We start from the raw sequence: 576716 nt of genomic DNA, 5'->3' as shown, positions 1-576716 counted from the left end.
ATATGGCACTTACTGTCTACAGCTCTTGCCACAGGCACTGGAAATACAACAGTACACAGAACAGTTCCTGTGCATGTCCTTAGAATTGCCTGTTGATGGCCTCCTTAGATACCTGCTCAAAACATTGCATTCAACACTTATTACTTACAACTCATCATTTTCTATTTCTGCTAGCTCTCTTTCTTGATGAATATTTTTGGTCAGTGCTACAATCACTCTCCTATTCATCCAGGTGTTTAACTGTGGGTTACCTTGTATATCAGGAGGAAGAAGAAGAGAGAACTTTTTTTAGTTTTCACTCCACACCTATCCATTTTTCCTTTTGTTTGTATTTTCCCTATCATTTTCTAATGGACCCCCCTAGTATTTAGGGTCCTCCCCTTTCAATCTATTCTGTATACAGTTGGCACTCTGTTTTGAGAGTATCATCTGTATAATGTCACATCCCTGTTCAGAAACCTTCATTGATTCACCATCTATGGAATAAATCTAAACCTAGCATAAATCATTCTAGCATTCAAGACAATCCACGAAGTATAAGATACTGCCCAATTTTGTCTCCCCTAACTCTCCAATATATAATTTATGCTACAGCCAGACCACTTTCCTTACCATCCACAAAACAGTTAAATGTTCCACATCCATGTTCAACACCTCCTGGAATCCTTTCTCCCATTCCACCCCAAATGCCCCCATTTTCTTCTCTAAATGACCAGGTTTCACCCAATTTAAGGTAGACTTATAGTACTACCTCCTCCTGAATTTTCTCTTTAACTCTTCCAGCCAACATTCAAATCTCTCAGAAAGCATGAACTATTTTGTTTGTCCTGGTACTCATCATGTTTTGATCATTTCGCTTTAAACAAAATGAGTATAGTTTATCTCTGAAACCAAATTAAATGTCTTTAAGGATGGAGCCCTCTTATGGTGGGATTCTGTTTGTCGAAAGGTTTACATTAGAGACGGACTTGCCCTTTGACATATTTAGATGTGCCTCAGTCTAATCACATCCTCTAAAGGCGGTGCACAAGTGAAGGACCAGGTACGGTGGTCAGCTTTTTAGGACAAGCACGCTCACATCCCCTTAGAGCAATGCTGTAATGGAATGTCCTTCATGACTGTACTCCTTCTGCTTGTATTAGTTCTCAAATCAAAGAATAACTCAGTGCCTCCATAGGTACCATGTTCAATGATTCAATCAGCAGGCCTTTCATGTCACTTGTGGAAAATCAGAAATAATTTCCCATCTTTCAGTGACTGTAAAACAAACAGCAAGGGCTGCATTTTGATTTTATGCCCTCTTTGGAAACTACACTTAGGCATTTGATTCTATTAACTGAATTAGTATGTAGAAACTTGTGCAAGACTGGCTCTCCAGACAAGTTTATAACCATCGTTTGCTCTGTGTACAAAGGAGTAATGGTGAGAGTTATAGATTAAGGAGAGAATATCAGATGCATTTGCTGTGACTTAACAGCACTAACGTGGCCCCATTCTTGCTCCATTACTGTTTATCATCTGCTTTTCAACAGTGCTCGGCATTTTCTCCAAAGATTCTGATTGAGAGATGAGCAGCGAGTTCCTCAAGCGAGAACATGCTCGATGTGCAGGACGTCGCTAGCAAAATGCTGATGGACATTATTCAAGAATTTCAATACGTCAGGAACTGTACCCCTGTGGCTCATAATGGGAGTCAAGCGCAGCGATTACATTGATTTGCCAAGGCCACACTTCACTTACGTCTGGCTGGCAGTGCCAAAAAAGGCAGCAGTCCTCACCTAGTGCCTCCCAATGAATGTGTTTACAATTCCTGTCATTCTGCTAAGCAGCTTGTGCCTGAAAGTCACAAATAATTCTGTGGTCACAGTAGCCCCACCTTCCCCCTCTCCATCTTTCCAAGGAAAATAGGTGTCCAGTTGGCCAGGAGGGCTTCTGAATGGACTCTAAAGGGTTTGTGAAAAGACCATAGTGTTAAGATCAGTATAATCTGAAAAAAGAGAAATCTAAGACAATCCCCCTAAGATATGGGTTTTCAACAGTTTTACATTGAGGAATAACAAGAAGCTTTATTAGAAGCTATTTTTTTCAACAGCTTTATTGAAGTATAATTTTTATAGCATAATTCACCCGTTGCAACTATACACTTCAATGCGTTTTAGAAAATTATTATAGAGTTGTGTACCCATCACCACGGTACAGTTTTAGAACACTTATCATCACCTCCAAAATTCCCCTTGTGCCCCTCGTTTGCAGTTAATCCTTATTTCCGTCCTACCCCTAGCAAGCATTGATTTGCTTTGTGTCTCTACACATTTGTCTTTTCTCAATGTTTTATGCACATGAAATTATATAATACATAGTCTTATGCATTGGGATTCTTTCACTAAGTGACATGTTTTGAAGTTCAGTTATGTTGTAGCATTTATCAGCGGTACACCCCTGTTATTGCTGAGTTGTATTCCATCATGTTTATCCACTCATCAATTGATGGTCATTTGGATTATTTCCAGTTTTAGGTTACGATGAACAATGTTACTATGAATATTCACATACATACCTGGCCTTGTGTGGATATATGTTTTCACTAAAAATTAAAGTGATCTCCACCCCCTCAAAATTAGTTCTTTTTCCTAAGTGCCATAATTCTAAACTCTATTGGAACAGTCAATACCCACAGAAAATAGCAAGATTTTAAGAGTAAAAAGCTGGACCTGGTTTATTTCACTCAGCTGAATTATTTACCTGACTCTTCCTCAACTTTATTCTGTGTCCAGGTAAGTGTATACAGAGAAATGACACAAGGTCAACTCAAAATGCTAGAAAAGGTATCCTCTATCAAAGGTTATGAACTTTTTTCTTCCAGGTGTACAATAGTCTAAAGACCACAATAAAATCATCCCTGGCATCAAGTCATTCAATGCCACAGATCTTGAGATCAACAGAACAACAAATCCATTAAGACTTGATTCCCAGTTTAAATAATGTGTACTCAAAGAAGTGCTCAGCCAAATATTTTTTTATCTCAAAACTGAAACATTTGCTACCAACTTATAGATATGCAGAGTATATTTCTGGCAGGTAGACCATCCCTCTGAACAGACTAAGTGTTGTGTTCCCCCCAAATTTAAACGTTGAAGTCCTAACCCCCAATGCAATGGTAGTAGGAAGTAGAGCTTTGGGAAGTAAGCAGGTGCAGATGAAGTCATGAGGGGATTAAGGCTTTTTAAGAAGAGACCAGAGAACGCACTTTTCTTCTCTCTCTGCCATGTGAGGACACAGCAAGAGGCAGCCATCTGCAAGTTTGGAAGAGGGTTCTCACCAGAACTTGACCATGCTGCCAACCTGAAATCAGACTTTCAGCCTCCAGAATTGTGAGAAATAAATGACTGTTGTTTAAGCCACTGAGTCTATGATATTTTGTTATTGCAGTCAGACCAGACTGAGAAAATCCTTTTCAATGACCTTCACCCCACCTTAAGATAATCTCTTCCGTCCTCGAAACAAAACAAAATAAAACAATACAAACAAAACTGTGGAAATTAAGATGAATATTATTTTGTGGTTTGTTTCTAGAGTAACTTCTTTTCTTGAAATTTTTTGAAATTAAAAAAAACATCCAACAAAGTAGTTTACTCATTTCTGGTATCTTGTGGATAATTTTTCAGAGGCACTTCTTTCATCATAAATACAAAGAGTACCGAATAAATGTATACACATTTTAAGAAAGGAAAACACTGCATTAAAATTGTAATACTCAATATATATATCGACAACAAAAGATGAATACGTTATGTGTGTTCATTTTTTGGCACCCCCAGGATGTTATTGCAGAGTTTTTCACATTAAAGAATGATTTTAATTTGCCTCAGTGCCAACATTTTTAATGAGGGCACACATCTCTGAAATTATAATTTAAATCACTAGGAAAATGTGATTTTCTTTATAAAATGTGTTCAGAACAATCCTTGAGAAGCATAGCCCTTGGCAAATTGAAGTGCACCCATAATGCACATAACCACTCTAGTGTATATAGCTTTAACTGAGGTCTGTGATAAATGTCCCTTGTTTAGTTGGCAGAAGAGCCACGAGGCAAAAATATACCATCAGCATATACTTCTTGGGATACGCTGCCTCATGATCCCAAACTAGGCCAAGCATTGATAACACGGGAACCACATTAATGGCTTTGCATGTGATAAAATAAAGAAGTATGTCAAAAATTCTGTACAATCAAAAAAAGCATATTGAATATTATCAACAGAAAATATCTCTGGGACAATCAGTAAATGACTGGAGACTGTGGGAATACCTCTTGTGAAGGTATATGGTCGAACAAAAGGATACTGGACAACTTTACCCATAACCAGCATATTTACCTTTCAAAAACAAATCATAATTACAAAGGGCTACTGTATGTCTGCATTCAGAATACATTTATCTGACGAATAGGAGTTGAACAAGGAGTTACATCTTGCTGCTGTTGACATTTTCTTGGTTGTTCAGAAAAAAAAAAATGGCATTCTTTTTGCTGGTACAGAAGCAACAGGGGTTTAGGCCATATGGAATGAGAGGTGGCCATAGGGTATCGATTTTTGGTATCCTATACTTACACATACAAATATGGAGCTCAGAAGAAGAATCTAGCTATAGAGTTGAAATTTTAATTCATTAACATAAAGATGCTAAGTGAAGCATGGCAATGCATAAGCCAATGGAAGGATAATTTGCTGACTGAGTAGAAATCCAGGAGAAAACCCTCTTAAGTGTCCATATTCCATAAATAACTTGCAAAGGATGAAGAGCCTTTGAAGGCTGATAGGTTGTGCCAAAATCCAAAGGAAATGAATGTATAGAGTGCAGAGATGAGGAGGTGTGCACCAGCAGTGCCAAATGCTACAAAAATGTCATTGATGAACAATCCTGAAAAGTATCCATTTGATTTAGTAGTTAAGAGCTTGTTAGTAATCTTAACCAGACCATGATGGACTGAAAAGTGGAAAGAACAAAGAAACATAACCAGTCGGGATTATTCTTTCAAGATGTTTGGCTCTGAGAAGAAGGAAAGAGATATGTCATTAGTGGGAGGAACAGAGGACATGAAGTTAAAGACACTTATTTATTTACTTAGGTAACTCAATGAAAATGAAGTAGGGATGGAAAGATGGAAGACACAAGAAGGAGAGGGATTCTGATACATTTTAGATGCTTAGCCAGTAACAAGTTTAAGAATGAATGATCCAGTTCAGTACCTCTCTGTTTTAGATTCAGGGATCCTAGAGTTTATGGAGATTAGTTTATTTGACTGGTTATGTCACTAATAAGTGGCAAAAACCAGACTCCATCATAGATCTACCTTTCATAGCCCAGGGCATTTCCCACGGTACCACTGCACAGTCTGTTTAATTCTGAGGATCTGCCAGATGGTGCTTCCAGTGTTGAAATAGTGGTCAGAAATGTCAGGAAGATCTGAGGAGGACACACTCTAGAAAGCAAAATTCCTGGTTGCTGTCATAGCCAGGAGATCTAACAGCTTCCCTATACTGAAAAAGTTTCTCCTAATTTTCAAGATCCTCTTGCCCCCATTCATTGTGTCTGTTTCCACTTGCCACTCAATTTGTCTGCCTTGGACCCATGGCTCTGCCTTCACATTTGCCTTTGTCGTACTCTCAGGGTAGGGTTGTTAGATAAAATGCAGAATGTCCATTAGAATTTTCAACAAGCGGTAAGTTTTTATTTAGTATAGATATGTCCCATTCAATACTTGGAACATCTTTATGCTAAAATGTTATTCATGTTTATCTGATATTCAAATTTGACTAGGCATCCTGTTTTGTTTTGTTTTGCTAAATGTGGCAGCCCTATTCCAGGGGCCAGATAGCCTAGGCGACTGTCTCTTTCCTGTCACTCCTTCTCTTCATTGTGCAACAGTCAGCTCTTAACCGTATTCCGAGTCAACACTACCTGGGGCCCAGATTGAGAAATACTCACAGGCTCTGCTAGTACAGCGGTCCACAAATATAAGATAAGCCCTAAATCATATACCATATTTGTCTTAATGCAGTTTAGGGTTTGTTTGTTTGTTTCCTAGATTTGCTTCCTTAATCATGTGTAGTTCCAATAAATACCAAAATTTCTTAGCATCCCATGAGTAGACACTAACTAATAGCAGATCAAGTCAATTAGACATGGGAGGAAGGGAAGGGAAGGAAATTGTCTCCTATTTTTATTTTCCCTCAGATAATACACAAAGCAAATCAGGAGCAACGATCACATTTGATCCCTATAATTGGTTGATATATTAGGAGCAGTTTAGGCAAGAAAATCTGGCTGTATCCTCCTCTTCTTGTCTCAGAGGACTGCCTCCAAGTCAGCACTGTGAGTTGCTGACCCCACATGAGTGCTTAAATAATAAATACAATGAAATAAGGGCTCAGTTAATTTCTGCGACCCTGCCCTGATCTGCTAAGCCAAGTATATACTAAGTACATATGCAAAAGATGGGAGAAGTTCATGGTGTTTAGTCTGCAAAAAAACCAAAAACACATTTTGCCCCAAGCATTTTTCCCCTTCATTTAAAAGTTAAATTGCGTATTTCAAAGATAAATCTAAGCCATGTGTCTCATAGTTTGCTGTTCTGAAAAAGCTCACTGTCATATCAAGGACTTCCAGAATGTCATTTTTATTCCAAATGAGTAAACTACATTTTTCCTAAACACACAACAACATTCAATCTCAAAAATACATACATATGGTTCTGACATCTCATGAAATACAATAATCATTTATTTTCAGCTGATCCATTTATACCCTTTCTGAAGATACTTGTCATCTGATCAATGCCATTAGAGGTTTAACATTTACTAGCAGCCTATTATGTGTCAGGCACTATGCTATGTACTTTACAAATGTTAGTTTAAACCTCAATCACCCTGGTAGAGACATATGATTAACTCATTTAATAGATAAAGATACTCAAGTCTCAAGAGGTTATGTAACATGTGAAGCAAATAAAAGGCTAACACAAGTTCTGCCTAACACAGAAGCCCAAGGTCTTTCCATTTTTCCAGATAGTCGTATGTTCCCTTACAGGTAAAAAAAGCTAAATCATCCCTATTTTATATGAGTCAATAGTCTTAATAAAAGATGGAGGTAAAAGGATATTGACACAGTGTTGACTGACCCATATTTAACTCAGTGGAAAACAATGCACTAAGACAGTACATGCATGGATCTAAAAAAAAAAATCCATCTTTACAAGATATTAGATTATAAAATTCACAAAAATGAAACACCCAGATCCTCTTCATTAAAATAATGTATAATACATCCTACCTCCAGTGCTCACAGCTTTTTTTGGAGGGTTGAGAGTTATATACAGATTATATTCTGGGGTATTATGGGGGTATAAGAAAAGAGAAACAGCATATTCAAAGCACATGCATTACAGAGAGACAACAGAGAGGAGTGAATAAAATACAGGTTCTGGATTCTGACACTCTTGGGTTTCAAACCAAATTCCACTGCTTCAATTACGGGTCCTTTGCTTAAATGCTCTGTACCTGAGTATCCTCACTTACAAAACAGATATAATAATACACATTTATAGGAATGTTATAACAATTAAATGAGATTATATTAGGAAAACAGTTGGCCCAGTGCCTGGGACATAATAAGCATGCTGTAAATGGTGGTTGTGGTTGTAGCTGAACGATCGAGGCAAAAACTTTGGCAGTCATAGTAGGGCCATGGCGGCCAATGAGGCGACATTTTCAAATAATTATAGCCCATTGGATAGGAAAAGGAGAAACCTAGCTAAGTGCTTGGCAGCATGGGAAGAAAGGGGTGAGGGAAGGTGACTGTCAGAACTGGCACATGTGAAGATATAAAAGGGCTTGACAATGAACTTGCTATGTACATTGGAAAGACAGGCTACTGACATTTTTGGCCATCAAAAAACGCTGTCTGAATGTTGCATGTAAGAAAAAAATAAAACATTAAAGAGATTGTTTTTATTGGATTAGGAGATACAAAAAAATTAGGAGATTCAGAATTTATATGGCTTAGTCATAGAAATAACCATTAGCCCATTGGCCTCTTGCCTTAAAGTAACTGTATTATTATTACTTGTGGGAATTATACGTTGGAACTTTTAAGGAGTGGAAATGACAATTAATTGTCACTACATTGTGTTTGTTTAGTGATAATGAAAATCTGACTTTGAGGAAAAAGTTTGAATACATCTACTTTAAGTTATTTTTGTGTTTTCTTAGAGTAAGGGCCAACAAATTATGGCCTGTGACAAAATATGGCCCACTGTCTGTTTTTATAAATAAAGTTTTATTGGAACACAGCTTCATTCACTTTTTAAAATACTGCTATGGTTGTGCAAAAGACTGTATGAACTGCAAAGCCTAAAATATTTACTACATGAACCTTGGCAGTAATAGTGTGCCAACCCTTTTCTTAGATATTTTGTCTTAGTCATATTTGGTTGTCATAACAAAATACCACAGAGTGGGTGGCTTGAACAATAGGCATTTATTTTCACACAGTTCTGGAGGCTGGAAGTCAGGATCTCATCATGGTTGGTTTCTGGTAAGGGCTTTCTTCCTGGCTTTGAGGCTGACATCGCATTGTATGCGCATATGGGAGGTTGTTATTTTTTTTTTGAGGGAGGGGGGCAGGGTGAGAGGAGAAAGAGTGAGCACCTTCTTTAAGGACACTAATCCTATTCTATTGGGGCCTCACCTTATTACAGGCATACCTCATTTTATTGTGCTTCACTTCACTTCACTGTGCTTCACAGATGTCGCATTTTTTTATTTTTTTTTACAAATTGAAGGCAAAATCCTCCACCAACAAAAAGCACCAAAAAGAAAAAAAAAAAAAGACTATGATTCCCTTTATTGCGATACCTCCCTTATTGTGGTGGTCTGGAACAGAACATGCAATGTCTCTGAGATATGTCTGTACCTCATTTAAGTTAATTACCTTCTCAGAGGCCCTGTTTCCAAATATAGTCACTTTGGGGGTTTGGCTTCAACCTATGGATTTTGGGGAGACACATTTAGTCTATAGCATATTTCAAACCTACAAAATATTATTTAGTTTGATATATCCATAGTGTTTCATTCCCAATGCATCTTCCAATGTGCCTTTCTAAACACATCTGGAAAATAGGTTGAAAACAAAGTACAGTGGAAACCTTCCCACTCACTATGAATAAAGAGACTACCCAGAAACTTTACCTCAATGTTACCCTTAGCAGAGCATTTGAGCTTGGGGAAAATTAGAGATGAAATTACTTCTGGAGGGCAGAACAAATTCTTCCATTGAGAAACTGAAAGGCACCTATTAATCCATTCCCCAAATGGTAGTTTTCATCATGTGGATGCCTTTTTTATCTTACTGAGGAAAACAGTAGTGAAAGTACTTGGGGGAGAATCTATGATCGAGTGGGTTTAAAAGATTCAAATAAGCATTGATGTGTCAAAGTCAAGTTGTAGGGATCATCATTCTTGCACTATTTGCAAAGAGGATATAAGTCTATTTCTCCGACAACCACAGAGTATTTTAAGAGACACTACCTCATTCATCTTCTGAGTGCCCTTTGAAGTAAGTGTCCCATATTTTATTTCTATTTTATAAATGGAAAAACTAGGGCAGAGAGCAGTTATATGCCTCTCCCCAGAGTGAATCAATCACTAGAGGAACTAAAATAGAACAATTTTAAATCCCTTGTTCTCTATGCATTCAACCACGAATTGGTGTATTAAAGACCTGTCCGTAAATAAAAAAGTGTCCTATGTTCATTGGATGAGGTATTATTCACACTATGAACATGGTGTATGTTCCCTGCCATCCAAATATGGTGGATAACTCTCTAACGTTGGTGCTTTTAAGGATTCCCTTTCTCAATTATAAGAAACATGAACATCAATAGGAAAGAGATTTTAAACCAACATAATTTATAGCCAAAACACCCAAAGTAATACTGGATTGAGATCCTGGCACCATACTACCTCAGGACATAGAAACAGGCTCTAGCACCATCTAGTGGGAGACCAAAGTAACTCATCGATTATTAAGAGGGTTGTTGTCATCCTTGGGGGGGTTCCCTTCATTGAGAGGTTTGGATTATTTTCTGATTACAGCTTCCTGGAGCTTACTCCTACATAAGTAAATATATCTTTTGTTGAAGTCATTGTAGAATTATACTAAGCGTTGGACTTGGGTTACCTGTTGCAGTTTCGTTTCAATGACAGAGTAAAAAGGACGAGTACTACAAGTGGAAGAGATGAGCTTAAATCTATTCCACCACCAGCTCTTTGCTTTTACACAAGTTACCTGTTCTCTCCAACTGCCCGTTTATTTATTAATATGATGAAGTCAAGGGTAGTTGTGATGATTAAGGGAGTTCTTTAGTTTAATTATGTATTTTTATACAAGTGACTCAACAAATACTAATTTTCTCTTTCCCCGAAAAGATTCCTGTAATATTTCTGTATAGTACTGTACCAATTTGTTAGGGCTACGGTAACAAAGTACGACAGACTGCATTACACAATAGAAATATATTGCCTCACAGTTCTGAGGTTGAGAAGTCTGAGATCAAGATGTCAGCAGGGTTGGTGCCTCCTGAAGACATGAGCCAAAAATCTGTTCCAGGCCTCTCTCGGCTTGTAAATGGAGACCTTCTCCCTGCGTCTCACCACACTGTCTTCCCTCTGTTTGTGCTATGTCCCAATTTCCTCTTCAATGAGGACACCAGTCATGTTGGATCAGACCCACCCTCGTGACCTCATTTTAATATACCTATCTCTTTAAAGACTCTCTATCCAGATACAGTCACATTCTCAGGCACAAGGGGCTAGAGCTTCAACATAGGAATTTGTGGAAGAAGCACAGCTGAGCCCAGAGCGAGCACAACAGGGAGGCAGCCATGCAGCAAGCCATCAGTTGAGGCAGGATAAATCCTCAGCCCAGCCCACTGAGGCCTAGCCACGCTGCCTCCAGACAGAGAGAAGTGGGAAAACACAGTTTTATAAATCAAATGAAAGATCCCATTTACTTTTGTTTAAGGTAAACCGTGAGATCTTTTCCCTCCAGGACCATAGGTTTCCAAGATAAAAGGGACTCTACAAGCACAACAATGTATTGTTAATTACAGGAGGCCCCTCAGGTACCCTCCGCAAATAAGGAGGTGGAATCCAAACATTGATTCTATCTCCTAAATGGATTGAATCAACAATTCCTCAGTTATTACGTTACCCACCAGTGCTAAACCAACTTTGGGAGACTTCATTTCACCATTTAGCTGACTCAGGAAGGGCTTTTTTTATAACTTCTAGCTTATCTATAGTACAATTCTAAATCTTAAGTTGCTAAAAAACTGCACTCTCCAGTTTTCATTCTGGGGAAAAAAAAAAATGTGTCTGCCAGCATTTTCAAAATGTATTTTGTGAGGTGCCCATATGTTAATATAAGTACGGCAAAGATTGTCCACCTCGTTGCTCTCCTATTAAGCAGATTTCCTTTACAATCTGCCATATAGCCAGCCTCTGCACTTCAGGTTTAGAGAGAACAGAATTGCAGTGCTTTCCCTGCCTGCTGTACCGTGACTTTAACACGGTTTCCCCCTTCCAATTTCTCCACCACAGCTATTTGCATGCCTGGTATCCAGTCTTCCTATGCCTGGGACAAAATAAAAAAAGTCATAATAATAAAACACAAGCAGGAGCTTCAGAATCCCAAACAATTGCACTCTCTAGTTATCATTATCGTTATTACCCCCATTTATATTTTAAGTGACTATTTGAATTTACTTCATAAAAAGAAAACTCTGGGCAAAGACAGCAATATCAAGCAGTACTCAGTTTGGGGAATCCAAATGAAGCTGGGTCTGAAGGTCAGCTATGAATTTTTCTAGTAAAATTGCATATCATATTCAATTTCAAAGGTGACTTGTTACAGATTTACACCCAGGGTTTCACTATCAGTTTAAAATGCCTGTGTTGAGTTGCCATGCATGTTCACATATACTGCTTCCCCAGGGTAACCCAGTAGGTGCCATGTTTTATCTCCAGCTTCAATGCATCATTCAATCATCAACTAACATCTAACCCACTTCCTTAGTTCTTTTCTCCTCTTTCTTTTACCTGACAGCTGATCCCTTCCTTTCCCACAAGCTGACATATTCTCATTATGCAAGCATTTCCGCTTTTATACCCAGCACCTACATCTTGGTTTTCATACCATTCTCCAATAAAAACAAAAAACAACAAAAAACCAAAACAAAAAACACCAAAAACTGGGCTGATTCTAGGTCTGGCACAGAGAGTATACAAGAGGAGCCTAGAGCATTTGTAGTGCCAGAAAGTGAGAAAGTGCTCTATGAAAAGAAGTTTTTAATATTTAAAAACTTCAAAGAAACAACAACAACAAAAGAACAACCTTAACAGAGCTCCAATGGTCGAAGCCGGAACAATTTGAGCAGCAAAATAAATAACATAGAATTGGATTATACCACAAATATAAAATAAATACACAAGTTCAGAGTGATACAAATAAATGATTGAGTAAATATGTGGAAGAGAAGAGACAAGTCTTTTCTACAGAAAAATTATAGGTAATGTATATAGATACTCTCCTGTTGTTAGGCACTGAATGTGTGTGTCTCCCCGTAACTCATATGTTAAAATTTTAGCCCCGATGTGAAGATATTGGGAGACGGGCCTTTGGAAGCTGATCAAGTAGAGCTCTCATGAATGAGAGCTTATAATAGAGATTCCCGAGAGATTTCTGTGCTTTCCACCATGTGAGAACACAAAAAGAAAATAGCTGTCTATTAATCAGGAAGTGAGCTCTGACTCGATCTTCTGGTGCCTTGATCTTGGACGTCCTGGCCTCCAGAACTGTGTGAAATAAATTTCTGTTCTTTACAAGCCACGCAATCTATGGTATTTTGATATAGCAACCCAAATAGACTAAGACATTCTCCCAGAAAGTAGAGCTTAATCTCCCCACACCCTGCCCTGAATATAAGCTGGATTTATGACTCACTTCCAAAGAACAGAGTACAGAAAGGGAAAAATACTAAGCTTATAGTGGAGAATCCTGGCAAACACTAATTTAAGCAAGTGATCAAGGTTAATATCCCCAGTGATATATCTTGTGGATACCATGTACTCCCTCATATGATATCATGAGAAAGGTATCCTACCTCTGTGATAGTCATCCCCCAAACCCATATCCTCAATCTAGTCACTAGAAAAGCATTAGACAAACCTAAACTGAGGAACATTTTATAAAATATCTGAACAATTCTCTGCAACATTGTCAAGGTCATGAAACACAGGGAAAAAGTAAGACCTTCACAGATCAGAGGAGACTAAAGACATGTGACAGCTAAAAGCAAAGTGGTACTCTGGATTGGATCCTGGTACAGAAGGAGGACATTAGTGGGGAAATTCATAACATCTGAATAAAGTCTGGAATTTATTTAATATCAATGTTAATTTCTTTTTTGGTCTTGGTCCCATGGTTTTGTAAGATGCTAACATTAGAGGAAACTGGATGAAGCACATGCAGGATTTCTCTATATTGTCTTTGCAACTTTTCTGTAAATCTGAAAGTAATCTAAACTAAAAAGATTATGTTAAAAAATTAAAAAGCAAAAGTAATTGCTGCTTTTTAATATTTTGTTCATCTATGATTTTAGTTTACCACTATAAAATTTTCCTTTAGGAAAAGGTAGACAAAGGAAGATAATAACTAAAATGAATGCAGCAATAACATTGGGGGATAGAAGCAAGTTCACCTCTACTGTGTTTCCCCGAAAATAAGACCTAGCCGGGCCATCAGCTCTAATGCGTCTTTTGGAGCAGAAGTTAATGTAAGACCCGGTATTATATTACATCATATTATATTATACTATACTATAAGACCTGTTCTTATTTTAACAGGTCTTATCACACATACAAATCACACATACAATATGTGCCCTTTTGTGTCCAGCTTTTTTCACTTAGCACAATGTTTTCAAGATTGATTTATATTGCAGCATGGATCATTACTTCATTTCTTTTCACATCTTAATAATACTCCATTGGGCAGATATGTCACATTTTGTTTATCTGTTCATCAGTCGATGGGCATTTGGGTTGTTTCTATTTTTGGTTATTACAAATATTCCTGCTATGAATATTCTTGTACAGCTTGTGTTTTTTTTTAAGCATATACTTTCCTTTCTCTAGGGTATATAGGAATGAAATTCTCTAGGAATGAAATTGTTGTATCAATTGTTGTATCAACTCTATATTCGACTTATAAGAAACTGCCAAACAGTTTTTCAGTGAGCCTGTACCATTATATCCTTACCAACAATGCATGAGGGTTCCAACTTCTCTACATCCTCACCAACACTTATTATCTCTTTTTTTATTATTATTATAAACCATCCTAATGGATAGAAAGTAGTATCTCATTGTGGTTTTGATTTGCATTTCCCTGATGGCCAATGGTACTGAGCATCTTTTCATGTGCTCATTAGCTATTTCTATATCTACTTTGGAGAAATGGCTATTCAAATTCTTTGCCCACTTTTAATTGAGTTACTTGTCTTTTTATTGTTGGGTTGTAATAGTTTTTTTTTATGTATTCTGGCTAGTAGATCCTTATCAGATACATAATTTGCAAATATTTTCTCTCATTCTACAGGTCACCTTTTTACTTTCTTGATAGTGTCCACTGCTGTACAAAAGTTTTTAATTTTGATGAAATCTATTTCAAGTATTTACTCTTTGATTATTCATACTTTTGGTGTCATATCTAAAAAATTATTGCCTTATAAAGGCAATTACTCCAAGGCAACTAATTACCTTATTTTGAAGTGGAATTCTGTTGATCTCAAACTTTCAGTAAACCAGAGAGTGTTGGGCTGCAGTCCAGTAAATAAAGCTCCAGCTTTGTTCACAATATAGTAAATTTTTCATGAAGCTCTCATGACCGCAGAATAAGTCAAAATAACTATGAGAGTGAGAAGAGAAACTTTCATATTCTTTTTTGGAGGTTTTGTTACGTTTTCATTTTTTTTTTTAATTTAAATTATTCATGGGTTCAGATGTATTATACGTTTTAATTTTATATCTTTAACTGAAAATTAATAAAAATTCTAAAAATATACAAAAGACAAAATTCAGCAGTAAAGATCATTCATTTATAAAATTCAAAGTACTGGAACTATTTGTGTTAGAAATCTTCATGATGTGATAGTGTTGATTTCATAAATGTTTTGAGGAAAACAAACAACTATAATTTCCAAATCAAAGAATAAAAAAAAGAAATTGACTTTTTTGGGTACAAGTACAGAAAAAGTTAAACCTCACTTTTGCAGAATTGATGAATCACCTTGTTTGGAAAAAGGGTCTTAAGTTTCTTGAGTGGGTGGAGACCCTAACTTGCTATTGGTCAAGAGCTCATTAGGAGGCAAAAGAAAAGGACATGACACCCATATCCTCCAGGCAACACTCTAAAATATGGGATCCTTCCTTAATGTTTCTAGCCCATTCAAGGCTGGAGACATGCTGACTAAATCCCCATCATTCAGTCCTATACCTGTTGCCAAGATCCTTCCTGCCTGGCTGGACCATTTTGACACTGACTGGCAGCTGAATTGTCAAGTTCTACAAATAGCATGTTTCCCTGCTTGGCTGGATATCCTTCCCATCTGTTAAGAAGAGTTCTAAAATACCAACTCCTCATTCTTCCATCCATACACCTGGGTGGGCAGGTCAAGAGGTTTGGACATTGGAGCCAAGTTTATTTTCCTAGTGATTAATACTCCTGGCTCTCAGGCTTATCTCCTGAGCTGAAAATTTCCTTCTCAAATATAGCCCACACCTACAGGTACAGGCAGAAAACCAGATGGGATTACCATTCCAAACTCAAGAATCCCCTACATAAGCTCAGTTACTGATCCTTTTCCAAAGCTTGTAACATTTTGCCCTCAAAATTTAGCATTATCCAAGTAAACGGTTATTAGAACTTTCCACTATTGTGACATGGCTATATTTAATTATTTCATTGGATTAAATTTGAACATTTGAATGTACAAAAAAAATAATATTTTATTCAATACATTTTGTAGTATTCAAAAGAGGAGTTATTCCTAAATTCTAGATATTAAGAACAAATATCAGAGTAAAAATTCAATAGCAGTGGCCTCATCAATCGAAGATGGGTTCTTTGAGGTCAGGGTTGAGGCATTTTGGCAACAAACAGCATGCACATTGGTCCATAGATCACAACCACCCTGGCCATGCTTGAGTCACTCTGGATAGAATATTAAAAGAGTGCGGGGTTGAGCCAGGTATCTAAACCTGAGACTAGAATGAGCTAATCAGCCTCATCTCAACAGCATTGTGCCTTTTCAGTAAAAAGGAACAATATATTCTGAAACATGGTAAGATGGGAACTTCTCCAGAATCCAAATGTTTGTCAGAAAATAAAAGCATTTGTCTTTCTTTTTTTTTTTTTTTTTTTTGCATTATTGTTATTTTACTTGGACTTTCATTATTTTTAAGGAGAATTCATACAGCCATTGATTATACAGAGTCGTTTCTTAGTACTATTTTCTTTCCACTTAAGAAATCAGAATACATCATGATTAGGATGCCAAAACAAGATTGCTGGTTAATTACCTAGGGTATAAATACATACTTAATTGCTTGACACTTTATTGAACACAAAGCAGGACGAAGCATCTATGCCTTTGTGGTAGAGCTGAAGCAGCAGATGGCACAGCTTTCCTTTGCGGGAAGGTGTGTGCGTCCCCATCTTCCCATCTTGTTGTGTGAAGACTAACCCATGTTCTGTCGGTTGCCATAGCCCCTGGGATGGGTGTCCTTCCAGTCGTCCCACTCCCGAGCTTGCTGGAGTGTTCGCTTGCCATCCTCTTCCTCCTTCTGCTCCTCATCCTCCTGTTGCCGACCTGCTCTTTTGACCTATGATGTTTGCTTGGCTATTCCCTGATCTGGTAATGCTCCAAATTTCCGATGCTGTTCATACCAGTCATTCACCGTCATAGATGCCAGGCTTGGATAACCAGCTCCAAACACTTTGGCTTGGGCCGCATTCCGAGTGAGAATGAAGGGTTTCATTGGAGGCCTGTCCTCACGAGATGAGTGAGAAGTTGATGCCTCTTTGGAAGAGTCTTTTCCTCTCAGGATTGTTATCTCCTGGTCAATGCTCTCGATCTCTTCTAAGCTGATGCCAATCCACCTTCGAAGGTGAAGGAGGTGATATTCACGGACACGTTCATCATCTGCCTCACCACTTTCCACCGCAGATTTTAGGGCAGACAGCCTCTGCTCCATCTCCTTCTTCTGTTTATACCTCTGTATTTTAGCTTGTCTTTGAGATGCCATAGCAATGAGGTTAGGATAGGCCATGGAGGACCCAGCAGTGTTATTCTCAGCTGAGTTGTTCTTGGTTTTGGGCAACTCAAACTCTGCCACGTGATAGTTTTGGCACTGAGTTAAGTAGTTTAAAAAGTGTTCTCGAGCCCACTGCAAATGATCCAGACGCTTGCTGGCGTTGACTTGTTTCAAGGTGAGCGCTCCTTGAAATGCTGGCAACATCAGGTACTTGAGGTCGGTGGAAGCAATCTCTTCCAAATCTTCATTTGGGCTGAACAAGTCGAGCTGCGATATCATTTCGGCAGCCGTGTTAAGGAGTTCGAGCCCCTTCAACACCTTTTCCTGGATCCTCCGGGAACCGGTGGGCTCCGCTGCCCCTTCCACTTCGTCCAGAAGCTGCTTGCTGGTTTCGAAGAGCTCGGGGAGCCGCGGCGGCCGTAACTCGTCTTCCTCGGCCGCTCCATCTTGGGGGAGGGAGAAGCATTTGTCTTTCAACGACCCTCCCCCATCCACTGTCTCCTCCCCCTTCATAGTTTTGCAGGCACAGCAACAAGTTTTCCTTCATTATTACTGAGGTCACAAATGTAACATTGCCGCAGACAGAGCAGATGGAAACCATAAGGCTAACTGGACCAGCGTTTACCAGGGTGACCATTTAAGAATCATGTTTGTGAAATGGTTCCCAAACTCCATCTGCGACCAACAGAGTTAACCAGAATTTCTGGAGATGGGTTCAGGAAGACTATATTTTGGGGCAACAGGCTTCCGGAAGTTAACCTTGCTGCCTCTAATAATATAGAAGTTTGAGAAGTATTGGCAATAGACACTTTAGCAAAGACAGAAGGGATCCCCAGAGGTGGAGCTGAAGTTGGTAGAAGGTAACTGACCTCAGCAGAGAGAAACTATTCAGGAAAAACTTGATGCTTGAACTAAGAGGAAATCAAAACGTATCTTCTTCCGTCATGAAAAGGGGTCTTCTCTCACACAAACTTCAGAGCTTAAAGAAATGATGTATACATTTCTAGAGACATCACCTTCAATTTAGAGCAAGGCTTCTCAAGGTCAAAGTCACTAGAGGAGGCGTGTTGTGGGAGGGGCCTGAGGGGGCACAAACAAAGAAGTACGGAGAAGAGGAGTGATCTGATAGAAAAGAAGACGTATTTCCTTTGTGGCTATAAAGTGAATATAGAAGGAGTGGACATGTATTGGGTTTAAGTGACACCAGGGCAAAAGCCACACAGAAAGAATTCTGCAATAAGAACAGCAAGCATGAAAAAGATACCCGGTGGAAAAACCAGGTAAAATGACTGCTCAGAGTAGCTATACTGACTAAAACTAAGAATCTCCTCTTTGTTTTGAAAGCAGAAACATAGCAAAGAAATGCATGATTCTACAACGACATAACAATGATATTGTCTATCATACAGACAAGGTGACGTATATGAGGACTTGAATTTTTCAGTGAGTGTTAATAATTTAGCTGCTCATTAGGTTTATTAGACAGGATTAGTCCCTAATTGGAAAAGAGCAACTGCAAGACAAATTATCAAAATAACTGAAGGAACTTTCTTGACTTTACAAGTTTGGAAGCTCCAGATATTTCTATGTCTAGTTTTTCGATCTTGAAAAACTAGAAAGTGTGACTGCTTTGATGCATTCAAATAAATATTGAATTCTTTGAGTACTGAAGTAGGGTTTAATATAGACACTGTGAATAGAGAATATTTTACAAATAGATATGTTTCTCTGGTGGGAGATGTTAATGATTAAGGAGTCTGGGACCTGTGGGGGCAGGGGTATATGAGAACTCTGTCAATTTTTCCTGTCAATTTTGCTGTGAACCTAAGCTACCCCTTCAAAAATAAAGTCTTTAAAAGGAAAACAGGTATGTTTCTGTGTTTTGATATAACAAGTCTTCTACCCAGCACATGAGGCCACCATATGGCTCGTCGCTCACTACTGATGCGACATTTGGTATGTGTATAAGAATACATTTATGTAGCATAGTCAAACTTTTAAAACTGTATTTGACATGGCTTTGGTATCTTGAGGTCTCACAGATTTAATAACTAAAGGAAGCTATCTTTCAAAGCATCTATACTTGAAATTTTATACTAGGAAATAGAGGGAAAAAAATTTGCCAAACATAAAACTGAGTGATATCAAAGATGATTGCATCTAATATTTTATCTTAACTTTTCATACTCATCCCAAATATTAACAAATACTTTAAAAGCATTATGAACTACGGCCCAGCAGTTTTTAGATTCTGGGATATCTTTGCTGATTTATATCCTAGAATATTACAGAGGAAAAAAAATCAAAATAACTCAGAAGAATGCCTGGCTCCATTGATTTTTGTGGTGAGGCTCTTGCTTGGCTGAATTTAATTTAAATGTAGTTCTTTGTTATTGCTTCAAGAGGAAGACAGTCATTTCTAACAAGCACAAATTATTCAGAGCATGACCCTAAATGCTGTATTTCAAATAGCAAAAGAAAAAAAGCTATCCTCTAACCTACTTCGCATCGCTGGAAGAGGAGCTGTGTGAAAAGAGAGCTGAGAAAGGACAACCTGACCCAGAGAGATTAGCCCTCACCAGGGCCCTCCTCCCAGTTTTTGTGGGTCTCTGGATGGGCCAGTTGCACAAATACAAGAAGATCAGGCCAACATCCTGGAAGGGGGAAGGGGTGGTATCACCCTTCTTGGATAGCTGTTTGCCAAGCTCTAGTTAACCCAGTTACAGTAAAGCCATTGTGGACTCTTTAGTAGAGCAAGCGTCAAATCTACATGGCAGTCACGATTTTTTGACGGTCGTGGCCACAGCCAGTAACTGCAATTTAGTGGCTTCCACATTATCATGAAAGGGGGTGGGCAAAGGCTCAAGAGCAGTGGGTTTTATGGCAGTAGGAAATAGGACCCATTTTGTGCGGTTGCCAACTCCTTTGCATTTCTGAGGATGAAATGCCCCCTAGATCAAAGTGACAAAGTGGTTAGGATATTCACGGGACAGAAGACAAAAGGAGTTCATTCACTGCCAAAAAACAGCCTTCTGTTAAGGATTTAGAAGTTTAATAACAGTACTTACATGAGAAGTAGAATGCAGTAGAGTAACTTGAAAGTGTATGCCGTTTAACAGAAGCTGCTCATTCTTCAAAAAGCCAGGCAAGCGGTGTTAAGGCTTACCCTCATTCACTCATTCATTCATCGGACATATATTGAGTACCTACTACATGCGGCACTGAGCTAGGCATTAAGGAATGTAAATGTGCTTAACAAAGCCTCTACCTTTCAGGAGCCTGCAGGAATAGGATAGGATAGGATAGGATAGGATAGGATAGGATAGGATAGGATAGAATAGAAATTATAATATAGCATAATATAACATAATACAGCATGATATAATATTATAATATAATATAACATAATATAATATAATGTAATATAATATAATATAATATAATGGCACAAATTGAGGTGTCAAAATACCTATATAGCACCTGCAAAGGAAATAGACAAAACTAGCTTTGCAGTTTTAGCCCAACGTTCTCAAGGGGGTAAAGGATCGTGGTTAAAGAGGCAAGGAGAAAGGACTATTTGGAGGGGTTTGTTGGAATTCAGTGAATCTCCCTCTCCACATGGCCCTACCCTGCCAATGGGGAAGTTGGGGGGGGGGGGACTCCCTGCTTATTTCATGTAAAATGAAAAGCATTTCAAGACAACCGCTTGGGGAGCTTGGCCTGTATCTCTTTTAGAGTTTGTAAGGGTACAGGGTACAATGTGAGACCCATGCTTAAAAAAAAACTCTCCAGGCAAGAAGCTAGCTGCAGCTTCCTGTAGTGTATACTTTGAGGGCTGTATGGAGAACAAACTGTTCTTGCACTGATAGCGGAGAAGAGAACACGTAAATGTTTCCCCAGTACTACACGGGGTCCATAGCCCCCGGGAAACAGCTGTGCAAGAGCTGTTTAAGGTCCTTTACCCAAAAGGGCGGCCTAGAGAGACAATGGATTTAAAAGGGATATAAGAAGATTAGGGGAGTAGAAAATAAAGATGCCTTCTGCCTACATCTGATGGAGATCAGCACACTTCATTTAGTAGTTATAGTACATTAAGGTTGGAAGTCTAAATCTCATTAAGATACTTGAAGATAAAGTGTTCTAGGGAAAAATTTTTTTAAGTTACTTAAAACTTGTTATGCGCCACTAATGTGTCACTAAGTAAAGGCTGGATCTAAAAAGATTATATCTATACATACAAATAGTCAAATGAAAAGTAAAATTTTAAGTCATTATTCAGATATGTAGCTTGCAGGACTTCAGGCCTTTGGAAACTCACAGAGTTTGGAAGTGTGAGAAACTATAATTTTTATCTGCATGTCTAACATATTAAGACATGACACGAATAAAAAACATAGACTCAGACTCAGTCCAAATGTATTTGATCCTCTAGCATAAAAACCCTAAGAGTGATGCCCTTTAAGAATGAATTGTATAGGGAATTATAGAGGATTTGCATCCTGTTCCCTGGAGGAGCTGACATGGGGTAAAGGTAGAAGAAACAATGCTGGCTCCTCTAGTCTTAGCCCTACTGCTCAGAATAGGGAGGTGAGGACATTCAGAGAGCAAAGGACAGACCCTGCCTTCATACCCCGGATTCCCTCCTGTACCCCATTAAAAAGTCCCCCTTCCCATTTCCTTGCTTTTCTACCCCCTTGACTGCTTGGTCCAAGAGGCCACAGTCCTAGTAGTCCCCTGAAGCCTAAAGCCAATGGTTTGCTGCACTTCACAGACTGCTAAAACATAATCCAGAGGTCATGTGGTCTATACCCTTCCCTTCTAAGGCCCAGAGAAGTGGACCATTCGCCGTAGCATACTGGTTGATGGCAGTGACAGGAAGAGAACCCTGGTTTTCTGTTTCTCTAAAAGGGCTGTTTTGACTATGCTACCTTAAATGAAAGGTACGTAGGAAGGAGTGTGGCGTTACACACACACACACACACACACACACACACACACACATACACAAAATGGCTAAATATTTTCCTTGCCTCAGCCCGTAGTAGAGGCCACAGTTTCAAGAAATTTTATTTAGTATTAGGCAGCAACCTCCCCCCTCCAAATAATTTAGAAACTTCAAAGAGAATTACAGAACCACTTCGTATGCTATGAAGTTGCACCATATGTCACGAATCAAACAACTGATTAAATAAATGGTGAATGTCATGAAAGTTCCATTAATGCTGATGTCATCTCTGCCTAGGAAAACTCATTCGATTAGGTCACTTCTGTAAAAACATTTCTATAATCTCCAATCCCCTGCAATCTTTAGTATACAAACATATAATCTTACGTGGTTGGTGCCCAGACAGATGTGTCAGGCAAAGCGCCAGAGGATTCTATGTAGAGCCTCGTCAGAGTTAATTTGTTCTCTGTGGGGTTCCTGTCCTATCGTGGTGCATTGGCCCATGTCTTTCTAGGAACCTTTCCCAAATAAGAGTCCAGACAGGCCAAGTCCTCACTCTGCAGTGTTTCAACTTCACACCAGTGCCCGCAGGCCTTCACAGAGGTTCCCTTGCTCGAAAAGCAAAAGGCTGAGCAGAACTGCTGCTAAAAGAATTGCCTACACTTGGAGACACATTCCTTTATTTGATCATGAAAATAAAACCAAGTAGCTCAAACAAAACACCTGGTCTCTTGCCAACTTTTCTTTCAATGACAAAAAAAGCAATTTTTTCCATAACATGAATAATAATAAAAAAAAATGTATCTTAATGAGATGTACGTAATATTGGAAAGAAAGATTATGAATAGGTCAGGAGATTTAGAGATTTCAACCACTTAAGCCCCAGGCTACGATTATCTCATTAGTCCTGTGCACTCAGAATAAATATAGAATAGGTTGGGTGTTACCAGTGAATACCACGTTTTGCCAAAAACTTGTAAAGAGCAAGCTGTGGATACAGAAGGGTATGTACCAAGTGTTACCTAAGTGGAATTCACACTTATGAAAGGCAGCATCTGGCAGAGCAAGTTCTCCATAATCAGAGCCATTCACATATCTGCCATGGTGCCAGGCTCCCAAACAAACCACGTTGTCATCCCCACCTTGGGCCTACCCTTCTCAGAGTACTTCATGTTCCTTCTATATCGCACTGAAACTACTGTCCTTCTCTCCCTCAGGTCTCCTCCCTGGAAGTGGATTTATTCTCATCCTCCTGGGAGGCACATGAGCAATGTGAAAGTTTAAACCTATTGTTTCAATTTGATCCTACTTTGGAAGAGTTCTGGTGGAGACAGAGAGCTAGGAAGGGCACACAATTTCTGCTTGAGAGAAACACTCATTGAGCAAAAAGCGTGAAAACAGAAGTAGCAACTGGTCAGAAGATCTCCACCAATGAGGAATAACATTGAATGAGCCCCTATTATGTGTCGGGTACTATTCTAAGAGCTTTATCTGTATCAATTCATCTAATTCTTTCAACATTTCCATGACATAGATGCTCCTGGAATCCCCATTTACAGAGGAGGCAATAAAAATACAGAGAGATGAAGTCAATCGTTCAAAATGAGAATGTTGGAGCCAGACAGTCCTGCTGAATAATCATAACAACAGTAATTGAACACTCAGTTGGTTCCATTAGTGTTAGTCATGTGTCCAGCATTGTGCTACATGAGTTATATGTATTATTTTATTGCATACCAGCAAGAACCCCTTGAAGAAGATACTATTATGATGTCCATTTATACATGTCCTATTTTCCATCCAAAGTTCAGAAGTATTAAACAGTGGAGCCAGATCCAAACCACGATTAGAATGATTTGTTTTTTCTCCTCACTATTGTCTCTACAAAGTTACATATAGCTAGTCCCTACTGAGAGTGGGTGGGATGTTTAAGAACGATGAAATACCCCACCATTAGAGGTGCTCAGGAGGGGCCAGGCATTTACTTGAGTGGGGCAGCTTCTGCAAGTCATTCCTGCATTTCCATATATCTGGGGGTGTATGTTTAGATTCATTCAGATTGTTTCATGTCTTTCTTGGCTTCTTTTCCTACCCCATTTCTATTGACTCACCTTGAGGTGGCAAACTACCTTTTCTTTTCCATTTTTATTTTCTCACAATCTCTGGGTGCCAAAGTCAATAATTCTTACTGCTGTTACTGCCATAGCTGATAAGTTTGGGATTATGAAAGGCCCTGAAAACCAAGTCTGAATTGTCTTCTCACAAAACAGATGTTTCCTTGCTCACTGTTCCCTGCTCAGAGCGAGGATCATATTGTTTAGACTTGTAATGGACTGGGTGCTCCTAAAACAGCAGAACCACCATACCTATGCGTTACCTCAGGGATATTTTTTTCTCTTCAGCTCTGGATCTATCAGTTGATGGTAGGTTCTGGGATACTTGAAATGTTGTTCTCCATCGAAAGAAAGTCATTGGGTTCTGAATCCATTACTGGAATGGACTCAGTTTCTCCAAGATGGAGGACATCAGAACAACTATAATATTAATTATTACCTAATACTTATTACGCATTTACTATGTGCCACTCTAATTGAACACTTCACATTTATTATCCCGTGTGATCCTCATGCACAAAAGAAAACTGAAATATGTGCTGAGATCCATCGTTAAGTTACAGGCAGGAAACGGAGACTTCAGAAAATGACATCACTGGTCCAGGGTCACACAGTTGTGAGAAGTAGAAATAGCATTTAAAACAACGACTGGACTACAGGAAGCCTATCCTCTTGACCACTATCCAACATGGCCTCCCACCATCCCAATGACGGAGTAACACAGCATCGCAGAGTTGTGCTAACACCTGAGCATTTATGGACGCTGCTCAATAGCACTTTTTTTTATTCTTTTTTTTTTTAATTGGGGAATATTGGGGACCAGTGTGTTTCTCCAGGGCCCATCAGCTCCAAGGTGTTGTCCTTCAATCTAGTTGTGGAGGGTGCAGCTCAGCTCCAAGTCCAGTCGCCGTTTTCAATCTTTAGTTGCAGAAGGCACAGCCCTGCATGGGATTCCAGCATCCCAGGCAGGAATTGAACCAGCAACCCTGTTGTTGAGAGCTCGCGCTCTAACCAACTGAGCCCTCCGGCCGCCCCAACTAGCACTTGTATGAGGGTCTTCTGTGTGGAGGTTAAGTTCTTGCCTGAGCTAAATTCCCGCTACACTGATTGCTGATTCAAAATGGCCTTGACTCAACTAGACATTCACTGCGCAGTCTCTTCCTATACTTCCAAATGCCATCTAATCCACATACTGTGGATTTAAATTCACAGTATATGTCTTGAAGCTCATCTTCCATAGGCACGTCTTCTCTCCTTATATACTTATTTATTTATGTCTAGTGATCCTCACAATTATAGTTTGAAAAACTGGAGGCAGGACCTTATATACTCGTATATACACCAAGGGGCTTGCTTTAGAACACACTGACTTTTGCTGTTGTTGTTATTGTTTGGGGAGAGGGGATTCAAGTTTATTTTATGCCATCAAGGCTAATCTTTTTAAGGTGCTTAGCTTCAGAAACATGGCAAAATATATACAGAATGTGCCAAGAAACTGTATACACATTTTAAGAAAGGAAAAAACTATTAAAATTGTAGTAATGTATACCAATAACAACAGATGAATACAAGTCACATTTGACTTCTGCAATTACAAGAGGTGCTCAAAGTGGTTACCATCAGCATCCAGACACTTCTGATTACGGCGAACTACTGCTTGAGCAACGTTGACCAAAGTGTCTACTTGTATACAGGTTTTTGGCACCCCTGGTGTGTATATTTCTAATTTTGGCCACTTGCTTTGTATAAAATAGTTTTGGGGTATATTTTGTGTCAATGACACCCTAAAAACATAGAAGTAAGGAAAAATTTTAATTATTATTTATAAAAATACGAGAACCAATTAGATGGAAGTTTAAATATATAAAACATTAAGACTATCAAGACACATCGAAGCTAACTAAAGATATGTGGAATTGAGACTCTAATAAATTGGATTGAAATCATAATATTATGGAAGTTTTATCCTAAAACCTCCTTAGAAATGAGTTATCCCATTACCCTTACTTCCAGGTGAGAAAGAATAAGACCCACTGTGTGGGGGTAACTTGTTGGGATTGCGTGGGTGGTCAGGACCAGAAGCCAGTCACATTTTGTAATACTTTCTCAGGCTTGTCACCTATTCTCAGCACTTGCATTTTTCGTTTCCTAAATTATTTGGTTTTTATCACTGACTTTCTTTCCTCACTCCTTCACCAAATGATATTTTTTGTTAAAGAACACTCTGGCCCATTCGGCAAGAGATCCCCATTCGAGTTCACCCTCTGCTGCTAACTCACCATGGGTCAAACCATTTGCCCTGGCTGTGATGGCTCAGCTGCCTCCCTCTCTTCATTGATCCCAAAACAGTGGCAATGACTGCATCGCTGATGGATGCACTTTACAGCACAGTCTGCATCAACAGGGACAACCAACTTGCTCTGAATTTTACAATTTGGGAAGCCCTTGTATCTCAGCCAGTTACTTTTTTAAGCACCTGGAAGCTACAGGCAAGTGATGTAACATGTTCTCTTGATAACATGCCAGAGACAAGATTAAATATTGGTCTTTCTCATGGACATTCAGCCAGAAGCCAAACATTACTTTCCCCTTTTCTATGGTGAAGTAAAATATTTGTGTCAGACGCTTCCAGTGTATTTCATCACCCTAGTTTCTTCTTTTCATAGGAACTCTTCTGTCCGCTGATGTCAGAGTTTTGAGCAGCAAATACTAGCTGGACACTACCCTAAAAGTCTCACTTGCCCTCTTCACAGACTGGGGGAGCAGAGGGGACTGCTTTGCATGTGCCAACGAGAAGGAGAATTTTTACACCCTCTGTAGACATTCGAAGTTTTTTCACACTGTCTCACGGAGTATCCCTGTCACTGGAGATGGCACAGAGAGATGTGCCAGCTGGCAACACACCTGCTGGCTGGTTCTCTGAAAAAGGTTCAACTAGTTAAATCAAAGTTAATTGCCAAGCCAAGATCATCCTAAACCCACATCAGAAAAAGATTGAAACTCTGCCACTGAAAGGAGGTGGCAGGGAACATGGGGAGGTATTTACGGATGCAGATTCTGACTGAGCAGATACGTCCTATGTTTAACAGCTGTATCTTACTGGATTGTGTTATTGGTACATTGTGTCCATTCAAAAAACTTCCTATGTTGAAGTCCTAACCACCCAGTACCACAGAAAGTGACCTTATTTGGAAACAGAGTTGTTGCAGATGTAATTAGTTCAGATAAGGTCATACTAGAGTAGGGTGGTCCCAATCCAATATGACTGGTGTCCTTATAAGAAGACACAGATACACAAGGAAAATGTCATTTGGACATGAAGGCAGAGATCAAGGTGATGTTTCTGCCAGCCAATGAAGGCCAAAGATTTCTAGGAACCACCAGAAGCTAGGAGAAAGGCATGGAAGAGATTTCTCCCTGAAGGAACCAACCCTGATCTTGGACTTCTTGATCAAGGACACCTTGATCTTGGACTTCTAGGTTCCAGACCTGAGAGACAATACATCTGCTGTTTAATTTGCTGTTTAAGTCACCCAGTTTGTGGTACTTTGTTATGGCAGCCCTAGCAAAACTAGTACAGACCGTATTTCCAAAGTTTTGATAAACATAACATAAAGCTCTAGCAGTAAATATATTCCAGTAACAAGTTACTCTAATAGAAAGTTTGTATAATTCATCATAGTTAATATTTCTTCTTATTGAGTGAGATAGCGTCTATTTCCACCCAACAAATACCATCACTTGAATGTCTCAAAATAAACGAAAATAACAAACAAATACAAAAACAATAACAAAAAACCAAACCCATTCATAAAATTTAGGTCTTTTTTCACAATCCTTTCCAAAGCAGAGCACCGTTTCCAAAGTGTAGTTAAGATCAGCTGAGGATTTTCCATGACTCAACTGGTACACTTGAGATGTACATTCTTTCCTTCTCCATAACAAATATTATTATATAGCTGCTGTGTACCAGACACTCTGACAGACATTAGAGACCCAATAGTGGAGAAAACAGTGGCCTATGTTCAGTGAGGAAGACAGATATCAAACAAATAATTACTCAAATGTATACAACTCATAACTGGGACAAGTGCAATGAAGAAGTATCACAATATTTTGTAGGCAGTTACTTTTACTGTAGACCTGTGGGCAGGCAGAGTTGGGCTTACTCTGTACTCCAAGTAAAGGTTGAAAAACTATGACTTTTCTCCCATGAAAAGAAAACACCGAATATTACACTCTGGGAACCAAACCACTATCAAAAAAATAATCATCTTAATAAAACATAGGCCCCAAAAGAAGGAGGGGATAGGAGCTTAAAGTGGTACAGAAGAGAAGCAAAGAGGCAAATGGGACATGGAGAGAGTGAAAAGAAACAGGAAACTCAGGATGGGATGCTGACATCAACTATCCACCCCCCATTCAGGACTGAAGAATAAGAGAGTGAAGACATATGCCCAGTGCTGTAAGTGTGGAGTGGTGAATGGCATGTGGTCGGGCATGAGATTTTGTGCAGCTGAAAGGATCTTACCCAAAATAAAACCCTACCTTTGTTTGCAGCTCTGTCCTTTTAAACTGGAACATCACTGTTCAGAACGCTCCTTGCTCTGTGCAGTTGTGAGCACTTGAGCCTACTGCCAAATGACGTAGCTGGTCACCAAAGAAGCTGCTGAATGCTGCTGAAGACAGGGAAGAAAATCCATTGAATTAGTCCTCAGCATTGCAAACGCAGCTGCCTCTCTCAATTACTTTGTCAAGTCCCATTATAATTGCTGCTCTGATCACATGCAAGGTTTTCCCACTAGTGGAGATAGAGCCAAGAACCTCAAAGTGCCGGCATGTCCGCCCCAGGCCACTATGGACAGGTCTGCAGCTGCTGTGTCACTTGCCCTTAGTGGAATTTAACAAGATAAACTGCTTCCTTGGCATTTATACCACACTTAGCATGGGTTATATTTACACCTCTTGCCTGTTGGTGATGACCAACTTCATGATCCACTTTGAGATCTCTCAAACAACCTAGGCATGACTGAGTTGAAACTACTTTGGGAACAACAAATGAATCACTGTATGGAAATATGAACCCTACTGTTTCCCAAAACAAGTATTCAGGGAACACCTCTACTGATAGCTGAAGGCAGGGGTGATGAGCAAATGATACCGCCGGGGTGAAGAACTCCATCATGGAACAGAAATAAGCTTGATCCCAGCACAGAATTCTACTATGACCCTTGATTTGTCCTTGTCTGTTTGAGCTTGCATAATTTAGAAGCATGGCTGTGATAGTTGGAGATGCCAAACCACCAACTAGTAGGTAACTAGTTACATCACTATAACCCTCATGTGACTAATATGAGAGGAAAGCTACCTATTTTGAAAGCTATTAAGCTACATGGTAAGATTTACACGTGTTTAGCACATTTAGCATCATATTTAAAAATGAGTGGAAAGGAAATGATCTCAAAAAGAGGAAAAAGAGAATAGAAACATGTTATCTGTGAACAAAAGTGGAACGTTCTGGAATGAGTGGTTATTGGTGGCTGGTTAGAGCTGTGGTTCTCAAAGTGTGGTCCTCAGACCAGCAGCATTTGCCACAACTGCGAACTATTTAGAAATACAAATTGTCAGGCCCTACCCCAGACCTACTGAATCAGAAACTGTTGGCGGGGAGCTCAGTAATCCATAGTTTAACAAGCCTCCCAGTGATTCTGAAGCACACTCACACTTGAGAACCACTGGGTTAGGGCATGAAGACCAAAGCACAAGCAGAACAGAATAAACCATCTTCTGTAAAGAGGATTATCAGGGCAGAATTTCAGTGTCTCCAGGGAAAGAAACTATAACCCTTGAGACTGTAAATTATTGGAGGGTCTAACAGTCTAACCAATGATGATAAAGAGATAAAACAATTCATTAAAGCAGACTGTTAAATGGTTCTTCAACTGAATAAGTGACGGACACGATCCCTGTCCTTGTGACATTTGCAGAATTTCTACAAGTTCACTACAAACAGTGTTTTCACCCCCAAATTCTTAAGCAACTGAAATAAGCCTTTAGTCCAGGCAGCTGAAGTTTTTGTGGTCTGGCAAGTATTTGGCATGACTCTCTCCACCTGAATCTGCGCATTTTCCTTCTGAATCATTCACTGAGTGAGCAGAATTTGAAAAAGAATTAATAAATAAAACACATTCTTTGAGGTTGGAGAAATAGTCTCCCATGATAACAGAATGGCTAAGCGGGTACAAACAAAGGACATATAGAAGAAATACAGACTACTTCTGCATTGTGTAGTCTTCTTAGTTCCTGTATATACCGAGGGAAAACCCTAGCACAGGTCACTGGTCAAAGGGAATGTTGAAAGGATTGAAAATTCAGGGAAGAAAAAATGCACTATAGTAAAAGTGTAGCGTTAATGTGGTTTGTCCAACCTAAAGCTGAATGCCAGAGATATTTCTCCACCCTCCTCATCTCCCTAATGTGATAAGTAACACTTAACTCTGGGATATTAAGAAGAGTTTTGTGTGAATAGAAGTTTTTTGTTTTTTTTTTCTTTTAAACTCTTTCATTTTAGCATACACCAAAAAGAGACTTGCATGCTTATTTTAAAAGTGACATCCATTTGCTAGTTCAGTTCCCCCAGGCTAAGAAAGTAAATGGATGTTTTGGCAAAAAGTCCTAACTTAGCACTCAAGTTGCGTATACCAGCCACACTTAAGAAATATTTTATTCATTCAGTGTTCCCCTGTAATGGAAGATGGCGCAAGAACTTTGAAATAGACTAGGAATATTCTGATGAAATTTCTCTTTTAATATGCCTAATTTTTTCAAATATTATTGTGAACTTCATGTCTCTACCACAAATAGACATTTCAAAAGATCCTTTATAAAAGACACCCAAATGTATTAACTCAGAGCTATCAAATCAATTTCATTCCAACTTAAAGAAATTATTTCATTGAATAACTAACATTTGCTCAGCCAGGCCTGACTCTATGAGTTCAGATCCTGAATTCAATTTTCTCTTCTAAATTCTTTTTCTTCTCTCTCTCTCTCTCTCTCTCTCTCTCTCTCTCTCTGTCTCTCTTGGTAAAGCAAGGGTGGCAGCCTAGTGATACCTCTGCCAAAACTGTTTTTGAGGACACTAGAAAAAAAAGTACAGAAATAATAATTTAATATTTTCCACCTATAGTTAGAACTCTGCTCTAATGCTCACTCACTGGTCTCATGCTGGCAAGACTCGTGTAATGCTTTTGATGCACCTGAATTTTTGTTTAACTTCCCCAACCTTCTTTTATTCACCACCGAAAATAGAGTAAATTGTGCATCTCTTGTTTTAAGACAATGCAGTTTTAGTCTGGGATGCCTTACAAATTGTACGGATTGTCAACACAAGTTCTAGTCTAGCTCATTTATCAGCGATTTTCAAAGCTCAGATGGAAAGGGAACTGGTAGCACCAGACCTCGTGAGTCCTACTGATGGGAAGAACCCATCTGAGAAGTACCATCCCAGAGAGTGTTCAAAGGAACTCGAAAGTGTGGCTGAGGCTAAATTTCCTTTGGGGCTTAAAAACCTGACTAGTTATTTGAGCTGATACATACTGTGTTTCCCCGAAAATAAGACCTAGCTGGACAATCAGCTCTAATGCGCCTTTTGGAGCAGAAATTAATGTAAGACCCAGTCTTACTTTATTATAAGACTGGGTGTAATATAATATAATATAATATTAATATAATATAATATAATATAATATAATATAATATAATATAATATAATATAATATAATATAATATAATATAATATATAATACCGGGTCTTATATAATATAGTATAAGACTGGGTCTTATATTAATTTTTGCTCCAAAAGACCCATTAGAGCTGATTGTTTGGATAGGTCTTATTTTCGGGGAAACATGGTAGTTATTTGAGCTGATACATAGCCAGTTTTACTGTGATCTCTTTCTTACACTCTCTAGGCAAGTAGCTTTGCATGAAGTTAAGGAAGCCAAACACCTCAAACAAGGAAGGACTCAGGTATCCAATGAATTGAGACAAACACACATACACACACACACACAGCCTAGGAACCCAGATTCCTATAGTGGTTTGTTTCTCAATCACAGAAGCCCTTTTGTTTTGTACTCCCTTCTTTCCATGATCAACTAAATACGGTTTGACAGTAATTGGAGTCATGTGGCTTTTGTACTTCAGATCTTGTCAATTGTATAAAACTTACTTTCCATTCTTCACTTCCCTGCAAATTTGCACTTACACCATGTACAATATATATGTCAAACCCCATTACAATATAAACTTTTGAAAGACAGACATTTCCAAACGTCTTAACTGTGACTACGTTGTTGTTTTTTTAAAAAATACAAGACACAATGTAATAGTTTTTTCTTATAACAAAATTATCTGGACAGTCCTTAGGAGTTGGTCTGAAAGAAATTGATAACTGTAAGACAAATAATTTGAGAAGAAACCAAATCTTGTCATTGAGATAGCACTTTTTTTAATATCATTCCATAAATTAGGATTATTATTTACTGATTTACTTGGAGATACAATATATAGGAATGTTTTCATGTATACTTTATTTTGTCCTCCATACAGTGTCCTGGTTCCATCACTGATTTATGTAAGTTCCTCAGTCTGCCTGGCATAAAATGAGGCATTTGGCCTAGGTATGTAGTCACTCAACTCCTTTAAAGTCTCTGATTTTCTTCTAAGAGGCTCAGAGATTCATATTCTTCAGGATATTTCATGGCCTTTCCCTACCAAAATCAAACAATTCCACTTAATTCAATTTGAGTCCATTCATTTATTCATTTAACAAACACATACTGACTATATCCTATGTTCCAGGCATTCTGCTCCTATAAAGTATTTAAAATTTCAAATGAAATATATGAAATTTCATATGAAATATATAAAATGTACAAAAGACGGAAACTTTATATATTTCATATGAAATTTCATATATTTCAAGTTTGATACATATTTATTTTTAAAAGGGCCACATATATTCTTACGTAGCACATCGTCCATTTTGTTCAGGTATGTCATTGTACATATGCCCAACTTGGTCTAGCACCCTTGAAACTATAGACATATTCAAGTTCAGTAGCCTATTTTATCAATTTTGGCCCCATTAAATAAAGAGGTTAAGAGATAATCTACATGCGGAGTGTAAAACAAAACAATAACCAATAGTTTAGTCAAAAAAAAATTAAGAGAATACTATAGATATCTTTCTTAGAATTTCCAGATAAGGTAGAAATCAATAATTCAAATCTTTGTGAAGAGAACTGGAATGGCACTGCAATGAGATTTGAGAAATATATTTACCAGCAAGTTATTTCTCATGAATCCTTATCCATTGCCAATTATTACTTAAGTCTGTATAGCAATGCAGTACAAGGTTAGATCACTTAGGCAAATGAATTCAGATTTCATTCTGATAACATTTTTATTAAATTCTAGGAGGCCTTAAAGTCCATTACTTAGATTTATAATTCTATTCTAAGTGCTGTGAAACCCTATAAAGTGAGCCTATGAGTTAACTTATCAGTATTCCCAGGATGCCAGAATATTCTCTCTTCATCGTTCTCCATTCTATATCTTACAAAACATAGAGCTGTTCTTCGGTATAGAAATTTTTACATCGATTTAGGAAACACTAGACAAATCACCATGCCTCTGCATATCTCCCCAGCTGACCAAAAATCACCTGCATTTCTCCATTAACGGTGCCTTCTTTTGGGTTCAGACATGGGCATAACTAAGAGTGGCCTGATTACAATAATGATGTCCATTCATTGAGTGCCTAGTTTATTCTAGACACTGTAATAGTGCTTTACATACTAATTCCCCTCAAACATCCCTGTATCTCTTCCTCTGCAGATGAAGGAAGTGAAGTTAGGATGGTCACACGGCTAATAGGTAGTGGAGCCAGCCCTCAGCCCCTCTGCTCTTCCACTATGTGACTTTGGGGCACCTTATTAACCCATCATCACTTTTGGTGGTCTGTCATAAAAATGTGTACTATGTTACTCTTCCAGATGGCTGAAAATTGGGAGACAAATGTTTGCAGTAGCAGAAAAAAATATCAAATGATACATCTGGGGAATGATGCATTCCTCAGGGTGATAATAGAATTGGTCTCTTTAGTGAAGAGTGGTAGAACAAGATATACACAAGGCTGCAAAATTTGGAGAAAGCTAATATAACAATCATTATTATTGTTATATAACATTCACTGAGGACTTAACTTTGCACATTCACTGTCTTAAGTGCCATACATATCTTAACAGATTTTAAACCCCAAAGATCAGAGAAATGTCTGCAATTTGGAGATATCTCATGGTGATGGGAAAAAATAAGACTTGCCAAACAAACTTTTCTGCTTCAAGGACATTCCTTCGCGTAGAGAGCTACCTTAGGAAACTACCTTGTGACTATCTGGACACATCACTCTTTTCTAATCTAGGACCTGCAACCTTTAAAAAAGTACTTATATAATGAGCAGGGAGAGAGCCAGGTTTGTTAGGCCTAAAGGTTATACAGTTTGGGGGTCCTTCTTTAAGAAAAAGAATACAAAATTTTGAATACAAAATTGTTTGTGAAAGTACACTGTGATTATAACTAATTGTTAGATTATATTCTATTTTTAAATTTTACAAAAACATGTCATCATGTGAACACATCGCAACAGCTCTTGCCAGAGACTTGGGAGAGGGTCAGGCAAGCAACGGGTCTTACAGGCTGAGTTTCATTTGATTCTTGGGACACCTGCGTCGCGTCTGACAATGAGCAACAGTGAAGGGGATACATTTATCAGGAGGTTGAAAAAGAAATCATCAATGAAGTTGCAAATGGAGGATATCTTTCAAGGTAACCCCAAACAGCCCAACTATTTAATTAAAGAAACGTTACAACTGCTAGATCTCAGGAACTGAGATAAATCTTATAACTGCTCATCCACCTGGAGACTGAGGTACATAGAATCAGGTTCAAAAGTGAGAGGAAAGGTACTTGCTTGGCAGAATGACAGAGTGCCATATTGTTACACTCCTTAGACCACTTCTGGGAAGCAGCAACCATCTCTCCCTCCTGAATGTGTCAAAACACATCAGTGTGTTAGACAAACAACTCAGACACTTACCACATTTCCATTCTTGTATATTGACCCAAGGGAGAGGGAAGGGCAAGGCTTGGTGAGGCAGTGAGCCTCCTGTTACACATAATCCACCCAACAGTACAGAATTCATTTCTTAAATTGCTATCACACCCTGGGCCCCTTTGTTGCTCAATAATAGAGGGACTCATTTCCCCTTCCACCTTGTAAAATCCACTTAGAAGGAATTTAACTCAGTCAGAAAGCATTAAAAAATTCCTGAGTGGGACCACCCATTAATAATGTTACCCTAGAAGAGATAAAGACAAATAAAGGATAGACACAGGATTCAAAGGGGTCAGGTGAACAGGATCCTAATGGCTTTCATAGAGAACGATCTAATGAAATGAACTGACATGGTTTTCCTTTCAAAAGCAATTTTGAAATGAAAGAAAAATATCTTATGCTGGATGAAACATACATTTTCAGATGACGAACACAGACTGACTTCCTTATTTGCACCCTTAGATTTTTGAAAAGGCTGGAAAGATTGAACACTTCCCTGCTGTTTGTTTGATTTGGTCTGAGTTGAAGCCAAGAGATGTGGTGATGGAAGTTTGGAAAAACAATTAAAAGAAATGTATGCAGTGGTTTTTCTGGGATCCTAATTAACTGGCCCATTTCTAGGTAACATTAGGGAAGTTGTGGGCAGTGATTATTATCTCTTTAAAGTCCTAATTAAAATGTCAAAATGTAAGGTAGAATGTCTTCAAAGCTGCATGTAATTTGATTGTGTTGGCTTATTGGAAAAATGGCCTTGGAAATACAAATAAACCAGCCACTAAAAAGATCCCAGAAGTCCAGGCTTTATTCCAGAAGTATAATCTGTTGAACCAATAGCATTTCATAACTAACCACTCACCAAATGGTAGACATCCAAATGTCAAAGCCAGTTTCATAACATGGTAACACATAACATGCTGCACAGGAATATCTTGCCAGAGCATACTTGAGTTTGAAAAGGGTGTTTGGGGTTTGTTCCCCTACAAATGCTTATCACCCAACTTTAAATGTTCTCATTTGATGAGCTTCAGAAATGGTCGGCACCCTACTCACTCTCTAAATTAGTCTGCTAACACTTCTGAGCTCTAAAAGAATTCTTGCATACTAGGGCAGACTTCTGTTACTGTCATGCATCAAGATCTCAGAAGGAATGGAATCCCTATCACATCTGTGCATGGGCATTGGTAAAGCTGTTCTTTAGTTAAGAAGGTGATGTGGTGATGACATTTTGGGATGCAAATAATGAAAAAAGCCAATGAAAAAATGACTTAAGCAATAAAGATAGCTGTTGTATAACAAGTACAGCAGTTGATTAATATAGCATCTCAATGGCAGTAGCAATACCCACTTTCTTTCCATTTTTTCACACTGCCACACTGGGTGTGCCAGCTGTTCCCTTCATTATCACACTCTGGTTGCATGAGCACTAGGTGTCATCTCCTGAAATAACCACACCCAAAGGGAGAGAAACAGAACAGTTGTGTCCCATGCACCTCCTTTTATTCTTTCCTAGACACCCCTCAACAGACTTGGACATCAATCAAACACCATCAAAGGGAATTATTAGGTTGGTGCAAAAGTAATTGTGGTTTTTGCAATTGTCTTTAACCTTTTAAACCACAATTTCTTTTGCACCAACCTAATTCTATGACTGGATTAGCTTCACTAAGACTCATCTCCCACTCCCAAAGCTAAGGGGAGACCCAATCTCCCCTGGTGTACATGTCATACTGATACTATGAAACCGAGCATAATTCCATTTGCAAGGAAAAAAAGAATGGTAGGCAACCTACAGTGGCCACCCAAGTAGGTGATGTGTCTACTGCATCACTGTCAGGAGGGTCGATACACTGACTTGCTTTTCCAACGGTGAGCACATTTGTACTGACACGTTCATACACATCCTCTCTTCTAGCTCCAGTCATGGCAACCATTATATAAAATACCTGCCAAAACCTTTGGCTATGAATGAGAGAAAAAATGATTTCCACCTTGAAATCCATACATTCATTCACTTGTGTATTCACAAATACAGGCTGAGCATCTACTAGGTGGTGCACCCCCTGTTAGAGTTACAATAAGAACAAGCCAGACATGGTCTCTAATATCACCGAGTTTACAGTCTAGTGGGAAGAATACATAAGCGTAAATAAGCAGTATAATATCATAGTTCTTTGGGAAAGTCTGTTGTGAAGTGCTTTAATACATAGTACCATAAGTGCTTTGATAGTGAAAACCCTGGGCACTCTATAGATTTACATAGAAGATGTACCTCACCCAGTTTCCAAGAGGAAGAGATTCCTGTGGTAAGAAACAAAGAACGTTATGAGAATGGGTTGTAAGTAGAAAGCGTTAAAAGGAGACCAAACAAACACTAGAGCCTTGGCTCTCATTTTAATTAATGTTCAATAATTAATTCAAAACTTCTTAAGAATACCTGTCCCACTAACTTCTGAAGGGTACCTGTACCACTAAAACAGGGACTTTTGATTTGGGGCGCGTGGATGTAAGTCAGAGATTAGTGAACTTGGAGAAGAAAAATATATCTTTATTTTTATTAACTGAGACTTTAGTTTCTGACTGAAACTTCTCATTTCCTACAATAATAACTATGGGCCAAAAACCCACAGTAGGTGTTATCATTACCCATGACTTTGCCAGCAATAGAAATCATACATATTTCATACTACATTAATGTTGATGAAAGTATCTCAAAAAAGTGTTCAAAATGATGGCACTTAGAAGACCTACTTTTGATCTTGTTCTTTCAGTGTTTATGTAAAAGAACACGTTTTTTTGGTTTTGTTTTTTAAAACAAAACAAAACAAAACATTTACCATATTTACATTTTACCATATTTCAATATAATTGGTTTTCTTTTTGATTCTATATATTTTATTTTATGCATCAAGAAGCAATAATCTGAGCAGGGGTTCATAGATTTCACCAGACTAATAGGGGTACATTTCTTCTCAAGTCAGATTCAGTACTTGTACATGAAAGACTTGGAAAAGCTGTGAATAACATTTTTTTGTAATTGTGCATCCTGTCCAATTAAATTTTGATTTTTAGCAATGTTAATTCTGTTGGCTACAAAAAAATAAAATATTCTTTTAGGGCTGCAGTAGAAATTCTGAGTCTCTGAGTTAGCCATTTTCTTTCTATAAGAGTTCCAGTGCAATCAGAAAATTCATATCACATCAATTTCCTTATAGTCATCCTTACTGCCACAGTGGTCAAGTTCAGTAGCTTCTTAGGCACTTGTTTAGTAGACACTTCATCACAGTCAATCATAGGTGATAATTTGATTAAATGAGATGATACTGCCTGCCATGGATTACTTACTAGTACCAACTTTCATTCAGCATTGTGTTCAAGTCCAAGAACATGACCAAATCAGTCCCAAATTTTCATTTGGAGTCTTTGTTTCCTGGGACCACTTGTGGAACCAATTTTTGTATTGATGAGAATCCAAGCAGGAGAGAGAAATCATATCAATTATTTGAACAGAGGATTTAATACAAAAATTTTTAGTTCTGTGTAAACCTGTTAATTACAAGGTGAGAATAGCACTGTGATGGGGTTCAGCAAACTTTACCATAGAAGTTTCCAGATACCATAGAAGTTTCAGCTCTGCAGTCATAGGGTCTCTATCACAACTACTCAACTCTTCTCTTACAGAACAAAAGCATCTATAGACAATACAGATGAAAATTTGCCTACACCTGCATTAAGGTATTATGGAGGTATCTACTGCAGAAGGCAGCCTCATTCCTTGGTCTGGGAGAACAAAGGGAAGAGGTTGACGTTGGAAACTTAGACATCTAGAGGAAGACCCAGTGGAACTGAAACTCGGACTTCTGTGCAGAGGGTTCTAGCTGGTGCTGATGTCTCTGAGGTGGTGCCACAACCCAACTCTGCAATGTTGGAAAAGCTGCAAAATGAATTCAGCTGTTGTTATGGGAAAATACTGCTGACGCTACAGTGGAAAAGTATTGCACAGTAAGAGGAAACAGGCAGGAAACAAACAGGAAGGAGAAAATCTCTTCTTCCTTCTCCAGCCTTGTTATCTTTGTCTAGAGCCCTCCATTGGCATAGCCTAGCGGGAAGCCAGGTGGCCATGCTGCAATGTGGTTTGCAAAGTCTTAGCCTCAGCATCGCAAATTGGATTTCAGAATAGTAGGCTTGAAGCTAAGGAACAATAGCTTTATAACTGGCACAGAAGTTTGTTCATAAGTTTCACCAGACTACTAAAGGTTATACCATACATAAAAACAAATTAAGAATGAATTGGCTCTAGTTTTTGATAAACTCTGGTTACTGAATAAGTCCATTAAGTAGTCTGTATACACTGCTTACTTCAGTAAGCATTCCTTTTTACTATGTTCTAAAAGAGTATTGAGAAATATTGTCTCCCTTGTTATCAATTTGGAAGAAGATAGACAATTATAATCAGTAACGACAATGACCCCACTCAGGTCACTTTGAAAAAGAAAGGGCCACCAAAGTTGAGGTAGAGTCTTCTGTTATTATTATTACGACTTCTGGGGATACACAGATGGTTCCATAATCTCTTCAAAACCCACTGGGAAATTAAAAAGAATACTAGATCAATTTAGCATTTTTAATAAAATAGTAATGTTTTTTAATGGAATCCTTCATTGCTGTGTATGGCAGAAATGGACTGGAGACAGAAGAGATAATAATTAGCAAGCTATTTTATTTTTGGAAACTAGCCCTTGGTCAAAAGAACTACACATTCTTTGCCCTTGGATAACCTCCACTATTAATAAGAACAGACGTTCTGAGGCATAAAAGAAAATAAAGCACACTCCAGGTTGACATGCCATAATTGGAGGGCCCATCAAATATTCCAGGTTCCATTTTCCCTAGAATGTTTGTACCAAACAACACAATGGACCATATAATATTTAGAATTTTTCCTTTTCACCCCTTCCTCCCATTCAAAGCCTGAAGAAAAAAGGAACAAAAGCTTTTGCAAAATTATAGTACCTTTTTGGAAACTGTCTCTGACTCATGCCATTCAATTTTGATCACTTTCCTATACTTTGCGTCCTTGTAACATTGTATCTTATTCAATATGGCTTCTTCAGTCAAGGAGCATGTGCTGTGTGTTAACTGCTTGGTGCCCAGCACTGCCTGAGGTACTATGGGAATCTCAGAATGGCTTCCATTATCAAAATGTTTCCTCTATGGCTAGAAAGCAGAATGGAAATATAAGAAACCATTGTATGCAACAGAATGTGAAATGAGGTAATTTCTTTTGCAGCATCCCAGTTAATAGACTTATACCTTAGCAAAGAGAAAAGAAAATAAAGAAATTATTTGTGAGCTGCAGTAGTTAGCCTAAGGTTTTAAGTTAAAAACAGGATTTAGACTGGGCTTTGAAGGATGAGTGGAATCTAAACAGAGGGAAGTGGGCTGAGAAAACAGCTAAGCAAAATCACAGAAGCAAAAATTAAAACCCTGACTTAGGCAAGAGCTAAAGATTTGCGAAAAGAACTGTGTGCAATAAGCTTTATAGATGTTTATGGAAGCATTTGAAAAATGATTAGTAAAGTATGAACTTGAAGCGGGAATTTCAAGAAGGCAGGATCAGACATGCTAAAAGTGGGGTTTTGTAAAGACTGATTATCAGTATAAAAAATGATTCAGCCAAAGGAGGGAAGGCCAAGCAAGGGTCTGGTATAATGGCTCAGGCATAGATAGGTAATAATCCCACTAGAGTAGTAGCCATGAGAAGAATGAGGAAAGCTCTCAGAATCCAGAAATTGAAGTTCAAGTGGAAGATATGCACAAGTAATTGATAACTTTACTAGTGTCTTTCTCAGCACCCTGCGTCCCCTTCTAGTCCCTCAACCATTAGCAAGTCCCTTCCAAGCCTTCTCTGTGGACTGCTCCCGGACACCAAGGCTGCACCATGCCCCTGCGGGAGGATGCTGACCTCTTGAGTGTCATGCTCATCATGCTGATCCACAGCTTTGAGTCCTTATTTTCTTTGCGTTCCCACACAGTATTTATACCAACCTATCGTCTCCTAAAATTTTTTTTTCTTTCCCCTAAACCGGAGAAACACATCTTTTTCCTGTTTTATACCTTGATAGGGAACCAAGAGACACTGGTGATCATAGCTGACCAGTGTTCCACGCTCTCTTCTCAAGCCCCCATCTCACCCAGAATATACGGCTCTTTGCACAACAGGATACACTCTTGTTTGACCTGACTTCTCTAGCCCCTACCCCCATAGGTCCTCTACAGCTTCTCTTCGTATTATAGGTACTCCGTGGTTTGGTTTGGTCTTGGGCTTAAGCAGTTCAGATACATAAAAGCTGCACAATACATTTTTATACTGCATCATTATGAGCTTGTGTCATTCTATTTTCATCTCACTACTTGAAATCTAAAATTTCCAAGCACAAGGACCTTGTGCTGCCTAGGTCTGCACAGCACTGCCATTTTGCACCTCAATAAATATTAATAAAGGAACTAATCTTTGGCGTGTTTACATTCCTTAGTAAGAAGCTGGGGATGCAGATGTAGATGTCTTGATAAGAAACCCTCGAATTTCTAAACTTTAAAAGGCATGGATTTTCCTAACAGGTGCCTAAAATTTCATGAAAGCATCTTTCCCTTTTAATGTATGAGATAAATTATAGGTAGACATGAAACTCCAGGCATTGAAATGTTACATTTCAGAAAAGGCTCTTACAGTATTCCTTGGAAAACAACGCTGAAGTAAAACAGAGCCAATATGAGGACTATTTCTGTCTCTCTCTTTTTAAACAAAGTGTCATTTGTTCCTTAGCACAGTGCTCCCCAAACTAATTTATAGTAAACCCGAATAGCATAAAAGCTCAGACTGTTCACAGTTAATAACCATTATCTTGTCCTGTGTGATTCACTACGCACAGATTGTCGTGAATTTTCTTTGGCCCCTTTCCCATTCTTTCAAATGGCTCCTCCCCTCCCATTGTCTAATTCAGCTTGCTCCTCATGGTCTCCCACATCTGCAAACCGTCTACTCAACACACCCAATTTCTCAGTTAATTTGTGTGTATTAGTTGCAAGCTTTTATTGTTATTACCTGTGAGATTGTTTAGACAAGCTAAAGATACTCATTCAATCCAGCTATTAACTTAAAAGAAACTAAACTTTTTACCAACTCTATTTACTCACCAAACCCTGAACTATTTAAACACTGTATTCTTAAGAACCAAGTCCCTGATATTTCCTGCTCTGCCTTGCATAGAAGGGGGAAAAAAAAAAGAAGACAAAGACTTGAAATATCTTTGATGATTAGACACCATAGAAGTAATGAGTATAAAATACAGTTGGCTAAAGAAATGTATTTTAAAAAATAATAGTAATGTTTTCAAAAGGTGTGGGTATATAGTATTTTATATTATAAAAGCATGTAAAAGGAAAACAACTGAAATATCTTAGATATGATGGGGAAGTTTAAGAATAAGCAATTGGTTGCAGAGATATCCAGTCATTTAAGTGTCTTCCCTAAGCACCTTCAGATGAATGGTCCTGCCGTGGGTACGATGGAGGATGCGCAGAAGTAAAACCTGGGCTCTGTTCTAAAATCAGCTGACGACTCCGTTGGAGAGAAAACACAAGTACAATACACATTAAATTGAATTAGAAAAATCTATCGCAGGTCCATGCCTTTTGACCCAGGTATGCTACCTCTCAGATTTTAGTCTAAATAAACAACCATGGAATATAACCACATGGGTTTATAGAATAATTTTCAGAATAACTAACCTTAGACAAATGACAAGATAATTAATTTTAAAATGTGGCCACATATAGTAGAATGATGTGCAGCCATTACAGTGACGTACAAGACTATTTAATGATATGAAAAAATGTTTGTGGTGTATTGGGTGAAAAATCAGGCTAAAAATTAACAAACTTAGTATGATCACCTTGGTGTTAAAAATATATACAAGAGATCACCTACACGAAGCCAATAGCAAACATCATATTTAATATCAGAAACTAGACAAAGATGTCCACTCTTGCCACTTCTATGCAACATCTTAGCTGGGGCAATTAGTCACGAAATTTAAATAAAAGGCTCCAGATTGGAAAGGAAGAAGTAAAACTATCTCTAATTGTGAAACATGATGTACAGAGAAAATCCTCTAGAAAATCACCAAAGAACTATTAGAACTAATCAATGAGTTCAATAAGGTTGCAAGATATATCAAAATATAAAATATGAATTGTATTTCTATATAGTAGCAGTGATCAAATAAAAAAAAGAAATCAAAAAAATAATTCCACTTAAAATAGCGTCAAAAATAGTAAAATACCTAGGAATAAATTTAAGAAGTTGTAAAACTTATACTTGGAAAACTACAAAACATCATTGAAAGAAATTAAATACTTAAATCAATGGAAAAAACATTTGTATTCATGGTTTTGAATATTTAATATTGTTACAATGACAATATTCCCTGAATTGATCTATAAATTCAGTCCCTATCAATATACCAGATGACTTCTTTGCAAAAATGAATAAGCTGCCCCTAAAATTCATAAGGAATTGCATGCAAGAGATTCAGAGTAGCGAAAACAAACTTGAAAAAGAAAAACAAAATTGGAGGACTCACATTTTCCGTTTCAAAACCTACTATAGAGTTACAATAATCAAGACAGTATGGTCCTGGTATAAGCATAGACCTAGAGACAAATGGAATAAAATTAAGAATCCTGAACTAAGTCCTTATCTTCACGGTCAATTGATTCTCAACAAGAATGTCAAGGGTTGGACCCTTACGTTGCACCATATACAAAAATGAACTCAAAATAGATCAAAGATCTACATGTAAAAGTCTAAATTATAAAATTCTTAGAAGACAACGTAGGTGTACATCTTCATGAATTTGGATTAGGCAACGGTTTCAGGGATATGATACCAACAGCAAAAGCGACAACAAAATAGATAAATTGGATATCTGCCGTTATTTTTGTTGTCTGTTTATTCTATTTCCTTGTTTCTGTTTTCTTTTTCTGGGTTTCTTGTGATTTTTTTGTAAATTTTTAAAATTCAATTTTCATTCATCAATAGCGTTTTTAGTTTCCCTCATTGTTTAGCTTTTTTAGTAGTTGCTCTAGGTATTACATTACTTGGACATAACTTATCACAGTCCACTTGGTATTGTCATTCTACCAGTTTCAGTGACATACAGAAACCTTTCCTGCTGTATGTCCCTTTACCCTCCCTCCACTTATAATTGTAATAAATATTTTCTCTACATACATTCAGAGCCATATCAGAGAGTATTATAATTTTGTTTCAGCCATCAAAAACAATTTTTGTTCAGAGAACTTCCTTTAGTCATTCATTTAAGATAAGATAGATCTGCTGGCAAAAAATTCTCTTAGATTTCCTTCATTTTAAAATCTCTTGATTTCCCTCTTTGTTCTTGAAGTATATTTTTCTAAGTCTGCAACTTTCTGTTGACAATTCAGATTCCTGGGCCCTGACAGTAGCATGGGGAAGGGCAACAATGGTAACCAGAATGAAGCCCTGAAACACCAACTTGGCCAAACATTCTTTGCATGACTCTTGTAAATAGGGAGGGAGTCCCAATAATAAGCCACAGTGAATTTACTTTTATCTCTGAGGTACTGACGCTTAGCGTCCAATTTAATTTTGATTTAAAAGAAATAAAGTAATATTACATGGCTTACACACTTAGTTTTGTAAGATACAATTTAAGCCTAATTTTTTTTTTTATTTTTATTTTTTATAGTTTTTATTTCTTTTTTTTTTTTACCTAATTCTGCCAGAGGAACGGGAACTCTTGATGCCAGAACAATTATACTTACCCTTTCCTCTTTTGTATAATGTTTTCTAATGTGTTCACTTAATTTTTAGATCACTGTAGCCTTTTATGATGACTGCATGCTTTTGGTTTTGGTTTTGGTTTTAAACATCTGAGATAAGTCAGCTTTTCTTACAAAGCTAGTATTACACACTGTGGAACTACTTCAGCCACCGTGTACAAAAGAAATTTATCAAAGGGAACGTGGGTTTCAAATGTGATGTTTCCCTCACCTCGCACTGGAATGCCATCCGTGACTTTAAAGGTAAAACTTCCTCTTTTTATACTCTTTATTCCTTCTGTGGCTGGGATATGCAGACATTTCCTAGACAATGTGAATTTATTTTTGCAGTTTTACAGACATAGTGGACCTTATTGGTTCGACCTGAGATTTGGGGTGCACCAGGTCCTCTTCCTAAGGTTGCATTTTCTATTGCTTTTTGCTGGGTCCTCCTGAGGCTTCCAATCTACTCTTCTGCTTAAAATATTTTTAAGCTGTTTTGTTCAAATTATTTTGTCAATTATTAATTTTAAAATGTGGGCACCCAAAAGAGGCAATAGTTGTAAATATACTCTTGACTATCAGATATTTATCTCAAGTCTAATCTGTCTCTGTCTCTCCAATGTCAGGCCTGTATAACCTCTCCTACTACATATGAGAATCTCTCCAAGGATGTAGCAAATGTATTTCAAGCTCAATATATACAACATTGAACTCCAACTTTCCCATTAAAATCAGCATCTCCTGCTGTGGTCCCCAGCTCAGGAAATGGCACCATTGTTTATCTAGCCAGGGCCCAAGCTATTTTCTTACCCCTCCTACATGAAACTGTCACCAAGACTTAAAAAAACTTAAATATCAAACAAAATTCTTCCCTCTTTCCTTCTTTGGCGTCCAATCATTTCTCATGTAAACATTACTACAGTTACTGGTGTTACTTCTCTCTCTCCTTGTGCTACTGTTGCTACCACTACTATTCAAACAATAATGATAGCCAACATTTATGGAATACTTTCTGAGTCAGAAACTGTTCTAAGTGTATAACATGATTTGATTAATTGAATCCTCCTCAGACAACCTTAAAGTGTAAATTCTACTTTTATCCCCATTGTACAGATAAGGAAATTGAGAGAACCAAGAAAATTACATAAACTGACCCAAAGCATTACAGGTAGTAAAAGGAAGATCAGGGATTCAAACTCAGGAAACCCAGTTCCAGAGCCAGGACAGTTACCTACTACCCTGTTGCCTCCAAACTCACTTTACTCCTAGTCTCCTCTAATCCCTCCTTCAGTCACAGTGATGATTTTTAAAATGGAAATGTGATTACGCCCCTTACCCATTTAAAATCCCTGGAGCCTGAAGATAGCATTCAGTGGTTTCCCGGGTCACTGAAAAGTGTTCATCCCTTGCACCATTCAGGCTCATATCCCAGAGCAAATATCCTCCCAGTCACATTAGCCATTTAAGGGGTCCTTTGCAGATCCCTCTGACTTCCTCGCTCCCCCCATTTTATTCTGCTGGCAGAAATCGATTGTTAGTCCAAGAAGGAAAGAGGGAGGTGGTCACCTCTCTACAATCTCCAGGGCAGATGGTTTTCATCAGCCAGTCTCCAACAAAAGGTGAGAGGGATAAAGCCTTAGCTTAGCATTGGCAGCCGCTGAGGAAAGGGAGCAGTAGGCAGGGAGGGGAGACACGGCAACAGCAGCATCCTCCATAGCCTCTTTCACCTGTATTGCTCTGTCTTGCAGTTTTCTATTTGCTGCCTTCAAGGCTACACAGGCAATTTCCTAAGGATGAAGATTGTAGCTTTTACTCTGGATCTCATTTGCAAGTACACTATCTGGTGAACTGATAAATAAATGAATGATGAATGAGTGAATGAGTGAAAGAATGACACATAGTTTGTCAAGGAAATTCCACCATAGGTGAGGAGATACACAGACAGACAAATACAAAATAAAGTGAGAATGCAATAGAAATACAAAGGAGTGAGTCATTCAGTCTTGGGTTTCAAGAAAACAGAAGCCCCTTGAGAGCAGGTTTTCTATCAGCCCTACTTCCTAGGGTGTGCCCTGAACCTCACAGGACGCCTAGCCTTTATGTGGCACTCAGTAACTACTTGTAACTAAATAAAAGAATTTCTGTGAACTGAATTCCTGAAATCAAGAGTTGATTAAAATTTGTTACAAATAATTTCTACTAGCTTATACACATCAGAAGTCAGCAACTTCGAAAACAGTTCTCAGAGTCAAGTCCCAGCACAAACATCACCGAAAACGTTTTAAAAATGCAAATTCTGGAGCCCAATTCCAGACCTAGAGAGTCAGAAACTGTGGCGGTGGTGCCCATTTATTAGCAAATACTCCAGGTGATTTTGGTGTACACTAAAGTCTGAGAGCAACTGTCCTAACGCAAACTCGGCTGCACATTAGAATCACCAGGGGGTGTGTGTGTGATGGACTGAATGATTGTGTCCCCCCAAAATTCATGTATGGAAGCCCAAACCCCCAATTGATGGTATTTGGAGGTGGGGGTCACTGGAGATCATTCAGTTTAGATGAATTCATGGGGGTGGAGCCCACTCTCATGATGGGCATTAGTATCTTTATAAGAAGAGGAAGAAAGATCCCTGTGACGATTTTTATAACTGGCGATTTGTACGTCTTAATCCCTTTCAGCTTTTCACCCATTCCCCTAACCGCTCATAGGGAATATAGTCAATAATGTTGTAATAACTATGTGTGATATCCGATGGGTATTAGACTTCTCAGGGTGATCATTTTGTAAGGTATATAAATGTCTAATCATTATGTTGTACACCTGAAACTAGTATAATACTGTATGTCAACTGTAATTGAAAAAGAAATATTTAATGAGTAAAAGAAGAGGAAGAAATACCTCTCTGCCATGGAGGACAGAGAGAAAGTGGCCTGTCTGAAAATGAGGAGGATGGTTCTCACCAGAACCTGACCCTGCTGGCATCCTTGTTTTTGACTTCCAGCCTCAAGAACTATGAAAAGTAAATGTCTGTTGTTTAAGCCACCCAGTCTATGGAGTTTTGTTATAGCAGCTCGAGCAAACTAACACAGTGTGTGTGTGTGTGTGTGTGTGTGTGTGTGTGTGTGTGCCTACATACACAGGTATGTACATACATATATACACATATATCAGTCCTTGGTCTACCCTCAGGGAGCCTGATTTAATTTGCACTGCGCAAACCCGTGTTTTCTGGTACTCAGAATGCTTGGGTCTAAAGTCTTAGAAATTCTAGGTTTTCTCAGCCTAAGGAGCAGGGCTGCGTTCTGAAGCTCCTAGAATTTTTATTTTCTTCCAGAGCAGGGCATCATTCTTCTTCTCTCCCCCTCAATCTTCACCTCCTTAGTTTTGGAGGCAGTGTGTGCTGGCATTAAAAGAATGTGGACTTTGAAGCCAGGGACACTGATCTTGTTTACATCCCCGCTCTACCACTTAATGGCTTTGTGCATTTGAATAAGTCACTTCACTCTTCTTAGCTTCAGTTTCTCTTCCAAAAATAATAATTAAAAAAAAAATACCAGGCTGCAGTCAGAGAGAAAATAAAACATTCTACCAATACCTACTGGTAAACAAAAGAAAGACCTCTTTCTATCAACCTGTTGTAGAACCCACTCTTGTAGATATCTAAGAAGAGAAATAATATATCATTAATTGCCATGAATAACCAAGGTAACAGGACAGCTCAGGAAAAAAAATGAACAGTCTCCAGAAAATGAATTTAAAGACATGGAAATATGTGACTTAAATGACAGAGAATTCAAGATTGCAGTTCTTAAAAACTCAACAAGATGCAAGAAAACACAAACAGGCAGTTTAATGAACTCAGAAACACAATCAAAGAATAACATGAACATTTTACCAAAGAGATTGAAATTTTTAAAAAGAACCAAATAGAATTTCTGGAGATTAAGAACTCAATAAAAGAAATGAAGAATGAAATAACCAGCTTAGGTAGTAGAGTTGACCAGATGGAGGAAAGAATCAGTGACATCAAAGACAGAAATCTGGAAATGACACGGATGGAAGAAGAAAGAGACTTGTGACTTAAAAAAAATAAAAGAATTCTACAATAACTTTCTGACTCCATTAGAAAGAGCAATATAAGAATAATGGGCATACCAGAACGAGAAGATAGAGAGAGGGGAACAGAGAGTATATTCAAACAAATAGTCGACAAGAACTTCCCAAACTTGTGGAAAGAACTAGATCCTCGAATCCAAGAAGCAAATAGAACACCTAATTACCTCAACCCCAACAGGCCTTCTCCAAGGCACATTGTATTGAAGCTGTCAAAAATTAACAACAAAGAAAGAATCCTCAAGGCCGCCAGGGAAAAGAAGACGGTAACCTACACAGGAAAGCCCATTAGATTATCATCATAATTTTCAGCAGAAACTCTATAAGCCAGGAGGGAGTGGAATCAAATATTCAAACTATTGAAAGAGAAAAAGAATGAGCAAAGAATAATATATCCAGCAAAGATATCCTTTAGATATGAAGGAGGAATAAAGACTTTTCCAGACATACAGAAACTGAGGGAATTTTCTAACACATGACCTGCACTACAAGAAATACTAAAGGTGGCTATTCGACCAGCATAAATAGGGATAATTTGTGGCAACCAAGGCATAAAAGTGGGGAGAGTAAAGGTCTGAACCGGAATATGGGAATGGAGAAAGTAAGCATGCTGAAGAAAATGGAATACTCTAAATATGAAACTTTCTTTTATATAAACTTAATGGTAACCACTCAAAAAAAAATCCAGAACTGAAATATATAACATAATAAAAGAAGAAACAGAGGGAAAAACCATAGAATACCACCACACAGAAATAATAGACAACAACAAAAAGGCAAAGAAACAATGAAGACACAGTCTTATCAGAAAACCAAAGATACAATGATAGGAAATCCTCACATATTAATAATCACCCTAAATGTAAATGGATTGAACTCACGAATAAAAGGGCAGTGTAGCAGATTGGATCAAAAAACTAAACCCAAGAGACACATCTCAGCTACAAGGACAAACATAGACTCAAAGTGAAAGGGTGGAAATGAACAATCCAAGCAAATGGTATCCAAAGAAAATCAGGTGTAGTCATACTGATATCAGATGAAACAGACTTCAGAATAAAAAGGTAACAAGAGACAAAGATGGACATTTCATAATGATAAAGAAGACTATACAAGAAGACATAACAGTTATCAATATTTATGCCCCCAATCAGGGAGCACCGAAATATACCAAGCAACTACTAACAGAAGTAAAGGGAGAAATTGACTAAAACACAATTATAGTAGGGGACCTAAATACATCATCGACAGCTATGGATAGATCATCCGAACAGAAAATAAAGAAATAGCAGCCCTAAATGACACAGTAGATGAAATGGACATAATTGACATTTATACAGCACTTCATCCTAGAACATCAGACTATATATTTTTTTCTAGTGTACTTGGAACATTCTCAAAGATAGACCATATTAAAACAAAACACCTGTCTGACTAAGTCGAAATTAAATTATGCTAATGTATATAAAAATCTAGTATAGCATATAAACCTAAGCAAATGCCATTATCGTTTAAAATAAATAAGTCTTCCTCTCAAAGATAATATTATAAATTTAAAGATTTCCACAACCCTTCAAAGATCATATTACAAATTTAAAGGCTTCCACAAACTTCATAATTTTAACAAAATAAAACAAGGTGCATTTTTGTTATTTCTGATTTGTGCATAGAGAAGCAATAAAACACAGAGCATTTCTTTCTTTTAGAGAGTATGTTTTCTTTGATGACACAACACACAGAATATCTGTATATTCACTAATAAAAACTATTAACCTTGTCACTCCAATTATTAAAATATCAAGTGAAAACTTAAAATGATATTTTTAATAAGGGTTTTAATAAAGAGTCTGAGACATGTTCCAAAAATAAAGAAATATATATGCTTGAAGACAGTCTTACTTCCTTGGTGAATGAACAGGTGAAATTACACTTTATGGGTATATTCCTCTGAGTTAAGGGAAATTTTGAAAGTTGAATTCTCTTTCATTGTTGTCGTCTCACTTTGTTTCCTCAGAAAGTGACAAGAGGCATTAGGCTACCTTTCTAGTGAAAGGGTAAATTACTCTTACTGTCATGAAAGACAATGAAGTTTGCTTTTGCAAATTTAATAATAAGCTTGTTAAGGTACAATTTACCTACAATAACATTCACCAGCTCTAAATGAGCAATTTGACGAGATTAACCAATCATGTACACAGTTGTATAACTACCACACAATCACGATACAGAATATTTCCATCACGTCAAAAAGTTCTTTCTCCTTCTACAGTTAACCCTCTCCCTCGATCTCCAAAATCTGCTGGTCTGCTCGCTGTCACTGTAGTTTTGACTTTTCTAGAATTTCATATGAATGCTATCAGACAGTCTTTTGTATTTGGCTTCTTTTGTTTAGCATAACATTTTTTATGGCATTTGATGTTTCCAGTTCTTGGTTATTATGCACAAGGTTTCTATGAATATTTCTATACAATTTATTGTGTGGACATTAATATGTTTTCATTTCTTTGGATTCTCAAGAGTGGGATTGCTGGGTTATATGATGGGTGTATATCTAACTTTATTAACAACTGCAAAACTGATTGTCAAAGTGGTTGTACCATTTCTATTCCCTCAAGCAATGTGTGAACTTTTCAGTTATTCCACATCCTCACCAACACTTGGTATTGTCAGTACTTTTTATTTTAGATACTATATTTACTTACTATATTTTACCTGTATAGTATCTATTTATGGCTTTATTTTACATTCCTCTCAAAAATAATATTTTTATGAGACAGATTTCATATTAAAGAACATAATTTTTACTATTTTAATATCAATATTTATATTACACATTTAATATATTCAATTAATTCAATATATTCAATTAATGATAAATTAATTTAATATTAATATATTTAATATTTTTAGCAAATACTACAGTTTACACTGTGTTACAGTTTAAAGTATATATCTTTCACATATTTTATAAATTCCTGTCTAAATATTTCATGCTTTTATTGCTATTATGATACTTTCACATACCAACTTCCAATTTTTTATAGCTCGTATATAGAAAATACAATTAATTTTTCTGCATTGACCAGGCATCCTGCAACTTTCATATTAGTCAGCAATATTACAGGATTTCCCTTAAGATTTTCAAGATAAACACATTTGTCTGAAAACAAAGCCACTTTATTTTTTCCTTCCCACGAGCCACACTTAAATCTCAAGTGAAGAGTTAGCAAATATAAAGCTATTTAGCGACTCTTCACCATTATAGCTCTTGAAAAGTTAAACCACATTTTGGACTTTTTTTTTTTCAGAATAATATCTTTTTCACCCTAAAGTGCTCCAAATAAATACACAATAAAAGGTGATATTTTGACATTATACATTCACTAATTCCCTTGATACAACAGCTTCTAGTCAAGGAATATCATAAGGTGGCAAATATAAATTGGGTGTTCATATGGATTAACCCAAAAAACTTTGCCTGCATACATATGCATTCATACAGATGTGTACATATGCATATACACAAACGTTTTGCTTCTAGATATGCACAGAGTAAGAGGGACAGAAAGGTAATATCTTCTTCCATCCTTTCCCTATATTGGATGTGTGCTATTTTCACTCATTTCTAAGAATTTATTCTTCATTTGGCCTTAACAGTGATTTTCTATGCTATAACTCTTTAAAGTGCAGCTTGACTGCAAGATAACAAGCCCCAAAATATCGCCAATTATTTGCTGGAGGATTTCTGTTTGCTTCCTAACTGTTCTTATTTCCGTGAGCATCCCCAGCAATGCTTTTTGCCTTGGTAGCTGCCATCCTTTTAAGCTGTTGAATCCAGTTTTTGGCTTTTCCAATACTCATAAAACCATCCTCATCACCCACCACCACTACCACCACCACCACCACTACCACAACCACTACCACCAACACACATCAGAGAGAGAGAGAGAGAGAGAGAGAGAGAGAGAGAGAGAGAGAGAGAGAGAGAAAGAGAGAGAGAGAGAGAGAGAGAGAGAGAGAGAGATCAGCACCAGCTAAGCAGGGCCACTTCATCAGAAGTCTGACTTTCAGCCCCATGGCCTTTTCCCCACCTTCTAGGGTTTAAACTTTCCAACCTCTACTCCTTGCCCCTGCCCTCAGCCCTAAGGGTGGCAGCTGCTTCCTGCAATTGCTCCCTCTGTGACACCTCAGTGCTCTCTCTCTCTCTCTCTCTCTCTCTCTCTGTCTCTCTCCCCTTTTTCTGTTACATAAATAACTCTAGACATAGTTAATAATTCATTAAATTAAATAATTTGCGTTTAAAAAAACTGATATGCTTTGGTGTTGATGAACCCCAACTGATAAAGATGTTGGCACTAGGAAGAGTGCCGTGAAAGAGACTATTAACATAGCACGTTATGGTTAATTCGGTCATTTTGCCGGCTGGCACGAGTGTTGAGCTGCTTGTGAATGGGAAATGGATTGTTAGTGACCCACGACACACACCGGCATGTGACTCATCAAAGCATCACTTGTGATTGATTGTGGTGAAATGCCGACTGAAGCAGGTCCTTGGAAAACCAAGTGGCTACTGTCCTTCAGCACTGCGGCAATGAAGATGACGACGACTGCAGTGTGGACGCATTCTCTGAGTGTCCTGGAACACACACAGAGAGGAAAGGGGAATGCTGTGAAAGTATTCTAAGGGTATTAGACCAAGCAGGAGGAACCAGAATTCTGCAAAGGACTAGACTTATTGCTGTTGATGCATTGAGGAGTGTTTCTGAATTGAATGTGTTAATTGCAAGTGGTTCTAATAGTTTATTTTGATTGAGTGACACTTGACTCTAATATCCTGCATTTAATAAGACTGAGATGCCAGGATGTCCCTGGCAAACATAGAATAACAGATCCAAAAGGCTTGGGGAAATAAAGAATGTTAGAGCAGATTTATCAGAGGCGACCTACATTCTCACACCACCACTCTTAATCCACGTTACATTCACTAGGAGAGCTCAAAGCACATTCTGTTCACGTTGGTGTGGGGAGAACCAAAATCTTGGAAAAGCTCTCTGGTTGCTGTCCTTTGTAGGGACCAAAATGGGAGATGCTGCCACTGAGATGTGCTCTCCGATCTTCAGTGGGAACCTGTGATTGCAGAGGCCAAGTATCAGTGCTTAACTGACAAAGACGTTATGGAAGCATTTACCATAATGGCCAGAAGGAATAAAGTAGTAAGCCATGGGTTTTGATATCTTTGGCACTGGCAAATGGATTAATGTCTCTAGAAATGAAATGCACAGATAACTTACTAAAATGTTACTTGATCTATAAAATAAGAACAATTCCAAGTCTGATAGAAACCACGCATGAGTGGACACAATGCAGTATCATAGCCTCTCATCCAGTTTCTATACATAAGCCTAGAATCCCTTAATTAAAGGGGAGAGGCTAGGTTCATTTGAAGGTAGAGCCTGCTAAGTTGCCATGTATATACAGCATATATATATATATATATATATATATATATATATATATATATATACACACACACACACACACACACATATATATATACACCATATATATGTGTGTGTGTGTGTGTGTGTGTGTGTTATAATATATACATATGGAGAGAGAGAGAGAGAAAGAACTAGCAATAGAAATCAGAGGCAGTAGCTAGAAATACAGTAGGCGTACCAGGAGTACCAGGTGAGTGAGGTGTACTGGAAGCCATAGGAAGAAAAAAGAATAAGCAACTGTGTCAAATGCTACTATTTGATCAGTCAAATAGAAAAAGAACAACTAGATTTTAGCAACACTGATGAGAAAAGGAGTTTCAGAGCAGGGGTACAGAAGCCCGATTAGCGTGGGTTCAAGGAATAAACTGAGAGGATACATTGGAAACAGCAAGTGCAGACAACTTTTAAGAAGATTTCGCTGTAGAGGGAAAGCGAGAAATAGGGCAGCAGCTGGAAGAAGTAGTGAGGTCAAGAGAATGTTGTTTGTTGTAAGATGAAGAAATAAGAGCATATTTATGCTGATAGAAATGTTCCAATAACAAGGCAGAAATATGACGATGCAGGGAGAGAAAGAATTGTCAGACCAATGACTTTGAGTAGGACAAAGGAATGAAATTTAATGTACAAATGAAGGGATTAGACTTAGCTTTGAGCACAGATAGTTTATCCACAATCAAAGAAGGTAAAAAACTATTAGTACAGATTAAGGATACAAATAATCTTCACATAAAATAGTTGGTTCTTATAAAATTAAAAAATTATAAAGTTAATTGTGTTAATTCATATACACATGTAAGTCTTTAACCTAAGTTAAAAGTTCTTATAAACTTATGAAATTGTTAAAACGCTGGCAAGGTTTATCAAAAAATAAGTGAATACTTTCATAAGTAAAATCAGGAGTAAAATAGAAGACTTCTGTAAAAATGCTGCAAATATTTCAAAGATAATAAAAGAATATCGGGGCCCACTTTACGGCAACATATTTGAGAACAAATTCTAGGAAAATGTGACAGTAAAATTGACTAATGAAGAAACAGAAAGTCAAGAGTCCTATAACTATTCTTAAAAAATTGAATCTGTGGTTTAAAATCTTCTTACAAAGTAAACTCATACTTAATGATGGGTCAAGTATTCAAGTCATTTCCTTTAAGATTGAAAAGAAGAGTAAGAAGACAAGAAGCTATTACCGTTTATACCCCTTAATGCTCTCTTTCTGTCTGGTTTCTTTCACTTGTAGATGCTCTCACCCCCTAGAAATCCTCATACAATGGACCTTCACAAATTTTCTTATGGTGGTCTTGATTTTGCTGCCCCACTTTAGAAAGCTGTTGATTTTAACGAACCACATTCTTCTCAAAGAGCCTGTTGCTGAACACCGTCTTTTCTTTTCACAGCCTTTGTTTAGCTGAATACAGCATATTGTTACAAAATTGTGGCTATGAATGTGGTTTCCCTATGGGCCATTTAGGCTTTATTTTATTCTAGTTCCATAAACTGTAGTCCTGTGCCCCAGCTAGCTGATGTGAGATTTGGATCCCAAGAAAGAGTTAGTGGATATTTCAGCCCTGTTCAAGCTACTGCAAGAAAGCAGATCCATGAGTAAGGGGACAGATTATCAGGAGAGTGAACACAAACTGCAAAACTTCTAATATTAATAGATACATCATTTACTCTAGAGCTGTCATACAACTGACATTTACCTGAGTATTTTCTATGTACTTGGCATTGTTATCAGAGTTTTACATGCATTGTGTCATTTAATCTTTAAATCCCAATGACACTGATGCTATTATTTTTATTTTATACAGAGGAAACTGAGGCATGGAGATAGTACAGTCACAGAGGAAATGGCAGAACACAAAAGAGCATGGACTCTAAAGACAGATATACTCTGGTGTGAATTCCAGCCCTGACATTTTAGTAGTGCCCAGTTTTCTTGCTAGTTAAATAGACTTCTGTCAAATAAATACCATAACATAACAGTACCAGCTCACAAGGTTGCTGTGCGGTTTAGATGATACAATGTGTGCAAAGGCTTAGCAGAGTGCCTAGTACAAAGTAAGAAATGATAGCTGTAATAATTATTATCCTTATGACCATGACCAAGCAGTAATACTTTCAACCATTATTACTCTTAGTCTGTTACTTGAAAGTAAAATATTTCCCAACCTCCTTATCAAAATGAGCTGTGTCATTTCCAAATATTGGACATTTAAGAAGTATGAGAGATTAATATTAATTAAAATACATTCTGATTTTCCACCAAAAGCATTGATTTATACTCTGTCATGAAGTGCTTTTCCCCACAACATTTTAAGACAACTAATTTTCTTCAAAACACACACGGAGAGAAACACACCTAATATTTCAGTCTGGTGACAAATGTGCTCACCACATGGTTATTATCTGAGAGTTAATTTGACTCCTTGATCAACAGTCCCTGCTTTACTTGTTCAGTTCAGCCTACTCCCATTTCTTTTACTTTTTTCAGCACATAATGTGATAAATGTTTCCACTACCATATGCTTCACAGGGTAACTGTGAGGTGTCCAAGGCACACACACATAAAAGTCTCACCAGGAGGAGCTGAGGAGGAGGGTAATAGGGCAAGGCTGCCATGGCATTCTGGAATTATTTATGGCCAGAGAAACTTCAGGCCTGCGACTGAATACAGTTAACCTCATGATAATTTTTAGTGCAACTGCTTCCTTCCCTATGCTTCTGACCACAACCAAGGATTGTGGGCTCTGTGCTTAGACAAGGTGGGGACCACCAGCTTGCCACATCCCCTTGCATATCCCATGACAAAATTAACCTTGCCAGTTGCATCTCTCCCAATGACCTCTTCCAATTGGGTGACACAAATTTCTGTCTGGGATCTTATTCTGAATGGTAGTTACCAATCACATGACTGCAAGAAAGTACTCCGGGCTGCTAGCACCAGGCAGCTGGAGGAGGAAACTAAGGTAGAAACCCTTGTTCTACAAAGCTGTCCTTGGCTCTTTCTTTATAACCGGATAGAAATGGAAACACTGTCTAGCCTTATGGGGAAATAAAGGTGATCATTTAGTTACTGCTGCTCATAACCCTCAAGTCCTTCTCAAACACCCACGTGGAAGATGATTTTACTACTTTTAGCCTCTTCTTGGAAACAAGAAAAGAGTTAGAAGGGACCTTAGTCTACACCCACATCTTCATTTTAGGCTTATTGCCCCAGTCGTCTGCATTTAGGATCAATCACATCACTTGCCTGTCTCTACCTCCATAGTGCCTGCTCCTGCACAAACACTGATCTTGAATACTATCCAGCAATACCGTGATGCCTCTTTTGTTGACTCACTCCTTCATTCATCATAAGTAATATGCCCAGCTCTCTATTCTCTTTAAATCTCTAGCCTCCCCCACCTGCCCAATCCTTTTCAGTCAGCGACCTCATCCTCCTACTTCACAGAGAAAACTGAAGCCTTCACAAACAGCAACACCTAAAAGGTACCTGCATCAACACATGTGATAGCCTTCCACAGTGATGAATGGATAATCTCTTCATTTAAGAGGATAATCCATCCATCTGTACTATGGGTCTTCTGACAGTCCTACCTTCTTAAGAATCAAGCCCTATGGATTGCTCAACCCCATTAATTCGTCTTCATCCTTTTTCTCTCTGTGGCCTCTTTGGCATTAACATTTAATCATTCTCAAGTTTCTCTTCTCTTAAAAAGAAAAAAAAAATCTTCAACTGCATTTCCCTCACCAGCTACCTCTCTCTGTGTTTTTATTCACAGTCACTACTTCTATTTTAGGCTCTTTCTATATTTTATTAGCTCCTTGGAATCTTGTCTCCACCCTACCACTAATCCCCAAAAACAGTTCTTGCCATGGTCAACAATCACCTCGATTTCACCACATTTGGTCTAGCTCTCTGTATCTACCTGACTTCTCTATGGTATTCGACATGATCCTTCCTGCTTGACACATTCTCTGCTCTTGATCTCAGGATACTCCAATCTCCTGTTTCCTCCTACTATACACATCTCTAGCTCTTCTCAACTTCCCCAACTCCTCCTGTTCTACCTCACCAGTAAACGATGGAGTTTTCTAAAACTTAGCTCCAGGCTCTCTCCTCATCTTAACTTCCCTAGATGATTCCAACTGCTCTGCACATTTTCATTTACCACTAATATGCCAAGTAAGCCAAGTTAACTTTGCTGCTAGCCTTCTCTTAGGTCCACAGCTATACTACATATTCATCCCTTTTTTATAAATTTCAAAGGCACCTTACTCAAAGGTGAGATTGTCCAAAGACAATCTTAATCTATTCTTCCAAAAGTGGTTCTTCTGAATGTTCCCCAACTAATAGTACTACTATATTTCCAATTGCTCACACAAGAAACTGGGGAATTATTTTTGATGCTTTCTTCTCCCTTAACTGTCACATCCAATCAATCTTCAGGTTCTCTCTAATAGAGAGAATCCCTATTTCTCTTTGGTCATGTGGCCTTGACAGAACTCTTGGTCCTAACAGAGAATTGTATGGAAATAACACTTCTGGTTTTCTTTTCATCTCACCTTTCCCCACCTTCCTCAGAGGAGAAGAAATGAATTGGTGAGTTTAGGAGAAGGGGCCAGGCCATTCTGTAGTTCCATCTTTGGATATTTATGCTACAACAGTGGATGTACTCTAAAACACATAGAAATAAACTTAACTAAAAAAAAAAAAGTTAAGTATGTTATAAACTACAAGATATTGTTGAGAGAAATTGAAGAACTAAATAAACAGAAAGATGTCCCATGTTCATGGATCAAAATATATCATATGAAAATATGACTGTAAATGAGCTACAGATTCCTGCAAACTTTATTAAAGTCCCAGTGGGTTGTTTCTTTTTAATAGAAACTGACAAGCTCATCCTAAAATACATATGAAAATGCAAAGGAGACAGAAGAGTCAAAACAATCTTGAGACAGAAGAACAAAGTTGGAAGATTCATACTTCTCAACTTCAAAATTACTAAAAACTACGGTAATCAAGACAGGGTGGTACCAGCACAAAGACAGACAAATAAATCGGTGAAATTATCAATTCCAATTAAGAATCTAGAAATAAAACCTTACATTTATGGTCAATTGATTTTTAGCAGAGGAACCAAAATAAGTCAATAGAGGAAAGAATAGTTTTTCTGATAAATGGCTCTGGGACAATTGGACACCCACATGCAAAAGAATGAAGCTGAACACCTACCTCATATGACATATAAAAATTAACCAAAAGTGGATCAGAGATCTAAATGTAACTGATAACTTAAAAAAATGGGTTTAACAAATTATAAAACTCTTAGAAGAAAACAAAGGCATAAGCCTCTGTGACCTTGGGTTAGCAATGATTTTTATATGTTACTCCAACAGCACGAGCAGAAAAACAAAAATTGGATAAGCTGGACTTCAACACAATCAAAAACTTTTACACTTCAAAGGACACGATCAAGAAAATGAAAAAGACAACCCACAGAATGGGAGAAAATATTTGAAAATTCTATGTATATTATAAGGCACTTTCATCCAGCATGTGTAAAGACAATCTCTTATAACTCAACAATAAAAAGATAAATGCCAATTTTATAATGGGCTAAGAATCTGAACAGTTATCCAAATAAATTACACAAACAGATAATAAGCACATGAAAATGTGCTCAACATATTTAATCATTAAAGAAATGCAATGTTGAAATCATAAGGAGACACTATTTCACACCTACTAGGATGAAAGTAATAATAATAATACTAATAATACAGACAACAAGTATTGGTGAGGATGTGGAGAAATTGGAGCCCTTATATTAATACATTGCTGGTAGAAATGTAGAATAGTGCAGCTACTTTGGAAAAACCATCTGGCAGCTCCTAAAATGTTAAACAAAGGGTTATCATGTGATCCAGAAATTTCCCTCCTACTTATGTGTAAGAGAAATGAAAACTTATGACCACAGAAAAACTTGTACATGAATTTCATGGTACTATTATTCATAATAGCTCAAAAGTGGGAAAAAAAAAACACCCAAATTCTCAACTGATGATAAACACAACGTGTTTAAGTACTAATTAAGTACTAATACGTGCTACAACCTGGATGATTCTCAAAAACATTAGATTATGTGAAAGAAGCCAGTCACAAAAGACTGCACATTGTATGATTCTATTTATATTAAATGTCCAGAACAGGCAAATCTATTGAGAATCAATTACATCATGTATATCTATGTTAACAACTACTGAATTTTTCACTTTAGACAAGTGAATTTTATGGCATGTGTATTACTTTCCTATCCATCTTCAAAATTAGCAAAGTCACATCTCTCTCACCCTTAGTACACTGTCATATCTTTCTAACCCAACTTGAAAAGTTTTTCCAGTTTTGAGAACTCATGTCATGAGATTAAACCCACCTGGATCACCCAGGATACTATCCCCATCTCAAGGTCCCTAACCATAATCACATCTGCAAAGTTCCTTTTATCTGGAAAGGTAACCTATGCGCAGGTTCCGAGGTTAAGTTATGGACATCTTTGGGATTCCATTATTTTGTCTACCACACTTCATAAACTATATCTCAATGAATGTTTTTTAAAAGTGGGTGCACTCTTCTGTCTCCAGGAGGATCATACCTGGATCAGAGCCCAGGTTTGGCTTTCAGAAGCAGTTTGGAAGCCCATGTCCCTTTTCCCTGTGACGGGCCTGCACAGATATAAGACAGCAATCCCGGGAAAGTGGATCTATGGGCTATAACACTCCCTTAGGGAGTCATTTCACATTCTAGACTTGGACAGAATTCATGAGGAAATAATCGGTCACACACCTAAGCTTCCCTTGAATGATGTAATTGTCTCATGGGTCAACTTTCTCCAATTTATTCCAATCTCAGAGGATAGAGAAAGAGGATAAATTACTGTTCCCAGAAGCTCAAGCATTAATTTTGTCTTCTGGATAATGCTCATAAACATCAATTTTACTCCACCTTTACCGTCACCACCTTACTTTGAGCCCCCATAATGGCTCAACAAGATTATTAATATGACTGCTTTGCATATTTTCTGTTCTTCTAATCCATTCTGGATGCCTCCAAAGTAACCTTATTAAAATGCAAATCTCACCATGTGACTCTGCTGCTTAAGCCCCCACTTTGCTTCTCATTACTGTTGGGATATAAATTTCAAATGTCCCACACATCCTGGCTGCCAACCCTAGTGCCAGTCTCCACTTGAGCCATTCTTCCCTTGATCATAGTATCTCAGAGGCCTTGTGTGCTGCTTTTTTCCTAGGCGAACCCCCTTTCTGCTCAGTCTTCACCGGGATGACCTCATCATAACCCACAATCTCAATTTAAACCTCCCTCCCCAGAGCTCCACTCAAAGAAAGAAATCTTATAACATTATGCACTTTTCTTTAGCATCCTGTCCTTTTCCTTTGAGGCACTTATCTCAACTTTTATTTAATACTAATGTTACTTACTATTACCCATCACTTCCAATCCCAACTAGTAATAACACATCATAACCAGTGTAAGACAGAAAGTAACTATGAGGTTCCCACTGTCCCACGTAACCCTATTTCCAGCAGAATGACTATACAACTGAAGGAAATTCACTCTGGGAAACATGGCATGATCCACATGGCTTCTTTTTCTAACATAATTTTGTATCATTTGTTGGGCGGTAGAATTGAAGTGCATAAGGGCACTATGCACCTACCCATATAAATAGATCATAAATAAGCCCATGGAAAAAACCAGCTGTTATCATAGAAGTTAAGATGTCAATGACAGTTCATGTGTGCTTCTTCTGCTATTTTCATAATTCAATGATAAACAATCCATTGTTTAAATGATTGGAATCATGGGGTTGGGAGGGACTTCAAAAAGTTACTAATAATTTAAAGTAATTTATGTGGTAGTACATAAAGAAGCAGAGTAGACAGTGAAAAAAATCTTTACATTTAAGTCTTCACTACACAACCTGCTGGCTGTATGACTTCAAGTAAATTATTTAACCTCTCTTAGCCTGCATTTCTTTATCGGTAAATAAAAAGAGATAATAATACCTAGCTCACATGGCTGTAAAAGGTAAATTATATTTTTGAAGCAACTAGCACAGATTATTAATATTAAACATAGTAATCCTAGACTAATATATTTCATGGAAATGTTACATATATATGCACATTATTTATAAAATACAACAGTAATATATATTTAAATATTGATTTAGGTAAGACCCATAGGATGTGATGTTACTTATTTTGTCAAATATCATTGTGAAAAATATTTTTAGAGAACATATTTTCTCAAAAGACATTTTAACAACAACAAAAAGTAGATCTTCACATTTAAATTGAATAGCAGTAGCTTTAGTTATGCATTTCTCTATGGAAGGATGAAAACTTGACCTCAGACTATCAGTGGTTTGTGGACTGGACTTGGAGCCCATGTTATAGATGTTTCATAAATATGGCTTCAGACAATTGTCTAAATCTTTCAGGACCAATTCTCAAGAAGAGACTCTCCTGTGACTCACAGCATATCCAAATATACACATGCCACATAAGATCAACTTTTCATATGTTTTCAAATAAATTCATGCCTGTTGTTTTATTGGCAGAAATGTATGACTCCTAGCAGGAGGTGTTTTAATTTAATAAATAGTACTTACGCACTTTTCAGTTGTTTGGAAATATTCCAGGTAGGATATTTCAGTCTACTTGTCTTTAAAGTAGGTTTGTAGGACTTTTTAAAATATGGATTAAGACCCTAGGTAACTAAGCTACAGAGCTACCTATAGGAAATTTGCAAAAGACCACTCAGGACTACTGCAGAATGCAGCTTGTAAATTTTTTGGAAAGCAAGCTGGCAACACCATAGAAAAAATCTTTAAATATTTACATCTTACAATTTGCATAATAATCCATAATAAAAGTCTTTATGAACAAAGATGTTCATCTTAACGTTAATCGTTAAAACTTGGAAAAATCTTAAAAATCCAAAGATAAAGAAAACCAATATACAAACACACACACACACACACACACACACACACGATAGATAGTTACTAAAGTGTTCATAAATAATTTTTAGTTACATTATATGTATTTTCTCATTTACAGCAGTCCCCCCTTATCCATGGGGAATGCAAAACCCCAAGTGAATGCTTGAACCTACAGATAGTACTGAACTATATATATATATATACTATGTTTTTTCCTACACATACATTCATATGTATGATAAAGTTTAATTTATAAATTAGACACGATAACAGATTAACGACCATAACTAATAATAAAATAGAATAAAATAATATACTGTAATAATAGTTATATCAATGTGGTCTCTCCCTCCAGTAACTTTTTAAAATTTTGTTAAATGTATTGGGGTGACACTAGTTAGTAAAATTATATAGATTTCAAGTGTACAGTTCTACGGTACATCAGCTGTATATCGCATTGTGTGTTCACCACTCAAATTCTCCTTCTGTCACCATATATTTGACACCCTTTACCCTTACCTCCCTTTTTTTATTTTTCAGTCTAAATCTATTCCTGGATCTCTGTAACTATCCCTTACCTCCAGTAAATGGCTTGGCGCCACTCATTTCAGGGGGTCCCTTGCTGCAGTCTGCCTATAGGCTCAGTGCTTTCTGGAGGGACATGCTGCCATCAATTAGAACACGTTTTCTGTTCATGTCTTCCACTCACGAATTTAATGCCTTTTCCATCTTAACTAAGCACTTAAACACTGTGGCTGTCACTTTTGCAGTTGGAGGTGCGACAGCAAAAATAGCACAAATTTCTTTTTCCTTCTTCACAATTTCATGAATAGAAAATTTGTTCTTACTGCAGATCTTAGCAACCTCGGCATACAATCTTTTTCTTTCCTTATTAAGTTGAGAACTTCCACCTTTTCGCTTAAAGGAAACATTTTCTGACTTCCCTTTGGAATATCTGATTTGCCAGCACAGCTGCTCTTGTGCTTTGGGGACATTAAGTAAAATAAGGGCTACTTGAAAACGAGCACTGCGTTACTGTGACAGTTGATCTGATAACCGACATGGCTAAGTGACTAATGAACGGAAGGCATATAGAGCATGGATACGCCGGACAAAGGGTGATTCACGTCCCAGGCAGGATGGAGTGGGACTCATGAGATTTCATCACACTATTCAGAGTAGCGTACAACTGAACACTTATGAATTATTTCTGGAATTTTCCATTTAATATCTTCAGACTAAAGTTGATCCTGAGAAACTGAAACTGCAGAAAGCGAAACCTTGGGTAAGGGGACGACTGTATTATGGTCTAGACCAGAAGTCAGCAAACTGCGACAGTCCCTGAGCCAAACATTCTGTCATCCGCTTTGTATGGCCCATGAGCTAAGAAGTAACTTTTTCATTTTCTAATGATTGAAAAACTTCAAGAGAAAAATAATATTTTGTGATACAGAAAAAAATATATAGATTCAAATTCCAATGCCTATAAATAAAGTTTTATTGGAACACAGCCAAGCTCATATGGTTATGTAGCATGTATGCTTTACTTGCACTACAACTGCAGAGCTGAATAGTTGTGAAAGAAATTATATGACTCACATTGCCTAAAATATTTATTATGTGGCCCTTTACAATAAAAAAAAAAAAATTGCTAAACCCTGTTCTGGGAAACAGGGCTAAGTCTGAGGTTGGTCTAATTCCAAAGATCCTTCCTCTATGCTATGCAACCCCAACTGCATATGGGGTGGAGGTGAGACATAGCACATCAAAATGTTAATAGTGGAAAATTGTCTCGGAAAGAACATCATGTGCCCCATGATAGACACTCCATAATTTTTGAGCGAATGAATGTGTATGTGAATACAAATGCATACAGAGGGATTCATATGGAATCCGCGTTCTTAAAAAGTCCTAGGTCAGTCGGTCCCTTGCCATTATTTACAGAGAAGTAGTCACGCAATGAAGAAGCCAACAATTACCTGAGGGGATCTTTGGGTTCCTTATTGTGGGAGGATGCCCTGGCTTAAGAATTTCTAGAGTCATGGAATAATGGGGAAAAGAATCTTCTCCCACTGAGGTCTGATTTCTAAGAGTGCTGGGCTTTCCTGACCCTATTGAATTTGACAAGTCATCATGACCACGGGAATGAACCATGCTTAGAACAGGGGCCAGGAAATAGGAACTTCCGGTATGTTGTCTCTGGACTTGTGCTAGTAGTCACCTGTGGCTATTCACATGTATATTCAGATTATTTAAAATTAAATAAGATTAATATTTTAATTCCTCATTCACACTGGCCAGTTTTCAATAACCACACATGGCTAGTGGCTTCTATTTTAGATGGCTCAAAATATATCATTTCCATCATAATAGAAAGTTCTATTGAACAGTGCTGCTCCAGACAGTAGGACAACTCTTTCATGCAATTGATGACATGGCAAGGGATTGAGCATTTTTGCCCTACATCATCTGTGTCATTTATTAAGCTAAGCTTCTGGTCCCAATATTTTCTATGACAACACATCTCTAAATATAGAAATCATTGCAACTGAAGATTTGCCTTCCAAAATTCTGTTTTCCCAATTTCAAAAATCTATGTGTATCTCTCTTACCTTGGGCTTCAGATCCAAAAATTAGAGGTAGCTCCTCATCTCACATTAGAAACTCAAAGGTAGTTTTTTCACAGAGTATAATTCTTCCTATGCAATTATTATATATCAAGGTCTGTGGCTGCATGTTGGCAATCATTTATTTGCCTTCTCTACTTCTCTATGATGTGTTTAAAGCCTTGTGGGCTATAAATCAAGTAATTGTTGAATGCGTTCTGGCTTGCAACTTTACTTATACGACTGTTCTCTATACCCAGAGCCTTTTATCCAAGCCTCTGAGAGTACTTTACATCCCTGTACTCATTAGAACATCTCATTCTCCCAGCTGGGTGACAGGGATTAAATCTGCTCACAGATGGAGAGACCCAGAGAAAGAGAATTACAAGGTCACTGTGTGACATTGACCATTCTAAGAACTGAACCCACTAAACCCAAAATAATTGACCCAGTGTTCACAGTGATCATTTCACCTTTGAAGAACATTCCTTATCCAAAACTTTACAGGCATTTTTTATTTCTGGAAACATTTTCTGCATTTATGGAAAAGAGCAACCCCTTTTCCTTTCTTTTTATTTTTCCTTCTTTTAGTAATCGTAAAAGTTGTGAATGCTCATTTTTAAATACTTAGCAAGTATAAAGGGGAAAAGAAATCCAGAAACCAACTGCTAGTTAATTCCTTTTTTTTTTCCATTCAAGAAATATTTAGTAAATGCTTACCACATACCACACACCGTCTTACTTGAAGACGACTTTCCACTTTACCTCTTGACTTGATTATACAATGGAAACTGACTGTATTATACAATGGAAAAGGTGCTTACCTTTTTACCCTTATACAAATCTGGCAGATGGCATTGTATAGTTAGTGAAAAGAGCAAGCTCTTCAGCATGAGACCAACCTGTATCAAAATCCTGCCTCTGACACTCTGTGAAGTTGGGGAAATCATTTAAACTCTCTGAGTTCCATTTCCTTATGTGTAAAATCAGTATATCAATAGCAGCTCTGCAGGTTTTCAAAGGATTCAAATAATCTCTGCTCTGTAGGGCACTATATAATCTGTTTGGGACACAAGCCTGTGAGTCTTACTGAGGTCTTTGCTCTGCACCAAACTGGGGCAACACAAATGAGCAGGAAAAAAAATTTTAATCATAAAAAGAAGGTTAGGACAGGGAATTCAGGAATATGAGCCACTGAGACAGTGGCCAAGTTTTTCCAAGATTCAGGGAGAGAAGACAGATTTGCTTTTCCCGGGCCAAGCTTGCAAATCCCCGAGTATGTCACCAACTACAAAACACTCCATGTTAACACACCATTCAGAGCAATGATTGTTAGGTTCTCAAGTAAAGTTGTAGACTCAACACAGAAGAGGATGTATGCAGGGCAAGTAGGGCTGTGTAATCTTAAATTACAGTGAGTTAAATGGGAGCCTTTGAGAAATGATTAGGTTTATCCATAGTATTTAGAGGTCTCTCTTGCCAGCTCACACACTGCTGCCACAATAGGAATGAAGGAATCATGGAACCTTCTATACAGCCTTGCCAATTCTCTTTTCTTCCAAGCTGATTATTCAGTTTGGAAATTAACCCAGATTCCTTGTTTCTCTTTCTGCTTACTTTCCTCCACTGTTTTCTGACCAGTTCACTTATTAGAAGCTCTGCCAGGGGGTAGAAATGAACATGCTCAGGAAGCACTGAGTCACTGTTTCATTGTTTTCTGGTAACACAGATAAAAGTTATTTGGAAGACTATACTCTAAGACTGTCCTTTACTCCTGATTATGCAAATGACAGATCAATCAAAGCCTTGGTAGAATTATCTTGTTTTCTACACCAATACGCTATTCTTTAGAACTGGCTTTTCAAGGGCTACCATCTCCATTTTTGCTCATTACCACGAACAAATTAAAATCTGGGTATACCAAACCTCTCCCAGAGGTTTTATATTTATTTCTAGCTCCACACATTGATCCAAAACTAGTTTAGTAAAAAGCAAAGTGAATTTTAGCTTTGAACTGATGAGAACAATTTATAAGATACTGAATAACTTAGTTTCCGTTGTATAATAAAGTCAACAATTGGCAAAGCTTACTTTCCTGCCTTACAACCTGATTTTATGAAAAGCACAGGTGTTCAGAAAATTTTTAAGAACATTATTTTCTCACCACTGCACCACTATGCAATATTTATTTTTATTGCAGAGATATATTTCCCCCTTAGACCCATCTTGAGATCATTTTATGCCCTAAAGCATATCACAGTATGCCCTGGAGCATATCTTAGGAATCAGAAGTGAATCTTTAAATTACCTAATTTTACATCCCAGTAGCTATGGTTTGGTCAATATCTGTGCAGAACACACACTGCGCCAGAGGTTAAAAACACCAAGACAAAACCCCAAACTGAGTGGAATAAATAACTTACCTTCAGGTGGAAAGAGTCTGCTTTTTTTGTCAACTTTGTCTTTCATAATACCCCTTTTAATGTCCACGAAACAACACCTTCCTCCCACCAAAGTATTTTCAACCTAATTAATCCCTGTCTTTATTACATGTGATTTGTCAGATAGAAGAGATACGCCTGTGAAGTCTGCTTCTAGATGACATATCACTTTTGATCTTTATTTGATCAATTTGAAGATTATTGCTTTTCATATTGCCTGTAAGTCCTTGGAAGCTAAAAATGAGATTCAATTATCAAGATCTAGGCAAGTTATCTATTCAAATTTTTTTTAAGTCTCAAGTACACAGATCCAACTATGGCCATAAAAATATCTTTATTCTTAAAATTAGAGAATGTACATGGACTTTGGAGAGCAAATATTCCTGTGTGAGCTTCGTCAATGTAATTAGACCCAGCTTTTGTTCTACAAAATGGATTTAGAAATACCTATTTCAAAGGATGGTGGCAGTCTAACACAGATCTCTATAAACTTCCCAGAGTATTACCTGTCATATAAGACACATTCAAATATTCTCCTTGTAAGCAAACTTGAAAAGTGAATTGAATATCTTTTTGTTATGTTACAGGCGAGACAAACTTATTTGGAAACAGAAATGCCTCCTGGGGATATAGGTTTTTCTGATGTGTCTAAAGAAGGAGAGTCATTTCATTAGTTTGGCTTTGGTCTTGGTTTAGTTGTGTTTGAGGTCCTACTGTCCCTTTCCCTTCACAGTTCTATTCTCAACACAGTAGCTCAAATGATCTTTCGAACTCATGTCTTCGCATTCCCTGACCAAAAACCATCTGATGACCTCGTATAACCCTCAATAAAATTCCAAATCAGTACCAAATCTTACAGTCTTCTATAAGCAGTTCTATAGGGGCCTTCCCTATAGAACTATAGAAAGGAGTGATCCAATAGGAGGATGGAAAACAGAAACCAATATGATCTGACCTTTTTCCACTTCACCAACATCTTCTCCTCTCCACCTTACCCTCTCTAGCTCTGCTATAGCCACAGTGGCCTTCTTTCTGTTCCACGAATAGCTCATGTCCACTTCACTCTTGTTCTTCTTTCTTCCTGTAGTGCTCTTCACCCTTTCTTATTTTACTGTGTTCTCAGCTCAGTCACCTACTCAGAGAGAACTTAATCATCTTATTAAAAAAAAAAAAAGCTTGCATACTCACCTAAACCCAACTCTCTACTTCATTATACTATATTATTTTCCTTATCACACACGTCACTATCTAAAATTATATTGTTTATGTGTTTACTTAGTTTGTCTTCTACACTAATATGAAAACTTCAGGAGAGCAGAGAGCCTGTGTGCCTGGTTCACCCGCCTCTCCAAGGCTTTGCACAGTGCCTAGCATATATTCCCTGTTGAATGAATGAAAGGCAGAGCTATTGTAAGGATAGGAGTAACAGAGCCTGAGATAAATAGACAAAGCAGAATGAAAATTCAAAGGAGATAGGAAAATAATGTTCAAAGGAAGTCTTGATAGAGTAATTAAAATGGAAAAAGTACAAATCAGAACAAGTAATATAAAACAAATGGCTATAAATACCAATGGCTAGAGGTCTAGCTCCGAGAAAAGAAAAATAAAACACGTTAAGTACAAGAACAAATTTGAATATGAAAAGGAAGACATGGGGCCTTGCAGTTATTTTGACCAAAATAATAACAGCTAACATTTTTAGTACTTGCTGCCTACACTGTTCTAAGCATTAGACACTGTTCTAAGCATTTTACACATAGTATCTTATCTCTCAGAATACCACAAAGTAGGTTCTCTTTTTTTCCCCATTTTATGAGAGGAAAAGGATACTCATTTCTGACTTCACAGTGTTTGGGAAATAGTAGAGCCCAAAATATCTATTCAACAAATAAATTAGGGAATGAGTGAAACGGATCCAGAAGGAAGTAAAGAAAGAAGAAAGGAGGGATAGAGAGAAAAGGAAGGAGGAAGAAGAGAGATGATTCTGGATCAAACAAAATTAAGACAAACCAAAAGACTGCAAACAGCACTATTCAGAAGAGAAGATGAAGGTCTGAGAATCTCAAGAGGATCCTTAAAAAAACAAAATGGCCACAGGAATAACTGCATAAAATGCACCAGAAATCTCAAGTGGCTGTAACAATGTCTCACATACCAGACAGGATGTAGGAACAGACAAGTCTAACCCTTTGGGGATATGCTGCATATACCTTGGGCATAGTTCAAACAAAGAGGAGGAGTAATTCAGCTTATCAAAGAAGACAAGAATGCTTTCTTTCAAGGTAAATAAAATACAAAAGAAAAAAGGAAAGAGAGAGAAAAAGGACAGGGTCGAAGAGAGGAATGGAGGAAGAAGAAAGGAAGAAAAACTAACTTCATTATATTTACATTGACTACGGAAACCTGGGTATATTCCACAATATGCCATTCTGCTCTGAAGGAACTGCCAAAAATAAAGGTAAAACTAGACACACTGAAGTATGGATTTTTCTACTGTAGAAATTTATATAAAAATTAACAAGAAATATGTGTGTTTGTTCTGGAGGTAAGGATAACCATTCTTATTAGAATTTTGATATAATGAAGCACCTCTTTATTACAAGAGCTGGGAAGACTGAAATGCAAGGATAACCCCCAGTGGAATACAGAAAGATAGTAAACACGGTGACATAAGCTTCTAAACTGTGCTGATAGTGTAGAGAGTGGCCAGGGACAGACTAGAGGATCACATCTCTGAGAACCTGGTAATGTGTTTAAAAGTCAGTTTTTAAGACCATAATGAAAGACAATATTTAGACTAGCACAAAGACTGAGATACTCCCAGAAGGTTGTCAGAGGATGACACTACCTCTCCATGCCTAGGTTTGATCCAACTAAAATTAGAACTAGACTGAGTCTCTGACGTGAAACAGTAAAAAAGACCATTTCACATTCAAGATGTCTATTGTCTAATTCCATTTCTATGGAACTCGTCGCATGATCTTGGACAACTTATATAACCTCTCTGGGATTCAGCTTCCTCATCTGTATGAGGCAGGAATTATATTGACTGATCAGAGAGATTGCTTCCAACTCAGAAAGCATTTCTACAGGGGCCTCTTGGAAGACCTGGAACAGCAACTACTGCAAGGAAGAACAAGAAGTAGCAAATAGGGCCAGTTCCAGTGGAAAAAAGTCAACTGCTTTAAAGATGGACGATTTCAATATAAACATCTTTGTTACACTGTAGTCCTTTACAAAAGTGACTAGTGATGAAATCTTTAAACTCTTATGAGATGAAACATCATGGCCACTATTTTCAATGCCTGTGAATTTTAAGTTTTTGTCAATTTTAAGAATTTTCCTTCAACCCCTGGAACAGTTTTTCCTCAACCTTAGGTTACAACAATGATATAGTGGCTTAAGATACAATTTCTTCTTATAGCAACAGCACAATTTACCCTGGTTTTAGCTGTTTTCACACAAACTGTGTCACGCGGGGCGGCCTGCGGGGTCTCTGGTCCCGCTCCCCACACAAGAACGCAGGACATGGTGAGGCCAAAAAGGAACACCCACGGAGCCATAGGTAGGGGAGTCATACCACTATACTCTCACTGGCGGCTGGGTTGAAGACACAGGAAACAGGAGCCACACAATTCTCAACCCTCACTGCGCCGCTTGCAGGCTCAGCCACCACCTTCTTGCTAGCCCCCATTTGCTGCTAGCGTAGCCACGGCAGTTATATTAGTGGCCAATGGCTCTGTGGTTACAGCTGAGGGCCACAGCTGATGGCCATCCAATCACAGTTGATGGCCATTTACTACCTGAGCCAGCATCTTTCCACGTGAGGCCGAGAGCCTGGAAACTGCACTCCGGGCTCTGTCCCCACAAACTGTTACGTTGATCTTGATTTGCAGGTAGAGACATGAACTAGAGCCTATCAGCTTCAATCGACCACGTGGTTGAAGAGTAGCACTAGTCAGAAGAATATTTTCCTGGACAGACATTGTTTTTGTTTTCCCAGCATCCTTTTATTGGAGAATCATTTATCCCTCATGACGTGAGCTCTTGGAGTGGCTGCAATGGCAGGACTTTGCTCCCTTTACTTCAGATGGATATTTTTTTTCTCCTGGGAATCTGAACCTTGATCAGAAACGCACAGCCACATGAAAGGAGTGATCCAATAGAGTTGCCTTGGAAGGAATATACATTTTGCTTCTTTGGTTTTTTTCCAGCTCTTCCTTGATTCTCTGAGCTACTCTGTACCTAAGCTAACCTGAGTCGGTTTCGGTTGCTTACAACCAAAGCATCCTGATGCCAAAATGCCACAGTGCTTGTTCCTAAGCAAGTTTCTTAAAGGGCAATGTCCGGATAGTGTTGCATTCCATAATCATTCGTTAAAGGAAGGAAAAATGTGGCTCGTAAATAGGAGAATAGAAACTATCTGGCTTCAGGTATTCTACTAAGGAGAAAACTGAATTATGACAAGAAAGGACTGATCTCAGATCATACAATTAGTCATTGATGGACCTGAATTCAAAACACCTGATGCTTGCTAATCAATAATCCACAAATGAGTCAATTATCCAGTAACTGAACGCACACTCTGTTTCTAAAGAAAAAAAACAAAGGTACCTAAAAGTGATCACTTTGTTTTTAAATGTTTCAGTAGAAAATACATTCACGCAGCTCAAAAAATATATAAAAATATAAGCAGTGAAAGGTCTTTCTCCCACACTATCCCTTCCCATCCTCAGGCAACCACGTTTATTCACTTCTTCTGTATGCAAACACAAACATATATTTTTTCCTCCTTTCTTACACAAAAGGCAGCATACTCTACAAACTTTTGTGTATCTTGGGTTCTTTTAATAAACAAGATATATATTTCCCACATCATTACCTTATTTTTATTTTTACAGGTATATAGTAATCCGTTTTATGGCTATACCATAATTTATCTAACATCTCCCCAAATTATATTTAGGTTGTTTCCAATATTTTGCTGTTCAAACAATATCCTTGTAAATAATATCAGTGGTAACTAAGCCGTATTCGGGGGGCATAAATTTCCAGAAATCTGTTTGCTGTGTCAATAGGGATATGTGCATTTGAAAATGTGATAAATATTGAAAAATTGCCCTTCACAGGGGTTCATGTAGGTTTATATGATGCCCCCTGGAGTTGTCATATCTATTTCCCCATAGTTTCTCTAACAGTGTGTTACCAAAGAATCATTGTCTGTTTCAGCTATTTGAAGGAAAATAAATCTGAGTAGTTTACGTTTTTTAAGTACTGAAAGAATATTTTACAGCAGTTTCACCTGTAGATTTTCTATCTTGAACATGCAACAAAGAATGTACCAGACAGCTCTAATCTATGGTTTTAAAAAGTCACACACTCAAAGTTTTCCTTTGAAATCATTTTTTGTTGCATGAGAATCCTTTCTTTCTCTCAGCCATTGCTGTAATTCTTTAAGCCAGTGAATTGCCAAGGAACCAGGCTCTGACTGATTTTGATCACAATTCCACTTACCTAGAAGCCAGACTTCTAGTGACTCCAGCCATCCCACCTGAAAGTGGCACACGTTTCCAGTAAATAGCCATCCCACCTGAAAGTGGCACAGGTTTCCAGTAAATAGCTATTCAAAAACCAGGCTACTTTAATCTTTGTAGACACATCCTCACAGCAAAGTGAGGGCCTGGGATTCTGGGTAAAAACAATTTGGTTCACTTTACAAGCCCAGTTATCTGATTTCCCAATTAGAGGCAATCCAGAGCTCCTCCTACTTCTCTGAAAATTCACCAGTAACCAGCAAGCAGGGGAATCTGGTTAAAGCTCTACGGCAAATCAGCTGTGTAACCTTAAGCAAATCTCCACCTCTTTTTCCTTCTGCTTTCTGATACAGAAAAATGAGGGGATTGAACAGGGCCCTTTTCTGTTGTAAAATTCTCTTTCTCAGACTCTCTGCTTCCACCCATCCTTGCACTCTTCAAATGTGATAGTCCTTAGCACTCAATCCTTCTCCCTACATTCTTTCTCTCTGAGAGTTCACCCATCCTTACAGCTTCAACTATCAATTCCAGGGAAAGTCAATATTATGGACCTTACCTCTCTCTCTGTTGGCAGATTGCACAGTGAGTCAAGAGTGCTGGCGCTGAGATGGCCTGAGGTAAAATCTACCACCTCTGAACCATACCACAGCCAAGTGAGAAGAGACCTGCTCTTGATGACTGGAGGACGCCTGAAGAAAGAGGAAGCTAGCGTTCTTATTCCTCCTCTTTGAATGGCTGCCTGGGTAGCTGACTTGTTGGTCTATATCAGGCTCTCTTAAGTGAAAGAATTAGTGAGAAAGGTTAGATTGGAGAAGGTAGGTGGAAGAGAACTTTTGGAATGCTACCTTGTGGTGTGGCAAGGATGCTGAGTTTGTTTCCCCTGGGGTACCCAGCTGGTTTGGAAGTATTCTTGGAGGTATTTACTTCTACTAGAGCTTTTCTTGCAAGTTACCCAGTCAAGGGGGCCCAGGATCAAGAAACTATAATGTATAATGTTGGGGATGGGAGCTTGGTGGGCAAGGTAGAGCCAGAGCTGGAACTCCTAACTCAGGGGTAATACAGTACAGGGAATCCTACTCCCACGCTGTTTACAAAGAACTTACTCTATGTTCTTTGTGTAGTATGTGACATACTATAGAATCAGCATTTGGACACCTGTTATACAAATAGCATAGCAGGCCAGTTTGTGTTGGCCAGACAAGCAAAGACAATCTACAGAAAGAGAAGTACAACTTGGGTGGCTGAATCCGTAAACATCTGCCATTCCTCTATTATTTTCCCCAGCCATCCCTCAACAGTAGAGGTCATAGACCTTGAAAAGAGAATAAGAGAAGCAGATCATTGTCCCAATCCCCCTCCAAATACACCCACAAAGGCCACACATTGCCAGGTACAGGAGTGGGAGAGGAGTGAGAGAAAACCACCACTCGTCTCCTTCCGTTCCCTTGAGCCCTAGACCAATCTGTTGCTCATGAAGGAGAAGATTTGACCTAGAGATTGGAATTTTACATTGGACAGTCCTTTAACACCTGAAAGTGACTGGGAAGTTATAAATCTGGCTAAGATGTGGTGAAGGGATTTGCTACCGCAAAAGGAAAGAGGAGTAAAGATAGGACAGCTGGGGAAAGTGTTTACACAAAAATAATCCCTGTCTCATGTTTGAGCTGACCTAGTGGAAACTGTTCAACAAACTGCAGTTGTCAAATCGTGGCTCTTCCCCTTGCAGCTGTTGACCTTCAGCAAGCTACTTCACTTACGTTTGCCTTATCTATGAAATGGGGATTCATGAGATAGATAACTAAAGCACTTAGAATAATCTCTGAACCCATAATAAGTGTTCAATTCAGACGCTATCATCATTATAATTCAGGTATCTCATATTCATCTTAAAATCAATGTACCTGGGGATAAGTGGTGAAGGGATTATTAGGGGACATGAACTCAAATGCATTGAAAGCGATGGAGTGTGAATAAGAAGAGGACAGGAAGGGAAGGACTTGAGAGTATATGATTTACTGAATACATTCCAATTAAAAAAAAAATCTATACTGGCCATTCTGCAGACAAATTCTGCCTTAGAGATTGCAATCTCCAAAATAATTTCAAAATCTCATTTGGTTTTAACAGTCTATGGGTACTGAACTAGTCTGTCTTGACTTCCCTATTTTAGCCAATGATATCAGGATTCAACCTGGACTTGACCACTCAATCAGCTTTGAGTCTTTCTCCCTTATTTCTCCTTTATCCTGTCAGTCACACATCCAATTCATACCTCCATTCAACAAATCCTTAGCTTCTTCTCCAACATAACTTCTGAATACTTCCTGTTTTTGCCTACTTCCACACCTGTATTAGTCAGCTATTGCTGCAAACAAGTTGGTATATTTTGTTGTCCTACAACAATAGGGTATATTTTCTCATTCACTGCTTTGAGGGTTAGCAGGGGCAGATTTGCTTCATTCTGTAATGGGCTGGGCTCTAAACTAAGCTTTGGGTCAGGAACAAATTGACATCACATATTTCTCACCCCCCGCTTGGACCAGAGGCTATATAAGGGCAAGTTCTTTTTTAAAAAGATTAATTAAATTTATTGGGGAGTCATTTTTAATAGCATCATATACATTTCAGGTGTACAACCTTATAATACAACATCTGTATACTCCATTGTGTGCCACCATCCAAACCTTAGTTTGTTTCCATCACCATGGATTTGGAGGCAAGTTCTATTTATGGCAAAGGGCAGAGCCACAAGAGGCTGAACAGAAAATCAAGATGTATCTTGAGGTGTTAGCCTAAACCTGGCACTCTATGACTTCTGCCCACATGCCATAGACAAAGCAAACAACACGGCCAATCCCAACAGCCACAAGGCTGAGAAGTATCCTCCATTCACTCTAGTGGAAGGCATTGCAAAATCATATGGCAAAGGGTATACATATATAATTCTAACAAAGGAAAGGCGAGGATAATTGCGAACAATGAATGCAAGCGCATCCTTAGTCACCATTATTCCTGTCCCTCTCACACTCAGGTTACACATACCCTCCCCCCATAAGACACCACAAGGATGGAGACATAAGAAGCACACCTGAACCACAGCCTGGAGCCATCCCCAGCTCAGATGACCTGCAGCCTGACACAGAGGTTCTCCACTAAGTGAGCCTAAATCAGCAGATGGACGAGTGTAAGCATAAATGTTTGCTGTTACAAGACACTGAGTTTTGAGGGGGTTTATCAGGCAACCTTCACATGGCACTAGCTGGTTAATACAATGCATTTTCTCTATAGCCTTGACATGACTTCCACACTTTCTCAGTCTTCTTAAATCCTCATTTAAGATGTTTCAGATTGACCTAAATCTTCTTTTGGTACCTATATCTTCATCTCATCTCCAAAAGTATCTATACTTTATACTTTATACGCGACTTACTTTATACGCGACTTACTTTAAATACAGTCGCTCTGTGAAAACTCCTTATGGATTTATCTTTCAACACAGATGTTTGAATACCTCCTATGTGAACAATGACAAGAGCTGGGGATACGATGATGAAAACAGAGTCCATTTCAAGGACTTGATAGTTTAATAGAAACAAAATAGTAACAATTAAAAAGGGACATAAATGTTCTAATTTTCAAAATATCAGTCTTAGATGCTTAATTAAATTTTAAGCTAGGACAAAGACTTAAGGGCAAGGATTATTTTATTCTTTCTTGATCCCCTTATAGTACCAAGCGACAGAGCTTTTCTAAGAGTAACTGTTCAATAAATAGTTGTTTTGTTGTTAAATGGCCAATGGATCATAACTGCCTTTGTGCTATGCCTCATTACTGAGTCTTCAGTTCACTGTTCCCAATCAAACATCTGCTGACTGGCTATTATGTGCCAGGCATTGTGTAAGGCTATCAAAGAGGGTATAGTCTGGGTGAGATAGGTCTGTAAACACGTAATTATGATACTATATAAGATACACGAGGGTACTATGGGACCAAAGAAGGATGACCAACTTCATTTGGGGAAGTAACTTCATAATTATAATAGGATCTTTTAAGTGTAGAAGGTTTTCAGACAGAAAGAAATGGGAGAGGCTACTCTAGGTCAAAAGAACATCATGTACAAAAGTATAGAGGCATGAAAAAGCAGTTGGGTTTGGAGATTAGCAAAGCATTAAGTTTGGATAGAACTTAGGTTGGGTGGGAGCTGAGTGATGAGAGATGAAGCCACAGCTGAACTGAGAAGAGCTTTGTATGTCAAAGTAGTGAACTGAGATATTATTCTATAGAGATCAAAGAACAAATGGAATGTTTTAAGGATGGTAGAATTGTGCCTGGATGCTTTTATTTATTTGGGGGTGACCACCTCATAATAATGTGAAGAGTTTGTATAAGTAAGCATAACTAAGTATACTTAGTTATATATATGTAACTAAGGAGAAGTAAGGATAACTTGATTATACAAAGACAAGTTAGGAAACAGTTTCAGGCCCAAAATGATAAAGGCCCAGCTAGGGTGGCAGGTGAATTGGAGAATGTTTCTGCAATAGAGTTGACAGGATATGCTGAGTCTGTAGATGGCAAATACAGAGGAGAGGAAGGTAAACCAAGTCTGCACTGTGTTTAAGTTGGGAGCCCAATGGGAGCAGTGACTTCCTAAAATAGGAAGTAAGGAAGGTTATGAGTAGAAAGTTCATTCTTCAGTAATATTAAAGATAGAAAAATGGCATGCCTGTCTAATCTACTGTGTTATGTAAAAACTAGAAACTACTTTCATATCTTCTAATTAAAAACAGAGCCAGGTACACAGATAAATCTTTGTGCAGAGTATAGATGACCGACCGGCACAACTTTTACCTATGTGCCAAAAGAAGTGGCACATAGACTGAGAAAACGTGAGAACTACTATTTTTAAATAACCCCAGTACTACCAGCATTAATTCATTTTTTAAGTGTTTGAATGTCTTTGATGATTCATTTTTACTGCTTGAATAAATGCATTTAACTTTGTAATACTGCGCCTGTGGCAGGTACTACTAGATGTTCTCCAGTATCCCGTTTTCTCCACTTTCTTTTAATAATTGAACCCATCCCTCCACCCGCCAAACTTCCTCCTCCACCCCATTTTATAGGAAAATGGCCTCCTAGCTACAGACTATATTTCCCAGCATCCCTTGAAGCTAGTTAGTAAGCTCATGTGCTGAAGTTCCAGATAACGGGAGAAGAATGGAATCGATATGTCATTTCTGGGTCATCTCCTTAAAGACAGTTGCCCTTGGATCTCTACTATCCCTTCTTTTATGGGCTGAAGCACAGATGTGCTACAGACCCAGCTTTGGTAATGCTGAGCATGACATTGGGAAATGGCAATGCAGAAAGGAAGGAATTTGTGTCCTTTCATGACTTAGAGGAGTCAGTCTACTGCATCACCTGGACCAGCAGGAATGCAATGTGAGAAACACATTTCTATGTAAGCCACTACATTTGGGTGTTTTGTTTTGTTTTGTTTTGTTTTGTTGTTGTCATTATAAATCTTAACCTCTATCCCAATGGAACCAAGAATTTACCCTTTTTTTTTTAAAGAAAAAAAACACACGATTGTTTCAATTGTGAAAATTACCTTTAGGAACTTATGGGACAAATTTTCTTTCTTTTTTTTTTTTTTAATAAAGCTGCTTGAACATTTGCGTACAAGTTTATTTTGTGAATATGTGCTCTTGTTTCTCATGGGTGTATATCTGGCAATGCAATTGCTGGGTCATATAGTAACTGTATTTAACCTCTCAAGGAATGTGACAAACAGGTTTTTTGATAACAAGAGTCTAACATGTCAGTCTGAACTTTCTGAATACTCATTATCACACCAACGTTATTACCAAGGGCTTTTCCATTGCTCTTTATGTGGTAACAGTATTTTGAGTTCTAATGGAGAATATCTAATTGTCCGTTTCGTTGGTTTGATTATGATTATTCTGCTATTTGTAATGAAGTAGCAATTTTCCATTTCTTTCACTAACCCTGCCAGTGAGTGTTGGTTGAACAAACTAAAGTCCTTTTAATTTGCTTTACCACTGTTATTAGACTTAACCATAAATTAGATAAAGAAACAGGGGTCTCAAAAGAGAATGTCAAAAGATAATGATTCACCAAGTTTTAACCTTGAAATAATACTATCAATTTATATACCATAATTGCTGACTTCCGTTAAAATTGTTTTTGACCAAAGGGCAGTATTGAAAAGAGAATTTCATTATAGTGCCGCTCTTTTGGCAATTGGGGTAAAATATGGTTCAGGATTCTAGTTTTGCATATCTTCAGTAATAGGGTATCTTGCATCCGTATTTTTACTGCTAGTATAATGAATAGCTATGAGATGGCTTAGTTGTCAAAACAAAAAGATAGGTAATGTAAAAGAATTGGAGCACCAGGTGATGGTGGAATATAGACAGAACATATCAAAGTTATCATACATGGCTACTTACACCACTTAACTCAATCACAGATAGGACTGTTTTCGATCAACTACCTTGAAAAAACGCTGCAGTACTGATTTTTCAGTCACTATCAATAATTTTCAACTTCAGAGAAGCTAAATCAGCTTCTTCCCCTTGACTTCCCAGTAACCAGTGACAGCTGTTGTAGTGGAAAGAACACTTGGCTAGGAATCAGGAAACTTCATTGCTAGCCCTGGCTTTCCCACTTACTAAGAGTGAATTTGGGCAAGTCATCTAACCTTTGCAGAGGGTGATTATGAAGTGCAAAATAAGATCATCTAAGAGAAGTATTTTGGGAAATAATACGCTTTATAAAAATATACAATAGTATGCACATGTGTGTGTTATGTAAGAAAAACTAACATTATTAATAATATAAAGCCACCTATACATGTATTTGTTCATATATACACATACACATACACAATTTGCTAAATTAAAAATTTTACTATGTAGAGTTTATGTCCTGGAAACTTCTAAAATTAGTCAAGGCAGTCATAGATTAGCACACAATGCAAAGGTGAAATGAGAAGCTTTAAAACAAAACTAAATCAATGTAATTGACATTTAAGGAGTATTCTTAAGAACCCTCCTGCTCTTCATTGATGGCTGAAAGCAAAACAGATAAGGAGAATTTGTAGTTATAATAACGGTTACTAACAATTTATTGAATACCTGTGAACTCCTCCCTCCCTGCACCTCGCAGATAAAAGTTAGAATCTTGACAATGACTTACATCTAACCAGATGGTTTCATCCATATCCCAATTCTCTGTCTCTCCCTTCCTGGGTGATAAAGTTAATAGGCTAGCTCAGCCCGAATTCTCAAGAAGGAACATCTGGGAGGTGTCAAGTTCCCACAGTGGAATACAAGCACACATTAGGCTTGTACCCTGAAGTCAGCAGGACTGTTATTAGAGCACCAGGTTATGGTGGAATATAGACTGAACATATCAAACATATCTTTTGAACTTTTTTCTTAGTGATCACTTTTAATGATGAGAATAAGGAACAAAGTAACAATCATGAGAATAACTAATCGTTCCTTTACCTAGTCCCATACAATCTTCCCTCCTAAAATAATTTTAAGTGAGCTACACTCCTTTTTATATACATGTAAGTAAATTGGGAATTAATTTTATTGTGAGGTAAAGGATAATACAAACACCTTTGATCCTCAGTTCGAACAATACCATTGTATTTTGAAACCATCCATCAATTTCCTTTGATCTTTATTTTAAAACAATCGAAAGTAAAGCATTGCATTGTGTGGCCTCAGTCCTCAATGTGAACAACAAATATGTTAGACTATTTTTATTGCACAGATTCATATAGATGGTCATCTATCTCAAGCTGAAATTCACAGAGTAATCACTAGATTAATATTGGGATAAGCAAAAAATGGCATTTGAGATTCTTCCCCTCCCACCAGCCTTAAAAAAATGATAACTTGTAAAATGCGTTTGAAAAAAAAAATCTCTGCACAGATGTCATGGAAACAAAGAGCGAGAGCTAACCATTGAACACCATTGCCATACTTGTTCTGCTGTTATGTTTGGCCTCATCACTTAACCAAAGCATCACTCCAGGAGCTGCGCCAGGCATTAAGAAATGTTCACAACTGAGACATAGGTCTTCCAAGAGTTGGAATTTCTTCTCTAGACTAATATTTCTGTTTTCTGATATTTACATGAAAACAGTTCCTAGAGAATAATGTGTTCAAAATTTGACACCTTAAAACCATAATTTGCCTCTCCTCCAAAGGAGACCTCCAAAAGCAGGGACTCATTTAACATCAGTGTACTTGCCAAATAGGCTGCAGAGAGCACCACCCTGTTTCACAAATGGAAGTCTGTGTCATCCCTGCCTCTCCCAAACAGAGAGAATGAGAGGAAGCAGTGACAGCTACATATTCCACTCATTTCTTGAATGTGCATTTGTGAGCTCACATGTCAATGGCAGACTTCTTAAGCAGGTGCAGAGTAAACAAGTAGAATACATTGCGAACGCTGGTCCTTGCAATTAGAATTTAACCAGTCTCGCAGAGCAACTGCAAAATATATGCAAGCAAATACAGTATAGTTGACCCCGGACTCACCAGACCCCTTTGTCCTCTTGGAGTTGAAAATACCTGCCCAGATTGCCAGAAGTCAGCTAGAACAGAGGCAGGGGAGAGAGAGAGAGAAGTCGCAAACACAGTCTTTATATGCCCCCCTCCCCCCCCGCTCAAACATCCTCTTCACTCTGATTGGCTTCTTGTTCTCTCACTGTCCCTTGTCTTTAAAGTGTTTTGCACTCTGCAGCACGCAGGGTTAATGTTTCCACCTTTTCCAATACATCTATGCACGTCCTGGGCATGTATGTGTATTTTCAGTGACCCAAGTGACAGTTAGTGGGAGATAGTTTCTCGTAACTCCTTTTCCTAGAAACTTATCTCTCCCTTGAATGGCTTACCTTGGCTCTTCTAAAAGGCTAAGGGAGGTTATCTATTCTCTTCACCTGCAAGTTATAAACCATAATATAGTTCTGTCTTAGAATGATGGTTTGCTGACTGGCATATCACTGCCAGAAAGAAAACTCAGGTTCCATATTTGAACCACTACCTCATCTTCCAAATCAATCACCTCCATAAAATTATGAGCCCATATTGCCTTTCTCTTTGTCATATTCCTACCTAGATTAACAACATTTTACTTTCTTAATCTGATTTTTCTTGTTTTCCTCTTTGTAAAGTTTTTTTTTTTTTAAATAAAGTTTCTTCTGACATAGTTGAAGCTATAGGTTGTTTTTCTGGGGAAAAAAAAAAAAAAAGAAAAATTCTTTATTCCTCCATTCCCACACCAGATTATAGAATGAACACATGTGACTTCCAAGGAGTAACAACTGGAATAATTTTGTTTGTCATTTTATCTTCATTTCTTGATTGCACAAAGAAAATGGGCAGGTCAAATTCTGTCGTAATAGGACAAGGGAGTTGTTTCCAAGTTCCTTTCTTGGGTGAAATTTTATGGTACCCATTACTGAGTGAAAACAAAAGAGAAGTTTAGCAATCATTCAGCTACCGGTATGCACAGACTGCTATCATAATGGCATTTGCTGAAATGGCAGATATCCAGTATACCATGGCAGAATTTCACCATGACCATTTCTGATAACCAGAATGTGATAGCATGATTACCTACATCTAATTGAATTTCACAGCCTTGGTCTCCACACAGACTGCAAAAACATCTTCTTAAAATCATTTAACTGTTTTCTGCCGGATAGATAAACATCAGCTTTTCCTGAAGGCTTTATTTCATTGAAATTTTAATAGCAATGAGATTTAACATTTTCAACAAATAACGTATAACATACTAAGTTTAATCTCTTGAAACAAACTAACAAATCCCTCCTTCCCAATTTCTCTGGACGGAGACGTACTGAATGTCCTCTCAGAATTCTCAAATGTTGAGTTATTTTTGATTCAGAACATTTCCACTGGTCGCCCTTGAGTAGACATGCCATATTATCACATTACCTTTGGAATCTCTTTAAACTGTGACCCACATTCTCAGCAAGGCAACTAGATATGAACACCTTCTTCTCCATCAACTTTTTTTTTTTTTTTTAAAGATATCTCCCTTGAGTAACTGGTCACCTTGCAAGGTCTCAATCCATTGAGTTGAGTACATGTGAAACATATTCCTATGAAATGTAGGACTTTTTTTTTTGCTTCATTTAGAAGTACCAAGAACTTTATTAATCTTTTCCCATATACTTGAGTTGTGAAATTCACAATATTGTCCTACAGAATTACATTCCTTAATGTGTCGTGTACTTCCTTCCCATCCCGCTCCTCAATTATACACGTGTTTGCACATGCACACAAATGCATATTCATACATCTATAGTTTAAAAATGTTCTAGGTTAAGTCTCAACTGTCTAAGTCAAAATTCAGCCTTTGATAAAAGAAAACAAAATTTTAAGGGGCCAAAAGTTACACACTTTCAGTTATAAAATAAATAAGACATGGGAACGTAATATACAGCATGGTGACTATAGTTAATACTATATGTATATTTGAAAATTGCTAAAAGAGTAGATCTTCAAAGTCCTCATCACAAGGGAAAAAAATTATGTTTGGCGATGGATGTCAACTAGACTTACTGTGATTATTTTGCAATATATACAAATATCGAATCATGATATTGTACACTTGAAACTAATAATAATGTTGCATGTCAATTATACCAAAACAAAAACTTGTTTCTCAATCCAAAAAGAAAGAAAAATTACATTAAGCTCTTACTATTCATTATTGCTCTCTGTAAATACAGATCAGGGATGCTATCTTCCACAAATAATCTTTTTCACATGATCTGTCTGAAAAACAATCTTGTGAACTCATTGTCTCCTTGTCTTCATATCTCCTTTCCAGGTACCTAAACCAGTCTTCAAAAGTGTATTTAGCTAACTAAGACTTCAAATGTTCTGTCTACTCCCAAGATAGCTTCATGTTAATCAATAATGAATCTTAATGAATTTCTAAATGGCAGGTTTCCAGATATCCTTGATGGGGATAGGAAGAATTGGAGTGGAAACACTGCCAGTGCTTTCAAAGGAAGGGAACAAAAAGGAAAGTGGCAAAATGCATAGCTTGTGATTTTAATAAGCAAAATTGTACCAACTAATATTAGAATTTTCATACATTATTTCTAATCTTTACCCTGCAGAGTGGACACTATTATTAGCTCCATGTTTACAAATAAGGAAGCTGAAGCTCTCAGTTAGTATGTAATTTGCCCAGAGTCAGAGAACAGCAAAGTGGGAGAGCCGGGATCAAAATTAGGTCTACAGGTGCTTATGCCCACCCACTTGTGCGTGCACATTTTCCTCGACTCTGTCAGAAGGCTTTGGGGAAGGAAAGTGAGAGCTCAAAATCTCTAAGTGTCAGCTCCAAGTACTTTGGAATTTGTACAGGGTAAGAGGTTGGACCAGAAGATATATATGAAGAACCTATAAATGCCCTTCCCTCCACCTTTTTAAAACCCAAAGAAGCTTTGAAAGTAAAATAAGAAGAGCATGGGCTTAGAAGTCAGAAGGCACTGGGTCAAATTCTGTTTCTGACAGTTATTATACTAGCTGTTACCTTGGATAATGTTACTTAGTTTTCTGGAGCCAAGTTCGCCCATATAAAGAATGTAGCAATATCTACTTAATAGGGCTACTGTGAGGATGAAACGAAATAACTTACACGTATGTAAATCTCAGGACGCTCATAGTATAATCTCAGTCAAGGATTCTTCCTAATCCTTCCATCCATTGTTATAGTTTATTTATATCGAACTTTTGAATAGCTGCAAAGGAAGATGCTTTTCAAGTCTGTAACAACATATTCTTAAGTGAGCACTGGACAGCAGCTGTACCATCATGGCTCAGAGCGTGAATTCTAAATCCTAACGACCGGTTCAAATCCTGGCTCTACTCTTTAAAAGTTGTGTAATCATAGCACGTTTGTGCAAACACTTCTGTTCCTCAGTTTCCTTATCTGTATACTAGGGATAATAATAATGGTATCTGTAAAATAGGGATAATAATGATAAAATAGGGATAATAATAAAGTTCATAAAATTCAAATTTACTAATACAAATAAAGTGCTTCGTACATGCCCACTTAGTGACTGGCACTTAGTAAGGGATCCATACAGGCTCGAAATAATAGAGCTAGAACAGTAATCTTCCATTGGGGGTGATTCTGCCCCCCTCTCAGGGACATTTGGCAATGTCTGGAGACATTTTTGGTTGTTACAACTTGCCAAGGAGATGGCATCTAGAGGGAGGAAGACAGGAGTACTGCTAAACATTCTAATATACATAAGACAATCTCACAACAAAGAATTATCTACTCCAAAATTTCAATAGTGAAATTTTCAATAGGTTAAGAAATACTGAGTTGAGAAAATGCACTCCTGGTCAACAGAGATTCTGAGATAATGCCCCCATGGGGCAGAAGAGGTCACTAGTCACATATTACTGGGAAACCAAATATCCCCATAGAAATGCACCCCGTTTAATATCAAATAAGCTAATGTGAAAAAAAGTAAAAGTGGTTATTGGATGTATGGGGTTATAACAACTCAGTGTGTTTTAGAATTGTGTTAAAATGATCTTTTAAAAGAATATTTCTCATTAGAATCACTATGCTAAAATTCACTGAATGAGAATTTTGAGCATAGATGAGCAAGGATGCATAAGGGCTTTAGAGCCCATAAAAATTAATGCTTGCAAATTTATCTGGATTCCTTGCCCCATAGGACCTAGCAAGAGAAAATGGTCTGCCTATAATTGATACTGAGTAGGAAAAAAGTGACATGAATTTTCACACTCCTTTGTATTTCACCCTCTTCATCCTGGCCCAGATACTTTGTGGGTGATGGGATTAAAGAAGACTAAATGTGAAGGGAGCAACACATCTCTTTTTTCACAGTCTCCATGTTTCTGGTGAATTTAGCAGGATCTCTAAGCTGGGAGGATTCCTTATCAATCCCCTCTGTGAGTTTCTCTGTATCTCCTCCACCTTGAGTTGAAGAAGGTACCTTGGCAACTTGAACCAGAACCTATTAAGCCCAGGGGATGGCTTCCCTTACCAAGAAGCAGGCGTCAAAATCTGAGGAGGAAATTAGGGAGCTCTCTGTGTCAGGAACACACTCTTGGTCCTGACCTTCACTATTTGGGACGTGATGGTTGGTACTCAGGGAACGGGATGGTTTCAATGAGGTCCCTTTCCATTCTTCAATCCTTGGCAGGGATGTATTGCTCAAACACAGGACACTGTTCCAATGAACAGAAGACACATAAAGAGATATGACTCCTTCTCATGCTGGCAAGTGCCATCCACCAGAGAGGCTCATATGTGTTTAACATGGACTCAACACTGCCTGCTATGTGTGAAAAACATGACTCTCTGTGTTATTCTGATTGCGGTGGGCTGAACAATATGCCCAAACATATTAAGTCCTAATCTCTGGAATTTGTAAATGTTGCCTTATATGTAGATTTGATTAAGTTAAGGATTTTGAGATGAGGGGATTATCTTGGATTATCTGAGTGGGCTTTAAATGTAATCATGAGTGTCCTTGACAGAGGGAGGCATAGGAAGATCTGACAGAGGAGGCCATGGGACCCTGGTGGCAGAGACTGGAGGAAGGGATCAGCCACAAGGAATGCCAGCTATCAGAACTTGGATGGGTCAAGGAATGGATTTTCCCCTAGAGCCTCCAAAGTAAGCACAGCCCTTGATTTCTGCCCACTGAAAATAATGTTGGACTTCTGAACTATGAGAGAATATATTTCCATTGTTTAGGCCACCGGTTTGCAGAAATTTGTTTCAGCAGCCACAGGAAACTAATACACTGGTCATGACTGAGGACTCTCTTCTCACAGGCCTCCATTAGCCTAATCTAAGAGGAAAAGAGGGAATGGAGGAATAGGAAAAAGAATAAAGGAACAGAAGGCAAGCAAGAGATACAAGAGGATTGAAGAAGAGGAGACAAGAGAAGACAAGAATCAGGAAAAAGTGGAGGAGAAACAATTCACTGAGTGGTATAGGTCCGCATGTGAATTATATTGGGAAGAAGCACACAATCGCCTCCAAATTCCACGTCTACCTACATAGTAGACGTTCAAGTTATGCCTAGGTCTGTGACATAAGGGAAATTTGTCTTTAAAACATCTTCATGATTCATTCAGTGGTTATAGTGTATTGTAGCTTACTGAATTTTTTCTCATTGAGGTACCAATGACTTCCTTTTGGTAGAAAACAGTAACCCCTTAATCACTGAGCTCTTTGACCTGATGTGGCAACACCAAACATCCTTCAAGATCCTGTTTATAATCCACTCCCTCTATGAAATCTCCCTTGACCTTTTCTGAATTCCTATTACACTCCCAGAAAGTATATTTGTTATTTCTCCCCCTCTAAAAAGAGGCTAGTTATGCTGCTAAACATCCTAAAATGCATAAGACAACCCCCGACATCAAAGAATTATGACATTTTGATACCTCCTCCAGCAATTTGCACAGGGCTGGTTTGTAACGTAGTCCTGCAGTGACTGACTATCTACTTTTCTGAGCATAATAATGCAGATGGTCTCATCACCCTCATCTTCTACCTACTTATCATGTTGTACAATGATGATTGATGCTGAGAATTATGTCCCTGAGGTGTGCTAAATCGTAGGCATGCTAGGTCTAAATCATAAAAAATAGATCGATGTAATTCATTATCTTGCTGGTTAAGAGAATCTACTCATACGTTTTTAGGAAGATTTCCAACTGGAAGAGTTGAGGCCAGAAAGCATTTCTAATTCATCCTAATTTCACCCAAAAATGCAATTAACAGCAACCCCTCAAATCTCAAGTACCGTGTTTTCCCGACAATAAGACCTAGCCTGACAATTGGCTCTAATGCGTCTTTTGGAGCAAAAATTAATATAAGACCCGGTTTTATTTTACTATAAGACCGGTCTAATATAATATAATATAATATAATATAATATAATATAATATAATATAATGTAATGTAATGTAATGTAATGTAATGTAATGTAATGTAATACAATACAATACAATATAATATGGTCTTATATTAATTTTTGTTTCAAAAAACGCATTAGAGCCGATTGTCCAGCTAGGTCTTATTTCCGGGAAAACATGGTATTCAAGTATCTGAAGATTGACTTTCTTACCAGAAGTTATAGTCTTCTCCTAAGATATACTGAAGGTACCTGCTTTCTGGTATTTATTTCCCAATATGTGGCAAGTCTTAGTATAAAAGTTAAGTTGATTTTTTAAATTGATTATATGTTCCTGCTATACTTTCCCAATGGAAGTACTGTGTTTTGAGGCATGTTTATATTTTTCATATTGCTCATTTTCATCCACTGTTGTTGTCACACAGCATCCTAACCGTCTGTCCCTTCCATCCTTTCCTTAGGAAAGAGGGTTGCGGGGTTGTCTCCCCTAGGGGTTGAGTTTATAAGTCTCTTCTCTTTGGTCCCAGTATGCTGGGTCTGCAATCAAAGACGAGTAAGTTTCCTCAAGGGAGGGACGACTTAAGCCAGACGGGACCCCGGGGACCCCCATGAGTTTGCCTTAACACTAAGAGGGATACCCCTCCTCCAATGCTTTCTGGGAAGCTGCTGACGCATGCTTCAATTGTCCAGCACCCTATTGTGCTAGGAACGTTAACTGAGCGAAACCAGCTGGCTCCCTGCTTAGCTCATGGGAAAATTACCTTGAGAGACCTACTCCCCCGGGGGTTGTACATACCGCACCTTGGTCACATGGGGACAGCATGCACAGGTTGCTTTGGGACACTATGATTGGGTATTGGCTATATGTTAATTGTATTAGTGGTGTAAGAGTTTTGCAGACCCTGCCCAGAATCATGTGATGCCTATTGTAAAAAGCTAATAAATACCCACAATGACCCGATTCAGGGCTCCAGTCTCTTGAGGCTGTGAGTCCCTTGGTCCTCTGTGGTTTTCTTGCATTTTGTGTCTTTGTCTTTATTTCTCTTAACAAAACTTAGCCCTCGCCGCCTCCCTTGCTTTTTCCCACTGCTTGTGTTGTGCAGGACGCAACATCTCACTGTAACTGAAATTTCAGTTCAGTTCAGCCAATTATCCCACAATAAGTGATCAGATAACTGCCCACATGCAAATCATTATGTGTACACATGGCTAAAGAATCTAGTCAAGCATGTGCAACTGTTTGCGAGAATCCCTCATGGTTTCACATTTTAATGTTTATTTTTTTATTTTTAAGCATAAAAAGACCAAAAGCACATTGTGGCATTCCCATCGTGTAAAAGCAGTGAATATAAACCACATCATACAATTAAGAATAACAAACACACAGAGAATGGAAATAAATTAAATAAAAACGAGTAAATTAATTAACACACTTCCAAAACAGAAAACCAAGACCGAAAATATTGTACACCTTAGTGAAATAACAGCTGCCTTATTAAAAACCATATGTGCCACTAGTATGGTATTTTATAATTTATTGCCTTTCCCACCTTGGAAAAATCATATTACAGTTATATGGCCCATATTAACAGTTTTTTGGCCTTTTATAAGTAACAGCTTTCGAAACTGGACATTTAGCTATCCATTAAGTCAGCTGCTTGAGAAAAGCTTTCATTTTTTGTTTTTGACTCTTAGATTGCTCCAAAAGAATGATTCAGACAAATCATAAAAGGATTAATTCATAATATTACATGATGAAATTCATAAAGTATACCTGCACCCTCTCCAACTAGTGTGTTATCTATGTATCTAAAGCATGATGCTTTCACATCACTCACATGTACACAGATTTCTATTTTGATGACCTTAATTAGTCCAGAATAATGAGTAGGATCAAAAGGCCCACACACCATGAAAAGCTTAGAGGCTTTTAAGTAGGGAAAAGTGTCCTTGACTAGGCTGATACTACCAGGTTCCTTTTTTCTTCTTTCCAGAGAGAATACTATAGGTGACAGCCTATTTTCTGGTTTGCTAATGATAAAATGCTTAATCTTCTTTCAGCACTTTCTAAAACCCTTAAACTTTACTTTCCTCCTGAGAGAACTCTGCCCCGAAGGGGAAAATCGTTTTCTTCACCCAGAGCCTTTTTCCTTGTATTAATATTAATATCCCACGAGAATATTAGCTCTGGAGGAAAGAATTTGGTGGCAAAATTCCATATTTACTCATGAAATCCACCCCCAACTTCCACTCACACATTTTAACAGGACGGTCAAAAGAAAAGCTCCCCAGTCCCACCGCCCTTTCTTCACACTTCCCCTCAGTTCCTCCTGACACACATTCTGGTTTCTTTTGTTTTTTTGATTTTTTTTTCCTGCGGAACCAAGTCACTTTTACTAGCAGAGGCTCTACTTTGGGAGAGTATACTTTGTATTCATTAGGATAAAAAAGCATTTAAGTTTAAAAAAAAAAGAAAGAAAAAAAGAAAGAAAAAGAAAAACTTACTTGGCACTGGCTAGAGTATAGAGACAGGAAATGGAGGCTGTTCAGTCCTCTAGGCTCTAATTCCACCTGGCTGCTCTTCTCCCTCCCCACTCATGGGTTAAAGGAAGGGTATATCAAAACATAATGCATCATCAAGCCTCAGTAAGATTTCAGCAGTGTAGTGGCGTGGACAGCAATTGCCTAACCTTCCTTTCCTGTTCAAAGGACTTGCTGAAAGAAAAGAAACTCCTTAATGCCAATGATTCTTTAAAACGATTTTTAAGTGACTGTTTCCATAGGTGGCCAAGTGACAAAGCACATGAACTCTGAAGCCACACCCTGCGTTCCAATGTGGGCTCCACACTTGCCCATATCTGATTTTGAGTAAGTTACTCAATCTGTCTGTGCCTCAACTTCCTCATTTGAGATGTATTCTCAAATGAAAAAGATAAATAATACCAGCATCAGAGAGTTGTGAGGATTAAATGAGTTAAAATATACAAAGTGCTTCAAAATAGTGTTGGCACGTAATAGCACACAGTATGTGTTAGGTATAAAGTATCCACATCTCTTTCCCAGTCACATATGACAATTCGAAGATAAGATTTGAAGATATGAAGATATATTTGTAGCAATACAGTATCTATCTGTCTGTCTATCTACCTATCTATCTGTGTAACCATCTATCTAAGGAACTGGCACTCAGTAAATATTTGGTGAATTAATACAATCTAACAGAATAAATAGGCTAATTCTAGAGTCTAATTGGCTTTGTCACTGATTATTGCATATTTGGTGTGATGTGTTGCTGTACAATACAGGGAGACAAGAATCTCAGAGTTCAGGGGACATTTCTATGAAGTGGGTCAGGCTTAGACAGTAGAAAAAAGTCAGGATCATTTATGGAAAACTACCATGTGCCATATTCTGAGCCCGGCACTTTTCATGTGTCATTATATAAATGTCTCCTAAAAGCTCTCTTAAAGTAGACACAATAAATTCCATTGTGCAGATGAGATGAATGAGCTCAGTAATAGTAAGTAAATTACCCCTAATTGCATAGCTAGAAACTGGTGGTGAAGGGGGAATTCTCATCCTACATGATTTTTTTTTTTTTAGCAAAACATAACATGGAGAAAGGAGAAAGGTGGGTTATGCAAGTTAAATGATTTCACAAAAGGGTCATTATTGAATAAATCATTGACAAACAAGCTTTATGATTCAAAGATGGTTGGTATTTCTTAGAGTTAACATTGAAGCAGATATTCAGACTACACATTGCCCACACTTAATCCAGTGGAGAATGCCACCGTACATTCCAGTAGTAGACTTACAGACAGTCAGAGGTGGAAAGTGACCCAGAAGACTATTTAGTCCAACTTCTTCAGTTAACAGCTAAGGGACATCAGAGGTGAAACGGCAGGCTCAATGTCATATAGGCAATTAGTGGCAGAAGCAGCCAGGATTCCTCTGGACCCAACATGCCACTCCTTTCAGCATGCAGGATAGCCAATGGGCTTTTTAATCCATCCATTTAGATGCATGTAAATTCTAGTTCATTTTAAATACCCGAATTTATCCTACTTTAACATCTAAACCTAAAAAGAAAACTCAGCTGATTCTTAAAATTCTTTGGGGAAATATAATAAATAATAAGAATGTTCTCTTAAAAAGCAGGTGGCATTTATATTTAGGAGCTTCTATTTTTAAAACCTACCAAAATTCTAGTATGTATCCTGCCAAATGAGAACAAAAATTAAGTATTGTCTGCATGGGAGAACAGCCTTTTTAAAGGAAAGTGCTGCATTTCTTCATGCGGAGAGGAATTAAAAGCATCTTTATTTATTTTTTTGTTAGATCGCATTCATTCAATCTAACAGAGTACCAAACAGCAATAATAGCAGGAATCCTACTTTCCTGGCATATTTCACAGCACTCACGACAGTGCTGTGTTTTCGGTAGTCACTGATTGATTGGTGGTAACTTTTCCTTGTTCAGTACAAGAGAGGGCTTCAGGACAAGTCACACAAAATATGCCAGCCACTGTGCTAGGCAAAACACATGCCTTTGAAGCTATGAGAGCTATTATTGATATCCTACTAGGGAGATGGAAGAAGGCGATGGCTCCGGACTATGCCAGTGTTTGTGTTGTATAGAACTATGCAGCATAGCATGCACTTTCTTCATTACAGTATCATTAGGAAAGTTAAGTCTTTCACTGTGCACGCACCAGAAGTTTATCACCATCAGCATCATCCCTTCTCAAGCTGGCAAGCAACAGGCTGCGTGACGGGACCCATACTAAAGCGAAACTGTACCATCTAGCTATATCATGGTACACAGCTAGATCACAGGGCTTAGGGAGCATGGTTCATGAGTTATAAGAGACAGTTGCAGTGTGAAAAGCACATTGTCCACTGCTTCAGCACACTGTACGATTACAAACATAACAAAACACCTGAATGTGCCAGATCTTGGGAAGCTCAAACTTTTCAACTTTAAACTTCAAAATATGCCAAACATCACTTTGGCAGAAAGGGTTTCGGGTTGCAATAACAACGTGGAGAGAGAGGAAGTACTAAAGGTAAAGACAAAAAAGGATGGAAGTACACAATTCAAATGATTTTTATAGCACTTAGCCCAAGTCAGCAAATAAATTGCTAACTGACAAGAAATTGGCATATGAACCAGGCAAGTGTCTCAAGCCAAACATCCTGAAGTAAAGGAATGATGGTGGGATGAACAGGCAAGGAAACCACAATCAGCACAGATTAGCTGGGTGTTGGCAGGCCTTGTTGGCCCAGCAAAGGTGTACCTGCTGTATCGCATAGGGAGGGTGAAGCACAGCTTGCTGAAGACGATATTGAAAAGTCAAATGATGGAGCAATAGATGTTAACACATCATATGGGTCTCTCCACTTGCTTTAAAATACCATACTGCAAAATCAACTTGGGATTTAAGGGACCAATATTACAATCTCAGCTATTTTGTTCCACGTTAACCATCCAGTGGAAAAGTCCTGGTGAATTATGTGGTGATGACAGGAATCACTATAAAAATCCACAAATATGATGTCCAACACACGCTCGGGCCTCAACTGTATACTTACACAAACATAGGGGAGATGATGTATGCAATGAAAACACAGATCCTTTACTGGTATCCACTATGGGAAACTCAGCATATTTCGTGCTCAATAAATTAGTCATGGCTATTGGTGGCATACATATGTTAGCTGATCAGTATGATTTTCCTGCCATTCGCAGCACAGAAGGAATGGTTTAAACCCTTTGGCAGAAATTCCAAGAACACTGTGATTTGAATTTTCACGAATACAATCAGGTAACTGGTCTGTTAAGTGCTAAAAGACATTGCCAATTTGGCTACCAAGATCAGTTAATAAACCCTTTTTGCTCACTATAATAGATAGGGAAAGATGGCTGAGTATAGGTGTGGTTAGTTTAGTAAGAAAATGTATTTTGAACACAAAATATGCCAGCCACTGTGGTAGGCAAAACACAATGCCTTTCTTCAAAGAGCTTACTGTCTAGTGAAGGATCTTGCAATTTAGAAATGTGGTAATTACATTTAGAGCATCTATACATAATGTATCAAATAAAGATGCTGTTTGGATACCATTGGTTGCATTCTGCAGTTTTCTATATGGCTTTCAAAGATTTGGATTCTGGATCCAACACTGACTAAAAGAATTGAGATGTGCAATGGGTGATGATATCAAAATAACAATAAAAAAACCTACCTCTTGGTTCCCATTACACACATTCTTCTACGTTGGGCCTTCTGCTAATAGTTAGAAAAATGCACTGCAAATATTAAAATGGTGATGCTTTAGTATGGTCTGACCTTCCCAAATCCTTCCTGGATTCCAAACATGAGGAAATGGCTCTTCACACAAGTCATGGATATCTTGGGAGTTAGCTCCTGTGATGTTACCAGCAAAAGCTAAGCACTTACCTGTTGGTAAAAGACAGTCTTACTTTTGTAAACTTGATCAAACATTTGTATCAAGTTGTGGTGTTGAGATCAGTACCAAAATAAGCATGGAGCTCACTCTGGCGCTTGCCACTTTCCTGGCATCAGTTATCACATTAGGAAAGTTGGTAGGTTTCAACTGTGTTGTCTGCTCATGTGGAGGACAAAAGGAGATTCCTGTCAAATTCATGCTTTCAACATATTTCAAGCACTTGGGTTACAGACCCCAGATGATTTCAACTTATTCTCCTTTAGCTGCCTACTTTGTTTCTAGTTCACTTGTAATCACTCTGTCAGAAAAGCAGTAAATACTAAGCATTTCAGGGTAATAAAAATTTAGCCTGAACATCTACTTGCATGAACACTGCATGGGAAAATTTTTCTTCAGCTGCTCTGTGGTCCCAGTGTCTGAGACTGTACGTCCCACTGAGAAATATAAAGAGTCCCAAAGGGCAAGATTGAGGGTAGAGAACATCTGACCTCAATCACAGGCATCAGGATAAGAAATGCATAACACATGGTCACAACTCCAACGCCGTGATCTCGCGGTTACTGCACAGGATGGCAGCTGTTCAGCTGGATGTCTGGATCTCAGTGGCTCCAGAACTGGATTGTTCTCTCATGAGATCTGTCTATGAGAAGCTCAGCCCATCTTCGGTAATGGTTCTGAGAATTTGCATCTAATCTTCATGTAGTGCCCAACAAATGATACATTTTGCATATACACACAAGATTCTTGTTTCTGGAAAGTAAAGGTTGCCCAAAAGCAAAATATTACAACAGGAAGGATCATTTTTGTGTTGTATGGCTATGTCCGAACTGATCCTTCATCTTTTGTGTTTACACTCAGAAGAGATCAAGATTATGTAAGGTTCTTGGCTGTCTTCCTGTATTATTTGATATTATCTAAATATAAATAATTTTTTACCTACTTTTCAAGAGTTCCGTTTCATTCCACTTTCTGAGGAAAGCAATAAACAGCAAGATATTGAAGGGTAATGAAAGTTTAGCATGTGCAAATCTAGTTTGCTATGCAAGTCTAGTTGTATCAATTTCAAATGGTGTATTACAAAACTATTATAATTGGTAACTAGGAACTATGAAGTGTATACATATTTAAACATGTCCAGCTAATTAACCTTACAGTGTACCAAATGAAGGAATTCTATATAAATCCTTAAAAATGTCAAGGTTGAAGTTGGTAACATACATAGAAAATGTTTTTAGCCAATTAAATAAGATATAATAGGCTTACCTGAGTTAAAGGATGAATGAGTAAATGGATAGACAACTGAATTAATGGAAATAATGCTTTCTTGGGTGGAAGGCCACTAGTGCTAAGTAACTTATGAATGTAAGTATGTTGTTGGCATCGTCTCTCAACAGTGGGAAATTTTTCCAAAGCAGATAGCAGCAAGTGTAAATAGAATCCCTTTGTATATTTGTGGGGGCCTTTTTTTTTTTTTAAGTATCTATATAACCACTTGGTACAAATTCCAAACCATACAATAATTGAAGACATTTTAAACACAGTTTGAGGGGTCATGCTGTTTGCTCTATTTACTTGCTTTCTATTTACTGCAATACTTTTATCGCTGCAGTTGGCTGGGCACAGGGGGTGTCCTTTGCAAAGACTATCGATAGGACCTAGAATGTTGTAGCTGCTCAATAACTAAGCACTCTTCCATAAAAACACTATTTCTTTATAACATAGTGTAATACTTACATCAAGTGTTCAGAAATGGAGAGTTCTTAAAAAAGACTTAGGCAAGACTTCAGAATCAGAGAATTTTGTGTAGATTTTGATTCAGTCCATTCCTAAGCAAATAAGGGGAAGCAACTTGATTTGAAACAAACCTCTCCAATTATCAATTATATAAAATGGTGGGTACGAAATGTAAGATAAAGGTCCAAGACAAATTATATATGGCCATTAATTATCAGTCTTTCAAGGACAAAGAGATGGCATGATACAATAAATCCCTGATCTTAGTTGTAGATAGTGAAGAAAAGCTGGATGAGACTTAAATGTCTAACGGTTTTCAAATTAAAATCTTTCTTCAGGTCACAATGTCTGAGTCTGAAAATGTCACTTGGAAGCATAGCAGATGACTGTGAGCGGCTGGTACGGACAAAAAAAAAAAAAAGAAATTATATGTGAAATGGTAACACAGGACCTATGCCCCAAATCAGGTTGTTCCCAAATACCTGGGAAGGAAAGGATGAAGAACAGGATTAGAAATCAGCCCTGAAGAAGTTCACACCCTTTTGATAACCAAATACGAGTTCTATGCTTCAAACCAGAGGGAAGAGCTACCCCTCTAGGTCCCGATTTAATTCGATGACTCGATGATGATCCTGAATGGGTGGCAAGTTCTGATTAATAGAAATGTGGCAGGCAGAGCAGGTGGGGACGTGACCTCTGGTAGTACATCACGCATCTGGGGAAGCTACTTGACGTCCTTCATCTGAGTGACCCTTGGGACTGGAGCCATAGCTTGGACACCTGGTACAATACATGATATTGGAAACCAAATTTTAAAAGAGTACTCTGTACATCCCCTGGAAAAGAAACCGTGTTCTTGTCTTTGTTTTGGGATAGAGACTAAGACTCAGAGAAGGGCATCATCAAACCTTTAAGGTATTGCTCTTGAACTTGAGGACCTAAATCACCTGTGAGACTTATTATAACGCACGTTGATGGCCCCACCTCCAGAGTTTCTGCATCATTAGGTCTGGGGATGACCAGAGAATTGGTCAGTTAACCAGCTCCCATGTGTTCCTGCTGCTGCTGATTTGGGGACCACACTTTTGAGAACCAGTGCTTTAAAGAATACTAGCCCCCCAAAATATGTATCTTACAGAAAACTATTGTTCTCAATGGAGTCTAATCAGTAGGGTTACATGCAGTTAAAATTTAAAAAAAAAAAAAAAAAAAAAGAGGAATGACCACTACTGTTAATTTGGAACAAACTAACCTCACAAAAGACTTCTCCAATGGAAAAAATGGGAAACTCTTTCCACGATACACATTGGCTTCATTGGCTGTGGTCTTAGTCAAAGCACAGAATGAACCTTGGCCAGCAGCGTGAGGTCTCTCAAGCTTGCAGCTGTTGGGAGGAGGCTGCTCTGCCAGTGACTCTGGGCAGGAAGTGCCTCGTTAGAACTGATGCATCTATTTTATTCAGCTCAGAAAAAAATAGGCAAAAATTCCTAGGTTTCTCCAAACTTCTTTCAACCGTCCAATCTCCCCAAAGCCACCATGTTAGATGGTTTTGCTGCCATGGCTGCTTGACTTCTGGTAACTGACAGCTTGAGGTTCAATATGATGGGAAGTTTTCAAAGTGCTAAGCTGTAAATCAACCCTGTATCTTCACTCACAGTGGGCTTAATGATAACATAAAATGAAAATCCAAAATGAGAGACAAGCACAGAGCACTCGGATTGAAAACTATCTGAAAGGAAGCCACTTTGCATCCAGATCCAAACGTCAGCAAGCAGTCCATAAAGAACTTTATGGTTTGGTGCAACTTTCATCAGAACTAGAACTTCCCAGTGCACATGTCAAGTTCTACAGGATGTCTCACAATGCTGCTTTCCAGGACCCTGCTTCAGATAAAGGATGGACTGCTACCGCAGTTTTTTTCTTTCAAGTAAACAGTTTAAAATGTGTGTTGTTGAAGGCAGCCCAGCTTCCTCTGTGTTCAGATCATTTTACAGAACTCCTGCCATCCTTCATTTCCTTATCCAGCTAAGTGCTCAGCAACAATGGACAAACAAAATCTAAACTAGCATTACCACTACCCTAGGGATAACATTGAATAAGAGTTATGCTATGATCTGATAATAGCTAGCTTCAAGAACTGAAAAGGAAAAAAAAAAGCTTATAAAGGAGATACATTAGAAATTTAGATTTTTAAATCCTATGTACAACATGATACACATTTTCAGAATTGCTCTTTTGGATTTAAGGGAGAGAAGGTGATTAAATAGGGCCTCCTGATATATGAAGTACATATAAAATACTGCTCTTAAAAAGAGCTGTGAATCAGCACACAAAGGATGAAGAGAAACAATCTTGTTTTACCAAGAGAAGCCTTTCACTCATGGGTAACAGACCTGCCCGCATCCTTAGGAAAAAACTTGTGTTTCATTTATTAATCTCACTCACTCTCCATTATCCTGATGTCTTTAAATGCACGCACAGGACAAGCACGCATCACTCCAGTCCAGAAGTTGGCCCAAACAAAGGACAGAAATGTGCTTCCTGAGATCCTTGAGCAAGTGACTGTGGATCCCAGAGAAAGATATGAAAGACTCTTGGAGGGCGGAAATATTTTGAATTGAAATATATTTCAAGAACACAGAGAGCTGCACTATCCTAAGGTACATGTTTTCACATTGTTGGCCAAGTGTTTGGGGCTTTTAAAAGCCGTTTGAACTCTTGTGGGCTTCAATGATACAAAAATACACCTGATTCTAAATTGAAAAATTTCTAAGGAAGAAATAAAAGGAAACTGTAATTTGATGGAAATCCTGACACTATAAAAATTAGACTTGTCTTTTTTATTTTTTAAAGAATATTTTAAGAAAATATGAAATCAGAATTTAAAGGAGACTGTCAATTAGCGACTAACTAATGAGCATACAATATTATCCTCCTTTACCTCAGAATATTTTCTTACTTTTAAATTATAACATCTGAACTGTTGGTAGTTTAACATCCACTAATTTTGTTTAAAAAAATATTTCTTCAAGCCAATTTTCTAATCTTTTATTTCCAGTGAAGTACACAGCTAAGATGACACACGGCTCCGATATTTAAGGCTAAATTGTAACTTTCATTTTTATTTAACTAATGCCAATCAAAATGCTTTACCGAAGACTAAAAAATGAGAGGGTGTCAAGTTGTAGGGCTCTGTCGAGAGATGATAGAAGACAGTCTGGGCATGGAAGTCCAGCATGTGCCAGTTTGAGAGAGCATTCGCTCTAGGGAATAGCAATTGGGCAACTTCAACTTCTTAAAACATAGCAAGTTATTGTTCGAATTATTATTCTATTGTGATAAATGTGGTATGGCTCTATTTTGACTCTAGTGGCACTTTTTTTCATGTTCCTATTTATATGCTCAAAGGCGTAAGATGCTACATTTGGAAAGGTGGAGGTCATCCAATTACATATTGTTTCAACTATCCTCCTGAAAGGGAACTAACATGATGCTATGTTTAGAAATCCAGTATATTCCTACAGAGCAAGGCAGCAAGTTCACACCCACAATTGTCACGTGGCTTTGTACCACATCAGAGTCAAGCTGTGTTATGGAAGAAGGGATACCCAGCTACAGAAATATTCCTAGTTTTAAACATGAGAGTGGTCAAAGACATGTGACATTTAAATCCTTTTCTAACTGGCTGGTCCTGAAAGAAATGCAGGTGCTACGAATCCCAGATAGCTTGCCCCTTTGTTGTGGGTTGTCTAGAATTACTAGACTTCAGAGGTCAACAGTAGGGGTTGACCTGGTAGAACACCGAGTGAGCTGGGTTGGGTTTGGCTTTAGGTAGCATGTGGGTACAGGCGTGGATGCAGCAGGAGAGACGAAGATGGAGGCAATAAGGTTACAACTTCAAGGTCAGCTAGTTTCACCAGAGCAGAGAAGACTGGTTTACTTTGTTACTAATCAAAATCAAGGGAGACTTCTTTGAAATCTGTTTGGGGCTTGGAATCTAAAGTTCTGCTTCTAGACGTAAGTATTTTTCCTAACCTTAAATTAGATGTGTTGTATTTTATACGGAAATGAAACTAAATGGAATCTTTCATGGTTAAAATTTCTTTTCTCAAGTAGGAATAAGCTGATATGTTTTTATTGCTAAATATTTGAGAACTTAAAATTTGAAAGATGTAACTATTTTTATATTGAACTTTGGTGCATGAAATGGCTTTATATACAAACTCTCCCAAATTTACTTTCCAGCTTAAGGTTCATGGTTTAGTTTTGATCCAAGAAAACCAGATGCTTTCGTGAGGACAGCTTCCTCATTGTAAGGCCATGAAAATCACAAATTTTCTTTTTGTTTTGAATTGAGAGAAAATACTGAGATGGTTTGTTTGAGGAGGGAGTGTAAGAATCTTGGAAAAGGAATCACTTCATGATCATTCACGTTCTTGGCTACCATATTCTGTGTAGTTGGGTTTATAGTACAAATTGCGGATAAAAGAATTTGAAGTATTTGCCCCTTCCTAAAAAAGGGCTTGCTAAGTAAATACACCATCTAATTATATGTACAGATTTGGTACCATGTAAAACAGTATTTGTTATTTAACTATAAGATTCAGTACTGATGAGAGAAAATGTAATAATTATTGTGATTCTAAATACATTTTACGTACCAATGATCCAAGCCTCAAAATGGAAAATGCGTTTACCATAGTTGAAAGGAGAAAAATGAAATGAAAAAAAAAAAAAAGGCTTATTTTCTTAGCTAAGTGGGCAGGCATTTTTTATCTATTAACCTTTAAATCCAGTTGCCTTCTGCGCACTATTTTGTGAAGCTACAGATTTTGTCTCTCTCTTGATTAGTAAAAATGTGTAAACTGTAACAATAAGAGGAAAAGCTGGTGGTTTGGGGAAACTGGATGCCTAAGATGTTATATAACCAACTGGTTTCCAACCTTCAAATCAGACACTACTAATCAAGGAAATAATAATGACATTAGCCAATGGGAAAAACATCACGCCAGATTTCTCCCAGCTGTTTCTCCCCTCTGTCGTCCTCAGTAACTTCAATGGAAGTTTAGTGTGTTTAGGGAGAAAGATGGCCAGAAGAATCAAGATTATTAAACCGAAAAGGTCAATCTTCAAATGCAGTCTTGGACCAGGCTCGTTGCAAGAAAAAGGTTTATCCCTTCCAGTGTCCCAGTGCTATAAGCAATATGGCTGACTAGCCACAACTAATATCACACATTATCCTGCCAAAGGGGTGAGTAAAGGAGAAAAACAATTGCTGGCTTTGAAAATGTACAAATCAAGCTATTAGTGTTTCTTTAGCATTCTTTTTGATTTCCTACTCAAGCATATTGTGACTGCAAGAGATAGGAAAAATCCTCAGAGGATCGGGTCCTTGAATTTACCTCCATGTAAACACAGGGCCAAGGAATTCTGACAAAACTGTTGCTCCCAAAAAGCTGACTTTCCCTTTGAAGTTCCATATTTAAAGTCAGACACCTTCAGTCATCCAGCAGTCGCATACGGCCTTCCATAATATGATATAATAGGTTTATTTTTTTTCAGATTAAGAAGGTCTTTCATAATATCCCTGTCCATTCTGTTACAAAACCATCAGAATGTGTTTGCAAGGATTTGCCAAGTAAATAATTTGAGTTACCTCAAGCTTTCAGGTCTAACCGGCCTGACATATTTTATTTTAGTTTTTTTTTCAATGACCACAGCTGGGCTAAGAATGGTTTAGATCAATTCCTAATACACAGAATGGACTGTATGAAGTTCCTACTAGTACATGAAGGGAGAAGCTATGTCACTGTTATCTGTAGGACTTAAATAAAACCTGTTAATTCCCTCCCTTATTTTTTTCCCCAGGTAGTCATTCAGATCCAAGGAGATAAAATATTCTGGTGTTGGTCAAAAGAGCAATGAAAATCCTGACAGAATTTCTTAATACCCCAAATACTACTACAGAGTGTGCAGGTTATATGGAACAACAGGCTATGAGCCACTCTTTCAAAACGGCCCATTTCCACTGAAACCTCATAGGGTTCCTTAGTACACGAACAGCTTGAAGTCCTGAGGTTCGACAAAACCAAACAAAACCTGTTTAATGTTGTCTAATCCAGAATTTCTCCAGCCAGCCTGAGCACATGAGTCCTTTTTCATGTAATGCCTAATGCCAAACAAACCTTGGGACGTGAACACCTGTTTGGTTTCTTTTTGCCATTCTAGCACAATGACTGGCCTATAGCAGGAACTCAGGAAAAGGTTTTAGGAATGAATAAGTGATAAAATGAATGCCTGTACTCTCAGAGGTTATTTAGACTGTATTATATAATCTTGGGATATAAAACACCTTCATCTTCTGTAGTAATCGTAGCATTGGAATTCGTGCAAAGAGAGTGCCATGTCTTCTGCATATTCAAATACGGTAAGTTAGGAGAACATATCTTGAGTGGAGAGAGAAGCATCGTTATGAAATCTGAGAAGTCTAACAAGCAAGTATACTTCAACAAACACCAAATGTAATGCACGTTAGGAAGGTATTGCTTTATTGTCCTTGTGTCTGTGCATAATTTTTCCACCATGACCCAATGGGGATTTAGTTCCTGGATGTTGACCATTATTTAGCATTTAACACAATTCTTTCTCCACTGGTAGATTAGCAGGGAAAGAGGATAAGTTCTGAACAACACTTGGATGTTGAAAAAAGCTGAGGTACTGAAAGTAGAAAGATAGTATCAAATTATACGAGAACTCTTGCAGAGCAAATCTCATGGACACAGGAGTTTGGTACTGTGATTTCGGTCAGAGTAAACCAAAACGCTCCAGGATACAACTAAAGTGATCGCAGTTGGATATTTGGCCACAAAGAGACAAATAAATAAATTCTGCAATGAATTCTTTATAGGGCTGGCTCTACAATTCAGATAGCATTTGTGGATTCTTTATTGCTATTAGATATGGATGATTGGAAATAAGGTTAAGACACTGCATGTAATAATAGGCTGCTGAGATGGTGAACGTAACGATCCTGAGCATTTATAAAGTGAACTGTCTAATATTATATTTGCATATCTCCATGACATGTTATAACACATGATAATTTATTAGGGAGAAAGCATTTAAAAGAATCAATTGTATATAAACACTCCCTGAATCTAAAGTGCTAGCAACTTCTGCCTCAAGGGGAACTCATTTTCTCCTTCTTAGCCAGTAATTGAAAGACCTCAATTATAAATCCAAATTTTGGATGGAAAAATGTGACTGACCACACCTGAAAAAAGAAAATGCAACGTGAAAAATATCACTTTCTCTGCTGGTATAAGTTGCTGATAAGTTAATTGTAAGTCATTCGTGAGCTGATATCATTTGGATTGGTTTAACTTTTATCATTCGCAAGAACCAACTATATTTCATGTTAGTCAGTGTTTGGCAATGCTGAAGAGCAGAAGCTTCGAATATGTCTGCGAGATCATCTGGGCCAAAACTGCAACAAGGATAGATATGCTATTATTTATAAAACCCTCATGTAATTACTCAACTAATTACATTTTGTTCTTTTTGCTTTCATATGCCTCCTTTTTGGATAGTGGACTTGTTCCCTCCATTGGTAAACTTGTGGCATCTTCCTTGATTGAAGGTGAATCGGGAGCAACTGTTCTTTTGGTCAATGCTGTTAAGGTAAAAGAAAAGAGAAAAATAAACCTAGATAAGTATAATCCCTGCACTTAAAATTTGTAAGTAATCATTGCATTTGATCTAGTTTTCTAACAGACCTTCAATGTAGGAATAAACTTAATCAGTTTACTATAGTTAAAAAAAAACACAAAAAACCATATTCATGTGATTTAATTTGGGGAGGGCAGATTTGAAGTATCTTAGAGTGGAAGATGTGTGCGTTGTCAATATATAACAAAGCACACACAGAATTTAGGGGGGCAAAATCTTAAGGGCTTCCTTTTTTTACAGAATATTCTGTTACACAAAAGGAAGCTGAGAATAGATTTGGAATCTAGGTTTACTGTTATTCTACTACCTCTTACCTCTCTTCTGGGCTCCAGAAGCCTATATCCAACTATCTATGTGAAATCCTCCCACCTGAAATCCTCCCACTTTTCCTGTTTTCATCTTGCCGCCTTTTCCACACTACCAGAATTATCTTTCTAAAAGATAAATCAGATTACTCTCCTGTGTAGCCCCTCTACCCCCACCCCACCAATGGCCTCCTAGTGAACTTAGAATAAAACCCAAACATCTGACTTTGGCTCCACCGGGACCTCATTCTTTCTTTCTCTTTCTCTCTCACTCACTCATTCAGTGTTCCATCTCTCTAGAAAACCATACCCCTTTATTCTCCAGGTCCTTTGCACTTACTGCTCCCTTTCCCAGGGAAACTCTTCCCACCCAACTTTAACTAAGCTGGTTCTTCTTGCCATTCAGGTTTCAGCTCTGTTGTAACCCCCACAGAAAGGTGTGTCCGGATCCTTAATCTAAAGTAGCAGTTCTACTCCAGGTAGCTTCTATCATTTCACCTTTACACCACCAATCACCATTTTAAACGGTTTTCTTGCATAGCACCTGTTACCTCCAGGAGACAAGGTGACCTCTTCTGTCTTGTTCACTGCCGTATGCCCCAGAGCCAGAGAGCCTTGTGCATAACCTCTTAGTAAACGCTGCTTGAATAACTGAATATACATAAGAGATTTTTAAGAGATAACCAATTGGGAATTTTGTAATTGCTTTCTAGAAAGCATCTAGGGAGTACCTTCTCAAATTGCAAACATCAGAACCCAATTACTTAGAAATATCTGGCACCTAACTGGTCAATGAAAAGATAGTCATAAAAAAATCCCTATCATGTAAAATGAACCTATAAAACGGAGAGACAGAAAGACTGCCTTCATAGCATAAATACGTCCTTTCAAAAACAACAACAAAAAATAACATTTTTTTCACCTTATCAGTACCCCAATATTTTTGTTGCCATAAATCTTTGGCATTTTCTTCTACAAGTTTGAGGACAGACTATATATGAAGCGTCTATTCAGAGTAAGCCAGGTGGGTCCTGAGGAACAACACGGGAGTGAAAAGAGTGTGCTATTCTTGCTGTGGATAAATTATTTTTCCTGTGAGGAACTTAAACTCCCACTAAAGGCACCTCACAACACAAACTAAGTATACTAATCTCTCTCTCTCTTTTTTTTTTTACAGAAATGTAAACTGAGGTAAGGAAGTGAAATAGAGTTCTTTTTTGCAACTTTCATCATTGACTTGCTTTTCTAAGAATATCAAGTTAAATTAATATGTAAGATTCACTTCTAATGCCTATAATAATCCTTAGATAACATTTTTCCATATGAAAAATTAGTCTTTTGGGATCATTTATTTAAATACACATAATTTACAATAGTTTTAGAATTGCAGAAAATTTGCAACCTGCATTTATTTTTAAATTTTAGTTCAGAGATACCAACTCCACAAACATCAAGCATTTTAATGTCAAAGGACTGGAGGTTTTGAGAAGTCGTCCGATTACTCCAGAGCTCATTCAAATCTGTGCTGGTCCCGGCCCCAGGAGTGAAGGCCCTGTGCTGGAGTGTGTTCCTTTAGCCTAAAAGGAGCTATACATGGAGACTAGTGGTCAGTCGCTACTTATAAAAAGTAAAAATGACAGCTTCAAAAGCTGGCATTATGAGTCTCTCTTACTAAGCCCCCACTGTCTACAAGCTGAAGGTAATGGAATCCAAGTCTTCTAAAAGAGTGTCCTGAATCAGGGCCATAACTTCTAGCCAGCCAGGATAAATTTGGTAGTAATCATGGCTCTAAATAATGGATTTCTGTGTTCCCATTTCCAATGGTAATATAAACTTACAATTTATACATTTCTCCCCTTCTTCCTGGCAGAAGGAATCTACCTTTTCTTGAATTGACCTGAACTACACAAAGCTGACATAAATTACTACTTAAAACAAACTTTCATTAATGCTGGATCATTTCAAAGACCACAAATTATGCAGTATTTTCCCATTTCCTTTGTTTTTTCCATGGTCAGTGATTCTACGCTTTAGTTTGGTCACAGATTGACAGGGCCCCTAAGTCAGCAGAATGAATGCCTTAGCATCCACAGGATAGACAAAAGGGCCGCATCCAGTACAAATCCCAACGTGAGTAGGTAGGAGCCTGTTCTGTGGGCCCATGAACTCATGTCTGCTTCAGCACCAACAGCTATTTCCTCCTCACGTCTCCATACAGGTCCAAACTACTCTAAACTCCAACCTTTAGCTTTCACGTTCCATTCAGAAGTTAGCAAGAAAATTGAACACTTGCTAGTCAGACATAAAAGCTGGAGTTTTCTTAGTAACATTTTATTTTTGTAAGATTCCTTTTTAGCCAAAGGGTACATACACATATCAAATAGCACCAAAGGGCTACATAGAAAGACGGCAGTGTCTTGCTCCGTCCCTCCCAATCCCACAATCCTACTCCCCAGAGCCAACCACAATCAACTCTTTTAGGTTTATTTTCTGTATTTACTTCAATTTTTGTAAATAAAAGAAGCTTATATTGCTATTTTCTGATTTATCATTTTTAGACTTATCCACACCCATCCATGTCCCCTCACCCCATCCTCCCTATATAGTCACACCTGAACTTCTGGCTGTGTCAATAGTGAGTATTTACATTATTATGACTATGTAAATATGGCTGACACAAACCTAATAGGTATACTATGAAAATGTTTCTTCTCTTGCTCATTTTTTCCTTTGGAGTTATTATTTGACCCATGTCTTTATTTTTGTTTTTTATTTGCTCTTTCTCTATAACCATCCTTAATTGTGTCTAATAGCACAATTATTTCTGCTGCATTTCTGTTAATAGTTTTTTTTTCCCCAAATGCTCAACTGAATCAAATAATCTACCAGTTTTTAAAAGTTTATTTCCTAAAGACTTTCCTGATGGAATCTTTCCTTTCTTCCTTCAATATGAGAGAACCGAAGACCCTGAGTGTCTTCCCAACCCAACAAGTAGCTAGAAAAGTGAATAAAACAAGATCCACAGTGAGGTATAGCATCACAAGACTCATTGGGGTTAAAGAGAAGATCCTAAAAGTTCCCCAGACTGAGAGTGGGAGTTAGTGATGGAGGAGAAGATCACTTCAATGGAATGGGAGTAAAACAAAAAAGACACAAGGTTTTCAACAGCAACATTGGATTTTGGAAGACAATTGTGCAATGACTTCAGAAGGAGCCATTTTCAACCTAGAATTTTATAGCCAGTCAAAGTTTCATTTAAGTATGAGTGGAAAAAGTCCATTTTCAGAAATATAAAGACTGAACATATTTACCTCACTCTCTCTGATGTGCTCCCACAAAAGAAAGGACTAAAACAAGCAGAGAAAGGCATGGGATTTGAGAAACATGGGCATCAACACAGGAAGAGGGTGAAGAAACATCTCAGGATGACAGCAGTGCAACCTGTTGGGTGGGCCCCTTTTAATCCGCGCACTTCTGGCCTTTGTTCTGTTTTCTTTGTTCTCTCATCTCAATACTCTCACTGACCAGGTATTTTCTCTCTTGAACTGATTTTATAAATATCTTATCTTTTCTCTCCTATCGTCCCATTATTTTTCTTTTTCTTCTACTTTGTGATTTTCTCAACTTCATTTTCCATCTTTCTTGCTTATCATATTTTAAATTTCTGAGATCTCTTATCCTGTGTTCCTTTTTCATAGCATCTTGCTCTTGCTTTTAATGGATGTGATATTTTCTCTCATGTCTTTGAGGGTGTTAATGATAGTTTTAAATATCTCTTGTTCCTTGTATTATCAATTTATGGTAGGCTCTGTTTTTCTCTATGTTGGTGTTGACATCTCTCCTTTGTAATTTTGGAGGTTTAAAAGGAGGTTAAAGAAAAATTACAGAACAATTTCTGTAACTAAGCTGAAATTGTTTGCATTACAAAAATAGAGAAGTATTCAGAGTAATCCTAATACACTTCTAAAAATACCACATTATGAAAAAGGTATTGAAAATTGAAGGGTCATCAGAAAAGCAAATAATAATATGATTTCTAGAAATCCTGTAAATCATATTATTATAGGATTCCTAGAAATAAATTTAATTCGACCACTTAAAATTATTAACAATAAGGTACCTATGATTAAATTTTTAAAAAAGTATCCTTAAAAACATTTAGGTAGGTATGGGAGGAAAATCATAAAACAAACTTGTCAAAAAGAATAGTAATACACAAGGCTATGAATTAATAAATTAATTTATCACTAAATTAATTAAAAGGTTTATTTTTTAAGCTAAATGTTTTCAGTCAGGTTTTACAACCTAGACAATAAGTATTTTTTACCCAAATTATGTTCTCAGTAATATTTTTTTCCTATTCTTATTCATTTCCTTTTGAGCCTGGTCATTTATATAGAAACGTATGGCTGCCTGTGAAGAATGTATCTTAGAGAAATGACCATGGCTAGTAGTGAAATATTACTGAGTAGAAAGCTGAACACAGTTTCTTCACTGCCTGTCATAATATTAAATAAAAGTCTGAAAATCTTGATGCTTCCCCTGTAATGTCTTCTAACTAACTACTTTCTTCTAGGTGCCTTTTTGGGGAGCCTCATGGAAGTCGTGATGGAAACATGAAATAGCAGCAGAGCCATGAGGCCTGTGCTCCCATCACGGCGCTGTTCACCTCCAGGCTCATGAATGCTAAATGGACAGGATACTAAGACATTTGGGGGTGCTTTGCCCTTTCCCTCCTCCTCCATTTTCATATACATCAAACAGACCTAAGGGAAATTTTCCATTGCGTAATATGAAAAATAAAAAAAATTGACCTATGTGTATATTAGATTCTGAGGTACCATAACCAGCTTGAGATATGATCCATATTGACGGATGACTGCCAGATTAGAATAGCAGCAGGTTTATGCAGATACATAAAATTACTCGGTTAAATGGTGAAATCAGGAAAGAGAAAATGCTTAACTTTTGGAATAAAATAATCATGATATAGTGAAAACCAAACCATTATCAGAAACTGATAAATATTTATCCAATGAATCCATAAATATAAATCAGCAAAAATGAGTTATCACTTTTAGATTTGACCTACTTCCTTGTGGTTTATACTGGCACTTTATAGCAACCTAGATTTTTTAAAAATAAGAGATTTAATGTACAAACTCTATGCCCATGGTAAACCAAAGTCCTAAATGATTATATGAATAAGAATTCATTAAATAACATTTGAGTCCCAATGGCTTGGATAAAAGTGGACTTAAAAGAAAACAACTCATACACTCAGTCGTCTAATATTAACTGAGTATTCACTATGTGCCAAGGAGTTTGTAGGATGCTGAGGAAACAGTGGGGTGCAAAACAGAGTCCGCTCCCATCATCATGGAGGTCACTCTTTAATGAAGAGAAGAACCAGTGGAAAAAATGTCACTCAAACAAGTGACTCCAGAATTATTCTGAGAAGGGTTTTAAAGAAAAATTGTAACACACTGTAGGCACTCATAACAGAAACCATACTTAAAACTGTAATTTGTGAAGGATTATTTAGGGGTATTACATACGAGCTGAACCTTGAAGACTTAAGCATAGTAGGGAAGGCGAGGGGGTAGATGGTGGTAGACAGTGTCCTGGATCAACAGACTATACTTTGTTGATGTGAATGATGTTTTACTAATATTTACAGTGTTTTTATAGGATGAAAGCTAGCCTGTGGTCATATTGATATCCTTATTCTATGCACAAGATTATATATTTCTGAATATCTATGCAAAAATTTTCCACGGTTCGATTATTTGAATTTTATTATAATACCATCTAATGTCCTTTGCCCAATCATCCACAATTACCAGCGAGCTCCACACACACACACAATTTGCTTAGTTAAGATTATTACCTTGGGTGATTCATTTTAAGTTTTTACGATAAGGCTAAGGTCTACAAAGAAGAGATTCCATATGTATTTTTAGTAAATTGGGTAATATTGTAAATGTACTTGGGTGGCATTATTTGTATGATTCATAATGAAATGTTTTCCAAACTCATAACATGAATATTATCATGTACTGGCCTTACATTTGAATCTTTCCATGAGTTGCATTATCTCAAATCCAATTTTAAAACTGGTATAGGACTTCATTACTTACAGTTCAAGTGTGAAAATCGCGGACTAGACAGGAAGCGACCATGATCCTGCCAAGAGGATGAGTGATCTAACCCATGAGCATGGGAACTTTCGGCAAAGGTTCTGTCCCCCTACAAAAGATAGCACAGCATTTCAGTTCTCTGATTACAAAATGTAAGAATTGGGATTCATTTAAATGTGCTGAAAGTGAAAGGGAACCTCACTATACAAGTTGTTATACCATAATTTAATACAATTACAATCTCTTATTAAAAAATAAAATCTGTGCATGTTACAGAAAATATGAAATGAGAAGGAAATTACCCATAGCCTTAATAGCATGACATATTTCTTTCCAGTCTTTTTTCCCTGTGGGTAGAATTTGTAAACATTGCTATAAAACTTTGTGTTCTTCATGTGTTTACGTTAATACTGCATTTTAAAAGTCATCTTGTTATCCTAACCTTTAGCTTATGTGTTACTCATATACTATCTAGTGAATACACTACACTTAGCTAGCATAGCATGCTTTTCTGAGCATTTTGGTGGTTTCTAGTGTTTTACTCCTATAAATAACACTGTGAGAAATATCTTTAAATATATAACCTTTTCCATATTTAGGACTATTCCGTAGGTGGACAAATTCTTAGGTGGAATTCTGGGTTAATAAAAATAATGTGATGTTTTTAAATACTTTTAGCCAAATTGCTTTCCGTAATGATTATACTAATCCTCTTCCTCATTCAATGCATATTTAATACATAAACAAAAATGAACACAGAAAGGGTCCCTCTCCTCATGGATTATATGGATGTGTCCTTTTCCCCCAATGTTAGCTGAAAATGGGAATGATAACTTCAAATATTTTACTAATTAGATTAAAAATAGATGCTTTAATATACTTTTCTATGAGTGTGAAGTTGCAATTTTTTTCTCTTGAATGTTTTCTAATTATTTACACAATTCGTTTTTTCTTTCACTCATTCATTCAACAATAATTTATTGAGCACTATGTGCTGGATAAAGAAAAAAACAAAACATTGAGGTACAAGGTCATGAAATCTTCAGGCGTGCAGGAGAGAAAGGCATTAAACAAACTACACAAAAATCATAATGTAATGAAAAACAATGATAAGCGCTATAAGTAGAAGAGGAAATAATAGAAAGAACTAAATTTAGATTAGCAGTCCAGAGAAGGCCTCTCCGGGAGGTGCCATTTAAAGTAATATTTCAACGCTGAATAAAAACCAATGAATCAGCCAGGCAAAATCTTATGGGTAGAGGGTGGGAAAGTTGGAGATAACGGGGAGCAGGAAACAGTGGTCGAGGAATGATGTTCCAGACTCTTGCAAAGGTGCTGAGGTAAGAAAGAGTTTGGTGTGTCTGAAGAACTGAGGGAAGGCCCCGTGGCTTAGGAACACTGAGCCTGGTGGAAGTTGTTACAGTGAGATCCAGAGGTGGGATTTGGATTTGGGATTATTTTTCCTTAAGTGCATCAGGAGGCAATCAAGGATCTTAAGGAGAGGAATGACGCTATGATTTATATTTCTCAAAGATTACTCTGGTCTCTTTGTGGAGAACAGACTGGCGTGGCACAGTGTTAAATGGAAATACCAGCTAAAAGACTGTAACTGAGGACAACTGTGGGGTCAGGAGAGAGGAAGAGATCAAGAATACTGCCAAAGATTCTAGACGAAACAATTGCAGGTTAGGGAGTCCAAACAGACTCTTCAAAACATGGCTCCCACATGCAATAGGGCCTCATAACATGACAATTCGACAAACTTGTTATTCTCTATACTAAGTACCAAGCTTATATTTTATTTCTGTCACATATGTATTATGCAAAAGCAAAAGAAAGGACAAAAAGAACATGTTATAAAAACTTGTAAAAGGCCCATTTACTCTGAGTTAAAAGCATGGACAATATCCTCAGACGGTTCGAGATCATTAGACTTCAGTTACCAAAAGGGAGTTCAAGTCTATTTAAGATGAAGGCCCTGAGGTTTTTAACTAAGTGGTTTATAGTTTTCACTAATTATGGGGAGAAATTTCATAAGAAACTGGAAGTCACTCACTATAGAACTTTTGGGAAGGAAAGGATTTATATTGTGTCCCAAGTGTATTTCAACAGTTACTTTAGAATGAGCTGACCTGGGGCAACCAGAGGCAGGGCAATGGGACTGGTTATTATAGTTCACATGTGAAATCCTAAAGGCTTGGGTGGAGTTGCAAGATGCACAAATGGAAAGAAGCATTATGTTCTCACACAATGCTAGAACTCTTCATTTAATCATGGGTTTTATATAAAGCATGGCAGAAAAAAGCGTAAGAAATGGTTTCCCGCTAAAAGATGCTTTGATGATTATGAGCCAGTAGAAGAAAGGAAAAATTAAGGGGACGCAAACACACTCACATCATGCCCATTGACACCTGAACTGAGAAAAGCAGTGACAGGACAGAAGTGGAGATGTAGGTTTGGGCGTTGCTGAATGAAACAGATGGTACAATTACAGCCTCAAAAAGTGCCTACCAGAGGAAAGACTGAAGTACACAAAGATATTCAAATTGTATTCATTCTTACCAAACGGCATGGTTTTAAATTTCTAAAACAAAATCAACTGGCATTAAAGCATAAGCTGTATCTTTTCTGTTCACAGAGAAATAATAATTTATCTTTTTAATTATAAAACAAGATTCTTGGCACATGATGGTTAAAATATGGCACTGACATATTTCATTTTAGCAAACTTGGAAAATACATAAAAAATTAAGAAGAAAATAAGTAATCCAACAAATTAAAAATAAACTTATTAACCTAATTTAAGGGTACATTTTTTTCCATTGCTCATTTATAAACACCTTTTTATACTGAGATCACCATTTGTTGACAATTTTGTTTTCTACTTTTTTCATGTAATATTATATATGGGAATTTTCTTTATCATTATCACTATGGTTAACTGTAGTTTATTTTACTAATCTCCTATTGTTAGAAATTTAAGATTGATTCCTTTTTTTTCTATTATAAACATTTGATAAACATATTGGAGCATAAAGCTTTGTCCATATTTTGAATTTATTAACTTAGCATAGATTCCTAGAAGTAGAATTACTGGGTGACACATTTTAAGGTTGTTTATTTATATCCATTTCATCTAAATTATCAAATTATTTGGCAGAGTTGTTCATAATATTTCCTAATTATTCTTTTAATGTCTACAGAAGTTCTGGTAATATCCCTCTTTCATCCCTAATATTGGTAATTTGTATTTTCTCCTTTTGCTAATCAATCTGAAGAAGTTTTTAAATTTTATAAATCTTTTCAAAAATCCTGGCTTTGGTTTCATCCTGTTCTGCTTTCTATTTCACTGATCTCTGCTCTTTATTATTTCCTTACTTTTACTTAATTTACATTTGATTTACTCTTCATTTTCTAGTGTCTTAAGGTGGAAACTTGGATTACCTATTTGACACTTTTCTTCTTTTGTAATATACACACTTAATGCTACAAATTTTCGTGTGAGCACTGTTTATCCGAATCGAACAAATTTTGATAAACTGCACTTTTATTTGCATAGAGTTAAAATATTTTCTAATTTTTCCTTTGAGTTCTGCCATGACCCACCCATGGGATATTTAGGAGTATGTTATTTAGTTTCTAAAAATTTGAGAATTTTCCAGATATCTTTCTGTTACTGATTTCTAGTTTCATTCCATTGTGGTTAGACAACGTATTTTGTATAATTTCAATCATCTTAAATTTATTGAGATTTGTTTTATCGCCCAGAATGTAGTCTATTTTGGAGAATGTTTGATGTGTGTAATCAACTGTTGTTGGGTGGAGTAGTCTATAAACGTCAGGTCTAGTTGGCTAATAGTGTTAAGTCTTCTATATCCTTACTGATTTTCTGCCTACTGTTTTATCAATTACTGAAAGAGAAACGTTGAAATCTCCAACTATAATTATGGATTTGTCTATTTTTTCCTTAGTGTTCTACCACTTTTTGCTTCACATATTTTGACATACTGTTAATAGATGCATAACATTTAGGACTTAAATTTTAAAATTTAAAATTGTTGACTTTTTCAATCACTCACATTTCTTTTTCTTCACATACAGAAAATGAGGAGGCTTAACTCTGGTATGTCTTTAAGTTCCAACATTTTATAAGTCTTCAAAAGACTGTAATAATCCCCCATATTACCCTGAAATGTAACTAATAAAATGAACTCTAAAGGAACACCCTAAAAGAAAGATTATTTCACAATCCTTTGAACAATCAACATACCAGAAGATGAAAAAAAAAATACCTTCATGTCCTACAATCGTATATTGATATTTAATTTGTGGTATTTCTATACAAGCAAATTTTACAAGGTGACCATAAGATGAACTTTTTAAAAATAATTTCTACTATCTTTTAATCAAATACTTAAATATTAAAAAGCATTTGTTAAAAAGGAAGATTATTTGCAATGTTAGTAATCCTAGCTTTTGCTTTTTTACCAATTCTTATAGCCTTAGCACACAGCCCTATTTTTATTGCTGTCTTAAGCCTCAACAAGCTAGTTAGCCAGAATTCCCTGCAAAAATTCCACTGGGTGAAGGGACTTGCATTTTCTAATATTTTCCCTGGGTTTCTTCCACTTCTCTTTCATAACCCACATTGTAATTGGTTTCTTAAAAGCTGTTCCAACCTGACTAAAATGTCTTTGCTAAACTGATCTCTAATGATTAATATTTAATGACGCCCACCAAGTATTTTTCTCTCAGGAATATTATAAGTTCAAAGTTTATAAGACAAATGATACATTTAATTTTAATTTATCCAACCCTTCCCCTGGAGAGAAGGAAAAAACACTTATGTGTTCCTGAATCTGTGGCAGAAATGTTTTCCAGATCTGTCTCTACACTAACAATGTACTGTCCCTCCATCTCTTCCCTGCTCTTAATTCCCAATTCTCCATCAGTGCTTAAAAAAGCTTAACCTCTTCCTCAGTAAATTTTAATCCTATTTGAAGGATAAATGTGGGCACATATTTTACTTAAAGCCTGCCCTCCATATCTCAATCTGCATGGCTACTATTTTAGCTTTTAACATCCATGAAGATGAGCCTTTTATTCTGTCTATCTAGCTTCCTATAGACCCATCCCACTAGTCCAAAATTTAGCACCATGCCATTTGCTTTAAGGAACTGAAAAATGGTCATATATGATCATTTCTTGACCAAAGTGCAAAAGTGAAAATTTGCTATGGTGGAAGATGGCAAATAGGAGACTTCCAATACCAGAGTCTCAGTTTCTGCATGTGAAAAAATGAGGATGCGGGACCAGATCATCTCTACGTCCTCCCAGCACTAACATTTTATGATTCTAATCTATCTGGACAGAACCACTAAACAACCAGTACTTCTAACTAGGCAAACTCTCTTTACCACCGGAAATTCAAATGTACACAGCAATACTTACAAACACTCATCCACAGATGAACAGACTCAGGAAAATACTGTGCTACATCAGGCCATTTGATAAATTTACCTTTATCCAATTGATACTTTATTGTATGAAATTTAATATTCCTAGCAATTGACTAAGGAAAAAGGTCCCACTCAGTATTTTTTAACCTACTTCAGACTTGGCTCTGTATGACTTGAATCCATTTCCAGGACCCCAATCTACTTACAGTGGATACAAATCTGCCTTAAACAAGGAGATTCAAAAGAATGTGCCACTGACTTAAGAAATAAGGCAAAGATGTTTTAATGATGGTGCCTCATTGCACTTAATGCTTATTCTCTTAAAGTGACTATTTGGAAGAAAATAATGATTGTTTGGGTATGTTATAACATGTTAAAAAAAAAAAACCCAAAAAACTAATAAGACGTTTACTTGGCATTCCTTATGTTTTTAGTGCCGAGAATTTTGAATTTGAGTGCTCAAAAATGGTATTTTTATACACGAATTTCTTCACAATCTTTCCTTTCTAAATGCTCTTGTAGAGTAAATTATCAGGAAGGGTGAAGGCATGTGGCTTGTTAAGGGAACTAGGTTTGGCAGAGTAAAGCTCAAGCAGCTTAAAAAATTAATTCCTAAATAAGCACTTTTGATCCATTGTTATTTTCAGATTTTATAACAAAGAAAAATCCCAACTCATTTGGAAACCTTTTGTTTAACTTTTAAAACATCAAGATGAAATCAACTGGTTAAATATTATGGCTGGCAAGTTAGTCATGATTACTTCAAAGGAATAAAAATCTCTTCAGATTTCAGCATGATTTGGTTGCCTACACGTTTTCATACGTGTCATCTAAACGTTACTGTAATTACATTTTTGTTAGAATTCCAGAAAGGCTGAAGCTAGAAAAAAATGTTCACTCACAAGTGTAACATGCATATGTGTATTCTGTGCATTCTGGAGTCAAAGACGAGGCAGTGTCTGCTCTCAAAAGTCATACAGTCCACGAGAAAAGCATTTCCCAAATTTCAGTATTCGCCTCTAGCTATACTTTCTATTTTATGTTAATTTACAGATTAGGCTTGCACCCTAAGTCTCTATATAGGAGAGCAAATTGGTTTGGGTTGGGGGAAGCATGGAGCTATATTTGCAAAGCAGTTCAAATATGATTTCTTATCAAAGGATGGAAAGAGGTGCTTATAAATGAGATAACTGGGGTATTACGGGGTTAAAGCTCCCTCAAATCCCCCCACGGTTGCCACTACTGTTCCCAAGCAATATTTATAAAATTACCTGAATAATGCACTAGTGATACATTTTAATAGTCATTAAATAAAAAACACCTATAATCTTGACTTGCACCAGTAGTTATGCGTAGCATGCTTTTGAAGCTACTATTGTAAAGGATTTAAGGTACGGACAGAAATACCTGACCTAAGAGAGAAAGTCTAACAGCCATTAATTATTATGAGCAAAGTATAAACAAACCACAAAGAGAGTCAAGGAGGGAGATACAGTTTCCAGGAGAAAAGCACGTAATCAATACCATATACATGTTTACATTGAACAAATATGACAAAGGACTTTGGCAAACTCCGCTTTCATAAACTGTGTCAAAAGGTATTATCAACACTTTCTCACCCACCCCATCTTATCCTGTAAAACATCTGCTTCTTTAAAAAAAATTTATACATTAACTCTTCAACTAGAAATCAAGAAATCACGATTTTTCCTTTCAGGAGGAGAAAGGATGGGAACAAAACATGCCTGCTGTGATTTTACTAAAGAATCCATTGCTAATTAAAACCATATATTTAGTATAGGTGGAGAGCAAAAAGTGCAGGTAGCAAAGGAGGGTTTCTTGAAGAAATCCACGCTCCTTGGTGAATTCAGATTAGCAATGCTGTGCTATTGGCTGACTTCTGAACATTCTGTTCTACGTGAAACAGCTGGGACAGCAGGGAAGACTCTGTCCTACAGAAACCCAATTAGGCCTGATGAAGGAGAGGCCGTGAAATGCTCCTGTGGTCTACACAGAGACAGAGAAAAGGTTGTGTCAGATTTGGCTTTGATTTAAATTCTAAATATAAACTTGTAGATCAGACTTTGTCAGTTAACTCGGTCTGCTTAGTACAATATATTACATTATGTTCTCGGGAACTGTGTACGTTGGTCCTGCTGAAAACCTCAAAATCTGATCATTTTGGGTCTGGTGACCACCATGAGAGGAAAAGCAGGAGAAGGCTCTAGTCTGGATTGAAAGAGAACCTGATTTGTACACTTCCTGATAACCCTCCCCACCACCAGCGGGGCGACCATGCTGGATGTCTCATTGCCTTCCTACATCAGCAACAGCATGAGAGAAGCCAGTCGCCAACGTGGTTCTGCTATTCCAACAGTGATATGTCTGTCAAAAGCTTACGGTCAGGGTTCCACAACTGTAATGCTCATAGCCACTCTTCCAGAGACGTGTGGATACAACACTTCCCTGTACCTTGTCACCACAGCTCTTTTCAAAAGACTTTGGGGCACCTTTCTTTTCTCTGAAATCCCACTGCAGTCTATTGAGGCCTCTCTAAGAGCATTTATCCCTTTTTCCTTTCCGCTACAGTTGTTTGTGTGGAGGCTTTGAATTCCTAAGGACTGGTAATGACTTTACTTGTGCCATTCATTCTCTTTAGCCCCTAGCAGAGTGCCTGTGTACAGTAGAAACTCAATAAATGTTTGTTGAATGTTATATTAAAACAACAACAGCAAATGTGAATATCCTACAATTAGAATGGAAGTTCCAAAAAGGCAGGGATCTTTGTTTATTTTGTTCAGAATCCCATGCATCTAGTAAGTTCCTGGCACATAGCTGACACTCAATGAATGTTTGTTGAATGAATGTATAAGCATTAAGACTTTCCAAAGAGCTTGAGCAGTATTTATTTGATTGGTAAATAACGAAGAGGAAATATTTCACCTATGAGCAAAGGAAAAAAGACTAGACAGGTAATTTCTCCTTTCTCTAGACCAGGGATTGGCAAATGTTGTCTGTAGAGGGCCAGAGAGTAGATATATTAGGCTTTTTGAGCCATATGGTTTCTGTTGTAACTACCCAATTCTACTGTTGGGCGTGCAAGCAGCCACAGATAAGATGGGAATAAAGGAATGTATCTATATTCCAATAAAACTTTATTTACAAAAGCAATTGGCAGGCAAGAATTGGCCCATAGGTGGTAGTTTGCTGACTCTTGTTCTAATCTGTAGGGATTAAGACAAATTGATAACTGTTTCCTCCTGGAAGACCATGCATTTGGCATCTGTAGAGGTCCGTATCCTCACCTCTGACAGGTAGTACAGCGCTTTGCAATACGGTAGCTGCACAGTATATGTTTGTTGAATTAAACTAAATCCTACAGTAACTGATTTCCTAGAACCACTTTTTAGCAGAATCAATGAATTCAAGTCCCTGCCCTGCGCCTATTCTTTGAAGTTTGTCCTAGAGAAACATGTGGAAGTTAAGAGCTGTTGAAATAATGCCTTATGAAAGTGGGACAGCTTCTCTTTTGATCGAAAGAGGCCCAATGCCTCTTATTTGAAGCATTGTCTTCAGGATGTCAATGACTAACTGGAGGTAGCTCTTCTGATTCTCCATGAGGCAAGAAATGCCCGACAATTTTCTCCCTGCCCATCTGAGCTCATGCTTCCTTTGAAACTGCCTCCCCTGTCAGTCTTTTTAAATAAATAATTTTCATAAAAAGCATAGAAGTAAATGATCATTGGTATCCACAATCGGCAAAAATGTGCTCCCACATTTTCCTCTCCGACGACTACCAAAAATGTGATATCCTCCTGAGTTTTGTGTTAGATCGCTGCACTATTTCAGGCCAGACACATGTCACATATGCATCACTGAAATGGGTCAATATTTTAAAATGCTTAAGTGGTATCGATGTGGAACATGTCATCGTATAATGTGCTTTGTGGCCCTTTCCTATACTTGCACAATCCATTTGCAAACCTTCTTTCTCATTTTGCTAAGTGTTGGCCTCACTTACAAACCAGGCCTGATTTTCTCTTCAGCTGCAAATGTCATTTTAAAGAGGACTCCAATGAGATTACTTGCTGAACATGTTAAACATTCATAGCTTTGCCATATGCTGTTATGGAAATTACACTGATTTGTATCAATTTGGGTGCCACTAGATAGCACTGATTCACCTGATATCAAATCTGTTTTGGGAAATGATGTTTTAAATGTTTCATTTGCATCTAGACCTCTGTTGAACTAAGAGGCATGTAATGTGTTTATGTATTTTTGGAGACAACTGACTTCTACATATTAAAAATATAATCCTACATTTGGTGACTGCTAGAAAAATTAAAGTGCAGGAGGCCCCAGTTTACACTGTAATAATCTAGTGGTCAAGGACATAGATGACTGAAGCCAGGCAGATTTAGGTTTTAATCCTGATACAACCGTTTACTTGCTCTATAACCCTGCTTTCTTGAACGGTAGAAGAGGAAAAATAATGGTGCCAGCCTGACAGGGTAGCTGTGAAGCTTACATGAGATAACGAATGCAATGAAGCATGCGACACCTACAAAAAGAGCAATTTCATGTGATTGGCTCGATACTGAGTAGCTATTATTATTAGCTATTGTTGTCTATACCTTGTATTTCCATTGCAGGTTAGCAGTCCCCCCGTGAGTGGTGGAGAAATGCGTGTGTATATGGGCCTGATGGGCACGAGGGAAGATGATTAGTAAACTTGAAATTTGCTATACGAAACATCAAGGTTACAATCCATAATATCAAGCTCCAGAAAACAAAGGTGAAAAGGCACAAAGTCACAGGATGCCCTCTCACAATAAGGCTATCAATAACATGGTGTCATCGTGTTGAGGTTTGGTCGGAATGCGGGAAGTGGAGTGCTCACTAGTGCCCTCACTAGTGAGGGCTTCTGGAAATGAACAGTCTTTACATCCACTGAGCATTCTATCCAATTACATTCAGAGGAGGGCAAAGCTGCTTAGAAATAATTATATTTGGCTGTAACACATGAACATACACAGTGTAATGAATATTCACACATACTGAAGTTTTTAAGAATATCAGAAAGCCAGAAGAGTCTTTAGCTTTTTTTTTTCCTTTTAAATTGACTTAGAGTGTACATTCGAATATAGATGGAGCCTCTCTAGCTCAGTGTTCGCAATGGGGCTCAATTGTGCCCTCAAGGGGACATTTGGCAGTGTCTGGAGATATTTTTTGATGCCACAACTTGGCATGGGGGATGCTCCTGGCATCTAATGAATAGACGCTAAGGCTGCTGCTAATTATCCTACAATGTACAGAACAGCCTCAACAACCAGGAATTACCTGGCCCACAGGTTAGGAATGCCAAGGCTGACAAAACCCTGCTCTCGCCTGATAACTGGTCAGGGTCAAATGTGCTTTAAATCATCCACACCCAAGTGCAACTTGGGGAGACTGAGGCAATGGTGGGCTTTTTGTCAATAGGGTCAAATCTTCCCAATGTCCTGTGTTGGTTACACCCTAATGTATCATAAACTGAAGTAGCAGTATGGAGTTTATATCCTCAGGAAAAGAATAACTATAAGTGCCAAGACTATAGTTTACAAAGTACTATATGCTACTTGACCTGCTGAGGACTTCAGCACCAAGAGTGGACTTACACAGAGAGGAGAGAAATCACTCACAATAAGCCTTTAACCAACCAAGAGACCAGGGGTTTCCTGGCTCAGGATTCCTTAAGATCATCCGTTCCTATGGACAAACAACATACTAAGCAACAGTAGCACAAACTTAAAGGTTAGTGCCCAGGTAAAGAGTTATAGGTACTATCTTTGGATTTTTATTCTCTTCTCCCATAAAATTGGAAATCTATTTCATATATTGAAGAATATCTTCTCTTTCACAAGTACTCTTACACGAACCCGGCAGGGGTTGCTTAGAAGGTTGTAGCCATAAACATGAATAATGCTCAAAGACTGAAAATATACATAAAGGACATTACCTTGAAGCTTTTGATTCGGTACTTGGGGTCATCTCGGGATTGCTGAAGGGACTCTCTGTGAACTCTGTATTTAGAATATCTCCCATCAATTCTCTCGGATAAACTGTGGGAATCCTGGAAAAACAACAAAGTGTCAATAAAAAAAATCAGTACTTGAAATTAGAATAAGAAAGTATGGATATGTAGATAATAAATAACAAGAGTTTAGAGAGATATTTAGGAGAATCATAGGTTCCCTAAGTGTAAAGAAGAAAACAGTCGCTTCGGATGCTACTATAAAAATAACATAGGGTCCCGTATTGGTTATTTACATTCTTTTTACAACTAGTCTCTATGCCAATCTGAAATGATTGACACCCTTTACTTGAGGGGAAAAAGGTTCAATTAACAGTAAGTTCTCCAAAGATGGTCATTAACGACATACCATTTTTGGATTTGTGTTCTGTCACTTATAGTAGTATTTGGCATCAAAATAGTCTTTTTGTTAAAAAAAAAAAAAGACTATTTATTACCTGTAAAACTAGAGCCACTTTTCTTCACTAATTCTTAAATAACATTCTGCTTTTTAACTATTATATCATGTAGATTTTTAAACTTAAGGATATCTCATCTGACCTCAAAGGCATTAAAAGAATCAGGTAAAAAGTAATTAAGAAAGCAAAATTTCCAGGGCCAGTCTTTCTTCCTTCCTTCCTCCCTCCCTTCCGTCTTTCCTCCCTCCCTCCTTCCTTCTCTCCTTCCCTCCCTTCTTCTTTCTATTTTTCCTTCATTTTGTGGGGGAGAGGATGGGACATAGCAAACAGTCACTACAGCCATTTATTTAGCCATTTCTATCATGAATTAGAAATTAAAATAAAATGAAGGCAACTGAGTTTTGTATGTAAGAAAAACCATCTATGGGGATTTAGTTTCCCCAAATAGTTTCCAGAACCTTACTGAAAGGTCAAGCTAGGAGTATTACAGTAGAATTCCAAAGTTCTCACTTTTACATTAAACTACAACAAAAACAAACAAAACAAAAAACACACCCTACAAAACCCAGAGAAATGAAGAATGAATTGCCCAAGGTTAGGTAATTTGTGGAGGATTGGGCTTGGAAGACAATGGTAGTCCCTCTCCACCATAATAAACATATAATGTTTAAATGTGAGATTGTACAGCTGATTGTAGAAATGAGGTTAGAAAAATGAGAGAGACTATGGCATGTTTACAGAAGAATAAAGTCGAGACTATTTAAATAGGATGAGACTCCTATTCATACTTAGACTCATAGATGGTAGTATTAAGATAACTGCTAGTGAAGCCAGTGTGAGTAGGAACCATAGAGAAAATGTTCAAGTCTCTCGTTTTATGGATGAGGAGATATCCCCAGAGATAGTAAGTCATTTCATCTGGTACATGAACTTGGACCAGAACTTAGGTCTTTGGATTCTCGGTCACAGCACACTGATTTTTAGAGTTTTAGGGACCTAGAAAATATAATCTACATCTAATGATCCAGAGGCTTTATGTATTTTTTATTTAAGGCTCTGTCTCATTATTTTCACTAAATGGATTAAATGAACTCTTTTTAATCGTATCGATGGCTTTAGAGTACATACACAATGGGTTTCAAGCTAGAGGCAGTAGGGCAAAGGAGATGCGCTTTGCGGTTAATACACAGACTTAGATCCCAGCACCAACTTACATAGTCACTCCATGCTTCAGTTTCCTCAGCTGTAACAAGGGGTCAAATACCCGGCCCCCTACCCCGGTCTATGGGGTATCTCTGAGGATTTCGAAAAATGTAAAGCACTTAGCTACTGCCTGCCACATAGCAGCGCATAACACTTGCTAATGAACTCCTTTACATTTTAAAGCTAAAGGTTTCAATTTTAATGACTATTATCAGAAAGCACAATTCTAAACTTTGAAAAATATTCTCCTTAAAAATTTTACTAAGGCATCTTCATATGGGAGTGTGTGTATATATATATAAGCTAGACCTGTAAATAATCATTAGCCTATATAAAGAAAATAACAACAATTTAAAAAACCCTTTTGGTAATAGTGGAAAATAAAACTTTAAAGTTGTACTTATAAATATTCAGTTCAGTGTATGCCACTGGGGAAAAAGTGAGCTGTCATTAAAGGTGAAACTTTGTATTTTTATGCTGGTATAAGAGAGGCTTCTGTTTCTCAGTGACAAATGCGACCTGTTTCCAACACCTTCTCTTTTCTGCCCTTCACTCACTCAGATGACTTCTGCTAGCCACAGAGAAAAAGGTGGAAAGAATATAAGTGTAACATATTCCTTACTATCCACAGTGGGTAATAAAAAGGTGAGTAGAAATCGCATCTTCGTGGACACTGGTTTCATAATTCTTTGATGGGGATTTATACAGCAAATATCAAATCATGAGAAAGAATTGAAAAGTTACTCAAATATACTACAAACACTTGGTTTTGTTCTATTTGTGATAGTCTGGATGTCTGGATGTGTCAGCTCAATCCTGGATCCCACCCAAAAATGTGTAGTTATTGAACTACCAAAATACGTTTAAATGAAAGATAGTGTAATTTCAAAATCGTGTAGACCTTGAGAGCCTCATCATATCAGTGCCACCAATAAATCAATATGGCATAATCAGCCTTTATTGCCTACTTATTATACCTTCAAAGAATATGTTAGATTTAAACAGAATCTAAATACAACATAAGTTATATTTTAAAGCCAATGTGAAATGAGGTTAAAAGCTTTTCAAGAGAACTCTCACCATTATTAGCTTCAGCCATACAAGGTCAAGAAACTACAAACTGCTAAAATTGTCCATTATATATGCATCCCCAAAGGGATATGTAAAGACGTTCTCTGGCTTGGACCTTGTCTGGCAGGACTGGGTGCCAGGGTTATTTGCTTTGTATCTCTCCTCTATGAGGAACTTAAGCAGAATTACAGGAGGTAAATCCACACATGCAATTAATTGGATTGCTAATGAAATGCTTTGTGGTTAGAGTTCTATCAATAAATGGCAGGGGATATAAAATCTAAAACTCTACGTGGATTTCAATTCATATATCATAGTACAGGAATAACCTACACATGATCGTATCTCTTAAACAAACAATACTCTGGAAATTTGCCATTAAAAGAAAAGATAATTCATAAATTAAAATTGTTTATCGAAAAAGTTAAGCTATTGTCAATATAATGTATAACCTCTTTTAATTCTTCGCTATTTCTAAATGATTGCTAAAGCTTTCGGGGGCCAAATGAGCTTCTAGTGGTTAGGGTAAAACTCTCTATTTTCCTAGATTGTGCTCATATACATTCATTGTTTTCAATCCTGACTTCACAAATGTCAATGAACTCTGATAGGACAGAGTGTTAAAAGTCCCCAGTGTTTTTTGGTCTTCCCTCCCTCTCTACAATTTTCTTTGTACATCAGGAAGATGTCAATGTTCTAACTCAGATAAAAATATGAAAAGAGACAAGCCAACTCTTTCTCACTCTGAAGTCTTTGAAATCTTCCAGTAGGCTCAGTTTCTCAGGCACAGATTCCAGATGGTCCAAGGCCACTCGGGTACTCTGGGAAAGAAAACAGAAGGAAACCAAACAGCATAAAAATTTTATGAAGACTCTCAGAACCCAACTACTAAAAACCAGTTGCACCACTGGTATAAGCAGTTCAAGCTGTAAATTGAGAGACTCAAATAAGAACAGATATAATAGTATCTCTAAGGTAAATCTATCTTTTCAAATCAGAAGAATGATTTCCTTTTATAAAGTATATGGAATGCATTTTGCAAGACTGATTCAGATATGAAAATTCTTCCTGGATAATTACCTTCAACTGATATGCTATGAAACTTTCAATAGAGCATTTCCTATTAATATTAATTTGCAAACCTGCTTCAGTGAACATCAGAAATAAACCAGAAGGTAATACTGAAAAACAGATGAATTTGCAGTTTACTTATCAACGAAGCACATTAAAGATCCACACATGTTGCCATTATAAGGAAGAGTTCTTAACAATTATTTTAGTTAAAAATGAAAAGAGGTACAGTTTTCAAAAGACTTGAGGGAATAATCTGAAATTAAATGTTTGTTTCAGGAACACAAGATCCTGCTGATTATAAATCAATCACTTACAGTCTGATTAGCTGGTCACTGATTTACACATACCAATATAAACATTAAGAGGGAATGACCTGAAAATTATTTCAAGGCCAATGTAAACTAAGAGTTTACATGGTAGAATAACCTTCAGACCAGAGAATGTATCATATGCATCTCTATATTCTTAGTGCTGTCACGGAAACAGCACCTAATAGATATTAGTTTTTAAATTTAAAATGAATTACAATTATTCAATGAATTAAACAACAAACCCCATGGCTGGTGCATGAGAAGAAAGTGAAAGGCTTTACGAGAACCTAGACATAAGTTCGCAGAGTTGTTGAGAAGTTAGCGGCCACCCAATATTCCATGTGCTCTCCTAATGTCCCCCATGTGAATGGTTCTGAACAATACACTGTGAGTGCAAATGACATGTGTCAGTTCTGGGGTGAGACAGTTAAGCCCGTGTGCTAGGCTCTTCCATCCCAGCCTCTGCCGTGAGGACCGTGGAGGCCGCATGTTTCAGATGGCACAGATACAAGACAGAGGAGAGCTGTCAACCATATTGGACTTCTGTGAGCGACACATCAAGCTCTATTGTGTCCATGAGATGTCAGGGATTGTTAGACACCAATGCGCAGCACTGCGTTAATTATTGCAAATGATGCCTGAGAACTACACAATTAAATTGTAGGCTAATCAGGTGGTCACTGGCTTTTTGTTTTGTTTTGTTTTGTTTTTGGTGGGGCAGAGTTTCCAAATTATGAGTACATGGAAGTTTTTTCTTAGGGAAAATTCAGTATTTCTGGAACTACGTAGACAGCGTTAGAAACTGCTGTTCTCACCGCTTTCCCTTAATCTTCCCACTTTAAATTTCCTCTTCACCCCGATGCTGTTCTCTGCCTGCATCTTCAATCCAGAGTTTCTCCTTACATCTCCACAGGGTGTGTGTTGGGGTCAGGATGGAGACAGAGAGTTGAGGGTCTACTTCCTCCTGCAGATACCATCAATGTAGTCATTTCCACCCTCTCCTTCGGCAGTAATTAGTACTTCCAGTTCAAAAGCCTTTCTGAAATTCTGCACCGCGAATGATAACTGCTTTCCATTGCTTTCCCCCTGACAGACACTTGGGTTTCACCTTCTCTGTTCTGAGTCATTACCATTTTTCTTTCAGTGTTCTTCGACTTTGAGTTATAGATGTCTTTTAGTTGTCAACGTGTAAAAAGTGTTTCTATTTCTTCATATTCTTATTTTTCTAATGTGATTTTTTTGCGAGAAGAACAGAAACACCCTTACTTTGCCATTTTAAAGCTGGAAGTCATATGTGAGGTTTCTTCAAGTTTTTAAATCTTCCTTTTCAAGTTCCATTTAAACTAGTTAGTTATTGTGTTCCGTCTGCTTAACATTTATATGATTGTTAGCCTTTTTGCCACTTGTGCCTACTTAAACTGCCATGCACTTTAAATGACTTCATTTAATTTTTTCACGTGTAGGAAAGATTCATCAATATAGACTCCAACATAGAGGTTTAGGAGATCGAGTAGTTTCAGCTACCATATATGCTGTATTCATTTAAATAGTAAAATTACAGATTTCCCCAAGAATCATATTGGCCCTTGAACAATATAATACAAATTTCCCCAAGAATTATATTGGTCCTTGAACAATATAAATGAATGCCATGGTGATTTTAAACCAAAAGGTTATGTATCGAATAAAAGTTTCATAAACAGGATTGCTTTGGCTATTTGGGGTCTTATGTGATTCCATACAAATTTGATGATTTTTTTTGGTTCTACTTCCTTAAAAAAAGCAAACCTGAAAAAAAGAACAAGGCTGGAGATTATCACACTCCCTGACTTCAATTTATACTACAAAGCAACAATAATTAAAATAGCACAGTATTGGTAGAAAAACAGACACACAGACCAATGGAACAGAATTGAAAACCCATATATAAACCCACATATATGTGGCCAGATAATTGAGCCAAATGAGCTGAAAACATACAATGAAGAAAAGAAAGCCTCTTAATAAAAGATGCTGGGAAAACTGGAAAGCCATGTGCAAAAGAATGAAATTAGACTGCTATCTGTTACCGTATACCAAAATTAACTCAAAATGGATCAAAGACCTAAATATAAGATCTGAAACAAACTGCATAGAAGAAAATGTAGGTACTAAACATATGGACCTTGGATTTAGAGAGGATTTTATGAATTTGACCTCAAAGGTAAGGGAAGGAAAAGCAAAAAGAAACGAATGGGACTATATTTAACTGAAATGCTTCTGTACAGCAAAAGAAACTATCAACAAACAGAGGCAACCAACTGAATGGGAGAAGATATTTGCAAACAACACCTCCGACAAGCAGCTAATATCCAAAATATATAAAGAACTCATACGACTCAACAACAAAAGACCAAATAATCCAATTAAAAAATGGGCAGAGGACCTCAACAGTCACTTCTCCCAAGAAGACATACAAATTGCCAACAGATATATGAAAACATGCTCAACTTCTCTAGCTATTAGGGAAATACAAAAAAAACCACAATGAGATACTACATCACACTTGTTAGAATGGCTATTATCAACAAGACAAGTAATAAAAAGTGTTGGAGAGGTTATGAAAAAGGAACACTTATATACTGCTGGTGGGAATGTAAATTAGGATAGACACTACGGAGGTTCCTCAAAAAACTAAGAATGGAACTACCATACAACCCAGCAATCCTCTTTCTGGATATCTATCCCCAAAATCTGAAAACATTTACCTGTAAAGATATGTGTATACCTATGTTCACTGCAGCATTATTCATGGTGGCCTAAGATGTGGAAACAACCGAAGTGTCCTTCGATAGATGATTGGTAAAGAAGATGTGGTACATGTATACAATGGAATATTACTCGGCCATAAGAAAAGATGAAATACTGCCATTTGCAAAGACATGGATAGATCTTGAGATTATTATGCTAAGTGAAATAGGTCAGATGGAAAAAGTTGAGACCCATATGATTTCACTCATATGTGGGATATAAAACTGAAAACAACAAATGTACAAGACAAACAAACAAAAACTCATAGACACAGACAACAGTTTAGTGGTTACCAGAGGGTAAGGGGAGGGGGGGGTGGTAGATGAGGGAAAAGGGGGTCAAATCTATGGTGATAGAAGGAGAACTGACTCTGGGTGGTGAACACACAATGTGATATACAGATGATGTATTACAGAATTCTATATAATCTTACTAACCAATGTCACCCCAATAAATTTAATAAATATTTTTTAAAATGTCATAAACAAGTATTCCAACAGACTTGCAATTTTAAAACTTTATTTCCCCTTTTTATTCCATAACATTTCACATTCAGAAGTGACCCTCTGCACCTAGGTTAAATACGTTAAACTCATTTTGTTATTAAAATAAGCAAATGATCTCTTTTCTCCTACTGTAAAATCCAACATGTTATGCAAATAATTTTCCTTAAAATTTTCAATCAACAAGTGACTGCATAAAAAATTTTTTTCCAGCATGTTTTCACATACTAGTTTATTTTAAATATTTGGTTATGTATTTGGATGCATATTCAAATGGCTACTTTTCTTGAGTGAACCTTAAAAAAACTCCTTGGCCCCTTCTTAAATGCAGTTATTTTTTTACTCTCCTCCTCCATCTCCCATATCTTCACATCTTTATACTTTCTCATCATCTCTTTTAGTTGTCTCTTCTTTTATATCTGTCTATGTATTGTTTCTACATATCTCCCTCCGTATCAGTGGTACTTTCCAGTACACTTGCCTTTCTCTTCATTCTTACATTCTAGTCAATCAATTGGCATCAACTGTGTACATAGATATAGAGAGATCCACAAGACATAGACAGCATATACGTTTTGTTCTTCAGGAGCTTTTTAGTTACTGGGGAAGTGGGACAAGAAATATGCATAAGCAAAAGGTGTAAGAATTATACAAAGAAAAAGTTAATCGCATTTATTTTAAGGAAATTACACGTACAGATACTGAGATTTTGAGGGCGTGTGCCGCAATAAGATGTAAAGTAATGAAGACAATGATTCCGAGCCTACAGGCATTTTAGGTCTCATAATTTCATGATTAAGTGATATTTGGGGAGTACATTTATTTTCTAACTGTCCTTCTCTCTCTCTCCATGTGAATGTGCTTAGAATCACCACTCTGGCATATAGACTTAAGAGTATGCATATTCAAACTGTTTTTTTTTTAAATCAATTAATTAATTGATTTAGTTTTTAACGTGAGATTGGCTGGGGTTCCATGGTTAGAGTCTTGTCACATGACATGTCATTCCAAGTTCCCTTTTCCCCAAAAGCTAACAGTGCCAGAGAGACAAGAACCAGTAGCAGATGAATAGTCTAAATAAGAAACTTGCTGGATTTTGGAGACGCCATGAAGACCTATAGCATGTTAGTTTCCAGGGCAAGATACCTCGTCCAGGGTCAGGGAAACTTTTTATTTTTTTAGGTTGGTTAATTACTTCTGCCTTACATAGTCTAATGCTTTAAAGGGCACAGACAAGTCCCTTCTGTTAGAATTAAAGGAACAATTTGTCTAGTTTATTTAATAAGGGCACCAGCAAATGACAGGTGCTTAACTTGTCTTCAATTTTCTTAAGTCAATTTTCTAAAAGGCCTAAATCACACATTCACAAAGGGTTAAGGTAAGAGGCTGTTTCTCTTTTGAAAATGTTACAAGAGCCTAAATTTCATATGAAATTTGAAAACCAAGAAAAATTCACAGTAAGACTCTACTTCATAAAGGACCAATACATTGTGTCTAATGGTTTATCTGAAAGGCTTAAGGAGCTGGATTTCCACTGGCCTGGAGCAATGGCAAGCAAGTGATCAGTTCCTCACTCCTGATCCTGTTTAGTAGCATAATAGAAAACTGACGCATAAAAATATAATTCAATTTTGAATATACTTCTTAATCCTCACACCTCCTTATGTAGATACTATTGTTATCCCCATTATACAGATGAAGCAACTGAATAACCTTCACAGTCATGTTGGCAAAACTGATGTGAATCCAAGCTGTCTGAACGTAGTCGTGGCAGTTTTACTATATACCTATTTTTGTGGTAAATCCCCAGCTAAAAAGGACAGCAGCCAGAAGCTGTAACAATGAGTGTTTTACATAATTCCTAATCCCTCTCTAGGTATCGACTCTTAGCTAGAATTTCAGAGATGCGTCCTTGACAGGCTTATTTCTAGAAGTTTGAAGATGAACTCAGGAAGAATTTCATTTTGCCAGTGCTAAAGAATCTGTGCTCAAAACCACGAATCCAAGCACATGTGCATGCGGATGGGTTTGGGAAGTTCAGTATGAGGTTGAGTTTTATGATGCTCACTAACACCTTTTGTTTTTTCATAACATTTAGTACTAGCATAGCACACAATCTGGCCACAAGAGGTGATTCAATAAATTTTGGCTGATAAAGACAAAGGCAGCATTACCGTGCTCTAATCAACCCACGGAATCTTGGCCTCTTCAGTAAAAACCCAGAAGCAAAAGTTTGCTGTTGCATTTATTTTCTCTAGAGTAAGGGCAAGATCAAGTGGTAGAAACAACAGTGAAATTCAGAAATCCTGTCTATTAGCCGCTGTGGCTTTTGCACCTACAGGTGTGTTTAGATATCTGTTGAAAAGGGCAAGGAATAATCTGGCAATTTTACTACTCCAAAATCTTCCACACACACCAAACTGTATGAAGTTGAGCAGTTTATAGTGGTCCACAGTGTATTCTTCTTTAGTCATCCCTTTGTTTCAGACGACAGGGAAGTTGAATAATATATGACAACATAAATGGAAGCAATTAGGAATTAGAAAGGGGTTTCATTGAAATTCTTAGATTCCTGTTTCCTGTAGAGAAAGCTCAAACAGATTTAACCATAGGTATATTTTAGTAAATAGACTTCTTTTTATAAAAATGCGCATGTGTTCATTTTCTTATTAACATATAACCACCATCACTTTCTTATAGCGCTACTGAAATTACGTTTTGAGGTTTAGACAATAAATTAAAGGATATGCTGTCTATATTTTTATTTTAAAATAAGTGCGTACATTTTTTGGCACTACACAGGTATTAAATAAACAAGGTTATGAAGCAGTTTGTTTGGGTTCAAAAATGCAATTCTATTTCATTTGGAAAGAGACCCACTGCAAAACTTTCTTGACAAATGGCTGAAAGATGGTAAAAGGACCTGAGTAAACAAGTTTCAAGGAGAGGAAGGGTGAGATCATAAAAAGGATAGACTGTCTGACTTTTCACTTGTGGTGACTCCATCCAGCACAGCTGTATTGGCTTAAAAGGGCCCTCTTTTCATCCAAACTGTATAAGACACTTGGCTGGAACCAAGCTGAACAGTAGCAGAGAACAGGCCGGCAAAGTCTTTTTGTTGCTGCACATCCTTCAGAGAGACCTGTGCTCAAAGCTGTGTGGATTTCTTGGAATATCAGAAAAATTTTCTATTTCTAGATTGTGTACTTTAAGAGAGATATAAAAAATGGACACCCACTTAGAAGTGTTTACGTGCGTCTTGGGTAAGAGGGTGCCTACGGCTCTTTAATAAAAACACCAGTTAATGGGGCAGTATGACATCAGTGGCTATCGCTGAGCTAAACTGAAGAAGAATTTTTGACAACAACAAATTCTATTTGTCTTTATATAACAACATTCTAGTCAAAAGTGGTAGATCTTTAAGAGTACAAATGTATAAATTTAAGAACAGAGCATATCTTCATGGGAAAACTTGGATAGAGAAGGCTTTCTAGATATTTTCCAACTCTCACCATTTTTAAAGCGAAGAACTATATGAAATCTAAGGATCTGCCATTCCAGATTATTGCTTTAATTTTAGACCTAATCAAATTATAGGTCACTCAACTCATGACCTTATTGATAGCTTAATTTGGGGATTTCTTTTTCCAATAATAGCAAGAATGAGTTGAAGGAGAAAGGAAGACAGAGGAAATAAAGAAAAAATGTATCTCTTCCCATGAGATGCTTGAGATTCCCTCTTTGGACATTTGTCTTGTCACTTCCTACCAGAAAGGAAAAGGAATATATGAAGACAAATGCAGACTGGTTTAGGGTTCTCTGTACGCTGAACACGGAATTGGACCCTTATAACCGGTCTACAAAGAGGAGGGCCTTGAGATCCATAATGTAATTTCTGTGAAATCACCGTACTTCTTAAAACTGAATACAATGTCTTCACAGAAAAAAGAAATTTAAAAATATTGGTCCCCGAAATATGATTGCTAATCATGGGAAAACAGTACAAGCAAGGGTTTCCTGGAAGAGACTGAGTTCAGCAATGTTTGCTAAGGTGGCAGGTAAAGAAACTATGTTTCTGGATCTACTGACAGACGTACTTCAAACTGGCCAAGGAAGAATGGTGGGGAAGTGGGACACCTGACATAGGGCCGGTACTGAGAAATCCTCATCGTGTCCCAGACTGCAAAGCCCTCGCTCCAAGGCACCAAGGCACGCTCAAGTAGGCAGTCACATCTGCCTCTTCCACATTTAATACAGAAGAGAGGGACCTGAGGTGGAGCATGATAAGGGATGGAAATCGTCCTGGCCAAGGCAGGGTCCAGGCTCACTGACTTCAAAGTACCTACCGTGGGGAGGTGAACATAATTAATCTTCTCTGGTCTCAAAATAAAGGGTTATTTTCTTTTTAAGAGATGTCCTGTGTGCTCAAAGAGAAGGACAGAACAAATTAATCATTTTCCGTTACTCCACACACAGCACTTGGATGTTGAAATAGCATGTGAACAGTTAATCCCCCTATATGGATTAATTCTGGTGACAGGCAGATCAGATCTAAATAGGAATCAGGCAAGGTGTTTTATTTTTATCATTGTGGCTTTGAGACTTAATTCAAAAGTGACCGAGATCAACTCTGCCTCTACTTTTAAAGTTTGCTTTCATAATTAATCCTTTTTTGAATACTCAGAAACACTCTTTTGGATCTTGTACAAAGCATTCCCCAGGCCGACTGCTGCCAATGCAGTGGCTATCTAGAATATTTTAAAGCCATCGAAAACTCAACTGAACTATCTCTTTAAAAAAATCCGACTGCCAGGCCATCCTTAGTTGAAAGGACCAATAATTTGAGGTAATAGCAATATACTTTGGTAGATAGCTCACTAAAGGTGAATTCTAAGTATGTTAGAAATGCTCTGTTAACATATGTCCTGAATGGCTGAATGAAAGGGCAAGAGAGGACATATAAGTATATGTGAGGAAAAGTATATATTTTTAAATAATGTCAGCCAGTTTCTTATTTTTTAGCCATATGCCCACAAAAGCCCATGGGCATAATAAAGCTGATAACATTATTTGGTGAACAAATTCATCTGTCATTTGCCACAACCAATTGTTTTCCTGAAACTTCAATTGCTAGAAAGTGTGTGTGTTGTTGTTTTTGTTTTTCTTTCTTCTTTTTTTTTTGCTAAATGAAAGCCATGCATTCATTCAGATGGACAACAATGAAACTCTGTGGCCTGGGGGTTAGTATGAAAAGGAGTTGGTCTTGCCAAAACAATTTGTAATTTTGAACTTAGGCTCTCCTTCCCCCGCACCACTTCATTTTAACATACTCAACTGAAATGAACAAGTTCTGCAGCCTTTCCTAGACACTTAAAAAAAAAAAAAGAAGTAGCCAAAACCACATGACTTTGGACATTTAAAGTATGTTATGAAAACTAGAAAACATGCAGTATTCTGCAAATTAGGCAGGATTTCAGAACATTTACAGTGTTTCCCCGAAAATAGGACCTAGCCGGATAATCAACTCTAAAGTGTCTTTTGGAGCAAAAATTAATATAAGACCCAGTCTTATTTTATAATATAAGACAGCATCTTATATTAATTTTTGCTCCAAAAGACACATTAGAGCTGACTGTTCAGCTAGATCTTATTTTCGGGGAAACACCGTATTACACAGAAACTGGATAGGACATTCAGTTTTTCCTTCATCCAACAGGCACTTGCTAAGCACCTGCTATGTGAAAATCAAACTATAATATCACTACTACATCAGACTTCATTCTGCTGCTAATGCTGTCCACATCAGTTCAAGCATATTCCTTTGCTTCCTGAGTGGCAATAACTTATCAGGGCAACAACAAGAAATACGTATGTTACATAATTTTTTCATTAACTGCTCTTTTTCCCATTTAATTGGGGAATTTTAAGTACTGGGACTATGCTTTGCTGTCTTTGAATATATGGTGTTAACACATAACAGCTACTCAATACATTTGATTGAATTTGGTGCTACAATTGCTTCTCAGTCATCCAGTAACTATATATATATATATATATATATATATATATATATATATATATGCAATGAGATTTTTAAAATTTGCTAACGTGAAAGATCAGATGATTTACATTTGATTTGGGAATAATCCCATATGCTGTCAAGGGACTCTGGGTGTGTCAGGAGTTCTGGGATGCACTCAAAATGAACAACGAAGTGGCAATAGCAAGACTAAATTATGTGAGAAAGGTATACCACATTTTCTTTGAGGACTCCTGCTCCCTACATTTTCTTGGAATATTCAAGGACACAATATCCATGAGAAGTACCATTTAGGAAGACTAAAATTGACGTCTTATATAACATTTTCCCTGCCCTCTCCACTTTAGTTGGAGACAAAAGTTAAGAGCTTTGCTCTATATTATTTCTAAGAAGGTGCAAACATAGGTACATATTACACTCTCCCTCGCAAACTTAGAGAAAATTCTGTGCCCTAAAGGAACTTTCTGGACATGAAAAACAAAATGTCTATTGATTGTGAAAGCTGGATCTATATTTACTGTAATATCACTTGAAGTCAATTGCAATTCGCACAATGTGGGAACCACAGGAGATTCGTTTGTACAAACAAACAGAAAGATGGAATACAAAATGTCAGCTTGCTTCCAGATCCTGGAACACAACAATGTACTTTTGCTTAATCTTTAATATATCAAGACAATTAATCATCACCATTTGCTATTCAGGTCTAATGGATGGGATTAAAACAATATTTTAGTTATTGATAATTTAGACAAAAATAAAGAGAGTAAAAATAACTTTATTAGAAATTTGAGCAAGAATTTAAGCATATTACATATTCTCCTGTTTTTGAAAGTATGAATGCAGTGGACTGCTGAATAATTGTCATTCATAATTCTGGAAAATACTTATCTTGTAAATACTGATTCCAGATTTAATGAGTTCTAGCTTATCATTAATTCTGGCTCATTCGTGCACTTGTATCTTCAAAACATAATACATCTAAAAATGCGACAACTCCTAATTTTTTTTAATTGATAAGGCCATCTTCTTTGCCACATAATTGTAATTTTTTTTTCATTTTTTAGATTTATGAACATCCTTTAGAAGGGTCAATGCAAGGAAAATTTTCATTTCTATATCATCTTTTCCTTCCAATCACATTTTTATACACTCTGCTTTCACCATTTGCTTCCTTAACTTTGATACATAAACATACCCAAAAATGAAAGACTTCTGTCACACATTCTTTAGTCAAAATGGGCTGGTCCAGGTTCTTGTTGCAAAATACTGCATGACGAAGTGCTTCTTGCTGCATAACTAACTGGATGAGAGTACTGTACTTCCTTTTGTCCTCAGAAATATATTGTTCATTCACTGACTCTTGAGTTTGCAAAAATTCATCTAGGATATTATCATTTGAAGACTCATAATCTCACTTTTTGCTTATGTAATCAATTTCATCATCATCATCATTAGTATCTAGAGTACCACTGTCTGTTTCTTTATATTCATCTTTTGATTCATGTAATAACTGTGAAATGCCATTCTCTGCCAGTTTCCTTCTCTTTGTCATTATGGGAGAAAATGAGAAATCCTGAATTCTCAACCTGCGTTCAACAAACGTAATAATATGAAAAAGATTACAAAACTTCTTCTTAAAAGACAGTACAGTATTTTGTTGGAAGGGACTTCTCCATGGCATTGCTACATGTCTTGTGATAGCTTTTGTCCCAGAAGAACTGTTCAAAGATGTCTGCAGAGAGAAGAGACTTAGAAAATAGAGATAGAGTCACCCTCGGGGGCAAAGGCTGGGTGGCATTTCTTGCAGCTCCCTTTGTAAGGCTGGGGGTTGCATATGCTTGGGAGTTCATCAGCTAATACACAAACCTGCTGCATGTGCAGCACCTACTTGGACCCATTCCCACATGGCCCTCACAGCACCTGGGAGGCAAAGGGAGTCGTTGCTAACATGGAGCCCCCGGGCCTGCTGTGCCACGAGTGATAAAGGCCCTGAATCTTGAGTCCCTTCCAGCACCCGTGAGAGCATAGCAGGCTAACTCGGTTACTTGCAAGGAGGGTAAAATCTCAGACTCTTCAGTTCTTGACATACTTTGGACGACACAATAAGAAAATTGAAATAATGGTGTAATCATGACTATTTAGTTCATTCATTGCAATGTTCTTCTATGTGATTCCGTTATTCCTCTATCTTCATATTATTTTAGTCTTTTCTAGCACAGTTCAAAACAATTGATGGATAACTATAAAATAATTTCTAGGATGATAAATGGGAAAATATTTCAAGACAATAAGATCATCAAGACCCACTATGTATCTTAGATTTGTAACAGGTTTTGATAGACTCATATGGTATTTGCAAGACAGAATGAATGGTTTTGTATTTTTAAAAAATGTAGAAAATTTCTCTTTGTTCTTTGGAAGATTAAAAAAAAAAAAAAGAACAAAAGTGAAAACAAAACAAAACAAAACTAATCCTTACCCAAAGAAATTAAAAAACCAAGACTGGGTCCAATTGACCTGATGGTACAATGAGGATGAAACCACCCTGAAAAGCTCTTTGCCGTTTTTATCATTGCCTCTCAGAATCCTCTGCATCCTTTTCGTGCCAAATTTCTCCTCCCTGTGAGCCTTCCTAAACCACTTCTGTGGGGTCTGATATGAAGTCTGAGAGTTCATGAAATACTTGTTCTACACGGCTTTGCAGGAGGAGCCACGTTTCATATACAACCGTCTGCATGGAGTAGTTGGTTGTCATATGTTGATTGGAGAAATGAGTAAAAGGTAATGAGTGTGATACTCCACAGGGGAAGAACACAAAAGCAGGAAGAGGAAAAATGAGAAGAGAGAGATGCGGGAGGCAGGTCGTTTACATAATCTTTGTCAATATACCAAAAGCAAACTGACTCAATAGCCAATTTATCCAACATAGACCTGATTTACAAAACAACTTACTTGTTTTGTAATTCATCATATAGTTTCCAAAGATACTGTTTTTCGTAAATTGGCCAATTTGTTGAAATCAGAGAATTGGCGATTTGGTGAATTTACGACTGGGCAATTTGCCCTTTAAGTTAGGTCTGACAAATTTAAATTTTAGTAAGATGCTAAAATAAGCATCCTAGATTTTTGGAACATTAAGGAAAACGTTTGAAAAAGAATCTTACAACTGCTGTTTTGATAGATGAGAAAAAAGAAATACTGAGGACTAAATACATGATGGTATCAGTTGAAAAGGCTTGGAATTAATTCAGTGGAAATAAATAGAACGAAACCCAACAGACACGAAGGCAAAGTAACACCAGGCTCTAGGGGATGGATGGTCTTACAGGACGCATCAAAGATGGCCCAGATCAGTGATTCTCAACCATGACTTCCCATTAGAATCTCTTCAGAAGCTTTGAAAAATACTGGGATTTACCCCAGAACAACTGACTCTGTGGGTGGGTAGGTGTTGAAATATAATTATTGGGATTATTAAATAAGCACTGTGAATCTAAATTTCTGAGAGCCTAAATTTGAAACAACTGAATTGAATGTCGGAGGAAAATTTGGTTTTAACCCAAGAGTGCCAAGTCACATGACCGGTGTGGCAAAACGAAGACCAAAATTCAAATGTCCTAAGTGATGAGCCCAAAATTCCCAGGCCATACACTGCTCTTGTGACAGGTGACGGTAATACACTCATACGGAAGGAATGTTGTTAAAAATTAGAAAAAGACCTTAGCATCTGCCATCTCATTCGATCTCTCCTGCTGTGAGACAAGCAGGACAAGCAAGCACTGGGCCCAAATCATAGGTAACAGAATTTAGGCTCCGAGAGGTTAAGTGACCTGCCCTGTGAAAGAGCCAGGACTCACAAGCAGGTCTGCTCATGCCCAGTCCGCCAAATCCTAATCATGCTCTAGGAAATGTGGAGATCACCTGGCCTTTGTCTTACTCTCTGGCTCAACTCTGACATGTCTGGGAACAAATACACTCTTCTTCAAGGAAAAACTAATATCCAATGAGGAGCTTTGAGGTACTACAGAGCAAAACAAGTTCTGAGTTAGAAATGACAGGAATAAAGAATACAGGGAGAGAGATGCTAGTAGAGAAAAATATTGAAGAAGCTCTAGAAAGTCATTTATGGAACACCAGCTATGCAAAATAATTAAGAACAGAGCCTACTACGGAGAATAATGAGGGAAGGGCTATTTTGGTGGTTTGGCCTTTTACTCTTTGATGTTAACATATAATGTAATTGGAGGCAAATGATAGGTTGAAATCATTCACTAATGTTAAATAATTAACATAAGACTACTTTGGATATTTATATTAATAGTGCTAATAGTGACAATTTATATTCTCTCTAGCCTTTCATCTGAGATCAAGGTTTATTAAAAGCCCCAAACAAACTTTATAAATACTTCTGGCAGTGGAATTAGAGCTGGTATGTCAACGCATAACATAAAGACCGACAGGCATATAATATCACTGTGCAGGCTCAAGGCAGAACTAGTAATGCAACCCAGGGGCACACCAACTCTTTTCTTCAACATTCAAAAGGAGAAAACTAGATCAAAATTGCTTTATGAAATTCCATTTACCAATAAGGTGAGGGCATGTTCTGACAGTTCTAAATACGGTCCAAGAATGTCAGTGTCCTATTTATGAGTCTACTTCTTGTCCTGTTTGAGGTAAATATGGGATCTGGTTGTTAATTTTCTTCCTCTTCACTTAGCATCATTCACTGAGCACTTGTAAAGTATTTCTTACTCATTTCTTCATTACTCCTGCCAGTCACACGTGGAATATGTGGAATGGAAAGAACACTGTGTCACTAATGAGGACACTTGAATTCTAGCCCAAGTTTTGCCACACTTTGCAATTCATAAACTCCTCTGGCCTCCAGACTTCTCATCTACAGGATGAGGAATTTTGACAAGGATCTCTAAGACTTCTTCAAATTGTAACACTTAAAATGTGACATGCACAGCAGCAGGGACCTCATCTGCTGTATGCCCCGGGACACTGTTGAGACATGGCAGAGATTCGACAAGTCTCTTTTATATAATATATGATTAAATCAGGGTAAACTGTTTGATAGCAACTATTGGCAAGTTGGAAATTTTGTGAAGATCAGATTTTTTTAATTCCTCCTAGACTAGACTTTAACCTCTCAGAGAGAGGACCTTTTAAATATCACCTAGTCCAGCTCAAAATCATTTTAAAAATAAGAAAATAAAAATGTCGAGAGTTTAAACAACTAGCCCAGTGTCATGTGCCTGAGTGGTGGAGACAGGATCAGAACCTAGCTTTTCAGACTTTTAATCGGATACTTTTTTTTTTTAACCATATCACCATCTTTTTAAACTAGGATATAATAATTTTCAGCTGAGACCTGTATGTAATTGGTTAAAATTAAATGGACAAAATGAAAATTCCCCAAATCACCTTCTAATTTAAAGTCTACTTCAAAAATGTGTGCAACATACACTATTCCCACCAACTATATATCAGGGGTGTAACGCTAATATTTTGCTTCCTACTGAAGTTGGGATCTCAAAAATCAACTTAATACACTATTACTTACTCTGAGATTTCACCCAGATGTGCTCTTTTAAAGAGAATAGAATGCATTTTTTATATATATTGCATTTTTTCAGAAAGATGCTCTCATGATGTTTTGTGATGTACACTCATGTTATCTTCACAACACAAAGCAGGAGCTTTTTACTCAGAGAAGGAAGGCACTGTGTTGTGATACTGTTTAGAACAGGACTATAAAACACATTATCAAGCAAGGCAGTTAGACAGGAAGTATGACTACTTATCAGCGTCAAATCTGAAGCTGTCAGTCTGAGCAATTCAGTAATACTAAATTTATCTGCTGGGGAAGCTGCATTCATTATGTAATTTCTCGAAGATACTTTCCCTGTGTCACCGCATTTATGAAAAATTTGACAGGGCTGTAAGAAACCATTTTTGCAGGCTGAAGTAAGTCTTACATTTTTTAATTGGTCCCCACCTTTTGCCACAAAGTTTAGACTCTGAATAAAGAGCCGACTTGTTTTAGTATCATTTTCTCCATTTGACAATAAGCTCGGTCATGCTTTAGAAATTTAACTCTTGGAAGATGACCCCATTATTTGGAAAACAGACATATTTTCATACTGACTAATACAGAATACAGGGTCTGTGTTTTGGGACAAGGTAGCGAAAGGAGAATGTCTAGATTGTTGCAACCAAGATCCCTCATGAGAGATTCATGAGGATATTTCCGTTTGCCCTCGATCGGAATATACAGAAGGTAGACTAACATTAGAGCAGTGGGAAACTTGGCAGAACGGGCAGGACAGGGTTTGTGCAAAACCTTTTTCCGGTTTCAGTTTGAATGGGTTCCCAGGAAGTGTCAAGTTTGAACAAATCCAAAATTTTACAATGTAGCTCAGCCAAAACTGCTGAGATTCACCTGATTCTGGGTCAAAACCGTACAGAGCACACTGCGTTTTATTTGGAGTGAAGCCAATTTAACTGAACCTTTCAGGCAACTTCAATGAGAGAGAGGCTCGTAGCCTTAGCAAAACCAAAAATGAACCTAACTCGATCTTGGGTTTTGAAACAGTCAGTTCTGGCTTTATAAACAGATAAAGGCAAATTTTACTTAGCTTCAAGATTCTTACAAATACTCAGAGGCGGCACGGCAAATAATGATCAGTTATTTGGCCAGATTTACATACTCAAGTCAGTTATTTCCTGAGCTTAAGCAGGACAGGGCAGTGAGTACATTAACTCTATTGGGTCCATGTACTCCTGAGTGCCATAAAGCAGAACTTGGTGTCCTAACCAAGAATAATGGCCCTGCTTCAATAAATTAGCTGCCTATAGAGTAGACTGCACATGTGGTAGAATGAAGCACAATTAGCAGCGAGATCCAGGATGGGAAGGAAAGCAAACTAAAAGTAACAACTCCAACAGCCATTGTCTATTCTAATGGCAGACTTGTTAAGTAAGAGCTTACAGCGTTACTTAGTGTGTCCTGGACCCCAGGACCTCGGAGATAAATGGTGTGCATGGTTCAAAGCTGTTACCACTAGTATTAGCTGGATGAACCCTTCAGAGATGTGCTAAAGGCCCTAACAGATTTGAAAAACGAAAACATCATATTTCTAAGAGCTTTCCAGTGTTCTGTAATTTTTCTCAATCCAGGCAAATTTACGTATGTTTTTCTCCATAAAGCTACAGGTTAGCATTTATCCGATAAGTAATCTTATCTCTGTAAGTATACATTGAAAATACGGGAGATTAGACTGTTTTAAGCAACTTTGTTTTGAGAAGCTGATTAAACACTGACAAGTTGCGACTACATTAAATATCCATTTGCTCTAAGTTAGTGGTTTTCAAAATTTTGAGTAGATATTCCCTAAGTAACTTTTTAAACCATGGCCCCTCCCGTTTTTCTTCTTCTTCTTTTTTTTTTTTTTAAAGAGGGCACAGCTCACAGTGGCCCATGCAGAAATCAAACTGGCGACCTTGGTGTTATAGCACCACATTCCAACCAACTGAGCTAACTGGCCACCCTTTGGCCCCTCCCAGATTTAAGTTACCTAAATGTTTTCATCATAAGTTCAGGTAGTTGCAAAGGATGAAATTTCTGGAATATTGTAAATATTGACATTTTCAAATAAATTGACATTTATATTATTCATATAAACTTACCCAGTGAACTTTAAATACTTTAGTAATCTGTTACCACAATTTATCCACTTACAAAATAACTAAATAAGATCCTTTTCTAAAGAGAAATTTTATATTGTTCCTTTTCCCTTAGAATTTCTTTCTAATCTTTCACCCTCACAGAGTTTTATCCTATTAGATAATATATTTATGCTTGTAAACCTTATGCTTGAAAGTCTTTTGACTGGTTTTCCTACTGTACTACATCATTCTCTGTGAAAAGAAAAAAGAATGTTCATCTATGGAGAAAAGCTGATTTTTAAAACTCCCTGTAACAATAACGCTCTAAGGGTTATGCATTCTGGGGGCACTGAATTATCATTACACTTAAACATTAAGTATATTAAAATTTTTGAGAAAAACATTTTTTTAAAAGCCCAAATCTTCCAAAAGCATATCTCTTAATGGATGGGTATAACTTCCTCTTCTCCTGCACTTAGTTAGCTCAGGTATCCATGGGTTAATTTTTCAGGTATCCATAATGCTAATTTTTGTTTGATTAAGACAGGATTCCATTTAATTTCTATTTTTTGTTTCTATAGATTTAATCACTGAGATATCTTATTCATGTAAAAACGTACATGAGAATGAAAATAGTTTTGTTATAACGATGTCACTCAATTTCTCAACTGCCTTTCTAGTTTTACCACAAAGATTGCATAGTGACCTGTCATCAAAAGTTAATTTTAATGATCTATCAGCTCGATTAGGTCCTCCCTTCAATTTTGTTGAAAGCAAAGAATTAGAAACCACATGACTTGCCAATGTTGTTATTAAAGTCATTCATTTTCTGCTTCTGGAAAGTATACCAAAACGACTTTCTTTACAAGACCTGTCAAATGACTACAATTGTTCTTCTTTTACCTCGAGGCATTTCATTGAACTCAACATACAAAAAGGATTGAAGAAAATAAAAATCTTGTCAATTTTAATACCATTCTATCAGTATAAAAATTTTAATACATTTATTTTATCTTAACGTTAAATATATATTCATCAAAACTTTAGAGCTGCATATTGGCAAAGCCAATCCTCATTGTCAAACCAACCAGCCAAATCAGGCTGACTTTCTGGCAGAGAAAAAGTCTGACTTCATTTTTCAATTCTATGAAATGTGTTGGTGTGGCCTCGTGACAACTGTCTTACTTGAATTATAATTCTAAGGCAGATAAATAGATAAGGCATGGGGCCACGCCAGCATTTGTCACCTGGATGATAATAAAACACTGCTGCTTTCAATTATTTCTTCCCAACATTTCTGAGTTTTATTTTCTGGAGCTAAACGTTCCCTGATTCTAATAAGGTGGTGGAAGAGGTTAGGCCATTAAATAAAATTGTTGTTACTCCCCCTCAATGACAGTTAACAATGTATTTGTCAATTTCAGAACACCCCATTCCGAGCACCCCATATTACCTATACAATCTTTGTTCTAATCAAAAATATATGTACAACTAAGGACAGGAAGCCTTACCTTAGACACTTGATTAAAGGAAGACGTGAAAGCACCAAAATCGTAAATGCCCCTTGTTTGGCACCCTAAAGTGCCTGGGGGAATTTGCCATCATGGTACCCAGGACAGGAGACAAAGAGTCCTTTCTTTTGTAAAGTGGGAGCCTATTATGAAAGGTAACATGGCTTCTTCAAGCACAGCCATTTTAGGAGAAAGTGCATGTAAAAGCTCAGGATATAAAAATTGATTCTCTAAAAAGTATAATATTTGTGTCTGAATTCCACTCAGAACACCTTTACATACTCCTGGGGGCAGGCGACTCCAGTCTGAAGACCACGCTCTCACTTACTAGCTGTCTTTGAACATTACCCTCAGGGGCAGCATTAATTCTTTTGTTGTAAATCTGTTTTTCACGTTCTGCTAACACGTTTCAATTTCCCTCAATTTGTTGTTGGTTTTTTTGTGTGAAATGTGTCATAGATACAAGAGTGCGTACAGTTTTAAAAAATGACAATTCTTTGTGGTTTTAATTAGCATTTTCCTGATTACTAGTGAAGCTGAATATATTCTCACATGTTGTTTCTTCTTTAATTGAAATGCTTGCCCATATCCTTTTCTTCTTCCTTTCCTTTCCCTCCCTCCCTCCCTCCCTTCCTTCCTTCCTTCCTTCCTTCCTTCCTTCCTTCCTTCCTTCCTTCCTCCCTCCTTCGCTCCCTCCCTCCCTCCATTTCTTCCCTCCTTCCTTCCAGAAATCTGGGTTGTTTAACTTTTCTAATGACTTTGTTGGCAGTAAGATTTAAATAAAACTTGATTTGGATACAAATTGTTAGTCACTTATATCTTCTACTACAAATATACATTCTAAATGTGGCTTTTCTTTTTATTCTTTTTATGCTATCTTTTGATTTACAGTTCTTAATTTTAATGGTTACATCAATCATTTCCTTCACAATCTGTTTTCAGTGTCTTTTCCACCCCCATCCTCCCAAAGTCATGCGAATGTTAAACTATTCTTTCTTTTAAAGTTTTATGGTTTTGCCATTCACATTTAGGCATTATTCAGTTTTGCTTCAGAGATAAGGTCAATCTATCTATTGATATGGTCTATTGAAAAACTCACTCCAGGGGTGGCTGGTTAGCTCAGTTGGTTAGAGCTTGGCACTAATAACAACACCAAGGTTGCCAGTTTGATCCCTGCATGGGCCACTGTGAGCGGCGCCCTCCTTAAAAAATAAAAACAAAAACAAAACAAAAAAAACACACTGAAACAAAGTACTTACTTAGCAATAAAAATTAGACCCTGCAGTTAAAAAAAAGAAAAAAAGAAAAAAAAGAAAAACTGACTCTGGGCTCTGGGTGGTGAACACACAATGTGATATATAGATGATGTATTACAGAATTGTACACCTGAAACCTATGTAACTTTATGAACCACTGTCACCCCAATAAACTTTAATTAAAAAAAAAAGAAAACTCCATCCTTACTACCAAAACGTGATGCTAGTTGTATCAGACATCAAGTTTCCATGTATATGTATTTCTGTTTCTAGGTTCTCTATTTATTTATTTATATATTCCTATGCCAAGAATACACTATCTTAATTTCCATAGCTTTAATAAGGTTTAAAATATGTTAGCAAAACTCTCCCAACTTGTTCTCATTCAGAAGTGTCTTGGCTATTATAGTGTGTCTTCACTACAAAGGACGTGCATTTTTTTTGATAGATTTTTTTCCTATGTACTTTGTACTTTTCTTTTACTTTTGTATTAACGTGCTTTTAATTACATTTTCTTAGTGCTAGCGCTGGAGTCAGAAGTAAAATGGATTTTCACATACTGGTTTTTTATCAAACTTGCTAAACTCTCTTTATTTTTCATAATTTAACTCTAAATTCCTAGAGCCTTTTATATAGACAATAACATTTGCTACTAATGATAGTTTTACGCTCTGGCTAGGACCACTTGAACAGTGTCTAACAGAGGTTGTGGAGTGGGGCATCCTTTACTAGATCCTGGTCTGAAAGGAGGGCTTTCAAACGCTAAGGTCATGTTTGCCATATATTTTTTCACAAGACCCTTATCAGATTAAAGGAAGTTCCCTTCTACTTTTAGTTTGTTAAAAAAATTGTGGCGGTGAATAACGATATCATGGGAACAAATGCTTTTTATTCATATAATGAGATCTTATTAAATTTATTTCTCCTTAATCTGTCACTATGGTGAATTACATTGGCTGATTTTCTAATATTAAAGCAACTCTGAATTCCTGGAAAAAACTCAATTTGTTCATGATGAATTATCCTTTTTATACATTCCTGGACTTTGCTAATATTTTGTGTGTAATATTTTTGCGTTCACATTAATGTGTGAGAAATCCCTTATTTTCCCTAATTTATACTTTATATGTCTGGTTTTGTCTCAAAGGTTATGCCACCTCATAATGAGCTGGGCATATTCCCTCTTTTTCTAATTTCTGGAAGGGTCTTTGTAAAACTAAAATGATCTGTTCCTAAAACATTTGGTACAACTTGTTTATAAAATTATCTAGACTTGGTGGCCCTTTCCAGAGAAATTTTAATTGATTAAAAATTGTTGATGAAACTTTTAATTATTTTCCAAAATTTAGTTCTGGTACTACTAATGTTATTTCTTCTTACTCTGGCAAATTATATTTGTCTAGGAATTTATTTATTTCTCCTAATTGTCTAACATATAACTGCAAAATTATTCATAATACCCTTGTATGTGGTTAAGTTCTCCAATAGATATGGTAATATACTCTTTATCATTTATAACACTGTTCATTTGAACCTTCTCTCTTTTTTTTCTTCATCAGTCATGATGTACATTGGCCTTTTTTGTTCTTCTTTTTAAACAACCAACTTTACTTTATTGACCTTATCTATTGCATGTTTGCTTTCTAGTCATTAATTTATAGGCTTTTCTCTATTTCTTCCTTTCTTTTGCCCTTTTTTTTTTAGGTTATTGTGCCATTTTCTTAATTTCTTTTGTTGAGTGATAAGCTCATTCATTTTTATCCCTTTTTTCTAATTTAAGTATTTAAGTCTTTAAGTTTCCCCATAAATACTACTTTTGCTGGCTGTCTCACCCATTTTAACACATCATATTTTTATCATTCAGTTCTATGTATTTATAATTTCCACTATAATTTATTTTTTGACCTTGAGTTGTTTAGTAATTTACTTTGAAATTTCCAAAGTCTGTGGCTTATCTGGTACTCTTTTTGAATCTTAGAGCTAGTTATAATCATGTCACTAAATTCTGGCCCCTGTAAATGAACGGAAATGGTATGTACAACTTCTAGTTTCCACGAAAGGGAAGTTATAGGCTCTCCCTTTCTTTCTCTAGTTACAATACAGACATATGGACTGGGGGTGGAACAGGTAGGTATCTTGGATCAGGAGGGGGAAGCAATATACTCGTATTTAGGATGGTGGAGCAAAAGGTCAAAAGAAGCCTGGGTTTCTGACACCACACCTGCCATAGACACCATATATTTGGATTGCTACACAAAAAAGTATTTAATTTCTACCTTATTTAACCTACAATTATTTTAGGTTAAATATGCACATGTTAACTGAAGTCATACTTAACTCTAATACAAAGGTATGAAAACCTAAATTACCAATGGAAATCAAATGAATGGTATCAATGGAAATTCCAATGGTATCAATGGAAATGAAAATGAAGGCAGATCTGAGAGGTGATATGAAAAACTGAATTTATACCCCTAAGCTATACTGACTTCCATTCCCTTTAAACTTCCTAAAATGACTCTTACTGTATTGTCTATGTCTCCTCTTCTCCCCTGACCTCCCACTTGATAAGTTCCCTTCTCTAATCAAGGGCATCCACTTAAACCCTGCTTTTCTGGCACCAAACTGTTCCAAGCTCTAATTTTTCAATCACATTCCTAACGTTGGATTACCTCCAATGTGGACTTTCCTTATTTCTGCTCGTTTTCCGTCCCTCCACTCCATCCTGCACACTACACTACATTTGTGTTCCCATACAGCACACTTAGCCTGCTCCAACCCCTCAGTTAAAACTATTAATGGCTCTCTACTGGCTAAATAGCTGGGCTACCATTTGTCACCTCCCAGGCTTGCAATGCACATGACAGAGAATGCAAAATGATCACAGCACTCTTTCCAAAAGAGCGGCCAGAATCCTTCCCAACAGACTGTTTCAATTGCCAGGACCCACCAGTAGGAACTGGCACTTAGGAAGAAACTTTGCACCTCTGAAGTAAAATATCAACTATAAACTCCTTGGTTTGTATTTCAAAACTCCAATATGTCTCCTATTACTCCCTCCAAGTTCTATCTCTTATGAACCTATGAAAAAAAAAATGTCAAAGACTTTGAAATGAAACTTACTGGGAGTCTTCAGTAAAACTAGTTTTGCCTAGCACACCCCCTGAGTGTTCTGATTTGATGGGGTCGCTGTACCTCTCATTGTCTTTGAGCTGTTTATAACTCTGAGTTGTAGATAACTGATAGCAATGCAAATGATTTTTGTTCACAGACATGCACATAAATTTTATCTGGGAGGTTCAATTGATTTCCTTTCTCCACTATGGAAGAAGCCAGTTTTGCATCTATTTTAAATTCACGTCAGCACTCTTTGGTGCCTATAGATAGAGATATGGCTCTTTGAATGCTCCTTTCAGTCATGGTAATGTCTTGCTCAATCTCATTAATTAATGAGTTAAGTAAATTACTTTGTTAAGAGTCCATTTTATATTTGTATGGGAATCATGATTTTTGGATTTTATCCTTTAACAAATATATATATCCTTTTAACTAACCCTTTGTTCATCACTACCTTCAAAGTTTGATGACATCCTCAATATGGAATGCCTTCTGTGGCTCTTTCTACCAGACACTACTGATTCTTCACATTTCAGAAATGAATCTAATCTCTGAAAACTAACCTGATCATGTCCCCAAACTACAATATCTATGACTTTTCATGATGAACCTAGACTGCAATGTTTTATTTTACAATTATTTTTTCTTCATAATTTCTACAAAATGTGTTACCTATCTATAAAAATAGATACTCTTTTATATCACTAATTTACTTATATGTAAGTAACTTCTCAAAGTGTAAGTTCCTATAGAGAACTGATCACAATTTCTTTTCTTTTTTTCCCTCCGCTTCAGTTGTCAATGCAGTGCAGTATATAGTATCCAATAAATGTCCACTGCTGAGAGCTACCTATGGCCCACGAACTGGGGCTCTGAGTCAAGATTTTTTTCAGGTAATCACTTCGCTTCATTTGGAGAATCAACCTGCTATATTTTGGCTGAAAGTGGTTTCTCCTTATGAAAATTCACACTAAACTTTAATGAAGGCCATTAGAGCTTCTGTAGAACATCAAGTAAAGTTCAGGACTGATCAGAAAAGCTAGTACAAAAAGAATGAATTAATCTGCTTCTGGGGAATTTTTTCCCCTCAACTATTGGACTGGTACTGAAAACTTACATTCCTAAGAACAGTCTTGTGTGAGGGTCATATATGAGGTGTGATCAAAAGATACAGGCAATGTTTAAATAAAATTTATTACAGTAGAAGGACACATTGCCATTAATGTCCTTCAAAATACTCCCCTTCTCTTCGAACACACTTATCCTATTGTTCTTGCCACTTTCTGAAGCAGTTCCCGAAGTCCTCTTTCATGAGGGTCTTTACTTCATCCTCCGTCATGACAACACTCAATGTCACACATTGCTTCTGATACAGCAATTTCTGTCAAATAAAAACATTACGGTGTGTCCTCATCCACCTTATTTACCAGATCTGGCAACATGTGACTTCTGGCTCTTCCCCAAAGTCAAAATGACTACGAAAGGTAAACATTTAAATTGATTCAGGACATGGAGGCAGCCATGACAGCACAACTAAAGACACTCAAGAAAGAGGACTTCCAGAACTGCTTCAGAAAGTGGCAAGAACGATGGGATAAGTGTGTTTGAAGCGAGGGGGAGCATTTTGAGGGGGATTAATGGCAATGTGTCTTTTACTGTAATACATTTTTTTAATTTAAACATTCACCATAGTTTTTGATCACACCTTGTATGTTCAATTCGACATTCATTATTTCATTCTACAAATGCTTAGAGATTGTCCACTGTATGTCAGGAATTTTTTACAAGACCTAGGGATGCATAAGTAAAATGTAATTTCTAATCCAAGAAGCTTACCTGCTAGTGAAGGAGGAGAGGGAATAATTGAGAAAGGGGAGGAAACATGAACACATGACTGTAACCTAAGCATACAGATAATGGGTGGTAAGTGAAATCAAGTTGCTCAATAGGATGAAAGCAACTTCTTACTTTCAGGTATTATAACTACTGAACTTTTAAAATCAATCTATTGCAAATATTCCTAAAGGAACACTGAAGTTTCATACTTTTGCAGATTGGTGTCAACATAATATACACGTGACTCTATGCCTCATGCACCCTTAATACCAACCCAACCCAATGCAGACCACCAGCATTTTTCTATAGTTTAAGTGCAGAGCTGTGAGAGAAGAATAAATGGTCTTGAGATTGCTTTCAGCATATCTGGTTTTATGAACTATAAAATGCTTCACCAGTTGAATAGTCTACCAAGTGCATTAAATCTACTCCTTATAATGTCATGCGAAGTCAAAGGATTTCATAATATTTGAACATTAACATTAGTACTGTGCATTTTCATTTTTATGGTTTTACTTAATTACTTCAAATTAAAGCCATCTTGAGAATATTGCTACTGTAAAAAAACCTAGTCCATTTAATCAATTTTATTTTTCTTATGATGACTTTTTATTTTACCTTTATTCCTAACTGAACACTTAGGATAAGGCATTTATGATTCTACTCCATAGTGCTTTTAGTAAAGAGATACTATAAATAAAAAAGACTAACAAATACCAATAAATGTTACAGGCTTTTTGTTGTTATTGACATAATTTTCAGCTTCGCATAGTATATTGGTATAACTAAAGTGTTTAAATAAGTAATAATAAGGAATCACATAATGGTAATGATAGCTTAACATTTGTTTGGTCCTAAACATTGTCTTTTAATTCTCACAACATCTTGATAAAATAAGTTTCATTATAATCATTTTTACAGATGAAGGAATCAAGAAACAAGTGATTTGCTAAATGTTGTATAAGTGGCATTTGGTATGATGAAAAGTCTTCAAACTCAAAATTTCTGTTTTTGTTCATACTTTTAAAAAGAGCATTTGATTCACAAGCCAAATCCTGTTGGCAAGACACTCCCTAAGGTTAAGTAAAATATATGTGGAGGAACACTAAACATTTTATTCACCTACAATGTCATCATACTGAAACTGAGAAGGTCAGTGTACTTTCCAAATGGCCCAGTTAAATCTAAGGAATTGATTGTTTACCCACTAGGGTCTGGACACTGTCAATCAAAGTCACTTGTTTATACAGGATTAAAATGTGCTCTATTAGCATCTTTCCATTCCTCACATGAACAAAATAAATATTTTATTCTTCATTAGCGTTATTGTTTAAAGGTTTCTTATTTTTCCCTGTTCACTAAAAACATAAAAAAGATAAAATAAAAATCACCACTAGTCCCAAACGACTCAATATTTTGTTTTCTTAAACACTTTTCTAACACAAAATATGAATATTCAATATCTGCTTCATATTCTCCATTATACCTATATACACCATTTTTTTCTCCCTCATAACAGCATAGCGATATTTACTTTTCGAAAATATGACTTTTTATGGCTCAATAATATTTCATCATAAGGTGGTACCATAATTTATTTTACTGTTCTTCCAGCTCACATGGTTTTTATTATAAAAATGTTTATTTATAAAATATAACCATGTTTTATAAAACTTGAAAAACAGAGAAAGAAATGAAATCACAGCTCTATTTCTTGTCTAACAAGTCACTTTTATGAATTTTGCTCACTCCCTTCTATTCTTTTTTCACATGCCTATTATTATATAGCTTATCATTAAAGTACACACAATTTTATGTTTTGAATTTATTTCTATTTAGGATTATATTACAAACCTCTTCCATAACCATTGTGGTATGTTGGGTGAAAATTTCACATTGTATCTAACCATTACTTTACTATCATACAATAAGTTGTCTCCCCTTTTTATTCTAAAATCATTTATTATAAATCATTTTGCAGTAAATGTTGCAAGCATGTAGTCTTTACATTCACGCCTTTTAAAAAACATTATTTCTTAATACTAGATTTCTGCATGTAAGATTACTGAGAAAAAGACTGCCCAGCCTTTATCATTATTTGAACATTGATGAAAACAATGTAAAAATTATTAATACTGAACATTTTGACTTCAAAGTATAAACAGCATTCCAATCTGTTTCTTATCAACCCATCCTTTTAGTGATTGAGAAATGCAGAAAAAAAAATATACAGGGTATTGACTACATCTAAACTAATTACATTTTCCATAAATTAGTACATCTTGGCATCATCAGTCTAAAGAGAGCACTTAAATATGCACGTCTAAATTCTTTTCATTTCAAAAGTCAGTATCCACATACCTTTCATTTTAGCTTATTTTCCCCCTTGATACTTAGATGTAGTTTTAGAAATGCTTTCTGGTACTGTTTCCTTTGGGGAGTGCTTGAAATGCAAATCCACATCAGGACAGAGCAGTAATACTGACAGGAGACAGGAAATGCCCCAACTTACCGTTTCTAACACATTCACACGGTCCTGCAAATAAAGCATAACATATAATTATAAAAACAAAGCTATCAAAATCTTTACAAGTTTACTTAATTTTCAGATTTTCTATTCATTCTCTGTTAGTAATAATTTATTTTTAAATGTTAAAAATGAAAACTCCTACCTAGGATGATGATCTCTACAACAGAATTAGTCATGAAAGGATCGCTATGCCTTTTCTCATCTTGGCTAGTGTTAGGACTACAAGGTTTAATTTAACAGTAAATACCATAAATTCAGACATAATTACTAAATGGAATAGATTTTACCACTTTTTCATTGGTAAAATTGTTTATCTACTTAAGGATATATTATATTAAATACATTTTACAATATGAACCACAACTAGACAATTGTAGTGATATAAAAAAGGAATTTAACACAAATACCAGTTCTCAATTAGGTGTACAGCACAAAGTGTGATCGCACAGGAACGTCAAGTTCAAACATAAGAATACTTCATCAATTAAAATCAAGAAGTAAATTGCTAATTAAAACAAGGCAGGAAAAATAAATTAGAAAGATACGTTACATGCAGCCAATCCTGAACTCAGATGGGCTTACATTACTCATACAGAAATCAGTTTGAAAAAGAGTCATTGACAATATTCTTTAAAAAGTTCCATGACTGAGAAAATAGCTGCATTTTCAATCCAGTGGTTGCATTCTCAATTCTTTTCAGAGCTGACAGCTACATACAGGGAGTTTTCAACGAGTAAAAAGGGCTGAATTTGAGGAGAGTCTGAAGATTTAAGGTGGGATGCCATCTTTTCCAGGATGGTCAAGGCCATTTTTCTTCCTTTGCTCTCATTGTATGCAGTTGGAGGAGATGTGTGAAATCTGGGTTTCTTTTTTGTTTAACCAAATTAACCATTTAGTCCTCAGAGGGAAAGGGTGGAGAGGGGAAATAGTGTAGAGAGCCACTCAGCTCAGGTCTCTCATGGTGAAGGGGCTGCCATGACCCAGGGCACTTAGGAGCAGACAGAACTTGGCCCTCACCTCCTTGCTCCCAGCATCACCTAACACAACTCTCAGTCTTGCTTTTGAGGACTTCTGCAACTCAACCTCCAATCCTCAAACTGGAAAACTGAGTTGAACATTTTTACCCTTCAACCATTTGGCTATGTGGGCACGAGTTACATGAATAAATTATGCAAAATTAGCCCAAAGCAGGTATTTTTTTAGCAATATAATGTGTTTAATTACATTTTGTTGGCTTACTTGAGAGAACCTCACCCTCGCACCCACAAGTTCCATGAAATAACTGCTATTTTGTTGGTGACTTGTGTACTGCCACATGAGTGTGTCATAATAGATGCATATAATGCCTCAAGTGGCCTTTGGTCTGTTGTTACCAGCCATCTTACTCATAGGGTATCTGGGACAAAGCCATTCAGCAATACTCTATCACCCTTTGCAGACTTAACAGAGCCTCATTAGATGCCCTATAGAGACAAAAACAACCTTTATATGAACCATCTCAGAAGGCTCAAAATATTCACAGCCACAGTTTGGGCCTTAAGTTTTCCCCATACTATGTATTTGTGGGCTCATATTATTTAGGATTAGCATATTTTAAAAGCATACATGTGGCTGGCTTGAAATCAGTAATCTCATATGATGTGAAAGCAGAATTGAATTAAATTGCCTCTTAATTCCTATCTTGGCGTTTGCCAAAGACAAAATTTATGTATTAGTTTCTTCATTTTACTTGAATATTTGTTCCAGGACTTTAAAAGAAATACGTACTGTCATGGACTACAAGTTTGTATCCTTGCAAAATTCATGTGCTGAAACCCCTAGTGTGATGGCATTTGGACATGTGGCCTTTGGGAAGTAATTAGGTCACAAGGCTGGAGCCCTCATGATGGGATTAGTGCCCTTCTAAGAAAAGATACAACAATGCTTGCTTCTCTTTCTGCTCTCTGCCACGTACGGACATATGAGAAGATGACCATCTATAGGAAGAGGGCCCTCTCCAAGATCCAAATCTGCCAGCACCTTGAGCTTGGACTTCCCAGCCTCCAGAACTGAGAGGAACAAATGTTATTTAAGCCACCCAATCCATGGTAATTTGCTATAGCAGCCTGAGTTGACTAAGACATGGGCCTAGTCTATAAGACTATGAACACAAAAGGTCTACGAAACTCCATTTTGTTAAAGTACAAAGGTCGATAAAAAATCTATTTTGATGCAATTTACTTATGTCTATAACCTACTTCATTCCAAAATGGTACTGAGACAGCTTTCCATGAAACATGTGCATGTTCAGAAAATGAGGAAATTCAGGAAATATAAAAATTCGGTTCATTAAAATCTAAATTTAAATAATTCAATTTTCCAATCAACAACAGCTAATAAGACACCAGCCATTGCTGCCAATTCATGAGCTTTGTCTATATTGCAGTTTTCTGGTCTTAATTTCAAGACTACAAATAAAAAACAAAAACACACACACAAAAAAACCCCACAAACTACTCCTAGTCTTTATGAACTTCTTAACTTGCTTTTAAAATTAAAGAAATGTATTTTGAAAATTTAACCTGTTATTTGTACTTGACTTCTTTTTTGGCAGACAAGATTAGTTATTATAATTCTGCATATAAAAGAATTAGGCTATTGCAAACCCTTATTCTCAAAACATCTGCATACTTCCTCTCATGTTCTTATTATTAAAATGGAGGTAACTTAAGCCAATAATGGACATTGATACAGCCTATGAAAAACTGCCAGTATATGTCCTAGAATGAATATATAATTATACCAAAATAAATTATATTCTTAACCTCTCCCACTCTTACTAGAACTGCAATTGTAGTGTGTGGTTGTTGTAGTTTAATCTCCAATTAAACAGATTTTACTTTCAAGCTCAAGCTGCAGGTTCAACACACTCCCTACTCCCCCATCACAACCCCCTTCCCCACCTGAGCTTGGATTCTGAAAGAACAAAAATGGATCATTAGGATACTAAAAGGGGGATTAGAGGTGGGAGAAGTAGAGCCAACAACAACCTCCAGAAGTAAGAAAGACATTCTCACTGTAATCATGCTATGTTAGGTGGTTTAATAAATCCGTGGTTCTTATCCGTGGACTTTGAGGGTCTAAAGAAATTTGAACTTGTCCCCAGGAAAATGTACATTATCCACAACACACACACAATTCTGCGTATACTTTTAGGGGAATTGCAGACTCTCTGAAGCCCACCCACCCATGGGCCTTCAAGTTCTTTCACTCTAAATAAAAACACCTGAAATAAGATCTAAGAATATTATAGAAATAAATGATTTTATTAAACCAAATCTATTTCTCCTGTCTGAAATATTTCTAGATAAATACCATCAAAAATAAGGAAAGAAACAATTGGGGGTGGAAGGTTATACAAAAATCAAAGGAAAATTTGCCTTCAAGTATTTTGAAGAAAAAAAGTTCTTGGGGGAACTAACCTATTTTATTGCTATTGTTTTTTGTTTTGTTCTTGTGATTGGAGAGTTTCTTTCCCACTATCCTTTGGTTCTAAGGGGGGGAAGTCTAGGAAACACGTAAAACGGCAACAACTATTTTAATGCGACTCTTCAAGTACATGTGCAGTCACTGTATAGTCAGTGACTCACAATGTTCTTACCGATGACTAACAGATCTTACCAATGTGAATATTACAGACTAATTTTTAAATGAAAACAATGCTGCTGGACATAATGTTTTAATTCATTCTGGACTTGAGAGATCGAGTAGAGAGAGTTATATTTTGGGGGAGGCCTATAGTGCATACGCACTATAAAAGTATGTATTTTATTGTAAAAACAGTCATGAGGATGAAAAGTACAGCAGAGGGAATATAGTCAGTAATATTGTAATAACTGTCTGGTGTCAGATGGGTGTACTAGACGTATCAGGGGGATCACTGTGTAAATTATACAAATGTCTAATCACTATGTTGTACACCTGAAATTGATATAATATTCTATGTGAACTGTAATTGAAAAAAATTTTTTTAAATATGTATTTTAACTTTTTATGATGAGCTTAGTAACCTGCCTTGAGCTGTATATATTCTTTTGTTACTTGGTCATAATGGGGTGCACACTGGAATTTATAAATGAACCAAAGCAAGTTGATTAGCATCATTAGAGATGGGCAAAAATTTGTAGGCCACGTTAAGAAATGAACACTAAATGGATCTTTGGTATCTGAATCCCTGTTCATCAACAGTTCATTTCATTCAGCTGAGCCAATCAATTAGACACTGATTCATCCATTGCATCTAAGCAATGAATTAGAAGCTTTATACGTCTAAATAATCAGAGTTGATCGGCATTTGGTTAAGTATAGTTGAACAGGTAGTGACTTTATCAGAATAATGCAGAATTTTCCAAGAATGCTTTAAATATATCATTAGCATACGAAAAAGCACAATACTGGCATAAAAATATAACAAGAGTCTCTATCCCTTCCAATTCTAAGAAGCTTTAAGAGTATAAAATAATTTTGGAAACTTCTCTGGGACTGAAGCTCTGTGATAGACATATAATTTTCAAAAATAAAAACCCACAATGAGGACTCCCTCCCATCACTGTTCTAAAAGCACAATGCCTCCTGCCAGAAGAAAAATCCACTCAGCTTCACCCCAAGAGACCACTGCATGGCATTTATCCTGTCAGTGTTAACTCTGTTTAATCAACACTCACTCTTTAGCTACTACTTCCTATATGAAGGGTATAAAATGAAATGCAAATATGTACGTTTTTCCTCTACGCATTTCCACACAGCATTACATTTAACAAATTGTCAATCCTTTTTTAATAATTAAAAGAACTAGAAATAATTTCAAATGTATTCTTTTCCAAGCTTCAAGATATTAAAATGAAATAAAAGACCTTTATTAATCATCACAAGAAGATCAGCAATTTCATATAGTGATTTAAAATAAATGAAAATAAATTAGAGATAAGAATCGCTAACAACCTCAATGTTGGAACACAAAAAAAGTTTTAGAATATAGAGTAAGTTGGCCGTGAAACTATCAAATGAATTAACAATCTATACATAAAATTGCATTTTATCCATTAAAAGCCAGACAAAGTTATTTCATACTTTTGAAAAATTAGGATGGGTGGAATTAGACAATGTGCAGTAGTTTCCCAATTATCCAGTGTTCGATTTAGCCATCATTAAATACCTGTAGTCAATCTTTGTTAACTCATTTTATTAGACGCTCATGAACCTTTTTCAAATAATCTACTTCAGGGTCCAAAACAATAAAGCAAATACTGAAAAAAAAACCACAAGGCATCAAGGTTTTGTCTAAGAAGCTGTCCATATACCCCACCCCCAACATTTTGACTTCTCATGAAAAGCCAGTTTAAAAGGATGCATCATTTCCTTGCCTAGAAGGAATACCCAGTAATGTTCCTTTGTATCTGCTTTTCACCCAGGAAGTGGAAAATCAGAAGCAGAAACTATCACAACATTTCCACACAGAGTCAAAGGGTATGCTCCATGTTTCTGATCTGGTCTCTCATTGACCACCATTCCCCTGGGTGGACAGCAGAGGCTTCTGGCTGTGCCTCTGTAGCTTTCTTCTGCTAGATCCCATGTTGGCGTTTGGATTTGTGGTCTCATTTGTTATGAGAACATTACTGACCACTGTACTTCAGTCTGACACTGTTCAGGAAAAGCTGAGATTTCATTTATCCTAAAGTGGGATGTGTGCATGAGTTTGTGGGCTGAGGAATACAAGTGGGGTGGAGGAGAAAGATGAAGGTAAATGTATGGACATGGGGCTCTGTTGGTTTGTTTCAACAGATTTCATGCTGGAAAATGAAGCCCAAGAAGTTAGGTAAAGGTTTTGCTTAACATCCCTGTAAACACTTCCAGCCCACTTTATAAAACTAATACTACAATATCTCAGATTTAGCCTTATATTCCAGACCACAAAGCAAAGAAATGCATTTTTTGCTTGCTTGTTTTTTTTCCTTTAAAATGAAGAACTGCTTTAAGATTCTTCTTTAAGCACAAATGGAATGTGATGCATAGATGTATACCCACAGGATGAGACTACAAACCAAATGAAGGGCAGAAGACAGAATTATTTTTCTCCTGGAACTGCTCAATTCCACAGTGAGATTGCTGGTAACAGGTAACGGAAGTTCAGTGAATGACATTTGGACTGGGGAACAACTAAAAATTATTGGCAGGTAATAGAAAGGCTATGATGGTGGTTAGGAGCAATGCAAATGACATCCAATGTACCTTCCAAGATTGACTGTCCCCCAAGAGAGAGGCAGAAACTGGAGTCGAGTAGTAAGCGGGAAAAGCCAACAGCCCAGAAACCAACACACCACCATTTTTTGAAGGATTTACATTTTAAGAAATAAAGTGCATGTCTCCAGTTGTGAGGTTAGTCATATATCAGCTGAATATGCTCTGAACTCTTATGCAAATCATAGTGCTGTGATGGTCATGGCATAATTTATAAGTAGATTTGTGTCATGCAGAACTTGTGGGAAACAACAGGGTATGCTTTTTCTTCAGGGTGTGTATTTGACTGCCACCAAAATAGCTTGTCTAATGAGACTCCCTGAGGCTGACATCTCCTTTGTTTCCCTCAAGGGTATGTATCTCCTGGGCTTCTAGGTGAAGAATGTTCATGAGGAAACCCACATAACCATAGAACCCTTTGTCTCCAGCTCCTTCCTCGTGAATATCTGAATCACAGCACTTGATTTTTAACTATCATGCAAATCACACAGCTGAGTCATTAAATGATATGGGCACCCAGTCCACCTTGGGAATTAAACTGCTTACCTTTGAGCAATTTCAATAATCCACATCCTAATTTACATGTAGAGTCATTTACTAAATTCTTTTCAGGAATTAAAGCAAAAGGAACATTCTACTAGAGACTCTGTCTCACTCTCATTCCCATATTCATTCTGTGTTCGCTTCTCACCAATCTATACTAAAGAGAGAGTCTACTGATAAGGATAATCAAGACATAAGCTGACAGTTTTAAATAATGTATCTGGCTGACATGAGTTAGGTTTTTCTTATTTTCTAATTCAGTTTGACTAAGATTCAACCTATATTAATCCCCATTTCCTAATAAACAACCACAGAAAAAAAGGGAAAGGTGGTTAAAGGATTTAAAACTAAGCTTAGATTATCTGTACTCCAATAATCAACAGTGCACTATTCTTAGTATCTAAGAAAACTGAGGGAAAACCCCCGAATAACTTAGTTTTCAGTTGCATTTCTGGGAAGCATACCTGAAGGCTGATTTATCCTGTATATCCTAAAACAAAGAAGATGTATTTTGACTATTCAGTTTTAAATATTCTAAACATTCCTATCTATGAAATACTTAACTGCTTTTTCTTCAAATTGAGCTTCATTCTGATTTTTCATTGTAGTCTGACTAGCATCTTCCCAAGGTGGAATTTTAAACTGTAGCTTTGGCTGTTTAAGAGAGATGTACGTGAGTAAAGAAAAAACACTGGAAAGCTCTATTGTGCTAAAATAATCAAAAGCGCTATAAATAGTAATAGCTATAAAAATAACACTAATAGGACTATAATAATTTCAAATAAAATTTAACTTTTGCATTTGGAGAAAGTAGTATCATGCTGTACTTTTAAAAGAGTCCCCAAAATAATTCCTTATCCCACTTAAAGGCACAAATTTTAGGAAACTCATTATGCGAAATTTAAAACATTTTACTGCTCAGGCTTATAAATAAGTAGTGATTTGGTTGAAAGCATCCTCAACTGTCTTGCTTTCAAAAAATCATTCCTGGAAGGAACTGATCCTAAATTCCAAAGTCTATTAAACGAAGGAATAAATGAGATGGGAGCTTGTTAACAGACACACCTGGGCAGTTTTGGTTGGTAATGAAAACTACTTTTAACATTCACAACCTTACCTGCAGATAATGAAGCGCTGACACAGATCAGGAAGGTCTGATTACTCAAAATTATACTTTCCTTCCATTTGCAAAATTATTTACTATTCTACCAATGAAAATTTATTCTTTGGGGAAGAGCTCAAAAATTTATTCTTTGACTCTCTCCATTTCAGTTAATCTTTCAGAAGGGAAACATTCCTAAGAGAGATAACCATTAGCCCAGTTCATTCCAAGGCAGGGGTCGGCAAAATTGGACAGTGGGTCAAATGCAGCCCACTGCCTGATTTCATAGGTCCATGAGCTAAGGGGGGTTTTTACATTTTTATTGGGCTGGAAAAAAAATTCAATGCAAGAATAGTATTTCATGACGTGGAAAAATGACATGAAATTCAAATTTCAGTTTCCGTAACTAAAGTTTTATTGGAACATAGCCCATTTATTTCTTTACATATGGTCTACGGCTGCTTTTATCCTACAATGGCAGAGTTGAGTTGTGGGATAGCATATTGCTTGTAAAATTGAAAATGTTTATAGAGTTTTGCCCTTTACAGGAAGTTCAGTGACCCTCTGGTTCTAAGGTTTTGTTATCCTCTAAGAATTACTTCCTGACTCACAGAGGTTGCCCTGGTAAACCGTTCAAGGTTCTGGAAGGAGAGGATGAGGTGAAACACACTGACCAGAGTCAAGAGAATAAGAACCAGAAAGATTTTATCCAACTTTTAAGCTTTAAAACAAAATTTAACAGTTGTATATGCGTATATACATATAGTACCCAGAATATAAGCCATTCCACAGACCACATAAGTTCCTTCCTTTTGTCCTTTACTCCTTTTATCCATCATTCTTTCTTTCTTTCCAATGTCTTTCCATCCTTCCTTTCTTGCTTCCTTTCTTTCTCCCTCCTCCCTTCCACTCACTTATTCATTTACTTAATTAATCCATTCATCCACACAGACTCCATGTTGGGCAATGGGTATACACCTATAGACAAGGGATATAAGGTGTCTTCACAGAGCTTAAATTCCAAAGGAGGAGGAAAGACATGAATAAAGAAGTCACCCAGGAACTGATGGGGAGGTGATGGCGGTCGATTATTCATTCCGTTGAGACAAAGTCAGTTCCCAGAAGAGGTGACATTTGCACTGAAACTCAAAAGGATGAAAGGAGCCATCAGTGAAAGAGCAAAGGGAAAGCATGATAGAGACAGTAGCACATGCAAAGCTCCGGGGACAAAAGGGTTTAATTTCAGGAACAAAAGGGACACTGGGATGTGTGTTGTGGCTATTAATGAAACAATCCCTTCAAATTACCAAAAAGTATAAAAAAAACCCCACAAAAAAAAACAACCCCAAAAACAAAAAATGCTATTAAAACCTTATTATTTGCCAAAAATTGTATCGGGTGCTTTCCACATATGTTCTCATTTAATGCTCACAAAAACTCTCCCTTGGCGAACATTATTAACTTCATTCATTTAAAGTCAGAGAAAACAGACTCGCAGGTATTAAACGTATCGAATTCCACACTGTGATTAAATGTTGGAGCTTAGACTGTAATCCACGTCCACCTGACTCAAAGGAGTCCATATTAACTCTCAAAAAAGCAAATTAAAGATCACATTAAATATATATATATATTTAACAACTCTGCAAAATGGAACTAATGGAAATACCATATGCTGACAGTGAAGTTTTATGAGCAGATAGACAATAAATGCGTTTTTATTACCATCGGGGGCTATTTTGTCTGTGTGTGTGTGTTTGGTGACGGTTAGGGGATACACTGGAAAACTGTTCTGGAGCCCCTTTCTCAAAATTATTCATCCCAGAGTAGCATTCCAGAACCTTATTTTTAACAGATGTCAGGTGACAGTATAACAAAACACATGCTATCTCACAATACATTTAATGTTCAAACAAAAAGCGTTATTGGTACACATTTTTATATTTATTTACTCTGTAATAAAAGGGATTACATTTTTTGCCATACGCCTTTCTTAAGTAAGTTGCAACTCCTCTGACTTCTGGGTCTGACAGTAGGCCAGCAGGGCACACAGTCATGACCACCAGGAAGCTCTCAGAAGACAGGACAAAGGGCGGCAGAGACCTACACTTAATTAGCTGTGCTGCTGTGCAGATAATGGCACCTCTATTGCGTGCTGCTTTGCCACCTCTTTTAGATTGAGGCTGCAGGAGCTTAGATTCATCACCGAGCTCATAAATGGCCTCTCCCCCCCACCCCCGGTTCACTCGGGACAAATTTATTAGTTCTTTTCTCACAGTGAAATGAGATGTTGGGATTTCAATTACAACCAGAGGGTGGTAACGACATGGAGTCTCTTGTAGGTAATATTTTTCTATTTCATTTTTATGAGCAAACACAGAAATATTGTTAACAGACATTAAACGTTATTTATTAAAGTAAACATTAAACTTCTAACAAATTAAATTTTGTAATGTAGATACTCTTGGAAAGGAATGTACTTCAGAATCAATTTTTTTTGAAACCAAAATAATCACGGATGATGATAAGAAGTCAAAGATATAAGAGGAGATGCTTATTAGTCATTCTTTCCGCTCATACCAAATCTCTGAGGTTTGAAGCGCTCAGAGGACGTCACTGAAAGTAGAGGTCTCACTTCTGGGGCTATTTCCCATTCCCATCTCTGGCTGATTTGCTTTAGTTTTATCACTTTTTGCACAATTTTAAATTTATGCAAACATTTTCAATGCTGCCTTTAATTTTTGCCAGAATATTTTGAACCTGGTTTAAAACTGAAATTGAAGAAGCCCGAGGAGGGTTTTAATAACAACTTTCTTCAGTCTGTTTATTTAAAACATGATGAATAAGCAAAAAGAAAAGGTGCAGAATGGAAAAAGAAAAATGATCCCTTCTCCTTCCTAGAAGTGCTCGAGATTACTGGATTGTTCGTAATCTCGCACCAGGATGAAAATCTTCCTCACGTGCCAATGGCCAAATATATATATATATATACATACATATATATTTATAATATATATATGTATATATATATATTTATATGACATGGTCCCAGTTGCCATGTGCATTTAAGCTTAGAGTCTATGGGTTTATACATAGTTTTAAAGTTATAGAAAGGCAGTGAGAAGTTTCACTAATAATAAATCTCCAGTATTGCCTGACTTATTTAATGCACTTTCTAAAAAGTATTTTGTTTCTTATAGTCTCTTTTTTGAGGTAGGAAGTCAGCTAGTATTTTACCACACTAAATGTGAAATATGCTTGCTAATGACTCATTGTCATAGGAAAAAAAACAAGGAAGAAATTAAAAGAAAGGCCAGGAACCTAAACAAATAAACAAAGTGCAGCAATTCAGTTCTCCATAAGCTCAGGAGGCTTATTAAGAACAGTGGTAGGGAAGCCAGGCAGACTGTAATACAAGTAAGTTATAGCCCTGCCACTTACGGGCTTCGCAAGCTACATGCCTTAGCTTCTTTATCTGTAAAATGAGAAAAGCAGTATCTCTTATAGAATTGTTATAAGGAATAAAGGACATACATTGAGAAGTTTGAGCATAGGGCACGACAAAAGAATTGCTCATTAGCTATTAATATCATTCATTAACAAATCAGAGGGCCTGTTTTTCCCCTTCTCCTTTGATGCACACAGACCATCACCCTTGGGGCGGATTTAGTGCAATCTTGACAGGAATTAAGAAGTGTTAAATAAGTATTTGTTAATAGAGTGAAACATAATCTTAGTGAGTTTTCAAGACTCCAGCTTGGGGAAATCCTCTGCAGTCTTTCTTTATATTCTGGAAAATCAGCCAAAGATGGGATGGGAGAGCCCCAGAAGTGAGAACTCTAATTTCTTTCAATGATGTCTTAATGCTTCAGACCGCAAAGATTTGTTTTATGAGGCAATGGAAACTGTTTTCACCAGAAATGTATTGTTGATGACCAACTGTTTCCAAATTTGTTGCAAACTACAGTCATTACTTAAAATATTGCTTTCCGCAACTGTCAATGTTATCACGAGATGGAAGACAAAATGGAGCACACAGTGTTACGTCGGAACGTTTGAATGCCCGTAAAATTCATAGGTTGAAATCCTAATCCCCAATCTGATACTATTAGGAGGTAGTATCTTGGGAGGTGATGAGGGCGGAGCTCTCATAAAAGAGCCTATTCAAGAGACTCAGAGCGCTCTCTCTGCTCTGCGCCATGGGAGGACACAGCCAGAAGTGGCCACCTATGAATCAGGAAGTAGGCCCTCACCACCTACCAAATCTACCAGCATAAATACTGAATACTGCATCTGCCTTGATCTTGGACTTCCCAGCCTCTAGAACTGTGAGAAGTAAATGTTACTGGTATAAGTTACCTCATTTAAGGTATTTTTGTCATAGCAGCCTGAACAGATTAAGACACACAGTTATCTGTCCAAAGTTGAAGGCCCTATCTAGGAATGTAACGTGAGAAGAACAGCAGATACACACGAAGTAGAACAGTGTCGTAGTGATCACTTAATCCGCAATGCAAATGACATTGCCTCCAACTACCAGGTGACAGTTGACTCTGGAAACATGGCAAAACTCTCTGACAAGCTCAACACTGCAAAACTTCATAATGTGCTTAGATTATTTTCATTTTTCACAGGAAAATGTAAGCTGCTCTTCACATCAGTCCCTGTGCCCACGAAGCCCAGAACTCAGACTGACAAAACACCATGTTTTATGGAAATATTGCTTTTTGTGCAGTCAACTGTAAAGGTGATGGTGTACAGAGATAGATAAAATAACTTCCCCCCTGGGAGCAATTTGCAAAATCTGTAACACACTTGGTTCATTTTCACTACCAAGTTTTTTAAACTTTCAGTCACTGAGTAAAATTTGGGCTTTTGAGCTCAAAGAGGACACTTAGTTTTTGCAGTTTTAAATGTATCCAAATGGTGTCTTTTTTCTTTTTTCTTTTTTTTTGTGAGACATTTTTAGAAGCTTGACTCAAGAAGACAGCTGAGTCCTGAGGACCTGGGCTTTGCATCCCTCAGGAGAAACAGAACCGACCACATTTTCGTATTTTTTATCCTCAAAAGAAAATGATTTAGTCAATCAACTTCCAATTATTCAGACACAAGAATACTTCATTCACTCTCAAGGCTTTCTATTTTCAAGTTAAATTCTGTCATAAATTTGGAAATAAAATTAAGTTGCAAATTTCAGGTAAAATAGGATAAGATTTCCAGTGGAATCTATTTTACTCAGCTTGGTTCCCTGCTCTCCCGAGGCCTCCTAACGTAGTAAATTGAAGTGTACAAACCTAATTGGTTGAGACCCTGTTTGACCTTACAATACAGACTGACAATGTTTCGTGTCTGTTAAGACCTCGAACCGAATTTAAGGCTTGATAAGGCTTCTCAGCTTTTAATAAAAGAGAGAGTTTTAATGAGGCACTAACTCGCCTTGTCCTAAAAGTGTTGCTCAACCCTCCCATTCCCCACAGTGACCCATGTTTTGCTTTGTTTATGTCATTGCTTAGAACAGTTTTTTAAGAAATCATGTATCAGAAAAAGAGATAGTGATGTGCTTACATTCTGAGGACTGCATCTTGGAAAGAATAAGTAGGTATGCATCACATTTTGGTTTCTAGAATTATGTAAGTTCCATTGCAACTCTGGTGAGTCATCCTAGGGATGAGCAGGATACTGAATTTACCTTTTAGCTTCATAAAGCCTTAAAGAGTCAATCCCAATTTATCAATGTATTTCAATTGGAATGTCTAGAGATTGTACTTTAGTACCAAGACAATCAGAATTTCTACAGAAATTTTAAGAACTGCTTTAACCAATCCTTCAATTCTTCTGGAGAGCCAGTGTTGGAACACAACCTCCCAGTTCACTCTCTCTACCCCTTCTAAAGTCACTCAGGGACTCTTTGCTGCCCATCCTTGCATTTCTATCCACAATCTCTAAAATCTCCAGACCACTATGTGGTTTGAAAGTATAGGTTATGGGCACGCCACAGTCAGGCAAACATGACTGACAGCAAAACAACAGAAATTACCCAGTTGGTCTGTCACTGGCCCAGTTTGTCACATGGTTGTTTACCAGGAGAACTGGCCATCCACGGGGACTACTGAGATGATAATGTTTGATATGCCAGCCTCTGCTAGGGCGATTTATTTGTCCATGTCAGTTTTTTGTCTTTGGTGGTTTTTCTTGCCCAGTAAATCCCCAATGATGTGTCTGCCAACTCTACAGTGGAATTCTTTTCCATATTATAATACCCCTATATTAATATTCATTAGACTTGTTCCAAGAGAACTAAGAAATTTGAGTTCTATTTTTCTTTTCTTAAAAACACTGTGCTGCCATAGGCTGGCTACTCCATAAGGAGCTGAAATGAAGTAATGGCTGAGGAAAAGATTATCTTCTCCTTCCTGCTCATTTCTAATGCTTTTGCCTAAGCACTGTTTAGGAGACAAAAACAAAATCAACCCCCTGCCCCTCCACTCCCAAAGCATTTCCCAAAAGTAAATGCTATCCCTCAAATGGAAGGTTCCAGACTATTTTTAAAAGCTATCTGGGAGAGAAATTAAATATAATTATGGGTCATCTGAAAAATAGCATGCCTATAATGCCATTTAATTATCCTTCAAGGGCATAGCTTCTAGAATGTCTCAGAGAAAAATGTATTACTTTTTTAAAAAACATAGAATCATTTTTTAAATTAAATGAAGGATTCAGCTCATTTCTAATGAAAATACTGATACCGAAGAAAGTGTCCAGAAATACTTGTGACGTGTAGATTATAGATCCTACAACTAAAATGTTTCCTTTTTCCTCTTAAAATAATGTGATTGATATTCATGTGTAGTCCGTATCATCAATTTCATTACTGTTACATTGTGAATTTTTTCCCTTTTCCACTTTTTCATTATATTCAGTAGTTATCCAAAGATGTAAACACTTCCTTTAGCATAATCTGACCAAAATCTGAATTTAAAATCATGGTTACCCATGGGAGGAGGAGAGGAGAGTGAGAGAGGAGAGGGTAAAAGGAGAAAGAGGGGGCTCGGGAAGGAGGTGGGCAGGGGAAGAGTGGCTCCAGGAGGGCAGACACATTTACTGCTTTGTCCCCAGCACGCAGCACCAGGTCTGGCATATAGTAGGTGCAAATAAACAGTCCGTGTGTGGAATCAATATTTATGGAGGACCTGCCAGACCCCAAGCTTTATACACTTTTTATCCTAATTGATCCTCTCCATAACCCTATGAAGTCAGTATTATTAGTGTCCCCAGTTTACAGATACAAATACTGCTTCAAAATGACCTAAAGATGGCCTAGCAGGAGAGGAAAATGAATAGGAACAATCACGTTCATAATCATCTAGTCTTCTCGTTTAAAATAAAATGAAAAGTGAGATGGCTGTAGGTTTGCATGAAAGAAGGGGCATACATGTTTTCAAGATGTGTACTCTGTCTAGTGAATGACTTAGTAGCATTTGAAAGATGTTTATTACTAAGCATGACACTCTTTGGAGTGATCTGCATTCTGGGAACCACAAAACAACAGGACTGTAAAAGAAAGAAATCGATGAGAGGTACGTTGATGATTTAAAAATGAAACCAAGAAGCAATAGCAGTACCTACCACTGCCAGCCATCTGACACAAGTAAGGTGTCAGTCACTGAACACTTTTTAACTAAACTGAGAAAAAATGGATTACCTTTGATGTCTACTTAAAATGACTCAGCTGATCTCCAGTGGATGAAAGAAGGGATTTGCTTGATCAATGTACCTCAAAACCATATGCAAATGGGACTCATGCTGCACCACACATTTATACACGATAATACTTGGTTTTTAAGAGCAGCGGACAGTGTAACAGCAAATGAATCACACACAGGCACACACACACACACACCCGAGCCAGACAATGTTAAGCTCCAGTAAAAACTTTTCCCAATGACCAAATGCTTTGTAAAAGTCACTGTTAAACATGTCTATCTCCACTGTTTGATTCCTCCAACACTCTCCTTTCTGCTGTCTGCCCCCATCACCATTCTATCCTTTTCCAATCACAATGATTCCTACCACTCCTGCCAAATTATTCACTTCTTGACCTTTTGTTTCAATACGTTCAAAAAAGAAGGGAGACTAGAGCAGGACAGAAAGAAGGAGGGAGACTGAAAATGTGTGTGCGCACAGGAATGACAGAATTTGGAAGTCACCCCAAAACTTTTTAAACAAAATATGAACTCTGGGACAGAGATGGCTATTGTTTTCTAATGGGTGCACCTTTGAGAGAACCAGGAATAGGTGCTACATAAATAAGAAACATGTATGGAGGCATTTATTTGTTTATTTTACTGCATACCTACCACAGTGAGATGCTGTGCTAAATACGTGGATGTTTGAGAAAGTAAGACGTCAGAGTCGTTTTGCAGGTACGACAGGAAATTACAATTCTTTGTATAGTAAATTTTTGTTTCAAACCTAAACTCCTTAGCTAAGTGAATTCAAGGACTTAACAAATATTTATTCAGTTTTATTGATTATTTTCCTCTTGAAATATTCTTGGCTAAGCTTCATGGCATTATGATCTCCAGAAATTATTTTCTTTACGTCTTAGACTCCTTTGCAGGATTTTCATCTTTAGCCTGTTATTTAAGTGTTTGTGTTCCCTAGAGTTCTGGCTTAAGTTTTCATATCTTGCTTTTTTCTGCCTACCCCCCTGGGAGTTCTTATTGGCTCTATGACGTTTAGTATCGTCTGTGTGATATGGAGACCAGATCTAAAGACACCAAATTCTGACTGTCCTGTTCAACCTCTTCCTGAGATCATACGTGAATCCCTCTCCTGACAGTGCCACATGGATGTTCCAAGGCACCTAAACTGAAAATATCATAAACTGAACTAATTAATTTTCCCTTATCTCACTGACTAACAGCACCATCCATGAAGTTGTCCAATCAAGAAACCTAAGAGTCATTCTTAGCTCCTTCCTTTTTACTTCCTAACAACCAATTTAAAAATTCCATGAATTTTTATACCCTAAAATATATTAAGAAACCACCTACTCCTCTTCTGTCTCTGTTACTATCCAACCCAAGTCACTAGCATCTCTGGCCAACATTTGCACCAATATCTGCTTAACTGGTCTCCTTGATTTCAATCCTGCCTGCACCCAAAGATTTTACAGCCAGTTATGTGTTAAAGAAGCAAATTTGATCATATTACCCTCCTGTTTCAAACCCTTTGTTGTTTTCCCATATACAGAAGGTAAAATGCTCACTCCTTCAGGAAGTCCTGTTTACCTTCCAAACTCTTGTCTTGCTTCTCCTCTCTCAGTCACTCATTCCGCCATATAAAACTTCTTCCGGTTCCTTAAACATGACACTGATGCTGTCTTTTACCTCAGGCCTTCACATTTCCTAAACATTTTCTGATCTTCATTCCAAACTTACCAACGCTAACTCCTGGTTTTCATTTAAATATGGACTTTCTTTGGGATCATCTTGCTGCTGTACCCCAGCTCACCCTTCCCACCTTCAAGCCCCACACTTCTCCACCATTATCTCCACCAAACAAAGGCAGATGGTCATGTTATATGCTCCCAGTGACTTATACATCCCCTCTAGTAGCATTTTTTAAAAAATATTTTATTATAAACACCTATTTAACATTCTTTTCCACTGGTGTAGAGGGCAAGAAGCTATCCAGTGTACGCAACTTGCCTTTGTATCCCTAGCACCCAATGCCTTGCACAGAGAATTGGTGCTCAATAAATATTTGTTCAATGAGTAAATGGAGCACCTTTTAGTTACAGGAAACCGGGAAAGGTTTAGAGATAAATAAACACCTACTACCCTTAAGGAGGATAACATGAAATGCAGAGCGTCTGTTATACATAACTATAGGATGATAATGAGGAAATAAAATTGACTCCAATTTGGATACATGGGGATTTGCTAACACTGCAAATTGGAATTAAATATTTAGCTCTCCCTTCTGGGATAGTCTAATCCACACTAAACCCTTCTGGAAGGCCATTTTGTGATTTTACATTACAGATGAGAAAATAGGCACAGCAAACTTAATTGAGCTACTCAAGGTTACCCAATGAATCGGAGACACAGACAGGACTTAAAACTCAAAGCTGTCAATCTCCAGTCCTTACTGTTATCACACACACAAAAAAAACAAAACAAAAAACAAAACAAAACAAAACAAAAACAAAAACAAACAAAAAGCTACTTTGTCTTTTTTCCTCCCCAAAGTTCTATTGTGTGATCATAGGACTTCGATCTACATACTTTAATAGCCTTCCTAAAACTATCATCTGTGATATTTATGTTTGAATATGAAAACTCAGTAATGCAGGCACTTTTTGAGATATTTTGCTCTAATCTTTAACATGAAAGGCGTTCTGTGATGTGTCCCTGCACTCTTGTGCACTCTGAGATGTGTCAGTTCCTTCTTTGTTCTCAATAGAGTATCAGTATTAGGCACGAGTTGCCACCACAAAATGTCAACATGGAACTCTTCTGCTGTGGGACATCATATTGGATACCCTCCCTTGACAAATGCACACAGTTAGCCGGCATAGTCCATTGCACTCGACGGACATTTTGGTAGAAAATGCTGCCAGTATTTAATAAATATTTGAGAAGCAACATAGGCTATTAAATTTAACAGGATTACTGGTTCCAACATTCATATTGTGACAGAAATAAACTCAAAAACGTTTGTGCTGCCATTTCAAAAGGCCAGATGTGTACCAAGTACTCAATAAATATGTTTATATGTGACATTCTGGGGTCTATGGCAAACATGATGCATTGCATAATCAAAATGCTTCAGAAAGCCTTTATTACCTTCTCTGTACACTCATCTAGTGCACATATAAGCTTTGCTTTTTATAACAAAAAGCACTGCTGATAATAACTTCTCAGGGCGAGTATGCACTTGAGATTTTTCCTAGCTCTAGACTGGACCACCAAGGGCTCTTTTTTTTATATACCTGAATATAGCTCAAGACGTTAAAGAATTTAATGTGAACAAAATTGTGGCTAACCCATGCCACTTTTCTTAGATATATAGAACTATACTTTTCTTCATCATTTTTATAGAAGTTGCATAATTTTCTCTTATCAGACACAGCATCAAATAGAAGAATCCCCAATAATAGAGCATTTCTCTTGCTCTTCAGGCCTTGCATAACCCATCCTTCATTTGCCAGGAGCAAACATCTTTAACCCGAAAGCACTCAATCCAGTTCATTATGTCACTCTCCAGTCCCGCCTTGCATCTCCAGGCCCAAGAAGAACTCTGAATGTCCAAAGTATTTACTGTTCTTAATCCACAATGTGACATTAAGTGAATTGGTTCTGTCATGTAAGTATAACTGATTATGTTTCCCCTAATAAAGATAGACACTTGTGTTACCCATTTGTAAGTTAGCCCAATGTGAAAGAAAGAGAACTTCTATCAGATGCCAAGTTAACATCAATTGCTCATGCCATGGAAATGTCAATTAAAATTCTAGTGCAACCTTTGAAACACAATTTTCCAATCCAAGAAATGTGTGTAAATCCACAGTGAATTGAGAGGCATACAAGGTAAGCCTTAAGGTCCACAGATGTGCTAGTATTCTTGGTTGGTCACTGGGAGATGACATTCATGGAGTCAGAATAGTTTTGACTTTCACTTGAATATGTAGATTCCATGAATGCATCTTCATTCGAATCTCAGCCCTGTTTTGGGGGAAATGACTTTGCAAAGACGTTGATTTCATTTCTTAACGCTGCAGTTATACCAAGGAATAAAGGATTCCTTTCAAGAGCAGCTTGAAAGCTGACTTGCCTTCCAGCTTTAGGAGATTATAAATGCTCTCAAACACTTCTAAAAGGCAGCAAATTCCAACTTGGGCTTTAAAGTTCTGACTTGTTTTCGTTTTTTGGTTTTTTTTTCTTACTCCATTTGTTATCTCTATGTGACAATATTAAAGGCTAACAGAACAAAAAAAACAAATGTTTTTATCCCCAGGACACCTGCCCTATTGGAGAATTTACTTTACCTGCAGAGATTCCATTTCTTCATCTTTTCTGTGGGTCTCCTCCAGCAGATCTACAATGAGAAAGTAAAATACCCATCAAATTACAATGTAAAAACGGGTTACCTCTTATTATCAAACACAGTTCAGTCAGTAGCTTGTATAAACTGTTACCTTGAAAAATAATTTAATGTTTAAGTGTGAGGAGCAATGTAAAAGAAATGCCCTCTCATCCCAACCTATGAGATGTGGCAGAGCTCCGGGTCCTGCCAGACCTAAGCTAGCTGAGAAGCCCTGGGAGGTCCCAGCTCTGGTGGAGATACCAGAGAACGAGACCAACTTGATTACAAATCCAAAATCACACCCGCATTTTAGAAATTTGGTCCAGTGCTTATATAACTCAAAAGTAACACAAAATTTTCTTTAAAAATAACCTTTTTTTCTTTTGAAAGAAAAATTAGAAACAAACCATTTGCTCTTAAAATAAACTGCCAAGCCAAGTTCCACTTCCAGAGTCAATTTTTATAACCAAATTAAAACACCCTGGAATAATGGGTGTTATTAATGGAAGTAGAACAACACCTTAACTGTAAAGTCATATTAATTATCATTTACACCAAAAGGGTGGGAAGCACTGAAGCTACATCTGACCAAGAGTTTGGCACCATCTCAGAGAAATCAGTGGCTGGAAGGGAAGGTAGGCAATTGAAGAGAGCTCTGTCTAAATGCATGCATATAACCACGGTGCCTCAGTGTCCTACGTTAATTTATGAACTTGCTGTAAATATATATATATATATATATATATATATATATATATATATATATATATATATATATTTGGCAGGAAGAATGTTCTGCCTGCAGCTATACCACCCTGTGCTATGATCTTATTAGATCTCACAAACCTAAAGAGGGCTGGGCTGAGTCAGAACTTGGATGAAAACTGGCAATAAACACCTACAGCAGTGCACATTAATATTAGCATTTATTGGCCTTACTCTGTGATTGATACAGCTTACCAAGACACTGTGCTGCATAAAAGGAAAATGTAACTTACAGAAATTCAATATATAGCCCCAAAAGGCAAATGCAAATGTTTGCAGCAAGTGCTACACTAGATGCAGCAGGAAGTAGTAATACAGTGGGGAACCAAGTCACACTGATATCTATCGTAATGGGTAACGTGCTGAAACGTCAGGAGACCTGTTAGATGAGATAACTGATGATGATGGCCCTTTGAGGCTGCACAGCTAAGAGAGATACAGACCAGTGACAAGCAGTCCTCTCAAGACACAATGTACTAGGATGAAGGACAAGAGGTAGTTTTTGCTCTGTATCCCAGAGGGCAGCTGACTTTGGCCCCCAGTCCTCCCATAATCAGAGTTACCAATAAAGTTACAGGAGCATGGCAATGCATTAAGGTGTATTTTTAAAGGGGTTTTTAGTTGGCACATCAGGTTCTTTAGCTATATAGTGCAGAAACCAACTCAGGGTGTGGGAGATTAAGTGTCCTCGATCGTCCGTCTTTTTGCATCCTTACTCATTTGCATTGTGAAATTGTAGCTAGTTCCATCAAGAGGTCACAAGCACCTACTTTCCACATCTTGCATCTAGGATGGCTTCCTGACTTGATTTGGCAGACTGAATACAGCAGAAGAAGGTTTGTGCCAACCTGCCTTGAGGGTTCAAGAGGCTTCACACATTTTCACTTTTCTACTTGGAACTCTGTCACTGCCATATGAACAAGCCCAAGCCACCCTGCTAGATGACAAGAGACACGTGGTCCAGGACTCTTCCCATCCCTGACACCTTGCAGGTTGTCCCAACTGGCAGCCAGCAAATGCCCAGCTGACCTGAAGATGATTCCAGACGACACAGGTGGGAGCCCAGGTGAGCCCAGTGCCAATCCTAATTCATAGAATTGTAACCAGAATAAATAGAATTTGGGGATGGTTTCGTACCCAGCAATTGCTAAGTGATAACAACCAGAATACAGAATTGATTAGAAAGCTACAGGAGTAACTATTAGAGACGTCGGGGAAAAGAATCCAGACTCCGGAGAGAATTATAACTGGTCTGGGTGGGTAGGGATGTAGGGAGCATGAACTAATGGGCATTTTTACCCTGGGTGCCTCTACTATTTGTGTCACCCCACTCAAGATAAAAGTCCATAAAGAGAAGAGCTAATGAGCTTAGCTTAGCTTTCCTGCCTACTGTTTGGCTAGGGGAAAGCATAGAGCACTTTTATTGATATTCCCCAAAGGATTGGAAGAACAGAAAGGAGTTTCCAAATACAAAAAACAGAAGAAGGAAGGGTGGTATCAGACAGGCCAAAAACAACAGATGTCTATTTCAACTGGTTTCAGTAAATTATGTCTTCAGCATAACACTCTTCAATGTTTGTGAGACATAAGATCACTATTGTGTCCCTATGTGGACGTAGCCTTTCTCTTTCTCTTTCTTTTTTTTTTTTCTACACAACGTATGGATATTAGGTTCTCAGAGCTGGGTCCCTTACAATGAATTGTATTGTTTAACGGTATAGTGGAGCTGGAGTGATGGACAGTGGGGTCCGTCAGCCATTACAGGAAACTGATCTTGTTCCTCTGCGGCCACTTGGAGGAACAACTTAGCTAAAACTACCTTACCTAAAACACCATCAAACACCTTAGCTAAAACTTACTGCACGAATTTCATGGATATTGGATATATCCTGGATTTGGATATGTCTTATATAGCCAAACTCAACTCACATGTCTGATGAAAGATAATGTAAAGTTCAGTCTACCTTCAGAACTTCATAGTAGAATTATTGCAATTAAAAATTATGTTCTCAGTTTTTTTCCAAACACATAAAGGCCACACTGCTTTTCCAACAAAGCTGACACCAATTAATGAAGACAACTACAAAAGAATTCTTATAACTGTTATTTAAAATATAGAATGACCCTTCTGTTCATCCCCACAGACCTTCACCCCAGCTTATATCAAGAGTATAAGTGGACATCTGTTTTTATTTTTCTTCTCTATGCTGCACCCCTTTCCTATGAGAACTTCCTGTTCCTCTTTACCATGTGATTTCTGTGAAATGTTCAGTCAAGGGGCCTAAATGACCTCTTCTGCCACAAAAGTGGGTCAGTCAGAGCATCTGACCTCCCAAAACTAAGCAACGCCAGGAGGAATCCTTTTTTAGAGACTAATATGGATACCGGGAGAGAATGTCTCCTTCTGAAGCAGCAAGCTTTTATTAGCTTGTTTCCAAAGCTGTGTTTTGTGTGTGTGTGTGTGTGTGTGTGTGTGTGTGTGTGTGTGTGTGTGTTTAACAATGTAAAAGGAACCTGTACAATAATGAAGCTGCCAAAGAAGGAAGTAGAGCCAAGAGATAGAGAGAGAGTTGGTCGAGGACAGCAGCACCCTGCCTGAAGCACACACAACTCCTGGACTTGTAACACCTTTTTTCCCCTTTTCCCTAAATTAGCTTTAGTTGGATTGCTGTCATTTAAAAAAGTGTCTGGGGATGTGGTTGGATTGAATCTTCTATCTCTATTCAGAAACTTGGAGAACTTAGAGTTAGCAAGAGCTTCATATCCTACAGTGAAACTTTTCCTTCTACAATAAATAGAGGAAGACATGAAATTCGAAGAAGGCAGACGGTTTTCCTGAAGTTCCTGTTTAGTGCTGGAGCCACAGCTCAAGCTCTTCTCTACTGTCTTCCTGCCCCGTCTATCACATCAGGCTCTCACTTGTACAACTCAGTACTTAATTGTGCCCTTTCCATACTGTTATTTTTTTTAAAAAATTAAAGTTTATTGGAGTGATAATGGTTAGTAAAGTTACATAGGTTTCAAGTGTACAAGTCTAATGCATCATCTATATATCACATTGTGTGTGAGAACCACCCACAGTCAATTCTCCTTCCATCACCATATATTGGATCCCCTTTACCCTCATCTCCCACCCTTTTCCCCCCTTACCCTCTAGTAACCACTAAACTATTGTCTTTGTCTATGAGTTTTTGTTTCTTTATTTGTTTGTCTTGTTCCTTTGTTGTTTCAGTTTTATATCCCACATATCGGTGAAATCATATGGTTCTCGCTTTTTCTGTCTAACTTATTTTGCTTAGTGTAATAATGTCAAGATCCATCCATGTTGTCACAAATGGCACTATTTCATCTTTTCTTATGGCAGAGTAGTATTCCATTGTGTATATATGCCACATCTTTTTTATCCAATCAAGATCACTAGCCATCAGAGAAATGCAAATGAAAACCACAATGAGATATCACTTCATACTGTTATTTTGGAAAATGCACGTTTGTATTCCTCTCACTTCCTTTAGGAGTTCTCTGGTAGCAACAGCCAGAACTTTGAGGTCTTTATAGCCATCCCCTCCTTAACTACTGCTACTTAATTTACATCCCCCAAATTGCCTTCTCTGACTATATCACTGCTCTGTGCAATTGCTCACTTGTTAGGTGCATTGTTCAAGAACATGTGTTTGGAATGCTGAACAGGGTTATTAACCTGTGATGACGAAATATGGTTAATAGGCATCACTGAGAAGCAACTGCTCTACTGCAAACAGAGGCAAGATGAGAGAATCAAGATGAAACCATCAAGATGAAACCTCTGGGCAGGTGCAGTGACATAATGCTTTGAGAACTGAGTATGATTAGGGCACCTCGTTATAATGAGCAATCACCTTGTTGTTTGTTCTTACCAGCTTTAGAACAAACGCGCAGCATGGAAAAAGCTAACGGGCTGCTCTGCTCCCTTGCTCACCACTGGCATGTTCGTGTTTGGCTTTATTATTCTCTGGTTTGCTGTTCAATACAAACACCAATTCAAGTGCCATGCACATTGCTGTGGCTACATGTGCTTCCATCAACATCAGTTAATGAAACATTTTTTTTGGTGAAAAGGGCAGCAGCCCTGTGTATTTCCCTTGGAAGGCCTCCAACTCTTTAAATGTGCTGATACTAACTCATTATGACATATAATCATTGCTAGGAGTTGGGGGGAATCCCATTTTTAAAAGGACACCATGGATGAGAATTGGAGAATCCATTTGTTTTGTTTTGTTTTGTTTCCACTTTGCATTTCTCTGGAACACTCAGGATAATATATCATGACCATGTTTTTGGCTAAGCCAGTCTTGTACCACTTCCTTTGCAGTCTTTGCAACTAGTGGTCTGGCTGTTTAAAGGAGGTGTGACACTGTTTAATGTTGATTCTGGTTCCTGGTAGCCAAGGAAGCAGATAGGTTGTTCCTTTGTTTACTTGCTTTTAAAAGGAGACTCATATCCAGGTGTCTGTGGGCAACACACCCATCTACCAATCTGATCCTTCACAGAAAGCCTGGAGATTGAGTTTAGAAATGAGTAGTGTTTCCTTTTACTATAAAATATCTCATCCACACTATAAGTCAGCCAGCCCATCTGGAAACAGAGAGAAAGTTATAGAAACAGGGCTTGAAACACAATGACATTTACAACAACAGCACTGGGCAGAGTAGCACTGCCAGCGGAATATGGTGAATTCATGACTGCAATATAGAGAAAAGCATTTAGTTTCTGGCTCCTATACCTCACTTAATAATTCAATGTTACTCTACGTGTCCTGACATTTGCTTAAAACAATAGATAATGTAAATTCTCAAAAGAATTCAATACTTTTTAAAAAGTAAATGTGAGCCATTCCTCTGGGTGGCAGGCATGGTATAATGAGATTGATCAAATTAAACAGCACACTACAACCCTTAAGAGGTCACGAACGATGGGCCTAGCCTCCCAGAGTTGTGTACTAGATACTCGAGACACTCACTACTTGCTGGCGACAATGGTCGTCAATTTCTATTCCTCTCCCTGGGCTCCCCAGGTTAGAATCACTGGCATTTTAGGGACAGACAGAAGGGACCAATGAACTAATCTAATACCAGGGTTTTCACTTGTTTAAAAAAGAAGCAAAATTCTGTTTATCAATAAAATCATACACATTTCTGAGTGTACAGTATAATTAAACAAGTTGGAAAGCTGAAAGGAAGCAGCGTGGTTGGAAGGAGACGCGAGGGCCTGGGGGCCCAGCCCTCCTATCCTGGGGTCGACCTCTGTGCTATCATGGAGGGGCTACAAAGCTCCAAATTACGCTGATTGCAAACCACTGATGGAATCCATCCTCCTCACGCTTTATAGAAGAGGACTGAGTTCAGACAGATCAGAAGTCTCTGTCAAGGTCACACAGCTAGTGAATAAAGTGCATGAACCTGAGTCCAGGGCTTCTGGACGGAACAGGTGCCAGTACTTTTTCACAATACAGTGGCCACCCTCCCTTGCCTTTCAAGATTTGTGTCAAAATGACATCGTATTCCAACCTCTACCATTAATGCCTACACATTGCTGATGCCTCTCAACACCTAAAGGAAACTTGGCTAAAACACTTGTGTAACATCAACAATCAGTGAGAAGACCTACAGTTAACGGCTGCCACAATAAAGTTCCTCAATTCTGGGAGATAAGATCAAAAGATGTGGCTTTGATGGAAAGCAAATATATTAATATTTGAAAAGGCAGCTGTTTTTGGCAAGGTGTGTTCAACATACAGATTATCTCACAAAATAAAACAAAAAGTGTGTTTAAATGAATGGGTGACAATTGAATAGTTCCTCAGCTTAATATAGCTTTTGTCAGTAAATGTTTTTTCCTATTTTACTACATTAGTAAAGGGAAATAAAATAAATGAATAACAATATGACTCTACATTAGGCAAAAATACCTCAAAAACAATCAAATGTGTTGATTTTAAATTAATATATGTAAAACACTTAAACTAGCGTCTGGTACATAGTAAGACTTATATATGTTGGCTCTTATTATTTTTTGAAAATTACCCTTCAGTTTGTCTGCTCAAGTCAGGAAAATGGGTGAAAAATAAACAGTTGCATTTTAAAACAAATAGGTTAAAAAAGCCCTCAAGTATACTGCTTTTAGACTCCATCTATGACTGGTAGCTACATTTTTAGAAGTCTGCCATATCTACTGCCACCCACTGGTACATATCTGGATATACCATAATGAGTTAAGAGTTTTCCCATCAGGCCTGACCACAGAAAACACACAGGTTAAAATGAAGAACAACATTAAAAAAGTATGGCTATCCTCTGTGGTTTGTCTCAGACACTGAAACAACATACTGGTCTACAGATGGAGCCCAAGTGGTCCAATAAATGAAAGGTTTCTAATCCACTGTCTGTCTCTTGGGTATGCGGTAAAACATCCAAATACAGGTACTCATATTTTATTTGATGTCCATTCATTTCTGGTGAAACTTTCCATCTTGACAACTTTCGAGATTTAAAACCTCTTCTCCACAAAACTGCTACACTACAGAAAACAACACAACACTCTACCCCATTCCACCGCATTCTTGGCTCTGGCATGGAGAAACACCAAGATAGAGAATGAACGTTCTAACTCAGGCAACTATTAAGATTTTTGTCATTTCTATTAGCAACAACAGCAAAGAAAGTAGGAACATATTCATTAGGAAACAATCCATTGTCCTACACTGGTTGAAGGACTGTCTTGTTCAAAAGGATGATATGTGACATCATTAGCAAAATGAGCAAAAGAAGTTTATAATCTGTTGTAAATACTACTTCAGGAATAAGTTTCATTCACTCAAATTCAGTCATGAATTCATGTTTCTTTCTACATACACTATCTCTAAACTGCGTTTACCTAATAGAAAGCTTGGCTTTTATTTAAATTCCTTAGGTAGGAATGCAGTTTATTATGGACTTTGTTCTGATTCTAGACTCAGAAGGTTCAAGTGGGTATGCATTTTGGGTCCTATAGAAATCTTGGGCATTTGACTTGTTCTTTGATCACCTCCTGCTTAAAGAAGCTACAAAAGTTTATGCTCGTTTCTTGATGCACCTACTACTAAATCAGATTTAGGCTTCCTAGGCCTTCCAGATTCCTGGATCTACCTGAGATCTACTCTAAATACATCATAGACAAAGATCTGAAAACCAAATGTGAAGAAAAAAATCTTGAAAGCAGAGAGAGAAACGTAGCTTAGCTACAGGGGAAAACAATTAGAACGCTAGTAAATTTCTCATGAGAAACCACGAAGGCCATAAGACATTTTTTTTTAACCCTGAAAGAAAAAACAAAAACCTAACAACTCAGGATCCTGTATGCAGTGAAAACATTCTTCAGAAATAAAGGGAAGTCAACACAGTCTCAGAAAGCAAACTAAGAATTAAAATTAAGAAATAAGAACATTAAAATAACTCAAGAAAGTTCCCTAAAAAGAGAAGAAATGATAAAAGAAAACAATCTTTGAAGATCAGGAAGAAAGAACACAGTAATCAAAAATACGGATAAATCCAATAGGTTTTCATTCTCCTACTGAGTTATTTTTAAATTGTTTGGTGGTTAAAGTAAAAAAAGAAAGAAAGAAAAATTAACACTATCTGCTGTGGTTCTAAATATATAGAGAGAAAATATTTAAGAAGTTTTTTTACATTTCTGACTGGCAAAATGACAATTCCAGTAGACTGTGATAGCTATCTACCTATCATGTAATGCTTAGAGCAACTACTTAAAGCTACATAAAGAGATGCACTTAGAAACACAACTGATAAATCAAAATGGAATTCTAAAAAATGCTCAAATAATCCACAGGAAGGCAGAAAAAAAGGAGATAAATAAAGAAACAAAAAAATAAATAAATAAAAAAGGCTAACTTAAATCCTAACGTATTAACAATTACATTATACAAAAATAGTCTAAATACACCAGTTAAACGATAGAAACTGGCAGAGTGGACTAATCCATTAATCCATTACATGACCCATGGACCCAACTACATGCTGTTTATACGAAATTCAATTATAATGATATAGGCAAGGTGAAATTAAAAAATGGAAAAAGATACACCCTGAAAACGTTAATGAGAAAAAGCAGGAAAGGTTATATTAATACAAGATGAAGTAGATTTCAGAGCAAAAAAAAATTATCAAAAACAAAAGGGAACATTATATAATGATTAAAAAGGGCTAAACTACCAAGAAGAAATAACAATCCTATATATGTATATATTAAATAACAAGGTTGCAAAATGTGTGATGGAAAAACTAATATAACTGAAAAGAAAAATAGAAAAATTCAAAATTAGAGTTGGAGACTTCAATAGCCTCCTCTCAAAAATTGATCGTACAACTAGACAGAAAAGCATCAAGGACATATAGAAGTATATATCGAGGATATATACAAGCATAAATATAACAGGAAAGCCTCTAAACACTTAGAAACTAAACACTTCTACATAATCCATGGGTCAAAGAGAATGTCTCAAAGGAAATAAAAATATTGTAAATTGAATAAAAATTAACATAGAACCTATCAAACATTGTAAGACATAACCAAAGAAGTGCTGAGAGAAAACTATAGAACTAAATGCATGCATTAGAGAAAAGGTCATGAATGAATACTCTATGCTCACACTTCAAGAACCTAAACAAAAAGAACAAAATAAATCCCAAGCAGCAGTGAAAGAAATAATAGAGATATGAACAGAAATGAATGAAATAGAGAACAGGAAAACAATAGAGAAAAAAAATCAATGAAACAAATAGCTGGTTCCTTACATAGTTCAATAAAATTGACAAATATTTAGCAAGATTAACCAGAGAGAGAGAGAGAGAGAGAGAGAGAGAGAGAGAGAGAGACCGACCGATATCAGGACTGAAATAGGGGGTATTACTACAGATTCTGTGAATATCAAAAGAATATTAAGGCGGCCGGCCCAGTGGCTCAGGCGGTTAGAGCTCCATGCTCCTAACTCCAAAGGCTGCCAGTTCGATTCCCACATGGGCCAGTGGGCTCTCAACCACAAGGTTGCCAGTTCAATTCCTCGAGTCCCGCAAGGGATGGTGGGCTCCGGCCCCTGCAAGTAAGATTGAACAGGGCACCTTGAGCTAAGCTGCCTCCCGGATGGTTCAATTGGTTGGAGCGCGGCTCTCAACCACAAAGTTGCCGGCTCGACTCCTGCAAAGGGATGGTGGGCTTTGCCCCCTGCAACTAGCAACGGCAACTGGACCTGGAGCTGAGCTGCGCCCTCCACAACTAAGACTGAAAAGACAACAACTTGAAGCTGAACGGCACCCTCCACAACTAAGATTGAAAGGACAACAACTTGACTTGGAAAAAATCCTGGAAGTACACACTGTTCCCCCAATAAAGTCCTGTTCAATAAAGTCCTGTTCCCCTTCCCCAATAAAATCTTTAAAAAAAAAAAAAAAAAGAATATTAAGGGAAGACTATGAGCAACTCTTCACATGTAAATATGACAACTTAGATGAAATTGACCACTTTTATAGAAAGCACAAAATACCATAAATTACCCAATATAAACTACATAACTTGAATAGTCTTGCAACTATTAAGGAACTTGGATTTGCAATTTTAAAACTCCCAGATAAGAAATACCCACGCCTGAAGGATTCACTGGTGAATTCTACCAAATGTTTATAGAAGATTAAATATTAATTTTATACAATTTCTTTCCCAATTCATTTTATCAAGCTAGTATCACCTTGCTACCAAATATATACACTGTAGTTAAAAGAGACAGAAATAAAGAAAATTGCAGCTCCCTCTTAAACAGAGATGAAAAAATTCTTATATTAGTAAAAATAATTTAGCAATATATGAAAGGAATTATAGATCATGACCAAGTTGGGTTTATTCTAAGAATGTAAAGTTGGTTCAATATTGAAAAAAAAATCAATGTAATCCATCACCTTAACAGACTAAAGAAGGAAAAAAATCACATGATCATATCAATTAATACAAAGGGCATACTTGAAAAAAATTCATCAAAAATTCATGATTAAAGCAAGAAACTCAGGAAAAAAGAGAAGGGAACTCCCTTAACTCAGTAAAGAACATCTACAAATATACTACAATTAACGTTATGATTAATAGTGAAAAATTGAATGTTTTCACCTTACGGTGAGAAATAAAGCAAGAATTTCCTCTCTCAGAATCCTTTTTTTTTTTTTTTAAAGAAACATTTTTTAAAAAAATTTTATTTGGGAATACTGAGGAACAGTGTGTTTCTCCAGGGCCCATCAGCTCCAAGTCATTGTCCCTCAATCTAGTTGTGGAGGGTGCAGCTCACTGGCCCATGTAGGAATCGAACTGGCAACCCTGTTGATCAAAGATCGCACTCTAACCAACTGAGGCATCTGGCCCCCTCTCCTCTCTCAGAATTCTTATTCATCATGGCATTTGAATATCTATCCAACGCAATAAAGCAAGAAAACTAAAGAGAAGAAAAGGGAAGGATAGGGAAAGGAAGGGAAGTGAAGGGAAGGGAAAGGAAGAAAATGGAAGGGAAGGAAACAGTTTGGAAACAGAGATAAAAGTGTCCCCATTTGTATATGAAATGATTTTCTTCATTAAAAATCTCAAAGAATCCACCAAAAAAACCAACCAAACAAATAAAAAACTGAAAAGCAAACGAAAAGTCGCCATCTCCTGGAATCACTAAAGTAAGCTCAGCAAGGCCACAGGATACAAGATAAACATATAAAATCAATTATATTTCAACATATTTGGAATGAACATGTGGAGACCAAAAAAAAAAAATTACAACATCAGTTGACAACACCTAAAGAAATGAAACAGTTAAGTATAAATTTAACGAAATATATAAAGGATTTATATGCTGAAAACTACAAAACAGTGATGAGACATACATGGATTGGAAGATTCATATTATGAAGATATCAATTCTTTCCAAATTGATACACAAGTTCAATTTGATAATCCCAGTATATTTTTGAGCTGAAGACAACATTATTCTAAAATTTATATGGAAAGGAACTGAATAGCTAAAACAATTTAAAAAATTAACTGGGAAAAAAATCAGTCTACTCAATTTCTAGACTAGTTACATAGCTACAGTAATGAGGAGTGTGTAGTCTGGGTAGAGGTATATACACACATATCAATGGAACAGATAGAGAACCTAGTTATAGAAATGGAGAACAGATTAGTAATTACCCTGTTTTCCCGAAAATAAGACCTAGCTGGACAATCAGCTCTAATGCGTATTTTGGAGCAAAAATTAATATAAGACCCAGTCTGATATGATATGACATGACATGATATGATATGATATGATATGATATGACCCGATCTTATATCATATTAAAATAAGACTGGGTCTTATATTAATTTTTGCTCCAAAAGACGCGAGCTGATTGTCCGGCTAGGTCTTATTTTCGGGGAATCATGGTACAGAGGTTAAGGATGGAGTGGAGATGGGAAGGAAATGGCTATAAAAAGCTACATGAGGAACTTTTGTATTGATGGAAATGTTCTATATCCTCACTGTACCAATGTTGATACCCTGACTGTGAAATTGTACAATAGTTTTGTCAGATATTTCTGTTGGGGAAGTGGGTAAGGGGATCTTTATGTACTATAGGAGCTCTCAGTATAATTTCTCATAACTTCATGTGAATAGAAAATTATCCTTAAAATAAAAAGTTTAATTAAAAAATTCAGAAGGTTTTAGACAAAATGACAGATAATAGATACTTAAAGGTAATAACAGATATTACATTGGCTAACAAATTACTTTTTAAAGTAAGTGCCTTTCCTGTTCATTCTCATTGCCACTTCTCTAGTCCACACAGCCATCTTCTCTTTTCTGGATAGCTGTAATTACCCGTATTTTAAAGCAAAGTACGTATTTTGCTTTATATATACTACTACTAAAATTTAAAAAAAGAAAATCTTGGGCATATGGAAGAATATAGAGCATGACATTTGGTGTCCGAGTCACTTTAATATATAACCTTACCTATTTACTCCTCTTTTCTCCACTCTAAAATGAGGGCAAAAATGGCATGTATGTAACTTTTTCAATTAACAGTAATTATCATCATTGTTTCATCACAACCTGCACAAAAATATTGTGATCATTACTATTGTTAATTATGAATATAAATTGTGTTGATGATTAGAGACACCCGCTTTTGCAAGAGAAAACAACTGGGTAAAACTCCACACTGATAGGATAAAAACTATCAATAGTCTCTCAATATTGCATTCTGAAGACTGAAATTCTATAATATTATTGTCTCCACCTCCTCATATTTTATAAACTAGAAATTAAGTCTTTATTGATTTGAATTCATGAGACTCAATGAATGAAGAGTGGAATGTTGTGAAACATACAATGCAGTTTTTTTTATTAAATTCAAAATGGACATTATGGGGGGGGAGTTGTTTACTAAAACTTCCATAAAAGTAATGACAGCTTCAAATTCCATTTCAAAAATGTGTCCTGAAATTCTCACCAGTATTACTACAATAGATTTCTGCCTGTGTCCCCTCCCTTCCCTGTTTCTTACCACTCAACCATTCCTCTACATAGCCCCAAGTTATGAATCTAAAACAGATATGCTCTTGTTGGTCTTTGCTTTGAACTGCCTGTAGTATTGGATTCTATCTGCATCCACAAGTGATTGATTGGTAATAGCTTCTGAGAGTGTGTATGGACAATAATCTAGGAATATACCAGAGCTAAGTGGAAAGGAGTTCTTAAATTCACTTTTGATGTCCTCCATGGATTTAGGGGCAGGGGAGAATAGTGAAATGTGTCTAGTCTTTCCTATTCTGAGATAAAGTCCAAACTCCTTAGTATGTCATTTATAAAGGACCTGTCTACAAATTTACTTCCAACACCATTATCGTCCATCATCATTGCAATATGTCCTGACACTATCTATAATGTCCTTTCTAGACTTCACTACCTAGAAAATTCTTCAACCATTCTTCAAATCCTAGCTTAAAACAAATATCATCTATTGACTTTCACAAACCATTCCATGCCCAAACACTACTCACATTCCTGGAGATATTGATTCTGCTTCTGGGTTCCCAAAGTACTTTGTTCCTACTTCTGTTATAGTGTTTTTTCTGTTAGAGTTAATTGTTATATATTTGGATCTCTTACTAGATTCAAACTCTTTGAAAAGTACCAATTTCAGGAGGTTTAGCTCAGAGTATTACATATGCTAAAGAAACATTTACTGAGTAAACAAATTTTTAAGATAACAATGAAAGCCAACTTTCATATTAATGTTACTATACTAATAGTGAATGGAGAACTGAGAAGAGGAAACGTTTACTCCTATTTTGCTCTACTTTGTTCTTTACATCTATGCCTGGTATCTGGAAAGCTAGAGAGGTCAAAAGCTCTCCATCCTTGGCTGATACAGAAACATTGCAGACTTGATATGCAACCCTCAAGATAAGAACATTAGATAACAAACCAGATGATACAAAATATGTAAACACTATCGGCATTTCAAAATGATTTTTCTAAAGTTACAACTACAGTTTACTTCCTTATACTTTACATTATTCTTTCCATATTTCATCTCTTCTAATCTTCCTGAAATGATTGGGACTTCCTATTCCAAAAGCAGTTAGCCTCTGGTAAAAGTCAGGAGAATCTAGTCAGATCTGAAAACTGACAATTATGACAATAATGGCAAAACCCATGACTTACACAAGCCAATCAGTAATGGTCAATGGCCGAGTTTCTACTCTGCGTATTCCAAGATGGCATGGTTTACTCAGCATGGCGGAAAAATGCAAGAATGGGAGGAGTAAGGAGACCTGGGCTCTAGTTCTTCCTCTGCTATTAGTTAGCTAACCAGATTTGTAAATGTGGTCACTTAATTAATCTTGGCCACAGTGATCACATCAATGAAATAACGGGAGCAGAGCAGATGATTGCAAAGATCCCTCTAGCACTGAAATTTAAGCACTGTCCTTTGGTAGGTCACTGCACAGTCTCTAGGTATTACTTACTGAGGGTTAGTTGTGTGGCTCAATCTGTGTTAGTAATATTATTCAGAATCAATATGGATGACAATCATCCCCCAAAAAACTTTTTAGCAACCCAAACAGATTCTCACTTAGTTTAAGTAATTATTCTTATTGTTAGCACTGTTTATAGACATGTGAGGACACGTGGGAAATTCATTGTCATTCACCTTTAATATCTCTCTGTTTTCTTTTACACCCAGATTAAATACACTTTGGATAATTACAGATATTCTCTTTTTGTTCTTCAAATCCTCACAATTACAATAATTCTTCTATTTCTTCTTATCCAAAGCCCTTCTGAAATTCCAATAAGCAAAATAAATCAACTGTTACATCTGGATGTAAGAAAACAGCACACATGGATTTTCACACAGATGGATCACATAACACAAATACTCTCATTTGTCAGATCAGTTTCTTTCTTGTCAATTGCAAGGCAAACAAACAAACAAAGTACCAAGAATGCCCTCAAAAGACAGCTTTCCCCCTCATGAATAGGTAGGATTGGGATTTTAGTGGTTTTAGTCCCTTACTATTCATGAGAATTAAAAATGTGTCTCATTTAAACAGACGGGATTCAAAAAATACCCAATTAACTGGTAACAGAAAAATAAAAGTAAATCAAAACAGTTCCCAATGTAAGAGTACAGAACGAAAAGAAAAATTTTAAATGAGTGTTTTTTTTGGTGTTATATTCAGATGGCAAATGGGTTTTCATGGGTAATCTCACAGGTCATTGCTTCCTTTAATTAGTAACTTTTGCTAAACATAAAAAAGCCTCAAGTAATTTTAATAGTGATTACAACTGCCTAGTCCATTAGCAAATTGTCACACTAACACTGGGCACATCGCACTCTCCTCCTATCTTTAAAGGTTACTCATTTAATTTTCATAGATTTTAATTAACTTTTCCTTTCCTGTTAGGTTGATCATTAAACAGGGACAGAGGTATATTGCCTTTTTTTTTTTTTTTTTTTTTTTTTTTTTTGTATCTGGATCTGCAGCATTTTGACTGAAAAAGAGGTTCAGAAAATGCAAAATATGTGATCCCAAATTAGATGGTGGTAGTGGTGACTGGTAGATATATTCAAAGAAGCCGGCGCTGTGAACGCCACTGGTACACTGGTTGAATCAATTTCATGTTGCCACAATCCTTCTGGAAGTCTCTTTAAAATTCCCCTTTCCATCAGCAGATTCTCTTATTTGCATTAGCTGGAAACAGTACATATAATCATAACTGACAGGCTAGAGGGAGTTTCGGCTTATAAAACAGAAAGGAAAGGAAAATGTTCATTGTTTAGCTTCCCTAAAGCAGAAACTGTTCTCTTTGTTTGGGAAACAGAATGTACTGTGCTTGCAGTCTAATCCCTAAGGTTTAGGCAGGTCTGCAAGTTTATAACAGACCTCAAGGGTTCTACATTCAAAAAATGATCTCTTATCACATCACTTTCATATACAGATGAGCCTTGAACAACACTGGGGTTAGGGGCGCCCACCCCTCAGCACAGTCAAAAACTCACATGTACAGTAAGTGGTACCTCGGTTTTCGAAAGTCTCCATTGACGAAGATTTCGGTTTACGAACGCCATAAATTTTATGGATCTATGATATTATTAGATAGTAAAATTCATGCTAAATTTTCAGTGTTAGGGGTTGATTTTAAAGGTCTAGAGTGGATTAATCCATTTTGCATTACTTTCTATGGGGAAACCGTGCCTCAGTTTTTGAACGTTTCAGAACTCGAATGGACTTCTGGAATGGATTATGTTCAGAAACCGAGGTACCACTGTACTATTATAACATAAACGGTTAACATATTTCATGTTATATGTATTATATACTGTTCTCTTATAATAAAGTAAGCTAGAGAAAATGTTATTAAGAAAATCATAAAAAAGAGAAAATACATTTACAATACTTATTGAAAAATAAATCTGTGTATGAGGGGACCTGCACAGTTTAAACCTGTGTTGTTCTAGTGTCAATGGTATAAATATATTTAGAGAGCAGAAGAGCCTGGCTCTTGAATACCATGTTATTACATATATAGTATATGATCTCTGTTCAAGTATCACCTTATCAGAGAGGATTTCTCTGATCTAAAAAGATTGAAAACAGTACACATACTCTCTGCCATCATTACTTTCTACATTCTTACCCTGCTTCGATATTGATGTATATATTACATATGAAACATACACTTTTATATACATATGTATCAACAATATCAAAGGCTATATCTAAAGACAAACACATGTAGCTCATTTTCAAAATAAATATGTACTCTAAAGAAAATCTGTATATACTCAGATTGAAGATGCATAATAAAATATGACTAGTTACAGGGCAACCAAAATAACACATAATTAGATAAATAGGACAAGTAAAGAAACAGAGTGAGAAACAAAAGCAAAAACGACAAACGCTTTTCCTCCCTTCTCTGATAGTTAAGTTCTGTCCTCACATGGGCAATCATCCTTTCAACACCTCCACTGGTTCTCTCTCTGCTCTTATCTATTACAACTCTCCTCCCTGTAGTCTTAGCTCTAGTCCTACTCGCTTCTCTGCTCTTCTAGAAAGATGCCATTAACACCACTTTGGTGTCTTTGCGATGACTGATTCTTCTGCCTAGAACACACTTTCCATTCAACCCTTCACCTTCTTTAGGTTTCTGCTCAAATGTCACCATATCAGAAGGACTACCCTGATCTAAAAAGGTCTAAAACAGTACACGCAACCATCCATTTGAACATACCCTGCTTTGAAATTCTTCCTAGATTTTCTTCCCTTTTTGACATGTGAAACTTGACCTGTATTTTTGTTTTACTGTTTCTTGTCTTTTCCACTCCATCAGAATGTAAGCACCATGAAAACACTGATTTTGTTTGTTCAGGTCACTAAGTATCTCAGGCAACTACAGCAGTGCCAGGCACATAGTAGATGCTCAGTAAATACTTGTTGAATAAATGAATCTAACTCTATACTTCCTACTAATGTAAAATTGAACTTTATATAACATAAATAAAATCTCATTTCACATCTTCATTTTTCCCCAACACCAACCTAACCTTGCTTAAAATACCTTCCTTAATCACTTCCCATGCCTTTTAGAATATAATCCACATTCCCTTTGTGGATCGGTTTCTTGCTTAATTTTCCAGGCTTATCTTTCATCATCCCTTTCCATATTCAAAATTCCAGTCATACTAAACCATTTGCAGTTCTTAAATGTAGCATGCTCCCTCAACTCTAAATCTAAGTCTGTTTCTTCTGCCCAAGTGCCCCATCTACCCCGTTTACCCTGCTACCTCTTACTTGTCCTCAACGAACCAGCGAAACTTTTCACTTGGGGTTAGATACCTGCAATAAGTTCTCTCACAGTCACCAATTCGTGCTTTGCTTTCACATAGCACTTTTACACTATTTTTAAAAATAATAAAAATTTTAAAATGTATCCTTATTTGTCTGCTCCTCCTTCCTCTTTACATGAGGGCTCTTTGGGGACTCCAAAGAGTCTCTTCACACTTATTCAACACAGTACCCGGACCCAGTAAACTTAACGAATATTGACTAATGAATGCATATTATAAATTTACATTAAAAATTAAAGTATTCTTGTTTTTGAGATTTGAGAGATTTCTGAACCATGATGGAGACTACTACAGACATACTATGAAACTGCAAAGACTAAGATCACAAATTTCTACATTAAAGCCTTTATTTTCAATAAATTATATAATCAAATATTTGTTATGTGTAATTTCAAATATAAGACTGAGATATTTTAATCTTGGTAAAGCATTTGGATAAGTAAATATTATGTAATTGGGAAGGGCTAGGCAAGACTCACTTTTTTTTTAAGTAACCTTAGTTAATATTTTAAGATTTGCCTATAAACTGAACCTCTTTGCCTCTGACTGACTTTGAACCTTTCAAAACCAAAACATTAAATCATATATGCGTATCTTGAACTTCACACCATGAATAATATGAATTTTGTTTAGATGTGAATTTAAAGACTACATTACAACAGTCTCCCTCAAACATGCTACACTGCTCCATCAGCTGGGTGAGCATTTGGGTGTCCATTTTCCCTCATGGGGATGAATTTACACTTTGCTTCATCAGGTCTCCCTTGGGCCAAAAACACATTTTAGACATAATTATGGGAGCAGTCTGTGGCAATGGAAAACCAAGTTAACTGAACCACATGGAAATAAAACCCATGTCATTGGTGTCATTACCAGAACACTCTAACCAACAGAGTTAACCTCAATGTAAACAGCATGCAAAAATAGAACAAGACTCCAACTTTTGGAGAAATCAGTCCCTTTGGAAAGAATGCAATAAGCAGAAAACACCTGGACTCATATGTCCTGAACCAAAAGAGAACACAAGTATTGCTTTTTTAAAATTATACATGAATGTAAGTAAAAAAAAAAAAAAAAGTAAAACATGTTTGTTGAAAAAAAGTTAACAGTGCAAAGTAAGCTTCATGGATCTACATAAAGAAAGGAAGAACACTGAAGAAGAAATAAGTGAAGAAAAAAATTAAAAAAAAAACACTTTAGTTTTTTGTATTCTGAAGTGACCTAACATTTGTTCAAAGTAGTAATAGCAATGAGATATTCAATTTTGTAAGTTCATATACATATCTTGTACATGTGTGTGCATATACGAGGTCAGACAACTAAGGTCAGACAACTAAGTGCGTGAACTCATCCTAAAAAAAGTGCTACATCCCTCATTGCTGAATATCACTATGGTCACCTTCAAAGTACTCCCTTTGGGAAGCTATGCACCAAGGCCAGCACCTAGTCCACCCTTCAAAGCAATTTTGATACTCTTTTTCTGGAATGGCCATCAGAGCTGTCCAAGTATTACCCTTGATGTCCTGAATGTCATCAAAATGTCTTCCTTTCAATATTTCCTTTATCTTCAAATAAAGAAAGATGTTATTAAGGGCCAGATCAGGTGAGTAGGGAGGGTGTTCCAATACAGTTGTTTGTTTACTGGCTAAAAAACTCCCTCACAGACTGTGACGTGTGAGCTGGTGCATTGTCGTGATGCAAGAGCCATGAATGGTTGGCGAAATGTTTAGGTCGTCTAACTTTTTCACGCAGACTTTTCAGCACTTCCAAATAGTAAACTTGATTAACTGTTTGTCCGGTTCATATTCATACAAATTCATAATGAATAATCCCTCTGATATCAAAAAAAGGTTAGCAACATCATTGCAACAAATTCGCGAACTTAATTGTCCAACCTCGTATGTACTCTGATGTTCATTGCAGCATTATTCACAGTGGCCAAGACATGGAAAGAAAAGTGTCCTTAGATAGATGATTGGATAAAGATGTGGTACATATATACAATGGAACATTATTAGGCCATAAGGAAAGATGAAATACTGCCATTTGTGACAACAAGGATGGATCTTGAGATTATCAGACTAAGTGAAGTCAGACACAAAAAGTTGACGATCATATGATTTCACACATATGTGTGATATAAAACTGAAAGCACCAAAGGAAGAAGCCAAACAAAGAAACAAAAACTCACAGACACAGACAACAGTTTAGTGGTTTTCAGAGGGTTAGGAGGGCGGGGCAGGAGGGGCATGGTAGAAGAGAGAAAAGGGGGTCAAATATATAGAGATGAAAGGGAAACTGACTGGATGGTGAACACACAATGCAATATATAGATGATGTATTATAGAATTGGATACTTGAAACCTGTATAATTTTACTAACCAATGTTACTCCAAAAAATAAATAAAAAATAAAAAATAAAAAAAGAATAGAACAATGATATTAATTTGATCAATGCTACGTATAATGTCCTTGGTAATTACTACATTAGATCTTAATGAGATCAGAACATTATAATTCTTATTCACTTAAAAAAGTTCCATAAATTTTCATTTGAAAATTAACCAGAATTTCAATTTCAAAAATATCAAAGGAAAATCATATTCGAGAGTGTACAAAATACTTAAAAATACTATATCTTGGGAACTGAAAGTAAACTGATATATCAAAACACCAGTAATGAAAACTAATCTGAAGAGGAAAAATGGACCTAGTACAATTTAGATACCTGAATATTAGTAAAAATTAAAATAACAACACATCCAGAGATACTGTTGACACTACTGAATTTAACTGAATCCAGGAAAATTTCACTAAATCCCATTACATTTTGAAAGTAATTTATAAAACCCTTAAGGATCAGAGAAACCAGAAACACTGTCCGTAAAAGCTTAGAAATAAAACAGTCTGCTAGGTAATGATGGCTACGATTTCAGTTATGTGTAGCACAAACTATATGCAGTAATTGCAGTCTGCCTCAAAACTACCCTGAAACTACAGAAAGCATTTTTAAAAAGTACTTTCTAAAATCATTATCCAAATGACCTTTACAAGAGATGGTCTATGTGTTCACCATCCCTTTCTCTCTTCCTCTCTCTCCATACATGTATTTAAATGTGTAATAGATAACATAAACATGTAGTATATAATTTATATTTCTAATACAAATTCTAACTGGCTTAATTATATTTTGACTAGAAGTCATTATGAATTAAGATAGCAAGCAACCCCTAGGACTAGGACAGAACACTCGGCAGAAGACAGCAAAAAGACCTTTCAGTAAATAGAAGTCTTTATAATGAGAAGGTTGAGTGAGATATGTACAAATATAAATATGCCTCTTTATCATTATAATAAGCAAAGTACAATTTAACTGTTTACATAATGAACTAATTTCATTTAATAAAGAAAAGGTGATTACAGGCAAAATTTTATACATAATTTTACAAAATAAAATCATCTTTTTCATATTTGACAAGGTTCTTAAATAATAGGGAGAAGAGTCATAGATAGAAGGAAAGAGAGATGTAAGAATTAGTGAAAAAGTTATAAATAAGATGGGAAGACAAAATTGAGATGGTTGAAAATGAACGGAAAAAAAAGAGGACAATGATTTCCAAATGACAAAGTGATTTACTCATCAATAATAGAGTTTATCTTGTTTTATAGAATTATCATTATCATTATATAACCTCCATATTGCTGACGCCAATGGACATTTCTCTATTCCTATCTCATTGGGGTTCTTTGCTGCATCTGACATATATGAGCGTGTTCCTACACTGGAGACTTTCCCTTTCCCTGGCTCATGGTCCCACTGCTCTCCAGAGGTCTCTCCTATCCTTTTTTGTCACTCCTCAGTGTCTTTTGAGAATTCTCCCTTCCAATGGCCAAACCTTAACTACTACCATTTTACAAGTTCTGTCCTTAAACAATTTAGGTTAACACTAATTTCAACTCCCATAACCCGCCCCCAACCATACAGGGCCCTGTCCCATCCAGGTAGGCTGCTTCATGAGGTCTTGTTTTCATAATGTTCTTCCTTTTTTGTGAATGCCTTTCTCTGCCTGGATAACTTCTACTTAACCTTTAAAACTCAGGTACAGTGTCTACTCCTCTAAGAATTTTCTCATAAATCCCTGTAGAAGATGACTTTTATTTGTGCTTCCACAGAAATCTGCTCATGTAATAGGTGTTCTTCATTGCTGAAAAATCACTAATTTACCTGCTTGCTTTCCTACCATACAATGAACTCCTTCAGGTCAGCCACAGCTTTTTTTTTTTTTTTTTTTTTCCTTTTTTACTAAGAAGTATAAAATGTACATAGAAAAGGTTATAAAATGCACAGTTCAATGAATTATCACCAAGTGTACACCTATGTAACTACTCCCAAAAAGATATGTTATTTGAATTTGCATCCACAATGATTAGTATATAATAAATAGTAATAGCATTAACCTGGTTTGGAGTATATGAATTATTACAAGAAATCATCCCAATGCTATGATCCAAAAATTAGATATTAGATACAAAGATCAAATATAACATATAATGGGGAAATTCTATAGTCACGTAAACTAGTGACAGCACAGAACTAAATTTCACAATTCAACAAATATAATGTTAAACAACAACCCTGTCAGGAAACCAAAAATGTAGAGAGTTTGGCATCAAAACCCAGAGGGAAAAATAGGGTCCATCAAATATTACTTTTGTCAGTACATGATCTTTTGAGCTAACCAGTTACAGGGAACAGCCAAAGAAGATCTCTAAAGAGTAAAACACAGACAGTCTACTAAGCAACTTGGCTTCTTAGCAATGAAAAGGACAAAAGGATCAAAGAAAAGGGAACAGTTACCCATCTGACCCATGGTGAATGGATGTTGGAAACTGCAAGCCAGGTGGCCAGGAGAAATGCTATAGGGACATAGAGAGCATAACTCCAAGAGTCAATTGCTTAGAAGTGACAGCAGCAGACAGGCCCACTGGTGTACAAAATTGAGAGATAGATTGTCTCAATTTATGTAAGAACAGTCTGCAGCTCGGGAGGCTAAACAGCAGAAGCTTAAATATAGAAAGGCTATATAAGCAATAGCAGCAGAAGCCAACCAATGGGACCAACTATAGATGTACTTCACTTAGAAAGGGCTGAAGGCCTCCTGTGGCCTGTTCAGTTTCATTCTTACTGATGGGAAGAATCCATACTAACTCAAATGGTTATTTAAGAAAACTTAAAAATTTGCATTCAGTTTCAGTATTACATTTTTATTTCTCTGATAGTTCATTCAGTGAGAGAGCTATAATAGAAATCAAAGATGCGTAATAGGAATCATCATAGTGACAATGACAATAACAGCTAAAATGTATGAGTGCTTACTGTGCTGCAGACACTATGCTAATAGTGTTCAGGCATTTCCTCATTTAATCCTCACCCAGTTATGGAGAGGCTATTATTTCCCCCATTTTACAGAGGAGAAAACAGACTGAGAGAGAAACTTACCTTCATGACTAGGAATCAGCAAAGCTGGGCATCTAATCCAGGATGGATTTAAAACCTGTATTTTTCTCTGTTATGCTAAATTACCCAAATTCAAATGATTTCTTCCTGTGATGTAAATATTTTAAAAATCGAGTGTTCACATTTCTACTCATGATGATGGACGCTACTAGGATTCTCAAGAAGCAAATAGCTGGAGGGTCACGTAAGATGTCTGAATTTGCTTTAGTTTACCCAATATCAGTTACGAAAGATTCAAACTCACATCGCTGTACATCATAAAGTACTATATGTGGAGTCTCACTGAGGAAAGAGTGGCAAAGTTAGACTGAATCATGAAAACCTGTCTATAATTTAAAAAACTAAATTCTTACGACTAATGTTGTTGAATTAGAAGTATGGTCTATTGGTTAAAAGCATTAGCTTTGTAGTTGGGGTGCATGGATTCAAATCCCACTTCATTTAATAGCCATGTGATTTGAGCAAGATACTAACATTCTCTGTGCCTTAGCTTTCTAGTCTATAAAATAGAAATGGAGGATTTCTAAGGGTTTAGTTATATAATGCTTGTAAAGCACTTAGCTTACATTCCAAAACATACTAAGCATTCTTGAGAGGAATTATCCTGATTCCATTCTGTAATATGCAACAACTATAAGTATTTAATACTCTCATTTATTTTTATTCTGTACAAGACACTATGTCAATACCTTTGGTTCAATGTTTATTCCCACATATTTTTTAAATTTTTCTTTTTGGTGAAGATTTAAAGAAACTGGACATCAGGTAAGCAGATATTACAAAGACTCTATTACAAAGAGAACGGAGGGGCAAACATATATTATCAGTGCCTTATTTCCAAATTTTAAAAAAATCATAATGTGTAATCACCATTGAAGATAATATCAAGATATAACATGAACAATTTAGCTAAGGCCTTCTGGCAACAAGATGGCTTTAGCTATGCTAAATTTCTTCTTAGTGTACACATCTTGAAATTCTGAATACTATGAATATATAGTTAAGTTTACAAGAAACAAAGGGAAGCCCCTGGATGCACATAGCTATGTGAAAACCTGAGAGGTACAAACAAGTTGCTGCTGCATACCTCGAGGTGGGGGTAGGATTGTGGGGGTACCCTATTAAGCCTGAAGATAGGCCCTAACAGCTAGCGTTTTAGATACCCATAAAGTGACAGGAAATAAGGTCGTGGACCCTGATGAAGGAGACAGGAAGTTAGAAGTCAGATTACAGCACGAAGCTGTAATCCTCTCTAAGACCATATTTCCCTAACTTTAGCATCCATAAGAATCACCTGGAGCATTTATTACCCTGATTCCTCAATCTACCCCCCAGAGACTCTGACTCACCAGGTCTGGGAAACTGTACCTCTAACAAGTTCCCAGGTAATGCTGGGTGCAAAGACCAACCTTTGCATAGCACTGCTCATCATAAGGGCTGCATCATTACTGAAAAGAACCCTAAAAATGATCTTCCCTGACTCAGGGAGGTGATAAAAAAGTGTATCTATGACTAGGACTCCTATGCTACATACTGGTTTGGAGCAAAAATGTACACTGCCTGCACGTTACATGAATGCTACACCTAAGGAATTAACATTTAAAAACTGGTCCTGGGTTGGGGATGCCTCTGAGGCATATGGAAGAAGCAAACAGATTCCTCTCTAGTGAAAATTTCACAAGCCAGTTTATGTAAAATTACCATTTTGATAACTCACAACCAAAAATCACAAAATATACAAAGCCATATTTACCATGAGCAAGAGTCTAAACCAATAATAAACAGACAGACTGGTATCCCCAAAATTTAATAAAACAATTGAAAGAACCTATTAACAAGTTTTCATTTATTTAAAGACACAGACACACAGACACAGACACACGCATACACACATACACAAAGGAATAGAAAACATAAAAAAAGAAATTTTAGAAATAAAAAATAATAGTCATTGCTACTAAAATTTCAATAGATACGTTTCAGATTAGTCACTGGTGAAGAAAGAACTGGTAAACTGGAAGAGCTGTCTAAAGAAATTATACAGAAAGCAGCACAGACGATTAAAGACACTAAATATCAGTGAAAGCAGATTAAGGACAGAATGAGAAATTCCAACCTGTGGCTAATGGGAGTGGTAGTAGTTGGCTAAAAATAGAATGGAGAGAAGCAATTTTAAAAGATATAATAGTTAAGAATCTTCTAGATTTGGAATTTGAGAATTAAAGAATCATGGAACCAAGCAGAACATATAAATACAAATAAGCCTATACAAAATACATAAAATAATAAAACTGCAGAATACCATGGGCAAATGAGATCTTAGAGGAATGAAAAAGATAAGACAATTTATTTGTAAAGAAATTACAATTGGGTTGATGGTTAACAGCAGCAAAACAGAAAGAGGAAGATAATAAAATATCTTTTAAATGTTGAGAGAACATAACTGTCAGCCTAGAATTTGCTTAGGTATGCAAAAATTTAATAATGAAGGAATATACAAATATTTCCAAGACAGAGTATTCACACTCATTGAAAGAACTACTAAATTATGCTTTTCAGCAAGAAGGAAAATGAGCCCAGAAGAAAGGACTGGACCTCAGGGATGATGATGAGCAAAGAAAATGGTAAATACGTGGGTAAATCTAAATGAGCATTCCAGTAACAACAACAACTAATTGGAGAAGGTTTAAAAACAGTATGGAACTAAAAACTAGGTGATTCTAACATTGAAAATGAAGTGATTGATGAGAGTAAAAGGATCCTAAGGATTTTTTAAAGTGTGAAGGCAGAGAAAATGAGTCATTGTAAACTCTAAGTCCAGTAGACATGTTGTAGTTTCAGAGGCATATATTGAAATAATAGAAAAACTATGCAATACTTCCAAATATGTATGGATGAAAAACGTAAAGAAATTGAAACAAGCTATGGTTACATAGATAAATATTAATAGTAAAAGAATGATATATACCAGGTTTAGGATTGTGGTCACAAAAAAGACTGAGAGAAGAGAAGGATATGCTTGAGATCCTGACAATATGCAAAAACAATATTTTCATGCCAATATGGGAAAATGTTACCATTGGGCAAATGGGAACATGAATTTCCATCATTTTGTTTTGTGTATACTATGTATGTTTGAAATATTTCATGACACATGTTTTTAAGTTAAAAGGCAAAGAAGTTTATAGCTAAGCCAACATAATAAGAAAGGCTTAGTTAGCTGGAAAATTAATAATTTACCAATGTATTTATTTTCCAAGAGAAGTCAGAATGGGCTAAACCAATCAGGTAGAAGACCCAATAAAAACCAGGTTAAAAAATGTTCAATATATATTCACTTTCCTCTTGAATCCATATCTATTGGGCTTGACTAAGATTCTTTGATTGTGGAAGAACAGAAGAACTTATAGTGAATATATATATATATATATACACACACACACAAACACACACACACACATATATATATATGCCAAAAAGTTGATTTCTTATTTTAATGATGTTTGCATCAGTGGTCAGAAGTGGAGATGAATGAATAAGAGATAATATTAGATGGGATTTAAAGCAAATTCTATAGATCAAGCACAATCTGATAAAAAGTATTTTAATGCAGATAGTAATATACTAACCAGCTTAAAACATACACGTAAGAAAATTAGAAAGACTAAAATCAGATGTTGCATTCTAGATTAGTCTTTGAAATCGATTAGTTTTCATATTTCACAAATGTCAAACTCCAAATCTACTGTGATATATTTTATTTTTACTTTGGCTTCAAAGGATCTCTAACTTCAGATTTTTCACTGATAACTCAATCTCTCTACTATATGTTAAGAGTTTCTTTTTCCACTCAATATCATATGAAAATCATGCTTTTTAAAAAAATGATTCATACCTTAGAGTATGCAGTTTTTTAATTGCAAAACAATTCCTGTTAGTAACTGTTATGATAGCCCCGGAAGAATGAAGGCCGAAATTAGACGTTTGACTTTTATTTCATTCATGGGCAGATACGTGCATGCTTTGACCTTTCTCTCCTCCAGTTGCTCCTTTCTTATAAGGTGGCAGCATAAGGGCAGAAGTCAAAGAAATGAAATTGCCTGCCTGGCTTTTAAAATTAAATCTGACAGGTACAACAGGGTAAAATAAAAACATGTGCACACAGATGTGGTGACAGACTTTGGGGAACTGTGTGTGGCATTATTTGTGCAGGTAAAAATAGGTGTATGTATTGGAGTGTGTTTGTTTTTATCTTTTGTTTGTTTGTTTTTGCCTTTAGACAAAGATGGCATCTTTAAAAGATTTATTTTTCATTGAAATGGACCTCCAAGCTATCTTATCCCTTGCTAATGTCATTTATTAAGGTTTAAAGCATTGTCTGTTTCAGGCTTCATCACCTCTGGTCAAAATATAAATGTTATAACTTACATCCATATTTTATATAACAAAAACAAGATACATTTGCCGATGTCATGAAGCAGAAGAACAGGAAACTAGAATGTAACGTGACTCTTAGCACATAGGAGGGACTCAATAAACATTTGGTGAATTCAATAGTGAACTAGAGCAGAGGTCAACAATCATTTTCTATAAAGAAAACCAGATAAATATTTTTGGTTTGCAGGCCATACATCTCTCTTTCAACTACTCACCTCTGCCATTGTAGTGGGAAAACATCCTTAGTCAACATATAAACAAATGAATGTGGCTATATCCCAGTAAAACTTTCTTTGTGGACACTGAAATTTGAATCTCATGTAATTTTCAGGTGCCATAAAATATTATTCTTCCTTTGGCTTTTTTTCTTTCCTTTAAAAATGTAAAAACTACTCCTACTCATGAGCTACACAAAAATGCAGAGAGCCAGAAGTGACCTGTGGGTTTTAGTTTGCCAACCTCTGAAATAAAATTTAGTGATTTCCTAAGCCGTCTGGTCTTATTCTTCAAAATTACATGTGGAATATAAAGAATTAAGTTGTAGAGCATAATAAGAAATGTGGAAAACTGAAAGCATCAGCAAAATAGTTAAACCTATTAATTAATTTAAAGTGTATACACGCCCCAATAAATTTAATAAGAAAACAGAAAAAAAAAGTGTACACACAATTACACAAAGATTTTTCTTTTTGAGTAGCTTCACAAGAGACTAGTAACCTTTGATTCACGTACCTGCAGGTTGAAAGCAACACTCATTTTGAAAACACACATACGCTGTTCTGAGTTGAATTTTATAACAATACAAGCCAAAGGACACATCTAAGGCAGTGAGTCCCAATCTGGGAACTATACATCTACACTCAGAATCAATGTAGTCTTCAGGAGTTCTTGGATTTCTTGATTATTGAAGCTATAACTATTTGTGTATATGAGCATTTTCCCGTAGACTCTATAGAGCTTTCGTCAGATTTTCAAGGAGTCAACAGGTTCAAAAACCAGTGATCTATTGTGTTTCCCCGAAAAAAAGACCTAACAGGAAAATAAGCCCTAGCATGATTTCTCAGGATGACAACCCCTGAACATAAGTCCAAATGTATCTTTTGGAGCAAAAATTAATATAAGACCCAGTCTTATTTTCGGGGAAACACAGTAAGCAGATTGGAAATGATTATCTAGTAGTTCTGTTTACTATTCTTTTGAATCTTCTATACCTAAAAGCATAATTATTTTTTACAAAAAAAGCAAGTATCTAAAAGCTTGATATTCTAATTAGCATTAAATGGAGCACGTATTTTTTTAAAAAATCATTTCCTTCTAGATGTGATTTTTAAGGTACAGTAGTCCCACTTATCTGTGGGGAATACATTCCAAGACTCCCCAGTGGATGCCTCAAACCACGGATAGCACTGAACCCTATATTTATTGTTTTTCCTACACATACATAACTATGATAAAAATTTAACATATACATTAGGCACAGTAAGAGATTAACAACAATAATAATAAAATAGAATAATTACAACATATAGTGTAATAAAAATTACATGAATGGTTTGGGGGCCATCATTTAGTAAATAAGGGTTACTTGAACACAAGCTCTGTGAAACTATACCAGTCGACCTGAGAAGATGGCTACCAAATGACTAATGGGTAAGAGGTGTATATAGCATGGAGACATTGGACACAGCGATGATTCAAGTCTCGGGGAGGATGCAGCAGATGGTGCAAGATTTCATCACAGTACTCAGAATGGTGTGCAATTTAAAACTCACAAATGTTATTCCTGGAATTTTCCATTTAACATTTTCAGACTGGTTAACAACAGGCTAACTGGAACTGTGGAAAGTGAAACTGTAGATACAGTAGAGACTACTGTGATCAGATTAATGTTCTCAGTCAAGCCATAAAATACTAAATAGGAAGTACAGTAGGCTAAATAATGATGCCCAAAGATGTCCAGGTCCTATTTCCTAGAACCTGTAATATGTGGCTTTACATTGTAAACAAATTTTAATGATTTTGAGATGAAGATATCATCCTGGATTATCCAGGTAGGCCCTAAATGCAATCACAATTGTCCTTATTAAGGAGGAGGCAGAGATTTGACTACAGGGAGATTAGACTAAAAGGCAGTGTGATGATGGAAGCAGAGATTAGAGTGATGCACTTTGAAGTTGGAGGAAGGGACCACAATCCAAGGAATACAGACAACCACTAAAAGGTGAAAAAGGCAAAGAAACGGATTTTTCCCTCAGCTTCCAGAAGGAAAACCAGCCCTGTGGATACCATGACTTTAACCCAGCAAAACTGATTTTGGAATTCTGACGTGTAGAATTTTAAGAGAATAAATATATATCTTTTTAAGTTACCAAGTTTGTGGTAACTTGTTATAACAGCAATAAGAAACTAATACAGAAACCATTTACGTGCATTTCTGCTTCCCTAGGAGGAACTAACTGGTCCTGAATCGTTCACTTTAATTTTTATTGAGTTTAAAGTCTAGCTGCTAGGAAATCAAGATAGGGGCAATTTGATTTTGCATTTTATGTGTATGCATTTCATAACTAGAGAAATACACAAACAAACCGAAAGGACAGGTAGTAAGCATCTAAATCCAGCCAACTTTTGTCTCCCTAAAGTGATTCTGGTAGACGTACTGGCTGAATAACTATTGAGAACATTCATATAAGTTATGTCTCCAATTTTCACACTGCAAATACTCATCTAAAAAATAAAATAATTTTACAAATGATCACAAAACCATGTACCTTCTCTAAATACCGAGTGGTCTCAACTTCTAGAGTGCAGTCATGGTATCATGATAAGAAAGCAATATCCTCTCTCCAAAGCGGTCCCATTTTACCTTTTCCCCACCACACATGCGCTCATGAGTTGGAAGGACAGGAGAATGATATGTGTAGTCAAAATTGATGTCCCAAAGTCTATGCATCCAATAAAATCATACTTCCCCCCCACCCCAGATAAAACTCAGGTCTTTTCTCAGAGTATAATGACTTACTTTTTTATATTCCATAAAATCCAGACCAGGTTTTGTTTGTTTTGTTTTGGGCCAAAACATATTAAAAGAAGTCAATCACACCTGGGCACATGGAGATTTTGAGCAGCAGGTAACAGAATACAGTAATTGCTGGAAGAAGCAACATCTCAAAATAAGGAAGGCGAGAGATAGAGGAAATGTTAGTGCACGGTACAAAAGCAAGTAGTGGTACATTCTCAGTTGACCTGAGGATAATTACTGTGTTAGAGTACAATCATTGAGGTTGAGAACAATTGTCCCATGCCACTAAATAAATACCCAGCATATGCTGCTTGAGAACAGTAAGGGGAAACAAGGAACTGAAAGACTCTCAGCTGTAATTAAAACAAATATTCATGCTTAAGGAAGTGTCAATCACCTGAAACATGTATCTGTGTATGGCACCTCATTAATAATACCGCTGCAGAGCATTGGAGGGGTTCAATTAACATTTGCTGGGTATATTCATGAATGAATAGTACATAAATAAACATCATTTGTTGTAGATGTCTGATATAAGTGCGATAAATGATATAATTATTTAAATAGTATGTAAGAGAAATATTTGGAAAGTAGTTCAAAAGCAGTTTTGGAAAAATAAGAAAATTAGAGAAATGAAAATACTTAGAAAAATAATCTGAAGTCCAGTTCAAAAAAGCTTTAATAAAGTCAAAAACAGTGTCTGCTCACTCAGACGCTTTTTGGTGTTAGATATAATAGAACTAGAGCAATAACCCCACCAGGCTATAAAATGAAAAGTCCCATATCAGAGATTGCATTCGATTTCCCTTAAGAGCTTTTCAAGGAACCAAACACATTTACCTCGCTCAGGCTGTGTGTGTGTTTAAACCATGTTCAGAATCTCCTCAGCACATCTCTATTGAAGGCAGTTGAGTTCTCAGTAGCAAGTATACTAGTGAAAAAGCTTAGGCTGCAAGGGCAGAAAATTCAGAGCACTTTCTGCTGTTACAGACCCATATGGTGGTTTGACAGATCAAACTGACCTCCAAAGGGAACTTTCCATTTGAATAATAAGTAAATGATTACGGACGTGTGCTTCAGGTTTTATTTAGAAACATAGATTCATGCATCTGTTTTCCTAAATAGTGAGTGTTGGCAGTTGAGATTTCCTTTCCCTCACTTGGGAGCACTACAGATATCTGTTTATCAGCATCCTCTTCTATTTTCAAAATAATGTACATTTTCTTTAGCTTGATTACATGTCTTTAGACATAGCATCAAGTATCAAATTAGGAAAAGCACTTGGCAAAAATGGTTACACGCAGTAGAAGCTAAAGAGAAGAGAATGTCTTGCAACGTATTTAAGCCAATTTCAAAATATGAACTGACATGGCTTTATGCAACAGGCTCAATTCCCAACATAAAATATAGCTATAGTGTCTATTATTTTTGCTGTCCAGCATCTATTTTGCCCTTTCCCTAAAGACAGTACCCAGATTTCACTTTGGCAAGCACCCTTCCCCACACTCATCCTATGAAGTTCTAGTAAGGCTAACCCCACTGTCTGGTTTTAGCTTTGGACAAGTGACTGAAACCTGGTCAGTGAGAGTACATATTAGGAATGGTTTAAGCGCAGCATACCTGATCAGGTAAATCACTGCAAGGAGCATCAGCCCCAGAACTTGTCCTGGAGCTGCTGGGACAAAAGCCGGTGCTTGCTAAAACGGTAGGATGAGAGAGAGCCTTTTGCTATTGGGACCATGCGATCACTACTTAGAGAGAGCCTGGCTGAGAATGAAGTTAATATAAAGAAAAACTTTGAATACAAAGGGGATGAAAAGTCAATGGAGTTACAGTTTTCTTTTGTTTTTGGATGCCACAGATGAATTTTCTTGTGTCATAGACTACATTTGCATTTTCAGTTCCTAAATTAGTAAGTAATCCTCCAGCACACTTCCACCCTTTCTTTTTTGCTTAAGCCAGTTTCTTTTGTACCAGGTTGAATGTCATTTCATTCAGAATTCTTGACTAATACAATTCACTACTTTCCTTCCAAAGGACTTTGACATTCACGTATGTACTATATATGTATGTACGTATGCATGCATGCATGCATGTATGTATGTATGTATGTTCTTTTAGCAACACTAGAAAGACTTGGGCTTTGGACTTTCTGGTGAGCCTGAGTTCTAATCCTTGGCTCAACAAGTTAGGTCCTCTGAGGCTGGTTTCTTTATCTGTCAAATACACATAAGAATACGTATGTTGAATGGTTGAGGGGAAGATAAAATGCACAGCGTGCTAAATGTCAGTAGAGTCCCTTAGTCAATTGCATTTCCTTTCCCTTTTTGGAGAAATAGAAGGGCTTTTATATATTTACCTTTATATTTTTTTTTGTATTTCATGGGTGGAATGACAAAAAGGTTCCTCTGAGAAAGAGTTCTCAAATTTAAAAGACAAAGGTAATCCTTAACACACCAGTAGAAAACTTTTTTTTTTAAGTAGAAAAACCCTGTCCTGTGGAACAAAATAACAAAATTCTAGAAATAGGTCATTAATACAGAGTCTAGTACAATTTTTTGTTTCATACAAGCAAAAGCCTTGTTAATGTACATCAATATGAAATATAGTCTAGTTAGACCTAGGGATTGTGCAGAGGTTTTTCTCTGTGGTTTTTATTGTTCAGTGATTTGAATTGGCTTGAGGCTTTGGCGTTTGTTTTTCTTTTCTTTTCCATCAGTGACTTATTCAGTCTGAGTGACTGTAACTTCGAGTCACATATTCCTGATATACTATAGGTCTAAGAACAACACAAGAATTAGGCACCCTGGCAACAAAACATTTTGAGTTGGTTTTTGGTAGAAAAATCTGTTTAAGAGTGAATTTAATGTATTTTAATCGTGTGGTTTGCTATTCGTTGAACCAACCAACCAAGAAACTCCATAAGGAATGCAACGAAATTGTAAGTTTCTAAAGACATGTCAGCTAGCATAAAATTTTAGACTATTTTAAATTTTCTTTTATCTTTGAAACACAAACTAGATGACATTTTCATGGAACTATTATCTACGCTCAATAGAAAAGACAATCTGTACTATTAGGTATAACCCCCTCTGCTTTGTTCAATATTACTCTAGCAGTGGTCAGTATAAACATAGTATTTACATGAGGAGTTTAAAAGCTGATAAAAATCATCAAATATGATTCTTAAATGTTCATTTCCTTTCTCTTACATGGCATTAGATTACAAATGAAAATTATATTCTACTGGTATAAGCTCAGAGCAATTCAATGTACATTATCTAACCTGTGATTTTGGAGAAATCATAGAATTTTGTAAGCAACTAGAAGTGGATATTGTGGTTACTAAGGTTAAGTATTATGGCTATGTAACATAATATTTAATATTTAAATTTTCTATAAGCTTTACAGTTTATACTTAGATATGAGATGAATTCATTAGGATAGTACTTTATGGGTCGTAGATTTAATGGTTAGCTTTATGAAAGGTTCATTAGGATATCAAAAAGAAACTGTTAAGAAACATCCCCGGAATCTATCTTTGTAAGAAATTGAGTCATCGCAAAAGCCACAAGTTACAATAGAAGTTGACTTGTTACGATAATAATACACATTCCTTCTTCATTATGTAATGAAAAACTCCAGCTCTCTAAGCCAATAAACAAATACTTGTTCTCATGGCAGAATCCATGCAAGTTTTTATTTCATAAGGACTGACCAATATAATGAAAATAAGTTATTTAGTCTAAATGCAAAAGGACAAAACAAGTAACTCTGCAATAATCTAGAATAACAAAAAGTCACTATCAGGGTACAATCTAATATAATGTGAATAAAAGGTAATATTAAGATTACAAGAGACATAATCTTACATCAAACGATTTTACAAACAATATTTTATTTGGGCTTCTTGTTTTACTTATGGGCAAGAATAAGAATATAAAAGAATAGCTGTAATGCCAACTTTCTGGAGGATAACTTTCATCTTTGTACCAAGAGACTGAAAAATATTCATATTTTTTGATCCAGTAATTCCACTTACTAGTAAGAAGTGTACAGAATTAAATATGTGCAAAGATTATCATTCTCTTGTTATTTATAATAACCTCATTTTTTAAAGAACTTAATTTCCACTAACAGATTAGTTATCACCTCCGTTGAAAATATGATGAACACTAAGGATTCTTTACCCCCAAAATATAAAATATTTGCCTTAATTCTATAACACACACACCCACACTCATACACACATACACATACATAGAACATGATATAAAAACTGCATTGTCATCTAATTTTGGAAACTATTAAAACTGTCAATAACAATTTTATAATATATAGGAATAACATTTAGGATCATGAAAAGGAGAGAATGCAAATTTTTCAGAGAAGTGAAAAATACAGTACACTTACTATTGAAATTAAGGTCTAAAAAAATTGGAGAGACAGCAGATAAAATACAAAATTAAAGACTACAAAGATGTTTGTATACTATTAACAATGTTTGTCCATAGCTATTCTTCATATTCACAGACAACATTACTGATAACAGTTTCTATATCACAATCACTGACTTCTAAGTTCAATGAGGGAAGTACGACAGCCTGATCTTTGATTTGGGGTTGTAACTATGATTGACAAAGACTGGGGAAATTTGTATGTCTCTTTTTCCAAAAGTACGAAGTACAATGTTCATTTACTCATGCAATTCAATGCAATTACATAAATATTTTTATCAATTCCATTTCATAAACACACCTGCTATCTGCCACATTGACATGCCAGATATACAAAAATGACTAAAACACAGAGCCTGTGTTCCCGGGAGCTCACCATGTTAAGGAGAATTAATAAAAATCTATTTCCAACAGATAGAATGTAACCTGCATGAAGACAGGGATTTTTGCCAATTTTGCTTAGTAATTTATCTCAGGTACGTAGAACAATCTCACAATTATTTAAAAACAGAGGCAAAATTTGACCTAAGGTTCATATGTGGGATATAAAACTGAAAGAAACAAAGGAACAAAACAAAGAAACACAAACTCAAAGACATAGACAATAGTTTAGTGGTTACCAGAGGGTAAGGGAGATGTGGTAGAAGAGGGAAAAGGCAGGCAAACATATGATGACGGAAGGAGAACTGACTCTGGGTGGTGAACATATAATGCAATATATAGACGGTGTATTATAGAACTGCAGCCTTCAAACCTATATAATTTTACCAAACAATGTCACCGCAATAAATTTAATAAAAAAAAATTTTGTAGTTACGAAATAGTCACAGGGATGAAGAATACAGCATAGAGAATATAGTCCATAACATTGCAACAATTATATATAGTGCCAGGGGTGTACTAGACTAATTAGGGGGGGATCACTGCATAAAATATATAAATGTCTAACCACTATGCTGTACACCTAAAACTAATACGGTGTTTCCCTGAAAATAAGACCTAGCCGGACAATCAGCTCTAATGTGTCTTTTAGAGCAAAAATTAATATAAGACCCGGTATTATATTATATATTATATTATATTATATATTATATAAGACTATAAGACCGGATCTTATATACATTTTTGCTCCAAAAGACACATTAGAGCTGATTGTCTGGCTAGGTCTTATTTTTGGGGAAACACAGTATAATACTGAATGTCAATTGTAACTGGAAAAAAATAAATAATTTTTTAAAAAGATTCACTAGAAAAAAAATTTGAACTGAGGTTTGTCTGATTCCAAAGTCCATATTCTTAGCCAATATGTTATTCAGCTCTTGTGTATTCTTACTGCTCACCAATAATCTTCAGATTAAAAACTGGCTTCTTCAATACTGTATGAAGTTACACATCTGAACATAACAGCAAGCACATTACATAATAATGAACACAGGAAAGCCAGAAAAATAACCAGAATAGATACTAATGACCACAATTATTCAGAATTATCTTTATATTTTTCTATGTACGTACATAACTTTAAATAATATATTATTTCACTTTTTTGTCTTTTAACATTATATACAGTTACATTGTATGTGTTCTTTTGTGACTTGCTATTTTCATTCAAATTTATATTTTTGAGACTAACATGTTGGTGAGTTGATATGTATAATGCATTCATTTTTTAACTGTTTTTTAGTAACCTATTATATGAATATATCACAACTTTTCTATTCTTCTATGGGTGGGCATGTCAGTTTTCAATTTTTTTGTGACTACAAATGGTGAGTATTTATGTAAATAATCTCGTGGTTAGGTGCACTAGAGTTTCTCTTGGGTGTACGCCTAAGAGTGGAATTGCTGAGTTATGTGGCAAGCATGCATTTAACTTTATAAAATAACGCTGAGTTATTTTCCAATGTTTTTATACTAGTTTATAAATATGCCCTAAAAATGAATGCAAGTTCTACTGCTCTAGTCCTTATCACATTTGTTATTATACATTTTTCAAAAAAAAAATTTAATGTGTCCTCATCTAAAATAATTGGCTTCCTTTATGACTTTCCTCCAGAGGGATAATATATGCGTATATTGGCATGAGAGGTCTATGTTAATAGTAATACTTTTCATTGCAAAAGTTTTATTATAAAGTCTTATATCAGTATTAACATACAAATTGACTCATATCATGTTTCCCCGAAAATAAGACCTAGCCACACAATCAGCTCTAATGTGTCTTTTGGAGCAAAAATTAATATAAGACCCGGTATTTTATATTATATTATTATATTATACTTATTATAATATATTATATTATATTATACTTATTACATTATTATATTATACTTTTTATAGTATTATATTATACTTATTATAATATATAATATTATATTATACTTATACCTGGTCTTACATCATAGTAAAATAAGACCGGCTCTTATACTGATTTTTGCTCCAAAAGACGCATTAGAGCTGATGGTCCGGCTAGGTCTCATTTTAGGGGAAACACGGTAGCATTCTCCCACTTAAAGTATGAAAGGTGTCCTGGGGCACGGTGGGGGTGCGGGTGGGGGTTATGGTGAAGTCCGTCCTCCCTACAGGCTCACAAGCTCTAATGGATCTGTTTCTAGTTCCTGCCTGCTTCTCCAGCCTCTTCTATCACCACTCTTTCTCTCTCTCCCTCTCAAGAATGCTAGTGTCAAACTGAACTTCTTCCATTTCCTCCAATGAAACTTCAAAGGCTAACAATCAACCAGTCAAGCCTCCGACTCCCGCAGCAGCACTCCCTCACCCAGGAGAAGCAGGACTTCCCAGTATACACTCCCATCCACCAGCTGGATAGGTTTTACAATGTTGAGGATCTGACCTACCTCCTTTACCACTGTAATCTTCTTGGGCTAGCTCATTGGTTCAAAATAAGTCTTCAATAAATATTTAAATGGATGATTATATGTTCCTAGTTAAAATAAATCAGCTCCTTATGAGAGACATCCACTCTTAGTGTGCAAAAATAACCAGAATCCATAAGTCTGAGTATCTGACCTCGGACCATGGTGAATTCACTAAAGTCAAGAGCTACCTATGGAGCCCTCTTGGGTCAAGGAGTGTTTCCTGGACATACATGTCTAGGATAGGAAGTGCCTGTGTCATGCATGTCTTCTTTAATATTTAAAATGTCAATCATTTCCCATGGTCAGAGAGCTGCAAATGAAGGATGCAGATGAGACTAGATACACGAGTCACTAAAAATCCTGCATGATGCATGGCTGAGTTCAGGTTCTGTTTTATAGACAATGGCAACAACTGCAAAATTTTAGCTTAGGCAAATTATAATTAATTTAGTGTTTTAGACAAACTTCTTAGGATGCTTTATGGAGAAAAAACTGTTGAGAAACCAGGCTTCTTGCTGGAAACCCATGATGCCAACTTTTACTTTACAATGACAGTCATCTCATGGATGACTGCATCCTTCACGTTTTCCTCCTGGGAACACTTATTGGATTTTGATGCCAGAGATTCCTGAAAGGCATTTTTAAGTGGGAATTTTTAAAGCAATGAAAATGTTCTCTGAGGATATTTATGACTATTTTAAAATAAATAGTGGCACTAACATCAATATGGAAGTTCCATGGAGACACAAACAGAAAAGGAAAGCAAAGAAGACTGCGCAAGTTTTCAATATTTTATATTTTCTCAGTTGGTGGGCTAAGCTTGGTAGGTATCTTTTCCAGATGGTATAGATTAGGAAATAGAACTTAAGTTGTTATTCTCCTTTTATCCTGGGCATCATTTCTTCCTAACATCTAGTTCAGAGAAGTCAACCTCAAAACCTTACTTACCTTTTGTCTCTCTCTTTTAACCCTACCTTTCCATCTTCTCCTACAAAGACACTCATATGTCTTTCTTTTTTTCCCCTTGTTTCACAGCTACTACCTTGGTCCATCTCCTGATTCTTGGATTGTAACAAAAGCCTTCAAAGAGTTTATCTACATTTGTCTCTCCTCTAGTATATCGCCAACACAGTCAACATGATAATCTCCTTTATACAATGTTCATAACATCTGCCCTCTTAGATAAGATCCACCAGTGGTTTCTTGTAGCTTGGTTCATCAGTCTGCACACACCATAATATTCTTAGTGTGCCATTACTCTATGGCCTTGTGCCCAAGCCACTAGCCCTTGAAATTCATAACTTAGTCTTTTCTAAATCTCTTCTCCTCCTAGAAGCCGATTCCTTCTGATCAATGCCTTTATTTGGCCTGCTCATCCCAGCTACCCTATAATGCCTACCTCTCAACAGTCTTAAAGAAATGTTCCCAGCTTTATTTCATACAATGCTGATGACTTACTCAGTCTGTCAATGAAAATTCACTGCAATGCTCTCCTTGGAGCCCATACTCAATTATAGATGAGATGCTAACTGAATTTCCCTTTGATTTGGACCTAGAAAAGATCCAACATGTTGAGTCCAATGCACAGTATATTATAGGAAGACCTCCCCAGAATTTGAACTCCACTGGAAAAAGACGTTAGTCTCTTCCAGTGTAATCCACAGCACCTAACCAGGACTCCGCTATTGCACTTTTAAACTTGTTAGTCCTTAGACTAAAATTTAAGAGTCTGAAGGCAAGAACAATGTTTGATCATTGCATTCAGAGAATACAAAGCTACACAATGACAATGACTAATATTAGTAAGTTTTCAATAAATGAGTCAATCTGTCCATTTGTTGAGTACCCATGATGTGTCAGGCATTGTGTTAGGCAATGCAGCGCTGTCAGTGAGCAAAGGAACTGAATCCTGGGACCTCCTGAATAAATAAAAGTGCATCTCTATGTTCCTACTACTTATTGCTACTTATTTGTCCTCTTGTTTTTTGAAGTATCCTGCGGCTGTGACCACGTCATCCACCTTTATGATGTAATCACTCCCAAAGATTGGGAGTTTTATATACGAGTATGTGTAGGAGTCAGTGACTGCTTGCTACATGAGTGCACGGAACATCAGAAAATTACTGACTTGCTGACACTCAAAGAATTAAGGATGTTACCTCCCAGCCTAACACCAATTCCTGCCCCTACTCCCCAACACCACAGTTCTCCAGGAACACAGGTTATGTTTTACAGTATATAGTCCCTCCCTCCTATTTCTCATACGCAGTTGGCAACTCATGCCAGTCCTAACTCCAAAATGTCTTATTCTCAAGCGTTTTCTCCCTTCTGCGGTCCTATTATTGCCTCCAGGAATCACAGAAACACAACAGGTTATTCTTTCCCCCAACTCTGTTCCTCTTCCAGTGCTCCCTCTGCCAGTGAAGAGCTCTATACACAGTCCTAGCTCTGCATGCCCAAAATGCACCCTTCCCTACCTCTAGTCTATCATAAGGTCCCTCTGATTGAAACTCTCGCCCAAATCTAGCTATATCTCACCATTTCCATTACCACTGCTCCAGGATAACATATTTTCTTTGGGGTTGGAATAGCCTCTTATGCAACCTCCCACTTCCATTTTTGCCCCCCCCCCCCCAGCTCTTCTCCAAATTCAGACAGAATTATCCGTTGAAAAGACAAATCTGACCATATAGCTCCAGCTTGCTTAAAGCCCAGCAATGGACTACCAGTGTTGTTAGAACAAAACTATAATGCTTAAACTTGGTTTATCTTACCTGTGGTAGGCAGGTAATAGTCCCCTCCCCCAGATGCCGACACTCTAATCCCAGGAACCTATTATTACATTATATGACATGACAAGGGGGGATTAAGGTTGCAGATGGAATTCAAGTTGTTAATCAGCTGACCTTAAAATAAGGAGGTTATCCTGGATTACCCAGGTGAACCCTTAAAATAGAAGAGAGAAACAGGAAAGTGAGAGAAGGAGATGTGGGGACAGAAACAAGGTTGTCAGTGTGATATAATGTGAGGAGAACTCAATCCGCTCCTGGGGCCATGAGCCAAGGAATGTGGGAAGCATCTAAAAACTGGAAAAGCAAACAAATTCCCCCCTAGAGACCCCAGAAAGGAATGCAGCCCTGTCAGCACCTTGATTCTAGCCCATTTTGGACATGTGACCTACAGGACTAAAATTTACAGAAATAAACGCGTACTGTTTAAACAACTAAGTTTGTGGTAATTTGGGATGGCATCAATAGGAAACTAACATGCTACCTAACACCATTCCTCTACCTCTTCTCCCTCCTTAGAGGTGCCATGCTGTCTGCTGCCACAGGGACTCAGGGCATCTGTATATCAATGGGTGTAATCTTTGGATTAATAACATCACGTCCCAGGGGCGGCCGGATGGCTCAGTTGGTTAGAGCGTGAGCCCTGAACAACAGGGTTGTCGGTTCAATTCCCACATGGGCCAGGGAGCTGCGCCCTCCACAACTAGATTGAAGACAGCAAGCTGCTGGAGAGGAGGTCGGATGGCGCAGTTGGTTAGAGTGCGAGCTCTCAGTTCAATTCCCACATGGGATGGGGGGCTGTGCCCCCTGCAACTAAGATTGAAAATGGCGACTGGACTTGGAGCTGAGCTGTGCCCTCCACAGCTAGATTGAAGAACAATGACTTGGAGCTGATGGGCCCTGGAAAAACACACTGTTCCCCATTATTCCCCAATAAAAATAAACAAACAAACAAATAATAATAATAATACCATGTCCCTAACTAGATGGTATCCCAGGTAGGTAAAGACAGTATCTCCTTTTTGTTACCATTCTGTTACCAGCATCCAACTGAGAGCCTGGCCGAGAGTAGGCCAAATAAATTATTGGTCAAACGAATGTAGCCAAGCACCTGTGCACCACCAAACCCTGACTACCGCCCTCTAGAGGACTACTCCTCCAGCATTTCCCTGCAGTGTGTCCTATGCACCAACCCTAGATCCAGTCTCCTAAACTCCCAAACACCTACGTACATGATTCTCAGTTTTGGAGGTCGCCATGTTCCAGTAACTGTTCGTGGATCAAGACCACTCATAGCGATGTACATCAGTGAAATACACTGCAGTTCCCCTTTTCGCCACTTCTTAGCGTTGTTACGTAGTGTTAAAAAATTCAGTTAACCTCTCTGGACTTCAGATTCTCACTCTTAAATAGCAATGATCTCAGAAATGTCAGGGATCTAGACAAGGAGTACATAACTGTATAATTTCTAATCCTTATAATATAGGCTGTTTGTTTTTTGTCCGTACATCACGCTCACTCTCACCTCATTTATGCATTCTATTAAGGCTGTGTTACCTTTGCATCTACCACTGTGTACTTCACAGTATCCACTGCAGAAATTCAGTGAATGTTTTCGAAATGCATGAAGACAACCAACAAATATTGTAGTAGTATAATAACTATGTCTGGTGTCAAGAGGGTACTACTAGACTTATCGGGGTTATCACTTCGTAAGTTTTATAAATGTCTAACCACTATGCTGTACACCTGAAACTAATATGCTATTGAATTTCAACTGTAATTGAATAATTAAAAAATTAAAATATAAAAAAAATAATATTTGCTAAGCACATGAAGGAAACTCCTGTATTTTTTTCAGATCAGTCTTTATATTGTTTAATCCACTTACCTTCTCTATTGTGGGCTGAATGGTGGCTCCAAAAGATATCAAAACCTAATGTCTGGAACCTGTGCATGTTACCTTATATGGTAATGTTTTTGTAGATACGATAAAGGATAAAGGATTTTGAGGTGAGGAAGCTATCCTGGAATATCCAAGGGGCCCTAAATGTCATCACAAGTGTCATTATAAAAGAAAGACATTCAGGAATACCTTGGAGATACTGTGGGTTCACTTCCCTACCACTTCAAAACAGTGAATATTACAATAAAGCGAGTCACATAAATTTTTTGGTTTCCCACTGCATATAAAAGTTATATTTACACTATACTATAGTCTAGTAAGTGTTCAATAATAGCATTACGTCTAAAATATGTATATAACTTAATTACAAAATACTTTATTGCTAAAAATGCTAACCATTATCTGAGCATTTGGCAAGTTGTAATCCTTTTGCTGATGGAGGGTCTTGCCTCAATGGTTATGGCTACGGACTGAGCAGGGTGGTGGTTGCTAAAGGTTGGGGTGGCTGTGGCAATTTCTTAAAGTAAGACAACAATGAAGTTTGCCTCGTCGACTGAATTGTCCCATTTCACTGTACCATGCAATGCTGTTTGATAGCATTTTACCACAGAACTTCTTTCTAAATTTGAGTCAATCCTTTCAAAGCCTGACACTGCTTTACGAACTACATTTATGAAATAGTCTAAATCCTTTGTTGTCATTTCAACAAACTTCAGAGCATCTTCACTAGGAGTAGATTCTATCTCAAGAAACCACTTTCTTTCCTCATCCCTAAGAAGCAACTCCTCATCCATTAAAGCTTTATCATGAGATTGTGGCAATTCAGTCAGTCACATCTTCAGGCTCCACTTCTAACTCTAGCTCTCTTGCTATTTCCATCTCGTTTTCAGTTAACTTCCTCCACTGAAGTCTTGAACCCATCAAAGTCATCCATAACGGGTTCAACTTCTTCCAAACTCATGTTAATGTTGATATTTTGACCTCTTCCCATGAATCACAAACGTTCTTGACGGCACACAGAAGGGTGAATCCTTTCCAGAGGGTTTTCAATTTACTTTGCCCAGATCCATCAGAGGAATCACTATCTATGGCAGCTATAGACTTACAAAATATATTTCTTAAATAATAAGACCTGAAAATCAAAATTACTCCTTGGTCAGTGGGCTACGGAATGGATGTGTGTTACCAGACATGAAAACATTACTCTCATTGTACGTTTCCATCAGAGCTCTTGGGTGACCAGGTGCATTATCAATGAGCAGTGGTATTTTGAAAGGATTTTTTTTTTCTTTTTTTGAGCAGCAGGTTTCAACAGTTGGCTTAAAATAGTCAGTAAACCATGTTGTAAACAGGTGTGCTGTCATCCAGGCTTGTTGTTCTATTTATGGAGAACAGGTACTAGATGCAGCATAATTCTTAAGGGCCCGAGGATTTGGAGAATGGTAAATGAGCAATGGCTTCAAAGTAAAGTCACCAGCTACATTAGCCCCTAACAAGAGAGCCATCCTGTCCTTTGAAACTATGAAGCCAGGCAATGACTTCTCTCCAGCTATGGACGTCCCAAATGGCATCTTCTTCCAATATAAGGCCATTTAGTCTACAGTGAAAATCTGTTGTTTAGTGTAGCCATTTTCACTCATTATCTTAGCTAGATCTTCTGGGTAACTTGCTGCTTTACTTTGCACTTTTATATTATACAGTCACCTTCTTTCCTTAAATCTCATGAAACAACCTCTGCTAGCTTTGAACTTTTCTTCTGCAGCTTCATCGCCTCTCTCAGGCTTCATACAATTAAAGATAGTTAGGGCCTTGCTTTGAATTACGCTTTGACTCAAGGGAATGTTATGGCTGGTTTGTGCTTCTATCCAGACCACTAAAACTTTCTCCACATCAGCAATGAGGATATTTTGCTTTCTTATCATTCATGTGCTCACTGGAGTAGCACTTAATTTTCTTCAAGAACTTTCCCTTTGCATTCACAACCTGGCTGTTTGACACAAGAGGCCAGCTTTCGGCCCATTTTGGCTTTCAAGGTGCCTTCCTCACTAAACTTAATCATTTCTAGTTTTTGATTTGAAGTGAGACGCGTTCCTCTTCCTTGCACTTGAACACTTACAGGCCATTGTAGGGTTATTAATTGGCTTAGTTTCAATACTGTTGTGTCTTAGGGAATAGGGAAACCCCAGGGGACGGGGAGAGACGGGAGAAGGACTGGTCAGTAGAGCAATTAGGACACACACACATTTATTGATTGAGTGCACCACCTTAGATGGGTGCAGTTCATGAAGCCCCAAAACAATTACGATAGTAACATCAAAGATCACTGATCGCAGATCATCATAACAAATATAATAAAATAATAAAAGTTTGAAATACTGTGAAAATTACCACAATGTCACACAAAGTGAGCAAATGCTACTAGAAAAATGGCACTGATCGTCATGCTTGATGCAGGTTTGCCACAAACCTTCAATTTGTAAAACAAACAATATATGCAGAGCACAACGAAATGAAGCACAGTAAAACGAGGTATGCCTGCACACAGAAGAGGAGGATGCAATGTAACAGCAGAACCGGCAATACTAGCAGCTACCAGTGACTGGAAGAGGCAAAGAAGGAATTCTCCCTAGAGCACCCAAGAAGGAATGCATCCCTGTTAACACCTTGATTTTTGGCTCTAAAACTTTTTTCAGATTTCTGACCTCCAAAACTGTGGAAGAATAAATTACTGTTGTTTTATGTCAACAAGTCTGTGGTAATTTGTTGCAGCAGCCAGAGGAGCTAATGTAGCCTCCTTTGGATTTCTGATCATACCTCCTTTCTTTTTGAAATGCCTTTCATCCTTCTCTTCATGTGTCAATAAATGTTCAAGAAATAAGTAACAATAGCCAAATCCTTTAGTTCCTTCAAGGGTTACTTACTTCTTCCATAAAGTGTTCTCTAAATACTTCAGGCCATGTAAATTTCTCCCATCTGTGTATAGAGATAATAAATTCTGTAGAATTTTGCAATCCGGGACTTGTATACCCACTGGTATATTTTTTTAATTATCCCACAGAAGCAATTCAGTGTTTAATTTTTCATGATGTGCCTCAGACTGTGCACAAAGCCCAATTTATAGGCACAAAGGGCCTGGAATATTTTCTTCCCAGAAGTCCACAGGGCTCCATTCCTCTCTTCTCTCAGATGTTTGCTCCAATGTCATCTTAACAGAGAACAGACTTGAACACCCCTCCCCCATCCTTCTACTTCCTTACCATACTGCATTTTTTCTCTACAAGACTTTTCAGGCGACCTGATATATTTTTTTGTTGATGATGCCTTTTCCTCTTCCTCAATGAGAGTGAGCCTCAAGAGTGTAGGGACATGACTAGCACATAGTAGGAACTCAGTAAACATTTATTGAATGGATGACTGAATGTAAGAAAATGACTAATATTAATCTTTGTATTAGTTTCTTGAGACTAAGTAGTCTGAAATAGGTGACTGAAATACTATCTCTGAATTCCACCAAGGCCCAAAATTTCAACTCTAATAGTCCCTTTATTCAGTTCCTTCTAAAGTCAGTGACCCACTGCAAAAGCACTTAAAAATATAGAAGTTAATATATACAGTCCTTTCTTCTCTTCATCCCACTATATGGAAGCTCTGAAAGTTGAGATGTGAATAAAAAATCATGGAATGCAGCCCCCTAACTCTCTAATGCATGGATGGCTGGTTATATTCCAGCCATCCAGTGTCCAGGGATGTCAAAGTGACCATTTATCAGTGGAATGAACTGTGTTAGAAAATGGTATTAAATCAGAGAACCAAATCTATATGAAAGTTACACTCATTTATTTATTTGCACAAATGAGATTTAAATTCATTTTACCTTCAAATAATCGAAATGTTTCTGATTATGAAGTTAACTATATAAAACTAATTCAAACAATCTTCATTCTGGCAGATACATACAAGATATGGTTCAGAAGCTGAGTTCAGACAAAACAATTTTATGCAAAAGCTAACAAACACATGGGATAAGTTACCAAAAGAGAATTGCTGAAGCAAAAAAACACCAATATGTTCCACTGAGAGCAAGAAGGGTATTTACATAAAATTCAAATGAAGAATGTGGGAGATGAGTAAAATACAAGTTTAAGAGAACTGGAATTCTCCCCCGCAATGTGTGCCTGAAGTAAACTCATTGTTTTTATTGCAACTGAAAGACAATAAAGTATTCTATGACCTTCTTAAATATGTTTATTGTTGACATTTGGTAGAGCCCTTATATGAAAAGCTGTGGACCACCCAAATCTTTTTATTCTAATACAATTTCTCTAAAATTAGCACATTACTGGAAATAATATTCTTAGTGTGTCTGTCTTAGAAACCGCTGAGTAACATCTTTCAATAATGACTACTCTTTATGTTGGGTAAAAAAAAGAGGAGTTGAGGAGATAATGTAACTTTCCCATCCCTTTGAGTAGAATTATAATCTTATATATGGAGCCACAATTTGTTTTGATGGAGGATTGTGCTCTTAGACTGAAATAGGTAAGAAGAGGTGATAGTAATTATCAGTTGCTGTCAGAACCAAAGAACAAACAACAAAATTTAACTCAGTCTATCCTATTACAAAAGCAAATAACACAACCAAATTCTTACAGAAAATGACTTTCAATGCACAAACCAATGAAAGCATTCAATGGCATTTATAGGAATCTCAATAACAAAGCACTGTTTCTAACCGCTGTCCTTTGGACTATAGAAACATCTTTGTGATTTAACTCTGAAAGGGTATTTACAGTAACAGATATTTATTTCAAATGCGATCGATCTCTCCATGATTAGTCATATCAACTAGCTAGATCACAGTGAAAATAAGTCCTACTATAATTCAGGTGTATAGGAGGTACCATCATCTTTCTTTTCTAGATTATAAAGTATGTCATTAGTGATAGATGGGATCAAACCAGGGATGGAAGACAAACTTTTTTGTTTTTTTTAGTTCACCATTATTATAAAAACAAATTTCATAAAACAAATATATAAAAAACAAATTTCATGACCTATTAGTAATGGGTGAAGACCACTACACTCACATATGGAGGACAGTACATTCATATTATTTTTGCTATCTCCTCTATGAATTCCTTAAACTACTATAAAAGGGCTCTTACCTCTTCTTGAAATCACTACTAATTCTTTGCCAATGTTCAGTCCAATGCACATGTTAAATGACTTACCTAACTTGACCCATCTGTTGCACTGGATACTATGGACAATTTCCTCAAATTTTTCTACTTTTTTTTTTTTTTTTTTCTCCACAGCATCCTCTCCTTTTCTCTCTTTGAATCCTCACTTCTCTGTATACTTTCCTGGTTATGCTTCTTTTACCATCCCTTTAAATGTTGATGTTCCCCAGGGTTCCATTTAAAAAATCTCTTCTTTTCTCACTCTGGACTCACCCTCAGGATGATCACAAATAGAAATGCAGCCTTGAGAAGAGCTCATATGTACACAACTCCCAAATAGGCCCTCCCAAAAGACCCATTCTTTTTTCTGAGCTTAAGCTTCAAATTCTCATAGTCTAGTGGAAGATTTGACCTAGATATTTTACAGGGACCTCACACACAACATGTAAGTCTGAACTTGTTACCCCCCCCCCCCCACCCATCCTCCTCAAAATCTAACAGCATGAGTTTTGCAGGTAAGGAAAATATGTACCTCTGTCATTGCCAAGCTATTAACTTATTTATATTCTTTGGGAATTCATTCCTAGCTACTGAAACGCTGTTATTGTAAGACTTAAGTTTTATTATATAATGGCTCTTCATAAACAAAAGTTTATTTCTCTGTAGTCTCTACCTCAGCTGAAGGGGTATCATCCAGCTAGCCAGCCGAGGTAGAACCCTGGGAGTCTTTCTGAACATCTGACCCCGACCCCTGCATCCAAAACCAATTAGTAATAAACTCTGAACCATTGCCGTCTGCCTATTTCCAGTGTTTGTCCCGTTCTCAATGACTATTCTCACTTTAGGTTAAATCCTCATCATTCCCTATTACAACTGTCAATTTATAACCAAACCTTTAGACAACTCCTCTAAAAACAAAAACATTGTCACTCCCCACTGTGCAAAGCTAATGTTTTATATCCTTAACATGGGGTCAAAGTGCCTTTTTCATGTGGCATCCATATATCTTTTCAGTTTTATCAAATGCCAATTTCTAGTACCTTAAGCTTCAGTCACAAACCATTGATGTTGTGTTATTATTTCATTATTTCTCTAGCTTTGGATTATGAGCCTGTCTTTCCACCTTTTGCTTAGCATCTGAAGTAATACCTGGTGTAAAATATGAACAGAATAAATACTTGTTAAATTAAAATTCTTTATACTTTTAACCAAATTTTAATTTATTTATGGCTGCTGAATTTATTTATTTTGGGGTGTAATGTTAATGACTGTTAAAAGATCAAAAAAATATATTTTTTCTCTAAGCAATATTTAGCTCAACAGTAAAAGAAATTATGTTGTTAAGTCGTTCTGACATGGCTATTTTAATATAGAACAACTTAGTAATATAATTCAATTCAATTTAGTACTACATGTGTGGGAGGGGCAAATACAAAGAAATAGGGAACTGGGTCTACCTTGAATTTAAGCAGCAAACTACTGGGATTCATATCAACCAAGAGATATTTGAGTAGTTGGTACAGAGGGGCCTGGCAGGAACCAGTTTGCTTGTAAGACAGAAGAGTTTCTCAGAAAGATCACATCCTAAGAAAAGAGGGGGTCAAGCTTTGTCCAGTAGTAATAAAGATATATCATTAATGAAAACAAGTACTTCTCATACAACATAGGATGTGTAACTGGGATTTACTGCTTTAGAACCTACTTTAACTGTATAAACTCAAAAGCATGCTGTTAGGTTCCACAGTTTCCTGTGTGTCAGCTGGGGTGCCATGGGGGAGCAGAGAGCCCAAGGGGAGGCCGCAGTCACGCCCATCAGTATTGGAGGCCGGCAGGCCCTGTGGCATTCAGCTGGGAAGCCTCAGCAGTGGGGTGCACAGCCCAGCTTAGGCAGTGGGGCTTGCCAATGATGGCAGTCCATGGAACACACAGCAATATGCAGCCGAAGGGCCAGTGGTATCCAATAAGGGCAGCAAAGCCTGGCAGTGCAGCGGCATGTGGCAGAAATAAACCCACTCCCAGCAAAAGGGGCAGAATGCTTGCTTCAGACCAAGTGTAGTGGCCTGAATAGTGACCTCCCCACCCCCGAAGAATTCATGTTCACTTAGAACCTCAGAATGTGACCTTATTTGGAAATGAGATTAATTAAGGATTCCAAGAAGAAATTATCCTGGATTTAGTGTGGGTCCTAAATCCCAGGACTGGTATCTTTATAAGAAAAAGGAGAAGGAAATTTGGATGTAACAGAAACACAGATACACAGGCAAGAAGGTCATGAGATGATGGAGGCGGACCTGGAGTAATGCAGCTGTAAACCAAAGAATGCCGAAGACGGCCAGTCACCACCAAAAAGCTGCGAGAGGCAAGGAATGATTCTGCCCTAGAGACTTCAGAGGGAGCATGGCCCAGCCAACACCCAGCCTCCGGAACTGGAAGAGAGTAAATTTCTGCTTTGTGGTGCTTTGTTGTGGCAGCCCAGGAAAATGAATAGAGCATGTGTTACTAATTACACATGGATATTGTGCACATCAGAGACTAACACTTAGGACGCCTCAAAATACTTTCAGCAACAGGAAAGAAGGCTTTACTGACAGGGTGGAACCTGCAAAAGCAAGTAAGAACAAGAGCTAGTAAAACGGGAGTTTCAGTGTCACAAGAAATACGGTGTAGTTTTGTCTGCATTTTTCTACCTCCACTTGTTTCTGTTGGTTCAAAAAGAAGATACTGCTGACTTTCTTGGAAATCTTACTGATACAAAATAATGAGAAATCGAAGCTCAAATATCAAAGACGTGATTAATAATGGCCATTATTAATGTTAGCCTCTTTTCTAATATTCAGTTCAATGAAAACGACACAATACAGTATTAATATAAAACGCTTCTTTTAAAATAATAATTTAACACTCTTTATTTCTACAAAATTAAGCTCATTGGAAAGTGAAAGAAGGTAAGTCATGACAACGAGCCTTTAGTTAATGTCTCCTGTGAATTAATTAGATAATATACGATACAAAAGCAGAACAATAACATATATAGCTCATTGTAATTTTAATGAAATAAAGTATTTTCAACATGTCCTTAAATAATCAATTCATATTTTCTAGGAACATAATCCGTTTTCATGGAACAAAGCTAACGCTATCTCACTCTGTAAAAATGGGAGAATGACAGTACAGTTTTGAGAAAAGATTACAAATGAGACATATTACAATTCTACCTGTGTGATGTGGGCCAGATTATCAAAACACTCTGCATCCCAGATTCCTCATCATTCAGTTAAAAGGTTAACTATGTTACTTTCATTCTAACAAGCTATGTCTCCAGGAACTGTGTATAAACACAACACTATTTTACCCACTTCTCAGCAAAAATGAAGCCATTGAGATATACCATGAGTACATTGCCAAATAGTTTTACTTTTTAAAATGGTTTTCATTGAAACTATAACTTGAATCTTCAATAAGTGTTAAATATTTATATTTTATAGAAATGTATGAAAGTATTATACCTTGTGTAAAAAATGGCTGCTGTCATCAAAGAGTTAATATTCTAATAGGAGAAATAAGACAAGAAAATAGCAGCATTCAGTAAGTCTACATGAGTGGTAAAAAGAAAGATAAGTAAGTGAATAAAGATAAGTAAATAAAGATAAGTATGGAGTAGGGGAGGTATACTACTTAATGCGTCAGCTTCAGCAGTATTATATAGGATGCAGCATTTGAATTGGGCATTTAGGATGGAAAGAAATGAAAATAAGCACAGAACACTGACAACACCAAAAGCTGGCAAGGATGTGGAACAACAGGAATTCTCATTCATTGCTGGTGGGAATGTTAAATTCTACAGACATGTTGGAAGACAAGTCTGACAGGTTCTTAATAAAACTAAACATAATCTTACCATATGAACCAGCGACTGTAATCCTTGGTGTTTACCCTAAAGAACTGAAAACATGTCCACACAAAACCTGCACAGGGATGTTTATAGCAGCTTTATTCATAATTGCCCAAACTTGGAAGCAACCAAGATGTCCTTCAGTAGGTGAATAGAAAAATAAATTGAGGTCCATCCAGCCAATAGAATGTCATTCACCACTAAAAAGAAATGAGCGACCAAGCCATAAAAAGACCTGGAGGAATCTTAAATGCATATTACTAAGTGAAAGAAGCCCATCTGAAAAGGCTACACATTATACGATTCTAACTACGTTTCATTCTGGAAAAGGAAAAACTATGGAAACAGGAAAAAAGTCACTGATTGTCAGAGTTCCAGGGTTCAGGCAGAACAGAGGATTTTTAAGGCAGTACAACTACTCTGTGTGATACCGTAATGCTGGATACATGTTATTATAGATTTTTCAAAACCCATAGAATGTATAATACTAAGAGTGAGCCCTCATGTAAACTATGAACTTTGGGTTATTACAATGTATGAATGTAGGTTTCTTAACTGTTAAAACGTCCCACTCTGGTGGGGATGTTGATAATAGGGGAGGCTGTGCACACATGGGGGTAGTGGGTATATGGGAACTCTGTGATTTTCAGTAACTTTTTCTGTCAGCCTAAAATTGCTTTAAAAAATAAAGTCTAATTTTGAAAGCCAAAGTTGGTAAAAGGACTTGGGAAATAATATATTCAAGTAAACACAAAAACATAGACAAGGGCATGTAGTTAGAAAAGCACAGCGACTACTAAGGAGTTGGGTGATGGTAAGATTGGTCAAAACAGACAGTTCTGAATCAGAAACAGAACTTATCTTTAATGTATGATGTATGTTTTCTTTAGTACACACACACACACACACACACACACACTTAGGAAAACATACATTATTATATATACATACATATGATATATATATATATATCATATATAATATATGGTATATAATATATATATATATAACATATGGTATATATGATATACAATACTGAGATATATAGAAATGTCATCAATGAAAATGGACATACAATATTCCATTAAATACATTCATGAATGTATTCAAAAAATAATATGAGTGCCTAGCATGTCGAGGCACACTATTTAGATGTATCAGAATTTATTCAACACTCTCTCCTTTGGCCAATTATGTTGATTTCACTTGTTTATTATCATAACACTGAGATGAACACTCATGTATACAAATAACATTTTTTCTCTAAGAGAAATTTCTTAGAAGCACAATGCTGGGTCAAAGAATACCTTCATTTGTAAGGATATATATATATATATATATATATATATATATATGTATATATGAAAATTGCATTGTGAAAAGACTGTATGGAATGTTTAAGAATGCTTGTATCACTACCTCTTACCTACACTATGTATCTATGTGTGATTAGTTTTAAAAAAATCTATGAAACTTTCCGTGCAGTTTGCTTATCTCCTTTCATATCTTCTCACTCTATTTTGCTGTTTTGTTTTCTCAGCATGTCTTACTTATCCCATTTTCCAACTTCCCTAATTTGAGGGACTTGCATTCTGTTGAGTACATCAAAGAGTCTAAGAATTATTTTTTTCCTGAACTTAAAGTATATAACTGTCTGGTCCTTGAGGTAATATTTTCTTTTCCTTGAAATACTGTAATTTAAAAATAGACTCTATATTCATTTCTTCTCCTTTACTGATCCTTAAATAAGACAATAGCTATCAGGATTCACTCACCCCCTTTTGAGCTCTACTGTGGCAATTTGCCCCCAAGGGACACTTGGCAATATCTGAAGACATTTTTGATTGTTGGGACTGGGGAGAGGAGCTGTGCTACTGGCCTCTAGTGAGTAAAGGTCAGAGACATGGCTCAACAGCCTCAAATGCACAGCACAGCCTCCAAAACAAAGAATTACACAGGTCAACATATCAGTGGTGCCAAGAGTAAGAAACCTGGTGTTAAAAGACCAGTTGGGAGTCACTGTTTCATGTCTAGTGCAGAATATTTTGCAGGCATTCATGAACATAATACAGTTCTCCTGAGGTGGATATTGCTCCTAATCTTACTGCTTGGTTCTCAGACTCTCTAAAGTAGCAGAACATAGGATAAATTATGTTTCCCTATTTCCTAACTTTAATGCATGTTGTCACAACCAGCCCATCCTTTCTCTTGACAAATTATTAGAAAGTATACTATTTTCCTGTAGCAAATATTAGATATGGGACCTGACAAAGCTTATCAAATCCACTGGCTGGTATTTATTATTTCTGATTCACTTGGTGATGAATAACATAGTCGGAGAAAACAAAAATGGAACATGTACATAGTGACTCTGAAGCACAAGATAGGAAGCAGAAGGGCTTGGGAAATATAGTTTTCATTTCTTCTTTTTCTTGAAGGTCAAGACATTTAAATAGAAAGGGGGATATGGGAAGTGAAAAACTAACTACACAGAAGATCTAGAAGATGGAGCTAGTTTTCTGAACCAACGATATGATGCCAAAATGGGCTTCTGGTAGGGAACAGAAATTTATCTCATCATTACTAAGAAGAAAAATTTGGTGGGATTTTTATCAGAATGCCAAAGAGAATTTTGACTTGAAATACGGATAAATAGGGGAAAAAGTTTAAAATCAGATACTATACGAATCGCTATTTCAGGTGAGCTGAGCTAAATATTTTACAGAAGAAAGTAACACAAGGAAAGGTTCACAAACAGCAGTGGACACCGACCTATCATCATGAAGAATATAGGTAACAGTAATATGAACTGCAGAGTCAAAGAGATGGAGATAAATACAATGTTATCAGGTTCACCAATGAGGCTCACTTGTTTAACAGACACTCAGTCTGTTATCTCATTTACAGAAGGGAAAATAATGGGCTTCACCCCCAAGAAAGTCCTACTTTAGGAAAAGAGGCACCTAACAAATGAATTATGTTAATGGAACATGACTGGCATCAAAAAAGATGCAGACAAACTGCAATGGGAGTTTAGAGGAAAGAGAAAAGACTTGGCAGGGAAACTGGGGAAAGCTTTCCATAAGAGTTATTATAGCTTATTTTGAAATAAGTCTTTATAAGGGAGTTAGACTCAAAAAGCATGTCTGGATTGGAATAATCAAATGGTATAAATTGTTTTAGAAACCCAATCAAATGAAGTGAGCAGGGACTAGCAATATCTTCAAATATATTTATATAGCTATGCATTTCACATATGTATATTTGTCTATCATAAATGTGTGTACAAATATATGAATAAAAATTAGGAAGTAGAGTGACAGCTTTTTCGTGAATAAAGAGAAATAAATTGATATTTCTTAGGAGGGTACTCTATCCTGCCTTGTTAAAGAGATAAGATGGACAATGCCTTCTGAGAAGTATCGTAAAGGCAGAACAGAGTAAGATGTAGTAGTGAAAGAAGCGTCTAAGTGTTAACACAGTTCTCACCTTATCAGCAACTGTCTTTTTTATCTTTGTATTTCCGGTACACCACCCATCCGTTATTCCTTTCCCCCTACCTTGAATCAGGCACAGTAAATATTTACGTATTTGCTGAGCAAGTGACTGAAAGAATTAAAACATACATGAATGAAAGTTTCTAAAAAGAGAGCACTGGATATATTCTCGACTAGCTGGCGTAGGAGAAAGAGGACATGATCAGGAACCAGAATGAATTTCAACTTGGCTGGAATATTGGGAGCAAGTGGAAGAACGTAATGTTCACCCAGGGGATTGGTGAGAACTTAACATTTGAAAGTTAGGTTGGCTCTGGTTGGATGACTTGAATCCAGGCTTAACCACTTAGACTTTGTATATTTACTAATGGGAAGCCACTGAGGATTCCTGGGAAAGAAGTGATGCAATCTAACAGAGATCCAAGAAAATTAATGTGGTGATAGGTAATAGGTTGGATTTGGAAAAACTCTGGGCTAGAGTGAAGGATTTGAAAAATCACCATGGTGGTTGAAATCCTAAGGTCCCTTGGGAGAAGTAGAGCGACAGAGCTTTGGAGATCTCTCACCAGAAAACTTCCTGAAGGAGTAGACAGCACCAGATGTCTCCAGTTTCTTAACACCTATCCAACTCTTGTACTTTGGCTTGAAATGGTCTCTCAAATATAAGTAGTTACCTAATTGCCAAATGCAACATCCTTTCCTTTTCCTCAATCTTCATCTTTAAGCTTCTTAAGGCATTTTATACAACTACTCTCCATTTCCTTCTTAAAATGCTTTCTTAGGGTTTTGTCACTCTCCTGGGTCATCCACCCCTTTAGATCAATCTTTTCCTATCTCTTTTGGCTTTTCTTTCTTCTTCTCCTCATCCCTACATGTTGGTATTTTTCAAGGTCTTATCCTTAACTCTTTTCTCTTTGTAAGCCATCTTTTGTTTTTTTCTTTCATCCATTCTCACTGTGTAAACTAAATCCCTGTATGCATGATCTAAATCTCCATGGGCTTCAACACACCTGCTATAAGCTGCAACCGCTCTTCTAAACTTTGGATCCACCATTTTAGCTTACGTCCTAATTGTTCTGAGAATGCAATTTGTGTAAATAATCATCTACTTGACACCAAAATCATTTTTTTCTCTAAATGTCACAATTCTCACAGTCACACATTTAGAAAATAAATGTTCCTTTCTTCTTTCATCCTCTTAAAAGAGTTGATTTTTTTCATATTCAGTCACATTTAAACCCTTTACCTATTTGTTTGTTTACCCCTGGTTAAGTCCTCATGATTTCATATTTCATATGTAGACCCTGATTGCCAAATTCAAGCATGGGATGGGAGGTGCACAAGAGTATATTTTGGAATTCAGAAATAAAACACAGCTATCTATCTATCTATCATCTGTCTGTCTACCTAATCTATCTATCCTCTTCATATTGCCACCAGAGACCTTACTAAAATATAAATCTACTAATATCATACCCCTTGTACATCCTGCAATTAGATCTTTTACAATAATGTGCAAAATCCTTAGCTAACACGGAAGACTGTGCATGATGCGGCTTCTGTCCCCACGTCTAGCCTGGTCACTCACCACACGCCCTTCACTCCAAGGATATGCATTCTTTGTCATTCTATTCTCTCCCTCCCCACCCCTTGGTTGTCTGCCTGGCACCCTCCTAAGGGGCTCCAGGGGAAGGTCCATGACCAGGTCTGGCCATTCAGAGAATAACTTCTTTCTGGCCACGGTGTTTGACTCCCAAGAGGACAGCTGATTAAAGCTGAGATAAGGCAGAATTCCCAGGGGATTTTTGTTATAACTTTCAAGAAAGAGGTACCTTACCCCTGAAGCTGTTTGGCTGGTAGAAAGACAGATTGGGGGAGGGGTGTGTTGGTGGTTGTCTTTGCCCCCTCTAGGAAGAAATCTGCCTGAGAAGCACAGAAGAAAGTGAAAAAGAGACAAGGCAGGTTCCTGACAACAGACCCATGCTGGGCTTTTGGGTTACAAGAGCCAATGGAAAACCTTTTTCTTTTGTTTAAGCCAGTCTGAATCTGTCTTCTTTTTGTTGCAACTGAAAGTATCCTATCGATAAGACCTGCTATACGAAGTCTTATTGCTGACCTCTACTTTGTTTTCCTCATCCTTCGTGCTGCATATGCTGTTTCTCCTCTCCAAGTATCATGCATCTGGAAGTAGAGTTAGATCAAAACTGGAGCCTTTCAGAAATCTAAGGAGAAAATTTACATCTTTGGTAAAATCCAAAGTGAATTTTCTATAATAGAGCTCTGCACTGAGATTTAATAAGTGGTGGTGGGGGGGAAGTCAATGCAAATGTGAAGGATCGTCAGATATGTCTTGATAAGACCGATTTTCTAAAAGGAAATTCATTCAAAACAATAGCTCCCCTGCTTTCAATGTTCTTCTTCCTATAGCTTGATTTACAGGTCACACTTAGTAAAAACTGCATTCAAAGCTAGGGCATGCCACTAGGATAGAATATTAGCAGCACGGAGTGCAAACAAATGGGACTGAAAAGATGGGACTCTTCTTCTTCTTCTTCCTCTTGCTCTTCCTCCTCCTCCTCCCTCCTCCCGCTCCCCTTTCTCTTCTTCCTCCTTTTTTCCAGCTAAACATTTCTTACCCTTCTTGATCCGGGATTTATTCAGAAGCTACATGTGCCTCTGGAGAATGTTATTTAGCTCTATTCTATCTAAATCTAATGGGAAACTTGTAAGAAGCATTTTTAAAACAAAAATCAAAAGAAAACCAAATCCAAATTGAACTTTTCATAACTAAGAAAAAGACCAGAATTAATATTTGTAGTGTTAGTAAATTCCCCTTCTCTGGTCATCACCTAATATCCAGGTTTCCATTTCTTTTTACTGGCCCCTGATTCACGCAAGCTCACTCATACAGCTCTTTCCTGTTCTGAGCTGTCCTGGCCTAACCCTCAGGCGGTCTAAATAGAACTGAACCAGATATATGAATAGAACACACAGCCAGGTTTGACTAGTTAGAAATCCATTCATTCTCTAAAAATAAATTGAACTTCTTTTTTAATGGTGGTATCTTATTTTTTCTCAAAAGGCAGAAATCTACTTTGGCTTTATATATGGCGCCCATTAAATGGAGATTAAGACTCTTTCAGGGAAATGACATAAAGAAGTAGCTGCACTTAATGTGTGAAATATACACGCAGTTCTCATTAATATTAGAAAACAAACATATAAAAGCTTTATGGAAGGAAGGGAGGGAGGGAAAAGGGAAGTCGGAAAGTCTTTTTAGTAAGGCAGCCAAGGGTCAGTTTTGAGCAAGAATAAGAAGTCTTTTGTAACCAAAAAGACTAACAGGTGACATGGACTGATGAGAAGCAGGACGATAAAAGGTACCTTTAAAAACCCATTTTGAAGACAAGGACACTTGGGTAAACTAAGTTTAAACTGAAAGTCCCATTGAGCATCCTGTGTCCTTTCACCGTGTACACTGAAAGTGTTCAGAAGCCATCACAAAAGCCGAGTACTTTAGATTGATAATTTAGATCTTCCAAGAACATAGAGAAAAAAAAATGAAAAGTTAATTGGTTTTTAATTCACCTAGTACAAGTTTTAAAAATGTAATTTGTCATTTTTGATCTGACATTGCTATGGGCATGGCAACTATAGAAGAATGATGGCGAGGGATACGGAAAATGATAGAGAGAGGAAATTGATTTTGAGTCTTCTTAGGTTTTGCGTCAACATTCCTTTGCTGTTGTTGTTTGCAGGCTTTATGCCCTATTCATATTTATGCTTGTCAGCAAATTTCCCTTGGCTACATTCAAAAGGCAGCTGTTCATCCACAGTCTCCAATGAATAAAGAATATATCAAAGCCAATTCTTGGCCCAGAGACATTATCTGATTTCTAGAAGAGTTGCCAGCTTCCTCCTTTTAAGGGACTCACAGTGTGTCACTTGGATCCAGGCAGCTTACATATTTATTTATTTTTAAATTAACTATTACTGTATTCCAACGACAATACTACAAAAGTAGGACAATCACTGTTGAGATTTGAAGGCTCAAAGCAACTAGTAATGCAATTGTTTACACGTCTCTATAGACGCAGAACGTCTGTAACATCTTAAAATCAGAATGACACAGATTCCTCCCCCAAAGCTTGTATCGTGTGCAATAGATGTGGTACCCCTGTGAGCAGAGAGGGCTAGCTAATCAAGAACTTGAAACAGGCACAAGCAACTGACAGAACCAACTCACATAGTATACCAAGAGCTATTTTGATATGGGAACACTATAGGAAAAATCCTAGTAGCTATAAAGATATTCTACTGCCCAAAATGAGGATTCAGCTCCCAAAGTAATGCTTGAAGTAGAGTTACCTGAGGATTCGGCTGACAGAGGACAAGGAGCAACCAGACTGCACAACAAAACTTCTGTTTCCATGTTAACTGACTCACCGGAACATAAAGTGGAAACATCGCCTGTGCATATTTGAGGACATGAATGTAGAGACATTTTTAGAAAGACAGTGAACAGAATCCTGGGGCAAGTGTGAAAATGATTTCAAAGGACAAAGTTACTGAACAAGTTGTTCCCTTCAAGGAAATGACAGATCTTTTAACTGAAAACAAGCATTGCTAATCAAGACAAAACTCAAAAAGTACAAATGGGCCACAGTTTTGGTGGAGAAGACTTCTGAGAGAGGAAAGTGGCAAGATTTGGTAAGAATTTTGCCCCACCGCAGGAAAGAAGAAAAATATGTAGATTCCAAAATGTCCCTCTCTGCATCAAAAGAACGTACCTGAACGTGCATTACAATTTGTGATTATTCCCTGCTTAAGGGTCTGTCTTCTCCACTGGATGATACACTTGCTGTAGGCATGAGGCTTGACACATAAATGTTCATGACGTGAATGCATGCGTTGGTTTACAAGTGGAGAATCAGAGCAGCACTGCCATCACTATGGCTTTCCTTCAGGAAACAAGCCTTAGCGATGTCTATAGTTCCTCAGTTTACCCAGCTGAGAACTCTACCACTTTAACATTTCAAAGTTATTACAGTACATGCAATGAAAAGCACTTGCTGATCTAAATAATTACTGTGGTACTACTGACACATGATGGTGACATTTATAATTTCACTAATAGAACAGGCTAGTATCAGTCTGGTAGGCTGGAAAGTACTGAATCAGGTACGCATTTCATTAGGAACGTTTGATTTCTAAAAATTCCTGTAAAACTATTCTGAATAATGATGACACCCATTTTCCAAGTCAGATACAATTACATGACACATCAGTAGGACTTATGATTCCTCAGTTGTTCTGATGGATTCTGACCACTCCTGTCCCTTATCAAGCGAGAGGCCTGTTGCTGAAGTACAACCGTAAACTTTCGCAGAATACAGGCCCTTTTAACTTCAATGTTCCCAGAGCCAGACAGTGTACGTTAAAGGCTGTGATTTTCAGAGATCGCAGATCTGAGGTACCATATGGCAAAAGTTTATAAATGGATGGGCAGGTCCTTTATGCACGCTAAAGATACCCGAAATTATAGAGATTATAACATCTTCTACCTCTCAGTAGTTTCTTTTCCCTTCTTCCTATCTTTACCCACATACTCTAAATCCCTCAAAGATAGAACTGAAATGAAGAAGTTTAAGCACATCAAATACTTCATCTATATCTTGTCTTTGTAAAATTAAAAGTATTCACTTTGTCCATATTACCTAAATTAACATGCTAACTTATCATCTGTTAAAATATTCTTGGCTTATTACAGTGTTTCCCCGAAAATAACACCTAGCCGGACCATCAGCTCTAGTGAGTCTTTTGGAGCAAAAATTAATATAAGACCCGGTCTTATTTTACTATGATGTAAGACCAGGCATAATAATATGATATAATATAATAAATATAATATAATAATGTAATATAAAATACTGGGTCTTATATTAATTTTTGTTCCAAAAGACGCATTACAGTTGATTGTCCAGCTAGGTCTTACTTTCGGGGAAACACGGTATATCGTATCAATTGGTTCTGTGATACAAATGCAACAATTGACACCCATATTATAACTGTTAATCTTGAGTGAGTTATGTGCCATTTTCTACATTAGACACACATGACAATTACACAGAACATAAAATTAGTTCTATCAGATCTTATGATTGCAGTGATAAATCTGGAAGAGTCCATAGCTAACATAAATTTAGTCTACATCAGATTGAGGTACAGACAGACATATACTAAACAGCAATTGAAAGCATTAACAGATCATTGCTTTGTGTTATTTTTAGGTACTATGCTAACTATAGTTAATCTTATAAAGTATACAGTATAATTTTTATCGTGCTTTATGCACAAGAGGAAAGAAACTGAGTGTCAGAAATGTTATACGACATTCCCAAAGTCACATGGGAAGTAATAAAGCTAAGTCCACTTTTTTAAGCCATTTGGCTATTCTGTATCCCTAGCACATTTCCCATATCTGTATCTATCTATATATCTATATCTATATCTATTTCTGTATCTGTATCTGTGTCTATCTATCTATACCCTGAAACATATAGTGACATTTTAGCTCAATAATCCGTTTTATATGAAAAAAGCTTCTACCCAACATATTTACCTGAGTTATTTCTTTGCTCAGAAAAAAATAAAATCCATGTTCTTATCCACTGAGGTACTCATGTCTCTCTAGAGAAAACAGGAGTAGCAGGAATCCCATAAATTCCCCACCTGTCCCCAAAATGGTAAGAGTAGTAGGGCTTCCTAAGCCACTTCCCTTCCCAGTGATCTCTGGAATTCCTTTGTGTTAGGGCCTTGATTTGAAGGGATCATTTCTTTGGGCAGCCCATTAAGAAATGTGAGCCCAAGGATGTCTCTTGGATGGTGTCATAGTGCCAAGTGGCACTTGGCTGATACAATATGGTTGTTATCATCATTAATCATTTTGTATCTCACCATGCGCTGTCTAATAAACCTCTTTGACCATTCTTGTGGGGAAAACAAAACAAACAACAAAATAAAACAGAGGGTGCCAAAAAAATGTATACATATTTTAAGAATGGAAAAAACTATTAAAATAGCAATACTCAATATATACTGATAACAAAAGATGAATACAAGTCATGTTTGACTTCTGCAATTAAAAGAGGTGCTCAACGTTGTTACCATCAGCACCCAGACAGTTCTGATTACAGCACACTACTGCTTGAACAACGTTGACCAAAGTGTCCACTTGTATATATTTTTTTGGCACCTCCGGTATATATAGCACTGTTGAAAATGCAGCAGAAGAGGAGGGGAGCCTTATGCTATTACTTTGTCTGGTGGGAGAACACTACTTTTTATTTAATACTCTTTTTAAAATACTCGTTCCATTTCCAGACTATGGAAAATGAGTGACATCATTATTCAGTTTCTTTAAGAAACTTTAGGAAAAAATGGACTCAGGTAAAAATGAAGTCTAGCATCAAGATGATAAATTCAGTATCAGGCAGTAGAGAAATGTTTTACCAAGTTAAGAATTTTGCACATTAGGTCTTAGAGACATGGTATTCATTTGAAATATGAAGTTACAGAGTGAGATCCACATCTTTAAACCATTTTGATGTGAAAATGGCCAGGAATCCCATAAAAACCAGGACAGTGCTAAACACAAAGCAAGATTCAGTGGAGGCTTAATCGCTGAATGAAAGTTCATTTGCCTGAACTCGGGCTCCGTCACCCAATGAAGTAGAGATACGAGGTTAAGAAATGAAACTAGTATTTTTTTTAACAAGTACAAAATAAAAAGTGCTACCCCAGGACAAGGCAATAGCATCCATGTTTTCTCTTCAGCTCCATTTTCAACAATGCTCCCGCAGTATTACCATCTGTTTGAAACTGAAGAGTCTACTAGTTTGTAGTGCTAATAGGTGTTACTGTAGGACCACCCTGAGATTGTAGAGCCACCTGCAATCTACTCAAAGGCACAAGAGGCTCTCGACACCCAGAGAGGAAGTAGGAAGTTGTTCTGCCAAATGGTCAGAGGCCTTAAATCTCTTATAACCGGAGATATGTTTCTGCTTGTAATAGGGGCCAAACTGAAGTCTAACTCTTAAGAATAACAACAGCAACAACAGAAAACTGTGCAAATTGTTTTCAAGGAGATCTTTATATAACTGAAAGACCAAACTATCTGCAAGAACTTTAGATGTACTTGTTACCTAGATACATATAAATAAACTAAATACAGGCCAATACTGTCCCTTAAATAGCTACTGTGGAGATATAATTCTTATCTTTTTGTGAAAGAAGGTCCTGCCTGGACAGTTTGACTTCAAATAACTATGGGTATTAAGCAATATAAGTACATTTTTCTGAATGCTTAATGCTTTATAATTCAAATTTTTCACTAATATTGCCTCTCAACTCCAACTAATGAGATTTAAAAAATGATCAGAATAACCAACAAATTACGAATTCAAAGTAATAATGGGGAGGGTGAATGAAATTGCTTAATGGACTGAAGAACATCAATTGCTTAATTATACAAAATACACTGGGCTGAAACAATATCACTCAGTTTCTATCAAATCTCCTATCGGCAGAGATAGACGCTCTCTGGCTGCTTACACAAAAGCTTTTTCCAGATTTGGTAGAACTACAAGATTTTTAGATATGAGCCACTTGATCTAAGCTGAATGCACGAGAAACAGCAGTGACAACATTTCAAATGAACCTAGGAGCAAAGGTATCATTTGTTGAAACAGTCAATAACTAATTAATGAAAAATTAGTTATGGACATTCTGTTGGACACTAAAATATTTAGGAAAGTTAGTCTAAATAGCTTATGCCATGGAAGATGGCTGATTTATATGCTTTATGGTGGTAACTCTGATTATTTCTGTGTAAAATGGAAAATATTAAGCATACTTTCAAACAATAAATTTTAAAGTCTAACATTTAATTTATACCTAAGCAATAAATAATATTGCAGTCTCTAGAGATGTTTATTTTACTACCTTTTAAATAGTGATTATAATTTTTTAAAAATCAACTATCTTTAAAGAATTATTAATATGACAGCACAGAACCAAATACTGTGTTTCCCTGAAAATAAGACCTAGCCGGACCAACAGCTCTAATGCATCTTTTGGAGCAAAAATTAATATAAGACCCGATCTTACATTATATATTATATTAGACCCAGTATATATATTATATTATATTACATTATATTATATTATATTATATTATATTATATTATATTATGTTATGTTATGTTATATTATAGCTGGTCTTATATAAGACCCAGTATTATATTATATTATATTATATTATATTATATTATATTATACCCGGTCTTATATTAAAATAAGACTGGGTCTTATATTAATTTTTGCTCCAAAAGACGCATTAGAGTTGATGGTCCGGCTAGGTTCTATTTTCGGGGAAACATGGTAGGGGATTCACAACACTGTAAAGAAAGAAAAATGGGGAAAAAAATTAAGGGTAGCCTATATAATTACATATTCTATTACTATACCATATGTATATAATAATTCGATGACAGATGATGGGATAATATATATATTTTTTAAAAAAACACTACGAGAGAAAAAAGAAGACAGTAGACATGTCCCTTGAGCTAATCTCCTATAGGTTTTAGGGACCACACCACTGCTCAGCAGTGCTCCTGTGATGACAGGAATGTTTTAGAGCTGTGGAAGCCATTAGTCACATGTGGCTATTAGGCACTGGAAATTGGCCAGTACAATTGAAGACTGGAAATTTTAATTTTATTTAATTTTATATAGCCACGTGGGGCTAGTTGTTCTTTGCACTGAACAGCGCAGTTCTGTATTTCTCTTTTCACCATCCTTGACAATGACACTTTCGCATGTCTGAAATAGCAATATGAGAATTCCGTCACTATGTCAGGTTTTGTTGCCTAAAGAAACAATCAAAATATCATGAGTGACTAAGGATTATTTGCTAACATGCCCCTTGCTATCTTCACTATATGCTCCAGGCTGAGGGAGCTGCCTCTCTCTAGGCTACTACCAACCTCATGACAGAAGGGAGGAAAATAGAAAATACAGCAGTAATCGGGCTTTCAAGTTTCTATTTATAAGTAATTCATGTTACTTCCACCCACTTTTTATTGATCCAAACTAGCATGTCCTCTCTTGATTTCAATAGAATGTCACATGACCAGATGATATCTATGGGACCACACAGTACAATCCTCTTCCAGGGAGCACTAAGAAAATTTTTCAACAATATTACAATCTAACACAAGAATAAAGTTTTGATTTCGGTCAGTGAACTATATAGGTTGTATGACATTTTGCTTTACATTATTTGCCAGACAGTCAAGATATAAAATGCCCTGAACTCTTGTAAATAGCTCTTTCCCAGCCACCTTCCAGTAATAATAGCAATAACCAGTGACAAAAAACGTAATAAACACAGCAGTAGTAGCAGAAATAACAGCAGCACGACCACCGCGTTCCCTGGACACCTCCTCTGTGTCAGGCACTGTCGAAGGTACTTTACACACCTGAGTGCACTGAATTCTCCCACCTGCTCCAGGAGGTCCGTAGCATTTTCCTGAGCCCCCTTATAAGAGAGAACGCTGAGGCTCAGGCCTGAAACCAGAGACCCAGGAAACTGCAGCACTCAATCACAGCACAGGTGGCTCAGGACAGACTTCAAATCTTGTTCTGCTTCCACATTACAGCACTGTTACCCTACACCTGGCATCAAGGTTGCTCTTTAGTAATGTCAGTACTTAGAGTCAGTTCCGATGCAAAATTTACCTGGTAACCCTCTACCCTGCACTCCTCTACCTCTCTACACTTCCGATATTCTAGACAGCCCCCAATGTAACCATTACCTGTATTAGCCCTGGCAGGAAGATACTAAAGTAATCTTGTCATCACCTTTCTTAGAAAATGTACACTTCTAGAGCCGATTAATGACCTTCCAGTAGCTGTTCAGCCTGACTTCATATATGGACTGCGACCTATATCTGTAGTGCCTAACGGCTGGAAATTGCAGATAGCCTCCATCTAGATGTTCTGGAAAGATGGTGAGGGGATGGCCCCAAGACCTCCTGGCGGCACCCATCAGAAGAGACAGATAAGAGTTCAGGTCTCAAAAATAAGTGAATAGATTCTAAGGAAACAAGTGTCAAGGAGATCACCAAGTTAGGCGATTAAACAATGAGCAAGCTGAGAAGGAGCTTTCAGAGGAATGTAGCCAGCAAGCTGATGCTCTGACTACATGAAGAGTTACAGGCAGAGGGAGGACATGAGGGCAATGAAAACAATACTGCATCGGTTACTTTGGTTACTGACCATGAGGGACAATATGTTAAACAACTGCTTACCACAGCTCTAAGATGTAGGCACTGTTTATCTTCATTTTATAGATGAGGAAACTGAGGCCAAGAGAGGATAAATCCATTGCCCTTGTTCAGATTTGACTGACTCTCTTGGCTTCAGCTCTCACCTCTTTACTATCATGTACTATGGCTTATAATAGGAATATAATCAAACTTTGGCTACTATATACATTTTAAACCTTATTAGTAGGTTAAACTACAATTACTTTTGCACCAACCTAATAGTATGTGGCAAGAGGAAAAGTTTCAGAATCACTGTCTAAATCATTGTGCTTTGTCCCCTAATCTCTCCCCAGAGAAAAATAACAGATGCACCTTATATTATATACATTTAAAAAAGTCCTTTTCTTAAACAAATGAAAAAAAAAAAAGTGGGAGAATTAAACCAAGATGGCTAACTGGGAAAGTATTAATACACCTCTCCAGGCCCCAAATCATAAAATGATAGTTATGAAATGAAATAAGTAAAAAGAAAGATACAACTGTACCAGCACTAGAAAAGAGAAAGGATGGCATGGACTGGCCACAATATGAAAAATTATTGCAACCTTTAAAGTAGATGGAATAGAAATAACAGACAGATGAGAGGAACAAACATTGGAAAAGAGACAATCACCTCTGAGGTATGAGGAATCACCTTTGAAGTATGAGGGGTGTCCAAAGCAGAGTAAAACAATTATTAAAAAATCAGGAGAGGACAGCCACCATAGTAATTAATTTTACAACTTCATAAAGCTGATTCAATACATTTGCTTATAATGAGTATCAGAGAGTAGTGATATGTGCCCCCAGGATAAGCCCCCAAGTCATCCTTTTAAATAAAACAATAGTACAACAAGTAAGAAGGATAAGCACAGATTGAATTTCCAAGTTCTGCTGACACTGGATGAAGACACAAAGGAAGACTACCCCCCACCCCACTCCAGCCTATGGGCCAAGGACAAAGCACTGAGTTGTCTTGTTGGAATTGGAGTTCTCACATGCAAGTCTCACATCTTTGATTCTAGGGCAGGAAAAATAAGGCAGGTGTAAGTAATTTATGTCTCCCAGGAAGTAGGAAAGACTTAATTCCCAGGAGATCAGCAACACTCACAGGCCTCTGGTCACATGGCCTGTCTCTCCCCCAATCAGAACTACTCTCTAAGAATTCAATGGAAAGTCATAAATACGTATTAGACATAAATTCAATAATAATGAAACATTTTAGGACAAAAAAACACCACCATTCATTCACTGATTCTACAAATATTTATTTAGTACCACTGCATAAGTAATAGGAACTTCTTAAGATATTAGAAATACAGTAGGGAACAAAACAAAGTACTATCCTCGTGGAACATATATTCTAGTGGGGAGGGGAAAGACAAAAAAAAATCCAGATAAACACATAAATACAATATGCCTTGAGACTCAGGAGAAAACTAAAGTAAGGTAGAGAGATAGGGAGTAACAAGTGACTAAGAACAAAGTTAACCTCACAAAAGGTAGAAGAAATAATATAGATAAAAAGCAGGCACTAAAAAACTTCCAATCAGGATGGCACAGTAAGTTTAGGCTTTGACTGCCACCCTTTGTTCTAAGAACACACTAGTGGTAAGTAATATATAAAAACAAGAAACCAGAACACCATTTCCGGGACCCCAAACAAGACAGCCATCTCCATGAACATGAAGCCTCACAGCCCTCCAATGATGAGCAGGACTGAAGCCACACACCTGCTGGCTGCAGAGCATGAACCTGCGGGTAGACCCGGAGTTCAGCTCCTACAGGATAAGGAGAAACTGAAGTCCTCAATCAAGGTTGGGAAACAGGCCCGACATCTCTGCTTGAAGCCAGAAGCTTAGGGTAGTGTTAGCGACATTAGAAAGGAGGCTATTTAATACTACCTGAGGCTATTCTGCCTAATGAAGCCCAAGAACACAGACACACATTACGAATGGAAACAACAGAGTAGCTGAGCCTCTGTGCATAACGATGTGGATCCAGCCAATCCTGGGCAAGAACCTAGAATCAACTATCAGACATGATTTGGGAATACGAGACAGAAGTAACTAAAAACTGTTAGGGACTAGGGAATCTAGAAGGAGACAATGAGAAAACAACAGTAATAATCCACCAATTAAAATGAGTTTTCAATCCCAAACTGTAAAACACTTGAAACAAATCTAATGCTATAAACCTGACCGACAAAATCAATACTCACAATACGAATTTCCTTTAAATTAAATGAATTTTATAGAGGGCTCTGACAAAGACTTTAAAGTAACATTTATAACATTTACTGTGTTCAAAGAAATAATGGTACTGAATGATCAGGATAATACTGCTGATGAAGATGATGACGGTGGTGAAGTAGGGTGCTAATGACAGTTAACAGGAACTGAAAACTTACTACGTGCTAAGCACTGTTCTAAAGATGTTACGTGAAGTAACTCATACATTCCATGCACAAGCCTGAAAACCATCTATAAGAAAAATATTCACATTATCCAGATTCCATTGATGAATAAACTGAGGCATGCTCAAGTTCAATGACTTGCCTAAAGAGACACAGTTGTCACGTGAAGAGCTGGAATTCCCACCCAGGCAGGCAGCCTCTAGAGTCTGCAAATTTAACTATCCAATACTGTCTTTCTGAAGGAAGAAATTAAAAGCATTGGAAATCCTTTTAGAAAGAACAAGAAGTAGTGAAACACAATGAGGCAGAATGCCAAAATTTTCTCTTGGGAAGAGAAAAATACTAATAAAATTAATAAACAGATTAAAAAACTGATCAAAGAAAAAAAATAATAAATTAATAAAAGTATTAGGAATAACTTGAAGGTTTAAGTTAGAAATGAAGTGGAGGTTCTAAATCTATCAAGAGAATACTATAACCAAGTTTATGATAATTGACTTAAAAAAAGTATAAAGCCTCAAAAAATGCATAATCATTGAAGAAAATGAGTAATCAAAGGTTTCTTCCCCATCACTCCCCAAATGAAATACACCAGGTCCAAAAAAATACATAGGTACATATTACCAAATATTCAAGAAATAGGTAATCCCTAATTTACAGAAATTATTTCAGAAATTATAAAATGAAAAATACTTAACTAATTGTAGGAGGTAAAAAAAAACACTAATATTAAAAGTAGATAAAGAACATTATACACCAATTTTATTTATAAATCATAAACAAATTAGCAAATAAATTCAGTAGCATCATATGAAAAGATATTCTATCAAACTAAGAATGTCAGGATGGTACACCCATGTAAAGCCACGTGTATCACATTAAGAAATGTGTAAAATATAATGTGTGTATATCATAAATACATCATAAATATCAAATAAAAAGGAAACTATAGCACCTATGTGTTTACATAAATCTAAAATAAAAAGCAAGCTAGAGCAAACACCCTCAATGTTAAAATTTTAGAAATAACAGTTTTAAGTCCAGAACAAAAGCACTGATATGTCACACTATACTACATAACTGAGTCAATTTAATAAGAGAATGACCTAATGTCAAAGGGATGGGGAAAGAAACACAAAAGGACATCTGAGAAGTAGACTCATAAATACAGACATTACAATTAAGTAGGGCAAAGATGAGGTATTCAATGAATGGTAACCCATTATACCAAGGGTGCTAAAAAAGTGTATACGCATGACTTGTATTCATCTTTTGTTATCGGTATATATTGAGTTTACAATTTTAATAGTCTTTCTTTCCTTTAAAATGTGTATACATTTTTTGGCACCCTCTGTATATATTTATATATATTTGTTATATATTATTATATATAAATATATATGTATATATTATATATATAAACATATATATATATTGCTCACAGATATATATGTACTAAAAGTACTAAAACAGGCAAAGAGCTAAGAAATACCAGTCATAATGGATACCTCCAGAGAGGAAGAGAAATAATGGAATTAAGAAGAGATAATAGCAGAGGTTTCTGGTGACTTCTGTAAAAAATACTACTATAGTAACCAATTAAACTCATACTTGTTTTTTTAAAGATCATTAAAATGTAAAATTATATGGCAAATGTTTACTTCACAACACACATACATAAAATTCAGGAAATAAAAACATCATAATATGAGAAGCAGAAATTTTTAACTTTTATTAGAAAATGTAGAAGACTATCATTATGAACCCAGAGCAAAGTATATTAGAAAAAACTTACTGTTAAATAATTGAAGCCATAGCAAAATTAGAAGATGAGTCAGGGAATAAAAGAGACTTGCAATGCATATAACCAAAATAAAAATAAACTAAATATGTATGTGTTCCAACATGACAAATAAAAGGATATGATTTTAAAAACTGGGTGAAGACATGATTAGTCAATTTACAGAGTCACAGAGAAGAAAGAAAAATGGCAGATTGGTGCAGCTGCTATGGAAAGCACTATGAAGGTTCCTCAAAAAATTAAGCCTAGAATTACTATATGACCCACCAATCCTTCTCCTGGGTATCTACCCAAAAAATCTGAAAACATTTATCCGTAAAGATATATGTGTTCTGATGTTCGTTGCAGTTTTATTTATGGTGGCCAAGAAATGGAAACAACCAAAGTGTCCTTTGATAGATGATGAGATAAAGAAGATGTGTTATATATACACAATGGAATACTATTATGCCATAAAAAGATGAAATAGTGCCATTTGTGACAACATGAATGGATCTTGAGATTATTATGCTAAATGAAATAAGTCAGACAGAAAAAGTCGAGAACCATATGATTTCACTGATATGTGGGATATAAAACTGAAAACAACAAAAGAACAAGATAAACAAATGAAGAAACAAAAACTCATAGACACAGACAATAGTTTAGTGGTTACCAGAGGGGAAGAGTGGTTGGGGGTGGGAGATGAGGGTAAATAGGATCAAATATATGGTGATGGAAGGAGAACTGACTCTGGGTGGTGAACACACAATGTGATATACAGATGATGTATTACAGAATTGTACACTTGAAACTTTACTAACTATTGTCACCCCAATAAAGTTCAATAAAGAAAAGGACTTTAAGAAAAAAAAAGGACCAACACATCTGATTTCCTAAAAGTAATACGTCTGCAAATGGCAAGTATTATATAAAAATATACAACAAGAGAATGATAAAAATATATACCAAATAACTTTGCACAGCAATTTGACAACAAATTGGATTATCTACAACTTGGCTATGATCTAAGAATTTCACTTCTGGGGATCTGTCTTGGAGAAATTATCTCACATATGCACAAGGAGACATAAGCAAGGATGCTCAGTATAGAAATTGCTTTAAAAGAAAAAAAGAAAAAAAAAAACTAGAAACAACCTAAATAGGCATCAGCAAACACTGGAAAAAATGAATTATGTTATAACCGCAGTTAAAATGAATGAAATAAAACTATACTATATGGTCAACAGAGTAAAAATTAAAAATTAGACTGTGAAAAAAGTCATCTGCATAAAGCTTAACAACCTACAAACAATAGTATATCTAATTTTGTTGCTATTATATGAAGTAACAAATGTAATATGTTTAGGAATGATAAACAACAAATTCAAGATAGTGATTACCGCTGAGTCTCTCTCTTCTCAGAAAGAATGGAATTGGGAAGAAGCAGTATTTGGTTAGAGGCATCAACTGACTTCTTTATAATTAACAATATAGTTAATCAGTAAAACACAAAGCTATTTTTATATTAAAGACCAAGAAAATGATACACTATCTGTCAAATGTGATTAAGAAATTAAAAAAAAACACAAATTAAACATCGAAAGATAGGAGACCCAAATATTTGCCTAAGTCCCATACCTGATGTTAGGGGTTGAACTGTGTTTCCTCCAAATTTATATAATGAAGTCCTAACCTTCAGTACCTCAGAAGATGATTGTATGTATTTGGAGACAGGGTCCTTAAAGGGGTAATTAAGGTAAAATGGGGTCAGTAGGGTAGGCCCTAATCTGACTGGTGTTCTTAAATGAAGAGAACAGGACACACCCACAGGGGGAAAGCACATGAAGGCTGAGGGAGAACATGGCCTCTGCAAGCCAAGCCGAGTTCTCCGAATGTAACTAACCTTATCGACACCTTGATCTTGGACTTCTAGCCTCCAGAATAATAATAAAATAAATTTCTGTTGTGGAAGCTACCCAATCTGTTGTACATGTTTTGAAAGCCCAGAAAACTAATACACATGGGCAAAGGAAGTCCCCTTATTAATTAAGACAGCATGAGTTAGCTTTTCTGTGACTGCGACACTCATGAGTCCTAATACATTCAATCATTTTATTTTGGCAGATCTTTTGTTTGTTTGTTTGTTTAATGTCTTGAAAGGGCACTTAATTTACTGCAAACACATTTTAAATTATTTACAAAATGTACAGTACTTGAAAAAAGTACTAGAAAAACTTTTTCAGAAGCTCACATATTATCTATAATTGGAAAAAAAAAAAAACCACAGGAAGTATATATAAGCTGACTTCAAACCTCTCCTTCCCTAAAGAATTGCAACCCTGCTTCACCAACATCTTTAGTGGAGCAATATTTATTAATATTAGGTTGGTGCAGAAGTAATTACGGTTTAAAAGGCAAAACTGCAATTACTTTTGCACTAACCTAACGCCTTAAAGACTAGTGCTTATGCGGGATTCATTTTGGGAAGACTGAGATGATCAATTCAATTATTGATTTTGTTCCAACCTTATTATAATACAAATTCAAAAATTAAAGCTTTCCTAGCCCCAACACAAAAACATACAAATCCAGAAAAAAAAATGGCTGTGCATTATTATATCTTAAATATATGAAAACAAATGGTCACAACTAATTTTTCTAATTTCAAAGTACTCCAAGGTGCAAAGAGTTTAGAGAGGGAAAAAACCCCACACTATGTTCAAAACAGCAATAGGCAGTTTAATAGAAGATGAACAGGCATTTTCTAGAAAACTTAAAAGTCTGCGGGACTCAGGAAAATTTTAAAAGTCTAGAATTTGGAAATAATCAACTGAAAATGAATGGATAATTAATTAATGTGGTCAATGCTATCATTGCTATAATATTTATATAAGTCTCACTCCAGTAAAACTGGAAACTATATGCTCCTATGTGCGCTATAGTAATTGTACTGTATTGTATGGTATTGTTAAAGGCTTTGTTTTTCGAGAAAAAAATCACCTTGATAACTGTTCTTAAATATGGGAACATAACTCTGGTCTATTCTTTGCCAAGGTCCTCTCTGCTTTTATTGCTTCCTATTACTCAAATTTCTACCACGAAAAAGTACTTTAACATAGACAAAGAAAATTTGGAAGAACATGGTAAGGTGTTGTGAGGTTGTGTGTTGTAAGGTAGCGCTGTGAGGTTGATAAAAGGGCACAGGACTAAATATTTCACTGTGCCTAACCTACAAATGTGATAGGAGATTAAAATCCCAGATGGGCAGCGGTATTAAAACATATCAATATGTCCAAAACCTAAAGCAGTCACACTTCATTTATCAGCCACTGGTGCATATACTCACCTCCAATGTTCAGTTCAGTTTTATAAAGATCCATCACCATTTAAAAAAAAAATACAAACCTTAAAATTATTTTAAAAGATTTTTATCAGTGAGAAAAATTCTATACTTTTTTATATAAACTTGATTCAGTCATAGTTATCTTGAGCCATAAGAGATCTATCTCATTCAATTGGTTTTTAACTTCTTACTTGTAACTTGTACTAAATTAGAGAATCCTTACTTAAACCAGTAGGTTATCGGAGGAGTGACTATTAGCATTTAGTGGCTCTTTGTGTAAGATGCAGATGATCAGAACAGACAGATCCAGAAAGATATAGGAGTTTGACACAGACAGCGACTTCTGGCATTTTATTAGATGGTAAGTCATGAAACATAACACTGAAAAGTTAAAATGCTAAAAATTTCCGCAAGGTAGATAAAAGCAAATGAATTTATGAAAGGTAGTCTATTAAACTGATTAGGTCTTTTTCAATTAAAATTAAGGGATGAGAACCACAAAGCACTGTACAGTTCAACGACCTGGGATTGTGGGTAAGGTACTGGTGGTGTCAGACGATCCTTAAGAAATATCGACTTCTTTGACAGACTTCCCCACCAGCTAGTTTCATATGGCTCATCATTAATAAAAGTATTACAAGACAGACGTCTAAGGAAGATTATCAAAACTAAACCTAAGATCAGTCATGCTCAAACGTGTGTCATGTCAAACCAGCACACAACACAATCACTGCCTCTACAATGAAAATAAGGCCCACAGCCTTTTTCTATATCTTATAAATAATTAAAAGATAAAAATCCCTTTGCGGTGCTAAAGCTAAGCAATGGGGAATGAACAGAACTAAGCAGGCAATTGACTGATAACAGACCAAAAAGAGTTCAGATTATGTGAAAAGTTCAAACTGAAATTCACCATTCTTTTTGCAAGCTGGGCAAATTGGATGCTTTACTTTAATGAGCCATGGAGAACGACTGATTGATTATAGAGGATGCAGCTTTATGGTTTACTGTTCACAAATCACTGATCTCTTGATTGTATTGTCTATATACAGTAATCTGTTTTCTCCTTCTTGCTTTTTGTGGAAAGAACAGAGGGGACCAGTTGGGGAGAATTTTACATCTTCAAAATTATCCTCACATATCAAAACTGACAGGCCCTTGAAGTTTAAAAGCACCTCTCACAATTCCAATTTAGTAAAATCAAAAACAGAGATTTACACCAAAGAAATGACACATATAAATTGACCTTGAAGCCCAGTCACCTGCCAATTATAAATTAGTTTTCTAGGTCTATTTTTCTAGAATATCAATAGGAAATATAAGGTATTCACTGGCTGTAAAATAAAGAAGTCTATACAACTTATTTCAAATAAAGAAATTCAAATTAGGAAGAAATATTGTTTAAAATAATCTTCACAAGAAGTCTTCTCTTGTTCTTCTCTGATTATTAACTTGACATTAACATTAAACAAATTTTGAGATATTATTAAGCAACAAAAGAGAGTACAATAAAAATGTTTTAAAACAAATAAGCTAATACTATAGTTGTATATTAAAATACTTGTTCAAGTTAGTTTCTGTAAAAAGGAAGTATAAAGATAACCAATAATCAAATAAACAAATCCAACATAGCTAACTTTTTTCAAGTAAAATATTCAGCTACAAAGTGTAGGGGGTTAGGGGTGGGGGAAGTCATAAGAATTTTAACCTAAATCCCAGTGTTTTTAACACTGTGCTCGGTCCCTTGTTTTTCACTGCCAGTATAGATATGTATTTGTTCCATTAAAGGCATATATGTAGTATGGTTTATTTTCCCATTTCTTCTAAAATGTCTTTCACCTCTAAATCAATTGATAGTCACATTTCACAAGAACAGCCTATGCTTTCTAGTTCAAATGTTTTGTTTTTTAATTCAAAAGTACTATAGCATCTGGGGAAAATAGTATATCACATGAAGGCTAAGTAAAATGAAAAGATACTTTCTGAAATTTGTGAAATTAAGTGAAAACTATCAGTGGCGATTTAATTCCTGTTTTTTATCATCTCAGAATAATTAGTTCTTAAGTTTAAGGTTCTAAACTTTGTCTCTAAGATATTCGAGGTTAAAAAAATGTAATAGAAATCTTATTAGAAAAGAGAGGTGGTAAATATTCGTGTATAGTATGACCTTTATAATGGCACTTGTCATGTTCAGGGTGCTTTTTTCACTTGAAATCTGTTTTAGGACCATGATAAATAAGAGGGAAATTTACAGTTGTAGCAAAAATTGTAGCAAAAATTAACAATTACAATTCTAAGATTTACATAATTGTAAACCATTTTAAAATAACTCCTTTCTTAAATCATAAAGGAACCTTTTGTGGTATTTGTTTGCACAAATAAAAGAAGCCAGAATAGTCATTAGAGAAATATATTATCATTTCTTGCCTCACTATAACTACTGTTTTATTAATGAGCTGATAAGCATTTTTAAAATGAATTAAAGCAAAGAGATACCATTCTCAGAAATGTAAAATAGCTTACAACCTATAATCCTGGCTTACTTTTAATTTTCCTGAAGGAGATACGGATGCCTTTTCTTTCCCCCTTTGATTTTTTTCTTTAAAGCATCAGAACTCCAGAAAAGATAAGCGTCCATAAACTCCCAGAAATTAATTAATAAATCCAAGAACATGCTATCTTCACAGTAAAAGTAATACATGAAGGATTTTGAATCATTCATCTTTTAGAGGAAATAAACAGTGCTTCTGGTTGGCAAATTTTCAAAGTAACTCAGTAGAGAACATAAAATAAATAATTCCATAAATAGGATTATGTAAGAGGTCCATTTACCTTTCTTTTCTTAGACAAAATTTTTTTGAATGTTTCTTGAATACTCCTTCTTTCTTTGCCACTTTAAAAAAATGTACACATTTTTGGTATAGAGAACTAGTAAGGAACTATAAGATTTTAATCAGAATACCTGGGTTCCAACTTTAGCTTTGACAGATATCAACTGTTACTATAATAATTATTATTCCTGCAATTATTCACCATCATCATCATTCTTATTATAGATATTTTGAAGATCACGTCATTATAAAGATTTTCCACTTCTCACCAACAAGTGATCCTACAACAAAGTGTGTAACATATCCCATGATTCCCATAAAATGGATTGCAAGGTTCTGAAGGTATTCAAAAGCAAAAGCAAATATATTTCAAAACAGGATAAAGCAAATATTTAAAGGCTTAATTTTCTTCTTCCTACAAGCAAATTTCTCTATGGAGCTTTAAAAAAACTCCAAAGTTTTAAATAAAAATGTATCTCAAATATGCATGTCTGTATACTCGTATGTATATATGTACCAGTATATGTGTAAATGAGATAAAATAAATGCCTGCATTTCATACTAACCTACTTTATTCTATTTCCACATATATACTACCAATGAGCTATTATAGAGGTGAGACGACACTAAGGTAAAACGGTCACGATTTTCTTAACCACCAGGGAATTTCTTTCACATTTTCCCCTATAAAGTAACCCAAACACCTTGCTACGCTACATAAAAGTAATGTTACCCATTAAGACATAAGGATACCACTCCTGTAGCACATTACTTACATCTTGTTTAAAGTATAGAGCTGTTGGAAGGCTCAAATGGAAACCCTTAATAAAATCATTAATTACAGCGATCTTGCTTTCATCTCACAATCACTCCCACTCCTTTTTTACTGTATCCTTCCTCCTCCCTTACATGATCTTTTGTATTTCAATCATTCATTCCTTTTCACTTATTGGAAATTTAAAACATACACAAAAGTAGAGTATGATGCCTTAATTAATACTTTGCTATTCAAAGCATGCTGATGAACATTTGTGTTCTTTTCTGATTTTTGCTAGGCTAAACAGTGATTCTATGAACATTCTTGAACATACCACTTGTTAGACATGTGCACGAGGTTCTCTTGGGTAAATACTTAGTAGTAACATTACTGGAATATGTGGTATGTGAGTGTTCAACTTTATAAAATTATACAATTTTTTTTTCAAGAGAGATTATACCAATTTACACTACACCGACGATAAGACTCTTGGTGATCCCTATCCCTTCCAATACTTCATGTTATTAGATTTAAATGTATACTGAGTGAAAAATGGGATTTTATTTATTGAATTAGTAATCTGCAATTATTTCATTATTTCTTCATGTTTATTAGACCTAGATGTCTTTCTTTTATTTAATGTTTATTCATAACTTCTGCCCACTTTTGACTGAGTTCTCTTTTTTCTTATTATTTGTAGTTGATTTATTCTTGATATTAATCCTTGGCAGGTTAAGTTTTAGAATATCTATCTGCAGTTTTTTTGTCTTTTTTCAAAGTATCTTTTGATGAACAGAAGTATTTAATTTTAAGGTAGTCAAAACTGTTAATGAATAAGTAATCCTTTTTAATTTTTTCCATATGGACTATCCATTTTTCTCTACATTTACTGAACAGTCCTCCATTTCCCCCTAATGTGCCACGCAAACTCTGTCATATTTCATATTTCAGTATTTTATATCTCTGTGGCTGGGATTACTACTGATTAGTTTAACCCTGAAATAATACCACTAGTCTTGATTACTAAAGCTTTCACAATTAGCTTTGACAGCTATTAGCATAAGACCCATCCTTGTTTGCTTCAAAATTTCTCTAAGCTACATTTGTTCAATTATACATCCTTAAATATTTTAGAATCAGCTTGTCAAATCATATAAAAGAATTTAGCATTTTTATTAGGATTAACATCACTGAATCTTAGGCTAATTTGGCAGGAACTGAACATATTTATAATATAAAGTTTTCCTATTCATAAATGAGAGATATTTCACCATTAATCTATTATTTAAAGTACATCAGTAAAGTTTTATAATGTGTATGTGTACATAGATATATTCCAAAGTACATTATCATTGTGTTGCTTTCGTAAATGGAATATTAAAAACTGTTTTCTAATTGTTCATTGCTAGTAAAAAAAAAATGTAATTGATTTTACATATTGATTTTATATCCAGATACTAGTTAATTTCTTCTATCATTCCTAATAATTTGTCTGTAGATTATTTTTCTTTAATAGTCAGATTATTTATAAACCATGGCAGTTGTACTTCCTCTTTTATCATCCTTTTGTCATAAATTTCTTTTCCCTATTATGTATCATTGGCTAGCAACTTACTCTAGCATAAGGTTGCATGAAAGAAGTAATGATGAGTATCAATCTTTGTACGTGTTTTTTTAAAAAATAGTATCTTCCTATTTAAAACGAGGTTTTTAAGGGATTTTTTGGTAGATATTTTATATCAGGTTTAAAAACTCCTTTAATTTACTAAGAAAGTTTTATAATATGAATTTGTATAGAAATTAATCAAATATTTTTTTCCTGCAACTATTGTTATGATCCTATGGTTTTTCTCATTTAATCCTTTTAATATGGTAAATGACATTATAGATTTTCTCATATTAAATTATCTTTGCCGTTCTGGGACAAAAACAACTTGACCATTATACAATTTATTTTTCATACAATATTAAATATTTGTATTTATATTTGTAAATAAAATGAGTCGAAAAAGCTCTTTCCTGGCTTTAGTTTCCAAATGATAGTGACCTCATACGTAAGAACTTTGGGAGCCAAATAGGAAAAGCACATTTAAAGTAAGGCTTTTATATATGAAGTAGTTCTATCATTAAATTACCAATAAAGAGTTTACTTCAGTATTTCTTCAACCTTGAAGTGTGTGTGTGTGTGTTCATGAGCATGTATTTCTATTTGCTTGTCTGTTGATAATCTGTGCTTATTTACACATGTATTATTAAAAAGAGCTAAAAATTCTCCCACCCAGGAGGTTTTAAACCAAAATAAGTTTATGCAAAATAGAAAGAAAGTAGTGTTATTTAAGTAAAAAAAAAAAAAAAAGAAAAGAAAAAGAAAAAAAACACCTAAAATAACATTTAAGGAAGTTGCTTTAGTTATACAAGAACTAGAACCCCCTTTGCACATTTAACAAAAACTGTATTCTTCCTCAAGCAATATTCTAGAGTTGATGAAATGAATAACTTACCCAAGTGCTATTGAGACCAACAAAAAGATAAAGTGAAAGATTTAAATATATATAAAAAGAAAAACAGAGCATTATTATCTTACAATGTATTAAAATTACAAAACTTTCATTATAATTGAGGTATCAGATTGGCAATAAAACAACAAATAATTTAGGACTTTTAGCAAGAAAAATGTCTGGATGCTCAAAAACATGTTTAAGAGGCATGTTTCATATGTGTTAGAATTATGTGGTAGAATCCCACTAGAGAAGGATGAACTCATCTATAGTTTTCAGATTGCCTTGGTTTAAGGAAAGGTTGTCTATTGCTATCCACCCTCTATTTTCAACATGGACAGTTACTCTTTAAAAGATATATATGCTCAAGGGAAAATTACACAGCAGCTGAAGTCATGAAGAACTGCCCATCAGTTAAACACGGAATCCCGCAGGTGACCTGAGAGCCCCAATTCAATTAAAATGAAATGGAACAGCATGTATACAGTAGATCTAGACTTTCCATCACTTTTTTCTTGGATACAATCATTGGGGATAATCTGTAATCCTGCTGTGAAAGGAAATAAACTCAAATGCTACTTTCACATAAAAGATTATCTATCAAAACTTTCACATAGGATAAAATGTTCTAACTCCACTCCTCAATTTAAAAAATAAAGTAAAAAAGAGGACTCTAAGTATGCATGAGGTTAACCAGTTAGAAGCTAAAAAGGTAAGAGTGAACTCTCCCCAAAAATGAGATTCTACTCATGCTGGAAAATAAACATTTGACCACCAAATGCCTATTACCTGGTAATCAACCCTATTCTTTAAAGAACATAAATGTATTTTTTCCCAGGTAATAGGTATCTTATATAAAGAGACCATATATATATTTTCTACTAAACAAGATTTCATGTTTGTTTCATGTTACTAGATCAGACTAACGCATCACCTGAGAAGCTCAGCGGAATCCCCCATTCACCTTCCTATTAGTTGATGACAGCAAATAGAAGGGTATTAAAATACTGGAAATATTCCCCAATGGTTGTATAGAAATAATAACAGAATTACCATTCTGTCTCTCTCTCTCTCTCTCTCTCTATATATATATATATATAGACTAGGCATTAATAAGGATTTTTTAATCCCTATATGAAAAGGCTTAAATTATTTATCTCCTTTCCCTTTCTCTGACAGTTGCTTTACCTTACATGGCTTGACTTCTAAGATTATAGTCTCTATCTGATTATCTATGCCTAGGTCCCCCTCAGGTCGTTTATAAAGTAAAGACTTGCCAGTATTTCAATTTAACTGCATCATTAAATATTTACCCCCTACCAAAATGCATGCTTCTCTAAACTTTATGCTGGTTAGAACAAGTATTACATATTATATTAATTTTATTGTTTTATTTTATTTTTCATTTTTTTTATTAGTTTCAGGTGCACAAGACAAAGTAATACTTAGATGTTTATCATTTATATCCCTCACACTGTGGACCCCCCTCCCCCCGTCCACTATCCCTCTGACATCGCACAGAGCCATTACATTTCCACTGTCTCTGTTCCTAATGCTGTACTCTGCTTCTTGTAAGTATATACACCCATATATATACACACATATATATGTATATATACATATATATATATATATAATTATAGTTGGCATTCATTATTGTTCAGCTTCGGCTTCAGGTGTACAGTGCAGTGATCAGGCATCTACATCATCCCTGGGGTGGTCTCCCAAATGGGACAAGTGTCCATCGGATACCCTACAAAATCTTTATAACATTATTGATTACATGCCCCAAATTGATTTTCAAAACCCCGTGACCATCTTGTGGTTACCGACTGTTTTCTAATCCCCTCACCTTCCCCGTTATCCCCACGCCCCGCCCATCTAGCAACCCTCAGTTTTTCCTCTATGTCTCCAAAACTGTTTCTGATTAGTTCATTCACTTATTCTTTTCTTTAGATTCCACATATAAGTGAGATCATATGGTATTTGTCTTTCTCTGTCTGACTTATTTCACTTAACATAATGTTCTTATTTCACTTAACATAACATCCATGTTGTTGCAAATGGTAAGATTTCTTTCTTCTTTATGGCTGCATAATACTCCATTGTATAAATGTACCACATTTTCTTAATCCAGTCATCTACCGATGGGCATTTCGGTTGTTTCCATGTCTTGGCTATTGTGTATAATGCTGCAATAAACATAGGAGTGCATAAAGATTTTTGAATTAGAGTTTTTGATTTCTCCAGATAGATACCTAGGAGTAGAATTGCTGGGTCATAAAGTAGTTCCATTTCGCAGATGCAGGCCGTGTCTCCACTCCACTCCCTTCCCTCTTCCTCTGCTCAACCAATTTGCCCGTCTTCAAGTAATCCCTGCACGAGTCTCTTAGCTGTTCTGCATGATGAGCAAAGAGTCCTTTGATGGGTTATAGATGTCCCGTTTGTGATAAGATCTGGAGGAGAACTCAAAAAGTGCGCCCCGCTGCCGCCATTCCTATGATGTTATTTCCTCAAAAACCACCTCTTCGTCAAACTCCGGTGTCATCCTTCTCTGCCATGCCACCCGCTTCAGCACGATGGGAAATGAATCTATATTAATTTTACTTGAAACAAACAAAATGTTTCTAGATGATCAGTAACTACTTCATGAAGTCTGTATCATTTCTTCCAATCCTTACGCTTACTGGTTTCAGAATCCATACTGAAAGTAATTGTCAGCTCACTGCTATTTGTCATCACTATAAAAACGACCTTGCCATCATGCATGAAGAATACATAAATTCAGTTATTCACTAGTCTATTCTATATCCATGTAATAAAAATAAGTGAAATCAACATTGTTTACTCTGACTTAATAAATAGCATCAACTTTAGCAAGAAGTTCTTTGCAATCATTCTCAAACCTGGATAACCAATGTTTTTCTACTAAACAAGATTTCATGTTTGTTTCATGTTGTTAGATCAGACTAACACATCACCCGACAAGCTCAGCAGAATCCCCCATTCACCTTCCTATTATTAGTTGATGACAGCAAATAGAAGTGTATTAAAATACTGGAAATATTCCCCAAAGGTGGTATAGAAATAATAACAGAATTACCATTATGTCTCTATCTTTTGTAAAAAAGTGAGAGGAATCCTTGCTTGTTTTATAAAACTTTGGAATAACTAAATCAGATAACTTTACCAAATTTATTAGAATTCTCCAAAACATGTTACTTTGTTTTATCTATAGTTTCATACCATCAAGTTTGAATCATATTAAACCCTTTTGAGGGCAGACAATAGATGAGTGCAAGACAAAAGAACAAGAGTTAAAGATGAAGGAATCATAAGGTAGAATTTGTTTCAGCAAAATTATTACATCAAATATTCATCAACAAACCTTTATGGTACCTCACAAGATACCAAGCACTTGAGATATAAGGATGGATAAGAAATGCTTCTTATCCTGAGGGTGCTCAAAATCTAAGTAGGAGGGGATCAAGATACAATTTGGAGGCATCACTAATATGAAAAGAGCAAGCGAACTTAGAGGGACCATAAGTAAGAAGACAAACTTGGAGTTAGAGAGGGCAAGAACAGTGAAAGGAATTCTTGGTTAACTGAGCTATACAGGAGATGTAATTGTATTTAAATAACAAAACTGCTGAAACATTTGTTAAATACACATTAGACTGTTAGAATACATGCATTAAAAAGACATTAAGCTTTGAGAAGCTTAAACAATACTAGGGTACTACTGGGGCTTTTTGTGTATACATCTATGTACATATACTCATATACATATACATAAACATAATTTATGGATAACATCGAGCTCATTATAGAATAAGGAAGTTCTTTTATAAAATAGATAATATAAAAATATTTTTAAATGAAAGCATTTTTAACTTATGCATCAATGAATGAAAATTTATACATAGCATGAAGAGTCAAAACATGATAAGACTAATTTTAGTGACTTCCTAAACTATATCCCTTTTTAAAAAAATCACATTAAGGAAAAGGACAAGAAGATGGGGTAAATGACAAAGTACCAGTGTAGGTCTGTGATACTGAATACAAAGCATGGCAGTCTTGAAGATAACCATCCATTCTGTTTTGACCCCTTCCACTTGCTATTGCACTAACAAAGTGGTCTTTTTAGTAAGTTGTTCCAAAGTTTTGAAGTAAAAGCCTTAATGTTTTAAATTAAGTTCACTGTTTCGTACTGCTTTATGTTCATGATTGATAGAAAACACAGTTTGGGAGACATATATTCTCAGTTAAAATACTCAGGAACTTAGAGTTTTATGCTAAGTACCTTCAATCTTCTGATAATTAAGTTTCTCATAATGGTTGACCCAGGTGTAGATAAAAATCTTTGCAAACACACTTTGTCCAAGATATTTAAAGACAAGTGTAACAAAAACCCTACATCATGACATACACTTGGGTGATAGGAAAATATATTTCTTTTCATGTCTGTGCAATTCCAAAACATTGTAAACAACAAGCCCACCTATCAATATCATACTTAACATCTTACTGAATAACTACCAGTTTGTGGTTCTCCCATATCCTCTTACTGAACCGATGTTTTTTTATCATGAATCAATGTTGAAACTCAATTCTATTATATAGCATTCTGAAATACTGCACTGTTATTAAATGAAATATGCTAAATAAGATCAATTATTGGATAAGAAAGGTTTTTGCATATTTTAACTCATTAAAAATATCCATGTTAAGAATGTAAATTTAGTTTAAATATTTGCCACGGAATTTTAAAACACGAACCTATCAAATAGCTGTGAAAAAATGACTATATTGCAATGTGTTTCCTATTTCTCCATCACAATACAAATCCACTCTAACAGGAGAGTATTAACTAACCCCATAACCTTTTGTATGTTCATTTAGAACATGTATTGTGACCTATAAGTACATGTAGTATCGTTTCATTTTGAAACCATTATTAACACGGAAATTTTGTATTAAAGTACACAGACCAATAACTATAGAGACAAACACTTCTTAAATTCCTGATGCTCCCAGTACATTGAGAATGGCTTTATTTTTCTTTTTTAAATGGGGCATAATTTACTTTAAAGCTTACTAAAAGCTGACAAAGAAAAATGATGTTAATCAAAGCAGTTAATTCTCGGTTTAGTGAGAAGTAATGGGTGTCATGTGGGTACCCAGGGAAAAGAGAATGTCATGGGTAATCCCAAACCACAGTTAAACCACGATCTTCTTCTCCCTATCTGGTGTCAGACTCTCAGGGGATGGTTAACCATGGGCAAAGTGACAGACAGACCCAGGACCTGCTCACCTTACCCATAGATCTCAGCAACTAATCAACAGTTGATTGGGGCTGACTACCTGGCAAGGAAAGAGAGGAGAGCAAAACTGTTCTCTCACAATCTAGACCTTTTTAGATTTATAAAATTCCAACTTAAAAAACACTATCCAAAGAAAGAAAAACAGAAGTAAATTACTCTCTAAATCTTTATAAACAAAAGGTCAATGGACTAATGCACACCTCTAGACTGCAACCAAATTAAACTGCAGTTTTGTAGGTCAAAACAGATCAACCAAGTTCCAAGAAGATTAAACATTAAGATATGATAATTAAAACTACATGAGGTTTTTAATATCTTGCATTTATTGCTGATATAATAATTTTAAAATATTCCACACCCAAAATATTTAATACAATTTTGTAACTGTTGAATCAAAGAGAGTCACCAAAAGTTGTACAGAAATTCTGACATGATGAAAGGCAAATGAAATACACAATGCAAATAAAAGTAAATAGGGCCATTCCTCTTGCACATAGGATGGCTGCAAACGTTCCCCAAAAGACAAATTGTTATAACTGATCACCCACTTAGAAAGGCTTTTGGACAGAAGGTAGAAATTGATTTGAGGATTGAACAGTTTGTCGAAACAGAGTAATTGTGACTAGCTGTCAGGAATGGTCAGGAGGCAGGATTCAGCCAGATGGAGGTATCAGTGCGGTATGAAGTGGAAAGGAATAAAACAATACCAGTAAGAGCTGGTGGAGTGAGCAAGGCAGGAAATGGAGAAATCTGGTTGGGTAAGAAATTGTGAAAGAGTTAAAGATCGTGGTTTTGAATCATATCTAGAAATCAGCTTCCATTAGTCATTGCTATATTGACAAATTAAACAAAACAGAACAAAACAAAAACCGACTCTCCTAAAAAGTAAAAGTAACCTACTGATTTCAACTATTTAAAGCTGTGTCTATCATACTGATACCAAAGAAAGAATGTATGCTCTGGATGTTAAAACTATAAAAAAAAGTATAAAATACAATTTACTTAAAGACTGTCATTAAGATACCAGTTTTAGGAGACTGCGCCCATGACTTGGTCACACTGAATTCTGGGGACTTGAAAAAAACTTCACAGATAAAATTAAAAGCACAAGCATGGAACGTCTTCTGTATATCTGGTTGAGTCACTAGGTGGTATTAATTATTCTACACTATAGGAAGAAGACTGTGATCTCAGGCAACATATTTGATTCAATAATATCTAATTTCACCTTTGGGGACTTAGATTTACAATTATAAAATGATAGGGTTGGACTAAATAATCTTTAAGAAGCCTTCCAAATTTAAAATGACATTCTGGGTTGGTCTCCACAGTCTTGCCCAGATCAAATCACTCATACCCTCCCAGTTTTCCATCAGCTCAGGAAAGTTTGCTCATGCGGTGCTATAAAACTAGCCCTGAACCCTTTCTAACAGGAGGCTTCTCATCTTTCTCCCACTAGGGAACATAAAATCCCACTTGTCCAAGTCAGTGCTTCTCACACTTTAATGTGTATTTGAATCACTTGCAGATCTTGTTAAAATGCAGATTCTAATTCAGGAGATCTGGGGTGGGGCATGAGATCCGACATTGCCAACAAGTTTTCAGGTAATGCAAAAGCTGCTGGTTGGGCCATGGACCATACTTTGAGGAGCAAAAGTCTAAGACAATCTGGAGGTATCAGTGGCGTTGAAAAAGCAGCAACAGCTTACACTGAGTTTTCTAGACTCTGTAGAGCAATAGTTCAATGAAAATATTCTTATTTTAGATGAAATCTTGGGCCTATTTACCAGTGTCAACTTGTTTTCAAGTCCCCTGTACAAAGATAGAATTTCTTTTCCACTGCTAATATTTCACTTTAGGATCAAAATGTAATAGTGTCGGAAAGAAAACCACATCTACGTGTCATTGTGCGGTAGTTCTCAGAAAACACAAGTTTTGAACAGCTATGATCTACTCGTATTTCAGAAGCAATAATATTGACATTCAGGGTTGATTCACAAAACCTTGACTTTATCCTTTAATTACACATAAAGTACTTTTTCAAAGCTTAATTGAAATCCAATTTTTCTACATGGAATTTATTTCTGGTCATTAAAAATAAACTGGTATATTATTTGTTTGGAAAAAAAACAGTCATCAAATATTTTAAAGGTGCTTTACAAAACAAGAATCAGAGGCCATACTTCTTTATTAAAAAGAGAGAGAACAAGAAAATATCCAATACTAAGTTAAGAAAGCTAAAGCCAAAAACATTAGAAAAAGGCAGCTCCATATTTACTAATATGTTTAAATACATCTATAAGTTAGCTGTTTAAAATTTAGACCATAATTTCCCACTTAAAAACGGTGTTGTCCATAGGATAGCTCACAATGCATATTCAAACTAGTAATTTGGTTGAAATACTGTGTTTGTATTGTCAAAATAAATATACATCTGAAAAACTTAATAATAATTTTTAAAAATACAATTGAATAAGAAATCACTTTTAATTTCCTTTAGATGCTTGTGTTTCAAAAATGATGTCTGAGAATGAGAAGGGATATAGCAGACATATCTGTGTTTTCTCCCACAAGTGCTTTAGACTCTTTCTGATACATGACTTCAGTTCAAACATTTTTTCCATATGACAGATTTTTCTTCATCATTTGCATGACTTTTGTACATTAATCATATCTAAGGATTGTCTGTTGCTTAAACTATTAAACTAATCATCTTATTAACAGTTTATGAATGGAGAGGTTACAGAAAAGGAAAGGAAGTAGAGATGTTTCTGAGGGCAAACTTGGAAAAGAAAGAGAAGAAAATTTGTCTCAGGAGTTGCATTTGCACGCATAAGAAAGAGGTTGCCTATAATGGGAAAAGGTAGGATGCAAGACAGAAGACATAGAAAGTATATAAATACATGACCTCATAAAGGAGAAGATATACTCGTAGTTCAAGAAACGTTAGGTCAAAAATGTCTTCATTGCGCCAGAGAGAGGTTGGGAAAAGGCCATGCAATATTTCAAAGAGTAGGTGACATATATGTTGAGCTTTGAGAAATAATTAGTTCACCAGCAGTTAAAGATGGAATTTGAAACAGAAAAAGCATTTCCAAAGGGTCAAGATATAAAATGGCACGATGGGCTCAAATAATGTGAAGTAATTGGTGTTGCCGAAGGGCCAAGTGCCTGGGAGAGTAAGAGCATTAAAAGACCTTCAAAGTGTCCACTAAAAAAAAATAGTGATAAAATAAAAAATTCACGGTTCATATAATATGCCCCTTATGAAACAAAATGCTATGGAAAGGTTTTAAGCAAGTGTAAACTCCTGCAGATTTCTTTATGGATAAAACACTCTGGTATTAGAACATAGACTGAACAGTGGAAAGATTGAAAGATAGGGAATATGTCATGCATAGAATGTACAAAATGTGAACCACAGTTCAGCAGTACCTGGAAAAAAATCAGTGGTGGAGGATGTTCAAGCTATGAAGAAAGTAAATGAAAACCATTTTGTGATAGCTTGGTTATTGGGATGGGAGGCATGATGGGAGGAGAATGGAAAGACCTGGAGGTCTCTAGATTGGTTGAGTGGGCCAACGAGGAATAAAGGAAGACAAGTAGTATGCGAAAGCACATAGTTCTTTAATACTCAGGTTAATACTAAGACATAATGCATTTGAACTACATGTGGGACATCCAAGCAAACGTTATTTGAGAGACAGTAAGATACCCAAATCAAAATCCTAAGGAAGAGACTGGCTAGAGGTCGTGAGTACATGGATATTTAAATCATGAAACTGGATTAATTATCCCGAGGTGCACATGAGGTATAAAAAGAGATCTACAATCAATATTGAGGAAACACCAAATTTAAGAAATGGATAGAGTAAAAGGAGCTGATATTATAGAAAAGCATGGGATATGCGTAAAAATACTCATATATTTAGTAAAGCACAGAAGAGTGTTGTCCAAAGTTCTCTGAGAAGAGAGTAGCCATCAACGTCAGGAACTACAAAAAGATTAAACACCACCCCACAAAAAAGGTTGCCTTTGTATTCTATAATTAGGACATTACCACTGATCCTAGTGAGGGTGGTTTCATAAAAGCAGTACGATGAGAAATCAGATTTCAGTAGGCTGAAGAAAAAATGGGGGAGTTGGAAAAACAATGAGCAGGATGGTTCTTCAAAGAACTCTGAATAAGAACAAAATAAAGCTGCTGTATCTAGGTGGGGTATAACATTCACAGAGGGTTGTCCGCTTGTTTGTTTCGATAGGGCAGACTTGAGCACATTGATATAATGAAGGAAAGGAAGCATAACAGAACACAGTCTGAAGATACAGAAGAGAGGGGGATAACTGAAGTAGGAGATGATGATTTAAGGCAAAGATGGAAGGTTGGTTTTCAAGTGGAACCCTGTCAACAGAGTGTATATATTTTCTGGATTAAACCTGAAACAGGGCTTCTTGATATTAGCCGTTTCTTCGAATTTAGGTCATATCAAATTACCAAACACCAGTAACTAAAACTTGAGAAATGAAAAAGTATTCTAAACATTGAAAGAAACTCTATGAATCAATATGAACTTTCAGAGATACAAGGTTTCCTTCTCTTAGCTTTACTATAAAACATAGCTTATTGATGAACTAGAAGTATAATGGTTGTTTCCCTTACACAATAAAAAGAATTTAGAGGTACTAAGGAGTAGATAATGGATTTTCTATTTTCATGCCATAATTATATCTCCCGAAATGTATCTAACAGTCATTCAATTAAGTGTCTTCAAACAAATCTTTTGAAATATCTGAGATTAGGGATTTTTAATGAAATACTTTCTAAGTGGTCTATTCCCCTTTCTAGATTTATTACTATTAAAATCACATTTGAAAACCTTTATTTAATTGATTTTATTCTTAAAATAAAAAGGCACAGCCATTTTATTTTTTGTCTGTGCTTGCATTTTGTTTTTAATAACTCAGGCTAACTTGGAAAATGCTGAATAGAAAATAGGCTAACATTTTAAAATAGAAATACAGAGAAAGTTATACCGCAACATCTGTTCTATCTGCTTACCTCAAAATGTGCAGATATGTTAAATCAGATTTTGAATGTGCTTTGTCTTATTTTATTAAATAAGATTTTAGGGAAGATTACAAGAAGGTTCACTGAACAAAGAGTTATTAAGGCAAAAGCTGAAAATCAGACACACTTCAACATTTTTGGAAGCTAACATTATAGCATCAAACATGACCAAAACTATTTCACAGGACTTGCATACGTGCATTTACCAAAAAGACCATGATATTTCAGAGACCATATATATTATAGTTACAGATTTTTTAATTATCACGTTCTTCCTTTTGTCTTTCTGAGTGTATGGGCTTTGTCCAAGTCGTTGTAAAGCATCTACCTGAGTGGAGGTTACAACTTATACTAAGGATTATGTTTTGTATTCATAATTTTGAATTTTACGATGAAAAGAATTCAAACGGAAAGAACAATGTAATATTCAGCCTCTTTCATGCACAAGAGGATTTATGGAGCCAGATAGGCCTGTTAGCCAGAGTACCAACTTGAGAGAAAATACTGTTTGTCTCCCATTTTAGCAAACCAAGGGCCAAACTTGGGTAGCTGACCATATAGCTTTACTGTAAGACGTATTCAAACAAGAACAGGATATGAGTCTGCTCCTTTCGTGTTTTAAAGGAGAGCAGGGAGGAGAGAGGAGTCTCAGCAAGACAGTCTCACACGTGAATTGATTTTCCCTTCTCTGCTTTCTGCCTCGGGAGGAAGAAGCTCATTAGATTAGCAAGGGGAAACTGAGGGCAGGGGGGCAAGTCTCCAGCTCCTGGTCCTTGTTCAGGACTCTGACAAGTGACTACCTCTCAGGCTGCCGCAGACAGCAAAGCCGTATCATCTTGGCTGGAGAGCACGGACAGGTAGAAGGAGGACCCAAGGTTTAACCTGCTGATTCCTGTGTAGTCTAAAAGGGAGGTGGAAGCAGCTCAGAATCTGGCTGGGGAACCTACCTCAGGGGCTGCCATGAAGCAGGGAGGCTGAGAGCAGCTGGTTTTGTGGAATCAAACTGCTCTCAGAGGAACTGAGGGCAGCAGCAGAGGTGAAGGTGAGATCAAGTCGGGCAGTGCTGCAGGGATCTCTGCCCAAGATGAAACGCAGCAGATGACATGTTATACCAGCTACAGGCTCCAGCCATTAAATAAACACCAGGAGGGAAGCAACTTCACGCCAAAAGAAGCACTTCACTTGGTGACAGAGGAGCCATGGGAGCTGAGGCCTCCTCTGCCTCCGAGACATAAGCTGACCTCTCACGGGATGTCAAGGAGGTTATCTGAGAGACTAAGCTTTCTCGGCCCAAGACAGACTGAAAGGGACTGTTTTAAATTTTAAACTAGATCTGACATTTAGTTCACTCTCTCCCACTAATTTTCTTTCCCGCTCCACCATCCGTCTTCCCACCTCAGAGAGTCTGTTGTTTCAGCTATTCAGGCTAAAAACTTCATCGTCATCTTTGATTCCTCTCTTTTCTCAAACTGTACAACTATCTCCCCTTATGCTCATTCTGCCCCAGCCACATTGGCTTCTTTGTGTTTCCTCAAATATGCTGGACACATGGCCGCCTCCGGGCCGCTAGGCTGGTGCTCCTCTCTGCCTGGGATGCACGGAATTGTTCTCTTCACCACTTGTTCCAAGGGCACTTTTTCCATGAAGCCTACTCTAATAATTCTTATCTAAAATCACACTTTGCCTTTACTGGCATTCCTCAACTCTCTAGGCCTCCTTCTCTGTTTTTTCCCCATGGCAAGTATCTTCAAAAATACTCTAGAATTTACTTGTTTGTTTTTGTTTCTTGTCTGTCTCTTGCCAATAGAATGTAAGCAACACAGCTGTGGGGAGTTTTGTGTGTTTTATTCACTGCTGTACCTTTGGTTCCAAGAATAGAGTCAGGAGGCTCTCAACAAATATGTGTTGAATAGATGATTAACCAAAGCTTCAAGATTCAAGAGTAAAATCAGATTAGTTACCCACTGATTTAGGGAAATCCCATTTTCCCTATACATCCACTTGCCCTTGACATTACAGGTGCTCAAAGATGATTTATTGATTCCTTATGTATATTCTCCTGATCGTATTCTTATTTTCACCCTTACCCACTCCCCAGCACAGGCCCTGGACTAAGTGATGTCTGATGAGACTAAAACCAAAACGATGAGTTGTGAAAAAATAGAAGTTTACATTTGTTGCATACTCCTAGCTACTGTTTCTATATATATACGTACATATATATATGTATATATATGTATATCTATGCACACATACATATATATACACATATATATTTATATATGTATATATGTTTGTATATATGTGTATATACACATACACACACACACACACACACACACACACACATATCTATACACCATGTTTCCCCAAAAATAAGACCTAGCCAGACAATCAGCTCTAATGTGTCTTATTTATGCAGCTAGGTCTTATTTTTGGGGAAACAGGGTGTGTGTGTGTGTGTGTGTGTGTGTGTGTGTGTATCGGTGCATTTAATATAACTGTGTATATATATATATATCGGTGCATTTAATATAACTAGCAGGTAAACAATATATTAACCCCACTTAACTAAGGGACAAAGAGGTTGAGAAAGTTCCCCAAGGTCACCACATGGTAGAAGCAGAATTCAAACCTAGGCAATAGGGCTTCAGAGCCCAATGCTCTTAACTTCACCCTATAGCTCATGCATTTCCATAGACCTTGGATACCTTGCAGCAATTGCCTATTTATTTTGTATACTACACCATATTAAGAGCCACTTTTTAAAAATCAAGCAAAAAAAAAAAATTGCTAACAGAGGTACAGTAACACAAATAAATAAAGCAAAATACTAACCAATACCCATACATATCAGGGTTTTTCGATCACATAAATGTCACCACCTAAAAGTGTACAGACTGCCAATATAGAGATGGATAGATGCGGGAAAAAGAAGGCCAGAGATAAGAGGTACGCGAAATCAATCACTGCTGTGTTAAAACAGCAGAACCTTGGGAAAACCACTTAACTTTTTTGGATCCATTCCTTTATCTGTAATAGAGACAGTTATAAACAAATACAATATAAAGGGATGGTCCCAGTTCTCAAAACTATGATTGTCTTTAAGTCCAAACTAAGTTGTGTACATAAATTCTCTAGCAACTACCATGAGACTAGTTTCCTTAGTATCCCAACCTACTGACATGCCTCATTGAAGACTCTGTGTTTGTCATGGCACATTTAAAGACCCTTCTGCTGAACAGTATCAGTTTTCAAGAACTTATTCAGGTCCTATTCTAATTTAAAAATTTTTAAATTCCAAAGCTGAAAAATAAGAAATTAGAAAAATTATGTTTACTATTTTAACTAGGTTTGACATTTGATTCTTATAACAGTAATTTCCAATGCAAAAAATATTAAAACTGATGCAATCTATTTTTCAGCTTTTTAGTGTGAGATAATTATAGACTCATATGCAGGTGTAAAAAATAATAGACAGAGATGGCTTATACCTTTGCCCAGTTTCCTCTGATGGTGCCATTTTGCCTAACTGCCATTTAATAGATCACTTCCAGAAAGTTGACACGGAGATAAGCCACAGACTTTATCTGGATTTCACCAGTTTTCACCTGTACTCGTGTGTGTGTGTGTGTGTGTGTGTGTGTGTGTGTGTGTGTGTGCTTAGTTCCATGTGATTTTATCATTTCATCACACATGCAAATTTGTGTGAACACCAACACAGTCCAGATACAGAACAGTTCCTGCACAAGGATCCCTCATCCTATCCTTTTTATAGACTCCACTACCACCCTCACTCCTTATTTTCCTTTAAAACAAAAGAAAACCAAAGAAAATTGCCTGGACATTAGCATCTTAATTGAGATTCAACCCACAAAATGATTACTGATAAAACTTCCAACTACTAGAATTAAGAAACTATTTCAATTATCAAGACAGATGCTCATGTAATGGGAAAAACATACTAAAAATAACACCTTGTTTTGTTCTTTACCACACAATAATTTTAGAATGACAGTGAGTATCTCTGGGAAATACTTTCAATATGTAGTCCTAGACCATTAGAAGATTTTACTAAGATGAAATTGGGATTTAAGCAGTCAGTATTCATTTGAAGAATGAAAAAAAAAATCATTGAGCAAACATTCCAGCCAAAAAAGTGAACATTTTAGCCCAAAAAAAGTTCAAACTAAATTTTCTAAGAGGGGGAGGGGAAGAAGTAACATATTCTAAATAAATTTTAGGATTTAGTTATTTGAAAATGACTACAAGTATAAAACAAATGAGATTCCACAAGATGGATGTACATATGTTTTCATATTTTATATGTAGATGCATTATGTGTGAGGATTACATACACATTAGAATTCTGAGGCTCTAGTGCAAATACACGTATTTTCCCATCACATCACATCTGTACTTCAACAAAGGCAAACAACTTATTCTTATGGAGATGTTCAGGACTATTCCTTGCAAGCCAGCAAACTACAGAAGTATGTTAAGGCTACATGTCTGTGCTTGAAAAATGGAAAGGTATGTTGACTATAAATGTCTATAAAATTAAGACAGCAGTGATACTGAATGATGCCAAAATTTCCACTAGCCTCATTCTGTCTTTCCTTCTCCCCATATTTCCCTCCCTTTACTTCTTCCCTTCCTTGCCTCATTTTTCCTTCCTTTTTAAACTTTTTATAATGGATATTTTCAAAGGCAGAGATAGATCAGTATAATGAACTGATATAACATTACCAATTTCAATTTTTACCAATACATGACCAATATTTTTCACATCTATCCAAAGGTACTTTTATCACCCACTAGAATTATTCTGAAATATCGGACTATATCATGTCATCTGTAAATATTTAGTTTGAATACTGTTTTGGCTAAACTGAAAGATTGTCATTTAAACATAACTGCAATACCTTTATCACACCTAAGAAATTAATAATTTTTAATAGCATATATGAAATGTTATCATGCAGTCAGTCTTGTTATTTCCATGACTTTTTTCTTTCAATGTTTACTTGTTAGAATTGGGATCATGCAATGCAATTTCATGCATTGCACTGTCTGATAGGCTTCTTAAATCTCTTTTAATCTATAAATTCTCTCTCCAGCTCTTTTTATTCTCCTTGTAATTTTTTGTTGAAAAAAACAAACAAACAAATCTTTTGGCCTATAAAGTTTCCCACAGTCTAAATTCTGCTGATTGAAATGATTCCTATGTATTTACTATAAATTGGTAATGAGATCTAGAGCCATGATCAGATTCAGGTTTAATTTTGTGTGTATGTGTATGAGAGAGAGGGAGCAAGACTACTTCATAAAAAAATAAAAATAAACATGAAAAACAGGGTGGTTTTAGAAACCTTGGAAAACTTTCAACACTTTTCCCATTGAGAGGTAGGTGGGGGTTAGGCGGGCTGTGCAGGAGGGCCACGTCCCTCTCCTTCAGTATGGGCAGGCTAGTGGCTGGACTGTAACAATAGAACGTTAGGGAAGTGATGCTGTGGGACCTCCAAGGCAGGGTTAGAAAAAGCAACGCCGCTTCTACATTATTCCCTGGACATTGTGCTTGGAGCCCTGAGGCTGCCATGCTGTGAGAAAACGAAGCCACGAGGAGCCATGTGGTGATTCTCTTCTAGGCAACCCTAGTCTTTGAATCATCCCAGCCCAGACACAAGACACCGAAGAGACATTCTCTTCACTGATGCATATTACTACATAGTCTTTCTTCAACCAGTCCCCTACGGATAAACAATGGGTTATGTCCAGTCTTTTGCTCTAATTAAGAGTACTGAACTTACCATGCGTACAAAAACAAACGAAAGAAGAGAATTTTGTTTTATCACATATACAGATGAAGAGCCAGTAAAAAAAAAGACAAAAAAACTGTTAGAAAGCAGATATCATCACACTGGTTCTGGGAAGTGTGAAATCCAAGTTGCACAACCCAAAGAGGTATACAGGCAACAACAGCAACAACCAAAAGGAAGGAAAGGTGCTGCAGCTGCTGGGTGAGGTGGTACTAGGGGTCATGGCTGCGCTCAGGGCCAAGGATATGGACATTACAATAGTGCCTATGGTGGTGATCAAAACTATAGTGGCTCTGGCGGCTGTGATTATACTGGGCATAACTGCGGGAACTATGGATATGGACAGGGATATGCAGACTACAGTGGCCAACAGAGCGCTTACGGCAAGGCCTCTGGAGGGGGTGGCAATCACCAAAACAATCATCAGCCATACTAAAGGAGGACACTGGGGAGAAATCAGGAGACGACTGCTAAAGCCACCCATCTTGCAGGACGACATTGAAGAGATTGGTCTTCAGTCGATCTAAGATGATTACTTTGTAAAAGACTTTCTAGTATACAAGGCAACTGTGTCCAACTGACGGATTTATACATATAGTCACAAATTAGTGTTCTTTGTATTTCGTTTGTCTTTTGATATCTCTTATGACTCATGTGGATGCGTTTATACAAATTCTATTTGTATGATTTCATGTTAAACATCAAATAAATGGTTCCTTATGTGAAAACAAAACAAAAAAACCCCCAGTGTTACAATATGCAGCCTTACACATTGGGCTTTTTGTATTATTGCCACCGTATCATTGACATAGATTCTTAGAAGTAGGATTGAGGAGCCAAAAGTAAATGCTTACAAAAAGTAACTAGATTGAAAGTCACCTTCAAAGAAGTTGTACCATTTTGCATTCCCAGGAGCAATGTATGAAATGTCCTGTTTCCTCACAGTTCTCAGACTCACAAACACTGTCATACATACTTTTTAATAAGTTGTTTATATATTAGAGATATTAGCTCTTGTCTATGATAAGACTTGTAAATATTATTCCCAGTCTGTAATTTCTTTTTCTTTTTTTTTTTTTGCTTATGGTAGGGATTTCTCAGCCATATAAACAAATTTATATGCAATCAAATCTATCAATCTTTTATCCTTTACTGCTTCTGAATTTTGGCTAGTAACTAGGTAACTGTTGCCTACTGCCAGACTATAAAGGCATTATTAGCCCATTAGCTTTTTCTAGTATTTGTATAATTGAAATTTTACATTGAAATCTCTGGTCCATTTAAAGTATATCCCAGTGGATGGTATCAGGAATGGATCTAACTTTACCTTTTTCCATATAGATATCCACTTATCCTAGCACACTTATGAAAATGTCTATTCATCTCCAATGATTTAAATTTTCAACTTTATTATAGATTAAAGTTCTTCTAGCTTCTGGGTCTATTTTTGGATTTTGTATTCTGTTCCACTGGACTCTCTAGTCAATTTTTTTAAATAGAGGTTTAGAACTATCCTTTACCCTTGCTTTTCTTTTTCTGAATTTTGCAGGATATATTTGCTTTTTCATTCTTCCTACGGAATTTTATAATTAGCTTTCCAAGTTCTAGTTTAAAAAAAATGAGACTGTATGTGTATGAGATTGCATTAAATTTATACATTTAGAAATAAATTATATTTTTACGATATTTGAGCTTCCAATCCAAGAAAATGATATGCCTTTCATTTCTTCCAGTATACTTCTATGACTTTCAGGTGTGTTTTAGTTTTCTTCATACATGCTTTATATGTTTTAAATGTTTAGCCTTAACATTTCTTGTTAAGGCTAGTTACACCTAAGCATTTTATTTTCTTTTTTGATAAATTAACAGGGTCATCAATTTTGTCAACTGATTTTTTTTCTGAGTGGTTCAGTTTCTTATTATCAATAATTGTAATAGTTTGCAAATGAAATGGGAAATGAAGCATTTGCCTGGCTTAAAGATGATACCTGATCTATGTATGGTCCTCTATCTAATTATTTGAGAAAGCTACATTAACAAATAAAGCATAATCAGGCGCTAGAATAAACATAATGGGATCAATATGTATTTTACATTTGCCGCTATAATCTATTCACAAATACCACAAGCATTTCATATTACAGAGCAAGACGGAAAATCTAAAAACTAGGAGAGTAACTAAGAACAAGAGAATGGCTGAAACAGGAATTAACTTTAAAAAATAAATAAAAAAGAATAGCCAGCACAACAATTAGTTCTAAGCTAATAATTATTTTTGAACCCTGGACCTTTTAGGGGCAGAAACTGATATTCTATACCTATAACTATTTGAAAAACACAAGTATTTATTAAGAATAGGAATGGATAATCTCGAAATGATGAAATCCTGACATAAATTGGTACAAACATAATCTTTATTCCTGAAGGGTTTTAAACACAGAGATAAGAGAGATAAAGGTTTCCCAGACAAGAAAAAGCTAAAGGAGTTCATCATCACCAAGCCAGTATTACAAGAAATGTTAAAGGAACTCCTTTAGGAAGAAGGGTGAGCAGGGAGGAGAACGTAAAGATAAATAATAAAATGGCAATAAGTGTGTATCTATCAATAATCACTTTAAATATAAATGGATTAAATGCTCCAATCAAAAGTCAGAGTAGCAGAATGTATAAGAAAAAAAGACCCACATATACTCGTATGCTGTCTACAAGAGACCTACTTCAGATCAAAAGATACACACAGACTGAAAGTAAAGGAATAGAAAAAGATATTTCATACGAGTGGAAACAAAAAAAGCTGGTGTAGCAATACTTATTTCAGTCAAAGTAGACTTTAAAACAAAGGCTATAATAAGAGACAAAGAGGGACATTACATAATGATAAAGGGATCACTCCAACAAGAGGATATAACCCTTGTAAACATGTATGCACCCAACATAGAAGCACCTAAATAAATAAAGCAAACATTGACTGACCTAAAAGGACAGACCAACAGTAATACAATCATAGTAGGGAACTTTACCACCCCATTGACACCAAAGGACAAATTTACCAGACAGAAAATCAACAAGGAAACAACAGTCTGAAATGACACATGGATTTAATTGACACTTTTAGAGCATTTCATCCCAAAGCAGCAGAATATACATTCTTTTCAAGTGTACATGGAACATTTTCCAAGTTAGACCACGTTAGGACACAAAACAAGTCTCAATAAATTTAAGAAGACTGAAATCATATCATGCGTCTCCTCTGACCACAATGGTATGAAACCAGAAATCAAATACAAGAAAAAAAACTGAAAAACACATGACACCTGGAGGCTAAATAGCATGCTAATAAATAATGAATGTGTCAACAATGAGATCAAGGAAGAAATCAAAAGAAACTTTGAAACGAATGAAAATGAAAACTCAATGACCCAGAAATCCATGGGACATAGCGCAAACAAACCTAGAGGGAAATTCATAGCAATACAGGCCTACCTCAAGAAAGAAGAAAAATCTCAAATAAACAATCTAAACTTACATTTAAAGGCACTAGAAAAAGAACAGCAAACAAAGCCCAAAGTGAGTGGAGGGAAGGACATAATAAAGATCAGAGTGGAAATAAACAAAATAGAGTCTAAAGAAATAAACAATACAAAAGATCAATGAAACCAAGAGCTAGTTCTTTGAAAAGATACACAATATTGATAAACCTTTAACCAGACTCATCAAGAAAACAAGAGAGAGGACCCAAATAAATCAAATCAGAAATGAAAGAAAAGTGACAATTGACACCACAGAAATACAAAGGATTATGGGAAAATATTATTAAGAACTATATGCCAACAAATCAGCCAATCTGGAAGAAATGAATAAATTCCTAGACACGTACAATCTCCCAAGACAGAATCAAGTAAAATAGAAAATACGAACAGACCGATTACTACTAACGAAATCAAATCAGCAATCAAAAAACTCCCAACAAACAAAACTCCTGGTTTGGGTGGTTTCACAGGTGAATTTTACCAAACATTCAAAGAAGAATTAACACTGATCCTTCGTAAACTATTCCAAAAAAAATTCAAGAGGAGGGAAAGGTCCCCAGCTCATTTAATGAGGCCACCATTACCCTGATTCCAAAACCAGATAATTACAAAAAAAAAAAGAAAAAAAAAAAAGGAAAGAAATTATAGGCCAATATCTCTGATGAACACAGATGCAAAAATCATCAACAAAATATCAGCAAACTGTTTTGAGCACTGTATTAAAAAGATCATATACCATGATCAAGTGGGATTTATTCCTGGGATTCAACATCCATGAATCAATTAATGTGATATACCACATAAACAAAATAAAAAATGAAAATCATACGATCATATCAACAGATGCAGAAAAAGCATTTGACAAAATCCAGCATCCATGTATGATAAAAACTCTCAGCAAAGTGGGAATAGAAGGAACATACCTCAACATAATAAATGCAATATATGACAAACCCACAGCTAACATCATACTCAATGGGGAGAAGCTAAAAGCATTCTCCCTAACATCAGGAACAAGACAAGAATGTTCACTTTCACCACTTTTATTCAACATAGTATTGGAAGTAGTCCTAGCCACAGCAATCAGACAAGAAAGAGAAATAAAAGGCATCAAAATTGGAAAGAAAGAAGTAAAACTGTCATTATTTGCAAATAACATGATACTATATATAGGGAATCCTAAAAATTCTACCAAAAAAACCCACAAAAACCTATTAAAACTGATAACTGAATTCAGTAAAGAAGCAGGATACAAAATTAATATTCAGAAATCAGTTGCATTTTTATACACCAATAATGAACTGGCAGAGAGAGAAATTAAGAAAACAATCCAATTTACAATCACATAATAAATAAATAAATAAATAAATAAATAAATAAATAAATAAATAAATAAATAACCTAGGAATAAATTTAACCAAGTAAGTCAAAGACCTGTAGGAAAAATTTCCCTAAGAGGGAAATTGATAACAACACAGGCCTACCTCAAGAAGAAAAATCTAAAACAATTTAACCTTACACGTAAAGGAACTAGAAAAGGTTCCTTTTTCTGTAAGGAAGTTTAATACATTGAAGAAAGAAATTAAAGAAGATACAAATAAATGGAAGCATAGACTATGCTCATGGATAGGAAGAATTAACATCATTAAAATGTCCATACTACTCAAAGTAATCTATAGATTCAATGCAATCCCTATCAAAATACCAATGGCATTTTTCACAGAACTAGAACAAATAATCTTAAAATTTATATGGAGCCACATACCCACAGCAATCTTGAGAAATAAGAACAAAACTGGAGGTGTCATGCTACCTAATATCAAAGCATACTACAAAGCTATACTAATCCAAACAGCATGGTACTAGCATATTGGATCAATGGAACAAAACAGAGACCCAGAAATAAACCCACACCTATATGTTCAACTAATCTATGATAAAGGAGGCAAGAATATACAGTGCAGTACAGAGTCTATTCAATAAATGGTGTTGGGAAAATTGGACAGATACATGCAAAAAAACGAAACTAGACCACCTTCTTACACCATATACAAAAATAAACTCAAAATGGATTAAAGACAAATGTCAGACCCAAAACCAGAAAACTTTTAAAGAAAACATAGGCAGTAAACTCTCAGACATTGCTCTTAGTGATATTTTTTCTGATCTATCTCCTTGGGCAAGGGCAGCAAAAGAAAAAATAAACAAATGGGACTACATCAAACTAAAAAGTTTTTGCACAGCAAAAGAAACCATCAACAAAATGAAAAGACATCCTACTGAATGAGAGAAGATGTTTGCTAATGATACATCTGATAAGGGGTTAATACCCGAAATTTATAAATAATTGATACAACTCAACACCAAAAAAAATAAAAAAAAATTAAAAAATAATCCAATTAAAAAATAGGCAGAAGACCTGAACAGACATTTCTCCAAAGAGGACATACTGATAGCCAATAAACATATGAAAAGATGCTCAATGTGACTAATCATCAGATACAAATTAAAACCACAGTGACATACCACCTCACACCTGTCAGGGTAGCTATCATCAATAAATCTACAAACAAGTGTTGTCAAGGATATGGAGAGAAAGGAACACTCGTGCACTGTTAGTGGGATTGCAAATAGGTGCAGCCACTATGAAAAACAGTATGGAGGGTCCTCAAAAAATTGAAAATAGAATTACCATATGACCCAGCAATTCCACTCCTGGGTATTTATCCAAAGAAATACAAAACATTAATTCAAAAAGGTATAGGCACTGTTACGTTCACTGCAGCACTATTTACAACAGACAAGATATGGAAGCAACCCAAGTTCCGAACAATAGACAATTGGATAAAGAAATTTTGATACCAAAGAATGAAATTTTACCATTTGCAAAAACATGGGTGGACCTGGAAGGCACTATGCTAAGGGAAATAAATCAGACTAAGAATTAAATACCATATGATCTCATTTATATGTGGGGTCTAAAGAACAAAATAAACGAACAAACAAAACAGAAACAGTCTCATTGATGCAGAGTACAAACTAATGATTACCGGGGGAATGGGGGTTGAGTAGCTGTGTGAAAACAGTGGAAGGGTAAGAAATACAAATTGGCAGTTACAAAATAGTTATGGGGGTGTAAAGTATAGCATAGAGAATATAGTCAATAATGTTGCAACAACTGTGTATAGTGCTGGATGGGTACTAGACTAATGGGGGATCACTACATAAATTATATAAATGTCTAACCACTATGCTGTACACCTGAAACTAACATCAAATAATACTGAATGTTTAATATAACTGAAAAAATTTAAAAAATAAAAGCTCTTTAAAATTAAAAAAAAAACAAAAACACAGTCTGAACAGTTTCTGTGTTCTCATCTGCCTTACTTGATAATTTGTTACTAGGCAACAGATCTTACTTTGTTTTCTCCTGGGAGATCCCACAATTACATGAAATTAGTATATCATATAGAGTATAAGTTAGAAAAGTTAATTCTGATTAAACACTCAGAAACGAAATAAGATATATCTATTCCCATGTACTTCAGAGTTGACTAGATTCATACCTATCTCTGCACCACCTACCAAAATAATAATTGTTTCTAAAATGTTGTAAAACAAAGTAACAATAACTTTCCACATTAGAAAACCTAATTTCTTGGACTTTTCCACAAGTTATTTTGGAACACTATAAGTACTAAAGGAATCGATATTTTTATTCACATGTTTTCATTAAGTACTGTACAACTGAATACATAAACTGAAGCAAGTCACCATTTAAAGTTCTCCTAAAAAAAACGATCATTGTTGGATGATCTACACATCAACCTGCCCAAACAGCACATAACTAGTCAGGAATTTTACAGCATGTACATTCCATTGACTTTAATTGGATATTTTCTTGAACAGAATTAAAAAAAAAAAAATCAAAAGTGATTTAGAATAACCACAACTGACAACGTGCAAACGCCAACAAAACATTTACACAGAACAATTTCAAAACCGTAATATGATTTTGGAAATAAACCATCTGATATCCAAATTGTCCAATACAGTGATACAAAAAATTATAGGCTGAGATCATTAGCTTGCAAACTCTGGAGCATTAATGTAAATCCTGATAATTCACCAAATAAACAAACATCCATTCTCTTCAGAAAACGAAGTATGGCAGCTGAAAATAAAATAGCTCTTTTGCCTTACATGAGAAGCTACCTAATTTGTTTGCTTGTTTTTCTGATCTCAAGAAATGGTTTTCATTGTTCCTGTCGATTGAGTTAAATGTGGGACTGAAGCAATATAAAACCAAAGAATCTACTGAGGACACTTTCCCGTAACTATTCTAAATCAGTCCTTGACTACTTAGTCTTTTTCTTTCTAATGAAGTAAAAAGAACGCTCTCTTTAAAGTGTGGTCTGAAGATTGATATATGAGACTACACCACAAATGTATCTTTTGCCAGATAATGCCCTGACCTATCTGGAAAGAACACAAAAGCGTGTGTGTCTTTACCACATTAAAGATACTTACATAGCATCAAATAACACACAAAAACAATTTCCCTTCAAACAAACATAAGCAAGAAGCTAACATAAGAGAAAACATATAAAATTGCAGGAATAGTTTTATTTGTTTTTCTAAAATGGAGTGAAAATAATTCCACAAGCCTAATGGTGTTTAATTTAACTATTTGCATGCCAATTCACTTTGGATTATCTTCTTCTACTACAAAGATGAAGTACATAAAATTAGTTTGTTCCTTCTAGTCTAATTCCAGTAAGCATATATGACCATCCTAGGGAATTAGTACATAATAGCATAATTCAATAATCCTCTTTAGAAAGAAACTTAATTTGAAAATTAAAAAAAAAATTGAATATAAGAGGGTAGAAAACTTTGAAAATATGAATGCTAGTGGTAAGGTCTGTCTCCCACACAACCAGGGATTTGAGACAGATAATGGCAAGAAAAACTAGTGTACACATTCTCTAGAGAGCTCAATTATGTATACATCTCAATTCTGTATTGGAGTGTCTCGATCATTTAACCCATGTCTTCTGCACTCCCAAATGACCCTGTCAGTGGCAGGCAGGCGATCCTTAACATTTCCAAGGATATAAAAGGAGGCCGTAGAGACTGTGGCCTTCCCTTCCCTTACCCCCTCCCTCCAGCACTGTGAAGGGCCTCAGGCACATGTGTGGACAGCACTGCACACATCCAACCCCTGGTGCGCCCTCACACAGCTGTTCTTCAGCCACCTCTTGGGCCTAGAGATACTCACACTGTCCTTGGGAAACAGATCTAGGGAGGGGGCCTGAACTTGTCCTCCAAGCAGACACTGGCATTTTGATCAGGGAATCTGGGGTTTTACGTACCCAGAGCATGGTCTAGACAGGAGAGATACTATGGCTATGAGTGGACAGCCATGTATCCAGGGCCCCCTGAACTGCTCATCCCACAGAAGGGCTCTCAGAACTATGAGGTCCGAGGCAGACACTGGGATGCACCCTCAAAGGGCAGCACGAGATCGCAGTTATCATTGTGTAGGATTTCCATACACGTTCAACTAGAAGCTCTCGTCAAGTTCTGCCCACCGGCCTACCTGTCAGTTAGGAATGCATCAGCAATCCTGTCGTCAGTATTCTGAAATGACAACCCAGTCAGCAGCCAGTGTGCACTTCCCCTGAGCCTGGCATTCCCCACTAGACCCAGCTCAGGCTGGACCAGCATTCGACTTCCAAATGCCATCTACCTACAAACTCTAGGCTGTAAACAACAAGGGTGATCCAACTCCACCTTTTGCCAGATAATGCCCTGACTTGTCTGGAAAAAAATACAACAGTTAAATTTAATCATAGTGTAGGACAATCAAGGTAGACACAGGCATACTACCAAGTTGGACAATACCATAGTTCCTTGTGAGTACTAGTAATAGAATAGCTATCAAAAACACTTTATGTGGGAGGCAGTATGGGTCAAACGCAGTTTTCCTAGTGCTCCTAGCATTACCTTACAAACAAGTAAAACGAATCGTCACAGTCACTCACTAGAAAACATCTGGTAGTTGATATAAAACACTCCTCAGGGGGAGGCAGGGTGGCTCAGTTGGTTAGAGCGCAGTGCTCATAACACCAACATCGCCAGTTTGATTCCCACATGGGGCAGTGAGTTGCGCCCTCCACAACTAGATTGAAAAACAATGACTTGACTTGTAGCTGATGGGTCCTGGAAAAACACACTGTTCCCCAATATTCCCCTTAAAAAAAAACACAAACAAACAAAAACGCTCTTCATAATCTGATACCAAACCACATTTCTAGGTTCATTTTACTTCCTTCTTTCCCACTTTTCAAATCTGCTGAATTTACAACTGCTTCTCATCTAAGGAAAATATTTTCCATTCTTGTCTTACTGAGTTTCTTCCTATTTCCTAGGCAAGCGTGGCCGTTTCAGAATCCCATGACTTGTGTCAGCTGTTTCCTTTGCCTACTTCTTCACTTGGCAAACTCCTACTTACTTTCAGAGTCCAACTGAAATATCTCTCAGTTCCCTGGCCCATCCAGGCAGAGCCGGTGCCTTCATTATATATGTATATAGCACTTTATTAATATTTATAATAAAAATACGAAGGTTCATTGAAGTGACTATCTAATGGGCTATAACCTCCTCTATGGGTGGGATAAGGTCTTATTATTCTTTAAGTTTCCCCAGTTTTGCACACAGCAGGTTTAGTTTTGTATGTATATTTAAAGTATAAAATGTTTTTAAATATAATAACTTGTTTTGCCTCCCTTATAAGTATTGAATAAAAAAGGCTGACAATAATAATAGTGATTTTGTTTCTAATTTTATGTAGATTGTATTCATCATCGTACAACTAACCAATTTGCACAAAGAATCAAAAGTCAGCTGAATGGAAAATCTTGGTTATTAGAAACTATGTAAAAGCAACTGGAGCCTAGCCATTCAATGCTGCAGTTTCCTATTTTATTTTTCAGCACCTAGCGTTTATCTCTCTTGCTCTGCTGAGTAGTGGAAAGTTAGAGAATTCAATTCTATGAATATTATTTATGCACACAGGGTCCAATTTTAATATTCTGAAAAAATAAAGCTACTTATAAGAATATACTGAATATTGTATTCTTTTTCAGTATAGCAGAGTCCTGCAAAATATCAAAATGTAAATCTCAGAGACCTAACTGTACAATGTACTTCTCCCTAAAGAAGCCCAAGTTTTCTTTAGGATATGTGTATACAATTGTAGTATCACCCATTCAAGGAGTAACACACACACACACACACACACACACACACACACAACTCAAGGCTATGTCTCTCATTGGGAATATAAATAACACCATTTTAAGCTGGGAAAGTCAATACAAAAGTAATAGAAGGGGGACAACTTCTGAAAGGCCATTATGTAAACAGAACATTAAGGTGTGTTTCTGTGCGTTTGCACCTGTGTAAAGCACACATGAGCATATATATGTGTGTTTGTCCAACTAAACGGCAGAAACCCTTAACTGATACAGCAGGATTTCTCAATGCTAACGTAGAATCAATTAATATCAGACAAGAACAGATCTAGAAAATTGCCCAATCTCTCAAACAGGCAAACCTTAAACTTCCCGTATTTTCTCCATGCGGACTGTAGGTACGTCACTTCAAAGCCCCCATAAAACCAACAGCCAAAACACCCTCCCACCCTTCGCACTCTCCACCACACCTCACACTTAAAAATAAAACCACAACCTAGAAGCAGATCAACACTTTAAAAAAATGGAGTACTTCAAGAAGAGCAGTATTGTACGATCACTCAAATATATTATCAAAGGCCAGTTCCTGCCTCAGACCAACTGGAGACCAAAACAGCACTTGGAAAGGCCTGTCAGTCACATCTGAATATTTTATTTTAAAAAAGTAATTATAATAACATGGAGAAAATATTCTTACAATGAATCATTAGGGCATAAAAATAGTCTTCTCACATGCACTTTATCCTCTGAAAATTGGTCTCAACCATAATTTGAAAAATACAATAAAATCTTACCTTCCCACAAATCAGTAAGCCAGTAAACAAACGTTTTATTGAGCTTCTACTATTGGTCAGATATTGTCCGATGGTACTAGACAGGGGCAAAGCATATACAATTAAAATTTTCAAACACCGAAAAATGCAATGAAGAAAATATATATGAAAATGTGAGAGCAAGTTGGAATCATTGAAGACAGATTCTCGGCAGAAGTGAAGTCAAGAATAGGGGAAAGAAATAACAGTGTAGGGGAAGAGCATTCCAAAAAGAAGGAGCAAGGACAAGTGGACCTAAGCAACAATGACCCTGGAAGACTGGAAATTAGTAAAAAAGAAGGGAAATTAGTATAAAAGAGAGTACATCATTAAGGAATGTTAAGCCAAGGAGTGCCTTGATCTACTTTATATAACAGCCATTTACTTGCTGAATGCCCTTGGGCAAATTACTTAACCTCTATGTACCTGAATTTTCTCATCATCTATAAAATGGGGACAGTAATATCACCTGCTATGTAGAATTATGTGATTAAGTAAGGGTTAAATAAGTAAACATTTTATTAGTACTTAGAGCAGTGCTTGGGACAGTAAATATTAATATTAGCTTTATCATCACCAATTTTAAAAAATCATTCTGGCTGGTAGATGAAACCTGAGTACAGAAACGGAGACAGGTAAACCAGCTAGCAGGTCACTGCCATAATGTCCAGGCAAGAGTTGATTTTAAGCCAGTATTACAGAATGGGACAGATTTGCAATATAGTTTACAAGTAGAACTGACAGGATTACTTAATGAATATACAGAAAGAAGGAAAGAGAAATTAAATAAAACTTCTAATTATTAACCCCTTAATTAAGATATAGTTCATACACCATATAATTCATCCATTTAAAGTATACAGTTCAATAGCTATAGGTATTTCAGAGTTGTACAACCATCACCACAATCAATTTTAGAACATTTTTTATTAACCTCCCAATAAAACCCTGTTCACCGTATGTGTCACCTCCCAATCTAACTGTTCTGCCAAGCCCTAGACAACCACTAATTTACTTTCTGTCGCTGAGAATTTGCCCATTGGGGACATGTGATACAACTGTAATCATACAGTATGTGGTCCTTTGTGGTTAATTTCTTTCACTTAGCATAATTTTTTCAAGGTTCATCCATGTTGAAAAATGTATTAGTACTGCATATCTTATTTCTAAATGAGATTCTGTTGTATAACTATACCACATTTTATTTATTCATTTACCAGTTGATGAACATTTGGATTGTTTCACATTTTGGCTATTATAAACATTTGGCTGCTATGAATATTCGTGTACAAGTTTTTGTGTGGACGTTTTCACTTCTCTTGGGTGTACACGTAGGAGTAGAATTGCTGGATATTATGGTAGCTCTGTTTAATTTTTAAGTAACTGCCTGACTACTTTCCAAAGGGGCTGCACCATTTTACATTCTCACCAGCAGTGTATGAGGGTTCCAGTGTCACTACATTCTCTCCAACAGTTAGTATCTAGTAGTGCTGGTGGCTATGAAATGGTATCACACTGTGGTTTTGATTTGCATTTCCCTGGTGACATGATGTTGAGCATCTTTTCATGTGCTCATTAGCCATTTACATCTTTGGAGATGTCTATTCAGACCTTTGCCCATTTTTAAATTGAGTTATTTGTCATTTCATTATTGAGTAGCAGGAGCAAAGCCAATACCTTAGGCAAAGCAAAGGTTAATTGAGAAAGAAATAATGGTCAAATCCAGCGTGTCGCAAAATATGTAAGCTTTAAGGGCAAGGACTCTGCCATCACACACTTTTAAGGCTATTTGTCCCTTGCAGAATGACTAGCAGAATCAGAAATTAATTTTAAAGAACAAATGAAAATACTGGGACTAGAACCCCTGACACAAGGACATGCCATGACCCTCAGATCACACAGAAGGCTCTAACATTCAGAACATTTCCTACAGATAATAACAACTAAATTTCACTTCATGGGTCAATTCAAATCAGCTGGCAGTAATGACCTGGAACAATGTTTTAGGAGAGATACTGAAGTTATATCTGACTCTGAGGAAACTATGTTTATGAGACTGATGGCATGACTGGGAGGGCCCCAGCCCTAAGAAGGTTTATGTATCTTGAAAATACAAAAGCCACTGAAGAAGATTTTTTTGAGACACAAATGTTAATTTTAAAAGAAATTAGAGATATTCTGAGTATAATCTCAACATGTGAAAATGACCAAATGAAACGTAAGGATTGTGCTTCCACCAAAACATCACTTGCTGCCATTGTCAGAATAGGAACATTGAGTGAAATGGATCATTGATCTAACTTACTATGCCATTTCATATATATCTTCTCAGTGCCGCCATCACCTAATCCTCCTTTTCTTGTACCTAATTAAGCCAAAGTAGTGAGTCTGTTATTTTCCCAAGTAGTTGAACATGTGAATCAGACTAGAATGGTATCAGCAAGTCTTACACAGTACACAATTCAGTAACAATGATTTTATTGGTATAAATGAAAGTCTGTACAAATTAGCAATGCTAATTCGTTAATTCTACTATAGGGATGATTTCACATTAGTAGGTATTTATATCACTTTCATCTTATCACCAAATGTCTCATAGCATTTACTTTGAAATTCCAGTAAAAACAAAGCTGTCGCAAAAAAAAAAAAAAAAAATTAAACAACTAGTTCCAATGGATCCCAAATTTAACAATGAAATATTATAGTCTATAAGCATATAACCATTTTGTGTGTTACATATATGTATATAAACATATATATGTCAACACTATATATATATACATATATATGTCTATATATATATGTGTATATATATATATATGTCAATACTAATCTGTCAAAACTAGAGAGGTAAATTATCTATGTGAGATATATATTAAATATATTTATATGTTTATATATATTTGTATACATATATATATGTATAATATATCTCACATAGATAATTTACCTCTCTAGTTCTGTGTAGAGGATGTGACTGGGAACATTCATCTGTCAAAACCCTGCTTATAAGGGAAGAGAAAAGTTTAAATAGTTTAGAAAGGAAGGAATGCAACGCAGCCTTTGGTCACAAAAGGCACAGGAATACAGGAGGGGAACTGGGTGTGGGGCTGGACACAGCAAGCTCTCCCTGCCCCACATCGTGAGTTTTTTCCTGAGCATCGGCTCATTTCTCTATCACAGTTTTCTTCTCTTGACATGGAATATGATCTCTGACAGAGAAGGTTTATAATCTTTTAATTCCATGTCCAAATCATAAAAAGAGGTTCTCTCTCCTATTTTGAGAGTAGGTTTTTCCGTCAAGGAAGGACTCAGAACGGCCCAGACTGGATCACATCCCGTGAAGCCGTCCCTGTGCTGAGGTGGAGTGAGCTACCAGGCCAGGTCAGGCCTGGTTCTCTAGGTCAAAATACGGGTCCTTTAAAACAAAGAGGGAGATACAGGGCTAGGAATTCAACAGACGAAACAGAGAAGAAGTGAGAAAATGAAGTTGGGGAAAAAAGTTTAGGATGTAATCATGGCAATCCATATACCAAAAGATAAATATTTATTTCCGACGAATATTACCTGTGCACGCATCACAGCAGGGACAACAGCTTTGGTCACTGGCCTTATGAAGTTTACAGTCTAATGGGAAGGACAGCCAATATATGAATAAATACATGATCCTATGTCCAAATAAAATCATAGCTTTATGCCCTCGGAAGTAAACAGGCTTCGATGACAGAAATAAGGAAAGGGACCTAACTCAGACTGGGTGACGGAGCAAGGTCTCTCTGAGAAGATGACCTTTAAGCTGAGACCTAGAACAGGAGGAGGAGGCCGAAGCCACGTGTGTGGGGGAGTGGGGAGTCCAGGGGGTGTGAAGTGGAGTCGAAACAACAGTGTGAAAGTTGAGAGGCAGAAATGAGCTTGGTATGTAAGAGGAAGAAAAATAAGGCCAGTACAAAATGTGTCTAGAACTTAATGGTTAAGTGGAGAAGTGAAATGGATAAAGCTGGAGAGTAGGCAGGGTCCAAGTTGGAGGGATGATGCAAATCATGGTAATGAACTTGGATTGTTTTTCGCCTAAGTGCAAGGATCACTGAAGGGCTGAGTAGGGTAGAAAGATGGCCTAATTTATGTTATAAAATAATCACTCAGGGCTGATGAATGAATGACAGGGATGGGCCACAGCTTAATGTGAATAAGATGACAGAGTCATTTCCTACAACCCGGTCACGCCACAGTTTACAAAGGAATCCACTCTGCATCAACCATGGATCCAAAGGATTGTCGCTGAACCTCCGTAAGTTTCAATTTCCTTGTTAATAATTCAGGAACGAAAATGAAAGATTATCTGAGAAATTATTAGGTTGGTGCAAAAGTAATTGTGGTTTAAAAGGTTAAAATAATTGCAAAAACTGCAATTACTTTTGCACCAACCTATATGTAACATCTCTAACATAGAGGTTAGCATGTGATAGGTATTCAGGAAAATAATAGGTCCTTTTTTATTTATTTCCCACATAGCCAATAAAAACTCTTCTAAATTCATTAGAAAGTGCTAAATTTTGAAAAATTAAAAGCCAGAGCCAAACAACTTTGTGCAGTCAAAACAGTGCCTAACACTCCATGGACTGAATGGCAAATAACCCTGGCTTGAGCAAAATATTTACTAAGCTCAACACTCTGAACCAAAGATAATATAACCTCTGTACTCCAAAGAATGAACTCTGTATTTAATAACTATCCAAATTCTTTACTGTAATCTATACAACACAGAAAAAAAAATCTAAGAAGGTAAATAAATCTCCTTGAAATACCCTTCCTTCTGATTTGCTAAAGCTGTCTTTGCTACCCAGTTACATAAATAATTGTTTTATTCTCTACTACTTGTTTTTAAACAGATGTATAGAAAATTCGAAGACTTTAACCTATGCAAAACATTTCCATATACCTTTTATTTCCCTCCTTATATTTTGGTATTGTGGCTAGAGTCTTTATTGGAAGATGCCTTAAATCATTTTTTAAACATAAATAATTTTTTCATAAGTTGAATTAATAGTACAGTATATGAGCTTCTATTTACAGTCTTCATCTTGGACCTCCTAATGCGTTCTCAACAATCCTGGCAATCCTACTACAGATGAATCTCTCATTAAATGAAGGATGAGACGCAACAATGGCCAATATAGCAGGTCCAGTACATCAGCCATGAGCCACACACGTCGCTACTGAGCGTATGACACATGGCTGGCTGGAGTGAGGTGTGCCGTACGGGTAAAATACATCCCAGAACTCAAAAGCTTGATATGAAAAAAAGAATGTAAAGTATCTCATAACTTTTCATATTAAACACATGTTCAAATGATCATATCTGGGATATGATGTGTTATACAAAATATATTATTAAAATTAACTTCACGTTTTCATTTTACCTTTCTTAATATAAGAAAATTAACTTACTTAGTAAGATAATTTTAAATTACATACGTGGCTCACATTTGTGTCTCATTTCTTTTGGGCAGCACTACTCCATGATGTTGCACATTTTAATTAAATAAACTGTATAAATCTGCTATGTGAGTCAGGATATAAACGAATAAATGAATAAATAAATAGATAAAATTCATGATATATCTCTGCTTAAATAATTTCACAATATTGCTTAATAACTGTTTGAGGAAAATGCTAAGTATAAGTAATTAGGCAAATGTTAAAGTTAGTATTGTATTTCATCCGATGAATAAATATGTATTAAATGCTTATGGGTCACACACTGTGATAGGTCATGAAATGCCAATATATTATTTAAGACAAGATCTAAGCTCTCATACAGTCCACAGTTTTATGGAATGCTATGAGCACAAAAATAAGTACGTGCAATAATATACTTTTGGTGCTGTGAGAAAGGCATCAAATAGTTCTCTGCAAGGAACATGTGTGGGTATTTTTCTTGTTTCAGAGAATGGACAGTACTACTGGTATTTACTGGTATTTGCTGTTTGGAGACCAGGATAATAAAATGTCCTTCAATGTGTGGCAGCATTCTGCACTACAAAGAACTGCGCAGTTCAAAATATTTACAATGCCCTCACTAAGAAACACCCAGCGTCATGTCGCACTGTGGTTGGGATCACCACTGCAGAACACAACACAGACTCAGTAATTGTTTTCTCATACTGGTTTCTAAACACTGGGGTGATTCCAGAGACTCCAGAGTGCAATCAACATAAGATGGCACATATACACACAAATATATCATACATATGTGTATGTGTATATGTAATATATATGACAAAATATATCAGATATACTCATGTACATTTTATATATATATATATAAATATATATATATTTATATATATAAACATATATTTATATATATATTTATATATATATAAATATATTTATATATATAAATATATATATAAATATATATATATAAATATATATATATTTATATATAAACATATATTTATATATATATTTATATATATAAATATATTTATATATATAAATATATATATATATATATACACACACACATATATATATATGGTGTGTGTGTCAGTGACATTTTGCCACTCTCAGTGTAAGAGAAAAATAAGTTACTTGTAGCTTTTAAACAGAATTTCCATGTATAAGTAAATAACTTCTTTAAAATTTTTTTCCCATTTGCAAATACTTTTGTTACTGAACAATAATTCCAATCTTGGCATTCTTACCTGATTCGAAATTGACAAGTAAGGGAGGGGGCTGGGGGAGGGGAAGAGGGGGAGAGAGGAAGAGAGAGGGTGGGGAGAGAGAGAGAGAGAGGGACTTGTGTCATTTATCAACAGAGAAGTCACTCTTTATTCCTTTAACCATTAGAAAGAATATGGCCAATCTAGAATGGTATCTATGGTGAGCAAAAGATAGTCACTTAATACAAAATGCCAGAATCTTTAAAGGAGAAACGAGTCAAACTACCATAAATAGAAATTAAGGCATTCATTATTTGATAATGATAACTTGTAAATATGTATGAAAATCTATAAAAATGTCACACTTCAGTGTGAAACCTCTTCATCTCTCCCACCCAAATCAAATAAAGATCCTTTGAAGAACTTACATTCTAGAATCTTATTCAGGCTTAAGGCAACAGGAATGTTTTAATCCATGCTTACATCAAGGATAGCAAAGCTATTTGCCTCAAAAATAAGGGTGTAGTACCCTTTCAAAACGCCTCACTATATAACTTAATTATCTCTATAAGAGGTGAAAAACTCTGAACCATAAATTATGGAAGGAAATCTAGCATAATGGTGGAATAGTGTCCAAAAACTGATACCCTTTTTGCATTAAAATATTCAGGGCTAATTGTGATTTTAGCACTTGTTTTTATCCTTGCTTTGTTCATTGGCCAAACTTAAACACTTCTCATCTCTTTCAATGAAAAGTGGTGCTATTATGTTCCTGGAAGCATGAGCAGGGTTCCTCAAAGCCTAATTTTAAGGTCTTAATTGGCTGAGGCAATGGGAGACCATACAAAGCCCACTTCACAGAAAAGGGCAAGACTGCCAGGTCACTTGAGAACAGATGAAGAGCTAACTGGAAGCGATTGCCGAAATCGTGCAGTGTTCTGGGAAGTTTTACCAAATAGTAACTTCCACAGCATGGAACACAATCATCCATCATACCACAGAACCCAGAGGGGTTGAAGCTAGCTTGTAGAAACAGAACACTAAAACAGAAACAGTCATCCTCACTAAACAACCGAATAGTATAACAAGTCAGGCAGGCTTTATGGTGACTGAATACTGTGACTGATTCTGCGATGTGTTGTTGATATCAAATAATTGGTTACATGGTCTCATAACCTCTAAGTCCCAGGAACCATATGCTTACAATTTAAGAGCGTTACTACTTAATAATACTTTTGTTCATTTGGTACTACTGGACCTGGAGTCTACTTCTACTTTTGCGAAGATGAATTAGTCATTCATCTATCCAACCATTTACCCAGCTAACATCTGTTGTATGTTATGTAATAAAAGACACTTAAGACACTGAATAAAATTATCTTGGCCCACAAGCAGTTCATTATTATTTAACTAATAATAATTAACAACTCATCAACATACACACATTATAACATTCAATTTGGAATAATTTTAAGTAAATAAATTCCTTTATCATCAACTCTAATCACCGATGACAGGTTCCAAAAACAAACAAAACAAGAACAATTTTTACTTGTGAAATTCAAGACTCCATGGGAAAAGAAAAGTTAAAGGTCCAGAATTAATCTATAAAAAGCTTTAAATTACTTTATGTTCATATTAAGAATAAAGGCACATAATTAAAAAATACACCAAATGATATTTTACACTTTTGGAGTTAATAACAGTGAGGCCTTACTAACGATTTCCATATTCTACTTCTACTGAAATTTCAATAAGATGCTTATAAATTTTATTTTGCTGTGACAAAAAAAAAAATACGAGAAGCTTATTTTTTAGGACAGTTCCCCACAAAATTAAAACTTTCTTATTATTTACTCTAGACTACCTACCCTAGATTTTTTTTTTTTTTAAGATTTTATTGGGGAAGGCAAACAGGATTTTATTGGGGAACAGTGTGTACTTCCAGGACTTTTTTCCAAGTCAAGTTGTTGTCCTTTCAATCTTAGTTGTGGAGGGCGCAGCTCAGCTTCAGGTCCAGTTGCCATTGCTAGTTGCAGGGGGCGCAGCCCAGCATCCCTTGCGGGAGTTGAACCAGCAACCTTGTGGTTGAGAGGACGCGCTCCAACCAACTGAGCCATCCGGGAGCTCAGCGGCAGCTCAGCTCAAGGTGCCGTGTTCAATCTTAGTTGCAGGGGGCACTGCCCACCATCCCTTGCGGGAGTTGAGGAATCGAACTGGCAACCTTGTGGTTGAGAGCCCACTGGCCCATGTGGGAATTGAACCGGCAGCCTTTGGAGTTAGGAGCATGGAGCTCTAACCGCCTGAGCCACTGGGCCGGCCCCCCCAACCTACATTTTTATTCTTTTGTCATTCACTCATTACTTTACTCAACTCTTTATTGAGTACCTACTATATGATGCTGCAAAGAATAAGAAAAAACAATTATCATTATTAAGTTCTACCTCCACCTTCCCTATTATAAATCAAGGGTGTTTTATTTGTTTGACTCTATTCTCTATCAATCACTGGAATTTTCAAGAATTATAGTATGCTAGAATTTGGTAAGATAAAGATCATGTTGATCAAAGGATATGGCAATTCACAATCAAAATTAAAGACTAAGGAAAAATATCTCCTTCTGGAGAAAATATGCAGCATTAAGAAAACTAAAAATCTTAAATTGCCTTATTCCATTTAATTAACTTACATGGAATAATCAGACATTGGTATTTTTCAGTTACAGTTGCAGATGTTTAGAAATTAAATGAGGCACACGAGATGTAAAAGAACTATTGTCCCCCCCACAATAAATGTTTGCTAATAAATGCTCTAACCATTCACTTATTTCTGGAATAAGAAAAGGAAGAAGTAATATAAGGGACTATATATAAAAATAAATAAGAACCCTGTTAAGATCCTTTTTGTAGGCAATCAGCACGTCTCCCCTTTCCCTTCCCAATCTCTAAATTCCCCAAAGCACAGGTACTTCTTTCATTCCCTTGTAGTTTAGAAACCCACAGGCATCTCCTCTCTCCCATTACCATAGCAGCTACGATGTGTCTGATTTAGCCATAGCAACAGGTGCTAATAACATTTGACTAGCGGGGAAACTTTCTAGTAACAAAAATCACAAATAAACACTTCTCTTTATGAGTGCTACCATAATCTACAATTTATATTCTCACAGGAGGAAGAAGGAAAGAAAGAAAGATCCCTTCAGTGGTTGCTTCTTCAAGAGCACCAAACCTACATGAAAGAAAGAACTCTAGAACCAACCACAGCCATTCCATCAACAAATGTTCCCTTTTGTGAAATATACACCCACAGCTATGTCATCCCTTTCATAGCTTTATATGTAAACTTTTCTGTAAATCCGTATCTGAATTATATTTGCTAATTATTTTACTAAAACTAAAAGGATATCTTTTTCACATTTGGAAACCAATGGAACAACACGCACTCCAAAGATACTAATAGACAGTAACTGAAAATAAGTCGATGTTAGCTTTCTTACGGCTTGCCTGAGCAAGACGAGTACTTTAATTAGCACAAAGTGAACTGAAGGAGAAAAAGTAAACCATACAGCCAAATGAGCATTATATCGCCATGGATCTTATTTAATATTTCTGCCCAGGTAATAATAAGAATAAATGGATATTTCAAAGAGAAGGGGTTTTCAAAAAATTAATGACTTTAAAAAAGTTAATGAGCATAGTTAATGATTACACACCAATTTCTTACCAAATGAACTTTTAGGTTGAGATGCTGAAAGGTGAATGAAATATTTGAGAACTAGAAATTTAAATGAGGGACCCATTTCAAGGTACTCCTGGAGGAAAACTGAAGAAAGACTGCAAAAAAAAAAAAAAAAAGCAAATGGAAAATAAAATAGAGCTGTAGAAAAGTAACAGGATGCTTACTAGTCACCTGGAAATGGTTATGGAGGCATGGAGATAGAAAGACCACTATAGTTTAAAGTTTTAAAAATCAATAAATAAAAGAGCTTTTCATGCAGAAGCCTCAGGAGGAGGTACAGATATCCATGCTAGCTCATTGCAGATGCCAGAGGCAGCTGAACAAAGGCAGAGAGAGCAAATCCTAAAGCAGCCCTCTGCAAGAAAGTACATTTTACGTGTTTGCTCCACAGATTCCGAAAGGAAATAGAAAATGGGTACATTTCTACAGGAACTGTGTAAAAAAAATGTAGTATTGAATTCAAACACAAAAAGCAGAAAAATATTCCAAATTTTCATGAACTCTTAATCTTTTTTTCTAGGAGGGTGACTACTTTACTGCACATCTGGATACCAAGCACACCTCTACAAGGACGGGAGGAATGCTACGTGAGAAGTCATGGGAAGGGCCTCACGTCCAGTGCATTGAGTGGAACATGGAGGAGAAGTACATCCTGAGAGGGAATGAGACGTTTGCTGTCCTGAGCTGCCCAGTGGACCAGGGGAAGCAGCTATTCCTCAGCATAAATTCTGATTCTTAATACATTTAAATCAAAGTGTCTTTAATTTTCTCTTAATAATTGATTAGATTGCTTCTCTTGCCTGGGTTAGGAGAGGAACAAAAAAAAAAAGTAGTAATTTTTAGCTTTAAGTAGAAAATTAGTACAAACATACATGTAGCTATCAATACTGCAGAACAGTATAAATCTGGTGGGCCAGAGTTGCGTTTACTTTGATTTACAACTGGAATGTAAGCACATATTAGTTATTTCTATTTTTCCTCTTTTAACAGCTTATTTTTCAGAAGAACTTTTACATGAAGAATGTTTGCTTGGAAATGAGGTATTTCACTGAAATTCCATTTACCTCACTTCTCCTTTAAGGAACACCATTATGAGAAACATATTTAGTGAAATAGTATGAGAACCGGGGTGTTTAGAGAGTATCTCTGAAGATGTATTAAATACACAGCAGCCATTTTCTCTTCCCTATACTGTCGTAAGTAACATTTTATCCTCACCACGAACAAAGATGCAAACATTAAAAGGGAAAGCATGGGAGGCCTCACAGATATGGAAGAACAAGAGACGGTGTTACTTAGATATACACCTCCGTGGAGTGTTCACATTAAATAGCCATAGCCACAAGCCACAGAGTGCCTGGAAAGCAAGACCAGACCTTTATTTAAATGAGAGTTCACAATTTCAGCTACAGAAATAATTAAGTTCTATATTTGTTCATAATCATTAGCATTTCATTGCAACTAAACCATACTACAAAGATGTCTCCCCTTCAGAAGATCTTGGAAGAAGTCTCCTTCCAACTGCCATAGACATTTTGGTTTCTAGTAACCTACTAGCTTCAAAGTATTCTTACATCTTACCTACATCCTGCCAGCTGTTGTTCACATCTCTTTTATCCAGATGAAAGTGCTTCTTCGTTAAGGTATGTTGAGTCATTCCATAGTCAAAACAGAAGAAGGTAGAGAGAGATATCAACCTGAGGGCAACTACTATTAACACTGTCAGACATAGCTGAAGATCCAGCAGGAGATATGACTACATTAAGGGGAAAAAGTAGGAAGAAACTGTGCATTATAGATTGGATATTTACCTACCTGACCCCAGTGAAATTTGAAAGCTCTGTAGAGAGCCAAATTTCTCATGACCACAAAAGTATAAATTAGACAGAATAGTTCTTGGAAATAGTTGTTCCAAGACATTTATGTAGCTGGTTCTGAAAACTACTTGGTTGTCCTGAAAACTATAGTGTCCTTTAATCACTCTGAATTTTAGAAACACTACAGAAAGGTGTGGTCTCGGGTGACTGATTAGGAAGGAGATATCATTTTCATGGTGGAGGTATACATAACACCTTAGTTTTCTAATTTAGGGACAGAGTATGTATATAATTCTAGAATTAGTTTCATTTATTGGGCCTGAGGCTTGAAGTTCCCATGATGTACTCGAGAAATTATAAGCTATCACATACTAAAATAATGGAAAGGAAGTTTTGGAAATATTATAGCTATCACAAGTAAAGAGTTTCTATCATAACAGCTTACCTGACCATTTTTTTTCTGGATAAGCATTTCTAGTGCTTCAGTTGTTCTTGTAGCCAAAAAGACTTTGAGATTTTGACAGAGCAATTTTCTTTCTAACATTTTTAACAAAAACTTAATCATTTTACAACTTCAAGGAATAGATCCCAACAAAACAAGGAAAGACAGGGTGTTTTCGATTAGCCAGGGCTCTTGAAGTTGATTAAGTAACACTGGTTCATTCTGATGTGGGAGGAACACAAACTTGAGGTTTACGAAGTCCTCTGTCCAAACTTTGAGAAACAACCCACCCCCATTTGCCTCCCAGACTCAGCAGCCTCACTGTAAAATGGGATTAATAATCTCACATGGTTGTTTTAAGGATTAAATGAGATATAACATTTATGTATACAAACTTGAATATTAATTAGCAAGCTCTCAAGAAATGTTAGCTTCCTTCTTTCTCCTAAGGTTACCTCAAAGACAAATGTGGGTCAACACTTGAACATAAAGGTCTAACATAAACTATAGTGCGATGAGGAATCTTTTCAAAATGTGACATGATTAAAAAATGAATTTTAAATACTAAAGTACATGTCAATCGCCTCAATAGGAAATAAAGCAAATCTATAATCTCTCACGATCAATGTGGTGATCAACTGTGATGAATGATTAAATGATTTGTCTAAATCTAGGAAGGAGAACGTGTGTATCGATGTCTTTCCAAATACTATTAGGAAGAACTTGAAGGACTTTACTCTGGAAAGATAAATAGGGGAAAGATTCTCTTATTTCCAAGTATCTTAGTTTCAAAAGATATAGTGAAAACAGCTTAGCTAACAAAGGACACCGTCAGAATAGTTTGGTGAGGTAACTCTGAGTTATTGTCTAATACTTCATATTTGTTCCTGTGTCTTGAAAAAGCAGAAAAAAATAAATTGATATTGATATTTGTTTTCTTTTTGACTGTAGAAAAGATCTAAATGTCTAGTGTAGATATGGTAAAGGGGTACGGCTTTTGATGAAGACACCATAAAAATGGGATAAAGAAGAAGGAGGCTAAATCTGGGCCATCCATCCATCCATCCATCCACCCACCCACCTGTCCACCTAGCCAACAATCCAATAAGTATGTTTATTTCCTGTTTAACTATAAAACATGGTGCCAGATGCAATGGAAAAATAATGGTCTATAAAGAAGAGATTAAAACTTAGTATAAAAAGATATATATGCAGATACCTAAAGGAAAAGGCAACAATGGCAAAAATCATGTAATTATATCCTAAAGTTTAAATAGTAATGGTGTGGTAAAAGTAAAAACGTCCACTAGCAAGGGTGATAACAAGAGTAGAATTTTCATAGGAAGTGAGGGGGAAAAAGGGGAAGGGAGGCTACTGTAAGAATTTGAACTTTACTTGTGCAGCAGGGAGAAAGCCACTGAAGGGGTCTGAGCTGAGGAGTCACAGGCTCAAAACTGCATTTAACGAAGATTCACCTGGCAGAACTGATTAGAACAGCAGTTGTCTGTGTGTGCACTTGTGTGTGTTTTCTCTAAGGAAACGCTATTGGGTGGAGGTCAACCGTAGGGTGTATTGCAAGTAATTTATTATAAAAATACAAAACCAAAGTTTAGAATGATTTACTTTTTTTATTAATGTCAGCATATTCAAGGTTATTTCTAAAAGATGTCACCCTAACTAAATGCTTTATTAAATAAGAGAGAAATGAACGGAGGGTAGCTGGGGCCCAAGGAACAGTGTGAATTTGAACATACCAGCTGGAGTAACAGTCATCTGTGTTGGGTCTCTGGCAGGCTCGTAAGTGAAGACAACTCAAGTAGAAGGTAGACACTAGAGGTTAGGAAGATCTTCAGATAAGAAATGTCTGCAATCCTTGAAGATATGATGTAATAAAGAGCTAAATAAGACAGAGATAGTCTAAATGGAGAGCGAGGAGAGTAGGTATGTGAGAAACCCCCTAGGAAAACTGTGAAGTCATTGGTTACAGGGCACAAAGAAGTGGGAGAAAGTAATCTTTCTTTCAAATCCTAAGTGTCAGGATAGGTTTTTGGTGGTAGCATTTTGTTTTTATTCTTTCACTTTTTATTTTTCAAATAATTTCAAAATTTTCAAAAATCATACAAAGACCTTTCCATTGTCGGCAGTCTGATTAAAAAATATTGTACAATGTTAATTTCACAAAAACAAAATAAATGGCCCATTTCAGGCTGGAAAAAACAAGACAGTGTACATGCCACATTCTCTTAAGTGGCTTAATAATAATATATTCATATATACAGAAAGAGGGAATGTGGCAAAATATAAGGATAGGTTTTAAATGCTCTCATAAGTAATAGATGAATGGGTGAGTGGCAGGAAAACTAAATCAATCAATAAATAATGTACAGAGAAAACATAATCATGCAAGCGCATGTCTACCTTACATGTTAGGAAAAATGCCTCCAGTTTGTAAATCCCTTCCTAGTTCTGTCCTACAAATAAATTCTAAGAAAGTATCTTCTGTTCAGCCGTCCACCAACTATAGAAGTGGTACAGAGATTCAGAGGAAGAAGAAGGAAAAACAAAGAAATCAGCTGAAAGGCGTTTCTCAGAATACTAGAAACAGTGAAACCAAACAAAAAACCCTGAAAATGTTGACCACCATTGGCAGAGATAAATCAAGTACATGAGAACCTTTTGAAATACGGAGTGTTTTTCTGAGTCAATGCCTTGAACATCACAGCAATTCTAGAGCATAAAAAAAAAAAACAAACAAACACAAAAACAACTTTATCCTATCTCTATTATTAGTAAACATACTCATCCTTAGAGCCATCTATAAGGCCAAAATAATGGTGTTAGTATAACAGAGGTATCACTAAACTGGCTGACTTGGATATCCACACATGACAAGTATTGACCTCTGGAAGCAGCTTGTAAAAAATACAGTTGTGAGAAATTTTCTACAATGTGGAATAAAACTCAAAAGGTTTCTACTAAACGGATCTCTTAAAAGTCTTACATAAAAAAATCCAGTAGGTACCTCCCCTTAATCCCATCCTTTTCTCCAAATATTAGGTTGGTGCAAAAGTAATTGCGGTTTAAAAAAGGTCAAAAATTGCAAAAACCACAATTACTTTGCATCAACCTAATAGGCACTGAACATATGCAAGGCAAAAATCAATGAAACCCAATCACAGCTGTTGAGGAGCTAATAGTCAAAATAAGAAAACCACTATGCAAAATACCGTGATGCGCAACTACCAAAAAAAGTATTCAAAGTGCTGAAAAGGTAATAGAAGAAAAATAGCCTAATTTTTGCCCTTGTTTTTCCAAGAGTCACTTCTCCACCTTTACTTTCGACCTTATCCACTGTCATATCTTTCTTGCTATACCAATACCCTTTCTTTCATCTGTTCAACCTCTGGAATTCCTGGATTCTTCTACTCAACATTTATAGCCATGTGAAGCTCATCTATGATCAGTAGCAAATAGAAAATACTCTAAAAGTTGTATTCATTCTACTATTAAAAACTAAAACTATCTTAGACATACACAGTTTTAATATTCTTTGCTTACTTTTATGATATTCAGGTATTTAAATTTTTTTTACATGTTAATCTAGAGCTAACTCAAATAGTAGTACAAAATGGAGCTAGAATTACTAATAACAACGTTATAATGTCCCTAAATGAATCAGGAAGCGCTTAGAGAATATTGTTATGAAATGAATAAAAATATAAACGGTTTAAATACTTCTACTGTAACATGTAATACAAAACTGAAATATTACCAAAGACAGATATTGCTACCTAATCCCAGAGTGTCATAAACAAAATGTAAATCACTCCAATAAAATTATTTAATCAACTTCTGCCAAATATTTGCTGATTTGCCTTTTGGTACAGAGTTCATTTTGGTTATGCAGAATTCACTGTGAGTGATATTTTTTTTTTCAGTAAACATTAATATCATGGCTACCCTATAAATGTGTAGCTATCATTCATTCACTATTTCATTCACTTATTCAACAAATATTTGACACATCTACTACCATGTTTCCCCGAAAGTAAGACCTTATATTATATAAGACCCGATATTATATTGTATTATATATTATATTATATTATATGATACTATATTATATTATACCCTGTCTTATATTATAATAAGACTGGGTTTTCCTCCAAAAGACGCATTAGAGCTGATTGTCCAGCTAGGTCTTATTTTGGGGGAAACATGGTATGTGCCAGGTTCTTCCCAGGCACTGGGGAATACAGCGTTGAAGAAAACAAACAAAAAAATCACTACCTTCATGGAATCTGCATTATAGTTAATATATTCAGTTAAACACACTTCTCAATTATGTGTCTGTCCAAAATTCATCGAGGCAAGAAATATCACATTTTACCATGTGTAATACACACTTTTTTGCCCAGATTTGTGAGGGAAAATTAAGGATGTGCATTATATATGGGTAGTATCTATATAAATAGTTTTAATTCTTTTATTTATGCTTATAAGTTAAAAGTGTAACTATAGAAATCAGTAACGATAATCCGTATGCAAAATAATACCCTGGAATACGATGATGGGTTTTGTTGAACTTATGACGAACTTGCAACGACAGAGTTCTTGGCCTTCTATGAGGCGCAAATATCGTGAATTTGTGAATGGTACATAGAATTTCTTGTACATCGTATCTGTTCTTGTGTTTTGCAATTATTTGTTATATAAAATTTCTTGTGCCATAATGTGTTAAAAAATAAATGCTAAAATTCCTTTATAATACAAAAAAACAAGTACCTAAAAGTAAACATAAAAATTTGAATTAAAAAATTGAAATGAAAGATTTTTTCCCCTGAAAGTTTGCGCCAAAAACATGGGTGCACATCATACACGGCAAATCTTTCTGGGCTAAGACGGTCTTCTGAATTCTGCCACACCCACAGTCATTGCTAAGATAAGATTTAAAACTGATGAACTACCAAAAAAGAAAAGAAAAAGTAGGTCTATAATGCATCTTTTATCCACTGCCTCCTTGCTGATTAAGGTACAGATGCTAATCAAAAACAAAGCACCAACCTGAGCAGTTGGTCCTTTGCTGCCAAAACAGTACTTTCTGAAAGTGGTTGGAGGACTATTTATTTCCCTTCTTCCACACCCTACTGGTACTTCTCTTATATTCAGAAAAGTTTAGTCCATAACAAAGAGGCCTTGACAATGGTTTATTTCATCCTTACATGTACATTCCCAATATGTGGTATATGACAGGAAGGGACAGACTCAGGAAGTCTGAATCTACACGCCATGCTGCTGAGAATTACTGTCTTTCTACGTATTATATTTATCATAGTATCAGATGAGTAGGAAATCCACCTATCCCAACAAAGCCAAATGTGTATAACACCTACTCCAAAATGGAAAATGGGCAAAAAAATCAAATTCTATCCTTAAGGAAAAAGAATTTCAGTGGCCATGTCAATTTCTAATTATCCCAGAAAGAAAAATTATGTATACTAATTAGTCACAGCCACAACCACAGAGTGACTGGAAAGCAAGAAGGGTCCTTTGTTTAAATAAGAGTCTATAATTTCAGTTTAAAATAAGTTAAGGAAATTGCCTTCTATATCTCTGTTCAGAATCATTAGCACATTCTCCAGCAAGAATACACTACATCATACTATACAGATGTTCTTCCTTCTGAAGATTTTTGAAAAAAGGAATCCTTCCAACTTCCACATAAATTTTAGATGTTAGTAAACCTCATAGTTTCAAAATATTCTTATAGAGGAATACTGGAACGTACAGGAACACTGGGTTATCAGAATATTCAGAAGGCAGGCAGCAGTTGGTTTATTAAAAAATTATTAAAAAGAATTACTTACACAAGTTAAAATAGTATCATACCTAAATCCTCTTAGCCGCAGTTTGCATCTCTCTACTCGTCTTCATTGCTAATCATAATAATGAAGGATATCCCAGTCAATAATTACTTAATTTCTAAGAGATCCATGGCATTAACTCTTTAAGACATTTTTCCTCCTTTTGGAGCACTCAAGCACAAATCCTCAGGCCCAAATAGCCAGGAAGACTAAGACAACTCAGATCTACAAGTCTGGCAGCATTCACTGATAGAATCTCCTTATACACGCACCTCGGTTAACCTAGCATGTGTCAGTTATTGTGACATTAAATCAAACTAAAAATATTTGTGCAGAGAATGGCATTAATTCCAGCAAAGAGAAAGTTTCTCTGTCATGTTTCATTTACAGATAGGTCAACCTTGTTTTACCTAGGAAATACATTTCTAATATGATGAAGGGAGTCAAACATAAATTTCAACAACTGACTTTGATACTTCAGAAATATCTAAATTTAATCATCAGTTTTGCTGCCCTTCACCTCTTCTGTGGATACCACTATGAACAAATGCTGATGCATGCAAGAAGAGATCAGTATGCAGAAAAATCCTACAGAGAATCTCTCTTCCTCCTCTCCATCTCATGGAAATCATGCTGCATTCTTTAAGATTCAAATCAAATCACACGTCGTCCTAAAAACCTCCACCTACGGACCTCAACTGAAGTAGTCAATACCCCCCTTTTTACCAGGAACATGCTGCTTATATTTCTAGTAACACATTTATTTCATCCTACTTCCTAACAAACATGTTTATAAGTCTCCAACTAGAACAGCCTTTGCTTGGTCTTCATTACTTGTATCACAAGATTGCAACATCTTACATATGTAAGGCAACAATTATCACATCATTTCTGTTACAAAAGTTTGAGTCTTCCTGAAACTCTTTTGTCATTTATAATTTTAAGAAATAGGGAAAAAAAATGGACCCCCCCCCCTTCTCTCCAAATCAGCCCTTACTTCCTGACTTCCCTATTTCTCCCAAAGGCAAAACCACTGAGACCTTATAGTCTCTTATGAGATTCTATGAGTCTTCTTTCTCTCTCACACCATCTAATCTTGGCGCCAAGTCACTTCCCCAAGATCTTTTCATTTGTTTCCACTACTAATATCCTTCTTCAGTCCCTCTTTTGCTTTTATTGAGACTCTTACACCATAGGCTCCTTACTGGATGATTCCCACAATCAACACTAAGACAGGCTCTAATAATAATAGCATAGTTTCAAAATATATGAAGCAAAATAAATGAAACTAACATTAGACAAACAAATAAACAAACACCTCACAGTAAAAACTGGATACTTTAACAATTCTCTATCAGTTATTGATAGAAGTAGACAAAATCAGTAGGGATATAGAAATCACTAGGGACATAGAACATTGTGAAACAATTTGGCATGATTGACATTTATAGGACATTTCACAATAAATGCAGAACATAACTTATTTAATAGTGCACATGGAAAGTTCACCAAGGTAGACCACATTTGGGGCCATAAAACTAGTCATGATAAATTTCAAAGGATCAAAATCATGGAGAGTATGTTCTATGACCACAAGTTAGTTAGAAATCAATAACAAAATATCTAAAAAAAACTCTCCACATAATTGGAAATGAAGCAAGCAGTATACTTCTTAAAAAAAACCCAGGGGTCAAAGAAGAAATCATAAGAAAAGTATTTTCTACTTCAAACTAAATGATAATGAAAACACAACTTAGCAAAATTTGTGGCATACACTTAGAAAGTATTGCTAAGATGAAAATTTATAACTTTAAATACCAATATTTGAAAACAAAGGCATTAAAATAAAGCTTGCAACTTAATAAGCTAGAAAAAGAGCAAATGATACACAATATAAGCAAAAGGAAGGAAATAAAAATAAGATTAGAGATCAATAAAATATAAAAAGCAATAAAAAAGTAAAAATTTATTTCTTTAAAAATATTAATGAAACACTCAGCAAGTCTTATAAAGAAAAGAGAGAATACAAATTACTTTTATAGGAATATAATAGGAGGCATCAGTATAGATCTTATAGAAATAAAAAAGATTAAACAGAAGATATAAAAAAACCATGCCAATAGATTTTACAACTTATATGAAATGGACAAATATACTGAAAGGCAAAAATTAATAAAACTGACTCAAAAGAAATAGAAATTCTGAATAACCATATAGCTCTTAAAGAATTTGAGTTCAAAATTAAAAACCTTCCCAAAATGAAAACTACAGGCCCAGAGGATTCATTGATGAATTCTATCATACAAAAAAAGAAATAATACAAACTTTCCACAAAAACAACAATAATAAAAGCTACTAGAACTAATAAATGAGCTTAATAAGGTTGCCGAATACAAGTTCAATATACAAAAAAAAAAAAATCAACTGTATTTCTATATACAAGAATGTTGGAAATTCAAATTTTAAATGTTATTTAACATAACATCACAACTCAGAAAAAATTAGGAATAAATCTTAAAAAGATGTGCATCAATTTGGCATAATTGACCTATTTACTGAAAACTATAAAACATCCACGAGAAAAGTTAAAAAAAACAAACCACTAAATAAATGGATCAATAGACCATGTTCATAGATTAAAAGACTCAATATGAAGATGTCCATTTTCCTTAAATTAATCTACACATTCAACATAATCCAATCAAAAACACTAGTAGGAACTGAACACCACTTTGCAGATGAGGAAATTCATACACAGAGGAGCTGTGTAATTTATTCAAGATCTCCTTTATAGGTATATAGTGGAATTGGGGATCAAGCCCAGGAAGTTTATGTCTATAGCCCGACATAATAAACCATCCTACAGCCTGCCCCCTTCCAGAAGAAATGGGACGTTTCTGTGTGGCATCAGTTTCTGCAGACTTGGTTGCATGCAATATTTTAAGTTTTCTTATAATGTGTCAAAATGTCTTACACTTACAAAGGCAGAAAAAGGCAAAATGTTGGATACTTTAAATAGACTCATATTTAAAGAAAAAAAAATACTAGTAGATCCTTTTTAAAAATGTGAAAAGCTGATTCTAAGATGCAGAAAGAAGTCCAAATGCTCTATAGATACAAAGCAAGCAATAAATTTTCGTTAAATACAAAACGTAGAAATAAAAGCGATCACCTTGAGAGATTATAAGCTTTACAGTCTTACCTTTTGAAGCTTTTATGAAAAAGTTGGGCATTTGAATAAAATTATTTAAATGCACAAATGTTTGGTTCTTTTGGATTTGTCCCCACTCACAGTTTTACATATTTATAATACATTACAGCATTAATCCATATACAAAGAAAGAAATGATTTACAGAGTGACAATATTAATAATGTTTGCTAAAAGGAAAACTGGGGTGTAATCTAGTGTTAATTAGTGAATATTCCATAACATGTATAGAGACTATATAGCATTTTATCTATAAGTTCCATAATTAGTATTATTGTGGAACTTATAGAGCAGCAATACTCAGAGTGGTTTGGGGACTGCCCAAGACTCCTTAATAATAGGACTAAGATATTTGTGGCTTTTTTCACTCAATTTCTCATAAATGTAAAGTACTGTTTCTCCAGAGGCTACATGACATGTGAAATAACAACAGATAAAATGAAAATGCAGCTGTCTTAAGACAGCAATAAAGAGACTGACAAAAGTACAAACAATAGCATCCTTCAGTGTTTTTGTCTTGGAAAAGAGTTAAATTTCATTAATTTTTATGTTAGGGTTTCCAGTCCATTCTCAGGAATTTTTTTCGCTTTCCCGTTCCCGAATCCCGAGATGTAAACTGCTTTCTGTTCTCCACGATGAATCGTTTCCACAAAGTGACGACCGATACTACCAACCACCTGGGTTCAAGGAGCTGATTTTCCCAATTTCCCAACCAATTTTTCTTGGGATTCGGGAACAGAAAAGCGAAAAAATTCCTGAGAATGGGCAGGAATTCCCGCCCAGAAACCCTACTGCATGTAATGGGTTTATAATTATTGTCTTAAAGGAATAAATATTTTTATTTCTTAGTTTTAATTTTTAATATGGTATATATTGACACACATAATGCATAATAAAATTTTTGAGAACTCAAAGAACTTTTAAGACTATAAAGTGGTCCTGATACCAGAAAAAATGAGAATAACTACAGTACAGTAATAAATAATTTTTAAGTGGTACATAGGGAGAGCATAATCCTGATCACTAAAATGAAAAACAAAAAAATTATTTTTTTATAAAACAGATAACCATATGTAAATGTTTAGTTTTTCTTAGCAGGACACTATATTAAGCCTCTTTCTGGATCTTAAATTAATAAAGTTCACCAGCAAAGAAAAGGCCTAAGGCCAACATAACATAAGACACACATATGATTCCCAAACATAATTGCTGTTTTTATTTTTCCCGTCATTATGCATCTCTAGTAGAACCGAACAGAAAAACAGTTTTCCAAGTCTCTTGTCTACCTTTTAAAGTTAAGTATTGCCTCCCTATTAAGCATGTTAAACCCCGCCCCCTGCTCTCCCAAGCTCTCCTTCCCTTACTTTACCGTTTTCACCATTGTGCTTATAACCTTCTAACATATTATACAATGTACCTATTTATTACACGTATTTTCTGTCACCCAACTCAATATAACATAAATAAGAGTAGTATTTTTTCTGATTTATTCACTAATGTATCCTCAGCACCTGTTAACAGTGCCTAAGACAAAATAGGAACAAAATAAATATTTGTTGAATGAATTAATAGATATTTTACTGAAGTAAAATGTAAATTTTGACATTTTACCAGAGGAAAACAAACACATCTTACCAAATTAACACTTTCAAATGGCCAGCAGACACAAGTGCCATCTATGTACACAGGACAGATATGGTAGCTGCTGGAAAAACTCTCAGGGCAGAACAGTTTTACCTTCTGAATCCAGAAATGGAGAGATAAGGAAAGGAGGAGATGGGAATAGTCTGAACTAGAAGCAAAAGTAGGGTTTGTTGTTTTTTTTCCCCCAATCCTAAGTTTCTAGGAACACAAACAGAAAAATAAATAAATAAAAGTAAGAGCAGTTAACATACCTCTTTTCTCCTGGTGGATTTCTTCCAGAAGCTGCTCCTGCCTTTCTATCTGTTCAAAGAGACACTGGAGCTCGGATTCCTTGTTTTCAGTCATATTCCTGAGTTGTTGTCTGCACAGCATTAGCTCATGCCGCAAACTTTTCTCTCGGTTTTCTCTCTCTTTCAGTTCCTCACAGAGCCATTGAAGTTTAGTCTTAAAAAAAAAAAAATGACATTTATATCTAATTTTTCAAAAATAAATAAAAGACAGAAATCTAGAAAACAGTAGCATTTCAAAACATTAGGAAAAAATAACGTAATGATAATCTGAACCAATATAGACAATAACAGATCTAAGTAAAATAAAAAATACATAATGGCTTATTTCAGTTAAAACTCGGGTGCAGAAATTAACCATGATTTTCTTGGATTTTCATGAAATATTTGGTATCATTGATCATCTTTGGAAAGGCATTCCTATAGAGAGGTTAGGGCCACTAGAATTCCAATCATAACATAATTAGTCCCTAATTTGGAATTCTAGGCAGTTTAGTACAGCATTTTAAAATCAAAACCAGAATAGGGCTAGAGACTCATTAATAAAAGAGGGTTGTATTTCAGAGATTAGAAAAAATTCCTAGTTTTGCTTCCTAAAAATGCATATCCCCAGGGTCTAGCTAATCAGATACATTCTCCGTAGGCTGAGGGAGAATACATCAGCAGTTGCCCACTTTGAAGAGACTAGGAAATTAATCTAAGCAACTCTCCTTTCCATGGATTCTAACCATACCATCTGTAATATTTAACCTGCTCTTGCCCAGTGATTGAACTAAAAATTTATAAAATAACTTCACTTTTCTCTTTTCTCAGTGCTTTCCTACTTGCTCCATCCCAGTCTTTGGCCTGTGCTAAGTACCATTGATAAGAAGTAATAATGAAGAAACAAAAAAAATCTGTTTTGTCATAGCAATAATCCTACCGGTTCTGATAAAAACAAAACAGTAACAAATAAACAAAAATACTCTGAAAACAAAGCATTAATCGGGCTTGATATGTGTTATGGACTGAATCGTGTACCCCAAAATTCATATTCTGAAAGCCCTAAACCTCAGTGTGATTGCATTTGGAGATAGGATTCTGAGCAAGCTAGTTAAGGTTAAATAGGTCATAAGGGTGGGGCCCTAAATCAATAGGGCTGGTGTCCTTAAAAGAAGAGGAGGAGATGCAAGGGCTTATAGGCAAGCCCTTGCACTCCCCCACCTTTCTTTAGATTCCCAACCCCCAACTTCCCCAAACCACCCCATCCAACCCCACCCCGGCATGAAAGGTGGCATTCTACAAGCCAGGAACAGGACTCTCCAGAAACCAACCCTGGCACCTTGATCTTGGACTTCTAGCCTTTAGAACTGTAAGAAAACAAATGTCTGTCGTTTAAGTCACGCAGTCAGTGGGGTTTTGTTACTATGGGAGGCTGAGCAGACTTATACGGCTTTAGTTTATTCCTATGATGCCTTTACTCCATCGCCACACAAAATTTACAAATAGGCTACAGTTAGATGCTTTTTATGAATTGAATATGCATGCAGAATATATTATTAATCCTACAAAATACCAATTTATGGAAATTTAATCAACCAATAATCAATTATGAGAATCAGTGTGTGTAAAACAACCAACATCCTCATTACGTATCTTGGAGAAACAGCTTGTAAGATAGTGTAAGAATAACTTGAACAACTCCAAATAATAATTAGCTGAAAAGGCTATTAATCACTGTGCAAACACCATTCTATTAACCACTCACAAGAGCATTTTATAGATAACATAATATGCTCATGTATTTAACTACATCAAGAATTGCTAAATAAACCAAAATAGAGGAAGAATTTCTAAATAAGGCAGTTTTTTACCTTCATACTTGACAGTTTGCAATTAGGTGGGACTATTCATAATTATCTAGTAAAACAATCAAATGATCTCTTTAATCTACAACAATCTCCTCTACTGAGATTTAGTACAGCAAGACACTAAAGTCAATAAGGAATGACTCAAAGCTAAAAACCAAAGAAAACAGAAAATCTGAATAAAAAGACTACAGCTGATAGAGTTAGCAATAATATTAGGACCCATAATTTTGCTGCTTGTAACTTCTAAGCTTCCTTCGCCAAAACTCTAAAAAGAATTTTGAGAGGAAATATTTCTATAACAAGTATGAAAAAAAAGGATGGCAAATTTCTAGAATGTGTTAGGCCACCAAAACAAGAATTAAACCAGAACTGCGAATTTCAAATCCAAGCCAACCCCAAAATAGAATTCTTTCAGTAATGCTTCCCCACTTTTCTACTTAGTTATGAATATAATCAAGCAAAAAGCAAATATATCTCCCTGATGAGAGTATGTATTTAAAAATACAAAACACCTTTCTCCAACTGAACTGAATGTGTTCTGTGTACACAAAAATCTAAAATATATTTCCAACAAATGAATGAAGACATCTGTATCATATTTTTATGTCTACTCCAAAAGGATAAAATACCAGAGGATAATTCACATCATTCAACAAGAATTAAATACACTGGTCTAATACTTCTCACACAATGACTGTTTTAAACAATTTACCTCACTAAAAAGACAATAAATGTAAAGTTACACAACCAACGGAAAGAAACAATGGCGCAGACTTCAGAGACCCAGGTTCTAAACCCTTCTCAGTAGCTAATTAGTTTTAGGCCCTCAGGTAAAACTCAAAACTCCCAGGGCCTGTCTCATCTATAAAATGAGGAAGTCACGCTTTCTGATCCCTGACGTTGCTTCAGTTATAATATTGCAAAAACAGTAGGGAAAAGCAAATGCTTGTTAACACCTAGAACACATTATACTCTAAAATGTGTGACTCTGGGGTGATATCAGACAGGATTATATAGGAAAATCCCCAAATAATTTGGAAGTATATTCCTTATCTATATAACTTTAATGTTTACAGTTCTGATCAAATAAAAACCAATATTTGAGAATCAATATATTCACTAAAGTCTAATCTGCTTGTTTTTAAGTCTTCGGTGATATTTAAGCTGAGAAAGTAACCTGAGTGGGAAAATGTGCTAAGTGCTAAAGATGCGATGAGGAACAGGAAAGACACAGGTCTTCCTCATGAAGCTTACAGACTAAAGAGAAGAGTAAATGGGAATTTCCATACAGTGGGATAAAGGCCGAGAAGGAAAAGTTCTCTACAGCCAAAGAAGCATATAAACTCATCTCTGTGCATCTCAAGGGAAAAATGAGCACTGGGCTCCCAGGATTCAATGTTTTCTGTAAATACAGAGCACTCAGGATGCTATCTTGTGCTAAGGAGCAGGTGACACTACCTTTTCTTTTATTCGCTATCATAAAATGATAATGTAAGATCTGGGATCGAGTGACGCTCACCAGTATCATCGTTCCATCCTGAGAGTGCTTGCCTGCTCTAGATTTGACCATCTGTCCCTATGTTCTCACTGTGAATGTCTTTGGTGCTTCTCATTTCTTTCCAGGATTTGAACCTAAACTCTGCTATGTGTTTTTTTTTCCCCTGATTCTCTTTGGGCTTTCCTATTCAAATGGAACTTTCTGGATATCAATCCTTGTGGTGGAAACTCTTTCAGTACTTCTGTTTGCTTGCCTACCTAGGACCCTGCATGCCTGTCTATTTAGATACCAACCTTTGCCTGGGGTCTTCTAGTTTGGCTTGAACACCCTGGACATCTCCTCCTCCATCACCCTCTGACATAACATTAAACACCACTTGCATATTGTCACCAACATACTACTCCACTCTGTCTTCCTCTAATTCTCCACAATTCTCTTAATTCAGACTCTCATCCTGCCTCACCCAGAGACCTTTTACATGGTCCCCTTGCCTTTGGTCTTCCAACCTCTCATCCACATTTAACATCACTATCCAAGTGACGCTTTGTGTATATAAATATGAGCGTATTACTCTCCCATTCAAAAGCTCTGTGTGATTCCCCCACTAAAGGCAGAGCTGAACCCAAGCTCTTAACACGGCATTCGATGCTCTTCTTGAGGGACCTAACCTCTACCTGTCTGGAGCGTCATCCCTGCCATTCTGTTTTACACTTTTATATTGTAGTATTGCCAAAGCATTGGGCTTTCTCAGCATTTATCGTGCTGTTTCTCTTCTGTGCCATTCCTGCAATTGCTTACTCGGCATGCAAACTCTTTTCTCTTTGCCCGGCTAGCTTCAAGATTCATCGGAGGCGTCAGCCTCCACAGCAGCTTCTCTCTACCTGTATCACAGCTCTTACAGATAATACTGAAATTATCTACATAAGTGCCAGCTTTCTTAGAGAAAATATGCTCTTCCAGAGGAAGGATCACATCTTAATTCATTTTTATGTCCACATTATACAACATGACATCTGGGACACAGTCATTTCTCAGTAAATTCTTTTAAACTGAATAAAATTTGGCCTCTACATGCCTTGTCGAGATTTATAACAAAAACAAATCCCTAATCCCTGGGAATTCCTTGCCTGGCCTCCCTTAACAATCACCTCAACCCTCTTCCTCCCCATGCTATGTTATTCTTACCATTCCTTCGTGAGTTTATCTGGGACCCTGGTCCAACTGTTAGTTAAGACTTCATGTTTATGTCATGCCACCATTGCCAACGAAAAAGCAACAGTAACACAATCCCCACCCGATCTTCTAGCTCTTTTAGGATTAACACTAACAGAAGAAATTCATTTGGCAGATTTATGAAAACAATTCCTGAATGCCCTCAGAGGTCCTTCGAATGCCCCAAGACGTCAGCAGGGACAAGCTGAACAGCAATTCTACTTTCCATACAGTTTTTGTCCTCTGAATTCAGATCTTATCTTCAATACTTATAGAGCTGTCCAGTCATAGTTCATGGGAAATACAGCATTGTAGCCCATACATAACCTAAACCATCTCTCCAGGAAATAGATTCAATTCCTCCTGAGTCAGTTGGTCAGCATGGCATTGCTTATCACAACCCTTTTACACTGTGGAATAACAGTTGTCTCATGCAGTATTAAAACTCATCTGATCAGGAGTTCAATCCCATTAAATGATAAGGCGAAAACTGCTCACTCGCTCCCAAATTAAAGAGCTATGATTAAGAGTCATCTCTGGTTCTCATAATTTAACCGAACAACAGCAGTGAAAGCTTTCTGTTCAGAAATGATAAAGATTTTAACTGGAAAGAAAATTCCAAGTACATTGCTCTCGTCAAAACTGTGGAGTTGGGGAAAAGAAAAAAGAGAAATGCTTTATTAATGTACAACAGAAGTCTTCAGCCAGAAAATTCTGGGACAGCAAAACACGTATATTTCGAATTTCCTAGGTAGGTGACATAAATATAAATTTATATTTGGTGCTAACAAAAATGGTTAGGAATGCACAGGATCCTACTTCAAGTAGAACAGAAAATTTTACAAGGTTAGGTACATTTCAATGTTCAATCATAATACTATTAGTTTCTTAATAATTTTTTCTTGGGGGGGCTTCTCTAACGCATATCTTACCTTCAAAGGTAAATCTTGTCTTTTGACCACCCCCGCCCTATCTGTTCCTTATACATCAATCTCAGGGCATTATCTGTGTTTATTCAAATATTCTCATCTTTTTGCCATTGTTATACCTACAATTAGCCACCTGGAGAAATATGTGGTCTTCCACATATTTTGTGTATGACCATGTTTAAACATTGCATTTTTGTACAAGTCTTCTGTGACGTGCATCATACCCTCTTATCCTCCCAATCCAAACATCATAGTTAGTTAATTCTTCCTTCTTCTGTATTCCTTTGTCAATGTTTACATATTTCTATAACAATAGAACACAACGTAAGGATTTCCAAAATTTGTTTACATCTCTATTTCCCGTATCAACTTCCATGGCTTGCTAACACTTATACCCCAATGTCTGTACACAAGAAAAGTAAACTATCAATAAATCTTGGCTGAATGAACAAAGACTTTAGGTGGCAATACACATAATGGTTAAGAACATTAATTATGAGTCTGATATGGTATGTAATCCATTTTTCCATTTTTATATGGCACTGCGAAAGTTATACCTTCTCTGAGACCTCACTTTCCTCATATTTTTAAATAAGGACACTATACAACTTAAAGGTTCTTTCTTGCAATAAAATCCTAAATTGGACCACAGTTGATCAGGTTTATAGCACAGTTGGTCTTCTTACAGAATTAAATGGGATGGAACATTTTCCATTTTAGTATGTCAAATCTGAAAAACAACTAGTCTAAAAAAGAATGCAAGTGCTTAAGTATTGATACTTAAATAAACAGATTACATCTTATGTGGTCATAATTTTTTCTAGATTTTAATTTCTATAAATTACTATATACCTTAATTACTATATATTTGAATTTCCAAGTTGATTTGATATATGAAGACAGCTGAAAATTATCCCACGGTAAAAGAATCTTTTTGCTAAAATTAGCAAATTGTTTAAGTTTACTTATATTTGCTTACCTTCCATGTAATTTGAATCATAATGCCAAAGAACTATGAAGCAGGAAAGTTATCTTCAGAACACAAAGCTAATCCCTCCAATTTTGTAAATGAGGAAACAAGACATCCAGAGAAGTAAAGAGATTTGCTTAAGCCACACAGGGATTTGGCAGGCTTTGAGCTTACTCTCAGGAACCAAAATATTAATAATAAGTATATATGTGTAAATGGAGGTTGGTTAGAGCTGCACTGACCTTTGTACACTTCCAGAGACATTGCGTATCCCCAGGAAAAGGCAGAATTTGTCTCTCTGATGATCTAGTTTTAATATTTCAACAGTTTTACCTTTCTTTATTCACTCATTCCATCCCTATGTATTTAAGCTACTTTTTAAATGTTAAACTAAAGGAACATGGAGGTTTCTTAAATGCATTACAATGACATCTTTCGCAGCAATGAAGTACTACAGCTGCATATGCTCAGTTATGTGACAAAATATATGACTAGCCCAAAGAGGATACCTTGAAGGTCATAAATATTATGGAAACTTCAGGATTCAAAGATTAATTACCTTGCTTTCTGCTAACCAGCGATGTGGGTCATAATTAATATCAGCAACAGATGAAAAAACCTACAAAAAAGAGGAAATAGTCTATTAAAAGTAGATTTTTCTCTGAAATGAATTTACATAAATGAAATTTTTCACCATAACATCCAAAAGTTTAGTGCCTAATCTTAAGGGTTTACAAAGAAGAAAGTTCATACCAAGTACTTCACCAATTCCAAACCATCATTTATTTAACATGTCTATTTCTGTAAGCATGTATATATTATGTATGTTTTGACAGTAAATATTTAGCTCAAGTTTAGAGACATGAATCAACTCTCGAGTGCTAACATTGCTAGAATCTCTGCAGGCTGATTCTACAGAGCTTTGCGTGGCCAGCAGTCTCAATTAAACCTGTTTACTTCCTTTTTTGTTTGTTTCTTTTCCTCAGTCTTGCTGCATGTAATATATTTCACAGTGGGTTAGATGTAATTACAAGGAAACTTAATTCTTTGTCTCATTTATCCTTCTTTAATTTTATACTATGAGGGCCATTTTGTCTCATTAATGGTTTTGTAGAACTGACAGAAAATAATCAACATGACTTCATGCAAACATTGCTTTATATTTCGTGATGGTAACAAAATCCTACAATAAATAGGTTGTCTATACCAGCTGCTCTGATTTCCTTCACACTGACTCATTTATAAAATCATTGCCATCTGGTTCTGCATTACCACTGACAGAACTTGTACTCAAAGGTTGTCAGTGAGTTTACAATTGTAAATACACATTTTTTTTCTCAATTCCTACTTTTGGTGACCCTTGTGCTACCTATGATATTTTTGCAGGACTTTTCTTTCTAGAAATGTTCTGCTTAAAAATATCCTATTCCTCTGTGAGAGGTGTCTATTCCTATTCTCAAATACTTCCATACCTACTGACGTTGTGTGCACATCACGCCCTTAAGGAATACTATTAGGTAATTCATTCAGGCATATAGTGAACACATGATGAGTGCCAACCACATGTCATATACAAGTGTTGTATTTTTATATCCAACCTTTCTCTCATTCAAATTTTCTCACTATCTAAATCTCACCCAACTCTCATGCCCTCCCTGCCTTTTCAGTGAAATTTTCCCTAATCACTCAGGTTCATAGGGAAAACTTCTGTCTTCATCCAATGCCTATCCTCTTAATGCTCTACAAATAAATGGAAGACCCAGACCAAGTGTTATGGGGAAAGCTCTTGAATTATCAAAGACTGATCTAAGAAAATTATCTATCTTTAATTTAGACATTGTCCTAATTGTTTTATAATGGTGGTGGTTTAGTTAAGTGTCTGTCCTTAAGTCTTCAGACACGAAAGGCATTTACTAAAGCAGAATAATAAATATGGTGGCTGGAAAGAGAAAAATGTAATAAGAAATAATACCAATATTCCCCATGAGTTTTCTCAGGGTCATTTGTTACATATCTATAATTCAATCCATTCCATAGCACAGTCCCTCTCTTTATATAAAATGGCTGAAAATTTCATCAGTGATATTTCCAAAAATCAACAAATGACAAAGAATAATTGGAATTACTCTATTTTATGAAAACATTTTACAAGGACCACCACTCTCCCACAGATCTCTGAACTATAAAGCAAAGAATAAATTTTGTTTTAACACCATGGGTGGTTTCTTTAAGGTGAGAGCAAATGTTGTGTTCTTGGGTAATCTTTTTTTTTTCAAGTTTATAGGAATGAAAAAACAGAAGTTATAAATGGAAAGAGACCCACAATGAAAAAATTGTGCTCTTAAAAAAAAACTTAATAGACTTTCCATTCTTTCAGATTTACTTTCCACCCATCACTTGGGCTGAACTAGTTTCTCTCTACGGGAAGAGGTGTAAAGACCCATTACCAGTCATTCCATCCCCGAAAGCCTATTAAAGAATAGGGTGCCTTTCAGAATATGTTGGAATATGTTTTCACTTCATGAAGAAAATATTTAAGCAATCTGCTATGGGCACACTATGTTTTAGCCTGTAATTGCCCATAACAAGGTTTATATATCTTATAGCATGATCCAAAAGTTTCCATTTTTACATCTCTACTTGACTGAAAGCAAGTCTTCCTGACATAAATACTTAAATATGGAATAAATATTGCATTGTTAATATGTAATTCTTTTAAATGAAATTAGGATTTCAATCCTTTCAATATATGTAAATAAGACAAATCTTAAATAAATACAGCATCATTAGACAGGAAAAAGAAAAAGAAAAAAACAGCATTAGAACAGGCCCTATATCAGGACTAAACGAGTTCGTTTTCTACCCTAAAACCAATTACTTCTCATATTTGGCTTATAGTCCTCCCGAACGTACATCTGAGCTGTTTTAAAAATGCATATAGAAATACATATTGTAGAAATTCCATGAAGTCCACCAAGTTCTAGCAGCTGAAATGTTTCTGTTAAAGTTGAATTCTAAGACACCTTTAACTGCAAAGGTAAAATTATAGTTCTATTTTCTTCAAAACACCACTTAAAAAAGAGAAGGGAAAAAAATGGGGAGGAAGAGAAGGAAAAAAGAGGGGAAAGTAGTATGAGATGAGAAGATGATTTCATATGAGAAAAAAAGATGAATGACAAAATAAAAAGAAGAAACACATAAAAAGGTATTTTTTAAAAGCCTGTATGCATAATACCATTATATAATTTGAGTACTGTCATATCATCAAATGAAATAAATACAGGGGTAAGTGATAGCTAAACGATGTGTTAGGTTATATTATATTTAAGCAATGCAATGCTTTCTGTATATATAATAATATAGAATTACTAGAACCTAGAGTTACTGGAGTTGCTTACCTTCAAGGAATTCAGAATATCCACGATTACTTCTGTTTTTATTTATCATTTCACTAGAACTATAAATTGAGTAAGAATATTCCATTTTAAAGGTAGAAAAACAAAACTAAATGTAATTTGTTCAAACAGGGACGGCAAGTAGTCTCGGGTTACTTGTTTAAGATCCAGTGTTAGACTCCAACGTTTGAAGCCCTAGTTGTAGCATTTAACTAGATGTATGGCCAGGGAGAACTGATTTAACCCTTCTAAGCTTTGCCTTCTCTTGCCTAAAAGGGACTTAATCAGAGTACCTAAAGGACAGCGTGGTTTCAGGGGTTAAGGGAGAGAATGCATACAGGGCACTTACCACAGTACCTGTAATAAAGTACTCCATAGATGTTTGCCAATAATATAGTAATATACTAACAAAAACAAAAATGGTCTGTGATAATAGAAAACTCAAAATCTAGGCATCTTGACTTCAAGGATATGTTTTAGTCAGAACTGCTGCCTCTCTTGTAAGACATTTTCTTTTACAGGGTGAGACACAGGCAATTCAATGGAATAACAGCATACTTTCTCTCACCATGACTGTGCAACAGATATAGCACCTCATTCTAAAAAAAAATGCAACGTGTTATTTTTTTTCATAAACTTTGCAGAACAAAAATGTGATTACCATATAACCATGCATTAAAATTTTATTATAATTATATATTAAGAAACAAAGTAAAAGGCACAATGAGAACTCATGATTACTTTCAGTTTCTCCATCGAGTCCCTGGAGAAGGTTTTACAAGCTGCATCAATTTCCTTTCCTATAACACCGAGAATGGACTCCTGTTCAGTCTCCAGACAAAGAAGTTGATCTTTGAGCTGCAATCTGGCCTCTTCCATCCTCCTTAAGTGCTCTTCTTCACTGCTTATATGTTTCTCCTAAAGCATTGATAAGAAATACAAACAATTATTAAGTGGAGGCAAGGAACAAACCTGTAATATCTGCACAAACAACTCAACGTGTATTAGAAAACAGAGCTGTCAGTCCCTTCACTTTACTAAAATCAAACATTCTGCCTACTCATTAACTGAGGTCAAGTTACAGAGAATTCATAAGTAGGACATCGAGGGAACTGGTCAGTGGATACTTGGCAAAGAAAATTATAGTAATTCTGTAACCAAAAGATGAAAAACTTCCTTTACCATTTTAATAATTTAATGCCATTGATGGATCAAAGAGTAAAAGCTGATACTACATACTGACTTTGAGCTTTCAATAAATATTAGTAAAGCACTAGAAAATGCAAAATGTCAAAAAAGATAAGTGTCAGTGCCTTCATTTCAGGAAAAAAAAAATAAGTGTTACTATCTTTATCTCATCAAAACATCATTTTTAAAAAGTCTAAGTTTTCAAATGCAGTTATACTACACAAATGTTTTGTGTCATGAAAATTTAATGAAAACAAGATGGAGGCACTTTTCAAGTAAGCAAATATATTTAATGAAAAGAGATTTCTAAGGAACCCTCTAAGACATTACAAGGACTTGGGGGCCCCCTGTAGGCAAAACAATTTCCAATCATGATTACACAATTTCATTACTAGAGGAATTGAAGTCATACTGCACAAGGCTTGCAAGAAAGGAACAGAATCGCTAGAATTCTAAGTGTAAACAGTGGACCAAAAAAATCACGATGGCTGGTTTGTTTTGCCCTTAATCATTACCTAGCAGCCTAATCATCTTTACCTACCCTAGGAAATACAACACAAGTAGGAAGATAAGGTGGTTAAAAACCTCAGCTTGAATTTAAAATAACAAAGAGATTTAGCTGCTCAATGAAAATTAATCATGAAAGGGAGAATGGTATTTTAGCAGAATAATCACACATAATATTTTCTTTCAACTTACTTCTAAAAACAAAGGAAACACCCTCAGCCCAAAAGAACAGTCCTTTCACAGCCTCTCTTCTTCTGCCCTTCTCTCCAGCCTCGTGGCCCTCCTTTCCATTCTCTCATATTTTAACTTCTTGCAGCTTCTCAAATATGCTACATGCGTCTCCTGTAACCAATCTGACGTGTGTAAACTCTGCTTCAAGTTGTACTGTTTTTGTACTGTTTCAAAAGGAGTTAGTAGGCAATAGACAGCATTTATTTTGATGAGTACATCATCCCGGTCTGAATCTCAGCTTCGGAAACTTAGGAACTGAATTTTCTTTTCTTTTGGGTACTCTGAGTGGAGTCTCTCTCAGCAGTAGAGTAACATAAAGCTCACAAGAGACTAATATACCAACTAGAATGCCACTCAATTAACTACATGAGTTTACAAGGCGAACCATATAACTGCCATATGGATCGGAATGCTTGTGTCAGCATAACCAGTACATTTTTCTCCCTGCAGACCAATCTAGATGAGAAGGCAAATTATAATCAGAATGCTGTTTAATGAACAGGAAATCAGAGCAAGGGGGGTTGTTTTATGAAACAATGTTTAAACGGCATCACTCTAAAGGCAGCCTGAAGTGTCCATCTACACATCAGGGATTTACAAAGCACAAGAACAAGAGAGTTCCATTCTCATGGGTAGCGTTTGGATGGAGACTGCTGAAGTACATCTCCCTAACTTTCTCCTTTGTCTACATTCAGATTCTGACAACACTCCTTCCTGACTGATACATTTCTTTAGATACATCACTATCTTTGCCAAGTCTTGCTCTCTGAAAAATTAACATCCTGGGTCTGAACAATATTTGATGATTTTACAGTTTGCTTACGAGAAAGCAACCTTTCTGTCAGGTCCCCAGGTAAGGATACTTGACTCTGTATTGCTGTTACATAGCAACAAGAACTCATCAGGACAAATGCTATCTCCTTTTGAAATAGTGCAACTTCAGAGCTGTACACATCAAACTGGTCCGAGGAGGCACATGTAGGCACACCTGCCATCTATACTTCTTATCCTTCAGAGTTTATCCTTCAAGACCCAGTCTCCTTTCTTTCCTGATCTCCCAATACAGAGTGTTCCCACAGCACATTATTCATATCATAGTTTAAAAAACAAACGGACCAAACTGTAATATAATTATTTGTTTCTGCACCTGTCTCCCTCAATAAACTGTTTATTTCAGGAGACCACAAAACATGTTTATAATCATCTTTAAACGCCCCAACTTCGCTGAATAAGGGATTTAAACCTTTTTTTAAAGACTCAAATTCAGCACTGTAAACATCATTTCCTCAATTACCATGCAGACATATACACGCAGAGGCTCCTGAGGTGTGCTAAGAGGTTTCCTCTATGCATACATAAGCCTCCAGACTGCTGCAGTGTTCTTGCCGGTCTGATATTAATAGAGAAAACACTCTATCGGGGGTTTACTGGTGCATTTAAAGGATAACTGTTCATAATCTAACTCCACACAATTCACACTGATGCTCTAATTGATCTTTTCTGTTCTCGTTTCCCTCACAGCCCTCTTTCTTTTATCCACTATCACTTTCCTGCACTCTGCTATGACTTTTATTAAGAGGAAGACAAAACTATTTCCATATATTGATATTCTTAAAATGTTTATATTGTCAGAAAAGGCTCTGTAAGTTCAATCTCTTCAGCAAAGACCGAAAATGTCATTATCCACTTCACCATCCCCCATGAGACAATTAGCATGCATGCCACGTCTGACCTCCCTTTGAAGTAAGACTCACAGAACTATGAGCTCACTGGACCTGAGAGATCAGCAGGTTCAACTATCTGTTCTTTCAGGAATCCCTTCTTTCACCTTTTACGTTTCTGACAGATGGTCATCCAACCCCTGCACGACCAGCTCAAGTTTCAAGGAACAGAGTACTAGACAAAACTGTAAAATCTCTCCATTAGTCTAAGTGCTATACTCAAGAATTAAAGTAAATAAGTGAATTTTCCACCACTCCTAAATCTTCTACAGTTCCAGGTGAAGGTCCATGCATGTTCTGTTATTGAACTAGGTTCCAAACACCCCACCGTACTGGTTCTCCATCCTCTGGCATGTGCTCCAAGATCCTAAATCTAAGAGTTAAGTTAGCTTTTCCATTCTGTACTTAAGCAACTGTAATCTCATTTACTCACCCATTCAACTCATTTGTATGGAAGGCCTACTACGGTGAGATATTCTTCTGGTCATTAGGACCAGAGATAATGAGACAGATAAGGTTCCTGCCCTCATCGAACCAACAAATACCTGCATTAAAGTTCGCAAGTTTTATTTGGCCCCATTCTTATGGCTTGAGAATATCTATGTTTATGCTAACTGCAGCACCAAATAAATTGGCTTTTTCCTCCCAGTTTCATGTTTCAGAAATACCTCCACTAATGGAGCAAGCACAGATAATTCTGTGGGAGGAGTGGGAAACTGGCTGACATTAATCTATTTGTGCTGTCTGATTTGGGGGCATATAAATTAATAAGGGCAGATGATAATATTTAAGCACTACCGTAGCTATTCCCTGATCGTCTAGTGCATTCAAAGGGAACAGCAATTCTAAAACAAAAAGCTGGTAAGACGAGATATTTTAGAGACTGTTTAGAAATATGGAAGACACAGTCACTCCAACTGCAATGCTTCGAAGTGAATGGACACTTCGGGTTTGGGGACTATACAAATATTCTTTGTGGGAAGGTGGAGGGAGGCAGAGAATGTGTGGATAGACTGAGATGAAGCTGACTGAAGCAGTCTATATGATTCTAGCAGAGAGATATCCTAGACCATCGCTGAGTTTGAGGAAGACTATAAGAGAACAAACTCAATCCTTAATTTTACAGATGAGGAAACCAAAGTTCAAACAACCTAAGGAACTTCACTAAAGTCAAAGCGCCTACAACCCACAACCTGAGTCCCCTGACTCCCTGAAAAGTGCTCTCTATTAAGATGCTAGAAAGGTCAAGTTTTTAAAACTGGAGTTAAGAAAGCCAATGTGAAAAACTCAGAAAAAAAGTTATTAGAAGGTTATACGGGGACTAACGTAGTCTTAAAGTAGAAAGAATAACAAAAAATATTTCTGAATGAGACTCATCACAAAAGAAAATATATGACATATTGGCAAATTCAGAATAGACCACAAAAAAGGGGGGAAAAGCCATCTAGCATGCACAATATTCTCAACTTTTGGTGGCTGTCCATCTACACTGAAGAGGTACTCTGTGTACACATAGAATCTGTTCTTGGCAGATTTTAGTTAAAAAGAATACTAATCACACACTAAGCATGTACAGTTCCACAAGACAGCAAAGGTTTTAAGAAGCTTCCATTTCAGAACAGGAAAGAACATTATTGACATTTGTGTCTAAAGGAAATAAATAATACTGCTTACAATCTCATATCACACACACACACACAGTTGAATGGCTTGATCAAAGGACCTGTAATTCGAAGAATAAGAAATGCTGCTCTACTTAATACATTTGTGTTTCAGCACGCTCTTTACAACTCAGAAAATTCACTTTCCCGAAGGCTGTAAAGATTTTAAGGAGACACGATCTTAACGGAAATAGAACACCTTCAATAAATTAGAGCACGTCCAAAATGTTATCTCCTTAGTAAAAGCTTATGAAATTCCTTCAATGTCTTAAGAGTTCGAAAAAAGCCACTTTATTTCCAATATGGCTATTACGTGAAATGAAAACAATTCTTCACACATCTTTACAAACACTATGGTAAATAAAGCACACTCACACAACTAAACAGATCATTAGTTTACCAAGTTAATGTTTTTCCGTTACTGAAAACTAACTTGAATAAGCAAGCGTGACAATATTTCAGCCCCAATGCCGTCTCCAATACATCAGCGGGGGTGAGGGAGAGATAGGATAAGAGGTAGAGAGAGATCAAACAATATTAAAGGCTGAAATAAAAACTAACACAATGCAATGTAATTCAAAGTTATTGGAAGCATGACTGGTTGAAACTTTAGACCTACACACATCACCTAAAACGTTTTGAGAAAGAGTATCTCTGTAACACGACAACTGGTATGCATAAGCCTTAAATCCAGGACACTAGCATTACAAGGCAAATTATGAAACTATCCTGAACAAAAATTGGATCTGTCTGGAAGCTGTTTATCTGACTCTCTAAAGAAGGCTCACATTACTTATGCCAACAGTTGACTCAGCTGCGAGGAAGTTAAGATACAATATGAAACGCAAACCAAGGCAGAAACTGTAGCGCGACTACAAGAGAAGGATCTACTACGGATATTACAGGAGACCTGGAAAGACTTTAATCTGGAAAATTCCCACACCGCAGTTCAAACTGTCTTGCAAAACTGCCAATAAATAAATAAGTAAATAACATATGAAGTGCTGGTCACACCACACTTTTTACAAACTTATTTCTTAAAAATTGAAGATCTTACATGATGGTAGATGTCTTAAATTCAAAATATAGCTATAAACACTTAGACTGGTATCAAAAAGTAAACAAAAAACAAAACAAAGTAACAACACTTCTAAAAATCCATACCTCAGATCAATCTGAAAAAGTCTCCATGGATTCCATCTACAAATGACATATCCTTTGCCACCTGTGAACCCAATACTACTCAGGAATAAAGAAGACAGGGAAAGGTCATGAACTGAATTTTTTCTTCATTATAAAAGTCCAATAACATGCTCCTGCTTCCTTACATAGATAATGTAACAAGACAGAAAACCGGAGCTCTCAGGTAGACAAGGTGCCCTCTCTATGCTCCCGTGGCACTTTATACGAGCTTCTGCTATAGCACTTACTCCCACGTGTATCTTTTATGTCTGTCTCCTCACCAGACAGCGAGTTCCTCTAGGAGCAAAAATCTTCATTTAAATATCCCAGCACCTGGTAGACTGTCTCACATAGCAGTCAATCAATAAATGTTCTGGAACATATATATCCTGTTATGTTCTTTACATTCCAGAAGCATTTTTTTTTTAGTGTATTCTCTATGTGTCAAGAATAGTAGACCCCAACTATACAACAATGAGGAAAAAACAGAATCTCTGAACTCAAATAATATTTCGTGTTTCAGTCAGTTGGTTTTTGCAATAAATTAATTAATTAGTGAACTCACTGAGGGTAACCATCTTTTCAGTAGCAGGTTATTATAACTGTCAAGGCAAGTTGATGTCACGAAAGTGAGAGCGCTGCCAGTGGTAAGGAGTAATCAGATGCAGAGTAAGTTTTGAGGCTAGAACCAACAAGATCTGCTGATGAACTAGGGAGGGGGTCCATGTGTGAGAGAATGAGGTGGTTCTTTATACGCATTTAGAAAGCAAAAGAACATTGTAATTCCTACTAGAAGATTGGTTTCCTAAAATAAAAATGCTATTTTGTGGGTTAGATATATTCTTTTTTGTCCTTTATGAGTAGACACTTTACATTACTTCCTTCAAAGGAGAGAAAGAAGTTATGATTAATAATATGTTAAGAGTAAGAACTGAGAACATCAGTAAAACAGTAGAGCTAATAGAAAAAGTAAAGGCATAATTACAACACTGGATATGTGATTCAGTGTGTCTTAAAACTTGCATGTGGAAAGACTTTCCAATTCATAACCTGGTCTTAGGCTTAGGAAAGCTATCCGTAAGACAGAAACAAAAAAATGCAAATTCAAATTTAAACTTCTAACCCCATTTAAGGAAATTATTTTTGCCTCAGGCTTTTTAGTATCTTTTCCTAGCAGAATATTGAGCAACACAAAGATCATTGGCAGCATAATCAAAAAGGTGTTGGATATGTATTGGATACATTCCTAGAAATTAAAATTCAAAGTTGGAAACAAAAATATCTCTAAAGGGTATTTTATGCATTCATTAAGTTTTAGGGCCATTTTGTAATTATTACGTATTTCTATTGAGTCAAATGCCTGGAAACAGAAATAACATTATTTAAAATCAGCCACTTTTGATGCATTTCTATTTCTGAAACAAAATATGGACAAGGAAACAAACAACTAGAGTTTCAGATTATGCATTTGGAACGAACATTGTTTAATTTTTCAGAAGAAAAAAGAATGTATCATTCATCTCCAGAGAAATGTTTATAAGCTTACAGTGTCTTTAAAAACCATCAGAATTTCTTTCCCTCCTCCTTTTTTTCATAAAGGATGCTTAAGCATGCATTTATTCTTATGAAAGAATATGAAAAAAAAGTTTAAAAACAAATCTCCAAATGATATAACTCATGTATACAATAAGCACCCCCTAGCTGTTTTTTTTTTCCCTAAAATTTACAGGATATTGCTTGTTCAACATTAAATGACGAAATGGATTGAGTCAACAAGCATTTTAAATAGCAATGAAAGAAAAAACTCAATGAAAACAAACCTGGACATTCATTTTATATTCCCTTTTAGGGTCTACCAAAGCAAGATAGGACTGCTAAACTTCAAGCAAAGCACTGAAACAGATATAGAACGCTTCATGTGGCCTATTTCCCTTGGCTTTCCACACAACTAAACAAATCCATGTGCCATTATCCAGCCTAATTCCTCCACTATGGGTATCACTCACAGTTTCAAAATTAAATGAAATCAAACTAATAGTAGGATTTTAAAGGAAAGTGCCCAACAGAACTATTTTCCTCTCAAGCCCCTGTAGTTAACCACTCAGTGAGTTAAGGTTAAACGGCAGGCCTCTCAACCAAGTTCAAATCAGGGGTCATGAAGACCCAAACTTCACTCCTTAAATTCATTTAAAATCAACCTCTTTGATTATCAGTGGTTGGTAGGAACAGAGTTTGAAAATGGCTTTTCCACACCCGTTTCATTTTGGATAATAAAGAGCAAATGTACTTCTATATACCTTTATTTCTTGTCCCCCCTCCGTCACAGCTGAATGTATAACAGCACCCTCCCCACACACACACACACACATTGTATGGTCACTTCACATTTGCATTCTAAACTTGTTTCTTAATATCAGGCATAGTGTTTCATACATGGTAAGCAGTCATGTCCGTAAAAGCCAAGGATTTTGTCCGTAATCCTTTTTGTCCGTAAAAGCCAAGGATTACTCCAAACTTAATGACTACAGGTGGTTCGATTAAAAATGCTTTACAAATAACAAACACAAAATTTATAATTTTACCTTTAATTTCACCATTTTATTATTTTCATTGTTGTTTTTTTTAAGATGAGAGAATCTGACAGGAAATTACTCATAACAGCCTAGTTACTGTTTATTTAGAGTATCTGGTTTAAATTTGCCTCCAAATTAATTTGTGGTAGGTACAGCTTTCTTCTACTCACACAATTTAAAATAGATGGAGCACCGAAGAAAGAGTACAGCCTACACAAAAATGGCCTAAAATGTACACATTAAAGTAAATGTTAGAAGTCAACAGTTTATTTGCTTCTACTTCCCTCTTGTTCTTCTGGAAAGAATTTGAAATCAGAGAATTCTGCCTTCTACTATCATAGAGTTTTTAGTAAAAAAAAAAAAAAAAAGAGGAACTTTGATTTTGCAAAGTAGTGAATACTTTATAGAATAGACATCTGACAATCATATATATTTTTCCACATCATAAAAAACAGAAATCCTAAACAGATGGTCAAATTAGAACCGAAACACAAAATTAAGCAACACTGATTCATTTCTTCCTGTCACAGATATCTTTTATGTGGCAATTGCAGGTTTTAATTAGACTTTTCTAACAAAATCATTGATGACTCCTCTTCCAAAATTTGTGTCAGGCTAAAAAAATCAGAGTATATCGTAATCTGTTGAATATAATAGCCCTAAATTTAAATTCAACAGTAGAGTGCAATGAAAAGACACAAATGTGAGTCATTTTACTGGCAGTAAATAAAGGGGAAAAAGAAAAGGAATCTGTGTTCATATCCTGTTTCCACCACAAGTTATGCAATGTTGTACAAGTCACAATATTATACTCTCAACCTCAGTTTCTACCACGTATAAAAATGGACATAAGTACACTTGCAAATGAGAATTACCATTATCATTTTTCAACGATCCACATTTTGTACAAGAAAACTATTTCCTGTTTTTATCCACCATAGCCATAGCTTTAAAATATGTTGCTTGGTGTCACTTCCAAATGATTTAAATAAAGCATTTCATGGAAAAGAACCAAAATACATTTCTATGAATCCCACTCTATTCAACACTTAGGTTCCTATGAACTGCTATAGCCTTGGATGTGCCCCAATGGTGGTGTTACAGTGTCTCCTAATTGTTTCACTGTAGTTATTCTCATACAATGAAAGAACTAATAACAGACAATAAAGTCCTCTAAAGAAAATTTAGTATAACTACGAAAATAAGCAAGTGTTACATGGGACAGCTAAGTGTCCCAGATAACCTACATAATCTATATACTGGCCGGAAATGGTTCGTACAGATTTTCACACAATGGGAAAAACAAGACTGGTAAACCTGAGTCCTATTTTCATTTCTACCAGTGCACAGCTGGGAGCAGTTGGGCAAGTCAATTAACTCTTCGGGCCAGAATTACCTCATCTGTAAAAGAAGGTGTTGGGAGTTGGTATTGTTTAAAGTCTTTTTACGTTTTATAATTACACTGGTGCCCAATGTTTTGGAAAGTAACACCTTTGGACAACAGTCCAGTACAACCTTATAAACTCTGAGGCAATGCTTGTTAAAAACAAAAGCTAGTACATAGATTTTCTTTTCTTTTCCTTTTTGGGGAGGGAGAACAAAAAACAGAAACTACTGAAGAGTATTCCAACATTGCCGAGTCTAGCTGTAACTACAAGGCACGTGTACCCCTGTGACAGCATGTCCTATAAAAGAGGAAGTTCCACATATGGCGTGATTTTTGGTGGACTAAAGGAGAACACTAAATAAAACCAGGAGAACAGATACCTCTGGCTTTCTCCTGGTTTGGGTATCTAGTGGCAAAAGGCATATTCTCATAGTTCTGCTTAGAACTGAAACAGTAACAAATACAAATGAAAGCACTAGATCATGCAGGATAAAAATTACTTGATCTATAATTTTAAAATAGAAAAGACAGAAATAACGTTATCAACAACAAAAGAATGCTACATTTACCAGATGAAATACTGGGTGGCAAATAAACATGATTTTGAAAAATGTTCAATGACGGGTAAATTCAGACGTCAAACACAGCTTATAAATAATATATCTGCCCAAAATACTGTATATGTTTTTCATAGAACATTCATACTTATGAAATGTAAGGACCAAGAGAACATACAGAATATAAGCAGAATATTCTACAAAACAATATTTTCTTAATTTTAGGCACCAGGTATGTCTAAATTATTATGTAAACATGTTCAAAATTAAAAACAATCTTTCAATACTTGTACTACAAGATTACTTGGAAAACTCTAGAAAGATGGCCAGTATCATTAATAAGCTCATAGGTATGCTAATGAAAAAAATTTTTTAATTAAATCAGATATAGGTCTGTATAGATAAAACATTTCAAACCTTAACTATGTAAATTTTGATGACTTGCTGAGCAAAAACCATTTAATTATACACTAACTCTTGATGATTCACGGATTCCAGTGCAACCAATAAAAATATATTTCTTATAGAATAAACAGCATTATGAGTTGCCAGGTAAATGCCAGAAGAATAAAAAGTTTAATAGTCATAATACCTTTTTAGAACAAAAGAAGAAATCAACTACTTTCCTTTAAATTTTAAGCAAAAGGTATAATAAGGTTTAATGATACTATAGATGGGAGAAAAATTCTATCTCGAGCATTTCATGAGAGATTTCTTCCTAGTAAGAAACTCGTAATCAAGTCTTCATTGTGTATGTAAAAATTCCGTGGGTTGCATAATACTTGTTCTCTTTTACATGTAAAATTGAAAAATAACATTTGATGCTAAAGCAAAATCAGATGTTGGGGGAAACTGCATTTTATTATCACATATCACCACTGAATACATGAGGAAAATATGCTGAAGTTAGTTATTCTGTGCGTATAAACTAACAGCAATCATCCACCACTAATGAAGGCAGCCGGTGCTAATGCTGTATATGAATTTTGAGGGACTTTTAACATTTCTTAGCTTACCAAGCAATAAGATGACAAGAAACACAAGTCTAAACCAAAGTATGCAGTCAAAATAGTAGCAAGACTTTTAGAAAAAGGTGGAGTGTGTATTAGCGACGTAAGTAGCATCTTGTATTTCTGAGTGTTAGGATGGGCAGGCAAGAATACTGCTTTGTTTGTATATACCAATAATAAAATATCAGAAGGAGAAATTAAGAAGTCAGTCCCATTTACAATTGCTTCAAAGACTATAAAATACCTAGGAATACATTTAACCAAAGAAGTAAAAGATCTGTACTCAGAAAATTATAAGACACTGAAAAGAGAGAAATTAAAGAAGATACAAATAGATGGAAACACATACCATGCTCATGGATAGGAAGAATTAATGTCATTAAAATGTCCATACTGTCTAAGGCAATATATAGATTCAATGCAATTCCTATCAAACTACCAAGGACATTTTTCACAGAATTAGAACATATAATCCTAAAATTTATATGGAACCATAGAAGACCCTAGATAGGCTCGGCAATCTTGAGAAATAAGAACATAGTGGGAGTTATCACGATACCTGACATCAAATTATACTACAAGGATACGGTAATCAAAACAGCATGGTACTGGCATAAAAACAGACACATAGATAAATGGAACAGAATAGAGAGTCCAGAAACAAATCCATGCCTACATGGTCATTTAATCTACGACAATGGACACAAGAATTTACAGTGGGGTAAAGATAGTTTATTCAATAAATGGTGCTGGGAAACCTGGACAGACACATGCAAAAAAATGAAGCTGGACCACCTCCTTACACCATATACAAGAATAAATTCAAAATGGATTAAAGACTTAAATGTAAGATCTGAAATAAAATTCCTAGAAGAAAATATAGGAAGAAAGTTTACAGACATTACCCCGAGTAAGATTTTTACTGATATATCCCCTTGAGCAAGGGAAGTAAGAGAAAAAAAAAAGATGTGGGATTATGTCAAACTAAAAAAGGTTTTTTCACAGCAAAGGAAACTATCAAAAAAACAAAAAGAGATCCTACTGAATCTGTGGGAGAAGATATTTGTCAATGATATATCCGATAAGGGGTTAATATACAAAATTTATAAAAAAACTCAACTCCAAAAAAAAACACAACCCAATTAAAACATGGGTGTCCAAACGCAGACCTATGTCTTATCTCCATCCCATTCTCAGCATCCAGCACAATGCCTGCCATACCCTAGATGCTGAATACACAGCAGTGCAATATAAACATTAATTATTGAAAGTCTGTTCTAAGGGGAATGTTCCATTTATATGTGTGATAACGCATACATATCTGGAACATCACACATAGAATCAGTGAAGAAACATTTACATTAAGTAGAACAAGGTAAACTTTACATTTTCAACATATTGAATTTTTCACCACTGTTTCTTAAATGCAAGTAAGTAAATATGAAACATGTTAACACATCTTCAGGCTAAAACTTTAGTTATAGAAAAGTTAGCATTATGTCCACAGCAACTATACCCTGGTATTAGCTACATTAAATAGGTGTGAACATTAGACATAACCAAAACAAAGCATGACATAGGAACTAAATTGCAATAGCTGTCAAGACTGTAAGCCTAAATTTAGCAACTTAAGCACATTTAATTATAAACTTAAAACTAATTTATATTTTATTTCCTTGATTTTAACAATTACTAGAAAATGTATATACATACATATGTGTATATGCATATATATTTGTATATACATATGTGTACACATATACACATATATGAGTGTATATAGATATGGATATGGACATATATATATCTGTATGTATATCTTAACTGGGGCTTATATATATATATATATATATCTGTATATATATCCATATCCATATCTATATCTATCTCTCTCTCTATATATATACCGTGTTTCCCCAAAAATAAGACCAGGTCTTATATTAATTTTTGCTCCATTAGGGCTTATTTTCAGGGGATGTCTTATTTTTTTCATGCACAACAATCTACATTTGTTCAAATACAGTCAAGTCATCTTCTTCTGGAACATCGTCGTAAGTACTAAATGCATCCATCTGCCTAGCTGAGATCTTAACTGGGGCTTATTTTCAGGGTAGGTCTTATTCTCGGGGAAACACGGTATATGTATATACACACACATATATAATATAGTGAATTCTGCAAACAACAAAAAAAGGAAAAGATGAGCAAAGCATTACAACAGTTTCTTCCTAGAGGTTTATGAAGAGTGTTATGACATCCCACCCAGTGATAGTTCCTTTGTCATTGATTTTTAGTAACCCTTATTAAGTATTGGATCCATTTGGCCCAGTCTATTTGCCGTATCCTGATATCCATACTTCAATGGTCTTTTCAAATATTTGACTTCTATTACACTCGACTACGAATCCTTCTAGGAAGTTGGTGGAAGAAACAGATTCTGTCTTCTATTCTTAGTTGATTTTTTGCCAGAAAAAGTAGTGACTCTCTAAAAGTCTCTCGTATAATAATACTCAATGTCTGATATACAGCAGACACACAAAACAAATTTACACGTCTAATAATAGGAAAGCAGTAAACCTGCTGGGGATGTTCCAAGGTTACCAGCCCTCTCAAGGTTCAGTGTCTGCAACTGCAAAAATGAGCATAAGAGTATCGATTTCATAAAATTACTACAAGCATTAAAAATTCCTAGCACACGGTGAGTACTTAATTATTATCTATTTTATTTTAAGCCTCCATTCCCTCATAGATTAAAGAAGGTCAATAGAATCCAACCAAAGAGCTGTGGGAATTTAACAAGTACACATATGTAAATCAGCCTGGCATAAACACCTGACATAGAGTAGGTTCTCAACAAACCGTAATTCCTTCCTTTGCTACTTTGTTTCTAAACTCCCATTTTAAGATCCAGAAGAAATTTGAGGTCCAATGTGCTAGAAGGTTACTGATTAGTTGCAAGAATAAAAACCATAACATTCTAATAATCCTCTATCATTTTTTCTGGCATCAACACAACTTTCCTACAGATCACAATTAGCATTTATTAATACATAAAATATGTTCTAGAAGAAATTCAAATAAGTCTTTTAAATTACAATTCATTCAAATTGTTACCTTTTCTTCTAGTTGTTCCTTCAGACTCTGATATTTTAGCTTCAGTTTTTGGTTCTCATTTTCATTCTGGGTTAATTCCTCTGTCAGTCTGTCACACTGTGATTTCAACTTCTCTAGCTGACAAAGATGGACTTTAGCCATATTTTTATCTTCTAAGTTTTCTGCCTGAGAAAACAAGAAGGAAAAAAGAAAAAGTCCACTGGCCATAGCCAAATTGTACACCAAACAAATCACACATAATATCGGTAGGTAAACTACTTCAAGATTTTGCTCTCAAAGAATCCGTACATAAACACACGAAAGAAAGGTTCTGCATTTATCCAATCACTCCTTAGCATCCAGTGAGCATTTGCTATGTGAAAGGTACTGTGCTAGGTGCTGGAGATAACAGACATAAACAGTAAAAGAGACAGATGCAAAAATCAATTTCTACAATAATTAATGAGAAGTGCTTAATAAAAGTGGAGGTGAGGTGTTGTGGAAAGCCAAAGAAGGGACACAAACTCTGGGAAGGGAGGGAGTTATTAGATTAGTGTCCCAAAAGGGAAGTACTATGAGATGTTACCGGCTGATCAGTTTATTAATCTGTAAGAGAACCTTAACAAAATTCCTTTCATCCTACCTCCTGGTTTTTGTGAAAGAATTGCATACTGTTTGTACAATGCAATTATGGATACCAATCTGATGGGACTAAAAAGATTATTAATTGTAGCAGCCACAAAACTACAAATCACTTGATATGAAAAAGAGTTTACCGGTGATGATTTCAGCACCAACAGGACAATCGTTTTTGGTCTTTAATTGGAATATAATCAGAATCAGCTTTTAGAAAGTTAGGAACAACTATTCTGTGTATGAGATTTAATAAAGATTTGCCAATATGTAAACTTGAAAACTTTCAATAACAATACAAACACTATACGTCAGGAACTCCTCTAAGACCTTTTGGTATAGTCTTTCCTCATTTCATCTTCACAAAACCCTGACCAGGGAGGTACTATGATTGCCTCCTTTTCTGAAACTGAAGCACAGGGACACACGTATCTTCCCCAACGGCACATAGTAAATGCAGACCCAGGATTTGAACCCAAGAATTCTCTCCAATGCCCACACTTTCAGCTACTCTGCCACACTAATTTTCAAAAGGTACGTATACCATAAGGTTTTAAACCAGCTGTGTACACCCTGCAATGTTAACAGGTCACACCTACCAGCTACTAACAGCCTATAAGCAACTACAAATAATCTATTTAAAATATGTGTTTTAATGCCTAAAATACATCCGTGTCTTTTCTTTCTATAAGTTTATTGTATGTGTTTAATCAGGTATGTAGAACACAATCGTTGGAAGCAATTTCATGAAAGAAAGAAGTTTTGTGATTTTAGGCAAAATCTATATTATATAGATTTTTAGGCAAAATCTATATTTTATTCACCCCACAAAATTCACCTAAGACTTGATGCCACTTGGAATTAACAAAGGAACTGATTTTTTTAATGAGGAATTCCGTATTCAAAACCCAAAAATAAATTTACAAAATAAAGTCTCTCATCAGGAAAACTGTTCAGCTATTATTTTAAGCTACAGGAGAATGCCCTGGCCTTTCTTTCAGTCATAAAAAGTGCAGGTACAGAAGGTTCCCCCTGAAGCCAGCAGTGCACTGGAGCGGGTTCACAGAGAGTCTCAGGAACCAGCTGTGCTCTTCGTCCCAAGTCTGTCCCTCCATAGTGATGTCTCCTTTGATAACCGGAAACCAGACAAATGGAGGTATTTACACCACCAAACTTGGAAAGTACTACAAATAAGGGTCCCCCACCCCCAATCCCAGAAAGCCTATTTGAAAACATTTACCAGCACACCAGGGCCTAAGTTTAACTAAGAACTTCTTGTTGTGGTTTTATTATTACATTTACATTTCATTGTAGTGTCTACAAAGTGATGTTGCAGTCACAAAAATTCTGTGATAAATACACAACGATTCCCATTTTATTGATTAGGTGCAAAAAAGGTTAAGTAACTTGACCAAGATCATATGGCCAGCAAGTGGCAAAAATATGGCACTCCAATCCTTGGTCTTTGATGCCAATAAAAGGCTCTACAAAACGATTTCTGATGAAATCATGAGGTGATAACCCAATATCCTTCAAATATTCATAGCAGCTAGAGTACTTCATTAAAATATTTTGCACTTAAATTTAACAATAGGCATGAGAAGGGTAGTTCTAAATAGAGAAAAACTATAATTTTGTGCAGTGAAAAAATATATATCAGCACTTTAATTAGACTCAGAAAAAGTAATAAATTAAGGTAAAGCTGAAACACAATGAAATGTAACATTTAAAAAACTACTTATCCAAAGCTCTTTTGTATATAATTCAGTATATTAAATCTTCTGTGATGTCCATTGTTATCAACTGCTTTTAATTAATATAAATAAGTAAAAAGTATAGGTTTACATTAATGAAATAGCATGAGATGAAGATTGTTCCTTATGGGTAACTTATTCAGCTTAAAAGGAAAGTGCTAGGCTCTCACAATCTCCGCTCAGCTTTTAAGCTCTTGTGTTGCTTTTGTACCATATTAAAGAGTAAAACTGAAAGCAACAAAAGAACAAAACAAAGAAACAAAAACTCATAGACACAGACAATAGTTTAGTGGTTACCAGCGGGGAAGGGGAAGTGGGGGGTAAGGATGGTAGATGAGGGTAAACGAGATCAAATTTATGGTGACAGAAGGAGAACTGACTCTGGGTGGTGAACACACAAGATGATACATAGATAATGTATTACAGAAGTGTACACTTGAAACCTATGTAACTTTACTAACCATTGTCACCCCAATAAACTTTAATTAAAAAAAAATAAAAAAAGAGTGGCTGCAACACCCGTCCTAAATTTCAGTCTTCCAAATTAAAAAAAAAAAAAGTCTAAAGGTTTCAGAAGATCTACAGAAAACTTCGAAATTGTACATTTTTTACATACAGGGAATTTCTTAAAGCTTATCATCTCACTATACATGAATACAAAGTAATTCCTGAAGAAATCAATTTTTCCCTATTACAGGGGGAAATCCAAACCAGAAAGATCACAGAGCAAATCAGGAGCAAATCCTCTGACTTCCAGCTTTCTAAACATTTCAACCCAACATCCACTGAATATCTTCTGTATGTCTCGATCATTTTTAGATCGAGGACACAAAATAAGAGGACACAAAAATGGCTAAGGCCTCATGTCTGCCCCTCTGGAGACTTACACAACAAACCATAAAATAAGGCAGCCTACATGTTCTGTACTAGAGGTATCAACAAAGAGCTATGGAAACACAGAAGATGGGGAGATGTATCCCAATCTCCGCTGAGGTATGTCCCAACTTCAGAGAATCCATAAAAGTAGTGAAAAATTAATTGGACTTTTATTAATTATAATATTAATAAGTGGACACCTCAAAGGGAACCATACCAAGGAGGGCTGGATAGAGTTGAGACTTTGTTCCAGAGACAGTAAATAATCAATGAAGGTTTTCTGAGCAGAAAATGACACACACAGATCTATGCTTTGGGAAAGGAAATTGGGTAGTATCTGAAGGTTGAAAAGGAGGAGTTGGCAGTAGAAAGAGGAACCAAGGGGGAAGTAGGGAGGCTACTTAGAGCCATGTCCTGTAGTCCCACTTAGCGGCCCACATCCAGTTCTCTACCATGACACCTGATATATTATTGTTCATATGCCAATGCATCCAGGAGCAAACACAATTTCTGTCAAGCCGGCTGTACGTCGTGACTTCATCTCTCACTCAACACAGCACATCACAATGTCAGAATGATGTTCGTACTGAGATGATCTTGAATCTGTGCTAACTGATTAAATTATCACTAACTCCTGCTGACATGTGTGTTTATCACACAACATAAATAACTGTGATGAGAACCGGAAGTAGGTCGGCAATTGTGAGAAAGAAAGGAGGGTGTAGTTTCAACACCACTCGAAAAAAAACTGCAAGCTCCTTGAAAGAACCATTTGTCAAGCCATGGCCTAACAAATCATGACATGCTTGTCCTCATGCAAAAACCCTGCCTTCCTCTGAGATTTGCACCATGTCTCCTCAACTCTGCCTTCCTCACTGGCAACAGCTGCCTGACCAGTCATCCTCTTCATTGAGGGTTTTGTCATGTGATCCATTAATGCCTTCTCAATAGCATCATAAATATCCAAATATCTATCCAACAAACTAATATCAAAGTTATTTAACCCATTCAATTCCAACCACCTTCACCCACATTCCACAAGCGCAACCAATTGCATTACCACACCTTGGACCTTAACTCTAAAAATCTGAGCTCCAATCCAAGGAATCACGACCAAATAAGCACCCTGTGATCATAGATTCTTACCCCTCCACTCTCTCATTCTTTTCCCCACAATATTACTTCTTCAGTATTTGCTGCATCAACGCATTACGTGCTTCCACACTAGTTTCACTGTTTCCACCGTCTTCTCTGCAATTTATGTCTTAATCACTCATGAATTACTTCCTGTATCGCTCTACTCCACGTCAGAGGAAGGAAAGAGACTATCAGCCAAGAGTCACATCAGTAACCCCAGACTATCTCTATCAACTTACCCAGCCTTACTTATTTCTTCCAAAACCCTCAGAGAAGATATGCCCTGACTCCTGTTGACTGCTATCTGCTCTGTTTTTGGTCCAACTCCTTCACATCTCATGGACCTCCTCCACCAATCTCTGACAAACGGAACAAACAAACACTCTCTTGGTTCTTTCAGTCTGTCGGCCACATTTGGCACTCTTGACCATACCTTTCTTAAAATGTCCTACCTGGGTTTCCAAGATGCCATTCTTTTCTGGTTCTTCGCCTGTCACTCATATGGTCCTTTATTCTTATTTGCTAAATCTCTTTCTCAATTCTTCCCTTAAACATTGGTGTTCTAGAGTTTCATCCTCTTCTTTCTCCATGTAAGATCTCATCCAAATTCCATTTCAACTACCACCAATGCGTTGGGTACTGGCTGCAAATATTAAACTTTAATCTCAATTTCTTTCCCAACATCTAACCCAACATGTACTAAACTCTTCTACCTAGACTTTCATGGTTAGACTTAAGGTCCCTTCACATAATTGAACATGCTAAAAAACTGGATTTGGCAGGGTTCTCTCCAAATCTGCTGCTCTGTATTATCTATCTTGACAAATAGCCTCATCACCGACCTCGTCACTCAAGTCAATATCTAGTCATCCTTGATTATAAACTTCCTGTAGTCTAGCAGTACAGTTAAGAACATAGGTGCTTACTTGTCTATCTGGGTTCAAATCCCGTCTCTACTACTCTCCAGCTATAAAAACTTAGGCAAGTTATTTAATTGCCCATGTCTCAAGTGCCTCATCAGAGAGAAAACAAATATCATACAATCTGCTGGGATAATGTTAGTATTAAGTTATTAACATATATAAAGGTCTTATAGTAACGACTGACACAAATTAAGGGCTAAAAAATGTTTTCTATTATTTTTATGGTTACAGCTAATCAATCAACATATGATCTATATTTTATTTTCTTTAAGATAGCTCTTCTCTGTATCTCTGATTCTACTTTTTTTTAATATCCTCATCAACACTGAAGGACTGTTATGCCATATTTAATCAATATTAAGATTTCCTCCCCCCCATTTTACCATTTCTATCTTGGGATGCTGTCTTATACTTAATAGCAGGTCATGTTTTCATATGCAGTAGTTTTCTTCTTAGTAGCACAGAATAATGCATCTTTCAACTGATGGTATCTGGTCAATGAAATATAGTAAAGGCCTCTTACCTATTCTTCCAGCCTCCATTCTGCTTCTCCTACCCCAATTAATGACCCCAAACCCGCTACTGCCTGTAGGCTATATAGGACTGGGGAAGAATCCATAAAGCAGCTGAAAGTATTCTACAAATGTTAGCCATTTCAATGTAATTTCATCTTCCATCATAAGTATTTTTTTTTGCATAGTTGTATTTCAAGGAATTTTGAAAAATGATAATTAACCTTTAAAGATTTATCCATTTATTCACCTACTCAACAGGTATTAAAAATATTCTAGGCACCTGGGCTATAGCTGCGGAAACAGATTCAAATCCTAGTCCTCCTGGCGTGTTCATTCTAATAAAGGGGGATTAAAACATAAGTAATATGGAATCTGTATGATGATAACTGCTTTGGAGAGAAAAAAAATGAAGCAGAAAAAAGGGATAGATGTATCATACCCTTGACAATCATGTTATGAAGTGATTCCCCTGCATAGTGATAATGCTAATACGATTAGACCTTAGAAACATTTCCCCAAATGCAAGATCTCCATTATGCATTTACCCAGGCAACTCTGATTTGGAAAAGAAAGGGTAAATCTCAAAAGCCTTGGATTTACACAGCCTATAAGCTGATCCGCTTTAGTTACCATACTAATAAGGACTGTGGTTATAGCTTCCATGGCCTTGACAAGTCTTTACCGTTTATATTTTAGGAGGTCATAAATGTGGAATGAGAGCACGTTTCAGGTCCACAACTTACTGCCACCTCTGCCTTTCCTGAACTCCCCAAATAGCTAAAGGTTCTTTTTAAAAGGCTTCGGTGCTCAGAAATAGGTACTCCCAGGTGGCTGCTATAACTCATTTCAACCTGGCCGAACAAGCACGAATAAGCCTCTTTATTGTTAGTTTTATCTTCCCTTCAGAGCTTGGGAATACAGAATGATCTCTAAAAGTTTACGCTTTATTAACTTCATGAGCCACCAGAAAAATTCCTTCAGTATCATCAGGATAATTCAGCGCCGGTACCTTCAGTGTCCTAATATGATTCTCTGCCTCACTCTTTTCTTTCTTGAAGTGCTTCATCAGCTCCTGGATATTCTGTTCATGTTTGGTTTTCACACTTTGCAGTGATGAGGTGAGATCTTCCAGCTCCCTCTGGTGAACATCTCGTTCCAGCTTTAACTGTGTAATGATTGTGGCCGTCTCTTCATCTCTGGATTCGGCCTGTGTCTTGAGGTCAGAAAGGTTCTTGAGCAGCTCTTTCCTGGCTTTCTGTTCCTCGGCCAATTTATTCGCCAGATCTGCCCGGATGGCACTCAAGTCCTTGATGGCTTCTTGCATCTCGAGAAGTTGAGCTTTGTCCTTGGCCTGGCTCTTCCTCAGCTCGGCCACTTCTTCCTCCAGGTGACCTTTCTCAAGTTTCATCTGGCTTTGAATCTTATTCTGCTTTTTCAATTCACTTTCCAACCTATGGATGGTGGCCAGGGAATCCTTGACTTCTAGTTCAAGGTCAGCTTGATTGGCCTGAACATCACTTAGTTTCTGCTCCTTGCAGTGAAGTTCCTCCTCTTGAAGTGCACGCTTCGTTATGACATCATTCAATTCCTTCCGAAGATTCTCAATTTGTTGCAATGCTGCATAAAGTTGGGTTTTCAATTCATCCTTTTCTTTGAGAATCTATCAAGTGAAGAATATAAAACAAACAAAATTACTATCAAATTCACCATAGACACTACCCGAAAACAAAATTTCATCCACAAGAAGAATAATTCATCAAATACTTTGCATTTTTTCCATTTTTTAAAGAAAAATATTTTTAGTCTAGAAAGAGGAAGGAAAATACAATTACCCTGAAGTACCACATTGAAATATATGCTTCAGATTTTCATCACCAAAATATATCAATCCTTGACCATAAACAATTATTTAAATGTAAGATAAAATTGAGCAAAAGAAAGGGAAAAGAAAAAGACTATTATAATTTACCAAACATTGAAATAATATAATTAAAATAAGAAAGATTTGCATTTCAATGCCACACTTTTAAAAAGCAGAGACCTCAAGGTACAGATACAGAAGCGAATATAAGTAAGCATGCAGATACAATTTAAAAAAGGTTATGACACAATCAACCTTTATTAGTAAAACAATGTCAGTAGTGACAAGAAACATACCAGTATGTAACTGGGAGTCTTGAAGCCCCACAATGGTAGAGATGAGATTAATTTAAAATTAGAAGAGGTTTGGAAGGGACTCAAGAGAAAGGTCAAGGGACCAGATGGGCATCATCCTCTGCCAGCCTCATTAGGGGCTTAGGGGTTTACACCCAGGGATGGAAGCCAAGAACTAGTCCTCCAATCCTCACTATCTATCATTCCACATGAGAAAGCCAGCTGCAAAAAAAGTTGAAAATAGCACCCCACACAACACTGGAACCAAGGACAATCTCCGTACCTGGTTACTGATGCCCCTCATGATTCGAATCCAGAAAAAAAAAATTAAAATTCTTATTTCAGAATTTGAAATAATGAGTTAAAATGCAAATACTTGGAGGCATTTTTACACTTTACGTTTTAATATTTCAGTGTGAAACAATTCATCATAACACGTCATGAGTCAATCACTCAAAAAAAGTTTCTTCAAATCTCTCTCAGTTCAAACGGAAAAACAGCATGACGCTAACATGAGAAATAATAAGAGGGTGATTAAGCAGTTGAGCTATGACGAGAGAGAACTGAATTTGATTCTCAGTTCAGTCATAAGCAGTTCTATGGCCTTAAGGAAATTATTTATCTTTATAAAGATAATAATAATAGCTACATCATAGGGTGGTGAAGACTAGTGGGAAAAGGGAAACAAAAAGTGGGGATGGGATTTAAGTTCAAGGAGAAACCGGGATCTCAGAGAGGTATTAATGCATGAGAGTGATCAAAACTGTGAAGAGAAGGGATAACTGATAAATCAATGTCCCTAAATTGAAAAGACTCTGGAACACAGATAAACGAGTTCACTTTGGAAAGACTCAGCAGGAAAAATGGCTAGAAATATAGATATGCCTAAGGGTAGATGTATTATTTTTCTATTGCAGCGTAACAAATTCCAACAAACTTAATGGCTGAAAACAACACCCATTTATTATCTCATTGTTTCCACAGGTCATAATTCCAGGCAAAGTATTCTGCTCCAGGTCTCCAGAGGCTAAAATCAAAGGGGCAGCTGACCTGGGATCTTACCTGGAGGCTTTGGGAAAGAATTCACTTCGAAGTTCATTCATGTTGTTGGCAAAATTTAGTTCTGTGAACTTAGGGCTTGGGTCCCTGTTTCCTTGTCAGCTTTGGCGTTGTTCTGAGCTTCTAAAGCCACCCGCACTCCTTGGCTCATGGACTCCTCTGTCTCTGAAGCCACCAACACCACAACGAATCTTTCCCATGCTTTGAATCCCTCTCACTTCCCCTTCTCCCAACAGCCAGAAAAATCTATCTGCTTTTAGGGGCTCCTGTGATTAGCTTAGTCCCATCTAGATAATCTCCTTATCTTAAGGTCAACTGGGACATAACATAACGTAATCATGGGAATGATATTTCATCATATTCACAGGTTTCAGGAATTAGGGTGAGACATCTTTGAGAGGTCACTCTACTTACCACACTGGAGAAGACAAAAACTGGTAGAATCAAGTTGTGGCTGTAAGAATAATGTGGAAGGGGCCTGAGAATAAGGGGAGGAGGCTTAAATATAGTCACTAATTTTTAAAACAGATAACATAGCTCCCTGGCCATGAGTTAAGAGACTTCCATGCAGCTCTGAAGATAAAAATAGTATTTTTAAGGTAAAGCTCTAGGAGATAAAATGTCTTTGATTTAAAATACTATAATGTCTTCCTAAAGTTGGTTTAAACAGCAAGGCTATTTATTTTTCTCACATAACAGAAAGACCAAAGACTGGGTCGTTCAAGAACAGTCCTTCAAAAGCTCAGGCTCAGCTACTCCACAATTCTCCAGGTTTTGCCACCCCCACTTCAGTGTTTCAAGGATCACATCAATTCATGACAAAGATGACAGTCACAGACCATGTTGGTCAAGTTTACACTTTCTTTGACAACACAGATACAAAAAAACTAAGTTCTGTTCATTTGCTTTTGGTTAATTGTCTGGCTAGTAGCCACAGCCCAAGATTTTGTCTAGATATTATCTCCGAGTCTGAAAATGTCAGTGTCTTAGACGTTCCCAGGAGACTCAGTTGAATAGCTTTTATCCTGAGGGAACTCAAAACAATGGACTTCCCTCTGTCCGGCCAGGAATGCTTATGCAGAAGTACTTGAAGAGGACCTGAGAAATTAGGCTTGCTTTTTTACCTCATATTTATTTCTGCTAAGTTCCCTACCTCCCTCTCTTGTTTGGACTGACTTCAGCGTGGATACATAATTTGGCTTTTCGAACCCTAAACGACTCCAAATTATCAGACTCAGCTCATATGGATTACAGATTGCAGATTTTCAGTCTCCCTACACTAAAAAAATCTTGTTCTCTGCTTTTAGACTGACTTCAACCCATGACTTGTCTTTCTCTTATAGGACCTTTCTGAAGGCTGCCATAACTACACAGCATGCTCCAACATCCTAAAGTTTTTCTATTGGTCACTTAATATCTGAGGCACAGCATCAATGCTCCAAGGTACACATGAAATCTGATGTTTTAACCAACTACTTCCAATAGCGTACTGAGGTTTGCCAACTTTCCCTCAGGATCCTCCCTGTCCCCACACCACTTCTCCATTTAGTCAATCCCACATTTAGGGTCTTTTACTAAAAGCTCCTCACTGCTAGAATTGATGTTTCACATCAGCTTGAGTTTCTTCTGCTGAGAGTAAGACAAAAGTCCAATTCAAGTTGTTTTAAACTACTGGGTAATTGAATATCATTCCAGGCAGAACTGCTCCAGACACACGACGTCTCAGCTCTAGACGTACCTTTCTGCATTTCTCTCAGCTACACCCTCTTCTGTATGAGGCTTCATTCTCAGGACCGTAGCAAGACAACACCAGCCATTCCAGGCAAGCACAGCCAAATACAACAGTAGCCAGAGAAGGAGAAAAGCTCTCTTCTTGTGTATCTTTTGTAAGAGTGAGGACATGTTTGCCAGACACTCCCCCACAGACTTCATAGCTCATTCTCCACTGATCAGTCACTGGTCTACAATAATTTTTAAATGGAATGGAATGGGCTGAGGGAGGTAACCAAGACCACTAGAGGAGCCAACCGACATTTTTCTGTAAGGTTTGCTGGCACTATTCAGGAGCAGGAATGGAAAAAAGTGGCGAGTTGGATTGATTTGAGATTGAAGACACTAAAATGTGTGAGATGGAAGGGAGACACTGAAGATGCCAAGGAGCATGTCATCAGAGCAGCTTTTCATGAAGTCCAGTCTGACTAGAAAATACTGACTCCAGGATGTGGCTGGACAACCAGAGGTATGTGGGAAGATCAAAATCATATGGTAACAGTCAAAAAAGGAAAAGGGAATAAAAGAAATCTGCACTATCACAGACTGGAATTTTGGAACTAAAGACTTGAACATCGAGAAATCAGGGATGGTAACAAATTTTGGACACAGAACTTAGCTGCTAGGTGGTTTGAATGTCACTGTAAAATAGGAAATTAGTGAAGTATAAGGATACAGAGTTCAACAGATTGCTGACTTGAACGTTCGGGTCAACATAGATGATGGCAAGAAATGTATGTAATGAAACAGGTTGAGGGGAAATCCAGGTGCGAAAATCCTTGAGAAATGTGGAGGCATAATGGAAAAATAAGTAGTAGTCAGGAACAATGGGAAGAGAATGTTCTAACCCAGCAATCCCAACTTCCAAAGAGCTGTAAGGGAAGATTATGAAAGAAGGATTGAAATGGCTGAGTGGAGCCAGAAGGACGAGACAGTCTAAAACCATGACAGATACAGGAACAGGAACCAATCCTCGAAGGCCTGACCACAAAGTATACACAGCTTTTTTGAATTAATTAAAAGATAGACAAGGAAATTTTAAAAGAAAAAAAGTTATTTTTCTGTATGTGAGGGAACACGCAGACAGATTGCTGGATTATACTAATATATAAGTGATCTAGCTTTTCTTAAATTACATCGGACAGGACTACATACATATTAAAAAAGTATGCATTTTATCATTGTTCCTTCTTATTTTTAACCATTTAAAATTCAGATTTCAAAAGACAGTATATATTACATATAGTTCTTTTTTCCCTCAGCATGAAGGAAAAGATTACAACTTAAGATTCTTGAAATCAAAGACTATCAAGCAAAAAGTTCAATACATGGGCAAGCCAAGTGTTCTACCAATTCAGAAAACATGCATACACACAAACACGCACACACAAAAACCTAAGAGGAATTCCCTTTATCCATGTTAAAAAGGAATATGAACTTGGAAACAGTCAGAAAACTGCACACTATAAACAAAATCCAAGTTTTTTTCCTTTACCATTTTCAAAGCATATACAAAAAACCAATGACTTCAAACAGCACTTTAAAAGAAAAACAAAGGTTTAATTCTTTTTTAGGGGAGACAAATATTCCATTGTATGTTGTATACCTGAAAGTAATACAATGCTGTATGTCAACTATAATTTTAAAATAAGTTAATTTTTAAAAATAAAGACAAAAACATCACAATTTATGAATAGATTACATGTATCTATAGAATTTTAGGTCTTCCAATATGTGTTCTTCTACATATCCCTAGAGAACATCATCATTCCCTGATGTAAACGTCTATGCTACTGACTTTTAAGGAAGGCATACAAGCTGATCTTTCTGGGTTTTTCAACAATGATATGTCATTTATTTGATATTCCATATCCTTTAGTAATGAAGTAACTTTGTAATACAATACATACCTGATAATCTTACCAGGGTTTCAAAAATGTAAAAAGCAAAAAAAATTAATTAATTAATAAATCAGGGCTGTTTTTAAGAGAATGAAAGCCTTTAGCCTTCCAATGTAATTTTAACTGGCAAATCTTAAAGCAGAAAATAAATTATTCTGAAAAAAGAAAAATGAAAGTAGGCACAGATCTAATTTTAAAATGCAAAGATTATATCTTTTGATCATATAAAATGGCCCCACAAGGCCACTTATTAAACAATTAATTTATTCTTTAAACCATAATGTGTTTTATTTGCAAACAAGTATCATTTTTATTTTAATATACACTTCCAAGTATACCCTGGAGTCACTTTTGAAAATAATTAGTCCTAAAAAACAAACAAAAAAGGAGTAGGCTGTATTACTTATGACTTAAGGTGGCTTTGGGATTTTTTTAAGAATTAACTACTCATTAGAGGTATTATTCAACAAAATGTAAAAAAAGAAAAACTTTTTTCCGAAATTATTTACAATATATTTCCACGTCACAAATTTTCTGGACACTTGAATTTGCAGTGAAATATCTGTTACCCTTTCTTCCTTGATTAACCATTGCTCTAACTGCGACATGCTGCATTAATTTTTAAGGCTTTTAAAGTGGAAATTACAATGCCTGCTGTGATAATTGTGATACTACCCTAACTCTGGCAATCACTTTAAAACTACTTCTTTGCTATCATTAGCAATGCTAAATGATAAAAATAATTATGTCAGGAGTATTCTGGAAAATGATTGTTTAATAATTTTTAATATTCTGAAAGTTCGATCTAGAAACTCTCAGTACCATGGATTAGGATTCTGTCTGATGACATGGACCCTTCTAAATTTCCTCTAATTAAGTAGAATTCCCCAGATCGTTCTTAATCAATCAATTCCCTCAACCACTCTTCTCTCTAGCTATCTCCCTTATGGGGAGGCTCCTTGAACCAGTTTCCAGACCAGGCTGACAACAGAATAATCAAGGTAGAGCAATTTCCTGGGATCAAATCAGTTCAGATTCAAGTCTAAAAGCTTCAGAGCTGCGTTACCTCAGGGCAACCAGTCACCCAGTATGAGTCATATGGGTTACACTGAAAAGCATTCCACACTGAATGAAAAGTGACCACTTTCTCCATATTCTGTATGTCCGAGAAACTCGGACATAAAAGGTAAAGCATCTTTTCCATGACAGCTCATCTGAAATACACATCTGTCACTCTTACGAACTGACAATTGACTATATAAATATAATTGCCCTACATTTTGTTTTCTTTTGAAAGAAAGCCAACTCATCCAAATGATTATTCTTCTGGAATGTTCAGAGTTCTTGACAAGTGACAAATGACAAAGCAGAAATGATAAACCAAGACTAAACATGGATAAAATCAATCATGACTTTCCTGCCTATTATCTTATAACATCTGGGTTTAACTCAACCCAAAGATATAGCTGAGAATCAACATAGGAGCATAAAATCCATTTAAAGTAACTGATTATACAAGAGAACAGATGATGTGCAATGCATACACAGATCAGTGAAACGCTTTTTGTCGCTGCTATCAAAAGGACACAAAAGCAGCGTCTTAAAGAGGCCTGTGATCTGATAATACTGCTCAGTCAGTGAGATTATCGATGTCACTCATTCAAATACACCCGTAATTATAGTGGCTGCCAGAAGATGTAGAGGACTGGACTACTGCAGTTTTAAATGCTTCTTTCTAACAAATACTTAAGTTGAAAATACAAATAAATGAAATTCTAAAATACATGCCTTGGGTGAAACATCATGTGATGTTAAGGAAGATTTAGTGATTTTCTTCGACTTGAATTAATTTCAACTTAGAGAACTAAAAACTAAACTGGGGAGGCGGTTAGATCTATTTTAAGGACCAACTCTGAAAAGCCATGGAATGCTGAACTATTAAAAAGATTTTAAAAGATTTTTAAAACTAAATTAATTTCACCTTGCAATAGCCAAAACATAAACACTCTTCTATCAAGGACATCTTGGTGGATTATATGCACAGCATGGCACTCAAGTGCGTATTCAAAGGACCAGTAAATGAACGGCTGGTCGCAGCAAAAATCATTCCTTAGGAACTGGGCTTCTATACCTGATTATTCTTGTCCGTCAGCTCATCAAGCGTTTCAGATTGCTTCTCCAATGCTCGCTCTAATTTCTTGTGCTTAAGCTTCCACTGCCTAATGGACTCCTGAGCTTTCAGTTTCAGCTCTTCTCGCCTCTTCTCTGCCTCCTGCCTCAGGGCCTCCGACTGCTGGAACTCGAGGAGGTACTGCTCAGCCTGTTTGGTTGCGTCCTCCGCGTGGTGAGTCAGCTCTGAGATCTGGAGATCGGCTCGCTTATGTTTGGCCTCACATGTCTCAAAGTGCTTCTGGATCTCCTTAAGTTGATCCAACATCTGTAGTTGCTGCTTTTCCCTGTTCTCCAATTCACGCAATAAATTCTAGGGATAAAGCATGTGAAATATTAGGAACATATTCTTGTCAAAATTGGATACATAACATATCAAACAAGAATCTCTAATGTCACTTAAATGGGAATTGTCTGTATTAAATTTCACTAGCGACCAATCTAGAAAATATGAGTCATTTTCTGTGTATTTTATAACCATAGTACTTGGGAATAATTTTTGATAGAAATATTTTCTCTTTTTTTAGATTACTTCATTACCGAAAAAAGAAAAATACGTATTTTCCAATTGACCATCACTAAAATTCATAGAACATCTTGTTGATGAGAAAAACAATGTACACTACTTTAGTAAGAATTTAGTTTTGTCCAAATGAAGAATGTCAATGTTTCAAAATTTGACAATTATCCTAGCAATCATATGTAATGTTCCACTTTCTGGCAGCATCTAAAATTTTGTTATAGTAAAATAAAATGAGCATTGATGGTAGAAACAGTATAAATAATATTGTATTTCAAAGTTCATTCAAAAGGCTCTCAATAAAGAGTGTATAGATAATGTCCAGCAAAATCAACATGTTATAAGGAACATTTCTCAAGCTTAGATCACTGTAGAAAAATTTTTAAATAAACTTATTAAATTTATTTGAAATACTTATCAATCCAGAAAAGAATCTGAACTATTAAAACCTAACTACCCTAAAACACAGATGGTCACTAATATATTTGGAAGTTACACTAAATCATCATGATTCATACACATTTCTAATTTGCGTAGAATGTGTAAAGATCTATTTTTAACTTCAAAAGTGAAAGGACACTGCTTTTATATGATATTTTATACAAATAAATAATTCTGTAATCATTAACATTAAGCCACTGTTATAAAGCTTTGGAAGAGAGTGACAAATTCAGAAATAAGTACTTATAATGTATCCCTTAATCTGTCCCTCCTGAGCCTTAGTTTCCAAATACCTTGGGTAACCAAGTTAACAAGAAAAGGTCATGTGTCCAAATCAGATTGGGTTCAAGGGGCTGCGAGCTGGACAAACAATAAGATGTGATTAAAAAATATATGGTGAATGCGTAAGTAAAAAAGAAATTATTACAGTAAAAGACACATTGCAATTAATCCGCCTAAAAATACTCTCCCTCGCTTCTAACACACTTATACCATCTTTTTTGCCACTTTCTGAAGCAGTTCTGGAAGTCCTCTTTCCTGAGTGTCTTTAGTTGCGCTGTCATGGCTGCCTAAATGTCCTGAATTGATTCAAAACGTTTTCCTTTCATGGTCATTTTGACTTTGGAGAAGAGTCAGAAGTCACACAGCACCAGACCCAGTGAATAAGGTGAATGACAACACACCATAATGTTTTTATTTAACAGAAACTGCCCTACCAGAAGCAATGTGTGACATGGAGCCTTTCCGTTATGATCACAAAATACAGTGAATGCGGCTGCCAAGTGCCATCCAATGGAAAGGCAGGGATATTCAATATGGAAAGCAGCGCATCAAACCTTAGTAATGGTGTGTGACAAGTTTCAACTTGTTCGGTGCAGTCAGTCGGGTCTGAGCTATGGTTGAGAGAAGGTGTGTTTTAAAATGTGCTGTAAATCATCCTTCATGATGACAACGCTCCATGTCACCCATCACTTCTGGTATATGGCAATTTCTGTCAAATACAAACATTACAGTGTATCCTCATCCACCTTATTCACCGGATCTGACACCATACGACTTCTGGCTCTTCTCCAAAGTCAAAACGATTCAGGACATCGAGGCAGCCATGACAGCGCAACTAAAGACACTCACGAAAGAGGACGTCCAGAACTGCTTCAGAAAGTGGCAAGAATAATGGGATAAGTGTGTTCGAAGCAAGGGGGAGTATTTTGAGGAAGAGTAATGACAATGTGTCTCTTACTGTAATATTTTTTTTTATTTAAACATTCACCATATTTTTTAATGAGATCTCATACATTGTACTAAGGCACCTATAAATAGAGACTGGAAGCATTTACCAACTCCCTCTAGCTCTAACAGCAGAATGTTCAGTTCCAGATTCCATTATCCCTAAACTACAGTTCAAATAAAGTTAATTTCTCCCTTGATTAAACTTATGATTTGACATTATGGCAAAAATAAATAAATACTGACTCAAAAACAAGCTTCATTTTGTGAGCAACAGGTTTGCATTCACTCAGTGAGCTGAATTCTATGCAGCCTGAAGAGATGAGTCAGTCCCTTATCCACCCAAACAAAACAGTAAACTGAGGACTGTACACTTGCTTGAAAGGAAAATTCTAAAATGAGATCAGAAAGCCTTAGTGATGATGGTTTACCCTTTTGCCCTTATCTGAAAGTTCTACCACTGTGATAGAAATCAATTTTATTAACAAGTAGTATCCAAATGATTTCTCCATCAATAGAGGTACTCATTTTTTTTTTCCAACCAACATTTGAGAGAGTAACGACACTTCCTCTGTGTTAGGCACATAGTTTACAAAAAGGTTAGTAAGATCTGGCTTCAATACCAAAGAAGTTAATAATCTAACTGGGGAGATATTCACGCTAAAAGCTAAATTACAACATGGATAGAGCTCGGTGCTAAGATGTGATAAACAGTTACCTGAAGGGTCTATATTCTACAGGGTGGCCAGGGTGGGTCTCTCTTAGGAGGTGACATATGAGCTGAGATTTATATGGAAAGGAGCTAGCAATAATAATAAAATGACAACTACTACTAAAGTTTATTGGACACTTGAGTTGAGCAAGGAATTGTCTAAATACTTTATGTATGGATTACCTCATTCAATTCCACCACAAAACTAAACTAAGGCACTATTATTATCTCAATTTTAGTGATAGGTAACCAAGGCTTGGAATTTGCCCAAGATCACATACCCAGTGAGGGCACTGAATTCAGACCCAGGTAGTCTGATACCAGAGCCCATGTTTCCAACTCTTTGCAGAGCTTCCAGATTCTCGGATGACTCTAACTCCATGTTTCCTCACTCACACACTCCCATAGTCCTATCTTAATGTTTTTTCCCAGAACTGCCAACTTTGAAGAGGTAGATCCCAACCCCCTCCTCCCACTACCTACTCCCCCCACTTCTCCGCCCTCTTTCTCAGGCCTCTGGCTTCATCCACCAATCTGACCAGTTCCCTCACTCCGTTCCTTCTCTACATCTGCTCTTCACTGTCAACATGATCACGCCCTTGATATTCCTTTTGCTGGCTTTAAATCCAGGTTCTTTAACCTAACTTCCTTAATTTTCATTTTAGCCACTCCCTTGCTCACATCTCAAACTCCTTTTTAAAACTGTTCATCCACTAAACCAGAACAGCAAAACCACAAGCTCTTGAGAAACTAAACCACTTCCTATTTCCTACAGCACATCACTGACTCCTCTAAGGAAAATCACCCAGGAGTATCAGTTGATGTGATAACACGATGAGCGCGAACTCCTCAGTGCCCAGACATCCCTCTGCACACCTCTACCCAGTCCACACAGCGGGCATTCCAAAATGTCCTGTGTCTGAGGCCACCATCTTTTCACTTACTCCTGGTATGTAACTCAGCTCCTCCTTGAGAAATATAATTGAAGCTATTAGGCAAGACACCCCCAAAATTTCCTAGCTGTATCATCCTGAAACTTAACAATGGCCAGTCTGTCCTCCTCTCCAGGCTGTGAGGAAAAGGGATCCTCTGTCTTCGACAAATTAGCTGATCTTTGCTATTTCTTTCCACATCCGTCAAGGGCTTCACTACATCAATTATGCCCCCGTCCCTGTCTTGAATTTGTCTTTCCCAACTGGATCATTCTTCTCCACTTCTCCAGCATCTTAAAAACTCACAGTCATAATTGTGTGTGAGTGTGTGTGTGTGTGTGTGTTTAATGAAACAAACAAGAAAGAAAAAAACCTGTATCAATACAACATGATTTTCTAGCCGGCACCCTACTCTTCTTCCTGTTAAGTCAAACTTCTGCCTGGAAAGAGCAGCCCACACTTGATGCCTCACAATCTTATTTCCCATTCACTTCTCAATTTGCTGAATCTGGTTTCCATTCCTCTCATACAATTAAAATAGTTCTCATCCAGATCCCCAAAGATTACCTATAGGCAAATACAACGGACTGTTTAAGTATCTTTCCTAGTTTCCTTGTAGCATGTGTCAGTTACCTCTTCTCATTCTTAGGCTCTCTTCTTCCCCAACTTTTGTAATACCACGCTTCACTAGTTCTCCTTTTTCTTCCTGTTCTTTCATAACCACCTTTCCTGGATCTCTTCTACCATTTATCTTTTAAATACAGATAACTATACAGGGTTTTACTATTAAACATTATCCCATCTTCAAAATATCTTTGGCAGGTAAGTACGTTGTAAGTAGACAGAGATATAAATGATTCCTTATTCAGAAACCAAGACTGATCTTCTAACTCCAGACCTTTAACTATCTAATTGTACAATGACTTTGCACACCTGGTAATCCCACAGGCAACAAGAAGAGGCGCAGGATTAATACACACATGCCCAAAGCTTAAGGACAGAGATTCCTTTGTTCTCACATTTAAAAATTGCAGACTTTCACATTAACATATTACACACAGTAATTCACATAGAAGCGTATTTGAAAACATCATGGTATTGATTCGGTATGTGAGCATAAATGAACAGAAAATATTGCAACCTGCTTTTAGGTAGAAACGGGAGGTCAGAGAGCCCTTCCTGCACCTATAATTTCCCAAGTACCTTCAGCTCAAAAGAATCAATATGCCAAAGTGGCATATTTTGGGTGACATGTTCTGATACCCTTCACGGTACATTACCAAATGGCTGATAGAAACTCCAATTTAGTCTAAAACTTTATACACTTAAATTCCATTTCTTTTCTCTTTCTCTTTCCTTCTTCAGGTGGGGGAAAAATGTTAATGGGTAGTTGCATGAGGGTCTCAGGTTTGGTAACAGCTAGAAGGATTCACAGGACTCAGCATATAGTTATACTTAATGCTGAAACTCTATTAGAGTACAAAATACAGGGCAAAATCAGCACAGGGAAAAGGACATGGGGTGAAGTCCAGTGGAAACCAGGTGCAAGCTTCCAGGAGTCACACAGGACATACTCAATTCTTCCAGCAGTGAATTCTTACAACACTTCTGAAATGTTGTCTACCTAGAAAACTCATTAGGGAGTCAGTACCCAAAGTTTTAATTAGGTCCTAGTCTCTTAGGCACTGTCTGTCCAGTATTTACCAAAATTCCAGACTTCCAGAAGGAAAACAAATGTTCAATATAAACTACACTGTTTGTACAAAAGGTCTAGGCACAGTGAGCTACCCTTACCATTTGGGGAAAGCTTCATATCTGTGTAGAAAACTATCATTCAAGTTCCCAGATGTCAGACAAAGCCCCTAAGGAAAGCTGTCCTCGGGAGAGCCTTCTTGAGCTATGTGAACTCTTTTCTTCCCAGGAGTAAAACAGCCAGAATACACAGAAAGGGAAAGAAGATAATAAGGCCCTAAATGAGTTCTTCATTGAAAACAATTAACTATAAAATGATACCTGTAAAACAATGCATTTAGAAGATGATAGAAAAGAACTCTCTCCCTTGAAAACTGATGGGCTTTGACTGCCATTGGCTCGTTTTTTAATTCGTTGTATGCAAATTCAGAGAAAACTACAGTCTACTTTTCTGAATAGGACATTAAAACGAAAATAGAAAATAAAAATGAGATGTTGTATTTAAAAAATAATGTGGATAGGATCCACCATAAATTCTAGCTTTCAGTGATCACACATCTAAGATCATAATTTTACATACGTTGATTACAAAAGAATATTTATCAACTTGAAATTACAAAATTAGAAAAAGTGACAAGGTAGGAGAATAATGGAGGAAATCTGCAGATTAAAAAAAAACAACTTTGTCCAGTACACAAAAATCTTTCCACCCATCTTCTTCCTTTTTCTCATATTCATGAAGAAGAATTGCTAGGCCTATATTTAAAACATATAAGGGTTAAGGAACAAAAATTACTACCACGTACAAGGCAACAATGATTATTTGTTCACTAATGTAACTAAAAATTCAACACAATTTCTCCTCTACTCTTACTTGACAGTCAATGCACACAAAAGATTGGGCAACTTAGAGAACATTTAAAAACAAAAATCTGGCCCTCCCAAATAAGCCAGGGTACTCTGAATAATACCGTGTTACCCCGAAAATAAGACCTAGCCGGACCATCAGCTTTAATGCTCTTTTGGAGCAAAAATTAATATTAAGACCCGTTCTTATATTATATTATATTATATTAGATCCGGTATTATATTATGTTATGTTGTGTTATGTTACGTTATATTATACGATACTGGGTCTTATATTAAAATAAGATCAGGTCTTAATATAAATTTTTGCTCCAAAAGACGCCTTAGAGCTGATGGCCCAGCTAGGTCTTATTTTCGGGGAAACATGTTATATATTTTAAATACCAATTTTCATCTACAGTATTATGTACTTCGTGTGGAAACGTGTACGGGTAATGAGAACTAGACTTTAATGCCTCCCAAGTAACTCTCCTTAGGGAGACAGTGCCATGTCACAGAAAAGAGCACAGGTCGCAGACTTGAGTTCCAATCCCAGCTCTGCCACTCTGACCGTAGAACTGCTTACCTGTATGAACCAAAGCAACTAAGTCTATAAAATGGACTTTATAATACCTACATCTCAGAAGAATGAAGACCTACATGAGACCACTTAGATAAAACACCACGAAGAGTGACTGGTACATTTTAGGAACACAACAATAAGTTTTTATTACTAACTAGAAACAACATTAGAATTCGAGAGGTAATCCAATGGCTACAGGTTAGAGATGAGGAAATTGAGGCAAAGGAAGATAATTGATCAATCCAAGATCAGGGAGCTAGTTTTCAGCAGAGAAAAGACTCACCACAGGTCCCTAATATTCAATCTAATATTGATTCCACTTTACTATTACTGACTTGGATACTAGCCAAAGAAACTCTTTAATAAATAAGGTGTAGTGTAGTGTTCCTTCCTGAGACTGGAGGAAACCCTGACTATGAATTATACAATCTCTAGATGTTTCTGAAATTTTTTTGAAAACGAGAGAGAAAAATAGACTATGATTCCCTTCTTTGTTCAAGACACTGAGAACTACTGACTAACTGGGGCAAATGTGATCGAGCAGGAGCCGCAACATCAACGGTAGCAAGTAGAGACAGGATTTAAGTTAGCAAATCCAAGAGGAACCACTCTGGTCAGCAAGACCTCATATAGAGGCATAAAATAAGGAGATTATGGCCAAGTAACGTGTGAAGAAAAGACTGGGTCACTGGTGGAAAGGAGATGAGAGCTCACGACCAACGAAAGGCAGAGACAAGAGTGGGCGCTGTTAACTGCACATGAAGACTCATAGCTCAAGAGGGTTAAAGAGATAATGGAAGGTAAGGTCAGAAATCAGGTTTGGGGGGGGAGGAAGGAGGGACCTGGAAATGCATTTTAAGCTTTCAGAGGTTTTTCAGCAAGGGAATAACATGATCAGATACGTGCTTGAGAAAGATTAATCACCAAAGGACATTATGCTAACACTAGGATATTAAACGATTACGGCAACATTAAAAATAATTGAAAACCATCCTTTTAAAGCAGGAATGGATTTTTAGGACCAATTCTTCTCTTATCTGAATTCAATTTCAGCAATCAAATTCAATGGAGCTGGCTTATAATAGATGAGAACCAACTGTGGCATTTAAGAGACTAGAAAAGAAAAAAAAAATCATGTCAGTCTTCTTGAAGGAAATACGGGTATGTTTCCATTCAGTCCAATGAACATTTAACACTCGCAGCAACATCCAAGCTGCTGAGATTCGAAGATGAGTAAGATGCTCTGGCCCTACATTCCAGAGAACCAGAGAACCACACAGCCTAGTGGGGGAGACAGACGTATAACAGTTATTTTTCATAAATGTGATATATATATATTTATGTAATTCTTTCTTCTCTATTTCAAATTTTGCCTCTCTTCCTAATTTACAATGCCTAATCTATACTTATATTTCTTTCCTCGGTGTCTTTCTCTGATTGTAGAAAGTTTTCTAACAATGATTCTTTGTTCCATTAAAAACAAACAAACAACAACAACAAAAAAAAACAGAGCCCTGAGAAAACACCATTACGTGGTGCTTGAGGGAACAAAAAGATAATTCAAGAGTTGCTACAGAAAGTAATAAAGAGAAAGAGAGAAAGAGGGAGGGACAGGGAAGAGAGAGACACACGAACACAAAATGAATGCCCATGCCAGTCCATCCCAGGACTCAAAGGACAACCCACACCACCCAGGCAGGAGTGTGGCTGGCACTCCTGCCCTCCGCTGCCCTTCAATGCCTTCCTTTATGACGAAAGTGCTCTTGGCACTGGTGCTGGTAGGGAAAGGGGGCTGAGAGGAGAATGGGGAAGGGAGAAAAAATTAATAAGAGAATCTGATGGACAAGACACCTCTCCCAAACACTCACAAAGAAAGGCTTTTGTAAGAATTCAAAATAATCTAATTCTGCAGTGTTTGAAAAGAATAATCCCAAATGAGGGCCAAGTCAAATAGAAATACAACCATTTGTAAAGCCTCTCTTTACTAATGAAAAATCAGTGAAGAAGCCACTTGTTCAATTTGTTCCATTCTCCCAAAAAGTTTGATAATGTCTGAGAAAGCCCCTTCTAAATTCTAGAGGGAAAATATTAACTATAGATTTGTATTTTATTATTTATAATAGCTAGCCTATCAGTTTTAGATACACCAAATATATGATACAATAGTAGTAGATACACACACACACATACATACACACACTTTTTATTTAGTATATTAGAGGAAACATGCTTGCATTATACTCATTTTACTGAAAATAAAGAATAATTTCAAATTCTAATTATTATAGAGATTCAGTTTTTATATCTTGGCTGACAAGTTCATTTCAAGCATAAGTGTTTTGGCGAAAACTCCTTGGTCGGAAACACAATGCTTAGTTATACTATTTCTCACATAAAAACACACAAACCACACTTGAATGATCTATTTTTACAGTACAGTTGCTAGAAATGCAGTGCAGTGAAAAGGCATATAAAGCTCAGTTCTTTACATGAACAAAAACAGACACTAAAGCTAACACATAGCAAACAAGCCTCAAGTAGAACACCATTTGAAATAGAATTCAAGTAATCATCATTAATACTGACTCCATAAACAAAGATTAAACTAATTCCAGCCCCAAATATGACTTCCTTAAAGCAGGGACAAGATGAAAACACTCACTGAAGAGACCTAGGGACATTATATCCAAAATGAGAAACAAATACCACAGTGAGGAAGATGACCGACTCAAGTACAGGAAAAAAATATTCACATTTTGTTTCTATACTTTTGTATTTACTGAAATTAAACTCTGTTCCAGCATGTTGGAACACTTTAGTTTCCATGTGGCCAGTTAATTACATTTATAGATGATTTAGTTTTAACTAAACAAAAATGGGCAGTAAGCTGAAAAACAAAACAAAACAAAACAAAGCAAAAATCCCTGCAAAGAAACGACAGGTTGACTATAACGTCATTCAGGCATGGATAGGTATTTGTAAATGTGACTTCAGGAGTCACATGAAGTCAGGCAGCATTCACTGAGTGCCAACTCTAGACACAAGGCTAGGCTCAGGGATGTGAAAAATACAAGGCAACATCCTGTTTCTCAACTAAAAGAAAACCTGACCCTAGCACTGCTGTCTGACCCACAAGCTGTCAGCTCCTATCCTACCTCTTCCTCATATCTTCTCTGATTTCATGGAGGCTGCAAAACTGAATGTTCCACATTCCCTTCAACTAGGTTTTGAGGGCAAATTAGACGCAGTGTAGAGAGATTTAGAATATGGAAGTGAGGCAGGGACCATACACTTGCTAACTTGGCCTTTTGCTGCTGACCAGCAAGGTCATGGAGATATAATTCCTTTTGTTCTCTAGCGAATCCTCTCCTTGGTGCTGGCCTTGCTTGGAAACCTAGTCAAGGCCACACCTGCCAAAAATATAAACAACTATTGCATAAAATACCTAGTGCAGTTCTAGTTCCTAAATGAAACCCTAACTGATGTTATCAAGTTTTCTTTTTACTGAGTAAACAAAAGAACTAACAGATTTAATAGGATTTCACCTGAAATTCTCAGATTCTCAATTAAGCCATGCCCCACTCACCTCCACCGGGGAAATTAGCTTGACATATTCTTGCATGTCCTGATGAACTCATTCATTTTGGTATAATTTAGGTGTTTTATGAACTGATAACTCAGAGGACAACTAATCAATTTTCCACGGTCAGGAGAACTAAGGCAAGTCTCTTTGAATAAAGGAACTCAAATCAATCAAAAAATGCGTGGTAGCCCGGAAATATTCCTACATACAGCTAAATTAGGCCATCACTCATTGGGATCATACTATTTAAAACTTTTTTTTTTTTTTAAGTCATGACTGATTGAAAATAGAATATAGTCTTAAAATCTGTGAATCAATTGTTTTCTAACTCATGCAAAACATACATTACTAATCTTTAAAAACTGATTCAAAACTTTAGTTAGAGATCAGCCACATAAAACATCAGGGAGCATTGCAGTAACCGTGTCACAAATATTCTTCCTTTAAAAATAGGACTTTCTGTCTTTCCTGTCATACTAATTTTGACCACATATACTATTTTCATTTGCTTTTTGCCAAATGAGGCAGAGACACACAACGGATATTAATCCCAAATACTAAGTTTCTCAGTCCTTCTCAGTGATTAAAAGTAATTATTTCTCCACAAGTCCTATGAGAACATATCAGCTTCATACAAATACAATTTCCTTGTACTTTTTAATGAAACATAATACTAAGCTTAAGCACAGTACAGAAAATAATGTTCAATTAATTAAGTACATTCATCTCTTTGTGAAGAAATAAAATATTAACTTCTGTTTCATTAGCCATGATGTTCACTACAACGAACATTTTAAATACACATTTCTTCAGAGTGTTTAATTTAAAACACAAGGGAGCATATAATTAACATCTAGGCCCTAGCAACACACTAGGGAAATTCTGACCCTGGCACACATATCTCAAAAGTACATTTGTGTGTTTTTTTTAATTTTTCTCACACTCTATTAGACTGTTAATTTTAACTCTGCAACTCTGATGTTTAACTGAAGTAGGCGCTTTGAGAAGAGAACATTTGAACATAAATAGGATAAAAACCCCTCTACTTTAAGCAGATTAGCATTTGGGATGTCTTTTGATTCAGGTGGAACTACACAGGGTTGCACATTTGCTATGAAATGCGATAGGCCGAAGCAGGTATTAAAGAAAGACGTCCACCTATATCTTACTAATATTGATGTGGCAGCTGACAGGTCTAAGATAAATTACATAGTTCAACTAAAGAAGTATTATTTTATGTCTAATTACATGACATAGCAAGGAGGAAAAACTAAATGTCACATAACACTTAATATTATTGCTTTACAATCAATATAGAGTATTATAGTTTATTTGAAACACATCGGGCACATGATCTTAAATAATATAATAACCTTCTGCGTTTGGAAGAAATCAATTTTTCTACTTTAGACAGAAGGGGGAAAGAGAAGCTAAGTAAGTCTAAATGAGATAAAAGAACCCTGTATTTTTAAAAGTAAATATTGTTTCAAACAAAAATTATGATCCACTGAGATACCACCTCACACCCATTAGAATGGCTACTATTAAAAAAAAAAAAAAAAACCCAGAAAATAACAAGTGTTGATGAGGATGTGGAGAAACTGAAACACTTGTACACTGTTGGTGGAAATGGTACAAAATGGTACAGACACTGTGGAAAACAGCATGGTAGTTCCACAAAAGACTAAACACAGAATTACCATATAACCCACCAATTCCATTTCCAGGTATGTCCCCAATAGAACTGGAAGCAGGGTCTCAAAGAGAGATTTGTACACCCATGTTCATAACAGCATTATTCACAATAGCTGAAATGTGGAAGTAACCCACATGTCTGTTAACTGATGCATGGATATCAAAATGTGGTATATACAATCAATGGAACATTATGCAGCCTGACTAGGAAGAAAAATGTGCAATATGTGCAACATGGACGAATCTTAAAGACATCATGCTAAGTAAAATAAGTCAATTACAAAACAACAAAAGTTGTACGATTCCACTTATAGGAAGTACTTAGAGCAGTTAAAATCATAAAGACATAAAGTATAATGGCGGTTGCCAGAGGCTTGGGGGAGGAGAGAATGGGGAGTTATTGATTAATAGTATAGTTTCAGTGGGGATGATGGTTCTGACGGTTGCACAAGAATATGAATGTATTTAATACCACTGAACTATACACTTAAAAATGGTTAAGATGGTGAATTTTACATGTATTTTACCACCATGAAAAAAGAAAAAAATAATAATAATCCTATTTTGACTCCAGTAGACATAGAAAGTGATAGCATTGAGGGATGTTTCTTTAATCGGCCACTCAATAAAGTCCAAGACGCCAACCCCCCCACTACAGCCATGCCACATTCAGACAATCATAGTAAAATCAGTGTGCTTTCTATACCAATGAGAATTCAAGACGGTGCATATGACAGTTATGTTTACACTATACTTTAGTCTGTTTAGTGTGCAAAAGCATTGTCTAAAAAAAAATCAATGTATAGACCTTCGCTACAAAATACTTTATTACTAAACAATGCTAACCATCATCTGAGCCTTCGGCGAGTCCTAATCCTTTTGCTGGTGGAGCGTGTTACTTCAATGTTCTTGGCTGCTGACTGAGCAGGGTGGTGGTTGCTGAAGGTTGGGCTGGGCTCTGGCAATTTCTTAAAATAAGACAACAGTGAAGTTTGCCACATTGATCGACTCTTCCTTTCATGAACGATTTCCCTGTAGGATGTAATACTGTTTGATAGCACTTTACAGACAGTAGAACTTCTTTCAAAATTTGAGTCAATCCTCTCAAACCCTGCTGCTGCTTTATCAACTAAGTTTATGTAATATTCTAAATCCTTTGTTGTCGTTTCAACAAACTTCAGAGCATCTTCACCAGGAGTAGATTCTATCTCAAGAAACCACTTTCTTTGCTCATCCCTAAGAAGCAATTCCTCATCTATTAAAGCTTTATCATGAGATTGCAGCAATTCAGTCACATCTTCAGGCTCCACTTCTAATTCTAGTTCTCATGCTATTTCCATCACATTCTCAGTTATTTCCTCCACTGACGTCTTGAACCCCTAAAAGTCATCCATGAGGGCTAGAACTCCTGCAAATGTTGATATTTTGACTCCTTCCTGTGAATCATGAATGTTCCTAATGGTATCTAGAATGGTGAATCCTTTCCAGAATGTTTTCAATTTTCTCGACACAGGGTTGCCACAAACCTTCAATTTGTAAAAAAAAAAAACAAAAAAAAAACAAACCTCGGTATCTGTGAAGTGCGATAAAGCAGAGCACAATAAAACGAGGTATGCCTTTATATAAATAATAGGACTGCTCCGGATAATAATATCTTTCCTCTCCAAAACATTTACTTTTGTTTAGATGGGCAGTTGAAACAGGGACAGATAACATCAAAGCAGATTCTAGCTATACTACAGCCTTTGTGACTATTAGTGCATTTTCTGTTCACCCAGACTCCTAGGGGATTCCTCTGGGTATCCCAACTGAACGTGTGGGACGTTTACCACGGCTCTTCCTTTTCAATGGGCCTAGGCTCTGTTGTAAGCTCTGCTCAGTTTGCGATTCAGAAAACATTTCAGAGGAAAAGTTGTGCCAAGTGTCAGATACATCACCCTGTACTCCCCTTCTCTAAAAAATACTTGACGCCTCCTGCCCGTGTACCCAGAAAACTGATAACAGCAAACAGATTTTTCAAAACATGTCTTACCCAGTGTTTCTCAATAGGAGATCTCTTCTACAATAAGAGTCCACCAATAACAAAGGCAGCACGTCTTCTTTAATCAGAATTGCCAAAAGTTTTCCTAATTTGTTGATCTTCTCTAAGGAAGAGCAAACTATAGTCTAACATCTTTGCATTATAGGTACCCTACATACTAAATATTGCATGATATACACACATACTTCAAGCAAAGTACTAGAAATTATAAACATTTAATACATTTTTAAAAAGCTTGCTAATATTGACCTTTGTTTATGTTAGTCATGGGTTCCTTATTAAAAACTAAAAGAATGTTTTCTCAGTGCATATGAATAATTTAGGTTTTTCTTACAAAGATAATTTATACTATTTGAACATTTTCAAGAATATAATAGACCTCTTGACTTTTTGTTGTTTAAGGCTAAATACAATCTCATTTTTAAGAAGAATCTCATTTCTTCTTGTAGAAAGCTGCCTGAAAACAAACATCTAAAAAACAATTTCATGTTCCACTTAAAATGATGTGCTATCAAATTCAAATCACTATAAAGATAAGGTAACTATAAAGAGCGCAGGAACAGTGTATGAACAGTTACACTTTGCTTATTATACAATCTACTACCCCCCTTTTAATGGTAGACAATTACTTAGATTCTGCAAGAACATTACTTCGTTTGTTTCCTATCCCCCATTCTTCCATAGCAAGTCCTTCAATAATTACTCTCAATGTTGTATTTTATCTTTATAATTGCTTTATATAGTAAATCTACCTATACCTAATATAAGTTATCAATACTTCACTGTTTTGTGAGGAATGTAAGTTTCTCTCTCTCTCTCCACACCTCCTGCACATGCCCACTCACACGGACACGCATGCACGTACGCCCACATACACACACACACACGCACACTACATGTACACAAAGATAAGAATCACAAAGATCTAGATATTTAATTTATATGTAAAACACGAGTCAGAAATTATCATGATTTAAGAAAATAAAGAACTCGAAATGGACATTTCTTTTTGAAATGGACATTTTTATTCCTAAGTTATGTCTTTATTTGCCACATTCAAATGATAAACTATAATGAATGTTAGTGATAGTTTAAAGGCAAACATATTTGATCTACTTCTACTTTCTGGCTTTCTAGAAATATTCGTGCAGCTCAGAGTTACAGAAAATAGAAAGCCTGCTTTTCTTCACAACTCCTGAAATTCCCATTTTCCCTTATAGATGAAAGATCTGAGAATTACACCAAATCTTCCAGGAAGTGTAAAGGGTTATTTGTTTTGTTTTGTTTTTCGCTTTATTTAGTTTTAGAGTTCTTACTTATAGAGCATCTCTGCCAATAATCACCTTTATGGAGAGTTTGAAGTACAGAGCATTATGGGTTAGCAATTTGCTCAATGTCAGAGTTAATTTGGATGATAACAGGCAGACCTCATCTCCACTAGGTTTGACAATTTTAGACTCTGTCTATAAAGTTTGACTGCCAATGTTCATTTTCTTTATAATCTAATCTGTTTAAAATCTGATTAAAAATTACTTAACACTCAGATGATACCTTATTTTACAGCACGCACTTGGATAAGGAAGAAATTATTAAGATAAAAGGAAGTACAATAGGACATTATAGGCAGGGTAATTAAGAAGCCTAAGATCATAGGTCTCTAAGGAGGGTTTAAAAGTAATAGGGGAGACCACTTCATGGACGGTGCAGGTGCCTGACCGCTAGGGTGTGTGCACTTGAAGCTAAGCTGAATAGTGATAGGTGTCGACCATGGTTTTATTTTCATATATATATATATATATATATATATTCCCCCCACCCCAACGGGTTGTGGAGTGCAGCACAGGGAATGGGGTCAGTGGAACTGTGGCAGTTGTGTGGGATGTCGGAGGGGTTGTAGATTGGGGGAGGGATGTTGTCACTTTGTGAGGGGTATAAATGTCTATTACATGAAACTAATTTAAAAAACAGTAATAGTGAAGGAGGCATTATTGCATGGTAAAGTGGCTAGATTTACACAAGAAATGGAAGAATCGAAAGAGTTTATCCTAGAAGCATGGTAAAAGAAACAACCTTCCTTCAATTTCTACTGTACTCACGATCAAAAAGAAGTTATTATTCATTATCATTTCTGTTTTCCACTACTCTTCCTCTTTTTAAAAGTAAATTCTGGCAGTACAGTCCTGAGTTTCTGCTAATGAATAATCATGTCAGTTGTCACTCAATTATCACTTCCAACATTTAATCTAAATTATGTACAGCACCTTGGGTTTTTTTTTCTTTCTTTAAAGTTCTTCATTAAATTTAAAAGTCAAATTTTTTTTTCAAGTAGAGTAAATTGATGGAAGATGGAGGCTGAGATTAAATCAGGAGGAATCATTGATCAAGGATGCTTGGAATTCTTATGAATACAAATAGCCTATCAAGGTTAATGAGGTTCAATTCAAGTTTAGAAGAAGAAAAAAAATGCACTTAGTATTTTCTATGCATATACAGATTTAAGGTCTCAGGTACAATTTGAAAGGTAAATTATGCAAACTCAAATGAAGCTTTCAGTTAGGTATTTTACAAGCTATTTTCACTGTTTTTCCCCCAGTGTAAAATACCTGCTTAAAATATATATTCTCGATCAACAAAAAGTAATGCAATTAGTGAGAAAGAGCTAAGGTCCCCTTGAATACTGGCAACTCTTCCAGAAATTAATGTGCTTTTAAGGAATGTACAACAATGTTAGCTTTAAAAAATAGCCATAAAAATGTTCTACAATATATTGTTTTAGTCGACAAATATTAATTCAGTGCCTAACATGGGTAAGACATTGCTGGAAGGCACAAAGGCATACAGAGATAAGACTTGGTTCTTCAACCATACTCATCTATGCTCTGAAAAGGGACCTAAGTCTGTTTCATAAGTGGCTCCCAGAATGCCACAAGTTTGAATCTGACACCAACACATACTGATAAATGGTCCGGAGCAAAATCTGTGCACAGCAACATTTCAAAAGAAAATGTAAACAGAAGATTGAGCATCAGAGTGGAAGCAGACAAAAAGATTGTTAGAAAGACAGGAAAAAAAAAAAAAAGTCAGTTCAATGCACTCCAGGAATAAAGACAAAATCTGTTGAAATAAATGAGAGTTCTGGTGATAAGAACCCGTTAAAGAGAGGTGGAGGGTTGGGGAGCCTTATGATAGCCAGGAACAGTCCTTTAGGCATCATTATTCTCTGATTCTGTGTTCATCAAGCAATTTTTGTGTTGTTGTTTGTTGTTGTTACTAATTTAGCTTTCCAAAACCTAGGTACAGAAAATTGGGAGACTGGTGGCCTGCATAGGAGAACAGCGTTTAAATACCCGCATAGGACTGCTGCAGAATACATATTGCTGTCTTGTGAGTTTCACTGTTAACAGGATCCAGACTCTCAGATCACATTAATTTTAGGACACAGAAAACTCAAGTTTCCAGATGTGAGGACAAGACCTTGAAAAATGATACCGTCACTAAGGTAAGGACATCAAGGTTGGGTTTGTCTTAATGACAGGGTAGCTTCCTCTGAAGCCTCTTTTCTCCTTTGTTTCCACCCACTTCGAAATCTTAAAGAAATATACCCAATTACTTTAAGACAGGGTGAGAAAGGTGCCATAAGGACATTAGTGATGTTGGCAAACGGATGGTTCAGAAGGAAGGATTATAAGCTCTGGAGGAGGTGTTAGAAAGTCAAGGTTAAAGAGAAAGACAATGATCCAACAAACCATAAGAAATGTGACTATACCAATAATCTCATTTTGTGCATCTTTTCTTATTTGTATTCGGTCTCTAAAAAATAACGAAAAGAGTTTAATTTCCATTTTTTATAGAATGTATAAGGCAACATCCCCATACACCTCACATAATATTTTCTAAAATTAAAGCAGAGACTAAATGTTTTTCAATTAAATTTCAATAAAATCCCCAACTGTTCGAGGTTAAATTGAGTGATCCATGATCTGAATCTCTCACAAAGTCTATGCTAGATGTCACTTTGAGAATAGGTTGGTAATAAAGATATTCAATGGACCTCCACAAGGTATGAAAAATAAGCCATAATTGGAAGTGTCACTAAATCCAAAACAACTGATGTAAATTTAATTACTTTATTTTTTAAATAAGAAAATCAGAAAATAAAAATGCTTTAATGGTAATTTCTTCCAAGATGAATGTTATTTTGTGATTATCTTTTTCAGTGGCAACTGGGGCGGGGTGGGGAATCTTTCATCATCCAAAAGAAATTTGAATTAGACTTGAGACAAACTCAAAGAATTTTCTGCATCAATTTTAGAATGTCATCTGCATAGAGACAGGGAAATCTGCTGGATTTTTGTTCACTGCTAATGTCACCAGCCCCTAGAATAGTGCCTGGCTATTAAGTTTTTAGTATGTGAGTAAATGATCAGCTTCTTTCTCCAATTGTCTTTCATATCCAAATCTATACAACTAATCCAAACTAACCCAAGAGAACTCCAATTCTTTCCTAACCCATGTGAAAAATATGAAAAACCTTAATTAGGACAAGGGGAAAGCCAGGCTCTTTGAATGAGAGCATTATTAGGTTACTGTAAGTCATTTTTTTAAATGCCTATGTATTTGAGATCTTTTTCCAATTTATTCCATAAGTGGTAAATGGGGAAAAAAAACAAAACAATGGGAAGGGAAGGAGGGAGGAAGGACAGACCACCATGTCGTTCTAATGAGCTTAGCAAAGAGATTTTTTCTAACTTTGATATTTATTAGCATAGCTTTTTTTAAATACTTCATTTTGGAAAAATAATCACATTTTAGCACTTTTGTCAGCAGGATCTAGGGCTAAAATAATATCTATGAAGTGAACTTTAAAAGTCCTGCAATTACAATTGCTCTGAAAATATTTCTAATAAGTAATTATTAAACATGTAGAGAGGACTTTGTAAAAAGTACATCAATATTTCATTATTTATACAATCTGAATCTTGAATCAAATCTAAAATGCATTTTCTGTTGTCGCACTGACAAGATGAAAGAAAAACTCAGACTGGAGTAACATTAAGTATTTCCTTTGGATTATATAAGGTTAGATGCATTTAACACCAATTTTCTACCTTTCATTATAACTTAGGAACATCTTCAATGAGGTAACTTATTACAACTAGAACACAAACTTTACTAACAGATACACGGGAGTATTGATACATATCTATTTCCAAATGTGTCATCCATGTTTGATCTAATTTGCATAATTACCGAAGTAAAGCCATTCCCTTTTTATGAAGTTCTTTCCTTTGAGTTTTAATATTTTCTGATAATTACCCCCATCTGTTGTAGATAAAAGGTGAGCAGGATATGGTAGCTGCTTAGTGACACCTCATGCATGGTTACCATGTCATTCATGATTAATACGCAACCCTAAACTAATGCAGGCATCACAATTCTACCTCAAGCAGAACAGCTAGATACTTGAAAACCTTTACAGTTCCAAAGAAGAAGTATCAGTAATACCGTTTTGCTGCAAATTCCACCAGTTTCACTCCCTCAAATAAATAATAATTCACTGTTCCTTCAGAGATAAAAAGTCCCTTCTGCCTGTGGGAAGGGCTCAACTGCTACTAGAACAAAAATATTTTCAAGGTTAGTAGGTTCCTGGCTTTGAGGTCCAAATTGAAAGAGAAATGAATCCATAGAAATGTCTACATATAATCAGCCATCTACATAAGTTTACATTACCAAAGTTCATAAACTATCACAATCTTTACATTAAAATTTCATTAAGCAGTTCTATGAAACAAAACCAAAGTCCTCTGAATATGGCTTAAAAATAGCAAAGTCACCTCCACTTGTGCTTCTAAATGTGCTTTCTCGTTGTCTTTTCGCTCCACGCACCGCCTCGCTTCCTCTAACTCAGATGCCATGGCACTGACGTTCAGCTGTATTCTCAAATCTGACATCTGCTTCTCCAGATCCTCTTTTCCCTGCTCAACCCCTTAAAAGAGAAAAGGTAAAGCTTGATGACTGTTGTTTATTTACAGAAGAATGTACTTCTGAGTGGTACAAAGCCCTGATGTTTTAATGTCCCAGCTAACACAGTGCACCTATTAACACTGTCACTCAGCAGACTTCAGAATTTGCCGGTCTTGTTGTTTCAAGGCTCACACAGTTTTCTAAAATATGTACACTGACAAGTTTTCCGGTATGATTCCACTTTGATACTAAAACTTAAAATGTTATTTGATTTCTCGTACAATTTAGTTCAGGAAAATCCTACACATGTTTTTAACTTTCCTTACATCCCTACATTACCTTCAAACTCTAACAAAAATACTTCAGAATTTTCAACTATGCTTCTGCCAACTGAAGTTCACATAACAAAATGCTTTTCTTGCAACATAAACAAATGTTGTTAAATCTGTTATGACCAGTAACTTACTAATTCTGGAGAGTACTACCTGAAATTATATCACTGAATATAAATTGACTTAGTATTTAATTCAATATGAAATACTTGTTCTGTGATGTACAGTACACTGTAATATCACCTTCTTCAAAGATAAGTAACACAAAAACCCTTTCTCAATGAGCTTGTACTCCAAGAATAGGAACAAGACATAAAGTACGTCCTTGAGTCTAAGATGTCAAAAATTGGAAAATATTTATCGATTTAAAACTAGTGGTTTTCCAGTAGTTTCCATTCCAGAAAGGAAAGATGGAAGGAAACACTACCAAATCAAATCTATAGCTCATTCATAAGATACACCCCAACTTTAGAAATATCAAAGTGTTTAAAATAGCACATCTTGGATGAAAGACACATAAGCATTTTAATAGTGTAAAAACACTGACAGGTACTATACAGATATTTCTGCATAGTATAATGGTTATTACACTGAAATAGTACAAAGGATGGGCTGATTATCTTGGTGAGAAACCGAGGTAGGAAGAATTGGGAACTAAGTTAGATTTAAAGAATGGATATAAAATTTCACCAAGCAAAGGAGATAAAGTTGGGGTTCCCTTATTTGAGGGAAAGGAAACAGCAGAAAGCACTGAGGTATTATATTGAATATTCAGGTAACTACACACACAATAGTTTGATATAGCTGACACACATGAGGGAGGGAAAGGGGCAGGTAGCAGGGAGTTTACGCACTGCTAGGGAGCTTATAAATTATCCTGCAGACCAGGAATTAGCAAACATTTTCTGTAAAGGGTCAGACAGTAAATATTTTAGCCATATATCCTCTGTTACAACTACTTAACTCTGCCATTGTATTGCAAAAGTAACTTAGACATAGACATAAATGTATTCCAATTATTTATGAAAGTTTGGATTTGGCCCATGGGCCATACTTTGTCTATCCCTGCTAGGTCTCCAACCTAAAAATATGCATATTTGTTTAAGAGAAATATCTTTATTCATTTTATAAATGTATGTATTCATTATTTATAAATGTTTCATTTGTATATGTGTGCATATAACATATAGATATAGATGTTTCATAATATGTATATAACATTAGTATATATACATAAAATGTTAGTATGAATATATATTATATAAAACATGGAGATATGAGTACATATACATATGTGTATATTAATGAGATGTATGTATTTTAGGTGTGGAGACATATTTGGCTATGTTTCATAATATAGATACATATAAAATATCAGTATGGAGATAGATGGATAGATAGATATACAGAGGGTGCCAAAAAAATGTATACACATTTTAAGAAAGGAAAAAGTGTATTAAAATTGCAATACTCCATATATACTGATAACAAAAGCTGAATACAAGTCATGTGTATACATTTTTTTGGCACGCCTGGTATCTGCATGAATAAAATTTGCATGAATGAAACATTTAGCAAAATTAAAATAGTTAAAACATAAGGTATAAAATATAAATAATGTTACACACACTCTCCTCCCACATCCAGAGGATTGTCTCGTACACTCCCTTTTGAAGAACGCTTGTACCAAACAGTGATGAGTTAGTAAATGGTAACAGTTAAGAGCTCAAGTTTGGGGAGAAAAGATTTGGGTCTGCTCCTTCCCATAAATATGACGTTAGGCAAGGTATTCACTCTGTTTGTTCCTCAGTCTTTTCTTTAAAAAAAATAAATAAATAAAATCATTAAAATAGAAATAAGAACAGTACTTTTCTCCTAGAACAGTTGTAAGAACTAAAGGAGACAATGTAAAATGAGTAGCATGAGGCATTGCATGTAGTAAGAACTCAATAAATTATGAGAGGTTTTAATCAAGAGAGTAACATGAATGGTTTGTGTCTTAGAGGGGTCCCTGTAGTAGCAGTATAGAAGACAGATCACAGAGGAACTAGAATAAGACAAGAGGGTAATACAGATGACAGATGAGATGGACAATGACTAAACTGGGGTAGTAGAATAAAAAAGAGGATGGGGCAAATTCAAGAGATCTCTAGATCTATAAATAGACAGGATATCAGGACGAATTAGATGGTGGGGAGAAGGAATAATTTCAGATGTTCTTTGTATTTTAGGCGTGGATATCTGTCTGGATAAAGGATGATGCCATCAATTGATACAGGGAATAAAAACAGGTTTTGAGGAAAGGAGGAATTCAGATTTAAATCTGTTGACTGAGCACGCTATGGAACGGCACATGGAGACGTGCACTGAGTAACTCCATCTACAAGGCTGAAAGTCAGGAGAATGGAGCTACGTTTAGGGATCATCATTTACAGGTGGCTAAATCATACTATTAAACAGCCTCTATGGAGAAGTACTGAGTGAGAAAAGCCATAAACAAGATTCTACACAACACCAGCACTTGAAAGACAAACTGTGAACAGGGAAGAGTCAAATGGCAAGAATGAAAACAACTAAGGCAGAAGAACCAGGAAAGAGTCGGAGTACTGAAGTCAGTGGAAGAGTTCCAAAGAGGAAGAGAAAATAATCAGGGGTCAAGTAAGATAAGTAATGGCAAGATTCCTTTGAATTTAAGTGAGGAGAACACTAGTAAACTAAGCAAAGTCAATTTTACAAGAGAGGTGGAAGTCATTTCATAGTGAGCAGAGGAATAAACAGCAGCCAGAGGGTGACAATGAGTGTGATTTCTTATGTACAATTTTTTTTATAAATAATGCAAGTATTACATAAAGACGAAAACTCCAGAATTGTTAAAAGAAGATGAAGAAGTTCATTATCTCATTAATAAGAGAACTTTTAGATTTTTTTAAACCTGGTAAACAGTTAAGAAAAATGAGATTTTTCTAGTCTTCAAAGATTTACACCCTAGGTTTGGTGATGACTTTTTAGATACAGCACCAAAGTCACAAACCACGAAAGAAATATCTGATAAGCTGGACTTCATTAAAATTTAAATTTTTCAGCTCTGTAAAAGACATGGTCAAGAGAACAAAACGACAAGCCACAGATTGTGAGAAATTATTTGCAAAGACATATGTGATAAAGGACTGTTTACTGAAATATACAAAGGACTCTCAAAACTCAACAATAAGAAAACAAGCAACGCAACTAAAAAATGGACCAAAGACTTCAACAAATATTTCACCAAAAGAGACATACAGGTAGCAAATAAGCATAATAAAAGATGCATGTCATCAGGAAAATGTAAATCAAAACAACGAGACACCACTCCAAACCTGTAAGAATGGCCAAAATCTGTAACACTGACAAAGGCAAATGCTGACAAGGATATGGAACAAAAAGATGCGGAACTCTCATTCACTGCTGATGGGAATGAGAAATGACACAGTCATTTTGGAGGACAGTTTGGAAGAATCTTATAAAACCAAACATACTACCATACATCCCGCAATCACAATCTTTGGTATTTACCCAAAGAGGATGAAAACTTATGTCCACACAAAAACCTGCACATAGATGTTTAGTTTATAGCAGCTTTACTCATAATTGCCAAAAGTTGGAAGCAACCAAGATGGCCTTCAGTACGTGAATGGATAAATAAACTGTGGTACATTTAGACAATGTAAGAGAGAGAGAGAGAGAGAGAGAGAGAGAGAGAGAGAGAGAGAGAGAGAGAGAGAGAGAGGCGCAGGGGGAAGGAAAGAGAGAGAGGGAAAGAGAAAAAAAGAAAGGGAGAGAGAGTGTCAAGAAAACACAAGAAGGAAACAAAGACATATCACTAAGTAAAAGAAAACAATTTGAAAAAGTTGCATACCATGAGATTCCAACTGTATGAGATTCTGAAAAAGGCAAAACTATGGAGACAGTAAAAAGATCAGTGGTTGCCGGGAGTTAAGTGGGACAGAGAGATGAATAGGTGGAGCACAGAGGATTTTAGGGCAGTGAAACTACTCTATAATAATATAATGGCAGATAGAGGTCATTATGCATTTGTCCAATCCCATAGAATGCACAACACCAAGAGTGAATCCTAAGGTAAAATACGGACTTTGGATGATCCTGGTGGGTCGATGCAGGCGCATCATTTACAACAAACGTACCACTCTGGTGGAGAATGCTGAAAACGGGGGAGGCTATGCATGTGTGGGAACAGGGCGTACATGAGAAATCTCTGTACCTTCTGCTCAATATTGCTATAAACATAAAACTAAAAAAAATAAAGTCTGTTTCAAAAAATTATTATTAATTTGTTTGAAAATGCTGTAGTAGATCAAGACAACAATGTAGTGGGTACCAGAAGGTAAGGGGGTAGGGGTGGTGGTAAAAGGGAAAAGGGGGTCAAATATGTGGTGATAGAAGGAGAACTGACTCTGGGTGCTGGGCACACAATGTGAGATATAGATGATGTATTACAGAATTGTACACTTGAAACCTGTATAATTTTATTAACCAATGTCACCCCAATAAAATTAATAAAAAATATTTAAAAAAAGAAACAGTAAGATAACAAGAGCACAACATAAGAAATGCAGTTCTGAAAATTTGATGTATTTAAGAAAGATAAAACACACACACACACACACACATTCACAGATCAGAACTATACCTCTTCTAAATCTCCAGTCATCTCCTTGTTCATCCTGGTGGTTTGACTGTTGCTTGGAAATCTGAGATACTTGATGCTGGAAACCCTTTCGATCGCCTTCTGCTTTCATAAGTTGTATGCGGAGTTCTTCTACCTAAATACATACAGTCAAAAATTAAAATTTTTTGAGTTTTAAAAGCAGGAAAAGAGTAACTGAACTCGCAAATCAGTACAAATTATTTTTCTAGGGAAAAAGTTTACTTCTCTTGTACTAATATGGTAAGCACAAACTGAAGCCAAGCTAATGTTGTTATGCCAAGCATAGTGGCATAGTCTCTTGCTCCATTTCTTTACTCCTTCTTTTCCTTCCACAAAATATGAAGGTCTTTTACCCTTCTCTGGTTTTACTACGACAAAGAATTTCATGACTTTTTTTTTTAAAATCCCTTATTCTCACCTCAGTCCTCTCTACTAAGTACTATTAACCCAAACCACCTCCAATTAAGTACTATATGTTTTCATATTTTTCACTGATTTTCTTTCATGTGCACAGGTCCATAGATTTTTAAACTCAAGAAAAATGATCATGATTTAGCATATTTACATATCAAAGTACTGTTCAAATAAACAAGCAATAAATGCTGTTGAAGAAACTATAAACTCCTGGAGGTCAGGGATTATTTATTCATTTTGGGATTTCCAAAGAGTAGCAAATTGCCTAGACATACCAGATACGTCCCCAATGACCATTAAACAAGTTAGCAGTGGCAAAAAGATTCAGCTAAACTCACTAACAACATGAACACAAAAATCTCTTACTTCAAAAAATGAGATTATAGCTCTTCCCATAGGCGGTAACCTCTGAAAATGGTTCGCTATTCACTTGGACCAGAATGACAAAAATGACAAAAATCATGGAAATTGAGAGGTTCCAATCTTTGTGTTCATTTTAAGAACACGCGTAAAACTGCCCAGGCCATCAAGGGCACGCATATCCAAAGAGCCCCAAGTATCTAAAGGATGTCACGTTACAGAAGCAATGTGTGCCATTCCGTCCTTAATGGTGGAGTTGGGAGGTGTACCCAGGCCAGACAGAGGGGCTGGATGCAGGATCGGTGGCCCAAAAAGAGTGCAAAATGTTTACTGCACAGGCTTAAAAATACAGAGAGAAGTGCTGAACTTAAGGGCTGAGATGTAGACTCTCTGGTCACTGAGCACAGCCAGGTGAACAAAGGTTAACCCACACATGAGCTCCCCTGCCACACTGAGATGGTCCTAACTGAGAAAGAGCAGGTTTTGCTCCTAAACTGGAAGAGGTCACATAAAAGAAAAAGATCTCCCAGAAGAAACTGAAGAAACAAAAACTTATAGCCTGGGAGTAAATTCAGCATCAAATAAGTGCTAATAAAAAGTGAGGGAAAAAAAAGGAGATCGTAAAGTACAAGTCAGAATTCCAAAATAACCATAATGGAATCGAACAGAAATATAAACTTCTAAAAAAGAAAGTCTGAACTCTGCCAATATTAATTCCAATGGACCACTGGCTGCAGAACAAAGCCAATGAACATTGTTAATGGTTTTGCAAAACAGGTGCTATGGTGTACTTTCAGCACTAATTGTCAAAATGTAATATCTTTCTAAACATCTATGACGTCTGACATCTTTACCTCCTAAGCATATTATGCAGTGAATTATATAACTCACACCTCAACAGAGAGGAAACTACAATTGTATTTTATATTAAATACAGGCAGAGAAGCAGTTAGAAACCCACAAGCCCTTATCCAACTCACGTGAGATAACTATCTCTAGTTATCAAACTTTATATATCAGAAGCCCCAAATTCCTACTGTGGGCTAACAGGCTGCAAAATGTTATACGCTAAAATTAAGCCTTAGCCTTGGTTAACAAGGGGCAGGTAGCATCTTGAAAATGTGAATATAAGACAATGATGCATTCAAAGCAAAGTAACTTGAACACACAAAGGTCTGTTTTAGTATTTTACTTCCTCCTTCACTCTCCAACGCCTCTTTAAATAAAAATAAGCTCCTGGGAAAATTTTATCTTACACATCCAGTCTCACCTTTACACTGGTTATGCTAAGAGATAAGTCCCAAGTTGGAGCAGCAGTCAGCAAGATACACTGTCACAGTGGGAACTAGCGCAGGTGTTTTGTACTAGCTTTCTCTGAACTTTCCTGAAAGGATTTCATCTTTTGCTTATATGTGCTGACACACATTCCTAAGCAAAAAAAAAAATTCTAGACCTAGGTTTTTCCTTTCACAAAGATATTTAATAGAGAAGGAGACTCAATCCTGATTTAATTTAAAAGCAGATTATCATAGCTTGCATAGACTTACCTGATGCAAAAGTGTTTCTCTGCTGCCTTCTGACTGATTCAGTAACCTTCGAGATAGCTCCAATTCCTGTTCAAGCTAGAGTTTCAACAAGGGATAAAGAAAAATGTTCAATGGGGCAGACAATAACTAAATTATATGGGCACAGTTTAAAAGGAGAAAAGTAGAAAAGTTTTCAGAAGATTATGTGAAAGGATAAATATCTATAAACATACATTAATGCTTCCATGAAAATAATGTTAATTGCACAACAAAAAGTGAACCGGACCAGACCTCCCATCTCAACTATGACCCTGTCTAAATCTCTTTTCCTTAGGCCTCTTTTCTGTTATCTCCAAAATAAGGATTTTTATATTAGACAACCTGAGATTCTCTCCAGTTCTAAATCATTTTAATCTAAATTCTAAAGCCATTTTTTCTTTAAATTAGTACATGTAGTATCACATGAAATGAATTAGAATGAAAACTTCAGAGACCGAATGACTCAAAGTATATTTCATCCAATTGCTGATTTTGTATATTCTGAATATCCTTACACACCTACTATTTCCAATATCCACAACATTCCTAAAATTTTTAAATATCTAAGTTCAGAATAAGACATTTAAAATTTCTTGAGTAATACTGCTATTAGATACATATCCATGAAAAATGTGCCAGTTAGGTGACTAAATAACCTACAAAGCCTGAATGTGTGACTAAGTTACTTCAAGTGAAAAAATATAATGGGATGTGAAAGGGAGCAGAATATGCCACCCCAAAATATGCCTTTTTGGCATAAGGATTATTTTGAGCGAAAGTCAATCAAGACCCAGCCATCGCAGGAAAAGATTTGGACCTTCCCCTTAACTATGTGAAAAAACTTAAAAGGTCTATACCAGAAAGAGAGCTTTCTGTATCTGGAAGACTTAAATACAAAGCAGGGCAAATATTTCTTTACCAAACATTTGCTTTTCTCATCTTCCTACTACCTGTATGTCCGTCCTTTAAAAATTGTACATGTGGTAGGCATGACTACCAAGGAGTAGCAGTGTGGTAACAGATCACTTCTGTGACGGCAGTAGCATGAATCTATACATGAAATAAAATTGTACAGAACTACACACTCAATACACAACTGAGTGCACATAAAGCTGGTGAAATCTGCTAAGCTCTGTGGATTGTACCAGAGCTTGTCAATTTGTCAGGATTGTCAATTTCCTGATTTTAATATTGAATGACAATTATGTAAAATGCTACCATTGAGGGAAACTGAGTGAAGGGCTCATGTGACCTCTGTACTTTTTGTTTTGCAACACCCTATGAATCTATAATTATTTCAGGATACATTTTAATCCATTTATATAACTTGTTAAAAATTATATACATGTGGTTCATAAAATAAATGTCCTATTTTTTTTTTTTTAAGTAAAGTATATGTGAAATCACAGCATCTAACAAAATATTTTCTGGTCTGTTCTCTTGTTTCTATGGAAAAATAAAGGTGGAAGGAATCACACCTCAGTCAAAACAGTTTCAAAATCTACCATGGCCCACATCGGTCATCATCCCTGGGTAACAGCAGCTGTCTTACCTCCCAAAGGGCAAACCTGAGGACCTGACGTACGTTGCTTACACTAAAGGCAGCATGAACATACACTTAATTTGACATTGGTTGGAGAAATAAAACAAAGAAGGTAATTTTGGATAGAAAAAGAAATAATGAAGAACATGACGTCACGGGCAAATTTTCACTTTCGCATTCATTACCTTGTGCTCATCCTTAAATCTAGTCATTTGCAAACTGAGGAGAGTTTTGGGCGCTCTGAATTCCCTTCTAACTCTTAACGTGCCAGGCTCCATAGGGTAAAAGAAATGAATATATGTGAAAAGTCCTTAATATTTAATGAGAACATAGGATTTTTTCCTTTAGGCCGTTAACTATGACTGTCTTCTATAATGAAAATGAATATATCCAAAAAACCCAGCATTAAACAACAGGCCTTTCCGAACCCTGCAGCAAATTCAAGCTCTTTAAATGTTCCCCAGCAAGGAACTATAAAGTTTTTAGTCACCCCTAGAAGAGGAGAGAGGCTGCATGACAAGATAGCAAATGTCCCCTATGTTTCTAGAAGCATGCAGCAGAGAGCGGCAGAGCCTCCAAACCACGTGACTCCACATCAATACTTAAAGGCTTTACTGTTGTTCTAACAAATGGCCTGAGACGCTTTTCAAGGCACTCGACAAATATCACTGGCCCCAAACAGCATTACTCTTTGGAAGATGACTTTCAAAATCTTACTTGACTCTTCTCAGTTTCAGTTTGTCTTAGCTTATTTTTCATTACTCCCTCATTCTCATCTGCTTTAGCTTCTTGTTTCTTCAATGCCTACAATGAAAGAGGTGGGAAAACCTATATTACTCCAAAGTACATATGAAACTTGAAGACACTACTAGGATTTACTAAGAAAAGACTGAGGAAGTTGAATATGTGTTGTCCCAAATATATAAAGCGATTACGACCTGCTCATTCACTGAAGTCCTAAGGGCATTTCAGTGGGGGTCAAACACCATGTTTTCCCCGAAAATAAGACCTAACCGGAAAATAAGCCCTAGCATGATTTTTCAGGATGACATCCCCTGAACATAAGCCCTAATGCATCTTTTGGAGCAAAAATTAATATTAAGACCCGGTCTTATTTTCGGGGAAATATGGTATAAGCAACTTCCTGATCTTCCTAATCAATTTCCACTTAGTTTCACTTTTCCAATCTTTGGGTATTCTATTACGCAATTAGAGAGTATAGACAGCTAACAGTTTTCTTGGAAACAAGCAAAGCTTGCTGGCTGCTGAAATAACATTTAAAAGTTATATTTTCTGCAAATTTAGGCATAGTACTAAAAACAAACTCACTACTTTTCCAAATTCTGCAAAAAATCTCATCAATGTAGAAACATGCTTGTTGCATCATTATTACATATACATTTTATCACAATATGTAACGGGCTCGTCAAACCATACTTCACATAGAGGGGAAAAGAGCATTCTTTTCTACATTTTTCTTTCATTAATAAGATGGAAAAAACTTTTTAAAAATACAAATTTAAAAAGTTAACCACAAAAGTGTTTATTTCAATGTTAAAATTAAACTTAAGGAAAAATTTATACTTGGAACAATCTTTCATGACATCTAAAAGGCATTCCATGTGTTCAAAAAAAGTTTTGACCATTTTAGCATTTAGACTTAGATGGTGTATGTGTAGAGGCCATGCAAACGGAGAAACACCAAACTGTCAGAAGTGTTTTCAACAGGATCTATGGCGCTCAACAGAAAAAAGATTTTTAGACAAACAGCAAAACATGTTAAAAAGTGTTTTGATGTAAGTATAATCAATCATATTCAGTTTCATTAACTTAAATGTTGAACAAATAATTCCTAAGTGCATTTACAAAGTGCCAGAGGCTGTGCTAGAGGCTACTAATGTATGTTTACATCAAATGACCACGGTTCCCTATTCATGAGATTACAGCTCCCTCTGCCATGACTCCTACTCTCACTAATAAACAGAAATGGAGGGCCGAGACATCATCAGATGAAAAATAATTTGGGTTTAAGTATAATAATATAATAACACTTTTATAGTGTTTACCATGTCCAGGCATTCTGCTTCTTACATATATGAACTATTAATAAATATATTACCTATGTTAAATATATCGATTTAAACTTTCTGATAATTCCATGAGTTATGATTAAGCTCATTCTATTAAAGGGAGAAATTGGGGTACAAGTAGTTGAGTCACTTGCCCATTCTAATTAGTTCATTCACCTAGTTAGCGACACAGACAGGACAGAGACTCCGGCTTCTGCCCCTTAACGAGAGTGACACTGCCTCTCTATGATGAAATAATCATATGAACCTGATAGGGTGGATATGAAAATTAAATAATTTGCTATTTGTCGAGCTTTGAAATGCGCAATGAAAGACAACTATTATGAATTGTTAACATTGATAAAGTATTAAAATCATCATATTTTCAGGTAGTTACCAAGTGATTTTGACGTTTGCTATTTGGTCTTGAGGGTAAGTGGAATTTATAACATTTAATTCTATATGCATAATCTTTGAATTTTGGCTTGTTATAGGTGTTTATAAATTTTTCTGAACAAAATTATCCTAGAAACTTGAGAATTACTGCTGATATCTTTATTCTTTTCATGCTTCCTCGGTCTTTCCCCACCCAATATGAGTGTGTATGAAAACGGAGAAACATGAAGAAAAAAGAGAGAAATTGTTGCTACATTTTTTAATCACTTTATAAAATTTTGAAGTATTTTATTCCTCAGCATTACGATTCCAACACTATTTATGTTTATGAGTTAAATTTAATTGGTTATCTTTTCAATATTTTTCCATTGAATCAAAGTCTGGGCTTTACCACAGAGGGGAGATTCTGAGGAAGACTTCATCAGGCATTAATAAATTTCATGCAACTATAAATAGTAGGCTTCCAGTTCTGGATTCCGAGTCCTAAGCAGGAGCTACTCCAAATGAGTATGCAGTGAAGCCTCACCCAAGTCAGGTGAGGTCACTTGCAGCCATAAGTCCATTCAAATAAGAAGGGTTTATCCCAAACATAAGAGCCATTCCCTTCCAAAGCTGAGTTCAAAATCTAACTAGGAATACTCTGCAACCTTCAACCAGTAGGTGCTAAGATCCTTCCAATGAGATTTGCACATCTCTTCATGTTCAAGATTGTTTTCTCCTCTGTCCTCTGCTTACTGAGGTAAGAGAAACAGAAGGAGGCACCTGCTAAGCTTTTCAAACTTGACTTGACCTCATGCTGGACCTTAAAGAGTTTGACTTCAGATTTTAATCCCAAAAAATTCTCTAGTGAAGACATTTTTCCATTTTACTAACTAGAATTAATCCATTTCTGTCCCTCGCTCATGATTGCAAAAGTCACATTTTAAAAATGCTATCAACTTCACATCAAAAAAATAAGAAAGTTATATTTACATTTCCCAAGTGTTTGCACACTTTATTTTGATTAGTGCATTAAAAATACTCTGTTTATTAGAAAAGAGTCAGCCAGTCCATCCCATACTCAAAGGAAAAAGAATTAAGCTCCATCTCGCAGAGGGAAAATATCAAAGAATGTGTGGAAATATGTTAAAACCACTAAAGTAATTAACAAATATTTTGGTAGATATTTTGAGGCTATGCAAGTATCCTTCAAGTTTCACCCACCAATTTTAGCTCAAAGCCAGACCAACTATAACACTATCAGTTCTTTTCTGGCCTACAAATTTTTCCCCCATCAAACCTGATAGCCTAATGTAACCCAGATTCCTAGTAGGTTAACTCACAGGCCAGTGCTCACCAATAAATAGAATACCGAACCTCTTTGCATTTACTCCAAGATAACTTGCTTACACGAAAAACATTAATGAGCGATCTGGAATTTACATAAAATTATATAGGGAGGTGGAGTACACTAATCAAAATTCCCTCAAACATTGGGTGCTCTATAAATTCTCCCGAGCAACTCCACCAATCAGGAATTCCTTTCTTCCCTGTTCCCCTACATCTTGTGCAGCCTCATTACTTTTTTTCTTTTTATTTATTTATTTTTTTAGCTTCTGGGCCTTCCCCACATGCTTCTAAATCTCCCTCTCCAAGTTAGGCAGAACAATATGCCTCTATTCCAGTTCTCAATTTTGAACACCTATATTCATAACCATGCCCAGCACCCTAAAGAAAAGACCTATCTAGTTACCAGCATCCATTACCCTTAAAGGGCAGTGTGGGAAATAACTATTTTCATTCTCACACTAACAGATATTTAATCTTCATTTCTTATAATTAGTGCAAATATTAATAATTTCACTTGGTGTTATTAAAGGAATAAAAATCAATAAGCTGAACTTTAATCAAATTGTGTTTTCTATTTCTAGTACATGGAATTGTACCCTATAAAACATAATTCTTCTGAAAGTCAACAGTCTATTTGTTTTAAATCCAAATTTCCATATATGAGCTAGCTGAATAAGAGAACCTCTAATTCTCTTGGATACCTAGGAATTTGCAATAAAATTTCCTTTTTTCCTCACTTCCCACTTTCAACATCTGACCATTTACAGTAACACTTTTCCAAGATAATATATTTTTCTATCGCAGCTCGACTTGGTGCCTAAAATGTTATTTAACACTCTTTTTTTTATTTCTCCTTTTACTCTAAGAATATGTAAGTATTAGAAAATTTAGTCAATGAGAACTTCGATTCCATTGTTTTCAGTAGAGGAACAAAAGTAAGGTATTGAAGAGCAACCCCAAGCAATATACTGCATTTCCACCATATAATCTTGAAATACCATTAGGTTCAAACATTATTTCTGCTTTCTCTATACCATGCGTCAGTAAACAAGTAAACAAGCAAGCAATATTCTAGGCCAGGATATCGAACCTACTTCCTACATTACCTAATTTAAAATGAAAGACAAAGAAAGAAAAATTTAACTCTGAAGACCTAGAAAATACATATTAATGCACTTTAAACTTCTGAAAACCCTGATAATACTCCATGAAAAACATTTTTAAAATGAACAGAATCGAAATTAAAAGCCATTTCTTTAAACCTTAATAATAAACTTTAACTCATTTACTACCTCCTTTAAATGTATAAGCCTGCAATGGATTTCTTTTCCATTTGACTTAGATCAAGCAACTTAGAATTATATTAAAACTGACCCAGTAAAAGCAGTTATAAAAAGAGAAGAAAACATCACATGCCAATGAATTTCTATTACTATGTTATTTTGCCCTTTAAAGCTTGTTTTTTTCATAAAAGCAGTTTAGCTATAAAGCTATCATGTGCCCTGCTCTAGGATTGTGACTGTCTTACACGTTTCAGATCAGAGCAACAACACTGAGCCTTAATATGGAGTCCCTGGGGCACATTTAAATCTTGTAACAATAATTTTTTTTCTTTGCCTTAAGTGTGTCTATTTCCATTAAAAAGACTAACATACTCAGTATTGTAGTACTATACTTCTTTAGAGATAGATGATTCTGAATTCTCAGTTACATATATATATGTGTGTGTGTGTGCATATATACACACACATACATATATACATATACATATTTAATATATATTATATTAAATATATATATTTATATATATATATATATTTTTAATGCAGCCTTTCTTTTTAGAGAGGAGGAGAAAGGAGGAAAGGAAAATGTTTGTAGACATCTCATCTGAGTATAAAAACTCCCACAACTTTGACAATAGGCATGTTTATCAAGAGGCTCTAAAAAATAACACACTCAAAAATGTAGAACAAATAGGGAATTAAAAGGCCCTTTGTCCACTTTAAATGGACCAGCAAGTTTGGGTAAGAAGGATGGAATTGGAATAAAATAAAGGTCACATCTTAACTCTCACACAAGCCACTGAAATTTCAGGGGGGAAAAAATGATGAACATAAGCTATCCTGTTCCATTCTAATCACTCAGGGCTCCGATTCCATGCTTTTGGTCACAAGGGCAGGAACATGGAGCTGATTCACTGGTAAACCAGCAGGACTTGGAGAAGCAAGTCTGTGCTCATATGGAACAGTAGGTCAGTAACGCTATACTTAACGGTATAAACTTTCAAGTCAGTTTGTGGTGTTTTTTTTCAAGTAACAATAAAGAATGAAGAAGCCATGTTTCTGAGAATTAGAAAAACAGTTGTTCTTATACATATTTTAAAGACCTTTGTTTTTGGAGAAGTTTTAGGTTCACAGCAAAACTGAGGGGAAGGTACAGAGTTCCAATACACTCCCGGCCCCCACACGTGCATAACATCCCTCTTTATCAATATCCTCCTCATTATCAATTTGCCGATACATTTGTTACAAATGATGAACCTATACTGACACAGCACCCAAAGTCCACAGTCTACATTAGAGTTCACTCTTGGCATTGCACATACTATGGGTTTGGACGAGTATATAATAACATGTGTCCATCCTTATAGCATCAAACAGAGTATGTTCACTGCCCTAAAAATTCTCTGTACTCTACCCTATTCATCACCCCCCTCCCTACCCCAACTCCTGGCAACCACTGATCTTTTTACTCTCTCCATAGATTTTTCTTTTCTAGATGCCACCTAGTCAGAATCATACAGGATTCTGTGGTCTTTTCAGACTGTCTTCTTTTATTTAGTAAAATGCCTTTAAGGTTCCTCTATGTCTTTTCATGGCTTCATTGCTCATTTGACTATATTTTTATAATTAAATTCTTCATGTAGGTATAAAAATAAAAGTCAGCAAAAAAATATTTTAAGCTCCAAAATATAATGATATTTTGATCCAAATTAGACCCCACAAGCTATAAAGTTACTACTGATTGTTCGTATTTATGAATATTAAAAATTTCAAATATCTTGAAGGACATTTGTTATATTTTAAATCAAGATACAATGTTATTAAGCACTCAGTATATATAAAACACTATAATGACAACCTTATTTAACTAGATTTTTTTTTTTTTTTTGAAAATGGAAATCCAGTGTCTATTTCCAAAATTCTCATTTGGCAACCTAAATCACAGGTCTAAAACCATCAAACATCAACAGAATAATACACATTTTGAAAAGGATTATATATATGCCTAATACAGCAGGATTTTACTGCTCAGAACCTGTACTACTCACTTAGATTAACATAGGTTTTATTTCTGTCAAATTCTGTGAATTTCTAAATTTTGTTTTTTCCTAAATCAAGTTAGAGATTCCTCCCACAAGAGAACTAGCTAAAGTCATGGAAAATTTTAGCCTTTAAATTCATCCAGTTGGGGATTATCTGTGCCAACAAAAACCAAAACAAAACAAAACAAAAAAATTAAGTTTCTTTTCAAGGCAGAAAACAATGCATTCATATTCTAAATCCCTAAATCAATACCTACCTAAAAAATAGCTAGATAGATTTTAACTTAAATTGTTCAAAGAAATTTATTTTTCAGCCATAACTAAGGAACAAAAATGTTATACCAACATCTACAATTAAAAAAAAAAATCTTTAATAAGTGAAAACATTACTGAATGATAGAAGTCCAAAGAGAATCCAATAGTAGTGATCATTACTATCATGACACTATACAGATTTTCAGGATAATAAAGTAAGGGACACACTCTAAAAACCTGCTGCCAGTTGAACTATGTGTGTTTTCTAGAAGGAAGTGGTAAGCACCTAGTGAGTAGAGTCACAAGATGCAATCATTTCTGTGTTTTGAAGGGTAGAGTAATATCAAATATCACGTAGTTAAGTAAGACTGATCAGTAGGTTAATACATTGGTATTATTTCTGAGGGTAATTGTAATCCTTGATGATGTTATTTAAAGATATAGTTTATGAAACATAAAACTCAAAGCTTCCCTTTGAGAATGTCTTTTTGTTGTTGTTGTTTCCTTATGATACGGTGTTTATTATTTCAGGTACCCAAAGAGCTCCTATAGGAATTATTGTGGTAGGATACATGGGCACTAATCACTGACCTACTTTCCCCAATGAATAATAAGCAAATTTATTGGTTTCACTGTCTGTATTTGTGGAGGCTGTGCCTGGTTAAGTCACCTGTGCCAATGAAGCCAACCAAAGTCATGGGTTCAATGACCATGCGAGCCGATTGCCTTTTCTGTTCCATGGTCATACCTTTACCCTAAATCTTAGCCAAAGGCCACATGGGAAACCAACTAGGCCAGAGACCTGGGAGAAACAGCAAACATCCACTACCACGATTATAAACATAACTCAAAAGTAAAACCCCTGTTGACTAGTGTCAGAATTTCATTCTTCAAATGTTATGAAATGTGCCAGTCTACAAAACAAAACCTTAATTATTGCCTTCAAAGTTGGTATGCTGAAAAGATATACAAGTCTTTTGACTTGTTTAATTCAAAAGCAACAATGGTAATGAGTATTATTCCCTAAAATGCCACTGCTTTTACTGGAACGGATTTTATTTTTATGCAATCTTCTAGTTAATAAAAAATCTTGCAAGTAAAGTTAAATGTGAGCCCAACAATTGCACTTTCCAGGATTTCCTTCAAAATCAAAAAGCAAACGCTCTTAGTGGAAGGTCTGTTTGTATCTGAGTAGCTTCCTCTCGAAAGAGAGACTCACAGTTTTATTAGAAATCCCAGAGCAAAGTGATACTTCATTTGACTTTCTAAATGCAGGAACACTGGGTTAGAACTGTTGACAAACAGAAGATCATAGATAATTATGGAAATTTAATTTATAATTTCTCAAGTCTTACATGTATTTGAGCAAAATACCCCGTAAATATACAACATCTTTCATTGTTCAGAGGATGTTATTTTATGCCTTTGGATTTTGGCTTTTTGGGTTTTTTTCTTTTTACTATTTTCAAATCAAAATAAAACAGTACCAAGTCAATGAATACGTCTATCTGTAGCAGAGTGGTCTTTGTTTGCACAATATTACTATGCACCCAGTAGTTGCCCAATAAATATTAATTGATAATGATGGAAAAGGGCTTTATAAACAGATGGTCTAGGATAAATTCACTGAAAATGTAGATAGAAACGTTCTCCTCTTGAAAAAGAGCATCAAGTAGAAATTAAACAAGTTCTGCATTCAGAAAATCTCAGTCAATTGTCAGGCAGCTGTTTAGTCAACACGAGCACAGCCATTTTTCATCATCATCACAGCATTAACAGTATTCGATGTCTATTTGCATATGGTGCTACACAAAGGGACAAACACAGATTTATACTAGCCTTATTTGTTATAATTTACAGTGACAATATTGGCAAGAACAAATAAGTACACACAGCAAATGTGATTAAACAATACTTTGAAATCTAGTCATATGTGGTCTGAACATAAAATGTATGTCAGACTTAAATGCAACTCACAGGAACAATAGGAGTATTTATTTATAATGTAAACCTCAACTATTTCCAAACATAATTTGAGGTGCTTTACAAGAATAACTACACATATGCTTAAAGAATAGGTAAAATAAAGAAAGGAGCCACAGGTCATAATGGACATAAGAGACGGAATAAGTAACAACACTTCATGAACCTAGAGAGCAAACAATCAGAAAAAATGTAGGGGGGCGTAGGAGGGTGGACAAAAAATTGTGTGAAGACTAACTTTATTGAAGGTAGGAAGAAGGAAATGACAGCTCAGGAAGACATCCTGAAAAACACATTATTCAAAAACACTTGAAAAATAAGAAAACGTTAGTATACATGAGAGAATTTTGGAGAAAGATAGTTGAAATGGAGAGGTGAACGGGGGTAGAAAGTACCTGACAATAATTAATGGCCTTAGGTTATATTTTCTTAATAAAGCCAAAAGCCGAAGAAGACATGACATAAGTGTTACTTATACAGATATGAGATTATAAGAATTTCAGGACAAATTACATCTACACATCATCCCATAAAACTACACCCTTCAAAGGAATTCAAAGGCCTTAATTAGCAAGCTAACAGTTGACATATTACTTCTACAATGTAGAATACATTTCTAAATTTTCAAATTTTATCAATATTAAATTAAAAAAACAGAGTAGGCTCCTGAAGAATATTATGGAAATGGAATGGTCTTTAATCCAGCCAGCTATTACTCTCAATACTTCCCAATATAAGAAGATAATATGGCTTATAGAAACTGTGCCTATAATATCCATGAATTATCCATAGGAGTTTGCTCTATGAATGGAAATTCAAGTATTTAGTGAGTACAAGATTGAAAGAGACAAAATCCAACTTCTCTTCCAACTTCTCTCCTATAAGAAGTTTGGGGAAAAGTTATCTTCTACAGGAAGAATATTAAAAGTGTTTTTAATGTCATCTGAAACGATCAAAGCCTAATAAAATAGACTATGGGTTAAATTAGGGGAGTGAGGAGCAGATTGGGAGGCAAAGAGGGAAATCAAGAAAAAGACTAAGGAAGACGATTAAAGAACATGACATATCAAGGAACTGCACATTTCAAGCTGTGCCAAATAGTGCTCAACCAGCTCTGAAAGACAAATCCCATAATAGCCAATCATTCTTTTCCATCTATTTCCTTTTCATCAGCATGTTGACATTAATGGTTCTTTCACAACCTTACAGAAAACAGTGTTTATTTTATCCTTGCAAAGAAAAAAATATGTTATCCACAGGTAACAAACATAAAAGAGAGAAGAAAATAATTAGCATGGTATAAAATAAGATAAAGAGCAATGTCATGAATCAGAAGTAGAGTGAGTCAGAATTCAAATGAGCATTGCAGCCATACACTGGTAAAGTGCTCACCAGGTAGCAATACTAAGTAGTGGGGTAGAATCACATTCATAAAAGAATTGCCTAAAATAATTTGAAAATGCAGTCTCAGCAGAAATCCACCCCTTCCATCCAAATTTCCCCAAGGGGCCAGAAAGGGGAAAATGATTTCCCCCTGGGGCTACTCTGGAGCCTATGCAAAACTGAAATAACAACCTTACCAAATGACAGTGATTGTTAACATTTCTGTTTCCTCAACTAAACTGGGAGCCTCTACAAGGCAAGATGGCATTTTAGTCTTTAAATCCCCAGTCCTCAAACAGTACCTGGGCACATATTCTGACTATATAGTGTGCAACACTTATTCATTCGTTCCTTCAAGAAAATCTTACTGGGCCCTTATTCCATGCCAGCCACTGCTCTAGATGCCGGAGACAAAGCAAGGAGTAAAACCAACTAAGTGCCTCCTTCACAAAGCCTGCATTCTCATCAGGGAGACAGACACATGACAGATAATGAAAAAGTTAAAAAGAAAAAAATATAGCAGTGTAAGGGGCTCAGGGGCGAAGAAGGGGTATTTCATCTAGAACAGTTAATAAGGCCTTTCTGAAATAAAGCTCTGAATGGCATGAGGGTAAAAGCAAGGCAACTGTTTTCAGAGTTGACAATTCCTGGCTCTGAGAAGAGGCGATGCAAATGTTCTGAAGCAGGAGGGTGTCTTCCATGTCAAACGGAAAAGCAAGAAGGCCATGTGGTTCGCCTAAATTAGGCCAAGAGGAAGAACGATAGAAAATTAGGGTGAGAGGACCAGATCAGAGGAGTCTCGTAAGCCGACGACTTTAGATTTCATTCTGAATATGATGAAGAAACATTTAAGGATGTTGAAGCAAGATGTAGCGATATCCGATTCAGTGGGGTAAAGACTCTAAGGAGACGAGAGTGGAAGCAAGGAGGCTACCCCACTCGCCCAGACAGGATGTGATAGTGGCAAGGTGATGCACAAGAGCAGCAGTGGTAAAGGGGAAGAGTAGTTACCAATTCAGAAAACAGTTTTTAAATAGAGCTAACAGAATTGAATGATGGACTGGATGTGAAAAATGGGAGAAATGGAGAAGGCAAGGACATAAAGGAAACACATAAAAATCTTTAAACATAAAATTATTTTATCAAGATGACTATCCATCTTTTTAAGAAGAAATAAATCATACAAGCTACTTATTAGGATCACACACACACACACACACACACACACACACACGCGCAGGCACACACACAATTTTAGAACCTTCTGTACAGCGTCACAGGTCAGAAGGGGAAAGAACAGAAAATGGAGTTTCAGTGACCCAAACCTGTCCAGGTTTTGCGGCTTTGAATCACATTATCACTCTAATTTATTCCCATCCAAGACTGACACTGGCTAGCAAGGCTTCGGGATCTCAATCTCAATAGTAAACATGAAACTGTGTAACTTTTTCTCACTGTCATATAAGACCCATCAAATGATTACATAATAAAGTTGTAGCTGTAACTTAACCATAATATGGAAAAAGATATGTCAGAAAAACTTAAGAAGTCTCTCATTTCTTGAGAAATAATAACACAGCTTCAGTATTTAAGTTTTTTAAAAAAGGATGCAGTGTACTGAATAGAAATGTAAATTAACTAGAAATGCAATGAGTCATGATAGTGCTATAAAAAAATGCTTTTCTGTCAAGTAAATAAAAACAAATGAAATTAGCCAACGAAAGAACAGCATTAGAACTTCAGTAGAAAATGATTATAAATGGGGGCGGGGGTGTACAAAAGGGTACAAAGACAGTAATTATTAAGGGGAAGAAAACGATCATTAGAAAAAAGGTTTGGATATATATAAGATAAAAATTTACACAAAGTATCTTTGGGACACTTCTGTATAGCTTAGAAATATAAAACATAGAAAAGAGCATGGAATGTGATCCCAGTGAATAAACGCTCATATCAAATTAGACTCTAATTGTCTTACTATATGTAAAAAGATTCTTCCACAGAGGGAAGGAGGAAGGGAGGAACTGTAAGCCTGAATAGGAAGCATGAAAGAAACTAACAAAAAAAACGACAGAAATGACAGTTTTACTGTTAAATGTAGCAGATGTCTTAATCTATAATATTACATATTAAGTGTGTCATATATTATTTTTCAACCATGGAGAGCAACACTGTTTCAAATTTAAAATTTCAAATAGCTGCAATTAAATAATTAAATTTTTTCAGTTTTAATGTTTGTGCCAAGTATACTTTCAGGAAGACCTAAGAGTTGAGGTATGTGCTATATTATAAAGGATCATTTTTCAACAAAGTTTAGCAACTTTAATAAATCATGCCTGCTCAATCACACAATTGATGGTTCAATACTGACGACTAGTGGTCAAAAACCTGTAGTTATTCCCTAATAAGTATCCTAGGGCTTATCATCTAAACTGAAACCTTTAATAGAAATTATGTGAAAATCCTAAATTAAAATAGTTTTCCTTACCAACATTCCAAAAATTACAATAGAAAAAAATGTATCTTCAGTTTTTGTCAAAAGTCCTTTCTGTTCATCATTTGTAATCTCCCCAAACCAAAGTCAATCAGCATTTGCTGTTGACCCCATAATACTAGGAACCATTCCATGAAGTCAGTTTATTCATATACATATTGCTGAATTACCATTCTTTCCAAAATCTATAATGAATATTTTAAAGAGGTCTTACTTTTACAATTCATGTATCTGGGAAGTTCCATTCTAATTTTTTTTCCTAACTTATGTGACAAACAGTAACCTACTAAATCAAAATGCTCCTTTTATAAAGTTGAAATGTTTAAAATTTAATTGTGATTGTCTGAATTCTTGAAGAATGGTTGAGGGATTTTGGTTAAATCATTTAAACTTCATAGAAATTAAAATCTGTTAACTTTCACCTTCTCCAACTGTAAGATGTTTATAAGAAACATACAAAATTAAAACTACAGAGGAAGGATTAAAATAAAGGGGAAAAACCATATGCCATTAAAACGGCAAAGCAAAAGAATGCTAATATCCAGAGGAACACTATATAATTTTAAAAATAATTGACAAGAAGTAATTAACTTATATCCATGAAACCAGTCACAAAATAGATCAAGCAAAACTGACAAAAATCACAGGGATAAATTGACAATCCTTATCATAACTAGAGGCTTTAGACTGACACTTAGTAAGAATACAAAGAACAAAAGAACAGAATTTACAAATCTGACCTACTAAACTTATTTGATTGTACTTGTATGTGTATGTCAGACATAAACACATAAAAATTTGCATCCAAAAAACAGAAAATATGTTTCATTATTTAAAAATGATGATATCACTAGGTAGAAATGGAAGCTTCAACAAATTTCAAAGGAAGTAAATTAAAAATAAATAAGAAAGAGTTTAAAAATAAGCAAACACACATATTTGAAAATTTCAAAAGGCACTCCTAAGTAAGTCTTGAGTTACACAGAAAATCCTATAAGAAATTACAAAAGATTTGGAAATAAACTACCATAAAGGAATAGGGTAAAAAACCATATGGTAATTTGGCGAAAAAATTTACAATATTAATTTTAAAAAACAGAAAAATCAATTAATGCTCTAACTTGCAGTCTAAAAAATAAGGGTAATTCTAAAAATTAAAAAAGGAAAAAAGTAATAAAGTTAAAGGCAGAAGTTGATGACATAATAAACAAAGCTTGTCAAAATGAAAATAAAATAATTATATGTCTAGCAAGATGCAGAAAGAAAAAGGGGAGAATAACTAAATAATATTAAGGAGAAAGGATATAGCTTCAGAAAAAGATTGAAAAAATAATAAAGCAGGGCTAAAACTGTTTGTTCAAATTAATTTCAAAACACAGACAAAAATGGATAACTTGGCTGGACTAAAAAATAAAAAGGTTATAAAAACCAAAACTGAAGAAATTGAAAATCTCAGCCACCAAAAAGATGACATGTACAAATGATTTCATGGGTGAGTTTCAACAAATATTCAAGAAGTAGACATTCTCTCTTTTAAACAGTGTCAGAGATTAGAAAATGAATGAAATCTACCTAATTCATTTTATGACATTCATGTAACTTTTCTTCCAAAAGCAAAAAGAGCAGTACAAAGGAAATTATCAACTGATCTCAATCATAAAGATAAACATCAAAAAACCTAAAGAAAACACTAGCAAATTAATTCAGCAATGTATTAAAAAAAAAAAAAAAGTTCTGACCAAGTCAAGTTCTCAGGAATGCAAGGAGAGCACAACATCAATGGAGAGTCAACCACATTTAAATATCAAGAAGACAACAGCAAGAGTATTTGATAAACTTCATAATCCATTCATAATTTTTAAAAAAATTTCTTGGCAATCCAAGTATAGAAGGCAATGTCGTTAGTCTGATAAACGATAGCACTCAGAACTAGGAGCAAACACCATACAACAAGGTGAACACTTTAGAAGCATCCCTTTAAATATAGAAACAAAGCATGGATTCATGTCCTTTGCTTCTATTCAATACTGCACTTGAGTTTCTAACAAGGGCAATAAAACACCAACAAAAAGAAAGAGATTAAATTGCCTTTAACTTCAAATGATATCATTATCTATGAAGCAGACAGTTATCAGTAAAGTTACTGATAAAATAAAGAACTAGTAAGATCATTAAACTAAATTGTTGGATACAAGAGCCACATATAAAACCAGTTACACTCCTATATTCTACAGTCAGAGATGCAATGAAAGAAAATATCCCATTCACAACTGAAAAACTGTAAGGTATCTAGGAATAAGTCCAACAAAAGGCGTACATGACCTTTATACAGACAATTATAAAACATTCGTGAAAAACATTAGAAAACACCTTCCCTTCAAATTATTCTATATATTTAGTACAATTACAATCAAAATGCCAGCAGGATTTTTCACGAAACATGACAAGAGATTTTCATTATCATTTACCAAAATGTAATAAAAGCCATAATAATTGAGACAAAATGACATCAGTTCATGGATAGACAAACAGATCAATAGGAAAGCATACAGATGCCAGACAGGAAACTAGATGCATAACAGAAGTGGCATTTAAAGCAGAGGGAAAAGAACAAATTATTCAAAAATGATGTTGAGGCAACTCATTAGTCATATAAAAAAGTAACTTTGAATCCTTCCTCCCACATTAAAGAAATAAAATTCCTGGGAAAAAACACAAACAATCCAGCATTTTAAAATCAGCAGATAACAAGGTGAACTGTATAGGCACAAATGCAAACTGCAACAAATATGTGAAAAGATGCTCAAATTTACTAACAGGGAAGTGCAAACGAACGTAAAAATGAGTTAACACTTTATAGCCATCAGCCCGGCAAAAATAAAAAGAACTATAACTACTACTGGTAGAAACAACCACTTTGTTGACAGAACTGTGAAGAGTTAGAATGCTTTGGAAAAATAGCCTGGTAACCTCTATTATAATAAAAGATCAATGTGTGGTAATAAAAGATTAAGTTGGAAACACATCAGCTAGCTGAAGGAACTTCCAGAAAGTATTGGTCAGATTAAAGAAAAAAAAAAAAAAGCAAGATGCAGAAATGTACATATGATATGGTTGATCCTATTTATTAAAATAAAAGCATTCAAAAAAAACCTTGCATATGCAAAGATGCATATTATTTATATATGTGTGTCCATGCTAATTAAGAATGCAAAGAAAAATACAGAGGGCTATATCCCAGGCTATTTACACCGGTTTCTTTTTTTGGGGAGTAGGGGTAGTGACTGATGATGAGAGAGCAGAGGGGAAGAGACAGGAGAAAAATTGAGGCAAGTAAATAATAAAGCTGCATTAAAATAGAGCACGTCTGCATGAGCATTCGTGGTATGATCACATTTAGTTATGCATTTATTCAAATCATATTTGAATACATATTTTAATAATAAAAACATTAAAAGAACTAAGTGAGAAAGCTACTTAAACATTGATCAAAACAATGTATTAATGTGGTCACATTCAACGCATCCACCAAATATTTATCAGGTGCAAATTATGTTAAATGCTAGAAATGCAAAATGCTCAAAACAGGTACAGTTAAAAGAGACAGCACGTCAAGAAATGTTAATTAACAATAATAATCTAGGTCAAATAACCTCACATAATACATCACTAGAAACTGGACAGTGGGGAGAAAAAAAGCTATCTTTACAAAACGAGAAAATAGTCAGTGGGATTAGTTTATTAAAAGAATAAAATGTGTGGCTCAAAATAAAGCTCAGATTTACCCTATACACACAGCTTCACCTCATGAATAAACATTAGAGCAAGAGTTTTCGGATTTTCCCTTGCTACCCACATTTTCCTGCAGAGCAGTACCTGTGTGGTGGTCCTGTGGGGATACTCAGTGCTTTCAGCCCCTTGGCAGTCTGAGGGCCCTGTGTGTCCCCCTACCTGTGCTACTCTCCGGTGACCTCTATACACCACCTAGACACCTGGTGGTGACCTCTATACACCACCTGGTCACCTGGTGGTGACCTCTGTATGCCACCGGTCACCTGGGTCTGACAAAAAATTGAATTCTAGAGCTCATGTCCCAAGGACTGGGAAAACAGGTGCATCCTGAGCTTTCTTTGTGTTTTCTGCAGAACTTTAATTTTATTTTAAATTCTTGTTTACTTATAAATTCCATTGGTCTTTCTCAAAGCCCAGGGGAGCTATTAGGATGGTCAATGTGAGGGTAATTTAATAGACATTTACATAAACGGTACCTAATAATATCAATGGGGAAAGGGAATTTTGTGCTATGAAATAAATATGTGAAAATGTGAGGGATACCTACAAAAAAGAGGGCATTGACTATCGTAACAAGAAAAGGAGGATAAAGTGAATGGCCAAGCAAAAGTTTTTCAATTCAGCCTTGGAAAGGAAAATGAATGAGAGTCCAAAATCGACCAGGCTTAGAAAGACCTCTATGTCTCCAAACCAAGTAGGACAATCTCAAAAGGAAGTGCAGGAAAAGGGGTTAATGACGCCACCTAAGAACATTTGCCAGACTAGGTTCTCCCCTGACTTGACACAGAAGTCTCAAGGGAGATGCTGAAGTTATTAAGAGGAAAACATTCTTGGCTTCCTCGGAAACTTCTCCCTTAATGAGTCCAAATTAAATACATTAATAAATAGTACCCAAGGCTTTTCTTATATGAAGTATCCATATTACCCAATGTCTCTGGAGCCACAGTTCCATTTCTGGGAAGGAATGAATAGCTATTTCTTTATTAGGTTTTCTAAACTGGTACAGATGCCAAAAGAAGAAAAATATTGAAAAAAGCCAGTATCAATTACTTTAACTTTTCTGCATATGGCCTTATTTTATTGATGAAGCACACATAACCTGGTTTTCATTGAGGGCACAGACTGAAAATCCTCCGAGCCGAGCTCCCACCCTACACTTAATTCCTCACTTAATCTCCACCATCTTCTATTAAGATTCCATGCCTCACCTGCCCCGTAGACTTCTCCATGAAGCACCTTTAAACTTTAAGGCCTCTGAATCACCCTAGGTCATATGTAAGCATGGAACATTCTAGATGACAGTAGATGAGGAATCGAGCATTTTTAATACGCTATGAAATGCTCTGAAAAGCACATACAAATATACACCCAGCATTTACCTCATGTTTTTCATTTTAAGTAATTCAATTGAAAATGAAGAAGTAACATTCAATTTAGAAGAAACAGCTGGTAAAAACCAAGTCAGGAATTTCCAAGATGCCATAGCCAAGAGTTAGCCAATTTTATCTAGGATTTTATGTGAATTTTGGACCTGCGAAAGAGTTTTGACTTAGGCTGACAGTCTAAATAACTCTTTCGTGACCTTAGCACCCACCATTCCTATCCACTCCACGAAATTTAACAGATCAGTTGCCGTACTATCAATCATCGGATCAAAAGGAGTTTGTAATATGATAAATGTACCTTAATGTTAAACAAACACTATTGTCTGCGCAGTGGTTCAACAAGGAAAGACTGATGGTTACAGGCTTAATGACACTTGAATTCGATTAGAGTAAGTTCAGAGCACTAGAACAATCACTCAAAATTTAAAAGATATATGAAAGGAATATTATTGTCCAACTAATAGAAAATGTTCCTCTCTCTAAAGAGACCTCTACTGAGATACCAAAACAATGTTGTTTAACATATGATATATGAGGTCTGAAGGCCAGTGAAGGTCCTCACAAAGTTAAGAAATTCAGACATTCATGTGACATCAGCAGCACATGAGAAATAGATGCTCAAAAAAGGAAGTGGATTCCAGAGTATGCATAGCCCTTTTGCTTAGACCAATAGACTAAAAAAAAAGAAGAAAAAAAAAAAAATAAACACAGAAAAGAGTGAACAATTACTTAAAAACTCTAAGCAAGGAGAAGTGGCTTTCCCTTAACCAATTTCCAATGATTAAGACTGTTTTTAATTAAATGGCGACATGTAAAGCTCTGAGGACTTATGGACCTCATTAGGTCACTAAAAAGGTGTAGGTTTTAGCCAAAGACACAGGTTACCTCCATGTAATATGGCACTATACCTAGAAATCTCTGACATCCTGGAATTTTTAATGAACACTTCTAATCTCTTAACAACTTTTAAATGTCATAATTTTCACTAACATTGAATTACACATTTTAGGGAGGCTGAAGAGCAGAGGGGCTAAAAGTCCAAGCATACTCACTCACCTACAGATTCAATTTCTTTCCGTAGCCAGATACAAACTACATCAACTACTATTATCAACAGTATAGGTATTTCCATAAGTATTTTTTAATATCGAAAAGAAAGCAGTGTTTTCTCTCCTTAAACGTGACCTTTTCAGAGGAGTCTAAGCCACTTAACTTGGGAGCAGGAAAACGCATCTGCCTAAATTGATCCTTTCCAGTTTCCGCTGCACTATTTAATCTAAAACCACCTTTTAAAAGCGTATAGGTCACCGCTTATATTAAAGTGACAAAATACGAAATTAAACATTTTTTTATCAATAGCGATCCTCTATTTTATTGTAAGAGATGGAATTCCAAATCACAGCTCAAGCTTTTAGTCAAATTGACAATTACAATACAAATATTCAGGCTCTGGTTTCTCAAAGGAGGTGGGAAGCAATCTTCCTCTCCCTCTTTTCTTTGTAATTTTGTTCATTCTGCAAAGAGAGAAGAAAATAAGTATGGAAAATTTCTCTAATTTTCTCTTGCAAAAAAGAACAATTGTCTCTTCAGCACTATTCTTATTCTCACCAGATGCAATTTGCTTTAAGAACAAATGTATAAAAATCAAGCTTTAAAAAAAAGTCTACAACATGCTCTATCTAATTATTCAACAAAGTATCCGCTTCAAAGTAATTACCAACTAACAAGGGTATGCCTCATTTTGAAAAGTGAAGGAAAATGGAATTTTAGAAAACAAAAGCAGATTTTTCTATCAGCTTACATTATAATTTCAGGGTTGCAATTTTTGTTCTTAATTTTCAATTGTCAGTATCTTTACTTAAAAAAAAAGTTAAATCTGTCAGTTACTAAGGGTTTAATGATCTTCGAGCACACATGAGTAGATATATACATCACTTTTAGAGAAACAACTTGGTAAAAGAAAAAATTTCCTTTGTTTTTAATCTTTTTGTTTTCTTGTTTCTAATTTTTTATACTTTATGTATAGATATAAGAAACATTTAAAGGAAATGTCAACAAATTTATTTTCTATAATAAAATATAACTAATGTAACAAAATGAGAATTCATAAATCAACCCCCACAAAAATGAATGAATGTATGAAGAAAAAGACAAAGTCCCTCCTTACACTAGGATTCTAACTTATAAATGTAGAAGAAATGATGGAATCTTTTTAAATCGCCACTTATCATCACTTATAGTAATAACTGTTTCACACAAGAATCAACAATAGATGCTAAAATCCATGGGTATGACAAGAAACGGGCTATTTTCAAGTCTCAAAGAGTCTCCCCATAAAATAAATAATTAAAAAGGCATAATAGTAACTCTACAGTGGAGAAACCTGGCAGGCAATGCTTTAACCAAATGTTCAGTTTTCACCAGAAATGGGACAAATCGACATTACATGCTTCCTGACATGATATCCTGGGAAGGACGCAACACCAATTCTCCGGGTTTTCTGCCCAAAGTCCATAACTTGAATCTAGTTATGAGAAAACATCAACAAACGCAAAATGAAAGACATTCTACAAAATAACTGGCCAGTACTCTACAAAGTTTTCAAGGTCATGAATGATAAAGACTGAAAATCTGTTTCACAATAAAGGAGACTAGAGAGACATGATAGCCAAATGCTATATGTGATTCTATACTGTATCTTGGACAAGAAAAGAACTTTAGTGGCAAAATTTGAACAAAACCTATAGATTAAACCATGGCATTGATCCAATATTCACTTCCTGTGATTATGGAGGAGAATGTACACACCATATTATTTAAATGTAAAAGTATTTACGTCATGTGTGCAATTAACTTAAAAATATGTGTGTGTGTGTGTGTGCGCGTGTGCGCGCACACGCACACACACGCATGGGTGTATGGATAGGTATAGAAAAAACGATAGAGCCAGTCTGGTAAAATGTGAGTATCGGGGGGATCTAGAAATAGGATACACAGAAATTCTTTGTTCTAATATTTCAACTTCATAACCCTGAAATTTCAAAATATAAAGAGTACCTAAAGGGTAAGTGACCTCTGTTTTTAAGTGGTTTGATGATAGTCTAGTCTAGGGGCTGGCAAATTTTTTTTCTATAAAGTTCCAGACAGTCAATATTTTAGGCTCTGTGGGCCATAATCATCTCTTTTACAACTATTCAACTCTGCCCTTGAGTCACAAAAACACCTAAGACAGATTGGAAATGAATCGGAATGGCTGTGTTCCTATAAAATTTTATTTCCAAAAATAAGCAATGGGTCAGATTTGGTCCATTGGCCATAGTTTGCTGACCCATAGTTCATATCAATGAAAACTCATCAAAATAATTATACTTGCGGTTAACATGGTTTGAGCACACGCCAGACACTATGTTAAATGCTTAGCTGGCATTAACTCACTAATCCTCACACCAATTTGATTAGGTAAATATTATTATTAATATTATTTCTATTTCCCACAGAGGAAACAGGCCTAGAGAAGTTCAGGAATTTGCCCAAGGTCACAAAGCCAGCAAGCAAGTAGATGCTGGGTTAGACCCCAAGGGTTGTCTTCACTGAACTATAACCAATGTGCCATACTTCTCATAGGGACTGAATTACACTGTCACGTGCAACTTAACAAAGGAACTTGAACCATTTTAACAATGGCTAAACAAATATGCAAATTCAAGAGAAACGTTCTGAGATGGTATTTTCACAAACCTCTTGTAGCTGCAAGGAAAGGAGTCCCAGTTGGTCCTGCCGTCTTTCCACCAACTCTCTTTCTGTGCGCATCTCTCTTTCTATTTCCTGAAGTCGCCGCTCCACCCGATCTGAAACCTTCACATGAACAGAAAGAGTGACATTATAGAGCTATTAGGGGAAAAAAGACTAAACTGAAGAGATATTTTATACCAGATACACCACTGCCTAAAGGATTTAAGATGGGCGTGTTTGTGGAGCTCTTTTTCATGACATATTCATAAAACAGATCACAAAAAAAACTGACTGAAAGTTATAAAAGAAAACAATCATTAGTCTCCAAATAATCCAAACCTGGATCCCAATAAAGGACTTACACTTTTCAAAGTATAAAATATCAAGTGAATAGATCAGAGCAAAAAGTGATAAACTAGAAAAGACTGCCCTCTGGTGAAACAGAAGGAAAATAGCAATTTTGCAAGCTACTGCATTTATTACTGTGGTAATGATAAACTGTTCTATGTATTCAGTTCTTTATCATTTTAATTATCTATAAGCATGACCTGCCGAGGAAGGTTTTGATGTTTATGTGTAGCAAATAATTAAAGGGCTTTTCATTAGCTTGTCAATCTTTTCTACTGTGATCTGCTAAAAATAAATGAGCTGTAAAGGATCAAAAACTAAAGTCAAATTGAAAAATGTGTAATTGGGACTCTCTAAAATAAACATGAAAAGATTTTTTTTTTCTCTCTGATGCAAGATTTTCCTTGCTAAAAGTTCGGCAAATTCAAAAACACTTTATACGTTACCATTATATAGTCCCCTAAAAAAAATTTTTATACTATTTGATGATGTGCACATTTGGTGCTGATGGATAGGAGACATTTGCATTCATTTAAGAGAAGCAATACATACAATCCTGTCATAAGAAATCTTTTGCCATCAATTCTATATAGCCAAGAAAGGTCCTGATCACCAAGGATTTTACTGGGACGATGGATATGTCCTAAACTGGATTTTGGTGATGGCTGCACAACTCGGGACATTTACTAAAAATCAATTAATTGTACACTTAAAGCAGATTAATTTTATGGTAAATTATAACTCAGATTAAGTTGTTCTTTAAAAACACATCAGTAAACACAAGTTTAGTCAATAAAGACTGAGCAAAACATCCTCTCAAAAAATTAGCAGTTAATATTTACTAAGACTGATAAGCCTAGTGTTTCCAACTTTCAGTGCCTAAATCAATTAAGACATATATTATAAAATTCACACTTCTTTACTAAAAACTAAAATACCCAAATCAAGCTTCTAATTTAGCCTAGTAATCAACTATAATATCCCAACAAACAATTTACTACTACATCTAAAATAAATGCAGTACTGCTGTAATAGGGAAAAAAGATTGGATAAACACTAAAATATAAAAGTTGTTAATTTGTTCAATTTTTACAAAATGAAAATACCTTTATTGTTCACGGTGAATATAAGAAACAATTAACAGCAACACATCAAAAAATAAATGATGCAGAACCACTTCAAACTCATTAGGATAGCTACTATAAGTTATCTATAAGTTTATAACTATAAATTATAAAAAACAATAATAATAAAATAAATATTGGAGAGGATACGGAGAAACGGGAACGCTTGTGTACTGTTTTGGTGGGAATGTGAAATTATACAGCCATAATGGAAAATAGTATGGTGGTTACTTAAAAAATTAAAAATAGAGTGACTATATGATCCAGCAATTCCATATCTAGGTATATACCTAAAAGAATTGAAGGCAGGGTCTCAGGTATTTGTACACTTTGTAGACGTATGTTCACAGCAACATTATTCGCAATAGCCAAAACATGGAAGCAATACAAATGTGCTTTAACAGGTAAATAGAGAAACCAAATGTGCTGTATATATGTAATGGAATATTGTTCAGCCTTAAAAAAGAGGAAAATTCTTACACATGCTACAACATGGATAAACCATGAAGACATATGCTAAGTGAAATAAGCCAGTCACCAAAAAAAAAAAAAAAAATCTGTATCATTTCGCTTATAATGAGGTACTTCATCAAATTCATAGAGACAGAAAGTAGAATGGTGACTGCCAGAGGCAATTTGCCTAAAAAGGTTTTGATGTTTTGAATGGGGGAGTTGTTGCTTAATAAGCAGTTTCAGTATTACAAGACAAAAAGAGTTTGGATTTGGCTGCACAACAATGTGAATGTACATAACACTACTAACGTGAACACTTAAAAGTGGCTAAGATGGTAAATTTTATGTTATGTGTATTTTACCACAATTAAAAATAAACAATAAAGAAGGATAAAAAGAAATAAAAATAATCTGCTAGTACCACCATCTATCAAGAGAAAAACACTGTTAAGTATTTTGTTTTATACATCCAGGAATTTTTCTATGCATATGTGTATGACTAGTCAAACACATACCCATTTCATTTCTTTTTTTGAACAAAAATTGGGTATTTCGCAGAGTATTTTATACACTTTTTATAGTTCACATATCAGGGACAACTTTCCATGATAACAAATAAATCTACATATTCATTCTTAACAAATGAGACATAGTTCTCCATAATTGATTACAATAATTCCCTATTGATAATGGGATAACATTTATTTTCACTAGAATATGCTGTGACAAACATTCCTATATAAGATCATTTTTGTAAAGTAAAAGATACAATCTTTAAGTAAAATTGTTGAGGCAAAAGATATGAATCACTGATAAAGTTATTAATCTGGGATCACAAAATAAGTTAGTGAGGAAAATGAGCCCAATATATATGAGTAAGTGTCTATTTCCAGCAGTATCTTGTACTCCCAGGTCCACTTTCATGTGTCCAGTCAGTCAGCATGCACGACACTAATTTGTTCCAGTTACTATGATAGGTAGAGGTTAGGGATATAGCAATACACACGCTGTATCCACAGACCCTGCCTTCGAATACCTAGCTATCGATTGAGAACTGCCATTGAATGAGTAGAATTTCTCTAAGTAAATTTAATGAGTTGAATGACTTCTAAATTTCAGGGAAGAAGGTTGTGCTTCTCAGCATCCTATCAAAATTAAAGCAGTTCAAGTAACCAAATACCAAAATCAAAATCTAAAATTATTTAAACATTGTCCACTTCACCACCACAGTAGTACATGTGATGATGGAGAATTATGTATCAGTTTTGAAACAATGCTTGTGTTAGGCAGCTTCTGTCATGGTTTCAGTGATCCCGATCCCTGCTTCCTGGCATTCATACACTTGTGGGTGGGTCCTAGTGACTTTCTTCTAATGCACAGAATACACAAAAAGTAATGAGATGTCACTTCCACGATTGGGTTACAAAAAATGGTGACTTCCATCTTGTTAGCATGTTCTGTCCTGCTGGCCCTCTCTCTTGCCTTCTCGCTTGCTTGCTCTGATGGAACAAGCTGCCACGTGGTGAGATACTCTGTGGAAAGGCCACGTGTCAAGGAAACAAAAGAGCCCTCAGAACAATGGGTCATGACAAACAGATGCTTCAATCCAATAATCTACGAGGAACTAAATGAGCCAGGAAGTAAATCCATTCCAGTCAAGACTTAGGAGATGCCTGCAGCCTGTGAGAGACCCAGAGCCAAAGCAGCTAGCTAAGCCATGCCTGGAATCCTAACCGACAGAGACTGTCAGATAACAAATGTAAGCCAGTAAATTCAGGGAAATTTGATATGCAGCCATAGATAACGAAGACAATTTTTCATATTTTCAAATAAATCCTCACCCAGGAAATAATCTAGAGACTCTAATGAAGAGTATATTCTCTATTCCATCCACAAAATTTCTATCCATTTTACAGGATTTTGTTCTCCATTTCAAAATACTATTATTTTCACTGTTCCTGGCTTCTCTGTAGTCCAGTGATAGAAGACCACCTCTTTTCTCCCAACTATGCCATATACTGGCCTTGTGATTAGCCTTCTAAATGAAGCATACACTATGTGAGATGTTCAAGTAATATAATCTCCAAAAACACCAATTTCATCACCCCTAAAATGGGGATAACCACTTGCCCTGCTTGCCATGTAGAGTACTGTGGATCAAAAAGCATAAAAGTAGTGGGACAAAAAAATACAGACGACCTGGCAGAAATTAATAGTTGTTTTCCAATATCTACTCCCCTACCCCATTTCTTCCATAACAAAGAAATTTTCTAACTTAATAGGCGGCTGCCAAATATAAACAATACATATTCTGGCCTCCTAAGCTGGTAACTGGCCGTGTGACTTAAAATTCTAGCAAATGGGATACATAAGTATTCCCATACATAAGTATTCAAGGACCTATCCATAAGAGAAAACACACAGGTGCCTTTTGCTCTCATACTCATCCCTTCCTCCATCTTGCTGTCTGGTACACAGATGCTGCCATCTTAAACCATGAACCTGAGGCCATAACAGCAGAAAAACAAGAAGAGCATGACAGAAAGAGCCAGAATCCCTCACACATTTTAAGGTCAGTACATGCAACACCACCTGGAACCCGGAACTCCATAACAAAAATGACTTTTCCACAGAGAGAAGTAACTTTTGTCTTTTTTAAGCCATCATTAATTGGAGGTTTTCAATTATTTACAACTGAAACCGACCTTAACTAAAAGAGAGAAGCATTTAGTGAACTGCAAAATGCTAGGTAAATATAACTATTGCCTTATACATCCAGTGTAGAAACATGGGAAAATTGTAATAGCCTTGCTCTGTTTATTCAAGTATTTAAAAAAAAACAAAAACAAAAAAAAACCTCTAAGTAAGAAAATGAATACACATTATAATTAGGACTCAGACAAGCAAAACATACATATAAACTAGTATGATTGAAAATGAATAAACACACTAAGTATTTTATGATTTCCAACAGTGGTAAAATTATAATCCTCCTGTAAGTCCACCAAAGGATCTTTATAGGCCAATCATCCAGACAGATCAATATGCTTAAAACAGTTCCCTTTTTCCACGGCTAATATTCTGAGTCACACAACTCTAACTCAGCAACAACCAAGGACCTGAAATGTACATTTGGACAATCCTAGTTTTCTTTGTCTATTCTTTCTCATCTATTTCTGTGGTACATTTCTGTATCAGTTAAGATACAACCTTAGCTCTTTCAAAGAGATGAAGTACACAGCAACTGAAATAAGATAAAAGTGTATTTCCATCTCATACTGCAGTCCAGAAGAAAGCAAGGCAGCTGGCAGGCCCCTCTGCTCCCTACAGTCATCCAGGGATTCACGGGCCTTCCACCTGTTGCTCCACTAACACCCTAGGTTGTTATCCTTACCTGCATGGTTTAATCTGGGTCCGTGCTATATCCACAATTCAACCCACATAAGGAGAAAGTGAGAAATTACCAGAAAAGTAGCTTTGTTTTCAAGGAGACAAGTCAGAAGTGGCAGACATCACTTTTACTCACACTTTGTCACATGGTCTCAACTTAGCTGCATACGGAAACTGGGAAATGTCATCTCAATACTTGAGTAACTAGGTGCCTGGATGAAACTGCCGGGGGCAGGAGGTGGTGAGGGGAGAAGCATGGGGAGCTGATGCCAAAGGGAAGAAGGCGCTGGATACCAGGGGTTAGTGAAAATTAGCATACCTTCAACACAGAATGCAACTTTACAGAAGGCCCCTTTCATCCTTTTCGGAAGAGGGTAAGATAAATGCTAATTCTCAGATAAAAGTACTAAAAGAGAACATTTAAAATACTAATTATAAAACTGAACAGTATGTAACAGATTACAAGGCACATAGATTTTAAGCCTGTAAATCCACTTCGAGAAACTCATTCTACCCATTTACTTTCCTACGTGAAAACTGGCACAAGGACAAGGTCACTCATTAAAGTGCTGTGCACAAAAGCAGAAGACTGACATAACCTAAACGTCCACCAATATGAGACTGGTTGAATAAATTATGGGGCAGTCATTCAGTAGAATGCTTTACATGTTAAAAGAAAGGAATTAGAAAGCTCATTAGATACTAATATTGAACAATCGCAAATCTCAAAACTATATTAAATGAAAAAAGCAAAATGCAGAACAGTGCTTTTAGTATGCTACCTACTACCAATAATGTAACAAAAAGGAGAGCAGGGAAGAAAGGTCTCTCTCAAGGTGATATCATTTGTCTGCAGTCCTGCATGACAAGAGGGAGCCAGCCATGCCCAAATTTGGGGGGTGGAGGTGAGGGAAGAGAAGCCAGTGCAAAGACCCTAGTGTAGAAGGGAATCTGGCAAATTCAAGACACATAGAGAAAGACAGATAATATAGGTACTATAATCTGGGGTAAGGAAGTTGGAACAGAAGCAGCTCGGGGAGGATTTGTAAAAGCAGGCGAAGAAGTCACAGTGAAATGACAATTTCTGAAAACGACTCGGCTAGTGTCAGGAGCACAGATGGGGCACACACAGGAGGAAGGAGACCAACTTCAATGGAGGCCACTGCAGTGAACTCAGTGATGGTGCTTGAAGAGAAATATTAGACAGAAGAAGATGGAATTAAGCAAGATTTCAGAAATAAATAGGGCAAGATTTTACAATGGATTAAAAGTGTGGTATAAAGAAAAGGATCTAGAGCGACTCTTAGGTGACCCCTGGATGGATTATGATTCCATTTTCTGAAATGGGGAAGACCACAGGAAGAGCAAGTAAAAACAGTTCTAAATAGAAGGGCATGCAAAACACTAACTCAAAAAGATATATGCACCCCTATGTTCACTGTAGCATTATTTCCGATAGCCAAGATACGGAAGCAACCCAAGTGCCCATCAAGAGACAATTGGATAATGATGTGGCATATATATATACAATGGAATATTACTTGGCCATAAAAAGACAATGAAATCTTACCATTTGAGACAACATGGATGCACCTAGAGAATATTATGCTAAGTGAAATAAGTCAGACTGAGAAAGACAAATACCATATGATCTCACTTACGTGTGGACTCTAAAGAACAAAATAAATGAACAAACAAAACAGAAACAGATTCATAGAAATAGAGAGCAAACAGAGGGGAGCAGTCTTTGGGGAGCTGGATGAAAAAGGTGAAGGATTAAGAAATACAAATTGGTAGTTACAAAATAGTCACAGTGGAAGGGGGAGGGTAAGGGGAGAAAGACAAAAGAAGAGGAAGGAAGGAAGGAAAGAAGGAAGGAAAAACAGCAGGAAGAAAAGGAAGGAGAGGAGGAAAGAAAGGTATGGGCTCTGTACCTAATGACACAGCATATATTTATAACTATTGAATGACAAGATAATTCCCAATAATAAGAATTATTTTAAAGACGGCACTTATTAATTCCCCCTCACTTTTATTTCTATTTCTGAGACTTAAGGAAAAAATATTAACAATGTCAGCTAATACTAATTTTTATCAGCATTCCATATTCATCAATTAAATTTACTACTAAGATATCAAAAAGTCCTAAGTCTCTATATTTAGTTAGAAAAATAACAAAATAAGAATAATAATTAGAATAGCATTTAAAGTTAACATTTAAAGAGGTGAAACAAAAGCATCTGGCTTTTCAATGTTAATTCCTCAGCTCTTTAATAATACATGCTGTTGTAAAAACCATTTCAATAATATTTGCTGTATATCCTGCTGCTGCAATCTATGCAATATCCTAAATTAGGTGTTGAGAGAATTTCTAGTTCAATTAATGACCAACTCTTCCAGAAATAGCTGGATCCATGTTTACATGTTTACATTTACTATTAAAATAGTAACCCTTCTATAGAAAACTAAACAAAAAAGATTGACTTTTTCCTCCATGAATAATCAAACTTAATATTCACTTATATCACACTCAACTGGGTAAATTCTAGACAACTAATTTCCTCTGTGGTATAAGGCCTATGCAATATTGATTGTTTATTAACACAATTAAGTGTTAACAGAAAATATTTTCCATAACATCATGCTATAAATAATAACTACTCCCTTCCAATGGGCAGTTTGAAAAACAAATAAAAATCTATGATGCACAAAGGATTAACAAATCAGATCATGGCATATATGATAGAAACCAGTATTTTTTTGCCTCTGAAAGAGAAATGTTTTCTATAAATTTTCAAGATACATTTTAGTTACTGAGAAAATGCATGACAAACAAGTGTAGCCTCAGAATAATATACAATAAATGTGATTAACAGTGGTTACCAGAAGATTTGAAAGTGGTGAAAGATGGGGCAGTCATTCATTTTCCGTTATTTCTACAATATTTTAAAGTTTTCCACCGTGAATGTGCATTACTTTGGTAATTTTATTTTAAACTTCAATCTGGAGGGGGAAACAGATGCAGCTTCTGAGAAGCTCAAATAACAAAACCACATCTTCTCTGACAGTTGCTCTCATGAATTCACAAATATAACACAAATGTCCAGTATTTATGATGTGTAAATCTTGACTTCAGTTGGAATAAGTGAGTCGCAACATCTATATTAAGCCTTGTACAAGTTGGAAGTAAGCATCATGTGCCTTCCGAGAATCTTCTAAAATTCAACAATATCATTTTTAAGTTTTTGCAATAAACTTAACAATAAACAATAAACAATTGTTTCTTAGTCAGGACTACATGAGGTTCGAGATGCCCTCCGTACGATTATAAGACAACCTTACTTTGAAAGCAAATTACAGAAAGCACAAAACAAGCTGTAACATCACAACCTGTAAGGAACTGGCAGATAAACAATTCAACCGAGTACACAATTAGGTGTGTACAATTTTCCAGGTTTAGACAACATAAAAGAATGTGTCCTGAGGAGCTGGGCATACTGGACAACTGAGTAAACTAGCAAGGTGTACACACCAATTATACTAATGAGCTATGAACTACTAGTGAGGTGTGACATCCAGTCATGCAAGCATAGCTTTATCTGATGTAGACTAATTCTGATGTATGGTAATGATGATATGAAAGAACTTTGGCTTTCTTTGAATTTAGCTAACTGTTAACTTTTGGCTCAGTGGTTAGACTATAGACCCCCATTAATTCTCTAGCCTATGTAGATAGTACTTGCTAGTTTCATTTGCTATATGAAAGAAATAAAAATGGAATGATAGCTCTGTCCATCACGGGTTCTCTTTAACATGATAAAGGTAAAACTTAACAAAAGTAATGTACACTATGCAAATTAGTATTTTCAAACTCTGAACTCAAACCATCCCAAATATCTAACAATGTCGAAAACCAGCCTGATGGTACAGGTGGAAATGCCTATGGCTTCCTCAGATCTATAAGCGTCTCAGCAGAACACTGAGGCTATTCAGGTCTGGATCAAAGCCCTTGTTACAAGCATGCTCACAAGTTGTACACCTATGCAGCAAGGAAAAGAAGCCTCCCGCACAGCTGAACAACTCAATCAGATCTCGTGCATTAGAAATAGCAAACGTAGTAATGAAATCTGATATATACAAAAAGATTGAGGGAGTTTCACGCCCAAAAATGACAGACTATAGATAATTCAGACCAACCCTTCCACTGAAAATAACTAAAATATCTAGAGCTATTTTAAATAAAAGTCTGGAAAATTAAAATGAAGTAAAGACATATGAGACCAAAAGAAAGAGAAGAAAGAAACCCAGAGAGAGTGGTCTATCTTTCAGGGCCACTTTCTCCCCGAAATATCAGCCCATTTCACAAAAGGCAACCTGAGACACTGAGTAGCTGAACAGAGTTTTTCACAGACGTGTGGAGTCAAAGGGGAAAAGCTGAAGTTGAGAGCTTTTCCAAGGAACGTTCCCAGTTAAACTTGCCCTACCCCCAACCCTTAACCTTCGGGTTGGAATCTTGCAGGAGTATACACTAGCATTAAGAGTAAATCAGAAGTACTTCAAACATGGCTCTGAAGTTTAACACTGAAATAGCTCAACGACAAATAATAAGGTAAGCCATGATTGCTATAGCCCCAAACCTATAACAAAAAACAAGTATGTCCTCTCATACATAATAATTATCAAATTACCTGTGCAACTTTTCTTTGCTGAGAATGAAATATATTTTCTGTCATCAACAGAAGATCCCAGTAAGAGACTTTTAAAAATGAGAAGAAACAGCTGTGGAATGGGAGACAATATTTGCAATACATATAACTGACAAGGTGCTCATACACAAAATATATAATGAACTCCCACAAATCAATGACAAAAAGACAAGCAACCCAATGAAAAAGTGGGCAAAAAGGTAAACTAACGTGTCAAAAAAGAAAACAGCCAATAGCCAACAAACATAAAATCATGCTCATCATCATTAGCAATCATGAAAATGCAAATTAAAGCCATGATGAGACACCATAAACACCCAAGATGATGGCTATTATTGAAAGACTCAATATTATCAAGTGTTGGGAAGGATGAAAAGCAACATGAATGCCCATACACAGCTAGTGGGAGTGCAAATGAGTGCAACTGTTTTTGGAAACCTGTTCATCAGTACCTATAAAACCAGAAGGCACCTAGCAATTGCACTCCACGTTATGTACCAAGAGAAATGTGTGCACATGGGCAGTAGAATAAGATCAATCACCGCAGCATTGTTCATAATAGCCCAAAATTTGAAATACTTAAAATATCCATCACACAATATTACAAAATATTACAGTATATTCATACAATAGAATACTAAAGAGCAATAAAAATGAACGAACTGCAAGTATACGACACAACACCCAGAAGTATCGTACTCATAATTAGCAATGAAGTCAGACACGCAAAAAATATGTCCTGTATGATCACATTTGTATAAAAAGTCCAAAACAGGCAAAATTAATCTAAAGGGTAAAAAGTCAAAAATAACAGCTTTAAAAAGGAAGGAGTCAGTGATCGGGAGGGGGAAGGAAGAGGCTTCCTGTGTGCTGGTAATCTTCCATTTCTAGGTCGGGTAGTTGTTACGACATGGGCATGTTCACCTTACAATAATCAATCGAGCTACACATTGATTATGCATGTTTCTGCATGTGCGCATTATACCTCCAGATTTTAAAAATTAGGAAAAAATAAGAAAAAGCTTCGGCAGGTTCCATTGTCAAGTGACAGGTTCCACTCTAGAGTTTATGAGAAGAACTGCAAAACCATGAAGGAAGTTATAGAGAAACTTGGAGCTACATTCTTAAAACTGTGCATTCGGTTCCTGTTGAGATAGTATGTAAATCAGAGACTGGCACAAATTTCTTGCTGTGTGAACCACTACAATTAAGAAAGGCACCAATACATTAATCTCAGAAAAGACCTTTATTGAGGTATATGGGATTTTAGCTATTTTACATTGGTACAATGTAAACTGAAGATGCCCTTGGTATGCCTGGAAATATCTAGGACTTTATGTAAAAAAAAAAAAGTAAGTGTCCCATGTCTTGATTCCACATTACATGTCACATTATCATGCACTAACTGCAAAGATTCATCTACTTCAACAGAAGACAGGCATTATATCTCCTCTCTGGGGCACTTCACAAAGAAATGAGCACCAAAAACTCAGGAGGAAGGTGTTTGTTCTTATTTTTGAAATGGGCAGTAACTGAGTTTATCTCTGAAAATATAGCATATCCATCTCTTAGCCTATGCAGCCAATAAATTCGAACTCCAAAATAAACTTAAAGAACTGAAAATACAACTAACAACTAGAGAAAAATTATCTGCTTCTACTAGGACACTTTCAGTTTGAATAAAATGTGTTAAGAAAAATAATTCTGCTAACTTTTCTTGTCTTGGGGGAAAAAAAAGTATTGTGGGAAAGTATTGTGGGGAAAAAAAAGTATTGTGGGAACACACTGTTCCTGAAGTTGACAAATTTGCAACAGTGACCATTTCTATTGATACTTTTCTCCTAAAAAAAATGGCTGATGATGAAAAAAATGGACACTGTATGTACTTTATTTTTTACCTTAATCCCACCAAGGATAGTGATTTGATAAAAAGGTATCACTGCACCATGAATGTGAACAATCTAAGTTTGAGATAATAAACCTCGAGAATGAGGGGTATTTTCAATCAGCATCATGTCAAACAGACAGACAGCAAGGAGGACTTTGTAGTAATTGTAATAACACACTTAGGTAAGATGACCTGAAATACTTAATAGGAAGTACTACAGAGCCACCACCAAAAAATTCTGTTTTTCTCAAATATCATTTAACAAAAGCTATAGAAGAATCACTGAGTCAATAAAATTTAAAATAAACATCAAATATTCATAATCAAACCCTAAAAATTAAAACAAATGATAATTCTATCCCTGATATACTACCATTGTATTCCAAACTTAAATGCCTAAAATTCATGAATATTTTATAAGAGGTGTAAAACGTATTTTTAGACAAAATGGTATATATACTGCCCAAAACATTAAAATCTACTAGCCTTCACTGTGAGTACAACCAGCCCAGCCATCCTCTCTACCATCTACATATGAAATAAAACTTTTTATAAACAAAGATTTCTCACCACTTCTTGTTTTTGAGTTTCACTAAGTTTTTCATTCAATTTTTCCAAAGCCCTTCTTGTTTCAGCATCCGACCTAGACAACAAAGAAAAATGTTTTAACTTAGCTATTTGAGAAAATAGATACAATTAACAAAATTTACAACATAATAATATGCTATTACATAACACTCTACTGCAGTGGTTCTCAAAAGTTAGCAAACATATGAAACACCTGGAGGGCTTTTTTTAAAAATACAGATTGATGTACCCATTCATCAAACCTTCTGAATCAGGAGTTCTGGGATGGGGCCCAAGAATGTGTATTTCTACAAATTCCAGGTGCTGCTGAAGCTGCTAGTCTGAGGATTACACTTTGAGAACTACTGCTATACTGGAATAGCACCTTCAACAAACAAATCAGCTGCAATATCTTCCATTTTAAACTAAAAAGAAAGGAAGAGAAGGAGGGCAGGAGAATAAAACTCTAGATCTCACATCCTTTCAAGGAACTCATAATCAAATTCCATCAGAGTGTGCTGTACAAAAAAACTCTGTCCTCACTAACTTATCTCCCGCTACCTCTTCTCTCATCAAATCAATAACATACAAGATCAGTAACAAACTGGTACAGTTTGAAAGAGTCATGAAGAAGTACAAAGGACTTCCTCACATTTCCTTACCTCTCCCCACTGGCAACCATGCTCAACCATTTCCATTCTTAATTCTTTTGCTGTTTACCTCCATCATTTTCAATTCTAGACATTTTTGATTGACTCCCTTTTGAAATATTTAGCTCACTCAAACCACTCTAGAATTTTTGGATGAATGTATTTCTATTTTTTTCTTCTATTGGTCACCTATGTAGCTTACATAATATACTTATACCTCATAAACTATTTCATCATAGAGAAAAGCTTACATTCTGTCATGCTCACATTTTAGTCAGCTTCATACTTGGATCATTAAGTTCTTTCTTGTACTTTGGTTTTTTTCTACAGTTTCATTATCTTTTGGCCTTATTTACCACATCACATCATTGATACTTTTCTCCCCCTTCTAGTATTCATCTAGTATTATGAATCAACTCCATTCTTGTTGACTACATTCTCCTCAAAGGACATTTCCTTTCTACTCTAAATCAGAGTGCATTCTGGGGATTACTTCCATTGAATTTTTGGGTTAGTTTTACTATATTTTATAACCTGCATCTTCCCCTTTCTTGGTTACCATCTTATTTTACTTACAGGTCCTTAGGTAATTTCCTCAGAAAGAAGTTACCTTAAAAGATAAATTTTCTAAGTCTTTAAATCTCTGAAAATGCCTTTACGTGTACCTCCTTCTTGGATTTTGTGGTTCCATGTACTCCTGGATTTCCCACATCTCACTAGCTGTTCCTTCTCAGTCCAGCTCCTCTTTGTAAGACTTTGAAATACTGGAAAGCCTTAGCACTCAGCCCTGTCCTTGATGCTCTCCCTACAGTTTCTCTCTAAATATCCTCCACTGCCATGGTTCCAAGGACCACTTTTACATGCTGATCACTCTTAAAGTCTCTAAAAAAAAGAATTCTCCTTTGAGCTCCAAAATAAATATCTAATTGAGTATTTGGATGTTTCACAGTCACCTCAAACCTAACATATCCAAGGCCAAACCCTTAATTTCTACAACTCACCTACTTCCACCAGTCTTTGATATTTCAGGAGTGGAACTACCATCTACCCAGTTGCTCAAGTCAGAAATCCAGGAGTCATCTTTGGTTTATTCTCCCATCTTCCCCTACCCCCTTATCCAATCTACTGCTAAATCCTATCTCTTCAATCTGCAAAAAAAATATTGTGAGGGCCGGCCTGGTGGCTCAGGCGGTTAGAGCTCCATGCTCCTAACTCCGAAGGCTGCCGGTTCGATTCCCACATGGGCCAATGGGCTCTCAAACACAAGGTTGCCAGTTCGATTCCTCGAGTCCCGCAAGGGATGGCGGGCTATGCCCCCTGCAACTAGCAATGGCAACCGGACCTGGAGCTGAGCTGCGCCCTCCACAACTAAGACTGAAAGGACAACAACTTGAAGCTGAATGGCACCCTCCACAACTAAGATTGAAAGGACAACACCTTGACTTGGAAAAAAGTCCTGGAAGTACACACTGTTCCCCAATAAAGTCCTGTTCCCCTTCCCCAATAAAAAATTTTAAAAAAAAAGAAAACTATTGTGAAACAAACCCGTCCATCTGTTTCTTGCCATAATCCTAGTCAAGCTATCACCACCTCTCACGTTAACGCAAGTCTTCTAACTCACCCTCCTCAAATCGATTCTTCATATGGCATCCAAAGTACGTGAATTCTGAATTAAACTTTAAAAGCTTGCTTTCCAGTGTACTCTTATTATTCAATGTACTCTTTATTGCAAATGTCAAGAAAAATTAACAATTAAATGGGCACATCAACCTTTCTAAATCACATAGAAAATTAAACCTAGCAACCTCCTGCCCAGTATATTTTTATAAACACGTGGCACAAGTGAAAATCTGTGGATCCTAAAATCTTCCTCATCCCCAAAGTTAAACCAAGTTTAACAAGAAACTTGACTCCTATTTTGGGTTAAAATAGTTTCTCTGCCTCGCATGTGCATCTATGTCACACAAACTACTACCAGATGGTTGCAGCCTATGGATCAGAAAATTCCCAGTCACCACTGCACACCCAAATGACCATTTAAACTAACCAACTAAAGCATCCCTGCAACTTATTCCCTGTATCTTCTTCCAGGACATCTCTGTGTCCTGAAGTTCATGTTCCTAGTGCTTAATTTATACCCTTCATTCAAGTACGTAAAAGCTGCGTAATAAAACCACTCCAAGAACACACAATGTTACAATGTTGATGCCATTCTGCTGACTTTATCAATTTGTCACAAATAAATATCTAAGTATTAAATTAATTAACGGGTTTAGAGGATTAATAATATAGCTCAATATAACTCACAATTCAGGAATTCAAATGCTTTATGCACACCAGTATCTGTGACAGCTGAACCACAGTAAACTACAAGTGGCAAAGAAAACTCCAGGGCTTTACTGCCTAGATTGGAATTCTGACTCTCCTACGTCCCGCCAATTCAATCTCTAGCAAACTAAGTTACTTCATCTCTCTGTGAGCATTTCCACATCCAAAAAATGAAGAAAATAATGACTGCCTCATTCGGGTTGTTGCAAGAATTAAACCTAAATCTACCTGGCAATGAAATAAGTGTTTAGTAATATTAACTAATAATAGTAGTAGTAGTAATAGTAGGTGTTTAGTTCTTATTACTAATTTCCTGCCTTTGTCATATAAAAGCAGGTAAGTTATACAGACTGTAGTTGATATTCATAGATTTAACAATTATGGTTTTGACTTTTTTGCTATACAACATAAAACTGCTGTGTGCAATCATTTCACTAGCTGGAGTGGGAGTTAACAGGTGAACTTGGTAAACAAATTTCAATTCAGCTTTTATGTTCCCTAATCATTGCTGTACCTCGATTGTTTCTTGTAAAAATATGGCCTCCAAATGAAAGCCAACTGACACTTCTCATGATGAAAATAAAAACACCATAAAGAAATTTTAAATAAAGTGATACTTCTAGGAGAGTACCCAGAATTGACAAAATGCAGTGAGTGGGCAGATATAAACCACTGGCTTTCGAAGATTTCAACTGAAAGCTAAAAATATTAGATTCTACAATGGCTCGTGTCCACTGACAAAGCCACATTATTCCTTTTTCAAAAGCTCCATTGTCAGTCAGGTGGTTTCTGTGTCTGTCTCTCTCTCCAATGTATTTGTAAATCTACCTCTTTGCTAAGGTCTTAAAATGAATCTCTCTGCATTCCACTGTAATAAGTTAAAATGTTTTTTAAAATATGAATTGATTTGTCTAACACTGAGTCATGCATGATACATTCTAAATTCAAAGGGTTTTGAACTGTTCTATTAATAAATTTTAAAATATTGGTATAAAAACACATCACAGTCTTTTAAATTCATGTAAACATGTCAATTACAGAACCTAGTTTATTCTTCTAATAATTCATTCCTCCACTGAAAACCATATTCTGCTTTTACCGGCTTCTTCTGGCAAGCTCCCGGTTGAAATCGTCTCCAAGGCGAATTTGGCCACTGCTGAGGTCTCGGAGGGACTGATGAAAATCATGAAGCTACAAAAGTCAAAACACAGTTCTCCATTTAGGATTCTGCTGAATTCTTTCATAAAGATTCACTGAAGGTAAGAGTAAGAACTTCTTTGAAATAATGCCCAAATTTTACAATTGTGAGGAAGACAGAATAAAATAAATGTCTAACCTGAAAGAAGTAAAATATTTTTTTCAAAAGAAAAGCAATTTTTCAAAAAGCCATATAGAACATTAACCATCACATCCTCTACATTACAGTAATTCCACTCTTTGTAGATACACTAGAAAAGGGGTCAGTGAACTTGTTCTGTAAAGGGTAACAAGAGCAAATAGTCCACGTTTTCAGGCTATACAGTCTCTCACAATTATTCAACTCTGCCATTATGGCATAAAAGTAGCCATAAACAAATGAGCATGTCTGTGTTACAATAGAACTTTTTTTAAGTAAGCTGTACGCCATAGTGTGCCAACCCATACAGCCCACGTGCACTAGGAACCACGCACCAGAATGTTTGAAACAGCACTGTTCATAATCAAAACACTGAAAATAAACCAAAAGTCCATTAAAGAAAGAATGGAGATAAATAAAATGTGATATATTCCTCCAGTGGTGTATCATACAGCCGTGAAAATGAAATGATCAAACCTACTTACACATTAGTAAGGCTGAACGTCAAAAACATAACATCAAATGGAAAAAGCAAGTTACAAAAGAAGTCATACAGTATTATTCCATTTATATAAAGTTTAAAAGCAGAAAATACTAAACATGTAAATAGTAAAAATAATTTTTTTTAAATGCAACATAAAAACAAAAGTCAGAATAGTTAATAGCCCTTGGGGACACAAGGAGCATAAAAGAGGTTTGGGGGATATAGTAATACTCTATTTCTTGGCCTAGGTGGTGATTACATGGATTTCCATTCATATGATTGTACTTTTAATTGTAAATATTTATGCTATATACGTATGTGTATGCTAAAATTTTAAGTTACATAGACTTGCAGAAACAAGAAGTGGATTCAACAAATGCATATTCCCGACAACTGTGCTGGGAAACAAGCGGCCCACAATTTCACCTGGGAGACAGACATGTAAACAAAACCGCAAATGCTGCACCACAGCTTCCGGAAGGTAGACAGGCATAGGGAGCTAAAGGTCATCTTAAGAAAATGGAGTTAGAGAAAGAGCAATTAAAACAGAAAGGAGTGGAGGTGACAGCGTGGATGGACAAGAGACCATTCATTTAGGTTTTGCCATCATGATTTTCCCATTTTACAAACCAGAATCCTAGGACTATCTTTGACACCTCCATTTCTCTCATTTCCACCCTCCCCAAATAGTCATCTGACCTTCAACACCTTTCATCTGTCTATCAAATAGCTCTTAAATCTAACCCTCTTAGCTCCAACTGCATTCATCTTAATCCAAGCGAGCACTGTCTCACACCCAGGTCACAGCAACATCTGCCTAATTGATTTGCCGGCATCGACTCCATTTTCTACAGGAAAGCCAGAGTGATCTCCTCACAGAGTGTCACCCTCTTACATGGCTGTGCATGGTCTCAGTGCTTTGTACTTCTTTAGCCACAGAGCCTGCGCGGAGCTACTCATTGACGCTATCTTCCTTCCTGCCGAGGTCTTTCTTCTACCTTGAATGGCTCTTACTCAACTTTTGGATCTCAGCTCAATCAGCATTCTTCGAGAAGCCTTCCCTGACTAGGGCAGATCCCTCTACTATATATACATTCCCCAGCTCTATGCTTCTTTCCATTATAGCCTGCATCTCAGCACATAATTCTGGAAATATTTATGTACTTATTAATGTCTAGCTCCCACTCTAGATTATAAATTCCACGAAAAGGCAAGGTTTTGCGCATCACTGTTTCCAAGCATAAGCATTTCATGCCAGCAAGTTACACCTACCCAAAAAAAAAACAACACAGTCAAGGAAAACTTTCTACAAAGTGGCTTCTGATATGCTTTGTTCTGTTATCTCTTTCTCTTATGCTGTAACAAGGGGAAGGTACAGATGAGTATCCTAATAAACTTCGAGCCCTTAGTTCTAAAACTACCAAAACAAAGCTGTCAGAGTCAGCAACATCCCCTAGCCCTTATCCAATTAATTTAGCTACCTAAGGCAACAAAATCATAAATACATAATGTGCGTCCAGCTCTCGTGGAAAAAATTTGAAGAAGCAGAAAAAGAAATATGTCTATGCAACTAATACTTCTGAACTCTTCAGTGAATATATAGAAAAAGTATGGAATTTTTTGCTTACTAGAAAGTGGCTCCATTAACGATTCAACAATCAGAAAAACACGAAGGGAACAACCAATAGGTTAACCACACAAAGACTACCTTCTTCATACTAAACCAAACTTAGCAAACTAGAAAGTAGCTGACTTAGCAGGGCTTACAGAAGACTGAGCCACCAGAACAAGGAAACAAAACGTCTAAATAAACTCACTTTTAAATTGTTCTACAAAATATAATCCTCCATTACAAAATAAAAAATAAACCCATGATGGTGATTAGTACACTGAAAATAGTTTACTTGGTTTAAAAAAAAAAATCACTACAAAGTTACTGATGATGAAACTCCTGGTTTAAAATACAATCATAAAATTCAAGTATCAGTCATTTCCATAGAAATGTAAGGAATAGAGATTACAGAATGGTACAAAGTACCTGGCCCACGTCATCAACTTCCCGAACAAATCGGACACCAGGTCTGGATCTAATTCGTTTACTACCCTGTTGATCCCCATAGTCCTTGAGAGGTGAGGTAGGTGGAAAACGTTGGCTTTCTTTACAAATGAAAGAAAAGGAAGAGGATAAAAACATTGCATGAGAAGAAACAATCTACAATTTTACTCAGTAAAAACATAGCAGACATGAATATACACATGTGCCCTTAACCAGACTATTTCCCAAGTATTTTACTGTGCCCATAAAAGTCCACAAAATTGGCACCAATCCTGCTCTTAAAACAGAGAAAATGAACAGAAATAAGTTGGAAATAGAACATTTCTAATTTGCTATCCTTTTCAAAAAAGTAATATACAATTTTCTCCCATATAAAACATTGCTAAATAAAAATAACTTTTTTGACTCCCTAAAATAATACCAATAGAACAGAATTTTTCAACAGCAAATTAATCTAAAATATGAATGGTATTTAAAAATCAATAAAAACTAACTACATAAAGAAGAATAGGTGATTGTGTCCAATTTTTAATCATTATTATCATGATCGATTGCAATATTAACAATGCGAGCTACTAATGTTCACTTTATCTTATCACCTCTCTTCACTGCATCTTTTTCTATCCTAAGTCTTTTCTAATCATACATGAACCTCAGTGCTGCAGGCAAGTACAAGTAAGATTAATTACAGGCAAACTAAGTGTTCTCACCTTTAATCTAGCCATCGGACTCTAGCTGCACAGTAAGGATAAAGTTCACCTGTTCTTAACAAGTGTGATAGGGTAGTTCATAATCGGTTATTTGAAAAAAACTATGAAACTAGGACAAGACTTCTAATCCAGAAAGTATATCACATAGTATTTTTTATGTTTTTTATGTTTCTTCTGATTGGTGGCAGTCAATTAAATCCAAGGTTTATCAAGTAAAGAAAGTTCTATGTGTTCTACAGACACTGAGAACTAAAGTAACAGACTCATAATAAAGTACCATTAAACATATTTTTAAATATTCACTACAAAATACTTGACTGCATTTTCTAACGTCCTATTTGTATAATTTTATGTATGGGTTGTATTTGTCCAAAGATTAAGTATATTCAATATGTACTTCAGGAACATATTTTTGAAACAGAAAAGGGTTTTCAGAACATCTGTAGCGTTTACCTGTCACAGTACCACCATCAAGGTCACTTGCACTCAGACTTGTAACAGAAATACTTCTCCCTCCTGAGTTTCTCAATAAACGTTGACTCCGCAGTTGGCCTATTGATTGTTCCAAGCTTTCTTTTAACTAAATTAAAGAATATAATGGAAATTTATTCTCTTTAAATAACTTCCAAATACAAACAGAATAGACATTTTTAAAGTTATTTCTAAAATATCTGGTTTCCCAAAGAGAATTTATATCAGAGAACTAAGTTTAATGTTAGGAAATATAAATAAAGTTTATGAACTAAGTTTAAAGTTAGGAAATATAATAAACATCAGTATTTTAAGAAACAATTCTAACATCTGGTTTTAAACAGCATCTGTCACTCACTACCTATTCCATCTTTCTATTACCAGAAGGTAAGAGATGTCTGCTATCTAAGGGCTTACAAAAACCAGGCTGTAATATCTGACTGAGGTGCCACCCAGGGTTAGAAACATAACAAGGGCAACGCATCTGAAAAAGAGCCTTCATCCCTACTACAGATTCCTGCAGAAACCCCAGACTTGTAACAAACAGGAAACTGAGCAGTGACTGCTGCTTTGAAACAATGTGCACTGCCCCACTCTATACCTGAAATCTCTTTCATTCATTCAAAGATTTCAAATCCCCAGAAACAATGTGGTCAGACGTCAGACTGTCAGTACATACTAGAAATTACAGTTATCCAAATGTCTCTTCAGATTATTATGAGTAAGCCAGGTGATAAAGGAAGACATCATTTTAGACCTGAAGACCTACATTAAATAAAATCACATTAAATACTAAAATAATGTCCAGACCTGTACAAAGCTATAGACCTGAAAAGAAAATTAAACTAAAACTCAAGGGAACAAGGAGTAAAGCTGAGGAAAATCCACACACCTTGAATTGCTGAGAAATTTCAAGTCTAGATAGCTCATCCGAGGATGACTAGGAAATATTGTTAAAACAATGCAATTATTCGACCCATTAAAGGTGTCGAAACAAAATGATTGATAAGACAGTTTCCTAAATTCAGCCCGAATTAAAAAGTACAACTTTACATATGGAGAGAACAAGTCAATTTCCTTGGGGAACTGTGCAGCAAGAAAGTAGCCTCAGTTGAAGGGAAAGTATGGATGAAACTGAATATGAACCAGAAGTGAGCAAATCCTGTTTCATTTTGGTTGCTTGGATTTAGCTCTTCTGAAGAACCAAGGTGAAGACAGTCTGGATTAGGGTGAAAAACGTGAAGGGATCGAGAAATACAAATTGGTAGCTATAAAATAGTGACAGGGATGTAAAATACAGTATAGAGAATATAGTCAATAACATTGCAACAACTATGTATAGTACCCGGTGGGTGCTAGATTAACTGGGGAGATCACTGCATAAATTATATAAAAGTCTAACCACTATGCTGTACACCTGAAACTAATATAAAATAATATTGAACATCAACTCTAACTAAAAAAATAATTAAAAAAAAAATACAGTGGACTAAAAGAAGTAGAGTTAGAATTTCAGGAATCTACCTCTATTATAGCTCTCATTTCTGAAAAAAAAAGGCTAATGTTTCTACGCCCTCTGTCCCCTGCTTCCCTAAGTTGGGATACGTGCAACACCAACCTGTCTGTTTACCAGCTGTAGGAACCAACCTATCAATCCAGGGAAACATACAGATGAGGCTTAGGAGAACCAACTTGTATTTTGAGAGTAATTTATATATAAGTAAAATAAAATGATATCTAACATATTATATAGAACAGAGGTCTTACACAGTGAACACAAAATAGTATATCAGTAATCTATGACAAAGGCTCAGGGTAAAATTAAATGATGTTAAAGTTAAAAAACGCAAATCCACACTGTAAGATGAAAAATGTAAAATGATTTTAGGTCACACAAGTTAGTGACAGAACCAGCTCTATTAACTTTTCTCACGTTTATCTTTATTATTCACATCTTTCAAGCTAAGCCTGACATCACCATGCTTTTGGAAGCAAAGTCAGCTGTCATTTCTAACTGCTTGTTTTGTGGGTTTTTTTAAGGCAATACGCTTTTTTTAACTTCACCTATTTTAAAGATTTTCTCCTTGAATTTCAATGGTTTTACTCTCAAATGAATACATACAGTTTTATTTGTAGTTATCCAATTTTCGACTCATACAGACCGTGGAATCGATAGCTTTGTATCTTCTTGTGGTGTACGTTCTCAGCCATCATCTCCTCAAGCACGGTTGCTGCCCCCTTCTTTCTCTCCTCTCCTTGTGGAAATCCAGTTACCTTTGTTACAGATTTTTACCATCTGTCTTCTATGCTTTTCCTATTGTTCATCCTTTCCTTCCTCCATTTTTTTTGGAAACCTTATGTTCACCTATGTTTCAATTCATTAATTCTCTCCTTAACTGTATAAAAACTGCTATGTAGTTTACCTATTTAGGGTTTTAATTAATTGATTAGTTTTAATTATATTTTTCAGTTTCTGTAATTTTGGTTCTTTTTTACAGTTTCCAATTCTTTGTCAAAAATCTCAATCTTATCTTTTAATTTCTTGAACACATTAATCATAGTTATTTTACAGTCCTATGTATCTTTCTATTGTCTGTGTTGCCTTGGTTTTCAGTCATCTCTTATATTTTCTTATGCCTGGGTATTTTTTTATCAGGTGATAGACATTATATATGAAAAATTGTGGAGATCACTTAAAGCTCTGGATGATGACATCTTCCTTCAGTAGAGACTTAGTTTTGCTTCTAGCAGGAAGTCAGGCTAGGGTCACTAGGAATCCCAAATCACCTTAATCCAATTAGGAATTGAGATGATTCAAAGCTGGTTTATTCTGTTTATCACTTTACTTTTCAATTCACCATTTCTCCTAGGCTATCACCCTTCGGAGCCTCAATTGAAAGCTAGAGGGTTCCTGAACTCCAGTCTCAATCTCCCTAGCCTCTTTTTTTATAATTATTATTAGTTTCAGGTGTACCAAACAATGTACTAGTTAGACATTTATCATTTATAGCCCTCACAAAGTAATTACCCCCCTCCCCCAATCTACTACCCTTCTGACATTGTATACAGCCATTACATTTCCACTGTCTCTGTTCCTAATGCTGTACTCTACTTCTTGTAATTATATATATATATATGTATATATATAAATATATATAAAATTATAGTTGACATTTATTATTGTTCAGCTTCAGCTTCAGGTGTACAGTGCAGTGATCAGGCATCTACACCGTCCCCGAGGTGGTCTCCCTAATAAGACAAGTACACCTGAAGACATCAGATACCCTACAAAATCTTTACAACATTATTGATTACATTCCCCAAACTGATCCCTGGCTTCTTGAGTTTATCGATAGCTCTGATCCTTAGCTGCTTCTAAGGCACCGCTTTTGAAATCAGCTACTGCCTTGAGGGAGAAAAAGAGTACCAAATGCAGGACTCATCCTTCTGAACTCCCATTTTTGCCAGATTTTTACTATGAAATTCTTCAGTGCCGTGGAAGCTCTCTGAAGGGATCATATTATTTTTCACTTTTTTTTTTTTTGTCTGCCTTTCTAGTTGTTCAGAGTAGGAGAGCTAATCCAAAATAATCTTATCTACCGATACCAGAAGCAGAGCTTACCAGCATCCTTTTTATGTAGGTTTATTTACTAACAAATCCTGGGCTATAACTAAAACCTGATGAATAAAATTAATTTCCTCTCTCTCCCAGCTAACAAAAAAAAGGGAAAAAAGCCACCATAGGACATATGAAAAATAATGCAGAATGAGAGAAGTGATTCAAAATCTAGGCGGAATAAAAGATGTTGAAAATGAATCATTTTAAAAATACGATAAAAAGTTAGACAAACTATTTGGCAACTTCATTTTAAACTTTTAAAACAATATATCATAAGCCATTGATTGAACAGATAAACAGGCTGATATATAAAGACCAAATAATGAAATGTAAAAAGTGAATAAGTGGAACAAAGATTTGCTTAATTACTCCTATAAATATGGCAAAAACAGCTCCTCCACCTAAGATACAAAACTAAAAATGAACCCTTAAAATAGCAGTGGCACAACAGACACTGCGCAAAATCTAATCATAATGTACAAAATCAATTTAATCACTCCTAAACACAAAAACAAAGAGGTAAAGAGGAAAGAGGTAAAAATAACAAAAGTTGTTTTAAAGTCTTTAGGATTGTAACTCCTAACAAGTGCAAATGCAAGCCAAACTTAAAATTAAATGAAAACAGAACACTAACAAAACTCAATTTAACATTAATTTAGTAGTTATTGTGCTGAAACTAAATCAATGCTCCACACAAGACTGGGGTACCCACTCCAATGGTGCAGTCTTACATCTCGCACGCATGACTACCTCACCACATACCAAGTCATGATTCCATTGCCCCTCTTTCTCACATCTGAAATACCGTAAAAACCAGCATCACAGAACATGCTATGGCATATTTTCACCATGACTTGACATAAATGCATCATTTACATATTAGGTCTGTTCTGTTTCCTCCGTTCATTTGAAGCATAACTACTATGTACCAGTATGAATACAGATGAAACTTGAGCACTGAAACTGAATGACAATAGTTGTTTATAAGATAGTTATCCAAATTGTCCAGACATGCTGTAAACTTAGAAATCAAGTTGTGTAGGCTCCCTTTAGCCAAATATAAAATACTTGAACATCAATAAAAATATGAACTGAAATGAATTAAAACATTTCAAACATGCATCAATTTGTGAGTTAATTATACTCAAGGAGAAAAAGAGTCATTGGTCACCACTAGAGAATGCTAGGGAAGCAACTCGATTTTGGACACTACTTGGTAAGAGACATTTTTTAAAACTATATAAGCTTTTAGATTAACATTAAAATAAAAATACTAAATTATAAAATTCTTGTAAAAATCTCTGAAAGACCTGAGATGTATCTATTTGAAAATCTCTGATTAGAGACGCAATAGAAGTCAAGTTCAATGAATTTTTTTTTTTAAAGTATATAACTCAAAAGGACAGATTACACTGCAAACCAAATCGAAGAAAGGAGATCATCCAGGCAGCAATGGGTACTTCAAATAAGAGATGTGATCCTTAAAAACAATACGATTCAGAGAACCAAAGAAAAGCATGGCAATGCTTTCCTCAACTATACATACTACTTTCACTTCTGCTTCTGACTCTTCCTGTCCACATCTTCCACACTGTATCAGATAACTTTCCCATATGTTTTATTTTGAGGATGAAATAAGACAATACATGCAAAATATTTAGAACAATACTTAGTAAAGACTAGTTTGTTTGGTAAAGAGTTGCTTTTATTATGATGATTATAGGTAATGAATACAAGACCAAAAAATAAATGGAATAAAGAAATGGGATGTTTTATTCTAGAAAAGCTCTTTAGAGGAGTTTGTCATTCCCTAAAAATGACTTCACTGAATTTCTCTGGAGAGATAGATAGATAGATAGATAGATAGATAGATAGATAGATAGATAGATATAGATAGATAGATATAGATAGATAGATATATCTATATATATATAGATAGATATACATATATCTATCTATATATATAGAGAGAGAGAGAGAGAGAGACAGAGAGACAGAGAGACTGTTGAATGGCAGCAGTGTCAATATTCCCACTATCACCTATTTCTTCTGTAACTTCACTCCTCCATAATATGATTCAAATTTCACTTCCAGCATACCACTTTTCATTTCTTTGCTATACCTTCGTCTTGGTTGACCAATTCCTTTTTTAAATTTTTGTAAACTAGCATGCAGTTTTATCATTGGGAGACAAGGTGGTAACACAACTATGTATTTTCACTGTCTGTGACCAATCAGCAACAGAATTCAAAAGCAGTACTCTGTTATTTTCACAGTAATGTGTGGATAGAAGAGCTATTATAGCAGCAACGTTTATATTTTATGCAGTTACTCATAGTTAAGATACTGCGTTAACTGAAATTTACATTCTGCTGTTTGGGCACTGGTGTTAGCTGCCCAAATGGGGGTAATGAAATTCATGCACTGAAAACAAGGACCGCTGCATTTACTTTTCAGAGTCCTCAAGTCACTGCTCCATGCATTCGGTAGAAATTGTATAGCTATTCAGGGCAAGGGTATGCTAACTCCATCTCACCTGGGATCGGAACTCTGGTTTTTTGGTTTCGGTTGGTTCTTTTTTTTTTAAGTAAAAACGATTGACTTTCCAAAATTCGTAACAGCAAGTTTCTTGACCAGTCTCTAGGAAGGTAAGGTTTCCATGCAATAGTAAAAGCCAGGAAAGTAAGCACTAACTCCACAAACAGTATCAGAAATGCCTAAGAAATAAGTCATTCAATAAAATTCGGCTTCAATATCACAAGATGAGAAATGGAAAGAAAAAAAATCACATGCATGAACTTTCTTGGTCAGTAACTGTTTCACTAATAAGCATTATATCTTACAAATTCAGTCTCAACAAAACTAATCCTATCCTTGAATAAACTCATTGAGAAAGAGAAAAAAATCACACTAAACACAGTCACTAGATAGTTCGTAAAAGATATCTACCATTATTCCACAATAATACAAATAAACTAGAAACAGTGAATACTCACACATAAATATAGTAGCTACCACATATTCAAATAATTAGCTTCCACACAAATGAAAACCACAACTTAAAAAAAAAAAAAAAAGCCAGCAACAACCTTGGGAAAAACTAACTGCTGCAATGTAAAGTAGGCTTGAAATATGGAAACCATTTAGAGAACCCGTTCAGCTTCTTCAGAGACTTTCTTACTCCAAATTGTTCCTTATTTTCATAGTAAGAAAATATATTCCCTAACGCAGATTATACAAAAACACATGCAAATTTGGTCACGTATAGATAACTGCACTTAGCTGTATTGTTGAGCACAAACTGAAATCATTTAAATATTTTGTCTAGCCATTTGTTTTGTTTTCACCTGACACTATGGAGTCACGATTTAGCAAACATTCACAATGTATATAGCACTGGTGACCATGGAGATGGTTTATATTGTAAGTTTAGTTATATCTATCATGTTAACATAAAAAAAAAATTGAACTACTTAGATTTACAAATGTTAGGGGTCAGCTTGCCAAAATCCAGGTCAAAACTGGAGGCAGAAAAGAAGTCACTTTAAAAATTTTGTCCAAGATATTACTGTCTGTCATCCATAGGAACTTTGTTAAGTGCTTTATGCTTGCCTTTCCTTCATTGCCTGTTTCTCTACAAGATGCAGTCTGGCACAGACTGCAAAATAGATTGGTTGTAGAGTTAATTTTATCAGCTCTGTTTTGATTCCTTACAGTCTATTTTCTACTATTAAAATAAGAAGGAAGATGAGGCAGAGGAGAAGGAAGGAGACAGGAGTTTTACAAACAAAATTAAACAAGAGTACAAATTTATGGTTTGTACACTTTTCTGGTCCCACCACCTGTTGCTAAAATGTATTTTTTAAATGGCTGCTTTTACCAAAACATCTTTAGCTCTGGCTGCTATGTCTATCCTCTCTTCATATGCTGATTTATAGGAACATAAGCTCATGATAATATTCCTGAAATTTAAAAATTCCCTTTCAAACGGTATCATTTTTATTCATGTGACTATTTTATTTTTGAATGAAATCCCATATAGTTAAAGTCATGCATCATAGGCATTTTAACTACAATTTTAAAAGAATTGTAAAAAATATTTCCACATACTATTCTTCATGTCAATAAATGAGCACTCATGGAAAAATGAAAGGCGCTCTTAATACTACATTATTGCATTTTGGGTGAACAGACAATTGACTCATAAACATAAGAGGAAGAAAGAGCAGTACTATGTATGCTGTCTAATTTAGCACATACTTTGATAGCAAAATAATCAGATACACATATCACTGTGAATGTTGTGATGTCTCATGTTGTTTATAGTCACGGTGATCCACTCATGAAACTGAAGTTAGGCCAATGTATTCAAGGAAAGGAAAGGAACATGTACTGAGTGCCTAGAATATACCAAATACTATATTAAGAACATAGCAAATGCTTGAGGGTAGAGGAATTGTTGGATGGATTAAGGAAATAACAAGAACATGTTTAACAAGTGTCTAAAACAGTGTGACCACTGCAATAAATGTTATAATGAGGGTTACATGATTATGTTCATTTATTATATGATGACACCATAGTTCAAAAAGGTTTATAACTTTCCCAAAGTCACGGAGCGGTGTCTAATTAAAAAATCAGCCTTCAACTTGAAGTCTGACTCAAAAACTCTAAATGTATCCACTACCCTCAAAGCAAAATCCTGTCAAAATTATTCTCCTGTCCAGTAGTTTTATGAGATACTTGGTAATAAAAATTTAAACATAAATTTAAACGTAAAGTTCTAAGAACCTAATTCCTAAGATCTGAAATATATTTACAAAAAGAAGGTCTCAACAGACTTTGTTTGATTATAATTTCTTATCCATCGACTCTTAGTACTTACGGTCAAAGTTATTAAAGGACTACGACCAATTCTCACCTTCAAGACAATTAGTAAAACTCAGCCACAGAGAAAGAGACCAATACCTTCAGCTTTGAGGTATTACACGTGGCTTGTGTCTGGCTCTAAACCAATTAACATTATCCTTCTGAGGTGTCACTAAGTATATTTGACCACTGAAACCCACTGAATAGAAAAAAAACCTGGACTTTATTATTTAACATTCAAATTGTTCCAAAGTTTATGTGCCAGGTGGTAACCCGATTACTCCCAAAGGGAATTTTTAATCAGAGTACTTAATTAGAAGAAAATGACCTATTAACGCAAGCCTCTAAGGTTTAATTTGATATTACTATATTTTAACCAATCTTTACCTTAAAAAAATGAATGAATCAGCTGATTTGAATCAAGGGAACTGTGTTTTTCTTTTATACCCAACATTAACTAGTCTCGCCTCATCAGCTGGAGTCCATATTTCCACTGCAGAGGTATTAACTTTTTATGTTGAATAATCATCTTGGAAGGAAAACATTGCCTCAAATATTTATATTCCCCCCTCACCCGTTGGCAAATTATGTTCACAAAATTAAACCCCAATAAAATCAACTCTCCCAAAAAATAAATAAACAGTTGAATACTGGTTAAAATGGGTTAAGCTGTTACAGGATGTAAAAAAAAAAGGTAGGTTCCACAGAAAAAAGACTTGTATGAGTTGCAGCATAGTCTCAAAAAGAAAAAAATCAATCAATCCCCAGCGTTCCTCCCTAAATAGAACATACACCGATTAAAAGAGAATTAAAAATGGATAGTATTGCCATGTACTGAAAGAATTTAAAGAATATAAAGATTCAGATAAATCACATGATAATTGGCACACTACATATACTGATTTTTAGGGATGATATATCCCACAGCTGTAAATATTTTAATGCTAAGAAAGCAATTTTCATTGAGGAGCCCATCAGCACCACTTGTGAGAAATACTCTTTCTGAATTGCACATCTTACAGGTGGCAGGGTGAAGATCACTGCTCTATCAAGTGAGTGTAACATACGGCAACGAGTGACATAGTCCTCTGGTATGCTGGAGGGAAAAATCATTGAGAACCAACTACATTAACAGAACAAGAATATGGGGAGACTAAGGAGGAGATTCTAGACCAGACTAAGGAATAGTCAAAACCAAAAAAAAAAAAGCAATTCTCACTCTCCTATGTCCTATTTTTTATGAGTGGCTTTGCAGTCTATGTACATACAACTTAAATGGAAATGAAGTACCTATTGAATTTATTTCCTTCCCATGTATAAAACCACTCCCCCAGAGTTCAGCATTATTCAACTCAAGGTCTACCACAAGGCTTACTGCCACAGAACATATTTTGTTTTAAATGCTTATCTATACAGAAGTTTCTCTAATACAAAATTTCATTTCCCAATGGCACAATTCAAAGGAAATTTGCTACCATAAGTAAGAATCTAATATTCTACATGACGAAGTAGGATTGTTCTTTGCTATTAATGTTTTCAATTTTTCACTAATAAATTAAAAAGTATTAACTCCCATTATTAAAAAGGTAATTAAATCTACATTTCAGAGCTTCCCAAATATACAAAATCGATAGCTCCATCTGTCTAATGCATCATAAGTCATAAAAATCTTGTAGATACAAAAAAGTCCAAGTTTACTTTCTAAATGATAGTAGAAATCTTTATGAAAGAAGATATGTTTCCCTGTGCACAAGCAATTAGCTTCCAATTACAAGCAAATAATGATGATTGTACCTCTGCTTTATAAAAACAAAATAACAAATCATCAATTACAACTTGGAAGTTATGTGACAATTCAGTATAGCAGATATATATGAAACAATCATTACAGTACAAATACAATATTAGTCTTATTATTAGAGTACATGCTCACAATTGGAAACAATAAATTTAACTGGGTTTTTAAGAGTTTACAGATGAATTAACCAATTTCAAAAGAAGGAAATAACAGAGATAGAATTAGCAAAATATTAATAAAAAATGTTCATTTTATTTCAGAATTCTGGGATACGTTTCCTTCTTACATCCCATGCGAAGTAAGTATAAACTGGCACATCCTTGAAAGGGCAATTTTGAAATATCTAGCAAATTTGTAAGTATGCATATCCTTTAACCCAGCAACTCCGCTCCCAGGAATCACACATTATTACACAAAAATAAGTATACCATAATGGTCATTGCTGCATTACTTACAACAACAACCAAAAAAACAAACAAACAAACAAACAAACAAAAAACTAGATACATCTATACTGTGGAATATTATATAACTCTTCAAAAGAATGACGTATGTGTCATATGGAAAATGATATACATTACTAAATTTAAAAAGTTGCATAATATTATGTATGATTCCAGTTTTTAAAGCAATCACATGTATGCTTATACATGCAGAGAAAATATTTAGAAAGATATACAAGAAACTATCAAAATTGTTACCTCTTTGGAGTGGGGCTCAGAAGAGCTATGAGATACCGTGTTTCCCCGAAAATAAGACCTAGCCAGACAATAAGCTCTAATGTGTCTTTTGGAGCAAAAATTAATATAAAATACGGTCTTATTTTATTATAAGACCGGGTCTTATATAAGACCCGTTCTTACATTAACTTTTGTTCCAAAAGACACATTAGAGCTGATTGTCTGGCTAGGTCTTATTTTCGGGAAACAGGGCAGGAGTTTTAGTATTTATTTAAACCATGAGCATCTATTACTTTATAATTAAAGTTCTTTACTCCACATGAGGGGTAGCTGTGGCCCAAATTTAGTAAGTCTCAGATGAATTCATGTCCTGAATTCTTAGCCCTCTGACTTAAAGCTTTCAAATTCAACACAATCTAATCCATACAAGCTCGCTGGCAATCCATCTGAGAAGCTAACCTAAATTTAAACTACAAAATAGTCAAGCAATCTAAAAGCTGTTCACACTAGTTATCTCCTTTATCTCACAACCCTATTCCTCAATGCTGCATTTCCAAAAAGGCGGGTAAGAGAAAACATAAACATGTAGACATTCTTACGTGTTCTATAACACCCGCCTGTCCGTTACTATAGTCTCGATACTGTCCAAGCATCTGGTCTACCTGTCGCAGGTTCCGACTGGTGTCCTTGAGAAAGAAAATGGACTTTATTAAGTGCTCCAAACAGTATTTCTCCCAATCAATCTTAGTAGTATGTTAAAAGCTAAATCAAATGTTTGTAAAAGGTACAATGCATACAACAGTTAAGTCAGATATCAATATACTTCATGCAGATATGATTAAATTAAGGATCTTGAGATGGAATTATCCTGAATTACTGAGTGCACTCAATGTAATCACAAGCATCCTTAAAAGTGGAAGAGAGAAGCAGAAAAGGTAGAGTAATGCAATATGAGAAGGATTCAACCCATCCTTACTGGCTTTCAAGATGATGGGGCCACAAGACAAGAAATGTGGGCAGCCTCCAGAAGCTGGAAAAGGCAAGGGAACAGATCATTTCCCTAGGGCCCCCAGAAATGAATGAAGCCCTACCAACAACCTAATTTTGTCCAAAGAGACTAGCGTCAGATTCTGACCTACTGAACTGTAAGAAAATAAGTTTCGTTATTTAAGACATTAGTCTTGTGCTAATTTGTTATGGCAGCAAAAAAACTAATACACTGACTGAAACTACTACTCAACTTAAACTATTTAACCATTGTTAAACTAACCTGTAAAGTACTTGTTATAGTGTTGACCTTCTCGGTGGCATCTACTGTAGGACGATTTCGAATTTCCCTGCGTATTGACCTGGCAGCCCATCGACTCAATCTGTCACGAGAGCGGAAGTGGTCTGAATCACTGGAGGATTCTGCCATTGGTGTTCGCAAATCCTTAAAAATAAATCCAGGTCATGGTCAATCAAATGGAAAAGAGCACAGGAATAAGAGATTAATTCAGCTATTTATTTTTTGAAGTATTTACTACATTAGTCCTTTGACATATTATAATTTCTATACACATAGTTTGAAAACATAAGTCACTTCCCCATGTAATTCTAACCTTCCTTTATAAAGTTTTTTTCTGCTTTAAGAGAGCAATTCTTCAAATATTATTTAGTCATGTTTACAGCTCCAAATAATAAATAACCCTCAGTTTTGTGCAATGCTCCTAAAGTTTAAAAGCACTTCCACATATGGTACTTCACTTAATCCTACCAACAAGTAAATGTGACAGATGGACTGGTATCTCTACAATGAAAAAACTTCTAAGATTCTCTAAGACCTGCAGGTCTCAATATTAGTCTGATTTCCAGTCTAATGAGCTGTATGTTTTCTTTAAACAAAAATATAACACACACAGAATGCCCTAAAGTAAGAAAACCCCATTCAGTGTACAGTGAACACTCTCATGCAACTTAATTTAAAATGTAGAATTAAACAAATGCTATAACAGAAGTACAAATTCTACAATAACAAATACATGAGAAGATGGTGGCATCATCAACATCTCCACCAAATTAGAAGGTCAAACATCCTGAGTATAATCTCATCAATAAAAACTGCTCTAAATATGCTTTTCTCCCATCATTACCTCAATTTTATATTTAACACAAACAAAAATTATTTCATGCAAGACAATCTCAAAAATTTCAGAAAACCTTTTATAGAAGTTGAAGAAACAAAATATATTTGGGACAAGAAAGTATCGGCGAAAACTCAGTTGATCAAATGTGAAAGCTTATTGAGTATTCCAATAATTCTATTTTCTGTTTAATGGAGGGTTAACTTAACCTTTAACATTAATTATTATAATCTTCCCAAAATCCATATGGTTATTTTTTCTGTCTTATTAAATCCAGTGTGATGAAAATTTCTTTAATGATTTAGAATATTCTGGACTTCTTGGACCATTACTCTGAATGCATCTGTGAAGTACATGACCATGCATCTAAAGGGAATTTGTTAAATGTGTACAGATTCTAGAGCATTAAATGAAAGAAGTCATGCTTTTAAAATATTCATTAAAATAAAACTAAATAAACAAGCAAAAGATCCTTGTTATGAGTTTAGGTTTTTCAAAGTGAAATACAGCATCAGAAAAAGAATCAACGGAATATCCAATTCCACTGTAGCATCAAAAAAAAAAAAGAATTAACGGAATATCCAATTCCATCGTGTGATCAGAAAAAGAATCAATGGAAGGTCCAACTTCTTATACTAGTTGGCACAGAGCTAGAGAACACCCTGTCAGAGTCAGGTCCCTCCTCTGCCCTTCCTCCCACATCTAACTCCTCTGTTCTCCTACCTTCTGTCCACAAGGACAAAGGCTGTATGCCCACCATGTAGCTCCCTCCCACAACAGGAAACATAACAGGAAACTAAGGCTGAAGCAACTGTTTGCCTTTACTTTTCCGGGATCCAGAAGAATAAAGTAAAACAGAAAGAAACCTTAAATGTAATGTTTACCTACCTATTAACGTAAGAAATATAAATTAAACAATGAGATGCTTTTTAGCCGACTAAGTTGTTTTCCTTTAAATAATAATGTCTTAGGTAGCCGGGTTGCAGAGGGAAAAGCCCGGCTACATTGTCCTAATGGGAATGTGTAAATTGATATAATTTTCCTGAACATCAGCAAACCTTATGTCTCAAGAGCAGTTTGTACCTTTGACCTAGCAACTACACTTCCAAAACTTTCACCTAACGAAATCATCTGGAACACATACAGAAATTTATATGTAAGGATATTTACTGGGAAATTACAATAGAAGGAAGATTGAAAACAAATCTCAAATTATAAGAGAATGGTTAAAATACCATTCTCTTGTATCTATTGATACAATAGAACAGTACACAGATGTTAGAAACCCTGTTTCTGGAGACATTTAATAGCAATCTAAGGGACGAAAATATGAATCCCAATTTTTAATAAGCATTACATATTGTCTGTATGTGAATATAAATTACCAGCATACAAATTTAGAGAAGCGGGAAAGGGCAAGGATAAAGGGGAAGAAAATACACCAAAAGCATATTCGCCATCTATAGTTTAGAGCAGATTTCTATTTTTTTAAACATTCCTCTCTCTCCTGAAATTTCTACAACGAATGTATTATCAGCAAGCAAAACTGAACTTATATTAAAGACAGAAAAACAAATCTAAAGCTCACTTTCAGAGAGAGCAGAAATGGGATCAGAGTGCCTGTATCTATTGTTTAAGACTGACAAGTCCTAACGGGCCAAAGGTACCATTGATCACCAGTTTATGAGCTAAAAAGATACTGTTTTAATTATGCATGATTCTCTCTTTGAGTTTTGCTAAAGGACAGTTACTAAATTCAAAAACTGACTCTCTTAAATATTCTTAGTACTGGGATGAACTTACTAGTTGAAGGACTATGTGAAAATACAGTAATGTGTACTGACATAGCTCATACAATCAAACTCTGCTTTGGAAAACAAATTAAAAATGGTTCATGAATGATATTTAATCACAATCACAATCTGAAGCCCAAAGAAGAATTATTAGCATTAGTAAAAAAAAAATTTACATATGTTCAAGGAAAATTTTCATCATTTTTAAAGATTTAAAAGAAAAAAGTTCAGTTGGATCAAAAACCCATTCTCATTATCATAAGAAGTTTCAGCATGACATTTGTTGATAAAAGAGTTGCTAAATTTGAAGAATGCTGGAAGAACTCTTAAAGAACAATTTAAAGAAGCTGAATCACCTATGTAAATTCTGGCTAAAGGTGAGAAAGGCATTTCCTCCAACTGGAGAAAAAATAGAAAATATTCTCTGCAGTTTACTACCACCTACTGGTACAATGAAACTTCTCATTGATGAGAAAGCAGTAATATTTATATCCTGTGATTTTCAGATGCTGAGCTTCTTCCAAAACTAGAGAGGATTAGCATGGGTGACCTTGGGTGAAAGTCTGCAGTCTTAGAGAAAGCTTTGGGTGTGAAACCAGATGGTACAATTCTTAAAATAGTTTATTTGGCTGTTCCCAACACATCAGTATTTAAAGGCATAAATATTGTTGCTTCTGCCTTAATGAACCTTATAAAGAAGACATACTGCCACCAGAGCAAGTAATGAACCCTCATCAATTTGCTCCCACTGAGGGGACATCCATCAAAAAGAAACGCCTGTGCAAACCTGAACACTGCGACCAGAGAATAAAACTGCGTTGTCCGCCATAAGGAGAGGACTGGCGGTGTGAGTCTACACACTGAAGTTCACCGCTTTTGTGATTTGACCAAAAAAGCCATCAGATTGTCTTCATTATAATGATGCACATTTGTATGTATGAGAGCTGTAATGTATTGATTCTCAAGTCTCTTTTCCCCAGAGCCAGTTTAAAACAATTAGGATTTGCAAGCTGTTCCATAAAAGATAAGCACCCAGCATCAGGGGTGATATTTTCACAAAAGCTGACTAGTGCATGTTAAGTAGGTGACTAGTCTGTGGCCTCCAAGTGCCTGAGCCGTCCCTGCCCAAGGCAAACCGTCCTCCAAGAACACGTTACGTTAAAGGTAATGACCCTAAAATGTAAGGGGGCCGGAAGAGGTGGGGAGTGTATTTTAAGCTTAATCACTAACCAACTTCAAATTTTAGGATGCATTTCTCACTGTTTCAGTTGCTGTAAGACTTGAGAGTTTTGCCTCACCCTTCAAGAGAAAAAGTTACCAGGCCAGGGGAGGTTACCATGGACAAACAGTGACTCATCACACCTGGCTTCGTTATACCTGTGCTCCTCTGTAACTTCATCTCCTCACACCTTTTGGTAAATTCAAGTAAGATCAAAATCAACTGTCCAGTCAAACATGCGGGTCTCTGTTAAGTCAGTACATAATGTAGGACATATGAAACAGAATCAAAGAAAACTTAAACAGACTCGTGCAGTCATCATTTACTGAGCTACAACTACATCAGAAATGAGAGATGAAAGTCAATAAATAAGCCCCAGTCCTTGATGAGAGAGAGACTTGTAAAAGTGCTACCTACAGTGACTCGTAGTACCACAAAATGCCAGGGGAGTCCGGTCGGGATCCTTCCACTCATCTGGAAGGACGAGTAGAAGTTTGACAGATGGATGAGACAAGGAAACGGGATCCAGTTAATAACCATCTGTCTCTGAGGAACTAGAGACGGTACAGATAAGCAGAGCACGCACATCATCCACCAGGGAACGGATTTAAAAATAGTCTCCAGATAATGCTAAGCTAAGTGCCCCTGGGGCAGGGGCAGGTGGGCAAAATCATCGCAGTCGGAGAACTTCTGATATAGAGAATTAACTTTTTAAAATATATGTATACTAGATTTGATATTTTAGTCTATGCTCCACTTATTCTGTTGCTGCCATCCATTCCCGCAACATCTCTCTCTCTCTCTCTCTCTCTCTCTCTCTCTCTCTCTCTCTCTCTCTCTCTCACACACACACACACCCTCTATTCCAGGGCTGAAGCCAGTCAGACTCAGCCCCCAGCTGCATTTTGCTCCCCTTGCTCCAGCTTTTCAAGTACAAGGACAGAATCACAGAAACAAGTGCCCACCAAGCAAGGAGCAGGAGCCTTTTTTGGGAGAGGCCATGCGAAATACAAAATGACTGCTTACTCAGACGTGGAGAAAAAAATTAGTTGCTGCTCAGATAATTACAGATGTGCCAGTTGTTAAAAATCAGTGCAGTTTGAAAAGAAAATAAAGTTACTTAATAACCCCCTCCCTGTCTCACAAGCAGAATGGCTCAGGTATTTTAGACTCATACATCCATAGACGCTTCTAAAATAAATAAGGTAGATGATAAATACAAAGTAAAACATGTCAAGATAAAAACAAAACAAACAAAAAAACTCAACAACAACAAAAAAAACAACCTAGAGAAGTGGATACTGAAAAACCTGAGATGGATTTATTACTTGTAAAGCCCTACAATTGCACTCCTGTATTTGCTGACAGATAATAAATATATATTACAGTATTTCCAAAATATTATAAACTTCAGACAAGAATGAAGTTCTGTGGAGGTACAGACAACCTCTACTGATTGTCCAAACTGCCCCAGGCTGGGCAAGAGATCAGCCTGGACAAAGATGGAACTAAAATCCTGAGTTTCTGACACCATTTTGTTTAAATCTAAGGATAAAAATTGGAAGACTGTAGGCCAAATCCGGCCAACAAATACATATTATAAAATAACACTGTGTTATTTTAAAACATTAATTTAAAAACACAGACACTGCACATAAAAAGTCTAACCTATACATATATATATATAGTTTACTAATAAATCATTTGATTTGGTTCAGAAGATAGTTAATTTCCTGAAGTTTCCTCTCGAGCCTACTCTTCTTGAGAAACAAGTTGTTTTCAGTCTTCTAATGGGGGAGGGGAGGAAGGTTATCACAAATTCAAATTAGGATGCACAAAATAAGCATAAGTAATTGATATACAAGTGATAGGCTAGCAATTCTTGGAAAAAAAAAATTCTAAGCAATCATAAATAGCAGTTGGGGCTATATATTTGTTCCCCGTAACATTAAGATTTTCATAACAAACAGACTGTTTCTTAAATACAAGATGTGATCAAACAGTATGATCAATGTTTAAATAAAAAAATGTTATTACAGTAATAGAAACATTGCCATTAATCCCCCTCAAAATACTACCCCTTGCTTCAAACACACTTATCCCATCATTCTTGCCACTTTCTAAAGCAGATCGGGAAGTCCTCTTTCATGAGTGTCTTTAGTTGCGCTGTCGTGGCTGCCTCAATGTGCTAAATCAATTCAAAACATTAATCTTTCAAGGTCACTTTGACTTTGGGGAAAAGCTAGAAGTCACACGGTGCCAGATCCGGTGAATAAGGTGGATGAGGACACACCACAATGGTTTTATTTGACAGAAACTGCTGTACCAGAAGTGATGTGTGACACGGAGCCTTTCCATTGTGATCACAAAATATGGTGACTGCTGCTGCCGAGTGCCATCCAAGGGAAAGGCAGGAATCTTCAATACAGGAAGTGGCACGGTGAACCTTAGTAACAGTGTGTGACAAGTTTCAACTTGTTTGGTGCAGTCAGTCGGGTGTGAGCTATGGTTGAGAGAAGGTGTGTTTTAAAGTGTACCGTAAATCATCCTCCATCATGACAACGCTCCGTGTCACACATAGTTTCTGGTATATGGCAATTTCTATCAAATGAAAACATTACGGTGTGTCCTCGTCCACCTTATTCACCGGATCTGGCACCGTGATACTTCTGGCTTTTCCCCAAAGTCAAAATGATTCAGGACATCGAAGCAGCCATGACAGCGCAACTACAGACACTCACGAAAGACGACTTCCAGAACTGCTTCACAATGTGGCAAGAACAATGGCGAGTGTTCGAAGCGAGTGGGAGTATTTTGAGGGGGATTAATGGCAATGTGTCTTTTACTGTAATACACTTTTTTTTTAAAACATTCACAGTATTGTTTGATCACACCTCCTATATATTTTCTATTTCTCTTTTTCCTCCACTGTTTCTCTATTCCCATATTTCTTTCTTCTCCTTCTCTTCTTTATATCTTCAGATCTTTCCTTTAACTCTTCTATAATAAACAACTGGAATACATTTTCATTGTACTTATTGATATGCTTATTCAAGAGTTTTGCATTTCTCATTCTTAATTTTAAATGTAAACAAATAGAATAACTGACACATTCTTTCTAAAATGTAATAAACACTTCTAATTTTTTTTTTTAAGGCAATTGGAGTTCTTAACTTTGCACCATAAACTGTTTCCTGGAATGTTTTTAAATGTTTAACATGAATTTTTTAAGATATAGGATTAGAAAGGAATCCAATTATAAGGAAATGCAATTAAATATCATTTAAAACTAATCATATTTTAAAAACTAAATTATTAGAAATACATGGATGTGGATTCCAGTCAAGAACATCAATTTCAAAAACCTTCCAAAAACAAAAGTTGAAATAATAAAGCTTTAACAACACAGACTGTTGTATAACAATAACTCTACAAGGTAACTACTACTGCCATCATGATTTATACCTCAGAGGCTTAAAGAAGCTAAGAAAGGTGCCCAAGGTTACACAGCTACCAAGTGGCAGAGCTGAGTCTTGAACGCTCCTTCAACGTCCAGGTTTCTAACCACTTAACCCTTCTCCTCGCCACCGGCACCATTCATGAGTCAGGACTTTCCTCAATGCCTTCCAACCAAAATGGTTTCTCTAACTCTGAGTCTCTGCCTATCCATTCCAACATTCATTGACACCCCACTGCCCACATCACTGAGCGAGGTGCTTTAATCAGGAATTCAAGACCCTCAGCCAGCCACCTATCTCTTAACAGAAGAACCATAGAAAATATAAGGCCTGCATTCCGCTGTTACACCAGCTATTCTTCTACCACTTCCATTCCCCATTAATGTCATTCGTCCTTGCCAAAATGCCTTGTGCTGTCTACTATTGCCTCCTGTTTAAATTCCACTCATCTTGTGTGATATAGCTCCAATACTACAATCTCAGTGAAGACTTCCATCTCCAGCCAGAAGCGGTCTTTCCTCCCTCTGCATTCTTATCACTCCATTATTGCAGCAAGACGTTTATTAAACTTGCCCATGAAATATCATTATTTGTACCACAGAATTTTTTTTCTATTCCTTGTGCTCATCTCGCCACCAAACCTATGCTAGATTCACCACCTAGAACATTCTTTTCACTTATTTTCACTTGGCTAACTACTACTTTTCTTGCAAGACTCAGTTCACAGGAAACGCGCCCTAGAAAGCCTTCCTTCACTGCCCCCGCCTCCCCTGCCCTGGACCAAGTGCCTACAGTGGATGCTGCAGCCCAGAGATCACTTGTTTCCACACTGGATTCTCATCTCACCAGAGACTCTATTTATTTTATTCCTGGTTGCATTTCCACACCTAGCATAGTGCCTGGCATGTAGTTGGAACATTTTTAAATGAATTTACAATGAAATTTTCCGTATTATCCTGTCTGATTAACCCTGAGACAAGTTTCAAAGTACAGAACTTTGCATTTAGCTAAGTACTAATTAAATAACTGTTGGATGAAATGATTCTTGTGGGAAATGGCCTAGATTAATTATCTTACGTTTTCAAATAATATGGATTGAAGTGCAAAGTAGAATATGAATACTTGATAATGTGCATATTATAGAGTAAACAAGGATAAACACTTTAAATCCATTTGAATACGTGTTAAAACTTACAACTGAATCAAATGATTTGAATTATTGCAAATCATTTTAATTTATCATTGTCATTTACAGCTACCTGCATTCCTCAATTATTATTTATCTGTACTAAAAAGCTCTAAACTCCAAATTACCTAGGCTCTTTATCATCTAGGTCCATTCTCAGCACTGTTTCAATGTACCAATTGCTGCTCATGAGCAAAATCACTTTCGCCATTTTAAAGGCTTCACTCTCCCACCATCAAGCTTTTTCCTTCTTTCTACAATCTATAAAATTGCCTAACTCTTCTTCCTTTAAAATAATCATCATACTGCATTTCTTCCTTGATGTCTTTCTTCATTCAGAAAAGCCTAGTTCAGGCTTAGCTTCAATTCACTTATCCATTCATCCATGAGCTCATTCATTCCTGAGCACCTCTTCCATGGCAAATTTTGAGCATAGATTAGATTCTAAATGTTCATCAGCTAAATAGATTCATGTAACCGCAAATACTCCCATCTCCCAAACACACCACCACCAGCACTGTGCAGATCTATGTTAAGGGTTATATGAGTTTCAGGGAGGAGTGTATCTGATAAGGACCTGAAAAGCCTCTAAGGATCATTCATAATTATTGATAAGACGACACTAGAAATGAGGTTAGGGAAAAAAAAGGAAAAACTCAGAAAAATATTTGCATTATATGGGAATCAAAGGATTCATCACCTGTCTAAAAAAAATTATTTAAAAAGAACAGTCCAGTAATAAAAGATGCAAAGGATGTATAAACAGGCAATCCACGGTATACAAATGGCCCTAACAAACATATAACGTACTTTATTTCACTAATTAAAGAATTACAAATTAAAATAATAAAATGATATTCTTGTTTATGTTTTATACAGATGAAAAATAAGAGCTCTCACAACCAAAGTTGACAAGGGCACAGCTTGCTGTAAGAATATTAATTAGAATAGCTTTTCTGGAAAATAATCTGGCAAGACAAGTAAAAATAAGTAATATGTATATGTTTTGACCCAGATATTCTACTTCTATAAATATTATCTTAGGAAAACAAAAGAAGATGTATGTACAAGATGTACGTATACATCTTTTATGTAGATATATAGAGTTTCATTGCAGAATTATCCTAGTAAAAACAATAAGAAAAACCTACAAATCTGCGATGAGATACATTAAATGTATCTAGTCATTTGGCATACTGTGTAGCAGTTAAAAGAGACATTGTAGAGTTTTATGTGCTGACATATAATAATACATTATTACAACAAACAAAAATATACTATGGAATAACATGAACATATTGAAACATTTCATGTTAGAATCAATCCAGTGACATTATTACATGGATAACAGTGAATCTACTCTAGATTATTTTTATATTATTCCCAAATGTGTCAAGACTGCAGTTGAGAATTGGTGCATTAAATAATCCTATCAAGCTACTTCAGCAGTAAAATTGTTTCATTCTCAGAACTTCGTACACAGTGTTATTACAAGGCTATATATTTAAGTGCCCTTTATCAAAATGCAACATGAAAATGTTTAAAAGTGTCCAGAATTTTAAATCTACATTGCAAAATTAAAGGTTTTAACAGTATACCCTTGATTATCAATGACAATTCACATTGAATATGTTCATTTTACAGAAATCACAAATTATAACTATCACTTACCTCAGTAATAATGTAAGGAATATTATATCTTGAAAATACTAAGAAAGATAATGAATCCTTTGAACATTTAAAGAGATAAATAACAGTAAACTTCGCTTATATGGTACTGTTAATCTAAAAATGCTGTCAATCAAATCCCATTAGAGGGCCATCACAGAAAGCAACGGGGCCTCTTTTAGTGGGCAGGACTGAGAAGTGTGGTCAGAACACCTGGGGATGAAAAACTGACTCTTTGGGCTCCAGAATCACAAGCAAATCAAATGACTTACCTGAGCCTCAACTGCCTCATTTGTAAAATGAAGATAAGTATAACAAAACTATTATATATATAACACATAAAAGGTGTCTATTACAGTGCCTGGGACAAAATTCGTTCTCAATTACTTGTCTAATAGAGTTACATCACTGTTACTTCCGTTACGTATCTTGTTTGTTCCCCTTAATTTTTGTAACACTGCATGCATAACCATTTCATTTTTATGCTACATGCTAGAAAGGGGTTTCTTGCCCCTCAAGGGCTATTGGTTGACACATTCTTTTCCACTATAAATATGCAAAAATTTGTTATCTCAGAAACTCAGGCAGAAAGCATACTTACAAAAAACACCCCCAAAACTCCGTGTTGCGCTCCACTGAGCTCAGTGCTCTTCTTAGGCACATATGTCTGCCTCCTATCATTTCTTCATGAGGTTCAGGGCAAAAGGCCTACTCAAGGAGATGATCTTTGGTTGCCCCTACACTTTCCCCAAACCACCTACAGATAAATGAAACAAGGGGTAAAACACACCTACAACCTTAATTTTTTTAAAATAATAAAAGGTGAAAATAAACTCCCCCTCACTATGTACAGTTTACAGCATATCAGAGAACAGAGAAAACGCTCCTTGGGTCATGCAAAAGCCCCGCTGAACTCAAAGGAGTTCACCTCCCAGTGCCCAGCCAGCATATTCCTCAATGATGCCTATGGCCCACACCTCGTCATCCCTTGGGCTGTCTAGACCACACAGTGTGAATTGTAGCCCAAGTCTAGCCCAAAGCACTCTCCCTCAACATGTCTATCGGTGGATAAAGTAACTAAACCAGGTAATGAAATTAACATGTTACTTCTGAATTTAATGACCCAATTGAATTTCTAAGGCAGTTAATTAACTATACGCTAGCACTCCTAAAGGAAATAGTTTACAAGCTGCCCAGTTCTTCCTACATTCAATACTGCAATTAAATAAATACATATAAAATGCCTTTGCTTGTAATAAAGAGCTGTGGACAGAAATATTTCCAATTCTTTGTGACTGTTTTCAAAGCAGTCTGTAAGAATCCACAGAAAAGTTATCCAGAGAAGTGATAGTCGTCCACATACAAAGTAGAGCTGGAAATACATCTATAAACCACTTCAAGACAAAAAGGTATTCTGGCAAAGTTCATCAAAATAAACTGTGGAGAGAGAGTTCACAGTGACACAGGTCATGCAATGGCAGAGAAGACATGCTGAGAAGACACAGGTATGATGCATACTTGACTAGATGAACAAAGCAGCAAACTTTACCCCCATCAGATGAGTCCCAGACAAACCCAAATTCTTCTGTACCCATGTGAAACTGCCAGTTTTAATCTTATGTCTGTGCGGTCCAATACAATAATCACTAGCCATATATGGCTACTGAGCTCTCAAAATCTGCCCAGTTCCAATTCACTTGTGCTGTAACTGTAAAACACACAAGATTTTGAAGAACTAGTACCACTAAAAAAATATTTTTTTTAAGGATGTGAACTATCTCAGTAAGTTTCATATTGACTACATGTTGAAATGAAAACATTCGGGATATATTGTGCTAAATAAATTATTAAAACTAATTTCACCAGTTTCTTCTTGTCTGTGGGTACTGGAAAAATTAAACTTGTGTGACTGGCTCACATTATATTTCTACTAGCACAGTTCTGCATAATTAATAAAAATAAATAACAGATACTGAGCACTTCCAATGTGCCAGGCCCTGTGCTACTTTACCTAATAAAGTTGGAACGACACTATAAAGCAGTTCTCCAAGACGTCTGAGAAAGTGACTGAGCTACATCAAACAAAGGATGCAGCTGGAATTCAATGTCAGGTGTTCCTACAAAATAAACAAGGGACTGTTAAAAACTAACGTTGGGACTATTTCCATGTTGGCATATGGAAGGCTTGATACAATGTTCCCAAAGGTAGCAAACTTTTGTGACTACAGAACAGATACAAAACGGCAAGTTATATTTCAAGCTAGGCAAGTAACCTCCAAAATGAGGCCAATCTCCTTGACAGCTCAAGTTTCATGTGTAGCAGCTAGCGGCAAGACAAACTGCAGCCAAAGGAAGGGCAACGAACTTCAAATTCTCTGGATAACTTGGCCAGGACCTGACTGTGGAAATCCACGCTGAGGGGGGAGCGTCTGGATGCCAGACATGCTGTCCTCCCCGCAGGCTGGCACACAGTCCCTCCATCCACGGGCCCACCCCAGATCGGACACAGAGGCGCAGCCTTGGCGTCCCCACCCCTGGGACAAGAGGAAGTGGGACTTAAAACGCCTATAAGACAGGGAAGTTGTAAAGAAAGGGCCAAGGCGGTTGAAGGCAGGTACCTGAGACAGAAAAGGACCCCAGGTCCTTAATGCCGGATCATCGCCGAGGCCCCCCCCGGCTCCCGCGGCCACCGGTGACCCAGAAGGTGCAACTGACCCGACGCTGCGGCGCAACCGACTCTGCTCTCCCCAGACTCGCAGCTATGGCAACTTAAACTAGCCGCCCAGCCGCAACGAGTGAACAAGACCCCGCTTCTGCCGCTTGGCCCTCTGGGAGTTGTAGTCCACTTCATCCTCAAAAGTAAGGAGTTACTAAGGGAGAGCGTCCCTCTGGAAAACTGCAAGTCCCAGCATGCCATACGACTAGTCTTCGGGTAACTTTCCCGGAAGAAGCCTGATTAGCTAGCACCTGAGTCCCTAGGCCGCGCCCCCTTACCCTGTTTTTTTGGTTGTTTTTTTTTTTTTTAAAGAACCAATGGTTTATATAGGAGGCAAACACTAGGTACTGAATTAGCGAGCTGCCTTGGCGCAGACTGTAATTTAATCAGAAAAATCTGAAATATTTATTTTACTTAAAAAAAATATCAAAGTAGTTGCAGTGATAAAATAGACTACGTTTCTGTTACACCCTGGGAAACAGGCAGGCGTAATTTCCAGCAGTGAAATGTTAAAAAAATCTCCTTCATACTAGAGCCCAATGTCTGGTTCTAAAGACTCACAAACTCTCAGAGCTAGAAGGGAACAGAGAGGATTCTTTAGTCCAATTCTCTAGGCCTGGAATAAGTAAGTGACTCGCCCAAGATCACATAGCTCATTAATGATAAACCAAATGTAGAATATGAGGATGTCACTTCATGATTGCTGCTACTGTCAGTCTACGGTCATCTCCTCACTCATTCTGGAACATGAAAGAGACATACTCAACTCAAAGAAGTCGGTTTCAGTCACCAAAAGATCATTTAAAAACCTCAACAAAGAACTGAACTTTGGAAAAATAACAAATTAAAGTCCAAATTACTCACGTAGATGGTCATTTTCTTCTGCGCTACCAAAAAAGCCATCGATGCTTTCCTCCTCAAGGCTAAATCAAATTTTACTTTATCTGTGATGCTTTCCTGGCTTCCTCAAGAGCTAGATCACACTAAACAACACTGGGTTCTCTATTCTAATAATTCTGTATTGTCATTATCCATTTCCTAGATGGCACATTACATTAGGTGCTAAGCCTTTTAAATCAGGGACCTAACCTTTTAAAATCTTTATCTCATTTCTTAGCCTTTCCTCACTTCCCACCCTCCTTTCATATCTCTCTCTCACACATACATGTGCGCGTGCGCATACACACATACACGCACACACAATCATAAATAATTAGCATACAAATTTGATATATTAGAATCATTCAAATATTTTCGCTAGCCAACACAGAGAAGTAGATATTATTTAATATCCAGTTTGAACATAAAATAATTATTCTAAGGACCTACCTATGTATTTGCATCTATCTTCAAGCTGTTTGCTCACAGATATATTCAAGAATATACTCCACCTGACACAGATTAAGATAATTAAGAACAGCCATTAAATTACCCCATATGCACGCAAAGGCATAATAGTAACTTCATTTATTTGTTAACATTTTACTTTTTCAAAACTATTGTATATTCATTCATTTAATTCAGTAAATGTATGCTGAATCTTTCTAGGATCCAGACATTATATTAGACACTGGAGATGCAGTGAAAATGAGGCGATAACATAGTTTCTGCCCTCATGTTGCTCAGAGTCAAGAAAATATGAAGAAGAGCAGTCCCCAAAAGAAAAGGGATTCATGGCTGGGAATGTGATAAGAAACAGACAAGAGGGGAGTTGAAGAGTTGGTCGGGGAGATGGAGGCAGACCTGAAGGTATTGGAGGAAAGCCCATGTCCATAGAGTGCCCAGCCTCTACTCAGCCTCTACGATTCATAGCCTGAACCTAGGTGTCCTCCCATTGGCATTAAGGAAGGATGCCCCTTCAAAAGCAGTCTGCATTGTAACCAGTGATTGTCCAGCATAAGTAATGACCATCTGTACCATTAGACATTGCTTGGTTCCACCACAGACGGCCAAGCTCCCTTATAATATCGCAGGGCAATGATTAATATAATTGATAAAAAGGAAGATAAAGCACCAAAATGGATGCTATGGGTAAGGTTAAAGAGAAATCCCCAACATCCTAATTTGCTAGGACTGAATGGAACTACTCAAAATACTCACTGAACCAAGACAATGGTGAAAGTTACTCTCTTTATACCAGCACAAAACTATCATAAATTGTTGTTGACAATTCCTGCATCAAGTTTTCAAGCTAACTGCAAATCTAAGAAGATTGCAAAAATGGTATTGCCCGCTATTCAAAGAACCATTTTCAGCCATTCATTGTGTAGAAGCACTGTTGATCCCATAACAGTCTTTTCAGCCACATGTCAAAAGTATCACAAATATAAAACACAGCAATTTGTATGCATTTAGGTCAAAATGCACAACTATTAATGTAGAAATCCAAAATTATAAAACATTTTTTATTGTAGCTAAGTAATATACCCTATGTTCCAATTTAATAGGTACCTTTTGAAAAAAAAAAAAGATGAAACACAGAGGAATTCATTGTTAAACAACACTTTCTGATAGTTGGACCGCACTGATGGATCTTCTACAAGAAGGAAAATGAAATGCTCTGTAGTCATTCTCATTCATCTGATATATTTTAAAGGCTTTTTGTGTGTGTGTGTTTAATGGATCTGAGTGAAAACACTGTTCTCTTGACTTAAACTGATTCATCTTCTCATCTCATGTATTTATTTGCCCCAGTGTAAAATTGTGCTAAAGAAAGAAAATTGCCTTATTGATTATCACAGCAATTTGTTGAGCAGGCTCTTAGAACATGATTATCCTGAAGGCTCGTACCACTTTTCTGAATTGAAACTGGTAGGCATAGATTTTTACCTACATTATGGTCACCACTAAGCCAATTTCATGCTGTCTAAATCTTGATTAAAATGCTGCACATTTTAGCATACCGCTTATATTCCCAGTAAAGATGGAGAAGCAGAGACCATATTTACCATCTACCAGAGTAAAAAAAATTAAAATAAATAAATACCCACAGGCAAAATACATGAAACAGTGCTTTTCAAGATAGTAAACACGAGATAAAAAAAAGGATAGTGATCCCTGAAAAACAGTAAACAAATAAGGTAAGCCCTGTGATCGCCACAACTTCCTGCCTTGAGAGAATTTGCAGGCCATAGTTCAAGTAGAAGGAACCCAGGCAGAGCTCAGTGAATGCTTTGAATTGAGGAGACAGATATGGGAGTCTAGGGAGCTCAATGTAACTAGAGTTTGCAGGACAAACTATGGAGAGGAGAGAGCTACAAAGAGAAAAACTCCAGAGAACTCTAAAGGATCTCTTTGGAGTATTCAGCAGCATACAAATCATCACATGCATGTAAAGAAATTGAGGCTGGAGAAAGGAGCATTAAACAAAATTGGAGGGAAAAGTACCTGTCAGTCACATAGGAACAGGAACAGTGATTATTCCCACTCGCCAGAATGAAACACCTCATAATTCGTGGAATATTATGTAGAGTACTCAGAAAAGTCTTACCTCAGGAGTGAGGAATAATTAGTGTAAGATTAAATGCCACTCTGGTCCCACCTCACAAGGCTTGAAAGCAAGATCCAAAAATATCAAACTGTTTCCAAGTAATTTAACCACACCTCACAACAAATCTCAAGAATATTTATATAAAAATAAATAATCCAGCACCAAAAAAGGTAAAATTTACAGTGTCTGACATCCAAATGAAGATGATCAGGCATGCAAAAAAGAAGGAAAATACAACTCATTTTAAAGAGAAAAAGCAACCAATCTAAATTTACCCAGAACTGACAAAGATGTTACAATTATCAAACAAGGACATTGTTGTGGGTTGAACTGTGCCCCTCAAGAAAGATATATTGGAGTTCTAATACCTGGTACGTGTGAATGTGACCTTGTTGGGAAACAAGGTCTTTGCAGATATTCAAGTTAAATTGAGGTCATATTGGATTAGGGTGGGCCCTAATCCAATGACTGATATTTTTATAGAAGAGGGAATTTAGGACAGAGAGACACACGGAGAGAATATCTTGTGATACAGAAGAGAGATTGGAGTGATGCTAGCCAAAGGACATCAAGGACTGCTGGTAACCATCAGAAACTAGGAAAAGGCAAAGAAGAATCTCCCCTAGAGTCTTCAGAGAGAGCATACTTGCCAAGACCTTGATTTTTGACTTCTAGTCTCCAGAATTGTGAGTGAATTAATTTCTGTTGTTTCAAGCCATCAAATATGTGGTAGTTTGTTACAGCAGACTTAAAAAACTAATATAGACATCAAAACAGTTATTGTGTTTTAGATGTTCAAAAAGTTCATACAGACAGTGAAAATATGAAAAAGGCCCAAATTGAACTTGTGGATATCAAAATTTCACCTTACCTGAAAAACGTACAGATGGGATTAGTGGCAAATTAACTATTTCAAAAAAAACAATAACAGAATACTGAATTTGAAGATACAGGAAAAAAAAAAAAGAAACTATCCAAAATGAAAAACAGAGAGCAAAAGAAATTTTCTAATGAAAAAAAGCCTCAATGAGCTCTTTGTGGGACACTTTTAACCAGCCTAATATAAGTTCAATAATTGGAATCCCCAAAACAATAGAAAGCAATAAGGGGACAGAAAAAATATATGCATAGGGCCGACCCAGTGGCTCAGGCGGTTGGAGCTCTGCGCTCCTAATGCCGAAGGCTGTCGGTTCAATTCCCATATGGGCCAGTGCCAGATGGCTCAGTTGATTGGAGGTGTCTTCTCAATCACAAGGTTGCCAGTTCAACTCCTACAAGGGATGGTGGGCTGCGCCCCCTGCAACTAACAACGGCAACTGGACCTGGAGCTGAGCTGCGCCCTCCACAACTAAAATTGAAAGGACAACAACTTGACCTGGAAAAGTCCTGGAAGTACACACTGTTCCCCAATAAAGTCCTGTTCCTCTTCCCCAATAAAATCGTAAAAAAAAAAAAAAAAAAAAAAAAAAAAAAAAACTAAACTAAACTAAAAAGGGAACAAGGGATCCTGGGGGGGAAGGGGGGAATACATATATATGGATAAATAATAGCTGAAAATTTTCCAAATTTGATGAAAACCATAAATGCACAAATCCAGAACCTCAAAATACTACACAAGAAATATGAAGAAAAAGTACATCAAAGCACATAATAATCAAATTACTCTCAACCAGTAATAATGAAAGCCTTAAAAACAGCCTGAGGGATTTTTTTAAAAAAAAGCATGTTTTAAAAGAAAATTATAACAGAAGACTTTTGTCCTCGGAAACAATGCAAGTAATAAGACAATGGAGCAATATTTCTTTAGTACTGAAAGGAAAAAAATATTTTCAATCTATAATTCTGTATCTAGTAGCGGTATTCTTTAAAAATGAAAGTAAAATTAACACTTTTTCAAAAAAGATGTAATAATTCATAGCTAGCAGGTCTGTACTACAAGAAATGTTAATGAAAGTCTTTCAAGCAAAAGTAAAGTGACATCAATGAAAAATATGAATCTACACTAAGGCATGAAGAAAGCCAGAAAGGATAACTAAATGAAAAAATATATGAGTGTTTTCTTCTGACTTAAATTTCTTTAAAAGACAACTGGCCTTTTTAACAAAGATAATAACAATGTATTGTAGAGTTTATAAGTTATGTTTAAGTAAAATGTGTGGCAACAGAAGCATGAAACCTAGGGAAGAAGAAATGGAAGTAATACTGCTGTAGGATTGTTAAACTATACATAAAGTAATGTAATATCAACTGAAGGTAGACTCTGGTAACTGAAAGATGTACACTATAAACCCTGAAGCAACCACTATAATAACCAAAGAGTTAATAAATAAACTGAGTCAATAAAGAAGATAAAATGGAATCATAAAAATTTCTGAATTAACCCAAGGAAGTATTAAAAAAGGAAAAAGGGATATCAAAAAACAGGTGGGACAAGTGGAAAACTTGTAGCAAGATTATAAACTTAAACTAACATCAATAATTATATCAAATGTACATGACTTATACAATCCAAATAAAAGGCAAAGATTGTCAGATTGAAAGTAGAATTTTCAGCTAGAACTGCCGTCTTCCAGTAATTCGCCAAAATGACCAATACAACGGAAGGGGGAGAGGCAACAGCTATATCTAGGCCTTTAAAAAAACATGGAGTTGTTTCTTTAGCCACATTCATGCGAATCTACAAAGTAATATTGTAAACATCAAGGGAATGGGCACTGTTCAAAAAGAAATGCCCCACAAATGTTCCCCATGGCAAAACTGGAAGAGTCTACAGTGTTACCCAGTATGTGGATGGCACTGTTGTAAACAAACAAGTTCAAGGCAAGATTCTTGCCAAGAGAATGAATGTAAGTATTGAGCATATTAAGCACACTGAGAGCCATAATAGCTTCCTGAAACGTATGAAGGAAAATGATCAAAAAAAGAAGAAAGCCAAAGAGAAAGTTACCTGTGTTCAACTGAAGTGCCCGCCAGCTCCCCTCAGAGAAGCACACTCTGTGACAACCAACAGCAAGGAGCCTGAGCTGCTGGAACCCGTTCCCTATGAAGTCATGGCATGGGTGTAAAAAAATAAAAGACTTCTGTGCTGTTAAAAGTAGTTCTGTTAATTGAATAGAAGTCTGGTGTCCCCTCCCCCAAAGAAATATTTAAAGAAAACTTTGTGCCCTAAAACAAGAAAGAAAGAAAGAAAGAAAGAAAGAAAGAAAGAAAGAAAGAAAGAAAGAAAGAATAACCCAACATTATGTTATGTATAAGAAATGTACTTTAAGTATAAAGACACAAAGAGGTTACAATAAACACCCCTGCATCTATTTCTGGAAATTGAATTTGTAGTTAAAAACCTTCAACAAATAAACCTCAAGGTCAATAGAGCTTCACTGGTGAATTGTACCAAATAAGAAAGAAATAATATTGCTTCTTACATAAATTTCTATAGAAATTTACAGAGGAGGGAATATTCCCTAACTCATTCTATGGTGGAAGAATTATCCTGATACAAAAACTAAACAAAAACATTACAGAAAAGAAAACGACAGACCATTATCCCTTGTGGACACCTATGTAAAATTTCTAAACAACATTTTAGCAAATCTAATTCAAGAATACATAAAAAACTTAATATATTATCAAGATCAAGTGGGGTTTATCCCTGGAATGCAAAATGGGTTTAACATTCAAAAATCAATCACTGTAATTAACCACATTAACAAACTAAAAAAGAAAAATTCTGACTCATCTCAATAGATGTAGAAACATCATGTACAAAACCTAACACCCAATCCTGATTAAAATCTCTAAGCAAATGAGAAATAGACACCTCCTCAACCTGATAAAAAAGCATCTGTGACAACTGTATAGGTAACATCATATTTAATAGTAAAAAACGATTTCCCCTTATGAGTACAAGCAACATGAAGATGTCTGCCTTTACTCTTTCTGCTCAAAATTGTCTGAAGGTTATAACCTGTGCAATAAGATAAGAAAAAGAAATAAAAAGCTATCAGATAACTGCAGCTCTAGCTGTCGTTTTGTTTACAACCTCACAATAAACTTTGAGCCAAAAGCATCCAGTTAAGCCGCTCTCGAATTGCCTCACAGAAACTCCAAGATAATAAATGTTGTTTTAAGCCTCTAAATTTAGGAGTAATTGATTATGCTGCAACAAATAACTAATATAGGCATTGCACACTTGTTCTGTTGTAACCATAGAACCAGCTCAGACTAGTCATATCCTGTTTGATGAGTACTGAGTTGTTTTTCAGAGACAACAGACCAAAACCACAAGTCTTGCAGTCAAACCATGCTCAGAGGAGAGAATTTTGGCCTCCAGCTGCACCCAGAACCAAAGTCTCAACCTCCACCCCTGACCTCCACCACACATACATGGAACCAAAGGTCCAGGACATAACCAGAACTTAAACACTGGAATCCTTTTAGAAGCCAAGATCCATTGTCCAGAAAGAAACCTTGTTGATGCCCCTTTACCGTGAATGGCCAAGTTCCAAAGTCCTCCAATTAAAACTTGCCCCACCAGCACTTCTGCATACTTGTCCAACCCCCCCCCCCCATGCTCCTTAAAAACTTTTGGCCTGGTTCAGAGTGCAAGATGGATTCGAGGTACCAAGTTCTCCCATCTTCTCAGTTGGTGCCTTCTCGATCATTAAACCTTTTCTTACTCCAAACGCTGACATTTTGAATCCTGACCTTTCAAAGAGTCGAGCACACAGACTTTGGTTTGGTAACACATTCATTTAACATTTATTCTTTACTAACTCTGAGCTGGGCATTGTTCTTGGTGTTAGGGATACAATGGCAAAAAAAAAAAAATCAGCAGGGTTCTTTCTTTCATGGGACTTATGTTTTGAAAGGGATAAGAGAGCACCAAGAGACAGGCAATAAAAGAGTAAACTAATCAATAATAATAACTAATGATAAGTGCTTTGGAGACAGTGAAACAAGGTAATATGATGGGGGATCATTACTTTAAACAGGATTTTCTGGAAAAATCTTTCTGAGAAAGTGATATTTAAACTAAGACTTGAATGATGTGAAGATCTAGGGACAGATTGTTCTGGGCATAGAGTTCAGCAATAGCGAGTAGCCCAGAGGTGGTAATAAACTTGGCTTGTTCTGGGTCCAGCAAAGTGGCTGAATGGAGAGAACAGGGAGGCATATTGTGAAATGAGATTGCATAGATGAGTAATGGTGGGATCTTGATGGACAGGGATTAGCAAACTTTGCCTTTCAGAATTTATATGTAATTTTTTTAATGTTTTTATTTTTTTATTGCATAATAGTATTCCACTGTGTACAGATGTATCACTGTTTATCCATTGCCTAGCAGAGGGACATTTGGATTGTTTCCGGGTTTTGGTGATTATGAATAAAGTCACTATGAACATTAAAATATACATGTTTTAAGTGTAGAGTTCAATGAATTTTGACAAAAGTGTGCATTCACTTGTCTCCAGTCTAATTAAGACAGAACATTTCCATAACCCCTGTGAGTTCTCTCCTGTCTTTTTCTAGTCAATTCTCACTAAACATTATTCTGATTTCCATCACCATAGCTTTCCCCTCCGTCCCAGAAATTCATCTCAATGGAATCATATGGTATGAGAAGAGTTAATATCTCTTTTATCCCAAGACGAATTAGTAAGCATTTGAAGGTTTTTAAGAGGGAAATTGGCATAATCTGATTTATATTTAAAAAAAATTTTTTGGCTACTGTGTGAAGAATGATGAATAGATGAGAGTGTGCCACTTAAATATTCTTTGTCTCTACATCTTCTGGGGGGAAGGAGAAGTATATGGCTCAATAAAATTCCTGGGCTGACCAGAATTTACCTGCTGGCTTCAAACGCTGATAGCAAAGCTGGATTCGGAGTTCCCTCGAAGACACCAGAACTGTTCCTGCCGTTCTCTGTTCTCCCCAGCAGATGGCCGCAGAGCCAAGTTCCCGACCCGCCTCTCCGAGTCACCCTGCTGTAAGGCGAGCCGGCCGCCGCCAGGCGACCCCTCGCGGCTATTTCTGCGTGAGTGTGGGGCCGCTCGCGCAGAGTGGACCAGGTTTGTGCAGAAGTTGGGGAGCAGCGAGGATCCGGCAGAGGTGTCGCGCCCCGGCTTCGGCTGCACGTCGGAGGGGCGTCAGCAGAGGCGTCTTAGGCCCGGAGGAGCTGAAGTTCTGCAGGACCCCAGTCCGCCCTGCACAGTTCATTCTGCAGGGACTTTCTCTGGATAGAGAGTGCGTGCGGCGGGATCCCGGCAGGCAGCGTTTGTAGGAGGCTACCCACGGGAAAAGGTGGCCCATTGGGTTTAGAGACAAGGAAAGGAGGGGGCGTCTATATTAGGCTTGGAGAGAACTAATGGGAAGAACGCGCGGGGCTGGTTGGAAAGCAGAGGGGATAACCCGGACCGGCGTTAGGTATCAGGGAACAGAAGGAGCAATCTGCGTGGCTCTAGGCAAGGAAAGTAAAGCCAATAGGCTTGTTTGGGTGGAGAGTTGCCTAGGGAAACGGAACACTTAAGAGTCTCTTCTTTCCCCTCTCCAGCCTCTTCTTCGGTGCTGGAGTCACAACCCCAACGAGCCCTCTCTTCTTCCACACCTCCCTCTCTCCTTCACCCTGGAGAACCCGAGGGGCAGAGGGCTGGAGAATGACACGATAGTGGAGATTGAAGAAATAGCCTTGGGGACCCGTGGAAAATGACGCTGATGCTCCTGCTGCAGCTGGCGCTGCTTCTTGCCTTGCCCTGGAGCCTGTGGGGTAAAGGGTGTCCCTCTCCACCCTGCGAGTGCCACCAGGAGGACAACTTCAGAGTCACCTGCAAGGATATCCACAGCATCCCCAGCCTACCGCCCAGTACGCAGACTCTGTAAGTACCTCGGAGAGGAGAAGGTAGGGCCCAGAGGCCAAGTGCAGCTGGAAAGGTGGACGGAAGTGCGCAAAAAGAGCTTGAGGGTATGCCAGAGGGGGTGTGTGTGTGTGTGTGTGTGTGTGTGTGTGTGTGTGTGTACACGCGCGCCTACGATGAGTAAAAAGTCAGTCGCCCAAACTTGGGATTGCTGACACCATAGTAGTTATTAATAACACAGGAAAAGGTAACAAAACTTTGGTGCAAGATGAAAGTGAGAGTTGTTCTTTCTAGAGAGCTGCTATTCTGCACTTTGTCTTCCCCTCACCCCCTCAACCTTAGCTTCATCTCAGCAACTCAAGAACAGAATTGTTTATCTTGTTTTATTTTGGGTAATAAATAATTGAAGAAAAAAAACCTGTACTTCTTCTAGTTTTTCTAGATGGGAAATTATCTTAGCTGGTCTGCTAATTCATCAAGTAGTTGACAAAAATTTAATCAGGGGCTCTTTTTTAAATATACCCTTCATACTTTCTGTGAAGGTAACTTTGTATGAAATATCTAAATTACTTTCTCAAATATGAACTGCCCACTTACATAGGACATCCAGAAACCTGCTTTGGGATAGGCATGGTATAAAGTATAAAGAGATGAAAGTATAAAGAGATGAAATTTTATAAAATATATTTTTATCTGCATGTTAACTACTACCAAATTCGGAACTTGATGTTAAATAAGCTTTATGTATGTACAATAACCTAGGCTGGTTAAACCCAGTTAAGGTAAAAAAAGTACAGGTTATTATAGAGAATGTGGATAGATGAAAAGCAATGGTGAAGTTGTACTCGGAGCTTTTTCTCAAGAATTTAGCTCATAGGGACATTCAACAGTAGGTGATGAATGTTTCGGTACAAGTATGAGTATGTATTTCTGTGCTCTGAGATACCTCGGCTTCTTATCTCACCTGGATTAATTTGTGCAATAACCTCCAAATACTGCTTTATTCTCCATGCTGCAACCACAGAATAAAATATATTCTTTACTCTTATTAAACCCCTACATTGACTCCTCGTGGCCTCCAGGATAAAAATGTTTTCTACAACCTACAAGATCCTCTAAGACCAAGCCTAGTATTTCTCTCAAACCTCATGCCTCCTAATCTGTCTGACTTTCCATTGCTACTGAACAGAACTTCTGGCATTTTCCCCAAAGTTCTTTCCTCTCACAAACTGCCTTTGCCTTCCCTCCCATATGTCACCCCCTCTGCCTAAAGCAACTTTTCCCCTTTCTTCATCTGGCTCATGCCTTTTCCAAGATCCAGACTAGGAGTCAAATCCTTCAGGAAGCCTCTCCTGATTCATAACCCCTAGGCTGGGTAAGCTACCTCTTCTCCCCACCTCCTCCCAACATTCTGTGCATGAACCCTTCTCTAGCCCTTACACACAGCGTGCTTTCACACACAGCGTGTAACCTTTCTTTGTGTGCCTATCCAAATAAGCCACGACCTCCCCTAACACAGAGATGCTGGAACTACTTTGGTGTCCAAAAAAAAAAAGGCTTAAGTGAATGAATGAACACGTGAATCTGCTAGTCTCAGATTGTCAGTTGTGTGGCAGGGAGAGAGAAGGCCAAAGGCATCACTTCTACAGAGACTTATTTAAAGGTGGCAGAATTTTAAGTTATTAAAGAGAAATGGCTCTGACAGTGGAAAGGAACTTGGAGTCATCCTGTTTATAATTCCACCAAATGATGAGGAGAAAGGGTAATAATATCAGAGAAAGAACAATGGAGTAGGAGTCAGGAAACCTGCATTCTCTTCATCCCCCTCTCACTAACTGTGAAATTGGGTGAGATAATCTATTCAGAAGGACCCAAGATCCCTTCTGGGTAAAACAGAGGATTCAGTTAGGTGCTTTCTGATGTGTGTGATGCTAATAAGAATAGTCTGACAGAATCCACTGAGTCACAAAGACTAAGAACTGGATAAATATAACAGCAAGGAGACTCTGACCTTTAAAACAATTGGGGGGGCTGCTATTCTGAAGAACGAAGTTATTCTGAGATAGGGAAGAGGCTATTGAAAAGTATGGGTAGAATGCTGTGCTAATCTAAACAATGACCACACCATCTACAATGGTAGCGAAGTGATTTTCCAAAGTTTGGGGGGGCTGTAGAACTCTTTTGTTAAAGGGAACTTTATAAGAAGTCAAAATGTTAAGCTGACAATTATATTGTGCTGCTCTCAGCACTTTACATGAACTCAACCCATTGAATCTTCACAAAATCCAATTGAGTAGATGGTTTTGTTATTTTCATTTAATTAATGAGGAAACTGAGGCACTACAAAAATGAGCAGTTTGCCTAATGTCACATAGCTTGTAAGTGGTGGTGTCAGGATTTGAAATACCACAGAGCTGCCCCCTCAAACCATTGCTCTCAGATGAAAGTGGGTCTCAGCTGTCAGCTTTTCCCCAGTCTTGTCATGAGGCTCTGGAGAAAGAAGTTTGAAAACGAATGATGTTCAATAAGCCAGATAACCTTGGGAGCTGTTGGCCTAAGAAACTTGTAAGAACTCAGGAAACAGGAGGTTAGGGAGAAGGGAAAGAACAAAAAGGAGGAGGAAGACAGAGGATGGGAGGGAAGGAGGAAAAGAAAGCCTACATCTAAGTTATAGCCGGCATTCCCTAAACAAACCAGATCTTTCTCATTAAAAACTTGGTCTGGGTGGTCACTGCTTTTCTTAATCTAGACGCTGTGTAACCACTGCCTAGCTGTTTCATAAATTATTATGGTTCTGAGATCAGTTTTCCTAAGCCTTATCTTCTATCCAGATATTACGGTGCTGAAAGGTAAACAGATGGCCTCGTTCTGCACTACCCATACTCCTGCCACATGGTCCAGTGGACGGGTGGGACAGAGTACACTGTTGTGGCTCTTACTGACACAGTGGTTCTGAATCTTTTTCTCCACATCCCGCCTTCAGAGAGCGATGATACACTCTCATTAAAACTAGGTTCTAACTAGGTGGTAGGTGAAGGAGAGGCTGGCATCCGTAACCCCCATCCCCCTGCCGCCCCATGGAACATTCTACAATCTTTGATATGCAGGTAGTTTGAAAAACAAACGCTCTTGTCAGTTGAGATTTACTGATTTAAGGAAACTTAAATGAAGCAAGCAGAATAAAATTTAAAATTTAAATTTTGGTATGTAATTATAGATCATATCACCTCAAAACCAAGAATAACAAGATTGACCTATCACTCTGATTCAGAGCATTGCCATTTGCTACCTCTGTGCACAATTGGACTATCCCTTCTCTGAATGGGGAGGTGAATAGGGTTTGACGACCATTCTAGATGTGCGTGGATTCTTCCTCAAGAAAGTGCTTCCTTACCTCACCTGGTCCTTTCGACCTACTAGCTTTTAGTTTCGTGATGGCAACAATCTATAATCACCACCTCCACCCCTTCCACCCCCTCCCCCACCATCTGGGGTCTAGAGCTTCAGTCGAGCAATGGTTTGTCCATCACACACTTGTGTGCCTTCAGAAATGTTTCCGAAGGAGTTGTTGCGACTATTGTTTTTGGTTCCGATTTTTGCTTCAGTGTTTAGTCTTTTGCATTCTGCATCTGTGCCTCTAAGTGACTGGCTATTCCAGAATTTTCTAAGATGAAGACAATCATTCAGTATTTTTGTCCTATCTGTGTTCCACCTGTGCTATTATTTGCTCAGTATCTTCAAGTTCACTCATGTCTTTAACTGAAAGAAATTTATTTAGAAAGTGGTATCACAACTATAGCTGGAAAATTAGCACGACTTGCTATAAATAGGAGGTAACCAGAAAACTAAATACAGTGAAAACAGAAATGTTCTAGCTCAAGACTATGGTCTGTGAATGCTCTGTGCCTGTGGTTGCTTTCTCTTTAGAAAAAAGGAAGAGTAATAAATGCTCAAGAAATAGTAAAGAGATACCAATCCAACATGGTGTCCTTGGTGGTATCAGAAGGATTGGAAAACAATGGAAAAGGGAGTCACTTTCTCATGATGTCATTCAATGTTATTTAATACCATGTGGGCATTCCACCTAAAATAATCTCACGTATCTCCAAGTCACATCTGCTTCACATTTCACACTTGTTTTAGTCACAATCAGTGGTCATAACCTGAATAACATTTGGTTTTCAGCCCTCTGCTTTAGAATCCACCTGCTGCCCAAACACAGTCCAATACTTTGTGACTTAAAAGGCTTCACTTTATGCTTCCGGGCTCCATGATTTATTCTTTTAGTCTCTCTCTCTCTCTCTCTCCCTTCTTCTTCCTCTCTCCCTCTCTCTCAAGGTTTTTGATGGTCAGTAACAGAAAACCCATTCCGTCTAGCTTATGGAGGAAAGAAATATTTTGAAAGAATAACATGTAATTTACAGAATCATTGTAGAACCAGGCTTTGAAAGTAAGCCAGGGTCCAGGGCAGTCAGGAAGTGGGAGCCACAGCCAACCATCTGGTTTGGAACAACATCAAGGACAACACCTCAGCCACAGCCACCGGATTCTGTGGTGCTGGGCTCCCCATCCCACAGCTGCTGAACTGTCTGTCTGCTGCTATCAATGATTTCTCAACTGTCCCTGCCTCTTTGAATCACCAGCCAGAGAATAATATCCTATAAGGGAACATCCGATTATCTGGCATTTGTTACATGCTGTGTCCTAGATGCTGGGTCTAGAGAGAGGGAGGAGATCCCCCTCTCCCACATTTGGTGTCTGTAGTGGAAGATGCAGAACTGAGTCCCTCTAACATTACACACAATGGAGAATTTCCCTCAAAGAAGGGCCCTATGCTCTCAACATTGCTCACTTTCTTCATTCTGCAAATGTTAATTAAGCACTGGCTGTATTCCAGATACTGTGGTAAGCTCTGGATTTAGTGGAGAAAAACACCAACATGTCCCTGTCCTCAGGCATCTTATAGTCTATTGCGGAGTCTGCATATTAATCAAATAATCTCATAAACATATAATTGTGTGTGTTGAGGTTATACTTGGTAGAGATGGGGGAACTGACTTAAACTGGGGTTCAGGGAAGGCTTGAGCTACATCCTGAACCTGTAGCAGTTGGGTATACGGGTTGCAGGGGTAGGGGATTGGGGTTGGGGTTAGGGTTGGGATTGGGGTTGGGAAGAGCGTGGGAAAGTGGTATTCTGGGAAGTGGAACTGCTCATTTGAAAAGCTTTGAAGAGTTCCAACCTGAATAGTGAAGGAGTTTGATTTATTCAGTTGGAACAAAGATACTGATGACCAACACAATATGTTACTACTTTCTACACACAGGTAAAGGTGAATTCTGATGTCTGCCGAGGCAGCTTTTGTGCACAAAAAAGACTTATTGGGGTAACTGATTTTTAAAATATTTGATCCATTAAAGTCATAAACATACAATCTAGTTCTTTTTTTGAGTTTTCCATATATTTATTACTTTACTTGTAAATCTAGTTAATTGCAACAATTACTTTAAGGAAGATTTTATAATTCAATAACGTTTTAATAAATAATTTGTTAAAATAATAAATAGTTTGAATACAAATTTAATATGTTTTCTTTTAAAGCAGTTGAATGTTTGACAAAACTTTCCAAATGCTTAGAAAATCCTAGAAAATCTATTAAATTAAACTTTATAAGTACCAGGAATCCTACATTTTTCAACATCCCAATGCTATTTACAGGGGCAGGAGGGTAAAGTGGTGAAGAGCGAACACTCTGGTGCGAGATCAGCAGAGTTGAATGTCTGGCTCTTCTATTTCCTAGGTGTGCTTTTGGGAATGTAGAGAAGGAAAAAATAGTTTTCCCTCTACCCTAATAAGTTCTCTCCAAGTAAACTTAGTAAAAAATAATTTCCTTGTCAACTTAAATCACAGGTTAAAATAAATTACTCAATTATATATTTTAAATTGGAATCACAAGGCCAATCTACTAGATATTCCAATAGGACAAGTTTAAATACTATAATTACTGAAAATACCAAATATATATTGATTATTCTTAAACTTAACACAAACATATTAATACTTTGGGTCTGATTTAGATTCTCTTTTCTATTCTTAATTCTAAATTTTCCCAAGCTAAAAGACATTTTTAATCATTAAGCAAACTAGTCTCACTCCCATTAGGTTCTAGAACTTAGGTTCTTCATGGACCCAACCATCCAGTGGCTTCCTAGGCTCCTTATAGCTAGGGTTGCCCCATCTAACTGCAACCTGTTGTCAAGGTGTAACTATTTGCACTCCTTTCACTCTCAAAGTTGTCCCAATTTGAAGGATACAGTACTAATAGATCTTACTAATAGATATAAAGTCCGGAGGGACATATTGGGATATTCTAAGCCTTGTTTATTGTCACTAGGAGTCAGTAACTTAAAAAGGGGTTGGTCTCAGTACTACCTCAGAATCTGCAACCCCTACATACCTTAGGTGATAGGGAACTTCCTGTACTGCTTCAGTTGACTTTGCATTTCTTTGGCTCTCTTAAGATACTTTAAAAAAAAAAATTAGTTTCAGGTGTACAAAACAATGCGATAGTTAAGCATTTATACCCCTCACAAAGTGATAACCCTCCTCCCCCAATCTGCTACCCCTCTGACATCACACACAGCCATTACATTTCTACTGTCTCGATTCCTTATGCTGTACTCCACTTCTTGTGACTATATATATTAAATTATAGATGACATTCATTAATATTCAGCTTCAGGTTCAGGTATAGTTCAGGCACCTACATCATTCATGAAGTGGTCTCCCTAATGAGACAAGTGTCCATCGGATACCCTACAAAATCTTTACAATGTTATTGATTATATTCCTCAAGCTGACTTTCGTGTCCCCGTGGCAATCTTGTGGTTACCTGTTGTGCTTTCTAATCCCCTCACCTTCTCCCCAAATCTTACCCCCCTCATCTAGCAACCCTCAGTTTTTCCTCTATATCTCTGAGACTGTTTCTGATTAGTTTGTTCATTTATTCTATTCTTTACATTTCACATACAAGAGATCATATGGTATTTGTCTTTCTCCATCTGACTTATTTCACTTAGCATAATGTTCTCTAGGTCCATTCATATTGTTGCAAATGGTAAGATTTCATTCTTCTTTATGGCTGCGTAATACTCCATTGTATAAATGCACCACAGTTTCTTGATCCAGTCATCTACCAATGGGCATTTTGGTTATTTCCATGTCTTGACTATTGTGAATAGTGCTGCAATAAACATAGGGGTGTATAAATTTTTTTTAATTAGTGTTTTGGATTTCTCTGGATAGATACCTAGGATAGATACCTTATGTTGGGTCATAAGGTAGATCCATTTCCAGCTTTTTGAAATACCTCCATTCTGATTTCTATAGTGGCTGCACCAATCTGCAATCTCACCAATAGTGCACGAGGGATCCGTTTTCTCCACATCCTTGCCAGCACTCGTTGTTTGTTGATTTATTGACAGCCATTTTGACTGGGGTGAGGTGGTATCTCATTGTGGTTTTTATGTGCATTTCTCTTATGATTAGTGAGGTTGAGCGTTTTTTCATATGTCTGTTTGCCATCTGTATGTCCTCTTTAGGAAAATGTCTCTTCATGATACTTAGTGTCTTCTCTGCAGCCTCCTAAATGTCTCCTGCCTCTGCCCTTGCCCTTCGCCATCTATTCTTCACACAGGAGCCAAAGAGTTTGTTTTTAAACATAGGTCAGGCCATGACCCTCCTCTACTCAGAAACTTCCAACAGGCTTCCTGGTCATCTCAAAATAAAAACCAAAGTGCTTATAGTGTCCCAAAAGGCCCTACATGATTCAGACCTTTATTTTTCCAATTCTATTTCTTATTACTTTAGCTCATAATTCAGCTCTCATTCCATTGGCCTCCTTGCCTTGTTCCTCACACTTGTCAGGGTTTATGCATTAGGTTCTTCCCTATGTCTTGAACATTATTTTCCCAGATGTCCCTATGGTTAATCATCTCACTTCCTTCAAGTTTTTGTTCAAATGTTACTTTCTCAACCTGGCTTTCCTAAATCTTAAAATTTAACATCCCTTTTTTTTGTTTTTCCTTTCTTACATAATCCATAGCATGTGTCACCTTCTAATACACTCCGTAATTTGCTTGTTTTTATGTTATTTTGTCTTTCTCCACAAGAATATAATCTCCACAAGGGAAAGATTTTTGGGTGTTGTTGTTTTTGTTGTGTGTTTTGTTCCGTTATGCATCCCACGTGCCCAGAAAGAGCCTGGCGTATAACTGGTAGTCGATAAATACGAGTATTTGTTTAGTCAATGAATGTATGAATGTATCTCTCCAGAGGCACTTTAATGTCATTCTGTTTTGTTCTTCATACCCTTTTACAATTCTTTTTCAAAGTCCTTAAGTTGTTTGCTTTTTTGTTTTAACTTTTCTCTTTCTTCCACCTCCACCCCGCTCCAGTTCAAGCCGTTGTTTCTCAGTCTAGTTGTGTAGGACACAGATCCCTGGCCCATGCTGGTATTATGCGCTCCCCACCCGAGCTGAGGCATTGGTCGCTGCCGGCCACTCCTGGCAGCCCATAGCTGCTCAGCTCCCAGGAGAGCTGTTGTTCACAATCTTAGCTGTAGAGGGTGCAGCTCACTGGTCCATGTGGAAATGGAACTGGCGACCTCAGTGTTAGGAGCATGGTGCTCCAACCACCTGAGCCACCAGGCCAGCCCCAAAGTCCTTAAGTTTTATTGCTCTTTTAAGGTAGATGAAATTCTACCTTTGTTTCATATTTTTCTTGGCTATCTGCGACACTAGTTTTTTAGATACTGAAATCACGTCTGACGGAGTTCCACATCTCTCCCCGCCTGTTTCACCCTATGTTCATATTATTAAACTATGTTCAAGGTGCTCCTTTGAACAGCCACCTCCAAGAAATTAACTCCATCCAGAGCTTCCTACACTTTCCAAATGTAGTGCTTCTAAGCAAGAGGTAAGTGGAAGAGAACCCCGAGGATATCTGGGGTACCCAGCAGCAAACAAGAGTAATCAGGACATTCCTTTGAAGTCTCTGGTTTTGTTTCTTTTTTATGTAACTTCTTAAAAATTACTGTGAATTTGAATTCTTTTCCGTCATTTAACTGTGGTTCCTGTGGCTTCATATATATACCTTCCCAGAGTATTTCCTTGTACGTACCTTCAGGATAATGCAACTCTGTATTTGAATGTCCCAGTAACTTGACCCAAGTAAGGGACTTGATGGATACCAATGGCAGGGATTGAAGGAGGCCAGTGAAAATGTGCAGGTAGGAGGCAGTGTGTGTGCCTAAAGCCCAGCCTCAATAGTCAGACCAGCTCTGCAGAGGCCATGCCCGTTCAACCCTCTCCTCAGACCCCTTGGTCCTGAATGTCTAGTGATTTCACCTGTGTGAACAAACCCTGGCTATCCTGGAGTCCATTTTCTTATACCAGTTCTGATAAAGTAGTAGACATAGAAAACTAATTCAGAATACTTAAAACATATTGTTAAATGAATGAATTTTATCTGGACTTGTCAATTAATTGAAACAGTTTTTTTCCCCCTCCAGAGCTGAGAAATCGTTAACTTGAATTGATATAACTATTCAATTATTTTAATATCTCCTTGTTGTGCAAGTATGTTTATTACCCTTCAGATTAAGATTCGTTAATCAGAAGTCCATGGGCTTCCTAGGGGCCCATGATTGTCTTCCTGGGAATCTATGATGAAGTAAAAATTTGTATACAAGTATATCAGTGCCCTGCTGAGAGAATCTATAACTTTCCTCAGATTTTCAAAACAGTTAAGAAATTCTGTTTCTTAACAAAAAGTTAAGAAATTCTGTTTTGGAATAATTTGGCTTTTTGTGTGTGACAAATGTATATTTGGTATTAACTATGACTTAATATTTTTATTTTATTACAAAGAACACTAAAATATATTGAAAAAAATAAACAAAAATGTCCTGATTTTTCAAAGTGATATTTTTTGTTAAGAATACATTATTACGATTATTTGTTTATGCCTCACACTTAACCCTTGAGTAGGCTCTTTATGCAAAAGTTCACTAAATGCGGCTATTCTCCAAATCAATGGTTTAAAAATAGATTTTACAAGTATCTAATGCCTCATATCTGACATTAAATCCTTCATACTGACCCTGTCTCCATTTTCACTGAAGCTGGATGGTATGCTTACTTACTATTTTGCCTTTCATTACTAGAGTTAAAAAATAGTTGAAGGAAATTCTGAGTATGGACAAAATGGTCCTATTTATTCAAAGCTACAAATTCGATTTTAAAGGGCTCCATTTAGAAATCTAACTCTATGTGCTTTGTTTCATTTCTGTATGAATTCTTAAGAACATTTAAGGAGTCCCAGAAATTTTTGAAGCAAATTCTTTTCTTAAAATTACAAAACAGGCATTTGTGATTTTTAAACCATCTAATAAGTGTTGTTCTCTTACAACACTTATATGTCACTCTAATGACATATAAATATGACCTGAATTTTTCTGTTACAGCCCTATTTAAAATATTTTATCGTTAGAATATTCCAGAAATTCAAATATTTCATTATCATCTTAATTAAACTTCCCACACCCCTCTTGCACCTGTAAAGAGCTCCCTGTGTCCCAATTTTTCTTTCAAAAACATGATCTCTGTATTTATATGAAACGTGAAGCCTTTGGCTTACGTTTTGTAGACATTAGCTTAATTTTACCCATACCCGAATGTTATTGTAATTATTCAGCTTCAGAGAGGGGACTGAAATTGTCTCTTCTAATTGCCAGCTACTGTCACTTCATGTTTTATTATTTCAATCTTTTCTGAGCTGAGAAACTAGAAGGTTAACTTTGGGGAAAGGTACATGACAATAAATAGAATTTAAAGGGAGGGCATACGTGAGGGGCTCTCTGAGGATAAAGTCTTTAGTGGGCTTTGTGACTACTCTGTTTCCTTCTCAACACCTTTTTCAGTTATTTGTGGGCACATGGCCATGGTCCAAAGATTTGAAATGACCAGAAATCTTACCTCTAGATAGGTGATATTTTATGGTAGTTAGTTTTTCTTCCTTTTTACCTTTCTTTTTTCAATAAATATTCATTGATCACCTCTTATATGCAAGTACTCTTCTAGGCATTGGAGGTATATATTAATAATACACAACCTCATTGATCTTACAATTTAGGAGCAGGAAATAGCCAAAAAAATAAATGAGTAAAACACATAGGATGTCTTATGGTGATAAGTATAATGGAGAAAAATAAAGGATAGGAGAGGGAAAAGGAATGCTGGCAGTTGCATTTTAAATGCTCAGAGAAGGCCTCACTGAGAAGGCCACATCTGAATATCAATCTGGGGGGAAAAAATCTGAACAAACGCAAAGACCCAGAGTTGGGAGTACAGGGAGGAATATGCATAGTATGTTTAAGACGTAACAAGGAGAGAAATGTGGCTGAAGCAGAGAGCTTTGTAGGAAATGAGATCAGAGAAATTATCGGACAGGTCATGTTTTTTTGTAGATTGCTGTAAAGCATTATATACCGCATAAACTACAAATGAAATAGAAGGTGAGCTCTTAACACTGATTAACCAGTCAATCTTCATTCCCCCTCTCCCCATAGGCCTTGGCAACCACTAATCTGCTTTCTGTCTCTACGGATATACCTATTCTGGACACTTTATATGAACACTTTATATGAACGGAATCATGGAACATGTGACCTTTGTGCCTGGCTTCTTTCTTTCACTCGGCGTAATGCTTTCATGTGTCATCCACTCGGTAGGGACAGAAAGAGTGTGGGCCATCAGACAAGCGGCCCAGTGGGAAAGCAGATGTAAACAGGCCAAAAAGTACTTTCAGGACTTTTCAGGCAGGTTCATTTCTAACACACTGGTGTAGAGAGCAGCCCCACTCTGTGTCTAAATGCCTTACACCTTAGATATAATAATCTGAACACCAAAAATGCCCGCACTCATTCTCAGAGGCTTAGAGCCATGAAATGACTCTCCCACCTCAAAAGGTTTTAAGAGTACCCATCTTGTGAAGGAGAGTGTTTCTAGCCAGTTGGCTGAGGAAAACCATGCGCTCATCCCTCCTGGATCCCGTGGCAATCTTAGTCAACACTTCGGGAAAGACTTAATAGCAATGCAGGAGCCATTATCTGTAACTCTTTTACCCTTTTAAGAGCCGCTACTTATCCAAAGGGCTTTTTCTCTGTTGTAGGGAAGCTGCAGAACTCAAACAATATCCTATGTATAATCGTGTTTCTTATCATAATATTGGCTTCTATATCTTATTTTGCCATTAAAAAATTTAACCAATATACCAATAAAGAAACTTTGCTGAGAAGAAAACAAAAAGATTAAATGAGAGAAGTAGATTCTTCTTCCTAGAACTTACTTCTCAGCTATTTCTTTCCAATCCACACTGGGCTTAGAGGCAGAAGATACAGTGGTCTAATTCTAGCTCTCCCCCAACTCGCTGCGTGGGAGACTATCTGTTCAACACACAGGATGAACAAACTAGTAGGATCTGCTACCTCCACGGAGTGGTAATGAGGCTTACATGAGGTACTGCTAGTACACGACATACCTGATAAACCAGAATAAAGCCTTGATCACAGGTTAACTACTATCACTAATGCAACAGTGGGTCTGAGACCTGTGAAATTTGGCCTGATCTAACCCTCGGTGGGAGCATTACATTAGAGACGACAAGCTTCCATGCAGGGACCATTCGGCAACTGTTTGGCTTGAGGGCTATGCAGCTTTATTAAGAAGAGCAAACACTTGTCCACTGTGCCAAAGGGATATTTTAAAGATTTACAAGATTTCTTATCTTCTTCCAGAGATATTCCTCCCTGAGGAGTTACAGTTAGTAGGCTAAAGTGACAGAAATTCTGACTGGGGGGCGTGGGGTGGGCGGGGAGGGGTGGGGTGGTGGTCTCTGTCCCAATAGGGCCCATAAATCTGTAAAAAGGATTTATCTGTTCTGTGTCAGATTTTGGCTGAAAAGCCTGTTAGTATTTCCAAACTCTCCACATGCCCCTATTTAATGCTTGGCTGGCCTTCCTTTGTAGTATAACCAGTTGCCATTTCACAACCATCTACAATCCCTGGAATCTAAAACAACAAAGCCAGAAGCTCTGAAATGTGCTCTATGAAGCATGAAAGAATCCATTAAGGTTCAGTCGGATTCAGTTCTGTGTGACAATAAAAGTTCTAATGTACTTACAAGGAATTCCTTTCACTCATAAGCAATGCGTCACTTTACAGAAAGTACGTCTCTCGTGACTACTAAAGTAGGGTGCCTTGGAGGTGCTATGCTGTCTTTGTATAATATATCCAGTATCTTCATTTTCAACAGCAGCCAAGTAGGGTGGGGAAGTACCTTGGATGAAGCGCTGTCAGCTAAAAGTCATGGTGAAGAGGATGCACGTTTTCCACACAACAAGGAAATTGCTGTATGACTAGGTGAAAGGACTATTTATATAGTGAAAGTGGTAAATAGAAATGGAGATATTAAGGCAGGAGAACTTGAGCAAGTCATGAACATTTTAGCAAGGCACTTAACCTTTCTGTGTCTCATCTTTTGTATCTGTTCAATGAAAGCCATCGGAGGGCTCTGCCATACTTTGGAGAAGTATTAGGAAGACCAAGGAAGTAATTGTTTACGTGTACACAGTGCTCTTGATTATTCAGTGATAACCTTTTTCATTTAACAGAGTAAGAATATGGGAGGTTACGTGTTTACCAAATATTGTGGGGAACACAGATTTATAACATACGGATTTTGAGAGAATTATAAAAACAACCAAAGCAACAAAAACTAAATTCTTAATTTAAAAGCATCTCCACCCATCCTTTGCTGCTGTACTCTTACAACAATACAAGACGAGTCCTCCTTCCTGCATCCAATGCTCCCTTCTCCTAAACCTACCTTGACTTTTTTTCCTCTCTCTCTTTTTCTCCCAGATCCTTTCACTGTTATCTAAACACACTCAAGTCTCTTTTTGCTAAAAAAAAATTTTAAAATCCCTCCACAGTTCTCACATCTTAATAAATCTGTTCACTCCTCCTTCCCTACCTGTCTCCTACCTTCACAGCTAAACATTCTTAGAATTTTCTCAAGGTGCTCTCCTGATGTTATTACTTCCCATTCACTCTTTACCTTAGTGCAGTCTGGCTTCTGCCCCCATTACTCAATGGAATAAGTTCTTGCCAGAGGCATTGGCAACCTTTGTTGCAAAATCCAGGGGACATTTTTAGATCTTTTCCTGGATTGAAGAGAGAGGTTAGGGGACGAACTCCAGCCCCTGTTGCTACAGCTGGTCTCAGGACCACAATTAGTACTTATCATTCTAACCCCTATTGTCCATTCTAAATTCCCCTCACACTCAGCTTCCACCTTTGTTGGCCTTTGTGACTTATCTGCTACCATCCCAGCTCTCACTCCTGAGGGGTCTGAGCCTATGGTAACCATACTCTTCTCGGGCTGGGGTTGCCAGACTTGTCCATTTTAGTCATAATTGAGCAAGTATGAGGACATTCGCAAATAGATGATCTGAATTCCACACATATTTCTCCCGACTGTCATTGTACACCTGCTGGCCAACCTCTCGCTGCTGATCAGGATCAGTTATTCCTACCAAAATATTAACTCTCCCTTCAGTCTGCTTGTCCCTAGACTTAAGGAGTCCAGAGTTTCCAGGTGGCAATCCTAGCTTGTGGTTCCCTGCAGAGCCTAGAATTGTAGGAATGGGAAGCACAAAATCCCTCAGTGGGTCATTGGCTATCATGGCACCTGGGGCCACTCCTGCTTCTACCCCTTCGTTCCAAGACCCATATATTCTTCCTAATGGGACTCAACACTGAAATATGAAATAGAAGTCTGTGATTCAATATGTAACCTGCATAATGTTATCCTATCGTGGCAGAGTATTGCCTGCAAGTTGGCACCTTAGTTGTGCCTTTGGCAGGCTATTCCGTTGCTCGGTAAAACCAACTGCTCTGGATTGTGTGGGACGTGATATGACCAATGGATCCCATGACCATGGACTCACCTCCCTATCTCCTTTTCTGTGAAGTAAGTCTCATGGTCAGATGCTATGTTGTATGAGATTACATGCCTAGATCAGACACTTTAAAATTTCCCAAATAGTGGTGCTGGCTGAGGCTCGATGGGCAGGATAGGTGGACAGTTACCAAGGATAAGTGTCTCTGACGATGACACTCGTCCTTCTAGGAAGAAAGGGCTCAAAGTGGTCAACTTGCCACAAACTGGTCATGTGGTCCCCTCAAGTAATAGCACCACGTTTTCTTTTGCTAACCAGTTGGACTTTCAAATGGTGGTAGTAGCCAGATCAGAGTTGATAAGAGGGAATCCGTGCTATTGACATGCAGTGTCCACTGTGTTAATGTGCCAATTACGCTAATTCTCGGGTGGCCAATGACAAAGGCTGGCGACTGTCAACTGATCAAGTCATTTTGTATTGATTATTCAATGCTTCTTCTATGGTGGCTGCTTTCTGGTGGTCATTAATACGGGATACACAGATCTTCACATTTCACACCCTATATTTATCCTCATTTATTTAACCCATTTTTCTCTGCAAAATTCTAGTCTTTTCCTTCCCAGGCCCTTGACCAGCTGGCTAATCCAGTCGCTCATGATTCCATGTATATTCTTACCTCGGGCTACTTTTCCATGAAATCTACCCATTGGAAAAATTTTCCCTTGCAGCTGTCTTTCAAAGCCACTTCCACAGGCAGCTGATATCCATTTTAGGTGGATCTCAGCTAGACCATACTAGACCAAAATCTGTATACCAAACCAGTTGATCCATTAACCAAGTTCTGCTTTTTCTTTTCCCTCAAACTGCTTATATGAGACACCTTATCCAGCCATAGGTGTGAGCCAAGGAAGGCACAGTGCTGCAATCTTGGAGACTTAGGGGTCTGGGTTACCTGCTCGTACAGTTGACTCATTCTTTGCCGTCCTGCTCAGGTTTGATTCTTACGTACCTCTCTCCATCTGATTAATTGCGGCTGAGTCTGCCTGATATTATCACTTAGTCCTACAGAACTCAGCTCATGAAGAGCAGTTCAGGATGCAAGGGCACTTGGTTTCCATGGTAAAATGTTCAGTCTCATTTGACCCAGGAGCATACCAAGAGCTGTTGTTCTGCGCTGTAGATGGTGTGGCCTTGATCCAGAATTCCAGGGGACTGCATTGTGATTCTGCTGTGAGAGACCTTAAACTCTACACCATACCACCTCTTTCCCCACTATTGACACCTCCAACACCTCTAGCAGGGCCCACCAGATCATAGGGCCCAAGTCCTGCTCAGTTCCTACTCCAGGCTGGCAGACGTCCATGTCAACTGATACATGGGCAGAGCAATGCTTTTACAGTATTCTGTTGAATGACTAAACCCCAGTTTATTTATCTCTACCGAGGGATAAATAAAAGCATAAGTCTTAACTGTAAGTCCTGAGTTTGGTCTTCAGCTTTTTTTTGATTTCCCACGGGACTAAAGACCTTCACATTTAGTTTTCAATTGTTTGCTAATTGTTCTCTACTTTTCATGATCTGTCTATAGTCGCTTTAATACAATTTCGTCAAAGCCAGCTAATTCCTTGGGTGGCATTGCTTTCTTTCACTCCCACCCCAACACAACCCAGACACATGTGCTTTCCTAGGACATGAATCATTGCACAAGCCAGGGCAGTTCCCTGCACAGAACATCCTTCCAAGCTATCACTCATGAATGTTTTAGTAATTAGGTTGTCACCTTGTGCCGGGTATGTTTCCCACATACTACCCAGTATGGGATCTTCATTACCAACTGACAGAAAGCGATGCATTTCCAAAACTCCATTTTACTTCCTGCTTTCTCAGACCTCTTTTGGTACCAACTATATCAGCTCGGTTATGCTGAGGCAGAGTTGGGAATGCATGTGGTTTTCTGGGGGTAATATCTATGAAGGATGAAGGAAGAGGAAGCAGTATTTGATAGGGAGAACCTCAAACTATGCTGCACATCTGACAAAGTCTCGGCCAAGACAATGGGGACCTCTTAAGTGAACGCTGCCTGTTACAGAAGCCCCACATTGGGCATAACGGCCGGACTCTAGTGCCCTTCGTGCTCCGTCATTGGCTATGGGCTTCCCAGGATGATTAGGGCCTCGGTTCAAACATGTGAGAAACCCAAACGTGCTGCAGATGGAAGCAGGCTGCTAACTGCCTCTTGATAGCTAAACAGAAAGCTGTTTCTTGGAGGGTGACCAGAGTGGCACGTCTCCATGGCTGCCACATCCCTTTTTCTTTTTCATCTTTTCTGTTTGCACTTCCTTGGCTTTCTTTACAAGCTTTTCCTTCTTTACCTACCACTTAATTCATGTTGTTTCTTAGGTTCTCTTCTCATGCCACACTTGCGCCAGCTACCTTGTCTGCTCCCATTCATGCATCTAAGGAGATTCTAATGAATTTCAGTTTCAGATCTTTAGGCTAGTGCTCTCTTCTGCGCACTGGAGCTATATCATCCCGCTGCCTATTTACATACCCGACAGACTCCTAACATTTAGCATTTCCAAAAGTGACCTCATTATCTTAGCCAGACTCTTTCTGTACGTTCATCTTAGCGAATGCATCACCATTTACTCAGATCATTAAAGCAGACACCGTAGAGTTCTCCCTGATGCTGTCTTCTCACTCATTCCTAATACCAAATCCGTAATCATTACCAATCTACATATCTCTGGAATCTGTCTCCTTTCATTTCTCTTATTGCCAACATCAAAGTTCACACCACCATCACTGTTTTCCACCTGAACCACCGGAAATGGAGTTTTTTCTGTCATTAAACATAGAAGTCAGAGTGATAAGTCTAAAATGTACTGTGGATGGGGTCTCAGTTCCCTGTTTAAAATACATCATTGGCTTCCATTGTTCTCAGGAGAAGCTAACTGTCCTGAATCCCCTTTTCAGAGCTACGCTGTCTGTGCAGTTGTTTTATCTTCTCTTCTAGACTATTGGCACCTAAGGTCAGGGATTGAATCTTACCTTTGCTTCCCTTGTAATACCTAATCTAGTGCCTTGCATATAGCAGGTTCATAAAATCATCCTGGATTGAAATGAAACTTTACGGTGTTGGCTAATAGATATTTTTAACCAATAGCCATCTTATCCTGGGTTCCCTGGAAAACAGTCTGAGGCAGAGATTACTTCCTGATGTAAGCATGAGGAAAAAGAAAACTGGCAGGGAGGGCTGCCTCCCACCTCCTGCTTCCCGCTGATCAAAGTCACTCCCCTGAACCTCGGTGGTGTCATCGGGCCCCTTCGATGGCTTCTTGGAAAGCCAGATTCCCTGCCCTAAGGAGTCCAGTGCGTCTCGTTTGAGTCCAGAGTGGACAAGGATGCACATAAGATGTGGCAAACAAAACATCCCTGAACCTAAGCCTGTTGATTGTTACTCTGTTAGTTTTTGAAATACATGTATGCTAGAAACATAAAACTGGTGGCCATTTTCTTTAAGAGAGTGGCTTGAAGCAGGAATAAATTTTTTAATGTTTTATAGAAAACATTCATAAATAGATTAAAATACAGATTGAACAAGTCCTGATTTTTCTCTCTGAATCACCAATAATTTGAAAATCTTTATATGCCTTGTAAAAAAATCAGTATTTTCTCATATGATGTTATGATTCAAAATTAAGAGACCTATAAACTCCTTTTCCCATTAAATGACTCAATACAAAGCAAGAGTCCATCCTTTTAATCTGATATTCTCTGTCCTCAAATGTAAGTCATACCTATAATGAAAGTTGCTCACCAGTGCACAGATGAAAAATACTTAAGTTGGGGGAAGAATTCTTTTTTAACCAACAAGTGGTTTTTACCTACTTACAAAAAAGACTTGAGAACTTGGACATACTTCAAGAGCCTCTGAATGTTTTTCTTCAGCAGAAATTCCAGCCCAGACGTTCAATAACCCAGGTTTGTTTTCAAAGAGGAAATAAAGAAACAAATTTCATAAAGACAGGCCAAAATTTGAAAGCAATTAATCATGACAGGTCCAAGGATTTTGCTTCATTTCATTATTAACCCTACCACTCTTTCCTGATTTTAGTGTCAGACATTGGAAAAGAGGAGGGGAAAAAAATCTGGGAATTGAAGATGAAATTCAACATAAAGGGGACATTTTAAAGCCATGTTCAGAGCAGAGGAAGAGTAATTAAAGGATCAGCTGACTACTGGAGGACACTTGTGAAGTCAGGGAACAACAGATAACAAATGGGAGCCTGAGGAAGATCTATTCATAGACTTCAAACTTTGAAAGGAGTATCGCAGACCAAGACCAGTTGACATATTGGTGGAATAACTGCTTTAAATTAATTCACACCAACAGGCTGAGATGATGCTAAAGAGATCCACTCATAAATCTGTGAGGGTACTATACAGAATTTCTGGGGAATCATAGAAAATGAATGTTGGACCAGAAAAATAGGATCACTTAGTTCTGGATTTCTAAAAAAGAGTACTGCTTATTTGCTGGATCACTTAACTGTTCTGATCCTCTAGTTTTTCTGTAAATAGAGGACATTTATTAGCCCTATTATCCATTAGAATTATTTTGAGAATTAAATAGGACATGCAAGCTAATCATAAATTGCAAATTAGTATAAAAATGTTTGCAATTATTTAAATCTCTTCCATCTTTGCATGCTCATTGCTCTCTACCTCTGTTATAGATTTTAACATATTGTGTGATGGAAAAGTTTATGTCTAGTTTCCTGACTAAAATTTAAGATACTCAAGACGAGAGACTATGACTTGTTTTTTCATATTACCTCCCAGCCCAAAACACTGATTAGCACTTAATGGGTACTTAATAAATATCTGTTGAATGAAGCAAGGTTAAAAAAATAATCTCAGAAGACTGTGCTATAAATCAAAATGTGCAGGATGATATTTAACTGAGATATAAACCTTACAACATTTATCTCTAAATAATAAGTTGCACAGTTACAAGGGTAACTGTAAAAAGTAAATTGGTAAAGTCCTACCACAGAGTTCATGGTAAAAACCTCTGGGAGCTGTAGTGAACTATCGAAAGGGCCAAGAGACAGATGAAATTTCTAAAAATATTTTTAGGTTGGTGCAAAGGTAATTGCGGTTTAAAAGGTTAAAAATAATTGAAAAACCGCAATTACTTTGGCACCAACCTAATAATATTAATTTTATTAGTAGTATATGGCATTAAGTCAGGAGAAATGATAGTCTCACACATTCAGCACAAATTGAATCACATTTTAAAAGGGAAATTAACAAACTAGGGTAAATTCAGGTGATTGCCATCCAAGAAGGTAGGCAGTATGCCGTGATATATTAAAGAATTGAGGAGCCCAAATGGGGCCCTGGGGAAGAGAAAAATAAGAGACAGACTTGCGCTGTCTTCAGATATTTAAAACCTACCCAATGTTGCCCTGCTAGACAAAACTTAGACCAATAAAATTTTACTTCCAAATTGGATTATCACACGTCAGATTGAAATTCAGTATAAGAAGGATTGTTCTAAAGATAACAGCTGTTTAGCAATGGAATGGACTCCTAGAAGATGGAGAAACTGTGATGGGAGGGATTTGGGAGCAGGGTGAATGCCTATGGCTTAGATATTTCTTGCAGTCCTATTTGTGCCTACCATTGTGCTGAACATACAATCCATATTCCCTAAATATTTTTCATAGGTTGACGCCAAGGAAAATAATCATATTTAACTATGAGATATGCCTGCTTTGTCTGCCCAGTGGAGTTTAGAATTGGGCCAGTCTCTTAAAGTAGTGAACTCCAGTTTTAATTTATTGCTTATTCTTTTTTTTTTATTATTATTATTTATTTTTTAATTTATTGGGGTAAAAATTGTTAGTAGAATTACATAGATTTCAGTTGTGCAATTCTGTATCACATCATCCATAAATCACACTGTGTGTTCACCACCCAGAGTCAGCTCCCCTTCCATCACCGTACATTTGATCCCCCTCACCCTCATCCCCCACCCCCCAACCCCCTTACGCTCTGGTAACCACCAAATTACGTTCCCCAGATTAATTTTCAAACCCCGTGGCCATCCTGTGGTCACCGACTGCCCTCCAATCCCCTCACCCTCCCCCCCACCCCCCACTCCCCCCGCCCATCTAGCAACCCTCAGTTTTTCCTCATTGTCTCCCAAACAGTTTCTGATTAGTTCATTCACTTATTCTTTTCTTTAGAATCCGCAAATAAGTGAGATCATATGGAACTTATCTTTCTCTGTCTGACTTATTTCACTTAACATAATGTTCTCTAGATCCATCCATGTTGTTGCAAATGGTAAGATTTCTTTCTTCCTTATGGCTGCATAATACTCCATTGTATAAATGTACCACAGTTTCTTAATCCAGTCATCTACCGATGGGCATTTTGGTTGTTTCCATGTCTTAGCTATTGTGTATAGTGCTGCAATAAACATAGGAGTGCATAGAGATTTTTGAATTGAAGTTCTGGATTTCTCCGGATAGATACCTAGGAGTGGAATTACTGGATCATAAGGTAGTTCCATTTTCAGAATTTTGAGATACCTCCATACTGTTTTCCATAGCGGCTGCACCAGTCTGCAATCCCACCAACAGTGCACAAGCGTTCCCTTTTCTCCACATCCGCGCCAGCACTTGTTGTTTGTTGATTTATTGATGATAGCCATTCTGACTGGGGTGAGGTGGTATCTCATTGTGGTTTTTATTTGCATTTCTCTGATGGTTAGCGAGGTTGAGCATTTCTTCATATGTCTGTTTGCCATCTGTATGTCCTTTTCAGAAAAATGTCTCTTCAAGTCCTCTGCCCATTTTTTAATTGGATCGTTTGTTTTTTTGGAGTTGGGTTGAGTAAGTTTTCCATAGATTTGTGATATTAATCCCTTATCAGATATATCACTGGCAAATATCTTTTCCCATTCAGTAGGATCCCTTCTTGTTTTATTGATGGTTTCCTTTGCTGTGAAAAAACTTTTTAGTTTGATATAATCCCACATGTTTATTCTTTCTCTTAGTTCCCTCGCGCGAGGGTGTATATCAGTAAAGATCTTACTCCGGGTAATGTCTGAGAAGTTTCTTCCTATATTTTCTTCTAGGTATTTTATGGTTTCAGACCTTACATTTAAGTCTTTAAGCCATTTTGAATTTATTTTTGTATATGGTGTAAGGAGGTGGTCCAACTTCATTTTTTTGCATGTGTCTGTCCAGGTTTCCCAGCACCATTTATTGAATAGACTGTCATTACTCCATCGTACATTCTTGCTTCCATTGTCGTAGATTAAATGGCCATATAGGCGTGGATTTATTTCTGGACTCTCTATTCTGTTCCATTGATCTATGTGTCTGTTTTTATGCCAGTACCATGCTGTTTTGATTACTGTAGCCTTGTAGTATAATTTGAAGTCAGGTATTGTTATACCTCCCACTTTGTTCTTATTTCTCAAGATTGCCTTTGCTATTCGGGGTCTTTTATGGTCCGATATAAATTTTAGGATTATATGTTCTATTTCTGTGAAAAACGACGTTGGCAGTTTGATAGGAATTGCATTGAATATGTATATTGCCTTAGGCAGTATGGACATTTTAACTATATTAATTCTTCCTATCCATGAACATGATATGTGTTTCCATCTATTTATATCTTCCTTCATTCCTTTCATCAGTGTCTTATAATTTTCTGAGTATAGATCTTTTACTTCTTTGGTTAAATTTATTCCCAGGTATTTTATAGTCTTTGGAGCGATTGTAAATGGGATTGTTTTTTTAATTTCTCCTTCTGATGTTTTATTATTGGTATATACAAATGCAACTGATTTCTGAATATTAATTTTGTATCCTGCCACTTTACTAAATTCATCTATCAGCTCTAATAGCTTCTTGGTGGAGTCTTTAGGGTTCTCTATATATAGTATCATATCATCTGCATACAATGATAACTTTACTTCCTCCTTACCAATCTGGATGCCTTTTATTTCTTTTTCTTGTCTGATTGCTGTGGCAAGAACTTCCAGAACTATGTTGAATAGAAGCGGAGATAATGGGCATCCTTGCCTTGTTCCTGATCTTAGGGGGAATGGTTTTAGCTTTTCCCCATTGAGTATGATGTTAGCTGTGGGTTTGTCATATATGGCCTTTATTATGTTGAGATAAGATCCCTCTATTCCCACTTTCTTAAGGGTTTTTATCATAAATGGCTGTTGGATTTTATCAAATGCTTTTTCTGCATCTATTGATATGATCATGTGATTTTTATTTTTCATTTTGTTAATGTGGTGTATCACATTAATAGATTTGCGGATGTTGAACCACCCCTGCATACCAGGGATGAATCCCACTTGATCGTGGTGAATGATCTTTTTAATGTATTGCTGAATTCTGTTTGCTAATATTTTGTTGAGGATTTTTGCATCTATGTTCATTAAAGATATCGGCCTGTAGTTTTCTTTTTTTGTGGTGTCTTTGTCTAATTTTGGGATCAGGGTGATAGTGGCTTCGTAAAAAGTGTTTGGGAGTCTTCCCTCCTTCTGGATTTTTTGGAAGAGCTTGAGGAGAATTGGTGATAATTCTTTTTTGAACGCTTTGTAAAATTCACCTGTAAAGCCATCTGGTCCAGGGCTTTTGTTTGTTGGGAGACTGTTGATTACTGATTCAATTTCCGTGGTGGTAATCAGTCTATTCAGGTTTTCTGTTTCTTCTTGAGTTAGCCTTGGAAGGTTGTACGCCTCTAGAAAATTGTCCATTTCTTCCAAATTGTCAAATTTGTTGGCATATAGTTGCTCATAGTAACTACTTAAAACTCTTTGTATTTCTGCAGTGTCCGTTGTCACTTCTCCTCTTTCGTTTCTGATTTTATTAATTTGGGTCCTCTCTCTCTTTTTTTTAATGAGTCTGGCTAAAGGTTTGTCGATTTTGTTTATCTTCTCTAAGAACCAACTCTTGGATTCATTGATCTTTTGTATTGTTTTTCTGGTTTCTATTTCATTTATTTCTGCTCTGATCTTTATTATCTCCTTCCTTGTGTTCCCTTTGGGCTTATTTTGCTGTTCTTTTTCCAGATCCCTTAAATGTGAAGATAAACTGTTGATTAGTGATGTTTCTTGTTTCTTTAGGTAGGCCTGCAAAGCTATGAATTTCCCTCTTAGGACTGCTTTCGCGGCATCCCATAGATTTTGGGTCGTCGTGTTTTCATTTTCATTTATCTCGAAATATCTTTTGATTTCTTCCTTGATCTCCTGCTTGACCCATTCATTATTTAGTAATAAGTTATTCAGCCTCCATGAATTGGTGTGTCTTCCCGTTTTTTTCCTGTAGTTCATTTCTAATTTCATAGCATTGTGATCAGAGAAGACAATTGGTATGATTTCAATTTTCTTAAATTTATCAAGACTTGTTTTGTGGCCTAACATATGATCTATCTTGGAAAATGTTCCATGTGCGCTTGAGAAGAAGGTGTAATTTGCAGCATTGGGGTGAAATGTTCTGAAAATATCGATTAAATCCAAGTGGTCCAATGTATCATTTAAGGCTGTTGTTTCCATATTGATTTTCTGTCTGGAAGACCTGTCCCTTGTGGTCAGAGGTGTGTTGAAGTCCCCGACTATAATAGTGTTACTGTTGATCTCTGCCTTTATGTCAGTCAGTACCTGTTTTATATATTTAGGTGCTCCTATGTTGGGTGCATAGATGTTTACTAGGGTTATGTCCTCTTGTCGGATCGATCCCTTTATTATTATATAGTGCCCATCTTTATCTTTTAGTATGTTCTTCATTTTAAAGTCTATTTTGTCAGAAATAAGTATTGCAACTCCAGCTTTTTTCTCGTTTCCATTTGCATGAAATATCTTACTCCAACCCTTCACTTTCAGCCTGTGTGTGTCTTTTGTTCTGAGGTGAGTCTCTTGTATACAGCATATACAAGGGTCTTGCTGTCTTATCCAGTCAGCCACCCTATGTCTTTTGATTGGAGCATTTAATCCGTTTACATTTAAAGTGATTATTGATAGGTACATAGATATTGCCATTTTTAAATTTGTAGTTAGGTTGTTTTGATCTTTCTTCTATTTACAGAAGACCTTTTAGTATTTCTTGCAATGCTGGCTTGGTGGTAATAAATTCCTTTAGCTTATTTTTTTCTGGAAAGGTCTTTATCTCTCCATCAACTTTAAATGATAGCCTTGCAGGATAAAGCAATCTAGGTTGTAGGCCTTTGTTTTCCATCACTTTAAGTATCTCCTGCCACTCCCTCCTGGCCTTCAATGTTTCTGTAGAAAAATCATTTGATAGTCTTATGGGAGTTCCCTTGTATGTAACCCTCCGTCTTTCTCTTGCTGCTTTTAGGATTCTCTCTTTGTCTTTAAGCTTTGCCATTTTAACTATAATGTGTCTTGGTGTGGACCTGTTTGGGTTAATCCTGGTTGGAACTCTCTGCACTTCCTGGACTTGTATGTTGGTTTCCTTCATCAGGTTGGGGAAGTTTTCAGACATTATTACTTCAAATATGTTCTCAATCCCTTGCTTGCTCTCTTCACCTTCTGGTATTCCTATGATGCGCATGTTGTTGTGCTTGATGTTATCCCAGAGGTCTCTTAGGCCATCTTCATTGTTTTTTATTCTTTTTTCTTTTTGTTGTTCCGTTTGGGTGATCTCTGCTACCTTGTCTTCTAAGTCGCTGATTCGATCCTCTGCTTCATCTAGCCTGCTGGTAATTCCTTCAAGTGAGTTCTTAATTTCGGTAATTGTGTTCTTTAGTTCCAACTGGTTTTTCGTTATGATTTCTACATCCTTCTTTATGTTTTCTCTAAGCTCGTTTGTTATGATTTCTACATCCTTCTTTATGTCTTCTCTAAGCTCCTTAAACATTCTTATCACCAGTGTTCTGAACTCTGTCTCTGAGAGGTTGGTTACGTCTGCTTCATTTGGTTCCAGTTGTGGAAGCTTCTTCTGTTCTTTTATTTGGGACGTGTATCTTTGTTTCCCCATTCTGGCTGACTGTGTTTATTTTGATATATTAGGTAGATCCCCTAGAGTTCTTAGTTCTTGCTAGGTTATCTTATGTAGTATGTGTCCTTTATATTTGACTCGCACCACGTCGTCCTCCTCTGCGTGTGCTCCAAAGGTGAGTCTTGTGTTGTGTACACTGTCCCGTTCAAGAAGATCTTTAATTGCTTCCCGCTAATGAGCAGGTGGGGTCAACTCCTGGGCTGACCTGCCGTGAGACTTGGCTCTGCCCCCCGCAGGGCACTCTGCTGCGTGAGGGTTGACCACCCCAATGTGATTTGGCCTCTATGGGCTCCAGAGCCTGCCGAGAACCCCCTCTAGGTGTGTGACCTGCAGGTCAAACCCGGCTGCACTCCGATTTGGTCTGGAGTTGGCCCCCAGATATGCCGAGTCCCGTGCCACCCAAGCTGGGCCCCGGCAGGGAAGTCCCAGAACAAGGCAAATCACCAAGCACAGCAGCAACGACAACAGCAAAGAGGAAAAAAAAAAAAAAAAAAAAACAGCCGATAACCCCCGCTCGACACAGGCAAAGATATCAAAGATACAAGACAAAGCAAAACAAAACCAAGCAAAGCAAAACAAAGCAAAACAAAAAGCAGCGACCGTCTCGGCCTGAGCCCACCAAGCAATGACCAGGTTGTCCTCTGCTGTACCAAAGAGCCCCCTGCTTATTGCGCAGGCAGAGCCGGTCACCTGGTGCTCAGAGAGACTTTGGGACTGCAGACTTAAAAGCGTGGGCCTGAGGGATCTGGATGATAGTCTCCACAAAGTCAGTGCAGCTTCTGCCCTTGTCCGCACGTATGCACACCGAGAGGAGCACCACCAGTCCTTTGTCCAGAGCTCGTGAGTCCTAGGGCACTCCTTCAGTGTGTGTGTATGGGTGCGGGCGGGAGATTTCTGATCTTTATTGCTTATTCTTATCAGTTAAGTTCTTAAACATATACTCCTAATATATACATTTATTTATAAATCCCATACTATACTAATGTACTAATCAGCACATCTTAAACATGTTGATAAAACACATAAAGGTGAAAGGTGTGAGAAAGAGAAAAAGAAATGTTAACGTTTTCTTTCAGCACACAATGGGTCATGGCCACCCCACTTTGCAGAGCACTGGCAGACAATTAGAGCTTAACATACTTTTGTCTCAAATACCTGGATATTTTGGACGCTTCCTTGTCTGAGTTACCTACATATCAATCTTAAATTTTCCTATTTCCCTTTTTCTATGTATACAATACTAGTTAGGATTGGTGTTTTTTGTTTGTTTTTGTTTTGAAGAGTAAGTGATTTTATGGAATTTCTGTATGTTTTTTCTAAGCCTTTTATTTAAGAAAAAGTTTTAATTAAGTTTCCTATTGACCCTGAATGATTTGAATCCAATTTTTCTATCTTGTGTCTCAAAAACAGGTGTGTTCCCTTATAAATATATTTCACAAAATTGTAACTGTGTGGTGCTCTGAGGAGATGAGAAATTTAAATGAATGCATCAGCAGGAACTGAATTGATAATTCTTACTCCTTCTTGTCAAACTTTCAGTTAAATCCCTAAGTCCCAACATAAACCCAGTAGCCTTATTTGAATATTTAGATGCTCTTTGCTTCCCGATATCTTCTCCTATTCTTGGGAGACTTAAACTATTTTTAAATAAATTATTATGCAATACTGTGCCACATATTCCCATGATTCTTCTCTATTCTTGGAAACTCTCTTCTATGACCTAGTAAGTAACTACAATTTGTTTACTGCAAAATTTTCTGAATCACGTGCTCAGTGCTTGGTCTAGTAAGCTTTCAGCCAACCAGCAGAGGGAGCACCAAGAGACAAGCAGGTTTCAACTCAGATTACTTCCACTTTCCTAAGGGGGCCGGAAAGCTCCAGCAGAGTCCTCACTGGGGAGAAGTGTTGTTCTATTAACCGGAAAACCTGGGCGTTAGGCAATAGCACCCCTAGGGATCCAATCTCTTGCCCAAGATTTCTTGGGATTCCTATAGCAATTAAGGAGGGAAGTCTCTTTTGTACTAGTTCCTCCTGGGCCTCCAGTGGTTCTTGATTTCTCAGATCCTAAAGAAACAGACCCTGTGAACTGAGGTGGGTAGACCTGGTGGGATGGAGAGAAAAAGAAAAAAGTTTCTTCTCATCCAGCTTCCAATCACCAAGTCTGTTTCTTTCAGAGCAAATACAAGAGTTAACACTGGTTTACTGAGTTTCTTACGGTTCTGCTCTCTGCGACCAAAAGAGTAAGCTGCTAAATCTCAGTTTCTTCAACTATAGAGAAGATATTATTGTTGTTGTTGTTGTTTTAAATTATTCTGATTCTAGTATTATCATCCAATTAGTAATTTCTATTTTCTGCACTTAATCTCATTTAATCCACATGTCAGCTCAATGAGGCAGGTTTTATTGTTCCCATTTTAAAGATGAGGAAACTGAGGCTTAGTAAGGTCCAGGAACTCAGTCAAGGTCATAACAGCTAGAAAGGGGTGGTGCTGGGACTTGAACAAAGCCTCCCTGACTCCAGAGCCCCTTCCTCTTCATCTGCGTTGGGAAGTATTGTTCTTCTTAGAGTGATACCATCTCATGCTTATATTATACCTTACAAAGCACTTTAACTTTTATTCTCCCCACCTCAGAATAATTCCATGAGGTAAACAGGACAAATATTAACATCTGCCCCTGCCCATCCCTCTTTACCTCTTTAGCCCCCATTTAAAAAATAACAATAATAATAAGGAAACTAAAGCTCAGAAAATGCAAAAGATTTTTGTAAAGTCATGAAGATCATAAAAGAAGTTGGGATTATGCGACTTCAGTCCTGCGGCTGCTGCACAAGCTGCTTTGACACCTAAAGAGAGAGAGACCCAGCATTGCCTCTAACTAGCACTTTAACCCTAAATGGTCATTTAAACCCTGAAGTTTTTGCATATGGAAAGTAGATAGGAATAGCAATAATAATAACACCTACGGTTAACTCACACTATTATTACACATATTAAATGAAAAAACCGACATAGATGCTTATGCAGTAAGTAGACAACATACAAACCAAGATAATTTTATTATTAGGACTATCCTCGTTTAGAAACTAGATTGTCTGGCTCCTGGTAAAATTGCAAGACAGGACAGGTTAGTGTTTAATACACACATCTCCCCATCTCCCAATTCCCAGGTCGCACATGCTGCCTTTGTCCTGCCTCTTAGAAAGAAATGGTGGCTGCAAAGCCATTTGAAGGTATTTAAGAGGAAGGAGAACTTCCAGAGTTACTTACATTACTTCTCCTGATTGCTGCATGAGGTGGTGTTTACCTCCTTGGGGGACCACCCACAGCTCCTTTTCCCCTGTATGGGACCAGAAGCAGTTTCGTTGTACTTCAGAGGGAAACCTTGAAAGCCAGGTGAGTTGTCCTTATACCACTCAGAACTGTCCCAGTGCCCATTTGATATAGTTGATAACTATATCAAATAGTTAACAACTTCATACTTCAGTAGTAGTTGAAGTAGTTGAAAAGGAAGAAACAGAATCTTTACACTGATCCAAGACATGGAGTCTAGAATGTACTGCTTTCTTTCTGCAATTTGTGAAACAAAAAGCAGACTGTTTCTATTCTTTTAAGAAACTGTGTGTGTGTGTGTGTGTGTGTGTGTGTGTGTGTGTGTGTGTGTAAGTGTGCTCAGGTGCCATAATGTGGAAGATATAAAGAGCATTGGAGGGAGCAGTTGATCATTTCCTCGCTAGATTTATTCATCCAATTTAATATTTTCTGAGTGCTAACACTGTGCTAGGTAATGGAAATGGAATGCTGAACGAGACAGATAATTTGTCCGTACTGTCATAGAATTTGCATTTCAGATGAACAGCCAACATTAATCAAGTAATGACATGTTTGGTGGGTGTTATAAAGGAGACAAATAGGCTTCCATTGCGACTTTATTTCTGAGCACACTGCAATGTCTTGAAGTTATTACTAATAAAGATCAAGCAGAGGCTCTGTTGCGTATTGGAAAACTCCAAATGATTCCCAACAATGAAAAATTTAAATTTCATAAATATGAGTAGTAACTATTCTAAAAACAAACTAATCTTGACTCACAGTCTCTCTAAAGCCAATATGAAAGAAATGAGAGACACACAATATTATCTCGACCTCACTGACCACGAGATCGTTGGAGAAATAGTGCATGCAATAAGGTAGAAGGAAGGATCGAAGAATATGTTTTATAAGGATAACAATTCTGCTGACTTTTCCCCTTCTGTGCTATAATAATTTCAGCCTCTTTTGTAATCATACCCTGTTGGAAAGCCACACAGCTTGGACTGATTTTTGCCTACTACAGATTTTGGTTTCCAAAAGTACTGCTCCATGACTAAGGAAATGGGCAGTCCCAGGTTGGCTAGCTCCATTAGAACACTTAAAACTTGATTGCACAACTGTATGACCAACTAGAGGCTTAGCATCAATTTGAATTTTCTCATTGGCATCCAATTTTGAGGATATCATATTCTTGGGAAAGAAAGAGGGAGTAATTGTTATGATTTCATGAACTTAAAGACTTTTAGTATTGGAAGAGGGACTTGTAAACCATCTACTTTAACCTTCTACCCAATGGAAAAATCTCCTGTACTTGATTCACGATGTTCATCCTTTGAATATATATGGTCAAGGGAATTTACTATCTCATTTTTTAAGAATTCTGTTATCCTTTCCTACACTGCAGAAAATCTACCACCATCGGTCTTAAATGTGTCCACTAGAGCCCTATCGACCAAATCATAATGAATTCCACTTCTATCTAACGGCTTTCCTCCTTCCCAGTGTAATAAGTCTTTTGTAGGTTAAATACTCCACTTTTTAACCTCCATTCTATGTACAACATGATCCTCTGATCTGCTTCCATTTGGGGTCGGGGAAATTGAGATGGGAGAGGAACAAAATGTTTGTGTCTTTTACGTAACATATTTGCTATTTCTCTCAGTTTTGTAACATCAGGAGGTTGATCGCCTGAACCCTCATTCATATTAATAATTAAGCTGCAGAGAGCTACTTTAATTGTAAAGATAAAAGCAGAATTTCTCCATCAGTACTGCCATATGGAGTGGCTCCAACTCTTTCTCTTTGGTTCCAAAAAATGCCCAATAAAATAATATTGACTCAAAAATTAAGCTCTGGGTTTGAAGATGCTGCCAAGCTGTTGAGTCACAAGAATATATTATTTTTTGATTTCTATTATGCTAATTTTAGTAACTTTGGCAAAGGGAATATAAAAATATGCAGTCCCCAACTTATAGGGTTGTGTTCCAGAAGTCAGTTGTTTGCAATGTATTTTGCATGCCTATTAAACTTTCTGGCGAGCCTACCAGACTTTTTAACCCCTAAGATACCTGGCATTGTAATACCATACCACAAATCAGCTGCAAACCAGAATGCAGTCTCAGTATTTTTGCTTAACATGCACCTTAAGCACGACCAGAAATATTCTAGCATCCAATATCTTTAACAATGTTTTTCTGGATTAATATGGCCAAGCAACTAGTGGGAAAACCATGAAGGTTTTCATGCTTTCCCTCTTTTATCCAATGGACTTAAGGACTCCCTGCCCTAGGCAAGTAAACAAAGAAACCCGGAGCTCCTTGTGACCTGAGCCTGGTGGTGGTTGAGAAGGTGAGATGCAGTGATAGATAGACACTACAGACCTTCTGGGGGAAAGCCTATGACTCAGCTGTGCTTCTCAGTTTTCATTGGTTCTACTCAGGCTCCTATTCTTTTCTTCCACATCAGCCTGATACATAGACTCTTCATATTCATTCTTGATCTCTGTCTCTGTCTCTCTGTCCACCCCCTCAACCTCCCGCAATAAAGTCTTTCAGTTTTGCTTCACTTGTCCTTTAAGCACTCTCCGAGGTTATAACAGTTTAAGATTTTCCCCAGTGGGTACCAAAATGAATAAATGAATGAATGAATATTACCAGTCACAAAAGGGAAACGAGAACTATAGATAATCTCTCTAGTAGCATTCTCTATTCCTCGATCTCACTCCCCATTCTCTGTCTCACTTATACCTGGAAGGTAGAGGCAGAATCACCAGCAGAATCACCTTGACCCTACTGGTGGGTCAAGTAAAATACAGGAAAAGCCAGGACAGGTCTTTCTAGACTTTAAAGGAAAGAGAGTGATGTCCATCTGACATCTGACCTTTAATAAGAAAGTGGAACAAAGCTTCTTGTGGGAGTTGGGAGTGAGGAGCTGGGGCCTAACCTTGCTGGTCTTCCTTTAGCCCCTCTTCTCTTTTCACAAAGGAACAGGTGCTCCTAACCCTTTCCAAGACCAGACACCACCTCCCCCCCACCCCCACCCCCCCACACACACCTACCACCACCATCTCCCCTTCCTTCCCTTCGGAGACATGCTTGGCTATTGCGGGAGCACAGTTCCTTATCTGCAAGTTCAAAATTCAAACAGCTCTGAATACTGACAATTTTTGGTAACTCATGGCAGCAGAACTTAGCCCAAATTGATGTGAGGTTATTTTTAGTTTTTATTTACTCATACATTTACTATAAAAATATCAATTACCAACGTGATTGTGTTTAAGGTACAGGCCCAGATCCTGCTTGGGTAAAATAAAGTATATTGCCTTTCTAAAATCTGAAAATTTCTGAGTTCCAAAATACATCTGGCCCCAAAAGTTTCTGGGTAAGGTCCTTTAGGCCCTACTTTCCTGCATTCTCCTCTTTCCAGCAAAGTGTAGAAGTCAAGAGCATGCACTCCATGCCCGTGGCTGGATTCAAATCCTATCTCTCATATCATTTGCTTGTGACATTGCTAAATTTGCTTAACCATTGTGCCTCCGTTTCCTCATTTGAAAACTGGAGATAATAGTGCCTATTTCAGTGTCATTGCGAAGATTAAAGTACGTGAACTTATGTAAAATGCTTAGAGTAATTCCCGGCACATAGTAACTACTTTAAATTTACTATTACCATCATCCTTTGTCTGTCACCATCACGGCAAATATTACCTAATCTCCCCATTACAAAAACCCTGCCCTTGACTCTGTCTCCCCTCTTACTTTCCTTTCTATCTGTCTGTCTGAAAGAGAAGGCTGTTACTTTCTCAGTTTCCATTTACTCTCCAACCTGCTCACATCTGCTTGGTTATCCCATTACTCAACTCTGTGATAACTGCTCTCCTGATGGTCCCCCAGGACTCTTAACTGCCAATTTAAAAGGTCAGCCTAGTTTTTATTCTGCTTGATATTTTTCTGTAACATTTGATATTTCTTCAACAACCAGACTCCCGTCTTGCCTCGTCTCCCTAGACTTGCTTCTTCTGCCTCTCCCTAGACTTGCTTGTTAAAGGTTGACCTTTCCCAGGATGCCAACCTTTGTCCTTTTTGCACCCAGTCTCCTTAGAAAACCTCGCCCAGTGTTTGTCTTTCTGTGACTGGCTTTTTTCACTTAGTAGAATGTTCTCAAGGTTCTATCTGACTCCACTTATATGACGTATCTAAAATCATCAAATTCATAGAATCAAAGAGTGGAAGGGTGGTTGCCCATGGCTAGGGAGAGGGGGAGATGAGCAGTTGCTACCCAGTGGGCACAAGTAGTAGTAAAGTAAGATGAACAAGCTCTAGAGATCTGCTGCACAACATTGCACCTACCGTGTTTCCCCGAAAATAAGACCTAGCCAGACCCTTAGCTCTAATGCATCTTTTGGAGCAAAAATTAATGTGAGACCAAGCCTTATTTTACTATAAGACTGGGTCTTATATAATATAATATAATATAATATAATATAGTATAATATAATGTAATATAATGTAATATAATATAATATAATACCGAGTCTTATATTAATTTTTGCTCCAAAAGATGCATTAGAGTTGATTGCCAGGCTAGGTCTTATTTTCGGGGAAACAGGGCATAGTCAGCAGTACTGCATTGTACACGTCATGTATGATACACTTAAAAATTTATGACACTTTGTCTCTAGTGTTCTTTATACTACAATATAAATTTAAAATAACTAAAATAACACTAATACTTAAGAAAAAGAAAAAACTGGTATTTGTGTAGTGGACAACTAGGTATGGTAAGTTTTTACTAAATTTTTCTGTAAGGAAAAGCAGTTTTTGAAAAAGAATGCCTAATATTCATATTTTACAATGAAAAAAATAGCATATTATGCTTTAGGTGAAAGATATTTATTTTCTTTCGAACAATATTAAAACAAACCAATTGTTGTGCAGCTCAGTAACATAATGGGCACATAATAGAGTTAACCTTTTAAAACTCACTTCTGGCACAGTCACAGTAAAGTAATATAGACGATTAGTTATTTCTTTATCTTGCCACCTTATAAAATTGCCTGCTCATTTCACATTGCTTTTTTTAATGTTCTTTAGTGAATTATTGCATTTTATAAAAATTTCAGTCTCATCATAAAACTTGTCTGTCTTGATGTACTTTAGTTCTATTTACTGTTAATCGTATCACCGATGACTCACATTTAAAAGACATTTTAAAATGTTACCCTTTATTCCTGTGCTAAACTAATCATTCCTTGAAAGTCTTAAGAAAGTATTTTAAGTACCCAAATGTAGATGGAGTAGAAATTTGTGATGTATACCTCCTTCCAGGAATAAAATTTGGATAAACCAAAAAGAAAAAAAAGAAAAAAGAGCATCTCGACCAGGTTCACGTGTCAGCCATCACCATGATAATAATGACTGCAGACTTCATCATGAACCCGCAATGCTTCTTGTGCTTCGGATTTCTTTTCCCATTGCTTTCTAGACATCTCCACTTGGGTGACCAGCAGGAATCTCAAACTCATCTTATCTCAACCAAACTCATTATCTTTGTCCCCACATCCTACCCTAATTTCTACTCCCAACCCCCAAAAGAATCCTACAGCATTTTACTTCCCCATTCTTCATCTCAGGTTTGAGGACACTGTACTTCACCTACTGGCTTGAGCCAGACATTCTGAGTCATCACCTTTCTAAGCCTTCCACATTCACTTAGTCACTAAATTCCATGAATTCTTTTTCACTATTACCACCCAACTCTACTTCCTGTTTTAATTGGGGCGTCCATCAACTACCACATACACCAGTGGACTGACACTTTTGACCATGATCCACAGTAAAAAATATATTTTACATTGTGCCCCAGGATACATATGTATTTATGAATATGTATGTTCTATTTTATTTCATTTTTCAAAAAGGACAGTCATAATACAAAAAATTGATTTCACAGTCTACCAGTGGGTTACAATCTGCAGTTTGAAAAACACTAACCTAGAATAATGGTACTTGACTCCCTCCTCCATCTCCCATATTTGTAAGACTGGCTCAATACATAACACTTCAGGGCTGTATATCAGAACCCCAAAGGTGGGGCTTGTGATTTGAAAAAGAAAATGTTCCCCACAGGTGATTTTGCTATCTCCTATATGTTCTACTCGGCTATCAAGACAACAATGAACATTTATTAAGCTGTATACATAAAGCATACAGCAGTGGTCCAAATAACCATGATATATTTATTTGGCTTTTATATTTACACTTGCTCAGAGTCCTCACAGGTCTCAAACTAAAAGCATTTTCACACCTCCATGCCTTTGCACATATTGTTCTCCTTGCTTGGAACGTCTACCTTTAACAATCTACATAAAATTCTATTCCTTTACGAAAGACAATTCAGTGATAGGGTTACCAAGCCCAGTTCGCGTGCTCCTCCAGTTACTCTGTCTCCTGGTGAAAGCGGTCCTGGCAACAGCTCCTGCCAGTCCTGCCAGCTCACCCCACAAAGCTCTGGTGCAGTAGCCTGCACCTCATCTTTCTCTGATCTGTTCTGACTCAGAGGTACTGGAAGTCAGGTTTAAGATTTGCTGACACACAAGGCGGAAGACAAATCTGAACAGTGCAGGTTTTACTACCACATGGCCTTCTTATGAAGAGAGTTTCCATCCTGGTGAATTCAGGGTTTCCTTCTTATCCTTCTCCTACCTGGAGATATAGCATGAGGTGGGTCCTGTTATGGCCCCCATTTTAAGGATGAGGGAGCCAGGGGGCACAGAGACATTAAGTAATTTAGCAAGGCATATAACCAGCAAGTGGCAGAGTCTATAGTTTGAAAACATACTTAGAGATGAAAATGTGCTACTTGTCTCTACTATTGTGCTAAGGGAAAAAACACGAAGAATCTAGTTTATACTTGTCCACCCAATGGTCCGATTGTTTTCCGCCTACTAAAGGGATGGCTTCTAAACCCTCCCCTCCTTTTTTTTTTTTTTTTGCACACTCCCGATCAGCACTCTAAAATATATGTGTATATATGCAATGCATATTTTATAGACACATCAACTGCATTAATATACCATGTAAATTATAGAAAAAGCACACAAAAACAGAAATTTGAAGAGTATGAATTTTAAAAATTATAAGTAAAAGTTCTAATTTTTTCTGTATCCCAAAGTATTGCTTTGGAGAGCAGGTGTAAAGTACCATATTTAATAGAAAAACATGTTTTCCTTCATATACAGAAATAATATTGGTCTACAATCAATATTTATTCACAGAGTTGCTTTTCAAGGTGTGTTGGTCTGCCTATCACGACCCCCAGGATAACAATAAAGACAAGTATTTGCAGTTTTGAGATGGCTAACCCTGACTAGGAAAGCAGATTATAATGTGCCACAGATTATAATCTGACTATCATGCCCTTGGAACTGGGGAACACAGAAATTTTGGAGTTTGGGGTCAGTTAGGAGTGATAGGAAGAGGACTGAATTAATAACAGACAAGAGCTCTAAATAATTTGACCTCTGCCTGAAAGAGCTACGGGACGTGGGCGAAACAGTTACTAGCAAGTCCTTTGATTAAATTGCTTTTGCATGTATTAATTCCACTGATGTTATAATAACCCTGTGAAATAAGTAGGGCAGACACAACCACCTTCATTTTACAGATGAGGAAAGGATTAAGGAGGGTAAATAACCTGCTCACACAATACGAGGTATAACCAGGCTTCACAACGGTAGCCTCGATTCATGTACTGCCTTGCTTTACCTCTTTGGACTTCACTTCCTAAAAGCAATATGTATATATATATATATATATATATATATATATATATATATATATATATATATATGTTTATTTATTTATTATGTATTATATATAATATATGTATTAGATTTATATTCATAGTCTTTTAAGTTATTTTGATAAATCTGTATAGCAGCATTTGTAGCTTCTGTTTCATTCCTAATACTACAATTATGTATTTTTTTCCCTTCTTTTTCCTGATGAATTTTGCTTTGTTTGTCTATTTGATTAATTTTTTTTTCAAAGAACCAGTTTGTACATTAGTTTATAAAGTTTAAAAATTATGGTACAATAATTATGGTTTAAAAAATAGTAATTAGAATTTTTAGTCATATGTAGTAACTGCTAGAAAAAAGTTTATTTCTTTGTTTCAATGACATTGAAAAGTCCCCTGAAAAAATGAGAACTAATTTTTTTTTAAGTAGTTCTCATGAGGAGAATCTTAACAGGTATATGTGATTGTAGAGACATTTGGGAGTCTTTTTTTACCCTGATGAACATGTTTATATAAGATTTATTAGATAAGAACCATTGTGATAAGTATTGTTGCTACAAAGATAAATATACATGCCCTGTCTTCTAGGAGTTTTCAAGCCAACGAAAATTTATAGCCCCTCTTTATAGTTCCCTGCACTCTGTTATGAGTCTAGGGCTTTGTGAACAAGTTCTCCTGACACTGTGCACTGGCTTTCTGGGAGACTAAGTGACTGGCCTGGACTTCACAGCCAGGGGCTTATATTCTATCCTCCAAAGCTTACTATTCATATTGGACCACACATATGGCCCAAGGAGTGATATTTACTCTGCCCTTTTAGAGTCTGAGAAAACAGTGTTTAGTGGTCTGGCATCATCTACATTTACTTGGCTTGATTTGGGATAGAGTATAATCCTCATCCTTGACGAAAGGATTTTCATGTGTTAACCTTATGGGTCATGACATCCGCGGGGTGATTTCCACTCATAGAGTGATTTGTGGAAAAACACATGTACTAATACTGCATTTAGGATTAAAATGGATATACCTGTGAGAGACGGGCCTATAAAATTCATCTTAATTTGAGAAATGTAATAAATAAACATTTCTAAAATATCTTATTGGTTCAGTTCTTTCAGACCAAAAGCCAATCAGAGATCTGCTCTGTATCAGGGTCCCCCGGCCCTCCTGTGAGAAGGACCTGTTTTTTCTTTGCTTGCAGCCTTGAAGAGGAGTGAAAACAGTATCAGGGATGGTCCTTCTCAGAGGCCTCCTAGAGGGTCTGCCTTTATGGAAGTGTTTGCCTCCCCAGGAGGAAACCAGATGATCTGAGCTTAAGGGTCAGACCAGAGAGAGTAGCTGGATATCAGCAGCCAATCCGTGACTTTAGAGTCTCCTGGCTGATTCCCGTGGTGCCAAATAACAAATATCTTTCTGTTGTGTGTCAGAGTCCAGAATGGAGGTGGGGAGTTAGTTTGTGTCTAGAAGATTGAACAGAGAAAAATAAGATACTGTCCATGAAAAGCTAGGCAGTGCCTGAAAACATAGCCTTCAACAGATTCCTTCTCCACTTCCCCCGTTCTCCTCATCACATTGTTAGTATCCGCCTGGACTTGTCAGTACAAGCCCTAAAGGTTTGATTGAACAACGGCACTACACAGTTAATGTTACTAGACTCTTTAACATGCTCTAATTGCCACAATTTTACTGGAAGAGAGCAAGGTTGGCAACCAAACTGAGGCTAACGGACGGGTCGTAGAATTCCCACACCAAGAAGGAGGCATAAAATGACTTGGAGACCCAGTCATAGTTTCTACAGCTATTAGTCATGGTGTGTTAGTGGAACACAATCTCAAAAGTTATTTCCTAAAAGCTTCCCAAAGACCTGCTTCCTCACACAGACAGTTTGGGCAATTGTAATGACAGGGAGAAACCAGAGTATCAGGAAGAACAGAATTTATGCTTTAAGTTTCATTTTGTTTGGGATCAAATGTTCCTTAAAACTAAACTTTCACCTGATCCTAATTTTCATTTCAATTCCATAGACTGGTGGTGCGAGTGTGGGGGATAGAGTTCTTGGAATCTTTTTATGTGGTATGAATACAGAAACGGTCTGCTTCTGAGTATTAGGATCACGATCAGTGCTTTGATATAAACTCAAAACCTTTCTAAGTTACATGGTATTTTTTTGAAGGTTAGAAATTGGACTTTGCGAAAAACATAAATACCTTTGTCTGAGAAACGTTCGATGAGCATGGGGTTTGATTGCCATAAAGTTCTAACTTACATCTAGAAAGTGTCTTTAAAAAGCAGTTCTGAAAACTAAAGGCTGGCAAAGGTGTTGGGTAGTTGAAGGAGAAAATGGTAGAGAATTCTGTTTTGTGGTACAGGGGAACGAAAGGCGGGGGAGAAGTAATTATTGTCAATTTAAAATTTTATATTAAATTTCTAGGGTACAGTTTTCAAGACCGGCAAAATTTTCAGTGTGTTACAGTGTTAGATGTGTGTTAGAAATCTCACATGTGAATGTCACCTTATTAAATTTCAATAGCACAAAACATGGGGACAAGGGGATAAGGAAATAAACAGAGCATAGGCTTTGACCATCAATGGAATGCTGTCCTTCTACTCAGAATGTCTTTCTCCCAAGGGCAGATTTCTATTTGTCATTTTACATCTTAGTGCAAATGTCACTTCTTCTGGGAAGCCTGATCACCCCAAATTCCATATTATACAATTGTCTATAATAGTGCTTAATGCCCTCTATTAAACTACTTATTTGTCTTTCCCATTAGCCCATGTATTTTTTAGGGTCATTTATTTATCTCCTCTATTTAACACAGAGCTTAGTTCATGCTGATGCTTCTAGTCCAGGGACCATACTTGAAGAATGGCAGGTCTATACAAAAGCTACTACCTTTAATGTTTCCACAATAGTAAATACGGGATACAATTAACTTCCAACACTCATTGAGAGCTTACTAAGTTCCAAACACTGTTCTAGGTACCTTATGTATGTTAATCCCCATGAGACAGGTCTGAGGCAATACCTTGCCCAAGATAGTACAGCTAATATGTGGCAAAGCTGGGCTACAACATCAGGCAGTCTGGCTCCAAAGGCCAGTATCTAATTTACACACTATAGTCTACCCGTACTACTGCAGTAGTAGCTGTGGGATTCAAGTCTACCCTTGGCACATATCTTGATGTAATGTCAGAGGACTCAGAGCTTACTGGGAGCTGCTGGTGTACAGAGCTAACAAATGGGAAAGAATTCCTCTAGTAATATCCATAATCTCTCCATAATCTCTGACTGATTGGCCTGAGATACTGGTCTTGTCCTGTCTTCAGACTCACACCAAGGTACCAGCTGCTTGGGTCTCGAGACAGCCTGCTTTTGGACTAGAACTTGTAGCATTGCCTTTCTTGGTTCTCAGACCTTTGGACTCAGACTAGAACTACACTATTGGCTCTCCTGAGTCTCCAGCTTGCCAACAGCACATTTTAGTACTTCTCAGCTTCTGCAATCACACGCACCAATTCCTTATACTAAATCTCTCTATATGTACGTATACATCCTATTGGTTCCATTTTTCTGGAGAACTCAGACTAATACAATAAGTAAATCAGTGGAAATATATAGTTGTGTTTTTATTGTGAGAAGAGGTAGAAAGTTGGGTTAGGAAAAATCTGAGGTTTTTTTTAATTAATAAATCCTTAATATTGGTTTGTTTATTAATACTTATATATCTTTTACATACAATAAAATATAATGAAAAGGACATTGCACTGGGAGTCCAGGCACTTGAGTTCTAGTATTGGATTCTTATTACAAATTATATGTGATACCTTGACCAAATCACTGAACCTATCTAAGCTCAAGTTCCCTCCCTGTAAAAGTGAAAAGATGGAATGTTTAGTTTCAGGATAGTAAGGACATCTAGAGCCTATACTTGTCTCTGGGAATGAATCAAAATCAACAAGGATAATTAGCAACAGGCATTCTTGTTTGTGATTATTAGAAAATCCTCAATAACTTGAACTGTAATATACATGAAGAACAGCTATCAATACAGTGAAAATTGGACTAGAGGAAGGGAACAAAGTGAAAGAAGGGGGGTACTGGGGATCATAGACTAAAAGGGCAAAGTTCTCTGAAGAAGGTAGCACATACCAAGAGAAAAGACATGCATAGAACAAGATGGGTGCACTCAAGAAGTCCCTGAAACTCCCCAAGATACCCTGCAGTGGTGGGGGATGAGATGATGAATGAGAACATTTGCAGACAAGCTCAGTCTTCAAGAAGTTATTTTTCTGTTTGGCAAACCAGATGAGAAACTGAATGATAAGCAGCCTGAGGCTATCAATTTTTATCCTCTACAGAATGTAAACTCCGTGGATTTTTTTTGTTTTATTAATCACTGTATTTCCGAAACCTAGAACTGTACCTAACACAGAGTAGGTACATAAGAAATATTTGTTGGATGGATGGATGGATGGATGAATGGATGGGTGAAAAGGTTATGGCTAAACCACCCCCATTAACATATGCGCGCACGCGCGCGCACGCGCACACACTCTCTCACACACACACACACACACACACACACACACACACAACCTCATATTATCTGAGACCTTGATGTGAACTGAAAAATCTTCCTACTATCCCAGACTACCACTTTGGCCCTTCACATATTCTTATATATTATTCTGCCACATCCAGAGAAAACACTTTTTTTTATCAAAAAAGAATTAGCATAGGACTTACGCAAACAACCAACCAAAAATCCTATTCCAATAAATGAGAAAAGGAACAGAACAAAAAACAAAAAAATCATGGAAAGAACACCACCAAAATATTTTTATTGCTGTAGAGCAATTAAAACTTGTTACCAAAGAGTTGTCTGTGAGTTCACAAAACTTAATAAATAAAATAGCATTTATAAATCAAGACTTCAAATCTGAGATACACAATCTCAAGGAACGAAGAATAAGGCAGCATAGATTTTTATGAGAATTAGTTGGCAAATCTTAGGATAGATGTGAAAGAGAAAAATAAAGTTATCACAGAAATAGAGACTTCAATGGGAACAACAATGCTTCCAATGCTGAAATATGGTCAAGACATACTGAGAAAACAGCAAATTGAAACAGAAAAGAATAAAAACTGGAGTAGAGAAAAAACTGTAGATAAAAAATACAGAAGGAAATCCAACAGGTGCAACACATGTTTTAAAACACAGATCAAATGAAGCAAAAAATATCCAAATCCTAACAAATATCACCCAGTAAATTTAATTTTAAAAACTCCTGAATAAAAAATTTAAAAAAGGCTTGAGAGACAGCCAGATGGCTCAGTTAGTTAGAGCGCGAGCTCTCAACAACAAGGTTGCTGGTTCAATTCCCACATGGGATGGTGGGCTGCACCCCCTGCAACTAAAGATTGAAAATGGTGACTGGACTTGGAGCTGAGCTGCGCCCTCCATAACTAGATTGAAGGAAAACGACTTGGAGCTGATGGGCCCTGGAGAAATACACTGTTTCCCAATATTCCTCAATACAGAAAAAACAACAACAACAAAACTGCATGTTTGTACTATAAAAGCAACTTAGGGGGAAAAAAAGGCTTGATTCTATAGAATTAAAGGATACATAGTATCCAGCATACATAAATATTTACTAATACCTAGTAAAGTTAATGAACTTCAAAGAAAAAGAAAGAACCTAAGAGTATCCAGAGATAGAAAAAGATCTCATCCTAAAAACAAAAAAATTAAGATAGCCTCAAACTTTTCCACATTTAGTGCTAGGAAGAATAAAGTCATGCCTCAAAAGTTCTCAGGGAAATAAAGTGTGACCCTAAATTGTATACCCCGACACATTAGGCCCCTCTACTAACTGTTCATATATGCAATAACTTTTTCGAATATGCAAGAATTTAAGGAAATACAGACTATGTGAGTTTTTAAAAAATAATTAGCAAACTTAAGTCAACCAAGATATAAATGTATTAACTATAATAAAAGGACAGCTGTGAGCATTGAGTCCTCTTATATGAAGAACTAAGGTTAAAATAACTTTGGGGAATTATGGTTATAGAACAGAATATAAATGTAATAAATTGTTACTCTGCAAAAATAATATAACTAACAAAAATCAGGATCTAGAGGGAAAAGGAGATGGGAGATAGTTCAAGTGTACCCATTTCTTCATGTCAAAGTTTATTGTTTAAGGGTGATCTAAGATCAAGTACCTAACGAAACAAAATAAGTATAGCAGAAAAGAAAAGCAAGAAGGTGAAAGAAACAAAGTATTCTAAAAATATTATTATTCAGACTGGGGAATTAGTAGATACTGGTTAAAGAAAGACAATTTACAATATTATATAATGTTATATTTTAGAAGGTGACGAGAAAATTACTAGATCTAAAATTGAACCATAAATCTTCCACATTATGGGAAAGAAATATGCACACATGCAAAATAAACCTAAGAAATCACAAACCAATGGTAAATATTAGCAAAGCAGGATTTAAAAAAATGTTTTAATCTCACAGCCACCACTATAATAAAGAATTGTTAAATAAATAAGAAGAAAAGAAAACCCAGAGAGGTGAATCTTAGGAGTGGCTGATGATTCCGGAAGAAGTAGTTAAAAGAGAAGTTGAGTAGAGGTTTTGACAGCTCCATAAAGCTAAATGGCTAAAAAACAAACAAACAAACAAAAAACTAATATAAATTCTGTTAAGGAGTGATCTCTGGTAAAACTCTACACACTGAGTTGGGATCCCAAAGGACTCCACCTATGAGTAACTGGAAAAAAAACTTGGGTCTAAAGTAGTTACAAATTGTCTCAGTCCTTTTGGATTGAGGTAATCTAAGATTGCTGGTGCCCCTAACCACCTACAAAGGCAAATGTAAATCCTACCTGGAGGAAGAGGCCTCAAATTATTTCAACAATATATTTTTCATATACAATGTCCTGCACACAATAAAATATAACCAGATAAATGAGAAAAGAAGATGATATAGTAAAAATCAAGAGAAATAATAGCAATAGAAATGGATGTACAGGTGATTGAGATAATGAATTATCAGGCAACAACTTTAAAATTATTAATAGAGGTTTTTTAATAAAAACCTAAAGTGGATTTTTTGAAAAGACTAATAAAATTGATAAGCCTCTGGTGAAGCTCATTAAGAAAAAAGAATTAGAAGTGAAAAGGGATATATCACTACAGAGTCCACAGATATTTTAAAAATAATCATAATATCATCTAAAGATATTATTAACAATTTTATGTTCCTAAATTTGACCATTCATATTAAATGGACATGTTTCTAGAAAAAAAATACAATGTACCCAAACTAACACAAAAAGAAATAAAAAATCTGAATCATCTGATAAACTTAATGGAATTAAAAACCAGAACAAAGGCACATTGTTATTTTCTCAGAGTTATTCCATTCACTTTTTCTACTTAAAAAAAAACACTTCATTTTCGTATTTTTGGGAAAGAATTCCTTATGTTGGCTATAGGACTATTTGGGGAATTAAAAAAATATATGAGTATACATTTCCTCTCCATCTTATTTTATTCAATGTGATCAAACTCTTCTATGATTTACTTTTGAGGATGGTGTGTATTAGCTTCTCAATTATATTTTAAGCCATAGCTTGGCAGACCACGTGGCATAAGAAGGAAGAAAAGAAGGAAGTAGGGAGACCTGTTTTGATTTGGAATGTCAGTTCTTCATCTAGATTCTCTGCAGTCTCTTAATAGCCTTCTGACATATAATAGTCATGAATAGTCACAGATATTATTAAATATAAAATATGTTTAAAGAAGCAGTATGACAAAATGATTTGAGTTGTGTGAGTGTGTGTGTGTGTGTGTGTGTGTGTGTGTAGTCTTGTAGTCCTTGAGCAAGGTTCTTGAACAAAATACTTAACCTCTCTAATTTTCCATTTCTAATCTATAGGATAAAGATCATTGTGGTATACTTCACATATCAGTGTAAAGATTAAATGAGAAAATACATGTAACAATATTACCACAGAGCCTAGGACATAGAAGAATTCTATGTATACGAGCTATTATTTATGATTATGATGGAGAGAAAATAAATTAATAAATTATATATGACTTGATTTTAGTTTTTAAAATGTGTTGATGAGGAAAAAGCCAAATCAATCAAAGTCTCCTTATGCTTGATTCATGGAAATAAAAATTTTCTGTACTACGTGGTAGGAATGAGTGTGGCCATTCTGGATAACTATTCTAAGTTTGACTACCCAGGGCCTATGAATTGATCAAAACATTTGACATTTGTCTAAAGAAAAGAAGGTAAAATAATAACTTGGCTTTTCTTAAAAAAAATATACCAGGGACTCTGCATCCTTGCCAGTTGTCTGTTACATAGTTTGTTGAGACTATCCAACATTGTCTGGAATTTCCAAGTCTCGGGACTATAAAAATAATTCACCAGCACTGCCTCCAAATAATTTTATATTGTGTAATTACTTCACACTGCACTTTGGACTACACTATGGGTTGGATGTGCTGCGAATCATGTTGAGTTCAGTAGAGTCCTGCATAAAGCCTGTTTTGTCATAAAAAGCATCCCCTTGGTTTTAAGGAATGATGTTGATAGGTTCTGGAAACACTACCTACAATTACTGGAGGTTCTGGAAACACTACCTACAATTACTGGAGCATACATATTGAAGCAAAGAGGACAGTTGAGAATAGCTGATACAAACTCTGGAAAAAACAAGTTCAATGACATTCCAGTGTGAACCTGCAAGAGCCCTTGAGGGGAAAAAAAAATTACTTTTACAGGGAACTTTCAATTGACTACTCTCTGATGTCTAAACAGAATAGACTGAGTTCTTTTTTTTTCTTTTGGCCTGGTCTTTTGGCTAAAAAGACCAAAGAAAACTGATTGTATACTGAATTTCAAGAAAAAAAACTATATTGCTTTTACTAAAATTCATTTTTCATCCAAGGTTAGAGCTCTCCAGATTATCACATCAAAATACATTTTCTTCAAAAATTTGAAATTTTTACTCTGAATTTTTTTGAAAGTAAACTCTAATTATGATATGGGATGAAATGTTTTGTTATTAATCCTTTTAGCTCTCAATGAATTAAGACACATAGAAGCACTACTTACAGCTCATGCTGCAAGTTGAATGTTAAAGTCTTTTTACCAATGATTTTTTTGTTTTGTGAAACCAGCTTTTCTATGTCCAGTGGCCTCACTCAACGAAGAACTTTACTGAACAGTATTTCTAATTCTATTCTAATAAATAATTCCATTCTGACTGGAACTATCTGAATATGACCTCCCAGATACAGATGCATTGGATTTTCTATCCACTTAGACTACTTCATTCAAAATAGAAAGTCATGTGGTTTCATTTTTGTTATTTTTTTAATTGAGAGGATTCCCTGGAGGAAATGTGTACATTGCTTAAATATCTGTTTTGTTTTATCAAGAGGATTGTCAATAAGAAATGATTTCCAACCGTACTTGGTTGAAAGAACCAGTACTTTCTCTTTCCACTGTCCCCAATACCCAACCGCCATGCTTTTGACCTTTTAATGATAAAATGATTTTTCTAGAACTATAAAGCATGCTCATAGTTATGAATAATATTGATCCAACCCTGTTCTACTTATCCTCACTTTTTAAATGGTTAATAACTTTCCTTTGATTTCAAATGAAATACATGATTTTGTAGACAAATTAGAAAGCACAGAACACAAAAAGAAAATTTTAAATATCTAATCCCACTCCCTGAAAACTTCCATTAATATTTTGTTGTACATCTATTTAGAAGTTTTCTTGTTCAATTTATGTAAAACAGTTTTACTATGTATATATTTTTGTAACTGATTCTTTTTTAATCAATTATTACATATTAAACTCTTCTCTTGTTCTTTTCACGCGTCTTCTAGATAAACTTTAATAGCAGAATAATATTTCATTTAGTGACTGTACCATTATTATTGAATAAATCCCTTATGTTTGGACATTGCAATCTATCATCTATCTATCTATCTATCTATCAATCATCTATTTATCTATATTTCTTGCTAACAGAATTAGCCTATTCTTCAGGTTTGTTTTGTTCATGTTGGAAGTGAGGGAGCAGGGAACAATTTTACAGGTAATCCAAAGAATAGAGAGATGGTTGCAAACTGCAGTAAACTAAATAGTAGTTTTTTGGTTAGTCTGGATACTTTGAAATGTTCAGTTTAACATGCATATGAGTTAAAGGATCCATTTGAAACTATCAGAGAAACCATATACATGTCTAAAGATTAAATACATTTTAAATGTTTTTTAGGGTAATAAAAGAAAATAGTCCAATTACAGTCTCTTCCTTTTTTCCAAGTAGATATTCTGAAAGAAAATAAAATAAGTAAACACAATTTCCTTTATGTTATAATTTGTTTTTTGAGCCATTACTACCACTGTATCAATGAAAACATAAATTCAAACTCATTTCATTTTATGAATAGTTAGGAAAGCTAGAAATCTAAGGAGTAATTTCATGAATGCAAAATATCTACTTGAAGTGTCTTATTTCCACTTGGAAAGAAGTGGAAAGAAGTGGTATTGGAAAGAAGAAAGACAGTTTGCTTAATCCTCTCTTTAGTTTGCCCTCAAATTATAGAAAATCCCCAGAGGCTGACTTCTTTCACAAAGTCACTTTTGTTCCCTAAGAGCAGGTAGAAATAGTCCACTGCTGCATTGAAGCCCCTGCTCTTTGTTAAATTGTTAAAAATTCTTTCATAGTTGAAAATATAGCCTATATGTAGAGTCCAAATATTTAGCTGCATGATCCTTCTGGGTCTACATCCCTGATTTTAATTCCTGTGCTTGTCACGCTCACAACTTGCCACAAACTATTTAAAAAATTGCACAATGGTAAAAGAAATTCATCAGTGAGAATTTCTTCTCAAACAAAGTAAAAAACACTGGGCAAATTGTAAGTATCACATTAAAATTATATTAATAACATCCGGTTTATAATACACAACTTTACAATGCATAAGTATCTGAATTATTTTCACCCATTCCCTCTTTTTCTACTACCAGTATTTTCTATGGTCACATTGACTAGTTCCGAGTCATAAACTTGGCACATCTCAGTGAAATATTGATTGATTGATTGACAAAAGTATTTAATACAAAAGGTAGCCCTTGAAATGCAGATGACATTTCAAGCTTGATGGAGAATCACAAAATATTCTCAGTCTGATTGCCAAGAGACCAAAAATGTGACACACAAATGGGAACTTTGGGTCTTTCTGGACCACATAAGTGTAGCCATGCCAGAGGTCAACCAGGCTTCTCAATTCAGTAAAATTCAGTCACACCCATCCACTCATACCTCACATTCTTTATCAAATAGGGACTATCGTGGGAAACATGCAGCCTTAATGAAAACCTGCGCTCACTTTTGCACATATACACACAAACTATGTATTTATGATTTCAGAAACCTTGTAAGAAACAGCGTGTTGGACTATGGATTAGATTTACATGTTGATAAAATTTCACTGAAATGAGCCTACTATCATGCAAGATTACTGTGAAAAATTTAATTGCACAAACTGTTCTTATTAGAACAGAGAACTGCCTGCTCTCTTCACTAGCACTCACCAGATTTCCCGCCCCTACTGCTACTGCAAAAACAAAAAAGATAGTATTTAAGACTGGATCCTCGTCTGCAAAATCTGCACGTCAGTCAGTGGCGTTTCACATGCATCATTTCTATTTCTGCATTAAATCTTCTAAATGCAGACATTTGAGAAATATAAATCTTGCCTCAGCAAGGCTTAAAAAGAAAACATTTGACACTAAGTCACATTCTCACTGATCATTCTTGGTTAAATAAGTCATAGAAAAAATAAATTAAATTACATCATTAGCTTCAGTATTTATTCTCCTTTGTAATTTCTATATCCTAAAGCCAGCGTGTTTACCTATTAAATGTACATATTCCACTTAGGATATGAAACTATAGCTGTGAACTCTTTTTCCTGATGCCTTACATGTGATCCCTTAGTCATTAATAGTAAACATTGGTACTATTTGTATAAGGTAAGTTTTCTGAGTTTTTTTTTTGTATTTTAGAGAGAATAATTATTGCCTTCTTATTTTGAACCATCAAAGGCAAATGAAAAACAGGGTCTCTTCAGTACCTATTTTTCATATGAAACAAATACTATTTTGATACTAATTGTTTTGGACAATAGGATAACACCTTGAAGTTTTTCTGTTTTTGTCAAAAGAATATATACTGAGATAGCAAGTATTTTTCCTTTTCACAAATATTCAAAATATATTCTAAAAATTTTTCCTTTTCACAAATATTCAGAATATATTCTAAAAGTAAAATAAAATATTTTGGCCACATAATCACAATCATTTGCTTTTTTTTTTTTTTTTGCTCTGCCATCTGCTTTTAAGGCAGTAATCAAAGTGTTACAAGATTCTTTGCATACAAGTTCTGCTTCTGAAAATGGAGACAATGGAAATATCATCCAGCTGCTTACCCCTAAATGGAGCGATGGAGTGACAAAAAGAGAAACAGGTTGACATAAACACTCCTGTCAATTAGCTCTAGCTAAAAAATTATTTCCTAACAAAGAAAAAGACCATGAAACTTTCATATGGGTTAAGGCTCCTGCATCTAGGGTCACTTAGGGGTAGGGAAGGCACCCATATATTATAATAACTTATTCTCCACGACTCTTGTCTTATAGTAAAACTATCAGGGAAAACTGAACAAAGGCTCTGTAAATCAATATCGTATCTTCATTATTTAATTAGCTAAATGCCATGTCCCAGACAATGATTTTTATCTTTATTTGAAGAGAAATAGATGCCTTGGAAGAAAACTCTTCCTATGTGTTTTCATAATGTTAATCAGACTAATAACATTTTAAAAGTTAGGGAAGAAGGCGAACGAAAGCTTAAGTTAATATATGATGAATTTTAGAGAAGCAACTTATACCAAAAATTTTTTTAAATTTAACTCATTAATGCATTTTTTTCTTTCCAGATTATTGCTATGAATGTATCCAGACAAAATGTACAAGCTGCTACAATGAATTTGGCAGTTTTTATGCTCAATTGCCATTCCAATAATTCATTCATTTAGCATAATTGAAGTCAGGCTTCTGTCTCAGGCGGCATTATAATCATCATGTTAACTGAGTTCCCTCGGTAAATAGATAATTCATTTTCATCTTAGGCTAGGATTGCTGGCATTCCCCCTTTCACTTTTGTTTAGTATTGTGCATATTGTATCATTGTAAGACAGCTGTTCTGAGATATATCATCCTTAGTGGTCTATGTGTATTGGTGAGCTTTCTTTGGTGAGAAATCTGGGTAAGCAGAATATCTTGTTTGTGGACTTGGACAAAATATTAGCATTTTGAATATTTTTGTTCTCTGCTAGGTAAAAGAGGAAAAATTGTTTTCCTTTCACCCTTCTGGATTCTTGACTGGAGCTCTGCAACCAGACAGATTACCAGAGAAAAGCATACAAATTTATTTAGAGTGGAAACTGGTGGGAAAATGTGATAGGACAAAGGCGTTGAGCTAGGGTAGTACGCTAGGGAAAACTTAGCAAGGCCTGTTGTCCGTATTCCTCTCAGCATCCCGTTGTCTTTGGTGATAAGGACGATTTTTCCCCTCTAAGTATAGGGAGGACATCTCCCACATGACGGTCTTATGTCTTGCTTCAAGGAAGAAGAGGGGTCAGAGACTCCTTCCTGCGCCTGGCATTTCTCAAATTCCTCCAGCTTAAAATATTAAGTATGCCAAGGCGCCATATTTTGGGGTAGCATGTCCTGAAACCCATCATTCCCCCACCTGAAACTTTCCCCAAGAAGTTTGACAGCCCAGAAACTTAGCTGACAAATTTTCTCATATCCCACTGACCCAGTCTCTCAGTCCTGGAAATAGGCCAATCCTAAACAGGTGTGTCTCATTTCAGGAAGTGGTAGTATGGGTGGAAATAGGGCACCCACTTAAGTTAAGCTTCTATATGGTGTTAGTAATCAGGCATTTAATGAGGGACATTTTCTATGGAAGGAAAAGAAAACCAGGTTCATGTTTAAAACAAATTATAAACTCAGATTTGAGTCCAGAGGGCAGTCAGTCAAAAAGATTTCTAGAGGTTGGGTTCAAAGCATCTTTAGGTTGTAGAGTAAGGACAGACAGTAACACTCCAATGGATTTTCTGGTTTGCAGTTTGAATATCTCTGGTGATAGCACTGGGTGTTCCAGAGAACTTTTTGAGTGACCCACAGAGTAGTAGGCATAAAGAGTACCCACGCGTGGTCTGTTATGGTGATTTCCTAAAAGTTTATATCATTGTTCAGCTTCAGCTTGCAGAGCTTTGGGAAACGGGCAGTTTCAGTTTGTAGTGATGCCAAGCCAAGAAGATGGGAGGAAAACTGGAAACATTAATTATTACTAAAATGCACAAAATGACAGGATTCAGTTTATAAAGAGACGAAAATAGCTCAAAGATAATGAATATTCACAAAAGTGGGTTACAGTTTTTCATTGAAACAAAATTTTTCTTTACAATCACCTCCATTTCTACAAAAGATGATCAAAGACTGTTTTTATTTGCAAAAATAAGTCTAGCCTCATTAAACTTGGCCTAATTAGTTACATAAGTGCAGCAAGAAAAGTGATTGATCATATAAATTCTTTTTAAGTCTGCTTTTCAGGGACGCTCAGGGAAATTTCAAAGTTAGTTCAAAGTCAATAAGATTTTATTTAGAATTTGGTTTGGGGAAGTTTTTCAAAAATGTCAAAAGGTGTGAACACTTGATTAAACAAGATCTTGGTCATCTATTTAACCAAAGTGACAATAAAAAATTTTAAAGGCAAATACAGAAGGTTACAAAGCTGTGAACAAAACCCTCACTGTGTTTCCCCGAAAATAAGACTTAGCCAGACCATCAGCTCAAATGCATCTTTTGGAGCAAAAATTAATATTAAGACCCGGTATTATGTTATATTATATTATAGTATAGTATAGTATAGTATAGTATAGTATACCGGGTATTATATTATATTATATTAAAGTCCCGGTCTTATTTTAATAATTTAATAATTATATTAAAATAAGACCGGGTGTTATATTAATTTTTGCGCCAAAAGACGCATTTGAGCTGATGGTCCGGCTAGGTCTTATTTTCAAGGAAATACAGTAATACTAAAAAGATTAAGTTTTCTTAAATAATCAAAAGATCTGATAAAGACAACATGAAGCACAGGAAGTTATTTTGATAAAACATAGCATCTTTGTTGCTTAGGTGGATTACTTGAAAGGTAACTGACAACACACACACCATGGCAGGTGGAAAACCAAGCAAAACTCTCAGGACACACACACAAAAGAGAAAGGAAAGCACTAGCTGTCGCTGGGAGAGAAAGGATCTATAATAACAATGGGTACTTGAAAGCAAATTCACAAGAGTCACAATCCAAACAACTAATTCTTACAAATTTTTGGTTCTGCTAATCTGAATTTGGAAAGGAAGAGGCAAAAAGAAATTTTTATCTTCCTCTCTAGACTAAGCACTAAGAAAGATCCACAAAGCAAACATAGTAAGAACTCTTACCTTCTGCCAGCTTTTTGTCAGTTGTCTCCGTTCCCAACTGCAGTCTCCAAGGAGAGTGGAGTACCGCAACCTTTTACTATTCCATCCTTGTCACCAGAAACTATAGGGGAGGAAAAGAAAATGTTTTTCCTTCTACCTTTTAATTTATTAGCTGGAGTTTTGTAACAAAAGATAGGTTTACAAGCAAAAAGCATATAACTTTATGGAATATAAGTTTTATGTGACATGGAAGCGTTCACAGGGAAATGAAGATCTGAGGCAGTGAGTGTTTTTGAAGCTAATTTAATGAAATGTGGAAAGTACATGGAAAAATGGGATAGGACAAACGGGTATGAGCTAAGGGTAGTAAACTGTGAAAAACTTAGCAAGGCCTCTTAGTTTAGATTCCTGAGTGCCTTCAGAGATAAGGATACTCCTTTCCTCCAGGTATGGGGAGGGCACCTCCCACTTAAGGCTCTTATGTCTTGCTTCAGGGGAGAAGGAGGGTCAGAGAGTCCTTCCTGCATCTGCTATTTCTCAAATTGCTCCAGCTTAAAATATTTACTATTCCAAGGTAACATAGATTTTGGAATAGTGTGTTGAAACCCATCAATTGCTACTAACTCAGTAGTAGGAGAAAGATTTTTGTTCTAACTTAAAGTGTGTATGTGTTTACACGTATGAAAGAGAAAGAGAATTCAAGAAACATGTTATGTGTTTCAGAAATTCATATAATGGGAAAGAACGTAGACATTTTTTGAACCTTTAACTCGAAGTGTATGAAATTGCATTTAGATGCTATTTCTGTTCCAAGTCAAACTTCTTAGAAACCTTGTAGCCTTACTCTAATTTTCTTTTTAATATATGATATTTACTTTTGAACACAGAATAACCACCTAAATTTTTAGCCAACCAAAGTTATAAATTAGGCCCACACTACCTACAAGCAGTGTGTGCAATCTTATGATAAGTATGCCCTCAAGACCCATGCCTGACGGCATGATCTTTAAGTAAGACTGTCTCCGAGCTGAAGAAACTCTACCTGTTTGAATGATACCCAACAGGTGTGTGTGTGTACCTTATTCTTTGTTTTCGTTTGTAATGGCCTGATTTTACTCAGAGATTTTAGTCAAATGACTTGTTATTCTCATATCTTTGTAACTTCAGAATGTGGGACTTGGATCAACAGACTTTTAAATCAATCCAATTAAGGAAATGTAAATGAAGGACCTGTGAGGGAGGGCAAGTAAATTATGGGACCTGAATTTCTGAAATCATATTAAGGCAATGTTGGATTTCATGCTGAAACACCAAGGTTTGCACAGAGCTGACAATCTATGCTTGTGCTATTGGCATCACCTCCCTCCAAGTTAATAGGTCCTTTTATAAACTAATTTGGCTATACTGATGCTTTAAGTTGGCAAGTTACAGATATAATTCTTGATAGACAGACAGGGTATACCAGGTAAAAGACCTTTAGTGATGTGGTGGTGAGGTGTGGGGGAAGGGAAGCATTATGTAGTCCTGTGATGATCTCTTAGTCTTTTAGTGAACCTGTGCCTCTGGACTGTGAACTTCACAAGTGCTTCTCAGGTTGTTTCTCCCCTTGGGTAGGACACGGTGGCTAGAGCCGGCTGGAGTTGGCTATTTCCCTTCCCCGGGTCAGTTAGGTTTTGGTTAACTAGTTTCCCCTGAGGACAGGCCTTGTTAAGAACAGAGCCCTCTGGTGTATTTCCAAATAGCTCCTTTTCCCCTCTCTTTGCTAGAAGCACAAGGATTTTTCTCTGGTATTTACTATGAGAACCTGGTCAAGTGCTTGGAGGTAAATCTCACAAAATTGTGGAGGTCCCCCTATGACTGAATTTCCCTGGAGTTTTCAGCTCTCAGAGTTGTCTACACTGCGCTCCAGGGATTCGTCAATCACAGTTCAGGTTTTCCTACCCTGGCACCTGGTCCCGGGGCTGTTCTACTCACAAGTCTCTGCTCTGGACAGCTGGACTCCCTGTATTCACCTGTCTCTCCATTTCTGGGGTCAGTGGTTTGCCCTATGTCTTCCCCTCTCTTATGGATCCAAGAAGAGTTGTTTTTTTCAGTCTGTTCAGCTTTTTACTTATTGTTAGGACAAAGGGGTGATTTCCGGGCTCCTCACAAGTGGAACCAGAAAACAGAAGTTCCAAATATAATTCAATCCCTGCAAATATTAAAAGTTCAAAGAATGCCTAGATCAAAGAAATAGATTGTTGAGAAATAACCCTGCAACCTAGAAAGAAAAATACACAATTTTAGTCTACTCTCTTTAAATAAGGTAGTAAATGGACGCCCTGTGTGATTACCAATATTTAAACAGCAAAAACAGACCCATGGAGATGATAAGCATGATGAGGCATTATCTTTTTGTGAAGTGAATTAGAATAGTAGGTACACGTTTTTCCCTACAGGATTCTACTCAAGCAGTTGCTATAGAAAAGGAAGGAAGTAAAACAAAAAAAAAAAATGAGCACTTAGGTGGAGAGACATACTGGAATGCATGAAGATGTCTCATTATCTATAAGGAAAACAGTCTCAGACCTCTGAAAAGTATCCAAAAAAGCAAACTGGGAGAAAAGCCACAGCGTTTAAGTTGTATATGCAAGATGTCACAATCGTGAGAAGAATTAGCTCTTGTCAGTCAGTTATTTCTAAACTGCAGCAGATAGATGATTTGATGATGTAGGTAACAGTTGCTCAGGCAAAAAGATTGTAACCATACACTATTTTTAATCTTTAAGATATACCAAATACCGTTAGTTCCTCTCAATATGTATTCTGATGGCACTCTAAGACATTTCCATTGACAAGTGCATGATATGAATTCTGTAGTCTTAATGAACTTATGAATGTATTGTTTCTCTTTAGCTAACAAATTGAATATGATGGCATATTAGTTTCCTGCTAATTCAAAGACGAAGTATGAAGATTTATTTTCTGCATTTGAATCTCACTCTCAGTTCTTGTTTTATTGGGGGGAAAAAATTATGTTTTTTCATTGAGTATTATTTTTGTTCATTGCAAATCATGAAACATATGCCATCAGGACCATCATACTTCTAATAATGTGTTCTGTATAATTAAGGTGAGTCATTGGAAAGGTTTAATGATCAACACTCTAATTGTGTAACTGTTATTTTCATAGGAAGTTTGTAGAGACTCATCTGAAAACCATTCCCAGTCGTGCATTTTCAAATCTTCCCAATATTTCCCGGATGTAAGTCATTTTTTTTAATATAAAGAAAAGTTTGCAATTATGATGTTATTTTCTAAATGTGTTCTATCAAGAAAAATACTTGTTATATATTATACTTGCGTAAATCTCTATGTATATTTCTAATGTATGTGAAAATTTTATGTACAAGATGTTTATTTGATTTTGCTATGTCTCCACTATCTAATTCCTAAATTATTTTTTTAACCTAAAACTAATTTAAATTCATTTGGTCTTGAAAATTTAATAATTCTTGATGCATTTTAATATATCTAGGAATGTGACAAAACCTTAGCTGGGAATCTCTCCCATAAACAGATTTCTATATCTGTCTATACTCTGTCTACCCGGATTACCATTCTTGATTTACTTTTCACAAATGTTTACATTGTGCCATAAATGTAGCCAATGATTTCAGAGTTCTCTCACTTAAAAAAAAAAAAGAATTAAAAATAATCTAAACCCTAGAAAACAGAATTGCTACACACTCCAGAGTGAGGAGAAAAAGAACTCCTACACTGAGTTGACAAAGAGTGTGTCTATATATGAGATGAAACAGGTCTTTAATTAATTCTGACCAGAAACACAGATAATTCAGGAATAACAAGTGACAATACAACCGGGAGCAACCTGTATAGATTCTGGCTAAATTTATTCATTTCATGACCAGTTATTGAGTGTCTATTGTGTCATTTCAGGGGCATGTGACATTTTGGGTTGTCACACCTAGAGATGAGGGTGCTGTTGGCATCTATTGGGTAGAGACAGAGGATTTGCTAAACATTGTATAACAGGATATCCCCCCCACAACAAAGAATTACCTATCCGAAATGTCAGCAGTGCAAAGGCTGAGACTCCATTGTCACTGGACATCTCTGCAGTTTTTTATTTTCCTGACCAGCCTGTCCTTTTTCATATTTTGGCCTCCTTTCGTTTCCTTGATATTGCTTTCTCTTCCTTTTCTATTGTCTTGCCCTGGCTACTCTTCCTCACTCTCCTTTCCTGAATTCCATTTCATTTCAATTTCATTTCATTTCATTCAATCCCTTTAATACTGGTTCTTTATTTATTTTGTCATAATCTTCTATACCTTCGTCTTCCTGGAGTGAACACCCCCAGTCCTTTGGCTTCACCAATATCTAATAAAACTAATTCCTCAGTGAATATCTCTAGCCCTGACCTGTTCTTACAGTTTAGGCCTGCATTACAAACCTCCTTCCAAATATTATCACCTTGGTGCCCAACAAGCACCATACACAGCATATCCAAAATAAACTCATCTTCCACCTAAACTGCTCCTTCTCCTTTTAACAGTACCACCATTTAGTGGCCTGTAGGCTAAAAACCTCAAATTCCCCTTTAGCTCTTTCTTTTCCCTCACTTCCTTTATACAATTGCCTATTCAACAAATATTTACTGAGCCCTACTTTGTGCTTGGCATTTTGCTAGATGTGTCACATACAACAGTTGACAATACTCATGGAGCCCCCAATTTCCATCCTAAGAAACTAATAAGTGCTGTTAAAAGGGGGGTCAGTTAAAAGGTGCTGTGGGAACTCATATGAGAGGTGTATTACCAGATTTGGGGTGGGGGGGTCAGGGAAGGCTTCCTGGAGGAAATGGCACCTAATTTGCAATCTGAATTATCTGGCTAAATAAATAAATATAGGTGGAAAGAAACTTCCAAGCAGAAGAGAAAAGCCTGGGCTGTCTGTGAAATTTAAATAAGTTTGCTGAGAATGGAAGGGTGGGGGAAGTCGTGAAAAATGCAACTGGGAGGTAAGCAAGTGCAGGGCCTGTGAATCATTTGAAGGAGTTTGAACCAAAATCATAATAAAGCATCATATACTACTTTACAAGGGAATAAGGAATAAGGTTAAAAAAAACAAAAGCAGAGTAAGAAGGACTAGATGTGCTGAGTATATAGGGATTTTCAGGGGAGATATTTGGGTGGAGACTGAGACTCAAGTGTCATGTACAGGTAGATGTAACTGGGACCAGGGAAAGAAAGGAGTCGATAGATAGGAGGCTAAAAAAAGTGAAGAAAGAACAGTTTTAAGAGCCTGAGCTTCCTAAATAGGCAGGAGAGGATGGAATCCAAGCAGAGGGACTGAACCTACAGGTCACCTTTTATATTGCAGCAAGAGAGTCACAGCAAGAGAGGGGGCAGGGTCAAGTAAATTAATAGACTTGTTGGAAGGGACTTCAAAACATTCTCAACTCAGGGTTTTAATCTTTTCTATAAATTATGAAAAGATTATCTACTCACGTTGAGGGTGATTGTCAAGGTTAGAAATTTGAGAAGGTTTGAAGTGAACATGATGGGCAATTAAAGAAGGCTTGACAGATACACGGGCCTACTGGAAGATCTTGCTGAGGGTTCCTCTGGGGAGATTCTGCTAGATTCTGCACCCCTTCAGAACACTTATCATCTTATATGTTAATCCCATGTATAAATGCTGGTCTGTATTGCCCACTGCTAGGAGTCCCTTGAAGCTAGGGAGTATGTCTGTTTGGTCAACTCCCATTTACTGGTATACAGTAAATGTTCCATAGATATTTGTTGAATGAAAGGATACACACATACATGAATAATAGTGAAAGAGGTGATATATCTAGAGGGCAAGAGAGAGATCACCAGGGTGATCCTACCATGTTTCCCCGAAAATAAGACCTAGCCAGACAATCAGCTCTAACACATCTTTTGGAGCAAACATTAATATAAAACCCAGTCTTATTTTACTATAAGACTGGGAGTATAATATAATATAATATAATATAATATAATATAATATAATATAATATAATATAATATAATAAGGGGTCTTATATAAGACCAGGTCTTATATTAATTTTTTCTTCAAAAGATGCATTAGAGATGATTGTCCAGCTAGGTCTTATTTTCGGGGAAACAAGATAGGTAGGTTTGCCTGGGACAGTACAAATTACCACCTATTATTCTGGCATAATTATTAATAGCACTCTGAGTTAACTCATAAAAATATCCTATCAGAGATTTTAAATGATAGGGTCACCTTAGTGATTACATAAGATTTAAATGGTAAAGAGAAATTTGAGGAAGAAGTAGGAGCTGATTTTTCCTGGTTATAAAAATGGGATAAGCAAACAAGGAATCACTCTTTTTGTCCCAATGAATAAATGGTTCTTACATGTTGGCCCCACAACTGAGCTATAAGAGCCTTCTAAAGAGGTATCATTCAGTTGGAGACACTGGAACTTCAGTTATTATGACATGGGCTGAATGACTATCCCACTGAAACCTTGAGAAAGCTTCACACTTCTAAACTAAGAAATTCAGGAGAAAATTTGGAGCCATGGATATGATACAAAGTTACATAAACAAGTTCGCAGACTTCAAAATTAATCTTGTCTTTCAAATGGCTCAGCTTCATCCATTATACATCCCCACAATCTCTACACAACAAATTAATTCTGTCCAATGCCTTCAATTGTGTCCTATGTTAGAGATACGATATTTGGATCAAAATGATTTATGTAATGTTATCCACAAGTGGCAATAGCTTGGGAGACCTGATAAATCAAAGGATAATTGTTTAGAAAATAGATAATTCAAAACACAAAGCACAGGACCTTTAGAATACTAACAATGACCATGGTAAAAACTCAAATAGAACAGTAAGAGTTTCTCTTAAAAAAAATTGTGTTAATGAAATTATTCAATTTCATTAGTACAGGCAGATTGAATTCAAAGTATAGGCCAGTGGTTCTCAACCCTGCCTATTAGAATCATCTGGGAAGCTTTTTAAAAATGAAGTGTTTTCCCCATCCCTCATAAACACTGACTTAATCATCCTGGACTGAGTCTTGGACATCCCATATTTTAAAAGCCTTCCGGGTAGTTCACCTATGTGGCCAAGGTTGAGAATCTCTGCTATGGCTACAGGTGGACACTATCTGTTAATCATTAATTTTCCCAAATATCATAGAAGTACCTCTCAACAAAAAGCAGTCATTGAATTTGGCTACATTAATCATTCTTAGTACAAGATGGAATTTGAGGAGACTATTTGAAGCACCATTCCTTATGTATTCTTGTGGTCAGTTGTAGTTAGAAGCTTCTCCTTTCCCCTGTTTAATATTTCAATTTGTTGAGTTATCTTTTGCTTACAAAGTTCAAAACCTTGAATTTTCAGCCTCATTAAAATCAAGAAGAGAAGTCTTTAGATAACATGTAGTCACACCCCTATGAAATTTTCCACTAGGGCATCACGGATTTCTCTTCATCTTTGAAACTACCTCTCTAATCCCATGCTATTAGCTACTCCATTAAAAATCCCTCTTATTCATTCTTGAGTTCTTTTTTAATGTCTTTCATTTTCTGCTTTTTGAATAACTCACTTATTTTTTCTTTTATTCATTCATTCACCTAACACATATTCATTGGGAGTCTACTACATGCCAACCACTATGAAAGGGACTCAAGATTTTGATGGCCAGCAGAAACAGACATGATTTTCCATTTCAGAGAATTTGCAGGCTAATGAGACAACATAAATCAAATATCACCCAATTTGCACTACAATAATTAGTGAAAGGAGGTATGAAGATATACTATGAGAAATTTGACCTAGTCAGGAAATTTGGGGAAAGCTTCTGAAGGAAGTATCAGTTAGAAGAGTAAGAATGAGTAAGATTTAATGTATTGGGAAACTTTCAGATATCACAGGATCGGAAAAAAAATATTAGCTAATTTTAACATAATTAGGGAGTAGTCATGAGGGTTGTGTATGTTTTATTATCTGGGAACCCTATGACAAAGATGTTACATCAAAATAAATAGTAAGTTTGGAGTTTACAACCCTACTAACTTTCTACTTTGTCTTGTATTTTTGTGACATTCAGCTACTTATCAATAGATGCAACTCTGCAGCGGCTGGAATCACATTCCTTCTTCAATTTGAGTAAAATGACTCACATGTAAGTACAATGAAAAGTGCAGCATAGACCCAAGCCACCACCACTCTTGATTGATAATTTTGGGGTTCTGGAAGGCAATAACAGTGCAACTATGGAAGACCATATGGGTAGGCCCTTAGATCGATTACATAGAGATGGAGAAAGCCCCATCTGAGCCTAGACTTCTAACAGTCCCCAAGCATAGAAGCACAACTATCTTGGACCTTCCAGATTAATCCAGATACCAGCTAAATACCAACCAGGGATCCCAGTGGATACCATGTGGAGCAGAAGAATCACCCAGTTTAGCACTGCCTGAAATCCTAATCCACAAAATTGTGAGCTGTAATAAAATGGTTGTTATTTTAGCCATTAATAATATTTTGTGGTTATTTGATAGCCAGAAGAGGTGGCAATTATATGTCAGTTAACAATAGGTAAAAGACTTTGAGGATTTTGTAAGAGAAAACTACAAGAATGGCAGGTTTTCTCTGCAAATTATTGAGGGTCCCAAGTGGATACAAATCAGTTCTCCAGGGTTTTAAACTTCAGCTGGGATACCGTTTGGACCCAAAAGTGTACATCTGATAAAGATTTGTAGAATGATGAAATACTGGTTCCTTCCATCTTCTATTTCATTTCCTCTGTAAAGAAGCCACTAGCATAGAGATGGTTTGTGTTGTTACTCCTATTAATAATAGCTACCAATTATCAAGTTTATGGGCAAGCACTCTGCTAAAAGTGCTTCACATGTACTGTCCCACTTATTCTCATTAAGCCTCAGTTTCCACTCTGTAAATGAAGACGATAATATACACAGGACAGGGCTTTAACCCACGTTTACTCAGCTAAAAAATTTTAGTCAAAATTAGGCATTTAGTCAAAATTTAGCATACCAAATTTGAAACCAAGTGTGTCTGCCTCCAAGACCAATGCAAAACCATAGTATCTCTTTAATTAAAAACAAAAATAATTAAAGAAAATGCTGACCTCACAAGGATGTTTTTACTTTTGTGTAGATTTTTTTTTAAATCACAAGTAAATAAAAATTCTAAAACTTTGTGAGAAAATGTGTGGTTTTTGGCAGCCAATGTGATAAGACTTAATTTCGCAGATTCACTAAACTGAATCAAGTGGATTTATTGGATGCTTCATGAGCATCTGTCTTAGTCCTGATTATTACATAATCACGAAAATAGCAATATGTGTCTTCCAGGCAATTTAGAAAATCACTTTTATCTTTTTTTGAAAATCCTTTTTATTTTTATTTTTTTTTCTTTCTGAAAATCCTTTTAATAATGTTTTATTTCCAGTGGGAAAATCTGCTGATAAACTTACATTTTCCTCAATCTGCTTCAAAACTCTAACCATTTATAAACTCCAGTATCTGAATTAACTTCTATTATTTTTAATTCTTCAGTAAATTAAAAGATGAATGAAAATCATGAATATCACCTCTCTATAACAAAAACTAATAAAAGAAGAAGAAGAAGAAGTCTGGAGGGACCATGTGAGATAAAGTGAAAATGTTTAGAGCTCTGTGAAGAAAAAAAATAAAATTGTTGACAGTATGATAGGTAAAAAGAAGAGGGAAAAAAAAAGAAGCTAAGGACCTAATATATACCAAAAACTTTGACAGACATTATACTTTTTGACCCAGTATTTCCACTTCTATAACTTTTCCTTACTAAAACAAACAGAGAAGTGAGAAAAAGTTTACATAAAAAAGCCATTTGTCTCAGAGTTAATTTATAATAGCAAAAATCTGGAAACTACTCAAACACTTAGGAGAATGGTTTAACAGGAAATACTGAGCAACCATTAGAAATCTGTTGTCATAGACTATTTAATCTCAGAGGAGGTACTTTTGAAATAATGCTATTTAAAAAAAAGGTATACTTACAGAGAGGAAAAAGTCTTGATTTTCTTTGGATCACGGAATGATGGAAGATTTCACATTTTTTACATGAATGTGTTTAAAATTTTTTACACTGTATATGTATTATCTTTATAGTCAGTTGAAATAAACTTTTTAAAAGTTAAAGTTTCCTTCAATAGGTATTAATCTTGAAACCAATACTTGATGTTAAAATACATGGGTGATTTATTATGTGATAAAAGCCTATCACAAAATGTACTTTAAAATCAATTTACCTAATTCTAAGTCCCAGTTTTCACTTTAGTCCTGTACAGCATATTAAAGTACTTAAAGTAATGCAGTTATGGTTTTGCCAATGTACCAGGGGTGCCAAAAAAATGTATACAAATGGATATTTTGGTCAACGTTGCTCAAGCAGCAGTTCACCATAATCAGAAGTGTCTGGACACTGATGGTAACCACTTTGAGCACCTCTTGTAACTGCAGAAGTCAAATGTGACTTGTATTCATCTTTTGTTATTGGTATATATTGAGTATTACAATTTTAATACAGTTTTTCTTTCTTAAAATGTATATACATGTTTTTGGCACCCTCTGTATACACATCGTGTTGATTTCCTACATTTATTAGTTTCTACTTCCCTGTATCTCCAGAGCACAGGGTGAAGTTGCACATAATGGGTGTTCAACAGCTATTCATTTAATTTTAATGACTCTCTCCCCCTCGACTCACCAGAGCGAGCGGACCTAGTGAAAGTCAGAGTGGCTTGCCTCCCATTTTTTGGAACTATTGGCACTTAAAAGCGGACTAGAAAAAAAACTGAAAATCAAAATGAAGTAAGTGTTAAAAAGAAGCCGGGGCCTGGCTGAAAGCTAGGTTTTTGGCTAATGTTCTCATTAGTTTTCATTCAGTTTCTCATTCTAAACAATATAATCTTACACATTACTGCATTTGTTTCTTAAAAGTCCAATTATGGGGCAGCTTCTCTTCTCTTCAGATACCTCATTCTAACTTGGTCTCCTTGCCCTGCGCACGCGTGTCTGAGGTTTTCTCATCTCCCTTGGCCCCATCTAACTTTGCAGGTGAAAGGCCAACTTGGCTTCTTTATTGGCTTCAGTTTGTTTCCCAGCCTGTCACTTTTCACTCATGGACTGGGCATGTTCAGGACATGCACAAATATCTCTAAGGCTGATAGGATCACAGTCAAATTCCATGTCTGTTGAATAATTGAGGTGGGGAGGGGGACAATGAAAGGGAATCAGTAGTTGGAAAGTTCCTTAATTAGAAGGGTTTTAAGCCTTCGTTTCCCCTCTTTTTGCCCCTCTCTCCCCAACCAGAGAACTAACTCTCTTTTCTCCTCTTATTGATTTCCCACATTGTTGGGGTTTAGCCTGAGCTACAGTGTCTGTCACTGGGTGGACGGTCAGGTCATCAGGGCAGCCCTCCCCCCATGCAGTCACTCAGGGATCCAGCCTGCTGGTCAAGAGGCATTGCCATCTTCAGCTTTTGTTCATACTTTGGAGACATCTCCATCCCAACTCGCTGTACTACAATGACATACATGTTTTCTTTCCCTCAGTGTCCCCAGCTGCCTGGCAATGTAGTTCGCCCTTCTGCATGCTTGGACCATAATTGCTTAACTCAGAATTGTGTGATTCAAAATTCACCCTCTCAGGCATGCTTGGAATGCATCCAAATTTGGACTCTTCTTTCACCCTTCCCCTCTTATCAGAGATTTTGTGGTACTTATCTCTACTCCTCCTTGCTTTCTATCTTTGAAAAGATTCTACCAGCTGCATTCACTTCTCACATTGTCTCCATTTAGCTAAACTACTGGCAGTACATACTCCCCTCCCCTTCCTTCCTTCAGCATAGGTTTTATTTTTCTAGCTTTATTGAGCTATAATTGATATATAACATTGTGGAAGGTTAAGGTGTACAGTGTATTGATTTCCTACATTTATATATTGCAAAATGATCACCACCATAGCATTAGGTAACATCTCCATCCCACTCTACCATTTCTTTTTTCCTGAGAAAGTTTAAGATCTCTCTTAGCAACTTCCAAATGTATAGTACAGTATTATTAGCTATAGTAACCATGCTGTACAGAATTTGTTACTAGAATGTGTTAGTCTTCTAGTAACACAGTTTGTACTCTTGGATCAGTATCTCTCCATCCCCCATCTCTCAGCCTCTGTAACCACCACTCTACTCTCTCTTTCTCTGAGTTCAACTTTTTGTAGATTCCATATATAAGTGATAGCACACAGAGCTTATCTTTCTTTCAGCATAAAGTTTTTTTTCTTAATGTCACTAGTGAGCAAAGTCACTTGTTGAGCTGTCTTTTTACCTCAGAAAGCAGCTTCTCTTCCCTGGAGTTTTCTTGTGGTGTCTTCTTATTCATCTTTCCTTTAACTCTTACATCTTCCCGCAGAAATCCATCTCTTGCATCCTGCATCTCTCCTTGCAGCCTCTCCCACCTCTTTCTTCTCTCATAGTAACCACCAGCAGTGCCTCATTTCCCTTTTATTCACTACCTCTATGGCTGATTCAGATGGGCTGCACTTCATTTCATTGCAACGTTAATTTTCTTGGGCCACTCACTGAATCTACTTGTTCAACGGTAGTCTCTTAGGGAACGATTGTCCAGACTGCAAACCACACTCATTTTCCAAGCTCTTCTAATAGTTTACATTTGATTGTCTCTGACAGTAGTTTAAACCCTCCTCCCCTAATGGAAAGCTCTGGCAAGGAGTTTACTCCTCACCACACAGAGGGAAAGTACCACCTTGACAGAGTCTCATAGTCTCTTGGAAGGGCCGGTTGGGTAGCTATGAAATTGTGCAGTAAGGTGGCCAACCGTCTCAGTTTACTGGGGACAGAGGGAGTTCCAGGGATACAGGGCTTTTAATTTCAAGCCAGGACAGAATTTTAAATCTAGTTTAAAGTGGGTCTTTCCATGCAGGGGCCTGGTTAGATAAAGATCATGATAAGATAGTTTAGAATTAGTGGATACATCAAGGCAAAGATTTTGTGGTGTGGGGTTCTAGAAGTCTTGGCATATAAATTGTTGATGCTTTCTGTTGAAGCATTGATGGCTTTTTCAAGAAGTTCCCTTAATGAACAATAAAGTTACCTGCCTGGGCAAAAGTTATGTTAATGAAGTCAATAGGCCAGCAAGGTTATATCAATACAGACAGTAAGCTGAGGTGGGGGAGAGGGTACATGGCGTCTGTTCTCAGAGTTAATTCCATTCTCTCTTTTCCAAAATCAGTTTCATACTCAACATCCTTAGTCAAATACCAAAGCTAGTGTTTTGTTGTTGTTTTGTTTTTACATTTTGTACGAACACTGCAGTACTTCCAACCCAAGTCGCTGATGTCTACTCTAGCTTTCATTCCACTCAGGAGAATAACAATAATAAAATTATCATCTATAGTGTCTTCACGGTGTGCTAGGTTACAGGTCAAACTCCTTATGGATATTATTTAATCCTCACCTATGAAATCAGGTGGCTCAAAAAGGTCAAGGAACTTGCCCAAGGTCACACAGCCAGAACTGGCAGAGCCTAGAGTTGATCTCAGGTCCATCTGACTACTAGGCAATGAAAAAGGAGCAAACTACTGATACGTGCTGCGTGTGGATGAACCAAATGTTCATACTCAACCTTCCATTCTAGGGCCAGGATACTTGCTATTGTGAAAAGTAAAGATTTCTGTCCTCCACAAACCATTGGAGAGGCTTTTCTTCCTTATTTATATCTAAAGGAAATAGAAGGCTCTGAGATGGCAATTAAAAGAAAGGTTGCCCATGAGTTGGAATGGACTGGAACAAAGTCAATGACGTGAGAGGGCTGAACAACCAATGTGTCCCTGTGAGGAGCCAGGAGACTTTGTTGCTAACGTGACAATCCTTGGGGTGCCACGGAAATATGTATTCTTTTCAGGGACACTTGTTAAACCTGATTGATGTCATTTATCTTTGATAAAAACCAGAAATCGCTGTGTTATGGTGAGTGTGCTCTTTGTAATTTTTACAGAGAGATTCGGAATGCCAGAAGCTTAGCTTACATAGACCCTGGAGCCCTGAAAGAGCTGCCTCTTCTGAAGTTCCTGTAAGTATTAACTGCTCTCCAATACCATTTTTTTAAAAAAATTTTTCTACAGATTTATAATGCTATTGCCTGCCAGGAATCTCCCTGGGATGATGTGGGCCAGGGTCATTTTAGTGGTGTAAGGCCCGGAGCAAATCATACCCTGTGATTTACTCCCTGCCCTTTCCCATACCAGGTGAAAGGATCCACATTTTAAAACCTACTAAAAAATCAGCATCAAGGGCTGGGACCAGAGACCTGCTCCAAGAGACACGAGGGAGAAAATGCTATCATGTATATGTAGTCTTTAAATGGAGGATAACAGAATAAAACAAATAACTGTGAGAGCCCACTGCTCAATTGTATTAGAAAATGGATATCACAACAATATTAGAATGACTGCTACACAGCAAAAAAAAAAAGAAAGAAAGAAAGAAAGAAAGAAAGAAAGAAAGAAAGAAAGAAAGAAAGAAAGAAAGAGAAAAGAAAAAAGTTACAAAGGGGGAAAACCCAATCTTTTGGAGGTTGTGGGGACAAAAAGGAAAGGGACAGCACTTACTGCTTTGCTTTGGTGACACCTTAACCATAATCTCCATGAGACCAGGGACCACAACATTTTTGTTCTCTGTTGCATCTTTACTGACTAGCACAGAGTAGGTGCTCAACAAAATGTGTTCGGTGGATGTATATGTATAGCCTCAGTTCATTTAGGCACCAGCTGGAAGAACCCTTCCTTTCTTGCCTTCTTTCCCACTCACATGCACTGTAAGAGATCAGAACACAAAACATTATGAGGAAAAGAAAAAGCAAAAATCAACCTTAATCCCAATACCCAGGAATCATCACTTTTAACATAGTTCATTTCTACCTGGGGATTTTAAATAAAAGTATATGTCCATATGTATTTTATGTATTAAATAAGTCTTTAATGTGGAATAGGAGTTATCCAGGGAAAGAAGTGGTTTGGGGTAGAAGAGAAATACAAGTGGATGGAAAAGCATGGATAAAGACATAAAGGTGTGGAACCATATGGCTTATTTGGGGAACTAAGAATAGTTCAATATTGAAGAGGTGGGAGTGGGAGATGCTGGGAGAATAGAAAAGGACATTGATGGGTTACGTGGCTGAAGGGGTACCTGAGGAGTAATAAAAACTTATAGGACAAGGCAATCACTCCTGTATGGACTTTGAGTTTCAGTCAATCAATGACTCTTTGAAATAATGATGCCCTACTCTATGCAAGTCTCTGTGGGGAACACGTAGGATAATAAAACGTTGTCCTTGCCTTCGAGCAGCTTACAATTTAGTTGGGGGAAGATACTATACATGAAATTGTAAAGTTCCTCTTGTATCAGAGAATAATGGCAAGTGACAAATGACAGGTACATACATTACTTGGGGATACAGGTAATTAGAGGAGATGTCAAAAAGGAGATGAACTTGTTTGGGGTTTTGAAGAATAGAGAGGTCTTAGTTCAAGTCCCTAATCTGGCATTTCCAGCCCTTTCCCTTATGGTTCCCACTTACGTCTAGGGTCTTTCCCCTCCCACATGAACACTTATTGCAATTGAACTAGGCTTTTTTTTTTTTTTAACTGTTCTTCAAATATACCTTATGGAATCTCATCTCTCTCCTTTGTTATCTTCAACGTCGCATTTGCTTTCTGAGATTTCTGGCTCCTGCTTCCTCTTCAAGTCCTATGCCTTCCCCACTGCAGGGAGTGAGGTCAGAATTTGCCTTAGAAGGTACATCGATGGAACTAGAGTTTTCTCTACTGGAAAACTTTGTCTAAGGCTTTACTGATAGTGTCTAGGTCTCACACCATGCCATGCCAAACCTCTCGAAAAACAAACAAACAAACAAACAAAACTCTCCTTCCACTATCTACATTCTAGTACAGGGGTGTCCAAACTGCGGCCCGCGGGCCAACTGCGGCCCGCGATCCATTTTTTATTGACCCAGAGCAAATTCCAAAAATATATTTAGTTCACTTAAATAAACCAGGTGAGGCAATACGTACTTCACCTCGAGTGAGTGGCCCGGCTGTTTGTGTATTTTACCGCATATGGCCCTTGGTGAAAAACGTTGAAAAAAGTTTGGACACCCCTGTTCTAGTAGCTGCAACAAATGTTAAAACAACTAAATCTGAGAGGCATCAGGAGCCTGAGGGTTTTTTTTTTCATTCCGGCTGGTCTGAGCATATCTTTTAATCTTGACATTTTGCCACAAACTTTGGAAAGCGAAGACATTTTGACTGATGTCCTTCCTTGTCTGGACATACTTTTTAAATGGTACTGCTGCCATGGTACTCCATGGGAAAACGATTCTTGGCAAAATAATGAACACAGTATCACGTAGCATTTGAAAGAGGAAGCTTGGCTTGGAGTTGGGTAATTACATTGTCTCTCTGCCCCATCTTCTCCTTATTTTAGAGAGAGAGAGAAAGCAACTTGTATTTCTAGGAATCCTACTTGGTTCAAACAATCCCCAGATTCTTCCAAACAGAAAAGATGTTTTGACACTGGTGGACCGGATTCAATGCTTGCACCTGAAAGGAACATCACCTCATCCAAGGGTTAGAACTCATGGTCACTCAGATACTTAGTGGGGGAGTTAGGATTTGACTCCAGTCTGAACACATGCTTTCAGCCATTACATTATTCCACTTCCTGTGTATTACTATTTTTACCAAATTCCTGTCCTGTTTTCTTCTTTTTCATTACTTTAGTGGCATTTTCAACACTGGACTTAGAGTATTCCCTGACCTGACCAAAGTTTATTCCATTGATGTATTCTTTATACTGTAAGTATGCATGCATGCAATATTTGGCAATATTTTATTTGACACCAACAAAAAACAGGGTGAGGCCATGGGGGTTGGTTGAAGCCAAGTGAAGCAATTATTTCAAGAAGAAAGCAGTGATCAGCTGTGATAAATGCACTGATGGATGAAGTAAGGCAAGGACTGAGGAACGGCCATTGGATTTACCAACATGGGGCATTGGTGATGCTGACAGGGGCAGCTCCAGTGGAGGCTGTTGGTGGAGAAGTCTGGTTAGAGTGCACTAACGAGAGAATCAGAGGGAGAATTCAAAAGACTGGCCATAACAAACTCTTGACAAGTTTTACTGTTTAAAGGGAGAAGAAAATCTCTCTATAATTGGAGGATATTGGGTCAGAAGAAAAGGTTTGTTGTGTGTGTGTGTGTGTTTTTTTTTTTAACAGGAGAAATTATGGCATGTTTGTTTCCGGATAGGAATGATTGAATAGAAGGGAAATTTGATGATAAGGATGATGCTTTATTTTTCCCATAGTTTTTCATTGCTTTTCAAAGACTTTCCCATGTATTATCAAGTTTGCAACTCTCAACCACCTTGTAAAGCATGAAAGAAAGTTATAATTTTTCCATCCTACAAATGAAGAAACTAAGGAATAGAAAACCTAAGTGATGTTTGTCTGAGCAGAGTCCCAAGAGCAGTCACTAATGGTGCTCAAACTGCTTCCTGTGACTTCTGATTGGTGGCCATGTGCTCTTTCCCAAAACCCACGACATAGTCCAGGGTGTTACCTAGTTGTACAGAAGTGAAAAGACATATGCAGAGAGAGTTACAGGTTGATTTTGCACTACAGAGTCAGCAAAATGTGGAATGATAGGATCCACTCTTGGGATTTTGCTAGGAAAAAAAATTGACCATGCCTCTTTGCTGCAGAAGAGCTCAGTGCAAAATATAGGTAGTCTTCCAGCAACTAGACTGGCATAGAAATTGTTCTCCAGGAGCATCTTCCTGGCAGTGTTTTGCAAGTGGGATACATTTTAGAAATACTTATAAAATGAAATCCATTGATCGCATTCTACCAACCATTTTTAGAGGTACCATACACTTAAAAAAAACTCTAGTTGCTATGGAAAAGTATTTGTCGCAGATTCGCAAGAAGTCTCTGAGACCTACCTGCTCTCCTTGCAGATTAAGATTAAATCAGGGACCTCAACCCACATCCAAAGCTCACTCACTTACTGTACATTTGGGGTTATGAGACCATGTCCACCTAGTATCGTTCTCACCACCTCACTGGACCTCTGAGCCACCAGTAAAGAAAGGCCAATGAAACTTAAAAAGAAATAAGATTCAATTGAATTGTGTCAGGTTACTTATTTAAGTGCATATGTGCAGTAAGAGCCCAGCTCCAGAATGCTTTTTTCCACTATGTGTTTTGTTCCTCTCTTGCAGTGAAATTACAGACAACCCTTACATGACTTCAATCCCTGCAAATGCTTTTCAGGGACTGTGCAATGAAACTTTGACACTGTAAGTATTGTTATAATTTTTCCTTTCTACAAATGCCAACAACTGAATTTTGATTTGGGCCACTGTCATATTTTCACAGGCCGTCCAGGAACATACTACCTTATAGTTTGTGCTCTATGGACGACCAAGTGTTTCACATAATTAAATAAGAGTATTGCCTTACGGTATGGTACTCTATAGATGACAAAATGGTTCAGGTAACAAGACAAGCGTATTCCCTTATAGAAATTGTCAGCACACTTTTTCTGTAAAGAGCCATTTAGGTTTTACAGACCACATAGCCTTTGTGGCAGCTGCTCAACTCTGCCACTGTAGGGCAAACATGGCTGTACACAATACATGAACTAATGAGCATGGCTATATTCCAATAAAGTTTTATTTACAAAAACAGGCAGTGGGGCCAATTTGGCCTGCAGGCCTCCTAGTATCTCCATTGTACAGAGGAAAAATCCAGAGTTAAAGCTAATTTAAGTGACTTTCCCAAGATCACTAAGTTAGAAAATGGTGTCACTAAGGGCTTTGCATACTCCCTGTATTCACACTTTAACTGTGTCATCACGCACTATTATTAAGCTCTCACAAAGGGATAGTGAATAGAAAATACAGTGCTGCTCAACATCATTGTTTTAAAGTTTTAATGGTTTCTGCTCTTTAGATGTTCAAAAGGAGATGTTTATCAGGGAGGTTCACAAATGTTCTAATGGCAAAGATCAAATAGAGGCATTAAAGATAAGTTTACTCTCTAAGCTAGTAGAGAATTCCCCTCTCTCATCGTATAAGCCACAAAGTAAAGTTGGGATCACATCCGAAGGGTCTCTTCTCTCTAGTTTCGGTACCACTGCCCAAGTTCAGGGGTGATGGGGTTTTTTGCCACCCAGCTTTTTGGGGTATTGTCACCCAGCTCCTTTTCTCTGGTCACACTGCAATCCAAGACTTCCTTACCATATACAAACCTGACTGAATTATTCCCCAACAAAACTGATTCAAGCTTGCATACAACTCTTCTAAGGAGCCATCTCCAAGCCATTCTGAGTCTATCAGTGTAGGCCCTATGACACTATCTCAACCTCTGGGACTTGACACGTGGTCACAAATTTCAGTTCATCTTTCTCCTCAAAATATGGGAGGGCTCTCTCGAAAAGACAAGAGACTCCTTCTCAGTCACCATTTCATTTTTCAGCACAGCAAACACCTGGGGTCTTAGCTGGCTCTGCCCCAAATCTCCTCTGTAAAAGTTTCCGTTCTGCCATTTACCGCTCATCACATGGAAATTCCATTCAATTTCTTTACAGAAATGTTAACTTCACCTTTTGGCATTCTTTTCCTAAGGATCCATATCCCAAGCAGCCCTCTGCAGTGAAAACTGCTCATTGTCCTACACTTAGTATGGGGCCCAGTAGGCATTTGATAAACATCTAAATGAGGGAACCTCATGTTTCCTGAAATCTAGATGTGGGGATGGCATGGGTTGTCCATTATCTTTTTAGATGATTATTTCTACATTCTTGCAAAAGTCCCTGCTTCTTTGAAGTTCATGCTTAAAAAATTATAAGCATGAAAGGATATGTGTCCAACAGCATTTTTTTACCCATGTTCCTAGTAGAACAGTTTTAATCAAAGTTTGTAATTTTTTCTTTCTTTACTCTTTTCTCTTTTTACGTGCAACTTGTCTCATCAGAGTTTTATTTAATCTCTGAAATGTAATTCCAACAAAGAACCTTTTTATTGACTAGGACTCCAACAAAGTTTGGGAAAATAGAAATACACAATAGACAATTCTCACATCTTCATGAAAAAACTCTAGTTCACACACACAAAAATAAATAAATGATAACTACCAGTGCTTTCTCAGGCCGTATCTAGCGTGTCTGTGCACTGCAGTCCTTACCAGGACACCTCAGTAGTGAGAATTCAACACATTGCGTAATTATTTAAAAAACAAAAACAAACAAAGATGACCTCTCACTTCTCCACGACTACATTGGATAAATCCAAGTTTTCAGGGCACTTGTTTTACATAGCCATCACATAAGTGTTAAACAGATGACTATTTCATCCTCCCAGCAGCCTTTTGATTAGGTATTATCATATTTTTACAAATAAGGAATGTGAGGATAACAGAGGGTGAGAAAATTTCAGGAGCACCTCCTAGGAAGTGACAGAGCCAGGTTTACTTCCAAATTTGGAGTCTCTTTTTATGCTTCTTCATGTGCTACCAGAGCTTACAGGTCGTGGACTACAGTAGTGTTCAGAGTCCCCTACAGTTGTCATCACTTGTGCCTGATTGTAGTCATGCTGCCTTCTCTTATCTCGTGCAAAAAGCTCCGAATAACTCCCATGTAGCACTGTGGAGACCAGAGTTCCCACAGCTGGGGCTCCTGCACAAATGATATGTGCTGTTGGTGAGTGAGAAGGATCATTTTTGAGGTCAGACATCCTGATTTCTGACAGCTCTGCACCAGTGTGGTTTTGGCAAATCACCTTCATGTCTCAGTAATTTAACTAGGTAACAGAGGTGATAACTTCAGGCCAGCCCCTGGAATCACTGTATGAACTAATTGGTTGCAGAAACATAGCAACAAATTAAAACATTACAATTTCCACAAAAGGGCATGGTCTATCTACTTTCTTACATTTACCTTTGAAGTTCAATTTCATTCAGCCCACAACATTAAGCATTTATTCTATGATAAGCTCTGAAAATAAAATATGGATAAAATACAAATGTGAAATAGCATTTTAAATAGAAAAATATAAAACCTATGCTTAGATAAAAACCTATGTTTAGATGAATAATGTCTTTAAAAGTGTTCATCTTAAGAAACTGAAGTTATTCCTCCATTATTGACATTGGGTTAACTATTTTTTGAGTAGATGTGGAACATTTTTTTAAAAGTGCTTAAAGGTAGCAAATCTTTGTTTCTCTTAGTGAATCTGCTCCTGAGAAACAGCTTAAAATTACTAGAAGTTAAGTCTGGAGGATGGAGATTCAAACTGGGAAATATTATTCTATGTCCCTAACAAGACATACTGTAAAGTTTTCTTGTGGGGCCTGAGAACGTTCATGCACATTTCTGATACTGAAGAAATGAAGCTCAGCCTCAGAAAAGGACCAGCACCACCTCTCATAGGTCACTGATTTCTCCTCTCTGTTGATTTTAGGAAACTATACAACAATGGCTTTACTTCAATCCGAGGACATGCTTTCAATGGGACAAAGCTGGATGCTGTGTAAGTCAAGGATAGCCGCGGAAACTGCTATCTTCCCCCAACTCCCACCCCCAAGAAGGACTGTCCAATGGGTCAGAATTCTTCTAAAGATAGTTTGTGCCAGACCATTCCCCAACCACAGAATTAGTATGACCAAGACTTGGGGATTATGTTAAGGAACTTGGCAAGAGCCAGCATTAGTAGAGACTTATTATGTATGACTCCAATTCTAAATCCCAAAGCTTTTATCCTTGATAAAATGAAGTACTATGAAGTCACATTCAGTTATCTTTTAGGAGTGAGTGTGTGTGTGTGTGTGTGTGTGTGTGTGTGTGTGTGAATGTTCATCTACTATGCTCATGAAGTAAAGGAGTATCTTTAATTAAGTCCAACACTTTTCAGAAAGAAAAATTTTTCTTTTAGTTCTTTTTTGACATGTTTTCAGGGCAGGTGTCAGTTTATACTTGATTCACTCAGAAATAGCTGAAAAGCCAAATCCAACCTTTGCCTTCCCCCAAAATAAATAATGCCTAGAACAGAATGTTTGCCAAAAGATAACCATTGCCATGGTTATCATTTCTGTCTTTGTTGTACTTTTCTATCAGGTCTTTGTGGTCGCCAGGATCTATGCCAGGGCATACTATGTGTCTAAGAACTTGTAGGCTGGTTCAGTAACGCTGTGTGTGTATCAACCTAATATTTAACAAATAAAAAATAGTTTTAGTAGAGCTTTCTTCCCACAGTATGGTACACTAGTTAATTTGTAGGACCCTCCTACTACAAAACAACTAGATCATACATTTAAAAAACAACAAATGTTTAATTTCATAGCTACAAGAGGGGAAATAAAATAAACTAACAAACCAGGAGCTGAAACCAAAGTGGTGAGGGCTCACACAGGGTGCAGCTCCCTTTGGGGTAGTGGTCAACATCAGTACTGCCAGGAGACTAGGCTTTAATACAGTGAGAAGGCAGGGGACATGATATAAACCTGAGACTCCTGGATTAAGCCAAGGATCCTGGACAAGTGCCATACAAATAGTACCTACTGACTCCTGGCAGAAATAAATGCAAATCTCTACAGCAGAAAGAATACCAATGCAGGCTCCCAGGCTTTCTTAAAAGATTAAGATCAATCAAATATGAGCTCACAACCAAAAATCACACATAGGAGAAGAAAAAAAACATCATGGGTAAGAATCAGCTGAAGCAACAAACAACCGATTTTTGTGTTTGATTTGTTTCATAACACTTCATTGAGTAGTTTTTAACAACTATATATTTTCAATTCCAGAAGGTTTATTTGCTGTTTACAAAAAATTACCACTAATCTTTGACAATCTTGTTGCTTACTCATTGTTGTGATTCTTCTTCCCCCCTGCCCGCCCCGCCCCGACTGGTGATAAAAAGATGAGCAAGAGCAGTGTGCTCCCCACCCACACCGAACACACATTCTGCTGGGGTCAACTCGAGGGCAGCAATATCAAGAGTCAAAGTACATTAAGGAGAAATGTACCCAAACCCAACTATGCATTTCAGATTAAAAATAACTGAACACTAAATATCTAATAGCATTGGCCTCCTTGCTTGGAGATATAAGTATGATTTTTCCCTAGATTTTTTAAATCATTAGCATTTGATTTTGATATTACATGAATCTAACCAAACATCTTCCTCTTTGATTCAACTATTCCTAGAAATCCCTGACCCTCAGGAAAACGATCCTCCTGGTTCAAATTTTCTATGAGTGAAGTGAGGTATGGGGATTCCTTAAAATAATTATGACAGTTTATAGATACTGAGGGTATAAAGATTTCAGAAGACTTTCATGCTGTTCTCGACACTGGGGTCACCAAGAGGGTACGTTATGGCGACAGAGAACCACATTAGCAAGGGCAGGGGTGGGAAGAGTGAAGAAACATTCAACTCAAACTGATAATAAGGTTCCTGAGTTCAGTGTGTCCAGCTGACTCTTGCTTAAATCAAAACCGCCTTTCCAGAATGCTGGATGAGAAAAAGAACCAGAAACCCATGTCCCTTGGATATTGGGGAATTCATTTCTAAAACTTGTATTTTTCCACAAGCAAAGGGGATCAAATATATGGTGATGGAAGGAGAACTGACTCTGGGTGGTGAACACACAATGGGATTTATAGATGATGTAATACAGAATTGTACTCCTGAAATCTATGTAACTTTACTAACAACTGTCACCCCGATAAACTAATTTAAAAAAAAAAAAATTTTAAAGCCCAAGATTAGGATCTACGCTTTAAATTGTTTCTTTATCCTGCCATATTTAGTCACGGGAAGGTATCACCCTCAATCACTCTCAATTAATCATTTTTTTAAGGACAGAGATTTGGAATATAAAGTTCAGACTTTAAAGTCTACAAAGCAATGGTTCTAAATACTGGCTGGAAATCTGAATCACCTGAAGAGATTTGGAAGCACTGATGATTATGTTTTACCACCAGCCGTTCTGGTTTAATCACTCTAGGTGTCGCCAAGACTTTGGGGATTTACAAATCTCACCCCAGTATGGCTTCTGTAAAGCAAACTCCAGGAACTGCCATTATGGAATCTTTACATCAGTCTTCTGGCCCAGTAGTCACATTTTACATATGAAGCCCAAAGTGAATACGTACCATTTTTTTAAATGTGTTTTTTTTTAATGTGGCTTTTTAAAATTTGATAGAGCTGTCTAAGTGGCCAATCCAAAACCAAAACCTGGATCCCCTAGTTTAAGACTCTTCCCTGTGTCCTACTGGGATTCATCATTGCTGACCTAGCAGCCACCACCAAGGCTTGGACACCCAATATCTGGCCACTTGTTTCTTAGCCCAGGAGGATGTTTAGACTTCATAGTTGAGTCCATTAAAGGCATGAAATACAGAAGCTAAAATACCTTGCAGCTGGGAAGAGTGGACTCATGTGAGAGAAAAGAAGCCACTCGAGACTTAAGGCGCAGTCAGTAGAAACTTCAGAAAATAGTCACACTGAGCAACAGTGTAATTAGTCAGTGAGAACCTGACATTAGCAATGCAGCAAAGTCACCAGCTCAGCGAGCTTACAAATCAGGTCTTTCTACTTTGATGAAAAGGTCAGTATAGCAAAATGTTACTGAATTCAAAGAATTGGGGATGAAGTGAGGCCATTTTGCTTCAAAACATCTCCTACCTATTCATAACTGGCCTCTTGGTCATGTTTAAAGAACTCCACAAAGACTTCAAGAGGCTTTCAAAGTGAATCTTCTGTAATTAGACTTTGCTGTCCTAAGTGCATCTTATTGTAAGTCTAGTAGCCTATTATTTTATGGTTTTGGCCATAAACTCAGCTGCAGAATAGAGACATTTTCTATTGCAAAGAGAAAAACTAACAAGGAAACAATCATTTCTGTCCCAGCTTCTCTTCTTTTGTGATAAGAGAAGAGATGGGTGGGGAGGGAATGTTCTGTAAACTTTCTTTCCATGGTAAATTAATGGGTGTTACTTTTAAAAAGCTATTCATGACCTTAAAAGTTAAAATATCAAAGTGCACTTCTCTGGTCTTTTAATAGAACAATCTGAATTACTGGTATCCAAGAGGAGGGTATAGCATGCAGAATTTCCCAGGGAGCTCTTGGTGCCAGGAACATCTCTCTGGACTGGTATTTCACAGAATACTAATGTTACTCAAGAAGATTCTTTGAATATACTACCTGGTGAGGCAGGTAAATTAGACAAGGTTTGTTCTAGAGGTAGCCTGTGTAGAATCTAAGACCTCATAAGAGTTTCAGATCATCTGGTGGTCTTCTGAAATTAAATCTATGAAGAGATTATGTAGGGAGACTCTCTCAACGTTCCCACCAGGTTTCTCCTCAGACCATATCACGGGCTCCGTGAGAGGCTTGGCTGATGGCAGAGAGTTATTCTGTTGGAGACAATGGATTTTAATTCACTGGTTTCTTTCATTACAGTCTGTTCTAGTCATTGTTACCATACCTTGAAACATAAGAAAGAAATCAGTGCTCCATTTTCACCTTACTTTCTTGGCATTGGTATATAAGATATTAAAGTTCTTTGGAAGAGTTTAATAAATGTGGGGAATACTTTTTCTGGAAAGGGCCAGATAGCAAATATTTTGGGCTTTGTGAGCCATATGATCTCAGTTGCAGCTATTCAACTCTTCCATTGTAGTGTGAGAGTAGCCACAGACAATACATAAGAAGTGAGTGTGGCTGTGTTCCAATAAAACTTTATTTACAAAAACAGTCAGCAAGCAGGATTTGACGGGATGGCCATAATTTGTGAACCACTGGTCTAGATGAAGATATTCAGCAAGGATGACCATTGTGTGATGAAATATGTAGTCTACTTCTCCCAATTCCTGGTAAAGGTTAATGGACAAGTACAGGATGGAGATAAGAAGTAGCTGGATAAAAAATATTTTGGGGTTTGAAAGTTCAGATTCAATCATAATAGAAAACGAAGATCTTTTTTTTTCCAATCAGTATTTTGAATCCAAACTTGAAACTCTGCTCGGTTTTAAAATAATATTCTATCTATTCATCATTCTACCCTAAGTTTCTGACTCCTGATTAAGGTAAACTTATTTTTTCTTAGCTTTAAGAACTTCAGTAAAAGGTGTCATGTAAATCCAAGGTAAAATCAAGATGATTGTGTTAAGTAGGTCTGGGACTAAAGGAAAATAAGGGTTGAACCAGAGATGGAGAAAACAGAGGCCAAGTTTCCATAGTAGTAATGAAATAGTATTATTCACTTTGTGATTTTGACATAGGACTGATGCCTCTAGTCTCAATGCTGATTGTAATTTTAAACTAATGTAAACACATCAATATCCTAGAATTATCCTAATAGTGTTAAAAGATGGCACAAAGCATCTTAGCAATTTGGTCAATTTTCCAAGCGGGTTCAAGTATCTTTAGGTTCAAATTTAAACAAGATGTCATCCAACAGAACGATTATCCCTCATCATCTGCCTCATGCCAATTTACTGAAATTAGCAGATTTGATCTTATTTAGACCCAATTTTTTTAGTATAACTGAAGAATATGATTGCAGCCAAGTTGGACAAATTCCACATCGAGAACAAGCACTGATGCCTCTGCAGCAGTTGGGTAATTAGTTAAAAGTTGACGAAAATTATGGCAGATGTGTAAAAGCACATGGTCCTGTGATTTCATATGGAACCAAGCACACTGTCATCACTCAGAGGTGAAATTAATAAAAAACACAAGCATCCTTTGTTCAACAGAAGTTGAACTGCTCTCAGTCGCAAGTTAAGTCACACATTCATTCTTTGGAAACTCTTTTCCATCCTCTCTTTCCACACAGGCTAGTGTAGGATATGTTGCTCATCTCAGAAATGTCTAAGTCTCTGCATTGTATTTTCTATTGTCAAACTCTAGTAACTAGCTACTATCTAACAGTAAACATTTGGGTAAGGGAAAGAAATACCATCTTGATTGCTAAGAATGTACCAAAACCCTACTCATTATGAACCGAGAAGTCACCACAACTCATGTGCTAATTTAGCATCACATATTAGCTGACTAGAAGCAAAACCCTGCAGCTTGGAGCCCTGGGAAAAGATGACGATAGGGAAGATTATAGGCTTAAGCAAGCTATTATTTCTCACAGGGTAAGTATTTAAACAGCTTGTAGGATATGCTCCAAGGCTGGCTTTTCCCTCTGCTTATTGAAACCTTGAGCATTTTCTCACCTGTGACTGTTTACGGACAGGTGTCCTGATTTCTGTTACCAAAAGCATTTCCATAGAGCAGTGAGGGCTGGGCAGGGGTTCCTTTTAATGTTCCAAATAACGAACGCTATGCGAGAGAAACACGGTTCCCCACAGAAGTGTTCTCGTGAGAGTCTCACAGCATAAACAAGTGACAGCACACGTGTCCCTAAAGGGATTATGGAGATACAGGCTGAAATGCCATCTTAGAGCTAAAATGTATCCTAAAACTCCCCAGAGAGCGACGCTCAGCTGCAACCACAACTTTCCTTGCCAAAGTCATACTCCTTCCTCTGACATAGGTCACTTCCTTATACAAACATAACATAGAGGGTGCTTCTAGCTAGGAGTTACCCAGCAACTGCACTTTCATTTATTCATCCAGCATGTTTTTATTGAATGGCTTCTATGTGCCAAGAGTCCAGTGGGGATGTGAACCAAAATATTGTAACTATAATACTGAGTTCTTCAATTGAATATTCTTCTTCAAGTCTTTCCAGACCGTCTTCATTTCCCTGACCACAATGTTTTTCCTTAACTGTGAGATACATAGCACTTAAACAAGGGCAGCGTTTCTTAACAGCCCTCACTTACCCACCATATGAAAAATTTGGCATATCTTTTCTAGGAAGAACTTCATTTCTTCCAAGAAATTCTCAAAGAGGTGTAAGTCCTCCAAACAATGAAACAGTGTTGAAAACGTACATATAGCAGTGTCTATATTATTCTTAAAGGAAATACCCAGCTACTCTCCCTTCCCAGTATTTGTATTAGAAATCATAAATTTCAAGAAGTCTTTCCTTTCCACTCTGACTCTAAGACGTTCTACTCTATTGTAAGTTCATTTATTTTCACCTTGTCCTTGCAACAATTTAAATGATCACACACCCTTATAAAATAATTATTGTCTGGAGTAGTTACCCATATAACCTACCAAGATTTGTGATTGACTTACCCAAGCTGGTTTACAGAATGTGGATTCTAGAGGAATCAGGATAAGTCATAGTCAAGGAATCAGTTAACTAGACTAGCATTCCGAATAAACATTAGTGAAAAATGGGGCTGATGAAAGCACTTTCTTCCTTGCTATTAAAGCTTCTGCAGATGTGTTTCTCCATTCCACCCCATTAGATTCAGTTGGAAGGTAGTCGCAGCAATCTGAACCCAGGTTAAAAGCTAAATAGTGCAGCCCTCCATACTACTGAAGCAGTGACAGTTTCATTTTTAAGCACCTAATTATCTCTAAGAGGTAAAGTGCCCAAACGACCCTGTTGGTTTTAGAGAATGCAGCCTCCCTCAAGACTCAGTTCATCTCCGTTCAAGTTGGCTGCACCCTCTCTCCATCCTCCTTCTCCCCTCCTGGACTCTGGCTAGCTTTTCCAGTTTGAAATCTTCTGCAGTGTTTCTGGTAAACTGCAATACATATCAACCAGCCTCCTTATCCTTGGGGGCGTACTGAGTATCAGATGAAAACACTGCAGAATTGGACAAGCAATTATTTAGTTCTGCAATAATTTCTAATGATTAGACCAAGCCGATTTTCACTCGCAGCAGTTGGAGATGAGGACAAACTGAGATGAACTCATCAGTCATTACTTGATTTTCAGCAGCCTGGGAACAGAATGTGATCTGTGAGCGGCATGGTCCAAAGAATACAAAAGGAGACACAAGCCAGCGTGGCTATCGTGCTGAGCTTAGTTGTCTTTTATGAAATCATGCTGTTCCCAGTCTTCTCTCCAGTTGTTTTCTCCAGGTGGCCCTTGCCTGCTCCAGCTATCACTGACCAAAGGAACTCCGTGGACACAGTGGGTTGAAGGAAAAATCAAACAATGAGCAAATGAAGCCTGTGATTCAGAGCCATAGGTGATAGCCCTTCATTCAGAAGGCACAGATTGGCTACTATAGCACCCTAGTGGGGCCTAACATATGTGACATTAACTGGCCCCCTCCATTTCAGACGTGACAATGCCCTGGAAGCTTGGTGTCCAGTCATTGCCAAAGAGGCCATGTCTGGGCCATGCCCTTGTGGCATTTGTAAACCAGCTGTCCTGTCACGACCATCAAGAAAGTCAGTTGACCATTACACCATATGCTGAGTCTTCTAGTCTTTCATTTTCCACTATTTTTCGCATGTGTCACCCTAAGAGTTTAGCATCAGCCACCTCACTATTTTGGAAAACAGGTGCGTTGATTTGTTTTTCATTCACTCATTTATACATTCATTCAACAAATAGTTTTAGAGGCATTGAACTCGGCACTCATGGCACAGCAGTGAGTTGGAGAGAGAGCTTATATTCTGGCTGGAGAGACAGATGATGAACAAGTAATCAGAAAAAAGAAAACAAGATAATTGCATATTGTGATAATGCCATAAAAGAAATAAAAGGTACGCTTAGGAAAACTGGGGGCATTAGGAAGTTCTCAACCTCAGTTTGAAAAAAAATGGAAAGAATCACAAACTCTACGCCAATTTATGAGACCTCACTGTGTGGAGTTGAAGTACTTACTTGTCACTTGGTTAATCCCTCGTCCTGCCCAGAAGAGGGAGAATTCATTGGTGGATGTTAAAACTCTTGTTCCTCCAAATGCGCCAGTAAAGATCCATCTTTGGCTCTGGGGCTGCCATCTCTTCTTCTAAGTAAGTTCCATCCTCCACAGAAGAGCTGCTGGACCAGGAGAGGCTGAGGGCAGGAACCTCACAGCAGCACGGCTCCTGCCTTTGCCCTCAACAGCAACAGAGGCTGCCTCCCCTCAAGTCAACCACCACTGAAGCCACCTTCCCTCTCCTCAACTCTGATTCAGAGAAAGAGAGGAGGGCTCTGGAAAAGGAATCATTCTGACTGAAAGTCTTCATGTCACACTGCTCTTATGAACCATCATCCTTGAGACTTTTCCATCATGAAGAGCAAACACCATAAAAAGAAGGATGCAAGCATTACCCATATCTAAGCAGACCTCCTAAGGGTCTTCACTATATCCATTTGCATCAGCAGGTGACCATTCACTAACTTTTCAATTGAGTAGGCTATGTGGTGAATTAATCTAAACATGTAAACTGAGATTACATATAACAAGGATATACGTGTGCTATGCTTCTTTTTAGACAAGTTTGTTCTCTAAAAAAGCTGGAGGTGTTGGGGGGTGGGGGTGGGGGAGCGAAGCCAGTTTCAAAATCCTTGCAAGCTTTTATCCATTTGGAGGTAATTTTATGTTTCAGAATCACTTTGTGACTTCAATTGCTTCAAAAATATTTTACCCTTAAATGCCCAATATATTTTCAAAATGGAAAGATCAATGTGCCCATCAAACTCCTTCCATGAAAGATACACTCTGTAATCTTATCTACATAACCTGCCCTCCACCAAATAAGATTGTGAGAGAAAATACAGGTCACCCAATTAAATCTGAATTTTACAAAGGAAAGAAGGAAACAAATAGAAAGCACATTTCTTCGGTTGTGTGTGGTAGAGTACACACCACTTACCCTCCAGCTGTTTGCACTTCTCATGTAGCCAACAACCAAAATAAAATAAGCCATTATTTAAAATAAATAAATAGATAAATAAATAAATTTGCATTTCAGATAAACAACAAATAACTTTTAGTATAAGATTTTTTTTCAAAAATTGCATGGGGAACACTTATACTAAAAAATATTCACTGTTTATCCAGGTTGTATTTTTATTTGCTAAATATGGCAACTCTGTCCCAGAGAAAAGGTCTGAATTTCTGACAGTGCCCATCACCCCTCACCACCTTCACCACCTTTGTTCTGTTCTTGATTGAAGCCCAGTCTTCAAAAGTAAATGGGAATACTGATCAATACAAAGAAAAAAATTAAATCAGTTGGTCTTGAAGAGGACTGACAAATACAATTACCACTGGCCAGGTACATAGGGAATTAGGCAACTTTTGTAAAATTAGATATGCAAACTAGATCATAAACATACTCACTTTCAAAGACTTCTGCCATAATTAACATTCATAAATTTGCATAATTGAAACCTAGAATGTTTTCAGTGCTCAAGCCAGAAGAAGCTAATTCTTAAATTTCCAAATTCTGAAAAACCAATTAATTGCTACGGGGGACTATGCTCACATCTTATTTTGGTATTTGTATTCATTTGCTTAACCTCACCTAATCCATTCTCTCTCTCTCTCTCTCTCTCTTTCTCTCTCTCTAGTTATCTGAACAAGAATAAATACCTGACAGTTATTGACAAAGATGCATTTGGAGGAGTATACAATGGACCAACCTTGCTGTGAGTAAGACATACCAAAGAATATTACAGTCTTTTTCTCTTTTCTTTTTCTGGAAGGGAGGAGGGCATTAAGAGGAACAGCTGATGTTCGTGGGTAGGGAGTATTGTTGTCTTAGATAAAGAATTCTGCTAGTACTTTTCTGCCCAGCTGTATAGGTTACTGCTTGCAAGAAAGTGCTTGTTCTTTAAGACTCATTCCCGAAGGCTCCATGTCTCATCATGCCATCCTGAGGTCTGATCAGACAGCCATTCATGGCGGACATTCATGGGGGCCTTCTCATGGAACAAATCAGACAATTTGAATGGCTGCTGTTTGCATAATTCTGAGACATGAGGTCTACAAATAGGATGAAGGGACTCTAGATTACACAGAAAATGTGTATGTGCACTGCACAATGCCTAGCACAAAGAAGGAAGGATATAAATGAGAGTTTGATTCATATCTAAAAGAACTTGTCATCGGGAGAAATGGCATGTAAACAGTTTTAAAAACAGCATGGAAAAAAGTACTTATTTGTGCATTTCCTCTGATTTACATTTCCATGTCCAATTGGTGAGCAAGTTCTATGAAGTCTGCCTCCGTCAGGCTTTTTGATCAGTGCTGTCTTCTCCATTCCTTTGGTTTTGTCTTAGTTTAGAATCTCATCATTGAGCATCTAGTCAAGCCCTTGCCAAAATGGAACATTGCACCCCAGGAGAAGAACAAGACAATCCAGCAGAGGCAAAAAAAAATATTAGAAGCTCTATGCATATTTATGTTTTTAAAAATACTTAACAAATTAAGTTTGACTGATATTTTATATACTGCTGACCACTGTTCCTCATGTGTCAGGTAGGGAATGGGTGCATCCCAAGGAAAGAGTGGGTGATCCCTAGTCGCAAGAACTTATCCTCGCTCTTTAACTTTCAATGATTTTACTTCATTTTTAATTGAACGCACCCACTTAAGTGGCTTTGTGGCCTTAGTCTCTTAATACATAGGTTCCATATACAAGTAAGTGCATCAAGTGACCCTGAAAATCTGCTGTACTATATGGGGGTTCGTTGCTAACTCAGGGCAAAGTACTTAAAAGTTATTATGCATTTTTCTTTTTACAAAGAAGACAAGTAAAAAGATGTGTTGAACTTTTCTGAGAATTTTTTTAACCTGAAATATACTTTTAACTGTTCTTTCAAGATAAAGATGATACTTCACCAATGCATGAGGAAAGTTGTTGCTTTTCTAAAGAAATTTATTATTTGGAAAGAGCCTTTAGAAACAAATATCTGGGAACATTTCCATGTTATATGATTTTCTTGATAAAAATGGTGAATGTCACTTATAAAAATTGTTCCGTTAAAGTCAGAAATTAAATTTTAACTTGTTTTTAAATCGTTCAAATCAAGAGTTGCAATGGATTTAAAATCCATTTGTATAAAATATGAAAACGAAACACCTTCAGATTAGTTTGCAAAAACAACTGATTGAAATCTAAGAATATGAATTTCAATAAAAACATGTATTTAATTACTGAAGTGGATTGAAAGATGAGAATCTTAATTTAGTAAGTATAGCCAAGCCTGCCCTATTCCATTTGGAATCATCTATCTTTATGAGGTAATTTTTTCAATTAAGACAGCTAGCTATTTCAACCAAAACTGAAATCAATTGAACAAGAAGCAATCAACACAGGAAAGAAACAGATGGAATTCCCAGGATGACCAAAAAGGGAGGTCCTAGAAATCTTGAGACTAAGACGTCTACATCAGAGCTAAAGGATGGAGGGCTCCAAGGGAAAGTTCTAGAAATAAAAAAGGATTGATAGATTATCGGACAGGATTGACTGTATGAAAAACTGGTTTAAAAAGTGTTCTATAGAACTTTAGAGCGCATGGTTAAGACTTAGCAAGAGGTCCACTCCAAGTTATTTTAATAAGAGAGCCAGACATCTCATGAAGAAACAAAAAAAGTCACACAAGAGAGGAAATGAGTCACAATATGCTGAACTGTAATAACCAAATACTGAACATGGGTTTAACCAAATATGTTCTAAAACTATTTCAGGAAAGTAGAGGGAAGTGTCAGGAGAGAGGATGTGTGTTGGGGGCGGGGGGTGATGGAGGACAGCTAAATCCTCATCTTCCATAGTAGGGAGTCAGTGGGTGAATCAAAAACAAATAAATCAAGAAACATTTAATCATGGGAAAAATGCCAAAAGTTGAAAATGGTTGCTTATGGGGATTCCGGAAGTACTGCAAGGAAGGGCTTCACAGGGGCCTGCTGAGTGCATTATCAAGCTTGCAACTTGCTTTTTAAAAAATAGGCCCATGCATTATTTTAATAAAAATTAAATTTAAAAAGAAAGCCACAAAGCATAAGAAAGAGAGGACAATGGGATGGCAGCCTTTGGGAGGCCAGTAGGAAGAAAGTAAGAAATGAACAAAAAAAGCGTCCAGTATCGTTCTTCAAATTCCCAGCACAGTTTTTGTCTTAAAATGAATTTGTTAACTAATCATGCATGGCCTTGTGAGGTCACTTTAATTCCTGTCTTGAACTTTTTTCAAAATCTTCATTATTTTATTTCCCACATATCTTCTTCCCATAAGTAGTTTTCAAGATCCTACAGAAAATGGACTATGTCTTATAATTTTTGTAATCCCTTTATTTCAAAAGAGAAGACAGCAAGTACTCAATAAATAGTTGATAAATTGTAACTGAATAGCAAATAACCATGATTTGGTTCTGACTTGATGTAAAAGTCAAACTTGGAAAATCTTAAACACCATCTAAAGAAAAGAATTGGCTGGCGTATGTATTTCTGCCTCATTGAGGTGTTTATGAAAGAATACATTCATCTCTAACAATTGATAAAAACCATGAAACTTGCTTACTTAATTTATCACCTTTTTTCAAGGTAATTTCTCAAAAAAGAATCTAATTTAAAACAGACACAACTTCTACAGTGAGATCTGGTCTCCAATTTTTGCTATTTTTTAAAAAGCCTTTTCAATTTATTTTAATAACATTTTTTACTTACTGATTTTTTTAATCAAGATATACAACCTCATTTTCTATTTTTATACTTCCCATTTTTTATTTTCTAGTTTTCTTTTAATCTTATTTTGAAAGACAAGCTCTTGGTGTTTATAATCTCAATGGAAAGAACACACTGAAATGCAATGCCTTCCATAATAACCAGAGTTCTCTAAATGTAACCCACACTAACAAGCATTTGACTTACTGTTGAAAATGACTATATTACAACAGTCTCCTTTACTGTTATAAGTATCTCCTAAGAAGAAGAAATCTTTGCGATAATATTCTTGAGTTCACACTACACGTATCAATAAAAATAAACTTCAAAATTCACTTTTGTTGCTATTAGTTGATCAAATTAATCATTTGAAGATCTAAGGGTCATGGCAACGCCATCTTAGTTTACAGAAAAATAAGCCTCTTATATTTTTCTTTTTGACTCCTAATAATCTTCATAAGTTCATACTATTAGATGGCTGAAAAATTGTGGCAGGGTTCTTTTGGGAATGACAAAAGTCCACAGGGATGTTGAATACTCCTATTTTTAGGTTGATCCTAAGCAAAATTATTTTTTTGTTGAGGCATACGTAATTTACGAGTACATACAATAACATGTACAGTTCTCAAGTGTACAGTTGACGAGTTTTAGCAAAACTATATTACCCTATCCCAGCCAAGGCTTAGAATATTTTCATCACCTAGAAAGTTCTCTCACACCCCACCCTTCCATAGACAACAACATATCTTATTATTTTTCTAGTGTAAAAATCTAGCAGTGAAACTGTCAGATCACAGGATAAATGTATAAGTAACTTGATAGGAAATACGGACAAACTGTTTTCCAAAATAGTTGTCCTGTTTTCTATTTGTACTAGTGAGATATGATAGTTTCGTACCAGCCAACCCACTGTATTGTCAACCTTTTTTATTCTAGCCATTCTAATGAATGTAGAATAACTTTACTTTGTGTTACCCTCATTATGAATGATGGTGAGCATCTTTTCGTGTACTTATTAGCCACTTAAATATTTTCTTTTGTCAAGCGTCTGTTCAAATATCTTAGCCATTGTTTAAATTGGGTTCTCTTTTTATTATTGAGTGGCGATCCTGGATAAAATTCTTGGCCTAAATAAAATCAGTTTTTGTCGTAACTACCAACCCTCCCCCAGCCCAGTTTATCCCCTCTTTCCCCTTTGTTTCTTCCCTTTCTAAGGAGAAATGGCTAATCTGAAACAAACTCATGCAAGATGTTCATTTATTCACTTATTCACAGGCATTTTACTGAGCACCTGCTGAACGCCATGAAAGTTAGAAGGATAAGACACAGCCTCTGCATTTAAAGAGGTTATAATCAAATTCAGGAGAAATGGGAATAAATCGCTATACTATAAGTTTAATGTAAAAAGAGCCACACGAGATATTTAGAGAATCAAAATACCATTTCTGGTAACCAGCAAAGGCCTCATTTAAGGAGGTGGGACTTCAGATGGGCTTCAGATGAGGGACAGAAGTGGCAACAGATGGAGATAGAGTTAGGAGAAAAAGAACAAAAGGCAAGACTACAGGAAAGCACAGGATGTGTTCAAAGAACAAAATATAGAGAAAGAAAGAAAAACATAAGTTGGGCCAAAGGAGAGTGTCTAAAACGTGTATGGTGCTGAAATCATATTATGGGGAATGTGACCTCACTCAGCAGGTAAAGTGACCCACTGAAGGACCCCCATGGAAATATTGGTAATCGCTGCATAACCTCTTATAGTGTGTGGCCCTCTTCAGCTCACTCCCATGCCTTCTTCACTTTGCCTTTGCCCACCCTCAGCCCTGATGTTAGTCCTAGATACTCTGTCCCAGCCAGTGCACCGGGACTGCTCATCTGTACCTACTGGCTGTTTGGCAGGCACTGGACCTCCCTCAGCAGGGAGGGAATCTGAGCCCAAAGACCTACTCCATGTGGAGTGCCTTGTCTCCCTTTCTGTGCTTGCTGAGCAGAGAGCCTTTGGAGCAGCTCTTGGAGAGGAAGGGAAACTCCTAGGGCTGGAAAACCAGAGGACGTTTGTCTGCTAAGCTGCTCTCTGCTCACAGACTGAAATGAATGCAAAGACAAACAGACCTTTTGCAGTGCCCAGCTTGGGCACCAAGCCAGACTCATGCCAAGGGAGGCAAGTTGCTGAGGAAGCAACCGAAGCAGGTCGTCTTTCCTAAGTCACACAGCCAGGTCCTCAGAGGCGCAGCAAAGGAGAGGGCCTGTGACAATTTTCTGGAGTCTATGAGAGCTTCAAAGAAGGTCACAGAAGAATTTGAAGAGAAAGAACAATTACCTTTCCAGAATTGTGTGCATGCTGGCTTCTTGCTGAGAACAAAAGGATGGTTGACTTCAGCCGGGAATTTTCAGACCAGAGAAGTTATGTCAACAACTCAAGATGCATGATTCCCCCCGAAATCCAAATTTACTGATCAGTAGCAGCTCTTACTACCACGGCCACCAATATGAGAAAAACGAACAATAATTTAAGTCACAGCAATCTCTAATGATAGGGTTACTTTTTCTAACTTTTGTAAACTGAGAAATTTTCAGAGCATTCCCCAACCAGGGGGCTGACTGGGTGGGAGAGATGTGATGGAGTTATCGCAAAGATCCTCAAAGTCATATAAACCTTTGCAATGCTTCAATTGACTAAAAGTACTATCATCCGGCCTCAAATGATCATGCCTTTCACATCAGGGAATTCAGTCTGAGTGAATGTTTTCATATCCATGCCTAGCTGAAAAGTAAACTAGGATGACTAACTATCTCTAAAAAGAATAATTCACAAATCCATTAACTGTTTCTTATAACATTGTTTTGCTAAAGTGAATTGTTTTAGGGAAGGGCTTCTTACCATGATCAACACTTATAGAACATAAAAGAAGATTTTCTGAGTCTGAATCCTAAGAAAACAATGTGTACAAAATGTTCTAAACCATGTAAATTCTGAACAGTTTTATTAACTAAGCACCACTCTTTAGCAAGACCCTTCACAGTTATGAATCTTCAGAAGAAAAAACAAGTGGGGGCACAATTTTTTCTTTGCAACTTTAAGTATAAATAAGTCTATTTTTTAGTGAGTACCTACTAGACTCAGTGCTAAACATTCTTATTTAGATTATTTTATTTCATCCTATGAACCCCAAAGAATTCTGACCTCTCCAACACTACTCCTCTTATAATTTCTGGTGATTTCACCCATATCAAGTCTCCATTATTTGTGTGATGAGAAAGAGAAATGAGATTACATGGGGCCAAATAGATGAGGCAAAAATCATGTGTACTCTGTTCTCTAGTAAGTTTTTTTTCATGACTCTACAATGAACTAAAAGACGCTGCCAATAAAAGACCTGAAAGGAGGGCTAAATCAACCTGGGATTACATTTTTCAATAAATCACCCTCAAATATAAACAAAAGAAGCTATTTTCAATTCTTCCCAAGTAAATATGGATGAGTACTAAATTCTCTGACTCTTCTGGGCGTTTTACTCTTAGAACAGGTGGAAGGAAATAAGGTAGTTAAGGGTTTTCATTCTGATACACTATCTCTGCTAAGTCTCTGAAATCCATTTTGTGAATTACATTCTGCTTCTGAGTCTAAAAGAAGTAAACACCCTTTATAAAAAAAGTAAGACTTCCCCTTTCTCACAGGTAGCATTGAGGCTGATCCTTTTGTCACTATGATGATGGTCATTTTGCATGTGTGTAGGGGATGCGGAAGGAGAAGGCAGAGAGGATTCCACATTGAAGAGGATAGATTTCTGTTTCAGCATCTGACTTGCAATAAATTGCCATCATTTCCTCTCTTTACTGTGAGGAGGAGCTCTGACCTTACTGAATTACAGTCTACAGGTAATTTTTCATTGCAAGATCCATTATGCTGAGACAGGAAACTCCATGAGATTTCATAGGTTATAGAAGCTATGGGCGTAAAAAAAAAAGTGTAATTATGTAAACTCACGAGGGCGAAAAAACGGGATAACAGTGATAGCTGAGTTACAAAGCAATTTTGTTTGTACACAAAGATTTCAAGAAAAGGTTGGCAATTTATGATCATGTGAATCTTTAGACAACCATTTTCTTATTACTAATAGCAGCCATTTTTGAGCATTAGTTATGTGCTAGGTTCTTTACAGATAGTCTGTCACCTTGAGCCTTTTTAACCATTCAGTAGTAGGTCTTTATTATCCCTACTTAACAAATGAGAAAATTGAGATGCAGAGATATCACCTAAGTCCCCCAGGTCACCTGGCCATAAGTGGTGGTGTTAAAATGTGGAACCAGCACTGACTCAGAAACACCATCTCCTCTTACACATCACATCAACCCCTTTCACGTATGAGTATTCTTGCATCTGTTGTAATTCTCCAACTTTGCCAGATCATTTTATTAAATTTCTACTTGAAACCATCCAGTTCTTTATCATCTTACTCAAAAGAAAGTTAGTCCTCACAAACAGCCTTCAAAGACCTATGCCATTTGTCCCCCACCCACAACCCAGTACCTCTGATCCCATCTCCTACTTCCTTCCTCCTCAACTCCAACCACACTGAACAGGTCCCCCCAGGCATGTTCTCACCTTACAGGTTGTGCACTACCTGTTCTCTCGACCTAGAAGACTCTTCCCCCAGATATCCAGGGGGCTTGCTCCTTCACCTCCTTCAAGTTTTGCTTAAATGTAAGCTTCTCATTGAAGTCTTCCCCGAATTCCCAATTTAAATTTGCAAACTGGCCACCACTCTTTATCCTGCTTTATTTTTTTCCATGATGCTTATATCACCCGACATGCTAGACATTCTAGACATTTACTTGCTTGTCCACTCTCTGTCTCCCTCTGCTGGTAGGTAATACAATAGGAGAAGGGATTTTTGTCTATTTTTCCTACTGTTGTAACCCTTACACAATGTCTCACACATCGCAAAAACTCATTCAATATTTGATGAATGATGAATTTCAAGCCAAAATAATAGACGAGGATAGAATAGTTTCACTTTTCTATTCATCATGTTTGTCTTGGCATTTAAAGTTACAATAATAACACCTCTTTCCTTCTAAGTCATACATATGAGCAACTTGCAAATTCATGTTTCAATTCAATCCTCATGTGAGCAAAGTAAAGACATTTACTTGTGGGCACTGACAGCTTTGAAATATCTTAAAATAGAAGATATTATTTTGAAACATGTTAATTACTGACTCACATCATAGAAGCATAAACAGTTTACATGAAATGGAATTGAGTTGGACGACCTCCTTCCTCCTCTTTGTTGCTTTTGGACCATTATCCCTCCCTCCTCCTTAAAAACCCTCCTCAACTTTGATGCTCATGCCATCAGACATTACCACCCAGATATCTTTTTAGGTTGTTATCCATGAATTCCAAAGTAATTTTGTCTCATTTCTTGAAGGTTTCAGCTACTGAACTGCTGTTACTGACTTCTCTAGCACTACCCCTCTCATAATTTTTGGTGATTTCAATATCCATATAGATCATCTTTCCTATACTGTGACCGACCTTCACTCCTCCGATAAACTTGCCCTCCACTGTACCTCCAAACTTCACTTCCTTGACCGTACTCTAGGCCCGTCATTACTACTGACTACAAACCCTCCATAATCTCAGTCGCAAACATCCTACTGTCTCTCTATCTCTTTCACTCTAATACATTAATTCCTCAATTCTTTTGTCCCAATAGGATCTACAATCCATTAGTAATATCGTACTATTTCTCACCTCTCTCATATCCTCAATTGCTTTCTGAAGCAGTTTAAATTCATGGTCTATCATTATAAACACTGACACATACCCATAGCCAACTAACCACCTTGCCCCTCTTCCTTATAATCCTTTCCTAGAAAAACCCTACTTTGGTTAAATCCAACGAGCCACGTGCTGTGAACCTGGACTTTTGCATATGGCAAGTGATTTCACTTTAAATCATTCACCACAAGTGGGCCCTAAGTGCTCCACAGCAGTTAACATCCCATTTCCCTATTCACTCTCCCACTCTCCTGCGTGAATACGTCATAACGCCTCCCTTCTCCTCAATTCTTTTTGTCCTTTTCCCTCATTCTCACACCCCGTTGATCACCTTGACTTCCATTTCATCATGAATGAAACTGATCAGAAGAGTATTCCCGTCACCACATCTCCTCATCTTCCTGTATCTATGTCCACATCCTTTGTCTCCTCTCCTATATTTTAAGTCACTTTTGAAGGCTGTCCCCTTCACCGGATCCTCCAATCCATGCCCACTCAGCAATTCAAGGGCATTTCTTTAGCAATCCTCACCTTTCTGTCCTATATCATCTGTATTTTCCTCTTTACAGATGATCCTCCATCAGCATTTAAACATGCTGCAGTTTCTGCCATCTTGAAACAGTATTTCTTGAGCCTGTAGATTAAAAGATACGTAAAATACGCATCAATCAGCCGCAAAACCTAGGTCTATCTGGATCCTGATTCCAATGAGACAACTACCTTGCCTCTCTAGGGATGCTGAATGAATATTTGATGACTTTAAAGAGTTATTATTATTTTCAGGTATTCTTTTATCTTAAAGAAATTCTTCATCTTTTAGAGCCATATATGGAATTATAATTTTAAAAATTCCTTCCACTCATGTTTACTTCTGACTTATTTATTTGTGTCCTTTTGCAGCAAGACATCATAAAAGAGTTGGCTACAATTCTAATTTCTCTTCCCCAGTCTCTATTATGCTCAGCCCAATCAAGTTTTCACCTCCCACCATGCCAGTGAACTGTGGAACCAGTGACTTCCACAGTTGCTAAATCAAATGGCCAATTCTTAGTTTTTTATCTCAGAAGCATTTGACTCAGTGGATGACTCCAATCTCTTTGGAGAATCTTCTTTTTTTGGGCTTCCAAGATACCACTGTTTCTTGGTTTTTCTCCTTACCTCTGATTGCTCCTTCCCAGTCTCCTTTTCCAGTTCTTCTTCTTCTTCCTGTCCTCTTAATGTTAGAGTGCCCCTAGGCTCCATCTTTGGTCTTCTTTTTATCTCTATCTTCATTCACTTCCTTGGTAATCTCATCCACTCCTATGGCTTTGCATAATACCTATGATATCCAAATAGAAATCTCCTATCCAGGCAACTCATCCAAATTCCAGACTTATAGCATATTGCCTACTTGACAATGTCACCTGGAGGTCTAATAGGCATCTCAGACTTGATCTGTCCAAAACTGAAACCCTGCTCATTCCTGCCAAACCTGCCTTGCTTGCAGCCTTCCCATCTCAGGAAATGGCAACTCCCTTCTTCTAGTTACAGACCACAAATCATGGAGTCATTCTTGGCTTCTCTCTTTCTTTCATACCCTATCTCCAAACCATCAGAAAATCCCATTGGCTCTACCTTTTAAATCTATACAAATTCCAAACATTCTCAGCATCTCCAATGTCACCACTTTGGTCCAAGGCACCATCCTCTCTATCCTTGTTTCCACCCTTTGCTCTCTTTGGTTTACTTTCAGAACAATAGCCAGATTGATTCTTTTTAAACAAGTCAGATTGGCTTTTGATCTCACTCTGATGAAAAGACAAAGTACTTTTGATTGCCTACAGACATGATCTGGTTCCCCATTACCTCCCTGTCTTCTTCTCTCACAATTCCTACCGCCTCCCCACCCCCACCCCACTGTCTCAGTCCCAGCCACACTGGCCTTCTTGCTTGTTCAAAAATACCATGTACACCCTCATACCAGGGCCTTTGCACTGGATGGGATCTGCCTACAATGCTCTTCCCCAGATGCTAACATGGCTGTCTCACTCACCTCCTTCAGACCTTCGCTCAACTATCTCCTCAGTAAGGCCTTCTTTGACACCCTCCCTCATCTATAATTGTGACTTCATGTCTGGGTTCTTCCTTTCCTCTTCTCTGTATTCCTTTTCCCCATGGTACTCACAGTCATCATATAACATACCATGAGTTTCACTTTTTTTAAATTATCCTTCTCTCCCCACTAGAATGTAAGCATGAGAAGAACAGGAATTTCTGCATGTTAATAGTTTACTGCCATAGCTCTAGCATCTAGAATTGTACCTAAGACATAGAAAGCAATGAATAAATATTTACTGTTTAAATATGTATCATGGTTTAAAATTCTTGTAAACAGATAAACGAGCTCTTTGTCTTGAACTTACAGCTTTTAAGCCCTTAAATTATTTTTAATTCAGTATTAATAAATTAACTAAACTGGCTTTTAAGCAGTAAATACATGTTCTTTCTGCTCTTACATGCATTTCATCTACCAATTTACATCTACACATTTATAATGGATTGGCCTCTACACAGTGACCTCTAGAAAAACCCACACTCATTGCAAGCAAATATAAAAAACATTTGCAATTGCTACTGAAAGACTGGCAACGCAATCAGTGCTTATTTAATTTGCAGCTGAATTCATCAAAGATTAACTTTAAATAAGAATCAGTGACAAAATATCTCACACAGAATGGAAATTGTTCCAATGTGTGGAGATGATACTGTACATAATTGCTTCTGAGGCAAAATTTTTCTTCCTAAAACATCAAATATCAGTTGGCTCTTTTTTATTTCCTGGCATCACAAAATTTGGTGATATTCTTGCCTTGCATATAACCCTGAAGGACTCACTTTCTCCTGTTAGTTTCAGGTCCTGTTAGTTTCATTAGACACTTAACTTGAGATGGTTCCCATGATGTAAACAATTAGACTTCAAACTGTCTGGGAGGTTTCACTCAGTTGCATTCTGTTTTGTGAGTAAATACTTGCTAGAGACAAATTCTTGTCACATTTAGTGCCTATCACTTAATGAACTCTTTGTGGAAAGTGCCAGAGTCAGTAAGAGAGAGGGAGGCCCTTCCAGCTTGTAGGTTTCCATCCATATGGCTACATTCACAAATGAATTCAGATCCCTTAACTGCTACTCTCAAGGTTCCTTTCACTCTACAAACAAAATGTTTAAATTTAATTAAAAAAAGAAGGCACACTATTAGAAAACTCTGGATTCAAAGTGATCAGATAAAAATTTAGATGAATGAGAAAAGATACAGCTTCAAATAACTTAAAATGATCCCTGCCTTATTGAAGTTTGGAGTTTCTTCAGACTGAGGTTCTCTTTCTCCATCGATTCCAGAGTTGAGAGACTGTCTAGTGTTGCGCAGCATTCAACAAGTGTTTGTTCTAAGTTCTTGCACAGTTCTATGTGCTAAATGAAGTAGTGATTAAAAGTTAAAGGTGATTCATTAAGCATAAGCTTTTATCTCCTCTGTCTCGTGAGATTCCCCCTAAAAATATGGAAAAGGAATTTTTACTATACATAAATCTACAAGGACAAAGGGGACAAGTTAGGGCACATCGATAGTATGGAAAGCTACAGAATACTCAGAGGAAAAAGGCAGAGGAGAAGGAAGGTGAAACTTAGAGTATCCACAGGGAACGTACAGGCAGAGGCAGCTGCCTTGTCCTGCAGAACTTCTAAGGGGAATGGGATTGAGAGGTGCTGGATGTGGCATGTGGCAACAGTTAGACATGGGACTAAAAACAAAAGGATTTATTGAAGGTCTATTGCTGGAAATGTTAACCCTCTACCCCATTCAGGCAAAATACCAGCAGCCAAGTACATCCCCTCTAGGCTGGAGATTTGAGTCTAGACTGAGAAGTTCTAAAATGAAAAAGACCTCCACATTGGCATTTTAGGGACCAATAACATGATGGCCAGATCCCTACACAACTGTCCTAAAGCAAAATTTGCCAGTGGATAAGCTCCCAATTACATTTTCAATGCCTCACTCTTAAGTAGGAATGTGCCGCCAAGGATCACCAGCCAATGAATGCTTCTAACAGGAAAGATCTAAAACGAGGTAAACAAATATGGAGGGAGGAATGAGACTGGACGAACCAAAGACATTACAGAGAACAGAAAAGCACTTTCACCAAAGCAGTTCGTGACCTGAGATAAATCTGAGAAGAAACTTCATCCTTATAACTATAACAATACTGGTAATAGCTAATATTTATGGAGAACACACTGTCAGTTACTGTTCAACAAACTCAAGATGAGGAAACTGGGGCACAAAAAGATTAAGTGACTTATAGTAAGTGCTGAAGCTGGGATTCAAATTCAGATAGTCTGAATTTAGTGGGAGGGAGGTTGGAGGGCTGCTTGAAAAGGTGAAGGGACTAAGAAGTACAAATTGGCAGTTACAAAATAGTCACAGGGATGTAAAGTACAGCATAGGGAATATAGTCAATAATATTGTAATAACTATGTATGGGGCCAGGTGGGTACTGACCTCACTTCATAAGTTATATAAGTGTCTAACCACTGTGCTGTACACCTAAGGCTAATATAATATCGAATGTCAACTGTAATTGAAAAATAAAAAGATTATTAAAATAAACATAAATAAAATAAAAGCCATGCTCCTAAACAATATGTACACTTCCTCAAATATGCTACAAAAAAGGAAAACAAGAAAGCTCTCTTTAAAATGTATTTGTGCATCTGAACCATAGGTATTCAGCTCCTTCTGTTTTCTAAGCACCAGTCTTGGTGCGAAAAATATGGCATTGAACAGAATAGGCAGAGTCCTAGTTCTCATCAAGCTAAATTAAAATTCAAGGCCAGGCACAAAAAGACAAATACTGCGTGATGTCACTGACACATAGGATCTAAAAAGCTTGAACTCTTAGTAACAGAGAATAGAATGGTGGTTGTCAGGGACTAGGAGATGGGGGAAATCGGGAGATGCTGGTCAAGGGGTAATGTGTCAGTGATAGAGGATCGATAAGTTCGGATGATCTAAAGTATGAGGGTAGTATAGTGACTACAGTTAATAATAATACTATATTATATACTGGAAATTTGCTAAAAGAGTAGGTCTTAAATGTTCTTACCACACACAACGATGATATCTGTGTGAGGTGATGAATGTGTGAATTAGCTCAATTATAGTAATCATTTCACAATATACATATATCAAACATCGCATTGTACACCATATATGAACACATACAGTTTTATTTGTCAGTTATGCGTTAATAAAATTGGGAAATTTTATAATTAATTATTTTTTCAAAATTCAGTAGAAGAGATAGAAGATACAGTCAAGGAATTCTACCAGAAGATTCAAGGAAAATAACATGAGAAATTTGTATGAAAAGATGGAGATATGTCGGATGGATTCAGGTTCCTTTCACACTTACTAGGAATTGCAGAGAGGAAACAAAGAAAATGAGAGGCCTAAGTTATCCTGGAAACAATACCAAAAATTTTCCTAGCGTTGAACACAGGTCTCCAGAGTGAAGGCCCCTTCACCACTAGTGACCAGGATAATAAATGGAAAAAAGATGCATAAGAAGGCACACCTTTATGGAATCTCACACCAGGGACAAAGAGAAGGCCATATTATCATTTCACAATATTCACATATATCAAAATCACCACATTGTATACCTTAAACTTAATAGGTTATAAGGTAATTATATCTCAATAAAGCTGGAAAAGAAAGAGAAGGCCTTGAAAGCTACCAGAGTAGAAACAAGTCAATGACAAAAAGACAACAACCGAAATCACTCATTCTTGCCAAAGCAACACGGGGTGTTAGAATTCAATCAAGCCTTGAGAATTCTGAAGAAATGTGATTTACAATGTAAAGTTAATAGCCAGGTAAAATAAGGGTAGGAAAAAAAAGTCAGTCTTAGACTTGCAAGGACTCAGAAAGCTTTTCTAAGTCCTCATATAGCTTTTCTAAGAAAATGTGTTCCAGTGAATTGAAGGAGAAAAATCAAGAAAGAAGACAACACAGGATTCAGAAAGAGACTCCCACTGGGGAGAAGGGAGATACTCTTCTAAGAAGCTTGAACTTCAATCTGTAAACGTTGGAGGAACCATGGGATCCAAGTTTTAGAAAGAACTTTCTTTCCTAAATCTGAAGGTGGGATTAGTGGAATTTCTGGGAGACCAGTCAGGAAGTTTTTACAAAACTCATGTGAAATGTAATTCAGACCTAAACTAAGGTGGTAGTGATGAGAAACATGAGACTGTAGACGTATAAACAGCTCAGCTGACATCTAATCGGGGGTCTTAGCCCAATTGCATGTTGCTGTAAATATTTCTGGTGATGGCAAGAGAGACCCTATGAGGATACAAGCCCTGGAAGAGGTGGACACAATTCAGGAAATAAAGAAATAACGAGTAGGTTTGGAGGGAAGAATCATTCCATTGGGATATTTTGAGCAGAGAGGCAGTGCTACATCCATTGGGAAGTATCCAGGAGCTCCTACCTTCCTTTCTGATTAAAACTGCAGATCTCTGCAAGGGAGGTTAAATCCAAATAAATGGAAAAAAAGCAATTGTTCCACGTACTGGACTCTGTAAGTACCAAAGTAGAATGAGTGGAACAGCCTGCGTCAGGAGAAAGCAGCACTTCACCAGCACTTTAGGGGCAGTAGGCTTAATGGATACTTAGAGCTACATCAAGTGGCTGATGCCAGTGGGGAGGAAGATGGCTCCACATACATTGTAATTTGGGCAGTCAGTGACCTGAGGCCCCTGAGGCGAGGCTGGAGAGGAAGGCAAAGGCCAGATCTGTAGGCATTGAAAGGCACGGAAAGAAGACTAGCTGTTATTCATGGTACATGAGGAGTCACTGCAAGGTTTTGAGCAGGACAGTGACCTTACTCGACCTATTTTATGACTATTCTGGCTGCTGTGTAGAGAATGGATTGGGAGAGATTAAGGATGGACCAGAAAGCTACCGCAGCAAGAGAGGACAGTTAGCTTGAAGGAGAGAGCTTACATTGGACATGCAAATACATAGATTCAGGAGTCTTTCGAAATTTAAATCCACAGGACTTCTGCTAGATTAAGTGGAGGAGGAGCAGGTTGAAGTGGGGGTAAGAAGATCAAAAACTAAATTGGGGATGGACCTGTTAAGTTAGAGATGTGTGGGCATCCAGGTGAAGATGTCAAATAAGCAACTGGATATACAAGTCAAGACCTGGGCTGGAGTTGCATTTGCTGGGTTCCTTGCTTCTTACTTGAGCTCAATAAACTCCAAATTAAGGCAAGGAGAGAATTAACATTCACCGAACCCATATTATATACCAAGGACCCATGATGTTACAGATGTTTCTGTCACAAGATTTAGACACATTTTTCAACACCTGCTTTCTCCGTGCCTGCACTGGGACCCAAGTAGAAGCCAGCTGGGGTACACTCATTGCAGACACACAGACGAACCATAGAATTAATTCCTCCCTCCCAGATGCCTGGAGGGCTAATGCCCCTGGATCTGAGTTCACAGACTCCAGAGCTCTGAAGATAAGGGGTAGAGAAAAGCTTCCAGGACACTGATTCTAAGAACTCTAAACCCAGGTTATAGATATGGCTCCCTTGTTTCCCTGAGTCCTTAGATACAACGTGCCTTGTTTCTTTGTCTTAACTTCATAAAAATGTTGAGAATTGAGATAAGATACTTATCTAAGATGTAGAGGGCATCTTAGATAATGCAGATTCCTGGGCCCCACCATCAGAGATTATAATTCAGTTGACCTGGGGTGTAGATCAGGAGTTGCCAGTTTTCACCAGATATCTGCCTCAATGATATCCCCACCATTAGATCACCATGGCAGTTTTTAAATTAGGCACCGAATTCCTTGATACTCCGCCTGCTGAGAGGTAGGTTCTGTGTCCCCTGCCCTTGAATCTACCAGCTCTCTTGAAAGGCGCTCTCTCCAGATGCTTCCTCTCAGGATGCTCCCACTCAGAACCTGGCTGTCACGATGGGAGAAACGCAAGCCACATAGAGAGGCCACGTCATCAGTCCCAGCTGTCAGCTTTGCATCATGTCAGTCCTGGCACCAGACATGCAAGTGAAGGAGCCTGCAGATAATCCAGCCCCCGGCCTTACGTGTTCCCAGCTGAGCCCCAGACATCACAGCGCAGACACAAGCCATTCTCGCCAGGCCCTGCTCAACATCCTGACCCACAAAAGCTATACTTATCATGAAAGGTTGTCGTTTGATGCCACTTAGTTTTGAGACGTTTTGTCACACAGTAATTGGAATGGTTACTAACATGTTTTCCCAAGAAATATCTATTAAAATGCAAACACATTACTTGGAAGGACAAACTCAGATGAACACACACAATCAGGGTATCTAACACTGACGTGAAAGTGTCACTGGATAAAGAAACACGTAAGTTGCTTCCAGAAAACTGGAGGCAGAAAGATGGCCATACCCCGAAGACAGCATGACTAAGAGAGGAAGAGACGCGTCAAAGGACACATGAGGCAGGAGAGCAAAGCTCAGCTTCATTTACTTCACGATTGTGCTTAAGTTTGACTCCAACATCCCTCAACTCTCTCACTAACTGCAAAGTTGTTTATTTATGCCAGTTTCCCACAATATATCCTTAATATTAAAAATAACCTGGGAATAGTATAGTAACAAGCGCCAAGGGTAACTCTTACCACCAGTTTAGTCTGGGAAATGCTGAATTATACAATTTTTAAATTGAATACAAAACAAAATAGTAAACGTGGCGCCCTTCCCTGAGAATTATAGTTCTGTGGTGAGAATGAGGTTAATAAACAAGCTTCATGTTTATAAAAATTGAGTAGCCAGTTCTAGAAGCCTTGAACCTAAGAATGTAACTCCCAGTGGTGGCCGGAGGGCTCAGTTGGTTAGAGTGTGAGCTCTCAACAACAAGGTTGCTGGTTCAATTCCCACACGGGATGGTGGGCTACACCCCCGGCAGCTAAAGATTGAAAACGGCAACTGGACTTGGAGCTGAGCTGTGCCCTCCACAACTAGAGTGAAGGACAACTTGGAACTGATGGGCTCTGGAGAAACACACTGTTCCCCAATATTCCCCAATAAAATTAAAAAAAAAAAGTAAATCCCAGCTAAATCCAATTACAATGGTGATGAGGAAGAAGTCGCAAATATTGGAATTTGCTCGCTAATCAGACACTACTAATTATATTAAATATTTTAATCGTAAAATTAAATTACATATTAAATTTTTGAATTGTAGAAAAATTATAAAATGCATAAAAATATAAGGAATATTTAGCAAATATTTTAATCGATAAAATATAAAATGAGAGCTATCAGGTTAAATATGCATGGTCCTATTCAAACATTATTCAATGCAATTAGAAATGATGGAACAAGATAGGTAACCTGGCCTCTCTGGGACTGAGAAAAGAACTAGAAATGTCACACGGAAAGTCTTGAATTAACTAACTAGTAACTTTAGTAACTAACAGTAATGTCTACGTTGTCGTCTGCCTCACCACTTTCCCCATTGTTTTCAGAAGTAACCTGAATCTCATTTGAGACTGTGAATGTAAATACCGGAGTTTCCTTCCAGGAACACATTTACAGCCTTCTAAAGAAACTGTGGGGAGGCTGTTCTGGGGCATGAATTCACCACAGAACTGGTATGACTCTCAATGCATCGTTCGGAGAAGCTTTCAGGATACTGGTATTGACCCGTATCAGTGAGCAGTTTACTAATCCCCAAACCCTTGTCCTCACAGAGACTGAGAGCAATTTGGGCCCCTTGGAGCCTATTTCTCGGGCTTCTTGAAACTCTTTACTAGTTATACGGTGTGGTTTTCCAGAGTAGAATGGACATCTGTTTCTGACTCCAAGATGTATGTATTGCAATGGATAAAATAAACTACCTGCTAAACTATTATCAGTATTGATGGACCCTGGAGTGCCAAGCAATAAAAATGGGAGTCCCTTGTAAGCTATCAATTTAGAAACCTAGTAGAAATCAATTTAGCCACCCTTCCTTAGACGGGTGGCTGTATATAGAAAACTCAGAGTGCGTATTCAAGAGCAGAAAGGAGCATACATCTCTCTGTTACTGTCAGGCCCGTTTGACTTTCTGGCCAACAACTAGACGGCTCTGGCTGCTTACCACCTCTCTGCATCACTCTGCTCTCTCCCTTCCAGGGACGTTTCTCAAACCAGTGTTACCACCCTCCCGCCCAAGGGCCTGGAGCCCCTGAGGGAACTGATAGCAAGAAACACTTGGACCCTCAAGAAACTTCCACTTTCCTTGAGTTTCCTTCACCTCACACGGGCTGACCTCTCTTATCCGAGCCACTGCTGCGCTTTTAAGAATCAGAAGAAAACCAGAGGGTAAGTGGCAGGTGTCTGCAATAAGGAACAAAGGCCTCGGTGGGAGTTAAATTAATTTCTGGGCTTGGGGAAGATGTTTTGTGGTTAACCAGGTAGAAAGAACTGGAAGCATCCCTAAGGAACATGAAATCCATGGGACACAAAGACTGCAGACTCAGCGTGGTTGCGGATGAGAAATAAGGCCAAAGTCAATGGACCATAGTAGGGAAGGGAGGAGAGTAGGAGATGATACAGGAGAGACAGAAATGACCAGAGCATGTAGAATCGTAGAGAGAGATTACACCACATGGTTTCTGACCTCGAGATTCAACGCACATTAGATGCCACAATATGTGAGGACTAACTTAAAAACAAGCGATTGGGTTGCCTGCTCAATTCAGGCTTGGCACCTGCCACTTCCTGGTGACACGTTTGTGGATTTGGGAGTCAGCTGGGTTTGTACGCCGTCTGCGCCACCTCCTAGTTGTGTCATCCCAGCCTACTTCCTTAACTTTCCTGCGCCTCTGTCAATGGAAATCATAAGGCTATCATTCATAGATGTTTTGAGAAGATTCAATGAGAAACTGAATAGAAAAGACCTATCATAATGACCTGGAATATTATAAGCTCTCAATATGTTCTTATTTTATGATTAAGCTGCTTACGGGGCTGCAAAGGAGAGGTGGCCTTCTTTCTTTCTCTATGCTTTCTCTGAATCTTGTCTTCACCTACACTTAACTCTGCATTATTTCCCCCTTTGTGTCTCATGCAATCCCATTCTCCTAAAGCCACCTTCACTTGTGACTGACTCTCTCAGTGTCTATATAATATCTACTGGTTGACTGTCTGCACTCATACTTGCAGTCAGAAATAATTGGGATCTAGTGGGGGGGGGGGGGGTCGGCAGAAGCAAACAGGAAGTTGAATAGCTGTGCCAGGAAGGCAAATACCGGCATCACACCGACAGAAAACTAGGAGTGGGTTCTGGAGATGGTGATAGCAGGCTCTATACTGACGCCATGTGGCCTCGAGTGGGAAAGGACTAGGGATGGGTGAAAGGCTAAGCTGGGCTTCAAGGGCAGAGTCCAGATTTCTCGTTCGTCTCCAAACAGGTTGGAACAGGCAGTCCACTGGGCATTTAAACCAGAGCCCAGGAGATGAATCAACATCTGCTCAGCAGCTGCAGCAAGCTAAATAATCCCTTTGGATTATCTGTGTAGTGCTAGCAAAAAATTAAATCTTCCATGAGTATGCCTGCATAATGTCCATTTATTCATTTGTTAAGAAACTATTTGTCAAGCACCTACTATGTGCCTGGCCCTGTTTTATCCACAGCAATGAATAGGATGGAGAAGAGCCTTCTTGCATTTTGTTTACATTCTACTAGGCGGAGTCAGAAAACAAACAAGCAAACAAATATGAGATATCAGATAGTGCTATGAAGGAAATACACACAAGGACAGGACAATTTATTTAAGGCTATCCCCTCTGAGAAAGGGACATTTGAGTTCGAACTGAATAATGAGTAAAAGCAGTCATGAATTTTTCAGGCGAAAGGAACATGAAAGGAAAGCTCTGAATAGAAATAATAACAATAAGCAATACATATATGGCATTAACAATGTAAGAGCTTTAAAAAAGATAAACTCGCCTCATCCTTTAATAACCCTACATGAAATACATACTTTCATGATACCATCTTTAAAATGGGATAAACTGAGGTTTCTAGACCTGCCCAAGGTGAAAGAGCTAGTACATAGCAGAGCCAGGTCCTAACCTAGGCAGACCGGCTCCAGCACCCATGCTGTTTCTCCTCACTATTGCTCTTGAACTGGTTGCAGATGAGAAAGAAATAAGGGCTCACGTCACTGGGCCGCAGCAGGGAAGGAGAGGGTAATAGAAACTGACTAGAGGGACGGGCCTGACCAGGTCATGTAGAATCTTGTAGAATCACGTAGATCATAGTAAGTATTCTGCATGTTTCGCGAAGTGTTGTGGGGACCAGCAGCGGGTTTTCAACAGGGCTGTTATTTCTGTTGCCTTGCAGAATCCTCGAGTCCTTAATGTGTAATGAAAGCAGTATTCGGAGACTGCGTCAGAGAAAATCTGTGAATGCTGTGAACGGCCCCTTCTCCCAGGAATATGAAGAGGACCTGCGTGACGGCAGTGCTGGGTACACGGAGCTCTCCAAGCTCCAGGATACCCACAGCAACTCGCACTATCACGTCTTCTTTGAAGAACAAGAAGATGAGATCATTGGTTTCGGCCAGGAGCTCAAAAACCCCCAGGAAGAGACCCTACAGGCCTTCGATAACCATTATGACTACACTGTGTGTGGGGGCAACGAAGACATGGTGTGCACCCCAAAATCCGACGAGTTCAACCCCTGTGAAGATATCATGGGCTACAAGTTCCTGAGAATTGTGGTGTGGTTTGTTAGTCTGCTGGCTCTCCTGGGCAACGTCTTTGTCCTGCTCATCCTGCTCACCAGCCACTACAGACTGACCGTCCCACGCTTCCTCATGTGCAACTTGGCCTTCGCCGACTTCTGCATGGGGATGTACCTGCTGCTCATCGCCTCCGTCGACCTCTACACGCAGTCTGAGTACTACAACCACGCCATCGACTGGCAGACCGGCCCTGGCTGCAACACAGCAGGCTTCTTCACCGTCTTTGCCAGCGAGCTGTCGGTGTACACGCTGACAGTCATCACCCTGGAGCGCTGGTATGCCATCACCTTCGCCATGCGCCTGGACCGGAAAATCCGCCTCAGGCATGCATACGCCATCATGGTCGGGGGCTGGGTTTGCTGCTTCCTGCTCGCCCTGCTCCCTTTGGTGGGAATAAGCAGCTATGCCAAGGTCAGCATCTGCCTGCCCATGGACACCGAGACCCCTCTGGCCCTGGCGTACATCATCCTTGTTCTGCTGCTCAACATAGTCGCCTTCGTCATCGTCTGCTTCTGTTACGTAAAGATCTACATCACAGTCCGCAATCCCCAGTACAACCCGGGGGACAAAGACACCAAAATTGCCAAAAGAATGGCTGTGTTGATCTTCACTGACTTCCTGTGCATGGCCCCAATCTCATTTTATGCTCTGTCAGCACTTATGAACAAGCCTCTTATCACGGTTACCAACTCCAAAATCTTGCTGGTTCTCTTCTATCCACTTAACTCCTGTGCCAATCCATTCCTGTATGCGATTTTCACCAAGGCCTTCCAGAGGGATGTATTTATCCTGCTCAGTAAGTTTGGCATCTGTAAACGCCAGGCTCAGGCATACCGGGGCCAAAGGGTTTCTACAAAGAACAGCACTGGTATTCAGGTCCAAAGGGTTACCCAGGACATGAGGCAAAATCTCCCCAACCTGCAGGATGACTACGAACTGCTTGAAAACTCCCATCTTACCAGAAATAAGCAGGGCCAAGGCTCGAAAGAGTATAAGCAAACAGTTTTGTAAGCTGACCCTACACTACTCACAGTGGTAGGGGCTTATAAGAGGCTAGTTTCTTAAACATACATTCCAACCCCATGACACACACAAGACAGCTGACCTAACTCTTGTGCAGGTGACATTTCATGGGGCAAGAGTTCATCTCTAGAAAGGGACTAGCATTAACCTAATCATCACCCCCAAGAAGGAAGAGAGGCAACCAACATGTCTGAATTCCAGGTAATATCAAAATAATCTATACTTTCTGGAAGACTTGCTTGATGCTAAGTGCAGAAATGACATTTTGTAAGATGCTCAATGAATATCCACTGAGCTATGCCAACAGTGAGCTTCTCATTTTTATATAGTATTTCATACTAAAGATTCAGCAAATGGCAAATGCTATTATTACCTTGGTTGGTGACCACAAGATAAAATCGGCCACATGGCTGAGTCCAACTTGATGTTCCCCGATACAACCGAAGAGAGTTTGAGATACTGGAAACTGAAAAGTCAAATAGGATATCATGCAAGGGATGGCTATTATGAGGCATGAAGGAGGGGAAAGGCTTACAAGTTGCTTTTTGAGACTCTACAACTATTAATCATCTCTTCCCAAGAATGTACATGATGTGACCCAATTGTTATGTGTTGCTCAGAAAAACTGGCAAGATTTCCGCTTAGGTAGCCAAACTAAGAATTGTTTTTCTTGGCTAGTCTCAGAGCATAAAAGACGTGAACCTGAGAAATATTTCTGTGTAGCAACAAGTGGAAATTACGAACAGAGTACGATAAATCACCCATTGATTACTAAAGCAGGTTGGACACTAGGTAACTTTGGGCAAATCACTGGGCCTAAGGAGTCTATAGAAATGAAGGAGCTTTATTGCCTCTTCCAGTTTTAACACTCTATGTACATCCCTTCCCCTTAAAACATATGTGTCCACGATAAAGAGAAAGAAACGTATTAAGGAAGAAAAATCTTTTTTTCCTGTCTTGTAGGGCTGCCATCTCCTTCTGTTTGGAATCTAGACATATGACCCAGGAAATTTTTTCTTTGTTTCATTTTTAGTTGTGATGCACCAAAAATATTGAGTGACCACATTGGGATAGATCTAAATCACTCATCTAATTACTAGATCTACACAGCTATAATTATCAGATGAAAAACAGATTTGTATTCATATCATAGAATAAAAGGTACCTTTGCAAATTTTGCTTATTTGCAGTTACCACTTCACTATGCAGATTCACTTGAAAACGTTTACCTATTCTTCAGTGATTGGTTTCTTTACTTAGCTATTTCCATCCCACAATACAATACTAAAGCTATCAAGAGAGGTTCCTTCCCTCCTAAACTATCTGTTCTTTTCAACCTTGTTGATCACTGAATATAAAATTTCTATTCCCCAACAGTGCTCCCTTACTTAAAATGGTGAGGATCTTTCTCTATAGATGTACTCTCCAAGGTATCCATCAAGACAGCCCCTTAATTTCATCCCAAGCAGAGATAGTATTTGCTTCTCATTTTTGTGAACCACACCATGACTTAAATCACACCATGAATTAAAAGCTTTTGTTGTTTTAAATCTGCGAAGTAGGGTTGGTGGACCCAGTGGGCTCCCAGAGATGGTACCCCCGACTCGCCTGGAATCTCCCCATAGCTATACCCATTCCTGGTTGTCACTGAGACTTGGATGTCTTAATAGAAACATACATACCTAAAATCATGACTTACCCACCGGTTCACTTGTAACTAATGAAATTAAACAAATATGTTACCTTTTGACAAGTGGTTTCTCACCTGAGGCATTTTGAAATATCACATTCTGATAAATAATGTGTTTTATCTTGAGTAGTTGAAATAATGCTTTGGAAACAGTCCTAGAAAAGTAATTTCAACAGAATTGTTACTAAAATTTGCATTTACAACAGGAAATAAAGTTTCGTCCCAGGAAATGACTGTGCTGAGTCCTAGAGTATTGATTTTTGTAATTTGTGAGCTTCTTTTAGGGTTACCATTATATGTGTTAAAAGGAAAAACAATTGGCAGGTTTCTTAATAAATCCATATTAATAAATTATTGACTATCAATAACTTCAATATAACATTGTATCTTGATTATAAATGGTCTTTATGTGAAGAAAAGTTATATTGAATTATGAGACATTGACAAGCAGTGATGGCTAAGGGAAAAAATATGATTAGTATTGACACTAGGAATTTAAATAGCACCCTAATGAAGATAATAAATCTATAAGACCTGGTCGGAGTCCTCTTTATCTGGTGGCTTTCAACCATCTGAAGATAGACCTAAGTTGGTGAGGACAAATGTCTTCCAGCCAGTTGCAATAAATAGCACAGAATTTATGTCCTAAAGTTTATATGTGTTGCTCAAAGGAGTGTCTCACAAACTACTCTCAGAGTTTCTTGACCCTTGGCTTATGGATAATCTACTGCACGTCAGAAGCTGCCAATTAGAAGAAGAGTGTATATCACAGGGCGACACCATAAGTGGCAATAAGGTAAACGTGAGGGCAAAAACAGGAAAACTGTAATCACGAGAATTCAACACAATAGTGGTTTGAGAACAAATACTCTTAACTTCTTGATGTCTTTGGAGATAGATGTGTTATGACACAGTAGAGTGATTCTTATTGGTTCTGACTACCTAAAGGGACAAGAAAAACTTGTTGGTAGCAATGCACTCTGTTTTAAAAGATACAAAATTCTATCTCAAAGTGGTGGACTGAGTCCCAGCATCTACCAACCCTCTTCTTTCAAATTCCACTGAAATGACAACGAAGAAGTATAAAATAGGATCCAGCCAAAACTACACTGTGAACAGGAGGAAAGGCACCAACAAAATACCAAAGCCTTTGATAGCCTTCTGAAAGAGAATGTCTACGGCCTTGAGTTGATGGATAAGTTAGGGTGGAGAAGGCTGCAGCCTAGAACACGTGCACAGAATAAGGCTGCAGCTGTGAAGGGATGTGTCCTTCTCTGCAGTCCCAGAGAGACCCCAAGCCTGAAGGTCACAGGGCTGAGGGGCTAATTAGGATAATTAATCGAAAGTCCACCTCACTTGGCCCCACCCATCCCCTCACTCCATTCAGTTAGAACAACTGACGCAGTCAGTGTTTGCTCCAGGCTAAAATCGAGAAACTGATCCTAACGAAAGTGAGTAATGCAGAGGGTGCCAAAAAAAATGTATACTCATTTTAAGGAAGGAAAAAAGTGTATTAAAATTTAATACTCAATATATACCGATAACCAAAGATGAACACAAGTCACGTTTGCAGCAATAACAAGATGTGCTCAAAGTGGTTACCATCAGCGTAATTTTAATACAGATTTTCCTTTCTTAACATGTGCACACATTTTTTTTTGGCACCCTCTGTAGGTACAGATAGGGCTACATTCCTTGTCTGCAGCAGAGGGCAGGGGGCAGGCAACTCAGCTCACTTTCTGACTTCCTGCCCTCACATCATAAAATGAAGCACAAACATTGACACAGCCATCAGCAGAATGAGAGAAAGGTGTCTGGGGGGCCAGGGGGGAAGACATACGCCATCTGCTGACAATAACTATCCTCGTCCTTCATTCAGAAATATAAATGAACCACAAGAATTACCAGATAGTTGAGGAAAATGAACTGTCCATGAATAGCTCGCAAAAAAGGACAAAACTGAACAAACAGAACATTTCCCCGGGGGGCGGGGGGAGGGCGGAACAGATTGTTTGGAAACCAGTATTATTTTTTTAAATTCTAATTAGTAACACCAGAGAAATTTGAGAAAATACTGGGCCCCAAAGCAATAGCAAGCTACTATTTTTAAAAAGTAGTAATCAAAAACGAGAAGGCATTTTGGCAAATTTAAAATAGAATACCAAAGCAAGAGCTTTAATGGAAGGACTGGGAGTTAAAAGTAGACTAAGAAATGGAAGTTTGTTTTCTAAGGTTACAAAGTCAACCAACTGAAAAAGTTAAAATTAATACCAGTAAAAAAAAAAAATTAAGCTGGGAGCTAGGAGATAAAGTTAAGTCAATGAGTTTCCTCATCATCACTACATGCAGCCAAAAGATATATTGTCTAAATATCGATAGTTCAAATAACAGGTACATAAGGATACAACAGAATTACAGTAATAATCACGAAGGACTAAAATCAGAGAATGGCTAAAAGTGGTTTCCTCTGGAGATTGGGACTAGGGATTGAGCGGTGCTGTGGACTGAATTGTGTCTCCCTTAAATTCATATGTTGATGTCCTAACCTCTAATATGACCGTATTTGGAGATGGGGCTTTTATGGAGATAATTAGGTTAAATGAGGTCATGAGAGTGGGGCCCTAATCCCACAGGACTAATCCCACTAGATTCTCTCTCTCTCTCCATACACGCGCAGAGAAACAGTCATGTGAAGATACAGCAAGAAGGTAGCCGTTCGCAAGCCGGGAAGAGGGCTCTTACCAAAAACTGAATCTGCTAGCACCTCAGTCTTGGACTTCTGGCCTCTAGAAACCTGAGAAAATACATTTCTGTTGTTTAAACCACCCAGTCTGTGGTATTTTGTTATAGCAGCCCGGGCAGACTAACATAGATGGAAACTTTTCCAATGGTACTCTTTTGTACTGCTGATTTTGTTTATCATGTGCATACTTTTCCAAGACATTTGAATGGAAATTATTATAATCATATTAGGCTTTAAGATAGTTAACGATGTAAAATGTGGCATTTAAAGAAAGGTGCAGAATGGCTATTTTACCAGGTAGTTGACTTTCACATCTATAGAGTAATAAGAGAGGGAGGCAGATATCACACTGCAGGTGACTTTTACAATAATTTAGCCATTATGGAATTTATATTTTTAGAATGTAATAAATCTAAGCCAATGAGTTTTAATGTGCTTACTTTGCAACAACATCTGGTAAGCTAAATACAAAGAAAATAAAACCCCTTTATAATGTATTCTATTGGACAGCCTAATCATATTAAATCAGAATTTTTGTTTCGTATATGTGCATTGCTCTAGGTTGCATAAGGAAAATTAAGCAACTAATTGTTAGCTGTCATATAAATTTAGTAAATAAAAAGTAAAGCTTTGAACTAAGTAGGGAAATCAAGATTGTGTAAACAACTTTAATTCCATCACCCATCTAGTATAATTTTGGAGTCTGTTTTGGGAATTTGAGAATATGTGGGGATATTCTGTTTCCTTTAATGAAGTATTTTACATGGAAAGATAGTACGAAAATGGTGGCCAATTGCTATTTGACAGAATACAATAAACCGTTTAATTATATCTCAGTCCTGTGCCTCCCAGTCTCAAAAAAAAAAACACAACATGGATCCTTGTAAGCCATGTTGGGGGATTAGAGTCACAACACACTATAGAAATAGGTCAGTTTATATGGAATCCATGTAATATGTATTAATAATTCACCATAATGGGATTTAAACAAAGGATTCTAATCATGAAGAAATTTATAATCAAAAACATCACTACAAATCTGCCCATTAGATGGGAAATATTTTGACAAAAGCCTATTTATAACTTATTCCTGTGCCTCAGTTTTTTGTCTCCACAGGCATCATAAGGACAAATTCCAAGGGGAGTTGCAAAAAAGTATGAAAGAGCTTCAATTCTCTCAGAGGATTTTCAAGTTTCTCAACAAGGGCCATATTAAATATATGAGGTAAAAGTTTGAGAAAAGCAAGACTAGTATACTGGCATCTCTCTTCCTTTTTACTAAATCCCAGGCTTAAATCTTATTACATTCCACCTCAGTTCCCCAGACAGTATGTAGACAAGGCTTCTGAAATGATAGTGGACGAATTGAGATAGTGTCAGCATAGTGGCAAATGATTTGTGGCTCTGTGGGAATATGGGACTCATCGGATTTATTATTAATAGCAAATAGAACCATTTCACTCTATTTGCTCTCAGATAGTTCTCTGATTTCTCAAAATGTTCCTTAAGCACTCTGACAGGACTAGGGAAGTATTAATAGCTTCAACAAATGTTGGAGACATGAGATACCCTGACCAAGCGATGCCACTGTCCAGATGAAAGAGAAGACGCCTGACATCATACCTGTTTTCACCATCTGTAGGCCAATCCTAGAGAAAGGGAAAAAGTGAGCACACACCTCTGGCACTCACAAGTCTTCCCAGACAGCCAAGTTGCTACTTGATTTCATTTTAATTACTGCAGTTGAGCCGCTAGTGGGAACAGTACTTGGAGGAAGTTAAAATATTTTCTTCTGGATCTCTGGACATCAGAAACATGGTGGCTATCTGTCACCATATACCAAAATTAACTCAAAAATGCATCCAAGACCTAAACATAAGACCTGAAACAATAAATAGCATAGAAGAAAGCATAGGTACTAAATTTATGGACTTTGGGTTCAGAGAGGATTTTATGAATTTGACCTCAAAGGCAAGGGAAGTAAAAGCCAAAATAAACGAATGGGACTATATCAAACTAATAAGCTACTGCACAGCAAAAGAAACCATCAACAAAGCAAAGAGGCAACCAACTGAATGGGAGAAGATATTTGCAAACAGCACCTCCGGTAAGGGACTAATATCCAAAATATATAAACAACTCATACAACTCAACGACAAAAAAAATAACAATCCAATTAAAAAAATGGGCAGAGGACCTGAAACAGACACTTCTCCCAAGAAGATATACAAATGGCCAACAAATATATTTTAAAAGTGTTCAACTTTACTGTCTAGAATAAAATTACCACACGACCCAGCAATCCCTCTTCTGGGTATCAACCCAAAAAATCTGAAAACATTTATCTGTAAATATATATGTAACCCTATGTTCACTGCAGCATTATTCCCAGTGGCCAAGACATGGAAACAAAAGTGTCCTTCAATAGATGATTGAATAAAAAAAATGCGGTACATATATACAGTGGAATATTACTCGGCCAAAAGAAAAGATGAAATAGTGCCATTTGTGACAACATGGATGGATCTTGAGATTATCATGCTAAGCAAAATAGGACAGAAAAAAATCAAGAACCATATGACTTCACTCATATGTGGCATATAAAACTGAAAGCAACAAACAAACCACTCGAATAAAGAAACAAAACTGTATAGACAAAGACAACAGTTTAGTGGTTATCAGAGGGGAAGGGGGAAGAGGGAGGGTAGAAGAGGATAAAGAGAGTCAAACAGATGGTGATAGAAGAACTGACTCTGGGTGGTCAACACACAATGTGATATACAGATGATGTAGTATAGAAATTTACAATTGAAACCTATATAATTTTACTAACCCATGTCACCCCAATAGATTTAATAAAAACTTTTAAAAAAATGTTTTTTCTTCTGCTTCGTTAACTGTTTGACTCTCTAGCCCAGATGGTACCCATGAGTTCTCTCCAAAGACACTCACCCTGCAGCCATACTCTACTGACCATCTGGAAGACCCTCAACCTACACCAACCCTTCCATCCTGTCCAAGTCCCAGTACCGTCTTCTCCAACCATTCATGCTATTCTATCCCTCTTTGAGTCCTAAAAATAATATGTCTGTGCCTCTCATGCTACCATTAAAAAGGGTAAAGGAACCTGTGGTGGTTGATACTGCATCTAAGATATAGTCAGAAACTTTTCAAGAACCATCTTCGTAGGCTGGCAAAGAAAACAGTGAGAAGGCGAGGAGGACAGCAGTAATACTGGTTGAATGGATCAGGTGTAGAGATGGTAATTATGTATAATGAGAAAGAAATCTGTGGCGGATGCTTCTTATCATGTGTCCCAGGTAGCTGAAAAGGAAATACAGAGGCTAATAATTTCATACTGACATGGCTGTCTCTTAGAGTAATCGCTGAGTACTGGCCACCATTTCCAGAGAAACATTCTTTAACTTTTGATACATTAATAGAGAGCACGTCCTCTCAACCACAAGGTTGCCGGTTCGACTCCCACAATGGATTGTGGGCTAACAACGGTGACTGGACCTGGAGCTGAGCTGCACCCTCCACAACTAACACTGAAAGGACAACAACTTGACTTGGAAAACATCCTGGAAGTACACACTTGTCGTGCGGGGCGGCCTGCGGGCTCTCTGGTCCCGCTCCCCACATAAGAACGCAGGACATGGTGAGGCCAAAAAGGAACACCCACAGAGCCATAGGTAGGGGAGTCATACCACTATGGTCTCACTGGTGGCACTATAGTCTCACTGAAGGCTGGAGTCACACGACCAGCAACCTGCTGTCCGCTTCAATGCCCGCCAACCGACCCACTGACTCGACTCCTCAGCGCAGCCGCGGCAGTTATATCTGTGGCTAATTGGCTACCTGGTTACAGCTGATGGCCAATTAGCCACAGCTGACGGCCATCTACTACCTGAGCCAGCACCTTTCCACGTGAGGCCGAGAGCCTGGAAACTGCTCTCTGGGACTCTGTTCCCACAACACTGTTCCCACAACACTGTTCCCCAATAAAGTCCTGTTCCCCTTCCCCAATAAAATCTTTTTTAAAAAAAATAACAACTATAACAAAGTCATTGGTTGGAAATGTCCAGAAGCACCTAATCCACATTCTTGCTTTAATATTTTGTTGAATGAGCCTTCTCAAACATACCTAAAGCAATCCTCAGCTTTGTCTTACACAAAGCGCTCTTACATACTAAGAGATGTCCTCATTTAAATGATAATTAATTGAAAGAGAAAGTTCAATTTCTTCATTTATTCAAAGTCTGAGTTTAGGGAGACACCAACAGGCTGGAATATCAGATTATCTAATGTTGGTCTGAATGCCACAGAGATGTTTGGAAACTTCTTTTGAAAAATTTCAGCTAGAACTTGATAACTGTTTCTATGACTTTGGCTTTCCAATTACGAAGCCCTCTGACAGCTGTCAAGTGTTAAGTGGAAACCTGGAAGTCGACACCCCTGATTTATTTTCCGGTAGCCTTTATTTCCTCAGATTGTGCTTGAATTAACTAAGAAGGAAGGGGTGGACAAAGCAAAGAAATTGGTATTAGCATTAATATAGAGAAATATTTTTCAAGGGAATAATCATCATCGACTTTGTTGATAATAAAATTACTGGTAAATAAAGCTAATGATGATACCTCTGTGGTCAGTGGAATGATATCAAATGCTTGTGTTACAGCAAAATTTAATAAAGAGGAAACTTGGGCATCAGCTCAGCTTCTTTAACAGAACTGTGTCATACAATTTATCACAAAAGAAGAAGTCCTTCTAAATTCTAAGGTGGCAAACAAAATTGTCAATTAAACGTCACAATTATAGGTAGTTATTCTAACTAAATAAGAGTATTTCTTATGTTATCTTTCTGTATTATAAACCTTGTATAATTATAGAGAAGGATGCCTCTTTTCTAGTAAATGGAGTATAGATTTTCCTCTTAGAATTATTATAAATTATAAAGTTCCATACTTTGGATTCTCCTTCTCGACTGATACACGGATCTGCATAGAATCATGACATTGTTTTTACCACATTAAAAAAAAAAATCGCTTCTTGACTCCACTTCGACTCCATCATTTCTTGGGTTCCTTTGTCACAAACTAGAAAAAGGGTTGCTTTTACTCACTGCTGTAAAAAGCTTCCCTCCCATTCTCTGTTAAATCCACTCTGACTAGGTTTTCCACCCTACAGTTCCATGAAAACCGATCTCGTTAAGGTCATGCAGAGTCCATATTGCTAAATCCAACGGTCAATTTTCAGTCCTCATCTTTTTGACCAATCAGCAGCCCTTGTTACATTGTTCACTTCCTCTTCGTTGATAACCTTTCTTCCCTTTGCTTCAAGGGGAAGCACCACACTGTCCTGGTTCCCACTTACCTCACTGACTGCTCCTCGCCAGTGGCCTTTGCTACTTTCTCTCCTTGTATCAACCTCTTAGTGATGAGGTATCTTGGGGTTCAGCCCTTGATTCTTTTGGTTTTTTTCTGTCAACACTTTTTTCCTAGGTGATCTCATGCAGTCACAAGGCTTTGAATACTGTCTCTTTGTGATGATTCCCAAAAGTACAAAGGTCAGACAATTAAGTTTGCAAATTTTCCACCATGCACTTACACGCTGGAAAGTTCGAGAACTTAATTGTCCGACCTTTCATATACCCCCAGATCGGACCTTTCTCCAAACTCCAAACTTGTATATCCATCTGCCTCCTCACCATCTCCACTTTGATGTCTAACAGGCATCTCAACGTGAATATGCCCCGAGCTACACTCCTGATTTTCTACCCCCAAACCCACTTCACCTACAGCCTTCCCCATCTCAGTTGATGGCAATACATACGTCAAGGTACTGAGACCGAAATCCTGAGGTCTTCCTTGATTCTTCTCTTTCTTTCATACCCCATATCCAAATGGCCAGCAGGTCTTTTTGGCTTAACCTTCAAAATATACTTGGAATATGACTGCTTCTTACACCATTACTGCCATCATCTTGGTCTGGATGACCATCATCTCTTGGATTACTAAATGGTCCATTGTTCTTCTCTTGTCCCCTCACAGTATATTTAACATGTTGGCAAACTACTGCCCACTGGCCAAATTCAGCCTACTGCCAGGTATTGTACATCCTGAGAACTAAATGGCTAAAGAATTCAAAAGAAGAACCTTTGGAAGCACATGAAAATTACATGAAATTCAAATGTTGATGTCCATAAATAAAGTTTCAATGGAACACAGCCAGGGGCATTCACTTACGTATTGTCTATGGCTACTTTTGTGCTACAACAGCAGAGTTGAATGGTTGTGAGAAAAACGGCATAGCCCAAGAGCTTAAAACATTTAGTCTCTAACCCTTCACAAAGCAATTTGCCAACCTCCGGTATCTTCTCAACTGGTCAGCTAGAATGGTCCCTTTAAAACTTAAGTCAGATCAGGTCATTCCTCTGTACAAAGTGGCTCTCCAGTTCTCTCCGAGCAGAAGCCAAAGGCCACACAGTAGTTGACAAGGTCCATGTGATCCATGAGGTCCCAACTGCCTCACTGTTTTCATTTCCTACAACTCTCTTCCTTGTTGACTTTATTCCTGCCATTCCTTGACTTTAACAATAGACTCCCTAACCCTGTCCCTGGCACTGTCTGGACTGCTTTTCCCCCAGATAAGCTCTACGGATGAATCCCTCACCTCCATCAAGACTTTGCCCAAATGGCATCATTTTAGTGAGTCCTGTCCTGACCACCCTACTTGAAATTCTAACATGTTCCATGTTGTAATTGTGATTCCCCCTTATCCTGTTCTATTTTCCTTTTCCTTTTGCACTTACCACCTCCAAACATGCAGTATGATTTACTTATTTGTCATGTTATAATAGACATAATAGAAGATAAGCTCCAGAAGGACAGACATTTTCATTGGCTTTCATTCACTGATATATCCCAAGAGTCTAGAAAAATCCATAGTACATTGCAGATGCTCAATAAATATTTGGTGGATTTGAATTGCATTTCTGATATATTCTTGTTCATGTCTATGATGTATTTAATTGATGCAAAGCCCTTAAAAATGCATCCTCCCAAATAAAATATCACATCTGATATAGGATAAACTATTTGACAATTATCTACTTTACAATATAGTTAGGCAGCCTCTGCGGTTGAGAGATGACCTTATATATATTCTTAATAACCGTGAGTAAAAAGTTCCACCACACACCTTTTCCTCTGCAAGAAGCCCATTTATTGAGACATCGGTCTTATAGTTAGGATTCACTTGGGGTTACAAACCTAAAACCCCAGAAGTTCACTGAAATTCAATCTAAGTTTCCCTTTTAAAAACCTAAAGAACTGGCCATACACATCCAAGAAGAAGCATTTGAATGGAATATTTTTGGCTCAACTCATAATGTATTTACTGAATATTTATTACATGCAAGGCATGTAAATCAGAGATTTTTTTTTAAAGTTTATCTCAGTCTTTAACAAACTAACAGTCTAAAGAGGAAAACAGATGTGTTCATGACAGTATACAAATTATTACGAGTTTCTGAACATTAGTATAGAACAGTGCTGCCCTACAGAAATACAATGCAAGCTACTACATCATTGTTAATTTTCTAGTAGCCACATTAAAGAAAGATAAAAAGAAACAGGTAAAGTTAAATTTAATAATATACTTTAACCCAATATATAGAAAATATAATCATTTTGATATGTAACCAATACAAAAATTATCGAACTATTTTACATTCCTTTTTCTTCTTACTAAGTCTTCAAAAGTCAGTGTGTATTGATGGTACTTCGCAATTTGGAAACAAAATTTTCACCAGACACATTTGATCCATATTTTAAGTTCATAAAATGTACAGTTAAAAAAAGATTTGCATACCCAAGTTGTGCTAAACAGACTTAAAAGTTTTCCCTAACCAAACTGAGTATTGTGGTTTTTTTAACTTGAAATTCAATGAATTCATATTTAAACTTCTGCTTTTTAGTTGCACTAGCAACATTTCAAGTGTGCAACAGTCACACGTGGCTAATGACTCCTGCACTGGACAGTACAGGTTTAGAGCAGGGATTGTCAAACTGTTTCTATAAAGGACCAGAGAGTATTTTAGGGTTTGCAAACCATATTACTCCTGGCCTACAGAATCCTGCTTGGGGGATCAGAGAAGTCTTTAAGAGGGTCACCTTTAAGCTGGGATTTAAAGAATGAGTAGGATTTCAAATGTATAAATACAGGAGGGCGGTGAGAAGGGCATTGCAGACTGAAGCACAAGCATGAGCAAAGTCACAGCCCTGTGAACTACCGTGGTTCCATTAGGAAAAGGAAGCAGCGTTCACTAATGCATAGGATTAGTGAACTCGACAGAGGGAAGGAGTGTGCTGGGCATTGCCCCAGAGGCACTCTCCAACCTTGTATGCCCTGTGGAGGCTGCCACCTCGGGACTGCATCACCCACACTCCATTGCCCTCTGATTCCACTTGGTTTGGCAACAGGGGCACTGACTTGAGATAAGATCGCAGGAGGAGAGACAGTTGGGTATTTATCCCAGATCCCTCCCTGCCTCGTAGCTATTCTGGTTGTGGTAGCTCTGCGGTTACAGCTCCTGTTTGGGATGTCTCTCTTCTTTGGCTCCAAGTTCTTACAGGGACTAGTATCACTTCTGCTTTCCCTGTGCATCAGCCCTATGGGTGGTAATCGCTTTACTGTGACTAACTCCTGCGTGTTTCATCATCTCTGATTGTTTCCTCAGTCTTACCCACCACTCTGTAAATAGTCCGTTCATTACATTCTTGGTTAAATTGTTTGAGCAGGCCATCTGTTTCCTGCCAGCATCTTCAATGATTCAGGTAGACTGAAGCCAGATCATGGAGAGCCTTGGGTACCAGGCTGTAAAGTTTGACCTCTATTCAGTAGACAATGGAGAATATCAAGGCTCTTAGCCTAGAGTTGTGTGGGTTTTGCACTGCACATTTACATGTGGTAGTCGTACCTCTTAAGAAAGAGGGTGATATGATTAAGGAGAACACAAAGCAGAGGCTGGCCTGGGAGATATTTCAAGGGGAGAAGGAACAAGATGACGTCATCAGTAGCTCAGATCATCACGGACACACACCACTAGCGCTGGGAAGAGTAAGTGTGGCTTGGCAGTTTTAACTGATTTTTTTCAATTACAGTTGACATTCGATATTATATTAATTTCAGGTGTGTGCATACTGGTTAGACATTTATATAACTTACAAAGTGACCCCCCAATAAGTATAGTACCCATTTGGCACCAAACAATATTATTGACTATGTCCCTAGGCTGTACTTGATATTCCTGTGACTATGGTTTGTCAGTTTTAAATACGACTGTCACAGCTACTTAACTCAGAATTAAATAGCTCATATGCTCTAAACTGTTCCAGAGTTCATCTTTCGCAGCACCTGTACCCATTCATGGCAGGATCGCCCAGCACTTCTGACGCAAGGGTCCCACTTCATCATTTTCTGATATTAGTCTGTGGTGGTTCTGGGAACCAGATAACCAAGTATAAGGATGACTAGACATTTCCTTCAAGATACCAAATCCAGGCAGGTCCTCTGCCAAGTGATACCAAACGTGTTCCTATCATGGCACACTGAGAATATAATTGTACTGCATGCACACGAGGCGAATGGCTGCTCTCAGTCAGAGGTGACCGATATGGAGGTGCTGGTTGCCCCAGACCTCAGCCCGCTTCCTTGAGGGTTAAGTGGTTCAATATGGAGGCACATTTGCAACACACTCCAGATATACCAGTTGTACAGCTCTGCCCGAGAGCTCCAAAGCCACCTACACAAGATTCTCTTCCTCTTGGGGCTCTCATAAAGTCTCATTGACCTCATGCTGGCCCTTGTCCTCCTTTAGCACTGGATCCAATCACAGACATATGACTCCTTTCTTGATCCTCTGAAGCTCAGCCAGGGCCACAGCTAACTGTAGTGAAGATTTATACAAATTAGAAAAAAGTGCCCTTGTTCTGGATGGACATTGCCCAGCACCAGGGTGAGACAGCAGCCAGCTGGGATCAATATTAAATAGCATTTTATTAAAAACTCATGGGAGTAGAGAAATAAAGAAGAAGTGCCACCACTAGGTAAATGGCCTTACCAAATCCTACTTACTCACGGTTAACTCACCTTGGGGCCCACAAAAAGCCTGCCTCCTTACCTTGCTGGGCATCCTTCTAGCTCTCCTATGACCCTTTTAGCTCAGAAGTTGACTGTCCAATCCTACTGACTACCTCTTCCCTAGGTAGCTTGACTTTCTATGAAAGCCACACTTGCATATCAGATATCGTGATACATTTTCAACCTCGTGTTGTACTGAACTTTAGGATGTACCTTGTTGATACGGAAGATCTCATAGAAGCTGGGCCAGTTAGATGATGTTCTTTCTTGAAGTTTCTATTCCTACTTCTGCATCTGGGCCACCCAGTAACTAGTCTAATCCCATTAACCTAACAGCGTAATCCACTAACCATAATGTTTTTTATCAGTTCCCTTATCAAAATCAACCCCCCGTCATCCAAGGTCGGAAATAGAGGAGACCAGGAGAGGAAGAACGGAAGTTGAAGTTCAGGTACCCTCTCCTGTGAAAGGTCTCACTCCCTGGCCAAGTTGAATCGAGGCTTGATTTTATTAGGGAATGGACAGAGAATTTTAGTCTTTA

The 576716-nt window shown here is 36.8% G+C and overlaps 2 protein-coding genes and 1 pseudogene across 7 annotated transcripts; 1 reads left to right on the top strand and 2 right to left on the bottom strand.

The window, feature by feature from the left end:
- Positions 1-16625: 16625 nt before the first annotated feature.
- On the bottom strand, positions 16626-17948 carry LOC117022896 (immunoglobulin-binding protein 1-like; annotated as a pseudogene).
- An 85841-nt stretch (positions 17949-103789) lies between these two features.
- Positions 103790-444164, bottom strand: CEP128 (centrosomal protein 128). Of its 5 annotated transcripts, XM_033109699.1 has the most exons (26): positions 444005-444164; positions 441988-442143; positions 431210-431371; positions 430539-430625; positions 418956-419082; positions 417775-417893; positions 415016-415107; positions 410942-411014; positions 398469-398585; positions 377037-377123; positions 374759-374833; positions 372420-372552; positions 367271-367422; positions 347127-347477; positions 339121-339771; positions 332295-332459; positions 317905-318081; positions 314328-314387; positions 307274-307466; positions 174981-175030; positions 162388-162477; positions 154987-155010; positions 127100-127177; positions 123610-123723; positions 112150-112258; positions 103790-105648 (listed from the first exon to the last, which is right to left on the bottom strand). In XM_033109699.1, exons 3-26 carry the CDS (start codon positions 431354-431356, stop codon positions 105521-105523), a joined length of 3399 nt encoding a protein of 1132 aa, XP_032965590.1. In that variant the 5' UTR covers positions 431357-431371; positions 441988-442143; positions 444005-444164; the 3' UTR covers positions 103790-105520. The 5 variants fall into 5 exon arrangements, with proteins under 5 accessions (XP_032965590.1, XP_032965589.1, XP_032965586.1 ...); XM_033109695.1 differs by lacking the exons at positions 103790-105648; positions 162388-162477 and adding an exon at positions 397177-397254 and having other exon boundaries at positions 111588-112258; XM_033109696.1 differs by lacking the exons at positions 103790-105648; positions 162388-162477; positions 441988-442143 and adding an exon at positions 397177-397254 and having other exon boundaries at positions 111588-112258.
- Positions 444165-453689: 9525 nt separating this feature from the next.
- On the top strand, positions 453690-563378 carry TSHR (thyroid stimulating hormone receptor). 2 transcript variants are annotated; one of them, XM_033107010.1, is made up of 11 exons: positions 453690-453836; positions 454144-454465; positions 510432-510503; positions 515385-515459; positions 521361-521435; positions 524143-524217; positions 525644-525721; positions 528884-528952; positions 538858-538935; positions 557956-558144; positions 560171-563378. In XM_033107010.1, exons 2-11 carry the CDS (start codon positions 454296-454298, stop codon positions 561582-561584), a joined length of 2295 nt encoding a protein of 764 aa, XP_032962901.1. In that variant the 5' UTR covers positions 453690-453836; positions 454144-454295; the 3' UTR covers positions 561585-563378. The 2 variants fall into 2 exon arrangements, with proteins under 2 accessions (XP_032962901.1, XP_032962899.1); XM_033107008.1 differs by having other exon boundaries at positions 453690-453893.
- Positions 563379-576716: the final 13338 nt, after the last annotated feature.

The sequence above is a fragment of the Rhinolophus ferrumequinum genome, chromosome 6 (assembly GCF_004115265.2).
Source record: "Rhinolophus ferrumequinum isolate MPI-CBG mRhiFer1 chromosome 6, mRhiFer1_v1.p, whole genome shotgun sequence".
Lineage (NCBI taxonomy): Eukaryota > Metazoa > Chordata > Mammalia > Chiroptera > Rhinolophidae > Rhinolophus > Rhinolophus ferrumequinum.
This window is presented reverse-complemented; position numbering and strand designations above follow the sequence as displayed.

Excerpts from the sequence above, each read along its gene's own strand:
- TSHR (XM_033107010.1), top strand. The coding sequence starts at position 454,296 with ATGACGCTGATGCTCCTGCTGCAGCTGGCGCTGCTTCTTGCCTTGCCC. Across the intron at positions 524,218-525,643 it reads ATTGATGTATTCTTTATACT|TGAAATTACAGACAACCCTT; the intron begins GTAAGTATGCAT and ends CCTCTCTTGCAG. Across the intron at positions 538,936-557,955 it reads TACAATGGACCAACCTTGCT|GGACGTTTCTCAAACCAGTG; the intron begins GTGAGTAAGACA and ends TCTCCCTTCCAG.
- CEP128 (XM_033109699.1), bottom strand. The coding sequence starts at position 431,356 with ATGGCAGAATCCTCCAGTGATTCAGACCACTTCCGCTCTCGTGACAGA. Across the intron at positions 347,478-367,270 it reads ATTTAGAAGCACAAGTGGAG|AATTTATTGCGTGAATTGGA; the intron begins GTGACTTTGCTA and ends CTTTATCCCTAG. Across the intron at positions 155,011-162,387 it reads CTCAATTTGAAGAAAAAGCA|GACCGTGTGAATGTGTTAGA; the intron begins GTTAAGTATTTC and ends CTTTATTTGCAG.